This window comes from Homo sapiens, chromosome 8 (genome assembly GCF_000001405.40).
Source record: "Homo sapiens chromosome 8, GRCh38.p14 Primary Assembly".
NCBI lineage: Eukaryota > Metazoa > Chordata > Mammalia > Primates > Hominidae > Homo > Homo sapiens.
In genome coordinates this window covers 115,948,002-116,524,717 of record NC_000008.11, presented here as the reverse complement: position 1 = coordinate 116,524,717, position 576,716 = coordinate 115,948,002, and the positions used below count along the sequence as shown (strand labels likewise).

The 576,716-nt window shown below is 38.1% G+C and overlaps 4 long non-coding RNA genes and 1 pseudogene across 5 annotated transcripts, besides 9 other annotated features; 3 read left to right on the top strand and 2 right to left on the bottom strand.

The window, feature by feature from the left end:
• Positions 1 to 50,314: 50,314 nt before the first annotated feature.
• On the bottom strand, positions 50,315 to 70,527 carry LOC105375711 (uncharacterized). 2 transcript variants are annotated; one of them, XR_928550.3, is made up of 4 exons: positions 70,317 to 70,527; positions 67,466 to 67,533; positions 56,671 to 56,781; positions 50,321 to 50,391 (listed from the first exon to the last, which is right to left on the bottom strand). It is a non-coding gene; the product is annotated as an uncharacterized LOC105375711 (long non-coding RNA). The 2 variants fall into 2 exon arrangements; XR_928551.3 differs by lacking the exon at positions 56,671 to 56,781 and having other exon boundaries at positions 50,315 to 50,391.
• A 5,238-nt stretch (positions 70,528 to 75,765) lies between these two features.
• LOC102723447 (uncharacterized) lies at positions 75,766 to 95,388 on the top strand. Its single transcript, XR_928547.4, has 3 exons — positions 75,766 to 75,846; positions 76,497 to 76,705; positions 94,599 to 95,388. It is a non-coding gene; the product is annotated as an uncharacterized LOC102723447 (long non-coding RNA).
• A 104,270-nt stretch (positions 95,389 to 199,658) lies between these two features.
• Positions 199,659 to 574,207, top strand: LINC00536 (long intergenic non-protein coding RNA 536). Its single transcript, NR_046215.1, has 14 exons — positions 199,659 to 199,888; positions 251,006 to 251,237; positions 264,041 to 264,371; positions 264,687 to 265,226; positions 394,438 to 394,520; positions 399,300 to 399,346; positions 404,935 to 405,029; positions 547,282 to 547,475; positions 548,583 to 548,648; positions 554,941 to 555,034; positions 560,560 to 560,925; positions 569,713 to 569,789; positions 573,148 to 573,255; positions 573,979 to 574,207. It is a non-coding gene; the product is annotated as a long intergenic non-protein coding RNA 536 (long non-coding RNA).
• Positions 225,603 to 235,163, bottom strand: LOC124902005 (uncharacterized). Its single transcript, XR_007061064.1, has 2 exons — positions 234,736 to 235,163; positions 225,603 to 227,611 (listed from the first exon to the last, which is right to left on the bottom strand). It is a non-coding gene; the product is annotated as an uncharacterized LOC124902005 (long non-coding RNA).
• Positions 249,770 to 250,064: a silencer, noted in NCBI's record as "tiled region #9276; HepG2 Repressive non-DNase unmatched - State 24:Quies". NCBI's record gives its function as "represses a minimal TATA promoter and a strong SV40 promoter by Sharpr-MPRA in HepG2 cells {active_cell/tissue: HepG2}" and the evidence as "EXISTENCE:reporter gene assay evidence [ECO:0000049][PMID:27701403]".
• Positions 292,894 to 293,420: an enhancer, noted in NCBI's record as "NANOG hESC enhancer chr8:117243536-117244062 (GRCh37/hg19 assembly coordinates)". NCBI's record gives its function as "activates a minimal SCP1, AML or CMV promoter by ChIP-STARR-seq in naive H9 embryonic stem cells {active_cell/tissue: H9 hESC(naive)}" and the evidence as "EXISTENCE:reporter gene assay evidence [ECO:0000049][PMID:30033119]".
• Positions 395,939 to 396,565: an enhancer, noted in NCBI's record as "OCT4-NANOG hESC enhancer chr8:117140378-117141004 (GRCh37/hg19 assembly coordinates)". NCBI's record gives its function as "activates a minimal SCP1, AML or CMV promoter by ChIP-STARR-seq in naive and primed H9 embryonic stem cells {active_cell/tissue: H9 hESC(naive and primed)}" and the evidence as "EXISTENCE:reporter gene assay evidence [ECO:0000049][PMID:30033119]".
• Positions 427,788 to 428,376: an enhancer, noted in NCBI's record as "NANOG hESC enhancer chr8:117108567-117109155 (GRCh37/hg19 assembly coordinates)". NCBI's record gives its function as "activates a minimal SCP1, AML or CMV promoter by ChIP-STARR-seq in naive H9 embryonic stem cells {active_cell/tissue: H9 hESC(naive)}" and the evidence as "EXISTENCE:reporter gene assay evidence [ECO:0000049][PMID:30033119]".
• Positions 435,059 to 435,636: an enhancer, noted in NCBI's record as "OCT4-NANOG hESC enhancer chr8:117101307-117101884 (GRCh37/hg19 assembly coordinates)". NCBI's record gives its function as "activates a minimal SCP1, AML or CMV promoter by ChIP-STARR-seq in primed H9 embryonic stem cells {active_cell/tissue: H9 hESC(primed)}" and the evidence as "EXISTENCE:reporter gene assay evidence [ECO:0000049][PMID:30033119]".
• Positions 455,189 to 455,351: a silencer, noted in NCBI's record as "fragment chr8:117081592-117081754 (GRCh37/hg19 assembly coordinates)". NCBI's record gives its function as "represses an EF-1alpha promoter that drives an FKBP-Casp9 reporter gene in an ReSE screen in HepG2 liver carcinoma cells {active_cell/tissue: HepG2}" and the evidence as "EXISTENCE:reporter gene assay evidence [ECO:0000049][PMID:32094911]".
• Positions 485,569 to 486,264: an enhancer, noted in NCBI's record as "OCT4-NANOG hESC enhancer chr8:117050679-117051374 (GRCh37/hg19 assembly coordinates)". NCBI's record gives its function as "activates a minimal SCP1, AML or CMV promoter by ChIP-STARR-seq in primed H9 embryonic stem cells {active_cell/tissue: H9 hESC(primed)}" and the evidence as "EXISTENCE:reporter gene assay evidence [ECO:0000049][PMID:30033119]".
• Positions 495,754 to 495,936: a silencer, noted in NCBI's record as "fragment chr8:117041007-117041189 (GRCh37/hg19 assembly coordinates)". NCBI's record gives its function as "represses an EF-1alpha promoter that drives an FKBP-Casp9 reporter gene in an ReSE screen in HepG2 liver carcinoma cells {active_cell/tissue: HepG2}" and the evidence as "EXISTENCE:reporter gene assay evidence [ECO:0000049][PMID:32094911]".
• On the top strand, positions 501,939 to 502,032 carry RNA5SP276 (RNA, 5S ribosomal pseudogene 276; annotated as a pseudogene).
• Positions 554,184 to 555,383: an enhancer, noted in NCBI's record as "P300/CBP strongly-dependent group 1 enhancer chr8:116981560-116982759 (GRCh37/hg19 assembly coordinates)". NCBI's record gives its function as "activates an origin of replication core promoter dependent on BRD2, BRD4, P300/CBP, MED14 and CDK7 cofactors, with strong dependence on P300/CBP, by STARR-seq in HCT116 cells {active_cell/tissue: HCT116}" and the evidence as "EXISTENCE:reporter gene assay evidence [ECO:0000049][PMID:35650434]".
• Positions 574,208 to 576,716: the final 2,509 nt, after the last annotated feature.

Here is a 576,716-nt window from a genome sequence, read left to right as displayed (position 1 = left end):
CTTGACACCTCAGAGAGAGGTGTCAAGAGATGGTATTGATGGGGTGGACCAAAAAGTCGTGTTTCATAATGATGGCCAAAAATGGGGATTTAAAAACCAATGATGTGAGAAAATACTTTCTAAGGTTATTCTAAGCATAATCTACTCTATAGCAATTAATACTGGAGAAATTATAGCTCATAAATGTCCATATTTTGATCAGCTTGAAATGAGATTTAGACCAGTTCAGTTTAACATGTACTAACTGAATATCTACTATAATCCCAGACAATTTGTTAGGAACTAAGTATGCAGAGCTGAATGACACAGGCTCAGTCTTCAAAGATCTCACTAGAGCTTTGTCAGCAAGTAGGAAGACTTCCACATTTACTCCTCAACATGGGTCTGAAAGAATCTACGTTTCAGACCAAATGTGCAACACAGCACTACATTTCTTCATGTTAGTGATTATTTGTTTTATTTATTTATTTATTTATTTATATTTTTATTTTGAGACTGAGTCTCACTCTGTAGCCCAAGCTGAAGTGCAGTGGCGTGATGTTGGCTTACTGCAACCTCCACCTCTGGGGCTCAAGTAATTCTCATGCCTCAGCCTCTCGAGTAGCGGGGACTACAGGTACATGCCATCACACCCGGATAATTTTTTTTTATTTTAGTATTTAATATTAGCATTTAGTATTTAGTATTTTGTATTTAGATTTCACCATGTTGCTCCAGGTGGTCTCGAACTCCTGAGCTCAGGCGATCTGCCTGCCTTTGGCCTCCCAAAGCGTACTGGGATTACAGGCATAAGCCACCATGTCCAGCCTATTTATTACTAATATGTATCTTTTCATATTTGTAGTAGTAGCCATTAATATCTGCAAAATTGTTTACTAGGCTTTGATAGGGCCCATTAATATCTGCAAAATTGTTTATGTAGCTTTGGTCAATCTCAACCTAATTGTTGATTTATTTAAAGCCTACTTCCCTTTGTAGGGTCATTAATAAACAGAAATATTTAAATAGTTTTTAATTAGGCCTAGGAAAAAGAAAAATACATATAAGCTCTAATAATTACATTGTCAGATTCAGCAAGAATCTTTTTGTACCTGTTTACCTGTTGCCATGAAGGTCCATTCCCTTTTTTCCACTGGTCTGAATTTTCTTCTTTCTTAGGCTCATCTCAAATCTCATTTGTTTTCTTCAGCCTTTTTTATCCAACCCAGGCCTGTCTCCAACTCCCAAAACACTGATTTGTCTGGCCATTTTTGACACTTAGCTTGTATTTTATTGTTATCTCTCATCTCTGCTCTTCAATAAGCCCTGTGAGAAACTCAGGATGGAGCCATATTGCCTATTCTTTCGTGTTCTTTGAGCGTCTAGCTTGGTACCTTGCACATACTGAATATTTAGTAAATAGCTCCTATTTGCTAGTTGATTTTGCTTTTTTCTACTTGAATTGTTAGTCATTACCCATATTAATTAATGTCTAAGGCAAACCATGTGAGAGCTACTTGTGCCGGCCTAAGAAAAAGAAAAATCAAAGCAAACCCTTGAAATCGGAGAGCCTAAGACCTCATCTTGATAAGGGAAAGAACAGTTTTATGAGCTCAGCCTTCATTTAGGATTTTGGCTTCCTCTTCATGGATTGGCACTGCACCACACTGCAGAAAAGTCTGCTTACTTCTTAGGATCCTGAGCCGGGGGCACAATACTACTCTCCAATGCCTGCTTTTGTCATTTTTCATGTTCAGCAATTGAAGCTGCTCCAAATAAAATGTTTCTTGCAAAAAAGTTAAAAGCAACATGACCACTGAAGAGACATTCTGCTTGGAGTAAGGACTATCTCTGTATTGCTTGTTTGGTTTTAACATCCAGATTGGCAAATTGCTGGTTTATCAGTGCTTGAGGCTGTTCACTACGCAGCATTTCACATCTCATTGGAACAATTAAAATGATACAGAAAAGTCAGGGCAGTGGAATCGAATTAGGGAGTTTTCTGGGAACCTTTGAAGATACTTGGCAGATTGTACCAAACAGGCCTAGGCCATATGTAGGCAAACAACCATGCATTAAATAAATTTCAAATCTTCATATAATCTCTCGTAGAGATCTTTTTTCTTTCATTTTCAAAGACACAAAAAGAAAGAGTCAGTGCTGTTGCACATAAATCATCTTAAGTTGCTCAGGGATGAGATAATGTGGTTCAAGGTCCAGCACCCAGGAAAGATGGAGATTAGTGTGGCAACTTTCCCCACTTCCTCTCTGTCTTCCAGGTTAGGTAAGCTACTTCCTCTGGCTCTGATATGTGCTATAAGCGTATATCCTCTAAAACCTAAACTTGCGTATACATATTTGACAACCTACAGCAAACTTTCTTTTTTTGGAACAGTGGGGAGAGAAAACAGTAGGTAAATATGATTATCCCCTTTAGCACAAGACCCTCTGTATACATATCTTTATTTTGAGAATCCTTTTCGAGTTGGAAAGCAGTAGAGCTGAATTCTAGTACTGTCTCTTTTCTAAGGAAAAAAGATCCCTTGGAATCCGAGGCTTTGGAATTTATTCATAGCCACAGAGATAATCCTTTTCATGGAAAGAATAAGCTAGCAAATAATTCCCAGCCTTGAGCACATTATCTCCTGCCGAATCCCACTCCCCACTTTTCTCCAGTTGTATGTTATATTCATTATTGAGAAATGCATTTGCTTTTTGAACAATTCTCTCCTTGTGCCATTATTTTTTTGGATTTTGAGGTTCAAGATTCTGGTCTGGAGGAAACTTGGGTTATTATCAAGTCTATCCAAGACATGGAGGAAAGATCCCAGTTCAGGTTAAATTGCGTATGTTTGCCCACAAATTCACATTTGCATTTGCCTCTTAGCCAGTCTTCCTTTCTTGGAAAGCATTTTTCACACATGCTGAGCCTTGGTGGGAAAATATAAACTCCTGGCTTTGAAGGGTGCCATGCATGCAAATGTAAAAATGTGGTAGGATAAAATATAATTCCCTACTGGGCCAAGTTTGGCTTTATAATTTCTCATTTGAGTTGGCATCAGTGGCTTTCTCGATTCTGAAAAATGTAAGGAGAGTGCTGGGTGGGGTTTATTTGGGTAGTCTTACCTGTGTAGATATGCAATTTGGGTCATCTAGATCTCTGGACTTTCATTTTAATTCAACAAGAGCATTGAGCATCTGCGTTCATTTCATTTTGCCTGTCAGAGAGCAGCTTGACTGTTTCCAATGGGCTATTCTTATATTGCTACAGTGGTTCCAGGGTTCTTTTGAGACAAAAGGATAAAAATCTAGAAGTGAGGAGTAAAGCAGTAGAAATGGTTTTGGGAAACTTACTTTCTTCCCAGATTTAACTCAATGATTGAAAGTGTGCAAAAATGAAAACAACTATTATTAAATAGTATAATCTAGTCAGGTATTTTTATGTGACAAAAATGATGACTCAGAAACAGAGTTCTAGCCAGTCCTCTCAGGAAGCCCTAACAAATGTCTGATAGTCATGGGTGTAGCCGTGGAAAATCATGGTAAAATAATGAAGTGTCACAAAAGTTCATTTATGTAGCACAAAAGGAACCAATGACATTGGTGAGCCAATTCTGAGGATAGGAGGGAATACTTTCATTCTACCAGAGTATTTTTTCTGACCGTTGTCTGTGACTCTGCAAAATGTCTTAGGACTTTCTGTGTTGCTTTTAAATTCTTTTCAAAATTGGGTGCTAATTGTTGATCAAGGCAATGGAGCCCAGATAATTATATATTACTTGTTCATTTTGCCAGGCACTGTGGGAGCAAGGCAGACATGTCTCCATGGAGTTTATAGCCTAGAATTAGTGACATAGCTCTGGGAAGGTACCTAACATTGCGTCTGGCATAAAACGGGTACTCGGTGTGGCAGTTACCAGTGCATTTTAGAAATGATCCTTGTCTCTCAGGGGCATATAGTCAAGTAAAGAAAACAGAAAATGAACATAAAACTATTATTGCTATTATTATTATTTTTGAGACAGGGTGTCACTTTGTCGCCCAGGCTGGAGTGCAGTGGTGCAATCTCGGCTCACTGCAACCTCTGCCCCCCCAGTTCAAGCAATTGTCCTGCCTCAGCCTCCCAAGTAGGTGGGATTACAGACATGCACCACCATGCCTGGCTAATTTTTGTGTTTTTAGTAGAGACGGGGTTTTACCATGTTGGCCAGGCTGGTCTGAAACTCCTGGGCTCAAGCGATCTGCCTGTCTCGGCCTCCCAGAGTGCTGGGATTACAGCATGAGCCGTCACGCCCTGCCGACATAAAACTATTAATAGTACAAGGCAGCACATGGTTGTGTATCTGTATTTACAATATAGTCATTTAGGCTGAGTTTTAGTGGTCCAGAGAAGGGAGACATCAGTGTGCACTTTGATAGTGGGAAAGGCCTCGTGGAGCAGAAAGGACCTGAACTAGAACTGAAGTTAGGGAGATTTGGACAGGCAAAGAGAAGGGAAGTGAGAGATTAAGGGTAAGAAATTGATATGGTATGATCAAAGGTAATCAGGCCAAATGCTGGTAGGGTAGTAGGCTAGATTTCAATGGGCTTTCAATGTCATCAGCTTAAGTTTGGTATTTGGTCCTGTAGTCAGTGGAAAACATTTGGCCACTTTTGAGAGGGATTGTGACAGAATGAAAAGGATTTCTTAGAAAAATTATTTTGGCTAGTGGTCTGTAGAATGGATTGCTAGTGAGAGACTAGAAACAAATGAAGGCAAACATTTAGAAGGCTCTTGCAATAATCTAGATAATCTAGGTAGGGTAGTCCTTACCATCTACCCCCATTATTGCATCACCATTACCTAGATTATTGCAAGACCCTTTTAAATTTTCACCTTCATTTGTCTCTAGTCTCTCCCTAGCAATCCATCCCATAGACCCGTAGCCAAAATAATTGGAGCAGAATTGGAATGGCACAATGGGGAACAAAAGCAAAAAACTGAATGACAGAGTATATACATTTTGAAAGAAGAATGGGTACCACTTGGTGACTAACATATGTTTGAACTAAGAGGTTTTGGACAGCAGGGAGACTTTGGGTATTTATTAACATAAATTGGGATGGGGAAATCTAAGTTTTGAGGAAAAGACTGTGAGTTTATTTCAGGTAGCATTTTGATCCAGTTATGTGATTTAGTTGCTTGGACCACTGTCCCTTCCAAATTTCCTCTTGCTTGGAGTAAGTTCTGGGTTTTGTTATATTGCTCAGTAAGAAAAAAGAAAAGCTGAGTTATTCTGATTATCCAGTTTTTCTGAGGGAACTCTCTACATGCACAATCACTTTGGGGGATAAGAAACTATAAACAGAGCCCTCAATAATATTGGTTAGAATTTGCTACTCAGTGATGATAAGACATTCCTCTGCCTAAGAGACAGTTTTGGTGGGAAACGTATTTTTAGAAAGAGGCCTGCCTTTTCTATGTTCTTCTGCTAAGTCCTACCATTTAGCAGTTTGCTATGTGCATTGCCGGTTCTTTTAAGGATCACTTGATATTGACCTTCTAGAAGTTTCTTTTTCATTTCCACTGCAAGACATTCTCAGAAGGTGGCTGAACTTTGTAACTGATAAGTCCAATTTTGTTTTCTTCTGAGATATACTCTATATATACTGGATCCCTGAAATAAACAATATTTTTCTTTCTTGTTTAGTCACTTTAATATATATATATATATATATATATATATATATATATATATATATGTATTTTTTTTTTCCCCTTTGAATTGGAAAGTGGGCTTAGTCTGTCATCTTGGAGGAAGCTGGGTACCAGTTTATCTGATGACAATGCTTTAAATGAAGCAGCTTTCCTGGGCACACATTCTAAGGTGAGCTATCAGAAGAAGGAGATTCTATATGTAGATTTCCCATAATATCTGACCAAAATCTGGGTCATAGAATTAACATTTCAAATTCAAATTAGATCATTTCCGTCCACTGACATGAGTTAAATGCTGCACCTTTATGTAACTGGTTTGAAAAATGCTAGTTCCTGAACACAAATCCTATATTTTATTTTATAGGGCAAATGTTATGTGCCTACAGCATAGGGTAGGATGTCATAAAAGATGCTTGGCCAGAGCTCAATTATTGTATGCAAGACTCCAGCAGAGTGATTTCAAAGCCTTTTTTTGAATGACTGAATATTCAGTTTTCTGTGCCCGCAGCTGTCTATCCTTATGCTTTATGGAGGCCTTCCATTCTTCTATTTGCTGAAGATATAAAACCACATCTCAAAAACCATGTAAAAATACTATAAAAAGCATACATGATTAATAGAACATTTTCTGCATTAACTGTCTTAACCAATTCTATTAAAAGAAATTTTAAAGAATATCTTCCCCCCTTTTTTCTCCTTCCAAGTTTCAGGGGGTGTTCCAAATATGGAAGCCTTCTGTCAGAATTCCCTCGGATTGATGGGGTGGCATTCTGATGGTGATATAAAAAGACAGAGGTTTCTCCTTTTTGCCCCTCAAATTGTTGTTTTAACTATTTTATGACTAAAAATATGCTGGAGGGCTTGGTATACTTATGAAAATGGAGACAACACACTCGAGCTAAGACTGAATCCATTTCAGAAATGAAACAATCAAGGTGCCTCTGTTGTTTCCTTAGCTCACTGCTTCAGGCTTTCCCGTCTCTGCGGCTGTACCATCTCCCAGGACTTCCTCCTCTCTCTTTTCCTCCACTGTTACCCCTGCTGACCCTTCCATGGACTTCATCTCACTTAATGATAAATTGCAATGACAACATAACTGAGGCAATGATGGTCAGGTTTCAAAAAGCAACACAGCACGTTGATGAGAAACAATCGCCACAACACAAGGACTTGTAAGAAGCCCAGGATAAAAGAACCGTATTTTCTTGGCAAGCCCCGTAGATGTTCTGCAATGACGAATGATATGACTGTTATCTTGACACCATACTCTCCCATGTTGAAACTGTTTATGAGAAACAAACATCATATGAAAAACAGATTGCCAGACACTAAGTAAATCACTGTAAAGGGTGGTGAGTCAAGTATTGCCAGTTTTACCCACATTGTCATTGTTATGATGTAACACATTCCTTCAGACTGATATTGTATCCAAATTTGGGCACGAAAACCTCCTCTTGATCAGTTGGCTGAGATTCCCTGCCCTATAATAAGTCACACACCCACATAGACACACAGACACACACACAGGGATTTGGACACACACTCAACCTGAATAAAGCAGAAAGGGCAATCCAGAAAGGATGGAATATTAAAAAGGTGTGCAGAGATTATACAAACTGTAAATTTCAGCCCTTGCCCAGGCAATAAACCCAGTAATTCTCTAAGCTCTGCTAGCAATGATTAATAAACAGTGGGTGTGCTAAACATATGGAAAAATCATCCCATCTGGACCATTTAAAACTAGGACATAGACTTTATCTTTGTTTATTTCATCCTTAGCTAAAAGGCTTATTATGAATTGCAATAATCCAAGAAGCCAACCATGGAAGACAGACAAACTCTTTAGATAAAACCAAAAAAGCAAGTTCTGTAACCGAGGACCAGATGTATTTTTGGGTTTAGCCCTTGTACATATTTAGCCGAGCTTTTCAAGTGGTGAAGATTTGCATGTTTGTTTTGCAATACTAATGAATATGTTTTTGATTTACATTTTAGAAAATGGAAACTTTTATCTTCTTGGGGCTTTGTAACTTAATGACTTCCAGAGGGTGGTTTGGTGTCCTCTTTTAACCCTTCGCACGAGAAACCTATCTCTTCAGAGGCTCCGTTCTCTATCTTGCTGAGTAAAACCTTAAGATAATGTGGTTCTGTCTTTTGTTGCCGGAATGGCAAGGGTTGAAGAGCTTTTGACTTTCAATCTAGTGAAAACATATGTAAATGGCAAATTATTTTTAAACTAGCTTTAATGTAAATCTTGGGGGTATAAAAAAGTGACTCCACAGATGATATTTATATTAGATGAATAAGGACAACTCTTTTGGAAAAACATTGCTTTGAGAGGTAGGATCTTGAGTATTGGTTCAATTTCCTCAGAGATAAAGGTTGTATTTTAGGAGGATGAAGAAAATGTCTTACTGAATTTTTGCTTCTGGAAGATATCCTTAGGGTGAGTTCTTTCTTCCTTTAAATTTCTTTGATGGCGTTACATGGAAAAATAAGTAAACACATCTCCCCCAACCCTGTTGCTCCCAAGACTTCCTTTGCTTATAATTTGGATTGGATGAGGACCTTATCAGAAATGGAAAAATTTATCCTTGAGGGATAACGGAGTGTTTTAGAATAAGAGATAACTAGAGCTTTGAACTCTCATTATTTGACAAATTTGTCCAAAGAGATTGCTTTGCTTCCAAATTCTTCGAGTAGTTTTTTAAAATAGAATATGATAGGATAATAAGTATGCTTCTAAATGCCTGTGTTGGGGCCATGAAATCTTGTAAATACTTAATTTTGTGGGACAAACAAGTAAAGGTGTAATTTCACAATGAGCATGCAGTGGGGGACTTTTTACATTAGTCCTACAGTGATTAACTGTGTTGAATTTCAATGAAAATGAGCTAATGAAGGCCAAATTGCTGTATGATAAGAAACCTAATGGCATTTTTATTGTCGTATTTGAAAGACTTAAGATCAAAACTCCCTAAGCCTGATTCTTCACCTTGGAAATCATTTTATCTCTAGAAAACATTTTTCCTATCCAGAGTCTGTCAATAACTAATTTTAACTTTCCCAGTTTTATAGCACTGTATTATAATTGAACACATATTTGCTGCAAGTTCTTGAATAGCAAGCTCTTCTCACACAATTTCCTCAAATCAGGAAAGGTTGAAATGTGGCATAAGAATTTCTTATTTTCCCTTAAAAATTCCACCAAAATTTTCAGTCCTAGACTATTTTAGGTCCTAGAGAAAACGTATCGAAATGTTATTTATTTATTTATTTTTATTATTTATTATTATTATTTTTGAGATGGAGTCTTGCTCTGTCACCCAGGCTGGAGTGCAGTGACACAATCTTGGATCACTGAAACCTCCATCTCCCTGGTTTAAGTGATTCTCCTGCTTCAGCCTCCCAAGTATCTGGGACTACAGGCACGTGCCATCATGCCTGGCTAATTTTTGTATTTTTAGTAGAGACAGGGTTTCACCACTTTGGCCAGGCTGGTCTCGAACTCCTGACATCAAGTGATTCATCTGCCTCGGCCTCCCAAAGTAGTGGGATTACGGGCGTGAGCCATCGCACCTGGCCTAGATGTCATCTAAAACCAGATATTTTTCTTATTATTCAGAATTCAGGTCTAAAAAGGTACTTCTTTTAGTGTGATCTTAATTTATCACAGCTTACTTTTAAGTTATTTATTAATAATTTACATCTTAATTAATCTGTCCTCTTCTTCTACGATAGAGAGGAGAGGAACTGGTAACTAACTAATTCTGTAAACATTATGTGCCGGGAAGTTTGTCCTTGTTATTTTGTCTTGACAAAAGGCCTACAAATAGGTCTTATTTACAGAAGAGGAAATTGAAACACAGAGCAACTAACTCATAGAAGTTCCTAGAGTCAAGTGGATACAGAGCTAATATTCAAACTCAGGTCTTTCTGCTTCTCTGAATCATTTTCTTTGCCCAACATCATGTTGTCTTAACTCCTATGTTTCTGGGTCATTCATTTCAAACATCATTTTTTGTTTGTTTGTTTGTTTTTGTTTTTTTGGCTGGTGCACCTTAAAATGAATATGTCCACCATAGCAGATACTTCAAATAATGTAGATCTGGTTGGCTAAAGAAAATCAGTTGCTTGTGGGATTGCTTGATGAATGATTTTGGAGCAGCTAGTAAGAGAGAGTGGGAGGTGATCTGACATACCTGGGAATAGAACAGTGGCAGCATTGGCCAATCGCTCCTAACTCTTGCACCTAACTCTTGCATTCTTTGAGATGCTGATGGAAGTTTGAATTCTTTCCCTAGAACATTCCATATACATAAACATTTACTTAAAATTTCAAGAATTTGCAGACGTACTGAAGCTACTTGGATTGATGGATTCTGTGCTGAGTCCTTGCTACTTTAAAATACGGTCCAGGGCCAAGACACATCAGCAGTCTCTGAAAGCACTTACAAGAGCAGAATCTTGGGCTCCACCCTAGATCTCCAGATTTAGAATCTGCATTTCACAAGATCTCCAGGCAATTCCAAAGCATATGAAAGTTTGAGAAACATGGGTATAGATAAGAAACAGCCACGTAGGAATGAAGATAGTGTTTTTTTAATGGGAGGTGTTGAAGAGACAGGAAGAAGGTACTGAACATTGTGGTTGAGCAGAAAGGCTTGGGAGAGAGCAAGGTCTCAGATTTGTCAGGAAGTAGGGAGACAGTTGAAGGCTGGTCATGGGATTGTCAACTGTGCATATTTCTCATCTTCAGTTATGATAAAGGGCAAGCACAGGCTGCCTGATTCTTCTTGCCAACAATACTTATGGAGTTTCCAATGACTAAAGACATTTTTACAAAACAGTAATGAAGCAGTCATAGTTTAAAAGCAGGAGGAATGTGAGAAATGATGGAATTGTAGATTTGAGTATTATTTAGTCACTTATTTAATTTTGAGGTTGTTTGATCTTCTTAAGTCAGTAATGTTAATGGATGTGTTTCATTTTGTGTGAAAAAGTGGTTTGAATTATTTTCTTATTATTAAAGGTCCTGGATTGATGTTTACACAGTCATTGTTTTAGGGCTAAGTTATCCTCTTTGCCCCCGCAGACAGTTGCAGGAAATAGCTGAGCAAGGTGTCTTGCACATCACAGATATTTAGAGCATTTTAAAAACAGAAGTGGGTGGGAGGTCCATGAGTTCACTTGTGGGGATTGGCCGTGGCAAATTTCCCTCTGGGATGGACTTATTGGGACTCTTAATTCAAACTCAGTTCAATAACCCCAAATGAAAAACTGAGTCATGCAGTTGGTGGCCAAAAGACAGTTTTGATGTAAATGGACTTATTACCTTTATTTGGTGGCCTTTTATGCATGTGCAGCCCTGGTGGGTATTAATTAATTGCTCTATTCCTAAAGATCACTTTGTGAAATGACAGCATCCAAGTATTCCTATAGCATGCGAATGGTACTGGTGTTCCGTTCATCAAGCCAGGGAGCCTGTCTTGGGTGGGAAAATGACTTGAGAACCATAGAATAGTATGATTTAGCAAGGTAAAGTATCTCCAGTTAAAGTATTTCTAGGTGCAATGGATTTCTGGGGAAGCCATAGCAGGGTTTTCATTAACAAAGTAATTAAGTCATTTAACACCCAGTCCTTGAGAACTGGCTAGGCTGCAAGCCCTGTTTTGGTGATGAAAGTTGAATTATGACAAAGATACATTCCTAACCCTTAAGGAGTCTGATGGGGGAGGTGTAGAGTTGCATAAAAATATATAGGAAAGAGTCCTTACCCTAATTTGTTGGGACAGGGAAGATTGGAAGAAAGTAAAAAAGGAATTGATTTGTAAGCTCATATTTGAAGGACAAGAAGGTAGAAGAGTGCCCAGACAGAGGGAATGCTGTACCCAAAGAATCAGAGGTGAGAGGAAATGTGGCACTGTCAGAACAGGAAATACACCGCATTAGAGTGCTTCCCTGGGGGATCTGAAATAAAACCTTAGAGTTTGAAGAGGTCTTTTGGGTCATCTATCCAAGCCACTCAATGATGTCTTTTTTTTTTTTTTTTACTTTAAGTTCTGGGATACATGTGCTGAATGTGCAGGTTTGTTACATAGGTATACATGTGTCATGGTGGTTTGCTGCACCTATCAACCCATCATCTAGGTTTTAAGCCTCACGTGTGGCATGGGCAAAGACTTCATGACTAAAACACCAAAAGCAATTGCAACAAAAGCCAAAATTGACAAATGGGATCTAATTAAAGAGCTTCTGCTCAGCAAAATAAACTATCATCAGAGTGAACAGGCAATGTACAGAACGGGAGAAAATTTTTGCCATCAATCCGTCTGACAAAGGTCTACAAGGAATCTATCTAGAATCTACAAATAACTTTAAAAAATTTACAAGAAAAAAAACCCCATGAAAAAGTGGGCAAAGGATATGAACAGACACTTCTGAAAAGAAGATATTTATTGGGTCAACAAACATATGAAAAAAGTTCATCATCTCTGGTCAATGATGTCTTAACGGATGATTACTTGTTGCCTTTTGAACACCTCCAGTGATGGAAAGCTTTCCAGGGAAGTTCGTTCTTCTTCTTTTTTTTTTTTTTTTGAGACACTACAGTGGCGTGATCTTGGCTCGCTGCAACCTCCGCCTCCTGGGTTCAAGGGATTCTCCTGTCTCAGCCTCCAGAGTAGCTGGGATTACAGGCGCCCACCGCCACGTCTGGCTCACATTTTTGTATTTTTAGTAGAGATGGGGTTTCACCATGCTGGCCAGGCTGGTCTTGAACACCCGATCTCAGGTGATCCACCCACCTCAGCCTCCCAAAGTGCTAGGATTTTAGGCGTGAGCCACTGAGGCCGGCCAGTTCGTTGTTCTTTGTAGCTGCTCCAATCAAGCTCTTTTGTATGTGGAAATGAAATTCACCTCCCCTGTTTTATCACTGGTCCCAGTTCTACCCTTTCAAATCACCAGCTTCTCCACTGGTTAAGAGTCACTAATCAGTGACTTCTTCTTTTGGGGATTCATGTGGAAGGAGACAAGGCAGAGTGAAACTTGGACAAGTCATACATGTAGGAAATATTTGTACTTTGTACACCAAAATCCTACAGTATCCCTGAAATGCAGTTTTTTATAAGCTCTCAGTGAATCATGATATTTCACAGGGAAGGGGGAGGCCAAATATCTGGCTGAAAGAGCTCACATTATTCAGATTATATTAAAGATTCAATTTTGTGCAAGCCTTCCTGTAAATTTCCCCTTCCCAACCACCAAGTCTCACACCATGCCACTGTTGTGCTAGCTTGAATTTTCAGCACACCTGTACTTTTTTAATGATTGTGGCTAAACCTCCATGCCAGCTGGGGAGAAAGGTCACATTTCATGGTGGTGTAACTGGAGAACGGTGTTTCTTAGGAGCAGAGGTAGCAGAGCCTTGTTGGAAAGTTTGAGAACATAGACCTATTCAAAAACCACTTACTTTTGGTAGTGAATCATCTTTTAAATACTTGACTGCACCTCAGTTTTTATTGTGACTGCTTCCTTATATAGGTAGAGGCTTAAGCTAGCATTTAGAATTAGATATGTCCAGAAACCAAGGTAGATTTTGGGTTGTAAGAGAAGAAAGGGTTGCAGGTAATTGGGTCTGGTGTGTAATATGGAGTCTATAATACATCTTCACACCTCCTTCATATTTGATTGAATGGATGATTTTCCTTAGCAAGTTCCCCTAAATTATCTTTTTTAGTTAAAGCCATATTTGCTGTTTTAATAATAAAAATGTAAGTCTTATTTCCATAACCAGTCTGTTCCCTAAAGCAGTCTGTGGATGGAGTGCAGACAGGGTTAAGTATTGTCTTAGTGCCTTTCAGATTTTAAATGAATGTCTATATGAATGTATATATTCACACTGCTTAAATTATAGAAATCAACTTGGTTTCAGGGGAGATGAAGTGACATCTAAAAGACGAAAAATGCATAGCGTTCGAGTTTAGAAAATTTTAGTTTCCTTTGCAGTAACGCAGTGAAAATATCCAAGATCTAATCTTCAAACTTGGCTCTAACAGACATGTGTAATAAATTAGCAGATTAAAGTTGTTTACACCTTTGGCATTTTTAATCTCATATTTCTGCTTTAAATAGCTTTTCTGGCAATTTTACACTAGTTTTTTTCCACCATATAATTCCAAAAGTTACATGTTGGACATATTTTTGATATTTATCTCTACCATTTCTTTCTCAGCCCCAGGCTCAAAGATGATTATTAGTTAATGATAATAACTAACAAAATATTCTCATTTATGTTTGATTTAAGTTTCATATGAATAAATGTAGTATTTGATTGAACTATTTTCTGTTTCTTTTGAAAATGCCTTTATAAGGCATTACTTTGATACTTTGAAATAATAAATATTTAAACTAATTCAACACATTTAAAGAAATATTTATGTGGGCCTCCAGTGAGTTATGTATGGTGCTACATCCAACAGAGGATAGCAAACTGAAGGAGACAGTCTTCAGATCCACAGGAGCCTTCCAAGCAAGTAGAAAATTTAGGACAGAGACTCATATGAGTGTGATAGAAAGGCCATGAATGACACTCAAAGAGAGCACTGTGAATTCAAAGAAGGAAATGATAATACCATTATGTGCTAAAAATGAAATACTTTTTTTTCATATTGGGACATCTCCATTAGCTACTATCTCAAAAATACTTTTCTTGATGACTTGCTTTCCCCGCCATGGGTCTGATTTTCTTGCTCTTATAAAGCTCTATATGTTTTCTACTTTTTAAAACCCAGCTTAATGAGGTATATTTCAAATACCATAATGTCCACCTATTTAAACATACACTCATCTGTATGTTTCCTTGTGCTTGTGTGTGTATGTGGGAGAGAGGGTGTAAGTCTGTTTGTATGTGTGTGCATGTACATGTGTGCACATGTGTGAGGGGGTACGCATGTACAAATGTGTTTGCATTTATGTACATGTGTGCACACACGTGCGAGGGTACCTGTACAAGTGTTTGTATGTGCATGCATGTATATGTGTGCATATGAGGATGTGTGCATGTACAAGTGTGTTTGTGTGTATGTGTATGCACGTGTGTGTGAGGGTGTTTGTATGTACAAGTGTGCTTGTGTGTGTGCATGTATGCAAAGGTGTGTAAGTGTACAAGTATATGTGTGTGTACATATATGTGTATGTGTGTGTGAGAGAGACAGTGTGTACATGTACAAATGTGTTTATATGTGTCTGTGCATGCATGCACAACTACTCTAAATCTAAACTTTCTCTGAGCACAATCCCTTCCTCTCGCAGCCCTCTCCAGTGGTGGCTTTTTCCCTCCCTCACCTCACCTAGCACTGGGCCTGGCAGTACAATTGGGTGGCTCAGTTCAGCATTTCAGTTTCCAGACCATGCGTTCTCTCTCCCTCTTTTCTAAAGAAAGAGGTGGCTTTATGCCCTTGTCATCTACCATCTTTGGTATAGTCTTCTACAGACCCCTGAATCACTTTTGTTCATTTGTTGATTTTGGCTTTTGGCTCACTGACATCCTCTCCTCCCTAATTCTCCCTAATTTAATATCTAGAAGATGCTTCCACCATCCTGACCACTCAGTTCCTGTCCTGGAGCTCCTTTCCTTCAGTGATCTCTTTGCAGTTCCATTCCTCTATACTTTGTGCAACCTATTCATAATTTCACTTTCAAGTATCCCACCATTTGACCACCACTTCCTGCATTTTCAGCTTAATCCCTCTAATAGCCTGATGCCATCACTCCTTAGACTTCCTGGGATCTGCAGTCTACTGATCCTAACACTGTTCTCCTCTCCTTCCCTCCCAATCCAATTCCTCTTGCACCCATTGATTCTATCCCCTTTTCCCTCTCCTTTCTAATCATATTCCTCCCTTTCCAACTTAAATACTATGGCCAGTCTTTATAATCACCATCTCGCCTCTACCCTCAACTCCCTTGACCCTCTTGCTTCCTGATACTCACTTGGCAAAACCCCAACCTTGGTAAATTCCTATTTCCTGCCAATTCTATGCCTGTACTTATGCACTGAATGTGCTTGAAGCACACACACACACACACACACACACACAAACATCATAACTCATTTTATTGTTAAATTTATGACCATGAACCTGGTGGTAATATCTAGCACTTCCTGGGAATCATACTATATTTTCTTTATTTATTCACCCTGCTGTTCTAGGTAGCAATTTTTTACTTTTTCCTTATTTTTCAAATGTCCAGTATCTCTGTGTCACTGGATATAACTTTGCTTCCTATTTTTACTGCAAACAAAGAAGCAATCGAAGGCTAACTTCCTATAGACAACCACCACAATATTTGCCTGCCTTCCAGCACCTGTACTGTTCTACTTTGTCTTCCCTCCTGTTGCTATATAGAAGAAATATCTGTGCTCCTATCTAAGGACAGCCAGCCATTGTAGTGAATTCCACTATTCAAGGACATTGCTCTAGTAATTTTATTTCTCATATCACTAACTTCTTTCCTCTCTAGTGTTATTCCAATCAAATATACATATTATTTCTCCCATACAAATCTCCATCACTTTCCCGAAACCACTTTCCTCAAAGTTGCCAGTGACCTTGCATCGCCAAATTTATCAGTCAATTTTCAGTGCTTATGCTTGGCCTATCAGAGGCATTAGATGCAGCAATTACTTCCTTCTCTTTTAAATTGTTTCTTCACTTGATTTCTAGCATACTCCCCATTCCTTGTCTCATCTTCACTTCATCGATGGCTTCTTCTCTTTCACTGACAGGTTCCTTTTCATCTCCCCAACATCTAATGGATTTAGTCCTTGCTCCTCTCCTCTTTGTCAATTGTATTCACTTCCTTGGTGTTTTCATTCAGCTTCATGACTGTAAATACTGTCAATATTCTGACAGTGCCTGAATTTATATCTCCACCATGACTGCTCTGTGAACTCCAGGTGTATACGTCCAACTGCCTTCTGGGCATCTTCCTTTGAATGTCTAACAGGCGTCTGAAATCAGATATCCCAACAGTGTGCTGCAGATCTTTCCTTCCAAACCTGCTGCATCTTCTGTCTCTCCCATCTTGGTTAAAGATGGCTCCATCTTCCTACTTGTTCAGGCGAAAATTCTTGGTAGCATCTTCAACTCCTCTCCCTCTCTGATAATCCATATTCAATATGTCAGCAAACATTATTGGCTCTTCCTTTAAAATATATTGAGAATACTAACACCTTTTCTACCTCCACCTCTGTTATTCAAGCCATCATCATCTTTTGGTGGATGAACGAACTTCTAACTGGACTTTTTGCTTTTATTTTCACCTCAGTTTATTCTATTCTTAAAACACCATTGAGATTCCTTTAAATACTAAGAAGATATCACTGTTGTTTTCAAAAATTCCAATGGCTCTGCATCTGAGGCAGAAGAAGAACCAGGGTCTTTCTAGTGATGTCTGAGACCCTACCCAATCTGTTGACTCCTGTTCCACATTTACCCCTATGACTGCTACTCTCCCCTTACTGTATCCACTTTAGCCACACTGCAGGCAAATCCCCCTGGGTAAAGGATTTTGTTCTTTCTATTTTATCTGTCTAGAATGTTCCTTGCCTAGGCACTATACAGCTTGTTCCTTCACTTCCTTCAGATCTGTGCTCAAGCATCATCTTCTCAATGAGGTCTTTCTTTACCATGTCATTAAAAATTCTAACCTACCCAGCCCTTATCTTCCTTCCCATAACATTTAGTTCACTCTAATGTACTATACAATTTGTTTTATTTATTCTGCTTATTGACTTTCCCCTGACCATAATATACACCCCATGAAGGCAGGAATTTGTCTCTGTGTTTTGTTCACTGCTGTATCCCCTAGAATAGATAACTTGATGCTCAGTAATATTTGTTGAACAAATGAATGAATTCCACATTAGCTTAGCTAAGACAAAGCCTACAGAGGCCATATGAAGGTCTGATAACCTTGTAGGTTCCTCCTCTAACGACATGATTTTTAAAGCCTGCCTCTTCCCTTGAACTTCTCATTCTCCTCAATTTCCCTGAGGACTATTCAAAGGAATCCAGGTCAAACTGTATAACTGATTTCCTGGGGTGGAGGAAAGAAGGTGTGGGGCCTCTAAGGAGGGAATCAAAGGGGTTAGTACTGGAGGCAGCTCAAGGTGAGGAGTGAGCATGACCCAGAGGAGGGGGTGTACTTTCTTGGAATCAGGCTAACAAATGTGGGTGAGCTCCTGTACAAAAGATCAACCCAAGCCCTCCCTTCAACTCAGGGTGTCTCTGGGCATTCAAGGTTTGTCATGCTCTCACGAGACTTTTCTTGCAGTTGTAAAATAAAACATCTTCATGGGTGGTGGGGGAAGGGAAGGAGTCATAATTCATTTTTATAAAGTGCTCCGAGATTCTTGCATGAAAGGTGCTAAACACACAAACTGTTAGATTTTATTTTTAAATTGTGCAAGCTATATATTTTCCCCATTAAATGTTCACTTGCCAGTTATCTTCTTTCTGCCTAAAAAATAATCAAACCAAATCATATATTATTCAGTTTCTAAGATAAATTTGAAATGAAAAAAGAGAAATCATTCCTTCTTGTTTATATGAACAAGTGCTTCCAATCATTTAAAGGATAATATTCTCCGTAGTGGTCTCCATATCTTCATTGCCAACATCAGTACCATTCAGCTATAGACCACTATCTCTGAATCAAATCATAGAAGAATAGAATTTAGGGGAGTAAGAATTGCCTCTCTCTCTGCCAACCTACCCTTCTAAGTTGCTTGACCTTTTCCAAGTCAAAATATCTCTCTCTACCATCTTAAAATTATTTTAATATATTTTAATTTAAAAAGAATAACCCTTTATTGGTGGGAAAATTAATTTCCTTTTCCAGCATACATACTACCTCTTTCCTGTTAAGAAGAGCTCCCCTCCCACTCATCTAATCCATCCTGTTGCTTCTTGATAATTTTTCATACTCAGTTATCAGTTGGACCACTCCAGTGTATGTATGATCACCCTTTAAGACAAGAATGAAATTGTGGCATTTGTGAGCCTGAGCTTTGGTCTTCTATCACTTACTGTGTTGAGAATCTTGGGCAAATTCCTTAATTGCTCTGAAACTCAGTTTCCTCTGTTGTTGAATAGAAATAATAATACATGCCTTTACAGGGTTGTGTAAGGATTAAATGAAGTATGTTGTCAATGCTTTTCAGCCAAAGACCACAGGGTAAATACCTGTAATTAAACAAGTTGGGCTTGTCACAGAGGGACATTACTTGCCCGTATACTATGGGTAACTGTGGGGTGTCTCAATAAAAGGGTGTTAGAAAGAACCTATATGGGATTTTGGGTAGTTGATTTAGGGGGAGAATTTGGTCTAGACTAGATGCTTTTGGAAAGCAGGGGCAATTCTATGATTGTGTAGCTCGGTACATCTTATCTATAGGGAGTAGAGACTAGCACAAGTTTAAAGCTGTAATTGATAAATCAGCAGCAGTCATTCATTTTGGAAGAGAAAGAGAGTGCTTGGCATGTTTAGGGTGGGACTTGATTTTACCTTTGTGCTTGGATGAACTGACAAAGTGGTTTTGCTTTGTCTCATTTCATCATGGTCTTAGAGCAATGTCTGAGGCTGGTATTCTGTGAGATGGTTTCTGTCTAACAGAAGAACAGCAAGGCCCAGCTGTGAATGCCAGGCCAGCTTCTGAATGTTGGGGGGCTGCTTTCCTTTTTTATTTTTTAGCACAAGTCCTTGGCACAGCATATAGCCTCTGAAGACTCAATACATTGTGAGTTTTTTCATCATAAAAATCTAAATTACACATCGAGCCTTCTTAATTCTAGAATAAATAATTCCAGTTTCCTCAGCCGAGCCTCTGGGTACTGGAGGGTAATAAAGACAACCGATACTTCTTTAAACTTTATGCCAGTACCATGCTAAACACTTTAAATTGACGATCATGTATAATCTTTACTACGATCTGATGAGAGAAGTATTATTATTTTTCACATTCCACAGATGAGGAAACTGATTTTTAGAGAGGTTAAGAGACTTCCTTAAGGTCACACACACATGAGTAAATAAGAGAAGGGCAGATCCACCCCCAGGATGTCTTTTTTCGGAGTCCAGATTCTTAACCATTACATGATGCTGCTATTTCCTGACTCATTGTGAATGCGCTAATCCAGAGCTTCTCTAGCATCAATTACATTTCTTATTCCCCATCTGAATAACAATTAACAGTATATTCCTTGCACTTATTTTACAACCATCCCTTTGTAGTATCCCAGTATAGTATTAGCTGATAGCAGCAAAGCATGCCGCTTTAATTCAAGACAGCTGGATTCTGCCTTCAGCATTAATTGAAAGACAAATCTGGTATAGTTTTAAATTGGAAATTTTTAAATCTTCTCTTTGGACTAGAGGAGAATGGTGATCCTAGATTGTGAATTCAAAACACATTGTAGTCCCTGTGCTACTTTAAAAAAATGACTTTACGATGTTCAAGCATAATAGTTTTTGGAGTTTTAACAGAATGGCAACACAAAGCAATATGTACCAGCCTGAAATTGGCATTTGCTCGGCCTTATTATAATGTTGCTGTATCAACATTCAGTTGATGACAATTCGAGTCTCTGGCATTCACAGTTACATGCGTTATGTCTGCCTTTTTGGAGTTCTTTGTGGAAATAGAGATCTCTGCTGTAGTACAGAGTTGGAAGAAGATAATTAAAATATTTTGAGTATCTACTTTATGCCAAGAATTCTCCTAGGTGCCTTTATGTTATTGCATTTATTCTTCATAACAAATTAGAAAAGAAAATTACTGCTGTGGCTCCACCCTCTTTCCAGGCTGGGTTGCTGCGTTATTAACTTTCTAATTGTGCTCCTTGCTTTCACTGTTGCCCTCTTATGGTAAGTCTGAAGGTAAAGTTATCTTTTAAAATTAGAAATCAAAACTCATCATTTCCCTTCTTAAAACCTCACACTGGCTTTCCATTGCACTTGGAATAAAATCTAAATTCTTTACTATGACCCACAAGCCCACTTGACTGGGCTCCTTCCCTGCCCCTCTGACTTGGTCTCAGCCACTCTCCTGCTCGCTCACTGTGCTGCAGGCACACTGGCCTTCTTTTTTTTCTTGAATACCTCAAGCTTGTTCTCACCCAGGGACCTTTGCACTTGCTGTTTTTTTCTGCCTGAAGCCCTCTGCCCCCAGTTCTTTCTTGGTCTGACTCCTTGTTGCCATTCAGTCTTTAGCACAAATTGCAATTTTCTCTGTGAAACCTGCTTTGATCATAGAAGTTCGTCATTCCTTATCCCAACCAGTCATTCTGCAATGCCCTGCCATGCTTTTCTTCATAGCACCTCTCACCATTTGAAATTATATTGTTCATTCATTTATTCATCTCATATTATCTGTCTTTCCATTTTTGGAAGTAAGTTCCATAATGGCAAGAACCTCATTTGTCTTGTTCACAGCTATATCCCTGGAGCCTCATTCAGTGTTTAATGGATGAATGAATGAATATGCATTTTTACAGACAAGGAAACTGAACCCCCACAGTAATAATCACCATAACATTAACCAACCAGCATTTATTATATTTATTTTATTTTATTTTTTGAGATGAGATCTCACTCTGTTGCCTAGGCTGGAGTGCGGTGGCACCTTCTTAGCTCACTACAGCCTTGAACCTGGGCTCAAGCAATCCTCCTGCTTCAGTCTCCCAAGTAACTAGCACTGCAGGCACATACCACTATGCCTGGCTAATTAAAAACAATTTTTTTGTAGAGCTGGGCGGTCTCACTATATTGCTTAGACTGGTCTCGAACTCCTAGCCTCAAGTGATCCTCCTGCTGCGGCCTCCAAAGAGTGCTGAGGTGTGAGCCACTACACTGGCCTAATAACCACCACTGGTTGACTGTCTTCAAAGTGCCAGGCACTAAGCAAGGAACTGTAAAAGCATTATTTCACTTCTTTATTTCATTTTCAAAGCAACCTTCTGAGGTAGGTATAATTTGTTCTACTTCACAGAGAAAGATGGCTGAAGTCTACAGCTGTAACGTGGCCAAGCTTGTTTAGCAAGGGATGGAGCCTGGGGCGAGACTTGTTTGACTGATTTGACTTTTCAGTGTAGAGCATGAAAGAGTGGGGCTGTGTCAGGCGCTTATTCAATGGCAGAAGTTTCCCCTTTCAATAGAATAAGAGGCAAAATTCCACTTTTGATATGATAGTACGTAGTAATGCTAATTCTCAGAGTTTCATAAGAAGAAACCACATGTGGGGCTGGGCACAGTGGCTCACGCCAGTAATCCCAGCACTTTGGGAGGCCGAGGCAAGAGGATCACCTGAGGTCAGGAGTTCGAGACCAGTCTGACCAACATGGAGAAACCCTGTCTCTACTAAAAATACAAAATATTAGCTGGGCGTGGTGGCACATGCCTGTAATCCCAGCTACTTGGGAGGCTGAGGCAGGAGAATCACTTGAACCCTGGAGGCGTAGGTTGTGGTGAGCCAAGATTGCGCCATTGCACTCTAGCCTGGGCAAAAAGAGGAAAACTCAGTCTCAAAAAAAAAAAAAGAAACCACATGTATTCCAAGCCAGGTTGGCAGAGGCCTGAGCAGAGGGGCAGGGCCCAGTGTGTGAAGCCTGGCCTGAGCAGGTTCTATGCTGATGGTTGATAAGCTGGTGCAGGACCATAGTGAAGCAAGGCCCTGCCATGTATGTGGGCAGTGACAGCAATGGCAGACCATCCACCACTTTATCAAGGACCAGCTGCTGTCACTTGATTAGCAACACATTGTGTTCAGACTTGCCTAGGAGGACTATTTCAAAACAATTTCATAAGCAATTCTCAGATATTCCAGCTCCTTTTCTTCAGGAAAGTGGGACTATTTTGAGGTTCCCAGGACAAAAAAAAAATATTGATGACCAGTTGGGCTGGTGTGGTCTAGTATACTCTACACATTGCTTTCTGGCAGATCTTTAGGTACCTGAACCTCATTCTCAACTGCAGGCCCTAATCCCTCCCCAGCCTTTGCACTCAGACTGACCTGGGCTTAAATCTGTTTTTCTGTACTTGTCTTTGGTTGTCTTCAGGGTCACTCTGATGGCTCCTTTGAAGATACAGATCTTCCTATTTAAGGTTGTTAGGAAGTGTGACTCCTGGATCACAGGAAAGCAGTTTGGGAAGCATGGTGTGCTGGGGTACAACAGGTAGAGGCCGGAAGGACAGGTAAGAGCTGTTTTTGTGAAAATGTTTAGGCTTTCAGTATGCCCTTTGCAATTGTCAGTATGTTAGCCTACTTTTTAAGTCAAAGGGGATAAGTGGAATTGTATGACTCAGGAATTGTGCAGTGGCCTGAAGTAGGCAATTTACTTCCCAAGAACATGAAGGAGCCAAGGGCTGTGGTGGGACAGCAGGAATCTTGAGTTCTCTTCTGGGCTGTCCAGGGATGCAACAACTGATGTAGCAATCAGCTTGAGAGACCATGTGGTGACTTGTTATGTCATTAAAATGGTTGCAAATAACCACATCATACTAAATCCAGTCCAACTGTTTTAGTCACTTTGACATGATCTGTGACTTGGAAAAGTGAAGCCTTCTCTTTAGAAGGGCTGTCGCTTTGGGGCCGGGTGCAGTGGCCCACGCCTATAATCCCAGCACTTTGGGAGGCCGAGGCCGGTGGATCATGGGGTCAGGAGATCGAGACCATCCTGGCTAACACAGTGAAAACCCTTCTGTACTAAAAATACAAAAAATTAGCTGGGTGTGATGGTGGGTGCCTATAGTCCCAGCTACTCAGGAGGCTGAGGCAGGAGAATGGCATGAGCCTGGGAGGCGGAGCTTGCAGTGAGCCAAGATCAGGCCACTGCACTCCAGCCTGGGCAACAGAGCAAGACTCCATCTCAAAAAAAAAAAAAAAAAAGGAGGGCTATCACTTTGGGTGTGGCAGGGATAATTAATACATCATCTCAATTGTTGTAATGTTCCTGCAAGGTCAGTATTTTTATTTTCAATTAAAAGTGAGGACATTGAAACTTGGCCAGACTTAAATGATTAAGGGCAGACTTGAGATTAAATGCAGGCTTGTCCAACTGCAAAGCTTGAATTCTAGTCCATGGACTCCAAAGTTTTTCTCTTTGAATCTTCTCTATAATCCAACTGATATGGTTTGGCTGTGTCCCCACCCAAATCTCATCTTGAAGTCCCATGTGTTGTGGGAGGGACCTGGTGGGAGGTAATTGAATCATGGGGGCAAGTCTTTTCCGTGCTGTTCTTGTGATAGTGAATAAATCTCATGAGATCCGATGGTTTTAAAAAGAGGAATTCCCCTGCACAAGGTCTCTCTCTTTGCCTGCCGCCATCCATGTAAAATGTGATTTGCTCTTCTTTGCCTTCAACCATTATTGTGAGGCCTCCCCAGCCATGTGGAACTGTAAGTCCAATTAAACCTCTTTCTTTTGTAAATTGCCCAGTCTTGGGTATGTCTTTTCAGCAGCATGAAAGCAGACTAATACAGTAAATTGGTACTAGTAGAGTGGGGTGTTGCTGAAAAGATACCTGAAAATGTGGAAGTGACTTTAGAACTGGGTAACAGGCAGAGGTTGGAACAGTTTGGAGGGCTCAGAAGAAGACAGGAAAATGCGGGAAAGTTTGGAATTTCCTAGAGACTTGTTGAATGGCTTTGCCCAAAATGCTGATAGCAATACAGAAAATAAAATCCAGGCTGAGGTGGTCTCAGATGGAGATGAGGAAATTGTTGGAAACTGGAGCAAAGGTGACTCTTGTTATGTTTTAGCAAAGAGACTGGTAGCATTTTGCCCCTGCCCTGGAGATTTGTGGAACTTTGAACTTGAGAGAGATGATTTAGGGTATTTGTTGGAAGAAATTTCTAAGTAGCAAAGCATTCAAGAGGTGACTTAGGTGCTGTTAAAGGCATTCAGTTTTAAAAGGGAAACAGAACATAGAAGTTCAGAAACTTTGCAGCCTGACAATGAAATAGAAAAGAAAATCCCATTTTCTGAGGAGAAATCCAAGCCTGCTGCAGAAATTTGCATAAGTGACGAGGAGCCAAATGTTAATTCCCTAAGACAATGGGGCAAATGTCTCCAGGGCCTGTCAGAGATCTTCACTGCAGTCCCTCCCCTCACAGGCTAGGAGGAAAAAGTGGTTTTGTGGGCCAGGCTCAGAGCCCTGGTGCTGTGTGCAGTCTGGGGATTTGGTGCTCTGTGTCCCAGCCACTCCAGCCATGACTAAAAGGGGCCAAGGTTCAGCTCAGGTTGCTGCTTCAGAAGGTGGAAATCCCAAGCCTTGGCAGCTTCCATGTGGTGTTGAGCCTGCGGTTGCACAGAAGTCAAGAATTGAGGTTTGGGAACCTCTGCCTAGATTTCAGAAGATGCATGGAAATGTCTGGATGCCCAGGCAAAAGTTTGCTGCAGGGTGGAACCCTCATGGAGAACCTCTGCTAGGGCAGTGTGGAAGGGAAATGTGGGATTGGAGCCCCTGCACAGAGTCCCTACTGGGGCACTGCCTAGTGGAGCTGTGAGAAGAGGGCCACCATCCTCCAGACCCCAGAATGGTGGATCCACCGACAGCTTGCACTGTGTGCCTGGAAAAGCCACAGACACTTATTGCCAGCCTGTGAAGGCAGCTGGAAGGGAGGCTGTACTCTGCAAAGCCACAGGGGCGGAGCTGCCCAAGACCGTGGGAACCCACTTGCATCAGCATGACCTGGATGTGAGACATGGAGTCAAAGGAGATCATTTTGGAGCTTTAAGATTTGACTGCCCTGCTGGATTTTGAACTTGCGTGGGGCCTATAGCCCCTTTGTTTGGCCAATTTCTCCCATTTGGAATGGCCGTATTTACCCAATGCCTGTACTCCCACTGTATCTAGGAAGTACTAACCAGCTTTTGATTTTACAGGCTCATAGGTGAAAGGGACTTGCCTTGTCTCTGATGAGACTTTGGACTGTGGGCTTTTGAGTTAATGCTGGAGTGAGTTAAGACTTTGGGGGACTGTTGGGAAGGTGTGATTGGTTTTGAAATGTAAGGACATGAGATTTGGGAGGGGCCAGAGTTGCAATGATATGGTTTGGCTGTGTTCCCACCCAAATCTCATCCTGAATTTTCAAGTGTTTTGTGAGGGACCTGGAAGGAGGTGATTGAATCATGGGGGTAAGTCTTTCCCATGCTGTTCTCATGATAGTGAATAAGCCTCACAAGATCTGATGGTTTAAAAAAGAGGAATTCCCCTGCCCAAGCCCTCTCTCTTTTTGCCTGCTGCTATTCACATAAGATGTGACTTGCTCTGCCTTGCCTTCCACCATGATTGTGAGGCTTCCCCAGCCACATGGAACTGTAAGTTCAATTAAACCTTTCTTTTGTAAATTGCCCAGTCTTGGGTATGTCTTTATCAGCAGCATGAAAACAGGCTAATACACCAACCTTTTTTTTCCCTTCAGTGCTTTTAAAAAATTTAAATTGTTCACTATTGATTGATTATATCTTTCTCTGAGTTGTCTTATCTATACCAGTGTTTTTCAACATTGGCGCTACTGACATTTTGGACCAAGTGATTTTTTGCTGGAGAGGAATGTTCTTTGTATTGTAGGATGGTTAATAGCATCCTTAGATTCTTACTATTAATATACACAAGTAGTCATGATGCCCCAGTCATGAAAATAAAAATTGTTTTACGATGTTGATGAATGTCCCCTTGGGGGAAAAATCTCCATGGATTGAGAACCGTTGGTCTATATTATTAAGCTGTAAAATTCTTGAAGGTCAAAGTCTCTCTATACATATCTCAAAAAAACCTGTGGATGTCTATGTCATTGAGGTCATCTGGTAAACACGGTAAACACCACTATGGGGTTATTATTTGAGTCATTCAGTAAATATCATAAAATCCATTTTAATTAGAAGTTTTCCAAATCTATCATTAAATAACTGGAGTATATAAAAAAATCAATGAACATGAAAATGCAGGAATAGTCCAAGCGAGGTCAGGAGTCTAGAGCCCTGCTCTCAAGGCCTTGCCATTATCAAGTTACAGGCCCGGAAGTATCTTTGTGGAACCCCAGGACAATCTGGAGCAGAGTTTGAAAGCCACAAACCTGTAGCGAAGCTTGAGCTTGCCATGCTCAGACCCCAATTGTCATTGGACACTTCCTGTGGCTCCTCTTGCCACTTTGTCCTAGGTCTCTTTATACATGTACAGTGATCAGGAATACACAGATGATAGCAGTATGTAGTCTCTACCCTTGATGGATTTGCCATTTTTTTTAACTAATGAAAAATAATCACCTGAACAATTATGTCTATGTCTCAATGAATGTTATTCTTTAAAATCCTGAACTGAGGTCAATTCTGCTGCTATTTTTCAAGATGTTTAGGGAATTGCCTTTGAAACTCTTTTCTAAGAAGCTCTGCCTTTTTATTTTATATTCACACCTTAAATTAAGAACATTTTTCTCATGCTGGATATTTGCTACTCCCAATCCATGCTGATATCTGTGTTGTTTAGAGAAATAAGATTGTATGGCTATCTTTACTTCTTTGTTTTTAAAGACTATGCCACTAAAACTAATGTTTCATTTATTAACATTTGTGCATGTATATTACATATATAAATTACATACACCAGGCCCTTTTCTGAGTACAGACGTCAGGGATTACGCTCACCTAATTCTCACAGCAGTCCTATGTGGTGAGTACTACCAATATTTCCATTTGACAGATTTTTCTAATGCACAGAAAAGTTGGGTAACATGCTGAAAATTACAAGGTGGCAATCAAGGGCATCTATATGTGACTGCAGGAAGAGTGAATTCAGAGCCTCATGCTCATTCACCCTGTGGCCTCTGCAGTAGCCAAGAACTGTCCAAACCACACTCACAGCTTGTGGTCCTTAGCTGCATCCTCAGTCACTAGCCAAAGCAAGTGGATTCAATGGGAGAGCTGATTAACATTATCGAGTTGATTCTAACGATGTGTTTCCTAAAAAGGAGATGGTGGATTTCCCTATAACAATCCCAAAGAACAAATACCAATGAGATAATTGAATGCAACTAAAATGCCAGGAAAGATTGAAAAAGTTTCCTTCTCAGAGAGACTCTCTGGCCATACTACTGAAAATTTCTACCCTTTTCAACTTGTGACATTTCATGTTTCTCCTCCCTAATTTTTTCTTAGTACTTAGTGGTTGCTAATTTATTATATATTTTACTTTTTACATCTTGTGTATTCAACATGACTCACAGCAGATGTAAACTCTGTGAGGCTGGGAGTTTTGTCTGTTTTGATTGGCACTATATCTATGGCACCTAAAAAAGTGCCTGGTACATAGTAGTTTCTCAATAAATATTTGGTGAAAGAATGAGTGAGTGAATCATGACGACTCCATAGGGAACTCAGGCACCATCTATTTAATTTTAGCCTAACTTTTCTTCCTCTACAGATGTATGACTAGAGTATGGTGAGATGCAGTGACATTAAATGGTGACAAGCATTAGAGTCCCAGGAGCCAAGTTCAAATTCTGCTTCTGCCCCTTATGCTGTATGATCTGGGTAAGCCACTCAGTCTTCCAGCCTGTTTCTGCAACTGAAAGGTGAACGTGATTAATTGCTGATTGTTATGGAAATGAAGTTATTAAAAACCCTGGCCAAAAGCATGTGCTTAATTAATATAAGCTGGATCAGAAGGAAAGCTCTTATAAAGGTTTCAGCGAGGGATAAAAGCTACAGGCAGTGTGACATTTTTATACTCCTGAGGGGGCCCTAAAACATTTTAGCAATTTCCCTTCTGGCAAATGCCAGAATAAAAACTGGCTGCTTGGTACACCCACCTGCCCCTTCTACTCAGACTCGCATCAGCCTGCAGAGCCCCAGGGAATCCAGGGCAGTTTCATAAATGCTTGGAGACTGCAGGTGCTTTGTGAGGGCTTCCTTAACCTGCAAAGGCCAGGAGGACGTGTAGCCGAATGTCAGGGAACTTGAGTTATACAGTGGATTGAGCTAGCTGTGGGTTGGTTGTGAGAAACCATTCTTTAACAAGTGCAGATTAATGCTGCCTATAACAGCAGATTTTTATGCCTCCTGTACATGCAGTGCTAGTATTAAAAATGGAAACTGAAATGAAATCAATCAGGAAGGTACTGATATTCAAGGTATGAAATATAATGGGTCATAATACCCCATGTTTTCAAATGAATCTTTACATTTCATTCGTTTGTGCAATGCCCACGATTAGTTATGAATTTTGGAGGGTAATTAAGCTGTACTGTTCTTGGCAGGAGACTCTATGAACCAAAATATGGCCGTGGTGGGAAAAGTGATCAGGACTGAGATGAAGCTGAGAAAGTCATTTTGTCTGTGCATGGGATACGGTCATGAACCTTTCTATTGACAAGATGAATGAAGGGAGTCCATTAACTCCATAGGGCTGGATAAATAGAATAAATTACATTTCTTTGGGTTCTAGTGGAATAGGTGGCTGTAAACTGTTGTCTTTCATGACTGTTTGTTAACATCACTTTGAAGATGGGCTTTCAAAGAATAATGTGACAATGGCAGGACTGACATAATTCAGAACTATGTAAAGAAGTGTCTGCTTTTAAAGGAAGTGCCTACAAAGCTCTTAAACATAAACTTAGCAGCATGTATTTAAGAAGGCTTTCTATAAATGTGATGTAAAATGGAGCCAGAGATTGAAATTGCAAATAAGCTAAGATGGTTTTCCAAAGATTGTTTTGCCCCATAGCTATTCTGTTGGAAATGTCGTGAGAAAAATAGCTGAACACGGAAGACAGAGCATTGCATGTTATTTTGAAACCATGTGCAATTCCAGTCCTCCGCAGAAAGACTGTAGGTTGATGATCGTCATTTCTTGTCTGTGAGTGTGGGCCTGCAGACAGTGGGAGAAGAGGGTACAAGGGAAAGGACTGTGTTAAGAATCAGAAATTCTGGGTCCCGCCTGTTCCTGTCACCATGAAACCTTGGTCAAGTTTCTTGACTGCTCTGAGTTTCAGTTTTGTCTTCTCTAAAATGCCTAGCCCACAAATCACAAAAGCCTTTTGTTAAATTCAAATAAGATACTGTCTATGAAGACACTGAGAGGTTGTAAAGTGAAATACAAACACAGGGGAGAATGATATTTTTCATATGGTTTGGACCTCAATTGCCTTTTACCTCTTCCTACAACTGACAGGTACCATTTATCCAAGTAGAGCCACAGAGAGGGAGAGAGATGAGACAGGATGGGATCCCAAGCCATTGAAGCTACCGAGTAATTCACTGGAGCCTGACCAGGGCTGACTGAGATGATGGCATTCAAGAAGGAAAGGAGCAGGGTGAAGAGAGGTGTGGTATAGGGGTGTGATATCACACAGCTGCATAGTGGATCATTCTTTCTTCAACCATTTGTTGATATCATTTGGGTCACTTTTGTGTCTGTGGATAATGAATTATAATCCTTTTAAATTGTAAGACTGAACATGTGCATGTAATGGAAACACATTTTTAGAGTAGCAATATAAAAAGGGGAACAGGGGAGAAGTTATATTGACTGAGCAAGTAAAATGCTGTGAACCTGGCCCTCAAATGGAAAATATGAGTTTAGTTAAGCCCCACTGACAATTCATGTTCTGCCTGGGAGGACCAGCCAATGGCAGAGGAGAGGAGAGAATTCTAGCTCCCACACACACTTCTGGGCACAGGACTGAGGCTATGGCATAAGGACAAAGGGATCAGCCAAAGGAAAGAGTGGTTTTATCCTTTCCAGGCCTGAAACCTCTGCCCAGAGATTATTGAACCATGACTACATGCCATGCATGTGTACATTGACCAAAGCTCATTTAGTATCTCAATAAAACAAAATATCTGTTTTTTCTGATACAAAAACATTAATAGAAGTACTTTTGAGTATATATGAATAAAGGTATTGTTTAGGTATAGAAAAATATGAGATAAATTAAAATGATTGTGAGAGGGTAATAAATTTTGGAGAGTGGTTTCTTCACATCAGAAGAAAAGGGGACAAAACAGGGAAGAAACACTCAGCTTTAAGTTACTGTCAATGTTCTAGTTCTGTAGCTGGGTGTTGGGATCAAGGGAATTTATTTCATTATCAGAATAAGCCAACAATAAAATAAAATGAATTAAGATGAAGTAGAACCATGCATGAAATCAGGGTGATGGCATCTTATGAACTGAGGATTAGGATTAATCCAATTCTGCACATCTGATTATTATAAAAATAAATGAAGAAACAAAGACACAAACAAATAGAGAAAAACCAATGGAATGAATGAGTGAATAGATGAATAAGTGAATAGTATATCTCTTTCAGTGCAGTAATTTTTTATTCCAGTGCTGGATCTGATGACCAGGATCTTTCCCAATGTAATTTATTTGGGGCAGGAAGAATCTAATTTATGGAGAGATACTGAAATGAGGAAGGATGTTGTGATTAATACCAAAGCAGTTGGAACTATTCTGAGAATGTGTTGGTCGGTGTTGAGATGCTGTCCAATCCTTGGCTCATGTCTTAAGGTCACAGAAGCTGTGTTAATAGCACTGTGTTAATAGCAGTGAATGATGGCAATGAACCACACCATCTGAAAAGTAGATGTCAGTTGCATTTATTTCCTTCCTTCCTTCCTTCCTGCCTTTTCTTTTTTCTTTCTTCTTTCTTTCTTTTTCTTTCTTTCTTTCTTTCTTTCTTTCTTTCTTTCTTTCTTTCTTTCTCTCTCTCTCTCTCTCTCCTTCCTTCCTTCCTTCCTTCCTTCCTTCCTTCCTTCCTTCTTTCTTTCTTTCGTAATGCAATTGGCCTTTATTTCTTTTGGATGGAAAGAAAGACACTGTTTTAAGTCTATGAAGCTGAGAATGACCCAGATTTTGCCCTTAGGAACTTACAGTCTTGTTGGGGTGACAGACACATAAGCAGGTCATACCTGCTTGGAAGAGAAACATCATAAATCAGGTGAAGGTGTGCAATGAAAGTCTGGAGAAAAGATGAGTAGCAGGGACCAGGGAAGTTTTCAAGAAGAATATGAGGGTAATGTGAAGGATGAATAAATTTTCTGGGAATGTAATCCAGCTATTCTCATTTTTGTGACTCATGTTAATGGCCAGGCATTAGTTTCCTTCAAATAAGGTTTGTGTTAGAAAGTTGGGACAGTTTTAGGGACCGAGAAAAATCTGGTTCCTAATGTTCTCATTAAAGAGGAGAATCATGATTGTTAAGAAATAGTTCCCTTTTACCATACATTTACGCTGATTAATTTTTACCATTTCTTTTCTTTTGGGGGTGAATTTCTCCCCCCCTTTTTTCTTTTTAAATGCAGTCTTAAGAACCAAATAAATTGTGAAACTGAGATTGGCCCATGATTCTTTTGAGATTCTCAAGAAAGTGAATCAACTTTGCATGAATTTTAAAATATATTTTCAAGCAAAACTGTGAAGCACTTAGCTGAAGTTTCTAATTTTAATATTTTGGCATGTTACGCAAGCAAATAAAGGTCTCATTTTCATATACACAGAGTCTCTCTATATAAAAGTCTACTTGTCTGTATATAGACACACATATGTGTATATCTATAAATGTAGGTGTAATAACTGAAACTTTATTCTGGCGAGTAGTAGTATGCATAATATACTCTAAGAGCAGTCTTTCAATGCCAGTTAATGTTTATTCTTGAACAAATCTATACAAAAGCAGCCAGTTGTCTCTTTGGGTTAAAAAACATTGAAATGTTTAGGATGACTGAAACAATCATTCCTCAGAGAGGAAGGAACCCTAAGAGTAAATATATAAATGATAGAAGTAGTCACTTTAGTTCTATAGTTTACAGCTTGAAATACCTCGCAGGTTATAGTTTATTAACTTTGGGAAAAGCTGGAGAGGGGCTTGGCAATTAACTGATGGAACAGCTTTTGTGACTTCTCTACAAATTGAAAAAACTTCCATTTGACATACTGCTCATTTCTTCGTTAATTTTACTGAAGCTTTTATTTATCTAATCTTCACTGAATAGTTTCCATTTAAACAGAAAAAACTCTTGGAGGATTTTATTCACCATTTAATCTTTCTCTCTGTCTTTCTTCCTTTCCTATAAATGTTGCCATACTTAAAAATCATCATAAGTCACCTTCATCAACTCTTTTAGACAAAATCTCTTCTTTAGTCCAAAAGGTTCCTAATGAAACAAGCACGATTAGAATTGTTAATTATGCCAAAAATATGAACTAGCATAATTCTACTTTTGGTGCTAAACGGTGGTTTTTCTTTTGAATTCTTTATGATGGCTGTTAAATTATACAAGTAAATTGCAATCAACATGGCACTTTGGTAAGTCTGAAGTAAGGTGTTTCTCTATAAGGGAAGAAATCCCCACCCCCATCTTTTTCATGACAGGGTCTTGCTCTGTCACCCAGGCTAGAGTGCCGTGGTGTGATCATGGCTCACTGCAGCCTCAACCTCCCTGGTTCAAGCGATCCTTCCATCTCAGCCCCCCAAGTAGCTGGGACTACTGGCACATGCCATCATGCCTGGGAAATTTTTGCATTTTTTTGCTGGGATGGTGGGTTTCCATGTTGCCTAGGCGACTTTTCAGCTCCTGGGCTCAAATGATCTGCCTGCCTTGGCCTTCCAGAGTACTTGGATTACAGGTGTGAGCCACTGCACCTAACCTCACTATTTTTTGAGGATTAAAGGGTCATTACCTCAGGGGACACCCTTATTGATGTTTATGAAGGGTTGGGGGATGGGGAGGACTATTCTAGAAAATTAGGTTTGTGAGGAGTTCCTGACTAAACAAGATTTAGGGATTAGCCATCATCAGAACCCCACTTTGGTCCAGACCCATCTTTGCCCAGCCCAAGATTCAGGGGTCATGGTCAGGGGTCATGGTCAGATGGGTAGTAGAGGGGAGTCAGGGAGATGGGCACTTGCCTGTTTATTATACTGAAGTGACCACTTCCCCTGCACCCTGCCTCCTTTGGCTCTGACCTTATGAGGAGTAGTTTCTCTTCATATGCATGAGTTCTTCCTTCTCATAGAGGCTGTCCATTCTATAGTTTGTCCTAAGAACTGAGACTATGAAGAAAAATACTTAGAGTAAATGTTTTCCCACAAATTTCTAGTGCATTTTAAAAATCCTCTGAATGATGGGGATCTTGCAGGAGGAATTTACTTTCCTGCAGAATGAAGCCAGTAGATAACAGTGCAACTTCACTATGGTAAACAAATTGGATTACCCTAAGTGATGGGACACAGAAAGACCATGACTGTTCCACTATCACTCTTGGATTATAACAAGCAATCCTAGAATTATGGTAAAGACAGAAGCTGATCTGAGCATGAACAAGGCTCACCACAACTTGAAGCTTGCGATGCTTCATTCGGTGTCAAAGGCAGAGATAAGTTATAGCCACAGCTGCCTGGCTTTGCTTTGAATTCCGTGGAGTGAAAATAGTTCAGCCACCACTCTCAGCAGTGGGCAAATGGCTCAGGATGAGGAAAGAGGGTTGGCAGTGATGAAATGTGCAGGGAGAAAGCGATGAAGAAAGAGGACCACCACAGAGATCCATGGGAGGGAGGAAAGAAGATGAAGATAAGAAAATGCGAACAAGTTGGCCGGGCGCGGTGGCTCATGCCTGTAATCCCAGCACTTTGGGAGGCCAGGGCGGGCGGATCACGAGGTCAGGAGATCGAGACCATCTTGGCTAACACGGTGAAACCCCGTCTCCACTAAAAATACAAAAAATTAGCCGGGTGTGGTGGTGGGCACCTGCAGTCCCAGACACTTGTGAGGCTGAGACAGGAGAATGGCGTGAACCTGGGAGGCAGAGCTCGCAGTGAGCTGAGATTGTAAGATGTGCCTGCTTCCCCTTTCACCATGATTGTAAGTTTCCTGAGGCCTCCCCAGTCATGCAGAACTGTGAGACTGTGAGTTAATTAAATCTCCTTTCTTTATAAATCACCCAGTCACAGGTATGTCTTTATAGCAGTGTGAAAATGGACTAATATAGGGTGGTACAGAAAATGATGGTGCATTGAGGCTAGTTTCCAAAAAGGGTGATGTCTAAGCTGACTTCAGCTGAAGCCAGATGAAAGGTGATGGTGATTGAGTCCAAGGACAGGACAAAACAACAGGAGAGCTTTACAGAAGGACCATCATGAAAAAACAGGGAGGCAGATACAGACAAGGAATGTGTGGTGGAGAAAGGAAATGCTCAAGTCACATGGCCTGAGAGGGGGACATAGAATGGGAGCCTTTGGTGGAAGAGACTCAGGAAAGTGGACACAGTACAGGTGCCCTGTAATTACAGAGTTGGACTCCTAAGTACATAATGAGTAAATAGTTCCGTGAATTGATTCTTAAAAGAGTGAGTAGAGCTGTCATTGGCTGCACACTGGAATTGTCTGGTGAGCTTATAAATGCATAGAGGCCTGCATGCCCCTTTCTGCTCCAGAGATCCTGATCCAAGTGACCCAGAATGCAGGGTGAGCATCAAGGATTTTAAAAACTCTTGCATGACTCTGCACTATAGACACAGTTAAGAATAAGAATTAACTTGGTGTGTTAGTTTTGTCATAAACAAAATGAGGAAAACAATATTACCTAACTCAAGATTAAGGACAAAAGCAATTTTTAAAGCAATAAAGAGGGTTGGTTGATGTGCAACACTGGTTCTCAACTTGAGATAATTTTGCCCCCGAGGGGACATTTGGCCACGTCTGGAGGCATTTTTGATTGCCAAGACTGAGGGGGAGGTGCTATTGGCATCCAGTGGGCAGGGGGCTGGGAGACTACTAACTGCCCCACAAAGCACAGAACAGCCCTCACAACAAAGAATTATCTGGCCCCAAAGGTCAATAATGCTCAGATTGAGAAACCCTTGGCTATCAGGTAAACACAGGCTCTGGAACTAGATTTCCTGGGTTGTAAGCTGCATAATATTGGGTAAGTTACTGCTCAACTTCTTTGTGCCTTAGTTTTGTGATAAGTTAAATGAAGAAGTAATATTATCTAGCTCATAGGGATTTAATGGTGAATATGTGAAGACAGAACAATACCTGGCAAGTCCTTTACTCTTACTTGAGGAGTAAGAAATGACTACCCATAAGCCACAAGCAAAAATTTTGGAATTTTCTTTGCCTGGATCTTTGGGTTTAGGGGTCTTTAAAGTAAGGATCAAATAAAAATAACAATAGCTATTGTTTGTTGTGAGCTTACTACTTGTCAGGTAATATGTTAAGTCCTTTTATCCCTATGATCTTATCTCTACGGTTATTTATAATAACCCATATAATTTAGATACTATGAATTCCATTTTATAGAAACAAAATCGAGACTTAAATAATGGAAGATATTGCCTAAGTTCAGGCAGAAAGAAAGTAAAGGAGGCGGAGTCTGTCTGATTACAAAGCCTGTGCACTTAAAAGAAGGCGCGAATTGTGGTTATAAGGAAAACATTAGACAAGGAGTGATCAGTATATTAGGCCTTTTGACTCCTCCCTGCCTCCGTGTGCACCTTCTGGTCTATCTCCACCAGCTTTTTCCCAGATCTCAACCTTCCATGGAAACTGCCACCACAGTGTTAATCATTTGGGGCAGTGGTATCCAAACTCTATTTATCATGTTCTCCTCAGTGAGCAATTTTTGATCAGGCACCCCAATATATAGGTATTTTTTTAGACATTACGTACCTATTCTACCATATTGCATATCATATATATTTTAAAATGTAAGTAAAAGCAAAAACTTTTTTTTTAAAGGGTAAGACAAAACATAAAAGTCCTAATGTTTTCTTTCTACGTCACCCCCTGAGGTAAATGGATCCATTTTAGAGAGCATGGTTCTAGAGGGTTCCTGCAAGGGCCCCTTTCTCCTTTATTTTAACAAAGGTAAAGTTACATATATTTTCAAAGTAATATTAGCTTGGAAACTAAATAAAAAGGACAAAAAATATAAAACCATGCAATTTCTTCACCTGATTTAACCAAACCTCAGCCACAGCTAGCTTGGCTGGGATGGTGTATAGGACTCCAGTACCCTATGTTTTTCTGCACTCAGACTTCTTGGTAGACAAGGTGGAGGATAAAATAGGTAAAATACATATTGCACACCAGCAGTATCTATCTATGATAGACTTAAACTTTAAGGTAACACTTGTGTCTTCTGTAAATATTTTTTGATGGTCTATATTTTTTGTGTTCTTTATTCTTGATTTCCTAAGATCCCTTTTTTGAAATGTTCCACTATACTATTGATCAAACTATAGGAAAGAGGATTTATTTAACCAATATTCATTGGTTGAAGATGAGCAGAAGGTCAAAAACATCAGCTCTGCTGGCAGCTGAAGCCACATTGGTTCAGAATCTCAGGAATTGTTGGTAGAATTGGGGCAGACCCAAGCAAGAAAAACCAGAGTGGTAGTGTGAAGCAAGGGAGGTGACAACAAGGCTTTGCATCGCAGGTCACACTGCCTTGTCAGAAATCCTGATTCATTCTTGTTCATCTAATTGCATTCAGAACTTTCAAATATGTCCTATCATTCCTTAAAGCAACATCATGGAAAGAGAAATTTGGATTTCAATTCTAAGAAAGCAGTGTTGTTATTGTTGATATTGTAATTGAAGAAATTAACTTGATACTTTTGCATTCTTGGGAAGAAATTAACTTAATACTTCTGCATTCTTGGGAAGTTAAGAATTTATAAACAAAGCTGAGGATTAGAAAATTTTAAAGCAATAGCTATTAAATGGAATTGTACTAACATATTTATGCAATCAGACAAGCAGTTAGAGGGAGGAAAATGATTAGTTCGCTGCATGTGTAGGCATCTTTTATATCTACGGATGAAGAAGCAGATGGTCTTGTTATCAGTTTGCACATTTGTCTGAAAAAAAGCAAACAGCACAGGTGTAGGACCCACATTCCATTCCACACAGCACATGTGGTAAGAGTCTGGCTGGGGGTTTGTGATGGTAGTTGCTGCTTAAAGAGCCTGACATTATTTTGCTGCATTCCTGGTGCTCTGAGCCTTGAGCAAGAGGCCATCCATTTCTAGTAACCATACTTCAAAAGTATTTGTGCAAGACTTTGTTGATATTGGGCCTCACTACCCTGCTCCACAGGACATTTTTCTGGCTTCTTGTAGTTCTTATTTCTCAACTGTATGGTGCCTACTTGGCTGTCCTCTGGCTTGGCACACAGCCTCTTTTTTTTTTAGACCTCCTGTCTCTTTTCCACCTTCCCTACAGCTACTTGATCTATCTCCTCAGCTTCCTATCCCCAAGGGTGCCAGCCTGCAGCCCTTGGTTCTGTTTCCTGCTGGATGGCACCAGGGAATCCTTTCTGGAGGAAGAAAGAGGGGCAAAGAAAAAGAGGTTTCCACATTGGTCTACCCTCAGGGCATGGTGTCCACATGGTAATCACATGGGCTGGATTATAATCTCATGATCCTCTATTGCTTTTCATGCTAAAAGACTGTTAATCTCTTTCAATTATTCTGTTCAATGCCAAACCCCAAGAAGAAGAAACTGGAAGAAAAAAATCTGGTTCCAAAAGTTGTATGGTTGCCCTAGTGCTAGGGATGTAATGAATGCTTAATATATTATGGTTCTTACTATTTTTCTAAGGCTTATGTAATAAAGTACTACAGTCTAGGTTGGCTTAAACAACAGAAATTTATTTTCTCACAGTTCTGGAGGCTGGAAGTCTGAGATCAAAATGTTGGCAGGGTTGGTTTCTTCAGAGGCCCCTCTCCTCAGCTTGTAGATGGCGGTCTCCTCCCTGTGTCTTCACGTGGTTTTCCCACTGTGTGTTTCTGTGTCCAGATTTCCTCTTACAAGGATTCCAGTCATATTGGATTAGGGCCCACCCTCGTGACCTCATTTTAATTTAAGTACCTCTTTAAAGATCCTATCTGCAAATACAGTCACATTTTGAAGTATTGGGGCTTAGGCTTTCAACATATAAATTTTGGGTGAACACATTTCAGTCCATATATTATTATTATTATTATTATAACACAGCCCCACATCTTCAAAATGTCATATCCTAGATGTTGAGACATCCATATAAGCATATAGTTCAGTTTAAGGTAACAAGTGTATTTACCCTGCTGGTAGATTTGTCGCTTTGGTTGACTGCATAGAAGCTGATAAGGATTGCTCTTCTCTGTCTTAGACATGAGGCCTGGTTCAAGAGTAAAACACGGATTGGAGTTGGGATAGCTGCCTTAGCAGGTCACTAGCCTGGTTGAGTGATATAAACTCATTAGAAATCTTGTCTTGGCTTTTAGGTGTGCAGAGGTTACTGGTGAAGCAGATGAAATAATTTAAGAAGCTTTTGTAATAGATGAGGAAGTCTAATTAGATTAACTCACCTCAGGACCCCAAGCTAGCATTTAGTACAGAATTTGGATCAAGGAATGTTGGCATTCTATAGAGATACCTGGAATCTGATTCTGCATAGTTTCCTGGCATGTATCTGTTTCTCAAAAGACTTTTAGCTTTATTTCTCAAGTTTTTGTGTATGTATATCGTGGAACAGTTTTGGCTGTATTTACAGCTTCTTTAGTGGAGACAAGTAAGCATATACATCCTGATTATTACATCCGTACATAGGCAAAGCAGTCCATGCCTTCTTATATTGTGTGAATGCTTTCAGAAGAAAGTTTTATTAAAAATACTGCATAATTACAACTCAAATTTGAGTGTCAGCAGCACAATGATACCTGAGATTTGGGAACAATGACTACCTGTGCGTTTGCTGGTGGGCAAGCTCATAAAATGGTGGCCATAAGCCAAATCCAACATGCTGATGTATTTTTCTTGGTAAATAAATTATGTGTGTGTGTGTGTGTGTGTGTGTGTGTGTGTGTGTGTGCGTGCTCACTGTGTTTTGAGTGTTTGTCGGTAGAGCAAACATTCCCTAGTTTTTCACAGTCTTTACCACTCATTGTTATCTTATTTCTGCTTTATTCACACATTTACATTACTTGACAGGTGAGTCTTCAATTTTGTCAGCTCCAATAGATATGGGAGGAAAAACAAATGGAAGATGAAAAAGCAGTAGGAACAAATGGGGTAAAAAGAAAAGGCTAGAAGTGCAGACAGGAGATTAAATAATGCAAAATCCTGGGAGAACCAGGCTCCTGGGCCTGGCCTAGAGCAGGGGCCCATGGAGGACAACACAGGTGTGTGAGTGGGAGGACAGGGGAGAAGCCGAAAGGGAAAGTCCTGATGTCTAGTAGGTATTACATCTCAGGCACTGAACCCACGTTATCCCCTTTAATAAACATAAACCTCTCCCACCAAGCAGGCATTCTTATACCATTTGTAGTTTAGAGAAGTTGGGAGGTTAAATATCTATAATTTTCAGCCTAGAATGGTCCCGAGTTGTGTTTGTTGAGTAACTCTCACTCATAGTGAGTATTAGCCAAAGAGTGGGGTCTCAAACCTGGGGCTCTGTGGCTCCAAAGCCAAAGCTTTCCTTCTTTCCCATTGCATCAGTTATTATAATGTCACAGGGGTTGTTTTAAATTTCTCCAGGGCCAATTCTGGAGAAAATATTTTTTGGCCAAATTCTTTTAAATCTAAAATTAAAGAAGCTTTAATAGATGCCATATATATATATATATATATATATATATATATATATATATATATAAGATATCTATACATAAAATATATATATAATATATAGTAACAAATTACCTATTTTACTGAATAAAGGATTGCCAATGAGAAAATTGGAATTACTTTTAGATACTAAGAATATTAGTCTCTCAGAAGTAGAAATATAGGCCAAAGCACGGATCTAGTTGGGTTTGAATGAGGATTACTCAATACACATTACATGAGACCATTCCAGGCTGAACATTACAAATAGAATCAATAGTATATCCCTGATTTTTACCCCAAAACAAAGTTGAAGATGCAGCAGAAGAGGAGACATATCCCTGCTTTTGTTGCAGAAGCATCTTCTCAGTAAAGCCACTGAAAAGCTATTTGTAGTAGAAAATAATGGTCTATGATACATCTAACATAGGTTATCCGGGAAAGGGAGATAATAAGAGAGAATAAGTTAATCATGTAGCAAAGCATCAATGTAGAAGAGAGAATATCTTACAAACAAAGCAGGAGATAATTTTTTTTTTTTTTTTGAGAGAGTCTCACTCTGTCATCCAGGCTGGAGTACAGTGGCACAGTCTTGGCCCACTGCTACCTCTGCCTCCTGGATTTAAGCAATTCTCATGCCTCAGACTGCTGAGTAGCTGGGATTACAGGTGTGTGTCACCATGCCTGGCTAATTTTTATATTTTTAGTAGAGATGGGGTTTCACTATGTTGGCTAGGCTGGTCTTGAACTCCTGGCCTCAAGTGATCTGCCAGCCTCAGCCTCTCAAAGTACTGGGATTACAGGGATGAGCCACCATGCCCAGCCAAAATATTTTTTTCAATGAGAAAAAATAGTTCCCATTAATAAATCTATAGGAATGATAAAATTAATTATGTCTGAATACCTAATGCATGTGGGGCTTAAAACCTAAATGATGGGTTAATGGGTGCAGGAAACCACCATGGCACATGTATACGTATTTAACAAACCTGCACGTTCTGCACATGTATCCCAGAACTTAAAATAAAATTTTTTAAAAAACAGAAAAAAATTATGTATGAAATTACAAAGATATGGAACTTCCTTTTAAAAAGTTAATTTTAAATTGACAGATAAAATTGTCTGTATTTATTATGTACAACATGATGTTTTGAGGCATATATACATTGCAGAATGGCAAAATCTATCTAATTAGCATGTGCATTATCTCAATAGTTATTTTTGTGGCCAGAACACTTAACATCCACTCTCTTAGCATTTTTCAAGAATACAATGTATCATCATTAACTACAGTTACCATGCTATCCAATAGATCTCTTGAACTTATTCCTCCTCTGACCAACATCTTTTCCCCAATTCTCCAACCCTCCAGCCTCTGGTAATGTACATTTTTGTCTCTACTTCTATGAGATCAGCTTTATCAGATTCCACATATGAGTGCAATCATGCAGTATTTGTCTTTCTGTGCCTGACTTCTTTCACTTGACATAATGTTCTCCAGGTTCATTCATGTTGTGGACCAGAAACACGTATTCCTGGGGTATGTATGTCCAAACATGCTAAGTGGTCTTTTATCAAGAGCTACTTTTACGGGCTCTTAATTATTTTATAATTGTTTACATTTTCCTTGATGATAATGCCCTGTTAACTGTACATTAAAAAGAAGTTATATTTTTGATAATTTTTTGATAATTTTTTTATAATAGAACTTTCTTTTAATGTGTAGTTAATAAGGCATCATCATTAGGAAAATGTAAACAATTAGGAAATAATTAAGAGCCTGTAAAAGTAGCTCCAGACAAAAGGTAGTTAAAAGACCACTTAGCATGTTGGAACATATATACACTAGGAATGTGTGTTTCCATTAAGATGTTGGTGACAACAGCAGTTAACAGTGATTGTTGGCCTCTGAGGACTATTGTGAAAATCCATAAGAAGTGAAAAGTGGCAACAAATTTGTTTTACTGGTGGGCTTTATAGTAGTGCAGGAACTCATGAGATGCCTGTTTTACATCAAGCATTTTTTTGGGGGTAAGTTAAATGACTTGGATAACTCACTTGTGCTGGGTGGTCTTTATCTGCCCCCTTGGCTAGAGTTTCCACCTCACCACCCTGCTCTGTGCCCTGGGAGGCTGATCTGTATAGACTGCATCAACTAGATTCCTTTGCTCTCTGACTTCTGGTTGAATTTACCAATGGGGGCAGCAGCAGGAGAGGGCAGGAGGAGAGTGTGGTCAAGGTCTTCATTTCTTTTGCTACCTCCCTATTGTGCCATGAATTATCAGTGTCTTTGTTTCTCTACCAAAAGGCATAGCTCCTGTATGTGGAGGGGTGGAGGGCACTTTTCTACAGCTCTGGATGAGTATATGCAACCATGCTAAGGGTGGTTAGTGTACTACCTGTTGGTAGTTCCAGTGGGCTTCACACTACTTCTTGCATCTTTCTATCTCATTCCTTTACAAAGCTCTTCTCCAATACCTTATCTGATGAATATGCCTTCTGTCTCCTGACTGATAAGTCACTGAACTCCAACTTTGACCTCTGTATAGTGGGTTTTTGGAGGTCAGGCTACTTCACTTCTTCTAAGCGCTTACAGAAAGAAAGTAAATTTTCAAATAATAGTAATTTACAGTAATAAAAGCATTATAAATAATATTATTCACCAAAAAGCAAACAAGAATATGCCTTGAATGAGAGGAAAGAAAAGCCATGTGAATGTTGATGATGGAGAGACTTTAGAATGGGCAGTCACTGGAGGGTATGCAGCAAGTTTCTAGTGGCAGGATTTGTCTGGTCCCTCTGGTTGTCTCTCATGGATTAATGTTGTGTTGGCCAAGACAGTCTTGGTGTCAGGCTTCCAGCCTGTGCTATGGTGCAAGTTGGAAGCTAAGAAGATTCTAAAGAAAGCTCTGTTTATGCCCAACAGCTCATACTGCTTCTTATGAACTGTGGTAAGTCCCCATGCACACACAGAAAGTCTTATTTTGGAAATAGTTTGCATGTGAAGGTACTATAGATGGAATGTTTGTGTCCCCACAAAATTCATATGTTGAAACTTAATCATTACTGTGACGGTATTAGGAGGTGGGGCTCTGGCGAGGTGATTAGGTTATGAGAATGTAGCCCTCATGAATGAGATTAATGCCCTTATAAAAGAGACCTCAGTAAGCTCTCTCACCCCTTCTACCATGTGAGGATACAGTGAGAAGACATAGAACCATCTATGAACAAGAAAGTAAGACCTCACCAGACTCTGGGTCTACTAGAACCTTGATCTTAGACTACCCAGACTGCAGAACTCAGCAATAACTGTTTGTTATTTATAAGTCACCAGTCTATAGTATTTTGTCCTAGCAGCTTGAATGGACTAAGACAGGAGGTATCCCTAGAAAAGGTCCTAAAATTACCCATCAGTATTGAGTCAACATCCTCAAGTCAACTTCTTGTTCTAGCTGCTGGTTTGGAAAAGAGTGTTGATTTTCACATGATGTGGACAGTTGTGACTTCAAATTGTCTTTAGTTGCTTTCTTGCCATAGGATTCCAAAGTACTTTCCACATTCAGCAAGAGAATGGCCAGCTATTGCATTAGGGGAAATCATAGCCTCTTTGAGGTGAAACAGCTTCAGAGGTGAAATAAGGATAGCTGCTTCCCCGGACACATCACAGCACTGCTCAAGAGGCAAGGAATGAGGCCTGGAAAGAAAGGTCCCCTTCTCCCCCAAACTTTTACAGTCATAGAAGGAATCAGAGGCAGCATCTTATAAATACTTCACTGGCGTCTAGCCAGAGCAGCAGGGCTAACACCTTTTCAATGCTTTTGGCCACTAGAGTAAACCACATGAATTGCTGCTACCGTTGCCCCTTCCTGGTTTCCCTCAGCTCTAGGGAAGATCTCAAGTCTGCTCACTCCTATTCTATCACAGAGCCACTCAGGTTTTGTTTATATACCAGTCCTGCCTTTAATATGCTGAACTTGGTGCTAAGATATTAATTAGGAATCAGTATTACAGAAAATATAAATTTTCCATGTTAAAAAAGCAGCCATGAAAAGAAAAATTCAGTTGTGCTTTAAATGTGCTGTGTGAAGCTACTTCTCCAGAAAAAGAATTTCGAAGTTTCAGGACTTTCCATTTATGTAGCTTCATTATTGCTACACGTAGGAAGAAGGCTCTTAGACAACCAATACATCAGTGTTCTGAGATGGCCAGAGTCATTCAAGGGCTCATTAGCTCCCACCATTTTTCACACAACAGGGAGGGCAACGGGCAGACATTAAAATCCTAGGGCTCTTTCCAGATGAATCATAATAAGATCTATCCAATGGGATCCTTAATTTCATGCCTTCCTCAGAGGAACAGTAGACAGACAACTGGGAGAAAACGTAAGAAGGTTTTTACATCTTATTAACACAAATTATATGAATACAGGCATTGGCATTGTGAACCATGCATCCTTGTATATCCTTTTTTCCCCCCTCTCTCTTCTCTCTCCTGGTGAAACAAGGGCATAAAAAGGCAGAGAAATTGATAGTTACCAAACAAAAATAGTGTTAGATCCAGCATTCCCTCCTCGGAGGCAGCATTATCTCCACATTTTTCCAAGTTTTGCAGGCTTGATAGAAGGTTGCTAAAAGAATACACAGTCTGTATGCCGACAATGCTTTAGCTATAATCCCCTATTAGTAGAAAAATCAGAAATTGCTTTTGCATGATTTGGTAGTCTGTGCCATAATATCATATTACTGAAAAACACAGTATAGTTTCCTTTTCATAGCCCCAAATTGTCTTGCTTAACAATTTAAGGAGGAATTTAAACAAGGTCTTAAATCAAACTCACAACAAATATTAACCTAGTTATGATTTAAAGCCAAATAATCTGTCCTAATGCATTTCCCTTGTGGGAACATACAGAGCAATTTAAGGAGATTTTTACAAAAATAATAAATCTTACCTAAGGGAAACGGAAATCTACAATTCTTTTAAAAGTGATTCACACTTCCAGGGAACTGGGCGAGTCAAGGTTAGCAAACTTCATCAGCTGCATGGCCTGCATGGTAGGGGCAACCCAACAGTATATATTTCCAATGTTGATGTAATCTGAGAATTTTTTATTTTTTGTCCTTAAACAATAAGCAAATCAAGTCACGGCTGAATGGAAGTATTTCTCTGGTATTTTAATGTATTACAATTTACGGCAGTATTTACTTCAGTTCTTGGCTTGCTGACACTAAAATTATCTTAAACAGGAATTATAACATAAAATTAGATTAGATATACTTCAACAAGTTTATCTCTAACAATAAATATATACAAATTCTGAAATGAAGTACCCTGCAATTTTCAGCCAGTGCTTAAAGTAATTACACATTCTGTGGTGATAACACATTCCGTTTTTTATTGTGCCACAAGCTGGTGAGATACCTCTACCACGCATGTTAATGCTAATTAGCAGATAAAGTGTAAATCTGAGGAAGCCTCAAATTCTGTTGCTTTGCCAGTTTTCCCTTGATTGGAAATTGCAGGCCAAATTTCCTCTCATTCTGACTTGGCCTATTCAGGCATCGCTTGAGATGTCTTTCTTCGGTGCATTTTAATCCATCAGATCTGTTCGTCGTTGAATGCCTCACTGTTTGTTTTTAATTCAGCAGACTCAAACAGTTTCCTCTATAACTGCCTTTTATAATCAATCTTAGGAGAATTTCGACTCTGCAGAACAATAGGTAGGGATGACATGTTTACTCCACGCTCCCTCATCCCTGTCGAAGAGGTGTTTTTGTTTAGCTGCTAATAAAGTGGCATTTTGAAATATGTTCCTGAACCAAGAGGGAGGGAGGTACGTTCTGTAGCAAGCTTTGTTTCCACTTATGCACCCAGAGCCCTTGAACTAGAGGAGCGCATGTACCCAGAGATTCCAATTAAAATGAGCATTCAGAGGGACGCTAACATTTGGACAGTGGAGGACTGTCCAACCTGTCCTATGGGATCACGAAGACCCAGGGGGATGTCAGTAACCTCCAGGGTTTAATTCTACTCTGCAGTAGACAAATGCAAAGCTTCTGGTACATTCCATAACCTCTTTTCCTCTCTGCCCTGTGGCCCAAATCTACCTTTGAAGTCAGTGGGAGATTGTTTATGAGGAGTTTTTGCTTTGAGTTGTTGTGCTTGATTTAATTTGAATTTACATTCTAGGCCTACAGCAAATATCTTTGGGTTTCATAGATTAAGATGTTCTCATCAAGTCCCTTCCACACTCCTTTCTTTATTTCCATCTGCCTTTCTGACTTCTGACTCTATGTCAATTATGCACCAAAAAATTTCCCTGCCATCCCCACCACGTGTGTGTCATTAGCTCTGTCCATATTTACTAAGTGCATACTGCATTCTTGACTGAGTGTGTGTGAACCACTTTGGCCCCAAAGATGAACAGGCAGTGTCATCAGCAGGGTGTAGAGAAGAATAAAAAATGCCTAGAAGGAAAAGTAGCTCTGGAACATTTGGAAGTCAGTGAAAAAGCACTGTCTCTTCTTCCACATCTTGATAACAGTGAACAGGGGTATCAATGGTGCAATTGCTCAAAAGCTCAACGATGAGGTTAATTACCAATGCACAGTAATAAAGACAATTTTGTTGGGCCATGATGTTTGTATTAGTCAGATCAGGCTGCTATTACAAAATACCATAAAAATTTACCAACCGAAATGTATTTCCTCACAGTTCTGGAGGCTGGGAAGTCCAAGATCAAGGTGTAGGCCAGTTCAGTTCCTGGTGAGGGAGCACTTACTTTCTGGTTTGCAGATGGCCACCTTCTCACTGTGTCCTCACAAGATGGAGAGAGAGCTTGCTCTTTCGTGTCTCTTCTTACAAGGACGCTAAATCTATTGGATCAGGGCTCCACCCCGTGACCTCTTTTAACTTTAATTACCTTCATAAAGGCTCTGTCTCCAAATACAGTCACACTGGGGGTTGGATCTTTGGGAGGAGACAAACATTTAGTCCATAACAATGTTTCTTTAGGCACTAAAGGCACAGAGAAAGTACTGTGGATCGTGACTATAGAAACGGAATTTTTCGCTGGACATGGTGGCTCATGCCTATAATCCCAGCATTTTGAGAGGCTGAGGCAGGTGGATTACCTGAGGTCAGGAGTTTGAGACCAGCCTGGCCAACATGGTGAAACCCATCTCTACTAAAAGTACAAAAAATTAGCCAGGCATAGTGGTGTGTGCCTGTAGTCCCAGCTATTTTGGAGGCTGAGGAAGGAGAATCACTTGAACCCAGGAAGCAGAGGTTACAGTGAGCTGAGATGGTGCCACTGCACTCCAGCCTGGGTGACAGAGCAAGAAGTGTGAGGGCCAGGCGCGGTGGCTCAAACCTGTAATCCCAGCACTTTCAGAGGCCAAGGCCGGCAGATCACGAGGTCAGGAGATCGAGACCATCCTCGCTAACACAGTGAAACCCTGTCTGTACTAAAAATACAAAACATTAGCCAGGCATGGTAGTGGGTGCCTGTAGTCCCATCTACTCAGGAGGCTGAGGCAGTAGAATGGTGTGAACCCGGGAGGCGGAGCTTGTAGTGAGCGGAGATTGCACCACTGCACTCCAGCCTGGGTGACAGAGCGAGACTCTGTCTCAAAAAAAAAAAAAAAAAGAAGACTGAGCCTCTGTCTCAAAACAAAGAGGACTTTTTCTGGACATGTGGTATCATGTTTAATTGTTTAGAGTTATGCTTCCATTTTTATTACATTAAAGATAAGTAACATTAAGTTTTGTTTTTATTAAAGTTGTAGTGTTCATTACAGAAAATGTAGAAAATATAGCTGAGAAAGAAGAAGGACGAAAGTGATCTTTAGAAAATGTAAAAGAGAGGACCTGATAACCTGAAGAAAATCTTTCTCAGATTTTCCTATACAAGCATATATGTGCACATGTGCACACATACTGTATTCTATTTTTCGAATATGGATTCATCTTGTGTTTGTGCTTTAGAAATCTGCTTTTTTCCTTTACCAATATATCTTGAATATTTTTCCATGTCATTAAATGTTCTTTTATAACATGTGTTTCCATTTTTTAAATGAAAAAAAGTAGAGTCTGCTGCAGAATTTCACAGTTAACTTGTTTAAATTTATGTCAAAGACATTTTTAATTGAAAATGTATTAGAATGACACGTCCAGTTCTGGGGAGAAAGTAGAATAGCAGTGAATAAGGAGATGTAACCTAAGGACCTGGAACCACACAGAGGACAAATCACTAAACAAATCAATACTCGAAGTGGGAAAGTATCAGTGCCCCAGTTTCAAGCAAAACTCATTCTGTCTCTTGGAGACATTATTTGCAACAACCCCGAGACTCAATAAAGCGTGTGTTCACTGATATGATATTAAGTTGATTTAATAACCAAAGACCCTGCAACTTTTACTCAGCTGGCATAAAAAGCTGGCCCTGTGGTCTAAAAAATGTGTGAATCTGTTGGATTATGTGGAAACATAGCAATCAGCTGCTGTTTAAATACTTATAGGGATTACTTGCCATCTCTTAAAATCAGTTTTCTAAAAACACCTTGTAAATTTACTTTCTGAACAGCCCTTGCAAGAATGTTAATTTGGTGATGGGCCAGAAAGTGACTGGCAGGAATTTAAATAACAATGAGAGCAGACAGATTAAGGCTAAAGATATCAGTTGGTTTGGAAAGTGTGAATAAAGAAATTAAAATCTAGGAAAAAGGAGAAAACAAAGGTGAAGGAAAAGCTGTGAGCCCCATTAGTGTAACTTAGAAAAGATGACACCAAATGGGATATCCAGTCATGCGTCTGGAGTATTGTATTCATTTGGCAGGGGTCTTAATCCTTCGGGAACCATGACAAATGATGCACTTTGCAGTGGAGAGAAGACATGATGGTGGAGAGTCTGAAAACCATAGTATATGAAGAACATTTGAACAACTATGAGCATTTAGTGGGGAAAAAGGAGGACTACAGACAGCTACATTTATTTGGACTGAGGTCTGATGAGGTACATGCGTATACTTACCCTGGGTTGCAACAGATGGCTCACCTGGGACTATGAAAGGAAAACTTTTCTAACAAAACTTTCTCATGATGATCTGGCACTGGCTGGATGACCATTCTGTGGTGTTTGTGGCACATCTGCATTTGTAGCATGTCACAGTAGATTTCTAACTTTCTTTCCAATTTAGATTTCCAGGGCTTTAGCAAGGAGGAAATCACCTTCATGTGAATTAGAAAAGAGCTCTTTGGTAGAGATGAATGTCAATCCACTGAAAGTTTGTATTCTGCTTTGCATAGTGTGGAGTTGTTGCTGGGAGGAGATGTCCAGTCAGGGACTTTATCTTCTATTTTCTCTCTAGGGGTAGCCATAAGACTCTTCTCACCAACTGAATGAGACCAGATGGAATGCCACTAACTTCTGGGTCAGGGCTTTTAAGATACAGGCTGGGCTTCTTCTATTGTCATTTCCTGTCTGCCAGTGAATGCGGAAACCTTTGAGGTCTAGGGGCTGGTGAGCCACGGGTGGAGGGAACAGGTCCCTTAATCACCATATGGGCAAAACTACCCACCAATCAGAAATAACAGCTTTGGACTGTTACGTAGATAGCTCAGTTCTTAAGGTGTTAAGCTGTTAAAACTTGGTGGTTTATTTGTTATAGCAGCTAACCTAATAGTTTCATGTGGGCTGATGCTGGGTTGTTCCCCTATATTTCTTTTATTTATTTATTTATTTATTTTTTGAGACAGAGTCTTGCTCTGTCCCCCAGACTGGAGTGCAGTGGTGTGATCTTGGCTCACTGCAACCTCTGCCTCCCAGGTTCAAGCGATTCTCCTGCCTCAGCCTCCCGAGTAGCTGGGATTACAGGCGTGAGCCACCACACCCAGCTAATTCTTGTATTTTAGTAGAGACAGATTTCACCATGTTGGTCAGGCTGGTCTTGAGCTCCTGATCTCAAGTGATCTGCCCACCTCAGCCTCCCAAAGTGCTGGGATTGCAGGCATAAGTCACTGCGCCCGGCCCCCTGTAGTTCTTTGAAGAGTTTTCTCTGCAGGAATAAAGAAGGGTGGAGAAAACAATTCAGTGGTTCAAATAAAACAACTGTAGAGAAAGCACAGGGATTGTGACTAGACAACTGGGCATGAAGAATTTCACCTTGCCTAGGACCAGCAGAAGGTACAGAAGGTGCAATTCTCTTTTTCCTCATCAGTTAATATGAGAACTCTGCTGAGTAATTTACATTTCAACTTCACAATAACTCTGCAATAAGCAAAAATCTCCCATGGCAAGGATGAATAAATGGAGATTCAGATGGGTTAAGTAACTTGCCAAAGTCACACAGCAAGTATGAGACTAGACTAGAATTTGAAGGAAATCTGTATAATGGCACCATTAAATTCTAAGCCTGTTACTTGAAGAAAAGAAATCCTTTTCCACCCTGGGGTCATACTCACTTTAGAGGAAGAACTGCATGCAGAGACTTTTGTGTTTCACGATGATATTGGAACTCTATATCACAGTGTATTGCCTAATCTCTTCTGAGGATATAAGATTACTTGCTTTGTTGGTTTTCCTAAAAGTTGGCTCCTATAGAGCCTACCTAAGGTAACAAGAAATGCAGCTTCAATTCAAGCCCTGCAATGAACTCTGGAAGGGAACGCATCTGGATTCCCTTCACTGAGTATAAAGTGTAGCTTTCAGCCAGAAACACTGCCTCTTACTGCTGAGAATCCCACACCGAATCCAGAATTTTCACTCCACCCCATTTTTTACTACTTATGTTAAATCTATAAGAGCAGCTCTCTCTGTGTTGAATTGAAGTGAACTACACAACTCTTTCATGCCCTTTGTATAATTAACCTATGATGTATCTTTGGCTTCAAGAACTTAGATGAAAGGAGGTTTTTCTTGTTTAGCGGGTTGTTTGTGGACTCTCATCTCAGATATATAGATATGCCACTGGGCTGTTTTGTTCCCGGGTTGTACCGGGCAATGGAGGAATTCTTGTGCAGTTACTGCTGAACTGGACTGAATTTTTCTGAGTATCTCTTTAGGTTCTAGGTGAGGCATAAGAACCTACATATTTAGTAAGCCTCTCATGCACATTACATTTTGAAAAATAAATGCTTTAGAGGATTGTAGAAAAAACGGTGGCTGTAAAGTTTGTCTTTCTGCTTAAACATCCAGACAGTATGATGTTTTCTAAGCATCTATCTGATGATTGAGCAAATGCTTCTATTTGCTATGTCTACATCCCTCTCTTAGGAGCTGGAGATAAAACACCCCCTTGAAGCTTCCAGTCTAGTTCAGGAGGCACAATCAACATTTATAGTGCAGTGTAGAAAATTATTGCTATGCTTTGCTCTGTTAGATCTGGTAAATTACTCTGCCATAATACACTGACTTCCTAGTTAAATATTCTGTTAAAGTGGAGGTCATTATCTAAGGAATATTTTGTAGGGTTTCTCAATCTTGGCTGCACAATACTATCACTTGGAGAATTAAAAAAATTTGGCACTCAGGCTGCACCCCAGACCCTATTAAATCAGAGTCACTGGGGTTGGGATGCAGGCATGAGTGCTTTCCCCCCGGGTTTTAGTTTCAGTTTCTGTCTTAGCAGAATGTTTCTCTCCTACTCCTTCCCGAGCATCTGTACTTTGGGTCCTGGGAGGGTGTGTGTTTCCTAGAGACATCCATCATCAGTGAGCAGGGTTTTTATTCAGATCTGATAGAAGGCCACGTACTTTGCTTTCCATCTGGGATGCCAGGTCCAACTCTTTAATTAGGCTTTCCCCACGTCCGCTATTGTATCTCATTGTAATTATAACAAGTTGGCATGGCTTATGTTTGAGCAAGGCTTTGAATGATGTGGGCCTGTTCTCTGACATTTAAATTAGAAAAAATAAATTTGCTGAGAGAAGAACTGAGGGGCTACCAGAGAGCCCCCAACCAAATAGTCTATTTTCAGAAACATAATTTCCTATTTGTTTGTATATTGCATTTCAGGAAGTGTTAGGTGCTGGGTTGATGAGAGAGGTGTAAAGCAATTCTACCAGCCACCCACAGGTAAGATGTTAATTACATTGGGTGGGAGCCCAACACCCGTTGAAAACTAGATCCATGAATACTGAGACGGGTGATTTTCCACTGAAAAAATATTTTTCCATTCTGGGGGTTATGCTGCTGACCTGAGACAGCAATTTAATAGTAGGGCCAGTTAGCTTATATTAGATTTCTTTTTAGCCCAGGACTTTCTCAAAGTCCCAGCTAAGCCTAGGGACAGAATCACTGGCTTGGAAATGCAGGACTCTAACGTTCTCCATTGTTTGCGCGTTTCTCCAGATGCCCATCCACTTCGGCCTGGGTGGTCCAAGCTTGTGTTGCAGGCAGCTGCAGAGGTTCCAGCAGGCTCAAAGCCTCTGACGCAACCTTCCTTGTGAAGACTGATTGGCCAAGAGCTGGCAGCCAGCCACGGCTGTTTTTTTTTTTTTCCCCCTCCAGTGTTTGCACTTTTATGTCTAAGCTGCTACCTTTGCTGAACTGAACGGAGGCAAAGTGTTTGAGCTTTATTTTCAAAACTGGGAAGGGTTTGTGAGAAGAAAGCAGTATCCAAGTTTTCATGTGGGTCTCCAGCAGATCATGGCAGTTTTTTGTTGTTGTTGTTGTTGTTTTTTCGGTAAGCATTTATAGATTCAGATATCTCAGAGTTTTGTTATTTCTTTTTTTTTTGACTTTATGCTTCTCAAAGAATCACTGATTAAAGTAATTTAAAGGATAAAACAAGGAGGCAATGTGTGCTGCTCATCTTTTACAGCTTCCTGAATTACTAATAGAAGACTCAAATATCAAAATGCTGCCTAATTGTTTGAGTGCCCACCTTGATTTCAGAGACAAACCCACTTATTACTTCCACGTCTTGTCTTTACATATTTCCTTATCCAGTAAGGATAACTGGGCTTGAACAAGGGAATGGAATAAATTGCTTTTTGTTGACTGTTGTCTAGGTGACAGTCTGAAGTAGCTAATCCTTACAACAGTTCTCTAAGGAGGGCGCCATTAATATCTTGATCTGACACCAGAGGAAGCTCAGAGAGGTGAAGCAACTTGGCCAACGTTACAATACAGGGATGCTAGGAACTGAACCCTGGTCATTGTGACGCCAAAGTCCATGCCTTATGATGGCCATCACTTGCCTCCCTGCCTCAGCTAATGCACAAGGCCAGGGCCTAGAAGACATCTTAAAAATAAGGACTGTTTTGCACAGGCAGCTCTTATCATCTGTGTTATTCACCACTATATTCCCAGAGCCTGGAATAGAGCCTCCTACATAGTAGATGCTTGGTAAATGTCTTCTAAATGACTGAACACTTTTCTTTTCATTGGAACTCTTCCAACAGCATTGTCAAAATATGTAAGCTTTGATCTAAATTATGGTGGTGTATTATTATTATTATATTTAGTGTTGAACTTGGAAGGCTCTTTTACATTTTCTGAATTATGCTTTGAAGGGAATGAGAAACCCCGTTGTTTGGTTCTAACTGGTGTAGTGAGTGTCAGCAACTTAAGCCCTTTCTGCTGCCCCCAAGGAAATCAGCTCCTGAACAAATACCTGTGGAAGAAAAATACAGTTTGTGTCTTATCTGATTCAGAAAGTTTTGTCTTGCTCTTCAGAGGCAAGCTGGTGAAGTTCTGGCACCATCAGATTCAGTGAGGTCTGTTTAAATGTGAAACTTGTTTAAAGAGACAGTGCCTGCACTGGAAATGCCAATAGTCAGTGCATATGATGCCAGGTTTGTCAGAATGTGATGTTTTTCTGTCTTATTTTATGGACATGCAATATAATATATGTCTCAAGGGCTGAAACATCTGTGATAACATTGGATACCTAAACTATATCAAGCTGGGCATAATCATGCACTGGCATATGCGGGCTCATGTCCATGTAGGTTTATTGATGGAAAACGGAAAAGGGGGGAATAGTTTAAATTATCAGTCTTTTCTATGAAGCAAAATAATTGATCTTTTTGTAGAGTATTTTTCTCTGACTGTTTTCATGAAACATAAAAAGTTGTTAAAATACTTTTGCAATTCATTGGGACTGCTTCTTCTAATCTCTTCTTGTAAATGATTCTTTTTTGTAAGAATATTTAAGAGATTATATAGAAAGAATACAATATATAATAATAGTAATAATACCAAACAACAAGTATTTTTTGTTCCAGTCATTGTTACAAAAAGGAACTTTGTCTATAATACCTTAGAGGTGGATACTATTAGTCTACTTATGTGTGAATACCAGGGCTCTGAGAGGTTTAAGACCACACAGCCAGCAAGTAGTAGAAATGAGCTTTAGGTCTGGGTTTATCTGAGAACCAAGTTCATGGCAGGTTCTTAACCACTGAGGACTCTATCTCCTGGTCACGTAGACAAAGCTTTTGGACTACTGTGGTTTCTCTACTACTGTCCTTCCTAAAGTATACATGCAGTAGGTACAAATTGTACTACTTTAAATGTTAATTAATTTGTGAATTTACTAATAAATTACTTGGTCTCTGCATACTGGGGGAGGCCATTTAGGTGAGGGCACCTTATTGTATTTTGGCAGAGAACTACCAGATCCGGGAACTCAAATGTCATTTCGTAAAGGTATGACTACATCTTGGGCCAATGAACCAATGTAGGCCTCGTATTCACAGAAGCAAATGATAGTAACCAGAATCCACATAGAAAGATGTCTTACTTTGTGACCAAAGATATAACTTGAGAATGTTCTATGGAGAACATTTTCTTTTTTGGATGTTTGGTTTCATTTGGAAACAAATTGCAGTATGAGATGTGGAATGACATGGTGAACAAGAATGAGGGGTCGAGGGTAAAATCGCCTAGATTGGAATTTCAGTCCCACTGTTTACTATCTGGACATATTCCTTCAACATCCCTTGCCTCGGTTTCCTCATCCTTAAAATATGAATAAAGTTCACTTTGAAGGTCCAGTGGAAAGATAAAAATAAGATGATCTTGGAGGTTATTTTTGTCTAACAGAGTAAGTGCTCAACAAAAGTTGACAATGATTGTTAAATTTGTTTTCCTTTATTTTTACAGTTACAGAGAGTGTTGGGTGAATATGGTGATTCAAAGTCAATTGGATATTTCTAAGCATTATCTTAGCAGGCTTGGAGAACCCAACATGTGATTTTTCTCCATCGTGGAAAAATGATCAAAGAACTAGAAACCAGGATCTGGCACAGAGTTCCCACTTCTTTAGCTGGAGCTAAAAAATATACCCATGGTGTCTTACTTTGCAGTTTGTACTTTCTGAGAGTCTGGGCTACACTTCTTTTTTTCTTTTTTTGTATCATTAACAGACTGAAATTCGGCGTTCCTTTTCTAATTCTCCACTGTTCACTCTTGCCTCACACTCCTTTTCCCATGCTACAGTGCCCCAGTTTATGTGTATGCTAATTCTAAGTGGTGTTAGGTATTTGTTCTTTTCTGACATTCACCTTGGCACACACCTTACCTCGGGTCTGTAATAATTACAGGCCATGCATTACACAAAGTCTTACTGTGCAATTAGTGAAGCTGCTTTAGTACTGTGTTTCTTGTGTTTTTCATAACCCAGTTTAATACTGTATTAATGGTTATTTACTTGACTACTCCAAGATACTTTCTTTTCTCCCTTCCCAAACTTCCAAATTAGAGTTATTTGATATGGTTTTTTGGGGGCCATAAATACTTTTTCATATATACAATAGAATTTCATTAATTTTTATTCTTCAAGAGTTTAGTAGCAGTGATTCTTTTGCAGTTTCCAGACTTGAAGTAGTATTGAAAAATGTTAATTTTTCTAAAAGTTTTTTCTAATTTAGACCTTTCCTAGTTCATATAGAGCTCCTTTCCTTTTTTCCTTCATTTGAGTTGATGTAACTTATTTTCTATTTTTGTTGATGATAGATAAATAGATATTGAAAGGGAGTACATTATTACTGCATATATTTTATTATTTTATTTCTTGTTATTAGTAATAATGTCTATTTATATAAAATATGTAGTTTGCATATGCTTTTAACTACAGTGTTGTTATTTTCATTTGACAGATTAGGAAATTAAATGACAGATGACTACTAAGTGGCAGAATGGTAATGTCAAGCTCAGTTTTCTAACTGCAGAATATATGTTTCCAATATACTACAATGCTTTTTTGACAGACACACTGTATTTACATGTAGGTAGAAATAGGTGAGTCTCACAGAAGATGTGAAACCAAGATTACCCATGTATCTGAGACTCCCTCTTTAATATAAAAGTAACATGTTTTGGGACTCACATTGCATATGGCATTAAGCAGATATGGTTGTCTTCAAGAGATCTGACTTTGTCTCTCTCGTCTTAAGATAAACACGTCTTAATTTCTTGTCCCTCTTCCTTTGGTTTTCATCTATAAGAAATCAGAGGACTTTTAGTCTGTGACTTTCCGCCATCTTAAACAATTTATGTAAGCTTTCTCAACTTGTTTTTCTCATTAAATGTGATACCGCAATGGGTAACTGTGAAGAGCTGGCACAATATCAAATTCAATGTAGTGTACCATATAAATGTCTTTTAATATTATTATTGCTTTCATATTGTGTTTGACTTATGGGGTTGATTTTTAAGAGTTATGATATTAACAATTCTTATGTTAATCACACAGCAATTCATTGGATCACTCCATGTTCAAACACCACTCCAGAGCTTTAGGTCTTTGGCTTTAAGAGATCCGAGATGCCCTTCAGTGATCTATTCAATTAGTTGACGAATAGATTTATAACTGTAAACCATATTTCAACTCAAATGAAGCAACTAGGCTCAGAGAAGTGGTGAATGATTTGAAGTCAAAGAGCAAGTTAAGTGACAGAGAAAAAAACAGGAACTTAGGTCTTTCGATTCCAAATCACTGGGCAACATCCTTAGAGGAAAGACTGGGCTTGAAAATGGCATAGTACTAGTTGTGTATTCTGGTTCAGAAATACTTGAATTAACGTGCGTATTTTCAGGTATTTCACACCTATTTCCAGTGTGGATACCCACAAGTGTCCCATATGAAAGGTTGCTTGTTTAGAGACTAAAACAACTTTTCATATATCTTAACAGAGACATGGTGGTTTCCTCTGAGCTGCTGTGAATAATTTCTGATTGCTGTCCAGTGGCAGATTCTCCGTTACTCCCTCTTCTCCAGCAAAAGAATTAATTTCTGATATAAAATGCCTCCCTAACTTTAGACACCAACCATCTGAAGAAGGTGAAAGCAGGGTTAATTTTTAGGGTAGAAAAGTGGCTTTACATGAAACTCATAAAATTATCATGAAATAAATATTTGGATTCATTCATCAATGTTCACCCATGCATTGACTCTGTTTACATAGGTGATTGAGAAGCTTGATGCAAATAGCTTTAGGAATCATAGTACAAATCAAATATATGAGATTTAGAAATCTCATGCATGATTAGCGCTCTTCAACGTTTTAGACAAATAAATAGAAAAGAATGCCAATTTGTTTCTGTTTACTCTGAGGCCAAATTGATAAACATTGTGAGAAGAAAGGAGTGGTTCATTTAATAGCATTCAGGAACTTGGTTCTGTTTTATTAAAAGTGCGTACCATCTTTTCCTTGCTGCCGTATTTGTTTGTATTTGGGGCACTCTATTCAGCAATCTTGGAAGCTGGATCTCAGCTACTAGCACAACTACTCCCTTTAATAACAGTGATGAATGTTCATTCATGACAGTAATCATCACTGGCTTTAGAATTCTCATAAGTGCATTTAGTACCATGTGACTTTAAAAGGATTGAAAGCAGGGGCATACAGGGAAAGAGTGAGAGAATTTTAAAATTATTATTATTATTAAAGCCTTCAGTCTTGTAAATAGTTCTACAAAGGGTTAGACTGTGACAGGTGAAATTCCAGTCAACTGAAACGGTGATCTTTTAACTCAGGAACTGTGGGATATATCTTAAAGGATTTTTTTTGTTTCCCTCCACAAATCTTTGCAAAGCCTGTGAGTCTGCATAGGGGAGAAACATCTCCACAGAAAACACATTTGAATGACAGGTTTTTATGGTCTAGACATTCCAGAATTTCATAAGATTTACAAGCCTCCAGTAAAATGTGGTAGATAACCCATAAAACTCCAGTGGCTTGAAATGAAACATTTTCATGAAGTGGAAATCAACCTGCTTTGATTAAAACACAGTTCAAAGGGAAATAAACTAATGTGATGTAACAGATTTAGTTAAAATAGTGCATTTTCAACATCCTCCACCACTCTCTTTCATTTCCTTCTCATCAGAGAAAACAGCAAAGACATCACTAATTATCTTTTACCTGTGAAGATCCTGATACTATTGACCCTTATTATGTATATTAGAAATAAATATAGCTACTTTGAAATAGTATTTTGTTAGGTACACACATGCTAGCACACACATGCAGACACTTTAGACTTTCACTTGGAAGAGAAACACTATATAGACCCCATTTTAATTTGGGGAAGAGATGCAGATGTGTAATTTAAATGTATTTTCAGTGTTGGATCATAAGCATGTTTTCAAACAAGCTGGATCTTTTTTTCCATTGACTTTACTGTGTGCTGTGGTTTTGGAAACAGGTGCAGGTAATAGAGTTAGTATTGGTTCTTCTTGGTCAAAGCCTTATAACATTTTCTTCTAGGGGATGGGTATGTGCTTGGTGGCAGTAATGGTGAGATGTAGATCTTTTTGTCTCTGCCCCTCCTGCTTCAGTTTATTTATTTTTTCTTAGTTTCATTTCAACAGAGATGACTGTAATGGCTAAGAAGCTGAACTGAGAGACATGCCATCAGGAGGTTTAGCGGGTTGAGAAGGAAGCTCGTCAGCTCATTTAGGGTTTTTAATCTCTTGGAATTTGTCCCATACTAATAAAACTTCCAAAAAATTATGGTGCACCAGCAGGCCAATTATTTAGGGAAAAAGAGATAGATTTCTAGTGGATAGATTATTCTTGTACACTAAGCATGCTACTTCTTTCTAGTATCACAGCACCTGTCAAATCAAATTAATCATCCCCAAGTTTGCCTTTGAGCACAGAATCAGAGCACAGAAATATAGACAGTCTATTTTTTTTTTTTTTTTTTTTTTTGAGACAAGGGCTCACGCTGTTGCCCAGGCTAGGATGCAGTGGCATGATCTTGGCTCACTGCAATTTCTGACTCCAAGGTTCAAGTGATTCTTATGTCTCACCCTCCCAAGTAGCTGGGATTACAGGTGTGTGCCACCACACCCAGCTAAGTTTTGTATTTTTAGTAGAGACAGGGTTTTGTCATGTTGCCCGGGCTGGTCTTGAACTCTTGGCCTCAAGTGATCCACCTGTCTTGCCTTCCCAAAGTGCTGGGATTACAGGTGTGAGCCAACACACCCGGCCCCTTTGGTTCACTCTAGTGTGTGCTAGAATCACCCAGAAGTCTTATAAAAGACAGATTGCTGAGCCCCATTCCCAGGGTCTCTGCTCAAGGAATGGAGCCCAAGAATTTGCATTTCTAACAAGTCTTCAGGTCATGCTAATGCTGCTGGTCTGGAAGCCTGCTGAAAAGACTACTGTTCTATAATAGTAATGTGTTGCTCTATTAGTATTACAGCCCCATGAATTATTTCTACTTTGTTGTGGAGTATAATTTCCTTGTAACTAGGATACTTCTGTCCACCAAATGCATTTTTTTCTACTTCAGACAATACTGGATAAGCAAAGCAAACTCTTATTAACCAATACTTTTCCTACATCAGCCACCAAAGATAATATTATTGAAGCATGTTATTTGGTAAGTATATACAGCATAGTTGAGATGCCCATAACTTTCTTTAACAATTATTACACATCAATTACTTTTCTGAGCATATTCTTTAGGAGCTTTGCTTTCACTGGTAACTGGATTGCCTAGCTAGAGTTTTGGGAGTCTGCATTTTCTCATAAGAAAACAGCTTACGAACCATCTTCTTAAGATGGAGCTATTTCTCTAGAGAGGCAATCGCTTCTATCACAGATTAGTTTCACCTGTTTCAATTTCGGAGGGTGGCATTTTTCCTAGCCTTGTCTTCCGAAATGAGTGGGGTGCACAGTTCGAGTTTCCCATGTGCGTTTATGATGAGCAACGGGATCTCACATTTATTAAGAGCTTACAATGTGTCAGGGGTTACTCTCGGCACTTTATATGTATTAACTCATTTAATCTTCGCTCAACCATATGAGGAATATACTTTTATTATCACTACATTAAAGATGAAGAAGTGAAGCCAAAGAGAGGTGAAATAGCTTGCCTTCGTTCACACTGATAATATGTGGGCAAGCTAAGATTTGAACTGCAAGATTAAATATTTTCTTGTCTATTTGTTGCTTTTGCTCCTCCCAATATGGGTGGTGAGGAGGGGAGCTTATCCCTGACTCATATTTCCATAGAAGCGAGCGGAAGTTTCATCACTGCTCTTCAAGTTAGTCCAGCACAGAGCAACCAGGACAGGAGGCAGAGAGCAGCTGGAATTGAGCTATGCTTGTGTCACTAAGCTGTGCCCACACTGGGGTAGGCTCCACCATCACGGGTGTTTTTCTCCAACTTCACACAAAGGCTCTGTGTGTAGTCAGAAGGAAACTCTTGCTCTGCTCCCCAGGAAGGGAGAAGTGTAGGAAAAACACGTTGGGGTTCTTTCTGACCTCTCCTTCTCTGTGAAAACCAGGGTATCCTTGCTGGTGTCCAGCTGTTCCTATGATTTGGGTGGGGGCATGAAGTTAAGTTCAGGGTGCATATGGGTGGTAGAATTAGAAAGCCTGATTGTAACCTCAATCTAAGCCAAGTGTCTTAGGTTAGGCTCTCTAGAAGAAGATCCCAAGGCGAGGGTTTACATGCATGTGGTTTATTGAGAGTGCTCAGCAGAAAAACCCACAGTGGAGGGAGGTGAGCAGAATAGGAAAGGGAGAAGAGCTGAGCAAACAAGGATGTGGCCTCAGTTTAAGTGCACCTGATCCATAGCAGAAGGCGCCAGCACATAGAGACCAGGGCACAGTCTCTTGTTTTTGAAACAAGAGGGCTGATGGGCTGTGGGGGATGGGGCAGGGAGTGGATGGTGGGCTTTTAACTTCTCAGATGAAGTAGCCCCATCAGCTGAGGACAACTCTTCAGATAAGGGAGTCATCTACGAGATGTTACGCAGTCAATACTCATGGTAGCTGGAGTGGGTGCACTGGTACCCACCTTCGGCTAAAGGAGATCTAGTGTGGTACCAAGCTTTGTTTTCGAATTTAGCTTTAATGGAAATACACCTTATATGTTCATCTTCTGTTTGACTCATATATCTATTTTTCATTTGGGGAAAAAGAGATTTGATTATTACTCTAAAACCCCAAAAGTAGAGAACTAAGCTTTACTCTGCATGGATACCAGCTTGTGCATTATTTATAGGATAATCACACATTTACTTAAGCTTTTCATCACAGCAATGTATAACTGAGTTTGTCTAGAAGAAGGAAATTGAAATAATAATTTGTTTGCTTTGTTTTTTTTTCTTTCTAATAAATGAAGGGTATAACTCCTAGTTTATTGTAAAGAAAAGAAAACGAGAGAAGTCAAAGCAAACCTGTAAATGATACTTCTGGTTAATACTGAGATTGCTCCAGCCATGAAGGCTTTGTAACATATGGAAAATATCCAGGCTTTGGAGAAAGACAAGGAAAAGTTCAAATTGAGATTCTGCCCTCAGTAAGCTGCTTGAGCTTAGGTAGTTAACCTCTGTGAGATCCATTCTCACTCAAAAAAGATGTTGCATCTAAAGCTTTTGTTACAGTGCCTGGCCCATAGTGGAGGCATGAAACATAGAAATTTCTTGACTGGGACTATTCATTCAATAAAAATGTATTTCCTGTACTACTAGAATATATCCCGAGCAATGTACTGGGCACTGGGCCTATCAGCATGAATGTGACACAGTCCTTACTCCTGAAAACTTTTAGTCTAGTGAGGGAGACACATGAGTAAATCATTACAGTGTTGAGGCCGGGCACGGTGGCTCACGCCTGTAATCCCAACACTTCGGGAGGCTGAGGCGGGTGGATCACGAGACCATCTTGGCTAACATGGTGAAACCCCGTCTCTACTAAAAAATATAAAAAATTAGCCAGGTGTGGTGGCGGGCGCCTGTAGTCCCAGGTGCTCGGGAGGCTGAGGCAGGAGAATGTTGTGAACCGAGGAGGCGGAGTTTGCAGTGAGCCCAGATCATGCCACAGCACTCCAGCCTGGGCGACAGAGCGAGACTCCATCTAAAAAAAAAAAAAAAAAAAAAATTACAGTGTTGAGTGGGACCAAACAGGTGACAGGTGTAGCTTTGGGAGACTGATGAGGAAGTAATTTTGTGCAAAGACTGAAAAGTCTTTGAAAAGGAGAAAAAAATTGAGTTAGATTTCAGAAGAGGGAAACAAGTTTGCTAAAAGATAAAGGAGGCCCAGGTAGAGGAAAATGTATAAGGCATGGATATATGGAAAGGCATGTGGTGTGAAACACTATGTTAAGGGTCACCAGCAAATACATGCTCAATATGAGTTGTCTCAAAACTCTGTTTTTGGCCAACCTGATGTTCATATCTCTTGCTATAAATCAATACTTACTTTTCATTTTGGTCCTATAAACTTTTGAACTGAAAGACTACATATGACACTTCAGTCTCATTCCAAACATGATTTCTGTATGCACCCAGTTTTCAGGAACTGCCTCTGGCCAAGCATTAGGGTGACACAGCAGCTCAAAAACACGTGGGTGTCCCGTCAACCAACTTTACTGTATGACAGGTAATGGTTACCATTTATTGGCAGTTTGTCATGTGCCTTGTGCTAAATGCTGGATATGCATCATGTTATTCTCACAAGCTTGTGAAGTAGGTTGTTTCAAAGGAGGAAGTACATTTCAGAAAGGTCAAAGAACTTGCCCGAAGTCATATAGCTTCTAAGAGGCAGATCCAGTATATAAACCTACTTTTACCAGCATTTTAAATCATTGTGGTGCATAATCATACTTTGCATATTCCTATAATCCCACTCTGCCATAAGCCTTCTCTGAAGATCCTGAGAAAAAAAAACAGTTTTCCCAGCTTATTTTCTACTTTCAGAAGGCAACTGCACTGCCAGTAGAAGTTTCTGCAAGAAGAATACAATTTACTTTTGCCAAGACAAAAAAGGATTAACCTAATGTGGTGCCACTCTGCTTGCCAATAAGTTACAGTATCTTAGGTTGGAAGATTGTGGAAGTCATCTTGTTTAGCTTTTTCTTCCCAGAATGGCCTCCCCAAGCAGAAGTTATCCAGCTTTTGTGTGGAAACTTCCACTGATCTTTCAATGGCTCACTTTGGCATGGTTCCAGTTGTTACAGAACTCTTTATTGATTTTCATTTTGTAACATCATTTTAAAGATTCTAGGTCTATCTTCTATACAAGTGCAAGCCTTGGCATCACAAAGATCTGAGGTTACATCTTTCTAACATGGAATATTGTTTATCCTCACTCAGCTCCCACCTGCTCATTATTAAAACGAAAAGAGAATCTCTAGTACTGTCAGGTCAAGGTAAGGATTAAAGGAGAAACTCACGTCTTTAGTACAAATCTCCAAGGGAATCTGAGTAGTCTGTTTAATTGCTAGGTAAGAGTAGAACTTTTGAATTAGGTGACCCCATAGGCTGTTGGGCAGGAAGTAGTTTATCTGCCCCTGTGTCAGGTGTTTTATTGTGCCTAGGGCCCACCTGGCATGATAGAATGTCCTATTTCAAAAGTTCGCCATGGTTGTACCATATCCGGGATGACATGCATGGCAATTTCCTTCAGGAGAGGGCCACAGGCAAGGTGTTAACTTAGAGAGTAGAAAAGTCCTGCATGGTATCTACACCTAGTTTCACATACAAGTGCTCAGTAAATGTTAGTTCATTTCATTGTTTTCTTATTCCACTTGAAAACCTTTCAAATTCTCAGAGATATTTCTTACTTGGTTCAATGCTGGAAATACCATCCAAGGCTTAGTGTGTTTGTCTGTTTCCTATTTCTGCTGCAACTCCCTCCCCCCACCGTCCCATGCAGTAATTTCATCTTCCTACTTTTTAGTCTTATCCTATCGTCCTTGGATAATGGTGGATCCCAAAGGGGGCAAGTCTTCAAAGTTTAACAGTCAACACAATTGAGTCTAATGTACCACTACACTGAAATTTTCATTCTATAATGAGGGAAATAGAATTCTATCACAAGTTATTTCTGCTCCCCACAATTTCTAATAGCCTTCATTAGATGGTGAAGAGTTGAAAGTGTTGAATCTAATAAAATTCGCATTGAAGGTGTTTGGAGGATCGGACCATGCATGTAATAATTGACTGACTCCTACGGTTCTTGTCGATTGATTGATCCTGCTACATTTCCTGAGATCTCGTGCCCTAGAGCAGCTCAGCTTCTAGTCCAGTTGTCCTCAAAGTTTAATGTGTATGAAAATATCCTGGGAAACATTTTTCAGATTTCTAAACTCATCTCCAAGGATTGTGATTCATATGAAGCCTCAAAATTGACTTTTAAAAATAATTCCCGGGTAAAATCATCATCAACTCCATGAACATAAAGTTGTTGTGGATTTGACAGTGACTATCTTCTTGGATTCAGACTCTGAGCTTTTGTTTCTTCCTGTGAGAAAATATTTGCCTTTTACCCCAATGTTGGCCCTTGTCTTGTAATCACCCCTTTGCCATGCCTCTCAGGAACTGGGGACATGCTGCTGAATCCAAGTCCATCATGGCTGGGGTCTGTGTTCTCTATATTAACTGAAGATAAGGATTTCAGAACCCAGAATAAGGTAAGGGACAGGTAATTGATTAGATGAAGATGACAAAGGAAGAATGATTCTATGACATATCTCTGGTATGATAAGGTTGAATCAGAAACAATAGTTGAACCATAGACACCGTTCTGAAGTTGTCATCCTTGGACTTTTCTTCATGACCCAAATTGCCCTTTGAGTTCCTAGCTCATTTTATTCTTCTTTTTGGTTTTCTGGCTCTGGTTTTTGAGTGTGTAAATTCCTATTTCGGACGCTCTTATCTGACCCTGCACCACTTCTAGACTATGACTTAAGTCTAATATTCTGTCGTATATTCCTGCTGAAAACTTACATAATGATAATAATGATGGTGATAATTATGATGATAATAAACATCTACAGAATATATATTTAAGTTTTACATTTATATCATTTAATAAGAATAGTTGGTCTCTTGTTCTTTTCCCCAGTTTTAGGCAAAGAAACTGAAGAACAGATAGGTTAGATTATACAGTTGTTAAGTGGCAGGGCCTGAAGAAAGATGCAGGTAGTTTGGCTTCTGAAGCTGTGCTCTTATCAAGTGTATTATATTGCTTTATTACATCTCTACCAAGCCCTTCATTGCTCACCGAATGACAAAGAAGTCTGTAAAAAAGCCTCCTTTTCCTTTCGTGCTTGTGATAACATATGGCATTGGGGAGCTAGAGTTCCCAATAATTCTTCTTTGGAATTCCTTAGGCAGCATTTAATTTCAACATTCTTTCCCCCAAAAGAGCATTTTTAAAAGCATGACATTTCCTGTTATCTCCCCTAAATAATGAGATCACCCAGATGATTCTGGGGGACTAGTTGCATTTTATCAGTGGCGCCTTTGTTGCACAATTTACATTTTTGCTCTTGAAGATACAATAAAAGATTTATGTCTGACGGGCTGTGATGTGGTTTGCATCTAAGAGAAAAACAATTCCTTCCAAAAAAATACCATATCCCCAAATGATTTCATAATTGCAAACAGTGTTGACGAGCTCTTTGGCTTAAATAAGTTTATAACATATTTGCTGTGTTTTTGTGTAGATATGTTTTGATGCTAAGGAAAAATAATGAAAACCCCTCTGCCATTTCTAATTGAGAAGAAAGAAATGTAATCCATTAGTTGATGTCTCCCATCATAAGATTATTTTTTCTCCCTCATTTCATTCCAGATTTGTTTGAAAAATTAACTTGTGTTAAATAGTTTCAGGTCTGAAAGTCAGCCATGTTTCTCATTATTGGAGATCAAAATGGCCTCATTCCCTTTGTGTGTTGGTGCCACTAAAACACAAGGGAATCTTAAAAGTACAAACTTCTGATAGAAGCACCACATTTCCCTAGTCAATCTGCCCAGCAGAGCTTACATTTTTTTTCCTGCATTTACTGCTGGAACAATGCTTTATACTGACAAGTTTCAGGGTTTTAGTGTCATGCTCAGACTGGGAAAGACTTTTAGTGAAGACATGCTGGCCCCAAGGCTCTAGTCACCCTTGAACTTGTAAATGTGTCATTATGAACCTTGCTCTCTAATGCTCCTTCAATCAACTATTGTCTTTGATCTTTAAGCAGAATGTGAGCATCCACCTGGTGACATAAAGACTCATGACCTACATTAATCTAGGGGTCTCTGCATTTAAACAAACCTGGCTTTCATCCACTGATTGTTATATGACCTGTTTCAAATTTGAAAACTTTCTTCATCTACAAAATGGGACTATTGGTAATAGATGACGTATGTTAAAGAATTGCTGGGCAAAGGAGGACATGTTAAGTGCCCAGTTAGTGCTATTGCATGATACCTTATTACATTGAAAGGGAGGAGATTGATTTCAAAGCCTTCTGAAGATTCTTTCCAGCTCCAGCATTTCATTGTGACACTGCTAGAATTGGTTACCTGGTTGATTCAGTCTAAATGATTAGATGCTAAGGGAAAATTTGAGGGTCATAGAGGCATAGGGCAAGAAATAGCAGCCATCTTCCCTGCTTAAGAGCTGAACCAATTAAGAGAGAAAATCAAGCAGTAAAAGAAGTGGAGATCAAGATATCACTTTTATGATTGATGGAACCAAGAATGAAGACTAAGGCATGTGTCTGTGGCTTCCTCTTGGACAACTCCACAAGGAGCCAGGTTTATCCTTTCAACTGGCCTCGGCACTGGCTTCACACAAGAAGACCAGAGAACATGTGTTCCCTCCTAAGAGCTTGCTCCCTAGAGGAGGTGACAGAGGTCTTCATTCTCATTCCAAACTCACCAGTCAGTGCGGAGGGAGTGAGAGGATGGAGAGGAGCCAAGAGCACTGTGCCAATGATTGTCCTCCACCTGGAAGGGAATATGAGAGATGGGAATGACAGGGTCATCTGCTTCAGTGTCTATTGAGTTCAAGAAATAAATGACCTAGATTTCACTTTGTGAAGATAGAGTTTGTGGGAGATAGGCTCAGACTTAGGTATTTCACCTTCCTTGTAGGTTAAATTGATTCATATCAATGAACTCAGCCTTTTTCTCTAAATCCATAGAGTCCTGGTGGGATAATATCCCACACACAAAGGTGAGAATTAAGTAAATAATCTTCTCTTGACCATCCTCTCTTCCATCTTCCTCTAGCTCCTTTCAACTTATGACCGCAACAATGAATCTTAAATAAACTGCTTCAAAGTCGTCATAATGAAGTAACTGATAGGATAGTACTGGCAGCCACATTGATGATAATGAACCTGAGGATGAAGGTTTGATTTCTAATACGCTTTAGTTTTGAAGTGAGATAAATTGTTTTGTTAGAAGACTTGGCACCTCTGCTCTTGTCCAGCTGTTTAACAAATGTGAGTCCTTGGTCACCAATGAAGCCAGTCTAGAGGGTGTAGATAGCTGAGTGTGAGCCATAATTACTACTGTGAAAACAACTCGAAGCACATGTCCTACTGATGGGTGTGAGATGGCATGCAGTACACGCACAATGCAGACTTTTGGAGGTATGTTTTCAAGTTGTGCTTTGCAGGAGGTCTTAGCCACACACACTTTCAGGGTCTTAGAATCCTAGCTTTATGCATGAGTAGAGGGATCCCCTGTGTATTATTAGTAATTCCTTTTATTTATTGTGCCATCACTTGGAGGGTGTTCTCAAGATCCGAAGCCTTTGCCTCTGTGCTGGGGCCCTTTTCTGTTTTTGTTTTTTTTTTGACGGAGTCTTGCTCTGTCGCCAGGCTGGAGTGCAGTGGGGCGATCTTGGCTCACTGCAAGCTCCGCCTCCTGGGTTCAAGCCATTCTCCTGCCTCAGCCTCCCAAGTAGCTGGGACTACAGGTGCCTGCCACCACACCTGGCTAATTTTTTGTACTTTTAGTAGAGACGGGGTTTCACCTTGTTAGCCAGGATGGTCTCGATCTCCTGACCTTGTGATCCACCTGCCTCAGCCTCCCAAAGTGCTGGGATTATAGGCTTGAGCCATAGCGCCCAGCTCCTTCTTTTACTACTTTTATCATAGTGCATCTGTGTCATATTATTTTTAAAAATTTTTCACTAGGCTGTGAACTCTGGAGGATTGGTGCTGAGACTATCGTGTTCACAGCTATATCAGTAGCACTAAGTACAGTGTCTGACCCATGGGAGGGGATTAGTGGGGATGTTGTTGAATTAAATTAAATGTCAGTTTGCTTCCCAAGGTAGGGCACACAGGCACTCTGGGTTGAGGCTCTGGTTTCGTTAAGAGGGCACCTCTTTAGTCTGGTGACCTTGATTTACTTCTAGCAACAACCTGCAGACTCATACAGTTTTCAAGGGCCTCCAAGATTCCTGAGAAATGAATCACATTAACCTTCTTGTTTGGGATATCTTCATCAACAATACACAGAGATATGTAGGCTGCAGAATTCTCAACACCCCAATGTAAAGAGTCACATTACATCTACCTGTGAACTCTCTGCTGTGTCAGTCTATGTGACTGTCTCCTTGTCCTTCAAGGAGAACCAAGACTGGGATTCAGGCACAAAATTAAAGGTGTGCCAAAAAACTCCATAAGCAAGATAAATAATACTTTAATGTAATATTCAAAATTAATGCAAACATTTTACAACTCACAAAATATGAACTTTTAAATAACGACCGTTTTGGTATTCTTAATTTTCCTTTGCCGCAACGGCACTTCTTTATTGCCTCCCCTGCCTGGTCCTAGAGAAGACAGAACCAATGAGAAATTACCTTGGCCATAACTTTCCTGAATTTTACTCCTTTATTTTATTTTAAAAAGTTTCCATATCGGCTGGGGTGGGTGGTAGTATGGAGTTTCAGTAATACTGAAAGGTAAATGCAAAAACATAATCATAAAAATTGGATGAGGTAGTCAAACCTGAAGTGCCTACATTAGAAAAGATTTAGCAGGGAAAATGTTGCATATTTAATAACTAGATAACGCAAGACTGAAATAAGTAAAATTTAATAACATTCAGAAATACAGCTGCAATATTTCTTTCTCAGATGAATGTGTATGGCTTCATTTTTATTTGCTTTGTCCTTCATTGGAATTGATTTTTAAAAGGGCTTCTTAAATTGTTCTAGATTTCCTTTAAGCAGCACAAAATGCTGTTATATGCAAAGTTGCTTTAAATGGGAGCAAATGTGTATGAAATCAGCAACTGCTCCAAAGGCGCCATTCTTTCCTACTGGAGGAGCTTTCTTCATTTACATAGGAGCGCATGAAGCCAGAAAAAGGGGAAAATACAAACATGAAATCTTCAAGAGGTTTTTGGAATTGCAGCAGAAAAACACAACGCTTAAGCGTAGATGTCAAGTGCTTTTTGAGTTTCTTGCAGGGCGGCAGCTACAGGGGGAGCGTTACCTCCTGGGGAACGTCCAGTTGCTCTGGATGGAAAATAAAGTGCTGCCGTTTTGCAGGCTTTTGGATGGGAGAAAGGAGGGAAAGGATTGTGTAATTGCAGAAAAGCATCCTGAAACTTTTTCAGTTTCATTTGTTTCCAAACAGGAAAACAAAGTGCTGAAGAAGCGTTAAAGAGAAGGGGAAGCCTCAGGCTTTTTTTTTTTTTTTTCCGATTGAGGCACAGCTGTGGCAATATCACAATATTTCCCTGGTGTTTTCTTTGGATCTCCTTACCTGGTGCCAACCGTACACAACGAAAGTAGAAGAGAGTTGCTTGGTTGGAACAAAATCCCAGTCAAAATGCTGAGTTTTCTCCTGGCCCATTTCTGTAGCACCGGGTGCGTCTGATTTCCTTATATTTGCAAGTGATCCCCCTCTTTCTTAGACCTCCCCACCTCCACATTTTGGAGGTACAGGCTGCAGGCAAGCTTGGTCTGTAGAGTCTGAAATGGGGTGGAAGTGGACCCACTACCAGAGACCAAATTTCTGTTTTTTGCTTCCCCAGCTACGGAATTGCAGGTATGAGGAAGTAACCATTTAAATTTTTTTTTTTTTTTCTGGAGGAGTCATCTCATGGCTGGTTGCACATTAAAAACACCTAGGGAGCTTTAAAAAACACTGATCCAAGGTCTCACTTCAGTCCTATTAAATTAAATATCCTAAGGGTGGGAACCGTGTATCCACAAGTTTTTAGAGCTCCCCAGGTGATTATAATTTGAAGCCAGGGTTGAGAAGTCCAGACCCAGAGCTCAGGCCCCCTAACAACCCTTTTCTCTCCTTAGGGTCGACTCTCCACCCAAACAGCTCGATGATCTCCATCCGAAGCTAAGTCTGCCTTTCAGTTTAATTCAGTTCAGTTACATACAATTCAATTTAATAAATATTTATTCAACTGCCTCTCCACCCTTAATTTCTGATTGTGTGTCCCATGAGAGTGGTGAGATCCTATTTTCAAAATAAGAGGGCAGAGATACTTCAATTTATCTCATTTTTTAGAAGGATATTTAAAAAAAAAATTACCGTCTTAAACACAGATTGCAAGTTTCTAAAAATTGTGCATTGGATTCAGATATCATTCTTTTTCTGACGCTCAAAGCTCTAAACAGATAGTTGTTTGTATATGTGTAAGACATCCATCTTTTGATTTGTTCAATTGTTCAGTGCATGTTAATAAATATCACTGAGCTAAGATAACTAAGAGAGAGTACTTGGCTTTTGAAGACTGCCCAGAAAAGTAGGAGACATGATATGTGAGCAAGAGATTAAAGTACTGTGAACTGCTGAAGCTAAAAGAGACATGCATAAAAAGAATGTTTCTGATTTATTCAGAGGAAGCAATTGTGCAGGGCACAGCATACAGGCTTACAGAGGGCCTATGGAAGAGTTCTCCATGGAGTATTTCAGGCAACAGGAGGAGCACATGCAGTTTTCAAAGGTGAGAGTTAAATGTTTTGGTGAAGGCTCACAGGAAACACAGGAAGAGACAGGGAAGAAGTTTGAGGGCTCCCAACTCTCTTTAGACCATTATCTGTTGAGCCAGGGTTTCTAAATCATTTTTGCCTCATGGCTGAGTTTCAAATTCATGAATTTGCAGCTACCTTCGGGCTTGCAGGGAATGAGAGTGCACGCTCAGTGGGGAAGGAATATAGCTGGCCTGCTTTTGGAAACTGATAGAGAAACCTTTGAGGAGGACTGGATTGACCTGGATTTCATACATGAGCTGTGGAATCTTGAGCAAGTTACTCAACTTTCCCTTCCTCAACTGTACAATGAAGATACTTCTGCTCACCTCAAAGTGATTTTTGTTTCGTTTTGTTTTTTAGATGAAGATTCAATGTATTAGGTATTGTGTAAAATGCATAACAAACTACCTGAACATAGGAAGTATCCATAAAATGGAGATCTGCAGCTGAGGTACTGAGTTTTCTGTCTGCAGTTTTCTTTACATTTTATTTGTGTTTATTTGTGTTTCCCTCCATACCTGGCCTTCCCAGGGACCTACCCAAAGACCAGCACACTGGCTGTGGTGAAAAGTGCATGATTTTGAATACACAAGCAAATCACCATCAAGGAACAACACACTTCTAGAAAGTTCTCTGACAGACTCATGACATGTCTTTTATCTTTTTTTTTTAATTTAACAGAATTTAAATTAAATTAAATTTAACAGAATTAAATTAAATTAAATTTAACAGAATTTAATTAAATTAAATTTAACAGAATTTAATTAAATTAAATTTAACAGAATTTAATTGAGCAAAGAATGATTGGCGAGTCAGGCAGCCCCTGAACCAGAATAGGTTTGGAGAGGCTCCCTGTGCTACCGTACGGTCCAAGAAGATTGATGGACAGAAAAAAGAAAGTGACATACAGAAAATACTTTGGTTACAGGCTTGGTGTTTTCCTTATTTGAACCTGGTTTGAACAGCTGGCCACCTTTGATTGGCCAAAACTCAGTGACTGGCACAACAGGAGGTTACAGTCTGTTTACACATCCAGTTAGGTAACAGTTCAATATGTGTGGAGAAACTTTAGACTGAACTTGAAATATGTAAGAAGGCAGCTTTAAGCTAAAGTTCATCTAACAACCTACAGGTCCTTCTGTAGTTTACTGTGTCTTTACCTTCAAAATTAAAATCAGTGCCCAAATTTCCAGACTTAGTCTTTCTACAGCATCTCATCTGACTTCTCTATGGTTTGCTCATCATTTTTTGATATGGTTTGGCTGCATCCCCACCCAAATCTCATCTCATTGTAGCTCCCATAATTCCCACGTGTTGTGGGAGAGACCCGGTGGGAAATAATTAATCATGGGAGTGGTTTCCTCCATACTATTCTTGTGGTAGTGAATAAGTCTCACAAGATCTGATGGTTTCATAAGGGGTTTCCCCTTTCCCTTAGCTCTCTCATTCTCTCTTGCCTGCCGCCATGTAACATGTGCCTTTTGCCTTCTGCCATGATTGTGAGGCCTCCCCAGACATGTGGAACTGTAAGTCCATTAAACCTCTCTTTTCTTTATAAATTACCCAGTCTCGGATATGTCTTTATTAGCAGCATGAGAAAGGACTAATACATTCCTTTACTTTTTAAGATGTGGTAAAGACAGCGACGTTTGAGAAGGACCTTGAAGTATGCATGGAATTTCCTTAAGGCAGAGAATAGGCATTCCAGGTGGTGAGATTAATATAAATAATGGCATAGAAATATACTTAGAAGCAAAAAATAGTAGAATAGTTGTTTTTTGGGACACAGGTCTGTGTACAGGAAAAATAGAGAAACCTTAAAATTTAGACACAGGCTACAGTTTCTAACTTGAGAATGAAAACACACACAATTAGTACATCCTATACAATAAGTGACATCTCTTAGCAAACCTGGTTTTAGATTTCTTTTAAAATAATTCAATCTTGTCTTTCGTTCTATTATTTTTATTTCTCTTTGTGTTTATTTATTTATTCTCTTGTGTGTTATTAAAGACATTTGTGGTAAGGTCTCAATCTTGGCTTGCTGAGAGTTCATCTGCTTCTGATGATTATCTTTATCCACCTAAAGTCACAATCTGTTCTTGGGAGAACATACTTATTTGCACAATAACCAATTGTGATGTGAAAAAGGGAGGATTATAACATTAGTTGGGGCATGAGTGGCTGGCACAGAAGGAGTCCAACAAGGCATGGATCCTGTTTCTGTACATGTGTCCTTAATAATAATGAAGTTGTAGAGGGTAGAGTATGCTAGAAGGGAGCACTATGTTAGAAGGGAGCAGAGTTGTTTCTGAATAGCTCATTTTCTGAGGGAGTACATATGATGTCAGCAATTAATTCAGGCCCTAAATTCTGTTTTCCTATAAAAAAATCCTGTTTTAGTTGTGGTATCTTTGACGCATCTGCTGGCATAAGCAGGATATATGCCACAAATAAAAATTCAAAAATATCTCTTTCTTATAGAACTTGGAAACAGAAATTCTGAGATGGGAAGAAACCTACATATTATCCAGAAGGATCCCCAGGCCCTTTCTGATATGGAGAGCAGTGAAGTCCATGCTAAATCCAGGCACCTCTTGAGTGCAGGTCCTGGAGGAGCTTCCAAAGGGAAGACAACTCTGAAAGGAATCAGGTCAGGATTTATAACTGGGTAATTTCAAGCCTATGTTAAGAGATCTTTCAGTGGCAAGGCCATTTCTGGAAGAAATGTTAGACAATGCCAAAAGCTGAGTAAGAGTGAAAAACACATTCCCAACCCCAATAATGAGAGTGAAAACTTTAGTAGTAGGATACTGCTAACAGAGTGTAGAAGGTGGACTACCAGGCATCACAAATTGCATTCACAAATCTTCATATTCTCTGATAAACTTTCCCAGTTTCACAATTGGGAAATTATTTTGGCAACTTTACCTAACAGAAGGACAAATGGATTCTAATTAGAACTTAGAGATCTCTTTAAAAAATGAGATAGATTTCGAATGACAGATTATTTGAGCTCAGAGAGACTTGATTGCTTTTTGAGGCAAACGTCTTCATTTATTGAGGAAATTGATGTCCAGCGATCAATTGATGCCCAGCCTCTGGAAAAATTTTGGTCTTGAGAGGACTTTATCCATGTTATTTTAATGCCCAGCACTCTCTTCATACATAATCCCAAGAGTGTCCTAAAACTTGCTGGGCCAGTCCCAAGGTAGGTGTAAGGAGGAATGGGTATGTTATATGACTGCTGTGGAAAATCTGACATGTCACTATAAACTACAGAGAGGAGCAAGTAGCCAAAAATCACAAAGAGAGTCCAAATAGTGGTGTGGCCAATTCAGTCTAGTTTTCTGGTCAGCTTCAAGATTTGGGGGAACCAAAATAGGGACTTGTTTGGAAATATAGGATGAAGAATCTCCTCAAAATCAGAGCAAGGATACTCTTCCAAGTCGATGCAGTAGGAATGAGGGGAAGGGGCCCAGATACCCAGGAAATGAGGCTGCCACAAAGAAAAGTTAGGGAAGCAGGTCCCGGGCCAACCAGCTGCTACGAAAGGCAGGTGGTGATTGTGGTGACTGGTGGTGATGGCAGGAGAACTTTTGAGAAAACGTAAATACCTGAGAAGTTCAGGAAGAAGGGGGCAGAGCCATTTGGGAGTGGGAAGATTATCTGAGGTTATCAGAAGCTTCCTCTGATAATGCTGACAAAGCACTGAAAGCCGCAGCCCTCGGCTCATGCTCCCCGCTGAGACGTGAACTTGAATATGAACTCCCTGGTGGTACATAAGATATGAACTTGCTGATGGGAGATGAACCCAGTGATTTCATACTGATTCCAGGGGAGGAAAAAAATCAGAAATCAGATCACTACATCTCAGAATTTATTTTATAGAGTAACCTAAACAATGTTCATAAATGACTTCTGTTCAGTGGAGGAACACACAATGAGGAAGATCTTTTTTCTCTCTGTTAAATAATGGCACTTTAAAAATTTGCCTCTTGATCTCCATCCTAATAACAGACAGGAAAAAATTATCTTCAGGCATCTGCCTATCAAAAAATTTATCAGAGAATATGATGATTGACAGAGCCTCAGCAGAAAATATTAGAAACAAAGAACCAGAGTTCTGGAACCTTGGGTTAGGAATTCTAACCTCTACACAATAGAAGAGAGACTGAGAATTCTAACAGTTAGCTTTATTGGCAACAAAGGGAGGCAGTAGCGTATGAAGTGCGACGAGCAAGGAATATAGATAAAAATGAGGGGTAGAAGGTGGTCAATAGGCAGCAGGCACCAAGGAGGTAAAGTGGGACCTGACCTGGCCCAGGCAGCTGCCTCTGCTTCATGCTAAGAGATCACTGAATACTTTATGAAGGCTAATTTTAAGATAACATATAACTACACTTTGTTGTTTCTCTGAAATATTTGTTAGTATGATGAAACACACGTACACAGATGATAGTTGATGGATTAATAAATAATAGCTTATTTCTTACACGGGGTCATTTTTTTTTTTTTTTTTTTTTGAGACGGAGTTTCGCTCTTGTTGCCCAGGCTGGAGTGCAATGGCGCGATCTCGGCTCACTGCAACCTCCGCTTCCTGGGTTCAAGCGATTCTCCTGCCTCAGCCTCCTGAGTAGCTGGGATTACAGGCATGTGCCACCACACCCAGCTCATTTTGTATTTTTAGTAGAGACGGGGTTTCTCCATGTTGGTCAGGGTGGTCTGGAACTCCCAACCTCAGGTGATCCGCCCGCCTCGGCCTCCCAAACTGCTGGGATTACAGGTGTTAGCCACCACGTCTGGCACACAGGGTCATATTTAAATCTCTTTAGTGAATACTTTCGATTGTCTACATGCAACCCTGCGTTATAAGAACCCCCCGGGCAAAGGCCTGTTAGGGACATCTTTGGAAACAGGTGGGTCTGACGTCCTCGTCATCCAAATGTAGCTTTCCACTGTGGGCTGACCGAGGAAGCTGCCCTCTTACTGAAGATGAGCTTGAAAAAGATCAAGGAAATGAAAATAAAACAAAAAAAAAAAAAAAACAAAAAAAAACTTGCAATTACACTCTTCCACCACTAGATGCTATACACGTATAAGCAAGATAAAAGTCCTCCGCCATTTCTTTTCCCCATCAGTGACCTCAGTGATGAATGGGTAAGTTAACATATCCAGAATTCAATTACAAATGTTACTAGGAAAGATAAGCAAATGTGAAAATGGAGAACTGTCAGTACTGATTAAGATAATAACTCTAATAACAAATTTATTGAACACGTATTGTTTAAGACAGGGGTCATTAAACCACTGCCTGTGGGACAAATCCAGCTCACCACCTGTTTTTGTAAATAAAGTTTTATTGGAACACAGCCACACTCATTTATCTGTGGCTGATTTTGCTCTACAGTGACAGAGGTGAGTAGTTAAGACACAGACTGTATAAAGTGCAAAACTTAAATTATTTTTATCTGGTCCTTTATAAAAAAAAGTTTTCCAATGCCTGGTCTAGGCATATAGGCCATACTAACTCAATTAATTCTCATAACTTTATGGCTATGGGTATGTATTATTATTATTTGTTTTACAGATAAAGAAATTGATTAAGAACACATGATACATTCTGGCACATACATTAAATGACTATTGTAGACATGTATGACAAGTGCTGTAACTATGGATATAGGACATGTGTGATACTCTTGGGCTTGTGTAACCAAGATGAATGAAAGCTGGCTTCCAAGTAGGTTGTAGGGGACCCAGAAAAATGAAATTAAAATTATTAAAGGCCAGGCTGGCTTTCTGTATAATCCACAGGTAGAAATGTAGCTGGGATGGAGCAGCTGCCTGTAAACGCTTCCTCCTAAAGTGACACATTCAGAATATAATATGAGGAATTATTTTGACACACGAATTCGTAAAACTGAGGATGGAAACTGTTTTTAAATTGTGATTGAAACATCAGCAGTCAGGTGGAGGACACAGAGAAGGCAGTCAAAGGAAGGTTTCTTTTCAATGTCTTGGTTTTCCCCAATTGAAGGGGGCTTTTGCTCCTCCAGTGTTAGAGCCTGGGTATACCTGGACCCTTAGAATATCTCCTGGGAAGGCAGAAGTTCAGTGTGGGGTTGGGGAGTAGGTAGTATTACGATTTAGACTACTTAAGGATATCTTTAGGGATGTCCTCATCATTTTAAGGGATATCTTTCCCCATAGCTTATAATGAGCAGTGTCATACTAGGATTGTCCTTGTCAACTGCTCATTCCACACTTGTGATTGCTGGTCTTTTTTTCTTCTTCTTCTTTTTTTTACCGAAGGGTTTGGGTAACTAATTGCCTCGGAGTCATACATTGTGAGGAGGAGAGGGGAGAATCAGAAATGGGGTCTAGTCAGCCAACTTAATCCTTTATCCCACGTAATGAGATGGAGCCGTATTGCCTAGGCCTTCCAAGAGTTTTCCTCATGGACACTTTTCCTGGATCCTATTCCCTCTTTCTTTCTCTCAGGGTGACTCTCCTGCTAAATTCTTCCACGTTTTGATGCCCCCTTTCCCTGGGACTTTCCGCCATCCATACAGAGTAAAGCAGATCTGGTAGATTGTACCTTGCACTCTGCACTCAGTCCTCGTTGACTCTACAATAGAGGAGGTGCCAATGTTTGATGTCTCCCTGAGGTGAGGCAGGGAGCGTAGGTAGGGGTCAGTGTGAGCAGGCAGGAAAAAGAAACTCTGGGGCCTTGAAGAGTGGGTGGGTGGGTTATTCCTTTCCAGGGGCTCCGGTTCCTTTTTTTTTTTTTTTTTTAGTCTGAGTCTCACTCTGTCGCCCAGGCTGGAGTGCAGTGGCTCACTGTAACCTCCGCCTCCCGGGTTCAAGCGATTCTCCTGCCTCAGCGTCCCGAGTAGCTAGGATTACAGGAGTGCATCACCACGCCCAGCTAATTTTGTATGTTTAGTAGAAACGGAGTTTCACCATGTTAGCCAGGCTGATCTTGAACTCCTGACCTCTGGTGGTCCGGCTGCCTCGACCTCCCAAAGTGTTGGGATTACAGGCGTGAGCCACCGTGCCCGGCCTCCGGTTCCTTCTTAAAGAATGTGAAATAAACCAAGCTTCCTGTAATCATATATATTTTCTTTTTCTAAAAATCATCCTATCTGGTGTTACGTGAAAAATGTATATTCTTCCTAATAACATAGCTTGAAACTTTTTCTTGGCCAGGGGGACTGGAGGAGGGGTGGTTAAAATAATAATTCCAGCCTCTTTATACCAATGGAGCATTTGCCCTGAGTTTCATTAGAGAATGAATGTCCTGATATCAGGTGGACACATTCACAGCAGTGATATTTTAGGAAAACGTATCTGGAACTAAGTATAGGATGAATTAGAGAGGAAAGATATAAAATAGAGAAAAAATAGAGGTGAATGCGAAGATATTGCATATTTTTTCTTTCACTAAACCCCCCATGTGAAATGATCAAATTTTAAATCTCATTGCTATTACCACAGCTGTAGTTGGAAATAGCTGACCATGAATCAATCATTGCAACAGTAATTGTAACCAGAAATAGGAAATGTTTCATAAAAAGTCTATTTGTATCACTTCTGACTACGTGGCTATGTATTGCTGTGCCCAGTTTGCAATGTTCTACAAATGTGGCATAATGAAGAAAAAAAAACATCAGAAAAGTAGATTCTGTGTTTGCCTCATTCATGATCTTTTTCAGATTGGTTTGAGGAGTAGCCTATTTAATAAATATTATTTCTTTTTCTTCTTGCCATCTTCACATTTGTATCTGAGGTGACTCCCTTTACTACTGCCCCTGCTGCCCTTCCTTTTCTCCTTCTCCCTCCACCTTCTGCCCCTCCCCCTCTCTCCTCCCCCGCCTTTCTATCCCTTCCCTTCCCCCTCCTCTCTCCTCCTCCTGCTTCTTCTATTAAATGAGAGCCAGCTAATAAGAAACAGCCAAGTTGGAGTTATCAAAGCAGGTTTTCTTCAATTCTTCCTTATTCCGCCCCTGGTACTTGGTAGATATGTTTAACTAGAAGGGCTTGCTTTCAAAATCTCTGTGTTATTGGGTGGAGAAATGAGGGCTGAAGTCCATCTCTGGTTACGTCAAGTGGTGTCAAATTTGGCCTGCTCTTCTCACTTCCTGTTGACTCCAAGAGAAAGGCTGCAGTTGGCGTCTCACAGTAAAAAACATGAAGCTCTGAGACCAGTCTGAATTACTAATCACTACATGTCCTGTTCAGTCTAACCACTTTCCAAGCGATTAAATAAACCAGCCAGGTCGGTGACTCAGCTTCCGAGGGGAGAGCCAGCACTCCCGGCTGATCCACACATCCCTGGTTTCAATTCCCAAGGTTTGATCCAGGGCTGTCGAGGCAGGATGATTTCCCCCTTGGAACTTGTCCCTCCTTGGACAGAAAGATGGACATGGATGATGAAGTGTATAGTCTAGTGGAGAAGGGCCACCTCACCATGAGTCTGTTGAGGGAAAGGATTGCAAAAATGTCATCTTTCATCAGTTAGTGTCACTCTTTGGAACCAGTTACAAGTAGCTGGGTGTGGTGGGGTGAAGCTGTCTGAAGTTTGAAAGGAGAAAATATATTGAGTAGGAAACATTAACTTTTTCCTTTTTTGGCTTAACTGTCAGTAGATACAGTATTCCCTTGTTTATTTCAGTAACTACAGAAGGTTCTTGAAGGAGATGTCACAATTTTAGAGTAGTCTCTTTGCCCGTCTTTCTAAGTGACTGGCTGAACTTTGCTGCTTTCCCTAAGCTTAATGTCCAGTTACTATGAACAAGGCAGCATGTAGTCAGTGGTGCTGAGTGTTGGGACCACATGGGAATGTAATTCCAGGAACTCCCAGTTTCATATGCAAATTAGATTAAGCTGCACTGCAGCCAGGGCTCCCAGGGCAAATAATTCCCATTACCACCTCTTTTCTTACATTATCTCTTGTGGGAATAAAGAAATCACTTTCAATTTATTTCAGCTACTGCCTTGTTTTTAAAAAGTACATTCTGGGCCGGGCGCGGTGGCTCATGCCTGTAATCTCAGCACTTTGGGAGGTAGAGGCAGGTGGATCACCTGAGATCAGGAGTTTGAGACCAGCGTGGCCAACATGATAAAACCCCATCTCTACTAAAAATACAAAAAATTAGCTGGGCGTGGTGGCATGCGCCTGGAATCCCAGCTACTCGGGAGGCTAGGCAGGAGAATCGCTTGAACCCAGGAGGCAGAGGTTGCAGTGAACCGAGATTGTGCCATTGTGCTCCAGCCTGGGCAACAAGAATGAAACTCTGTCTCAAAAAAAAAAAAAAAAAAAAAAAAAGGAAAAGAAGAAAGTACATTATATGCCTCAGTTTGTCTACTTGGCTTAAGAAAACTCCGTACCAAGTAACCTTTTAAATTCTTAAAAAGAGAGATTTTGAGATCCTTGAGAAGAAAATACTGTATGGAAATCAAAGTCCTATGCTCTCAGAAAAAAGTAGAGTCTTTTGAATGGCTGGTGCCACCACATCCTTCAGGCAGTTTTCATACTTGTCATGAAACTTTTAGTCATTTCTCATATTCCCTTTGTTTTGATTAGCTAATACATGATAACTTGACAACACTGAAATGTGAAAGCTTGAGGAAGTGGAGTGACAGGGAGGGAAGAAGCCCTTCAGCCAGCAATTCTTTCTTTTTATTTTATTTTTAAAAGCATGAATATTTCTCTAGCACGGGGACTGAAGGTGAACTTGAAGAACTTGAATCTCCGAACGTTGCCATTGCAGTGTTATCTGAAAAGAATGTGTGAGCTCCTGCACACCAGATAGCAAACATGCAAATCACTCCTTTCCCAGGACACTTGAGTGCTGCTGCTTCATCCACGCAGATGTGCTGTGGGCCTTGCAGATAGCATCTGTTTGTTCTATTTATGGGGGAAAAAGGCATGTATTTGTGAGCTCAGCATGAGCACAACTTTCCTTTTGGATCTTTTATTTCAGAATTTTTTTTTTGTACATTTTGCATTTGGAACCAAAAATTTTTAGAACAGTTATTCTAGATGCCATCTAATTCCCTCTCCTGTTCATTCCTTACCCACTCCCCTGCCTCCAAATTTCAGAGTTAAAATGAAGCGTGGAGAGATGAAGTGACTCGCACAAGAATATATATTATTCATTCTTGCTTTCATTCATCACTTATTGATCTGTTTAGCTATTAACTATTTATTGATTGAGGACCTACTATGTTCCAGGCCCTGAGCAAAAAGCACCACTGTTCCTGCCCTCATGTGTTTTATAGTTTACAGGGGGAAATACACATTAATAAAAAGAATGACACAAATATGCAACTGCATCTGTGACAATTACTACATGTTGCTCTAAGAGCTTAACATAGACACATTTGAGCTGGTCAGAGAGGTCACAGAAAATTTCCTTGAGGAAATGATGCTTAAGTAGTGATCTGAAGAATGAATAAGAACTCACAGGGCATTAGAGTGAAGTGAGCAGGAAAGCGCTAAGGCTGAGAGGTGAGTCAGAGCTACACACTGTAGCAACTTGTAGCTCATTCTGAAGCTTTGTTTTAGAGGGGAAGGGAAATGCAGGTAACGAACAATGGGAGGAGGGCAAGGGTGGATGAGGAAGACATTGAAGGCTGTAATAGCGGTCCAGGCAACAGATGACGAAACCTTGGTCTAAGGTAGTAGTGATGAAAGAGCTAGAAAGGAGTGGATATATTCAAGAGATATTTAGAATGTAAAAGTAATCCCAGCACTTTGGGAGGCCGAGGCCGGTGGATCACGAGGTCAGGAGATCGAGACCATCCTGGCCAACATGGTGAAACCCCGTCTCTACTAAAAATACAAAAAAAGAAAAAATTAACTGGTCATGTTGGTGCGTGCCTGTAGTCCCAGCTACTCAGGAGGCTGAGGTATGAGAATCGCTTGAACTCGGGAGGCAGAGGTTGCAAAGAGCCGAGATCGCGCCACTGCACTCCAGCCTGGCGACAGAGTGAGACTGTCTCAAATAATAATAATAAAGAAAAGTCACAGGATATGGGGAATAGAAGACTAAGTGGGGCCAAGGATGACCCCTAGGTTTCTGGGCAGGGAATAAAGATGAATAGTGGTGCCTAGAAGGTGAGGGGAAGGGGAAGATGATAAACTTATTTTAGGAAATGTTGAAGTGAGATGGTAGGTTATAGGTTGAATAGATTGGTCTGGCCCTCAAAGGCATGGTCTGGGCTGAAGATAACGTACTTGTGAATGAGTTGCATATGGTTTCGATAGCTGATGTGATTTATTCATCTGCAGCGCCTGGTATCACATCTCTGTATGTAGAATAATTCAAGTAGTCTTGGACAACAGGCTAAGTGAATTGTCAAACAACTTATTCTATATGGCAAGTACTTGAGGGAAATACGCGAGGTGGATTCAAGTCCTTTGCAGATGAATTAAGTTGTGTGATTTGAAGATACCTCTGTGCCCAGATAGTTTTCTTTTTCCCCTTGACCTGCAGGAGGGCCTGAATTTGCTGGAAGTTATGTTATTCTTTAACTAGTTCTCATTTTATTTGGCTTAGAACGATAAAATTTGAGTGTTTGAAGGGAATGTAAAAGTTGTTTACTCCAAACTTCTCATTCAAAATCTGAGCCTGCTTCACACAATTTCCAGACTTATAACCTCAACTTGAACATGTCTGTGATTGGGAATCCAATATTTGGCAAGATAGTGCAGAGTTTTCATTCTGTTCCCCAAATTCTTCTTTATTTTGGATTCTTCCACCTGGGATAACACAGAATAGTTCTCCTTTCTCTTCCACATAGTAGACCGTCAACTAGTGTTACCCCATAAATCAATCACTACTCTCATCTAAGCTGCCACAGGGGTGAGTGAATTACATTCAACAGTCATGGAAGTCATTGAAGCCCTTGCAAATACATCATCTTACTTAGATGTCACAACACACTTTGAAGTGAGTATTATTATTCCATAAAGAGATGAGGAAAACTTAATCTCTGAGTTAACTGACTTAATGAATGAGAGGTCACACGAGTAAGGAAGAGAGCTAGGATTTCAATCCAGTTATTCTGACTCCCAGCCCAGAGTCCTACTCAAGATGCCCTGAAAATCTGGGTTAGGGCTCAGTACTGACTTCAAAGGTAACACGTTAGTAGCGACCAGTGGAAATCAGCAGAAGGCATGGGGTGGGGGGCTCACCCTGCTGCTCCCCATGGGCTGAATGATGCCTGCCACTTGGACTTCCTCAGGAAATGTTTATTAAAATATAATTACACATGTTCAGACTATTTTTGATTTTGAACAGCTGGAGGCTGGGCATAAACTCTTCAGTTCTCCATTTTCTCCACTGCGTCCTTTGGCTGTATGCATTTGTCTATGGGCACAGCCCTGGAAAGCACTTGTGCTTATCACCTTGTATCCCTTTAGGAATGGCATAGAACTCTAACCTTCAATTTTTTTTCCAGATTTCACACCCTATTAGTTCAAAAAAACTTGAGCACATATCCCAAATATATTTATATGTGTATGCATGGGTTAAATACAAATATTAATGTAATCAAATATTATCTTCATTTAAAAATAAATACATCAAATATAAGTTTAAAGGAATATAAAAAACATAAATGAACAACTTACTATTTTCTTCTTCTTATTCCAACAAATTATCTTCATGAGCTTCCACTGGAGGGACCGCTGAGATGGAGTGTGGAACAGGGGCAGGAGAGGAGCCTGGTGTGACAGGCCATGGCTAGTTGGAGGACTACACCCAGAGACCATAAGGAAACAGAGTAGATGTGCTAACAACAAGCTTTCCTCGGATTGCCCAGCATCAGCCCTGTTCAGAGGAATGCACAATGCTAAGATCTCTCTGGAAGCTCAGAGAGTGAAGGGCTCATTGCTTTGGTCTGTGTTGTTTGTCCTTGGTTTTAATTGTCACTTGTGCCCTGAGCTATGTGGTAATAGCACTAACAGCTAACATTTGTTGACTGCTTACTATGTGCCACTGTGCTGAGAGATTTACGGACATTACCTCATTGTCTTTATTGCAACCCTGCGAAGTACTGTTATCCTCACTTTACAAAAGGGAAGGCTGGGGGCGAGATGTCTCATACCCGTAATCCCAGCACTTTGGGAACCCATCGCGGGCAGATCACCTGAGATCAGGAGTTCGAGACCAGCCTGGCCAACGCATAGTGAAATCTCATCTCTACTAAAAATATACAAAAAATTAGCAGGGCGTATTGGTGCAAGCCTGTAGTCTCAGCTGCTTGGGAAGCTGAGGCAGGACAATCGCTTGAATCCAGGAGGCGGAGGTTGCAGTGAACCAAGATTGCGCCACTGCACTCCAGCCTGGGCAACAGAGTGAAATGAGATTCCATCTCTCTCTCAAAAAAAAAATAAATAAATAAAAGGAAAACGAGGTGTAGAAAGCTGTGATTTACCTATGAGTGTAGGGCTAGTTAGTGACAGAGCTGGGATTTGAACCCAAGTCTATTCTCTACCAAATCACTCATTCTTAACTACTGTGCTATACTGACAATAGGATTAGTGGTTAGATTCCTGGTGGTGATCTGGATGGATTCCATCAATAGATGTAATAGTGATGGGAAGAATCACTAGCCCCACAGACCAAAAGGTTAGGCTTATATCAGGTGTGGATAAATGAGAGGAAACGGCCAGGTTTATAGAAATACAGATGTGCCAGTGCAGTTAAAAATAAAGCTTTTCAACCAAGTCTGAGTTCTTCTTTATTTCTAGCTCACTGGGCTCTTGTCATAATCCATAGCTCTAGGTAGCAAACATCCTAAATACCGTTTTGAATAAGACTGTCGGAGGCTGTAGTTGTTGTCTAGGGCACGTGAGTTCTATTTCAGTCTGTAAATAGATCAACTTTACATTTAAGAGTTTGGAAAATAAGAGAGAGAGAGAGAAAGAGAGAGAGATATCCAGGAATTCAGGAGTTCTCATTATCTGATAGAGTGATTCAAACCATTGGAGTCAGACAGATCTGGGTTTGAATTCTGATTTTGCTATGTATTCACTGTAAGAAATTTAGTGAGTTATCTAAGCTTTTCAAGCCATAATTCCTTCATGTTTAAAGTGAAGATAATGATACCTGCTTCAAAGTGGTGTTAAGATATAATGATATGCTATATGTAGAGTGCTTTGCATAGCACTTGGCACATAGTAAATACTTAAAGATTGATACTAATCATTGATCTCTTTGACCCTCCCTTCTCTAAGAAGAGGCACCGATTCTGTGGCATAAGCCCATGTCCTCTGCTGTGTGGGTTACCTCCTATATGTCCTATTTGAAAATGTTGAAAATGAGAATGAACTTTCTTCTGGATATCCTCAATATCTTGCTACCACAGAAAAAGAAATCTCTTTCCACAAAAGAGAAGCAAGAACTGGAGACACTGAAAGTTTATGGGCTGGAGAAGGCAGCTCTGAGAAGAAGAAAATAATTCTGGTGATCAGTGGCACCCTTCTGAGGGGGCCCAGATGCAGGCCAGATGCTGAGAATCTGTAGAAACTCAGGCTCAATAAATGTCATGCCATGACTTTCATCCATGTGGGCATGAAGAATAGCGACTGATCTCACTGAGATTATTAAGAGTGACTCAGGGTTCTGGAAACAGGGTTGTAGGAGGCTGACACTCAAGGGGTGGTCTTGACAATCCTCCCAGTTGAGCCAAAGAGTTTCTGTAGATGACAGCTCTGCTCTAGTGATGGATATCTACTTCACATGCCCTGCCCCACCCTAGAAGGGAGCTAGCAAAAAACACTGGGGATACTTCAATGGAAAGTGATTTGAGATTTCTGCCAATGCAGAGATCTAGCAATGTAATTTTATTGTTAGTAAAGTTGATTTCTATGGGATCATCACAATGGTGATTACTCCTGTCACTTTCTGTTAGGCTCAGCCTGTGTGAACTCTCTTCTAGCTGGAACTTCACTGTAATGCATCCACTTTCCACTCCACATTTTGATAAGCATGTTTTGTTCTAAGTTTTTAAGGATGATGGAAGTTTCTCTTGTTATGATTGGCATGAGTAGAGGCGCATTAGAATAACTCTTAAAATAAGAGGTAAAGGCAAGAGTTGAACTCTGGACAGAGAATGGACAACATTGATTGTTGACTCTTCTCTGCCTTCTGTTTCACCCCTTCTTTTCTCCATTTAGTTCTTTCCACTGTGGTCAGAGTGATAGTTCAGCCTTCATACCCATTACGTTAATTTCCTGTTGCTGCTGTAACAAGACCACAAACTCAGTAGCTTAAGACAACACACATTTCTCCTCTCAGTTCTGTAAGTCAGAAGTCTGAGAGGGGTCTCAATGGGCTAAAATCAAAGTGATTCAGGGCAGAGTTCCTTTCTAAAGGCTCTAGAAGAGAATCCGTCTCCTTGGCCTTTCCAGCTTCTAGAGGCTGTTCACATTCTTGGCTTGTGGTAATCTCCTTCATCTTCAGATCAACAATGTTGCATCTTTCTGACCATTCTTCCACAGTCACATCCCTTTCTGACCACAGCTGGGAAAGGATCTCTGTTTTTAAGAACCCACATGATTAGAATGAGCCCATCCAGATAATCTAAGATAATCTCCATACCTCAAGATCTGTAATTTAACCACATTTGCAATGTGACTTTTGTCATGTATGGTGACATATTCACAGGTTCCTGGGATTAGGATGTGGATCTCTTTGGGAGCCATTATTCTGCCCACCACACCTACCATCCTGCTCCAAGCCCACATCTCTTCCCTGGACAGCTGCTATTGCCTCCTAAAGGGTTTCTTTTTGTGCTCCTGATTGTGCCCTCTTCACCTTTTGTTATTTCTCCTCTGATTCACTCTGATACAACCACTCTTGCCTCCTTGTTGTTATGGACCACACCAATTATACTCCTGCCCCAGGGCCTTTGCACTTGCTGTTCTCTCTGCTCGCCTTGCTTTTTACCCAGATGTTTTCATGACCACCACCCTCAGGGCGGTTCAAATATCACCTCTACAGGGTGTGGTTTCCTGAACAATTTACATAAATGAGTCCTCTCCTCCTCACTTCCCTCAGTCTAGTCCTTTGTCTCATGTTCCTACCTATTGACGTAGGATGAAAGATATGTATATACGTATGTATGTATTGTCTCTTTTCCTTAAGTCTTTATTTCACTTTAATCATTTTGAAAGATAGGCTCATTGACTATAGAAATCTAGGTTGCCAGGTATTTTTTTTTTCAACATTGCATTATCTTCAGGATAGCATTGTTTCTCATGAGAAGTCTGCTATTATTTTTAGTTTTCTTCCTCTTCATGTAATTGATACTGTTATGATTTTCTCTTTGTCATTGGTTTTCAGAGATTTAATTATCCTTTGCCTTGATGTGGCTCTCTTTGTGTTTCTTTTGTTTGGTGGTCATTCAGCTTCTTATGTATGTGGTTTTATGATATTCGTCAAATTTAGAAAAAAATTTATTGAAATATTAGTGCCTCCCATTTTTCTGGGACTCCAATTACACATATGTTAGTTCACTTGATACTGTTGCATAGTTCACTGAATCTCTGTTTATGTCTTTCCACCTCCAGTATCTTTTCTCCTTATGTTTCATGTTGTATAGTTCACTTAATCTCTGTTTATGTCTTTCCACCTCCAGTATCTTTTCTCCTTATGTTTCATGTTGTATAGTTCTATTGCCTTTTCTTGTATTCACTACTTCTGCATCTAATCTGTTGTCAATCATATCTAGGGACATGCTTTAAAATCTATCATATGTAGCAGTATTTTTTAAATCTCAGATGTTGTTCTTGTAATTTCTATAAGTTTAGTTGGTATCTTTTTACTTCATCCTAATTATACTTAGACTTTTCTCTACTTTCTTAAACATATAAAGTATATTTCTTGTAGCTAGTTAGTGTCCTTATCTACCAATTCTATTTTCTGTGTCATTCTGGGTCTGTTTCTGTTGATTGGCATTTCTCCGTGTGGGCCATATTTTCCTGTCTGTTTGCATGCCTGGTAATTTTTGATTTGATGTAGATATTGTGTATTTCATATTGTTGATTGCTAAGTTTTTTATTCTTTTAAATAATTTTGGCTCCCTCCCCTCCCCTTTCTTAGGATTCCTTTATTCATTGATAGTTTTGTTAAGGGAAATCTAGAGCATCTTTTAGCCTAGGGTTAATTTGGCCATACTCCTGGGACAATATTCTTCTGAGGACACTGTTTAATGTCCTGCATGTTAGGAGTTCCTCTATTCCGGCTGGTGAAGACAACAACTCTTCATCATCCTGTTTTCCCTGGAGATTTTTCTGCTAGCTCTTTTCCAGTGGTTCTTTCTTTGGCCTTGGCAGTTTTCTCACATGCATGTGATAATCAATAGTTAGCAAAAAGCTTCAGGGGACCTGTCTGCAAATATCCAGAACTTTATCACATTGAAGCTTTCTCCTCTGCCCCAGAGTTTTTTCCACCTTGGGCTTTCTCAACTCGGGGACATGGGTGAGTTTTGCTTGGGTTCCTCCTCCCAGTGGTGTGGCCTGAAAATGCTCTCCAAGTATTAAGCTCAGTCACTCATAGGGCTTAAGTTATTTCCCTTCTCTCAAGATTACTATTCTACATTGCCCATTGTCCAATTTTTGAAAACTGTAGTTCCATAGTATGTTGTCCAGCTTTTTAGTTGTTGAAGGTGAGAAGTTAAATCTGTCCCCTGTTATTCCTTTTTGCATGGGAGCAGAACTTCTCAGCTTCCTGGCTCTGTGCTCTGCTTCTGATGCTGCCTCTGGCACTTCCAAGATCTACCAGTCTTCCCAATCTTTCTCTGGGTATTTGAATTTAAATTTTCTGCCTAGATTCTGACTTCATTCACTTTTCTGACCCTTTATCTCTGATCAGCTCAGCTGAGGGGTCCAAGCACATGCTTTGCCTTCTGGATTTTCACTCAGCCTCAGGAAGCACTGGTTCCTTTGCTGGGGGTGGAAGTCAGACAATTACCTATTTAAAAATCTGTAATAATTTGATAGGTGAAAATAAAAACTTGTTTTGATTTTTATTTTTATGGTTATTTGTGAGGCTGTTTATATTTCTTCTTTCATGTGTAGACACTATCCACTTTCAATTTTCTATTTGCTTTGTCCCAGAGGTGCCACACTGGAAACTTTAGTTCCTACTGTAGTTTGGATAGATTTATGGGACAATTGATTATGCCAAAATCCCAGTGCTCTCTTCATCAAATGGGGATCTCCATATATCCATATAGTTGAAGGACTTTTCTGCCCTGAAGTCTTCTTAGAGAGTTTTTTGCTTTAGTATGAAATATTTAATGCTAGAAAGAAGACATTAATTATTGATTTTTCTTCCCATCATTTTACCACTTAAGATCAAATATCAGGAACAATGCCTAATCACTGAACTTGATTTCTTTTAATTAATTTTGGTTCTGAAAGTATATTGGCAACTATGTCTAAATCAAGGAGAGATGAAAATATATGAAGTAATGCATTTCACAAATTAAAAAGACTGATAAATGAAGGATATGTTTTTAATGTCTTTGAGGAAGAACTAATGGATGAACCAAGGACAACTGAGAACTTTGCTAGCTGTGGTTTTACAATTAAAGCACTGGTCTACATTTTGTCTTAGAGGTTTTAGTGGATTTATTGGTGTAGAGCAAATCAATGGATCACCATTGCTCAGAGCTGCTCTTCCTTGTACTATTCACAAACGTTATCATCAATGTCATGACTGTTTTTAATTTACTATCATATTAGGGTCGATCACTAACTTCTTTTTTTGTTATATGATGATTTGAACTCCTGGAAGATTCTGATCATGTCTGCAACACACAATTTAACAATCTTTTCAGTAAGTCCAGGAGATAATATTTTCCTCTTTTAATGTCTCTACAAAATGAAATTATTCGCTGAGATAACAATGGGGTAATGTAATCTTCTAGCTTGGATGCTGGCTTCATATCAGTGTCCAGATTTGGTAACTTGCAATTTCCTCCGTCTGCATAACTGAGCACAGTTCCCTAGCAATGCCTAGTTTTTGTTGATATTTTACATGTTGGGTTTTCTTGGAGAGAGGGGAAGAGGGCAAGGTGTCAATACATAATATACCTTTTTTTTGCCCTTCCAATTAGAGGGTTGGATCCAGTGGTAAGACAGAGATCAATGGATTGTGTCAGCTCTATTACTGATAAAGTAATGGAGCATGTGACATTCATTTCTTGGCCAAAGGAATTTGCTGATATTTCAACTCTGAATAGACACACTTTACATCCACTGCCCCTTCAGTCTCTTACATACCAGGAATAATGCAAGTCTTCTCCAGATGGTAGCCCCTTACATTCAGTCAGGGGGGCAGTTAGGAAGAGAGGAAACAAAAAAGGGCTGAGAAAAGCATGCTCTGTTTCTTCTTCCAAAGTCAACAACCACATCAGCCACTCTCCCTACTGGGTTTAGAATTAAACCCAGTAGCTCGCTCCATTCCAGCTTTGCCTCATTAAGAGGTCTCTATGGATTAATTCCCAAGAGATCAAATCTCCTTACTTTACTGTGGCAAAGTGAAATTAGTGTAAAGTAACAAGGAACCAGATTAATGTGACCCCAGGAAATAATCCATAAATAACTTATGAAGCCTTTAGCAGGCTATAAATTGGATTTCAGACGGGCAAGGGGAGGGGGAAGAATCATGTTAAAAACAATTGGTTTGTAATGAATAGGGCTAATATTTTAGCACTTTGAAATGGAAGAAAACAGCATAAATAACTCAGAGAACCCAATGGCAATATTTTCTAACATGTGTAAATAATTGAAACTGTGATTATAATCCTAACTGAATTTTTCTTGCTTTGTGTTTGCTGGGAAGTGTATTGTTCATTAAGCATCACAGAACTCTAAATCAAAGGAACAAAAGAAGGGGAAGGCAAAAGAAAGAGGTAGAAAAGAAAAATATTTTGTCTGGGGTGATCTGTTGTCTAGCTTAGTCTATAGTGAGAAGAGTCAGTGGTCTTGGTCCCTTTACTACAAAGCAGTTGGCTGTTGCAAAGATACATTCATTCACAGGCTGTGGCAGTTGTAGCAGAGCATGTAAAAGCAAATAAACAACTCATTAGGTCCATGCTGTGCTTTTCTGCAGCAAGGAAACTAACTTGCGAAAGAGGAAAAATGTTTTGGATGTTGATAGGACACCCCCGCCCTCCTCTTTTTTTCTTTCAAACAGTGTCAGGAATAGAGAAGTGACAGGCACTCAATAGTTGTAGCCAGCTCTCCTGTGTCATCAAGTTAAGAAAGGATGAGGGGATGCCACATTAGCCTTGCTGTGTTGTACATCCTGAGACCTTTCGGTTTGTACACCTTATTTTATCTCATTGTCTTCCTGGAGCCTCTTCTTATAGCTTGGTTGTGTGCTGTCTTTGGAGCCAGAGGAAACGATGTGGCAAACAGAAGGTTGGTGGGCTGGGTTGGCTATGAGGAAACCAGGCCCATTTTAAGGAAGATACAGATGGCCTAAGATCAGGGAAACAGTATAGAAGGTTGGAAGTGTAGAGGTCACACAGGTTTAAAGGCAGAGTTCAAAGGATTTGCCATGTAGGCTCCTTGAAGTCTGGGTAAGCTATAAATAGTAGCTGTGGATGCCATCTGTGGATCCAACAGGAGTCTTGGTAGGGGATGGGAGGTGGGTTTCTGGGGACTAAAGGGACTGAAAAGCTCAGGCCCATCTGCCCAGCCCTACCTGCCTGGGCAGTCTTTTTGGGTTAAATGGGAGCTTGTATCTTTCCTAGATTAGTATGTATGTTTAATACCATCCCAATTCTTGATGAAACTCAAGAAAGCACCTCTGAAATTATCTGGAACAATAAACAAGTGAAAATAGCTTTAGGTCATTGTGGAAAATAGGAGCAATGAGAGGTACTTATCCTGCAGGTTACTAAAACATGTTATAAAACTACAATAAGTAAAGCAATGTGGTGTTTGGGCAGGTAGACAAAAATAGATCATAATGGAGTGTTCAAATCATCATATAACATATGAAAATTTAATATGTGGTAGAGGAGATAACCCTAATGATATAAAGAGAATGACTTAATTAATGTGTTACTGGGGGAAAACTGCTTTGACATTTAGAAAATAAGTTAATTGAGATTCTTAGCACTTATCATATAGCAAAGTTCCCAGAGAGTGTGGTGTGTGTGTTGAGGATTGAATTATGTCCTTGTCAATGGCCATACCACCCTGACTGTGCCCAGTCTTATCTGAATTATGTCCTCCAAAAAATATGACTTTGTTACATCAGCCCTAGGAAACTAACATTATGTATATTCACATAGATGTATATATGTAATTTTAATAGCTTTTAAAATCATTTGTGTGAATTTATTTTTTTAATTGAAAAATAAAAATTTTATGTATATATAGTGTACAACATGTTTGATGTACACATTTTGGAATGCCAAAATCAAATTAACTAATGTGTGCATTGTCTCATTGAGTTTTTTTTGTGTGTGATGAGAACACATAAAATCTATTCTTTTGGCTGTTTTCAAGTACAGTTATCCCTCAGTATCCGTGAGAGATTGGTTCCAGGACCCCCTGCAGATACCAAAATCTGCAAATGCTCAAGTCCTTTGTATAAAATGGTGTAGTATTTGCATACAACCTATGCACATCCTCCTACTTTATTATAAGTAATCATCTCAAGATTACTTATAATACCTAATACAATGTAAATGCCATGTAAATAGTTATCTTGTATTTTAAAAAATTGGTATTTTTTAATTGTTGCATTTTTTATTGTTTTCTTCTTACAAATATTTTTGATCCACAGTTGGTTGAATCTGCGGGTGCAGAACCTGTGGACACAGAAGGCCAATGTGTACAGTACATTCTTATTAACTATATCACTGTGTCACATAATAGACATCTTGAGCTCCTGTATAACTGAAATGTTCATATCCTTAATTTTTGTAGTTTTCAATTTGGACAGGGGTAGCTAATTAGATGAAGAAGCTTGAGTGGCAAGTTGCCTTAACAGGTAGTAAACATTTCATAAAGCTGCAGTGATTCAAACAAAAAAACTGATAGATCATTAGAGGACAGAATTGTAAGTTTAATATATACAAAACATAGGGGAGGTGAGTGGGATGTGGGCAGGCAACTTGGCTTTTCTCCATGGAGACCTCTGCATGGTCTGCTTAGGTTTCCTCAGAACATGCTTTTTGAGTTCTGGAGACAGTATCCTCAGAGAACAAGGTGAATGTGAGTGGCATTGTATGAGCTAGCCTCAGAAGTCATATAGTGTCACTTCTGACAGACTCGATTGGTCAGCTAGTCACAAAGACCTGCCCACGTTCAAGGGGAGGGGACGTAGACGTCCATCTTGCTGGAAAAATGGCAAATTTCTAGGAAAACACGTGCAATGGAAGATGTTGCTACTGTCATAGGAGAACAGCCTGCCATACTTGCGACTTGAGAAATCCTAACTCTCTCCATATGGAAATTGCATTGGCTCTAATTGGCCCTGCTCCCTTGCTTAGCTTGGTTTTTACATTTGCATCTGTCTCTTTGCCCTCACCTTTGCTTCCTTATTATTATTTTGGGGCAAAATTTCTGGACATTGATGGCAATTTTATTTTGTGAGGTCTTTTGGGAAAATATTTGAACTCGATCTCCATCAGGGTTAAAGCAATTGTGGAATTAGTCTCAAGCATAACAAATGTAAAACACAAAGAATACTGGATTTGTGATAATTTTAGGTGATACAAATTTGAGGAATTGTAAAAGGAATTGTGAGCATGTCACATATCCATGCATGCAATTTTCTTGATGTCTGTAGTTGTGGAATGGTCACAAGAATCTTGAGCTCTCTCCACATTGTGTTGGGGGTTCAAGACAAATTCCACTTCACAAAACCTAAATCATAGCCACGTTAAGTTTGTGGACTGGAAATGCTGTATTGTCAGTTTTATGACTTTAGCTTTGAGATTTTGTTTTGTTTACCTTTTTTGTAACAGGATTCTGTTTTCCTCCTTCTACCCCACTTTCTCCATCCAGCCAACCATAGCCTTGCTATATCCTGGGGTCTTGGATAATGTAGAAGAGTAAAATCTAAGTCTTGCTTACAGAATCTGAAGAAACTCTTCTGACTTCAAAGCTCAATTCTGTGCCATGGAAATCAGATATACTATATCATATCTCAACTTAAGTGCAAAGGAGCAAACTCTGGCAAAACTTTATGTAAAGGAAGAACTTTCTCCTCTTCTCTCCCCATATCATCATAGCAGCTACATCCTACAAACACACAGCGGCTGTTATCAGAAATCAACTTGTGAAAGTCACCTCTACCCATAGATGAGGTTGTGATGGTTTCATCCAAATGATTTTATGGCCTGTGAAGCAGTCATTTGGATCAAGGTTAACAAATTCTTGGTATCAGAGGTGCTACTGAGGACTCCACATACCGATACCAATAAATAATGTCCATACAACGAAGGTGGTGTTGGTTGATACGGTTTGGATCTGTGTCCCCACCCAAATCGCATGTTGAATTGTAATCCCCCAGTATTGGAGGTGGGGCCTGGTGGGAGGTAACTGGATCATGGGGTTGGATTTCCCTATTGCTGTTCTCATGATAGTGAGTGAGTTGTCATGAGATCTGGTTGTTTAAAAGTGTGTAATACCTCCCACTCACCTTCCTCCTGCTGTGGCCATGGAAGATGTGCCTCCTTCACCTTCCACCATGACTGTGTTTCCTGAGGCCTTCCCAGAAACTGAGCAGATGCCACCATGCTTCCTGTACAATCTACAGAACCTTGAGCCAATTAAACCTTTTTTTTATAAATTACCCAGTCTCAGGTATTTCTTTACAGCTGTGCAAGAATGGACTAATACATTGGTATAGAATTTCAGCTGTACTTATCTAAGCTCCATTCAAAAAGAAATAAAAATAAAGGGAGACAGCATTTTAGCTAATGAAAGGGGAAGGGCAGGCATAGCTAGGTGGATGCTACGCACACTCTCTCAGGCTTAACATACTTCCTGCACATATGGATGATCAACACAGATTTGTTGAATAACAAGATAAAGGAAGGAAAGAAGGGATTTGGATTATGTTAAACAATAAAGCTAGAAAAATTATGATATAGAATAATGGATTCCTTAGCATTGAGATATTGTTATATCATGCAGTGAAGTATTCAATATTACTGTATTGTGTATTTCATTAGTAGTTATGGGTTTTTGTCTACTAGGTCATGGCATTTTGTGAGGAGGGTCAGTTTGAAATGCTTTGCTTTTATTCATTACATACTTATAGGCCAATGAGTTCTATAAAGACTACAAGTTTTGTTTGTAACATCTCCTAATAATGCTTCTTTTTGGTGTAATGGCATCTGGATAACATTTTAGATTTTGTTCTCTTTGCTTCTGATGCCTCTCAATGGTTGATTTCAGATAGTCTTAACACACACACACTTTGGAATAAAGTGAAGGAAGCTGTTAAGATTGTATTCCAACTCATTCTAAACAGAGGGTGTAGAAATGCAATTGTGAGAATAATAGATATGATGAAAAAATCCTGTACAGTGCTTTCCCAAGGCACTTGGGACACTTTGAAGATATTAATTAATGCTTGTTAAAGTCCTATGGGGTAGGAAAGGGGCAAGTATTATTAAATTGTTTTATAGGGGAAATGAAGCAAGAGAGCTTTAATAAACTCGCTGGTATCAAGCGGTAATTATGTAGGATAAAAAAGGGTCAAACCCCAAACTCCTTTTTCTCAGGGCCTTGCTCACCGAAGCACAAGTAAAATTGCTCCCGAAAATGCAGTCTTGAGTAAATTTTGGCAAGCCTTGTACTTATCTTTCTTACCTACACATCTTGTTCCTCTGAGCAGGTGTTCTCGGGCCTTTTTACACCGCTCAATCCTCAGCCTTCCAATTCCCTCCCTCTCAGCAGATGAAATTACCTCCTATTTCACAGCGATCCTTGAAGCCATATACGGTGAACTCTCAACCTCCCTTGTCTCTGATTCAAAATTTATTTTTATCTTCACCCGTGTTCTGCTCATTCCTTTTTCTTGTTTCAGAGTCTCATCGCCTTTAAAAGTCGAATCTGTCTACCCCTCTTCAGACCGGCATGCATTACAGCCTTCTGGCGGGGGGCAGGGGAATTTCCACCACCTGCCACCCCCATTGCTCTTATCTTTAATCTCTCCTTCTCCCTTAGCTCTTTTCTGTCAAGCTAAAATCAGGCTCCAAACTCTCCTTCCCTGAAAATGCTTTTTCTTGGCCCCGCTTTTCTTTCATGCAACTTCCCTATCTCTTGCACTTCTTGTGATCGTTAAATTTCTGAAAAGAGCAGTCTGTGTTCTGTTCTTCTGGGGTCTTTGCAAAGATTGTTTGGACTGCCCTTGTTTTCCTGAGAAGCTGCAGGAGCTCTGAACCAGACTGCCTGGGTTTATTTCCAATGAGAGTAAGACCGGCCTTATCACGACTCTGCTGTTTACTGGGAAGAAGTGATCCTTGCTTTATTGCTGCCTTTTCAAGCACGGATTTACACCACTCTAAGCAGTTTACAGCAGCTCTATCTGGAGAGGTGTCTCATCTGCTTTTATGTTCAAAATTAAGCTCATGTCTGAAATAAATACTCATGTTTCCCTTAGAATTCAGTTGAGTTTGTAGTTTGTTAAAGAGAATGACTTACATTTTTGAAATTTAGATTTCTTTTTTTCTAATTGGAAGTGAGGAAAAGAGAAATACCAGCCACAATTACGAAGTAAAAAATACATCTACATGTAATGGACTGGCTACCACTCTCAGATCTTTAGCCTCTTCTATCAAAATCACTGTACCCACAGAAAGGATAATCACTTAGGCCTGGGGAAGCAATTTTTATTTTTTTAGACTTTAAGGTAAAGATAAAGCAATAATTACCTCACTAGTTACCTGGAGTTCTCACAGCATTTCTTTCCTACACTTGGTTTAAAATTACTGATTGGATAGATAAGAGAGGTCTAAATATGTCATGAAGATTGTTTTAGAATAAGGGAGGTGTTCTGTTTAAGGGCAGAGAGAAGAGTGAACAAAGGGTTAAGGGCTTATTGGTAGTAGTTATCTAAGTAACAAATAAGGCACCATTATGTTAAAAATGGAATCTGATAACTTTTGTAACAAGAGACTGTCAATCTACACATACAATAAAAGCTGGAGGATGTTACCTGCTGCCTATAGCTGGTAGCCACCAGATAGACATTCATTCATTCGACAAACATTTACAGAACACCTTCTAAGTGAGGCACTGGGAAGGAAGGAGAGAATTACCCAGTCCTTGTTCTGATGGAGTGCAGGATCTAGGGCACGGAACAGATAGGTAAAGAGACAGCTTACATGTGATAAATGCACGATTCAGTTTTGCCTGGAGGTGTGATGAAATGATGCGGGCTTGGAGGAACAGGGCAAGCTTTCCCTGTGGAGGTGCCTACAGGGAAGCATGCAGGAGGGTTGAGCCGGAGGAGCGTGGAGGAGAGGGAGTGACAAGGTACTTGGAGAGAAAGAGAATGGGGAAATGTGGGGAGCAGAACCAAAGAGGGGAGGGTACAAGATAGGGCTGGAGAAGTAACCCAAGTCTGAATCAAAAATTAAATGATGCTGAAATAATACTAGTGGCAATAAAAACGGGGGTGAGAAAATACAAATAAAGAACTAAACATCACAAATAAAAGATTCTGGCTGGGAATGGGAAATGTAAACCAAGACTTTAAAAAGATGATTGTAAACCAGACTGCATGTGGGTCTGAGTGACCTTGACACAAGCACAATAACTCCAAGAGCCCGAAACTCTTTAAAGGGCCCCTAAGGCTCCAGATCGCAGTTCTGGTCTCAAATATGCTGTGTTCTTGTATTTCAAGGGAAACCCACTTTATACCTGTCTTTATTTTCATCTTCCTTTCTTATGCCCTACTGCAGGGCAATGTAGATTAGGTGTAAGTTTGGTTTGGTCTTGAGATATCCCTTCTGGTCACAAGGATAGATGAGCTAGGCTGTGCTTGCTTTGTGGGTAGAAGTCTGGAGTGGCTGTGTTTCCACCCTGCTCCTTGAGTAATTCCTGCACATGTTTTAGCTCTCATGATCTCAAGTGGCTCACCTTTGTAAAAGTGATCTTCACAATGCAACTGGCAGTTTTATAAAGAAATAGGCAGTGTTTATAAAGAAACAAAGAACTACTTCACCAGTTTTACAGAGTCTGGAGCAACTTCTACAATGCTTGGCAAATATTTTTTAAACATGGCACTGAAAATGAAAAAACATACAACTTCTGAGATAGTTATTTCTTTTCTTTCTCCTGTTGTATATTTGCTCTGCTGAAAGACAGATTTAAGAGCAAAGCAGAGGAGGTAGCATTTACTCAGCCCTTGTTACATTTCACTTGTTTTCCCAAACATTACGTCACAACAATCCAGTGAAGTTGCGAGGCAGAAAGTGTTATTGTCCCCATTTTATAGAGGAGGAAACTGAGGACCAAGAGATTAAATAATGTGCAGAAGATCACAGAGCTAGTAAAGCACTGTGATTCTAGGTCCTGCCTATTTGATTCTGAAGCTTAAGTTTTTCCCATAGCAGTAAGTTACAGCATTCTGGGGGGTCTTTATACTCCCAGGGCCCTATCTTTCCCCTTTGTTGGTAAAAGCTGTAGTAAAATTTACAAACAGGAAAGTGAACATGTATCATAAGTGTACAGTTTGATGAATCTTTCAGATGAACAACACGCCCACGAATCAGCTTTCAGATCAAGAATGAAACACCATCAACTTCCCCAAAAGTTCCCACCCAATCATGAATCCCCACATCCAGGGCAACCAGTATCCTGACTTCTACCATAGGTCACTTTTGCCTCTTTCTGTATTTCATACACAGGGACTCATACAGTCTTCTGTGCCTGACTTATTTCCCTCAATATTATGCTTGTGAGATTCATTTATAATAGTGCATGTCATCGAATGGTGTTCATTCTCATTGCTATTATAGTATTCCAGTATACAAATATACAGTTTTCCATTCTTTTGTTGCTGAGACATTAAGCAATTTCTTGCTTGGGCTTTGTAGTAGACAGAATAATGGCTCCCCAAAGATGTCCATGTCCTCATTCCTGGGAATATGTTACCTTACATGGTAAAAAGGACTTTGCAAATGTGATTAAGTTAGGGATCTTGAGATGAGGAGATTTTCCTGGATTATCCAGGCCTGGAAATATAATCATGAGTCCTTATAAGAGGGAGGTGGGAGAGTCAAATTCAGAGAGGAGATAGGATGATGGAAGCAGATGTTAGAGGGATGCATTTTGAAGACGGAGAAAGGGGCCAAAATATAAAGATGGCAGTTGGCTTCTAGAAGCAGGAAAAGGCAAGGAAATAGATTCACTCTTAGCTCCTCCAGAGGGAGTGTAGCTCACTGACACCTTGATTTTAACCCATAAGATTCATTTTGGACTTCTGACCTAAAAACTATAAGATAATAAATTTGTGTTGTTTTCAACCACCAAGTTTGTGGTAATTTGTGAAGCAGGAGAAGGAAACTAATACAGTGCTCCTATGGAGACTGCCACTGTGAAAATTATAATACTTGTATTTTGGTAGAAATACAACCATAATACTGTTGAGTGTCTCCCTGGGAGGGAGACTGCTGAGTCATAGGATATGCACATTTAAGCTTTACTTGACAATGTCGAATCAGTTTCCAAAGTGTTTATACTAATATATACCCCCATTAGGAGTGATGCGAGTTCTGGTTACTCTACGTCTTTGCCAATATTTGGTTTGTCTTTTTTTCATTTTAGAAATTCTGGGAGTGTGTAGTGGTATCACTTTGTGGTTTTAATTTGCATTTCTGTGATGACTAATGAGTTTGGGTACTTTCATGTGTTTATTGGCCATTTGAATATTCTTTTTTTGAGAAGTGTTTGTTCAAGTCTTCTGCCTCCTTTTTTCCCTGACTGGTTATCTGTCTGTTGTGATTATTTTGACTATACAATTCCATTCAGATCTGCTCTCCTGAAACTGTACCCTATACTTCAAAATTACCTTTCCCTGTTCTTTTCCATTCTTCTAACTCCCATTTCTTCAATCGCCTTAAGGGAAACACATCATAAGCTGATTCAGACCTAGACATGACTCACTGTTAGCAGTTTGTAATTACCCCTTTGAGAGCTTTGCAATTTTGAAAAAGGCTTTTTGGTTTAATTTCTTGACTGAACCAGCATTTGTGCATCCTCCCTTAACTTGGGCCTCCATGGCAAGACCCAGCAACTCTTCCATTTAAAGCTACTTGCGACTTTCCACCTACAAGGAAAGTCAGCCTCATAGCCTCTCTTCTCTGCAGCCATCTTTGGCTGTTAACAGCTCGGTGGATTATGGAGTTCACGATTAGTGGGAAAACACCAACATAATTGTAATCCTTCAGTTTATTCCAAGGATGTGCTATTCCTTGTGTTGACTTTCAAGGAGGAAATCTTAAAACACAGCAACACACTTAAGTATAATACATGAATATGTAATATACATACTACATGAATGTTATATACATAAGTATTTTATTGTTTATTCTGCAGTTCTATCAATTTTAGCACGTGTACAGATTCATCTAACTATTGCACAAGTAGAATACAGAATAATTCCATTATCCCAAACAACTCTCTTGTGCAAGCCTTTTGAAAGGATATTCTCTCCAACCTGTAACCCGTGGCAACCACGGAACTGCTCTCTATAGCTTTTTGTCTTTTTGAAAATTTTATATAAATGGAATTTTACAGTATGTAATCTTTTGAAACTGGTTTCTTTCAGTCAGCATAATACCTTTGAAATTCATCCAAGTTGTGTTTTCAATAGTTTGTTTCTCTTTATTCTTCCTTTTACCATTCCTTCTTATTGTTCCATTCCATCATGTGGATGTACTAACAGTTTATCTATTTACCTGTTGAAGGACGTTTGGATTCTTTCCAATTTTTGGCAATTATGAACAAAGCTGCTATAAACTTTTGTGTATACGTTGTCGTGTGAACATAAGTTTTCATTTCTCTAGGGTAAATACCCTTGAATGATATTTCTAGGTCATATGGTAAACGTATGTTTCACTTTATAAGAAATTGTCAAACCGTTTTCAGAATGGCTGTGGTAATTTACACTATCACCAGTAATATATGAGAGTTCCAGTTACTCTGCATCCTAATCAGCACTTGGTATTGTCAGTGTTTTTTATTTTAGCCATTCTAACAAGTAGAGGTAACTCTTTATGATTTTAATGTAAATTTTCCTAGTCACTAATGATGTTTAACATCTTTTGTGTGGTTATTTGCCATTTTTGTATCCTCTTTGGTGAGTATCTGTTCATTTTGCTTATTTAAAAAAATTGAGTTGTCTGTTTTCTTAGTGATAAGTTTCGAGAGTTCTTTATGGATTCTGGATATACATACTTTGTTACATATATGACTTGCAAATATTTTCTTCCGGTTTGTTGCTTACATTTTACTCCTCTTAGAAGTGACTTTTGCCAAGCAAATATCTTCAATTTTGATGAAGACTAGTTTATCAATTTTTTTCCTTTATGGATGTGCTTCTGGTGTCATGATTAAAAAAGCTTTCCTTATCCCTAGGCTATAAGGGCTTTCTACGATGTTTTTCTTTTGGAAGTTTTATAGATTTACATTTTATTTATATCTATGATTTGTTTTAGTTAATTTTTGGATGACATGTGAGGTGAGGTTTAGGTTGAAGTTTATTATTTTTTTGCTTATGGACATCCAGTTGTTCCAAGATCATTTGCTGAAAAGAGTATCATATTTTTTCCCATTGGATTGCTTTTATACTTTTGTCAAAACAGTGTGTATTTGTGTGGCTGTTTCTGGAATCCCCATCTTTTTTTCCATTGATATATGTGTCTATCCTTTCACACTTTATTCTCTTGATTATTGTGGCTTTATAGTAAGCCTTAAAATTGTGTAGCTGAACTCCTCTATTATTAATCTTCTTTTTCAAAATTATTTTAGCTATTCTAGTTTTTGCCTTGCTATATCCATTTTAATGTCATCTTGTCTAAAGGTTAAAAAAATCCTGCTGGGATTTTGATTAGAATTGAATTAAACCTATGGATTAACTTGAGGAGAATTGATATCTTTACTATGTTGAGTCTTCCAATCCATGAACAAAATATGTCTCTCTCTTTCTTTTCTGATTTATTTGATCAGCATTTTGTAGTTTCTTGCATAAGATTTTGTATATGTTTTGTTAGATTTTTTTCCTAAGTATTTAATTTTTTGGAGTTATTATAAATATTATTTTTGAAAATTTTGGTTTCCAATTTTGTGTTGCTAGTATATAAAAATAGGATTGATTTTTGAGTGTTGACCTTTCATCCTGTGACCTTGCTAAACTCACTTAGTAGTTTAAGGAAATTTATGTATATATTTGATATATATATTATATATAATATTTATATGTATAAAATATATATATTATATATATATTTCTGGAGATTTTCTGTTTATACACTCTATCTCATCTGTGAATAGGGACAGTTTTATTTCTTCTTCTCCAATCTGTGTGCTTTATTCTTTTTCTTGTATTATTTCACTGGCTAAGACTTCTAGTACAATTTTTGAATAGGAGTGGTAAGAGTGAAAATTCTTGTTTTGTTCCCAAAGTAGGAAAAGTATTTGGTCTTTCACCATTAAGTATAATGTTAGCTATAGGTTTTTAATAGATTTTTTTTCTTTTTTTTGAGACAGAGTCTCACTCTGTTTCCCAGGCTAGAGTGCAGTGGCGTGATCTTGGCTCACTGCAACCTCTGCCTCCTGAGTTCAAGAGATTCTCATGCCTCAGCCTCCTGAGTAGCTGGGATTATAGGTGTGCACCACCATGACCAGCTAATTTTTGTAATTTTAGTAGAGACAGGGTTTCACCATTTTGTCCAGGCTGGTCTTAAACTCCTGGCCTCTGCCTCCCAAATTACTGGGATTACAGGCTATTTTTTTAATAGCTCTTGTTACCAGGTTGAGAAAATGATTTCTGTTTCTTCTTGTTGAGTTTTTTAAAATCATGAATAGATGTTAAATTTTGTCAAATGCTTTTTCTGCATCAGTTAACTCAATCATGTTAAAATCCCCTTTAGATAGTTAGATTTACACTGTGATTTATGATAGATTTACACTGATTTTCAAATATTGAGTCAGCCTTCCATTGCCAGGACAAACATCACTTGGTCATGTTATATTATTCTTTTTGTATATCACTGCATTCAATTTGCTGACATTTTGTGGAGAATTTTTGCATTTCTGTCCATAAGGGTTATTGGTCTATGGTCTTCTTTTGTACTGTTTTTGTTTTGTAATAGTATCAGAGTAATAGTGGCCTCATAAAATGTACTGGGAAGCATTTCCTCTATATTCTGAAACAGTTAGTGTAGAGATGGAATACGGTAGAATTCAGCAGTGAAACCACCTGGGCCTGGAAATTCATTTTTCGAAGATTGCTTTTATTATGGATTAAATTTCTCTTATTGTTATAGAACTAGTCATGTTACTTATTTCGTCTTAAGTAGACTTTGATAGTTTGTGGTTTTGAGGAATTGATCCCTTTTATATATGTTGGCAAATTTATGTGCATGGAGTTGTTCATAATAGCCCTCACTTTCTTTTTAATGGCCATGGGGTCTATAGTGATAGCTCTCCATTTATTTCTGATACTAGTGATTTGTATTTCTCTCCTTTTTTCTTTGTTAGTCTTGGTAGAGGTTGATCAATCTTGCTTTTCAAATGAGCAGCTCTTGATTTCATGTATTTTTGTCTATTAGTTTCTGGTTTTTAATTTCATTATTTTTCTCCTTCTGCTTTGTTTTCTATTATTTTAAGGTGTAAGCTTATATTGTTTATTTGTAACCTTTATTTTTTTCCTAACAGAAGCATTTAATGCTATAAGTTTCTCTCTAAGCACTGTTTTAGGTACATCACAGAAATTTTGATATGCTGTAGTTTTATTTTTATTCAGTTCAAAATATTTTCTAATTTTTCCAATTTTCTTTAGACTCCTGTTTTGAACTATGGATTATTTAGAAGTGTGCTGTTTAATTTCTAAGTGTGTAAAGATTTTCTTTTTATGTTTCCTTTATTTCTAGTGTAAGGCTTCAGTTGTGATCTGAGGACATGCCTTGTGTTATTTAAGTTTGTTAAGATTTGTTTTATGACTCAGGATATTTCCTATCTTGGTGAATGCTCCATGTAACTTGAAAAAACAAGACTCTGCTGCTGTTTGGTGTAGTTCCATACATACTTGATCCAGTAAATTGATGGTGTTCAGTTCTGTATCCTTGATGGCTTTTTAACCATTAGTTCTATTTTCTACTGAGAGAAGAGCATTGAATTCTCCAGGTATAATTGTGGATTCATCTATTTTTTAGTTTAGTTTTGCCAGTTTTTGCTTCATGTATTTTGCAGCTTTGTTCCATGCATATAGATTTAGAATTGTTATGTCTTCTGGGTGAATTAACCATTTTATAATCGTTTAATGTCTCTATAATTTGACTTAATCTTTCTATCTGCATTTGGAATTCAAGAAAAATAAGGCTGTGGCATCATGGATTCTTTATTGTAGACTTAGTCCTGATTGTATTTTGCTCTTTCTATAATGTTAAATTGTAAAGGTCTTGACTCTTCTAATATTAATCGAACCAATATCATCTGTTTAGCCATATCTTAAACGCAGAAAAGTTAGAAGAATTTGTCATTGAGAAATTTTCAGTCCAGTGAAGTCATATTTTGCTAGAGTAAATGGATTTCTGCTTTTTCTTTTAAAGTCTGTGGTAATAATTGTCTGTTTTTGAAAGGCTTAGTTTCAGTTCATGGTTTCTGAGTGGATGAAGATTTTTCATAGGATCATTGTCCAAGAGTTCTCTCTGTTTTGGTTTTTCTCCATCTCATAGATAGACACAGTTTCTAAGAGATGGAGGAAACCTATCCATGATACAGCAGGCTAAAGAAGATGAACACAGACAGAAAGAGACTTGTGGCAGTGAGGGAAACCAAATTTTCAAAAGGATTTTTCCCTTTCTCCAGCAGCCTTAAGATTTGGTCACTCAGGCCACTGCACTTCTGATAGACTAATTATCTGATGGGTTGTGGCAAATACAATAGTCTCTAGCTTGTTTCACTTAAGCTGAGCCTTTGCAGTGAAAATGACATGGTGCCAATTGTCTCTGAAACAACCTTTCCTTGTTCCCAGTCTGCCTCTGAAGCAGGAAATGACCATTCTGGAGAGTAACACGGAGAAGTAGCAAGAGGTTAGGAAGGTAGAAGAAAGGGCAAAAGTCCCTGAAAGCATTTCTCTTGCTTCTTCTTATATATGTCAAGTTAATTATGCTTCAACTGAAATAATAGATGGTCACCAAATTGAACACCACCCTGAAATTCATTCTCAGCATTAAACTACCATAGATTAACTGCTTAAATTGTGAGCTTTAGTTTACAGAATCAGCACAGTCCTTGAATGAATTATGGACTTGTATTCACTCCAGAACTATCTATTACCCACCACATAACAGAAAATGCCATTTATTGCAATTTGTGCAAACTATACATCAATACATTATTACTTAGAAGCATGTAAGTTGTGGCTGTACTGCATACTCCTGCATTTGGTAATGATGTGTGTGTTGGGTGTTGGGGGAAGACTAGGCACATATTTTGTTTTTTCAAGTCTCCGTTTGAGTACCTGTAAAAATTCCTAAGAGAGGTAAGGCTGCTGTCTCTTTATGTTGCAAAGTGGTATCTCTGTTCATATGTTCCTGTGGGTCTCAGATACTGACCAATCTCAGATAGTCAACTTTTGAATGTAGTATTAAATTGGAGGAATTGATTGAGCACAATTTAGAAGGTGTTAGAATCCTCTCGCAAAGGTTCCAACCCTGGATGTCCATTGGAGTTGCCTAAGAAGTAGAAAATACGTATGCTTATGAAAAACTCCAAGCCATTCCAATCAAAACTTTAGGGTGATGCTCAGACACTAGAATTTTTAAAAAGTCATTCAGATAAGTTTAATGTGCTTCTTGGGTTAATCATCTTTGCTATACAGAAGAGGAAGAGGAAGAAAACAGAAAATGTAAAGAGAGGCTAGTTATTGGCTGTAATTTTTTCAAATCAAAGAGTAAATGCATATTGAGTATTTCAGATAGAAGTAAATCCATGGCATGCTGCTTAGAGTATTTCTGAGAATACTCTGAGGACTGAAAAAAGATAAAATTAAGTGTTCCTGACACAAAGTAAACATTTAATAAATCCTTATTGTTTTCCCTTAAACATGCCTACTGACAGAGACTTATCATGTACTGATAAGCATACTCAGCCTTGCACAAAACTTTGTCCCTTTGCTTGATTCTTATTCCCTGCTTCCCGACTCTTCCACATCCTGGCATACTGAGAGAAGGATATTTTACCTGCATGCTGCAGTGAACAGCTGAGACCACTGCTCAGCTGCCCTGAAGTCTGAGGGGTCAATATCTGGTGGGAAACTGATCTGGCTTCTTGTCTCTGGAAGACTGGAAAGTTTGCAAGAGTTGCTGGATATTTCTTGCCTACTGTATACCTCTCAAGACTATTTTCATTTTATGCACAACAGCAAGGCACACGAAACCACCAAGATGGCTGTCAGGATTGTCAGGTAATAAAAAGAGCTACAGTTTGTCAAGTGACTATGAAGTGCCATTTACTATGCTAAACGGCTTAGCACATATCAGCTCCTTTCATTACTCTTACCACCTTGTAACGTAGGCATATTTATTCCTATTTTCCATTTTCCAGATAAGGAACCTAAGATAGGAGGGAAGTTATTTGCCACAGCAGTACTCCTAATCATGATTCTGTGCCACCCCAAAGTATCTCAGCATTTCTGTTCTAGTCACTCTCTATTTCTAGTCAATCCTTCCTGGATTTGCCAGTAGCAGTGGCCAGTGGAATACTCCTGAAAGGAATATTCCACCCCAGATTTTAGCAACCTGGAGCCCCTCTCCTCCTCATTCGTGATTCAGATCCTGCCTCCTTTCTGACCTTCCCTGACCACCACGTTGGTCTTCTTCATTTCAGACCTTGGAATCCTGTAGCATTTGGATTTGTAATTTGTAATCTGCTCTGTTGCACAGACCCTTTCTGCTCCATGTGGTTACTACGTGTTTGTGTGTTTTTGTGTGTGTGTGCATGTGTATGTGGGTGTATGTTTTTCATTTTCCCAAATAGTTTATAACTATCTCGATAGCAGGTCTGTGTCTCATGCATCTGTGTTTCTCCATGGACACCTTAACTATAAAAAGGCTCACTATATACTGGTAATCAATTGATTTTCAGAAGTTTTCAACAAATGTTCCCCTTGAGGATTGGAATGAAACATAAGTAATCAATGTAGTGTAGTGGAAAGGGAGACAGTTTGAGATAAGGTAGACCTGGGTTTGAGTCCTGACTCTGCCGTTTACCAGTTGTGTGTCAATAGGCAAGTTAAATATAATAATTCTCAGAACCTCTGTTTTCTCTTCTGTAAAATGGTACAATAGTATTACCGTGTTGAAAAATCCTGAGGCTTACAGTAATGCACATAAAATATCTAACCCAGTGCCTGAAACATGTCCTTAGGAAATGACAGCTCTTTTATTGGCTGCTGTTAGAAATTTTTTTCTTTTTTTCTTCTTTTTTTTTTAATTATACTTTAAGTTCTAGGGTACATGTACACAATGTGCAGGTTTGTTATATATGTATACATGTTCCATGTTGGTTTGCTGCACCCATTAACTTGTCATTTACATTAGGTATCTCTCCTAATGCTATCCCTCTCCCCTCTCCCCACCCCAAGACAAGCCCCAGTGTGTGATGTTCCCCACCCTGTGTCCAAGTATTCTCATTGTTCAATTCCCACCTATGAGTGAGAACATGCAGTGTTTGGTTTTCTGTCCTTGTGACAGTTTGCTCAGAATGATGGTTTCCAGCTTCATCCATGTCCCTGCAAAGGACATGAACTCATCCTTTTTTATGGCTGCATAATATTCCATGGTGTATATGTGCCTCATTTTCTTAATCCAGTCTATCATTGATGGACATTTGGGTTGGTTCCAAGTCTTTGCTATTGTGAATAGTGCCACAATAAACATACCTGTGCATGTGTCTTTATAGCAGCATGATTTATAATATTTATACCCAGTAATGGGATGGCTGGGTCAAATGGTATTCCTAGTTCTAGATCCTTGAGGAATCGCAACACTGTCTTCCACAATGGTTGAACTAGTTTACACTCCCACCAACAGTGTAAAAGCGTTCCTATTTCTCCACATCCTCTACAGCACCTGTTGTTTCCTGACTTTTTAATGATCGCCATTCTAACTGGTGTGAGATGGTATCTCATTGTGGTTTTGATTTGCATTTCTCTGATGGCCAGTGATGATGAGCATTTTTTCATGTGTCTGTTGGCTGCATAAATGTCTTCTTTTGAAAAGTGTCTGTTCATATCCTTCACCCACTTTTTGATGGAGTTGTTTGATTTTTTCTTGTAAATTTGTTTAAGTTCTTTGTAGATTCTGGATATTAGCCCTTTGTCAGGTGGGTAGATTGTAAAAATTTTCTCCCATTCTGTAGGTTGCCTGTTCCCTCTGATGGTGGTTTCTTTTGCTGTGCAGAAGCTTTTTAGTTTAATTAGATCTCATTTGTCAATTTTGGCTTTTGTTGTCATTGCTTTTGGTGTTTTAGTCATGAAGTCCTTGCCCATGCCTATGTCCTGAATGGTGTTGCCTAGGTTTTCTTTTAGGTTTTAATGGTTTTAGGTCTAACATGTAAGTCTTTAATCCATCTTGAATTAATTTTTGTATAAGGTGTAAGGAAGGGATCCAGTTTCAGCTTTCTACATATGGCTAGCCAGTTTTCCCAACACCATTTATTAAACAGGGAATCCTTTCCCCATTTCTTGTTTTTGTCAGGTTTGTCAAAGATCAGATGGTTGTAGATGTGTGGTATTATTTCTGAGGCCTCTGTTCTGTTCCATTGGTCTATATCTCTGTTTTGGTACCAGTACCATGCTGTTTTGGTTACTGTAGCCATGTAGTATAGTTTGAAGTCAGGTAGTGTGATGCCTCTAGCTTTGTTCTTTTGGCTTAGGATTGACTTGGCAATGTGGGCTCTTTTTTGGTTCCATGTAAACTTTAAAGTAGTTTTTTCCAATTCTGTGAAGAAAGTCATTGGTAGCTTTATGGGGATGGCATTGAATCTATAAATTACCATGGGCAGTATGGCCATTTTCATGATATTGATTCTTCCTATCCATGAGCATGGAATGTTCTTCCATTTGTTTGTGTCCTCTTTTATTTTGTTGAGCAGTGGTTTGTAGTTCTCCTTGAAGAGATCCTTCACATTCCTTGTAAGCTGGATTCCTAGGTATTTTATTCTCTTTGAAGCAATTGTGAATGGGAGTTCACTCGTGATTTGGCTCTCTGTCTGTTATTGGTGTATAAGAATGCTTGTGATTTTTGCACATTGATTTTGTATCCTGAGACTTTGCGGAAGTTGCTTATCAGCTTAAGGAGATTCTGGGCTGAGACGATGGGGTTTTCTAAATATACAATCATGTCATCTGCAAACAGGGACAATTTGACTTCCTCTTTTCCTAACTGAATACTCTTTATTTCTTTCTCCTGCCTGATTGCCCTGGCAGAACTTCCAACACTATGTTGAATAGGAGTGGTGAGAGAGGGCATCCCTGTCTTGTGCCATTTTTCAAAGGGAATTCTTCCAGTTTTTGCCCATTCAGTATGATATTGGCTGTGGGTTTGTCGTAAATAGCGCTTATTATTTTGAGATATGTTCCATCAATACCTAGTTTATTGAGAATTTTTAGAATGAATAGCTGTTGAATTTTGTCACAGGGCTTTTCTGCATCTATTGAGATAATCATGTGGTTTTTGTTGTTGGTTCTGTTTATGTGATTGATTATGTTTACTGATTTGCGTATGTTGAACAAGCCTTGCATCCCAGGGATGAAACTGACGTGATCATGGTGGATAAGCTTTTTGATGTGCTGCTGGATTCGGTTTGCCAGTATTTTATTGAGGATTTTTGCATTGATGTTCATCAGGAATATTGGTCTAAAGTTTTCTTTTTTTGTTGTATCTCTGCCAGGCTTTGGTATCAGGATGATGCTGGCTTCATAAAATGAGTTAGGGAGGATTCCCTCTTTTTCGGTTGATTGAAATAGTTTCAGAAGGAATGGTACCAGCTCCTCTTTGTACCTCTGGTAGAATTTGACTGTGAATCCTTCTGGTCCTGGACTGTTTTTGGTTGGTAGGCTATTAATTATTGCCTCACTTTCAGAACCTGTTATTGGTCTATTCAGAGATTCAGCTTCTTCCTGGTTTAGTCTGGGGAGGTGTATGTGTCCAGGAATTTATCCATTTCTTCTAGATTTTCTAGTTTATTTGTATAGAGGTGTTTATAGTATTGTCTGATGGTAGTTTGTATTTCTGTGGGATCGGTGGTAACATCTGCTTTATCATTTTTTATTGTGTCTATTTGATTCTTCTCTCTTTTCTTCTTTATTAGTCTTGCTAGCGGTCTATCAATTTTGTTGATCTTTTCAAAAAACCAGCTCCTGGATTCATTGATTTTTTTTGAAGCGTTTTTTTGTGTCTCTATCTCCTTCAGTTCTTCTCTGATCTTAGTTATTTCTTGCCTTCTGCTAGCTTTTGAATGTGTCTGCTCTTGCTTCTCTTGTTCTTTTAATTGTGATGTTACGGTGTCAATTTTAGATCTTTGCTGCTTTCTCTTGTGGGCATTTAGTGCTATAAATTTCCCTCTACACACTGCTTTAAATGTGTCCCAGAGATTCTGGTATGTGGTGTCTTTGTTCTCATTGGTTTCAAAGAACATCTTTATTTCTGCCTTCATTTTGCTATGTACCCAGTAGTCATTCAGGAGCAGGTTGTTCAAATTCCATGTAATTGAGCGGTTTTGAGTGAGTTTCTTAATCCTGAGTTCTAGTTTGATTGCACTGTGGTCTGAGAGACAGTTTGTTTTAATTTCTGCTCTTTTACATTTGCTGAGGAGTGCTTTACTTCCAACTATGTGGTCAATTTTGGAATAAGTGCGATGTGGTGCTGAGAAGAATGTATATTCTGTTGATTTGGGGTGGCGAGTTCTGTAGATGTCTATTAGGTCTGCTTGGTGCAAGTCCTGAATATCCTTGTTAACTTTATATCTCGTTGATCTGTCTAATGTTGACAGTGGGGTGTTAAAGTCTCCCATTATTATTGTGTGGGAGTCTAAGTCTCTTTGTAGGTCTCTAAGGGCTTGCTTTATGAATCTGGGTGCTCCTATATTGGATGCATATATATTTAGGATAGTTAGCTCGTCTCGTTGAATTGATCCCTTTACCATTATGTAATGGCCTTCATTGTCTCTTTTGATCTTTGTTGGTTTAAAGTCTGTTTTATCAGACACTAGGATTGCAACCCCTGCTTTTTTTTTGTTTTCCATTGTTTGGTAGATCTTCCTCCATCCCTTTATTTTTAGCCTATGTGTGTCTCTGCATGTGAAATGGTTCTCCCGAATACAGCACACTGATGGGTCTTTACTGTTTATCCAGTTTGGCAGTCTGTGTCTTCTAATTGGAGCTTTTAGCCCATTTACATTTAAGGTAAATATTGTTATGTGTGAATTTTATCCTGTCATTATGATGTTAGCTGGTTATTTTGCTCATTAGTTGATGCAGTTTCTTCCTAGCATTGTTGGTCTTTACAATTTGGCATGTTTTTGCAGTGGCTGGTACTGGTTGTTCCTTTCCATGTTTAGTGCTTCCTTCAGGAGCTCTTATAAGGCAGGCCTGGTGGTGACAGTATCTCTCAGCATTTGCTTGTCTGTAAAGGATTTTATTTCTCCTTCACTTACAAAGCTTAGTTTGTCTGGATATGAAATTCTGGGTTGAAAATTCTTTTCTTTAAGAATGTTGAATATTGGCCCCCACTCTCTTCTGGCTTGTAGAGTTTCTGCCAAGAGATCTGCTGTTAGTCTGATGGGCTTCCCTTTGTGGATAACCCGATGTTTCTCTCTGGCTGCCCTTAACATTTTTTCCTTCATTTCAACTTTGGTGAATCTGACAATTATGTGTCTTGGAGTTGCTCTTCTCAAGGAGTATCTTTGTGACATTCTCTGTATTTCCTGAATTTGAATGTTGCCCTGCCTTGCTGAGTTGTGGAAGTTCTCCTCGATTGTATCCTGAAGAATGTTTCCCAACTTGTTTCCATTCTACCCGTCACTTTCAGGTACACCAATCAAACGTAGATTTGGTCTTTTCACTTAGTCCCATATTTCTTGGAGGCTTTATTCGTTTCTTTTTACTCTTTTTTCTCTGAACTTCTCTTCTTGCTTCATTTCATTCATTTGATCTTCAATCACTGATACCCTTTCTTCCACTTGATCGAATTGGCTACTGAAGCTTGTGCATGTGTCAGGCAGTTCTCGTGCCATGGTTTTCAGCTCCATCAGGTCATTTAAGGTCTTCTCTATGCTGTTTATTCTAGTTAGCCTTTCGTCTAATCTTTTTTCAAGGTTTTTAGCTTCTTTGCGATGGATTCGTACATCCTCCTTTAGCTCTGAGAAGTTTGTTATTACGGATCATCTGAAACCTTCTTCTCTCAACTCGTTAAAGTCATTGTCCATCCAGGTTTATTCCGTTGCTGGTGAGGAGTTGCATTCCTTTGGAGGAGAAGAAACGCTCTCTGATTTTTGAATTTTCAGCTTTTCTGCTCTGTTTTCTCCCCATCTTTGTGTTTTTATCTACGTTTTGTCTTTGATGATGGTGATGTACAGATGGGATTTTGGTGTGGATGTCCTTTCTGTTTGTTAGTTTTCCTTCCAACAGTTGGGACCCTCAGCTGCAGGTCTGTTGGAGTTTGCTGGAGGTCCACTCCAGACCCTGTTTGCCTGGGTTTCACCAGCGGAGGCTGCAGAACAGCAAATATTGCAGAACAGCAAATGTTGCTGTCAGATCCTTCCTCTGGAAGCTTCGTCTCAGAGGGGCACCTGACTGTATGAGGTGTCAGTCAGCCCCTACTGGGAGGTGTCTCCCAGTTAGGCTACTCGGGGGTCAGGGACCCATTTGAGGAGGCAGTCTGTCCATTCTCAGATCTCAAAGGCCATGCTGGGAGAACCACTACTCTCTTCAAAGCTGTCAGACAGGGACTTTTAAGTCTGCAGAAGTTTATGCTGCCTTTTGTTTGGCTATGGCCTGCCCCCAGAGGTGGAGTCTACAGAGGTAGGCAGGCCTCCTGGAGCTGCGGTGGGCTCCATCCAGTTCAAGCTTCCCGGCTGCTTTGTTTACCTACTCAAGCCTCAGCAATAGCAGATGCCCCTCCCCCAGCCTCGCTGCCACCTTGCTGTTCGACCTCAGACTGCTGTGCTAGCAATGAGCGAGGCTCCATGGGCGTGGGACCCTCGGAGCCAGGTGTGGGATATCATCTCCTGGTGTGCCGTTTGCTAAGACTATTGGAAAAGTGCTATTAGGGTGGGAGTGTCCCAATTTTCCAGGTACTGTCTGTCATGGCTTCCCTTGGCTAGGAAAGGGAATTCCCCAACCCCTTGCACTTCCTGGGTGAGGCGATGCCCTGCCCTGCTTCAGTTGACACTCTGAGGGCTGCACCCACTGTCCGAGAAGCCCCAGTAAGATGAACCTGGTACCTCAGTTGGAAAAGCAGAAATCTCCCGTCTTCTTCATCGCTCACACTGGGAGCTGTAGACTGGAGGGGTTCCTATTCAGCCATCTTGGAACCTCCCTCAGAAATTTTTTCTAATGTAACATTTGAAGGAAAATATCAGGATAGGTTCTTTTATAGTGAGTTCTCTTTGTATCCTTATAATTTATACCCTGGTTGGGGACGATTGTTGGGAGACTTACAGGGGGCAGATAGCAGAACCAGTGAGTAAGAGGCATAGGCTAGAGGTTGCAGGGTATGTTATTAGGTGAGGTCCACTCAGTTACAAAAACTCATCCAGGCAGTCAGTTGGATGGAGCATCATAATAAGAGCACTGGGCAAGGAGTCAAGGCAGCTAGATTTACTGCTTGACTCTGTTGCAAACCAGCTATGTGACTATGCCCAGCAGCCAAACCCAAGTATCAGACTGGGTCCAGTCAGTTTGGGACCCTCTTTCCTTTTAAGTCTGCCTGAAGGGGCTTACCTCATTTGTTCTCAAAGACAACTGACAAAACTCATTGAGAATGAATGAACCGCCCACCCCCCCACTCATGGAACAATAATTATGCAATGTTTACTAGAGTTAACCTAAATAAAATTCTAGCTTTTTTTTTTTTTTTTTTTGGTGACAGAGTCTCACTCTGTCTCCCAGGCTGGAGTGCAGTGGCTCAATTTTGGCACACTGCAATCTCCATAAAACTACCGGTTCTACTTAAACTCCCTGGTTCAAGTGATTCTCCTGCCTCAGCCTCTCAAGTAGCTGGGATTACAGGCACCTGCCACCATTTCCAGCTAATTTTTATATTTTTAGTAGACATGGAGTTTCGCCATGTTGGCCAGGCTGGTCTCGAACTCCTGACCTCAGGTGATCTGCCTGCCTCGGCCTCCCAAACTGCTGGGATTACAGACATAAGCCCCCACACCCTGCCACAAAATTCTATCTTTTGTCTTTGCACTTCACATCTTTCTCACCAATAACTGGAGAGTCTGTTTAATTTGTCATCCAAACCAAACCAAGACACTTCTTTTTTTTTTTTTTTTTTTTTTGAGGTGGAGTCTTGCTCTGTGGCCCAGGCTGCAGTGCAGTGGCATGATCTGGGCTCACTGCAACCTCCGCCTCCCGGGTTCAAGGGATTCTCCTGCCTCAGCCTCCCGAGTAGCTGGGACTCTGGGCGCGCGCCACCACGCCCAGCTAAATTTTTGTATTTTTAGTAGAGACAGGGTTTCACCGTGTTAGCCAGGATGGTCTCGATCTCCTGACCTTGTGATTCATCCGCCTTGGCCTCCCAAAGTGCTGGGATTACAGGCATGAGCCACCGCACCCGACCACCAAGACGCTTTTGAGAGTGGAAGGGCATGCTACTGCTACTGATGATAAACTGAGATTTTCCTGGACTAACCAGTATCTGTGGCCACACTGCCTCTTAACATTTTATTGCCCTTCCTTCTTGACCTAACCCCTCTGCTAGATGGTGCTATCCTGAGGGCAGGACAACATCTGATCTCTAGTCTTATCTTGGACACATTAAGTGCTCCATAGATGTTTGCTGAATGAAGGGATTCAATGGTGAACTAATTGGGAACACACTGGGTGACCCTGAGTTCACTTAAGTCTTTGTGCCTCTGGAAAATGGGAAGCACACTGATAATCTCCAAGGTCCTTCCAACTTGGAAGCCTGTGACTCTCCCCATCTCGGGCAGTTTCTGCTTCCACCCATCCTGTTGGATGACTGAGATGCACTCTGTGAGCATCCAAGAAAGCCCTGGCCCTTTGCTGGAGCTGATGGTGAGAAGACTGTCAGTGCCTGCCCCATCAGAGCCCTTGGAAAGATCTCATCACATCTCCAGGAGCCCAAAAGGCAGAAAGGAGGAAGAAATTAAGAAAGCTGTGTTTGTGCCTTTCTAATTTATGGTCATAAAAAAAAAAAGAGAGACATGGAGAGGAGGCTCAATGGTGCCAAGGTCGCAGAATAAATTGGTGACCTGACCTGGATAGGAAGAGGCTCAGACAGCTATTTACTTAGGGACCTCTTTCAACCTGAGCTGGGAGCTGAGCCCTAAGGAGTTCCTGAGCATGGCACAGGGTGGCATTTTTGTCAGCGGCAGCCCTTTCAGGGAACCATAACTGCAGTCATATTGAATCATGAACTAGATTAGCCACATTAGAGGTTTAGCTACAATATATTTCAAAGTTAAAACACAGGCTGTGGCAGTGGTATCAAAACCTGTAATTTCTGATGCAAATGAACGGCATGAAAAATGGCCCCTGGCTACTGGGACAGACAGAAGAATATGTGAGTGAAATAACATGGCAGTTATGTCAAAATTGGAAGAATAACTATATTCCAGAATAGTAAATTATTATCACGGCCTGACTGGTGGAGTAACCCATAAGGCAAGAGATTGTGTGTGTGTTTTTTTCTTTTTATACCTGGATAAAATTACATTGTCAATTTTGTTTAGTCCCTCTTTAAAACCTGAACATTCATTTTTGAAAATATGTGTGGAACATAAGGTGACATTTGGAAAAAAGCATAATTTTCAAAGAATACTGATCCCATTAGTTCTTATATTACAGATGCCAATGAATTTAACTTTTATAGTGTTGCTAACACATGGAAGACATAAAATGGACGTTCAGTTACCCAGGGTTTTCAACAACGTCTCAGGGAAGTACCTGAGCTTTATAAAATGTTTTGTGGGGGCACACTATGTTATCAGGTTTCATGGACATAAGGTCTGCAAGCAGAGTAGGAATAAGAAATCTCTACTTCAAGTCCTAGGCCCATTTCTTCTCATTGGCTGAACACCTTCATGCAACCTACATACTCATATTGAGCCAAACTTTTCTTTTCTTCAGAATAGGGATAATAATAGCTTCTTCACAGACTCATAAAGATTAAAAATTATAATATGGGTAAAGCATTCAACTTTACCCGTTGTATAGCTAGACGTTCTTTAAAGGAGAGCCGATATGATTATTATTGTTATTTAATCTTCTCTTATGTAGGATGTGCATCTTTAAAAATTTAGAGCTTAAGGATTGACTCAGAGGTTAAAGCAAGTAGGTGGGCTTAGCATTTTGTTTACATATTTAACATTTGCCCATGTTTCAATTGACTGACTGTGGGCTGTTTGTGTGTATAGTGAATTAGCTAACCCTTCTACGGGCAGCATTTTGAAGAATGTTTGACAAACTGATCTGATGGACAATACTAGTATATTTAATCTTCATTTATAAAAATATCATTTACTAAGTGTTACTGTTATTGAGACATAAAATCTACAATAACAGTAAGTCACAGCTTTTCTTCTTGCTAGCTGTGTGATGTGAGGCTAAGCCTCTATATGCTTCAGTTTTCTCATCTAGAAAATGAAAGTAATATTTACTAAATATTGTCTTAGGGATTAAACAAGGTAATGCACATGGATACTAGGCATGGTGTCCGTCACACAGTATGGCATGCATAAATAGTGGTTGTCATTTAAAAAGTTATGTGAGGCCCGAAATCATAATTCGATCAGAGGGCAGAAATATTTACAGGATTTCTCATTCATGGAAATCATGTAAATATGCAAATAGTTCCTAAAAAGTAATCATAGGAATGGATATAATTTCTGTGTAGAAGACAGAATTTTGCAGATAATTTTTGTGAGTGGATGGGATTATTTACTTGGTGTTCCAATACATTTCTTAGCTCCCAAAAACCATGGCAGAAAGGAAAACAAAATGGGACATTGTAAGTAATTAACTATACCATATTAACAAGAAATGAGACCAGCTGGCCAGCTAGTGGTTTTTGTTGTTGTTGTTGTTTGTTTGTTCACTCTACTATGTTGGCTACCAACAATTAGGTATGGTCTTCGGTTTATGTTATTGGCAACCTTAGTTCGATACAGTGCATTATAGTGTTCAAAGCATTTTTCACAACTGTTATTTCTGTAGGAAAGTGTGGGTATGAGGTGTGACTGGTATTGGTAAATGTGAGGAAAGCTAGTAAAAAATATTATGGCCTGAGTGAACATTTTTGTAGACCAATATATGTATATAGATATGGTTTGCTAACTGAGGATTTGAAAATGATCTGTTTTGTCATCCAATAATTTTGGTTGTGGGTCTCTTATTCCTTTTGTTAAAAACCCTCAAATTCAGCAATTTGCACTGGGTTTTTTCCTTGGTGAATATAATGCATTACCATAATTCAAGTCATATTCGGTTGACTCTGTGGTTTCAGGGAGCCCATACATTTCAAATTTATTTCCAAGGTCATGAAGCCATCCCCTGTGGCAAGTGCGAAATGCCTTTGATGTGGTGGGCACAACATCTGTGCAGACAGACACACTTAATTCATGCCGTGCTTTGATTTCACATTTTGGTTGAGAGGTAAGGGCTTTTGAACCCACGTACATTTAACATTAAGTCACATTAAACAATTAGGAAAATGGGGACCTCGGCAGTGGGGTAGATGGTACCCTAGCTATAAAATCTGTCCTGGAATACCTTTGCAAGGAAAAAGAAGGATTCCTGTATTGTTGTTATTGCCATCACCTTTGTTTACATGAATCAGGTCCTAAAATGCAACATATTCAATGCAGTATATACAATATTGACCTGCATAGCTCCTAAATCTGTGTCTCCTCCTGGTTTCCCCAAAACAATGAATGAGTAGCACCAATGTCCTCCCAGGTGACTGTGCCAGAGCCCTAGTGTCATTCTTAATATATTTCCCTCCTTCTCCCCCCATATCCAGTTGATTGCCGAGACTGACTAATCCTAAAGTTGCTCAAATTTCTCTATCACTGCTTTGTCTTCATCTCTCGCTTGGATAATTACCACTGTGTCCCAGATTTCCTTCTTGACTTCCAGGCTTGTTCCACTCCAATCCTTCTCTATTCTGTAGCCACGATGATATGGTTAAGCCACTTCCCTTCCTGAAGTATTTTAATGTTTTCCTGCTGCTCCATGGATAAAGAAGATCCAAGTTCTTTTTATCCGGCCTCCAAAACTCTTCCCAGATCTGAGAGAGCCTCCAGTGTTAGCACTCTCCACCTTGCATTCTGGGTCCATGCTCTTCTTTTTGAATGGAACACTCATTTTAGCTTCTTGCCTTGGCTAAATCCTATCTCTCTTTTAAGGTTTAGCTGAGATAGAATTATCACTGGAAAGTCTTCCATGACTGGCACCCTTAACTCCAAGCCAGAACTGAGTTATCAGATCCTCCCATGCACCCTGCCTTCCCTTCCTTCATAGAGCTCCTCACGCTGCATTCCATTCCCTCTGTCTTTGTCCACGTCTGCTGACTGTAAACTCCTCTGAGCTGTGATTAGTTCCTGTACCTAGCAGAGTGGCACATTTTCAGAGTTCAAAAAATATCTGTTAATAAATATATGATTTTTAAATCTCCCACCCTTTCTCCCTACAACTAAATACCAGACCTTGGTATAGGTTTATTTGTACATCTGAGTCAATGTTAGGCCCCTTTACAGCCCATTTCTATTAAAGACTCCTTTATAGAAATGTCAATGGAAAGCTAGAGCTTTTTTTGATATAATAAAACATTATTAAAGACACCAGAGCATGAAGTTCCATATCTAGTCTGCAGGTAGTGGAAATAGAGCAGAACTGATCTACAGCTTCTTGTAGAGAGTTAGCAAGTGTAAGGAAGTGCCGGGGATGCCAGCAGAGTGGAAAGGATGTTTTATGCACACATCCCTTGCCTTTTCCAAGTTTATGGATCTTTTCTGAATAGTAGTATTTAATTGGGTTATAAGGGAATTAATTTTCCATGTATACAAATAATTCTTAAGCATTGTCATTTATGCAAGGCTGAGTAGGCACTGCTGGGTCTATAAAGAAGATGGTTTCCGTTCTAGGCTGGGCGCAGTGGCTCACACCTGTAATCCTAGCACTTTGGGAGGCCAAGATGGGTGGATCACGAGGTCAGGAGTTCGAGACCAGCCTGGCCAATATGGTGAAACCCTGTCTCTACGAAAAATACAAAAACTAGCCAGGCATGGTGGTGCACGTCTGTAGTCCCAGCTACTCAGGAGGCTGAGGCAGGAGAATTGCTTGAACCCAGGAGGCAGAGGTTGCAGTGAGCCGAGATCATGCCACTGCACTACAGCCTGGGCAATAAAGGGAGACACCGTCTCAAAAAAAAAAAAAAAAAAGAAGAAGGAAAAAGAAAAAGAAGATGGTTTCCATTCTACAAGATCTTAGAAGATTGGGGTGACGAGATTTGAATAAAAGTATCAATTAGAAAAAGAGTCAAAATGAGATTTATTCAGATGGTTGTGGCAGTTGAGCAGGGAAGTGCTGACGGGAGGAGGTGCCACTTGGCGACAGAGCAAGAGAAGTATAAATTTCTCAACCACTGCTCCCCTACTGCCCTCCATAAAATGGAGGGAAATGGGCCCTGGAAGAAGCATGAACTTGGAGCCATGTGAATTTGTGACTCTGTCACTTCCTTGAGCTGTAGAACATTGGGAAAGCTGCTTAATCATGCTGATCCTAAATTTTCTTATTTAAAAAAATGGGGACAAGCCCACTTCATTAGATTATCAGTATATAAAACCATGTGAGTTAACATGACTCATGCAAAATTGTCTAACAGTGTAACAATGTATTTAAGCATCACGTCTCATAGTGGACAGGGATTGCTTTTATGTCTAGGGGTCAGAGGAACATGTTAGAGTGAAGCCAAGTTTTAAAAGGAAGGTTCAAATATGCACTAGGTTTTGCCCAGGATCCAGGAGGAAGCATTGTGTATAAAGAAGGTAAGCAGAATGGAGTGGTTACATAAGGGGGCTGGGGGCTGGGAGAGTATTTCTTTCTTTCTTTCTTTTTTTTTTTGTTTTTTTGAGACGGAGTCTTGTTCTGTCGCCAGGCTGGAGTGCAGTGGCGAGATCTCAGCTCACTGCAACCTCCGTCTCCCGGGTTCAAGCGATTCTCCTGCCTCAGCCTCCTGAATAGCTGGAATTACAGCATGTGTGCACCACGCCCAGCTAATTTTTGTGTTTTTGGTAGAGACAGGGTTTCACCATGTTGGCCAGGATGGTCTCAATCTCGACTTCGTGATCCGCCCGCCTCGGCCTCCCAAAGTGCTGGGATTACAGGCATGAGCCATGGGAGAGTATTTCTGGGGGCAATCAGGCATATGATGAAGAGGGCAGATGCCAAGTCAGGCACTACAGGGGTCATCTGGGAATCTAGGAAGAACATGAGCTCGTGTATTAAGAACTACCTATTGTTGTAGGCAAAATTCCAAAATGACTGCTGTTGACCTATGCCCTTATACAATCCCATCCTCTTGAATGCAGTGGGACTTGCAAGTATGATGGGATTTCTTTCCCATAATTATGTTATGTTATATGGTAAAATGGGTTTTGTAGGTGTAATTAAGTTCAACTAATCAGTTGATTTTGAATTTCTCAAAGGGAGAATATCCTGAGTGGGTCTGACTTAACCAGGTGGGCTGGTAAAAGAGACAAAAGGTAACAACAGATTCTCTTGCTGGAGTTGAAAAAGTCAGTTACTATGTTTTAAGATGAGAAGTCCACATGGCAAGAACGTGAGAATGGTCCCTGACTGACAGCCAGCAAGAAAACAGGGATCTTGGTCGTATAACTTCAAGCAAATGAATTCTTTCAATAACCAGTGAGCTTTGAAGGGATCTTGAATTTCAGATGAAATCACATCCTTGGGAAACATTTTGATTTTAGCCTAGTGAGACCTGGAGGACCTGGCTAACCCATACCCAGACTCCTGACCCAAGGAATCTGTGAGATAATAAATCTGTGTTGTTTTAGTGACTCAGTTTGTGGTGGTTTGTTCTGTGGGAATAGAAAATGAATACACATACTGTTTCTTGTCTACCCCAGCCTTTTGACTCTAGAGCCTTCTGATGACTCTTTAGTTACAGCCCCAGTCACATTATTTCATAATTTTGGTTTACAGCTGTGACTTTCCCTCTAGGATGTGAACTCTTCGTAAGAAGCTAGATGTAGTAGAGAAAACTTGTTCTTTGGAATCAAGGTGACCTATATTCTATACCTGGCTCCATCAATTAATAGTTGTGTGAATTTTGACAGTCTATTCAACTTCTCCAAACGTCAGTCCTCATTTGCAGAATGGCAACAACACTGCTTGACCAGTGGTTCTCAATTGGGGGTAATTATTTTTTTTGTTTTTTTGAGACGAAGTCTCACTGTGTCGCCCAGGCCGGAGTGCAGTGGCACAATCTCAGCTCACTGCAACCTCCTTTTCCTGGGTTCAGGTGATTCTCTCACCTTAGCCTCCTGAGTAGCAAGGATCACAGGCACGTACCACCACATCCAGCTAATTTTTCCACTGGGGGTAATTTTGCATTCCCTTGGGCTACATTTGGTAATCCTGGAGACATTCTTTGATTGTCCCAGCTAGGTAGAGGGGTGCTACTTGCATCTAGTAGACAGAAGCCAGGGATGCTGCTAAATACCCTATGGTACACAGGACACCTCTCTATTACAAAGATTTATCTGGCTTAAGTGTCAATAAGGCCAAGATTGAGAAATCCTTTAGTAGACTAAAAGAAATATTTTGAAGAATATAAAATGACTTTCACAGTATTTTATATTTTGTTGGAGGGATTGTAACTCCCTTATGAGGGCACCCTAAATTACTGGGGAAGAGGGTACTTTAATAAACAAAATGCATGTTTCCTCTCCTCACAAGATCCTGAATTTGTTTATCTGCCTCTTTCTCACTCCCTAAAATCATTGCATGCATTAAGGGATGTTACTAATAAGAGTTTCTTATGCAGGAAGAAATTTGAGAATCATTGGCTATAAAACATGGTCGCTACTGAATGATTCCCTTTCCCTTTTTGAGTTGTATGATTTTATCTAATCTTTAACACCTACCTGCGTGCCAATACATCAGGAATATGTTAATGCTTACTAAATGCCTGAATAGATGAATGTCCCTTTGAATAATTTTTTTGTAATTTATTACTTCTTCAGCATTTTGATTCTATTACACAGTATTTTGATAACACTATGATAAAAATGTAAAGTGAATGAAATTGCAATTGGAAACTGTTGCATGGGGTCATTGATTTAACATTATTAAGCCTTCTCTCAAGGAGGGATAATAACCTCTATCTCATAGGATTATAAGAATAAAAAGAAAGCTGGTAAGCTTCCCCCTTCTTTCAAGACTTAGCTCAAATCTCAGCTCTTTGGAAGGTGTTTAATAACATTCTTGGTGATAATGCTGTTCTCCTAAAGGAATTTTATTTATATGTCAATCATTACACATACCACATTGTGCTATAAATGTTTGTTTACCCTTCTGTTTCCTCCACTTGACACATGTACAGGTCATTTGTTTAATCAACATTTTTAATTTTGAGATCATTGTAAACTCAAATGTTTTTATTAAAAAATAGTACCAAGACCCTGTGTGTCTTCTACCCCCAGGTGTCTTCTTCCCTCAAAGGTAGTATCTTGCAAAACTATAAAGTATGAAACTTAGTTTGATGTTATTTTTTTGTTTGTTTTTGCTTATGAATTCCACTGTCTTATTTGTGGAAAAGACTTATTTCCTTCATTGAATTGCCTTTGCATCTCTGCCAAAAATCAGTTGGACTCATTTGTACAGGTTTATTTCTGGGTTCTCTATTCTGTTTCAGTCATCTATGTGTCCATCCTTCTGCTAATACCACAGAATCTTGATTACTTTTGCTCTATAAGTCTTCAAATCAGATAGGCTGATTTATCCTACTTTGTTCTTTTTAAAAATTGTTTTAAGAATTCTAATTCCCTTGACCTCTATATAAATCATATGTAATAATCTTTATATCTATAAAACATCTCGAAATGATAGTGATAGAAATTTCATGGATCTTTTGAGGAGAAATTCGTCTTTACTATGTTGTCTTTCAATACATAAACATGGCTGTATCTCCATTTACTTAGATCTTCCTTGTTTTATTTCACTAGCATTTTATAGTTTTCAGCATACAAGTCATATACATGTTTTGATAGATTTACATTTAAGTATCTTACTTTTTAAGCAATTATGAATGGTATTGTATTTTAATTTTGGTTTTTATGTTTTCATTGCTAATGTATACAAATAAAACTAATTTTTGTATGTTTATCTTATATCCTGCCACATTGTTGAAATAATGTTAATTTTAGGAATTAAAAAATTGGATTCCTTGGGGGTTTCTATGTAGACAATTATGCCATTTGCAAATAGAAGCAATATTATTTTTTATCTTCTGATATATATGCATTTTATTACCTTTTCTTGTCTCATTGCACTGGCTATAACATACAGCACTATGAATAAGAGTAGTGAAAGCAGATATCCTTGTCTGTTTCTTATCTTAGAGAGGTGTTCCTCAGTGGGCAGGTATATGCAAAACTACCCTCAAAGGTTGAGGGTGCTGAGAGGCTGGAGAAAGAAGCTGACAAATCCAGTTTTTCAGGAAGAAATATTTAATAGGAACTTACAAACATTGCAACCATGAGATGGTGGATCCCCACATCTGCTTTCTAGAATATATTCTTTATATAGCAAGCTTTTAAGATAAAAACAGGTGCAGCTGGTCATGTCTCAGACTTTTTTTGTTGAAACCCATGACCACGAGGAAGGTTAGATAAACACCTTTAAGAGGAGTTACCTATGCCATAGACTTTTTTTTTCCAGCTTGCATCTTTGTAAATTTCTTTTTTCTTTTTCAACTTTGATTTTAGAATCACAGGTACATGGGCAGGTTTGTTACAAAGTTATATTGCATGATGCTGAGTTTGGCGTATTACTGAAACTGTCAACCAGATAGTGAGCATAGTACCCAATAGGTAGTTTTTCAGTCCTTGCCTCCCTCCCTCTCTCCCACAGGCAATGTTTAAGACTTTGCTGTGGAATACCTTGGTACACAGGAATCAAACATTGATCATCATAGTGGTTTTGCTTCAAGATGGCATCAATCTTGCCATGCAACAGGCTGTTTTTCTACAGAAAGCATTCAGTATATTACCATTAGTGGCGTTAGCTGCATGATTTTTGTGGATGCACTTTATTCAATTGAGAAAGTTCCCCTCTATTCCTATTTTTGTGACAGTTTTTATCTGAATTAGTGTTGAATGTTGTCAAAGGTTTTTTTGGAGCATGATTGATATAGTCATATGACTTTTCTCCGTTAGCCTGTCAATGCAGATAATATTGATTGATTTTCCAATGTGTAACTAGCCTTGAATTCCAGAATAAGTTCCACTTGGTTATGAAATATTTTTATTGTCTTTGCTGGCTTTAGTATCAGAGTAGTACTGACTTCATACAATGAATTTGAAGGTGTTCTTCTCTCTTCTATTTTCTGGAAGAGATTGTGTTAAATTTTTGTTAAGCCTTTTAAAATTATTTGGTAGAATATTCCAGTGAAACCATCTGGGCCTGAATAATTTCTTTTTTTAAAATATTAAAATTATGAATTCAATTTTTTTAGTAGTTATGGAGCTATACAAGTTATTTATTTCATGTTGGAAGAGTTCTTGTGGTCAGTATTTTTCAATGAATTGGTACATTTTATCTAAGTTGCCAGATTTATGTGTTTAGAATTGTTTTGTAGCATTCCCATGTTATTTTGATATCTGTAGTATTTGCAGTGAGATCCCCATTTTAACTCCTTATATTGCACATTTGTATTTATCTCTTTCTCTGTCAATGCTGCTAAAGGTTTCAGAATTTTATTGATCTTTTTTGAAGAAACATGTCTTTAATTTATTTTACTATTGTTATTCTGTTTTCAATTTTACTGATTTCTGCTCTTTACTATTTCCTGCCTTCTACTTGCTTTGGGTTTATTTTGCTCTCTTTTTTTTCTCTAAGTTCTTCATGTTGGGAGCTTAGTTTATTGATTTGTGATGTCTCCTTTTTTCCTAAACTATGCATTTAGTCATCTAAAATTCCTTTCAGCACCACTTTTACTGTGTTCCACAAAGTTTGATATGTTGCATTTTTACTTCCATTCAATTCAGTGCATTTTTAAATTTCCCTTGAGACTACTTCTTTGACCCATGGATTATTTAGAAGTGTGTTGTTTAGTTTCCAAGTGTCTGGAGGTTTTCATATTATCTTTCTAGTACTGATTTCTAGTTTTATTCTATTGTGATTGGAGGAAACATTCCGTATGATTTTAGTTCTTTTATATTTGTTGAGATTTGTTTTGTGGTTTAGGATATAATCTTCTTTTGATATATTATTCATGGACACTTGAAAAGAATGTGTATTCTGTTGGTGTTGGGTAGAGTATTTCATACATGTTGATTACTGCTGTTCGTTGATGACAGTACTGAGCTCCTCAGTATCCTTTGTGATTTTTCTCTTTAGTTCTATCAGTGGCTGAGAGAGAGGTTTTGAAGTGTTCAACTATAATTTTGGATTTATTTATTTCTCCTTTCAAGTCTATCAGTTTTTGCTTCATAGTTTTTTGGAGCACTAATGTTTGGCACACAACCATTTAAGATTGCTATAGCCTCGTGGTTCTTTAACCCTTTTGTCATCATATAATGCTCTTCTCTGTCTTCGGTCTTTCGTAATTTTTTTGCTCTGAAGTCTTCTTTATCTGACTATACTTTATGCCTGTTTTCTTTTTATTAATATGTACATGATATACCTTTTTCCATCCTTTTGCTTTCCACCTGTGTGTCTTGTTATATTTGAATTGAGTTTCTTGTGGAGAGCATATATTTGGGCTATATATATATTTAATCTACTCTATGAATCCCTGTCCTACAATTAGTATTTAGACCGTTACATTTAATTGAATTATTGCTATGTTAAAACTTAAGCTTATTAGTTTATGTTTTTTTCTTCATTCTCTCTGCTTTCTTTTTCTCCTTTTTTCTTTTCCCTGTGGGTGATTTGCACATATTTTAGTATGCCATTTTGATTTATGTATATGTTTTTGAGTGTAGATCTTTTACAGCATTGTCAGTGGTTGCCCTAGGTTTGTTGAAAGATTGGGGTGCCTTGATACAGCCAGGTGAGGGAGTGAGGGGAAAAATCTAGGCCCCTTGCTTGGTCTTTGCTGCCATAGGTGGGGGGGTACTTTTTAATTTATTTGCTAGGTTCTTAATTTGCTAGGTTTATTTTTGTAGTGTTTTTCTAGAGTAAAGCAGTAATTGTCTGAAAGTTTTCTGTCTTGCTAGGATGCCCCTTTCCTGGTGCTTTGATGAGACAGAGTGGATTTTTGATGTTTTTATTTTTGTTTGAGCTTGTTGCATTTCTAGGTTGATGGCTTCTTCAGCTGTAAGTCTGGAATAGATGAGGCAAAACAAAAATGCTGGGAACTTATCACTGTGTCTTTCCTTGTGTTCTGAGATTCCTAGCCAACCTTCCTTATTCTTTCTGTCTTTTAGAGTCATCTTATGTTTGTTTTATATGTAATGTCCAGAATTTTTGAATGTACTTAGTAGTAGAAATGGGGAAAAGTATGTCTGTTACATCTTCCTGAGAGCAGAAATTAATGGTCATTATTATTATTATTATTATTATTATTATTTTATTATACTTTAAGTTCTAGGGTACATGTGCACAACGTGCAGGTTTGTTACATAGATATACATATGCCATGTTGGTTTGCTGCACCCATTAACTCATCATTTACATTAGGTATTTCTCCTAATGCTATCCCTCCCCCTACCCCCAACCATACGACAGGCCCCCATGTGTGATGTTCCCCACCCTCTGTCCAAGTGTTCTCATTGTTCAATTCCCACCTATAAGTGAGAACATGCGGTGTTTGATTTTCTATCCTTGTGACAGTTTGCTCAGAATGATGCTTTCCAGCTTCATCCGTGCCCCTGCAAAGGACATGAACTCATCTTTTTTATGGCTTCCTAGTATTCCATGGTATATATGTGCCACATTTTCTTAATCCAGTCTATCATCGATGGACATTTGGGTTGGTTCCAAATTCTTGCTATTGTGAATAGTGCTGCAATAAACATACATGTGCATGTGTCTTTGTAGTAGCATGACTTATAATCCTTTGGGTATGTACCCAGTAATGGGATGGCTGGGTCAAATGGTATTTCTAGTTCTAGATTCTTGAGGAATCGCCACACTGTCTTCCACAATGGTTGAACTAGTTTACACTCCCACCAACAGTGTGAAAGTGTTCCTATTTCTCCACATCCTCTCCAGCATCTGTTGTTTCCTGACTTTTTAATCATCACCATTCTAACTGGTGTGAGATGGTATCTTGTTGTGGTTTTGATTGGCATTTCTCTGATGGCCAGTGATGATGAGCATTTTTTCATGTGTCTGTTGGCTGCATAAATGTCTTCTTTTGAGAAGTGTCTGTTCATATCCTTTGCCCACTTTTTGATGGGGTTGTTTGATTTTTTCTTGTAAATTTGTTTGAGTTCTTTGTAGATACTGGATATTAGCCCTTTATCAGATGGGTAGAGGGCAAAAATGTTCTCCCTTTCTGTAGGTTGCCTGTTCATTCTGATGGTGGTTTCTTTTGCTGTGCAGAAGCTCTTTAGTTTAATTAGGTCCCATTTATCAATTTTGGCTTTTGTTGCCATTGCTTTTGGTGTTTTAGTCATGAAGTCCTTGCCCATGCCTATGTCCTGAATGGTATTACCTAGGTTTTCTTCTAGGGCTTTTATGGTTTTAGGTCTAACATTTAAGTCTTTAATCCATCTTGAATTAATTTATGTATAAGGTGTAAGGAAGGGATCCAGTTTCAGCTTTCTACATATGGCTAGCCAGTTTTCCCAACACCATTTATTAATTAGGGAATCCTTTCCCCATTTCTTGCTTTTGTCAGGTTTGTCAAAGATCAGATGGTTGTAGATGTGTGGTGTTATTTCTGAGGCCTCTGTTCTGTCCCATTGGTCTATTTCTCTGTTTTGATACCAGTACCTTGCTGTTTTGGTTGCTATAGCCTTGTAGTATAGTTTGAAGTCAGGTAGCGTGATGCCTCCAGCTTTGTTCTTTTTGCTTAGGATTGTCTCAGCAATGCAGGCTCTTTTTGGTTCCATATGAACTTTAAAGTAGTTTTTTCCAATTCTGTGAAGAAAGTCATTGGTAGCTTTATGGGGATGGCATTGAATCTGTAAATTACCTTGGGCAGCATGGCCATTTTCACGATATTGATTCTTCCTATCCATGAGCATGGAATGTTCTTCCATTTGTCCTTGAGCAGTGGTTTGTAGTTCTCCTTGAAGAGGTCCTTCACTTCCCTTGTAAGTTGGATTCCTAGGTATTTTATTCTCTTAGTAGCAGTTGTGAATGGGAATTCATTCATGATCTGTCTCTCTGTTTGTCTGTTATTGGTGTATAGGAATGCTTGTGATTTTTGCACATTGATTTTGTATCCTGAGACTTTGCTGAAGTTGCTTATCAGCTTAAGGAGATTTTGGGCTGAGACGATGGGGTTTTCTCAATATACAATCATGTCATCTGCAAACAGGGACAATTTGACTTCCTCTTTTCCTAATTGAATACCCTTTATTTCTTTCTCTTGCCTGATTGCCCTGGCCAGAACTTCCAACACTATGTTGAATAGGAGTGGTGAGAGAGGGCATTCCTGTCTTGTGCCAGTTTTCAAAGGGAATGCTTCCAGGTTTTGCCCACTCAGTATGATATTGGCTGTGGGTTTGTCATAAGTAGCTCTTATTATTTTGAGCTACATCCCGTCAATACCTAGTTTATTGAGAGTTTTTAGCATGAAGGGCTGTTGAATTTTGTCAAAGGCCTTTTCTGCATCTATTGAGATAATCATGTGTTTTTTGTTGTTGGTTCTATTTATGTGATTGATTATGTTTATTGATTTGCATATGTTGAATCAGCCTTGCATCCCAGGGATGAAACTGACTTGATCATGGTGGATAAGCTTTTTGATGTGCTGCTGGATTCGGTTTGCCAGTATTTTATTGAGGATTTTTGCACTGATGTTCATCAGGGATATTGGTCTAAAATTCTCTTTTTTTGTTGTGTCTCTACCAGGCTTTGGTATCAGGATGATGCTGGCCTCATAAAATGAATTAGGGAGGATTCCTTCTTTTTCTATTGATTGGAATAGTTTCAGAAGGAATGGTACCAGCTCCTCTTTGTACCTCTGGTAGAATTTGGCTGTGAATCCGTCTGGTCCTGCAGTTTTTTTGGTTGGTGGGCTATTAATTATTGCCTCAATTTCAGAGCCTGTTATTGATCTCTTCACGGATTCAGCTTCTTCCTGGTTTAGTCTTGGGAGGGTGTATGTGTCCAGGAATTTATCCTTTTTTTTCTAGGTTTTCCAGTTTATTTGCATAGAGGTGTTTGTAGTATTCTCTGATGGTAGTTTGTATTTCTGCGGGATCGGTGGTGATATCCCCTTTATAATTTTTTTTATTGCATCTATTTGATTCTTCTCTCTTTTCTTCTTTATTAGTCTTGCTCTAGTGGTCTATCAATTTTGTTGATCTTTTAAAAAAACCAGCTCCTGGATTTATTGATTTTTTTGAAGAGTTTTTGGTGCCTTCATCTCCTTCAGTTCTTCTCTGATCTTAGTTATTTCTTGCCTTCTGCTAGCTTTTAAATTTGTTTGCTCTTGCTTCTCTAGTTCTTTTAAATGTGATGTTAGGGTGTCGATTTTAGATCTTTCCTGCTTTCTCTTGTGGGCATTTAGTGCTATAAATTTCCCTCTACACACTGCTTTAAATGTGTCCCAGAGATTCTGGTATGTTGTGTCTTTGTTCTCGTTGGTTTCAGAGAACATCTTTATTTCTGCCTTCATTTCATTATTTACCCAGTAGTCATTCAAGAGCAGGTTGTTCAATTTCCATGTAGTTGTGTGGTTTTGAGTGAATTTGTTAATCCTGAGTTCTAATTGTATTGCACTGTGGTCTGGGAGACAGTTTGTCATGATTTCTCTTCTTTTACATTTGCTGAGGAGTGCTTTACTTCCAACTATGTGGCCAATTTTGGAGTAAGTGTGATGTGGTGCTGAGAAGAATGTATATTCTGTTGATTTGGGGTGGAGAGTTCTGTAGATGTCTATTAGGTCTGCTTGGTGCAGAGCTGAGTTCAAGTCCTGGATATCCTTGTTAACCTTCTGTCTCATTGATCTGTCTAATATTGACAGTGGGGTGTTAAAGTCTCCCATTAGTATTGTTTGGGAGTCTAAGTCTCTTTGTAGGTCTCTAAGGACTTGCTTTATGAATCTGGATGCTCCCATATTGGGTGCATATATATTTAGAATAGTTAGCTACTCTTGTTGAATTGATCCCTTTACCATTATGTAATGGCCTTCTTTGTCTCTTTTGATCTTTGTTGGTTTAAAGTCTGTTTTATCAGACACTAGGATTGCAACCCCAGCTTTTTTTTTTTTTTTTTTTTTCTTTTTTTTTTTTGCTTCCTATTTCCTTGGTAGATCTTCCTCCGTCCCTTTATTTTGAGCCTATGTATGTCTCTGCACTTGAGATTGGTCTCCTGAATATAGCACACTGATGGGTCTTGATTCTTTATCCAATTTGCCAGTCTGTGTCTCTTAATTGGGGCATTTAGCCCATTTACATTTAAGGTTAATATTATGTGTGAATTTGATCCTGTCATTATGATGTTAGCCGCTTATTTTGCCCGTTAGTTGATACAGTTTCTTCCTAGCATCAGTGGTCTTTACAATTTGGCATGTTTTTGCAGTGGCTGGTACTGGTTGTTCCTTCCCATGTTTAGTGCTTCCTTCAGGAGCTCTTGCAAGGCAGGCCTGGTAGTGACAAAATCTCTCAGCATTTGCTTGTCTGTAAAGGATTTTATTTCTCCTTCACTTATGAAGCTTAGTTTGGCTGTATATGTAATTCTGGGTTGAAAATTCTTTTTTTAAAGAATGTTGAATATTGGCCCCTACTCTCTTCTGTCTTGTAGAGTTTCTGCTGAGAGATCTGCTGTTAGTCTGATGGGCTTCCCTTTGTGGGTAACCCGACATTTCTCTCTGGCTACCGTTAACATTTTTTCCTTCATTTCAACTTTGGTCAATCTGACTATTACGTGTCTTGGGGTTGCTCTTCTCGAGGAGTATTTTTGTGGTGTTCTCTGTATTTCCTGAATTTGAATGTTGGCCTGCTTTGCTAGGTTGGGGAAGTTCTCCTGGATCATATCCGGAAGAGTGTTTTCTAACTTGGTTGCATTCTCTCTGGCACTTTCAGGTACACCAATCAAACATAGATTTGGCCTTTTCACATAGTCCCATATTTCTTGGAGGCTTTGTTCATTTCTTTTTACTCTTTTTTCTCTAATCTTGTCTTCTTGCTTTATTTCATTAATTTGATCTTCAATTACTGATACTCTTTCTTCCACTCTATGGATTGAAGCTTGTGCATGCATCACATAATTCTCGTGCCATGGTTTTCAGCTCCATCAGGTAATTTAAGGTCTTCTGTACACTGTTTATTCTAGTTAGCCATTCGTCTAATCTTTTTTCAAGACTTTTAGCCTCCTCGCGATGGGTTTGAACATCCTCCTTTAGCTTAGAGAAGTTTGTTATTACCGACCTTCTGAAGCCTACTTCTGTCAGCTCGTCAAAGTCATTCTCCATCCAGCTTTGTTCCATTGTTGGTGAGGAGCTGTGATCCTTTTGAGGAGAAGAGGCACTCCGATTTTTAGAATTTTCAGCTTTTCTGCTCTGGGTTCTCCCCATCTTTGTGGTTTTATCTATCTTTGGCCTTTGATGCTGGTGACCTACAGATGGGGTTTTGGTGTGGATGTCCTTTTTATTGATGTTGATGCTATTCCTTTCTGTTTGTTAGTTTTCCTTTCAATAGTCAGGTCCCTCAGCTTCGGGTCTGTTGGAGTTTACTGGAGGTCCACTCCAGACCCTGTTTGCCTGGTTATCACCAGCAGAGGCTGCAGAACAGCAAATATTGCTGCCTGATCCTTCCTCTGGAAGCTTCGTCCCAGAGGGGCACCTGCCTGCATGAGGTGTTAGACGGCCCCTACTGGGAGGTGTAGCCCAGTTAGGCTACATGGGGGTCAGGGACCCACTTGAGGGAGCAGTCTTTCCATTCTCAGAACTCAAACACTGTGCAGGGAGAACCACTGCTCTCTTCAGAGCTGTCAGACAGGGATGTTTAAGTCTGCAGATGTTTCTGCTGCCTTTTTTTTCAGCTATGGCCTCCCCCAAGAGGTAGGGTCTACAGAGCAGCAGGCCTTGCAGAGCTGTGGTGGGCTCTGCCCAGTTCGAGCTTCCTCAGCCACTTTGTTTACCTACTCAAGCCTCAGCAATGGCGGATGCCCCTTCCCCTGCCATGCTGCTGCCTCCCAAGTTGATCTCAGACTACTGCGCTAGCAGTGAGCAAGGTTCCGTGGGCATGGGACCCGCCGAACCAGGCGCAGGATATAATCGCCTGGTGTGCTGTTTGCTAGAACCATTGGAAAAGTGCAGTTTTTTGGTGGGAGTCTACCCATTTTCCAGGTACAGTCTGTCATGGCTTCCCTTCGCTAGGAAAGGGAAATCCCCCGACCCCTTGTGCTTCCCATGTGAGGCGATGCCATGCCTTGCTTCAGCTCACTCTCTGTGGGCTGCACCCACTGTCCAACCAGTCCCAATGAGATGAACCAGATACCTCATTTGGAAATGCAGAATTCACCGTCTTCTGCATCGATCATGCTGGGAGCTGCAGACCAGAGCTGTTCCTATTGGGTCATCTTGGAACAGAATCCTTATTGTGATTTTTAACTCCAAGCACCCATAGGAGATGTTTAGTGAGGGTTGAAAATGACAAAGATGGAGAAATTATTCTTAAACTCTAAGGCAGAAAACAGATGTAATCAATTATTTTCCCACCATTTTAGTTTTTTATTATTATAGAAACTAGGAAAACTTCTACTTGTGAAGGAAATAGTGGGTTTAAAAATTGTTTTTATTATGTTTTATCATTTGATTTGCTGTTTACTCCAGCAAAGTGGAATAGTTCTGATGAGGATGACACAAAAGGAAACAAATACTCATTAACACAGATGAGCTACTGCCAAAAAGACCAATATTCGCTTCTAATTGCCTAGTAAACAGGAAATACAGGAAAATGTGCTTAAGTGAGCATGGCAGCTTCTTCTTCTTCTTTTTCTTTTGAGATAGATAATTATTTCTCTGTCACCCAGGCTGGAGTGCAGTGGCATGATCTTGGCTCATTGCAACCTCTGCCTTCTGAGTTCAAGCAATTCTCCTGCCTCAGCCTCTTGAGTAGCTGGGACTACAAGTACGTGCCACCACACCAGGCTATTTTTTTTTTTTTTTGTATTTTTTAGTAGATACAGGGTTTCACCATGTTGGCTAGGCTGGCTTTGAACCCCTGACATCAGGTGATCCACCTGCCTTCGCCTCCCAAAGTGCTGGGATTACAGGCATAAGCCACCATGCTCAGGTCTTCTTTTTAATTTTTTAATTGAGGTAAAATATACATATATAGTTTACCATCTGTATTAGTCTGTTCTCATGCTGCTATATAGAACTGCCTGAGATTGGATAATTTGTAAAGGAAGGAGGTTTAACTCACAGTTCTGGAGGGCTGGGGAGGCCTCAGGAAACTTACAGTCATGGCATAAGGGGAAGCAAACATGTCCTTCTTCATGTGGTGGCAGGAAGGACGAGTGCCGAGTGAAAGGGGGGAAAGCCCCTTATAAAACCATCAAATCTTGTGAGAACTCACTCACTATAATGAGAATAGCATGAGGGTAACCATCCCTGTGACTCAATTACTTCCCACTGGGTTTCTCCCATGACACATGGGGATAATGGGAATTACATTTCAAAATGAGATTTGGATGGGGACACAGCCAAATTATACCATTCTGCACCTGGTGTCTTCCAAATCTCATGTCCTCACATTTCAAAACACAACCATGGCCTAAACAGTCTCCCCAAAGTCTTAACTAATTCCAGCATTAACCCAAAAGTCCAAGTCCAAAGTCTCATCTGAGACAAGGCAAGTCCTTTCCACCTATGAGTGTGCAAAATAAAAAGCAAGGTAGTTACTTCCTAGATACAATGGGGGTACAGGCAATGGGCAAATACACCCATTCCAAATGGGAGAAATTGGCTGAAACAAAGGGGCTACAGGCCTCTTGCAAGTCTGAAATCCAATAGGGCAGTCATTAAACCTTAATGTTCCAAAATGATCTCCTTTGACTCCATGTCTCACATCCAGGTCACGCTGATGCAAGAAGTGGGCTCCCACATTAGGCAGCTCCGCCTTTGTGTCTTTGCAGGGTACAACACCCTCCCAGCTGCTTTCATGGCTGGCATTGTCTGTGGCTTTTCCAGGTGCACGGTGCAAGCTGTTTGTGGATCTACTATTTTGGGGCCTGGAGGACGGTGACCCTCTTCTCACAGCTCCACTAGGGAGTGCCCCAGTGGGGACTCTGTGTGGGGGCTCCAACCCCACATTTCCCTTCTGCAGTACCCTAGCAGATGTCCTCCATGAGGGCTCTGCCCCTGCAGCAGACTTTTGCGTGGACATCCAGGCATTTCCATACATCATCTGAAAAGCAGAGGTTCTCCATGAGGGCTCTGCCCCTGCAGCAGACTTTTGCGTGGACATCCAGGCATTTCCATACATCATCTGAAATCTAGGTGGAGGCTCTCAAACCTCAATTTTTGACCTCTGCACACCCGCAGGCCCAACACCACATGGAAGCTGCCAAGGCTTGGGGCTTGCACCCTCTTAAGCAATGGCCTGAGCTGTATATTGGCTTTTTTGTTTTTTTGAGACAGAGTCTGGCTGTGTTGCCAGGCTAGAGTGCTGTGGTATGATCTTGACTCACTGCAATCTCCGCCCCCTGGGTTCAAGTGATTCTCCTGCCTCAGCCTTCTGAGTAGCTGAGATTACAGGTGCATTCCACCACACCCAGCTAATTTTTGTGTTTTTAGTAGAGATGGTGTTTTACCATGTTGGCCAGGATGGTCTTGATTTCCTGACCTTGTGATCCACCTGCCTCGGCCTCCCAACGTGCAGAGATTACAGGCATGAGCCACCACTCCTGGCCCATTGGCTTCTTTTAGCCATGGCTGAAGCAGTTGGGATGCAGGGCACCAAATCCCAAGGCTGCACACAGCAGGAGGACCCTGGCCCTGGCCCAGGAAACCATCTCCGGGGCAGGAGAAAATGCTGCCAGTCTTTTTTGCATAACAAGAGTTACCTTTATTCCAGTTCCCAACAAGTTTCCCATCTCCATCTGAGACCACCTCAGCCTGGACTTCATTGTCCATATCATTATCATCATTTTGGTCAAAGCCATTCAACAAGTCTCTAGGAAGTTCCAAATTTTCCCACATCTTCCTGTCTTCTGAGCCCTCATAGTCTCTAGGAAGTTCCAAGCTTTCCCACATTTTCCTGTCTTCTTCTGAGTCCTCCAAACTGTTCCTACCTCTGCCCGTTACCCAGTTCCAAAGTCACTTTCACATTTTTGGGTATCTTTACAGCAGTGTCCCACTCCTGGTACCAATTTACTGTATTAGTCCATTCTCACACTGCTATAAAGGACTGCCTGAGACTGGGTAATTTACAAAGGAAAGAGGTTTAATTGACTCAAAATTCCACAGGGCTAGGGTGGCCTCAGGAAACTTGCAGTCATGGCAGAAGGGGAAGCAAATACATCCTTCATCCTTCTTCACATGGCAGCAGGAAGGAGCAACCCCAAGACACGTAATAGTCAGATTGACCAAAGTTGAAATGAAGGAAAAAATGTTAACGGTAGCCAGAGAGAAATGTCGGGTTACCCACAAAGGGAAGCCCATCAGACTAACAGCAGATCTCTCAGCAGAAACTCTACAAGACAGAAGAGAGTAGGGGCCAATATTCAACATTCTTTAAAAAAGAGTGAAGGGGGAAAAAGCCCCTTATAAAACCATCAGATCTCATGAGAACTCACTCACTATCACAAGAACAGCATGAGGGTAACCGACCCCATGATTCAATTATCTCCCACCAGTCTCACAACATGTGGGGATTATGGGAACTACAATTTAAGATGAGATTTGGGTGGGGACACAACCAAACCGTATCACCATCTTACTCTCTCTCTCTATATATATATAGTAAGTGTGTATATATATATATATATATATATATATATATATATATATATATATATGTGAGTATATATGTAAGTGTATATATATGTGAGAAGGTATATATATAAGTGTATATATATACTTATATATAAGTACTTATATATAAGTATATATGTATAATATATATAAATACTTACATATAAGTAAGTATATATATAAGTAAGTACATATATATTTCAGTGGTAGCATGTTTTCCTTTCAATTAAGGCAAACAGATTATTGTTTTTGTATCATTGTAGTTTGATTCTCCATTTCATCAATAAATTTGTCAGAGACTGGGTTATTGTAAAGAAAGGATGTTACAGAGGAGTGGTTAGTCATGTGACCTAGGAGCTTCTTTAACATGTCAATATGTTACATTGTCGGTTGCGAAAACTATTGAGAAATGTTATTTTACCCAAAAAAGAAACAGCAAGTTTCATTTTGTGGGATAATTAATACTTACCTGAATGGTTGTTTGTAAAGCAAATTTTATTAAGATGAATTGCATTTTTTTATTTGGATTTATTATATGCTTAGAGATAAACCCACAGCAAATATAGTTGTCACATTGCAACCTAAAAGTCATTTGCTCTGAGAATCCTCCCTTGATTGTATATTGCACATCCCTTTCTTATGACAGTCATCCTACAGAATCCCAATAAATATCTGGTTCTACAGTCTTATTTCTTTTTTTTTTTTTTTTTTTTTGAGACGGAGTCTCGCTCTGTCGCCCAGGCTGGAGTGCAGTGGCGCGATCTCAGCTCACTGCAAGCTCCGCCTCCCGGGTTCACGCCATTCTCCTGCCTCAGCCTCCCGAGTAGCTGGGACTACAGGCGTCCGCTACCATGCCCGGCTAATTTTTTGTATTTTTAGTAGAGACGGGGTTTCACCGTGTTAGCCAGGATGGTCTCGATCTCCTGACCTCGTGATCCGCCCGCCTCGGCCTCCCAAAGTGCTGGGATTACAGGCTACAGTCTTATTTCTATACCAAGTTAAATATTCTCTTTGAAATCTGAGCATTTATTTTAATAAAACCAGCTTTGTTTTTCTAGTGTTTTCTTGAAGGATAATATTCTTGAACTGAATTATTTGAAGTGATGTAACTGATTTTATGTTGTTAAATATTTTGCTTCAATACTGTTGTCTTTATTTTTTCTTGTGTTTCTACTGTTTGTAAACCACACAAGACAAGGACCTTTCTTTAGTTCTTTCTTGCTTTTCATTGTCCGTGTCTTCTACTTTTTTTTTTTTTTAACATACCCTGCATTTTAGCACTAACAAATCAGCTTTTGCTATAAGGACAATGTCACAGGCTTATTGATTATCACTGTTTCCTGAAGGTGCATGCTTGAATCTTCTGTTGTCTTCAATGAAACTAGCTACATGGTCATGTTTCAGAGCATTGGGCAGATCAATATAAGTCAGGCAGCATGAAGTAAGTGCAGCCATATTCTGAGGTTAATACTTCAGCTCACATGACTTATACATAGTTAATTGGCCAATTACTATTACTCCCCCTGCCTAGAATTTTCTTTGGTATCTTATTCATCTAGCTTAAATGTCACCTTCATAGGGAAGCCATTGCTTGTGTTAGGTAACTATTATTCTATGTGCTTATAGTATTTATCATTTCATTTGTTCTATCTCCAAATACTTCTTGCGTTTTTATGCACTAGGAATAATTCTAAGCTGTCTATACTCTAGCACTCTGCATGGCCGTCTATTAATAATTATTCAAATTCTTATTCACCTAACATTTATTGAGCGCCTACTGTTTGGCAAGTTCTGTGCTATTTACATTTCTGTGCACTGTAGGTACTTTTGCTTTCAGTTGCTTCTTTGTATATATTGTAAAATTCTAACCAGACTTATAATCTCAGGAACAGTATTTCATTTTGATGACCTTGTACCTAGAATAGCTCCTGTTACATAGTAGGTGCTCAGAATGTATTTGATGAATAAATGAATGGATAAAAAAGCAGGCAGGACTGACTTTGGTAGTGTAGAAAGGGCCGAGTGTCATTGCATGTGAAAGGATAAGGTTGTCTCTGCCTGGGGTGTCTGTGACAGAGTCAATTCCATCATAAGCAGATCCAGCCAAATTGACTCTCCTCAGGCATAGAGATGTTTTCACTCAATCAGATTATGTGCCATTTACCATATACTACTTGATGCCAAAGTATGCTCCCCTGATGAGCATGACATTTTATTTGCATGCACATAAGCAAGTTCATAGTGTTTAATTTGAAAGTGCAACCCCACTAAGAATGCATTTGTTTGTATTTATTTAGAAGCTCTGTTTGGATGGACACGTGGGGGTGATCTGGGACATAGAAACCTGGAAAAGCTGATGAAAGCTGATTTTCCCTTGAAGAAGACATTTGGAATGAAGCAATGTGACCTTTAATCACCCTCAGACCTCTTTTTGTTCTTGTTCCAGGACATTCTGTAAGTAAAAATTCCCAGCCTCCTCTGTTCTTTTGTCTTCATTTTATATGCCTTTGGTGTTTGAGTTGGGTTTTCTGTTGTTTAGTGGTGGATTTTGAGGGGGTTTTATCGTGGTAGGACAGATATGTTTGAGGGGAGTTTGTAAGGACTGATCAGATTTCTATCAATTAAATAGTAACTGTCACATCCCTTCAGATGAACTTCAGCTATTACCACCAATCCATTAATGTAACCCTATGCTGCCTCAAGGAACTGGGCTGACTTTGTTTCCTCATTTTTTCAAATCTGTCATAAGTGTTGTGGATGGAGCAAGAGTTTCAGTTTCGCTTTGGCGCAGAGTCGCCTCTATTCAGTGCGTAAGACAGCCTACCCTTGTTTTGTTGGATTACAAATATTCCCTTTGTTGGGGGAAGTAGTAACAAAAAGAAGTTAATTTTTTCTTCTCATATCCAACAACTTTGCATGATGTCTCTATTTAATGTATGAGTATGAGTATATACTTCACAGACTTCTTATATAGAGACTTAACATTGGTAATGAAATAGGAAACGCAAAGCAAATACTGGGAGAAGGGCATGGTTAGTTTAACACAGTTCCAAGCACCACTCAATATTACCTTCGTTTTAAGGCAGTCAACAAACAAAGGAGACACCTTCTCCTCGAGGACATCTGTTTATTTTGCAATTAACCAGGAAAAGGAGAATTTTTCCAAAGTTTTTAAATTGAGGACTCATAATTTCAGTGGAAGCTGTTGGTTTCAGGATTAAGAGCATTACAAAGAAATTTCTCATAGGTTTTAGTTCTATCAAGTTTGTAATGGCTTATATTTACACCTGCGATTAGCCTATAGCCCTGTAGGTTTGTGCTGTTTCACAGACTTTTACACCAACTTCATTGTCATAGAGAGACACCTGAATTCAATCATAATATCAGAAAAGAAAATAACATATATTTGCATATACCCATTGACCCTTGAGAATGTTTTTCTTCTTTTATTCATATGAAAAGCGATTTATAATCAAACCAAGGAAAACCTCAAGTTACTGGTGTGGTAAGATTTATTATTACTACCTAAACTCAAGCAGATTGGAAGGCTTATATTTGGTTCTAAGGTTCATCCAGATCACTGCGGTTTGGAAATTACCTTAAACTTGAAGTTTTTTTTTTTTTCTTTCCACTTAAGCCAGCATCTTACATTTACTCTAGTCTGTAGGAGGTAAGGTAATTTCAGTAAAGCTCTGGGTTTATAATTTTGTAGCTTACTTGGATGTCTTAAGATTGGCTTACATAACCTGATCTTCGACGTTTCCACAGTTTTTTTTACTTTTCCCACCCTACTACTGAGATGTATATATTTTGATGTGAAATTACTTTGTTATATCCAGTGCTTATCCCCCAGGAAATGTGAATAAAGTAGGTCAATCCCATTTATTATTTAGAAGACAATCGTTATAATATCTTTCTTTAGTATGGCACTCTAGTTTTCAAGTCACTTTCACATAATTAACTCATTTGATTCTTAAAACAGTTTTTTGAAGTTAGCAAGGAAGATAATAGTATCTCCATACATATTATAGAGGAAACAGGTTCAGGGGGTTTAAATGGCTTGTTTGAGGCCACATGATAATTAAGAGGCATCGCAGGATGGGAGAACATGAGGTCTCATTCCATGGCTACCCACTACACTACTGTGTCCTTAAACTCTGCTTTGGACCAGATCCTGAGGAATAAGGTGATTTTCTCTTAATGAACTGAAGAAAAAAGTTCTTACTTTGTAGTACCAAAGGCAAAATATGTACATTGAAACTATCTCACATATGCTGGTAAAAGCAACAAAAGATCAAGTTGCTATGAATAGGGTATTTTTAAAAGACTTAAAATTTTTTTTTAATTTTTTAATTATAACTTTTATTTTAGGTTCGGGGTGGGTATGCAGGCTTGCTACGTAGGTAAACTGTGTGTCATGGGGGTTTGGTGTACAGATTATTTCATCACTCAGGTAATAAGCATAGTACCCAATAGTTATTTTTTCTGATCCTCTCCCTCCTCCCACTCAGGTACTTTTTAAAAGACATACCTTTGGTAGTATTAATGAGGGAGCACGTATTGTAGAAGGCAAATGTGAAAATGTTTATTGCTTGTGCGTGTTGTGCTTATTTGAATCCTCTGAGAAGCAGACATCAAGGCAGGATTAGACATACAAGAGATGTATTGGGGAAGTGCCCAGTAGGGGAGAGGGGCAGGGAGATGGAAAAGGTGGGGACAGCCTTCAAAGCATGATGCAGGTCTGACCCCTGAGGAGAGAGGGAAAGAGGATGGGATCAAAGAAAGAGTCCCATACTGCAGCCAGTTCTAAGAAAATTTGTGCCCAGGCTGACAGAGAGCCCTTGAACCAAGATCTGTAGAAGAGTCCTGCATCTCCCAGCATGGGGTCTGTGCCAGTATCTTTGCTGGGCTCCACCACTGGCTGGGAGTAGCCTGCGGGAAGTGTGGCCTCAGCATGAATGTGGTGGTGGATTCAGAGAACAGCTGCTGGCACCAGTCAGTGAATTATATTCCCACAGCAGGAGATCAGCAGGGTGCACTGTTATGGCCCCCAAATGTGTTGTCATGGTGGCATTTATTTTCTACCTCTTCAAGAGTAAGGAAGAAACAAAACCAGCCACAAATATTCTTAGCAAAATGCAGGAACACTGGGAATAAAATTAGATGCTCAGTTATCATCATTAACAAACTGGTCTCTAATAGATGGGAAGTGCTAGAAGAATTCTAAAAGATTTAATTCAAAGGTTATATTTATAATCCTTTTTGACAACCAAATTATGTGCTCTGTGAGAACAATAATGACAACTTTCTTAGAATTTTTTCTTTTTTTGGGGTAAGCTATTTTTTTTTTTTGCTTACACAAGTACAGCACTTTATCCATAGTGTGTGTCCAGCAAGTTATTGTTGAATAAATGGGTGATTCAAGTTAAAGGATAAAAAGGCACATATTGTTATTTCAGAACATTTTTCTTTTCTCCAGTATTGAAATAACTTTCAAGGGTGTTTCTTTATTAAGCTTATTAACAATGGGCTCTGTTAAGTTTCTGGAGTTGGGGAAAATTTGGGACCTCTAAAAAGGGATGAAAGCTAACCCTCTCTAGTCTACCAAGCTTGGATCTGAGCACTTGGAGCAGGTTTGGTCTTACACAGTCTTTCGCCAATATAGTTTGGTTGTGTCCCCACCCAAATCTCACCTTGAATTGTAATAATCCTCACTTGTCAAGAGCAGGGCCAGGTAGAGTTAATGGAATCATGGGGAGGTTCCCCCATAACGTTCTCTTGGTGGTGAATAAGCCTCATGAGATCTGATAGTTTTATAAATGGGAGTTCCCTTGCACAGGCCCCCTTGCCTGCTGCCATGTAAGATGTGCCTTTGCTCCTCCTTTGCCTTCTGCCATGATTGTGAGGCATCCCCAGCCATGTGGAACTGTGAGTCCATTAAACCTCTTTTCTTTTCTTTTTTTTTGAATCTCGCTCTGTCACCCAGGCTGGAGTGCAGTGGCATGATCTTGGCTCACTGCAACCTCTGCCTCCTGGGTTCAAGTGATTCTCCTGCCTCAGCCTTCCGAGTAGCTGGGACTATAGGCATATGCCACCACACCCAGCTAATTTTTTGTATTTTTATTAGAGACAGGGTTTCACCATGTTAGCCAGGATGGTCTTGATCTCCTGACCTCGAGATCCACCTGCCTTGGCCTCCCAAAGTTCTGGGATTACAGGTGTGAGCCACCATACCCTGCTGGGTGTGTCTTTATTAGCAGTGTGAGAACAGACTAATACACTCCCTCTGCACATCATTCTGTAGATGGGCAAGTTTGTCTTAAATGGATACTTCTTTCTCTTAGTCTTCTTGTTTAGGGAGTCAAAAAAGTGCTAGGATGGCAAAGAGAAGGAGATGAACACTGGATACACAGGTGAGTGAGGCCTTTCCATGTTTGTAAAATCAATAGAGATTCAGTACCTGAATAATGTATTTTTGAGTTCCTGCATATGTACAAGTTTATTTGTGTGGCATTCCAGTGCATGTTTCCAAGACCCTTATTTCCCCAGTCCCTTTGATTCTCCCTTTCTTTCATATCCAACTAGTCCTGAAGTCCTGCCAATTCTTCTGTCATTTTATTTATCTATTAAGATTCTTTCTTTTCTTTTAGGAAACATTACTTAAGTGCTCTGACTACCATGTGTACCTCTAGTGGGTTGCACCACTTTCAAGAGGTTTCAACTGTGCATCTGTAAAGAAATGTCATGTGCACTTGGGCTTCAGACTCAGATCTACCTTTTCTCAGAAGTGGGACTTTAATAAAAATCATTTATCCTCTATCAGCCTCAATCATCTCATCTGGAAAATGGGGGTAATAGTGCCTACTCCAGGGAGTGGGGGTTGACATGAAGTGAGATAAATCATGGTGAGCACCTATTACAGCATGATGATGTTTCCCTGTTACCAGGGAGCCTAGGAAGCAGCCCTGAAACCACTGTCTGGTTTGTCTTCCAAAGGGATTATGTCATCCTTGTCTTCAAATCAACTTTTTCTAGACTGGCTGCTCTTTTTTCCAGGTACCTCTAATGGAGTATGGTCAAGGAAGTTTATCAGTCTGCTATTCAGTGTTCTCTACAAACTGCTTTTTCCGTAATTGACTAATGTTTTTTTCTATTGTTTTCTTAAAGAAAGTCTCCTGCTCCCGAGAAGCTGGGTTACTCACATTCCTTGGGATGCCCTGTGTAGACACACCTTTGATTCTCAATCACACCTTTCCTTCTTAATGTGACTTCCTTATGCCTTCCATTGTATCGTTGTCAAAACCCAGTGCAAATCCCTTTCCTTCAAACAGCCCAACCCATGGCGAAGAGGACATTAAAAAAAGCAGAGCTTCCTATGTGTGAGAGTTCATGCCAATCTGCTGGTGTGGACTGGAAAGACCAGCAAGGGAAAGCTCTGGCGATTTACCTTTGGTTATAGTTATGAGATAAACACAGACAAATTCATGAAAACCAGAGAAGACTTCATTCAGAAGAGTTGATTGCTTGGCCTAAGATGTGGATAGAAAATTAAAAACAAAGAAAAAACAAAAATGAAAAAAACAAAAGCCCACATATTTCCTGCCTTTACTGTAAACTCCTTGAGTAATCTTGAGGAGTTTCCACTAGACTTTTGTCCTGCCAATCAATGATTCATGAGAAAACATGGGGATTGTTTCAGCAAAAGATACTTAAAAAAAGATTCTTTTTAAGATTATAATGGTGGTCAATGTGATTGGAATGAAAGAGGCCTCACGGACTAGCAGATAGAACTTCTGAATGGGGATTAGACAACTCTGGTGCTACACTAGAGTTGCCAATTAATTCTGGAATCCCAGGAAACTACTTATTAATCATCCATACCTCAGTTTCCTTATGATTAAAAATCAACGTATTTCAGTGGTTGATTTTTAAGATCCTTTCTAGCTTTAAGATCTCATTATTCTAAAGAATAAAGGGAGTTGTAAATGATCAATTATCTTTTGAAAATACCTTGCTATGGTTTTGGGGTAGAGAGGTAGGAAAATGTAGTCTATTTTCCGTGGCTTAAGGTGGCATAAATACACTTATGAGAACTGTCCCTTTGAATTCTTTTAAAATTCTGATGCGTGTTTTATGGACGTTTGAATTCTAAGTCTCCGTAATTATTTTCTAAAAACAATTTCAGGTCTCTCTTGTTGACTGGGCAGATTAGTCAAGGAAAACCACAACACAACCATCTTGAGACTGTAACTGGAATGTTATGCTAAAACTGTTTTCCATTTTCATTACAACTGTCATAAGAATCAATGTACATAACAGCAATTGTAGTTTCTCCTGCTCCTTGTTGCCTCATATGTTCTTTGAGTTACAGGAGTATGTGGTATTTCCCATATGCTCTGAGTTGATTTACTGCTCCTTCCAGTTGGGTTTTTACTAACCTGTGAAGGAGGAGGGTGTTACAAGAAACTGAAACTCATGATGTGGAAAAGGTCAAAACAGTATTGAATTCAGAGAGGAGGAAGGAGTTTCAGGAAGAATTGACAACAGCATTGCTTTTGCTCTGGGAGGCTTCTCTCCCCCTTTGTGTAGACAAAGGCTGCAGAGGTGAGTGTGGGGAGCAGCATCACCAAGAGCAGAGGCTGTCTTGTGAGCTGAGCTTGAGGGAGTGGGACTTTGATAATCAGGTGGGGAGACTTCCTTTTATTAGGAAAAGTTCCTTAATTCTGGGAAATAGATTCTGCTGTGTTGACATTGCAGACAGAGTTGTACCAAGATGGAAAGGAATACAGAGAGCAAGTCATTTCCTTCTAGAGAATACTTAAGGCTTAATGTTCACATCATAATATAACTGTTGAGTTGCAGAGATCAAATAAATTTTTATGTGCAAAACATTGGATGTCATTTTGCTAGAGGTAGAGTGATCAAAACCAACAATTAATTAAGTGATATATCCTTTCACTGAACAACATTGGCAAAACTAATGAGTCATGTGACATAAGAACATTACAGATTTTCTTTTTCACCTTGAGGCATTGTTTTTTAGGCACAGTGGTAAACAAATTATTAAAACAAAGGTATTGATTGGGATTGTGGCAGGATGCAGCACTAGCTACAGGACAGGCATCCAAAATTTCATGGAATTGAATCTTTTCTGATATTATCCACTACCTTTCCAAAGATATGGTATTTTGTAAAGTTTTTTCTAATCTATTAGCAGTGTAGTGGGAAGAATCCTGGTCTCATAGCTGTCACTAATCACCTGGTTAGTGACTTTGGGTTAGTCTTTTAAACATATCCAGAACTCATTTTTATTATCTACAACAAGGGTCAGCAAATTGTGGCCTACAGGCCAGATCTAGCTTGCCACCAGTTTTTGTGAATAAAGTTTTATTAGAATATAGTCACACTCATTATTTTACATATTGTTTATGGCTGTTTTCACTTACAAAGGTCAAGTTAAGTAACTGAGATAGAGAACATATAGCAGCAGGCAAAGCCTAAAATACAGTATTTACTATCTGGTCCTCTACAGGAAAAGTTCACTGATTCATGATCTACAATGTACAATAGATAAGTCAGTAGCTTTCCACCTTTTAAAATTGGTGAGACCCATTTTTAAACTAAACATTATGCAAAACTCCAATATACAAAACAAACACAACATTTCTGTGGCTGAGGAAGTAGTTGGAATGGAAAAAATACAACAGTTTTCCTGCCTCCTAAGTTATTGCCAAAGACCCCCAGGGTTCCAGTGTGAAAACTCTTTGAAGAGATCATCTCTAAGGTATTGTACAGTTCTGGAACTATACATATAGTTTCTAACTTTTTAAGCATATATGAAATAAGTAGAATTCAGTGATAGGTTTATTTCATTTACAATCTTCTATTCTTAGGTTCTAGCAAGGCTTCATTTGTCTTCAAGCCAATTTCAATTGGTAGTACTGCTAGTACTGTGGTGCTTCTACAACATGATGTATGCTGCGTGGCAAGTCCTTAAACACAAGTCTTTGTGTTTCTTGGAAAACTTTTGTATACTGATAAAAGAGAAACTGAAGCTACATATTTAAACACACCCCAAGGGTAGAATCTATCAAAGCATAATGTCTGAACGTTAGGTGTAAGTTTTCCTTTCCAAGCATGGACCAATGGGTAAATTGTTTATTTCCATACATTTTAAGCCAGCTTTTCTGATTATAGAGGCAGCAAAACAATTGGTTGTGGTCTAACAGCATAATAAAATGCAATTCAGTTAGTGTTTATGGAGTGCCCACAGGGCGTGGGCTATTGTGTTAGACAAGATAAAAACCTCTGTGATGCTCATTTTCTCGTTAGTGCATTTCTAAAAGCTGTTTTACCTTCTCAAGTAACTTGGAAAATTTAGTTCATTGGGGAAAGTACCCAGTGAAGGATATGTTCTTGTCTCTTGACTTTTTACAAGTGTAAAGGAGCAAAAATGGTAATGAGATGGGATGATGGAGGAAAGGAATTAATAGCTATAGACTATCTATTAAGTGTCTTGTGCTATACTCTTTCATAAAACTTTCTCTTTTATTTTGTACAACAATGTATGGAGCAGGTCTTAAATTACATAAATGTGAAAACAGTAACTTCCCAAAGTCATAACAAATAAGTGGAAGAACAGGTATTGTAAATCAGGATTTTGAAATATATCAAATTATATTGTCCATTAGTCCTGTTTCAAATACTGAAAACACATAATATGTACTCATGTAAATGCCCATGTGAATAAATATATCCAAAACCACAGAAAGGTTGGAATTGTCATTGAGCAGCATTGCTTTGCATAGTGAGTGAGTGACCTGCATAACTTGGGAAGTGATCTTGGTCGTTAGTACAAATAAATAATAAGGAGTTGCCTTAGCAAGAGGTCAAGAATAAAAAGATATCCTTCCCTTAAGACCAGGGGTCAGCAAAGAGTTTCTGCAAAGATCCAGACAGTAAATATTTTAGGCTTTGCAGGCCACACAATCTGTGCTGCAACCACTCAACTCTGCCATTACAGCACCAAAGCAGCCATAGTCAAATGTAAACAAGCGAACATGGCTGTGTTCCAATAAAACTTTATTTATGGGCAGAATTTCAACAATTTCAACATGTCATCAAATTCTTTAGATTTAAGCAAAGTTACTTAAAAATATAAAAACCTTTTTATTGTTCTCCAAGATGGCAGCTTAGAAGCTTTTAGCGTGCTTCAGCCACTTGGAAATAGCAAGATAGTGCATAAAGGTCAACTCTAAGCTTTAACTCAAGAAGGAAAATGAGAATCCGCCCTGGAATTGTGAAGGACACCCCAGATCCAGAGAAGGGGAACATGGGCAAACAGCCCCCTTGATGGCATTTGGCTTATAAAAGTGAGTGAAGCCTCAATATGTGAGACAGCAGAGAGCCTCCCTCTGTGACTCATCTTTCCACTGAAGATCTGAGTGACCCAGGCGGAAGAAGAGCACTTTGTTTCTCCCAAGCCTTGGAGCTAATTTGGGGAGAGGCTTGGAAATCCTGTTAGGGAAAGATACCGGGAAAATTTGCAGGTATTTTCCCAGACCTGGGATTGAACGCAGGAGGCCTTTTTTAATCCGGACACACAAAGCCAGCCATTCTTAGCCACATGGCAGCATGGCTGTGCAGGCATTTGACTCAGGCTGGAGAATGGAGCACCTGCTCTGGAGCAGGGTAGGGGCCTCCACAGCCAGAACTGTGGAAAGCACCTCAGAAGTAGGCAGTGGAATTGTGCTCTCCCCTATGACAGGCCTGGGGTGGGAGGAGAGCTGCTATAGCTGTACTTTCTCCTGGACAATGAGACTTATAGCCAGGGTCAGCTTGGCAACCTGGAACTGGTCTACTTGGTGACCCAGCCTTCTCCCCTGACATTGTGAGGAAGTAGGACCCTCTCCATTCCATGCCCAGACATATCTCCAGGTGTTTGGAGCACTTCCTCACCTGGATTGTCACCCTGAACCACCCTACCCTTCCTGTGCACAGATCCTGGTGTGCTCCATGCCCAGGCAGATCTCCAGGCATCTGTGGCACCCACTCTCCTGGGTTAGTAGTTTAGGCCACTCCTTATCCTGTGTAGAGAACTTGAGGCCAAGGAGGTTTCCCAGATCCACACCTAGGCACACTTCTGGGAACTTGGTGATCACCCACTGGATTCTCCCCTTGGCACTAGTGCTTGTGCCTGCCATTGAGGGACCTGTTGGTGGGCCCACCTGGTCCAGCCCCGCCCATCATGCCCGCATCCTCAGGGCTGAGCAGGGAGCTTAGACCCCTGTGCACTCCACAAGTCAGCCTATTGTTTGAGGCAACAGATCTTCTATCAGAAAACATGGATCAAGCATACACCCAACCATGATGGCTGCCTCCCACTCTTACCCATAAGTACCACATAAGTACCATCTACTAGCTTGTAGGTCAAACTCCACAGCCCAGTATAAAACCTGATGACAGAAGTACTAAGAGCTATAGAGGCAAAGCCAAAAAATCCTACCCAGTATTCTCTACCATCACATCCCCTAAGGATGGGGAAAAGGGAAAGGGAAAGAAAAAACCCAATAATATTATAGAGAAAGAAAGACACAAAATTATAACTGCATGAAAATAGTTACAAAAATTAGAAGTACCAGCATCTCCAGATGAGAAAGAATCGGTGCAAGAATTTTGGCACCACGAAAAACCTGCATGAAGTGACAACAACTGACATAGTTTGGCTATGTTCCCACCCAAATCTCATCTTGAATTTTAGTTTCATAATTCCTATGTGTTATGGGAGAGACCCAGTGGGAGATAATTGAATCATGGGGGCAGTTTTTGTGGTAGTGAATAAATCTCATGAGATCTGATGGTTTTATAAGGGGTTTCTGCTTTCACTTGGCACCCATTCTCTCTTGCCTGCTACCATGTAAGATGTGCCTTTTGCCTTCCACAATGATTGTGAGACCTCCCCAGCCACATGGAACTATGATTCCATTAAACTGCTTTTTCTTGATAAATTATCCAGTCACAGGCCATCCTTTATAGCAGTGTGAGAATGGACTAATACAGTAAATTGGCACCAGGAGTGGGGCACTGCTGTAAAGATATCCGAAAATGTGGAAGTAATTTTGGAATTGGGTAACAGGAAGAGGCTGGAACAGTATGGAGGTCTTAGAGAAAGTTTGGAACTTCCTAGAGACTTGTTGAATGGCTTTGACCAAAATGCTGATAATGATATGAACAATAAAATTGAGGCTGAGGTGGTCTCAGAAGGAGATGAGGAACCTGTTGGGAACTGGAGTGAAGGTGACTCTTGCTATGTTTTTGCAAAGAGACTGGTGGCATTTTGCCTCTGCCCTAGAGATTTGTGGGACTTTGAACTCAAGGGAAACGATTTAGGGTGTCTGGCAAAAGAAATTTCTAAGCAGCAAAGCATTCAAGAGGTGGCTTGAATGCTGTTAAAAGCATTCAGTTCTAAAAGGGAAACAGAACATGAAAGTTCAGAAAATTTGCAGCCTGATGATGTGATAGAAAACAAAAACCCATTTCTGAGGAGAAATTCAAGCAGAAATTTGCATAAGTAACAAGAAGCTAAATGTTAATCCCCAAGACAATAGGGAAAGTGTCTCCAGAGCATGTTAGAGGACTTCATGACAGCCCCTCCCAGCACAGACCTGGGGGCCTAGGAGGAAAAAAATGGCTTTGTGAGTACAGGGCCCTCTGCTGTGTGCAGCTTAGGGACTTGGTGCATTGTGGCTCAGCTGCTCTAGCTATGGCTAAAAGAGGCCAAGGTACAGCTCAGGCTGTGGCTTCAGAGAGTGCAAGCCCCAATCCTTGGAAGCTTCCATGGGGTGTTGATCCTGCGGGTGCACAGAAGTCAGGAATTGAGGCTTGAGAACCTCTGCCTGGTTTTCAGAGGCTGTATGAAAATGCCTGGATGTCCAGGCACAAGTTGGCTGCAGGGGTGGGGCCCTCATGGACAACTTCTGCCAGGGCATTGTTGAGGGAAAATGTGAAGTTGGTGCCCCCACAGTGTCCCCACTCGGACACTGCCTAGTAAAACTGTGAGAAGTGGGCCACCGTCCTTCATACCCCAGAATGGGCAGCTTGCACCGTGTGCCTGAAAAAATTGCAGTTGCTCAGTGCCAGCACGTGAAAGCAGCCAGGAGGGAGGCTGTACCTCACAAAGCCACAGGGTGGAGCTGCCCAAGACCATGGGAACCCATCAGTGTGACCTGGATGTATGACATGGAGTCAAAGGAGATCATTTTGGAGCTCTACGATTTGACTGCCCCACTGGATTTTAGACTTGCATGGGGCCCCTTCATTTTGGCCAGTTTCTCCCATTTGGAATGGGTGCATTTATTCAATGCCTGTATCCCCATTGTATCTAGAAAGTAACTAACTTGCTTTTGATTTTACAAGCTCTTAGGTGGAAGGGACTTGCCTTGTCTCAGATAAGACTTTGGACTTGTACTTTTGAGTTAATGCTGAAATGAGCTAAGATTTTAGGGGACTGTCAGGAAGGCATAATTGGTTTTGAAATGTGAGGACATGAGATTTGGGCGTGATCAGGGGCAGAATGATATGTTTTGGCTGTGTCCCCACCCAAATCTCATCTTGAATTATAGCTCCCATAATTCCCACATGTGGGAGGAACCCAGTGAGAGATAATGGGAGATAAATGAATTATGGGAACAGTTTCCCCCATACTGTTCTTGTGATAATGAATAAGTCTTATGAAAACTGATGGTTTCATAAGGGGTTTTCTCTTTTGCTTGGCTCTCATTCTCTCTTGCTAGCTGCCATGTAAGATGTGCCTTTCACCTTCTGCCATGATTGTGAGGCTTCCCCAGCTACATGGAACTGTGATCCCATTAAACCTCTTTTTATATGTAAATTACCCAGTCTCAGGTATGTGTTTATCAGCAGTGTGAGAAAAGACTAATACAAAAACTAAGCATCTCACTAGCTATGCAGCAATGGTTCCTAACCAAAAAGGAAGCTCAGAAATGACAGATAAAGAATTTGAAGCATGGATTGCAAGGAAGCTCAACAAGATCCAAGAGAAAGTTGAAAATCAACAGATAGAACCTTCTAAAGCAATCCCGGAAATGAAAGAGGAGATAAACATCTTAACAGGAAATCAGTCAGAGCTTCTGAAATTGAAAAATTCACTTAAGGAATTTTAAAATACAACTGAAAGCTTTATCAATAGACTGGACCAAGCAGAAGAATTACAGAGCTTGAAGACCTGTCTTTCAAATTAACCCAGGCAGACAAAAATAAAGAAAAAATAATTTTACAAAAATCATCAAAGCCTTCCAGAATTATGGGATTATGTAAAGTCACTAAATCTATGAATTATTGGCATTCCTGAGAGGAGAAAAGGTACACAACCAGGAGAACACATTTGAGGGAATAATTCAAGAAAATGTTCCTAATATTGCTAGAGAGGTAGAAATCTAGATATGAGAAAGCCAGGGAACATTTGCAAGATACTATAACAAATGAACATAACTAAGGCATATAGTTATGTTCAGACTGTCCAAAGTTGATGCTAAAGAAAAAATATGTTAAAGGGAGCTGGAGAAAAAAGTTAGATCATGTAGAAAGGGAATCCCATCAGGCTAACAGTAGACTTCTCAGCAGAAACCTTGCAAGTCAGGAAGGATTGGGAGATTATTTTCTGCATTCTTAAAGAAAAGAAATTCCAAGTAAAAATTTCATATCCCTGCAAACTAAGCTTCATAAGTGAGGGAGAAATAAAATCATTTCGAGATTAGCAAGTGCAAAGGGCATTCATTACCACTAGACAGCCTTACAGGAAATCCTTAAGGGAATTCTAAACATGGAAATGAAATAACAACGCCTGCTACCACAAAAACACACTTAAATACATAGTCCACAGACATTATGAAGCAAGTTTTCAAGAGACCCATCTTACATATAATGATACACATAGGCTCAAAGTAAAGGGTCGAAGAAAGATCTATCATGCAAACAGAACACACAAAGGAGCAGGGGTCACTAGCCTTAAATCAGATAAAACAGACTTTAAGCCATACACAGTAAAAAAGAAAAGGGCATTACATAATGATAAAGAGTTCTATTATGAGAAGACTTAACCTAAATATATATATGCACCCAACAAAAGAGTACACAGATTTATAAAACAAGTACTTCTAGAACTACAGAAATACTTAGACATCACACAATAATAGTGGAGGTCTTCAATGCCCCACTGATAGTGTTAAACACATCATTGAAGAAGAAAACTAACAAAGAAAATTTGGACTTAAATTTGACACTTGACCAATTTGACCTAATAGACATGTACAAAATACTCTACCCATCAATCACGGAGTAGACATTGTTCTTATCTGCACATGGGACATACTTTAAGGTCAACTACATTTTTGGCCATAAAGCAAGTCTCAATAAATTCAAAACAAAACAAAATTATACCAGCCATACTCTTGGACCACAGTGGAATAAAAATGGAATTCAATACCAAGAAGATCACTCAAAACTACACAATTACATGAAAATCAACTTGCTACTACATGACTTTTGGATAAACAAAGAAATTAAGGCAGAAGTCAAAAAATTATTTGAAATAAATAAAAACAGAGACACAACATACCAAAATCTCTACGATGCAGCAAAAGCAGTTGTTAAGAGGAAAGTTTATAGTGCTAAACGCCACCTTCAAAAAGTTAGAAAGATCTCAAATTAATGATCTAACATTGCACATAGAGGAACTAGTAAAACAAGAACAAACTCATATCAAAGTTAGCAGAAGAAAATAAATAACTAAAATCAGAGTGGAACTGAATGAAATTCAGACCCAAAAATTTATGCAAAGAATCAGTGAACCCAAAAGTTGGTCCTTTGAAATGATAAACAAGATCACCAGACTGCTAGCTAGATTAACAAAGGAAAAAAAGAGAGAAAAGAAGATCAAAATAGGTACAATTAGAAATGACAAGGGTGACATTACAACCTATTCTCCCAGAAATACAAAATATCCACAGAGCCTATTATGAACACCTCCATGCACACAGACTAGAAAATTTAGAGGAAATTGAGAAATTCCTGGAAACACACAATCTTCCTAGATTGAATCAGGCAGAAATTGAAACCCTGAGCAGACCAATACTGAGTTCCAAAATTGAATCACTAATAAAAAACCTATCAACCAAAAAAATCCTTGGATCAGATAGATTCACAGCTAAACTCTACCACATATACAAAGAGGAGCTGGTATTAATTTTACTGAAACTATTCCAAAAAATTGAGGAGAAAGGACTCCTCCCTAACTCATTCTATGAAGCCAACATTACCCTGATACCGAAACCTGGCAAAGACACACGCACACACAGACACAACCAAACTACAGGCCAATAATTCTTACGATCATAGATGCAGAAATCCTCGCAAAATATTAGCAAACAAAATCCTACAACACATCAATAAGTTAATTCACCATGATCAAGTAGGCTTTATCCTTGGGATGCAAGGTTGGTTCAACATATGCAAATCAATACACGTGACTAATCACATAAACAGAATTAAAAACAAAAACCATATAGTCATCTCAATAGATGCAGAAAAGGCTTTCAGTAAAATTCAACATCCCTTCAAGATAAAAACCCTCAAGAAACTAGGCAATGAAGGAACATACCTCAAAATAATGAGTCATCTATGGCAAATCCAAGCCATTACTGAATGGGCAAAAACTGGAAGCACTCCCCTTGAGAACTGAAACAAGACAAGGATGCCCACTCTCACGACTCCTATTCAACATAATACTGCATGTCCTAGCCAGAGCAATCAGTCAAGAGAAACAAATAAGACACCCAAATAGAAAAAGAAGAAGTCAAACTATCTCTCTTCACTTACAATATCATTCTATACGTAGAAAACCCTAAAGACTCTGCCAAAAGGCTCCTGGAATTGATAAATGACTTTAGTAAAGTTTCAGGATCCAGTCACTGTACAAAAATCAGTAGCATTACTGTACTCCAATAATATTCAAGCTGAAATCCAAGTCAAGAATGCAATAACATTTATGATAGCCCCCCCCCCCCCACACACACACACACACACTACCTAGGAATATATCTAATCAAGGAGGTAAATGACCTCTACAAGGAGAGCTACAAAACACTGCTGAGTGAAACCATAGATGACAACAACAAATGGAAAAACATTCCATGCTCATGTATTGGAAGAATCTATATCATTAAAATGGCAATATTGCCCAAAGCTATTCCTATCAAACTATCAATGTCATTTTTTCATAGAACTAGAAAAAATGATTCTAAAATTCACATGGAAGCAAAAAAAGAGCCCAAATAGCCAAAGCAATTCTAAAAAGAACAAAGCCAGAGGCATCACATTATTCACCTTTAAACTATACTATAAATCTACAGTAACTAAAACAGCATGGTGTTATATAAAAACAGTCACATAGACCAATAGAGGCCCTCGTCCCTCCTCCTATTCCTTGGATGATACATATAATCCTCACTCCCTGTTATGGCCATGGCCCCAAGCAGTAATGGCAGACAGTAGCTGACTCCATCAACCCCCATGGCTACCAGCATTTGAAGATAGAATTTTGTCACATGATCTGATGAATACATGAGGGTTCAGGGGGCATCTGAGGTATCTCAGTTCCACAAATGCCATAAAATTGATCCACGAAAGACACAGGATGAAATGGTGAAGTCGAGGTCAAAATCCAAATGGTAGTTGTAGGTCCCAGCCTCTAATTTCCCTTCTATTGATACACTCAGAGGAAGAGTGGTGAAACACATAACACCTTGGCAGAAAGGACAGAGAGTGAATACAGGGAGGTGTCGGGGTTCTCCTGAGCCTGAGATGGAGTCTTTGCTTTCATCTAACATATGAAGGTTTGTAACGGTACCTATTGATTAGAAGAATAAATTATTTCTTGCTTCAGTGACAGAGAGTTGAGATTGGGGAAAAAAAATATTCCAATGGCCAGGGAGTGGAAATGCCAAATATTAACACTGAAACCTCAGCTCTTCCCAGAGGGGCTGGAAGATAGTGGAGATCAGTAATTTGGAGAAGAGACCCTTGATGCAGGATAATGATGTATGGGAAAAGTCTTCTAGATTTGGTTATTCAAAGGGCCATCAGTAACATAATTTCAAAGACTGAAAAGAAATAAGCCAGTTTAAAGACAGAAGGCTTGGAAGAGCTTTCATCCAATGCATACACCAACAATCTGAGCAGCTCTCATCTGAAAAGGTGGCCAGGAAAGAAGACACCCTGTTAGTTTACAATTTCAAAAGGGCAGTGAGAGTTTTAAAAAACTTTTGAGTTTCTAGTACTTAAACTTAATGGTAAAGAATCTAAGAAGATTAAGAGTATTGCTATTGAAGAGTATTGCCCCAGTTACCTTCTAAGATCCTCTCATTTTTCAAAGTTTTATAGATGAAAAGTACTTTGCATGCTGGGAGGGACTGAACATTAAGAGTTTCAAAAGGTGTAAGATAGTTTTCTACTAGTAGATTCATGTTTGTTTGGTGGACTTGAAAGAACTACATAAACTTAGTTTATTTGCTTTATAGCAAAATCCTATCACCTAATTCTTTCATCTTCTTTACATGTGCTTATCTATAGTAGGACTGGCCAGTTTACTTCAGACCAAGAAGAAGAAGAAGAAGTAAATAAAAGCCAAGGGCTGAAAGCTAAATCTCTTGAGTTGATTTTGGTTCTTAAGGCTTGTGAAACTTAAAGGAAAGAGCAAAGGGAACACTTCTTTGAGAAGGCGCCACTGTGGTCTAAGAAAGTTTACGTATTCATTTGGCTTTTGCTATTTGCATAATAACCATCCATTTATTTCCCCATTTGTCTAAATTTACACATTCATATGGTTTACTTTATACATAAGAAGACATTACTCCCTCTTACCCCCCATCAGTATGAAGCAATGAAGAAAATCTGTTTGCCAAATGAAAAATAGAGGAGATTTTCAAAAAGGGAATGAATAAATTGGTGGTAGCTCAGGAAAAAAAAGAATGGCAATAATTTTCAAATTAGTTAAGCTTTCTCTGTGTTTTCCAGAAGATTTTGAATGGATTGTTCTAACCTCAAACCAGAAAGTCCACTTTCCTCTTTAACATCCTGATTATCTAGTAAGTCCTTGCTTTGTTACTTAATCTGCTGTTCTGTTCTTATATTGTGGAGCACAGCCACTTCTATGGGAAGAATAGAATTCCAATATTTAGAAAGGAGTTCACATATAAAGTTTGGAAAACCAGTTTTAGAAAGAGCTTTTCTTCTATTATTCTCTTCATTGACACTTAAGCAGGGCAAGAGAAATTACTAGGTTTTTCCATTTGAAGATTCCTGGATAATAAGATAAAATATATAGTCAGAATTGGCAGTGAACAGAAAAAAAATAAAGTGACTAACTGATCAATCATCAGAGTAGCTAATTACACAAAAATAAGTTTCCATTTTCTTTGATGAATTCTCTCTGGCTCTAGCTATCTGATTAATTACAACATATAAATCGAAACTAGCTCCTCAGAGGTAGGAAGCCACTAGAAAAGCTCTTATAAAATGTCCAATGAATTCTATTGGTTCCTTAAATCATGAACTGCTACTTAATCACAGGTTCTTTTATTCAGCAGCATAGAAAGAAATGACATAATAACTTCTTGAGAATTGCTGAGGTTGCTTTTCAAAATATATATACATATAAAATAAAACATCCTTGAAGATGCCTTTCAAACCAAAAATCTTGTTGACTCTGCTTGATTCCGTGTTAAGAATATCCTTTGTGTCATTCCCCAGTATTATGTTTGGTTATCTTTTTTTTCTTAATTATATATATATATACCCACAATCTCTGAGGTTACTTTTCATGCTATAATCTGATTCTTCCTCAAGCTATTGTATTATTTTCTTCCAGTTTGTTTTGTAAGTTACTATTAAAATATCACAGTTTTCTGTATAAAATTTGATCAACTCATAACTATAATTGTCTTCCAAATTGAGGCATGGGGGCTAGGACAGAGATGAGAGTTGTGAAAAAAGGAAATTAAAATAATTCTCTTATCTCTTGAGTTGGTTCTTTCTTTCTTTCCCTTCCTTCCCTTCCCTTCCCTTCCTTTTCTTTCTCTCTCTTTCTCCTTCCTTCCTTCCCTTCCCTTCCCTTCCCATTCCTTCCTTCCTTCCTTCCTTCCTTCCTTCCTTCCTTCCTTCCTTCCTTCCTTCCTTCCTTCCCTTCCCTTTCATTCCTTCCTTCCTTCCTTCCTTCTTTCTTTTTTTTGACAGAGTCTTGCTCTGTTGCCCAGTCTGGAGTGCAATGGCACCATCTCGGGTCACTGCAACCTCCACCTCCTGGGTTCAAGCAATTCTCCTGTCTCAACCTCCTGAGTAGCTGGGACTACAGGCACATGCCACCATGTCCAGCTAATTTTTGTATTTTTAGTAGAGACAGGGTTTCACCATATTGGTCAGGTTGGTCTCAAACTCCTGACCTCAGGTGATCCACCTGCCTCAGGCTCCCAAAATGCTGGGATTACAGGCATGAGCCACCACACCCAGCTTGCTTGCTTACTTGCTTGCTTCCTTTCTTTCTCTTTCTTTCTTTCCTTCTTTCCTTCTCTTTCTTTCTTTCCTTCTTTCCTTCTTTCTTTCTTTTTCTTTCTTTCTTTCTTTCTTTCTTTCTTTCTTTCTTTCTTTCTTTCTTTCTTTCTTTCTTTCTCTCTTTCTTTCTTTTTTCTTTCTTTCTCTCTCTCCTTCCTTCCTTCTTCCCTCCCTTCCTCCTTCCTTCCTTCTTCCCTCCCTCCCTCCTTCCTTCCTTCTTCCCTCCCTCCCTCCCCGCTTTTTCTTTCTTTCTTTCCTTTTCTTTCTTTCTTCTTTTTCTTACTTTCTTCTTTCTCCTTTCCTTCTTTAAAAATTTTTTGTGCTTTAAGTGTAGTCGATGAGATGGAAAAAGAAGCAGGAGATATGAAGAGCTTTGATGCACTTCCCACCTTTCCAAGAAAGAATTTCAACAATTTCAAACACACGAACAAAACACTAGAATGATGTTCTGAGTTCCTAGACTCTGTTCTTCCTACATTCTTCATTGTGCTCCCCTCCTCCACAAATGATTTTCAAAACTCTGATCACCTGTAAAACCTGAGGATGTGAAATAAAATGTCTTCAAGACACAGAGCCATGACAGGGCAGGGTGAATTAGAGAACTCACCCCCATCCAGGGGGAGCCTGCCAGTGACTTGGGAATTCTACGGGATTATTGCCATGCAGGAATGCGGGCCCAGTGTTTTCAGATCTCTGTATTTTCCAAGAAAATCTGGAAATCTGGATTTTATGTGAAATGTCTTGATTTTTGAATGTTTGAGACTAATTCAATTAAACAGAAAACACCATAAGGGCCAATGGCACACACATGCAGGCCAGATTTAGTCTTTACGCCACCACTTCGCAACCTCTGACAAACATAGTATTATAGGCTTTGGCTGGATTCCTGCTCTGCAGACTTCAGTACTACTAAGAAAGAAGAAACTGCCATTTATATGCTTTGATTTTAGTATAATGAGAGAATGAAACTGACATAAATTCATGAGCACATATATTTGCATGAAAAGAGAGACCAAACTCTAGTTCATTGTCTTCGTGAGGAAAGAAGTGTGTAATTATATATCTATTTAGCTTTCTCTCCCAGAAGCTATTTTTTAAAAAGTCTTCATTAGCTTACAGAATTTTTTCTGATTCCATAGAGACCTTTACATTATTTTTATTGTTTTTTTAGAGACAGGGTCTTACTCTGTCATCCAGGCTGGAGTGCAGTGGGTTGATCGTAGCTCACTGCGGCCTTGAACTCCTGAGCTCAAGCCACTCTCTCACCTCAGCCTCCAGAGTAGCTGGAACTACAGGTGCACAAAAGCATGCCTGGCTAATTTTTAAATTTTTTGTAGAGATGGGGTCTGGCTATATTGCCTAAGCTGGTCTCAAACTCCTGGCCTCAAATGATTCTCTCACCTCAGCCTTCTAAACCTCTGGGACTGCAGACATGAGCCACCATGCCCAGCAAATTTCTACTTTTAATTTTGCATCAAGGAGTGAGGATCCATCAAATACACTTTCATCCTTTTTAGCACACATATTTATGTAAAAGAGCAATATGTACTTGTCTTTGAAAATTGCACAATGTATAAGCCTTAGCTAATAGAGTTATTAACCAGACCAGAGCTAGACAGTTTTTTTTTCTTTTGGTAAGTTATACATGCTTTGATTAATAAAAAAGGCAGGGCGTAGTGGTTAAAAGTGCTAGCTTTTGGGTGAAAAAGACTGTAATACCAATGGTTAAGAGGACAGCTTTGGAGTGAGGAACACTTGAGTTTGAATCCCATTTTTCTTTTCTTGCAGAATGTTCTAGATTAAGCTGCCTCATATCTTTAAGCTCCCATCCTATCAGTCACAGTTAGCATTATGACTTGTGCTCTTCAAAGATACTGGACAGATAGAGACTTGGTGGCCTGGAAGGAACAGAGGCTTTGTTTGAGACATAAGTAACAATATGGGTGAATAGGCAGAGCCAGATAATGGAAAGTTGTAAATACATGTGAGAAGTTTGGAGTCTATTCTGTAGGTTAGAGGGAACCGTGAGAGCATTTGGGAAGGGATAACCAGGAATGATTTTAGAATGATTTGGCAGTGGTGTCTGGGATGGCTCCGACTTGGGTAGCTGTTGCAGTAATCCACATGAGAGGTCATATCAGTCTGGATTAGATAATGGTTGTGGACACAAAAGGGGATAAATGGGTTTGAAAGATATCATTAGATGTGACTTTCAAATAAATAGTCCCAGGCTGAAAATTGTGTGTGTGTGTAAAACTACATAGCACCAAATCTAAGAATTTTAGGATGATCTTAAAGGTAATTTGTGTGTGGTGAAAGAGAAAAGAGAAGAGCACTAAAGACTGAGAACTGAGTAATGTCTACCAATGGGGAATTGAGAAGAGGAAAAATGTATTAGAGGGAATGGAGAATGGAGAAGAAATAAGGAATTTGAAGAAGAAATAGGTAGTTAATAATAATAGGGTCATGTCTGTAATCCCAGAACTTTTTTTCATTTTAACAATTCAAAGTGATTTTATATTCCCTATATCTTTAATGCTGTTGGTATGATGATTCATATCTCACTTATCTTCTAAGAAGGAAATATTTTCTTTCCTTGTCATCCTTCCCATTCATATATTCTATTTTAAAGTCTGTCTTTTCTAAGAGGCTTTCTTCACTTGGTTTCATTACTATATGCCTGTCTTCTGAGTTGGTTGTGGGGTTACATAGAAGAACAAGATCAAGAACATCACAATCTGGTGTAAAATATGATACTTCATTTCTCTATCCTTTTTGTATGTGTCTAATATCTGTAAGGAGTCAGAGCCTATTTCATTTTCTTCTTAATGTGTTGTATGACTTTCAGTTTGTTAAAAGTAAGACTGTCAGTTCCTGCAGGGCTGGGGCCTTATTCTGTTGTTGATGCTATCCAGTGAAATCTTGTATTATGCCTTGTGATCTTGTCTCATGAAATATTATATTGGATTGTGAGTAGGTTTTTGCTAAATTTGTTTCTTTTCTAAACAGAAGCATGTTCTTATAACTCACCCTAAAATCTCCTGCCATACTTAGTAGAAACTATAGTAAGGTGAGAGAGCAAAATTCACAAAGAATTGATTAGCTCTTTCCTTCTAACCATTTAAATTTATATTTAACATTAATTAATTAATATGTTTGTTCATTCAATCAATCTTCTCTCTGTCCATTTTAACTATGGCTGGACCAGACCACATCTTCTCTGGCTTCCTTCCACATAAACTCTTCATCACTTAGTTGACAATTTGGGAAAGAAGACTTTCCAGCACCTTCTTCCTTTCTGTGTCTTCTCTGCTCTGCTCTAATTTAGTGTTCCTCCCACAGTTGTCTCATTTTCAAGTTTTTCTGTCTCTCTCTCTCTTTTTTATTTTTATTTTTGGTACTACTTTGATTTCCTTTCTAGTCTCTTGAGTGCTGCTTTCCTTTTCTATATCCCCTTGATGTGACACCTCTCTTATAACTCCATTCTGTGTTTATCAGGTTGAAGCTCCTGGAGGGCGGAGGTGGGTTCTTCTTGACCCCAAAGCCCAAATTAGCACAGTGCTTCACACACAACAGGTGGGCAATGAGTACATTCAACACACAAATACTTAGAACCGTTTTGAGTGTGAGGCACTGTGCTGGAGGCTGGGAAACAAATTTAAGTAAGACATTGCTCCTGTTCTCCATGAGCCTAAACTGCAGTAGAGAGATGGAGAGATATACAAAGTAAGTCAGCAATTATATAAAGGATGGTAAGAACTATTCTAGAAGCCTGTCAGGGTTGAGCTTTAAGGAAACACATCCAGGAAGAGGTTCCACTCACTGAGTCTTGAAGGATAAGTAAGTATAATTCGAGGTGATAACACCCAATCTTAGGTTGTGTTAGTGGGTGGAGAGATGAGAGGAGGGGTATAGGAGAAGTAAGAAGAGACTCTGAGACTTATGACTGATTTTATGTGGGGTGATGGAGAGGAGGAGCTCAAAGATGGCTCCTAATTTCTGCCTTGGACTATGAGTTAAGAGGCAGTGCCTGTTCAGGAATGTAAGAACTAATAAAAAAAAAAAGAAGAAAAGAAAAGTTTAGAAGAAAGAGGAATAAGGATGATGCTAGAAATGGTCATTGCTCTCTTATTAATAAAAGGTCATTGCTACTTCACCTTTGTAGTCATTCTTCCTCCTACTGGCAGAGTATTTGACTGGAAAGGACTGTCTTAGTCCTTTCCAGTCAAATACTGGAAAACATATGGCTGCACATATGTTTCTCTCCTTTTACGTGGAGCCCATGGAGATGGGACTGAGGGGAGGAGTCTGAAGATGAGGTGCCCAGATCTTCTTCAAGGAGGGACTTGTTGCCTCAGTCCTCAGTCACGGGAAGTGTATTTGGCAAAGAGCCTCCAGTTCTCAGCCCCTTTCATGTATCTCAGCTGCCTAAAGCCACCCTGTCTGTATCTGGTGACTGAGTAAGAAGTGGGTATAAAAGTTTAGACAGTTTGCACTGTGGGAGACACTAAAGGAAAAATAGTCACTCCAGAGCACTCTGCTGGGTGAACTGACACTTTGTGGGATCTGATCTATGACACAACTTGATGTCATCCTCCGCCCCACCCTGTTTCCTCACCTTCCATTCCTAGGTGTAATCTCTGACAAAACTTCACACCCCCAAACTCCCTTAGTGTCTACTTCTGGAGAATCCAATCTGTAACACAGACAGTGCAGTGGAAATTATTTTCCAGCCTTTCAGCATCCCTGGGATTACACAAGTACTTGTTTCTCCAGGGATCCATGAAAGAAGGGGCTCAAAGATTGTATTTTAGAATGTAGTGGAGTAAGGGCCTGTAGTTATGTTCTGGTTGTTACTGGCGTAATAGGATGAAGTGAGGTTGCCATAATTTGGGAAGAAACAAATCTGAGCAAACAAGGGAGCAGTTAATTTTATGATCAGATTAAAGGTACTTCCGATGTCCAAGAGGGCTTTAGTTTAAAACCAATATATTACAGCAATTGTTCTAAATGGAAGCCTCCTTCAAATAAAAAATATCAAAGAAACCATGGGAAAGTTTGAAGCAAGTTTGGTTGCTGTGAGCTGGAACACTTTAATCTCTTATTAAATGAATGCAGTGTGATAATGATATAATGATACCTTGCATGTAGACTGCATATTTATTTTTCCCCAAGACATCCGTAAAACACTTTAGTGCAATGTCATTTTTCCTCCCTCACTTCTGACTTTCCTCAAGTGGGAGAAGGAAGACTAGAGGGAACTGAATCTTTAACAACTAATGTTCCATTTTTTTATTCAACTGCCTGCCCAATCCATCTATGTTATAGTTATGAAATCATAATACAAATGATTTTACTTCCTGTGTCTTTGACAGCCTAAGAAAAGTTGTCAGAATAAGAAATGAAGAGGTTTGTATGAGCAGAGCAGTGAGGGGTGTGGGGATAAGAAATAATTCTACTCGCTGCTGAATAATTTACATACAGAATAATCAACATGGTAGATCATTTGATCATCAAAATTTGATATTGCTTCCTAAGCTGTGATCATAATCATTAAAAAGCTATCATTATTGGTATTTGTGTATATTAGTAGTGGGCTTAGTAAGAATCCTGCTAAGCATTTTATATATACAATATTATTTATTCCTCATAATACTCCTGAATGATATTTTTTTCCCTCTTATTTAATAGAGGCTAAAACTCAAGTTCTGAGGGGTTATATGTGGCTGGTAAGGGACAGTACTGGGATTTGAATCCAGGAGGTATTTCACCCAAAGATGAAACTTAAACACAATGCTTACCGACTGCTTACTGACTCTATTATCCACAGCTGCTGTGCTGACTCTGCAGTTGAAACAATGGAGTGTGTGTGTGTGTTTGTGTGTGTGTGTGTGTAGGGGAATTACATGCTACTGAATTAGTCCCTAAGAGAAAAGCATGCTGAGTATGCTTAAAACAAAACAGCTTCACCAATAAAGCCATAGGCTTCCATCAAATATTCCATTTTCCCAGACCCCTGCTTCATGGAAATCTTTGGGTTTTCCAGTACGGCTCAAGGAAGATTTGACATCTTTAAGGATGACATCAAAAAATAAAGGCGTAACAAACAATAAACATTGCACAACTATGCTAATTCATGACCCAAAGGGAAGACAACAGGAAAAACCTAGAGTTTGCCAAATGGAAAAACAACGAAACTGGTGGAGACAGAAATGTTAATTCAGACTTCAAGATGATAAAAGACTTGTTACAAACAATGGGAATTGGAAAAAAAAAAAAAAAAGAGCTGTACTCAGCCAAATCCCTCAGATACATGTAAGCAACTAGCTCCCACTGAGATAGATGGATGCATCCGTTTCTTCATTTTAATGAAGACAATTAGACTTTGCATGTTCAAGGGCTCTCTGTGTTCAAGTCCTTTTCTAGTTGGTACTGATGAAGCAACTCATAAAAAAGCCAAATGCTTACACTGCAATCAGGGCCAGAAGTGGGCTCAAAATGGAAAGTGAATGGTTCAGTTTGCTTTGGGTTCAATACATCCTCTCTTAGTTCCTCAAGGGAGGGAGGGGGAGAATTCACAGAATAGCTGACCCTGTTTTTGGATTCACACTAGGCCATTATTAGTATGTTTGTTTAATATTGTTATCCTAGGAGCAATCTTCCCTAAATTGCAACCTTCTCCATCTGATATTATTTAGAACAATGTACAATTAGCCACATTTCTGCATGAAGAACTTTTCTTCAAAGCAAACATGATAAACTTTGGTAGCATGGTACCCCTACAAATAATGCTTGATTGAGGCTGCTTAATTTAGTAATTTATTTATCAGCTTAAATGATCCCAGTCATCTTGGCATATGTCAACATCCATTTGTTTTGTGAGTATATTGGGGTCAAAATCAGCATCTCATTCATAGAAATATTTATCTATACCCACAGATGCATCTGAGTCTGCATTTGATATTTCTTCATGCTAATCCACAAAGAAAATTTTCTTCTCTAATTAAATTGCTCTTATAGTCTTACTGGAAGATATGTTAATTTGTATTGTTCTGATGTAATTACTTTTGTTTATTTTAGTCTCTGACCAGATTTTAAACTCTTAAGGGTAAAGAAAAAGATTTCTATTTCTTTTATAATCTTGTCCTTTCCCCTTATCCCAGTTACCAATAAATGCTTTTTAAATTTTGCACCCTGCCGAAGTAGGTGTTAAATAAATATTTGTTAGATGGCTTTGTAGATTTGTGTATTCAGACAAATAGGAAAACAGGCTTAAAAGGAGAACCTAGTTCTAAGCAAGTTGAATTTTAATACAAATGAACCTTTGAAGCACACTGATTGCAGAGCAAGGACCCTCTGGCAATCCCAGGGGATTGATGAACTCTTTCTCTCAGAGGTATAGTCAAGTTCTAACATCAGAGGAAGCAAGCTTACCAGCATGATTGGAGGAGGCATTGGTGAGTCCATAAAATAGCCATTCTACTGAGACTCTCTCCTTCCTAATATCACTTTTGATATTTTGATTATACATATTTCCTATTGCTTCTTCCACTGAATTTTTATCACCATTGTTTCAACTGTCATGTTATCATATTACTTTAAATCTGTCAAGAGGGTGCCATATTTGTAGAATTTGCCTTGGAGAAAGAACTTTCCTCCAGCCCCCTCTCCATGGCCTCTCTATGAGTTTGCCTTTTCCCCTGAAACTATGAAAATTGTACTTTAAAGAAGATGTTTTACTGTTTAGGCCACACATCTTCCATTCCTTGTTAGAGTAGCTCACTGCCTCCCCACTTCTTTCTGTTCCAAAGTGACTTCTGGGCTGCTCCATTGGAAACTAGTAAAGAAAAAAACCATGGGTATAGTCAGCCTTTGCTGATTGATTATTTCATATTTGTGAGACAATTTTCCGTACCAATTATGTCTTTGCAGATGACAGAAACCATTTAGTCTAATGACCATAATAATTAATTTTCATTATGAAGCAGATTGGTTAATGATGCTGAAGCCCAGATTTCATTATAGAACTAAAACACAAAACTTGCCCACACTCCCAGAACATAACTTTCAAGTTTGTTAAATCAGGGAGTAAATGCAATTATTACTTCTCTTATAGAGTGAGCCGAGACAGAGTCAGGGTGAAAGTGGGAAGGCTTGTAGCAGTTTTTATTTCTTCATTGTGAAATCAGATGAAATTCTCAAAACATGTCCTCTAACCAGCAGCATCTGCATCACGAGAGCTTGTTAGAAATGCAAATTCCTGGGCCTCGCCCTAAGCCTACTGAACCAGAAGCTCTGGGGGCAGGGCTCAATCATTTCCATTTTCACAAGACTTGCAGGTGGTTCTGACACAGACTAAAGTTTGAGACCCACTGGTCTAGACAACAAAGAAGAGATCAAAAAGAAGACTTTCTTTTCTCTGTAGTGTTCTTTACTTAAAGTTTTTGGTGGGTATAGGTCTTTCCATATTCAGGAGGACCTCAACTAAAAAGCCTAAGAGCAATATTTGATATGCTAGACTTAATGATCTAACATTTGGATGTTAGATGAACAAGCTAGGATTTACAAAGATTCATAACTTGGGGTCAAGGGACTCCTCTAAGCACTAAAACATCCAACGGGTAGAATTCAATAGATGTATGATCTTAGTAAACTTGTAGGCAATTTTTGATGTATTTTTTCATTTTTTAAACAAATACTTACAGAGCAGCACTTTGGATCGAGACCTGTTCTAAATGCTGGGGTTTTAGCAGTGACAACATCTTTGCCAACATTCTAGAGTTGAGAAGTCAAGCACCCTATGAATAAACAAATCTGTAATGTCATCTGAAATGACATGCTATGAAGGTAAATGAAAGGTAATACGTGGATAGAGTGCAACTGGAATGTGAGAGGCTGCTATTTTATATAGCTGATCAGGCAAGTTCTCTTGGATAAGCAGAAGGGCAAGCAGATATCCCAGGGAAAAGCATTTCAGAAAAAGGAAACAGAAAATGGGATGATATTGGTAGGTGTATAAGCTGGATTTCAAGGAAAGTCAGAAACTTAGATAAGGCCACAAAACTAATAATGAAGACTGAATATACTGGATGGATTCCACTATGCTGTGCTCCTTCTTACTATATCACTCCAGAGGATAGTTATCTGGAAAGGCCTATGTCTCTGTATGCCCAATAGCAAGACGTGTGGCCTATACATCCTTGATGGCTAAGCTACTGTATTTTAACCCTGGCTGGGACTTTTGTTTGAACTGACCAGCTGTGGTTGTTCTTTCGGAAATGTGACTAACCTAATTACTTCAAATGAAAATCATGGTTCTGTAACTCTTGATGGTGTTCAGAGACAGAGCTTCCCTGTTTTAGCTGTTGTCCTAGGTAACAAAAAATTTGAACTGCCATTGGTGAGCACTTGCTGTGTTCCAAACACTGAGCTAAGTAAATCACCCACATTTCATCCTTTTGAAACTCATTTTCGTTTTTGATGACAATTGGAATATACTGGTGTGTAAGCTCCCTAAGGGCAGAAATTGTCTCTTTTTACCCCTGAATCCTCCTGGAGCAATGCTTGATTCATAGTGGGTACATAGAAGACATTTGTGCAATGAAGAGCAAAAAAATTAAGGAATGAAAGAATTTCTGTAAGACATTCATCTAGCAAGGTATTAGGTTGGTGCAAAAGTAATTGTGGCTTTTGGCATTTAAAATTTGAATCCAGTCTATGTAATTCCAAAGCTTCAACTACTATGTTGCATTGTGAATTAACCTGGAATGGAATGAGGGGGAAAAAGTAGAAACATGAAGATGGAACATAAGAAAGGCAGGGTGGGAGAAGCAACTAATGCAAAGCCCTAATAAAGCAAGAATATTGGCTTTCCTTTCCGTGGCTAATCTCATTCTAGACTTTTTGGGGCTAAACAGAAGACTGCAACAATGCCAGTTCCTTGCCCTCTAAAAGAACAGACTGAATTTGTCAATTCTACTTCAATAAAGCTGGAAAAAATAAAAAGAACCAGACTGGCAAGACTAACTCTCATGGAATAATTAGTCAGCAATGCAATAAATTAAGTGGGATGGCATCTTATTTCATACTGTCTACCCTAGGCCTTGCCATCTTTGGAAAAGCAAACATGAATCTCACACATTAGAGTACTATGTTAGAAACTGAAAATTGTATTAGTGTGAGAATGACCCGCATGATAGTTTTAATTAGTTTCACTTAATACAAATGGCCAACATTTCTAACTGGCTGAAACGTACTGTCCAAACGTAATCTAATGCTTTGAATGTGTGGAGAAGTCTTTTTAATTTTCTCTCTCATTTCCTCTGACCTCCCCTCATCTGCCCTTTTCTGCCCTTCTTTGTCCCCTTTTCTTCTTTCTTTTCCCCTTCTCTTCTTCTCTTGACTTTCTTTTGCTTTCTTTCCCTTCCCTCCTCTTTCCTTCACTTCCTTTCTGCTCCTCCCCGTTCTTTCTTACTTTTTAATTTTTAAAAAACATTTCCAAGTATGTGATTATAACCTTATATATTTTCTGTGGATTTTAAAGATGTAATTGTACCCACTTTACACATGAGAAAACTAAGTCATCAGGGATATTATATAACTTGTGAATTTTGTGGTGAAGATGGAAAAAAACCCCACATATCATAACTTCAAGTATCTTATGCTTTTTTACTTGTCCAGAGGTCCCACAGCAAAAAAATCTCAGGTTTAACCACAGGTACTGATTTACAGTATATAATGAATAAAAAGACATTTCTTAAAGTAAAGGTGAAAGAAAATAAAGTCCAGCTTGAAAGTTTTTACTGACTTTATATTTTAATTTAGGTAGTTCACTTCACTTTTCATCTATGGTATGGGAATAATAATGGATCCCCATATACCCACGACTTAAAAAGCTTTTCACAAACATAGAATTATATTTCAAAACATATCCTTGTGGAATTAGGTGACTTGGGTTCCACTGTTGTTACTCAAGACACCGAGCATCAGGAGGGCCTGTCTTTAGGTAGCATTTCCTGCTTTCTCTTAAGAGTTATTAGGTTGGTTCTGCTTTTTTTGCCAGTAGGTGGTACTAGCAATTTGTATAGTATTTGTGAAACTATTCTGATGTGGGGGAGGGGGAAGGCACGCTTAGATTTTTTGATGGGGGAGAGATAAGCTTTTTGGACTGTGATCAAGCTGGTGTCTTTACCTGGAAATATTCCTCTGGGTCCCATGGTCTGCCTACCAGGAACAGAATCTCTCATTGGTTAAAATGCAATGATGTGAAGAGGTTTGGTTTCAGAAAAGAAGAAGAAAAATAGGAGGAGCTCATGTCATGTCAGATTTGGTTCCCAGAGTAATTAGATTACTGATGGCTTCTGATCATGTGATAGTAGGCACCAACTCATTTTCTGAGGAACATGCTGTTAGATCAGATGATAACATTTTCCAAACAATGTTCTAATAATGAAGCTGTGTTTGAGAGAAGAGCAGCAAAAAAGAAGCAAGCTCATTGCCTCTCATATCTTAAGTGCTGCCATTGTCCTGGTTCTAACCAGGCTAACATTTTTATGAGCAGTTACTTCTTGTTGGAGACAATGTTCCTGTACGGTTTTGGAAGACACACACACACACACACACACACACACACACACAAACACACACACCACACACCCACACACACCACACACCACACACCACACACCGCACACACCCTGTTAAATAGCCAAGATATCTAAAGTGGACCATTTCAGGTGCAGAGTAGTTACTTTCCAAACATGTTTTAATACGAAGCATCTGGATTGTCAAAGAACCTTGTTAATTTATAAGAAGGTGGTTGCAACACTAAGTCCAATTAAAATGAATGGTCCCATTAACGCGAAGGGGAGTTAGCGTCATCACCATCACCTGCTTTCCTCAACCGCCACCCTCCACAAAACAAAATAAGAAATGAAACATGACTGCAGACAGTCTCATTGTTGCTTCGTCTGGAGGCAGGGTTAGGTGAAGTGGTAGAATTCTGAGTTAAGGGCCCTGCTGTAGTTCCCAACTCTTGCAGCCCAAGAGGCGGAGTTGGAAGCCAACCCTTGGCCTTGAAGGCTGTCACTCAAGTCTAATTCAATGACTGGGCATAAAACCCCAGGTGAGATAGGAATGCAGAGAGCTGCTGGAGTTTTCATTAGTTACTCTTTAAACCATGGCATTATTTAAGCCATATTATGTCTTTTTCTTCCTCATACATTAATAGAGCTAAGGATTATTTTGCCTAGTGCTTATGACATTTTAAATCTTGGTCCAGATTAGGATAACACTTCTCTTTTGGTTTTCTCCTGTTGGTGGGTGGGTGGGCAGGAGGCATCTTTATTTGCCTATCTGGCAGCACTATTGTAAGTTATATTTATTGACTGGAAACTTGGCAAGGCTAATATTTTTTCTTGGTAACAAAATACTACCCTCAATTTTTACTTACAAGGCTCCACAGCAACCAGGTGGAACATACATCATTAGCTTACTGAATAATGAATATATTTTAAACCATGACTTAAAGCTGTTCATTTATAGTATGTTAAACCAAAGAAAAGGTTTAATGCAAACCCAGCTTTCTGAAGTAGAATTGACTAAATCAAAATGAAGCCCTTTTTTTTTTTTTTTGGTCAACTTTACTGAAACTCATTCAACTTTCCAAGAACTAAAAATTAGCTTCACCTTGTCTGTTTGGAATTACTTACTGTCATCTGTTTCAGACGTTAAAGGACATGATTTAATATCAGCAATAAGGCTGCTCGTCCTCATTTGGCAGGTGTTAATTATTTAAACACTACTCATTTTCATTTGTTTCCAATCACTCGTTTGAGTGATTTGCTTTACAGGTTTCATTATGTGCTTTTCTTTGGAAAAAATAAAATAAAGAAGAAGACAGGCTGAAGCCCTCAAACTGCACCACGCAATCTATCTATTGATAGGTGGGGTGAGGCAAGGCTGTATTTCAAGTATTATGATCTTCATGATCTCTGCTGATGGAATATAATATACAATACATCATTTTTATCTTCTTTGTAACAAAAAGTTGCTGTAGGCACAAAGCCTCGGGTTCTTGCATGCTAATGATCCTGGCTTACTGGAGAAAACCTCTGCATTTCCTGATCTGTCAATTAGGAGTGAGCCACAGAAATCCAGAATAAGTGAAAATATAGGAGGGACATTTCTTCCAACAAAACTACTTCTTCCTTGTGCTCTGGGTATCATCTTCTTTGTCAGTTCTTGCTGCTTTGTTCTTCCTGGTCCGTGATGACTCTTGTTATAAACAACGCTGAGCTTTCTTTCCCCGCACCACTCAGATGCTTGTCAGAGCTTCCTCTGCTGAGAGGGGACGGCCCTGTGTTTGCATGTGCATATGTGGAAAATCAGCCTTGCACTGGGTAGAGATGTTGGTGTTGCTTGTGGGGCAATAGTCTGAGTGCCAGATTGAAAACTTTCACAAGACTAACATCTAAATTTGAGCAGAGGAGTAAGGAGAAGGAAAAAGAACTTTCACAACCCCTCTGGGAAAGGAGAAACTGACAACCCCAGGGGTTTTTTTTTTTTTGTTGTACACAGCAAAGTAATTTCATCTCAGTGTGAAATGGAAAAGGTGGGTGTTTGTTTAGATTGAGGCCATTCAGTAATGATTTTAACACTCATTGGAATCTCTTAGCCAAAGTATTCCAGGGACACAGTCTGTAATGAACACTTATTCTCCCAATTAAAGTTTCAGTCCCAATGAAAATGTTACCTGATATCTTCCTTCTCCTGTTTTCAGTGTTTCAGACTTTGCTCTGTTTTTTTCCTTCATGATTGGTGGCCTCGTTCATCATTTTTCCAGTGAATCCTTCTTTTGGCAGCCAGCCATGAAGCCCAGTAGACTGATCCTCCAGCTTAAGAATCAGGTTCATCAAACTTGTTTGCACTTCAGATTTGAAGGCCAGGAGAAGTAATTGCATTTCTGGATGAAATAACTTCGTTTCCTTGACCAAGTGGAACAGGGAGTCATTAAGAGTCTTAGTAAATAAAATGTTAATAAACAAAAGGCTTTAAATGTTTCAAACATGACTCACATATCTAAATTAACTATTATTTGGTTATCTGTTTCTCAACTCTCTGAGATCACTTCGGTTTTGGTGATAGAGGGATGCCTGTGGTTGAAGAGGTGGCGAGGGTATGTAATGGGAAATGCACTTTTTAATGATAAAGCACAGTAGCCCTGCTTGTCATTCTTCCCTGCACATGTAGCAGCCTGTGAACATAACATGTATGGCTTCACTGGAAATTGTCACAAGATTTTGTGAGGGTTGGGGCCTCATGTAGATGACGAAAGGATGAGAACTAAGGCCTTTGAAAATATTTCCACTTCCATTCTTATTCTTATTCATTTATTCAACAGTTCTTAATTGAATACACACTGTGTATTGCAGGGGACAATATCTGTTGAAATGAGACAGCTTACAATCTAGTGGATCAGACAAACCTATGAATAAAGAATATTAGTAAGTGTGCTCCATCAGCCACAAAAACAGTGTTTCAGATGATCCTGGGAAAAAGATCAGCTAACTCTTGGTGGATTTTAGGAAGCCTTCCCACAAGAGGTGGTATTTGAGATGGGCATTGAAATAATGGGTAGATGTTCATCACGTGGAGATGGTGGTGGGTGGGGGGAGAATGGTGCTAAAAGGCATTCCAGGCAGAGAAGAGCTTGAGACAGCACTGGAGCAAAGTGGCAGAGAGTGCTCAGGGTTTGGAGTAGAGACGGGATAGGCCCAGATTGTGCAACATCATGCTAAGCAGCTTAATCATTTTGCCCAAAGCATGTGTGATCCTGTAGAAGGCTTTATGCAGGGGAAGGCTAGCATGAGAATTGAGTTTTAGACGATAACTCTAATGACTAAAAAGAGAATATATTCAACAGGGGGAGAGAATGAAGATAGGAAAACACTGAATAAATTGAAATCAGATGAGCAGATGATTTGGACCTAATCTAAGGCATTGGCAGTGGGTGTTAAGTCACCCTATGAAGGGTCCAAGATTTTATTCCACTTGCAAGCAAATAAGTTAGTTGGCCCCAATTTTAGATACAAATACTGACAGAAGACAGAAGACCCCTGAATTACAGACACAGATGATTCAGTACTCACGGCAAAAAACAGCAGCTAGAGCTGCAACTTGCATCAGTTTCACATGTCTTAATCCCCACAGGATGACTCCATGAGGGTTGAGTATCACCTTCATGTGCAATGAGGTGCACCACAGCAGAGGACCCCAAATTTTGGCAGACTGAGCATTTACAGAGTTGTTAACTCATCTTCCCAGTCTCCCCTTGAGAAAGAGAGAGGGAGAGGTTACCCATTACCCTGGATTGTTAGCCAATCTTCTCTAGGAGAGAGGGGAAATTATCTTCTGCTTTATTAGCCAGGGATGTAAGCAAAAACCTCTGGGGAGGTGCATCTCTAAATCTCTCTGGAGGGATATACTATCTATGGCTTCCAAGGCTCTTTGCTATTTATACATGTCTTTTGCTCAGACAGCCCACTGTGTAGGACCATGAAAAATCCATATAGTTTTCCAAATGGACATGGAAAGGAAGGACTAAACAGATGAAATCTATGAAGGATAATTGTCAGAGGAAAGAAAGCCTAGAAACTGATTAGATGAGGCAGAGATTGGTGCATGAAACCAGGAAGGCTCAAGTGTGGCTGAGGCTTCGGATTTGATAGATCTGGTAGTAAGCAGGCAGTAAGTGAAATCTTTTTTTTTTTGGTAAGATGGCTGTGGTATCCTGGTAGATAGGAAGAACTAAGAGGTATGTACTACTTAACTCTTATTTTGAGAAACTGAATTCAAGAGGAACCTGAACTTGCCTAGAGTAGAGTTTCTAAAACATCTTCCATCTCCCAAATTAGCACAGTTGACTCAGCTGTCACTCCCATAAAGCAAACTTTTGACAGGCTCTGGAGATGTGAGAAGTAAAATGGTATGGAGTGGGAAGTGTCTGACTCTTTAGGGGCTTCCTATGCACTGCTGTACACTCTCTAGTGTCTGGGACTGAGAATTCTGGAATGCATTTTTCATTTTTGTGGTGTGGGTACAGCAAGGTGTGGTAGAAAAAGCTCTGGGTTAAACGTTAGAAGGTTGGGAGTTTGGGGTGACAGTCTTAGCTGCATCATTGGCCAGTCATGGAGGCCTAAGAAATTGCTGCGTAACTTGAGCTCTTTTCTCATTTTCCCCCTATTCTTTTCATATAGGAGAGACCACTGTCTTTCCTGTCTCTAAAGCTTGTGGGATGGGTGGGTCATGGCTTCTTGTGTATGAATCTTAGCTCCTTGTATGTACCTTCCTCTATTATATATGGAGAATTCTAGAAAGCTTGCACCTAAATCAATACAAGGCAAATAGAAGAAAGCACTGTAAAAACAGAAAGCTTCTCATCATCCCCACACTGGGTTTAAAACATAAGAGTTTTCCAGGGAAAATTTTTTTTTCCTTGGTTGAGATTTACTTTTAGGTGGAACCTTTATTTTTCTTTGCCATGTATGGTATTTAAAATACAATTTTATTACCCATGGTATAAAATAACTATATTATTTAATGTGCAGAGGTACTCTGTCTAATTTGTTATTAAAATGTCAATTATGATTGCATCACTTTAAAAGCTGGGTATTTAATCTGAGAAAATAAACTACATATGTACCCTCTTCCTGTGTTATAGGGATTTGGGGTTTAATTTCTTTTCTGATATATAACTACTGGCTGCTAAGTACATGAGACTCTACTTGATTCTAATGTAATAAATCAAACACTTGTTACAATTTGTCTTCAGAAGTTCACATGCTTTTCCTTTTAGTCAGCTGAAAATATTTAAAGCCACCGTTTATCTTTAATTTTTGTTCTTTTATATACTAATTGCATAGACCAGCATTGGGTGAGTTTATAATTTTGGTGTTGCTTGACCTTCTGAATTCGTGAATTTTATTACAGGCTTGAGCACCAACTGACGGTGGGAAGATTGAGGAAAATTTAGTTTGACTTCCTAGTTACGAGAGATTATGGCTAAAACAGCTCCATTCCAGTGTCCAGAGATCCCAAGAAGGATGGGGAAAGGTAGATGAGAGGAGAAAGAATGCTTCCCAGAGAATTGTGGAGACATATAACAATAATGTTGCAAGGTATTGAAGTAATTCTTTAATCCAGAGTGACAAAGAAATCAATCAACTGGACTCACGAAACGAGATAGTTTATCAGAAGTAATGTTGGGCAAGAACCCTGTTCTGAGTTGAGTCTTGTACTACGTCTGCTTTCTAGGTTGTACTATTCCTACTTGAGGTGAGAGGAAGAGGGCCAAAGAAGAGAAAGATAAGGAGCAGGAGAAGAGGTGTTAACGGAATGCAGCTCAGATTTCATTTCATAGAAAACAGATCAGTCAATGTTACGAGCTACTAAATGTGACTAGATTGCTTAAAAGTTAGTGGAGATTTAGAAACTCCTTGGGTTATTTCCTCTGAATTGCAGTAGATTTTTATACAGTTTTTACAGTTGAAGGCATGTTGGCTTGAAAAACTAATTGACTGGGTAATTTTGAACTGTTCTGTTTCACATCCGTGAAAAGTTAATACATTACAGCTCTTTTCTTTACAAAACAAAGTATTTTCCAAACAATTCAGAATTTTGATATTGCCCTGCCTTGGATATTACAGACAAATTCTTTGTGCTTGGGACTTAAAACGGCAAGTTGACTAGTTGCTGGAGTTGTGAGAATAATCACCTGAGTTCAAAACACCTGGGATCCTCATCAATTCTTGGGAAACACTGCCATCATTGTCCTTTGGCAGTGTGAGCTAATTGTAGAGTTACTGTGCAATAACCCTTTATTTAGTTCTAATAAAATCATAACCTCTTTGGAAAGAATGGTGCTTACCCATTGGATTCTTGCATACACTTAATAATTTCTACTTTAAAAAAGAAGAGAAATATAAACTTTCTTATATTGCTAACAGAAGAAAATTTATACTAAAGGGCTATAGCTAGTATATTTCTTGAGCAAGATTACACAGTGTATATTCATGCATGTATGTGTGTTTGTGTGTGTGTGTGTGTGTACACAGGTATGCTGCTGGAAGTGAGTAGGCATGTTGTTCTGAAAAGAATAAATAAAGCTTTAAGGGCCTAGAACCCAGAATTGTGTGAGGACACACATGGGGGAATGTATTCGGTTCTAGGGAGGACAGCTTGTCCTCATGTCATTTTAACATAATAGGCAGTAGACAGCATAGCCGAGTTTCCCCAAATGGCTAGTGCTGTGGCCTATTTTTTAAAATGTCATTGGACTGATGGATCATTAAGATGTCTCATGTGTTTAAAAAGAGACAGCCTACTGGCAAGCAAACACTTCTATTCAACATAGTGTTGGTAGTTCTGGCCAGGGCAATCAGGCAAGAGAAAGAAATAAAGTGTATTCAAATAGGAAGACAGGAAGTCAAATTGTCTCTGTTTGTAGAAGACATGATTATATATTTAGAAAACAGCATTGTCTCAGCCAAAAATCTCCTTAAGCTGATAAACAACTTCAGCAAAGTCTCAGCATATAAAATCAATGTGCAAAAATCACAAGAATTCCTATATACCAATAATAGACAGAGAGCCAAATCATGAGTGAACTCCCATTAACAATTGCTACTGAGAGAATAAAATACCTAGGAATACAACTTACAAGGATGTGAAGGACATCTTCAAAGAGAACTACAAACCACTGCTCAAGGAAATAGAGAGGACACAAATAGAAAAACATTCCATGTTCATGGATAGGAAGAATCAATATTGTGAAAATGGCCATACTGCCCAAAGTAATTTATAGATTCAATGCTATCCCCATCAAGCTGCCATTGACTTTCTTCATAGAATTAGAAAAAACTGCTTGACATTTCATATGGAACCCAAAAAGACCCCATATAGCCAAGACAATCCTAAGCAAAAAGAACAAAGCTGGAAGCATCACACTACCTGACTTCAAAGTATACTACAAGACTATAGTAACCAAAACAGCATGGTACTGGTACCAAAACACACACACACACACACACACACACACACACACACACACACATATATATATATACACGAATGGAACAGAACAGAGGCCTCAGAAATAATGCCACACATCTACAACGATCTGATCTTTGAAAACCTGACAAAAAGAAGCTATGGGGAAAGGATTCCCTATTTAATAAATGGTGCTGGGAAAACTGGCTAGCCATAAGCAGAAAACTGAAACTGGACCCCTTCCTTACACCTTATAAAAAATTAACTCAAGATGGATTAAAGACTTAAACATAAGACCTAAAACCATAAAAACCCTAGAAGAAAACCTAGGCAATACCATTCAGGACATAGGCATGGGCAAGGACTTCATGACTAAAACACCAAAAGCAATGGCAACAAAAGCCAGAATTGACAAATGGGACCTAATTAAACTAAAGAGCTTCTGCACAGCAAAATAAACTATCATCAGAGTAAACAGGCAACCTACAGAATGGGAGAAAATTTTTGCAATCTATCCATCTGACAAAGGGCTGATATCCAGAATTTACAAAGAACTTAAACAAATTTACAAGAAAAAAGCAAACAACCCCATCAAAAAGTGGGCAAAGGATATGAACAGACACTTCTCAAAAGAAGACATTCATGTGGCCAACAAATACATAAAAAAAGCTCATCATCACTGGTCATTAGAGAAATGCAAATCAAAACCACAATGAGATACCATCTCATGCCAGTTAGAATGGCGATCATTAAAAAGTCAGGAAACAACAGATGCTGGAAAGGATGTGGAAAAATAGGAACACTTTTTCCCTGTTGGTGGGAGTGTAAATTAGTTCAACCATGATGGAAGACGGTGTGGCGATTCCTCGAGGATCTAGAACTAGAAATACCATTTGACCCGGCGATCCCATTACTGGCTATGTACCCAGTGGAATACAAATCGTTCTACTATAAAGACACATTCACACGTATGTTTATTGCAGCACTATTCACAATAGCAAAGACTTGCAACCAACCCAAATACCCATCAGTAATAGACTGGATAAAGAAAATGTGGCACATATACACCATGGAATACTATGCAGCCATAAAAGGGATGAGTTCATGTCCTTTGCAGGGACATGGATGAAGGTGGAAACCGTCATTCTCAGCAAACTAACACAGGAACCGAAAACCACACACCGCATATTCTCACTCATAAGTGGGAGCTGAACAATGAGAACACATGGACACAGGGAGGGAAATATCACACACTGGGGCCTGTCGGGGGGTGGGGGCTCAGGGAGGAATAGCATTAGGAGAAATACCTAATGTAGATGACGGGTTGATGGGTGCAGCAAACCACCATGGCATGAGTATACCTATGTAACAAACTTGCATGTTCTGCACATGTATCCCAGAACTTAAAGTATATATATAAAAAATTACCTATTAAGGAAAACAACAAAAAAAATGAAAAAAAAAAAAAAAAAAAACCTTTACAGGGGAAGAAGACAGAGAGACAGAAAGAAAACTATTTACAATACTGTTTTGGAAAACATCTTTACCTATTGCAAATCTTTTAATCCTATAAAGGGCAATGATTTCATAGGTGGGCAAATCTCACTTCCTTGATAAAGCCTGTCCTGGACCCTTTGATGGTCCCCTTCAGTCTCTGATGTCCAGTAGCATCTGTGGTCTGTTTTACTTGCTCACCAAGGAATCCCATCACATTTCAATCTCATAGTTGCTCTTCATTTAAATCTTATGTTACAGTTTAACTTTGCCCACTTGTAAGTAAGCTCACAGTCTGGTTGAGGAGGAGACACTATCTCACGCATCTTGTTGTTTCTTAGCATGGCAACATGCTAAGAAATGTCTAAAAAATATGTCTGTTGATTTGATTTGTTATAGACTAACTTCAGTAGGGTTAAAGAAGCAATTTTGCTGCCTTCTGCAGCAGTAAACAGCCATTAGTTTCTTACTGTGAGGTTGCCTGAGACCAGATTTTCAGACTAAAAGTGAGTGTGAGCCATCTATCAAGGAAACAGAATTATTTAGCACAATAAACTTTTTAGTATACATTTGGCCTAGAGGAAATTTTTTGCCTATCTGTATGGCCCACATCCTTCAAATAATGACTTATTCCCTGTGTTTATATTCCTGGTTATCAGGAAAATCTAAGTCTAATCTAAAAAGGCAGAAAATGCTCTCTAAATGTGGACTAATGGTGAGTAAAATGCGAGGATAATTTTGAGAGCGTCTCTTAGAAAAATATCAATAAACATTCCAACATGAGTCCAGGGCTCTAGGACTTAGATCTTGGGGTGGAGGCTTACACTCAGCTCTGTAAATGATTAAAATTACAGGTTGCTCACAGCATCAACCTCCTGTGTGCAGAAATGTTTCTGCTCACAACATCTGCTATGGTGAGGAGAGGCGAGTGCTGCCATCCAGCGTGCCTCATGACCCTGGGAAGTTTCAAGAGTTCTTAATCAGTTGATTTCATGTTTTTAGGCTAATTCCATTTCCTACTCTGAAGACTGTGAGAAAAACATCAGTGCTTAAAAAAAAAAAGCTTAGGATTCTTGCTTTTATCTTAGAGAATGTGATTATTAATGGCTATTTTAGAAGTACTTTTAAATTTGGAGGCCCCTTTCCCTCTCTCCTTTTTTATTCATGAATCCTGAAGCTGCAACCAGTCAGCCTTCTCCCCTTTCTTCCAGACTCTTCCCTCTTGGTATTTCAGACCCTCAGGCAAGTCTTTCATCCTCTTTCTGTATGCTGCAAAATAAAGGAGCCAGTTTGAGGCCTGGAGCTTTTTGTGTGTGTCAAAGGAAGGGATCCAGACTTCTTTAATGCAGCAGCACCCATTGGTCAATCCATCTTACTCCTTTTCATAACCATCAGCCATCCCCTGACAAAGTCCCTTGGCGCTCCTTTCCTTGAAACCAAGGCCCAGGGAGGTCAGACAGCCTCTCTAGCTTTGCCAAGCATCACTCAGCCTCAGCTGAAGTAATGTTTACATATATGATCTTTCCATGCCATTTAAAATATGTAATGGATACTGTGAAAACAATAGGCATATTGAAGCTTCAATGCTGTGCGCAAATGAGAGAGATATTCCAATACTCATATCAGAGCCTAATAGGTATAATTTTGCTCATGATCGTGTAATGCGCAGCAGCTTTCCCCAGACTGCTGAGTAAAACAAAGAAGTGGTTGTCAACCTTTTCAGAATCAGATGTTAATGATATTTCGTGTCTTTGTTGAGTCTGTGGAAAGTAGCTACTGCACCTAGAAGGGAAATGACTTCCATACCAACCGCCCTCAGCCAAAGTCATTCGGACTGGGAAAGCTGGATTGAGTCCATATTTACATTTCGGAAAGAGGTGTGAAAGAAGATTTCAAGACAGAATTCACTGAGCGGCCTCCCATTTGCTTTCCCCTATGTTCAGTCTTATCAATGCCATGAGGGGTCTTATGATTTCCAACATATAGAAAGGGAGAACATAATGTAAACAAAGGGCCGATGTGTTTTGGCAAAGTAGGAAAGTGTTTTCTGTGTTTTGTGTATTTTTGGAAACCTCTGAAATCCCGAAGTCATACATCTTCCAAGGTTTGGAGGAGGGTTTATTCAAGCATCGCCTGTTCTCAGCAGCTTGGAGAGCCGTGACTTCGCTGCATCTTTTGTAGCAAGGAACGTCTCAGTCTTTTTCTCAGAGCCAGTTGTAAAGATTGGCTGCAGTCACTGAATAGTTTGCTTTTCGCTTCTTCCCACACCCTCCTCTTGCCTCACTACTGTTAGGTTTTCATTTCAACAGAATTATTTTTTCATTTGTTTTAAGGAAAGATTTGAATTCCAATTTCAAGTCCATTCAAAAGTAGGGCCTCTTGGTACTATGCTCCAGCTGCTGGGGATTAGGCCTTTTTTTTTAAGCATAATGTATATATATGTATAATTTTAATCTTAAATCTTTAGACATTGTACAACTGTTAAGATTCTGACAGAAAGCACTCTGAGGGTTGGACTTCCATCTTTTATGGAAGAATACAAGCCCCTCTAAAATTTTAAAAAGTAGAAAACAAACCAAAAATCACTTTTGAAATCCCAGTTTCACAGTGATAGTGATACATGTTTATATAAAGATATTCCTGCAGTTGTCCAAGTTAAAATCAGGGAATATGTCTCCCATTATGTGTGCTCACTTATGAAGACTATGTCAGTTCATCTCTGTAACCGTGAATATTTTATTACAAAAATTAAGTCACAAGCAACGTGTCAACGAATATGGAGCCTCTTATGTGTATAGATGTACCCATGTTAGAATTCCATGTAAGTTCTAAAATGCTTTTTCAACATGATTGTGATTGTACAACGTGCTGAGTAAGACCTTTTCCAGATTTGGTCCATTAATGGGACTTTGGTACAACTAATTCAATCATTTCAGTTATTTTAAAGTCTAATTCTGATTCCTGCATCTTACTGCCTTGCTACTCAAAGTAAAGTTTGTTAACCAGCAGCGTCAGCAGCACCAGAAGACTTGCGGAAATGCAGATTCTTGGACTCCAAATAAGACTTCTTGAATCAAGTGCCAGAGCTGCTGGTCTACCGACTACACCTGAATAGCAAGGAGCCAGTGGGTCTCAAGTTAGGTGTTCAGGTCATTTTCATTGTTAGCCAGCTTTGGAAATATGTCTACATTTTTTTGTGGTCAGAAGGGTATTATTTATATATGATTAAATAATCTAATAATATCCTCTGTGTTATAATGTGGTTTTCCAAAGAAACTACTTTAATTTTTAGGAGTGTGTTTTTGGCATAATCTAACTCTTAATTAATTAATTTATGAATTCCCAATACTGACTATTGGAAAGATTATGCAAAACACTTTGTACATTTACAATCCAGGTGATGAACAACATAAATGAAATACTGAAATATCATTGGAAATCTGAAATAATAAAAATTTCTAATAGTAATAGGTAATATTTATATATTACTGAGTATGTGCTAAGCATTCTTCTAAGCACATTACATATAGTAATTAAACCTTCCTGACACTCCTAGGAGATGTCTTATTATTATGCCCACTTTACAGAGGAGGAAACTGAGGCAAAGGAAGGTAGTGGCTTGCCCAAGTTCACTGGGCTAGAATGTGGAGGAACCATGATTGGTTTGATTGCCCTTTAGGTGGTGATTAAGCAGTGACTTACATCTGGGATTGGCCTTTGGTGGTCTGCATACCATTTTATTTTACATGTAAAGGTAATGAGACCCAGAAAAGCCACGGGACTTCCTTAACGTCCCAGATAAATTAGTGGTAGTTGGGAATATAGCTCAGGTCCCTTATAGTTTGAACATTTGTGTTTTATAACCTCCTTGGGAAATAGGCAGGTGCCCTGATGTCACACCAACGACGGCCCTATTTTGTCTCATTATTTCAAGGAAAAAGGTTGGTATAAGTGCAGGTGTGAATGCCCATAAATTGGATGCTTGTTGTGTGGCTGAATTGCTCCCTTTCTTTTTTATGCCTCTACTCGACCTAGTCTGGTTGAGTCCTGCTGCATTAGCCACCCTGATTGTGTTATTTGTTGACCGAGGCTGGAGAGCTGAGGCCATGTTTTCTTCTTTTTTATGACTCTGAGAATTACCATGGAACCTGACACATGGTAAGCCCTTAGGAAATCATCATGTGGACAGTGACTACTACTCATTACCACTTCAGGTATGTGATCCAGGTGGGGTGTGAGGCCCAGGTGGCTTGGGCAGGAATGGAAGGAATGAAGCTAAAGATGGACATGGGGAGACGAGGGGTAGTTTGGCCACTGGTGGTGTTGGCAGGGATTTGTGCACACAACGTTTAGGTGGTTTCCTATTTCTGCCCTACATTTCTTCATGTGTTTAATTTTTGCTTTAGTTGTAAATTCTGAAAGGCAGAAACTCCTTTTCTTTATTCCTTTGTACAGTGCCTGGCTTTATACCACACACAGAAGAACTGGTGAATGCTTGGGGGGACAATAATGAAACTATTAATCTGCACCTTGAAGTATTTATAATATTACCTTCTTCTAGACATACTGTTTATGAAGAATTTCATTTATTCATCTAGGTAAATGGATTAAGCACTAGATGAATTAGTGGTCAAGGTCACAGGGAATAATTAAAACACAGATGTTTCAGTTCTTACTAGTTTGTGGTTCTAAAATAAGTCACAATTACTTTTAATGATCAATTGAGCCCTACTAGTCCAAAGAGGGTATGCTCAGGTGTTTCCCAGTTATTTTTGGGAGTCTCCAAAGGGTTGGCCCATCCATCCTCATGAACCAAACTGTCAGCTGAAGTTATTGCGTGGCTCCTGCCTATTCTTCTTCTCCTGCTCTAACTTGCACTTTCCCACAATTGCTGTCTGCCAAGCTGCTTGGGGAAGCGTCGTGGCTGCTGTCTGGGATGTGAACACCGAGGGCCCTATCCATGCCAAGAGCGCTGCCTCCGGACACTCCCACTGATCACCCCTGGCTGGCAGCGGTAGGAATGCCTTGTTCTGCTCTCCAAGAAAAGTCATTAGAAAAAAAGGGTCTTTCTCTATCAAATTTACTTTTGAAAATGAATCTATTTTGAGATGATTATGATTCACATGCAATTGTAAGATATCATACAAGGAGATTTTACTTCATGGTTTCCACTGACACCACTGACAGGACAGTGGCCTTGTTACCAGTGGGTGGGGCTGAAGGTCCTGACCCTTTACTGGTCCTCCCTTGACACCCACATCCGTGTGGAAAGGGATGGCATGCTTCTCTACTCTGAGATGAAAGTCTATACTCTCCACTCGGCTTTTGCTGGTATGGGTAGTTTTTTTCTGTGGTGTTTGGCTGAAGTAGGGAGATTGTTGTATAAAAGTTTTCCGTTTCTCTAGGCTGCTCCTTTCAGTCTCCTTGACTCGAGACAATACGCTTCGTGGAGGCTTTTTTTTTTCTTTGTCTGCACTCGTTGATGTTTCTGGGTTGTAGCTTCTTTAGCTTCAATTCTGGGATATATGAGGTGCCAGGAAAGCCTAGGGTGCTCCCCAGCATGCCATTCCAAAGCCCCAGCAACTCTGCCATCTTTGCTCTACCTTTCACTGTTTTCTTAAGTTACTTTTATATATAATGTTCATGGTTGTTATTTGTATTAGTGGGAGGATTAGGGAAAAGTATGCCTACTCCATCTTTTTGAAAGTGGAAGGCTTTATTAGATACTAACACTTACTATAAAGATATAGAAAATTTAGCAAATTATTCATTCAATCCATTGATTTTTGGTAAATAGGCATTTGGCCAATTGATGCTTGGGGAGTTGCTCTAGAACTGTTACAATAGATATGAACGACTGCTAGGGAAGACTGGCTGGAAGAATTTGTAAGCTGAATGGAGCCGTGCTGGAATATTCTTTAGAAGATTCTCCTTGAGTGGCTGTAGAAAACTAAAAGAGTAGTAAGAATACTTAATATTTATAGGAATTTACAGTTACAAAGTGCTTTCTTCAATAGCTGATATGTTGCAGATTGGTATTAGCCCACCGGGTGTCTCTTTGTGAGCAGTAACTATAGTTTAAAATTAACAGTTTTGGCCAGGGTGCCGTGGCTCACGCCTGTCATCCCAGCACTTTGGGAGGCCGAGGCAGGCAGATCGCGAGGTCAAGAGATTGAGACCATCCTGGCCAACATGGTGAAATCTTGTCTCTACTAAAAATACAAAAATTAGCCGGGCATGGTGGTGCCTGCCTGTAGTCCCAGCTACTTGGGAGGCTGAGGCAGGAGACTCACTTGAACCCAGGAGGCGGAGGTTGCAGCAAGCTGAGATCACGCCACTGCACTCTAGCCTGGCGACAGCGAGACTCCATCTAAAAAAATAAAATAAATAACAGTTTTAATGGTAACTAAGACAAATTATGGGTTCTTAGATAGATCTTTGGGAATAAGAAGAGTTAACTAATGCTGAGTCATTAAGCAAACTGAATTATTAAGATTTCCTTTCAAAAGCAACCAACCAATTTGTAGTTGTTGACCTTTCATTTCCAAAGGCTGCTGCTACATCTATAGTAATGATTCACAATGTTGGATTTTACTGCAAGACCATAAAACTTATTGTTCCTTGAATAAAGTCACACTAGAGGTTGCAAAGCAGTGACCCACTAATTGCATTCAGTGCATTTTTACAGGTATTTCATACCATGAAGTGTTAAAAATGTTTGAGAAAGCATTAAACTCATTAGGTTTTGCATAACAATAAAGATTTCTGTCTTATTCTGAAAAAAACATATTGGATGACCTAGTAATGATTGACGCATCTTGTTATTCCTTTGGCCAAATGTAGATTTGAGCCTAGATCTGGCTAAGTCCAACTGGTCTCACTCATATGTTATCTGTTTCAATATGAATGAATAAGTTTGAATAATTTTCACAGAATGCCTGTGAAGTAGGTGCATCCCATAGATACAGTGCTGCAAGAAAAGAATATGCTATGAGATTTCCAGAATTATATCCAAAGCTGTTTTCTCATTAAAAATAAAAATATTTCCTGCCATGTTTCAGGGGTTATAATACAAGAACTAGAATCAGGAATCAATTTATCATCTTTTTAGTGGATCTCATAATTATTTTGATATTGTCTTATCTTTGTTAGTGCATTTTAAGTGTCAGCTACATGCGTCAATAGACTACGTGTACAACATGATCTTTAAATGAGGAACATGTTAAAGAAACATGTTTCTTTAAATGAGGTTTTTATTAGATTCATATCCTAGAAAAAATAATATTTGTTGGCTTCATATATGGTAAGCACTGTGCTAAGTTACTGTCAAAACGTACCTTACGGAATCCCCCAAATAATCTAATGTTTACATTGAGAAGAAGATTAAGTGATTTGTCCAAAATTTACACACAGAAAACTAAGAAAGTGAGTATACCCACAGCTTTGTCTACTTGGAAACCAATCAACTTTTCTTTAAACCTTTTTCCTTATTTTTCTTAATTTCTCCCTCCATTTCAGTTTAATTCGTTTACAATTTGTCCTTGATTGGTGCTATACACCAGTAAAGGAACCATCCCATGAACCATCTTTTGTAACTCAAGACTGCATTTCTTAGAAGGCAAATTGTGTAGTAGAAGTTGAAGGTATTTTTTCACAGATCCTACATTGATTTTTCTTTTTTCCTACTATTGTCCTTCCCAAAGCTCCCTATCCATCCCATTCCTTAAAATCCTGTGAGTTTGAACATGTCTGTTCTCTCTGTCATCACTGCAGTGTCTCAGAACCTCATGCCATATGTTTTCAGGCACATGAAGAACCAAGACATAAAAACCTGGAATTTGTCATTACCCATTTGGCCTCTGCTCCATCAAATCCAGTAGCTGGCCTCAAGGAGAGATCAGTCCTTGACTCCTCAAAAGAATCTCTTCTCTCCATTATAAATGTGGTTAATTGGAAAATTCTAGTTTTTTTTTTAATTTTTTTTTTTTTAGGTAAAAGGTTTTGCTTCACTTGGATAGGAACCAAGCCAGCCACATGGAAAGAAAAATAACTTGGTGAGTGGCAAAATAAGAAACTGTGATCCTTGTGTGCCTTTGGATGGCTTTTTATGGGATAAGAGTCACCAGCTCTTTGAACTTCAGTTTACAGCTCTTACAGTGGGAATATCCTTGGCTCTATTATAAGATTTGAGAATATAATGAATATGCACATGATAAGTAAATCCTTGTACCAGGAAAGGAGCTCTCTGGAATATTTCCCTTTCCTGTCCACAAAGAAATGTTGTTGACTGATCTGTCATTCTTCACAAAATTAGTGATTTCTCCTCTTCTCACTCCATGTACTAATCCATTTGTGAAAATATGTTGAGTATGTTAAAGTGTTAGATGATGGCCTTGCTGTAGAAACAAATTGGCCAACAAAAGCCAATGATGTTGTTTCCCATATTTGCCATTCCATCCCTAAGGGCTTGTCTTAGATCCACTGTCTCACGTGAGAACAAAACACACTACTAAGAAATATGGCACAGCCAACGATAGGATCAGAGTGAAGATATCAGCCAAATTTGGAATAAGAATTTTATTTATCTGTGTATTACTGGTGACAACACTTTCTTAAGAGAACAAAATACCAGAGAAGAGAGACACACATTCTCTGCTTAACACTGAGGCCAGTGGAAGAGGAGAGGGTCTGGCAGAACCTCTGGTGGAACTATTTAATAGGTATTATCTGTTGTCAAATATTCTTCTCCCACTTCGATGGAATAAAAAGAATATAGTCTCAGCCTTTCAAGAGAAGTGGAACAATGCTTGGCTGATATTGTCAAACAACATACTGGCTAAATTAAAAACTGTTGCATGTGTAAATGAATCAAGATTAATAAGCTGAAAAAATGTTTATTTCCTTTTAGAAACTACAGGAATATTATACAATTGTAGTTGTCATTCAAATACTAAAGTTGTGTGGGTGCTTCAACGTGGTCAATGAATTTGTTCAAATTGTCTTTCTAGAATGATTCAACTTGAAGAAGTGTCAGGGATTTCATAGTCCCCAGAATGGCCTTTGTAAACCTACTTTATTACTAACATGAGGGTTATATTCTTCTAATCATAGTGTGAAATACACTCCCCTGAAGAATACAATAAATCTTTTTAGAATGATTTAAGTAAGGATCATGTCTAGAAGCAAAGTAGTTAATAAATAAATGCTTTAGCTTCCTTGGGCCTTTGTGTTTCTATCAGACCCAGAGGAAAATACCACAGATGATGAGTAGACATGGGATACTGCAGTTTTGTGACAATCTTTTCTTTGTGTACACACATTTTCAGAGTATCTCCACCACCGAACTTAGGAATTTGACCAGAAAGTAGACAAAAAAGTGGAAAATGCCCTCTGGAGAAATTGTCACACAAGAAGTATAACAGAACCTCTGGTTCCAAAGTATGACTTCTTGTACCTCATTGGAAAAGGACTCCTAAACTCTATGTGTACCCATTTCATGATAAGATTTCATAGCAGTTCTGAAGCTGATTATTATAATAATTAGCCATTTATCTTTGTTCATTATTCATAGGTTTGCTATTTTGCTGAAGTTCAAGATTTGGTCATAATATAGCAATTGGTAAAATGTATAAAAAGTTTGACTAAATGTGTTGGACATGGAGCAGCAGCAGGAATTATAATGTTGGCCACACCTTCCCCCCAAAAAAAATTTTATGAAGAACTGAAAGAAGTGATTTTTAGTCTCTCTTGCATTAAATATGGGGTGGTGCATTCTTTGAGTCTTTTTCCTGATGCTGAGGGAGTCTAACCTATAGTCCTAATTTTGTCAGTTATTCATACCTTTAACAATCAGACAAATCTTTCCTCTTTGCTGAGACATCAAACAATATCAACATATTCTTAAAAATTATCAACATTGTGAGCAAAGTAGAGCTTCTACTTCTCTCCAGAAACATCTGTGACACAATTCGTGGAAAATCAACAGCTTTGTTAGCACACAGCTTTGTTAGCACACACAAAATTACATAGCATCTCCATCACCTTTAAAGAAACCTCCCTGATATAATTCTGTTAGGTCCCTAAGTCACATTTTCTCCTTTCTAAGGTATATATGAGGAGATATAAAAAAAGATTTTTGTACTTTGATTCAGATATTGTTGTGAGATTACAAATATAATATGAATGCCATTGAAGGCTGGTTCTTTCTAATGCTGGCCATATTGCTAACCTATGAGTGACCACTGGAGGGGTTAATTAATGGCCACAGTTTTAAAGATCACATTTATGTGATTTAATCACCTTTAAATGCCTGCAGAACAATTAAGAGATCTGTCCAGTCTCTTGAGGTGCTTCACATAATAAAACATTATGACAGGCTTAGGGATATTGGATTTTATAGTGTCTTTATACAAAATATACCACATTGGTCATCTCTAACTGATAAAGCTTCAATTAGTCAGGTTATTTAAATGTGAAATGGTGGCCTAATGGAGCTTTACACCTGATAATAGCCAGGCAAAAGAGAACATATGAATAACAAGATGTTTGCTCCACAGACAGATGATGGACAAGTCCATATCTTTAGTTTTTTTGAAAAAAATTTAGTAAAGTGGTAGAAACACTTTATTTGGCCTTATTTTCTTTCTTTAGCATTATTACTTTACTTGGCTAAGGCAAACATTCTGAAGACTAGTTTGTAAAGTGAAATCAACATGGTCAAAATTCAAAATTACCTCAAATTGATTAGTTTAGTTCAAACATCTATGCAGCATAATATTAATATATTAAACTAGCATTAGAAATTAATTCATTATATGTTCAAGAGGCTATGACAAAACCACCATCTTCATGTAATGGTAGTAAGGTCGTAAAACTTTTGGAAGGTGATTTGGAAATGTGTACCTCCAACCAACTAATTCCGCTGCTGGGATATTACATTAAGAAAATAATCCAAAATATAGGGGAAAGAACTGTATCTACTAATGTACGCATAGCAACATTATTTATACTAGTAACAACTGGAAATAAATTGAATCCAAAAACAAGTTAGTTTATATTATGGCAAGTCACATAGCTTTCAAGTCATAATTATGATGTCTATTTGTCAGCATGAAAAATGCTTTTCTCATAATGTTAAGTGAAAAAGTTACAGAAAACTATATACATACTGCTGTTACAAATATTATTACTAAAATATTTATTGTTTATTATTTATACAGATGTTTGCTTAGGAAAGATTTGAAGATTTTTAAAAGTTCATATACAAGAAAATAAACTTGAAGGAAACAATTATGTTTTGGGGAGTGTTTTATTTTTCATTTTTTAATGTATTCTCATTTTTATAAAGAAAATTATAATCAAAAATAAATTCTACTGTATACAATAACCTCACCTTCATTCCACAGACAGAAATTTAGATAGACGAAATTATATACAATGATGAGAAGAAGAAAAGAAAAAGAAGTTAAGTTGAAAGTTGAATGACAAAGTAGTGGATAAGGAAATAATATAAGCATGAAGAGAATATTCTAGTGGATGCCAGGCAAATATGGCAGATACCTAGATGGTCTTGAAATTCACTGCAGAAAGTTAAAATTTGGTGAGAAGTTAAATGGGGAAATTGTAAAAACGAACAAACACACACACACACACACACACACACAAGCTAGAAGATATGGTAGAAACGTGAAAATAAATTAGCAAGAGGGCAAATGGAGAGATGATGTACAATACATCACCTGATTCCCCTCCAGCTTTTTTAACAATTCTCCCGGCATCATCCCTGAATTTTGGTGAGTGCTGAGTAGTAAGATAGGTTATCAGCACTTAGAACTTGGGTTTAGAGCCAGAAGTCATCCCAAGGAAACTTGGCTGAGCAGAAGCCTATTCAGAGAATTGAAGATAGAAGGCTATTTAAACAAATTATAAAATATTGAGCTGAAGTAGTGGACACTTGTGAAAAGAACATTCATAGTCCACCATTATAACTTTGAAAGAGCAATGGTATCCCCAAAATAGCAAGTTACCCTTGAATTGACCTTGGCAGAGTTAAAAAAAAAAAAAGGCTGCAATTAAACATTCACTTTTTGGGACTTCATATAATGGTTTACTTGGTATAAAGTTTCAAGCTTTCATCTATTTACCATAGGTGTCTTCATATAATTAATAAGTAATACACATGTACTTCTGTATCTGTATGTTTATAAGAAGAAGGAAGTATTCATTGAAGTTAAAAGATTAGAATACAAGAATAAATGTATTCTTTTTTTTCGGTTTGAAATTGTTCATTTTTAATTGCTGTAGTTGCACAAGTTTTACATATTTATGGGGTACATGTGATATTGATACAAGCCTAAGATGTGTAATGATCAAACTGGGGTAATTGGGGTATCCATCACCTCAAGCATTTATCATTTCTTTGTGCTAGGAAGATTCCAATCCCACTCTTTTAATTATTTTGAAATAAAATAAATTTTTCTTAACTATAGTTGCCCTATTGTGCTACTGAACACTAGATTTTTTTTTTTATACTTTAAGTTCTAGGGTACATGTCCACAATGTGCAGCTTTGTTACATATGTATACATGTGCCATGTTGGTGTGCTGCACCCAGCAACTCGTCATTTACATTAGGTATTTCTCCTAATGCTATCCCTCCCTTCTTCCCCCACCCCACAACAGGCCCTGGTGTGTGATGTTCCCCACCCTGTGTCCAAGTGTTCTCACTGTTCAATTCCCACCTATAAGTGAGAACATGCGGTGTTTGGTTATCTGTCCTTGTGACAGTTTGCTCAGAATGATGGTTTCCAGCTTCATCCACGTCCCTGCAAAGAACATGAACTCATCCTTTTTTATGGCTGCGTAGTATTCCATGGTGTATATGTGCCACATTTTCTTTATCCAGTCTGTCATTGATGGACATTTGGGTTGGTTCCAAGTCTTTGCTATTGTGAATAGTGCCACAATAAACATACGTGTGCATGTGTCTTTATAGTAGCATGATTTATAATCCTTTGGGTATATACCCAGTAATGGGATGGCTGGGTCAAATGGTATTTCTAGTTCTAGATCCTTGAGGAATCGCCACACTGTCTTCCACAATGGTTGAACTAGTTTACAGTCCCATCAACAGTGTAAAAGTATTTCTCCACATCCTCTCCAGCACCTGTTGTTTCCTGACTTGTTAATGATCGCCATTCTAATTGGTGTAAGATGGTATCTCATTGTGGTTTTGATTTGCATTTCTCTAATGGGCAGTGATGACGAGCATTTTTTCATGTGTCTGTTGGCTGCATAAATGTCTTCTTTTGAGAAGTGTCTGTTCATATCCTTTGCCCACTTTTTGATGGGGTTGTTTGAGTTTTTCTTGTAAATTTGTTTAAGTTCTTTGTAAATCTGGATATTAGCCCTTTGTCAGATGGGTAGATTGCAAAAATTTTCTCCCATTCTATAGGTTGCCTCTTCACTCTGATGATAGTTTCTTTTGTTGTGCAGAAGCTCTTTAGTTTAATTAGGTCCCATTGGTCGATTTTGGCTTTTGTTGCCATTGCTTTTGGAGTTTTAGTCATGAAGTCTTTGCCCATGCCTAGGTCCCGAATGGTATTGCCTAGGTTTTCTTCTAGGGTTTTTATGGTGTTAGGTCTAATATTTAAGTCTTTAATCCATCTTGAATTAATTTTTGTATAAGGTGTAAGGAAGGGATCCAGTTTCAGCTTTCCGCATATGGCTAGCCAGTTTTCCTAGCACCATTTATTAAATAGGGAATCCTTTTCCCATTTCTTGTCAGGTTTGTCAGGTTTGTCAAAGATCAGATGGTTGTAGATATGTGGTATTATTTCTGAGGGCTCTGTTCTGTTCCATTGGTCTATATCTCTATTTTGGTACCAGTACCATGCTGTTTTGGTTACTGTAGCCTTGTAGTACAGTTTGAAGTCAGGTAGCATGATGCCTCCAGCTTTGTTCTTTTGGCTTAGGATTGTCTTTGCAATGCGGGCTCTTTTTTGGTTCCATATGAACTTTAAAGTAGTTTTTTCCAATTCTGTGAAGAAAGTCATTGGTAGCTTGATGGGGATGGCATTGAATCTATAAATTATCTTGGGCAGTATGGCCATTTTCATGATATTGATTCTTCCTATCCATGAGCATGGAATGTTCTTCCATTTGTTTGTGTCCTCTTTTATTTCATTGAGCAGTGGTTTGTAGTTCTCCTTGAAGAGGTCCTTCACATCCCTTGTAAGCTGGATTCCTAGGTATTTTATTCTCTTTGAAGCAATTGTGAATGGGAGTTCACTCGTGATTTGGCTCTCTGTTTGTCTGTTATTGGTGTATAGGAATGCTTGTGATTTTTGCACATTGATTTTGTATCCTGAGACTTTGCTGAAGTTGCTTATCAGCTTAAGGAGATTTTGGGCTGAGACGATAGGGTTTTCTAAATATACAATCATGTCATCTGCAAACAGGGACAATTTGACTTCCTCTTTTCCTAACTGAATGCCCTTTATTTCCTTCTCCTGACTGATTGCCCTGGCCAGAAATTCCAACACTATGTTGAATAGGAGTGGTAAGAGGAGGCATCCCTGTCTTGTGCCAGTTTTCAAAGGGAGTGCTTCCAGTTTTTGCCTACTCAGTATGATATTAGCTGTGGGTTTGTCATAAGTAGTTCTTATTATTTGGAGATACGTCCCATCAATACCTAATTTATAGAGAGTTTTTAGCATGAAGGGCTGTTGAATTTTGTCAAAGGCCTTTTCTGCATCTATTGAGATAATCATGTGGTTTTTGTCTTTGGTTCTGTTTATATGTTGGATTATGTTTATTGATTTGCATATGTTGAACCAGCCTTGCATCTCAGGGATGAAGCCCACTTGATCATGGTGGATAAGCTTTTTGATGTGCTGCAGGCTTCAGTTTGCCAGTATTTTATTGAGGATTTTTGCATCGATGTTCATCAGGGATATTGGTCTAAAATTCTCTTTTTTTGTTGTGTCTCTGCCAGGCTTTGGTATCAGGATGATGCTGGCCTCATAAAATGAGTTAGGGAGGATTCCCTCTTTTTCTGTTGATTAGAATAGTTTCAGAAGGAATGGTACCAGCTCCTATTGGTACCTCTGGTAGAGTTTAGCTGTGAATCCTTCTGGTCCTGCACTTTTTTTGGTTGGTAGGCTATTATTGCCTCAATTTCAGAGCCTGTTATTGTTCTATTCAGGGATTCAAGTTCTTCCTGTTTTAGTCTTGGGAGGGTGTATGTGTCCAGGAATTTATCCGTTTCTTCTAGATTTTCTAGTTTATTTGCATAGAGGTGTTTATAGTATTCTCTGACAGTAGTTTGTATTTCTGTGGGATCAGTGGTGATATCCCCTTTATCATTTTTTATTGCATCTATTTGATTCTTCTCTCTTTTCTTCTTTATTAGTCTTGCTAGCAGTCTATCTATTTTGTTGATCTTTTCAAAAAACCAACTTCTGGATTAATTGATTTTTTGAAGGGTTTTTTGTGTCTCTGTCTCCTTCAGTTCTGCTTTGATCTTAGTTATTTCTTGCCTTCTGCAAGCTTTTAAATTGGTTTGCTCTTGCTTCTCTTGTTCTTTTAATTGTGATGTTAGGGTGTTGATTGTAGATCTTTCCTGCTTTCTCTTGTGGGCATTTAGTGCTATAAATTTCCCACTACACACTGCTTTAAATGTGTCCCAGAGATTCTGGTATGTTGTGTCTTTTTTCTCATTGGTTTCAAAGAACATCTTTATTTCCACCTTCATTTGGTTATTTATCCAGTAGTCATTCAAGAGCAGGTTGTTCAGTTTCCATGTAGTTGTGCAGTTTTGAGTGAGTTTCTTAATCCTGAGTTCTAGTTTGATTGCACTGTGGTCTGAGGGACAGTTTGTTACAATTTCTGCTCTTTTACATTTGCTGAGGAGTGCTTTACTTCCAACTATGTGGTACATTTTGGAATAAGTGCGATGTGGTTCTGAGAAGAATGTATATTCTGTTAACTTGGGGTGGAGAGTTCTATAGATGTCTATTAGGTCCACTTGGTGCAGAGCTGAGTTCAAGTCCTGGATATCCTTGTTAACTTTCTGTCTTCTTGATCTGTCTAATGTTGACAGTGAGGTGTTAAAATCTCCCATTATTATTGTGTCAGAGTCTAAGTCTCTTTATAAGTCTCTAAGGACTTGCTTTATGAATCTGGGTGCTCCTGTATTGGGTACATATATTTAGGATAGTTAGCTCTTCTTGTTGAGTTGATTCCTTTACCATTATGTAATGGCCTTCATTGTCTCTTTTGATCTTTGTTGGCTTAAAGTCTGTTTTATCAGAGACTAGGATTGCAACCCCTGCTTTTTTTTTTGTTTTCCATTTGCTTGGTAGATCTTCCTCCATCCCTTTATTTTGAGCCTATATGTGTCTCTGCACGTGAGATGGGTCTCCTGAATACAGCACACTGATGTGTCTTGACCCTTTATCCAGTTTCCCAGTCTGTGTCTTTTAATTGGGGCATTTAGCCCATTTACATTTAAGGTTAATATTGTTATGTGTGAATTTGAGCCTGTCATTATGATGTTAGTTGGTTATTTTGCTCATTAGTTGATGCAGTTTCTTCCTAGCATTGATGATCTTTACAATTTGGCACGTGTTTGCAGTGGCTGGTACTGGTTGTTCCTTTCCATGTTTAGTGCTTCCTTCAGGAGCTCTTGTAAGGCAGGCCTGGTGGTGACAAAATCTGTCTACATTTGGTTGTCTGTAAAGGATTTTATTTCTCCTTCACTTATGAAGCTTAGTTTGGGTGGATATGAAATTCTGGGTTGAAAATCTTCTTCTTTAAGAATGTTCAGTATTGTGTCCCAGTCTCTTCTGGCTTGTAGAGTTTCTGCTGAGAGATCCACTGTTAGTCTGATGGGCTTCCCTTTGTGGGTAACCCGACCTTTCTCTCTAGCTGCCCTTAACATTTTTTCCTTCATTTCAACTTTGGTGAATCTAACAATTGTGTGTCTTGGGGTTGCTCTTCTGAAGGAGTATCTTTGTGGCATTCTCTGTATTTCCTGAATTTGAATGTTGGCCTGTCTTGCTGGGTTGTGGAAGTTCTCCTGGATAATATCCTGAAGAGTGTTTCCCAACTTGGTTCCATTTTCCCCGTCCTTTCAGTTACACCAATCAAATGTAGATTTGGTCTTTTCACATAGTCCCATATTTCTTGGAGGCTTTGTTCATTTCTTTTTACTCTTTTTTCTCTAACCTTGTCATCTCTCTTCATTTCATTCATTTGATCTTCAATCACTGATACTCTTTCTTCCACTTGATCAAATAGGCTACTGAAGCTTGTTCATGCATCACGTAGTTCTTGTGCCATGGTTTTCAGCTCCATCAGGTCATTTAAGGTCTTCTCTATGCTGTTTATTCTAGTTAGCCATTTGTCTAATCTTTTTTCAAGGTTTTTAGCTTCCTTGCGATGGGTTCAAACATCCTCCTTTAGCTCCGAGGAGCTTGTTATTACCGATCTCCTGAAGTCTACTTCTGTCAACTTGTCAAAGTCATTCTCTGTCCAGCTTTGTTCCATCTCTGGTGAGGAGCTGTGATCCTTTGGAGGAGAAGAGGCACTCTGGTTTTTAGAATTTTCAGCTCTTCTGCTCTGGTTTCTCCCCATCTTTGTGGTTTTATCTACTTTTGGTCTTTGATGATGGTGACCTACAGATGGGGTTTTGGTGTGGATCTCCTTTTTGTTGATGTTGATGCTATTCCTTTCTGTTTGTTAGTTTTCCTTCTAACAGTCAGAACCCTCAGCTGCAGGTCTGTTGGAGTTTGCTGGAGGTCCACTCCAGACCCTGTTTGTCTGGGTATCACCAGCGGAGGCTGCAGAACAGCAAATATTGCAGAACAGCAAATGTCACTGCCTGATCCTTCCTCTGGAAGCTTAGTCTCAGAGGGGCACCTGGCTGTATGAGGTGTCAGTTGGCCCCTACTGGGAGGTGTCTCCCAGTTAGGGGGCATCAGGGACCCACTTAAGAAGGCAGTCTGTCTGTTCTCAGATCTCAAACTCTGTGCTGGGAGATCCACTGCTCTCTTCAAAGCTGTCAGACAGGGACCTTTAAGTCTGCAGAAGTTTCTGCTGCCTTTTGTCCAGCTATGCCCTGCCCCTGGAGGTGGAGTCTACAGAGGCAGGCAGGCCTTGTTGAGCTGCGGTGGGCTCCACCCAGTTCGAGCTTCCAGGCTGCTTTGTTTACCTACTGAAGTCTCAGCAATAGGGGACACCCCTCCCCCAGCCTTGCTGCTGCCTCGCAGTTCTATTTCGGACTGCTGTGCTAGCAGTGAGTAAGGCTCCATGGGCATGGGACCCGCCAAGCCATGTGTGGGATATAATCTCCTGGTGTGCCATTTGCTAAGACCATTGGAAAAGCACAGTATTGGGGTGGAGTGTCCCGATTTTCTAGGTACCGTCCGTCATGGCTTCCCTTGGCTAGGAAAGAGAATTCCCCAACCCCTTGCACTTCCCGGGCAAGGTGATGCCCTGCCCTTCTTCAGCTCACATTCCATGAGCTGCACCCACTGTCCAACCAGTCCCAGTGAGAAGAACCTGGTGCCTCAGTTGGAAATGCAGAAATCACCCGTCTTCTGCATTGCTCATGCTGGGAGCTGTAGACTGGAGCTGTTCCTATTCGGCCATCTTGGGATATCAAGAATAAATGTATTCTGAAGGGTAATTATTTGGTCTCCTGATAGACTCTAAGCCCTGATGATATGAATGTATTATCATCTTCTTACATCTTTGTACTGCCTAACTCAAGGGTAGTCTACACTTTCCTCTATTATCCTACATCACATTTATTACTCTTGAGTTGCTTAGAATTTAGATTCCATTTCCACCAGTTTATTAATGTCTTTAAAATTGCTCATACTCACAAAGAACCATTAGTATTTCTTTTGTTCCTCTTTCTTTCTTTCTTTCTTTTTTCTAAATGTGTAAGCTCTCCATATTGTTTAGTTCTGGTTTTTTCTCCTGATTGGATAAAAACAGCTAATATTTAAAGACCATTCACTATGTGCCAGATATTGCACTAAAATCATCATTAGATGCTACTTTGAGTTCTTTCCCAGCCCAGATGAGAGCAAGGGGCCCTCTAGGTTTGGCTGAGGCAGTTAAACTGATTCACTTTCCCTTGAAACCAATTCCAGGTGTAGTTCCATAATATAAAAAAGAACAGAGGAGCTTGCTTCCACAAGGAAAATCATTTCAATTATTCATATTAGATGTGTTGTTTACTACAGAATCACATTTGGAAATTATATGAGAAAGGAACGTCTTTCATAACAAAGTATATGCCCTTGACTGTTATTAATATTTGCCTCTTTTTTTCCCCTTCAGCTCAGTGTGAAGTGGATTTTTGGTCATCAGGCAAAGAAATACTTTTGGCTTGAGTTATCTACTTATCTGTCCAACTGGTAATATTAACCAAGCAATTATCTTTGTGTTGTGTAGACCTGACTTAAAAATACTTTAAGAAGCATCATGAAAAGTTTTGCTATTCCACTGATAGAGGGAAATTTATTAGAGGAATTCAAAGACCACAAATATGGAAGGTGTAAAAATGATAACAAAAGACTTTTCTTGTGTGTCCACTTCAGTGTGCCCAAGGTTTGAATTGGAAGAAAGTAGAGACAGAAGGGGTGAATTGACATTCTACCCAAAGACATGTGGGGCTTATTCCAGGATAATATTTTAACTCAGCGTTTCATCTTCTGCCCTCTCTTGCCTCCAAGTTTCAGAATTCTCCGTCTTCTTTCTTCCTTTTATCTTTCTCCCATCTTCCTTTTCCCTTTCCTCCATTTTGCTTTTCACTGTCACTGAAGTCAGAGCAGAGCCAGAGTGTTATGACAATAGGCTAGAAAGAGAGAAGAGAGATACACCGGTGTTTTTATTCCAACTCTATATCTTTTTTCACTCTCCCTTCCAGCAAGTGTTGAATGTTAACTATGGAAAAGACACACATACACACACACACACACACACACACACACACACACACACATGCACAGCCTTATTCTGTGCCAGAGCAGAACTCTGAAAATTGCTGCCAAGTGGCCGTCACCCAAGAGACCATAGAATTCCTGGCACCAGGCAGAATCTGTGGCTGTGGCCAAGTGATTGTTGCTGAACTTACCTGTGTCGAAAGGTCAGCCTTCCAGTGCTAAGGCTGGGCACAGGCGCTAAGGCAAATTGGATTGTGAATGGAGGCCCTGAGGCATGTTCTGCACTTTGCAACTGGTCTGGCAGGCTCCACTCCTCCACCTTCTAAGTCTGCCACAGGCATGGGAAACACCTGGGCAGCGACAAAGGTGGTTAAGGCAGCTTCGCCAAGGTACAGTATCAACCGCCTTTGCTTTGCACACAAAATGTACGGTAATGACCACATTCTTAGCAGGCGATTTTCCAATACAGTGTCTTGATGAAAAAGCCCTAAATCTTTACATGAGACGTTGGCTTCAATACTGCCGCACTAAAATCACATGTTATTTGAGTAGATATTTTACCCATTTGTAACTCAAATATAAATTTTACCAACTTGAGAAACTATTAACGAATCAGAGCACAGCTTAGAAACTGTTTTGTGTGCATACTTCTCAGTGTGTATGTACCTGTGGATTATGGGTGGATTCACAGATTAAAAGAAGAATCATGGATTATCAAAAGGGATACATACAACCAAAGTTATTTAACCATTGACCATTTTTGTCCCTGTTTCTCCAAATGGAAAATGGATAAAAGAAAAAAATCCTATTTAATTTACAAGTCAGAGGAATGAGTGAGAGAAAAACTTCTTCAGGAATAAAATAGAAGCCATCAGATTGGAACTCCTTCAATGTCCTGTGATTGATTCAGTGGCCAGGATTGATTCAGTGGCCAGGTCCCCATCCTCTTCTCCTTCCCACTTGCTACTGTGAATGATAAATCCATCCTCTTCATTGTATCATCAAAGCCTAATGTCGCCACCATTCTTCTAGATCACCTATCTTTTTACCTCTCCTGGAATTGTATTCTATTGTGCTCTTCTTATTCACGTAACTTCAACATGCTTCTTCTCTTAAGTATTTAAATGTGAGTGAGTTTTTCTGAACTTCCAGGAAAACCTCCCTTCATTCTACAGCACCTTCCAACTCACTTTTGTCTTTCACTGCCAAACTCATTTGAGTGTCATGTACACTTACAATCTCTCCTTGGTTCCCTCTCATTCTTTTCTCAGAACACTGAAATCTGGTGTCCACTGTTACCATCCCACTGAAATTGCTTGTGTTAACCAGCAATTCTACTTGCTCTTATGAATGATTTCCATGACTCTCAGCCCAGCAGGGCACTTTGAATTTTTTGCTTATTTAATCATTCAGCATCACTTGGTCCTGATGACTATTCGTACTATTTGAGGCATTTCCTTTCTTGGATTGTGTGACACCACACTTGCAAGCATGTTTTCTGCTTCTCTGGACCTTTTTTCTTGGTCTTTGTTGCATATGTAATAGAAAGGTCACTCAGGTGGATTCTCAAAGATCTAGTATAATTATTGTAATCTATTTTTCATAAGAGGGTTAATGTGATTATCAGTTAAGATCTTTGGGGTGCTAGTAAACTTTTGATGCTGAATTTCAAGTCAGTTTATTATCATCATTAATTTATAGTAGTCTATGGACCTAGGAGGACCTACTGTTTGACTCCAAGCCTATTCTTGTTTCTCCCTACACCCCCCAGGAAATTCTGACTGCTTTCTCAGCAGTATTGTTTTTGTCTAATGTGATTCCTCATGGAACAGTCACAGGATCACATCTAATTTCATTTTAAAGTCATTGTAACAGGCTCAGTATGAAATATTAATGTTATTTTTAGTTTACATTTATTGAACACCTGCTATGTGCCAAGCATGTGACATTTTGAATTATCTCAAGTTTGTTCTGGTAAAAGATGGAATATAGAAACAGTAATTCACTATTCTAGTCCTTAGAACAAGTCTGGTAGAGTTATATATTCTTATCTTTCACTAGCACATTATCAAAGGTGGGATTCACTACCTTAATAATATCCTAAAACCGTGTTCTTTCTACTGTGCATACTTACATTCTTTGCTATAAAGAGCTTCACATTTTAAGATTGTTTAAATAATTAACTCACATAAACAATGGCTAAATAGTGGCTTCTTATTTGGTCCTTTCTATCCCAAATCATGATTTTAAATTTCTAGAGATGAAGTCAACATTAAAATCCTCAGACTCCAATTAAAAAAAATCTATTCAGGACTTCTGAGTTACCAGAAATATTTCCAAGATTTCTTTTCTGAATTTCTTTCTCCCATATTGGTTATTGGTTTTTGAGTTTGGCATGTCTTGGTACACACTGCCTATTACATCACTAAAATGTACTGCAAAAAGACAGCACACACTGATTGTTCTCCCCGGGGGCTGGCACAGTAATGAGATAGCAAGGACTCATGTGAAGAAGCTACAAGAGAAGAATAGGGAAAATTCACTTGGCTATTAGGCAACTAAGTGACTGGAGGTGGGGAGTGATTTTACCCCCCCAGGAATATTTGACAATGTCTGGAGATATTTGGTTGTTATAACCTGGGGAGTGGATACAGCCACTGGCAACAAGTAAGTAGAAGCCAGGGATACTGCCAAACACTGTAAAATACACAGAGCGACTCTAGCCTTCCTTTCCCCAGACAAAGAATTTTCAGACTCAAAATATCCATAAAGCAGAAGTTGAGAACCTCTGCTGTAGAGAAAGAGGAAAAAGGAAAAGGAAGGGTGACTTTGCAATTCTGTGTCTCTGTGATTCCAGACATGGAGATTTTTATTGAGAACAATTAGGAGCCCAGAAGTTTCTCTGAATTATTGGATAAGGGGATGAATCATTTCAACCAGCTTGAGCTTGAGGTTAATGGGAGAGACACAGCTGGCAGAACCAGTAGGCAGAAACGCTGTTAAACTAAAGCAAGTGCAAAAGGAAATGTGAATATAGAACTAATTCACCTTGGGGTGATAGTTGAGACCACAAAAGTGGTTGAAATGTTCAAGGACATGTGGGAAAAGAAGAGCAAAGGCATTTTACTGGTACTCTGGAAACATAAATCCTTCGCATAAATAGTGTGAATTTTTAAGTGATATACTGTAGGAATTATCCTGTTAAGCCCATCTGTTTCAACACAAGGAATCAAGATTTGAATACCAATCTTTCTAAAATAAAGGTTCCTGGACAGATTTAATTTTACTTGTATTAACAGTTTGCTTCTTTTATCTCAATACCACTATCTTCTATTTGAAGCAGAGGTTATCAAGTTTAGTATTTATTTTTGCTTAAGATTTCCATATAAAGATTATAAGGTGTCGATGGCAAGAGGGATTGAAGACACTTTAGCTGCAAAATCATGACCAGAAAAAAAGGGTATCTATAGAGAGCATGTAGTCTGGGCTTATTTTAAGTTTGTCTGCTTTCTGGGTTGGTTAAAAAGCACTTAATAGGTTCAGTTTATAATTGCTAAACATGGAAACATTGAAACACCACACCCTTATGTGACTTATAATAAATAGTGTCTTCAGCACAAATACATTTTATCAAAGCACCTAGAGACAGCCAGCCACACTGATCACATTATTAACCAATCACCTTCTAGCCCAGATTTACTTTGTAGAAGTTGTGGAGTAGGGAGTCCTCAGTCAAGCAACTTGCAACTGAATTATTTTAATGACCCAGCTGATGATCACTCCATTGCATCCCTTCCTCCCTCCAAAGCAAGACTCATAATTATATTAAGAAGTTCTTATTTATGGATGCTTGTAACTTTATCTGATCCTAGAAAACTAGTAGTTTGTTTGGAAATGTTGCTACTGAAAAATCTGGTGTGGGCAGAGAGTACACCCACTGGTTCTGCAGAAAAATGAGTTGGCATCAACTGGGTCTCTCCAAGGTCTTCAGGCACAGTGAGGTTTGGAGTTTCACAGATTGGGGGAACCGGTTGGATTCCTCTTAGCTCCCTTATAAAAATTTCTTCACTTTATTACTTGTTTATTGTGAGTATTCATGGCTTCATCTGCTCCATCTTTTAATAATATTTAGAGCTTTGTTAGCCATGGCCTTAAAAATAGTTTTAACCTTATTATTCAAATAGATGTCTCATAATGCTGAATAATGCATGACCACACATGCTAAGAATAAACTAGATAGTACCGTGAAATCTTCCACCCACGTTAATGGAAATGTATGGAATGCAAAACTGGAACCCAGCTGCAATGTTTTCTGCAGGGATGGCTCTTCATGTTGGTAGAGGAAGCCACCTACTCATAATTCATTAGAGGGGTCCGAAATGTTTGTGTGGAAATTTCTCCCTCAGGCCTGCCGTTGCATTTGAGATTCTCACCATTACAGTGAATTCTTTGCCTAAGACATCATTTCAGTAAGAGCATATTTAAAGTGCATAGAAACATCCTGCAAGGGTAGGAACACTCAACTGAAGTTTATTTTTATTTTAGCACAGATAAGGTTGTCTTTTTTTTCTAATTTTATCACTCTTTCTTAGAAAGTAGAGCTCTGAAAAAGTAGGAGTTGGGGAAATATTTTACCAAGATATGGAATCAGAAACGTTCAGGCATAATGGGCATTGCTAGTGGGGCCCATTGTGATGGTGGTAGATGGACGAGGGGGAAGAGAGTTGCTGTTGGTTCAAGGGTACTACATGAGGAAGCATGCCTTAGGGACACTGCCTTTAGAGACGTATCCTTGAAGACATTAATGTGAGTCATTTCTAATAATAGCAACATGAATGATAATATCAATAACAACAACTTCAAGTATTCTCCACTGGGTGTTAGGACCTAAGCTACATGTTTAACATTCATTATCTAATTTTCACAACAACTACAGATGAACAAGTTCAAAAAGGTAAAACCTACTTAAGTGTGAAGTTAGGTGGTGGAATTGGGATTTGAAATCAGGTTGATCTGATTCCAAATTCATGATACTAACCATTATTCATATTGTGTCTTTACTGTTTCTCCCGCTTAGCACATCTCCTTATCATCTCTTCAAATTTATGCTTCAGCTGTGTGTTCTATTCCCTGCCTAGGGTATCTTAATCCTCTTTTATATCTGCTAGAATATTTTTGTTTTTTGATGACCAGGCTACGTGGCAAAATATCACCTCCTTAAAAATTTTTCTTTAATGTGTGATTGATTGCATTAATTATTGTTATTATTATTTTTATCAACTCTGATTTTAAGTTCCATGGTACATGCACAGGATGTGCAGGTTTGTTACATAGGTAAACAAATGTCACGGTGGTTTGCTGCACAGATCAACCCATCACCCAGGTATTAAGCACAGGACCCATTAGCTGTTCTTCCTGATGCTCTCCCTTCCCCCGCCCCTGTGGACAGGCCCCAGTGTGTGTTGCTCTCCCCCATGTGTCCATGTGTTCTCGTTGTTCAGATCTGACTTATAAGTGAGAACATACGGTATTTGGTTTTCTGTTCCTGCACATTAATTTGCTGAGGATAACAGCTTGCAACTCCATCCATGTCCCTGCAGAGGGCATGATCTTGTTCCCTTTTATGGCTGCATAGTCTTCCAGGGTGTATGTGTACCACATTTTCTTTATCCAGTCTACTGTTGATGAACATTTGGGTTTATTCCATGTCTTTGCTATTGTGAAATGTGCTGCAATAAACATATGTGTGCATGTATCTTTATAATAGAATGATTTATATTCCTCTGGGTATATACCCAGTAATAGGTTTGCTGGATCAAATGGTATTTCTGCTTCTAGATTTTTGAGGCATTGCCACGCTGTCTTCCACAATGGTTGAACTAATTTACATAACCACCAACAGTGTAAAAGCGTTTCTTTTCTTTTTCACTGCAACCTTGCCAGCATCTGTTGTTTCTTGACTTTTTAATAATTGCCATTCTGACTGTCATGAGATGGTATCTCGTTGTGGCTTTAATTTGCATTGCTCTAATGGTAAGTGGTGTTGAGCTTTTTTTCATATTTGTTGGCCACATGAATGTCTTCTTTTGAGAAGTGTCTGTTCATGTCCTTTGCCCACTTTTTAATGGGGTTGTTTATTTTATTCTTGTAAATTTGTTTAAGTTCCTTGTAAATTCTGGATATTAGACCTTTGTCAGATGGACAGATTGCAAAAATGTTCTCCCATTTTGTAGAGTGTTTGTTCACTCTGATGATAGTTTATTTTGCTGTGCAGCAGCTTTTTAGTTTAATTAGATCTCATTGTCAATTTTTGCTTTTGTTGCAATTGCTTTTAGTGGTTTCATCATTAAATCTTTGCCTGTGCCTATGTCCTGAATGGTATTATCCGGATTTTCTTCTAGGGTTTTTATAGTTTGGGGTTTTACAAATAAGTCCTAATCCATCTTGAGTTAATTTTTGTATAAGGTGTAAGGAAGGGGTCCAGTTTCAATTTTCTGCATATGGCTGGCCAGTTCTCCCAGCACCACTTATTAAATAGGGAATCTTTTCCCTATTGCTTGTTTTTGTCAGATTTGTTGAAAATCAGACGGTTGTACCTGTGTGGTCTTATTTCTGAGTTCTCTATTCTATTCTATTGGTCTTTGTTCTGTTTTTGTACCACTACCATTACTGTAGCCTTGTAGTATAGTTTGAAGTTGGGTAGTGGCTTTCTTCTTTTGCTTAGGATTGTCTCGGCTATACGGTCTCCAGCTTTGTTCTTTTTGCTTAGGATTGTCTTGGTTATCTGTGCTCTTTTGATTCCATAAGGATTTTAAAATAGTTTTTTCTAATTCTGTGGAGAATGTCAATGGTAGTTTAATGGGAATAGCATTGAATCTATAAATTGCTTGGGGCAGTAGGGTCATTTTCACAATATTGATTCTTCCATGAGCATGGAATGTTTTTCCATTTGTTTGTGTCCTCTCTGATTTCATTGAGCAGTGGTTTGTAGTTCTCCTTGAAGAGGTCCTTCACTTCCCTTATTAGCTGTATTCCTGGGTATTTTATTCTCTTTGTAGCAACTGTGAATGGAAGTTCATTCATGATTTGGTTCTCTTCTTGTCTGTTGTAGGTGTATAGGAATGCTTGTGATTTTTGCACATTGATTTTATATCTTGTGATTTTGCTGAAGTTTCTTATTAGGTTAAGAAGCTTTTGGGATGAGATGATGTGGTTTTCTAGATATAGGATCATGTCATCTGCAAACAAAGACAATTTGACTTCCTGTCTTCCTATTAGAATATGCTTTATTTTTTTCTCTTGTCTGATTGCCTTGGCCAGGACTTCCAATACTATGTTGAATAGGAGTAGTGAGAGAGGGCATCCGTGTCTTGTGCCATTTTTCAAAGACAATGCTTCTAGCTTTTGCCCATTCAGTATGATACTGGCTGTGGGTTTGTCATAAATGGCTCCTATTATTTTGAGGCGTATTTCTTCAATACCTAGTTTATTGAGAGTTTTTAACATGAAGGGATGTTGAATTTTATCAAAGGCCTTTTCTGTATCTATTGCGATGATCATGTGGCTTTTGTCTTTAGTTCTGTTTATGTGATACATTATGTTTATTGATTTGCATATGTTGAACCAGCCTTGCATCCTGAGGATGAAGACTACTTGACTGTAGTGGATAACCTTTTTGATGTGCTGCTGGATTTGGTTTGCCAGTATCTGGTATTTGGTTGCACAGCTCTGTGCTTCAGACCCAAGGCCCTGGTGGCATGGGCTTGCAAGAAGATCTCCTGCTCCATGAGTTGCAAGGATCTGTGGGAGAAGTGTGGTTTCCCCAGGTTGGGTCATAAAATTACTCACCTCCTCCCTTAGCTGGGGGTAGGGGTTCTCCTGGTTCTGTGCTGCTCGTAGATGGGCTGTCACCCCACTCTGCTTTTCCTGACTCTCCATGTGCTGTGTTGACTGCCTAGTCAGTCCCAAAGTGAGAACCTGGATACCTCAGCTGAAGATGTAGAATTTACTCATCATTTTTTTTCTTCTCTGTGAGCGCTTCAGACTGCAGCTGCTTCCAATGGGCCATCTTGGCCTACCAAAGCTATTGCATTTATTATTACAACTAACTGGGGACACATTACTTTGTTCCCTGCCAGACTATTGAGATGGTTGAGACAGAAAAGAATCCTTTTTTTTAAAAATAACGTTTGTAGCCCAGAGCCTAACTTTATCATTTGAACATACTAAACAATCAATAGGCATTTGTTGAATGAATAAATTTGGTTATAAGTGTCCTATAAAAATGCGGAATAAGCAACCTTTATCCTAAATTTACCAAAAAATGATTAAATGATGTCCACAGGAATCTGTTGTAGAAGGCAGGAAATGTACATAACACTTTTAGAAATATTTGCTTTTTTTATTAACTAAGATTTTCATTCATTATCCACACAATTTTTATCCAACTCACTAATTTTATTGTGAATGGATAGTTGAATTATATTGTATGTTCCCAAGTGATGTAAAGATGGAAAAAATTATATACAGTAATGTGCTACATAATGTTTTGGTTGACAACAGACTGCATATATGACAGTGGTCCTGTAAGTTTTTAAAACTGTATTTTTACTGTGCCTTTCCTGTGTTCAGATACACAAATATTTAGTATTGTGTTAAATTGCCTACGGTATTCAGGACAGTAGCATGCTGTACAGGTTTGTAGCTGAGGAGCTGATATCATTTGGCTGTGTCTCCACCCAAATCTCATCTTGAATTGTAGTTCACATAATCCCCACCTGTAGTGGGAGGGACCCAGTGGGAGGTAGTAATTTAATTATGGGGGCTGTTACCTCCTTGCTGTTCTGGTGATAGTGAGTTCTCATGAGATCTGATGGTGTTGTAAGGGGCTACCTCCTTCACTGGGCACTCATTCATCCCCTTTCTTCTGCCATGTGAAGAAGGATGTGTTTGCTTCCCCTTCTGCCATGATTATAAGTTTCCTGAGGCCTCCCCAGCCCTGTGGAACCATGAGTCAATTAAACCTCTTTCCTTTATAAATTACCCAGTCTTGGGTATATCTTTATTTGCAGTGTGAGAACAGACTAATACAGTAAATTGGTACCAGGAGAGGGGTACTGCTGTAAAGATACCCAAATATGTGGAAGTGACTTTGGAACTGGCTAAGAGGCAGAGATTGGAACCATTTGGAGGGCTCAGAAGAAGATAGAAAACTGTGGGAAGATTTAGAATTTCCTAGAGACTTGTTGAATAGCTTTGTCCAAAATGGCAATGGTAATATGGACAATATTAGGTCCAGGTTGACGTGGTCTCAGATGCAGATGGGGAACTTCTTGGGAACTGGAGTAAAAGTCACTCTATCTATGCAAAGAGACTGGCAGCATTTTGCTCCTGCCCTAGAGATTTGTGGAACTTTGAACTTGAGAGAGATTATCTGAAACTGGAACTTATATTTAAAAGGGAAGCAGAGCATACAAGTTTGAAAATTTTGCAGCCTGATGATGCAGTAGAAAAGAAAAACCCATTTTCTGGGGAGAAATTTAAGCCAGCTGCAGGAATTTGCATAAGCAACAAGGAGCCAAATGCTAATTGCCAAGACGATGAAGAATATGTCTCTAGGGCATGTCAGAGACCTTCAGAGCAGCCCCTCCCATCACAAGCCTGGCCTAGGAGGAAAAAATGGTTTCCTTGGCTGGTTCCAGGCTGCCCCTGCTGTGTGCAGCCTAGGGACTTGGTGCCCTGTGTCTCAGCCACTCCAGCCGTGACTAAAAGGGGCAAAGGTACAACTCAGGCCATGGCTTCAGAGGGTGCAAGCCACAAGCATTGGCAGCTTCCACACGGTGTTGGTCCTGTGGGTGTGCAGAAGACAAGAATTAAGGTTTGGGAGCCTCTGCCTAGATTTCAGAGGATGTATGGAAACGCCTGGATGTCCAGGCAGAGGTGTGCTGCAGAGGCAGAAGCCTCATGGAGAGCCTCTGCTGGGGCAGTGTAGAAGGGAAATGTGAGACTGGAGCCCCCACACAGAGTCTCCACTGAGGCACTGCCTAGTAGAGCTGTGAGAAGAGGGCCACCATCCTCCAGACACCAGAATGGTAGATCCACTGACAGCTTACACCATGCACCTGGAAAAGCCACAGACGCTTCACGCCAGCTAGTGAAAGCAGCTGGGAGGGAGGCTGTATCCTGCAAAGCCACATGTGTGGAGCTGCCCAAGGCCGTACATACACCTCTTGTATCAGTGTGACCTGGGAGACATGGAGTCAAAGGAGATCGTTTAGGAACTCTAAGATTTAATGACTGCCCTATTGGATTTTGGACTTGCATGGGCCTCTAGCCCCTTTGTTTTGGCCAATTTATCCCATTTGGAATGGTGTACTCCCATTGTATCTAGGAAGTAACTAACTTGCTTTTGATTTTACAGGCTTCTAGTGGAAGGGACTTGCCTTGTCTCAGATGAGACTTTGGACTTGGACTTTTGAGTTAATGCTGGAATGAGTTAAGACTCTGGGGGACTGTTGGGAAGGCATAATTATGTTTTGAAATGTGAGGAGGTAAGATTTAGGAGGGGGTCACAGGCAGAATTATATGGTTTGGCTGTGTCCCCACCCAAATCTCATCTCGAATTGTTGTTCCCATAATCCCCACATGTAGTGGGAGGGACTTGGTAGGAGGTAATTGAACATGGCGGTGGTTACCTTCATGCTGTCCTCATGATAGTGAGTGAGTTCTCACGAGATCTGATGATTTTATAAGGGGCTTTTCCTCCTTTTGCTCGGCACTTCTCTTCGCTTCTATCAAAAAAGAAGAACGTGTTTGATTCCCCTTCTGCCATGATTTTAAGTTTCCTGAGGCCTCCCCAGCCATGCTGAACTGTGAGTCAATGAATTTATAATTTCCTTTATAATTATAAAGGAAATTTATAATTTCCTTTATAAATTACCCAGTCTGGATATGTCTTTATCAGCAGCATGAGAATGGACTAATACAGGAGCAATAGGCTATACCATACGGCCTAGGTTTGTAGCAGGGTATACAATACAGGTTTGTATAAGTACACCCTATGATGTTTGCACAATGACAAAATTGCCTAACGACTCATTTCTCAGAATGCATTCCTGTTGTTAAGCAATGCCTGACTGTGTACACACACACACACACACACACACACATACACACATATATTCTGATTACACCTTTGAGGATCTGTAATTATGAAACCTTTGCCAAAGGGGAACATACTATAATGCAAACCTATAAGAATGAGGAAAATAAAACGCTTGCCAATTTATTATCTGAGGAATCTATGAATAAATAATATGAATGCATATAAAAAGATACAAATATGTATCCTACAGTTAGCAAAACACCTTATACGTAACTTTATGGGAGACATATAGAGGTGCTGTAAGTGTGGGAAACACATCACACGTGATCCTAGAAACATAATGTGTAACATCAGCGAAACAAGTGGTTGCTTTTTGTGGTCCTGGGAACTCAGAGATATGTGTGTATTTCTTCATTTGTAAGTTTTCCTTTGAATGCTTTAATAGTACTGAGCTCTTTAAAAAATAAAAACAAGATAAATATATTCTTCCACCTATTTATACATTTTAAGACAAAAATTATGCCTGTTTTACGTATTTCAAAATCAAATATAAATTGCAAATGGAAATAGTTCCGAAATGGAGAAAATTTTATCCGAGAGTCATCTTGTCTTTACAGTTAAAAATCTAAAATGGGGTCTGTGGGATGAGTTTTAATAATTCTGCTAAGTCAAATCAGCCAAACTGAGAGAGAGAGAGAGAGAGAGAGAGAGAGAGAGAGAGAGAGAGAGAGAGTGTCTGTGAGTATGTCTCATTTTACTCTTTCTTAAGAGCCAGAAGTGTTGATAGCACAATGAGAAGCTTAGGATAGAAACACAGTCTGCATTAATGTGCAGACTGTTCTCTGGTTTTAGGCTAAACATTAACAGTCCATGCATTCATTCATTACATACACAATAATGAAGAAGAAACCAGTAGTCAGGCATATAACCAGGCTATGGATGCAGTTATGAATGTGCTATAAAGTTAGCTGTGAGGACTGTATAGTCTGAGGCATAGGAATAATTGTAAACCAAAAAATGTCACAAATATTCTAAGAAGTGTTCTGTAGGCACATCTGGTGCATTTTTAACCTTGGATCCCAGATGAATGTTCTACTGGAAACATTTTCTCAGGAAGATCCACTCAGTACTAATTGTTGTATGTTGTATCAGTGGTCTCCAACTTTTTGGCACCAGGGATGGGTTTTGTGGAAGACAATGGTCGTGGTGGGTGGGGGTTGTTTCAGGACAAAACTGTTCCATCTCAGATCATCAGTCATTAGATTCTCATAAGTTGCATGCAACTTAGATCCCTTGCATGTGCACATTACAAGAGGGTTCATGCTCCTATAGAATCTAATGCCACTGCTGATCTGACAGGAGGTGGAGCTCAGGCAGTAATGCTCACTCACCTGCCACTCAACTCCTGCTGTGTGGCCTGGTTCCTAACAGACCATGGACTGGTACTGGTCTGCAGCCCAGGAGTTGGGGATCCCTCTGTTATTTGATTATTTGCTGATTGTGTGAAAATTCTTTTTGTTAAAAGCAAGTGGCACCAGCAATTAACCTGATCTCAATGGTCACCATCAACAGTCATGGCATGGGGCCTTCCTAAATGATTTCTAAGTCATTTGAAGAACCTTGTATTTCTGATCCAGATGTTAGACCAGTAGAGACCACCAGATAACATAAGAAACAGGCTCCAGTTCTCATTTTATCTGAAGATAAAACATGTAAAGATCCTAGTTTTGCACCATTGTATGCACAGAGAGGAATGATTTGTCCCTTTCACTCTGTTTATCTGCTCTAATTTATGGGGCACTATTGTGTAATGATTATGCAGACAGCCTTAAAGCTGGACTTTCCATGTTCAGCACTTAGATCCACCATTTACTTGCTGCATGGCTTCAGGCAAGTTATTTAACCAGAGTCCATCTTCTCAACTGTAAATGTAAAATAAAAACTGAGAATAAGATTATTGTGTGGATTTAATTAATTGATGCATGCAAAGTAATTAGAGCAGTGCCTGGTACGTAGGAGTGCTCTTATTACATTACCAAGTTTTTATGGCACTTGTTTCTGCTGGGCCCAAAGAAGACAACAGACTCCTTAATATAGCACTCTGTACACCACTGCCACTTGGTTGGATTTGGCATGTGAGGTGACATTAATTTGTCATCTTCATTCTATATAGATATAAAAGATCTTTAGTTTTTACTATTATGAACCTGCAGAAATGTCCTCTGAAAATTCAGCTCTAAGCAGTTTTGTAGGACATTGCTCTTATTAATCTGTCTACTGTTCCTTTATTGGAAGGCACCTCATAACTCAAGAGTAGTATCCCTCTTGAACTCATTTGCTTTTTAACAGAGACTTATTGAAAGTATACATGGTTTCATAATCTTTAGGTAAAATTTTCTGATGGTGACTTTCCAGGCATCAGGATAAATAATGAGGGAGCTTGGATCTCCCAGGATGAGCTGAGACACTCACCAGAGATATAGTAGACCTGGGTCAGTTGCATCCCCTGGTTATTTGCAGGAGCAAATCTTTCCTGCAGAAAAGTTTCCCTGGTTCCCAATGAGGTACAGGAATTATACAATTAAGATGAAGAAATGAGCTCACAATCAAAGATCTTCAAATGTATGAGGCAGCCACTCTGATTTAGATTTCTTGAACTGATGGATAACATATTTAGGCTCCTAAGATACTTGAGTTTTTCAGACATAGTGTAGACATATAGTATATTATGTAGAGTATTATATGTACCAACTCTATATGTAACAAAGATGTTAAAATGCAAAGAGTTTGCTAATCAACAAAAATTTGTTAGAAAAAACACATTAAAATGAAAAGTGAAAAATTCTAAATATAAAAAACATTGTTGAAATCATAAAAAATAAAACCCAAAAGATTGTTAAGTAGCTTATTAGATCAAGGCTAGAATGAAAAAGTCTGACATAGAGAATGGAAGAGTAGTGATAATGGATGTGAATTCTCCAGAACTGATGAAAAAAACCCATAAATCCTCAGATTTTGAACCCATAATGTATCCTAAGCAGAATAAATAAAAACGAAATTCATGCCTAGACACATTTTTCTGAGATTACAGAATGTTGAAGAAGAAGGAAAAAAAACAACTTGAAAGCAACCAGAAAAAAAGAGCAATTAAACTAAAACAGGAAGTCAAATGACAGCATCCTTGTCAACAGCGGTAACAGAAGTAAAAAGACAATGGAATACTGTCTTCAAAGAGTTGAGAGGAAACAATAACTCTCAGCTTAATTTTATACTTAGCACAACTGTCATCCATGAGTGAGGGCAAAATTAAGATATTTTCAGAAAAATTAAAGTTAAAACTAAATTTACTACCAAAGTCCACCAAAACCATGGTTTGCAGAAAACTTTAAAGTAGGGCTTCCCAAATGTTTTGGTCTTCAGCCCTTTTCATGCACTTCAAAATTATTGAGGGGCCTAAAGAACTTTTGTTTATGTGAGTTGTAGCTATCAATATTTACTATATGAAGTTTTATTTATTTATGTATTTTTTATTTATTGTTTATCTTTTTGAGACAGGGTCTCTCTCTGTCACCCAGACTGGAGTGCAGTGGCGTGATCATAGCTCACTGCAGCCTTGACCTCCCTGGGCTCAGGTGATCCTTCCCCTCAGCCTCCTGATTAGCTGAGACTACAGGTGCATGCCACCACATTTGGCTAATTTTTGTATTTTCATGGGCAGAGATGGGGTTTCACTACATTGCCCAGGCTGGTCTTGAACTCCTGGGCTCTAGTGATATACCTGTGTTGGCCTCTCAAAGTGTTAGGATTACAGGCATAAGCCACCGCACCCGGCCTACATATAAAGTTTTAAAACTGAGAAATTAAAAATAATATTTATCAATTCATTTAAAATAATAGTAAACCTATTATGTGTTAATTTAAATGCAACATTTTTATGAAAATTATATATTTTTTAAAAATAGTGAGAATGACATAGTTTTACATTTTAATAAAATAGCTTTAATTTCTGTCTTAGTAGTAGACAGTGTAATTCACATATCTTGTTTACACTCAATCTCTTTTGATATCCTATGCCATGCACTTCTGGAAGACTTCATGAAGAGAGTAAGAAGGGAAAAGGCAGATAATTTTTTGTGTTCTTATGAAAATGGTTTTGACCTCACGGATCCATTGGTAAGGTCTCAAGCACCCGCAAGTTCTCTGTATCACACTTTGGGAACTTCCGTGTCTACCATATGCTCTGCAGGAAAAAGGAACATGATCCTAGAAGGAGATGTGATAGATAAGAAGTAACGCTAATAAGAATAAAGTGGCAAACATATGTAAAACTTCAAATAAATATTCAAAAATATAAGAATGATGTTTAATTGGGAGAGTGCATATAAGCATGAATGATGTGTGTTTAGAATAAGGAACAGATAGTAGTAATAATAACAACAGATGTTATTTATTGAAAACTACAATGTGCCAGGTATTATGTTAAGCACCATCATTTAATCCTGACACTAACCTTGCAACATAGCTACTCTTATTATCATCCTTTTGTAGTTGAGAAAATCAAAACCCAGAAAAATAAAGTAGCTCATCTATGGTAACAAAGCCAGAAAATGAAAGGGCTAAATGTGATTCTAAATCTTGCAGTCTGACTCTAGAGACTTCAGTGGAATACAATAATGTCTAAAGTTAGAAAAATATTAATAGAAATGTAGTGGTTTAACTTTGCTAAGAGGATAAATTCATATTTAACAGGTGCCTATTATGTGCTTAGTTTAATACTAGACACTATAGAGTATTTTAAAAGTCCCCATTCTAATGAAGTTTACAGTATTATGGCAATAAAACATCTTAGACAGATGGAAATGTATACTTTACAATAAAAAATCATGCGGATATAGCTATAGGCATTTCTAAGCAGTGACATTGTGGAAAAGGATTTGACATCATCTTGGAAGGAAAGTGGACTTGGATCAACAGAGGTAATAGAAAGGATTTCAGTGAACATTTGAGCAATGAAAAGTAGAATAATCATGACCTATAAAGGGAACTATATGAAACTTATTTGACATACAAATAATATTTGTTTAGGGGAAGTTTAAGTCAGGCAATACCTAAGTTTGGATCAGACTGTGGAAGTCACTGAATACAAAGATGAGCTGAGCCTTGAAATTCAGAGAGAGAAAGCAGAACTTGTGCAAAATCCAGTACTGTAAAAGTGGTAAATCATCTAAAGAAATAATTATTAGACAATGCTAAGTGATTTAATGTTGTAGAGACCATATTTGAACAATGAGAAGCCTGTCATGTGTGATATATAAAAATGAAAGTTATTATGGACATTTTCAAAGTTTGTGCTCCCCTGTAAACCCCAGATTCTTCATCTTTCTGGAGTTATAATAATCTCCCACCTGTGTGGTCTTCTGCATTTTTTTCTTCATTGTTATCAATTCTCTATATTCATCTGGTCACCAAATTTTCATGTGTGTCTTTGAGTTGGGTTTTATGTTGCTGAAAAATACTTGATGTTGCTGTCTTCAGGAAATAAATCCAGTGTGGCAAGGGAACAAATACTCTCAAGACCAGGAACAACAAGACCTTTTTTGGCCACTCTATTGATTACACATGACCTGAACCAGCTCTTTATTCTTCAATCTTTTCATCTCTCAACTGGGGAGAGCAGCCACATTAATACTAGATAATGTTGAAAAACATTGACTCTTTCTGATAAAGGAGGATTATTAGAAATCATTGACTAAAATCTCAAAACTTTGTATTGCTATTTCACTTTAAGTAGCACGGTGCCATACGTTGTATTTTAATTACTAACTAGATTGCTAAATGTAGACTGTAATTTGATAAAATATCTGTAATGTAGGCAAGCTACTATAGCTAAATACCCTTTCCATTTGCTTACACATATTGTATATATACACGTGTACCATATGCACACATATGGTGACTTGCTATATGGCTGTAAGACTTGGACCTGTATTTTCAGCAGTTCCATTTGTGGAGGTTCAGAACAGTGTTTATAGTAGTAAGAAACTTTGGCAAGAATCAAAATCTACAACTTTTCTTCCTCAGCCATTTTAGTCACAGGCATTCTATTCCTGACTCTGATAATAGTCATAGTTCACGTGGATATAGTGCTTTATTGTTCCTGAAACACTGTTGCATAATTTTCACTGGGGTAGTAGAGCACTTAAGCATGAGAACAAGGCCAGTGTAACAACAGCATGTGAGCAATGGGGGTGCTTTGAGGAGATATGAGATGAGTCTATGAGCTAGGCAGCATCTAGATTGCAGGACAAGTATTTGGTAATAAGGAGTTTGGCTAGTGTAATATATGCAATGGAAAGTCACTGAAAGGTTTTAAGCAGGAGAGTGACATAAATTAATTTACATATTTAAACGTCTCTCAGGGTGCTGCATGGAAGTAAATTATAGGAGAATAAGTAAGGGTGAAAACACAGAAAGCAGTTAGGAAGCTACTAAAATAGCCCAGCTGAGAGGTGGTGGTGGCCTGGATGGGTTTATCTTGAAGCTAATGAAAGGTCCCTTGCTTACATAGACCTCTTCTTAGGCTAGGAGAAGAGCCTTAGTGATGTATTCATGGGTCATATGTCTTCGTGATATTTGCAAAAACAAGACATTTTAGCTGCTAACTGTTAAGACAGCTGTTCCTTTCTATTCTGACTCTGCTACCCACCCATGCTTCCACTTGGGTGGGGTGATAGTGGAGTGGCTGTGGGTATTTTTGGGATCCTGTCAAGGGTGAGGTGAGTCAGCCATATATCATTGTAACTATGATTTGCAAAGATGCTATGGAACAGTTCCATTAAACAAAGAAAGTGAACTTACTTGATAATCTTTACATTTACTGGAGAGCCAAAGAAATATAGATTGGGAAGTAATGAGATATAAAACAAAGATATAAAACATTCAGAAGTGAATTATGTAACCCCCAAATTTTCAAATTTCACTAATTCATTAAGAGGAAGAGATAAATTTTGAGAAGTACAGTCAATCCTTTTATCTGTGGGTTTTGCATCCACAGATTTACCAATCACAGATCAAAAATATTCAGGGAGAAAAACCAACAATAAAAATTAATACAACAGGCTGGGCGCGGTGGCTCACGCCTGTAATCCCAGCACTTTGGGAGGCCGAGGCGGGCGGATCACAAGGTCAGGAGATCGAGACCATCTTGGCTAACATGGTGAAACCCCGTCTCTACTAAAAATACAAAAAATTAGCCGGGCGCGGTGGCGGGCACCTGTACTCCCAGCTACTCGGGAGGCTGAGGCAGGAGAATGGCGTGAACCTGGGAGGCGGAGCTTGCAGTGAGCCGAGATTGTGCCACTGCAATCCGGCCTGGGCTAAAGAGCGGGACTCTGTCTCAAAAAAAAAAAACAAAAACAAAAACAAAAACAACAAAACAAAAAAACAAAAAAACAAAAATTAATACAACAATACAATATAATAAAAATAAAACAATGTGGTATAACAATTAGTTGCATAGCATTTACATTGTATTATGTATGATAAGTAATCCAGAGACAATTTAAAGTATACAGGAGGATGTGTGTAGATTGTAGGCAAACACTATGCCATTTTATATGAGGGACTGGAGCACCCAGATTTTGGTATCTGAGGGGGGTCCTGGTTCCAATTACCAAGAGATGACTGAAACTGACAGTTCATTGATTGCTTGATAATCCAGTTAATGAAGAGGAGAAGATCATATAAACATATTCGTAAAATATTTAAATTTCTTGTTGTTTCACAAGATGAAAATAAAACTCCTAACACACCATTCTCAAGTAGAACATCAACAACAAACTGCTTAATGAGTTTTGCTGATTCAAAGAGTATTTAAGATTAGTCATTTAAATTAGTCACTAATCACCTCTGTAACTATGATTAGTCACAGAAAACTTGAAATGCTCCTAAATCTTACAGCTCATCTACGAAAGAAATGAGAAAGTAGTCTTTCCAAATTTGACAAAAATCTCTAATGTTTGCATAATACTACAATAACATGTATAGCTGAAATAAATACTTTAAGCCTTCAGTGACTGATATTGTTTGGCTCTGTGTCCCCACCCAAATCTTATCCAGAATTGTAATCCCCATGTGTCTAGGGAGGGAAGTGATTGGATTATTGGGGCGGTTTCCCCCATGCTGTTCTCATGATAGTGAGTGAATTCTCATGAGTTCTGATGGTTTTATAAATGGTAGTTTTTCCTGTACACACTGTCTCTCACCTGCCGCCATGTAAGATGTGCCTTCTTCACCTTCTGCCATGATTGTAAGTTTCCCGCGCCCTTCCAAGCCATGTAGAAATGTGAGTCAATTCAACCTCTTTCCTTTATAAATTACCTGGTCTTGGGTAGTTCTTTATAGCAGCGTGATATTAGACTAACATGGTGATTATCCTCAACTTGCCAGAAGAAAGATTGTGTTATCCATTGTCTTTATCAAAAGGTATTTTACAAAATTTTTGTCATATGAAGAGGTGATCAAAGAATATGCAGCCAAAGCATTCAGGAAAAATTATGGAGGTGTGTCAACATGTCAATTAATAAAAATGGTATATTATTTTTCTGAATTTTTGTAAAGTTTGCAGTATTTCAAAATAGCTTTAAAAATTTGTTTTCAAGCCTGTAATTTCTCTTCTCACTGTAAGTACATAGTATTTTTTAACCTAATTTTGTATTCTTAGCTTTGTATTCTTAGCCCTTTCTGTATTCTTAGATGTATTCTTAAATGTATTCTTAGCTTTTGTATTCTCAGCCCTTTCTTTAAATGTGGCCTCCCAAACTGCACAACCCTCAGGCCTCACAAAACCTAGATCTGCCCCTTAAACTTGGGTTGAGGCTGTACAGATGGAGAAACTGGACACATCTAGGGTGGATTTTGGAGGTAGAATAAATGCTTATAGGATTGTCTTATTTGAAGGGCTAGAGCCCATTTCTGAAGGGTGAATAAGTTAAAACTGAGAAACACAGTCAGTCTTCTAAAGTTATACAACTTGGAACTGGGTAACTAGGATTTGAATCCACGTGTGTGAGGCTCAGATGCCTCTGCTTATTGTCACATGCAAAGCATCATTTTCATTAGGGTGGTTCTGAAGTTTCCCTTAGACGAGGCCTACAAGGTGTTTCACATGGTGTCTGGCATAGTGTTGAGTGTTCTTGGGGTATTGTTATTATTCAGATGATAAGAGGTTTATTCTTCACATGTGCATGGTTTTTTTAAAATTGGGAAAATTTTATTTGTGCATTTGCCAATCTCTCTGCAGGAGTCAGGCCACTTTGCTGTAGGTTTCCAGTTTTTCAGGGAATAAAGGAATCTCTTCATTGCTCCTTACTTGCTACTTGTCAGCCAGCCAGCACCCAGTGCTAGGAGTGTCTGCTCACAAACAGCAGAGTCCTTTGGCTGACCGGCTTAGGAATGTCAGCAGAAACTGTACGTGCTCCAGTTGGGGTGTTGGTGGTACCCTCAGTTTTAAAAGAGATGGGAGAAGAGAGTCATATGTTTCCTAATGAGGCAAGAACAGGATTAACCTTCAGGACTCTAAAGAGGTTCTCAGATAACCTGATCTAGCTTGTTCAGAGTATATCAGGCAGATTTAAGGTGAGGAGTGAGGTGAGATGAGTCTAATTTTTATACAGTAGGAGCATTCTCGGAGTGATTTGTTTCAATGTCTGACACTTTTCTAATGCTTTTCAGATTTCTCGATTCCTTCTGTAAAACTTATTTTTATCATCCGTTAAATGAGAATAGAAACATTTTATCTCTTTGGGAACTAAAATTTCATTAATGCTTTTATTTTCTAAATGTTATCTTAATTAGTTCATACTTTATCACCCAACAAGCCCCTAATCCTCTTTTTGTTTTAAATTTTTATTTTTCATTTCAAGAGGCAAGAATTGAAGGCTTTCGGATAAACAGACACATGCTTAAATGTGAGCATGAGCTGGTTTTGCTGGGGGAAAATGTGAGCTCTAAAAACGGGGTGTTTTTCGTAATGTTCCATTCCACATCCATGTTGCAAGGACTACTGCTTCTGTTATCCCAGGCCACCACACCCTTAATTGATCATAATAAATCCTGTGGGCTCCCAGCTGCCAGTGGTTTGTCTGAAGAGATAGCAGCTACCCTTGTTAGTGTTTCATTTGCTGGTATTCTGCTTGCTGGGCTTCTGCATTAGGATAGTGCCTGATACAGATTTCAGTTGTAATTTGAATTCTGTCCTTTAATTACTCTTTCTCCACCCCCTCTTAAATAAATGTGGCATCCTCACATAAGGGCTGGAACAACTTCTTTTTCTTTCCTTCAGCAGTCCCACATCTCACTACCCAGAGTTCCATGTCATTTTGTCTCTGGGAAGTGAGACAAACCAACTGTGACTTTTTTCTTTCTGGGCCTCCCCAGTGCAGCACTAGAAATTACATAAGAGATGGGTCCATGAAAGCAAGAGGAATATTAAAAGAATTGAGAGATGATTCAGAATTAAAGTAGGATCCATAAGTGAGATTTTTTTGGACAAAACTTTATTTCTTGAGTTTCTTCTCCTGGTATAACTTTGTTTAAAACATATGAGATCAAGCAACATGGATTTTTAAAATAGCATTAAAAATTAAATATTTCTTGTTCAAATGTTATGGTAGTAAGCAAGTTATTTTAGGAATTGAATGGTGAACTTCCATTTTCAGGCTGAGAGGCCATTCGGTCTTTTTCTGGTTCAATACCAAAGAACAGTTCAATTTTTATATTGGTTCAGTACAAAAGTTCAAGACAATTCAATACAGAAATACAACTTTATTTTATATTGAAGCTTTTATGTCTTGTAACTGAAAAGAATAAATCTGGTTCTGAATTTCTAATGAAATTATGTTTTTAATTTACCCGATGCCCATCTCTAAAAATGTATACAAACACCCATACATACGTCAACATCATGTCTGTGTGCCCCTACAACTGTGTTTATATTTACAGAAACAAAATATATGGCTTTTTCCCCTTTGGTCTGATATCAGTATTTTTTTTTTTTTTTTTTAGTTACAGTTGAAGGAAAGCCCCAACAAGAACAAAAAGTCATGTCACTTTTCTTTTTTTAATGCAGTATGTGCAGACTGGCCATAGTGCTGCCTGCAGGCTCCATTCTGGTCCATGAAGAAATTAGGGAAGCCAGAGTTCTAGATCCCAGTGATAAACATCCTCCCTTTTCCTGTGATGGTCTTGGTTCAAGTGTGATCACTTTAGGTGAATGTGGAAATGACAGTAGGTAATCTTGCAGCCAATTTCTCAAGCTTTGCATCGCTTCTTCCATAGAAAACAGTAGAAGTTTTCTTTGTCACTGCTTTTCATTACATTAAATGGGTAGTGCTAGATTAATATTGTAATCTCTTAACCACAATAGGAAAATGAAGGAGTGGCCTGATTAATGCATAATTTATCATTTATTATGCCTTTGGCTCTGTCTCCCTCATCTCCCTTCTAGCAACCTCCTCAGGACAAGCTCCTCCTCCTAAATTACTGTATCCAAACATTTGAGCCTGACCTACTTATTGAAGAACATACCCAGAAATTTGATGCTGTAATTACTCCCAGAATTAGCAAAAAAAAAAAACAAAAAAAAACCCAAAAAACCCAAAGATAACTTGTTCATCCTACATCCCCTTATAGTAGCTGTTCAAAGTTTAAGCGGAGAGTAGACTTTGATGAAGTGCTAAGCCTTTTTGTTTAAATAAATAAATACATACATCTGTCCTTGCCACATCATCAGAAGCTTGATTTGGTTTCACAGTGAATGCAGCTACATGCCTCAAGTGACTGCTTTTAAACAATTAAGTCCTGACTCCACCTTAACAGTTTATTCATTAGTCACCATTGAACCTTTGTCCCTACTTGTCAGTATCTGAGAAAACATAACACTTTAGCTCTGGATGTGTACGCATTCCCTCCATCACTGGGATAATAGTTTCCTAACTCACGGCCAACCTGTCAAAATGGAAACTCCATATCATGGGTGGCGTTGAGAAATCTCATTCGAGCTATGTCTGGGTTACTCCATTTGTCCGGATGAAACAGAAAGCAGAAATCTGGTTATAAATAGTGGATTTTTTTTTTCAAATATCTGGGTATGTAACATCTTTTAGATTAGTGGTTTCCAAATTTTTAAATTATGGTCCAGTAAAAAGAAAAGAGTAAAAAATGTGAAGGGCCTCTATGGGACTGCCTGTTTGTTCTTTTGTCAAGTATAAAAGTAACAAACTGTCTCTACTTTTGCCACTATTTCGTGAAAGGAAGGGTATCTAAATACCAAAAAAGGCAGAAAAGTCATAATCTCAGATTCAAAGGAATTCTTTTAAATAAATACTTTTAGCTTTGTTGAAAATGCACTGCCTGGTTTTCTCATTTCACCGTAGACCTGTGAGAACGCTGTGCTGGAATGGCACAGGTCTGAGACGTGCTCTGGGGATATGGCTCTGTGTGCATTTGGTTGCCTGACATCTCAGCAGAGACCCTGGATGTCTGTCAGTGTAGGAGTTTTACCTACGTGTTTTTTTTTTTTCTTTCTTATCAGCACATTGGGATGGTTGCTTTATATCTCATGTGTTTCTGCCTACTGGGTGTATCCTCACGTGGATGGCTTTTAACTTCATGTTATTTCTCTGGGAAGATAACTCAACTATGCTTGTGGGCTTAGTGAAGATTACTCATTTTGAAACAGGATCAGCCTTACACTTACGTAGAGTAGGCAGTGGCTTATGTGGCATGATTTTTGAGGTGCTGAGAAAGCTTGAAAATAATTCTTCAACTCAGTTGACACACAGTCTGAAATCCAAAACATAGATCTTTAGTTTTGGGGACTCCCCTGGTGGCCCTCGTGACTCCTTTTCTCTATCTACACACTTCCCTTAAGTGATCCCCATCATTCTAAAGGCTTTCAATGCCATTGTTATGCTGACAATCTGTTATTTTTTAAATTGACACAATATTTGTACATATTAATAGAGTAATTATCCTGATTTGATCACGGACAACCTGTTTTTAAAATGGATCTGCTTTTGAATGGGGCTGGGTCGGGGTTGTTTTTATCGACAGGTCATGAGAGGTTTGCCATTGAAGGTGGTTTGTTACACAAAGTTCTCAAGAGGAAGGGGCATGCCATACGACACAGGGCCACACGCGCCACACCAGGGTTGGTCAGAAGGCAGAAGAAGCAAGAAGAAAGAATGGGCCGTAACCTTTATTGTGATTTTCATGGGAAGGAATGTGCAAGGCAGTGTAAGCAAGCTGAGCAGGTTTAGGATTAGACTGAGTAATTTCAGTGGACTCTGCACTCTAGGAGTGGTCTGTAGTTGTCTGCTATCTGGCCCTGGGTTGATAATGGCAGGGGAATATTGAGAGCGTGAAAAAGGAGATAGTTGGAGGTGTGGGCTCTGGATTAGCTGGTTTGCATGTGAAAGGTGTGCTCCACAGGGAGTCATTTGGTATCTCTAGGAATTAGCTAGCCCCAGGAGGGGCAGTCTATCCCTTGTCAGTGAGGCTCTGGAATCCAGAGCATCAAGAATACAGAAAGTAAGAAAATAGAGTTAACACACAGTCCCCCACACTAGTATCTGGCTGCCCCGACCTCCTTTTCATGCAGATTCATCTATCCAGCTGTCTACTTGGCATGGTCCCTTAGATGTTTTAGGGCATTTCAAAATTAACCTGCCATTCTGACTGGCATGACATGGTATCTCAATATGATTTTGATTTGCATTTCTCTAATATTCTCACTTATAAGTGGGAGCTGAACAACGAGAACACATGGACACAGGGAGGAGAACAACACACACTCGGGGGGCAAATGGAAGGAGAGCATCAGGATAAAGAGCTAATGCATGTGGTGCTTAATACCTAGGTGATGGGGCGATAGGATAGCGATAGGTGTGGCAAAACATCATGGCACAGTTTTACCTATGTAACACACCTGCACGTCCTGCCCTTGTATCCTGGAACTTAAAATAAAATAAAATAAAAAGTAATCTGCCTTTCAATTCTACCTCCAGAATATATCTTGTATTTATACACTGTTCCTCATAGCCATTGCCACCATGCTAGTCTAATTCAACACTTCTTATCTCATATTTAGACTTCCAGTCTTCTCAGTGTGGAGAAGACACAATGACAACTAACAATCATTAAACAATCTAAAAAAATCAACAAATGAATATAAATGCTATAGAAGTGTAAACACTATCCTATTCTTCCATTCTTCTTAATTCCCCCTCATCACTGTCCTGTAGCACAGGACATAATTTATTATGCAGTTACATGCTAGAGTAAACCTTTAATAATATTAAGTACAGCATGTCACTTCCTTACTTCAAACTCTTTAGGGTTGTAACATTTCCAACATGGGCATAATGAAACCCTCCTTCCTATCATGAGCTAGGATTCCTGCAGGATATGACAGCTGCCTAGCTTTCTAACCTCATTTCATGCCACCTTCACCCTCACTCATTATGCATCATAGCTTTTTTGAGGTTCTAGAACATTCTAACCTCTTTCCTAAGGAAGTTGGCAATTGCTGGTCGCTCTGTGAAAGTTTCCTCCTAGACTTTCTTTGTGTGTCTCCTTGTCTTATAGGTATCTGCTTAACAATCATCTCTTTAAAGAGGACTTCTCTGATCATCCTCTGTAACCACACCCCTCTGTCATGTATAACATCAAGTTTCTTTCTTTTATAATGTTTATATGGATGTCTGTTTATTCATTGTTGGTTTGTTGTTTATTGTGTCTTCTCTGCCTGAATGTAAGCTCCAGGAGGGCTGACCCTCATCTGCCTTTTTATTATTATAGTCCCATTGCCTAGTAGAGCCCCTTGCCTAGAATGGAGGTTTGATTAATGTTTCCTGGAAAAATAAATTGTTTGCACAGGCGCTCTTTTTCTCTCACAATTCTTTCAAAGTTCAAGGCACATCTCTTAAGAAGACATAAAATCATAATGAAAATTAGTTTATTAGTTTATCCCGATTGCATAAAAACAATATAATCCCAGAGAGTGGGAGGAAGAAGAATGAAAGATGGCCAGATTTATACAAAACGTATGAAGGTATGAAGAAAAACTCATGTTGAAATGTCTGTTTTGTGGGTTTTAGGTTTTTTTTTTTTTTTTTAAACTATCATATCTTGAAAATACACTGTGTACCAGGCTGTGCTAAATATTTTTAAAAATCACTTATTCATCACAATAACTATACAAAGTAGGTATTCTTCTCCTGATATTACAGATAAGGTTTATGAGGAGGATTTGTAAGATGACAAGTTTTATCTGGTTCCTAATTTAGTGTACTCCATAAAAGTAGGAGAGTGTAAGCTCTGAAGCCACAGAGTGAGCATTTTCATTTCTCACTGCACCATTATTAACTGTGTGACTTTGAATTACCTAGCCTCTTTAAAAATTGTTTTCTTGGCCAGGCACAGTAGCTTACAACTGTAATCACAACACTTTGGGAGGAAGAGGAGGGTGGATAGCTTTAGCCCTCCTTCCCAGGGGTTCGGGACCAGCCTGGGAATCATGGTGGGAGCCCTTCTCTACAAGAAAATACAAAAATTAGCTGGGTGTGGTGGTGTGCACCTGTAGTGCCAGCTACCGGAGAGGCTGACATGGGAGGATCACCTGAGCCTGGGAGGTCAAGGCTTATTTTATTTTATTTTATTTTAATTTTTTTAGTATTTATTGATCATTCTTGGGTGTTTCTCGGAGAGGGGGATTTGGCAGGGTCATAGGACAATAGTGGAGGGAAGGTCAGCAGATAAACATGTGAACAAAGGTCTCTGGTTTTCCTAGGCAGAGGGCCATGCCGCCTTCTGCAGTGTTTGTGTCCCTGGGTACTTGAGATCAGGGAGTGGTGATGACTCTTAAGGAGTATGCTGCCTTCAAGCCTCTGTTTAACAAAGCACATCTTGCACCGCCCTTAATCCATTTAACCCTTAGTGGACACAGCACATGTTTCAGAGAGCACGGGGTTGGGGGTAAGGTTATAGATTAACAGCATCCCAAGGCAGAAGAACTTTTCTTAGTACAGAACAAAATGGAGTCTCCTATGTCTACTTCTTTCTACACAGACACAGTAACAATCTGATCTCTCCTTCCCTTCCCCACATTTCCCCCTGTTCTATTCGACAAAACCACCATCGTCATCATGGCCCGTTCTCAATGAGCTGCTGGGTACACCCCCCAGACGGGGTGGCGGCCAGGCAGAGGGGCTCCTCACTTCCCAGACGGGGCGGCTGCTGGGCGGAGGGGCTCCTCACTTCTCAGAAGGGGCGGCCGGTCAGAGACGCTCCTCACCTCCCAGACGGGGTGGCGGCGGGGCAGAGACACTCCTCAGTTCCCAGACGGGGTCGCAGCCGGGCAGAGGCGCTCTTCACATCTCAGACGGGTTGGCGGGGCAGAGGCGCTCCCCACATCCCAGACGATGGGCGGCCGGGCAGAGACACTCCTCACTTCCAAGACGGGATGGTGGCCGGGAAGAGGCGCTCCTCACTTCCCAGACTGGGCGGCCGGGCAGAGGGGCTCCTCACATCCCAAACGATGGGCGGCCAGGCAGAGATGCTCCTCACTTCCTAGATGGGGTGGCGGCCAGGCAGAGGCTGCAATCTCGGCACTTTGGGAGGCCAAGGCAGGTGGCTGGGAGGTGGAGGTTGTAGGGAGCCGAGATCACGCCACTGCACTCCAGCCTGGGCAACACTGAGCACTGAGTGAGCGAGACTCCGTCTGCAATCCTGGCACCTCGGGAGGCCGAGGCTGGCAGATCACTCGCGGTCAGGAGCTGGAGACCAGCCCGGCCAACAGGGCGAAACCCCGTCTCCACCAAAAAATACGAAAACCAGTCAGGAGTGGCGGCGCGCGCCTGCAATCCCAGGTACTTGGCAGGCTGAGGCAGGAGAATCAGGCAGGGAGGTTGCAGTGAGTCGAGATGGCAGCAGTACAGTCCAGCCTCGGCTTGGCATCAGAGGGAGACCATGCAAAGAGGGAGACAGGGGAGAGGGAGCATCAGAGGGAGACCGTGCAAAGAGGGAGACAGGGGAGAGGGAGAGGGAGAGGGAGAGGGAGGCTTATTTTAAGTTCTGGGATACATGTGCCGGACGTGCAGGTTTGTTACATAGGTAAATGTGTGCCATGGTGTTTTGCTGCAACTATAATGAACACATTAATAAGAGCTAATGGATCAACCTCATTTGCAATCACATTTAAAGATAATGGCTCCTCTCAATTTCTGTTCTTTGAACTTTTTATAGCATAATTTTGGTATTAGGGTTGAAAAAGATTTCAGTTGTTTTCTCTCCTCCTACCTCCTGCCATTTTCCAGGTTACACAAAATTTCTCTTAATCATCTATTTCCTAAGTGTTTGTCCAAACTTGTTTTATGGGAACTCAAGTAATGTGGCTGCTCCTTCTCCTTTAGAAGCCAGCTCCAGTGGTCAGCAAGGATTGCCTGACGCTGTGCCTTCATTTTCTTTTTCATAATACAGTCCTAGTACTCTTAACCAACACCCTTTGTTTTTCCTTATCCAAAGTAATTCACTTCTTTCCTTCATGTTCGCGCCCTTTAGGTATTTGTAGACTGTTATCATGACCCCTCCATCTTTAATTGTCACTTAGGTTATACATATTTCGTCTTTTCATCTCTCCCCATAAGTCCATTCCCCCAGGCCTGTAATCATTTTGTTACTTTTCTTTGAGCCCTTTCCAGTTTGCTGCCTCTTTCTGGAAATAAGGCTCCTATAAATGACTGTATCACTACAAATGTATTCTCTGTAGAGGTCCTTGGAACCCCAGAGCTGCTTGGTTTGAGAAATGATACTTCACCAAGCCAACTTCACAATGAGATAGTGCATTTAAAGCACATGTTGGCTGGGCATAGTGGCTCATGCCTGTAATCCCAGCACTTTGGGAGACCGAGGCAGGCAGATCGAGAGGTCAGGGGATCGAGACCATCCTGGCTAACACGGTGAAACCCTGTCTCTACTAAAAATACAAAAAATTAGCCAGGCGTGGTGGCACGTGCCTTTAATCCCAGCTATTCTGGAGGCTGAGGCAGGAGAATTGCTTGATCCTGGGAGGTGGGGGTTGCAGTGAGCTGAGATCACACCACTGCACTCCAGTCTGAGCAACAGAGTGAGACTCCATCTCAAATAAATAAATAAATAAATAAATAAATAACAAATAAAAATAAAGCACGTGTTGTATTCTACTTTGTATTTGCTTTTGTACATGACTAATTGTCTCTCCTAGATTTCAAGTTCCTTAAGAGAAGCAATCACGCACAATTTACTTTTTTTGGATGGATAAATGCCTTAAACCTTGGCTGCATATTGGAATCACCTGCTACTCTTTAACAACTTACTGATGCCTGGCTCCCCTCCCCAGGCATTCTGAGTTAATGAATATGGGTTGTGACTTGGGTATCAGAATTTTTTAAAAACTCCCTAGATGATTCTAATGCGCAGCAAAGTTTGGGAACCACACTTTTAAAACAGGCACTTAGTAAGTATTTGGCAGGTGAATGAACAAATGAATACTGTATCTTTTCATCAATTAATACCTCCAAGTATCTCCAAGGGTAACTGTCTTCCAGCTTCCTGCTACTAAATAAGATTTATCTGTGTTTTATATTGATACTTCAAACTTTTCCAGATCGCCACTCATTGAATGAGTTTTTGTCAGAATTTCTAAAAGTCTTAGAGCAATTTTATCATGTGTCTGGCCTCTGCTTTCTGACAGCCTTCTCAGTTTAATAGAGCTCTCACATTTAAGTATCTCATTTCATACCCTTCCACATACTTGTGAATGAAATATCAGAACTGTTCTTCCCCCCTTTTTTCCATTCATGCATTGCTATAGCACTCAGAAACCCAGTGAAGACCTACTTTATCGAAATGGCTATAAGCTTTTGCAATAATTTCCTCTGGCAAATTTTAATTCAAGAGCACATGCCTATCCAGATGAAATTAGGTAATTCATATTAGATAAAATTTAAGGATGCAGTTTAGCATATTCATAAATATTGTGTCAATTCAGTAATAGATTTAAATAAATTAATAGACTATATTTTTTAGACCGGTTTTAGGTTTATAAAAAATTCAACAGAAAGTATAGAGAATCCCTATAGAGTTTTCTTTTTTCTGTCTTATCTGGAAGCTCAAGCATCATATTCAGGGAAATGTCCTTTGGATCTTCGGCTGATGCTCTAAATAGTAAGTGTTACATAGGAAAATAGTAAAGGTGACAAGAATATGAAATTGTACTGTGTTGGATTTTTAATTATAATGATTAGAAAAACAGGGTTTACCCAATGTGATTCGGAGTTTATTCTTTTTTATGTGGATCCTTCAAATATTTTCACTTTTAGCGCAATCAAAAAGAAGACAGCCAAAATGCAACTCCCACAGCAAGACCACACGAAACCAGCATTCTTATCCTAAGAAGGCTTCCTTTTAGGGATAGCCGAGTTGCTGAAAAACAGACAGGTCTCTAGAATGTGGGGCAGAGAGAGCATCACCAAAGGGGCAGCTTGTCAGAACAAGCAATTGACCTTTAGTAACTATACATTCTTGTCTTTACCACTGGAGAAATTCTTTCCTTGGGGCTTGCACAAGACTGAAAGGCCTGCAGGTAGCTCTAATTCATTATTTCTTTGTCTTCTACATCCTGCTTTTACCAAACACAGGCAGTCTGAAAAATCAAAGAAAACATATACTTACCGATTTTCCCAGCCCATCATGGTAATATGTTTGAGGTCGGAGAAAGGTCTGGGTTTTGATTAACCCCAGTAATGAACAGAAAGGAGAGAAGCAGGTCCAAAGAGATTCTCACTCAGCAGCCCATAGCACCAGAAAAATGATTTTCAGAAGTGAGGGCTCCAAGTAACCAGTTGTCCAATTACTTTCATTTTATAAAAGGGAAATAATAAAGTATGTGAGAATGACATCTTTATTAAAACTTGTGAAGGCATATTCACTAACTTTCCTGTGGCTAAAACTCTGTTTTCTTTACATTTCCATTAGTCAGCCAGGTATTCATCTACATGCCTTATCAAGCCACACAAGAGACCTGAAGCACTGTATATCTTTAGACTTAGAATATTTGTTGAATTCTTCCACCATTATGGTAAAAAGTACAGACAATGACAAAACTTTTCAAGATGCTTGCCAAAGGAAAACACCATAGTAACCTCTCAGTTGACATGTTTAATTAATGCAAAATCTGTTAATAATCAGAAAGAAACCATTCTAAAATATTTTTGTTCTAAAGGCAATAAATGAAGTACAGCAAAATCTCGAGTATTGGCAATTGGGATATGATGGTTAGCTATGTGATACTATAGGAAATTTTTGAGAAAGGACTTTTGGATAGCATTCATCTATGAAGTTATCATCTTAACAAAAGCAAGGGTGAGTTCATTAAACTTTGTTTACTAACCCAGTAAAAGCAGAAAAAGTTTATATTTCATATCATTCAAAGGGTGGTTTGGGGACTCTCTGCCTGGGTCTAGCCCAAAACCCACTGCAGTAGGGTCTCTTTTGGTGGTGTTGGAGTGGGAAGGAGCAGAAGTTGGCGTTATAAACATGATCCCTAGCTGATTCTTAGATGCCTTGGAATTAATCTGTTTACCAAACACTGAATGGGATGGGTCACAGTATGCTCTGCTCATTTTGCCTTGCTAATTGTAAATTGAATCAGAAAATGTAAATTAGAACTACAGAAAATCTGGTAGTGAATTCTCCTATGCTGAAAATTCAGCTTTAAATAATTACAGACACAAAGACTCCAAATTCTTTGCCTTTAATATTTTAGCTCTTGATCTAGCATGAATTCCAGACAATGAAAAAGGAAAAAGAATTAAAGGCAAATACTTTGGATAAAATTAATTCCCTAATGGTAAAATGGAATAGAATTAAATTCAGATCAACATTGCAGTTAAAGGTGCTTATTAATTGAAGTTTACTATAGATGCTTACATTTAAGCTAAAAATTCAGTTCTGTTATTTGAGTTCAGCTCTTTTTAGTTCCTCTCTCCCACTCTTTTATAAAGGTCTGGTTAAAAAAGTTTCAGGTATTGTTAAGGCGAAATAGCTCAATCTATTACACCTAACTGATTTTACTTTTTTCCTCTTGGAAGTGATACCACTATAGAATTTGACTGAACAAAATTCCTGCCTATTCCTGCCTCAGTGTATCATAGATAACACTAAAAATAAGAAGAATGCAGGCAAAATTACAGGGGGTTATTTATTCTCATTGAAGAGAAAAAAGATTCTAAGCAATTCAAATGTACCCAGAATGAGACTATATATTCATTTCAACCATCCAGCCATTGATTAAAACAGTTCAGAAATTTCAATTTTGAATTTTTTTGTTAAGACCAAGTGACTTTATTTGAACATTTTCCAGGATGGCAAACCTTTATAATTTGAAAGTGGCTTTGATTTGGGGGAATAACCTGATGATGTGGTCATCCATTTTAACACTTCTTTAACTGATCAAAAACTACATTGCAACTCTAAAATAATGAAACTGATTTTCCTCTATGATTCATAAATGAGTTCCAAAGGTGATTCCAAAAACAAAATTCTACTAATACTTTGAGCTTAAACAGTATTACTATGATTGACAAGGAATTTGCTGTGACAAAGGTGAAATAACCCTGGTCATGGAGTATAGGAACTCACTTAAATTGTAGCTCTGAAACTATTACCTGTGAAACTTTAAGCAGCTTACTTGCTCAAAGTTTCATTTTTTCCATTTCTAAAATGAAAATTAAAACAAGCTAAGCCATAGGTTACAGTAAGAACTAAATAAAATATGTGAGATAGTGGTTTATTAAATATAAACACAAATATGTTGTTATTGATAAGCATATTTATTTCTGAGCTGTTTGTTTTGAAGAACAGCTCCACTTGGATGAATGAGTTTTTCTGTCTTAAAAGGGTTCATATTTTGGTGGTTACTATTCAGTTACTTATTAGTAACTATGTTTATTTAAGCAAATATTACATATTCTTTAAAGTAGATTTCCAAAAATCTCCATTTGTCAGCACATTGGTCTCTCCTAGAAGATGCTGAAAAATAATAAAACAAATTTTTAAATATGGAATCTTAATTCTTCCATATTTGTTTCTATACAAGTAAATTGGAACGTTGAATTTCACTACTCAAGGCTTTGAGGAGCTAGTGTTTGTAATGAAGAACTGGTAAGTTAAGTGTGAGATATAAATATTTTTGATGAAAATACCATATTTATACCTTCATCCTAAACTTCAAAAAATAATCTTAAAAGACAAATTTTAATAATCTTAACTTTTAGTAATTATCATTTTTTTAAAGAAAATCAATCTATCCGTGTGTGATAATGGGAAAATGACATTATTAGTAATCATAATCCACAGAAAATTTTTGAGGCATTTCAGACAATTTTCTTCCCCATACATTTTTTTTATAAGTAGAGAAAATGTGGAATTGGCTGATTTAATATGAATCTTTACTACCTATTCTTTTTTGTATCACATCAAAGTTTTCAAATCCAATGAACGAAAAGAAGAAGGCCAAAAGAGGTTTGTTATCTCCCCAAGTAAAAAGCTTAGCCCTGAATAATTTTGGTGGCCTCTTTGAGATATCAAAAAGATTTTGACAATGTTAAATATAATGCTGAAAGCCTCAGTACATTCTCTTAATTCTTTCCTGTTTCATCTTGACATTACATGTCTGGTTCGGCCCTAGCTTTTGGGTAAGAGTTCAAGTGACATGGTTAAACTCTTAACCCTCAACAATGATGACTTTTCTACAAAGACACTTTGGCACCATGGTCACAAGCCCTACACATTTGATTAAGGTAATGACAAAAGCCACAGGATGGCGTGAAGGAAGACATTCAGGCTACAGGTTAGGGTAATATCATACAGTTAACAACACAACATATTTCAAATGCTCATGAATACCTTCTGAAAATTAATTCTGCATTAAATCTGTCTTTCAGCCTTGGTCACAAAACATCTTATTCTTTAGAATTCATTTTCCCCATCTTGCAGTCTCCTGTGCTTATTTCACAAGAATCAAAGTCAGAGACTCCCATGTGGAATCCATGCTTGTATCCCAAGTCAACAAAAAGTGAATCCAACATATTACTACTTATCTTTAAAGGAAGGAAACCATCATTTTAACCAGACATTTAAGGAGATATAATTTTTTTCTATCTAATCTAAAACCAGGAAAAAGGCAATGGAATGTATTGAGCTAATTTAAGAAATTACTTCAAAAATAAATAGATGGGTCAAAAAAGAGCCTGCTGTATTAAATTTTAATGCTCAATTTTCCAAATACATTCGTAGTTCTTTTTCGGGTTGAAATTTAACACACACTCACATATGTAAAATATATATTATATTTCATTAATTTTTGTTTTCTGTTTAAGATATTTTACGAGAACGGACTGTATTTTATTATCTTTTTGTCACTGGTGCCTAGCACAGTACCTTACCCAAACACACACAATAAATGCTCATTCTTTTGTTGAACTCATGTTTGTGTGAAGCTTTGAGAGGACACCAGCGAAGTTTCCCTGTCTCTGAATACCAACCTAAATACAGCATTTCCTGTCAACTCTGGGAGAGAGCTTTTTTTGTAGGACTTCGTCTGTCTACGTTTTAGTAAGTCTTGACAATGGTAGCAATGAATATCGAGTATTTAGTTTGTGCCAGGTTCTGTGCTAAGTCTCTCACCTATATTATTAATTCTTGTTAACCCTTTGAAATGTAAAGCACAGTTATTACTCCTATTATTCAGAAGAGAAAGTGAAAATTTGAATATCATGTTCAAAGTTACTCAGCTAGAAAGCTGCAGAGTCTGGGACTGTCTGTCTCCAAACTTCCTTGCAACTTAAGCATTGGCAGACACAGGATATCAGTGAGAGCCCAGCTTGCTGATAAGAAGATTAAAAAGTGCCAAAGATGTGAATCTTCACGGTTTTGTTTAAGCCACCCTGGATCTCCCCCCACTCCACAGCTGTGATGAGAGCCCACTGGGGGAAATAAACAGACTCATCTTTTCCTGGCATTGCCCTCTCCTACCTCTGGAAGCCCCATCCTGCTGCTTCTCTCCTTCAATGCTTTTTGGGCTTCTGCTCCTGGATCTTTGCTCTGCCGGCTTCATGAAGGCAGCTCCACACAGCAGTGATGCCAGACTCCCATGGTGATTAATGCTATTCTGTGGACTCCTAGAATTCTAGAAAACTTGTGTGTACCAGCTGGGGTGATTTTAATCTCTGCGAATCTAGTCTAGGTCTCTCTAGGTCTAGTGAGTGGACTCTTCCATTCTATCCATTCACTTCCGTGCCTGCTGTTTTAAAGCTGTTCTTACCTTACTTAGCTCCATAATCTCTTTACAGACATTTCTCCTCCCTCTCTTTCCATTCAAGCTTGACGCTTCTCTGAACATGTTCCTCATCATGAACATGAAGCTTCCCTTTTTCTCTTCCTGCTGATGGACAATTTAACCCCATAGCAATTTTCAGGCGTGAAACAGTTTAGATGGGACCTAGCAAGGGGTTAGTAGCACAGGCTAAGCGCTTGCCTGCATTACACAGCCGAAATTACCTGCCGTCCAGTAACTGCTTGTTTATGGAACAGCAGATACTATCTTTGCTTTTTCTAGCAGTCTCTATTTGCCAGGGCTTTCCCCAGCATCTCAGAAGTACAAATTCCTACTAGAATAAACCCTTGGAAGGGAACCCACATTTACAAACCTAATTTTTAAATGATTCAGTTTGATTGCTTGCAGTGTACATTTAAAACACAGACCTTTTGGGAAAATAAACTTCATGAATATTCACTTCTCTTTTGCAGATTCAGATGTCTCATTGAGCTGCTATGCACTTGACTTCTAGAGAAAACAAATGGAAATTAGTTGATGCATTTTGTCAGGATGGAAAAGTTCTACCTTTTTTAAAAAAAAAAGACAAAAAACTTCTTCAATGTCTCCAGCTTTCTTTATTTTTTTGTTCTTTCAGGCATTCTCCCTGCAATCAGAGGCAATTTTGAAGTGATTCTGAATTTAGATTTTCATACTCAGCAAAGCTAGATGCTATATTTTTGCATATGTGAGGTAGAATAAAAGTCTCTAAAAGTCGCCTGTGGCATACGTACTATCCCATTTAAACCTGAGGGTCAGGTCTACATGGATGATTTCTGTAGTTGTCACATGGTCCAGAGAGGTTCTGACGGGCCTTCTGAACCGTCCTCAGCCCAGTTCTGCATGGGACAGTGCCTGGCTGGGTATTGGTGGCAAGGCACTTTGTCATATCAGGGTTATTTTGTCTCTGTTCTGTAACCTGGGTTATTCTTCACATGGTTTTATTATTTTCATTTATTTTTATTTTACTTTTACCTATAAGGAATGAGATTATAATGAACACTAGGAATGAGTTTGAAGGAATCAGGAGATGTGTGGATGGTGAATACAATGAAAGTTGCCTTTTTATGTTGATAATGGGAAAGTGGAGTGGGGGATTTTGAGTTCATTGTTTGGTTAGAAGCTTCAGGACATTTCTAGCACAGCCCCCACCCTCTCTGAGTTCCTGTCTAGTAGGAACATTCCCATTCACTGTACCACATGGCTACTCTGTGTTCTTCATGTTCTTCACTCACTTTGTCCTGCAATACCTCTTTCTTTTTTTTTTCTTGATGGAGTCTTGCTCTATTGCCCAGACTGGAGTGCAGTGGCATCACTGCAACCTCCACCTCCCGGGTTCAAGTGATTCTCCTGCCTCAGCCTCCTGAGTAGCTGGGACTACAGGCAAGTGCCACCACTCCCGGCTAATTTTTTGTATTTTTAGTAGAGACAGGGTTTCACTGTGTTAGCCAGGATGGTCTTGATCTCCTGACCTCGTGATCTGCCCGCCTTGGCCTCCCAAAGTGCTGGGATTACAGGCGTGAGCCACCATGCTTATGCTTTCTTCATCAAAACTTGATCTCCGACTTTCTTGATTCCTTGCTTTACTCAAATACATAAATTAAACAGCAGAGTCATTGGTTCACTACTCCTAGTTGCCCAATTCTGTGGGCCATGAGGAAGTGCTGCACTACTTTCTGTCACTTTGGCCTGACGAGACACAATTACTTGCTATATTTCTCCAATAGCATGTTATTAATAAAATCATGATCTTCCTGATTATGTCTATAAGCAAGAAGGATATTTGAGCAGCAACAGAACATAGTAGATTTTTAAAATTTTAATTTATAGACTTTTTTAATTTTTAAAATTTTAATTTATAGACTTAGGTGCACATGTGCAGTCGTGTTACATGGATATATTGCATAGTGGTGAAGTGTGGGCTTTTAGTGTATCCATCACCTAAACAGTGTACATTATACCCAGTAGGTACCCCCCTTCCACTCTGCCACTTTGTGGAGTCTCCTGTATTTATTATTTTACTCTGTATTTCCATATGTACCCATTGTTTACCACTTATAACATGCAGTTTTTGACTTTTTGTTGCTAAGTCATTTCACTTAGGATAATGGCCTCCAGTTCCATCCATGTTGCTGTAAGAGATATGATTTCATTCTTTTTTATGACTGAGTAGAATTCCATGGTGCATGTGTGTGTGTGTGTGTGTGTGTGTGTATATACACACACACACACACACACACACATCTAGATATATAGATCTATACAGATGTATGTGTATGTGTATACATATCTAGATCTATACATATATACCCACATTAAATCCAATCATCCATTGATGCACACTTATGCTGATTCCATGGCTTTGCTATTGTGAATAGTGCTGCGATAAACATATGAGTGCAGGTATCTTTTTAGATCAAATGATTTCCTTACCTTCAAGTAGATTCCCAGTAGTGGGTTTGCTGGATTATAGTCCTATTTTTAGTTCTTTGGAAGCCTCCACACTGTTTGCCATCAAGGTTTCAGTAATTTACATTCCAACCAGTAGTGTATAAGTGTCCCCTTTTCTCCATAGCCTCACCAACATCTGTGTTTTTTTTTTTTTTTACTTTTTAATAATAGCCATTCTAACTGGTACAAGGTAATATTTTTAAATCAGAAACATGTTTCAACATTCCTGTTCAATTCTCCTCAGATATTAAGAAAGGTGATCACTGTAAATGTGCCAGGGCTGTGACCATCTTCATTCACTTCATCTGCTGTGAAAGGAGAGGCACAAAGTGTGATGACCACAGCATAACATTCCTTGAAAAGTGACATGCTTAATCCTAGAAATGGGGGATGTGCATTGTCCTTACTAATGGAAGCATGTCTCTATGGTGACCCTGGTGAAGGGAGGTGGCTGAGGATGGCTGGGGAAGTGTCTGAGTATTAATGCCTCAAACAAGCCTGAAGAAATGGAATGATGCCCCAGTAGCAGACACTTGGAGCCAATCTCAGTCAGAGGAACAGTGTGGTGCAAGTTCTGAATGGAAGATGCCTCAAAGGCCTCTAGGAACAAACAGAATTTCCTCTTCTATAAGCCCCAGAGATTAACAGCATGCCTGGATCAGTAGACTGGGAGCCAGAGTACAAATGTGGGTCTGGCATTGTCATTCCATCCCTGGTGATTGATCTCTGTGATGTTCCCTTTGCTGAGATGGCCCCTAAGTTAAAAGAGGCAGAGTTCTTTGGACAAAGACTCAGCTTCACCAGCACCAGGTATAACTGGCCTTTGATATGGGGGCAAATCTGAGTTCATTCTCACTTCATCACCTGCTGGCTGTGCAGCTTTGAAAGCATTCCTTAACCTCTCTGTGCTATTGTTCCCACTTCTGTAAAGTGAGAATAATGATCTCTGTGTACTAGGCTTGCTGTCGTCGTTAAGTCACAGGGAGACAGGCTCTGTGTTTGACCCTCTGCATTCAAATCTTAGTTCAGCCATTTGTCGGCTGTGTGTGATGTTGGCATCTGTCTCTAATGCTTAGTCTCCTCGTGTGCAAAAAAAGGAATGATGACTATATCTCAATTGTGGGGATTTTGCAAGGATAAAATGTACCAGTGCATGTAATGCTTTAACCCTGGAACTTTTTCAGCCAACGCTCAATAAACCTCAGCCGTTATTAACCCAAACAATATTAAGGGCTGGACTTATAGCCAGTGCTTACTACAGGTTAGTTTTTCTATCTTTAAAATATTCTCCATTCAGGAGCTTATTTATTTATTTATTTATTGCCTGCTAATAAAAACTTTTCTGACTAGGGAACTTCTTATAGATGCTAAGTTTGCCTTTGCTTAAGAGAATACATACTTTTTCCCTTGAAACTTTGTGACCCTTTTTCTGTGGGAGCCTCAGAGGTCAGCATCATTTTGGGATATGGAACTCTTTGTCCTAGATATTCTCGCACAAAAAAGAGGACAGGCCATGACTGATTTTTACCAGCAGTTAAAGAGAATTGGCACAAAGATTTGGGAGGTACGACAGGAAGAAGCATAGGCTGGAATCAGAAGAGATGATGGGTGGAATCTCAGCATCACCCGCTTTTTAGCTGTATGGCCTTAGGCTACATTTTTTTCTTTTTCTTTTTTTTAATTTAACCATCTATTTATTTGGAGAACTATAATGAAAATAATGCCTATATGAAAGGCTGATCAAATGAAGTCATTGATGTGAAAAGTTCCTGTATTCTGCAAACTATAAAGCACCATCCACAGACATTGGAGGAAATAAAAATCAAAAGGAAGCTATTTCTGTAACTTTAAGTTTCCAGAATAGAATAATTTTGGAGATAAAAGGGCAAATAAGCAGCATTGTTTTAATGAGTTGTGGTAGCACAGCAAATTGCTTGTTTAAAGGAATTTTTTTTTTTCAGAAAGCAAGGGCAAAGATCAGAAAAAAATAGGATTTAAATTTGGTTACTGCTAAAACTGCTTCTATAATTAAACCTTATATTATGATATATTGCATTTTAGAGACAGATCATGGGCAGGTATTTGGAATTTAGCGCATTTTCAACATTCCAAATAGGTCATACTATAAAACTTTAGGTACACAGAAGCAGACAGTGAGGAATGACATTTGATGTGGATTATTCCCTGTATGATGTCATGGCTATGGAAAAACATAGCTACATAACATTTCATTTCTTAGGTTGAGGGTATATAGAAATTGTTGTTAATAGCATGGGCTTTGGGAGTGCAGTAGACATTTTGACGCCTGCCAAATATTTTCAGGATTCCATATCCTGGACATAGAGTAAGATTGCAATTCCTGTTCCCTTTCCATTTGCCCACATGATTTGTTTTGTCCAAAGAGATGTGAGGAGAAGTTACTCTGGGCCACAGAATTTTAATGCATTGTTTTAGCAGCGACTAACCTAACTTATATCTTCTATCATTCTATCAATGATAAAAGAAAATAAAGCCTTTGGGAGGCTGAGGCGGGCGGATCACGAGGTCAGGAGATCGAGACCACGTTAAAACTCCGTCTCTACTAAAAATACAAAAAATTAGCCGGCCGCGGTGGCGGGCGCCTATAGTCCCAGCTACTTGGGAGGCTGAGGCAGGAGAATGGCGTGAACTCGGGAGGCGGAGCTTGCAGTGAGCTGAGATCGTGCCACTGCACTCCAGCCTGGGCCCTGGGCGACAGAGCGAGACTCCGTCTGAAAAAAAAAAAAAAAAAGAAAGAAAGAAAATAAAGCATGTTAATGTTGATGGCATCTAAATTGCATCCAAATACTAGGATCCTATGATTCTAATAAAATAGTAATATTAAAAAGAAATTTTATAAGAGACACTCAGAGATTCATTTTCTTTCATATAAAGAGATTGACAACATTGGAAATGGTGGCTGCTCTGTCAGCTGAGACTCTGAGTAACCAAGAAAAGCAGAGAACCCCTGCTGAGGTGGGATGGACCTCTGGTGTAAGGGGAAATGTACCTCTATGATTTTAAGCCAATGGGCTTTGGGGAGTCATAACCTCACCTATCCTGACACAGAGACTGACAGATGCATGTTTGGATCTTAATTCACCCACATGCTGTGTGACCATGGGCACATGACTTAGCTTTTCTAAGCCTCAATTTCCTCATCTGTATTACGATTTTATTTGTAGATTATAATAATGCCAAACTGATAGTTTTGTTGTGAGAATTAAATAAAGCAAGGTAGGTAAAGTACTTAGGATAGAACCTGGCATGTGGCAAACATTAAAAATGCATTTCTTTTCATTGTCACTATTTTATTAGAATGATAGGATCATAGTATTTGAATACAATTTAGATGTCATTGACATTAGCATGAGTTTTTAAAATCATTGATAGTAGATAGGTTAGTCAGCTGCTAAAACAATGTTCTTAATATGTAGTGAATGACTTCTTCTGAAATTGTACGATAAACTTGTGTGAATAGTGTTCCTAGCGTCCATCAGATTCTCAGTGGAGTTCACCCCCAACCAAGTGTTGAGCATCACTTCTATAAAGTCTCCGCTGATTCTGATTTTACAATTTCAAATGCCCTGCTATCCATCCACTAATTAGAAAAGGAAATGAAGTTAGCTTGGCCTGACCTTTTGCAGATTGCCTGTTCCTTTCCCTAATGGCCCTGGGTGTAATTTCTCAATGTTTGGAGGTGCCTCTCCCTTAGACAGCAGCTGTGTGACTACTGCTGCTGTAGGGCATTGCCTCATAGCATCTTCCAGCATTGGCTGTCTTGAGGCAGGAAAGCGTGTAGACAGCATGCTGGATAACTGGGGCAAGAGTGTCTGGTAATAAGCAGGAAGCAGAAACTGAGGCATTCTCAGGAAGAGGTGACATCAGGGAGGAGTAGATGATTGTAAGGAACATCTCAGAGAGGGTTGGATAATGCTGGTTCAATTTTAAATTGGCACAAAACCAAAGATGGGAAGTAAGAAAGTATTTTAGGGAGGGGTAGGTGTAGGAGTAATAGGTGGAGACAAGGCTAGGAAGATTCTACCAGCGGTACACCCACTTCTGTGAAATGGAGCTGGAAGGAAAGAAGGTGCAGTGAACTAGATAAGGTGTGTGATTAATGCCCCTTAGGATGACAGTGAGCGAACAGATGTGTAGACTTGGCCTTATTTGCTATAGAGGGAGATAGAATGGCCTTCAGGTTGCAGGATGAAGGTTACATATACGTGGAGAGAATTAGCAGAGATGGAGATAGTCACATGGCAGAGTCTTTCATTTGACATCAGTTTTTTTATTCTCCAAATATATACTAAGCCTGAATTAGATGCACTAGTTACTCTGCATCTGAAGTGGGGAAAAAAGAAGACCCCATCATGAAGGAACTCATATTCCGGTTGGGGAATACAACAAATCAACAGTGTCATTCTGTTTGATAGGGCAGATAATTCTGTTTTCTAGCTGATATCAGACATTACCTGATTTGCATCCCCAATTAGGAGTGTTTTTCTTGTTCCCCATTCTGTCAAGATAGCTGCTAAAGCTCTTTCATATTTTCATAAACATGTTTTTGCAAGCTTGGGCCTTGCTTTTTTGTTTTCCATTGAAGCCACTCTTTCAGGCCTGTGTGGACTCCTTTAAAAAAAAATTCTAAGCTCATTTAAAAAAAACTAGAAAAAACACTCTTCTTTAGATGTCTCCACCTTCACTTCCACTTGAAAACATAAGTGATTATGTTGCCAGAATTTTGGTTTTTTTAATAGTCTCTCATTTATCCCCTTTGGAGCTTCTTTCCTTTGAGAACATCAACCCAGGAAATTATACTCAAGTTTTCTCTAGGCATTTTGTTAAGGCCCACACTCATTGTTATTCACATTTAAACCCTCAATTGAAATACTCTTGTTCCTCCTTGTCTTTGCAGAGTGCTTTATGTTTTCTTGAGTTTTATTACTTTTATGACATCTTAGGTAAGGCATTTTACAAAAGAAGAACTTGAGATCTAAGATACAGACTTGGCTTTGTTTCCTGGGCAACAGCATCATGGATTGTTAGGAGATATTAATGAATAGCATCAATGACCTGGCCCAATTTCTGGTCGTCTGTGTTTGTAAATATCCACTTCTCTTTGATGCTTTGAAGGATAGTGGTATGAGAACTGCATATGTATAAGTTCAGCTATGGATATGAACAGATAGAAAGTCCGGCATGAGGAGGTAACCGCTTGAGCTAACTCTGACCCGAAGCTATGGATATGAATAAAGAAAAATGAAGGGCCTATTGAAATAATATTAGTACTGGTGATAGAAGTAAAGCAGGCAAGCTGGCAGGATCCATAGCAAGAACTATTGTTGCTCAAGTAAACAGGCACAACTAAGTAATTAATAACACATTCTCATAATTGCTTCCCAAATGGCCAAGGCATTTGGTTTTCTAAAACAGGATTCTGAGAGCTCTGATATATGTGTTCCATGACATATATTTGCTCATATTTCCCTCTCTCCCTGCCTTGTCTTTGAACTTCTGTACACAGAAAATTGTTTCATTTATTCTCTTTGTCTCTCTGTTTTTGGTGTTTTATTTGTAGCTTCTTCTCATCTCTTTACCACTTTACATGCCTGTTCTCCCACTTTGGACTTTAAAATTCTCTTTGTCTTTTTGCTGGGTCAGACTTCCATCCTTGTGCAACCTTGTGTCTCTTCAGCAAAAGCCCTCAGATTTCTACAGAGAGAGGAGTCCTATCAGATCCAGTAAGGAATCACTGGAACCTTGTGGGCCTTGAGGTTTGAAATGACTTCGAACCTTTCAGGGATCAATTTTTGTGTATGACTTGCCAAAAGGTTTTTATTTATAAGAGGGGGAAGGCATTTCTGCACAAAAGCTCAAAAGACTGGGACATCAAATAACTCTTACAAAACAACATTTTGATGAGTTAAGTGTAAATGAATCAGAAACATATGGATTGAATTTCCCTTAAAATACACATGGGTTTAAAAATTAAGGGGAAAACTGCTTGGCAAAGTTCTCTTTGGGTTTGGCCAAGTCTGATTCCTTTGAAAACTAGTTCAAGACATGATGCCAATCTCAAAATGCTTCTGGGTTCACACATCTCTGGTTCAAAGTGCTCTCTTCTCAGAATCATCTATTTCCCCCACTTTGTTCACTGTTGTCAGGACTGTGTTCCTTTAATAATCCTAATCAGAGTGACATCTAAGAACAGAAAGTTTATGTGAAAATCTCCTATTCAGGAACTGGTAATTACCAGATCTTTGTGGAGTGCATTAAATAGGCACATTAAGATTCATTGACTTCTCAATCATTTATTGAAAATCTATTATGACCAGGCACCTAAATAGCAAAGATGAGTCAAGTGTGGTCTCCTTACTTAGGAAATTCATAGTCTTTGGGTAAATCCGACTTATATTATGATAGAAGGCAATGAGAGATAGATGAATGTCATATGGGCCAGAGTCCTGGCGGGTCACAGAATTTACTCCAGATGGTTCATCTAGCTCTTTCTCCTTAGTGGCTTTCTATTTCACAGGCTTATGAATTTGATGATGAGTCTGCTTGCAGAGATGCAGATAGGGTTAAGGAAAAATTAACGCAAAAGACTATAGCAACAGTGGGTAACCATTGTCACTCTAGGGCTAAAAGAACAATGGTAAAATGGAGTTATTAGAGCCCAGGGAGAACCGGAACCGAAAGAGAGGCCACAATTTGGGACCTGTGGCCATGGATGGATGCAGCTACTGTCAGAGACACAGCATTAGGGCAGGAAGGGAACAGGAAAGAACTCAAAGGGAAAATCTGTGATGCAGTCAGTGGCATTGAGCAGGGCATAGAATTGGCCAGGAGATGGCCAACAGAGAAACTAAGGTTGATCATCATTGGCGTTGGTATGCAGTTGAAGGAGAAATCATTTCTGCCTTTGTGACTGAGTATGGCAGTGTAGATAGAGCCTGAGATGCCTTAACTGCACTTTGAAGAATGGGTTATCAATGTGTTAAGTGAATTTTGAGGGAGCAGAAGCATTTTAGGTGCAAGGTATGACATAAGAGAGTACAAAGCACAAAGCATGTTGGAGAAAGGTAACTAGTCCGTATTTACAAAAGGACTAGTTTGATGAAACTTGAAACTATAAAAGGAAGATAGTTGGAAAGCAGCCCCAGAAGAATTTAAATGACATGCTAAGATTGTACTTTATTTGCTAGATAAAGTGGAGCCACTGATGACTTTTGAGCAGAGGTGTAACTAAACCAATATAGTGTTTTAGGAATGTTAGTCTGGTAGCCTGTGTAAAATAGATTGAAAAAGGGGAAGTTTGGAGATCAGGCAACTAGAAGGCACTTTTTATAGTTCAGATACTAAATGCCAAGGGCTAGATGAAGGTGGGAATATAAAAAGAAGACCAGATTCCCTTTTGCTTTACACATCAGAATTTTTAAATTTTAAATAAGGCGTGTCTTCCCTATTTTTGAGGCCCTAGAGTAAATTTCTCTGTCCTTTTAAATCAGCGAATACACATAGAAAACTTAGAAGAGGGCCTGGAAATTTAGAAGCACTCAATCAATATTTATTATTATTGTAAAGATTCTTATTAAACATTAAAGTCTGTTCTGTAACTTATTTTAAAGGATCATTCTCCCCCAGCAGCCCCAAATTTTGGTATAACTTGAAACTAAACATTAGAATTTTTATAATAATAATATATGCCATATTTAAAAATCAAGCAATACTATAATGTGTACACTAGAATACAGCAGTTGCTGGCCCAGTCCTTCCTCACATCCCAGTTGTATCTTTCCATTGGAAACCATTTTTAACTCTTATCTGTTCCTTCTAAATACTATCCCTATACAAGTTGATGTCCTGATTAATCTACTTTGTACAATATTTATTAATTTCTTGATGATCAACATTTTAATTATGTTAAATCATAATCAGTAATTGTATCATCATAATTTGTAAATATTGTTTACTGCTGAGCCAAATAGTGTACCAGAATTTCATCTTTTTCTTATAAAGCGCTTTGTTTTTCCTGGAGTGTCTAACTGGGTCAGTTTTTGCTTGCCACAAAATTTTAATCATTTTCAAATGCTCATCATATTAATTGTTCTATAGAATTTCTCTTTCTCCTACAATCTACCTTTCAGTGTCTCAGTCCTCCTTCTCCAACTGGACTGGGTTTTATCCTAAGAATTCAGTTTTGATTTTTCTGGGATGGATTCTTTGCCTTCTTTTTCTGAAATTAATCCCCGTCCCCGCCCTTTCTCTCTTATTTTACTGCTAGAGCACTAGGACCAAAGTCCCAGCATTAGGACAAGTCCTAATGGGCTTACCAAGAAGAGAACATGGTAAGTTAATTTTCTGCTTATCTGCGTTTATTCTTTCTATTCTACATTTGGATAATAGCTTCATTGACTTTAGAATGCTTAGTCAATAACTTCCCTTTCCCTCTGAATTTTGAAGACAGTGTTGCTGATGAGAAGTCTGATGTCATTTTATTCTTGACTCTTTGCACTAAATCTGATTTTATTTTTTTTTCCTCTGGAAGTTTCTCAGGTATTCTCTTTTAGCATCCATGTTATGAAATTTCATAGTGATGCACTTTGTTGCAGGTGTTTGTTCACTCCTTATCCTGAGCAGTCAGTGAGTCTTTTTCAATCTAGACATTTTGTGTCCTTCAATTCTATGACATTTTCCTGTGATAATTTTCTTCCTTTGTTTTTCCATTCCTTCATTCTGGGATTAATATTAATTAGATATTAGACCACCTTCATTAATCTTTTAAATATTCCACCTCTTAGATTTTCCTGTATTTTTATTTTTTGGAAATTTCTTTTACTTTATCTGACTTTTTACCTTTCAAACTTCCTTTTAAAAATAGTATTTAAAATTTTGAGAGTGGTTTCTTGTTTTTTCAAATTTTTCCTTTCTCAAAGTATGTTTTTCTTGTGTAAGAGAGAAAAAAATTATCATATCTCTCTGATACATTAAAATCTTTTAAAAAGCTTTTTTCTCTCCCTTGATTTATTTGTTCTTCTATGTTTGCCTCCCTCTTTCATTTACTACAGTTGCCCCTCCTCTTTTTTTTTTTAATATAGGAGACTTTTCTTAAGTTTTAGCTGATTCATTCATATTTAAGACTAAGACATTTTACATTGTAGCCTATCCATATAGTGGCATACACCTCAGACATAAAAAAAAAGAATATATTACTCATACAGGGAACACCATCAATGAATCTCAATACCATTATGCTAAGTGAAAGAATAAAAAATACATACCGTACAATTCTAGTTATGGGAGATTTTTGAAAAAAACAAAACAAACAACAACAAAAAAAAACCTCTAGTGACAAAAGCAGATTAATAGTTGCCAGGAGCCAGGGACTAGAGGAAAAATTTGACTGCAAAGGGATATGAGGCAACTTTTGGGGTCATGAAAATGTTCTGTATTTTTACTGTGGTAGTAGTTATATGATCATATACATTGGTCAAAACTCATCACATTTTACATATAAAATTGATGAATTTTATTGTATGTGATCCCTCAATAAAACTGATTTAAAAAGAAATAAATTGAATTATTTGGGCCTGGAGATTGTTGAGTTGTGATCTTTTAACTGTACTTACCTTATGGGAAGCCATCCATTTCATTGGGTGTATCCTACAAATGGCAGTATGTGGAGGTCTTGTCTCCATAGCTGTTGAGTATTTTCAGAGCAAGAAACAATTGACTGGTATTTTACATGTGTCCTGCTATTCTGTATATAGATTTCCAATTATTCTATCTGTTTTAATTATTACCACTTCTCACTGCGTCCATTGTTTTTAAGTCTTTAGATTTTTTTCTTTTAATTTCCTAGATAAGCAATTTAAAGGCAAACCTAATTTGAATCTTGAGATATTTTCCTAAATCTGTAGGTAGTATAGATTTTCCATGAGGAAACAAAGAAAGAAATTAAAAGCTGAAGAAACTGTGTATCTATGTATATATCTTTTTATTTAGGATTTCACAAGCTATGGGATTGGGCTTTGAAATAATTCTTTTTAATCTCAGGGATTGCACAGACCTTTGCTGACATTTAATATTCGTGGAATGCACACGAAGAAGCACTGGCAGTATCTAAGAAAACACTTGCCTATGTTACAGTTTTGGGTTTTTTTTTCCCCTAGGCTATTATGTCTTTAAGATATTTGTGAAAATTATCAAATACTTCAAAAAGAAAAAGGTACAAAAAATAACAGCAAACTTCCATGGATCCATTACTCAATTTTAAATGATGCTGTCATTCACCATGTTTTCTTCAGAATTTTCATAAGATATAAAAGTACTTTAGATCTAGTTAAACCTCTACATAATTCATTAGTCCCTTTGCCTCACTTCCCCATTCCTCTGCCAGAAGTAACCATCCTTCTGATGCTGGTGTGACATCTTCTTATGGGTTTTGGTACTTTACAATAAATTATTAAAGACATGAGTAATGCATCTACCTTTCTTTTCAGTTTAAAAATGTACATGAATAACATCATAAGGTGTAATCTTTTGTCATTTGATTTTTTTTTATTCAATGTTGGTTTTGAATTTTTATCCTTGTTGATAGAACTAGTTCATTCATTCCAATAGCTGTAAAACAATCCATAGAATGAATACACCAGGGTTTATTATTCATTCTATTTATGTTTTTCAACTTTTATTTTAGATTCAGGGGATACACATGCAGGTTTGTTATCAGGGTATATTGCATGATGCTGAGGTTTGGGTATGAATGAGCCCATCACCCAGGTATTGAGCATAGTACCCAGTAGTTATTTTTTCAACCCTTGCCCTTCTCCCTATCTCTTCCCTCTAGCAGCCCCCAGTGTCTATTGTTGCCATCTTTATGTCCATGAATACCTAAGGTTTAGCTCCCACTTGTAAGTGAGAACATGTGGCATTTCGTTTTCTGTTTCTGTGTTAATTTGCTCAGGATAATGGCCTCCAGTTGCATTCATGTTGCTCCAAAAGACATGATTTCATTCTTTTTAATAGCTGTGTAGTATTCCGTGAGGTATATGTACCACATTTTCTTTATCCAATCCACCACTGATGGACACCTAGGTTGATTTCATGTCTTTGCTATCGTGAATAGTGCTGTGAATAACATGTGAGCATGTGTCTTTTTGGTAAAATCATTTGTTTTCTTTTGAGTAAACACCAGTAATGACATGGCCAGGTCAAATGGTACTTCTGTTTTAAGCTCTTTGAGAAATATTCAGACTAATTTCCACAGTGGCTGAACTAATTTACATTCCCACCAGCAGTATATAAGCATTCTATTTTCTCCACAGCCTTCCAGCATCTATTGTGTCTGACTTTTTAACAATAGCCATTCTGCCTGGTGTGAGATGGTATCTCATTGCAGTTTTGGTTTACATTTATTTCTCTGAAGATTAGTGATTTAGACAATTTTTTCATATGTGTGTTGGCCAAATGTCTGTGTTTCTTGAGAAGTGTCTGTTCATGTTTTTTGCCCATTTTTAATGTTTTTTGTTTGTTCAATTGTTTAACTTCTTAACATCAACTGTTTAAGTTTCTAACAAATTCTGGATATTAGACCTTTGTCAGATGCATTGTTTGTGAATATTTTCTCCCTTTTTGTATGTTGCTTGTTTACTCTGCTGATAGTTTCTTTTGCTGTGCCAAAATTCTTTAGTTTAATTAGGTTCCATTTGTCAATTTTTATTTTTGTTGCAATTACTTTTGAGGACTTAGTCATAATATTTTTCCCCAAACTCGTATCCAGAATGGTATTTCCTAGCTTCTCTTCTAGGATTCTTATAGTTTGAGGTCTTACATTTCAATCTTTAGTCCATCTTGAGTTAATTTTTGTATGTGGTGAAAGGTAGGGGTCCAGTTTCATTCTTCTGCATATGGCTAGCCAGCTATCCCAGCACTATTTATTGAATAGAGACTCCTTTCCCCATTGCTTATTTTTGTTGACTTTGTCAAAGATCAATTGGCTGTAGAAGTGAACTTTATTTCTGGGTTCTCTCTTCTTTTCCATTGATCTATGTGTCTATTTTTGTACTAGTACTCTGCTGTTTTGATTACTGCAGCCTATGTTTCCATTCTTTTGAGAGGATCAGCTGGGTGGTTCATATTTTTTTTGTGATTACATACAATGCCTCCATGAACCTTCTTTGTACATGTCTTCAGGAACACATGTGTGAAGGTTTCTCTAGCTTTGATTGTGCAATAGAATCAGCTGGAGTGATTGTGACAACACAGATTGCTGGCCCCTCCCTGAGACCTCCTGATTCAAATGGAATGTGTGGGCCCAAGAATCTAAATTTCTAACAAACCCTCAGGATATGCAAATACTGGTGCAGAGACCAAACTTTGAGAATTGCTGCACTAGGGTTGATATCCATGGGTGAAATTCTTGGCCATTGATGTGTATATGTTTTCCACTTTACTAGGAATTCCTAAACTGCTCTCCAGGGTGTTGGTACTAATATAGGCTCCCACCATCAGTGTATTCCTATTTCTTACTACCTTGCCAAAAATTGATGTTGTAAGTCTTTAAAATTGTCAATCCAAGTGATATCTCTTTTTATTTTTTTTAATTAATATTGACATTGGGTGTCAATATTTCTGATGTTTAATGGTCTTTGCTTTTTCTTTTCTGTGAGTTACATATACTTTGTTTTGTTCCCCTAGTAAGGCTGTTTATTTATTTATTATATGGTTTGATATTTATTAATTTTATTGTTTTGTAGAATATCTAAGTATTCTGATTATTAATCCTTAATCTTTTATTTTTCCTGTTGTTTCATATATATATATATATATATATATATTTTTTTTTTTTTTTTTTTTTTTTTTTTTTTGAGAGAGTCTCGCTCTGTCACCCAGGCTGGAGTGCAGTGGCATGAACTCAGCTCACTGCAACCTCCACCTCCTGGGGTCAAGCATTCTCCTGCCTCAGCCTCTGGAGTAGCTGGGACTACAGGCACCCGCCACCATGCCCAGCAGATTTTTGTACTTTTAGTAGAGGCAGGGTTTCACCATGTTGTCCAGGCTGGTCTCAAACTCCTGACCTCAAATGGTCCATCCACCTTGGCCTCCCAAAGTGCTGGGATTATAGGCATGAGCCACTGTGCCTGGCCTGTTTATGATATTTTTGATGGAGAGAAGTATAAAAAGTTAATGGAGTGAATATCAATATTTTCTTTTGTGATTTTTGCTTTTATAATGTTTAAGGTTTTTTCCCTACCATGATGTCATAAAGATATATCATATATTTATATACTAAACATTTCTACTTTTTTCATATTTAGTTTTTAATTTATTTGGAATTTTTAATTTATATATTTTATAAGGTAAAAAGCTGATTTTTGGAGGACCCTGTAGAAACAGAGGGTGTCTTCATTATATGTCCCGGGGGTCCTGGAGCAGTTCTAATCCTTGATCTTTCAGAAGAGGAGCCAAGATGGTTAACTAGACGTAGCCAGGAGGAACATCTCCCACCAAGAGACTGAGCTGTCAGGAAGACTGGTACATTCTGAGCAGATCTTTGGAGGGAAGGCATTGAGAGTGGATGGAAGGATGATGCAGACACTGGGCTGAAGAGGAAGGAAGCTGGGAACCCTGTACAGGACTACCGAGCACCAGGACTTGTTTCTGGCCCCCTGCAACTCCTGGGAAAGGGGTGAGTTGAACAGGTTAGAAGTGACCTGCTCTTGCCACTGATCTCTGGAGTCCAGGCAGCAGGAAACCCCATAACTCCCATGGAGAGCTAGCAGGGAGAGCTACTTAGAGTGGTGGTAAGGGCAGGACTCCAGCCTGTGCAGAGCCCAGAGGTTTGGTGCAGGAACATCTGTGATGAAGCATGGGCAGGGATGCCCATTCCTCAAGGCCTGCCATGCTCCTCTAGGAGATTTAAGCCTTAGAGGGACTGTCAAACCTGCACTGAGCCATGGCAGTCTTACTTGTGAGACAGAGTCAGTCTGATATGAGTGACCCGTCTGCTGGCCTCTCCCAGAGCCCTATCCTGGCCACACCTTCTTGCAGCACAGTCTTGGATGCCCAACCAGGGTGCTTCCCAGGGGCATTCATCATAACTCCTTCAGTGGCAGACCTCACTTGACCATGGGAGACCTCCAGCAGACTGGCCTCCATCGACACACACCAGCCCACCCACATTCACCACTCACTGCAGCCTCCCCAAGCCCCCCACCCACCACCTTGCTGCATTGTTAGCACACACTCACACACAGCCAACATCCACTGTTTTGCTGACACACACCCATATGTGGACCTTGCTTCCCCTCCCTCACCAGTATGCATGGCTGCCCACACCCTACTGTGCCACTATCATCAGCACAAGTATGCACCACATCCCCTCCCTACCCTGCTGACGTATGGGTACCTGGTCATACTGCAATTGTCTGCATGAAGGCATGCACAGATACTGGCCCTGCCTCCACTGTGCTGTGGCTGTGAACATGCCGGACCCCTACTACTACTACTTCTGTTGGAGTGAGTGCAAGCACAGACACCAGCAAGTCAGGCCCAGCCAACTCCCTATTCCTGTCCTTGCCAAGCTCCATGACTGTTGGTGCAAGCTGTATGCAGGAACATCACAGCCCTTCTCCCACCATTACCCTGCCCCAGCTGACATGTATGCAGGCAACCACACTACTGTGGCTGACAGCATGAGTGAGCAAGCATGGATTCCACTTCCCTTGCCCTGACAAAGCACTTTGTCCTGCACCATGCATCAGCACCACCCAACACACTAGCATCCATTCTGGCCAGCAGATGGGGAGCACCTTCACCCCTCCAGTGCAGCAGGTTTCTAATCTCAGCAGGCCAGAGAACAAAGCCAGTGGCCTGGTACCAGCCCCAAGAGTTAGAGCACACAGCCCTGGAGTGCTGAGCTGATACTTGGCTCCCTAAAGTCTTCCAGAAACAGAGTCAGTTGAATGAACCCACATTATTCCAGGTGAACTTCCAAAGACATCAAAGAAGATGAAAGCAAAAAACTCCATCCAGAGGACAGCAACTTCAAAGATTGAAGGAACATCAGCCCACACAGATGAGAAAGAACCAGAACAAGAACTTTGGCAACTCAAAAAGCTAGAATGTTTTCTAACCTCCAAATGACTGCACTAGTTCCCCAGCAATGGTTATTAACTAGGCTGATCCATCTGAAATGACAGAAATATAATTCAAAATATAGATAGGAATGAAGATCATTGAGATTGAAGAGAAAGTTGTAACCCAATCCAAGGAATACAGGAGCTGAAAGACAAAATGGCCAATTTAAGGGAGAACCAAACTGATTTAAGCTGAAAACCTCACTTCAAGAATTTCATAATACAATCACAAATATTAGCAGAATCAACCAAGCTGAGGAACAAATCTCAGAGCCTGAACACTGGTTCTCTGAAATAACTCAGTCAGACAAAAATAAAGAAAAAAGAATAAAGAAGAATGAACAAAACCTCTGAGAAATATTGGATTATATAAAGAGACCAAATCTATGATTCATTTGTGTCCCTGAAAGACAGGGATAGAAAGCAAGCAACTTGGAAAACATATTTGAGGTTATTTTCCATGAAAAATTTCACAACCTTGCTAAAAAGGCCAACACTGAAATTCAAGAAATGCAGAGAACACCTGTGAGAACTATATAAGACAAATATCTCCAAGACACATAGTTATCAGATTCACCAAGGTCAAATTGAAAGAAACAATCTAAAAGCAGCTAGAGAGAAGGGACAGGACACTTACAAAGGGAACTCCATGAAGGTAATGGTGGAACTTTCAGGAGACCCCTACAAGCCAAAAGAGATTGGGGGCCTATATTTAGCATTCTTAAAGAAAAGAAATTCCAACCAAGAATTTCATATCTACCAAAACTAAGCTTCATAAATGAAGGATAAATAAGATCCTTTTCAGACAAGCAAATGCTAAGGGAATGTATTACCAACAGACCTTCCTTACAAGAACCCTTAAGGGCGTACTAAATATGTAAAGGAAAGACCACTGGTCACCACAAAAACACACTCAAATACATAGACCATTGGCACTATAAAGCAACTACAAAAAAGAGTCTGCATAATAACCAGCTAACAACATAATGATAGGATCAAACCTGCACTTATCAATATTAACTATGAATGTAAACAGTCTAAATGCCCCAAGCAAAGGCACAGAGTGGCAAGTTGGATAAATAACCAAGACCCAACTGTATGGTGTCTTCAAGAGACCCATCTCACATGCAATGACACCTATAGGCTCAAAGTAAAGAGATGGAGAAAAATTTACCAAGCAAACAGAAAAAAGGAGGGGTTGCTATTCTAATTTCAGAAAAAGCAGACTTTAAACCAACAAAGATCAAAAAAGACAAAGAAGGGCATTACATAATGGTAAAGAGTTCAATTCAACAAGAAGACTTAACTATCCTAAATATATATGCACCCAACACAGAAGCACCTACACAGAAGCACCTAGATTCATAAAACAAGTTCTTAAAGACCCACAAAGAGACTTAGATAACCACACAATACTACTTGAAGGCTTCAACACCCCACTGACAGTATTAGACAGATGACTGAGGCAGAAAATTAACAAAAACATTTGGGACCTGAACTCAATACTTGACCAAATAGACCTAGCAGACATCTACAGAACTCTCCACCCAAAAACAACAGAATATACATTCTTCTCATGTGCACATGGCACATCTAAGATTGAATACATAATCAATCCTAAGACAATTCTCAGCAAATTCAAAATAACCAAAATCATACGAACCACACTCTTGGACATCAGCATAATAAAAATAGGAATCGATACTAAGAAAATTGCTCAAAAGCACATAATTACATGGAAATTAAACAACCTGCTCCTGAATGACTTTTGGGTAAACAATGAAAGTAAGGGAGAAATAAAAAAAATTCTTTGAAACTAATTAAAACAAAGATACAGGCTGGGTGTGGTGGCTTACACCTGTAATCCCAACACTTTGGGAGGCTGAGGTGGGTGGATCACCTGAAGTCAGGAGTTTGAGACCAGCCTGGCCAATATGGCAAAACCCTGTCTCTGCTAAAAATACAAAAAAAATCAGCTGGGCGTGGTGACACATGCCTGTAGTCCCAGTCCTACTCAGTAGGCTAGGGCAGGAGAATCACTTGAACCTGGGAGGTGGAGGTTGTAGTGAGCCGAGATCACACCACTGGACTCCAGCCTGGGCAATAGAGTGACACTCCATCTCAAAAACAAAGATACAGCATAGCCAATATCAGAGCTAAACTGAAGGAAATAAAGACAGAAGAAACCATACAAAAGACCAATGAATCCAGGAGTTGGTTCTGTGAGAGAATAAATAAGATTGATATAGCACTAGCTAGACTAATAAAAAAAGAGAGAAGATTCAAATAAACACAATCAGAAAAAACAAAGGGGACATTACCACTGACCCCACAGGTAAACAACAATCCCTTAGAAATGACAGCAAACACCTCTATGCACACAAACTAGAAAACCTAGAAGAAATGGATAAATTCCTAGGAACGTGAAACCTCCCAAGATTGAATCAGGAAGAAATAAAATCCCTAAACAGACCAAAAATGAGTTCTGAAGTTGAATCAGTAATAAAAAGTCTACTATCCAGAAAAAGCCCAGGACCAGATGGATTCAGAGCCAAATTCTCCCAGATGTAGAAAGAAGAACTGGTATCATTCCTACTGAAACTATTCCAAAAAAATTGATGGGAAGGGACTCCTCCCTCCCTCATTCTGAGGCAAGCATTATCCTGATGCTAAAACCTAGGAGAGACACACCAAAAAATGAAAACTTCAAGCCAGTATCCTTGATGAACACTGATGCAAAAATCCTCAACAAAATACTAGCAAACTGAATCCAGTAGCACATAAAAAAGATAATCCACCACAATCAAGGCTTCATCTTTGGGATGCAAGGTTGGTTCAACAGACACAAATCAATAAATGTGATTCACCAAATAAACAGAATTTAAAACAAAAACCACATGATCATCTCAATGGATGCAGAAAAGCCTTTCAATAAAGCTCAACATCCCCTCATGTTATAAACCCTCAAACTAGGCATTGAAGGAAAAGGTCTCAAAATAATGACCATCTATGACAAATCCACAGCCAACATTGTACTGAATAAATGAAAGCTTGAAGCATTCCCCTTGAAAACCAGAACAAGACAAGGATGCCGACTCTCACTGCTTTTATTCAACCTAGTACTGGAAGTTCTGACTAGCCATAGCATCAGGCAAGAGAAAGAAACAAAAGGCATGCAAATAGGAAGAGAAGAAGTCAAACTCTCTATTTGCAGATGACATGATTCTGTATCTACAAAACCCCACAGTCTCTGCCCCGAAGCTTCTAGATCTGATAACTTCAGCAAAGTTTCAGTATACAATGTACATAAGTCAGTAGTATTTCTATACCCAATAATGTCCAAACTGAGAGCCAAATCAAGAACAAAATCCCATTCACAATAGCTACAAAATGAATAAAATGCCTAGGAATACAGCTAACCAGGGAGGTGAAAGTTCTCTACAGTGAGAATAACATCACACTGCTCAACAAAATCAAAGATGAGACAAACACCTGGAAAAACATCTCTTGCGCATGGATATGAAGAATTAATATTGTTAAAATGGTGATCCTGCCCAAAGCAACGTACAGATTCAATACTATTCCTATGGAACTACCAATGACAGCCATCACAAAATAAAAAAAAAAAGAGTTAAAAATTCATACAGAAGCAAAAAGAGCCTGAATAGCCAAAGAAATCCTAAGCAAAAAGAACAAAGCTGGAGGCATCACATTACCCAACTTCAAACTATACCACAAGGCTGCAGTAACCAAAACAGCATGACACTGGTACAAAAACAGATGCATAGAGCAATGGAACAGAATAGAGAGCCCAGAAATAAAGCCACACACCTACAACTATCTGTTCTTCAACAAAGCTGAGAAAAAGAGGCAATGGAGAAAGGACTCCCTGTTTAATAAATGGTGCTGGGATAACTGGCTAGCTATATGCAGAAGATTGACACTGGACTCCTTCCTTACACCGTATACAAAAATCAACTCAAGATGGATTAAAGACTTAAATGTAAAACCTAAAACTACAAAAGCCCTGGAAGATAACCTAGAAATACCATTCTAGACATAGGCTTTAGCGAAGATTTCATGATACAGATGCCAAAAGCAATTTCAATAGAAAGAAAAATGGACAAATGAGGCCTAATTAAACTAAAGAGCTTCCGCACAGGAAAAGAACCTATCAACAGATTAAACAGACAACGTATAGAGTGGGAAAAAGTATTTGAAAAACTGTGCATCTGACAAAAGCCTAATATCCAGAATCTGTAAGGAACCTAAACAATTGAATGAGCAATAAACAAGCAACCCCATTAAAAAGTGGGCAAAGGATATGAATAGATGCTTTTCAAAAGAAAGACATACACATGGCCAAGAAGCATATGAAACAATGCTCAACATCACTAATCATTAGAGAACTGTAAATCAAACCACAATGAGATAGCATCTCATACCAGTCAGAATGGCTATTATTAAAAAGTCAAAAAATAATAGCTATTATTACAAAATCAATACTGCTGTTGGAAATGCTGGCAAGGCTGTGGATAAAAGAGAATTCTTATACACTGCTGTTGGAAATGTAAATTAGTTTAGCCATTGTGGAAAGCAGTGTGGCAATTTCTCAAAGAACTTAGAACTACCATTTGACCCAGCAATCACATTACTGGGTATATACCAAGGGAATATAAATCATTCTACCACAAAGGCACATGCACATGTATGTTCACTGCAGCAGAATTCACAATGGAAAAGACATGAAATCAATGATGAACTGGTTAAAGAAAATGTGGTACATATACACCATGGAATAGTATTTGGCCATAAAAAAAATGAGATTATGTCCTTTGAAGAAACATGGATGGAGTTGTAGGCCATTATCCTAAGTGAACTAATGCAGGAACAGAAAAACAAACACTTTCTCACTTAAATGGGAGCTAAATATTGAGTATACACGAACGCAAAAAAGGGAATAAAAGTCACTGGGGCCTACTTGAGGGTGGAGGGTGAGAGGAGGGTGAGGGTCACAAAACTATGTATCAGGTACTATGCTTATTATCTTAGTGACAAAATAATCTGTACGCCAAATCCCTGTGACATGCAATTTACCTATATAATAAACCTGCACATGTATCCCTGTACCTAAAATAAAAGTTTTTTTTTTTTTTTTTGAGATGGAGTCTCACTTTGTCGCCCAGGCTGGAGTGCAGTGGTGCAATCTCGGCTCACTGCAAGCTCTGCCTCCTGGGTTCACACCATTCTCCTGCCTCAGCCTCCCAAGTAGCTGGGACTACAGGCGCCCGCCACCACGCCTGACTAATTTTTTGTATTTTTAGTACAGATGGGGTTTCACCATGTTAGCCAGGATGGTCTCGATCTCCTGACCTTGTGATCTGCCCTCCTTGGCCTCCCAAAGTGCTGGGATTACAGGCATGAGACACCGCGCCTGGCCAAAAGTTTTTTTAATCTGATTTTTTCTTTCTGTTTGGAGAATCAGTTACTACCACTGTCATAACTAAATTTCCACATATTTTTCATCTGTTTTTAGACTACTTTGTCTATTCTGTTGATCTTTTCTCTATTTCCAGAGCCAATACCATACTTTTCAGTTACTCAAAATTTCTAGAAAATTTTAATATTTGATAGAGAAAGTCTTCTTACCTTGTTCCTCTTCTTCAAAATAATCTCATCCCTCCTTGGTCCTGACAGGGCTTAATTTGTCAAGTAGGGTTTACATTTCTGTTGGCTCTCTTTATTTGGAATTGAAATGTTTTTCTGTAGTATTATGTGTGCTTATTTGGAATTCATTCCTTTTTTGTAAAAATCTCAGGTGGATTTAAGAAAAAAAGACCAATGAAATAGAAATGAGAGAGAGAGAGAGAGAAAGAGATAGAGGGAGAGAAAGGAAGATTGAAGGTAAAAACAAAACAGAGAAGGAAAGTATGCTAGCCATTAAATCATAAGATTATTAGAATTAAGCATAAAACTTTCTTAAAACTTTTCTAATAAGGATGAAGAGGTATGTCTAATAAATATTTGAGTCCACTGACAGAAGAAAACACGTAAGTTTTATGATGGAAAACATTTGTATTCTAATACTAAACTCTGTCAGAAAAGTCTTAAATGAGGCATTTCATAGGAAATATTTTTAAATAATGTCTTGAAAAATAATTAATAATTACAGAAATGCAATTCCTATGGTGGTAGTAAATAATATTTTAATGTTATAAAACTTGATAGTAAATAGCCAACATTATATCATCTACCCTTTCCAGTGTTCCACCTTGATTCATAGATGGAAATGAGAATACTATCAAAGGCTTTAAGTAGATACGATTTTTCTCTAACTTGGCAGTTGGCAAAGTAGGGCCCTTGGGTCAAACCCATCCCACCTGTTTTTGCAAATAAAGCTTATGGGAACACAGCCACACCCATTCATCTACATATTGTCTATGGCTGCTTTCCTGTTCCTAATGGCAGAGTTGAGTACTTGTGACAAAAACCATATGGCCCACAAAACCGAAAATATTTACTATCTGGCCATTTCCAGAAAAAGTTTTGCCATCCCCTGGTCTAAATTATCATCTTTTAAGTTATTTACTCTGTATTTACTCTAGGTACATTCCCCCAACCTCCTTTATAGCACCTGAGAGTATAAACCAAACATGTAATGTGCACATGGTGGAGATGAGGCCCTTCGTCCACATAATATCTTGATGTCTTGACTCAGGAAGAGAATTCACTCTCCTCTCTCCACTCTTCTTACCCAGGGATTCCATCAACCTAAGAAAAAATAACTGAAGGAGCACAAAGATATTCCACGTTCTGAATTACAGAAGTCTTCTAATTAGCCTCAGCACCATGTTTTTGTTGTTGTTTTCTTTTACTATGCCTGGAAAGCAGTTCTGGCTCCTACCTTCCATGCCTCCCTTGGTCTCTTAGCCTTGGCTGTCCTTTCTGGACTCTCAATGAGCAGGCCATGGCAATTCTGAGATGGCACCTTTCTCTTCATCTGGGCTTAAGGTCTGGTCAGCCTTGTGATTTTTGTAACTTCCTTTCCCCATAGGCCCATTGCTGAATTCCTTTCAGCTCCCTGATGTTAAGTCAGCTTTGTTAAAATATTTTTTTAAGGACTGGTTAACTGAACTGTCACAACTCCAAACTGGCAATATATTCCAGTGGAAAAAGTAAAGAATTTAGAGCTAAAAATCCTGTTTTTGAGTTCTCAACCTTGACGCTTACCAGACAAATGACCTTGGGCAGCTTGCTTAAAACTCTGAGACTCAGTTTTCTCATCTGCAAAATGAGGATACTAACAATGCTTGTCACACCTATTAGGGTGATTGTGAGAAACAAATGAGATATGTGAAAAAAAATTGAAACTATAAAATTACACACATGTGTTCATCATTATCACCAGCTCTCAAAAGCTCTCTCAACAATTTTTCCTAATCTCTAAAGACATTTTACTTGTATTCAAGAATGAGTCCATTAATTCTCCATTGCATCCTATGTGCCAAAGGGCCTCACCATTGCTTTAGCATCTGTGTTTTTTTTGGGGAATGCCCTGCTCTTCTGGCACAGCCACTACACTAGGAATTACTACTCCTGGACCTGAGCATCTCATATCTGTGGTCTTTGGTAGTTTGAGGGTGAGGGTCAGATAAAAATGTTTCTCTTGTTTCTCACAAATTCCACATTTCATTTCTCATGGCCCTGGACCCCAAAGTGGTCCTGATCATGCTTACAGTCTCACATGCTCTTCAATGAGTTTAATTTAATTTCTTGCCCCATTCTTGTCTGAGCTCAAAAACGGAAGATGGAGGCAAAAGGGGGAATGGGGATAAAAATACTATTGTACCCCGAAACAAATACTTCCCAGTATCTGCATCCCTCCAATTTCTGTCCTTAGCACTCAAATTTGTGTCCAAAATTTCCTTCTTCCTGAGATTGGGTCTCTCTTCCCATCTCTATCCTGCCTCTCTTCTAACTCCTTTAACACCTAGGAGGAGCAACTGGTAATCAAATTCTCATTTCAGGATATAAACAGGGTCACTTGCATGACTGGGTAGGGTTACTCTCTATTAAAAGATATGCGAGGTTCTTTATTTTTTATTTTCATTTTTCATTCATGTCATTTTGAGCATGTGCATTGTTTCTTCTTCTATCTCCAGTATCATGGAGTAAGCTCAGGAGTAGTCAAATTACAAGATTTGGATGTGAGCTCAGGGGATGGCAGAGACCCTCATTGGCTTTTAGGGAAAGCTATCTATCACAAGCCTGCTTTACTAGAGCTCTGCATTGCAAGTTGGAATAAGGTTAAATTAGATAAGAGATAAATGAAACTCCTTTGCTCTTAGTGACTACTCCTTCTGTACCTAATTCCCCCAGGGCCCACAGACAGGAGGAGCAACTCAGATGTCCTTGTACCAGCAATAGCTCACATAGCTTATATTTATGCATTTATATAAATAAATGACTAGAGTGGTCACTGGCCCACTGGTTTCTGCAAATGGTTACTTTCTGTGTCCCAGGTTAGGCTCAACTGGGACACCGTGTTACAAGCTGTAATCCAAATTTTCTTTAATTTTGAACTAACTGCTTTCTACAGAAAGGAAAAATGAAGATTACAAAAAAAAGACCATGATATCTTTGCCAGATAAAACATAATTTGCTTTATTTTTCCCCTTTGCCCCATTAAGAGATTTATTATCTTCTATTTATTTTCAGCACTTCCCTTCATTTCTGGGAAGTCAAACCTGCCTAAATCATTATTGCATCTGAACAGAGTTTTACAGACAGATTTCCAGTACTGGGCTCAAATAATAGGCTCTACTTGGCATTTCATAATGGCCCTTTATGGCACATAGAAGGGCAGTTCTTCTTACGTGTTTCCTGAGAAGCAAACATGAGTGGCCCCAGGGGTCTAGAGGCATTGTCGAAAGCAGTCCACCACAAATTTTAAATTTCTTTGTGATCATATATTATGGAAAATTTGCATTCTACATCATGATATATCTGTCTTTCTGTATATACAAAATGCCTTAATATTTTAATTGACATTTCGGGCAGGTGTGCCATTTTTATCCTGGCACACTTGTGCTGACTACTGTTTACTGTTAGAGGGTAGATGCATCCCCAGTTTGAGATACATATGGCTTGTATGCAGGAAAATGGGACTTGAATCTTGATTCTTCCACTTTTAGACATCTGTGAACGTGGGCACTTACCCTCTTAAGAGTATAGATCCTTCTCTATAAAATGGGCTGTTGTAATGATGGAGTCCACAATTGGGGATTCTTTTTTTGTTAAGTAATTGCTCAATGTTAAAAGCGAAGGGCTGATTAGAACTAATGGGGAAGTCTGAACCCCAGAACATTTTGAAGATAATTAAGGGTGGACATTTTCATGAAACTTAAATTGCTGTCATTTTGCAAGAGCTACACTTTACCATATTTGTTCCTTGGGGATTTTTATAGTACTTTTCCTCATAGGAGTGCCCATCTTAGGAACAATAGTTCTCAGGAAACTTCTAAGACAGCTGCCAGCCCCAGGCTCTCAGACTTGCCTCTAGTGAACCCAACTCAGTAAGTGCTTATAAATGAACTTTTCTATTTCCATCACTTACCAAGCACTATGGTAGATGAAAAAATTGTGAGCTATGGTCCATTCTGTCAAGGATCTGAAGTCTTGTTGGAGGAAACCCATGAAGCAGTTTTAAGAATTCTTCAATAATAATATAAGAATATGTAATAATGCAATATATAAGAATATGATAGTGCACATATATCAAGGGCCTACTGAATAATTAGCACTTTTTTTTTTTTCTAATTCTCAAAATGACTCTGGAAGAAAAAGACTATTGTTTCTGTTTTGCTGATATGGAAATCAGGGGTCTAACTCAAGACTGTACCATGATGTGCCAAAACGAAAAAGTAGATTTAATAGAGTTATATGCTAGCTGACATATCCTACTGCACTGAGTTATTCTCTGTTAATGGACTTTACTCAAACTGATTTTTGAACTGGAGTATTTGGGGCCAAATGGAGATAAGAATGATGATAACCGCTCAGTTTCCAGAAGCAAAGCCGACGTGAGATATACTCAGTACTTGCTGAATTGACCAAAGAGGTTGATTGCTATAAAAACAAAACAAAACAAAAAATTCTAAACTCAGCATTATGGCTTACATTCTTCTTTGCATCACCTTCTGACATCTAGCATAGTGCCTGGAACACAGCCAAAGAGACAGAAACTATTAATGCTCACTTATATCCATGTGCTACGTCACCTTCCTCAGTCTCCTTTGCAGTTAGATCAATCACGTGACGCTTCAGGCTGATGGAAGGACTGAGATTGTTAAGAATCTTAACCACCTTTCTCTTTCTCTCTTCCCCCAGGGTTTTAGCCAGATGATACCAAAATGACCCCAGAACCAGAAGATGGCAGAGCCACAAAGTGAAAAATACTTGGGTCTCTGAATCATAGCTTGGAGGAGGGCTTCCTGGAAAACCATCCCAACAGAGACATCCGCATTAAACTTTGTGTAAACAAAAAATAAATCTTTCTTGTGGTAGGCCACTGAGATTTAGATTGCTACAGCAGCTAACCGATCTGACCAATACAGCAGGTACTGAATAAAACTTGCCATGCGAGAGACATTTGTGTGCTTCACATTAAAATAACTTGGGAAATTAAAAAAAATCCTGACGTTCAGATTAAGGACCAATTAAATTAGAATCTTTAAGGATCAATTAAATTAGAGTCTTTAGGGGTAGTATCAAGGTATCAGTTTTTTTTTTAAACTTCCTAGGTGATTCATTATATGGCCAAATTTGAGAACTATTGTGTTGTATCAGTGACAGTTACAATGTATGGTTTACGGATCTTGTTAGAAATAACAAATTATTAGATCTCTAGACCTTTGGAATCAGGTTCTCTTGGAATTTATATATTGGCAAGTTTTAATGGGGAGGGGCAGCAATTCTCAAGTATATTAAAGCTTCAGAAGTACTGTGCTACAATATTATGCTCTAGTGATTCTCAAAGTATTGTCTTCTGACTATAATCAGAGTTGTCTGGAAATGCTTCCTAAAAATGGATTTCTGGGCCTGATCCCAGGACTTCTAAATCAGGATCTCAAAATGTGGCTTGATACCTACATCCCTAAATAATTTTCTAGATAATTCTTGGTTCACTGGAATTTCCACTTATCAGTTACTGACACCATTGCCCTTTCCCTAGAATGTGCTTTCCCACAACTCCTCCTGCCAACCGCCAAGTCTCTTTGATTCCCACTTATAAGATTCAAGAATGGAAGGGCAATGATTTTCTATTTTTAATCCCTGTATTTTCTTTCAACAGAGAACTCCTCCAGTGCTCTCAAGTGTTTTACAGACCACTAATTATTAAATGTGGAAGCTCTGGAGCAGAGAACCTTTCAACTGAAATGATGACAAACGATGCTGGCTGAGGAGAGTCAGACCTGAAAAGTTAGGAATCCCTAAAATGACGTCAACCTATAATTCCTATTACAGAGCTCTGATTTCTACTGATCGTTTTAGGAACCATATCTACTATGTGAGAAAAGCTGCTGGTGGGCCTAATTTAGATGAAAAGCAGAAAGGCCTTAAAAAAGAAATGGGAAAGGAATATACAGAAGCAAGAAGATGATTGAAAAAAGATGGCAATTCATGTGGGTACATTGGATAGGGTCTGGTTTGGGGAGTGTGCTTTGGTTATGGCTAGGGATTTTGCAGGATAAAGAGAGAGACTCTATAATAGACCTTTTTGATCAGAGAAAATAAAAATCTCATTCTCTCCCAATTCCTCTTTTCTCTTTCTTTTGCTCTCTCATTTCTTGAAGTCAATGTTGGGAGGATATGTGGGTAATTCCTATGGCTACTAAAGAAGCTGACTCTAAAACTACAGACAGCAGTAGACTTTGTGCCTTCTGTTTTTGCCCCTATTTCATGTTGTCATTATTCTTTCATTTTTTAAATATCTACAGGTACTTGTTGAACACCAGTTCTGAGCTGCAGAGCAGGAGGCACAAGACGTAAACAAAAAAGTCTCTGTTACGGTCCTAAAGAAGCCAATCATCTAGAGAAATGTATGCACAGCAGGTCCAGCAGAATGGGCTTTGCGCTGATGAGGGAAGCAAGAGGAGAGCATGGCCTGGGAAAGGAGATGATCAGGCTCACTTCCCATTTCTCTGTGGAAGAACCGTGGCAAACACAGAGTCAACTCACAACGTTCATTGGAATTTTTCCCACTTGACTCCTTCGCAAGTTGGAATAAGGAGTTTGGAAAGGGAGGATTTCTTCATATAAAAATGGTCTGGGTATATCCACGCAAAACTAAAGGGAGTGGAAGAGACCCTAGGTCTACACATTTGATGGGATAGATCCTTCGGGCTCAGCCTCACCTGCAGGTACTGAAGGAAGCCTTAGTCTGCTATACAGAGCACTCTGCACCATGGGGAGAAGATCAATATGCTAAACTTGGGTACTGGGCCTAAATCTTACGAAGTGACCTCAAACCTAGGAAGGTAAGTGAAACACAATAATGGGCAATATGCAGGCAGTTGGGCCAGGAAGGCCCTAGTCACTCTGTTAGAGTTAAAGGTTGGTTTCTTGTCCCTGGGAAGAGGCATGAGAAGGAAGCTGTATAGCATGGTAGCTGGAAGTTTGCAATTTGGAGTCAGGTGGACCTAAGTTTAGATCCTCACTCTATGGCTTTACCAACTACATGGCCTTGGGCAAATTACTTGACATGTTGAAGCTTTTATTCCTCCATCCTGAAATAGTTACAATGTGTACTTATATGCACACATCTATACACACATATACACATACATACTTTATAAGGTAGCTGTGAAGAGTAAATGAGACAATGTCCTTAAAGGACTTAGCAGGGTCCCTGACTCAGGATGAAAAAACAATTATCACTACTTTTCATGAACCATGTAACCCTTGGTGGCTAAAAGTGAAGGACAGGGATATGGAGAAAATATGCCTGAAATACTCTGCAAGTTATAAAAAAATGACGAAGAAAGAGTCCCAATTTTCCATAATGCATAGAACCATAACACACAAATGAGGCAGAAACCCAGATACCTTAAACAGGCACCCACACAGGAGCATGGTGACAGTGAGGATAACTTATTGCTGGCCCATAGCAGTGTGGTTGGAAAATGTGTAGAGTTTGGACCCAGATTTCAATCCTATATCTGTACTGTACTAGCTGTGTGACAGCTTCAAGTTACTTAGCTTATAAAAAGGGAGAGCATAGTGTGGAGATAAAAATGCTTGCCTTTCATAAATTAAGTGAAGAACAGACACAGAGGCCTATGAGGCGGTACATGGTTGAAACTCACAAAGTGGCATTATCACTGAGCAGGAATGGGGCTGAGCCTCCATGGGGGCATCTACTTTCTCAAGCCTTGGGAAGAGAAGAGATGCAGCAGCCTGCAAGGCAAGGAGAGTTGGCTTTAGTACTTAGAAGTAACTAAAAGTTAGACATTATTTTTGTATTTTCCAATGCCTTCCAGGGTTCTCAGTATATGCAGCAAAATTTGTCAACTGCTATATTTAACTTCCTTGAATATGCAAACAGCTTGGATTCCACACCATGGTGAAGGCCATACACTACTTACAATTCTGACTTGGCTTCCCTGTGTTCTCCACTGTATACCTAGCTTCAAAAGCGATTCTTCATCCCTACTGCCTCCCAAGTTCAAGTTCAGTCTCCAGTATATCCTGTTAAGGGCACACCACTAAACAGTGCTTTTCTTTCTTTTTCTTTTTCTTTTTCTTCCTCCTAGCTGACACAGGGGCTTAACAGATTAATGCATTAGTCCTTAATACCTTCTCCTTCTAAGGCCTGGTTCAAGTCAGAGCTCTTTGATTAGCACTAGCTCTTCCAGTACTGTACTGAGCTAGTTTGCATCTCAGTGCTTCTGGCATTTGTTCCTGAGAGGGAGGTGAGAAGATTAAAAAAAATAAAAACAACTTACAGAGTTTGCAAGATCACATCATCTAGTGATAAACCATTTAAATGTTCACATTTTCTGACTGGGCAAATATAAATGATCAATTTCCCACACAAACAATTTATTTAAGAAGGGAAATATATATGTATGTATATAAATACCACTGCTGGTGGGTGCTAAAGAATATGGTTTATTTCAGCAATAGGTTCTTGAAACTTAGTAGTTTCACCGAATTATTGGTGTAATAAATCCCAGAGGGGTTTGTTATAGCATTAACCGCCCACTATGTACTTCAAGCTATTAATCAATACACCAGCCATTAGTTACTGGCAATTTATGATATTTTAAAGATCACTAAATATTTTTGGTTACAATTTCTTTCTATCTTTTTTCTTTTTTTTGCTGCATTTATAAGAAAGATAGACATCTTTAGCTGATCAGATGTGTTTTCCCATGCAGAGTGTCACTGGGATTTAATAGGCAGAGATTTACTCAGGAAAAAAATATTTCTGTAAATCAACCAGCCAGAAAAATATCCTTCTAACTATTGAAGAAGGAAAAGTGAAATGTGAGTGTTTCATATAGTGACTCTCCTGCATATATATGTCTTCTTCCTGGGCGCCTTGTTTGTAAATGCTACTAAGAATGGCAAATGGATGACTATAAAACTGCCTCCTGCAAATGTCCTTAGTGTAATTTGAAGGCATGCCATTTTGTAGGAAGTGTTCCCCAAAGACACGATCCTCTGAACCTTGGAAGTTTTTCTTGTCTTAATGTTTGCTTTTTTTATCTGTACTTGGCTCTGTTTCTTTCCATACACTTTGGCATGGTCTCTGTTAGAATAACATGGAGTTTATGCTTAGCTTGAGGTCACATTGACTATCAAACTGCAAATCAACAGGGCAAGAAAAATGGCTGTTCAGCCCTGCTTTCCAGAGAAGAGCAGCAAGAGCAGAAACTTCATGTTCCCTGGGCAGCAAATAGGCAGGCCATTTCTTATCATGAGGGAATTTCCTCTTAAAGAAATGTTCAATAGGTGCACATGTGCTAATTCTGTGTTATGCTTTCCAGTCTCTAAATTCGGTCAAGTAATTAAGCAGTTGTTCTCAGGTGGAGTTTATTCCTTCCCTCCTCTGACTTTTTATTCTAAATTTAATTCATAATCACTTTGGTGGATTATGCCACAGGACAATTCCTTTATGCCATATTGGTAGCTGAAGTGCTACCTCTTTGAATAATAGTAATATTAGGCAGTTGGTTAGAAATGGTACACCTGATATCTCTTAGTATTGATGGTCTCTTCTTCCAGTGGGATTTAGGGAGCTACTGCAGTTTCTTTAATATTCATTTCAAGAACAAATCTATTATGAATTTATCCACCCCAAAAATTAAAAATGAAGTTAGCAAAAATGATTTTTTTTTTTTTTTTAGTTTCCTAAGTTAATTTCTACAAAGGCTTTCTCTCCTTCGTTATTTGGCTCAATGACTCAAGACTATCTATGTCTAGTTTCTTCTGGAAGAGAAAGTTTGGTTTGTCTCACTTTGCCATTAAATTGAAAACACTGAATAAATATTAATAATAATACATTAATGAGTAAGAAATCTTACACAGAATTAAACTGCCACCAGAGCATTTTTTTTTCAGGCTTTCAAATTCGGAGATAATGTTACCAATAAGAGATAAGATTGGTGATAAAGGATGGACAACAGGCACTTAAGAAACTCACATAAACTTGAAACATAATGCTTATAGAGCCACAGGTTATCCACAAATTGGAGGGCAAGAATGTGGGGGAGGTGGAGGAAACTGAAAATCAGCGTCTAATATCTTCAGTTTAGAGTCCTGAGGTCAGCAGGTGTAATTTGAAGCAAATGCCCCAATTTGCATCTCATGGGATGAAATACTGACCCAGCCCCTGAGGCTTAAAAGGAAGTGATGGATTGTCAGGGTGGTGGTGAATGGCTTGCAAAGTTCTCCATGTTACCAGATGTTTTAATCAGGATTCCCCAGAGGGAAACAAAACTAATAGGAGATAGCTATTTTTATAGATGCAGATATAGGTATATAGGAGGAGATGTATTATGGAAATTGGCTCCTGTGGTTATAGAGGCTGAGAAGTTCCACCACCTGCCAACTGTAAACTGAGAACTAGGAAAGCTGATGGTGTCAGTGAGTCCCAGTCCAAAGGCCTCAGAACCAGGGGTTCCAATATCCAAAGGCAGAAGAAAATGGATATCCCAGATCAAGAAAAAATGGAGAGAATTCATCCTGCCTCTATCTTTTTGTTCTGTTTAGGTCCTCGATGGATTGGGTGATGTCTGCCCACATAGATAAAGGTGGATCTTCTTTACTCAGTCTACTGATTCAAATGCTAACCTCCTCTGGAAACACCTTCACAGACACACTCAGAAATAATGCTTTACCAGCTATCTGGACATCCCTTAGCTCAGTTAAGTTGACATATAAAATTAACCATCACACTAGAGTTTGAGCCTTTAAGGAATCACTGACCCTGGACAAATGTTTTACAACTTTTTAACTTGCTGTTCCTCAGTTTCTCCATATATAAAAAGGTGGTATTTGCCATCATATTGAATTTTTGGGAGGGCTAAGTTATGGCCACATCTATTATATGATGTTAGTTTCAAGTATTTACATAATTCAATCATAAGCACCAAGACTAAGTTTTAACATTTTCATTCATTATCCTGAGCTTTTCTTCTATTTTCTGCCTGGCATACATTTTCTTAAAACTGTGGCATAACAATGATCTCTTAGAGTATCAAATGTGATATGTACATTAGTCTGTTCTCTCATTGTTATAAAGACATATCCAAGACAGGGTAATTTATAAAGAAAAGGGGTTTTAATTGGCTCACAGTTCCACAGCCTGTAAAGGAAGCATGGGTGGGGAGGCCTCAGAAAATTTACAATTATGGAAGAAGTTGAAGGGGAAGCAGGCTCGTCTTACATGGCTGGACAGGGGGAAGAAAGGGAGAGAGGACGTGCTACACACTTTTGAACAACCAGATCTCACAAGAACTCACTCACTATCATGAGAACAACACCAAAGGGGAAATCTGCCCCCCATAATCCAATCACCACCTATCAGGTCCTGCTTCCAATGCTGAGGATTACAACTAGACATGAGATTTGGGCGGGGACACAGACCCAAAGCATATTAGTATATTCATGTAACATCGCCTTCATCTCTATCTTATTCTTATAGGCTAATCAAAGCTTTATATTTATTGCATTTATATTTTGGACTTTGACAATCTGAAATAAACCTAGGGGCATCCTTTTTAAATCATCCAGAGAAATGATCAAAGTTGACTGATATCAACCCTTCAAAAGGATTTCAATAACCCTGCTAAAATATGTTTTTAATTATCTATTCTAAACCTGTGAGCTTTACTTTCTTATGCAAATTTTAACAATAAGCAGACATACAAATTAAGTGTGGACATTTAAGGAGTATTTTGATTTCAATGTCTATTTAAATCATTGCCCATTAATAGTTTATACTAAGATAATTGGACTACTTAGGGAAAATTTGGGGAAAAAAATTAATCTTTCCTTAACCACAAATACTACCGAGGTGTTTGGTTATGCTGCAGCCCGCTTTATTATTTAGATTAATTATTTTTACCATTATTTATTTATTTTTAAATATCTAATCCTGTCTTCCTTCTTATTCAGTTTCAGTCAAGGATTTTTAAAAAATAGTCTCTCACATGGAAAAATCCTTCAACTTTATTAGCAAGAAATTAAAATAGTGAACTGAAATTAAATATCCACTCTCAAACTTAAGTTTAATTGAATTTTCTTTTGTATTTATAGATTAAGTATATTTTGAGTCCCTTATAAAATTCCTATCAATAAGATTCTTTTTTCTTTTCTGCAGGGCCTGTGCTTTCATCTTCCCTGTGTATCTGAATGTGGAGTTTTTTTCTTTTGCATTAATAGTATATTGGTTTTTTGACTTCTGGTCCCCTTAAGGACCCTTCACTTCAACCCTTGTAGTACATAAATCAACTTTTACTACATTTTCTATCAAGTCCCTGCTAATGCTTTTTATTTCTATTCCTACCTGTGGCATGTATAATATGACTGCTTTACATTTTTTCTCCTATCTCAAATGGATTGTACATATAAATGGAAGTCTGGATTTGAGTTTTCTTTTTTCATTAGAATACACATAAGCTTTGTAACAAATCTGGTATGTTTTAAATGTGCTTTCCTGAACGGTTAGAAATGAGCTTCTTTCAGCTTGTTCAGATTAAATTAATTTTCACTGCCTCTTTGTTTCAGACAGAATTTTCTTTAAATAAAAGCATCAAATGAAACTAGAAATACAAACCAACTATTCTCTGTAAGGAAAAACAATGGAATTATAAAAATGCAGTCATGAAGATGTCAGATATGTTCAAGGAGATTGGGAGCAAAAAGTGACAGTGTCCCTTCCCCTTCCTATGAAAAAATAAAATAAATAAAATAAAGCTTAGCAACAACATCACAATATTGTAACATTAGCAGAGATTTTAAGGCCAGGTGCGGTGGCTCACGCCTGTAATCCCAGCACTTTGGGAGGCCAAGGCGGATCACGAGATCAGGAGATGGAGACCATTCTGGCTAACGCGGTGAAACCCCGTCTTTACTAAAAATACAAAAAAAAAATTAGCCGTGCTTGGTGGCAGGCGCCTGTAGTCCCAGCTACTTGGGAGGCTGAGGCAGGAGAATGGCATGAACCCAGGAGGCAGAGCTTGCAGTGAGTGGAGATCGTGCCACTGCACTCCAGCCTGGGTGACAGAGCGAGACTCCGTCTCAAAAAAAAAAAAAAAGAGATTTTAAATTGAATTTTAACAGGAAGTTACTGGGAATTTAGCATTCAAGACATTAATTGCCCAACTCACTTAGATTTGTTAGATTCTTCTTTCCAAATCCTTAACTTCTATTTTTTAAAATAGTTTGGTTATCGCTGTTGGAGATTAAGTAGGTTGAGTGCAGAAAAAGTAAAGTTTTACTGTAGAGACCAAAATGCCCATTTTTTTGATGCCCAAAACATGTAATCACAGGTCATTTGAAGACTCATGGAGACATGCGAAATAGAAGACAGAATTACAAATGATGCACTGGAAATATAGTCCTATATTTCTCTGACTGCTTTCAGGAGTATCCCCTGCATTTTTTAAATAAGTACTTAATAACTTGTTTCAGTATCCTTATAAGATTGAGAACAATAGTAAACTAAAAATAACATTTAATCAGAGCTACTCAAATACTCATTTCAATTAGGCTACTTACCCAGTTGAGAACACTCTAAATCTTTAAAGATGGTGGAAATTTTGAGTACCTCACAACACACTAACCCTCAAACCTATTCCTCTTGCTGTCTTCATTTCAGCAAATGTCACCTCCACTCTTCCAGTTGTTCTTGCCAAAATTCTGAATATAATCCTGAATTCCACTCCTCCTCTTATATCTGATATCCACTCTATTAGCAAATTCCATTTTTTCTGTCATCAAAATATATCTAGAATTTTTCCCGACTTCACAATATTTCCTTCTACTTGGGGATTTTAGTCGAAACAATCATCATATATGTATATTTGCAACAGTTTCCTTACAATTTCCCCAGCTTCCATACTTGGTCTCTTGTTCTCAAACCAGAAGCCACAACAATGTGGTTAAAAATAAATCCAATCATGTCTTTCCTCAGCTGAAAACCTTCTGATTGCTTCCAGTCTCAGAGTAAAAGCCAAAGTCTTTATAGGTGGTTCCAATATATGAGTTTCCTGTATATGAGTCCTTTATATGAGGACTACATGTTCCTAATTACCTATGCCTCCACTGCCTCTCTGACCCATTTCCTATGAATCTCTCCCTCATTCCCTCTACTCCTAGCACTCTGGCCTCCTCGCTGTTGCTTTAGCACACCCAGCATGCTCCACCTCAGGGTTTGTACCCTTGACTTACACAAGTGAACACCTCTTCTGCCTGATATTTGCAAGGTTTATCTACTCACTTCCTCTAGTCCCCTGCCTAAATAACAGAAAGTCTTCCATGATTCCATCCCAAAATAGTCATCCTCATCACCTCACTCTCTAGCTTCCATATCTGACTTTATTTTCCTTCATGGAACCTCTCTTCTCCTGATATCTTGTGTCCAGAATTGTTTTTTTCCGGTGGGTTCTTGGTATTGCTGACTTCAAGAATGAAGCTGCAGACCCTCACGGTGAATGTTAAAGTTCTTAAAGATGGCGTGTCCAGAGTTTGTTCCTTCAGATGTTCAGATGTGTCCAGAGTTTCTTCCTTCTGGTGGGTTTGCGGTCTTGCTGACTTCAGGAGTGAAGCCGCAGATCTTCACAGTGAGTGCTACAGCTCTTAAAGGCGGCGCGTCCGGAGTTGTTCGTTCCTCCCAGAGTTGCTCATTCCTCCCGGTGGGTTCGTGGTCTTGCTGGCTTCAGGAGTGAAGCTGCAGACCTTTGCGGTGAATGTTACAGCTCATAAAGGCAGTGCGGACCCAAAGAGTGAGCAGCAGCAAGATTTATTGTGAAGAGCGAATGAACAAAGCTTCCACAGGGTGGAAGGGGACCCCAGCAGGTTGCCACTACTGGCTGGGCTGGCCAGCTTTTGTTCCCTTATTTGGCCCCACCCACATCCTGCTGATTGGTCCATTTTACAGAGTGCTGATTGGTCCGTTTTTAGACAGTGCTGATTGGTGTGTTTACAAACCTTTAGCTAGACACAGAGTGCTGATTGGTGCATTTACAATCCTTTAGCTTGACAGAAAAGTTCTCCAAGTCCCCTACCTGATTAGCTAGACACAGAATGCTGATAGGTACGTTTACAAACCTTTAGCTAGACACAGAGTGATGATTGGTACATTTACAATCCTTTAGCTAGACAGAAAAGTTCTCCAAGTCCCCACTCAACCTAGAAGCCCAGCCAGCTTCACCTCTCATTATGTATGTATTTTTTCATTAGCTGTCTTTCCCCACACCTAATTAGGATGTAAACTCCATGACTTTGTTTGTTTACTGCTATATTTCCAGCCCTTGAAACAAAGCCAGGCCTAGTCAAGAAAAATTTATTGAACCAACCTCTCACCTATATAACTGATAAATAATAGTTTATTTTAGGAGCTTAACTTTTCATAAACCAAATTTCTTAAGTAAACTGCTATTGAAATCTGCAAAAGAATGAGTAAAATGGTGGATATTTTGTGTTACATACTTGGGTCCTTTTTTAAAAGACATCTTAAATGAAAAAGACAGTTATAGTGTCAGTGTGCCTGGAGTTTAAGAGCAAAGAACAATAATTATTTCTATTACTTTGTTGAGTAATTGTCATATGCTAGACACTATAAGTGTTTTTATGTTTTTTGTATTTTATCTTATTCATTTCTCTCAAGAATTATATGTATGTGTGTAATTTATAATATTTATAATATATTTATAATTTAATTTTATAGATGAAAGTAGCAAGAGGTCAAATAACTTTCTCAAAGTCATACATTTGGAGTAGAACCAGATTTATCTGATTCCCAAATTTCCCACTCATTCCACTGTACTATTCTGCCTGTCATCAAAGAGAAATATAATTATTATAAAACTTCACTCATCAATTTCAAGGATATATTCTTTATTTCTAATATTTCTTTCTGAGTTTCTTTAGTAAAGGACCATACTCTTCTCAGCGGAATCTCACTATTTGCCTATGATTTGACTGGCCACTCTGTTCTGCCAATGATAAATTGTGATGTCATGCCACATGCCTTGGGTTTTGCATTGAGAAAAGGCTATCAATTCTATCGGTTAGCTCTTACAGTGTAACAAACCACCTTATAAAAGTCATGGATTAAAACATTAAGTATTTATTACTACAGCTCACATCTCTGTGGGTCATCTGGGTGGCAACTGATCCAGGCTAATCCAGGCTGAGTTTACTATTCATCTGCAAGTCAAGTGTGGTCTCAGCTCTAGACTGAGCCTAGCTGGGTCAATTCTGTTTCACGTATTTCTCATTTTCTAGACATATCTTTCTCATGGCAATGGCAGATGTACAAGAAGGCAAGCAGGGATATTTTTATAAGACTACATAAGTATTTGCTGTTAATGAAGGCCATTATCTTAGAATAGTGTCCTTTGATTTATCAGTACATCTGAGCAACATGGCAGCTGGCTGGGCCCTAAGTGCTTGATAGCTACCAATGCCCATTGCTTGTTTATTGCTGGGTAACCAGGGAAATTTGAGAGGCTGATCCCTAATCCGTGCTGTACTGTATTTACTGTTGGATATTTTAAAAGCTTGAGTAAAAATTTGTATACATGACAGAATAGTGCTGTGATGATGCAAAACTTTTGAGGAATGAAAGAAAAAGTTATACCTACAATATGTGTGATATGGTACAAAAAAGAGGATGGCTAAGAAAGGACTCAAGGCAGAAAAGGGAGATTGAGTTAGGTTGTGAGCTAAATTTGGAGTGAAAGGATAAAGAAATATCAACTCTTGGCTTTCTCTTTATACCTCCTTGGAATTCTCAAATATTTTGGAGCTTGCACGGGCCTTCTAGACACACAAGTGATGGATTCCCTAGTCACGTTTTTGGCTGTCAAAAAAAAAAGGCTAATACCAGATGCGGGAAGGATTAAGGACTTTAAGTTTCATATATAGCTATAACACATTTTTTCTTAATCTTTTTGTAGTTGACTTTCCCAAGATCACATCTTTTTTTTTAACCGATAACTGACTGCTCCCATCTAACTTTTTGTTTTTGTTTTTTTCTATTCAAATACATCCTTTTTCTTAATATAACAGCCATATCTTTTCCTAAACTAGTTCCTGTTTTTCTTACCTGTATAGTATTCCATTTGTGGCCTACATATCAAGAATTTTAAGTTGTATTTAATAGAGGGCCCAGTAACTCCTGGTGCCAGCCATTTAAGCTCATTTATCATTGCTGCAATTGTCCATTTATGGTTATTAGTGACCTTGGATAAGGATATACCATTGAATTCCCTGGGTTCTGAACACACTTCTTTCGGCCCCAATTGATAGCAGAAGCTCTGGCTCCTCATGGTGACTAGGGTCAATCACCTTGCCAATTTGATCACTCCTTATTTATCAGCTTTCCCACCTGCATGAGGAGCCCCAAGTGACCAGACAGCAGTCACAGCATCAGGTTAAATGAAACTCCTGCTTTGCTCCCTGTTGGAAGAATTTCCCCCTGGGAACTTAGATTTCAGTAGAACATAAAGTTGTGAAGAGATAAAGACAAAATTCTTCCAATAAAGTCACGGTTGAGGGCATGCATTCCTACTTCCACTCCTCGGTTCTCGTGCCCATGCATTGTAGCTCCTGGAATGCAGCACCACCTACAGCTTCATGGTTTGCTTCCTGTATTATACCTTAATCAGACAGCATCCCAAACACACAGGTTGTATGGCCCTCTACACTGAACCTTAATAGGCCATTTTATCATTCTGTTGAGCGGCCTTCTTTCTGGATATTGTGGTGACCTGTGATCATGAGCCTGGTATCTGTTGTAGAAGATCCTGAGTATATGTTAAGAAAGATTCTGAATTGCTAAATCAAATATTTCATAGGCCCTCAAGTGGTGGTGCTGCCAGAAGTGCTGCTTGCAGGGAAGGCAAACTTATATGCAGAATAGGTATAAATTCTAGTAAGGATGAATTGCTGTCCCCTCTGGACTAGAAGGGATCTGATGTAATCAAACTTCCATCAACTGGCTGGTTGATCTTCTTGACAAGTGGTGCCATATTGAAGGTACAGCTGCTGAGCTGTTGGGCATCCATCAATTGAATCACCTAAATTCATCCTGGTACAGATTGTTGGACCCATGCATAGTCTCCATTCTTGCCACCATGGATATTCTCTTTATGGGCTGATCGTACTAGCACTGGAGGGGGCAATGAGAGAGGCCATCTGACATTTGCAGGCTGAGTCATTATGCTACCTGGTTATGGGCACCTTCTTTACAGTGGACATGCTCATTGTCAGAAGACAAACATATCTTGATGCTTTGTGCCCAACATAGGTTCATTTACATTGCATCTTCTCCACATTTCCTTGCCTCACAGATGATCAAATCTTGTTATTTTCAGGTCCCTTACAAATCAACTAAGCTATTTGCCAGTGCCTCAAATTATTTTCCTTCCATAAAAAGTGAATGACCAACTGTACTGCTCGCAACTCTGCTCACTGGGTAGATTCCCTTTTATCATTGTCCTCCAGGGCCATGCCAGAGTGGATTGTAGTGAAATAGCTGTCTAATTTAGTTCAATGTTAATATATTGTGATCCAGGTCTAGGTTCTTATTCTTCCTGAGTTAGCTGGTTTTAGAATATCACCCATGAGACTATAGGTTTAAACTGAAGGAGAAGCTTTAGGTGGCCTGAGAGTCAGTCGGCGTGTAATAGTTATTTGTGTCTTCTGGATTTGCTCAAGCCCTATCCCATCAAAAAATAGACTGCTGTTGTGCCCACCTGAACATAAGATTCCCTAGATCTGATTACACTCAGGTTATGATGGGCAGTTGCATTTGTATGGTCACTTAGTGTCAAATGATCTGGTACTCAGTCTCCACCATAGCTGCTTTTAAAATTGCAAATAATTCCCTACTGCTGATGGCATGGCCTTGTGACAGAACCACTGGTGTCTGTATAATACATGCACCAAGATTTGTCAGAGACTCCACACAACATCCATATATACCTCCAGCACTATCAGTTTGCTGGGTCAAATATCTTTAATGGCAGAACAGCTTGCACTATAGCCTGGTCCAATTGTTTAGACCTCACTTGCTCTTGGCCATGTTCAACCCTGCAAGCTTTTTGAGTTACCTGATAGATAGGTTTCTCCATGGCCTTTTCTACTCCAGAGGCTAGGAAACCATCTGAAGGATTCTATCAGGTGCTAAGAATATTTATTATAATCTTGCATCTAGAGACCAGGCAGATACATTTAGATTGGATTCAATTATGACCCATACCATTCCAGTGCCATTGCTACCACATAGGCCCATATTTTACCCTGTGCTCCTCAACCCAATTCAATAGTATTGAACACCTTACAGTGTTGATGCTATAACACGGCAGGGGTTGCCATCAATTAACAAGGGCTTATTGCCATCTGGCGAAGGAAGGGAATCATTTTTGAATCCCGTCCTGACTGTCTAATTTTGAGGGCACTCCTTGTAGCAATGGTATTAGCCTAGGTTCCTCCAAAACACAGAGCCCGAGAAAAGGTTTGCGAGCAATGTTTCTTTTGGGAAGTGATCCTCCAGAATGAAGTCGAGAATGGATTGAAGTGAAGAAGGAGGGAAAACCAATCTAAGAGTATTTGACCAAGGTGATCACCACCGTGGACGCCTAGGCCTTGATCGCCCAAGGGATTTCTGAGGAGCAGTGCAACACACTGCGGCACCATCTGTCAGAAAGACTGGCAGGTTTTAGAAGTGATTTCTGTTTTTAAAAAATATTTTAAATTTTAATTTTTTTCATAGACATTATCTTTTAAAGTAGTTTTAGGTTCACAGAAAAATTGAGTGGAAGGTACAGAGAGTTCCCACATACCACCTCCTCCCACACATACATAGCTCCTCTCATGATCAGCATCCCCCATCAAGGTGGTATGTTTGTTACAATTGATTTATACAGACTTATATTGGTGCATCATTATCACCCAAAGTCCGTAGTTCACATTGGGGTTCACTCTTGGTGTTACACATTCTATGGGTTTGGACAAATCTATATTGACAGGTATCCACCATTATAGTATCACAAAGAGTAGTTTCGCTACCTTAAACGTCCTCTATGCTCTGCATATTCATCTTTCCTTTACCCCAACCTCTGGCAACCACTGTCTCCTTCATATTGCCTTTTCCAGAATGCCATGCCATATACTTGGAGTTATTCCTGTTTTTGTGGGTACGATAAAGACATATGGGTTGAATAACAGTATACTTAGGTGGACTTGTAATAATATGAAAGAGAGATCGATGTCAACCTTGAACTAAGTAACCAGTGGCAGGTCTTAATATTCTGCAATATCACAATATTCCATAATGATATGTTTGAAATTATAATACATACTTTTATACAAAATAGTTGTTGAGTATCTAAATTGGATGACTGAATCAAGAATTAGTATCAGGAAAGTCCAGCCTCTCCAAATTTGTCACTATTTTTCATTCTTCTCATCTCTCTGCCTGCTCTTACTTGCTGAAGCAACATTGTCCAATAGAAAAATAATGTGAGTCACATAAGTAATTTCAAATTTTCTAGTAATCATGTTTTAAAAAAGTAAAAAGAAACAGATGGAATTAATTTTAATAATTTACTTTATTTATTCCAAATATATCCAAACTATGATTATTTCAACATGTAACAAACGTAAAAGGTATTAATGAGATATTTTACATGCTTTTCTTACTAAATCTTTAAAACCTGGTGTGTATTTTACACTTATAGCACATCTCAACTTGGACAGGCTGCATTTCAAATGCTGAATAGTCATTTGTAGCTAGTGGCTAACATACTGGACAGCACACTGTAGAATGTCCTTTATTTGTTCTCAGCCTTTATCTGCTCTTTGGTTAATTTCTACTCACCTTCAAGGAACGTACCAAATATTATCTCTTCTTCAGAATCTTTATACTCTTGCCTTTTTATCTCCCTCCCTTACAGATCCTAATAAAAACAACAGCAAAAGTTTGTCTGCTTTTTCTATATGTTGTCAATGTACTTTTTTACTTATACCAATCACAGCACTTAGCATCCTGATTTATAATTCTTTGTTAACTTATCCATTTTTTACTAGACTGTGAGGTCCTGGAGAGCAAAAATTGTGTCTTTCATCTCTATAGCACAGAATCTCACTAATTTTTAAAATTAAACAATTAAATGGAGTAAATATAATAAGATGAATTGAATGCATGTAAGTATAATGGGACTAGGTCCCTAAAACCAACTCCATAAATACAGAGTAGGAGGAATGTAGTTTAGAAGCACTCTACTTGAATAAGATTTAAGGAACTTAGATTTAATTATTAGCTCAACAGGAGCAAACATTTGTATTTTACCACTCAAAATATGAATGTTCACTAAGTTTGTATTAAGAAATGTAATGGATAAAGGCGAAAAGAGGACCTAGATTTTCCTTCCAACTAGTCAGACAACATATAAAACAATACTTTTGTGATCCTGTTTTCAGAAGGTTATAAATAAACTAGAATGAGGAGGAGAAGACTTAAAACCATCTCATCTGAGCAATGGGTTCAGGAACTGGAGATGTTTAGAACAAAGACAGAATGATCCAGGAAGATGACATTTCTTCGAAATACTTGAAGAGCCATCACGTAGATTAGAAGATAGATTAGACTTGTAGGCTTCTGAGAAATAAACATTAAATTTACTAATGTAAGCTACAAAGACTCAGATTTTACCCTTACATAAGCAAATAACTCTTATGACAGAGTTTAAAATGAAGCCTGACTATCTAAGAGGTCTTTAAAAATGTCTGAATGAATGAATAAATGAAGTGAAGTGAATACTGACCCCCTTGCAGATAGGGGATTTCTCTTTCTACAGGGTATTCAAGTACAGGCTGAATAACAATTAGGACATGGTATAATGGGAATAGATGATGAGAATAGATGAACTTCATTCTTCTTTCCAAGCTATGAATTCTTCTTTTCAATAATTTTATTCACTCTAAAGAAAAACAGCATTGCTTTTACACAAGTCAGTGTTAACAGTGTACATAGCTAGTTGTGTATCCGTCATAAGAAACTCTCCAACCAAAACGATGTCATTTTTTTTTTTGAGTAATTTTCACTAGATTTTTGCTTTTGGAACACTCAGTTGGTTAAAAGAAGTTTATGATCAGTGTTTTCAGAATACATTTCGGGGCATGAAGCAAACCTTACCCTAACAATGCGTTATTACTCATTTATTTTTAGCTATTAGTCATGGAATGAAACAACACAGGTGCCCAGATGAATTCCTGGGCATATAAATGTGAAATCTCTGCCTCTGAGAGCTTCCAGTCTAGATTGAAACAATTGCAAAACAGGAAACCTGAGCTTTACCACAAGAGGATGAATGGGCATCATTGATTCCTTAATGTGTGACCTCTTCCAAACAATTGTGCTTTATTTATTCAGAAAGCTTCAACTAAAAAGCAGCTCAGGGCATATTTTAGCCCTCTAAAAATATAACAGTCAGTATCACAAGTGTTGCTTCAAATACATGAAATTTGCTGTGAGAATTAGGAGTCATCCTTTTGCCTTCGTGTTTATTATCGTCAATCAAGAACTTTCTCTGAGTGATTCCTGTGTTTCAGGCGCAGGGGAGATGCAGATGATTAAGACATTGTTCTTGACCTAAACAGAGCTTACATCTACAAAAGACAAAATATACTAACATGAAATGCTTATTAGGCATCCGCCACAATGTTCATGCAAAATATATTTAGATTCAGACAGACCTCTTTTGAGCTCTACCACTCTTTGGACTTTGGTCAGTTTTCCTGTTTTTCTGAGCCTATATTTCACTGGTAACCTGAAATTACCTAACTAGCATGGTTGTTAGATGATTTGAATGAGATCCAGTAGGAAAGACAAAATGCAAAAATACAAAGTATTGTTTTAGGTGCCAAATGGGTAGACTAGATCAGAGGTTGGCAAACTTTTTCTATAAAAAACCAGATTGTAAGCATTTTAGGCTTTGCAGGCCACATGATCTCTATCCCAACTACTCAGCTTTGCTATTGTAGCACAAAAGCAGCCTTAGACGATATGTAAATGAATAAGCATGGCTGAATTCTAATAACATTTTATTTATAAAAATAGGTGGGAAGGTTTATAACTTACTGACTCCTGGACTAGGTAGTAAGGACTCTAAAAGTTAAGAGGAGAGAATAACTATCAAAGAATGAGCAGAATGTCTTCAAAGAGGAGAGAGAATGTTTTCTTATTCGTTTATTTTGGACTTTGTTTTTTATCCAAATTACATATGTTCAAAGTATAGAGTTAACTCTATCCAAATAACGCATGTTCAAAGTATAGAGTCAACTCATTCTGCATGATTTACGAAGAAAAAAATGTTTTCCCCATTCCCTTGTCTGAGAGCCAATCATTTTCAACTCCTTTAGCTGATTCTTCTAGTATTAACTTCCAAATCCCTAAATAATATAGATATAAATTGCTCTTAATTGATTTTCAGTTTCAGGTACTATCTAGTAACTTTCTATTGTGAAAGACAGAGATTCCCCATCTCCCCAGACACTCCTAACTCCCACCACATAAACACTCTTCCTGTCACTCACTCAACCTCCCAGAATAGGTACATTGTAATTTTAGTTAGATCAATATTTAGTATTTACATGGTTATTACTATGTACGTGATTCATTCTTGAATCATATAGTAAATTATGTTTACTTAACCATTTTATATAACATTTTGTCTTCGCTAGATTTAATAATTTCCTTTCTTAGTATTCTTTGTATGTACTTATTACTAATTCATCCATAGCCTCTTTGGCAGTTATCTAATTATCTTCATAAGACATTCACATGCATCAGAAACTGACAATTGTATCTCCCTGAAGAAGAATGACCTGAAGCAGTAGTTCTCAAGTTGGTACCTTCATCAGAATACTTGAAGGGCTCATCACGACAGATTCCTTGGCCCCAATCCCAAAGATTCAGGTGTTTTGAGATGGTCCTGGAGAATTTGCTTTTGTAAACAGTCCCCTGGTGATTCTGATGTCAGTTCATGCACTATACTTTGAGAAGAACTGAGGAGCCTGAGCCAAGAGCTTCATCCCACTGCAGTCTGGACAGGATGCTTTGTAGAAATCAAATGCAGCCACTGACTCTGAGACTACCATTCACCATCATTTGGGGATTTCCATGCCTTCTTTCTGGTGTTGCTATTTACAAATTCAAAGCCATTCTGAATCCTGATTCCTTGTATGTGATCTTTAGATAACAATGCCTAGCATTGTCAAATCAACTTACAATGTTAGAGTATTTTACCTTCTCTATATGTGAGCTCATTTTAGGGAAAGAACAATGTCTCACTCATCTTTATATATTTCCCATGTCTGGCACATAGAAGCACTCTGAACAAAGTGCTTGGCTGATGATTTCTCTCCATAGATTTTTATCAAAATATTTCTTTGTTTTTAGTAATCTGAGGAGGGGATTGTTAACAAACAGCTCCATGAATAGAAAACAGATTTGCTTAAATTTTGCATCTTCCTTCTGACCCATAAAGGCTACCTTATCCAAGTTTGTCTATGTGTATTTTCTTCTTTAAAACTTCCTCCTGTGTGTACCTAATTGATGAGCACATATGTAGTTGATACGTATGTACTGATTGTTTTGATAGATATATATTCTTTCAGAGCCCTGGTACCACACTTCCTATCCTACAGGAGACTCCTATATAGAGTTTGTTTTCTCCTAAGAGATAAGTTCCAACTTTGTGAAAAACTGGATATGAGAAATCTAATCTTTAACCTCACTAACTGTGTGCACTTTGAATGTCACAGTTTCTGGCCAGATACAATTTCCCTCCCCACTACATAGACACTGAACCTTGTTCTAACTGCAGTCAAACATCACAAGTTATTCAACTTTTCCCATGCCAAAACATGGTCATCTGCTGGAAACTATATGGCAAGACATTATACACAATTTGCCTTTTAGGCCAAACAATAAAATTTATTTTTTCCTATAATGCAATTAATGGCAAGATCCACAGGCACCACATGGATCCCTGTGAGTCTTATAAAGGCGTTCTATCTTTCATCCATTCACCTCAATCTCAAAGCTTTATGTTACATCCAAATTCATATCCATAATAAACACCAACGGTAGACTAATTGTATACAATATCAACTTTAAGATTTTGTGCCAGAAACAAGTTACTATACTTGCTTTCCCTTTCATGTACAGCTTGTGGAGCATGTCCAACACACCTTGCATACAGAATGATAACATCTTACACACCTAGCAGCAAGGGAGTGGACCTGTATGTGGGAGATAATTGAGGCAAGTAAATGATAAACATGGTGATAGAACTGTCATTACCTTCCTCAAATGGAAGATAAATCTATGAGTGCAAATGTCATATGTTGAATAAGTGAACAATCATTCTGTCATCCATCACTGCCAATGCCTTCCAACTTATCTGGATTTTATTACAGCTGAATCCATCTTGTGAGTTATATAGCAGTTTCTTAAAGATGAAATTATGTGTTGCAACAGGCCAAATGTGTTTGCTGTAGGGCCATCTGTCTTAGTAGTTCTTGTTCACACACTAGCTATTTTTTCATATTTAAGGATATTTATTGCATATAAATACCCAAAAGTACAAATAACAGGCAGGAATATTTTAGACAAACCCATGACATATATCAAAGTTTTAAATGAGACTCAAACAAGAGGGCAGAAACTCTCTGCTGGGTGTCAATAACAGATCTTTCCATCTTACCCAGTGTTTAGTGGATGGTGATCAGGGTTTCCAGTTCTCTTAAACCAAGGTTTGGCATGATGGAATGGAGATAAATCTGAATATGACATTCTTTCCAATGGGGCAAGATTCGTTTCTTTAGAATGTGTGAAATTCCAAACCTATCCAAATTTCATCCAAATAAGATCTGAAAACAAAGAATGAGAGTATCAGAATTGGAAGGGAACTCAGAGTTCACTGCATATAAAACTACTTCTTTTAATGTTTGAAACTCTTTTAAAGCATTGAGACTTATGATTTTCCCAGCCTTTAGTTAAATATTTCTCATGGTGGAGGGGCCTTCCTGAAACTCTGCTATGATATTTATGCTGTGTTTGACCCTTGGCCATTCACATTATTCATATTTATCAAATATTTGCAGAAGTTTTCAGACCAGAGTATGCCATTGACTATACACTGGTTACAGGCTGTGTTGAGTAAACTTACAAAGTGGGATAAAATATGTTTACAAGGTTACATTTTCATTGGATACTTGTGCTTTGAAAAATGATATTCCCAATAAAATGAGCAGAACTAAAGTCATAGCACAGTGAATTGTAACTTTAATTAATGTTTGTTTCTTTTCTTTTCTTTATTTTATTTTATTTTTTGAGATGGAGTCTTGCTCTGTCACCTGTCACCAGGCTGGAGTGCAATGGCACAATCTCGGCTCACTGCAACCTCCGCCTCTCGGGTTCAAGCGATTCGCCTGCCTCAGCCTCCTGAGTAGCTGGGATTACAGGCAAACGCCACCACACCCAGCTAATTTTTGTATTTTTAGTAGAGACAGGGTTTCACCATGTTGGCTAGGATGGTCTCGATCTGTTGACCTTGTGATCTGCCCACCTTGGCCTCCCAAAGTGCTGGGATTACAGATGTGAGCCACTATACCTGGCCTTCTTTTTTAAAAAATATAAAATGTATTGAAATTATGGCAGGTACTAGAGCTATGTCATAAAATCCACAGCCCTTCTCTCAAAGAGTAGCATGAATGACATAAATAGAGAGTTCATAGTGTTACAATGTGTTGAATGAGAAAGCACAAGTTACCATATGGGCTCCTCACACAGTCTGTGGGAGAGTTGGGGTTAGAGAAGACCTGTCAGAGGAGCTGACAGCTGAGTTGAGAGCCAAAGAATTCATAGGCATTAGCTAGGTAAAGAAAGGGGCCTACTCATCAGTATGATTAATTTATCATCATGGTATGGGATTATAAAGAATGATGCTGGATTTTTGTTTCTCATCTTTCCTGACATATCTTGGAATAAATCATGCTCTGCTTAGTATGGCTCATTAGGGTAAATGATATCTGGTTGACCGACCAGCATAGATTCTTTTGATACCAGCACAAGTGTAGGAAACAGCCAGCATTTCTTTGTTGGTATTCCTAGTGCCTGTGGCCTCCTGTCTCCCCCTCTCACTATAGAAGTGGGATATGACTCAAGCTGGGCCAATCAGAACCACATGCCCCTGACCCCAGTAAGTGTTCAATGATGGGTGCATGACTCAATCTAGACCTGTAAGACCCGGTCTCGGGACTTTTCCTAGAACCACTGCGAGGAACATACTTTCTCTCTCTTGGGGTGCTAAGCTGGCTGGTTGGAAGCCTGGTGTGGGTGGTCATCTTTGCACCCCTTGGCAAATGCTTAACTGAGAAGGATGCTGATATACAGGAAAGTAGAAATTAGCAATGGCGAGAGGCAGAATACTGATTTCATGATTGGAGCATGAATCCCTCTGTGCTTTCTGAAGCAAGCTCAGTGTTTGGGATTTTCACATTTATAAATCAATATATTCCTTGTTATGCTTGAGCCCATTTGAGTTGGGTTCCTGTCACAGGTAACCAAAATATCTTGCTCAATACGTTTGGTTACTTTTGATGTGGTTTCTACTCAGTTAGTGCTCGGGAATGCAACAATGATTAACTCATTTTTATTCTAGTAAATGAGGGAATACAGATAATCAGAGCAATGAAGCACTTCTCGAAAAATGGTCTGTGGTCAACTGGATGGGATAGAACAGTGGAAAGACTATGCTCAGGAGAATTGGAATCTCGGCTTATCACTTATTTTAGGGTGAATTTGGGGAAGTCATTTAGTATTTGTAGGTTTGGAAAAAACTTGGCTCTATGCATCACATTTATAACCTGAGTTTCCTGTGAATAACATGTGAATATAAGATCATATTAATAGTATATTAGCAGCACTGCCCTCTTGTATTCATTCATTCATCAGGAAGCTTTAGTACTGAGAAAGCAGCCCTCAAGAACTGCTAGAAGTGCTCCCAGGTTGTAGTACACCAGCTTACAAGGAAGTCTCCTTGTGGATACTGAGACACTCCAAATTGACCAAAGATAAGAAGTGGTGAAATAAGCAAGAAATAGCTACTATCATTTTTGTTACTTTCTGTTGGAGGAAAGCTCAAACAGTATAGCTTAGGCTGAAATATTTTCCATACATTTTAGTATAACAGATAATTTAATCTTTATTATGCCTCTCTCTTCTAAACCAGAATAATTAGCTGGGCTTTACTGGGTACTTATTATGTGTCAAGCACTGTGAATTAGTGCTTTATATCAATTAATTCATTTAATTCAAATGACACTACATGGTATTATTATGTATTATTAACCCTATTTCACAGATGAAGTATCAGAAAGGGTAAGTAACTTGTCCAAGTTTACAGGGCTAATAACCTAATAAGTGGTAAAACTGGAATATGAATCCAGGTACGTGACCCTCAAGGTTGTACTGTATTTGATATCCCCTTCCTAAGATGGTGTGAGTTCATAGGATTTGGTTTGGCTGGATTTGGTAGCAAGATACTGTGGATGTTAGCATTCACCATTGCCTTCAACGACTGAGGCTTTGTTTCTGGACCAAGATGGTTGGGTCTGCCTCCTTTAGGACATGTTCTCTTTGAAGAAGATCTTCATGAACATACACAAAGAGATTAATGGCAAGGGAAGATGCTGTGATCAGTCTTATCTACCCATTACACGTGATCTGGGATACCTGAATCTTAGAGCCCATCTGGGGCCCTTGCTAAGCAATCCTGGATGGCGGGTGGAGAAGAAACATGTATGAGTATCTGCAATGTTCCCAGCTGAGCCTCTTCTCAAACTTGTGAATAAAAGAACAGCAAAGGAAATATCTTCTTATTAATTGGGTTTACAGAAGTGTTGCCCATTCGTTGTGATGTCAATAATTATGGGTCTTGAACACTGGTTTCCTAAGTGTGAACATAGGTCAAACTTTTCTGATGTATTACTAATGCTCAGATTAATCCACTGACCCTGGTTTTTATGTATATGGGGATGTATTATGTACAGATATTTTCTGGTGCATAGAAACACTGCTGAGTGGTGATGAAGGCTTTACTTCCTCCTCCAGCATGCCAATTTACATCTATTTAAATGTATTACCCTAAAAAATCTTGCCGTATTAGCAAAGTCATCTCTGACTCTTCTCTCTCACCTTAGAACTACTGTAGTTCTTATAGCCTAGGCCAGAGTTTCTTAACCTCAGCAATTTCAGCACTGATGGTATCTGGGCTGGAATTCTTTATTGTGGGGATTGTTCTATGTATTGTACGATATTTAGCTGTATCTCTGTCTTCCACCTCCTAATGCCAGTAGCACATATACCCTTAGCTGTGATAATTAAACATGTCTTCAGGGCTGGGGGCAGTGGCTCATGCCTGTAATCCCAGCAGTTTGGGAGGCTGAGGTGGGCAGATCACGAGGTCAGGGGTTTGAGACCAGCCTGACCAACATGATGAAACCCCGTCTCCACTAAAAATACAAAATTTAGTCGGGCATGGTGGCGCATGCCTGTAATCCCAGCTACTCAGGAGGCTGAGGCAGGAGAATCACTTGAACCCAAGAGGCAGAGGTTGCAGTGAGCCGAGATCACGCCATTGCACTCCAGCCTGGATGACAAAGCGAGACTCCATCTAAAAAAAAAACAAAAAATGTCTTCAGACATTAGCAAATGTTCTGGAACAGTAAAATGGCCTCACTTGGGACCACTGGCCTATGTCAAACAATTTAGTTTTAAATACACATTCATATAATTTTCTAATTGTCATAATTATTCATATTTCCTCAAGAAGATGGCATATATCTGAGGCAGAAACTATGTTTTGTTGTATACCTTCTGTTCTCCCAAATGTGAAGGCAAAAGGAAAAAGGAAAGGCAACTAATATTTGCTGTGTGCCAACCTTGTGACTGAATATTTGTAAGTGCTTTGCATGTGTCATTTCATCAATTCATTCCATAAATATTTATCAAGTGTCTACTACTATATGGCACTCAAGAGACTGTGTTCAAATCCTGGCTTCTCTGCTTAGTGTGGTCTTGGGTAACTCAATCTCTCAGTGCCTCAGTTTCCTCACCTATGAAATGGGGGTAATAATATCATCTATCCCATGGGGCTGTGTGTTTTATGGGTTGAAAGATATGGGCTTATGTTCTAATGTGGTCTCACACAACCCTCATGAAATCTATATGCTAATATAATAGCCCCATGTAACAGGTGGGGAAACTGAAGCTCAGTGAGAGGAAGTTATTTGCCGAAGGTCACACATCTATTAGGTCCCAGGGCCAGAGTTTGAATCCAGCTCTTTCTGGCAACAAAGCCATACTGAGTAGTGAGTATGTTCTCAATGCCCTTGATGATGACTAGACTGCTTATTTTCCCTTTTCATTTATTTTTTTCCCTGTTGCTTTTTTTTCATCTCTCTTTCCCAAAGACTCTTGGTAACCTCCTTTAAGTTTTATGAGTAGATTTAGTTTCACCAGAGCACATTACAATGAATACTTGGGGATAATTATTTTGCTGTGACCACCCTGCTATCTCTGCTGATGAACCGATCCTGGTCTTCAGATATATGAAATTTCATTGAAAATGAAATGTCCACAGTGATTCATCTTTGCAGCAAATGGGTAATGTGTACTTTGGGGTTTAAAAATAGAGATGAGTCAAGAAAATCATATGTTTCCTATTTTTAAAAAACACTTTTCAAAGATTTGGGTGCCTCTCCACCCCTTACCATCATATTAAACATGATGACCATAATTGGGGTACACATCCAAACAGAATCTAAAATAGCTCATTCCTTTCCAATTATAACATTTAGAAATGCTGTTTATCAAAATAATAATTTCAGCTATTTCTAGTCAAATTTCATGTTGGCTCAGGGACTCTCCAATGTCAATATTCTTCATCCTGGGCTATCACCACACAGAATGTGGTGAATGATTGAATGATCCTATAACATTCTTCCTTGCTCTTTCTCTCTCTGGATGTGGTAATTGAGGCACTGGGGTCATGAACACTGACTACCTTCTTGCTAAATGACTCTTCTGTTATGATTTTCCTGGGACTCAGCCCATGTGAATTTACGTGCTCTACTTCATAGTGGGTGTGGAGGAGGAGCAGCCAGCAATGGTTAGTCTTCAATCTGAAAACTTGCAGTGAAAACCCTATGTTTTGTACCTCTCAAGTCAGTTCCCTGCTTTAGCAGGAAAACTGGCCTGTTGGCTGGTATAAGTTCTATGTCCTTAGCTCACCTTGATAACAATGAGATGTTGATTTTCAGGTTAATTGGAAACAGTTTTCTGTATTTTAATGAAATGTTATCAAACTGTATCCTGAAAAAACATGCTGTGCAAAAAAAGCTTGCTTTTTGGTGGCAAGGTGGAAGACAGAAAGTTCCCAAAAAATTCTTTAAGTTAAAATATATGCTTTGTATTTGCAATTGAATTTTTATTTGAAAAAAAAAAACCCACTTCATTTTCAGTGACTTTACATGGCTATCTTTGTGAACAAAAATGATATCCAAAAAAAGAAAATAAGGAAGAAAAGTAAGAAGAAAGAAAGGATGAAAAAAGAAAAAAAGAATGATTGAATGAACAACAGCAAAGACAAACCAAACTTTGTAGCTGTATTTTTGGGGCCACCTATATCCTCTTCTTGGGACTGATCTTCACTTCCACTGAGGACTTGGAAATGTTCGCTTGGGTCTATGTGTGTCTCTGTGTGCTTCTTTCCTCATGCTGCAAGACCTACCAGGTTTTGGAAATCTACCTCACTTTCAAGTCACACTTCCAACTCAAGGATCTGCATAAAGGCTCCCAGATCTGCTCTCCCTTATATCCCAGGATCAGTACCTGGCATATTAAAGCAGGTGTGTCAGTAATGCTTCAATATGGCGGCCACCACACCACTCTGCAGTTTCCTAGTTATAAATTTACTCTCATCCCATGGTATACATTCTTAAAGGTGGCTCATCCACTGCCAAAACTGTTTGTAGAATAGACAGGCAGTATTGTCCCTATTCTGCCTCACATGGAGAAAACATAATCTTGTCTCTGTCTTTGCCCTGCCAAGTCTCCGTATGTATCTGGCACATTTAATGTGTTTACTATCAGTTAACAACATGAATGTGCCTGGAATCCCTACTTTATACACACAAACACACACACACACATTTGTTAAATAGGCCAAGAAAACACCAAAGCTCCAACTGTGAACAGTCAGTTTTGTGAGAAACACACTAATTTTTAAAAGGCACAGGAACTTCAGAAGGTTGATTTTGAGACAATATGACCTTGCTCTGCTTCAGGAGAAATAAGACTGTTAGAAAGAGGAGCTAGAGCTTGACAGTGAGCAAGACACTCATGGCAGAGAATGCTTCCACCAGCTGAAATGCATCCTACACTGACCTTGATTTTTCTCTAGACTTTTCTATTACGGTGCCTTTCTCCTCTGATATTTCCTTGCCCTGAAGATCCAGCTAAAATTCAGTTTCCCCCAAGATCTTCTATGAATAGTTGTTGTTTTTCCTTCTCTGAATCACCACTGCATTTTGGGCTTCTTTTGTGGTAACTATGATGCTCTTTTCTGGGTTTTTGTGCACTTGACTCCTTAGCATTGAGTTAAGGGATTGTGTCTTTCTTGCCTTTCTTGGAATCACATTTCCTAGCACAATGATAAGAATACTTATGGCTTCTTAATACATGTTTATGGCATGAATGGAAGGAGGGACTTGATACTTTATTTTAAATGTGGAGGGTAAGGATGTAGGTTAAGAACGTAAATATTGACATTCGGTTTTGGGTTCAAGTACCACCAGCTCTGTGAATAAGGTTGGGAGGACTAGGAGCAGTCATTGAGAAAGACTGAAAATAATAATGCTTACCTGTGACCTCCCTAGGATTACTATGTGAATCATGTGAGTTAATGTAGGCATTGCAGTTCGTGAACTATACATTGCAAAGAGATTTAATACTCGACTTCATACTCAATAGGTCTCCCTGCACTGCATTTGTCTCTTCTTTCTCATTAATGCTAACAAGAATATTTCCTTTGGTATACAAATTTAGTACAGGTCTACCAACAAGCGAATGATAGGTTAGTGAGTAGATTGGTCACTGAGACACATGTATAAGAGTTCAGGTCAGAGCTATGGTACATGCAGTGGCTCTGTTAAAGAAACATCAGTCCTCATATATGTATATGTAGGCACAGATGTTTCAGTGTTGAGCTTTTAATATACTCCCCTTTATACAAGTGAAATAACCAGTCTTACAGTTCCATAAATCTACCAGGTCTTCAATATGGTCTTGATTCAATCAATCAATAAACTGAAGGAATAATCCCTTTTTGTGATTATTGAATTGTTGAGGGTGTTTTCTAGTTTGGAATAGACTAGGTATAACTTCTCTACATTTCAAAAGTGTTTTTGAGAATCAAAAGAAAGAATAGAGTAAGTGCTAAAAATAATTGACAAATGATTGAACCTTCACTTAACCATAGCATCAGAGACGCTCTCTTCATCACTGGAGAGAATATTCTTTGAAATCCCTTTTCAAGAGTGAAATCAATAATGTCTACGTAGAAACAGAAAAGGAGAGAATTCAGAACTAAACATCCTCATTGAATCCACATACCTAGGCTATTTCAGTGTACATTAAGCCTTATCGGTACCATTATACTTCATGATGTTTGCAGCCGCAGTTTTTTTTTAATCTAGTTTTAAAAATAGAAATCCAAATACAGAGGGCAGAGAAAAACTCCCTATTGCATCAGTATGAACATTTTTATAGTTTTTTTTTTTCTTTTGGCATCCTGATCTCTTTGAAACTTCTCTCCTCTCTACTTATAGGGAAAATACACGTACTAACAGCCTGGAGGAATTATGAAATGTGCTTTGCACAACTCTCTGTGGCCTCAGGTAACAATGTAAATGAACCTTATTAGACAATTTTTTTTTCTGTACATGGGAGGAAATTATTTTTAAATGAGATTTTTTTTTTTCTTTTGGATTCAATAAAACTGCTCGTCTTGAATGAAGAAGAACCACATGAGAAGGAATTAGGACATGTTACAATTCAGCTGCTTGAGTCAGACGTAAAAAGAAAAAAAAAACCTGGCATTTCTGAGGTGGAAAAAGCTAGGTCTTGCTTGGTAGGAATCACAAAAATAACTGCTGAAAATCCTCAAACTTTCCAAGAGAAACTTCTTTAAAAGTTATGTGTAACTAAAAATAGGGGGATTATAATGGAAGTCAGTGTGCGTGTGTATGAAGTCCCAGAGCAGCCTAGGAGGCGTGGGCTGGAAACTCAAAGTTTGTGATATTAAATCTGTCCGCAGATTTAAATCTGTTGGCTGGAAGAGCATTTAACTCGGAGAGGTCACCTGTGTTCTTTACTTGTAAAATGGAAATCTCAAACAGGTCTCAATGAAATGAACTTTAGGTTTATCATTTAGCTTCCAAGAAAAACCCACTAGCTACACAAAGGAATGACGACAATTGTCTTGAAGGGCTGTAGAAAGCTTGGCTCATGGCTGCGGTGGCTTTGAACAATGTAATGCAATCCTAAAGTGGTAGAGACCTCATCCTTGGGAGCATTTGTTTCTAGACCGAGATCTTAACTGTGGTCAGACCTTGAGAAAACCTCTAACTCAACATGACTGGGGGGTCTTCTAAAGGAAATAGCAATACTTCACCACAACAAAGAATGTGTGAACAAACACTGTTCTAAAATACAATGGCGCCAGGGGCTGGGCGTGGCATGGGGGTGTAGCAGAGGAGGGGCTGGGAGTAACTGCTTAATGGGTACGAGGTTTCTTTTGGGGATGATTAAAAACCTTTTGGAACTAGATAATTCATTTATTAAATGTAAATTTATTTAATAAGTGCCACTGAATTGTTTACTTTAAAATGGTTGATTTTAAGTTATATGAATTTCACTTTCATCGAAGAAAATATATGTGTGATTCAACTTAGAAGGAGCTTACTCAATGCAATTTAATTGCGTCACTGCTGGCAGATATGTGTAAGGGTCTTCTAATGATTTTGGATGGAATGGCTGCAATTTATAATTCTGTTCCTTTTCAGAAAAAAAAAAAAAAAAAAAAAAAAAGGAAGGCCTTAACAGCCTTCATTGGAAAAGATGCATGGCTAAAACAGAGACAGATACACATTTAGAAGATGAGGTGATTTTTTTTTTTAAACTGGAGTTGTGTTTTGTTTTTGTTTTTACAAATAACATAATAATTGCTTTTTGATTTTAATTTGCAGAAATGGAACTTAGCAGACAGAGGGAACAAATGAATAGGCAAGTTAGAGGTTGAAATTTAACCTTTGGTGTTTTGATGACACACAGCCCTTCTGAGGCATCTTGACTCATCCTCATTTCAAAAAGCACTCGATTGAAAGGAATGTGGACTCAGAAAGAATTTAGTACGATTGAAAATTGATTGAAGAGAGCTTCATCAGCTTGCCCTACATGCCAGGACATAGTCACTGCATTCTATACTGCCCCTTTCTTTTTCATTCTCCAGTGTCCCTTCTTTCTCAAGCATACCCTCAATCCATTAAGTAAAATCACTAATCTCCCTTTTGAACCTCTTCCTTGTTTCTTGCTTCCATTGTCGTTGAATGCTTCAGTGAAAACATTCCGGATGTGAGATGTCATACCAGGTCAGGACCAGTCAAGGAACCAATTTCTGCAAATACATCAGTTGTTTCTAATCTAATGATGAGGTTCACACCCAGCATCCTCCCATTTGCTGTGTCTCTCTCCAGGTGGAGCTCCAGACTCTTGGGTGCCAGATGATTAAGACTTGCTTCTAGCAGGGGTTGGAAGCAGCTGCTCCCATATCAAACCTCTTTTTCTCTCAGCCAGTTGCGGCAGAGTCTACACCCAGCTGTGAATCTCGGTGCCCACTGGCAGCTCTCATCTCTACCGACAACCTTTCATCTCTATTCTCTATAAACTTCTCTTAATATCTGCTTGTTAAACCTGACAGAATGGCATTAGAACAAAGGTAACCTGGGCTGCTGCAATGCTGGCAGCATCATCTGTCAGGCCTTTTTGTTTCTCCCTTTGATAAAGTTTTGCCTGGCTATTATTGTCGAGGCCTTGTTGGATGGTTCTGAGGCCTCAGAGCAGAAAGGCATCCATCTGTTGCAGAAAGCTCAAAGAGTGATGCAGTCCTGGGGCATATCCTGAGTTGAGTCATGTATTTCTTCCCCCAAATTATTCCCAGTGACTATCAAATCAAACCTTTCCATCTCAGCTTATATAAGTACTTGAAAACCTTTTGAAATAGAACTCTTCAACTTGGTTGTTCTACTTAAAAATCCCAGAAGCAAGATTTTAGGAAGTTGCAGTAAATGGTCATAAAGATGAGTTGCTTTTTAGGGGTGTCTCAGAAAAAAATAGCATGAAGTGAAGATGAGACATTAGATCTTCTCATATAAAAAATAAACTATTTGTGCTATAGCATGACATCTCCCTCCCTCTCTGAAGCCCAGCTGGCATATGAATTGACATGATCAGAGATCAGAGTGCTGTCTGGACAGACAGAAGGGAAAGCTTTGCAAATCCATATTGCTACCAAGAGCCCATCCTGTCTTCAGACAGGTTAAGAGCCCTTTCTAAGAACAGGGCATCATAACTGTGGCTAACTCCAGTTCTAAGGTGTTCTCTTCAGGAGTAGCGACTGGCTTTCCACCTGCCGTCTTCCTACAGACCTGAAGAGGTTGGATAAGGACCATGGAAGTGGCCCTCTAAAACTTATGTAGCATAACCCTTGCCAGAAGGGTAGGTACATAACACATACCATTGCCATTTGATTTGGAAGCATAGGCAACAAGCCAAAGCAGAGGAAGTGGCAAGTCAAAGTGTCCCTCCTGGAGAAGGGCATCAATAATTTACATTTTCCAGACTAGCCTTTAAACCTTTGGAGCCTGGATGCTGTGGCTCACACCTGTCTCAGCACTTTGGGAGGCTGAGGAAGGCAGACTGCTTGAGTCCAGGAGTTCAAGACCAGTGTAGGCAACATGGTGAAACCCTGTCTCTACAAAAAACAAACAAACAAAAACAAAAAAACAAAACAAAACAAAAAAAACAAAGAAATTATCCAGGCATGGTGGCTCATGCCTGTAGTTCCCGGTACTTGGGAGGCAGAGGTGGGAAGGCCACCTGAACCCAGGAGGTTGAAGCTGAAATGAGTGGTGATGGCGCCACGGCATGCCAGCCTGGGTGACAGAGTAAGATCCTGTCTCAGAAAAAAACAAAAAAACAACAACTCTGGAGCAGCCCCTCTGCCACTTCCCAGTCCCACTGCTGGCTGAGAAAGGATTCCATAGTAGTAGCTATAGGATCTTGATTCACATAGTTCTCTTACCTTTATAACTGAATTTTCCATAGCTGCTTGTTTTAACCAATGTAAAGGCATGTACTAAAATTGAAATGTTCTTTGTGATCATCTCTGCCTTCCCCTACAGAACCTAACAGGTCAGGATCACAGTGAAATCTCCAAGAATATCATTGCCACCTCTTCCCTGGCAGAGGGCATCACCTGGAGATGAAAACTCAGAGTGTTGCTTTTAGCTCCTTACGTGTGTCTTAACATATGGGGCACATTTGTAAGAAAGAAAAAGACATTCTTTCAAGAACTGTAGGTCATCGCGTTGGGAACAATGCTATAGCATAATATTATTTAAACACAGTTAATGTTGGCCGCAAGTTCGAGAACAAACAGATGAGATGCCTGGTTCTCTGCTCCCCCACACCTATCCTCCTCACAAGCTATGCCAGGGAGAGACTTCCCATCTCTAGACTTTTCTCCTTATAAGGTGTGGTTTTTGGCATGAAGAATTCTGCTTGGACATGGAAGACTCCAAGCACTAAATCATGTCTCCTACTCCCTGCTCCCTGACAGCAACTGTGCCCAGGTCCAAAAGGAGAACTGCGTAGGTGTGTCCTAATAGGAGACAGTGTTCCTACTCTAATTGCCATAAAAGCTTTTGAAGCCATTGTCTGGTGGATCTAAGGAGATCGATCCTGAAGGTGTGAGCTCAGAGCTGCAAGTCAGGAGCTCAGAGTTGTAATTCTTGGGTTGGCAATGATTCATTGTAGGGCCTGAGGCAAACCCAGTCATCTTGTTTGTGCACAAATTTATTTGTCTGCAAAAGTTCGAGAAATTAACACACAATTTCCTGATGAGGATATTATATGGTTAGGCATTAATAATCATGGCATATAAGTTTGATGGAAAGCAACCCCAGGGATTTGATCTGCTTGAAGCCTTTATGTATTCTTTGTAGGCTTTGTTATTCTTGTTTCCAAGTCTGGACTTTCCTCTTTGGAGGTCTTTAAGTCCCCAGTAAGGAAATTCAAGTTCCCTTGAAGTTTTGTTCTAATTTTGGGAAGCACAGATGATTTTTTAGGACTGTATGACATGGTGGTTTTGCTAAAGAGGTCTTCTCACCTACTGCAAAGACCCCCTGCTACCCTTTAGGACCAGATGCCATGCAGGATGGGAACTAACTTCTGTGGTGGGACCACGTTGTCTCTGAACCCATCTGTGTAAAAGCTTCCTGTGGTCTTGAGTCTTGGCAGAGCTATTGCGTCAACCAAGAAGCAACATAAAGACATCCGCCTTTGTTGATGCTCTTCTTCTGTGTCTGATGAAACAACCCTTTTGGGGATAAAAAAAGTCAAAATGAAAAATTATGTGTCAATAAATGGAAATTGAATGAATGTGTTAGTATTAATTTGTTACATTTTACATGTGCTCCTCTGAAGAAGTGGTGTTTATATTCAGGCCCAGCTGCAGACTTCCAGAAAGCTAAAGTAAGAAGGGACCCAAGAGAAATTGATCCAGCAGCCCCCACATGGCTTCTATCCCAGTCGGATTCTCCTGATTTGCTTACTTCTCCTTGGAACGCAGTGCAATTCCTAAGTGCTCCAGTCTCTGTGTGGACTGGCCTCTGCTCTCTGTCTTCCATATTTTAGCTCTCTTGAGTCCTGAAGCACATTTCTGTCTCATCTACTTAGTCCTGCTGTTAAATCTCTGCCACCATGCCTGTCTCTTCAGCTCACTAGATTTTACACTCGTTAGCCAGTGGCTGTGAAAGGAAATGACAGCAGAATTTCTCATGGGCTTGGCTCCCATCCAGCATGGAAAACGTACTGAGTTGATGTCTCCCAGAGCCATCTTTAACTCAGGTGTCCCCATTTCATTGGGATCAGCAGATTTCCTACATCTGTGGTGTATGACATTGTAAAGAGTTCAATCTGGAGACTCATTTTCCCCTCCTGTGTCCATATTCCGTGTTTAAGCCAAGGAGTCTCCCCATAGATCTCAGGCTGAAAAAGTGCAGATTGTATCAGTGCTGCTTTAGCAGTGCCCTGTGGAATAAGACACCTCCTGCTCAATGTTCCCTGTACTGCTTTTAAGGTGTGAACAGACGACCAGGATCTGTGAGCTGACAACCATACTGTGTGAGCACCAGAGTTGGTGAGTGGAACTTTGCTAGTGGCTTGGGACTGGAAGAAAATGATGGAATACAGGCATTCCATTGTTATTTATTCATTTGCTCAGTCTTTCATTCACCCAACAAGCGGTTACAGAACTCCTATTGTGCTGAGCACAGGTTGGTCATTGAGATATGATAGAATAGCATTTATTGAGCGCCTACTGAAGAGTAGGTCCTGTGCTAACTTTGAACCTCCCACAATCATAAGAGACTGTGCTATGATTATTTCCACTTTAAAAAGAGGAAATTGACACTTAGGGATGTTAATGTCACATAGTCAGCAAGTGATGGAGCTAGGATTTCAATGCAGACAGTCTCACTCAAATTCCTGAGTTCTTAACAGCTGTGCTATACTGCTTGAATACAAGATTTTGGCTAGACGTTATAGCAGATAGCAGATAACTATGACACAGTTTCTGTTTTCTAAAAGTTAATGATAGTAGAGGAAGCAAACAATCGCTGCACTGCCACTTACAGCTATATAATCTTGGACATATTACTTCTCTCTGCCTCAACTTCTTTGTCCTTAAAATGGGATCAATAATAGTTTCTATTTCTTCTGTTTTTTTTTTTTTTGAGGATTGAATTTTAAATGAAGGTTAAGTGTTAAATGCAGATTATGTGTTGTAATATAAAATAGGCAGTGTTTTGATGATCTGAGAATTGTTAGCTATTATTGTTTTTACTACTATTCACTATTAATAAGTAACAATATTCATTGTGAGACAACTGTATACTAGAAAATATGTTAATCACTTAGGGATCTATAGTGAATGGGATATATAGTCTGGGTCCCCCTTTACACTTTCATTTGCGTGAAGGTAATGAAAACTAAGTCTAACAGTAAGGAAATGAGAGCCCTTTTGGGAATAGTTTCTGCTTGAGACAAAGAACAAAATGTTGAGATAGTCAATAACTTCCTTAACTCCCCCAAGAACAAAAGAGCAACATGGAGGTTGGCCCAAAGGGGAGAGAACAAAGAAGCTGCTATAGTTGGCTTAGGGGAAGTTGTTTGGGAGCAGCTAAGAAGGAAGAAAAACAGAGAAGAGCAGCAGGCAGGTCTGGGACTCCCCGGGTGATTTCATGGTCTTTTGTTGGGGACACGGGCCACTTACATCTTCCCCATTTCTCTAGTGACCCCAAAGGCATCCTGAAAGCTCATTGATAGGTTTCCCTGTCCTTCTTGGCTAGAAATAAATGGAAGGTGGAAGGGCAGAGGGGCTCTTGGGACCCTGCTGCCCTTTGGAAGGGCAGCCCCAGCTCTCCATTTTGCATTGTGAATCAACTCCATTGACTAAAGGGGCAGAAATCAATTTTGTTTTTCTATGCCTTCAACACAAAGAATACGTGTGTGAAGAAGGCCGATACAATACAATCTGTTAGGAGGAGATGGGAATCTGCAGATTTATTTGCTGTGTTCTAAGCACATGCTATGTGCAGAAATACAAATGCAAGGAAGAACAGTTTCCATTCTCAGGGAACTCAAATCCTTTCCTTCCCACTTCCTTTGCCCCAGAGGTGGACTTACTCCTTCTCTTTGGCCTTGCATATAATATTACCATGGACACTAGTTGGTCCTTCCCCCTAAAGATTCAATGATTTGAAGAATGAGACTTAGAAAGCTGCTTTGCTTCTGAAAGTAGAAATGTTTTGGAGCAGAAAATAAAAGTAGAATTTGAAAACTCTTTGTTGAAGATCTTAAAACTTACTTTCGTTGTTTTGCTGGTGGCAAGAATCCTGGAGTATGATCAAATTGCCTAGAAACAATGAAATGACTACTTATTCTTCTTACATCCTCACAGTGACATGTCCCTTTAATTGTTGCAAAGAGAAGTTAGAGACGCAGGGCCCCCTGAGCCTGAGGCAGCACCACCACCACCACCAGCATGTCCTGCCTCTTCCCCTTAAATTCTTGTACACCCCGAAAATGCACTTTATTTTCAGATTGCAAAATAATCAAATAGACTCCCCCTTTTCAGGAAAGAACACCCTTTCCACCTCCCACAACTTGCTTTGTTTGGAACTGTTCATTCCTGGCAGTGATATTCTTACACCAGGAAAGAATGAGGAAATTTCACTGTCTTGGTGAAATTACCTCATTTGGGAATAATTGGTATTCACAGAAGAGATGCACATTTTCATCCACCTAGTAATGAACAAATTAACAAGACACCTACTGAGTTGTGTTAACAAAATTACCAAATGTAAAAGGAACTAATTACTAGCCACTTCATCCAGACAAACTCAAAACTGCATTCATAATGGGCTTTGTGTCTGACTTGATGTAGACTGTGGGGAAAAAGATTGAACAGGTGTCTGGTGATCAAAGACTCTGTCCTTGGTGATTGCTTTGCAAGTGGTGCCTGAGTCTCAAGACGGCTGAGATTGCTTCTAGAAGTCCTTCTTTCTCACTGGTGAAGATATCTGCAACTTTCTCACTTTTTTTCAGAGACAACTGATTGTTCTCTCTGAAACAATTGCAACCAAATCATATGGAAGTGAATTTTAGAAATAGTAATCTTTTAGGCCGGGCCTGGTGGCTCACACCTATAATCCCAGCAATTTGGGAGGCCGAGGTGGGTGGATTGTTTGAACCCATGAGTTCGAGACCAGCCTGGGCAACGTGGAGAAGCCCTGTCTCTACAAAAAATACAAAAGAATTAGCCAGGTGTGGTGGTGCACACCTGTGGTTCCAGCTACTCAGAAGGCTCAGGTTGGGGGATCACTTGAGCCCCGAGAGGCAGAAGTTGCAGTGAGCCGAGATCATGCCACTGTAGTCCAGCCTCGGCAACAGAGCAAAGAAATCTTTTGTGGAAAGAGGCAGCAAACTGCCGCTGTGATTATGGGGTCAGCTAGCCAAATTCACAAGTGGACCATGGCCTAGTGCCTGAAAGGATTCTTAGGAAGATTTCTTAAAGAAAAAAAGAAAGAAGGTAGGGCTATCATGTAAAAACTGAAATGTTGGTGTTTACTCACATCATATACTTCTCTTTTTAAATGATGTTTAAAACAGACTGGTGGGAGTTTTTTAGATTAGACAATTGTTTGGCCCCATCTTCATGAATTAAATCTAATTGCATGTGACAAAGATATTTTTCTTTGAATTTATCATATCCCTCCAGAGAAATCTGATGTAATTTTTAAACAATTTATTTTACATTAAATATTTCAATAATTCAACTGGGAGGTAAAGGAAAAAGTAGATTATGATAGACATTAACATGAATTAGAAGAATAGAGGAAGCCTTTACTCACTTCATTCATCTAATCTTCAATTCCACAAGTATTACTAATTAGCTAATAAAGTAGCCAATAAAGTTCTAAATGCTGGAGATAGAACAAGAAACAAGACAAGTAAAATCCCTACACTCAAACAGCATGCATGCTGAATGGAGCAAGACAGACAAAAAGAAACAAACAAGGAAAAGAATTAAAAAGATGATTTCAGGGAATGATAAACTGTATGAAGTTAAGGAAACAGGATGTGACAGAGTAATGGGGTGGTGGTCAGAGAAGGGTTGGAGCTATGTTCTTCCAGTTTGCCCAGTTTCCACTAGTCTAGATTTTATATGGGAACCACTTTGAAGAGCCAGTTCCAAATTCCTTACTAATCGCAGATTCTTTGATTAGATGTTCTGTGCTTTGTCATATTTTCATTGCTCAGCTGTATGTGCTAAGGTGTTGATTGTTCTCACTCATCTATACACTATATAATAAATCTCCCCCAGCAGCATCTGCCTCTAGGAAACCACTGGGATATCTGAGGAGAGGGTATCCCTGTTTTGCTAGATGGCAACATACTGAGTGGACCTCAGCATTAAGGCAGAATTACATGAGCAGCCAGCTCCAAGTGAGTACAGGTGGAAACAGAGTCTGGTGTCCCAAGAAGGAATCTCTCATCAGTGTTCCTGCACTCAGGGTAGGAGTGTGGTAGGAATGGGAGCTGGACCGAGACCTGTGCATTGAGAGTCATCAGGGCTTAATGAATGTTTGTTGGATGTATTACTAAATGAATGAATTGTTCAATTAATAAATTAAATATATCTATAATCTTGGAAATTTTCTCAAATATTAGAAGGTGGAGTCAATATGTGCTAGCAGAAAAGCCAACAACAACAATGACACACACACACACACACACACACACACACAGCTCATACTACTAAGTTTTCCAAAGCATGGTTATAAAATTACACTAAGGGCCTTCTCTGAGTTGGCCCCATAACAAGGGTTTTGTGTCAACATTTTTCTTTAGATGTTGCCTTTGAGACTTAACTCCAAGTGCTTTCTATTGCACTTCTAAGACTATGTGTGGTGTCTTATCTTTTACAGCTGGGGCCATTCCAAAGGAAAGCAAATATAGGAATGTTAGATCTTCTTTTGGATAAAGCTAGGAGATGAAAGTAGGAGAAAGTGGCATTATTAAAATTAGAAAACCGTTTAGCAAATTGGTGACTATTGTGAGGTAGGGGAAAGAGCAACAGATCAGGATGGAAAGTGCTGGCTGGTGACTTTGGACAAGTTTCAGCCTCCTCGAAGTGCAACTTTTAAAATATAGAAGTTGCTTTATGTTAATTTTCAAAATCATGTCTGTTTAGAGTCTCAGGGAAAAGAAACAGGATGATTCCTTGATGAAATGCACGACATCTTTATGCCTCTTTAGCAGAGGTTCATGGTGCACATTGGCACTGAAAGGCTCTGAAAGCCTTGTAATAAAAACACCTGTTTTACTTTGTTTAAAATTTCCACATTTTCCTTTTGATAACTGATGTATTAGGGAACCATTTTTCCTAAGAAACATGATTTTAGAGTAGTGCTCAAAACTCTATAACTGATATTAGTATGCACACATGCACTGCAAACCCACATCTCCTTCATTCCAAGCATTTCTCCCCCATTCTCTTGCTTTACCGAGTCACTTGCGTTTGAAGTTCATTCTAAGTTCAATTCACTTCTTTTACAAAGTCCTTGTTGGGAGAGAAATCTACCCTGTTAAAACTCTTAGCAGGAGTCACAACTTCCTAAATGTTCCAAAACCCAGTCCTTCCCAACTAAAAATCAGGGTTTTATGTAAAAACCACAGGCAAGGCATAGGAACTCTTCCTGTCTGTTGGTGTTTTTGCTAATTTTCTGGTAATAGGGTTGCCCTTTCCCTTATTATTCTTTTATACATATATAGAGGACATACAACTAAAAATATGTGTAAATAGGTGCAATTAGCTTATGTGCATAACTCAGCCAAGGATACTGCAGCATTTTGAGGGTTCTCCTGTATTGTAGCCCGTCTGGGCTGCTATAACAAAATGCCATAACTGGGTAGCTTAACAACAGAAATTTCTTTTTCACAGTTCTGGAGGCTGGGAATCCAAGATCAAGAGGCCAGCAGGAGATTCAGTGTCTTGTTGAGGGCCCACTTTCTGGTTCACGATGGCATGTTCTTGCTGTGTCCCCATATGGTGGAAGGGGAGGGCAGCTCTGTAGTGTCTCTTTTTAAGGGTACTAATCCCACTCATAAGGGCTTCACCTCATGACCTAGTCACCTCTTAAAGGCCCCACCTTCTAATACCATTGCATTGATAATGAGGTTTCAACATAGGAATTTGGAGGGGGGGGACATCAACTTCAGATCACAGCATTCTGAAATCTGTTGGTTTTGTGATATGTACAGGAATCCTTTTCTTCTTCTCCTTTACCCTTTTCTGACTTGGTCACCACTGAATTTTTAGTTTTGTTTGTTTGTTTATTTATTTTTTGAGACGCAGTCCTGCTGTATTGCCAGGCTGGAGTGCAGTGGCGTGATCTTGGCTCACTGCAACCTCTGTCTCCTGGGCTCAAGCAATTCTCCTGCCTCAGCCTCCTGAGTCGCTGGGATTACAGGCACATGCCACCACACCCAGCTAATTTTTTTTGTACTTTTTTTAGTAGAGATGGGGTTTAACCATGTTGGCCAGGATGGTCTCGATCTCCTGACCCTGTGATCCACCCGCCTCGGCCTCCCAAAGTGCTGGGATTACAGGTGTGAGCCACTGCGCCCAGATAAATTTTTAGTTTTAAACAGTTACTGGCAGAGAGTTGATAGATGTTAGCAAAAGATTGTGGGATAAATGAGTAAAGCTAAGGAGGGAAGAGTGAAGGAAGGAAGGAAAGATGGAAGGAAGGAAGGACGAAAGAAGGAAAGAAGAAGGGAAAGAGGGAAGGAGGGAAAGGGAAAGAGGGAAGGAAGGAGGCAAAGAAATAAGGGGGAAAGGAAGGAAGGAAGGAGGGACAGAGGAAAGGAAGGAAAATGTGGTCTCATTTTCTTTACTATTATAATCTGGGTGGTTCCTGCCAATTTTTAGAATTAGCATTCTCATTTTACATTGTACTATGCTATACACTGGAAGGTTTCTGCCATCAACCTAGTGAACCTTTCTTTTTTTCTTTCAATTATCCCATGGATATCTGTTTTTTAAGCTGGTGGTGGTCACTTGTTACCAGAGAGTAATTGTTACTTCGAGAGTAGCCACAGGCTGATCAATAATATGCTAATACTTTTGGAGAGATTCTGCTCCAAAAACATAATTGTTAAAAATTGTGTTCTATCATTTGGCTTGAAGCACAGCATGTAGTTGTCACAAGAGGACATTTGCTCCGGGGGTGAGTGTGACATTGATAGGATCTAATTTTGCACCCAATACAACAGATCGAAGAGCATCACTACTTTGCAAACCTTAAGTTTTGTCTGCTGTGTGGTGCCTATTTGTTGCCAGATTCTAATTTCCTAGTTTGCTCTGCCAAAACTGGCAGGCTAGCAGCTTTTCAAAAAAAAAAAAAAAAAATTAGGCAGAGGACATGATTTTCTGTAGCATATGATGAAAGCAGAGGATATAATTTTCCATAGCATATGATGAAAGCTGGAAAAAAAAACATGAAAGTACTAAAATCTCTTTATACAAATGCAGAGACTATAGGAGGTTGGCAAGAAGATCACTTTAACTGAGGGAAGGAGGTTATGACTACATTTAGATAAACAAAATCTGCTGAGATCATATCAATTGCTACAATACCATCCTTAAAAAACAATTACTGGCCGGGTACGGTGGCTCACGCCTGTAATCCCAGCACTTCGGGAGGCCAAGGCGGGTGGATCACGTGAAGTCAGGAGTTCAAGACCAGCCTGGCTAACATGGTGAAACCCTGTCTCTACTAAAAATACAAAAAATTAGCTGGGCGTGGTGGCACATGCTTGTAATCCCAGCTACTTGGGAGGCTGAGGCAGGAGAATGCCTTGAACCCGGAAGGCAGAGGTTGCAGTGAGCCGAGATCATGTCATTGCACTCCAGCTTGGGCAATAAGAGCGAAACACGAAACTCGGTCTCAAGAAAAAAAAAAGGTTAATTACCATAGAAGGATTGGATAAAGAAAAAAAAATGAAGAGATGACGTCTATATCAAAGTTTTTTTTACAAATATTAATGGGACATTAATTAGCATTGAGATAAGCCCTAAGTTGAATTGTGGCTTATGAGACAATAGCATTTCAAAGCCCTGAAATACATTGCCTGCTTCTGAGTGCTTCAAATGTGGTAGATGCTACATTCTTCAAAACATGGCTAACACCAGACATTATTTCACTTATTTAAAATTATTTGGATTTATTTACACATCAAACATATCAACTCCTGGGCTTTGTTGAGGATACAAAGATGCAAAGAATAGACATGATTTCAGCTCTAAAGGATTATGTGAACTATCAGAAGATTCACAGACAATTCTCATACAAGGCAGAATGGGATACTTACTAAATGAATGGTACAAAGAAAATCACCAGGAGTCCAGAGAAGGGAAAGTGTCACTTCTTCCCTGTGTAATCAAGGCAAGTGCTTTTGTGAAAGGTGGAATTGGAACTGGGCCTTGCACATCTTGTAGGATTTCCAGAAGAGGAGATGGGTCCGAAGAATTAACTGCAGAAAGGCAGTGAATGAACAGAGATGACAGAAAAGAAAAACACTGTCTTCTCTACCACGTTCACTTCTTCTCTGTTTTTCTTTTTACAGCTGCTGACAGCATCATCTCTACTGGGACACCCAAGCTGGGGATCTGCAAGTCATTCATGACTTTTAATTTTCCCTCACTAATCTAATGGGTCCCTATATTTTGCTGACTTCACTTTTTATACAGCCAGCAATTTGACTCTCTTCCTCCTCACTGAATCTGCCTTAGTGAGAATGTCATTACCTTATTGCTTATATTAATGCAGATGTCTTTCTCTGCCCTCCTTGTTTCCAGATTGTACCATCATAATCAACCCTTCATAGGGCTTCCTATCAGAGCAGAGGTTCTAATGACTCTCTATTCCCTGCAGGATGAAGTGCAAACTCTTTAGTATGGCCTGTGTTTTCCATGACTCGCCCCTGCCTACATCCATGGCTTCATCTACTACCTTTCCCCTCACAATGGTCTCTCCTTAGTAGATAGTGAAATATTAGTGTACTATTCTTTTTACATGAAAATGACATAGTGAAAGAGAAGGACTAGTTTAGCCTGTCTTTGCAGGAAAGATTGAAGAATAAAATAATGACATACTTTGAAGTTAACAGACATGGATTTGAACCCTAGATTTGCCATGAAATGTCTGAATGCCTTTGGTCAATTTACATAATGGCAGAAAGCCTTACAAATTCCTAGTGAAGATTAAACTCAATAACGCGGGCAAAGTGCTTAACAAAATTGCTGGAACATAGTACACCTCTACATGCTCAATAAATGGGAGTTAATTACCTTTTTTACCTCCCCTTCCCTTCCCAAATAGTATGCATTACCTTTTAAATTTTAAATTGAGAAGTTTACAGTTGAATTAAAAAATGCAATGAATCACACAGCACAAGAAAAAAAATAAACTTGAGTATTAGGAGGCAGTTACTTTTGTTAAATAAAATAGTTATAATTTCTCTTGAAATTAATGAAGTAAAATGTAATAAGTCTTAGATGAAGAAATGCTTCAAGCTATCTGTAGCCAAAAAAAAATTCTGAAAAGGGGTATATTAGTCCATGGTCACACTGCTATAAAGAACTGTCTGAGACTGGGTAATTTACAAAGAAAAGAGGTTTAATTAACTCACAGTCCCACATGGCTGACAGGCTTCAGGAAACTTACAATCATGGCAGAAGGTGAAGGGGAAGCAAGCACGTTTTACATGGCAGCAGGAGAGAGAGAGAGCGAGGGGAAGTGCCACTCTTTTAAACCACCAAATCTCATAAGAACTCACTCGCTATCTTAAGAACAGCATGATGGAAACCACCCCCCATGATCCAATCACCTCCCACCAGGTTCTTCCCTAGACATAAGGGGATTACAATTCAAGATGAGATTTGGGTGGGGACACAGACCCAAACCATATCAAGGAGTATAAAAGGGATAGATTAAAAACAAGGTACATATTTAAAATAATGAGGGACAAAAATGCAAGGACTAAAAGGATTATAGTGAAACTGTTATTAAGAAGAAAATTTTTCTTAAAAATATACATTCCTAAAGTTAAATAAGAAAGACCATGGCAATATGATGAATATAAACTGGCAAAAATCCTGAACATTTATATAGTTAATTTTATTTAATCAAGAAAAATATAGATACAAAAGCCTACAATTAGAAATTAATGAATAACTTTTGGGAAAAGAAAAAATAATGACAAAAAATTCTCAGCCAAGTCTTGAAATATGGAGAGTTAAGAAACCGTATGCATCCAGAGGTGAGAGTTGGCTATCACTTACGGAGCTACTTATAATTACTTGTGAATGTGTCTGAGGACTGGAAGCTCTCTAAGACCAATGGAAAATGCAAGATTAGCTGTATTTAATCCTGGTATGACATCAATGCCTGGTGAAATTAAAACACAGTGACGTATGTGTTCAGACAGATGCAAATACATTAGAAATCAGTGTGACTGAAAATACTCTGGAAGTAAATTAGGCACTCTTAAAGAACTGGATTGATTAACTTTTTTAGGCTTTTAGAGTCTTATGATAATAATAGGGATAGCCAATATATATTGACTATTTGCTGTGTGACAGGTACTGTTCTAAGCACTATTCATGTATACATTTATTTAATTCTTACAATAGTTCTGCAAACACAGGCCATCTGTATCCATGAGTTGCATGTCCACAGATTCAACCGACTGCAGACTGAACATATTCGGTGAATAAAAAAGGGCATCTATATTGAACATCTACTCCCTAAACAATATAGTATAATAATTATTTACATAGCATTTACATTGTATTAGGTATTATAAGTAATCTAGAGATTATTTAAAAGATAAGGGGGGCTGGGCATGGTGGCGGCTCAGACCTGTAATCACAGCACTTTGGGAGGCTGAGGCAGACAGCTCACCTGAGATCAGGCATTCAAGACCAGCCTGACCAACATGGTGAAACCCTGTCTCTGCTAAAAATACAAAAATTAGCAGGGCATGGTAGCAGCATCCCAGTTACTCGTGAGGCTGGGGCAGGAAAATCGCTTGAACCCAGAAGGCAGAGGTTGTAGTGAGCCAAGATTATGCCACTGGACTCCAGCCTGGGTAACAGAGTGGGACTCTGTCTCAAAAATAAAAAAAAAAAAAAAGATAAGGGGGATGTAAGTTATATATGCCATTTTATATAAAAGAGTTGAGCATCTGTGGATTTTGACCACAGGGGATCCTGGAGCCAATCCCCAACAGATATTGAGGGACAGCTGTTTACTACTATCATCTCTGAGTTATACAGATATGAAAACTGAGGGAAAGTGATAGGGAAACTCATCTAAAGTTAATAGTGGCAGTTGCGCAAGTACTTACTGAGCATCATGAAATGGTGCAAATCCCTTCCACATTTTTGTGTTTGGCACTGTGCTTAGTAATGAGGATATCCTGATTTGAACAACTGAGACATAAATTCTGCTCTCATGAGATGAGAATCTACTTTCTTTTTTTTTTTTTTTGAGACTGAGTCTCACTCTGTTGCCCAAGCTGGAGTGCAGTGGTGTGATCTTGGCTCACTGCAACCTCTGCCTCCCAGGTTCAAGCGATTCTCCTGCCTCAGCCTCCTGAGTAGCTGGGATTACAGGCACCTGCCACCATGCCTGACTAATTTTTGTATTTTTAATAGAGACGGGGTTTCACCATGTTGGCCAGGCTGGTCTTGAACTTCTGACCTCAGGTGATCTGCCTGCCTTGGCCTCCCAAAGTGCTGGGATTACAGGTGTGAGCCACCACTCCCGTCCCAGAATCTACTTTCAAATATTAGGGATAGAGCCCTCAGGGGCTAATGTAACAGCTAGCTACATTCTGCTTTAATACATCCTTGACATGACATAAGCACTAGTCAGGCTTCTGTATATGTCATTAAAGTCCTTCCCATCTGATGGAAGGCCATTGGTGATGTGTAGATTTAAACATTCTCCAATGGAGCTCAAAATCTTAAAGCCAGAAAATTAACATCAGATTCAAGACTTGGATGTAACTAATTTTTATGGAACTTGAAAGACACACCAGAAGGAGTCCTTCACGGGTGTAGTCCACTAAAATGGCCAACTTTGGAGTCAGACTATTGTGGTCTGAATTCTAGCCCTGCTCTTTACTATCTAGGTGACTGTGGCCAAGTTAATCAACTCTTCAGTAAAAGAGGGAAAATAATAGGCACCATCTCAGAGAGCGGTGATGAAAATTAAATGAAATATTAGAGGTACAGAGCAAGTGTGGCAGGCATGCTGGTGATCATGACAATGACACTGTTCCTGGTGGTGATGATGACAATGGCATCAATCAAGGAAATGGAATAGAATAGTTTGTCTGTTGACAAACACACGTTCTTTCCCTTCATCCTTCCCCAAAGCCAATTGCCTAATATTCAGGGCCTACATCCTATAACACTTGCAACCTGCTCTAGTCTATGTACCTAGCATCTTTGAGCAAAGGTAGTCATGCTAAAAAAGCAAAAAGAGCTGGGTGAGGTGGTTCATGCTTGTAATCCTAGCACTTTGGGAGGCTGAGGTGGGCAGATCATCTGAGGTCAGGAGTTCAATACCAGCCTGGCCAACACGGTGAAACCTGTCTCTACCAAAAATACAAAATGAGCTGGGTGTGCTGGCGGGGACCTGTAATCCCAGCTACTCAGAATGCTGAGGCAGGATAATTGCTTGAACCCAGGAGGTGGAGGATGCAATGAGCCAAGATCGTGCCATTGCACCCCAGCCTGGGCGACAAGAGCAAGACTCCGTCTCAAAAAAATAATTAAAAAAAAAAAGCAAAAAGAATCACTATTGCCCTAAATTTAGTGCACTAATGCACTAAATTCATTATTTCTTGTACTCAAGTCATACACTAAATATGTTTAATCTTCTCAACAACTGCCAAGGAACATTCATTCAGATGACTTAAGAAACAGCTAGAAACAGGTAAGAGCAAGAATTTGAAACCTTGTTTGACCCGAAGTCCACACATTTTCACCTTACTCTGCAGTAGGAAGCTGAAAAGATATAACCAAGCACATAATAATCATTTATTAAGTGTAGATCAGGTGCTAAATCAGAACCAGAATATTAGAGACCGCACTGGCCCTCTTTGCAGGGACAGAGTGACAGAAGTTGTGAATGCAGCTAGTGAGTGTAAATGTGAAGTTTCTGGACATACAAAATAACCTTTCCCCCTTTTCATTTGATATGCTATTCATTTAAAAAATGATATTAAATTTAAAAAGCTTGTTTCCATATATTTATTAATTATTAATAATTTAACAATTTTGTTATTAAAATAGCAATTTTAATAATAACTTCTTAACTGGTAATTAACTGTTAATGCCATTGTTCTTGAGGTGCCTGGGCTTCCACTTCTTAATTCATGTATACCCTTCCTCCCTTCATAAAAAGGCTTCCTTCCTCTGTGGAATAAGCTTGAGTATCTTATTTCTGACTTAGTGGAATTTGGAATCTAACGACAGGTAGGAGAGGCCAAGATGCTTCCTCCTGTTCATTTTGTACTTCACCAGCCCTAGCTCTGAAATCGATTATTTTTCTAAAAATCCCTGGTTCCATTTAGCAGAGAAGGAGAGAAACTAAGGAACCAGAAACTGGGTGTTTAGGGTGATCAGCACTACTGGGGGATTGTTGTTTTGTGGCCCTCTCGGGGGATAGAAGGAAAAGTAAATTTCTTTTTATATGTACACACAAACATACATCTATATAAATATACACATATACCCTTAAACCTGTAAATATTTCTTTATATATATGTACATATTTAAAAAACTAGAGAAGGAAAAGAATGGGAAGAGAAGAGGAAGAGCAGGGAACAAGGGGCAAGTAGAAAAAATGTTAAACAGGATTTTAAAGTGTAAGTAATAACCAATTAGTATATTTGGTTCACGTGCTTGGGATCAAGTTTGAATTGCACAAGGGAAATAAAAAAAAAAAACGCAGAGAAAGTGATTGGGGCAAAAATGTGACTTCTTACTGTTAGAGCTATGTCAAGGCAAAGAAGTATCACAAAGAGGACTTTTTGGCATAGATTTCAAAATATATACATACTTTTGAATAAAACTCAAGGCTGAATATACACTTTAAACCAAAATCTTTCAAGGGATGAGAATTTTGTGGTTTCATTAAGATATTCCAAAATGTGAAAGTAGTTACTTGCCCAATTTGAGTAGCTCTTTAGAAAAAATTCACTAATTTTTTTTTTTATTGGATGCAGTTTATGTGTAAAGCTTATGGGAGGGGTGTGGGGTGTGTGTGTGTGTGTGTGTGTGTGTGTGCATGTGCATATGTGTGTGTGTAAGTGTGTATAATCTTCATGAAAAACAATGACAGAGTCAATCCACAGCAGAAGTCAGTGCTTTCTAGGGTTCTAGGGTTTCTAGGGTTTCTAGACCTATTTCTGTAGGCAGCAATAGGTCATGGTGGTTAGAAAGAGCTACGAGATTCATCCTTAGAGTATAAAGGTACAGCCATTCAGAGGAAGCCATATGGACTGACAGGAAAAGGGCCCATGACAAAAATATTACTAATAACACAACAGCAACTGTGTTTTTGTGTATGCATGTGTTTAGAAAGATGTATGCAAATGTAAACAAAACACATTAGTTTATTTTATCTAAAGCATAAACAAACATTGCCTTGTTTGGCAGAATCTGCAAAATGCATATTGCTCCTTTTGGCTTTTTTCTTCACTACAATAGAAGTATGTTTTGTATTAAATCCATTGTTACTAGGAAATTAATCCCCAAATATGCCAGCGTGGCTTTCCATAATATTAAGAATCCCTATTTCAGATGAAAAAAATACAGCCTCGGCTAAACATATCAGCCCCTGGAAATTAAAAAGAAAAAAATGAGTAAAGTTTTCCCTTAAAGTTGAGTGCAATGGACATGCAAGAAAATGCTAGAAGAGTTTAGTGCCATAACTCGCTGGGAGGCTGTTGGTCTAGGGGATATCAAACTCTGTATGCATCTAGGAGACATTACCATGAGGCATCAGACCAGGAGTGGTTTGCTAAGGTTGTTTGCTTGTAAAGTTATAGAAAGAAGAAAAAAGGAGACTCTATGATCATCTGCTACTGTCTCTTAAAATAAATCCTCTCAGACACTAAATTTTTTTTGATAGAGTAACTGAATTAGCAGATAAAGGTATTGTGGGTGACACAATCAATCTTGACTTTAGTCAAACTCTTGGTAAAGTGTTGCACAGGAATGAGCGTAATCATTAAGTCGGAATGGGCCAAGCCAGTCGCCTGCTGAATGACCTCTGGGACTTCACAGAGAATACACGATGAAGGAGCACAGGCCTTGAGGAAGAACAAAATAAACGATCGTGCTATTCTCAGAGCAAAGTTCTAGGCTCTTCTGGTCCTTCCAGGGATGGAGCCATGGCTAAAATGCCCAAAGTTTCACTACTGAGAGTTGGCGTGAATTTATGAAACTCCAGAGTTGAACTTATGGAGTTCTAAGGATGCCTTTTCATCTTTCCCCCATGCAAGTGTACAAGTTCCATGAAGGTAGCAGCTTTATCTGTTTTTCTCACTACAGTATGCCCCATTCTAAGAAAAGTACAAGACCCATAGAAGGGGTTTAGCAACATTTGTTGACTGGATGAGTCATTATCACAAATGTCAGTTGAGTGCTTATCAAGTATCATGTATTGGATGCTGACCTATGTGTCACTTTCCTCTTTTTGTGTGACTAGGGCAGAATGATAAAGAAAGAAGACTCAATTCAATGTGGTAGTGCCTTCTTGGGCAAGCACACAAGAGTTTCTTCCTGATATTTCCACAGTGGGTAGAATAAAGACCCTTCTACAGTCACACCATTCATTCATACGAGGCCAAAATTTGTTGTGTGGTAGGGTCTGGTAAGTAAGGTTGCTGAAACTTGCCTTAAAAAATTCAACCAGGTAAAATTACTGATGTTTGCAGTCTTAGCCTGCACATTGTTCCTGATGCTGTGCACATCCCTAAAACCTCGTGATGGGAAATAGGAGCTTCAATGACTCAGGACCAGAAATTGATGAGCCTTAGAAATAATGCTGCACTGGAAAACACGGAGCCAAAATGATTGGGAATTGTGCAATAAGGTAAATAATCTGAACAGACCTGGAGGCTCCAGAGAAGAATTTACGAGGTTATGGTTGCAGATATCATCCAAGTGAAGGACAAGAAAAACTCATCTCTGACATTGATGATCTGGAAAACAGAAATAGCAGTCAAAATTGAAAATAAGCTGGTGTCCTGAACAGGAAGATAGATATTTTCTTACCTACCAGACTGCTGTGAGGTCCTTGGGTTGTTTCCCTTTGAACAGAAACATTTTCCAAAATGAAGAAAGCTATAAGGAAAATGCTACAATCCTAGTGCACTATGTTAATTATGGCCTAATAAGAATATAATACCAACAGCATGCCAGAGAGAAATCAGATTGCAAACATCAGAACTCCATTGTCCAAGTATTTCCAGACAGTTATCTTGGCATTGGCCAAACTCTGGGTTTTGGTTAGAATTAAGAATAAAATAATAGAAGGAGGTCTCCTTTTGGAGGGTCCTCTGTTAGACCAGATTTGATTTTTCTTTAACACCTTTCTTATGAACATCTTGGAAATACTAATTAATTATTTCACACAACAATCCTGTGAGTTAGTAATGCAGCCCTTAGAACCTCAGGTTGAATGAACTGAGGAATCAAGTAGAAATACATCTTATTAAAGGAGACAGAAGCTTTTCTATCACCAATTTCCTAAGAAAGTGTTTGGAAAAAAACCTCCAGGAAATTCCTAAAATGGTATATTCAGAGTGATATAAAAAGTTGATAACATTCTTGTCATCGTATTTAAACCTGTAGGAAAACATGCTTGGGATGTAATTTTTACAGAACTATAGAACTCTCCTTCTGTTCTTGATAAACCCATCTACGAATCTTTTTTATATTAGTTTTGCTTCTCCTGATCATTTATTTACATGTCTTTGACCAAAAAGAAAAAAGTCTCGTAATTTAATATATTCTGTTGTGTGGCCACATCTTATGCCAGAGGGTTAAAACCTGGAGAAGGAAAAGTTGCATTCACCGGGCTGGGCTCCAGTGAGGATTTTTCTTTCTTTCTGTGGCCATGTGTGCTTTGTCCATCTATAGGATTTTAGACCCAAGTAAGTAAACATGGTTTGGAATAATTTATGTGGAGCATGTTTAGTAAATGACTAAAATTTACTCCAGATTGGAGAGATTTCGAAGGAAGACAACAACCATTCTCTGTCTGGAGTTTCCCTAGTGAGCAGTAGGTAGGAGGAAAACCATCCAGCCATCCTACCACTGATCTGGGGTCAACTGTATCGGTGTGCTAGGATCTGGTAAGCAGGATTTCTGAATGCTGCCTAGGATGTTTAACCTCAAAGACACAGTGTGATCTTCCTATTCATTAAAATCCTAGTGCCCCCACCCCTTGGGTCTCTGTAAGTTCTTGACTAGGCAGGAATGACTGGTCTATGTTTGACACTTGTCACATGAAGTGGAGGATTTGAAAATGTAATCAAATACTCTCAATACATCTTTGGAATAACTGTCATTATGCAGCCCTGAATACTAGTTCCCAAGAGTCACTTTCTTTCTTGGGAAAAAAGTGATACTTTTTCTATGTCTGTCTCTGTCTCATTTCTCTGTTTCTAAACACACACACACATACACACAGACACACATTCTTATTTAGACCCCGATCTTGAGACACTGCATGTAAGACCCCATCTAAATGAATCCCTGCTTATATTTGAGGATGGAAGCCAAGCAAACCTGCGTTAGAAGTGCAACTGGCCAATGGGTTGTCTTTGGCTGCTGCCTAGACAGAGCTGATTTATCAAGACAGGGGACTTACAATAGAGAAAGAGTTTAATTCATGCAGAGCCAGCTGTAAGGGAGACTGGGGTTTTATTATTATTGAAACCTGGATTTGTATTATTACTCAAATCAGTCTACCTGAAAACTCAGGGATTGTGGGTATTTAAGGGTAATTCAATGGGTAGCAGGTAGGAAAGTGAGGAATGTTGATTGGTCAGGTCTGAGATGAAATCACAAGGAGGCAAAGCTCTCTGCTTGAACTGAATCAGTTCCTGGGTGGGGACCACAAGACCAGATGAGTCAGTTTATCAATCTGGCTGGTGCCAGCTGATCCGTTGAGTGCTGGGTCTGCAAAATATCTCAAGGGCTGATCTTAGGTTTTACAATAGTGACATGTTATCCCTAAGAGCAATTTGGGGAGGTTCAGAAACTTGCAGCCTCCAGGTGCATGACTCCTACACCATAATTTTGAATCTTGTGGCTAATTTGTCAGTCCTGCAAAGGCAGTCTAGTCCTCAGGAAGGAAGGGGGTTCGTTTTGGGAAAGAGCTGTTATCATCTTTGTTTCAAAGTTAAACTATAAATTAAGTTCCTCCTAAAGTTAGCTCGGCCTCCACTGAGGAATGAACAAGGGCAGCATAGAGGTTAGAAGCAAGTTGGAGTCAGTTAGGTCAGATCTCTTTCACTGTTGTTATAATTTTCTCAGTGATAATTTTTGCAAAGGCGGTTTCGGAAGTCAGCCTCTGGTGTTAGTTACCTTGTTCCAACGTGAGCGATTCTTTTTGTTGTTTTGTTTTGGGGGTACATGTGCTGGTTTGTTACAGGGGTAAATTCCACATTGCTGAGGTTTGGTGTATAAATGATCACCGTCACCCAGGTAGTGAGCATAGTACCCAACTGGTAGTTTTCCAATGCTTTAAAAGGCCCCAGCTCTAAGTCCCTCTGCTTCTGGATCTCAAACCCTACTTTAGTTGGGATCCCAAGGAAATCAGACAGAAGACCTTAAAACAGCCTAAATGACTCTCAGAGAATCCTAAAGTCTTGATTCAAGTACATTCTGTGAAGACTTTTACGACCCAAATTTTATCATTAGAGGTTGAATAGCTCATATCTGAAATGCTTTGGGACCAAAAGTGTTTTGGATTTGAATTGCTTTTGAATATTGGAATATTTACAAATACACAATAAGATATCTTGTGAATGGGACCCAAATCTAAACACGAAATTCATTTATGTTTCATATATACTTTATACACGTAGCCTGAATATAATTTCATATAATATTTTAAATAACTTTGGGCATGAAAGAAAATTTGTGTTAGATAATTATGTATGGATTTTTTTTCACTTGAGACATGTTGGAACTCAAAAGTTCTGGATTTTGGAGGATTTCAGATTTTGGATTTTTAGACTACAGCTACTCAACTTGTAACTACCAGTTAAAAGTCTTCAGTTAAAAGTCTGCAGTTAAAACCCTTGAAAGCTACCTTGTACACAGATAGGTAAACTAAAGAATAGTTTAAATAATAATAAACTATATAGATAGTTTAAATTTTTCTACCAGTAATTAAATATTTTAACTCTAGACTTGAGACATTAAAGAGTTAAATATATGATCACACTATAAATATTCAAATTCAACTCACTGATGTGTGGGGAAAAGGCATTTATATTAAGAATAATTTCTGTAAAGTTTTTAGTACCTCTGGGTAGCATGCTAGAGTTTATCCCCCAGAACCTTATTATAGCTATTTTAAACCTACTACTTTGGCAATTATTTTAAGAGAATATGAGGAGTAAAACTCACAAAGATAGTTGTCTGTGTTAAATTCATTTGCATTTCATTTATGTTCTATTTTGTTTGTTTTTTCTTTTGAACTATGTTATTTTCAAACTGATGTGTACAATTAACTCCATTGTCCAGATTCCTTTGAATAAGACCAGCCAATTTGCATTATTATGCTATGCAAAAGTGTTTGTCACTGGCATGGAGTATCTTGTTCTACTCTGTGACAACATAGCAAACATGTCTTTCTCTCAGTCAGTGGTAGTGCTTTAAAACACCCAAGCTGAGGCTGCCCATGGGTCTGACATACTTCTGAAAGAGCAGAAGCCAGCTCTGCTAAAATTGGTAAAACAAAAAATGTCCCCAAAGACCCAATCAGCTCAGTTCTTCTCTTCAACTCCAAAGAGTGAAACGGAACACACTCCGAAACCAGGGAGGCGAGAAAGCACTTCTTCCGTGGCTCTCCCAGTGGGGAACCCTTGCGTTCTGCCATCAAAACCCACAAAGGGAAGGCACAGGCTGGAGAGTAGGCAACATTTTTACTCTCATTAGACTTGTGCTTAGAAAATAAAGGGCTCCAGACCTTAGCACAAGAAGAAAAACTGCACAGTCAAGAGTACAGACTTGAAAAGCAGAATCGTTGGGTTCAAACTGTAGTTCTGGTATCATGAATGAGTTCCTCAATCTCTCTGTCTCTCAGCTTCCCATCTGTAAAATGAGGATAATTATAGGATCTACTGTCCAGGGTTGCTATGAGGATCAAATGTGTTAAGGTGGATAAAGCACATAGACTAGGGTCAGGCATGGAGAAAACACTGCTCAGTTTTTTGTAAAAAATGTAAAGTGACATAGATATAGAATACTCACTAACATCTTTCCAGATAATTTGAAACTTTGCCCAATGTTTGATGTTGGTAAAAATTCAGATTGTATAATAATGAATGGGTGTGTTCAATCCCCATCTCAATTTTGTAACTCTATAATATATTTTAGTAACATCCTTTATCTAACTTCTAATTCAGCTAAAATTGAACTGAAACACACTAACAGAATATTCTCGTAGGGTATTATAGAATACTAGAATATTTTTGGCTTACTCTCTCATTGAAGTTTGATAAAAGATTTCTTGGTAGTCACCAACTAGAAATAGACCATGCTCTACGTTACGCGGAGTTAATGCAAAGCATTAAAAAGAAACGCGATACCAACAATAAGTGAGAATGTTCCCATTTCCTTTTATATTAAAAAAACTTTCCCAGTACCCTTCCCAAGTTACCTTGACAACTGCTACATATTATTATTTAGAATGCCTGGTTCTGAATCTCTCAATTATGTAATTCACCACGTAACTTCAAACACATGCTGGCACAAATAAAAGGAAACTCAGGTTCACCTTATATCATCTGAATACAAGATAGTTTCTGATTGCTTTACTTTTGCAGTTAGATTTTATTGTGGCTACCAGCTGGAAATATCCCATGCTTTGCTTTAATCTATAGGGTCAATATAAGCATAAAGGATACCAGAAATATTTCCTCAAAGCTATATATCCTAGCAACCAAGTCTGAATTTTACCATAGCATCTTCAGTAATTAGAAGTCAAGGGAGTGACAGTCACTTAACTTCTGAATCTGAAATTGGCCACAGTGGAGAGGGCAGTAATAATCATGGTCACTGGGTACTGAGAAAGGTTATAACCAGTATTCACAATCAAAAATGTTCCTGGAGGAAAGAAAGAAACTTTATTGGAATATAAATATAACATAACTTTTGTTCTAGAAATGTCATCTATTACATTATCAGTTATGACAAAACAAAACATACAAAAAATTTCCCCTATGGTCAGCAGTGTGTGAAGCTTTAACATACCTTTCTTAAATTGAGAGATCATAGACAGCCTCCTCCCCCAACCACTGCTTAAAGTATCCAAATATGCTTATGGTTTATTGATTCTATTTTAAATGAGTTTGATGAATAATAATTTAAAATGTGTGTATTAAAATGCTTATTACATTTTGTAGTTTAAAAGCCCACTCCTTTTTGCAGGATTCTATGTTATCAAGTTTAAAATTATTTCTTTTTTTACTATCTATAGAAATAAGAATGATTGATTCATTAAATTATGATGGTAATAACGGTCTAATAATAACAGCACTGGCTACTACCGGGTTCTCATTGTATATTAAGTATAGTAGTAAGTTGTTTACTCATTAACCAATTTGATTCCCAGATCAATCCTATAAGGAGGTACTACTATTACAGTTTTATAGATGTAAAACTGAGACTTACAGAAGTTAGATGACTTGAAGTTGACATATCTGATAATGCTAGAACCAGAATTTTACTGGCTCCAAAGACTCTTCATATATATATATATTATATATATGAATATATATATTATATATATGAATATATATATTATATATATTATATATGAATTATATATAATATATATGAACATATATATTATATAATATATGAATTATATATAATATATAATATATGAATTATATATAATATATATAATATATATTATATATATTATATATGAATTATATATTATATATGAATATATATATTATAGATTATATATGAATTATATATAAATTATATATTATATATGAATTATATAATATATATTATATATGAATTATATATATTATATATGAATATATATATTATATCTATGTATATATATTATATCTATGTGTGTGTGTGTGTGTATATATATATATATGCCTGCTTAGGAGGTATTAAATTCATACCCGTTTTCTTTAATAAAAATTTAATTATACTCAGACTACATTTTAGCTATATTGGTACTTTGTAAGGTAAACCTTTAGGTATATTGGTACTTTGTAAGGTAAACCTGAGAAACAGCAAGAAAATCGATTCTGGATAGAAAAAGTTTATTCATCTCTTATGGTTCATTCTCCAAGTGCAGTTTAAAATGCCTGCATAACTAGCTAAATTCAACAAGCCTTGGAACTTGAAATCAATTGCTAATCATACCTTATCTCTTCCAAATTTTGAATCAATTGATAAATACGCATGGAATTTGATAGGGATCAATAGACTAGACATACTTCAGAACTTACTTGAAACCAAGACCAGATACTAGTTTTGTGCTCTTTCTCCTTGAGTTGAACTTACTCACTTGGTCACAGACCCGCAGGGCAGGACAAGCCTCTTAGGCAGAGAACACACTGACTAGGTGACAGCTTGCCGAGTCAGGGCTTTATTACCAATGAGCCTGGCCTGCACCACAATTCTTCATTCCCACCAACCAGATGAATCTTTCTTCCCTCCTCGTAGAGCAGGGAGTGACACAGGAAAAGATAAAAGCTGAAGTTACTTCAAAAAATCCCAGCCAGGTGTGGAGGCTCATGCCTGTAATCCCAGCACTTTGTGAGGCTGAGGCAGGCAGATCACCTGAGGTCAGAAATTCGAGACTGGCCTGGCCAACAAGGTGACACCCCATCTCTACTAAAAATACAAAAATTATCTGGGCGTGGTGGCAGGTCCCTGTAATCTCAGCTACTCAGGAGGCTGAGGCATGAGAATTGCTTGTACCCAGGAGGTGGAGGTTGCAATGACCTGAGATCGCACCACTGCACTCCAGCCCTGGTGACAGAGCAGACTCCCAAAGTTCCTCTTTAGAGAAAAGCAGTATCCTTGGGAAAGGGAAAGACATCTTCCCCAACAGAAAACAAATTTAAAAGTTTTATTCTTACTAAATTCAGAAGTTTGCAATTGTTTATTTCAGTGTGAAACCATTTGTGTAGTGATTAATTGTAAAAATTCTGAAATCAGAGAATAAGGGCTTAAACGCTGTCAATCTACTTCCTAGCTTAAGTCAGCAATTATCTTGCAGTCTCCATCTCTTCATCTCTACTTCTCAGAGTTGCTGTTGGTCTGATGACTGATCATACCTTGAATATAGTATTTATGCACAATCAACATTCAATACACAATGCCCTTATTAATAATAAATAAAAGATTATCTTGGAAGCACAAGAGTCTTGCTGAATCAACTTCAACTAACATATTTTGATTCCTACTCTGCAAAAAACTTAGTATTATATTATTTGATCTTCCTTAAATCCCATGTGCTAGGTTTTGATATCTCTAATCTCAGTAGATGAACTGGAAGCTCAGAGAGAATAAATACCTCATTTAGTCCACTCGGCTAATAAGCAAAGTTGGGATTCAAACTCACGTCCTCTAAATCAGTCTAGTTGGCACTACCTGATCCCATTCAACTTATTGTTTCAACTTCTCAGTTCCTGAGTCGGCCTTGTAAAAGAAATATGAAATTATAAATAAACATTTATAAAAATCTTTGTGATTTAGGAGCATATTTCCCTAATAAGAAGCACAGTCTCAAAATATTGTTTGCAGCCACATACATCTATGATCCTGTCCCAGTGATTTTATTGTTCCCAGAGATATAAAGATAACTAAGTTAAGTTTTTATCCTTGAGGACCTTTCAATTTAGTAGGTTAAGTGCACAGTAATAAACATTCTAACCTTGCCACGAGATCCATAATAAATGCCACTTTTCTCGCCAAGATTTTCCTAATTCTGCAAAATGAATATATTCAAGAAAAATCTTTAAATTTTTTTCCAAATTTTAATTATATACAAGTATATGAGTAATCTTTCCTCATATATTTTAAATTTTAGGGTCAAGAAACTGGTGTCATGGGGATGGTTAACGGGGTACAAAAATATAGTTAGATTCAGTGAATAAAATCTAGTCTTTGATAGCACAATAAAGAGACTACAGTCAGCAATAATTTATTGTACGTTTTAGAATAAATGAGGGAGTATAATTGAAATGTTCATAACACACAAAAAGGATGAATGCTTGAGGTGATGGATACCCCATTTACCCTGATGTAATTGCTACACATGCATGCCTGTATCAAAATATCTCATGTACCCCATAAGTGCATAAGCCTACTATGTACCCATAAAAATTAAAAAGAAAAAAAAGAAGCTGGTGTCATCTCTAGCTTTGCTGAAGAACCACCTCGTGGAATGCTTTCCCATAATATGATTCCAAAATACTTGTTGAATTGAATTCACTATAAAAGACTTCATAAGATAATTTTAGAAACAAGAAAACAACTACAGAAAAATAAAACAGTAAATCAGCTAAAATCTGGGCTAATATACTTTAAATTAACTTATCAAACTAGGAAGGAAGTGACTACAACAAATAAAATGATTCATCTAAGATAAAATATTCAACAAATAAAAATTATTGCAGTTTGGGGAATTAACTATGACTTTCTTTTCTTCTAAGGTCTTAGTCTGAAGCCATCTCAATTTTGTATTTGGTGCAGGAAATGCATTTATCATGGAACTGTTGATAGGTTTAACTTTGGGGAATGGTATGGTGATCTCAGTCATTCCCATTGGGAATGAGATTGCTTCATGAAAGCTAAAGTGAAAATGGGATGATGCTGGACTGTGGAGGAGAGAAGCCAATACAGAAAGTCCCGAGCATCATCCTCCAGGTTCTATGAGGCACAGCTGCTTTCATAAGGCCAGGGGGAAGCTCCTAGACTTGATGGGGAATTCAGGTGGAAGCAGCAACTCTTGGGATCATGGATGAGTTTTGAAATGGGAAATTTTATTTATGTTCTAATGATTCATGCTTCCTGAGTGGTGATAATATATATATTGCAGCACTCATTCTCATCATAGCTATCAGTGGGATGCTCACATATGGGTTACTTTCGTAATAGATCATTATGTGTACCTCTTTACTACAGAAGAATCATGAGACATCTCAAAAACTCATTTAAAGATGATATATGGGAGTTTTCTTCAATTGGGTGAGTAATTATCTTCCAAGTATAATATCTTTGTTGCCATAGTTACTAGGTCGCTGTACGTAAGCACTAATAAATGTTTTTTTCAGGATATACTATTAATTGATTTATTCATTTGTGGTAATTCACACAATTACCATAACACCAGCTGAAATTTAATGATTACTTTTTAAATAAAGTTGCATCACAATTGGTTTAAAGAATACATGTACAATAACAACATAAAATCTGACTTAAAAAATCTTTTGTGGGAAAACATATATAACATAAAATATGCCATTTTCACTATTTTTAAAGGTAACATTCAATGACATTAATTGCATTCATGGTACTGTGCAGCCATCACCTCTATCAGTCAAACTTTTCCATCACTCCAGAGATTCTGTAATGATTAAGAAATAATTCCCTATTCCCCCCTCCCTCCAGGTTCTGGTTACCTCTAATCTGCTTCCTGTCCCTATGAATTTACCTATTCTATATATTTCATGTACGTGGAATCATATTACATTTGTGGTTTTGTGTCTAGCTTATTTCGCTTACCATGTTTCCAGGGTTCTTCCACGTTGTAGCATATGTCAGTACTTCATTCTGACATTATTTGTATAATATTGTCAATTACAAGTACTTCATGGTATAATTTCATTTGTCTGTGAAAACAACAATAGGGATGAGTATTACAATAAGCCTATTTTGAGGACTAAGAAAGTGAGGGTCAGACAAAGTAAATGGTCAGAGGGGTTAAGTTACTTACTGTGAGGCATGGGTGCATGAGCTCAGATCTTCAGACTCCAAATCCAGTGCCCTTTCCACTCTGCCATTGTCATTCGCTTCTTTCTTAGATACTCTGTACACTTATTTCCTTTTTGTCACTTATTTTCTTTTTGTACACTGACATCATGTGTATGTGTTTCCTCCTATGTTTTTAGTCTACTTCTAATTCATTACTGCCAAGTGACTGGTGGTTATAATCCCAACATGCCACCCATTTTTAAAAGAGAAATGGTTAGCTAAGAAAGAGACTGGTATGGCCGGGTGCGGTGGCTCACGCCTGTGATGCCAGCACTTTGAGAGACCGAGGCGGGCAGATCACAAAGTCAGGAGATTGAGACCATCCTGGCCAACATGGTGAAACCCCGTCTCTACTAAAAATACAAAAATTAGCCGGGCATGGTGATGCATGCCGGTAATCCCAGCTACTTGGGAGGCTGAGGCAGGAGTATCCCTTGAACCAGGGAGTTGGAGGTTGCAGTGAGCTGAGATCGCACCACAGCACTCTAACCTGGCCACAGAGGAAGACTCTGTTGCCAACAAACAAACAAACAAACAAACAAATAGCTTGCTATATGTTTTGCTCAGTTATCTTTAGAAAATGTGATACACATTGCCTGTACAAACACTTTGAGGTAAACAGTCATCTCAACTGGTACCAGAATATAATTTTTAAAACATATTTTTAAAGGACATGATGAACACTTAACACATGCTGTATGATTCTATAGAATGCTGTAGAGCCCCACAGCTGTATGGTAGAATACACTTTGAGTAAAGTGGGATATTAAACTTGCAGGAGGAAAAATCCAAAAGGTGTATTAATATTATTATGTCATAATATATAGGAAAATGAATGCAATATGCACAGATGCATAGAATGGGTCATTTGCTTTGAAGTTCTTAGTGAAGGGTAACACTAGTTGTTTTTGGAAATCTCATATTTCTGACTTAAAAATGATATTTAGCTAGCACCCTATTGAAATATTTCCAAATTTTCCGATAACGTAATTGTTATGATTCAGAAAAGTGCCAAATGTAACAAAAGTAAAACAAATATAAAACTAAGACTCGCAGCAAATCTATTGTTTAGATTTCTTGGAGGAATTATCATGAATTATATGGTCAATGGGATGGATTTGAAAATGTAATTGATGAACTCCTTTGAACTAGGCTCAATGAAAAATAGAGAATTATGTTGCATCCTATCTAATTGCCCCCGCCTGTCTGGCTTATTTCACTTACATAGTGTTTTCTAAACTAACACTTCCCTTTCTACTTTTGACTGAGGGTTTCAACTCCTTAAAAACAACTAGGCATAAACTGTGGATGTCTATCTGTTGTGTGGTGCTGTTGTGAGGTGGATAGGTGAAAAGGAAAAGTCAAGAGAAAGGAATGGGAGCATTAATCTGTGATTCCAGTTTTTATAAACTTCACTTGTTCAGAGAGTTAAAGAAGGAGTAGAGGCTCTAAACTTCTCTACATAAAGCCTGCTAAACATCAACAATTAGACATATTAACCTCTTAACAGGATTTAAGAAGGCATGATCTCCCAATGAAAAACGCACAGAAATCAACAAAGGAAAAATATGAAAATGAGGAGATTACAAGCCAAGAAGGAAAGAGATATAGTAAGATAGTGAAGTTTTGCAAGACTTTATAATGTGGTAATACTATTCACCTCCTAATTGGTGCAGTAAAGAGCATAATTGACAATGGAGAAAATGAATCAATGATGCAGAGAAGAGGTGAGAATTTCTCTCAAAGTGCAGAGGAGAGACTAAAGTGGTAAGAATAGTGAGTGAGAACAGGACCAATATGGCAAGCAAATATGGAGATTGAGATTCAATTTAAAGATTAAGTATCCCTGAGGAAGAAAGTTGAACAATCAGAATAGAAACACAAAGAAAAGTCATGACTGAATAAAACGTCCAGGAACTGGAATAATTCTTAATTACAGAGTGACAAATCTTACTTTATTTGGAGTGAAATCAAAGTAAACAAACTGATATGGGAGTACTGGGAAGGGAAGAGCATCCCCTTTAAATGATATGGAAGTGGGGAAGGAAGTGCTGGGTAAGTGGTGGCATAGTTCCTGGCTAGAGCTCCAATCCGCGGACCTAGGACAGGCACTCCTGCATCCTCGCCCAAATGTTGCATTTCCCAAGACCACCCTGGCCAGCCATGCCCCCATCCTATGTCTATAAAAACCCGATACCCTAGCAAGGCAGACTCAAAGGCAGCCAGATGTCAGAGGAGCACATCAGCAGAAGAAAACACAAGTGGCCGGTAGAAGAACACGCCGACAGACGAACACACTGACAGACACTGGCACACTGGCACACTGGCAGGCCATTGACCAGCGGGATGAGGCGCAGTTTGGCTGGGGCAGTCAGAGGAGAGCTGGGGCTGTTGAGTGGCCCAACTCCAGGGGAAAACCATCTCCCTTTTGGGTCCCCCATCTGGGGAGAGCTACTTCTACTCAATAAAACTTTGCACTCATTCTCCAAGCCACGTGCGATCTGATTCTTCTGGTACACCAAGACAAGAAACCCTGGGTCACAGAAAGCGACAAGGTCGAAGGTCTAATTGAGCTGGTTAGCACAAGCCGCCTATAGACGGCTACTAAAAGAGTACCCTGTATCACGCAACCACTGGGCCTTCAGCTGTAAACATTCACCCCTAGACACTGCCGTGGGGTCAGAGCCCCACAGCCTGCCCGTCTGTATGCTCCCCTAGACGTTTGAGCATGGGGCACTGAAGCAGTGAGCCACACCCCCATCGCACACCCTGCAAGGGGGACAAGGGAACCTTTCTCGTTTCAATAGCACATCAAAAGAAAATCAGATAAAATCTTTAAAAAAAATCTTTATAAAGGAAGATTTCTATAATACCATAAGTAGAATAATATATATAAATGGAAAAAATTCAGACTGATTTCATACATTTCTCCCGTAACCACAACAGCTATGAAAACACAAAGACATGACTATATAAACTTAAAGGAAAATAATTAAAACAGGATGTTTTCAGCTATATAAGGTAGAGGTACTCTAAAATGTCATTTTGAGATTGTAGTTCAGATGACTGAGAAAAAATATAAAATTAAGAAATAAAGAAAGAGGAAATCAAAATATAATGGAACAAGTGGGCATACAATTAGTTAAAATATGGATATCTGAACAATTTTTGTACACTTAACTCCATAAGGAAATAAAATAATTATTATTGAAAAAAAGCTTGGTAATATAAATATTAATGTAAAGAAAATTGGGGTCCAAAATTCTAAGTTATGTAATGCAGTCAAGAGATGGGATGGGAGATTTGATGGGCAGTAGAAGAAATGTGTGGAGGAGATATTCAGATGTACTGTTTATGTCTGATTTTGCTCATTTAGGAAATACATGTTAAAAAATGTTTCCAGAAATTCCAAAAGCAATTATAAGTAGGATTATAAAAGAAACCTGTATCTTCCACTCACTAGAAAATATTTGAGCAAATACAAGATGATCACGATTTGTATTAAGAAGTAGATTCACAGGGAGAAAGAACATCATCAAATATTAATAGTTGACTCTGGATTGTGAGCTTATAATCTTCACTTTTTTTTCCTCTCAACTTCTCAGTATTTTCTAAATTTTACTTAAGAGCATTCATTACACGTATAATCAGTCAAGTCAATACACATTACTTAAAATATTTCTAGAGGGGAACTTCAGAGAGAAAGAGAGAGCATCCTAGGCAGAGGGCCTGAGTTAAGAAGAGCGTGGCCTGCTCGAGGGCCCGCATGAGGCTGCTAAGTCTGGAGTGAATAAAACTGGGAGAGGCTGGCTCCAGAAGAGGCCATGGAGCAGCAGCTACGTCACATTAGACCTGGCAGGCCACATTGAAGATTTGGGTTTTGACATTAAAAAGAAAAGGGCTATTGAAAATGCATGATGAGATTTGTGTTTTAAAAGATCATTTTATCAGTGTTCGCCCTTCATTCAGAAATACCAAGAATTCTGGGAATCCCTCCCTCAACCTTGTAGATGTGATATGTCTTTAAAAAGCAGCTAGCAGAGCATTATAAAGATGGAGACTGTGACCCTCCGAAAACAAATGGGTCTCTGTGAATGTGTGTGTGTGTGTGTGTGTGTGTGTGTGTGTGCTTCACCACGTGGTGAGCATGAAGGAGGGCAGGTGGTATCAAACTTGCGAAAGATGAAACTTTAAACATGTTTGTAAAATATTAGGTAGCAAAATTTTCTCTTTTTCTGCAGAATTCTTACTCTCCCTAACCACAAATTCCTATGTCATTATTTCCTCTCCCTACCTGTATCATTTAACAAAAATGACTATTTGCATTAGAGTTATATTTATATGACTGAATCCCTTGGACTAGTTTCTTTATTTCATTAATGACAAAATTTTAAGGCATTTTGCATTTTCACAGCCACACATAGTGGAGTGACTTAGATAAGCAAACTAAAATGAAACAGAAAAGCACAGCTCTTCACTCTTCTAGGTATCTTGTTTTTGCTCTGGCATGTTTGGGGTCCTGGAGTATTACACTCAGGGGTGAAGAATTTACAAGATCAAAGCGGATTATTTTGCATGTCTTATGCTCTTGCATTTCTTTTTCTCTTCTTCTATTACAAAAAATGGTTTGTAGGTAAATATCGTCTCCGTGGCTAAATAATAGCAAATTGCCATCACAGCCCATTGCTAACACTGCCAACATAGCCCCAGGGTTTCAAGACAAAATCAGTTATCTCTAAATCAACAAAACTTAGCTCCAGAGGAGGGTGATCTGGGAAGCTTTTCTTTTCAGTTCTCTCATATGTTTTGTTTTAGTTTAATGTGTTTGTCTGGATAGTTAGACACCATGGTGACAGGGAGTCATAGGAATAAATAGAAATAGACGTTGAAAATAACTAAAAAATACAATTAAAATATGGGAAGACTATGAATGACACTAGTATCGGAGGACTCTCTTTTTTTTCCCCAGGATTCAGTGAGGGAGAAATTAAAAAGGGACTCTGTGGCTGAGGTGGGAGGATCACGAGGTCAGGAGATCGAGGCCATCCTGGCCAACATGGTGAAACCTCGTCTCTACTAAAAATACAAAAATTAGCTGGGCGTGGTGGTGTGTACCTGTAATCCCAGCTACTCGGGAGGCTGAGGCAGGAGAATTGCTTGAACCAGGGAGTCGGGGGTTGCAGTGAACCAAGATTGCACCACAGCACTCCAGCCTGGTGACAGAGCGAGACTCCGTCTCAAAAAAAGAAAAAAAAGAAAGAAAGAAAAAAAGAAAAGGAACTTTGTGTGGGATAGACAATTTGGTGAATAATTCTTCTAACAGTGTTATCTTGTTGACACTAGACTAAGAGAGCTCATTAGCATGCTGAGACTATTTAATGCTAAAAAAATAGTGCTTTTAGCTTTTGCTTTGCTGGAAATTCCTTACATGGCAGCTTAGCCCAGCATTAAAATAGTGGGAAGCCAGTTAAAATTGGGTAGTGTAATATGGTGGAAAGAGAAGAATCTTTGAAGACTAGAGTTTGAATTTCATCATCATCTTTTGTTGCTTATGTTGTTAATCGTCTGTGAGGCTTAATTTCCTCATTTCTAACGTGTTCCTAGTAACGCCTGCCTCAAACATTTGTGGTGGATCAAAACACCAAACTTAAAGCTTCTACCATGGTACTGGGCACAAAGAAGCTGCTTAATAAATGTTCACTCCATTTCCCACTTCTTCATCCTTATGAATCATTTGGGTTTTGTAAATTTATCTGTTTACTTTCATTTAATGTTTTCTGTAAATATAATTATAGATACACATTGAGGTGAAAAAATACAAAATAAAAGGTCCAGTGTACGCTTCACCCAATTTCCACTTGGTTTTATTTAGTAAAATGAGTGCCCAAGAAGAAGAAATGACAGTCAGCCTACTTTGTTTCGGCTGCATGATGGTTGTCCTACAGATGTCAGAATTACTGTTGGCTGTCTCTCTGTCCCCTGCCTCTCCAAGGCCAGTCTCCATGCTAGAAAGTCCAGGGCATGAATATTCCCATCTCTCATAAATGCAGTCCGGCTGTGTCCATGTGAAAACACATGATTAAAACTGATACAATTCAGATCATTTAGCTTTAGGAAGGGAAGCATGCAAGAGCTCAGAAATAAAAGAACCACGTGATGCTGTCCAGTAAAACAAAAACAAATAGAAATGCAGAGAGACGATCCAGCCAAAGGTTTCAACCTTTGAAGAGGGGTTGGACATGTGTTTCACCTTCCTGTTAGATATGAGTCCTGAAGTGGAATGCATTACCTGTTTTTGTGGTTGTAGAAAAAAATCAATAAAATTTTTCTCATTATTCTAGCTCTGAGTTGCAATGAATCCTGATGGAGTGGTGAGGAATAAACTTACTTTTTCCTTGTTATTAGCCTACTGATGCTCTCGCTGGCCATCATGAGGGAAGGGGGCTGGGAGGAGTTTATAATGAAGGCTTAGAAAGCCACGGCATACAATGCTGTCTCTCTCCCTGGCTGCTGTAGCAGACAGAAGTCTTTCATTTTATGTGAGTCGCTTCTGACTAATGTGATTTATCCAACAACATGAAGAGTATTTCTTTCTGACATTATCATAAATAATTTAAATTAATAACACTGTACAGATCTTGGGAAAATATGGCAAACAGAAATTAGGAGTAGCCATTTTCTGAACTCTCCTGTAAATGCCAAGCTATTCTCAAGATGCTAAAACCAATTCAGAATCCAGTGCTGCATGCAGGTAGTTTTCATTGTTCTATCCTTCATACTTCTTGCATTTTTTGAGCATTGTATATCACTGCATTTTCTGATATTTTTGCTGAGAAAGAAAACAAATTTAGATGTTCTGTTTTAACTTTGCACATAAACCCAAATCCTCAAATATCATGTCGTCTTATTCTTAATCAAAATAAAGCTTTAGGAGTAATTTGTGGGAACAACATGCAAGCTAATGGAATGTTAGAAAAGTTTGTTCTGTAAGCTTGGGTTGATGCCGTTAGCCTCAGGGTAGAAGGAGCCTATTCTGGAATAAAAAGGCATGCAGCCATACAGATTCCTGGTACTGATGTCCAAAACCAAACTGAATGCATAATGACAACAGTTTGCTTCTTTGGATGAGCTAAAGTGGCTTTCTAAACATTGGGCAAATTTCCTTGGTTGAGTAGGAAGAATTCAACTTGGGAGAACTCCACCAATCAATTGGTCAACCTGTGTGTGTTGAGAGCCTACAATGCATTTTTTTATGCTTTTCTCAGGGGTGTTGGAGGTTCTCGAAGGAGAATATCATGATGCTACTCAAAATAATTTACAAACTATTTAGTAAAACTGAGCAAACATCCATGAAAAGTTAGAGAATAATGAAATGCTGATGTATGCTACTGACTTTTAAGTGTAATAGGAATTCTTAGAAAGGTAGGGTCAATGTATGTAGAAAGAGCTGGGAAAGGTTTCTTAGAAGAGATTTGAGCTGAGGTTTTAATAATGAGGTATAAAGGAGGAAACAAATCACAGGCCAAGTAAACAGTATGCATTGCCATTGGACCACAATGCATATGGCAGAAAGAGACAAATGAAGTGCATGGCAGGAAGGAGTCAAAATAAGGATGGAAATGTAGCGTGGAATCAGACTATTTGGATTAAATGTAGCAAGAGGGAGAAAGCGGATGAAAGATTTTGATCTGAGGAGTGGCCTGATGGAAGCTGCAGTTTACTATATATATACTAGCAATTGTGCTTAGATGCATCCCATGATGAAGTTAACTTGAGGTTGGTCTTTTAAAAACTTCTTTTTTTTTTTTTTTTTTTTTGAGATGGAGTCTCCCTCTGTCACCCAGGCTGGAGAGCAGTGGCCCAGTCTCGGCTTACTGCAACCTCCACCTCTCGGGTTCAAGCGATTCTCCTGTCTTAGCCTCCTGAGTCGCTGGGACTACAGGCACCTGCCACCATGACCTGGTAAGTTTAGTATTTTTAATAGAGACGGGTTTTCAATATTTTGGCCAGGCTGCTCTCGAACTGACCTCAGGTGATCCGCCCACCTCGGCCTCCCAAAGTGCTGGGATTACAGGCGCAAGCCACAGCACCCAGCCTAAAAACTTCTTTAAAAAAGTAAGGAAACTACCCTTTCTCTAAAAGTAAGTGAACTAGTGTGAAGGGGTTAAGATTTATATATTTCAACTTGATCATCAAAGCCCTAGTTACTTAAGTGTCAGAAAAACATCACAGGCATTAGTGTCAAAAGCTTTCAATAGTATGGGTTTAGTTTTGATCCCTGGATCTGCACTTCATATATGTTTGGCTTTGGCCCAGTAACATAACTTGTGTAAGCTGCAGGTTCCTCACTAGTTGTGGTAGGTAGAATTTTAAGATGACCCTCAATGATTCTCATCCTCATATCCTCATATAATTCCTTCCCATTGAGTATAAGCAGAACCTATGAATAGGATGAGGTCTCACTCTCATGATTTTGTTACATTATCTGGCAAAGGGGATTTTGCAGATGTAATTAAGGTTACCAGTCAGTGACCTCGAGTTAATCAAAAGAAAATTATGTAGATGGGCCTAACCTAATCACATAAACTTTAAAAATGTGGAGCTAGAGGTCAGAGACAGAGGAATCAAGAAGATTTAAAGTGTGAGAGAGATTCTTCTGTTGGGCTTCAACAATTTGGCTTCTGGGTTTTACAGCTTCAAAAACAAGCATAGAAGAGGACCCTGAGCCTCTGGCGAGACCACAGCTCAGGTTGACACCTTGATTGCAGCCCCATGAGACACTTAGAACTCAGTTTATACTCTGCCCAGCATTCTAACCTACAGAATAGATGTTGTTTTAAGCTATTGAGTTTGTTGCAATTTGTTCCACATCAATGGTACACCAATGCACTGTTTTTTGTTTTGTTTTGTTTTGTTTTTCTCCCTAATTCCTAGTGTTCTTATGGCCTAATCTTTTTTTTTCAATTTTATTTTATTATTATTATACTTTAAGTTTTAGGGTACATGTGCACAATGTGCAGGTTAGTTACATATGTATACATGTGCCATGCTGGTGTGCTGCACCCATTAACTCGTCATTTAGCATTAGGTATATCTCCTAATGCTATCCCTCCCCCCTCCCCCCACCCCACAACAGTCCCCAGAGTGTGATGTTCCCCTTCCTGTGTACATGTGTTCTCATTGTTCAATTCCCACCTATGAGTGAGAACATGCGGTGTTTGGTTTTTTGTCCTTGCAATAGTTTACTGAGAATGATGATTTCCAATTTCATCCATGTCCCTACAAAGGACATGAGCTCATCATTTTTTATGGCTGCATAGTATTCCATGGTGTATATGTGCCACATTTTCTTAATCCAGTCTATCATTGTTGGACATTTGGGTTGGTTCCAAGTCTTTGCTATTGTGAATAGTGCCGCAATAAACATACGTGTGCATGTGTCTTTACAGCAGCATGATCTGTAGTCCTTTGGGTATATAACCAGTAATGGGATGGCTGGGTCAAATGGTATTTCTAGTTCTAGATCCCTGAGGAATCGCCACACTGACTTCCACAATGGTTGAACTAGTTTACATTCCCACCAACAGTGTAAAAGTGTTCCTATTTCTCCACATCCTCTCCAGCACCTGTTGTTTCCTGACTTTTTAATGATTGCCATTCTAGCTGGTGTGAGATGGTATCTCATTGTGGTTTTGATTTGCATTTCTCTGATGGCCAGTGATGGTGAGCATTTTTTCATGTGTTTTTTGGCTGCATAAATGTCTTCTTTTGAGAAGTGTCTGTTCATGTCCTTCACCCACTTTTTGATTAGGTTGTTTGTTTTTCTCTTGTAAATTTGTTTGAGTTCATTGTAGATTCTGGATATTAGCCCTTTGTCAGATGAGTAGGTTGCGAAAATTTTCTCCCATTTTGTAGGTTGCCTGTTCACTCTGATGGTAGTTTCTTTTGCTGTGCAGAAGCTCTTTAGTTTAATTAGATCCCATTTGTCAATTTTGGCTTTTGTTGCCATTGCTTTTGGTGTTTTAGACATGAAGTCCTTGCCCATGCCTATGTCCTGAATGGTAATGCCTAGGTTTTCTTCTAGGGTTTTTATGGTTTTAGGTCTAACGTTTAAGTCTTTAATCCATCTTGAATTAATTTATTGTATAAGGTGTAAGGAAGGGATCCAGTTTCAGCTTTCTACATATGGCTAGCCAGTTTTCCCAACACCATTTATTAAATAGGGAATCCTTTCCCCATTGCTTGTTTTTCTCAGGTTTGTCAAAGATCAGATAGTTGTAGATACGCGGCATTGTTTCTGAGGGCTCTGTTCGGTTCCATTGATCTATCTCTCTGTTTTGGTACCAGTATCATGCTGTTTTGGTTACTGTAGCCTTGTAGTATAGTTTGAAGTCAGGTAGCGTGATGCCTCCAGCTTTGTTCTTTTGGCTTAGGATTGACTTGGCGATGCGGGCTCTTTTTTGGTTCCATATGAAGTTTAAAGTAGTTTTTTCCAGTTCTGTGAAGAAAGTCATTGGTAGCTTGATGGGGATGGCATTGACTCTATAAATTACCTTGGGCAGTATGGCCAGTTTCACGATATTGATTCTTCCTACCCATGAGCATGGAATGTTCTTCCATTTCTTTGTATCCTCTTTTATTTCATTGAGCAGTGGTTTGTAGTTCTCCTTGAAGAGATCCTTCATGTCCCTTGTAAGTTGGATTCCTAGGTATTTTATATCAATTAGGACAAGAAGAAGTCAAATTGTCCCTGTTTGCAGATGACATGATTGTATATCTAGAAAACCCCATTGTCTCAGTCCAAAATCTCCTTAAGCTGATAAGCAACTTCAGCAAAGTCTCAGGATACAAAATCAATGTACAAAAATCACAAGCATTCTTATACACCAATAACAGACAAACAGAGAGCCAAATCATGAGTGAACTCCCATTCACAATTGCTTCAAAGAGAATAAAATGCCAATGCACTGTTAAACGCAGATGATGAAAATACTTCAGTCATCTTGAGAAAATTAAATGAAATAATAAAAATACTGAAGGCAAAATGCTTAACACTGTGACTGGTAGTAAATGTACAATAAATATTAGCTATTGTAATACTTGTTTTTATTATGTATTTAGGAATAGCAATAGGATTAGTATAAATATATTCTAAAATTTGTTCTCTTAAAAGAATGAGTCCCGGTCAGTATGTAGATGGTGATAACAGTGTTTCTGGACTCCCTGAGTACATCTGCTGGTCAGATCGATCAACCACTTTGCCTGTTCACGTTAGGAAACTGTTACATTACTCCAGTTGGCAATATGTAGCTGATTGTTGTGGGTGGAGCAATAGAGCACAATCCTGAATGCATTAAAATCACACATACATAGCGCTAATTCATTTGACATCATCAAGAATCAATCTCTAGAAGCAGGCATTAATACAAGTTGTTAACACACAGCATTAGCAGTTCTACAAGTCAAATGACATTTACAGGAATAATATTCATGAACTAAGGAGTGAAATTTAAAATATTTAGCAATTGCTATAATACAGGCACTGCAGACAGCCAGTATGGCTATCCTGCAAAACTGAATCTTAACTCTGCATTCATTGCAGAATCTTAATATGATCATTCAGCATTCAATGATAACGAGTCTCCATTTTGGGTCAGCTGTATGATGGATGACGGGTGCTCAAGACTGACTTCTTTCACCAAGGACCTCATAATCTATTAGAAGAGAGAGAAAGAAAAGGAAGTCACTGATGACAATGCAGTGATGGAAGTACTTCAAAAGAAGCACATGCTGGAAGCTTCGGGTTCTGACAGCAAAGATACAGAAAAGGGGCCCCTTAGCTGTCTCAGCTGAAATCAGCAAATAAAGTGCTGCTTGGAGCTTGAATTCATTCTGGAGACCAGCTAAGTGGGAATTACTCAGACTTTGTTGGAGGGGTGAGTATTTCAGGCAGAGGAGACAGCCTGAGTCAAGTTGGCATGAATGAGAAGGGTATATTTGCAAAACTTTGTATAGAACGGTTGGAGTGGAACAGATGTTGAGGCTAGATTATGAAGGGACACATTAAAAAGTTTGTCTTCATCTGATGGCATGAGACCATTTTAAATATGGTTCAGACCAATTAAAGTTTCTATTTTCCAAAACAAATCTAACAGTATTGTGGATAGTGCATGATAGTTTAGTGGCAGGCAAACTTGAAAGCAGGAATGCCAGTTAAAATAGCATTGTGGTAATACAGGAAGAGCAGTGATGGCTTGAATCAAGGAAATTCTGGTGGGAATGTAAAAAAGAGGATAATTTAAAGAATTACTTAGAAATAGAAGCAAATGGAGTTAGTAATTGATTAGATGTAGGGGTAGGAGGCATGCAGAAAATTAGGATGACTTTCATATTTTGGGGTTGGTTGACTGTGTAGATGATTGTGCTATTTACTGAGGTAGATAATTCAGAAAAAGAAAGATAATGAGGATAGGCATGCCATGTTTTAGATGCCGACGAGAAAGCCAGATGGAGGAGTTCATGAAACAATTTTAAAAATTGGTTTGGAATGCAAATAGAGTCAAGGGTATACATTCAGGAGTGCAACAGACATTTGGTAATGGCCTAACCAGCATCAATTCCCTCTTCTTTCTTAATAACAACACTCAGATTTTATTTCGGGTGGCCATCCTTTCCCCATCCAGTCCATGTCTTTGGAGGAAGTTGACAGTACTCCAAGGTCTAGGACTGTGACCTGATTAGCCTAAACCAATCTGGCACATTCCCCAAAGGTGGCTCTTCCTACTACGTCCCTCTTTCCTTCCTTCCTTCCTTCTTTCCTTCCTTCCTTCCTTCCTTACTTCCTTCCTCTCTCTCAGATATCTATATCTATATATATAGATAAATAGATGATATATATAAGAATATATAGGTATATACACATACATATACATGTATATGCTTTTGTGTGTGTATGTATATATGTGTGTGTGTATATATATATGTATGTATATATTCTTTTGTTCTGTCATTCCTCTTTCTTTCCATTCTTCTATTTACAATCTGTGGTGTCCTAACTAGTATAGGGTATTGTTAAATACTGTGAAGGGCCCGATATTTTATCTTACTTTAAAATTAATAAGTTAGTTTGTCACAATTTCAAGGGTCATGGATGCTGATAGAAGACATGAAACTCCTGAGTCCAAATGAAGGGTAGTTTATTACTCACACAATAGCAGTAGCCAGAGTACCATCATGGGATAACTTAAAGCATACCAGATGGCAGCTATACAGTCGGTGGGTTGCATCTCAGGAGTAGAAACCCGAGCTTAGGGAGCCTAAATCTTTATGTAGAAGGAGACACTGTATCTACGTTCCAAGGCTGGTCACTGTTAAAAGGATGGTTTTATACAAAGGGAGGTGAGTACCACTCTTCATAAGACATGAAAGAATATGAGAGGCTTATGGAGAATATCCTCCCAACAAGAACCCTCAGTGTTTAGATGATATCACTCAGGTTGAGTATATAGAGTATATACAAAGTTTCGGAATGAAAACTCCAGAGCCAGTAGCATTTTAAAGGTAGATAGAAGAAAAGAAGCCTATTGTAAACGGTGAGAGGTGGCAGCCAGAGAAGAAGGAGGAAAATCAGAAACCAGAGGAACGTTCTGTGAAGAGCTAATGACCATCAGTGTTAAACACTCCAGAAAGGACAAATGAAGCATGTCAGTGGCTTTGGCAATTAGAAAATGAGCCCAGCAAGTCAGGATGGAGTCCAGATTGCCATGAGAAGAGATGCTTCTTCCAAGCAGGTTGGCCCAGAGAGTGGGAGACACTATAACAGGCACATTAGAGGAAAGATGACGAAGTAGAGGCGAGTTTCTTTTTCAGGGGTTTCCTTTCTCTTTGTGAAAGAAAACACATCATGGCACTATGTAGACAGGTTGAAAAGTGCAATCTATGTGGATGCATACACAACACTCAGTCAAGGTAAGCGTATGATTCATACTCCTCAGCATTCAGGTACAGGAGGACATCGTGAGGCAGAATGCCCAAACCGTTCTTTAGCATTTGGGTACAGTGCAGGTTGTGGAAAACGCATGGTCTGTGGAGTTAAGCTGACTTGTATTCAAACACAGACTCTGTAATTTACTTGCTCTGGGATCCTTAGCCTGAACCTAGATTTCTTCATCTTTAAAATAGAGCTAATTTGAAACGAATTTGGGGGTTGTTAAGATCGTATAAAGCACCTAGCAGAGGGCCTGCCACGTTAGCGGTAATTATTTTTAAAAAGTGGAACCTTTTAAACCACTTTGAGGGCAAGAACTAAGACCTCAATGGAATTATTATATTAGCCGCTGCAGAGGCCGTAGTGACAGTTTGGGACTTGAGATTTAACTCATGTACTGCCATTTCCCCCAGACAGTATATAAGGGAAGGAAAAAATATCCTCAACATTGGTCTCATATATATCATTGCCACTCCCAGGCATACTAATCAGTTATTTTAGCTTTGTTTTTTTCACTATAACTATTATTTCATGTTTTAAATTCATTAGCCAAACTGTGTATTCTTTATTCACCTTAGATAAATCATCCTTTGCTCAGAGAAGACATTTGCGGCTATAGTACCGGAAGTATAATAGTAATGTGCGGCATGCTAGTTTTATATATTCCCCAAATGCTTTATTTTTTTTTAATTTTAGAGAGGCTGGTGGGAGGATTAGGAGGCAAACTGACAGTTTAGAGGCCTATGTAGGCACTGAATTCATTTTTTACTGTTTAACATATAAAAGTGATTATATTAAATTGAAACTAAATGCATTGTTATGGGACATTTACGACATCTCATTTAAAGAATTGCGGCGAATCCTTCAGAGAACACTGATTTGCAACCACCAGCTTTTGTCATGAATGCAACCTTCAGCATGGTACTTGCTTAGCAACTAATTAAGGCAAAAAGATAAATAGGAGGCTTTTACATTTTTAATTTAAAAGCTTCCAAATATAATTGTTGTTATTGCACTACCAAAGTATGGTGCAGCAGTCTGCATTTGAAACCTCTGAATCTCATTGTCATAATTAATTTTGTAAATAAAAAGGCCTATGCTGGGAGTAGGAGACACATTATTTGTTGTTTTTTCTTAACATAAGTATGGTGCTGGTTGTCTTTGCAATTAAATCATATTTTGGTGTGATTTTTCTCTAAAATGAATGATTAGTTATGTCAATAATTTTGTCCAAATATGATTTAGACTTTTAAAAGTTCAATTTTTAACAATCTTGCCAGCTATAATTTAAAATCTCTTTGTATTTCTGCCTTACAATTTTTAAGGAAGATAGAATCAGAATTTGGGTAGTCTTGAATTGTACTGAGTTAATTGTGGGTGTTCTTTTACTCATCAACGTAGATGCAGCATTTTCCTTCCCTCTACTATTTTTAAGAGAGGAAGCATGATTTGGTTATTAATAGTCATAATATCTTCAAAGCCTGGCTGCTTCCTCAGAATATATGTGACCTTGAGTCTATCCCTGAGACTCTGAGTTATGAGAGGTAGACATGGTTCTACATCTACCTAAAAGAAATGCTACGAGTAATACGCAGAGAGAAGAAGCAGGATGAACACCCAACTCAACACTTCCATCTTACAGTAGAGCGAACTGGCATCCAGAGGTTGAATCATCTATGCCCATACTTAGGATAGAAACAAGATTTACTGATGTTTTTGTGCTCCAAGTCCAGTGCAAATGGCACTATATAAAATATATGTATGGAATGTCTAAGGTTATTCTGAAACTATGAATATAATTTCATATTCATAATTTTCAAAATGAAGCATCTGTTTGAAAAAAAATGGGAGAGTAAATCACATAGAATTTTTGTCATCTTCTTTGCTCCAACATTGGGTGCTTAGAAATCCTGAGTTTTCAATTTGTTCTTCATTTTGGACGTTTGTTGTCAATTAGAATTCATCTATGGTGTATAAAGGGACAAATAATGAAGTGTTTAATAAACCAATAGCCAGCGCAATTAAATCAGAATGACGTCTTTATTGAGTTCTTAAAAATCCCATTAACATGATTGAAGTTTTAAATGATCTTCTTAAAACTTAGTTCATTTCCTAATTACTATGGCTGTTTTTGACAAAGATGAAATGTCCTCACGTCTCCCCAGAACAAATACTTCAAAAATCTTTTAAGATTGATCAAGAGTTGATGAGGTAGCATGCCCCAGATTCCAGGACAACTCTTTCCCGATGACTGAGGTTGATATAATCTTCCTAAGAAAACCAAAACCTCAACATGACTGCATTTATAGTACCCATGTTGTCTGTACTATTTTGGAATAACTCATTAAAACACAGTGAATGGGCAATAGAAAGTTAAATATTAAGCGATATTTAAATGAGAACATAAATATAGCTATGCATTATTCAGCACCAAGATAAGCTGATATTCAGATCAGCCAGAAGGTCACTGCCCCTTGGTGATAGTCCTCTCAAACTCAGGCAGTATCAGTTCTTTATAATGAAGTCAGCTCTTTGCAGAAGCAATTTGCATCCTGGATAGGGAAAAGGAACACATCATCTGTTTTCAGCATAAGCACATTGTGCTGGTTTGATCTCTTCCAATGTGCAATGTGATGATTAAACATGCTGCCTCCAGACATGCATATTCAGAGTTGGCTTTTTCTGGGAATTCCCTTCACCAAGGAGACCACAAAGGTATCTCCTAATAGACTCCAAAATCACAACCCCTCCACTGTGCTAGTGGAAATAGATTAGAGGGTTGGTTCTCTTATCTGACCTCTCACATTCTTCTGTGCCCTTGCTTGACTGGGAGTACGAGCCCTAATCAAAATTAACAGCCCGTCTTGAAGTTGGGCATGTTAACACTATTAAGCAGAGGTGGGAACCCAGGAGGTAAAATCTTCATGGCTCGATGCTCACACAGTTTTCAACCAGTTTCTGAACATAACCCAGTTGTGCAATAGTTCCTCCCAGCTCGGATTGAGTGCCATGCATTTGTTTGTAGTTCTCTGTGCCCTACTTTATAACAATGCTAGCTGGAATAATTGAGGTGATTATTGCCAAAGTCTTTGTGACTTTTGTAGTTAGATTTTCTTTAAGACATGGAATTATTCTTCCTGTAGAGAGCTTAGATGGATGGGTTTAAAAAAATAAATTATAGATTACAAAACGTTTACACTCTAGTATAATGTCCTCAGTGAATTTGAATATTATAGCACATTAAATAGCACCCCTAAAAATCGGAATACTTCCAGAAATCTCCAAAAGATATTGGTATTGTATGACCAGTCTCATGTTTTTGAAATTGCTTTTTCTCCCTCTCTTCCCTACTACTAGAGCAATTATGTGAGTTGCTTGTCCCCCAGAGGTAATACGAGAGGTGAATCACTCCTTTTTCTTTTTCTCTCCCACAGAGGTGATGAAGCTTTTGCCAATTGCCAATGCTATAAAGCCCAAAACTTTGGGAAACTTTCCAGTCTGACAGTTACATATAGTATCACTTTCCCTTAATTTGAATATTGATTAAAAAAATAAGAACAGTAGATCAATAAGAGTTTACATTTATAAAGCATTTTTTCCAGTTGAAAAAAATTAGCATCTTTAAAAAAATCTCACAATAAATAATCCTGAGGAGTAGGTTTATTCATTTATTTATCAATGAATATTTACTTATTGAACCACTGAGCAAGAAGGCGCTGGGGTACAAACAGTCAATATTCTTATGCACTTCTGGTCTAGTAGGGGAGAATGACACTAATCAAATAATTACACAAAAAATAACATTACAAACTGTGACTGGAAATGTGAAAGAAAATTGCACATCATGTAGTAAGGAGAATCACATACAAGCTGGGGAAAAGATATTAAGGAAGAAAGAGAATTAAAGATTCAAAGAGATTAAATATTGAGTACAACGTCATCATGGACTCCTCTCATTGATTCAAACCAGACTTTCCAAATATGAAGAGGGTACTGGTCCATTTTTGCATTGCTGTAAAGAAACACTCGAGGCTGGGTAATTTATAAAGAAAAGAAGTTTAATTGGCTCACACTTCTGCAGACTATACAAGCATGGCACCAGCATCTGCTTGGCTTCTGGTGAGGGCCTCAGGAGCTTACAATCATGGTGGAAGGCGAAGTGGGAGCAAGCACATCACGTGGTGCGAGCAGGAGCAAGAGAGAGGGCGGGCAGGTGCTACTCTCTTTTAAACAACCAGATCTCATGTGAACTCAGAGCAAGAACTCACTCATCACCAAGGGGATGCTAAGCTCTTCATGAGGGTGCTAAGCTGTTCATGAGGATCCATCCCCATGATCCAAACACCTCCTGCCAGGCCCCATCTCCAACAATGGGGGTTATATTTTAACATGAGATTTGAAGGGGACAAATATTCAAACCATATCAAAGAGCAAACAGAGAATATGACATTATGATGGAGTTTCTTTATTTTATGGTGGCACAGTTATGTGTTGCTGAACAATGGAGATATAGTCTGAGGAATGCATTTTTAGGTGATTTTGTCATTGTGTGACCATCATAGGGTGTACTTACACAAACCTAGATGGTATAGCCTACTATACACCTAGGGTATATGCTATAGCCTATTGCTGTTAAGCTACAAACCTGTACAGCGTGTTACTATACTGAACACTGTAGGCAAATGTAACATAATGGTATTTGTGTGTCTAAATATATCTAAACATAGAAAAGGTACCATAAAAATATGGCATAAAATGGTCCACTCATATAGGGTACTTACCATGAATGGAGTTTGCAGGACTGAAAGTTGCTCTGGGTGAGTCAGTGGGTGGTGAGTGGATGTAAAGGCTTATGACTTTACTGTACGCCATTGTGGACTTTATAAACACTATACACTTAGACTACGCTAAATTTATTTTAAAAAATTTTTCTTTAATAATAAATTAGGCTTAGCGACTACAACTTTTAAATGTTTAAAACCTTTTTGACTTTTTTGTAATAACAGCTTAAAACACAAGCACATTGTAAAACTATACAAAATATTTTCTTTCTTTATATTCTTATCCTGTCATCATTTGTCTATTAAATTTTTTTTTTATTATTATACTTGAAGTTTTAGGGTACATGCGCACATTGTGCAGGTTAGTTACATATGTATACATGTGCCATGCTGGTGCGCTGCACCCACTAACTCGTCATCTAGCATTAGGTATATCTCCCAAAGCTATCCCTCCCCCCTTCCCCCACCCCACAACAGTCCCCAGAGTGTGATGTTCCCCTTCCTGTGTCCATGTGATCTCATTGTTCAATTCCCACCTATGAGTGAGAATATGCGGTGTTTGGTTTTTTGTTCTTGCGATAGTTTACTGAGAATGATGATTTCCAATTTCATCCATGTCCCTACAAAGGACATGAACTCATCATTTTTTATGGCTGCATAGTATTCCATGGTGTATATGTGCCACATTTTCTTAATCCAGTCTATCATTGTTGGACATTTGGGTTGTTTCCAAGACTTTGCTATTGTGAATAGTGTCTATTAAATTTTTTAACACTTTTTTGTTAAAAATGAAGACACAAACACATGCATTAGTCTAGGAATACACAGGTCAGAGCCATTACTATGACTGTCTTCTACCTCCACCCTTGTCCCACTGAGAGGTCTTCAAAAATAATAGCATGTGTGGAATGGTCATCTTCCAGAATAACAATGCCTTCTTCTGGAATAACTCATGAAGGACCTGTCTGAGGCTGTTTTACAGTTAACTTTTTAAATACAAATTGAGGCCGGGTGCAGTGGCTTACGCCTGTAATCCTAGCACTTTGGGAGGCCCAGGCGGGTGGATCACCTGAGGTCAGGAGATCGAGACCAGCTTGGCCAACATGGTGAAACCCTGTCTCTACTAAAAAATACAAAAATTAGCTGGGCGTGGTGGTGGGCACCTGTAATCCCAGCTACTCAGAAGGCTGAGGCAGGAGAATCACTTGAACCAAAGAGGCGGAGGTTGCAGTGAGCTGAGATGGTGCCACTGCACTCCAGCCTGCGCGACGGGAGTGAGACTCCATCTCAAATATATATACTCTATATATACTCTCTCTATATATAATATAGTACTCTAAAAGAATGATACAAAGTATACTGTAGTAAATACATAAGCCACTCACATAGTTGCTTATTATTATTAATATTATGTACCCTACATAATTTATGTGCTATACTTTTATATAACTGACAGCATAGTAGGTTTGTTTACACCAGCATTACTGCACATATGTGAGTAATGCATTGCACTACGATGTTATAATAGTAATGATGTCACTAAGCAATAAGATTTGTTCTGCTCCATTATTATCTTACGGGACCACTGTCGTATATGCAGCCCATCATTGTCAGAAATGTCGTTATGCAATTTATAGCTGGTACAAATTAATTGGTACAAATTTAATTGGTACAAATTAATTTTTTAATTGGTTCAAATTAGTAAATAAAAATAGAATAGTCATTCACAAAATGATCGATAATGATAAATTTGCTGTAATAAAATTGTATCTCCAAGCTTTCTTTAGAAACCTAGAATGCTACCCTTGGTCTATTTCAGAGAGGCACTTTCATTTGGATTGTGGTATCAGTGGAATTCTTAAGACATGGTGAGGTATCTTGGGGGAGGGCATCTTAGTCCAATTTTTCTGCTACAAGAGAATATCTGACACTGAATAATTTATACTTACAGAAATTTATTGGCCCACAGTTCTTCAAACTGGAAATTACAAAATTGAGAGACATCTGTCAAGGACCTTCTTGCTGTGTCATCTCATGGTGGGTGGAAAAAGGGCAAGAGAGAGCAAGAGGGGGCCAAACTCATCTTCTTATAAGGGCACGAATCCCGTCCTGAGGATGGAGCCCTCATGGCCTCATTACCTTTTAAATATCTGGTCTCTTAATACTGTTACAATGGCAATTAAATTTCAACATGAGTTATGGAAGAGACAAACATTCAGATCACAGCAGAAGGTAATAAAATGTGTAATTACATTTAGTAATAGTGCCATTGTAGAAATTTTTCAGATAAGCACTTTTGTATGTTTAGACTAGCTTCAAAATACATACTGCAAATTACAGAATACAGAAGAATCTCATAGTGGATTTGCAAGTAAAATCTGAGAACTTAAAATTGTTTCACAATGGAAGACCAATAGCCTATACAGTTAGATGATTTATTATCTTGATATTGGCAGCCAAGAGCTGTGGAGTGTGTGTATGTGTGTGTGTGTGTGTGTGTGTGTGTGTTTATGTTGAAGTAATTTTTGTCTGAAGCAGAAAGAGTCTAAAGAGCAGGGCATGAACCTGGCAGATGGTATCTAAATCCTAGTCTCAGTGCTACTGCCTCTGTGAACCTGGGGAAGTTTATTTATATCTACCTTATGTGGTTATTACAGTGATTAAATGATAGATGTATAACAAACTTAGTTTACTCTTTTTCTATGATTTAAATATTAGAGGAGAAGGTATTTCTTTATAACATATTAGTTTCGTAATAATGCATTATACATTTAGCATTCATTAATTTATCTAAACTACTTTTCACCAAGTCATTGGCTGAACAACCCTGGGATAAATGAGTTGTACAAAATCACTACCAGGTGTGGCTTGTTTCTGCTAGGCAAGATTTTAGGAACAGAGTGGTGTGCCAAGATGGACATGAAAAAGTTGTGAAGGTATGGCTTTTGTTCAAGGTTCTTGTTCTACCCTCAGAAGTGCTCAAGCCGTAAGAAAGTAGTTATGTCTTACCGGATGCTTTTCCTGTCTCCCCAAGAGAGCATAGGAGTCTATAGAAAAAACATTTGAGACTTGGAAGGGTATTCTCTCTCTCTCTCTCTTTTTTTTTTTTTTTTTTTTGAGATGGAATCTTGATCTGTTGCCCGAGCTGGAGTGCAGTGGCATGATCTCGGCTCACTGAAACTTCCGCCTCCTGGGCTCAAGTGATCTTCCCACCTCAGCCTCCTGAGTAGCTGACACTACAGGCACGTGCCACTTGTATTTTTAGTAGAGATGGGGTTTCACTATGTTGGCCAGACTAGTCTCAAACTCCTGACCTCAGGTGATCCACTGGCCTTGGCCTCCCAAAGTGCTGGGAATACAGGCATGAGCCACTGCGCCCGGCCGGAAGGGTATTCTTATAAAGAGCTAGGTGATAAGGGTCATATCTAATTTCATTCTATTTTCTTCCTCCAGATCTCCTATTCACCTCAATGAGCTCTGTGTCCATTACTGGATCCTCCTCGTTTTGTATAAATTGACTGATTACACATTTCACTCAGACCCAGGAAGTCACATCTCCATCAGTGCTTCCTCTCCAAGTAACTGGATCGTGGGGCCACCTTCATCTTGTATTCTAATCTGTTAGAATTCCCTTGTTGCCTGATTTTCCCTGATTGATGATGCTTAGCTTGTGGGCTTTAGCCCCCGAGTTCAAATGAAGTAATAGAAAGGGCATTGGGTTTAGAGCTAGAAGACAGTTTCATCAGAAGTTGTGGGCAAATAATTTTACATCTGTAAGTCTTGTTTCTTTCATTTCTAACACAAAGGTAATATTATGTACCTCGAAAGATTGCCTTGAAGATTAAATGACTGACAGTTTGTGCAAGTGTTTGGAGCATGGCAGACAGCCTCAAGTATTTAATTGAATTTCAGTCTTAGTGACCTCCCAATATACAGTCAGACTTTCCCAGGCTGACTCTTCTGCTCTGTATTTTATCATCTTATGAAAATTTGTGTTACTCCTTAAAATCATCATCTTCAAATAACCCTTATTAAATATTATTAAAATGTAAGAAAAAATATTTTAAAAGTCAATCCAAATGTGGTTTTGCTGAAATTCTTTCTCATCTCCTTATACCTCTAATTGTTTTTTTCCGATCATAATGTCTTGTTTTAAAATAGCATATTTTGAGTGCCATTAATGTTCCATGGAGAAACTAGCCAATTAATTTTTACCATAAACTTTCATAATAAATAAAGAGCTGATAGAATTTCCCTTGATTTGTAATGGAAAACACTGAGCTGTCAAGATTTTTAGCAGGAGATTATTCCTATATGAAAAATTCTTATTTAAAAGTGGTGCTATTTACCAAGAATTTATACATTCACAAAAGAGTTGTCATCTTCAAAATAACCACTTTATAAAATTCTATTCTTTTTAAAAATTACATTGCTTTTACATTTCCTCTGGTTTTTTTTTTTCTTTTTAAAAAAGTATTTAAGCAGCACAAAGAAATCTTAATGTTTTGTAGTCACATGGAAGTTTCACTAAAACAAATGAATAAGTAAAAAAGCAGTATTATTCTGCCAAACCATTTACAGCCATCAACAGTTTTTGTTTTGAATGATTTTGATTATTACAAAATATCAACTTTGATTTCAAAATTTTATAATGGACAATATTGACAGAATCTAGAAGACCATGTAAGGGACAGTACTGAAACAGACATTTCGAAACTATTTTGAACAATGTTATCATTAGTGGAATAAGTGCCTCGTTTCCAAATTGGACTACACTGAAGTGAACAGCACTCATGGGATTGTATAAATCATAGTATTCTTGTTATTAAAAAATTAATCACTCTATAGTTGCAGCTCAGATAACAATTGGTTTTCAGTTTAAATTTAAAAATCAGTTAATTATGTAATTGATCATATTAAATAATTAAGTTCCATGGAGTTCTGAGGAATACATCAAGTCTTATTCTTGAGAGAGTGGTTGAGGGTGGAGATGAAGGTCTGATATTGGGGAGGGTCTTGAGCACTTTCCAATCAGAGTTCACCAAAGCATTACACTTTTATCTATTTTACTTATTGGGCCCCAGTAAGAGAATTTAAATATTATATAGAGTTTCATGACTTAGGGTTTGAAAACAATAAGTTTTACTGTTACCTCTTTAGAGAGATCCAAATGTCATTGATTGCCCGCATGAGAATCCCTATAGAGACCACTTTAAAATTGGTAGTTTATGCTTCATGTCAAAGACAAATCAAAATTATCTCATAGCCCCAAATAAATACAATGTAAAAATGAAGATGAATCTCTATACTTTTTTATTAACCATCTCAGTGGGTTAGGAGTCTCTCTTACCTGACTATAATTCAACTATTAAGCACTGTTGACAGATTGGTAAAAAAAGAGCCCAATGCCAAGGAAAAAAAAAAAAAGGAATGATGGGTTATGTTTGGCACATAGCAGGAGATCTTTTAAGTTGAAACTCGCTCCCTATTGGGGAACGATATTGGCATATTTTTAAGTTTTTCATATGGTGTTTTGGACTTGACTGACTCCTTCCTTCCTTCCACCCTTCCTCTCTCTCTCCCTCCCTCCTTTCCTTTCTCTCTCTTTCCTTCCTTTCTTCCCTCCTTTCTTGCTTGTTTTTTTCTCTCTTTCTTTCTCTTTCCCTTGCATCCTTCCTTCCTTCCTTTCTTCCTTCCTTTCTTCCTTCCTTTCTTTCTTTCTTCCTTTCTTTCTCTCTTTCTTTCCCTCTTTTTCTTTCTCCTTCCTCCCTCCCTCCCTCCTTTCTTTCTCTCTCCTTCCTTCCCTCCTTTCTGGCTTCTTTCTTTCTCTTTCTTTTCTTTCACTTCTCTCTTTCTTTCTTTCTTTCTTCCTTCTTTCCTTCCTTCTCTTTCTTCTTTTCTTTTTTCCTTCTTCCTTCCTTTAACTTTCTTTCCTTCCTTTCTCTTCCAACTTTCTTTCCTTCCTTCCTTTTTCTTTCTTTCCTTCCTTCCTGCCGCTACTCCATTCCTCCCTCCCTCCCTCTTCGTCCTTCCTTTTTTCCTTCCTTCCTTCCCTCCTTTTTTCTTTCTTTCTTTTTTCTTTTCTTCTCTCCTTCCTTCCTTTCTCTTTCTTTCTTTCCTTCCTTCCTTCTTTTTTCTTTTCTTTTTTCTTCCTTCCTTCCTTTTTCTTTCTTTCCTTCCTTCCTCCTCCTTCCTTCCTTTCTTTTTCTTTCTTTCCTTCCTCCCACCTCCCTCCATTCCTCTCTCCCTCCCTTCTTCCTTCCTTCCTTCCTTCCTTACATCCTTCCCTTTCTTGCTTTCTTTTGCTTTCTTCCTTTCTTCTTTTCTTGTTTTCTTTCTTCTTTCTTCTTTTCTCTCTTTTTCTTTCTTTCCTTCCTCCCACCTCACTCCCTCTCTCCCTCCCTTCCTCCCTTCCTTCCTTCCCTTCTCTTTCTTTCTTCCTTACTCTTTCTTTCTTTCTTTCTTTCTTCCCTTCCTTCCTTCCTTCTTTCTTTTTCTTTCTCTTCCTCATTTTTCTTTTTTGTCATCTTTTTCAGAAAATAGAGAAACATCATCTTATAGCTATTGCTGCTACAATTTTTAGGCTACCAAATGCTGGCCCCGTTGGACCATGGTCTTTTCCCAATCTACTTATAAGAAAACCCAATGTAACAAGTTTGTTGCTGGACATAATGGCAAGAGTGTATTGGTGTCTACAGCAAAGAGAAAGTCAGTGTTTGTTTGTTTAGTGTGAGTTTTATTGCCTCCAGAAACGGAAAGTTACTTGGTTATCGTCAGAATCCATCTTACACAAGTAGCTAGAGTTTAGTCTCTTCTCCCATGCCACTCCCACCCCACTCCCTTCCTTGGTGAGTGAGTCTTATTAACTCTAACATGAAAGGTATAGAGGGAAATATGTATTCTTTTCCAGAAGGCAGTGGCTTAGACAGTATTTTAGCCTAAGTGGAAAGAATAAAGGATTTGGAGAAAAAAGTATCTGGGTTAAAATCCTAACCAACTACCTTGCAGAGTTAGTGTGAGACTGAAATACTAAAAAGGACAGACAAAAATAAGTGGCTGCTGATATTATCTTGTTAGGAAAAAAACATCCTTTAAGACTCAGGAGGATAACATAATATTAATATACATGAAATGTCTAAGTACATTTTGGTAGTATTTTTATGCATCTGCTTTTAAGTCAGGTATTTTAATGTCACATTAAAAAGCCCATGACAAAACCTATAATCCTCAGTCATTGTTTTAGTTAGTAAAAACATTTAGTTTTTCTTTTTTTCCGTACTTTTTTCTTTCGTTCTTTCAAGCATCTATTTTCTTACTTCCGTGATTTGTAGAGAGGACTTTTACAGGGAGGAAGAAGGAGGGTATAGTGGTATAGACTATGAAGGGCTAATGTCAGAATAGTTTCTAACTGTATTTTTTTTTTCTATCTTCTTCATCTTTTTTTTTTTTTTTTTTTTTTTGAGATGAAGTCTCACTTTGCTGCCCAGGCTAGAGTGCAGTGGTGGGATCTTGGCTCATTGCAACCTCCGCCTCCCGGGCTCAAGCGATTCTCCTGCCTCAGCCTCCTGAGTATCTGGGGTTGCAGGCGCAGGTCACCATGTCCAGCTAATTTTTGTATTTTCAGTTGAGATGGGGTTTTGCCATATTGGCCAGGCTGGTCTAGAACTACTGACCTCAAGTGATCTGCATGCCTTGGCCTCCCAAAGTGCTAAGATTACAGGCATGAGCCACTGCGCTGGGCCAGTGATTTCATAACATTTTTATAGTCCCCTTTTTGCTTAAACCAACAGATTAAGTTGCTTATGAAAATTCAATTGATAGCCACTCTCTTCCTAATTTGACAATTTCAAAAGTTTCCTGGTTTTAACTTTACCAACCACTATATTCATCTACACAATACAAACAGATTTGAATGCACGATGTCATCTTGTTGGGCTTATTAATACAAATATAAATACATTCATAAATAAATTATATTCCAACTTATACCCAATAAAAATATAGTCTTCTAAAAATTAGTAATATAAGACATACTTCTAATACATTGTGTTTATCCGACTTTCTGAAGATAAAACTCAGTGCTGAAACAGAAAAACATTTCATCACCTTGAGTTGGTTGATTCTTTTCCCGACTCTGTGATGCTTCAATATTAAAGCTCATTTAATAAGTTCTGTTTGGACACTACGTTAACCCTCAGGCCACAGAGTATTGGCAAATAGTTGATTTCGTTTTTTCCCATTGGCATGGCTGCCTTTCACAGCAGCACTCCCTCCCTTTCTTTTGTTTAAATTGGCTGCAGTATTTCTTGCTTAAGGGATTTACCAGAATGTGGCCATACCTGGGATTGAGCTAAAATCAGGATAAAGAACTGGGAATGGGAAGGCTATAAACTGACCACTGGGTGGGTAACATCATTCTTTCAACTCTTCAGAAAAACACATGCACACCATGAGCTCTGACTTTCAGAGGCAGAAAAATGAACGGAACATATGGTAAAGTTAAAAATTAATATTAATAAATGGAAAAGCTATTTCCCCAACCGACATTTCATTTTAAGATTGTCCTCTACTGGGATGATTTATTTGACTCTCTAATCTACTTGAAATGGGCAACAGGCTGAAAATTGTAAAGAACACTCAAAGCAGAAGCAAGAAAGCAATGACTATAGTATCTAAGAAGTATGTAGATTCAAATTCTTGTTCAAAGGGTATTTACAGTTTGCTAAAGAGAGCATTAGTTCACTCTATTCTGACTCTCAGATTAAATAACAGATAACAAAATGCTTAAAAATAGAAGACATCATTATCATTTATTTATGCCTTTATTTGCAAACTTATTAAATTGAGAAGGAAAGGGAAAAGGGGATCTAAGCCATGGAACAGCTAGGGCAGCTCTGAATGTTTTATAAGAGTTTTATAAGAGACTGTGTCAAATGCAGCACTTTAAAATTCAATAATAAATACTATAACTAGACCCATTTAGACTTTTTTCTCTATCTACGTGGTATCTCATAATGTTATGAATCTGAAAGCAAGCGGTGGAATGATTAATTTGGTGGTTGTTAAGATGTTTAATTTCAGCCTTCATTGAATCCATCAAACATTCCCTCCCTCCCCTTCTTTCCACCTGTCTCCTTTTATATCATTATAAACAAAGATTTCAAACAAGGTAGACAATTGTCCTTTCAAAACTTTTTATGTTGTTGTTGTCTTAGGGTTTTCTATTTGATAATCTATTGGCTAGAAACTGAAACTGATTGATTGATGTGGCAATAAAAGTGCAAAAGCAAGCAAGCTCTGGTCATTGCTCATTAAAAATAGTTGTGTAGGTGCAGTACCGGTAGTATATACTGGCCATAACCTTATGCTATCACTAATTAGTGTTTCAATAAATGTGTTTATTTGCACCTAATGTGCTATGCCAGCAGTACTCAAAGTATGGTCCAGGGGCCCCTGGGAGTCTGCACAATTCTTTCAGGGTATCTGTGAGAATCTCCTTTTTCATTCTCATTCTCCCACAAGTAAACAATAGAGTTTTCCAGAGTCTACATGAAACTTGATGGCATCATCCTTCTGATGGCTAATGATATGTGTGCTTGTGGATTCTTGCCATTAAAATTTTTCTCAGTTTTAATTTTGAATATAGTTAACATTGACAGTTATAACCTACATAAACAAAATCTCTTTTGAGATTCCCCAACAATTTTAAACATGTAAAGGGATTCTGAAATCAAAGACTTTGAGAACTTCTGTGCTAGATAACACATTAGTTGAAAATAATACAGAGTAAGTAAGGTGTACGTCTTCCCTAGGCTGCCTCTTTCTAATTTTTGATATGACAGCCAAGGAAGGAAGAACTACTCAAGTATATCAAGTTCAGCCATCCATTCAGTTCATTCCTCATCATTTGGGTTTGACTGCTGTGTTTATGGAGCCAAATTCTATCTGCACTCGGTATTTTAGAATCAGTGTTTCTATATAAACTGAAATGCCTTGTGAAGGGTTATGCCAAATTTGTATTTCTCAAGAACTGTGTACAAAATGTCAGTGTCCACATGTGCATTTATGAGAATATGCTACTTGTTAGTGATGACAATTGGCCAGTTGGAGGTTACAAGATAAATACTCTTACTCCTTTAGCATGTGCTCTGATGAAAAACAAAGAAATCAAATAAATATATTGATTACCATTTAGCAATATGTGTTAGTGTAATATGATTATGAAATTTAAAAGTTGGTATAATTTCAGAACAAAAGAGATTAAAAATAAAGTCCTAACAGTGGAATTATATTTTTAATATTTTGATAGGCATTAGAAGTTTTTGTTTGTTTGTTTGTTTTAGACAGAGTCTCATTCTGTCTCCTAGGCTGGAGTGCAATGGCACGATCTCAGCTCACTGCAACCTCGGCCTCCTGGATTCATGTGATTGCCCTGCCTCAGCCTCCAGAGTAGCTGGGATTACAGCCACCTGCCACCACACCTGGCTAATTTTTGTATTTTAGTGAAAACCAGGTTTCACCATGTTGGCCAGGCTGGTCTCGAACTCCTGACCTCAAGTAATCTGCCTGCCTTGGCCTCCCAAAGTGCTGGGATTACAGGCATAAGCCACTACCTCCGGCCGGCCGCATTAGAAGTTTTTATGCATTTTATAAATGAAACTTAAATATTTCATTTAAGGGCTAGTTATATCTTGCCTTTCACCAGTGTTTATTGATCAGGGATGTAATGTGTATGCTAGGCTTTTTGAATACACCAATAAATAAGACATATTTTTTGCTCTCAGAGAGCTCACAATTTACAACACCAAATGCATAGTGACCTAGAAGCAGAGATTAGAAGTATTTAACTCTTAAGCATCACTTAAGAAAGTTTCACAGAGAAGGTATGGTAGATGTAGTGATGACAATGGTATTCCATATATAGAGGGTTTCATACATGAAGACACAGATATGGCAAAATAATGGGTGTATAATAGAAACATCAAGAAGCTATACATTATGTGGGTAGTGGCAGGAAATAGTTTAGAAATTTAGTTTGAGATTAAATTGTAAAAAGATTTGCTAGGCCATTTTAAGCAGTTTGAAATTTATTTAATCATTGGCAAGAACTGCACATCCAAGAGTCTGTGTGGGCCAGGCAAATAATGTGAGCAAAGTGTTATGTAAGTGCCCTCCTTTGATTTTGTTTTGTTTTCTACTTTTGAAACACATAGCTTTCTTGGTCTTTATTATAATGCTGCACTGGAATCAGTATGAGAGCTATATGTTAGCATTTCTTCTCAATCTGGAGTTCAGTGATTTCATGTTGGTAGCTTCAAACCTGGCATGGTGAAAATATTTGCACCATAGAAATCAGCAAATGCAACCCATCAGAGCTTCTTTATTTGTTTTGTTTTGTTTTGTTTATTGTTCTTTTGAGAGCCTGTTCACTAGTAAAACACTGCTTCCCCACTTGATAAACGTGAAGAGTAATATTTATCTACCATTCAAAAATTGAACAAACAGCCCAGTACGTGGCAACTGACAACCTCAAATTTGAGAAAACTTCATGGGCCTAAAAGAAGACAGTTGCTAGGTAGCTCTCATCTAGGTAGGAAAAGGGGCCCCATATCTTCAGACCACCTCAATTTAATAAGAAAAGACACATATCTATATATATTGAAGTAAAACCTCCTAATTTGTCAGTATTTAGAAACTAATTTTACGCTAATAGTAATAAATATCAATAAACTAAATTATAATCTGATTATAAGCTTAATTATACTTTCATTCACGTCGGCAATGAGAAGTCATTGAAGGTTTTTAAGCACAGTGAAATAAAACGAAAACAGGGTTTTTATTTCAGAAAAGCTGGTCTGGAGGATGTGTGGAGGACAGGTTGAAAAGAACAAAGACTAACAGGAACCTCAATTATGAGGATGGTGGAGACGGATTCTACAGCATCAGTAAGAATCAGCATGAGTGCAGAGTTACAAATTTTATCTCTACATAAGCCAGTTACATTGCTGCTTTCCAGCAGTGGCCTACACATTTCATCCTGGCAAGCTTTTCCCATGGGCACATTGGGGTTTGGTCAATAGAATGAACAAGGACCGGTTTTCTCATCTGCAAGAAAAACTTTCAGAGCATATACCCACATGATGGAGGGCCAGTATGTTTATCTTTATAAAGAACAGTATCAATATCGATTCCATTGCTAGAAATCTTTGGAAATGGCAGAGCAGATGCTAGCATGAAAGATGTTGCCTATATCAAGTTCATTGACATATTTGTTTTCCAGATTTAAACCCGGATATTGGCAGATGACTTTATCTGTGCCACATACCTGGTGGCTATATTCCAACAGAATGAAATATGTGAAATGAAACAAAAGTGCTTTGAGTGCCTTGCAAAGTCAATGCAAATGGGACCTTGGCACGAATTTCCCTAGAAAGCTGCCCAAATTCCCCATCGTTTCTTCCTTCCTTGCAGGTTTGGGTAAATAAAATATTTATGATTTGGTAATAAAATCTTCTAAATACTAAGCCCTTTCATATGTCCACAAGGTGTGGGAATCTTCAGAGGAACTGAAAATACCAAGACTTAGTCAAAGCCCTTAAATAGGATTGTGCTCCTCTTGAGTTTCCTCTTGATGTTGCTCTCAGTCTCCAAGAGTCAAGGACAAATGCAGTCTTTTGTTTGATTTTCCTTTGGGGAAAATATCCAGACCATTTGCATGCAAAGAAATTTTCCCTTTTGAAATCATTTGATTTTTTTTTTTCTTCAAATTCGTAATGAGTGAATTCTGTTGACTACGTGGTCAATTTGATCAGCCATGTTGGTTTTTTAAACTGTAGAGGAAATAGCAGCTGCATGTGTCACTGTTAATCTTTGCCCATTGCTGTGAATCCTTGACGTGACCCTAACTCTTTCTCAGCTGAACACAAGGAACATCATACAAATTTCAGGACACCTCCTGTTTCTCTCGACCCCAGACTGCTCCAGCCTTTCAGGCTCTCAAGCACTTCTCTCTATGCCTCAGTTTTCTGCTGTGTAAAATGGGGAAAATATAGTAGTTATTGCATGATGTTGTTGTGAGAATTAACTGAGAAAATGCATGTAAAATGTCTAGCAGAGTGTTCAGGACATAGAAAATATTTGATAAATATTGATTATTATTACTACTGCCATTGCTGTAGTTGTTGATGTTGTTTTTACTCTAGGTAAAATGTTCAAGAGCAAATGTTAGCTAACTTGGACACCACGGTCAAATGCCAAAGGGAAACAGAGACTTTGGTATTTTAGCAGGATTATCTGATAATATCTTTCTGTATCCCTTGCCCTGATCCCTGCTTGGTTCCCTACTACCTGCATCTCTTGGTGCTCACAAGTTCTTCATTTTGTGGAGACATTGGGGAATTGAACCTGGTACTGTGGCTATTCCATTAGGCTATACTCTTGCTCTGGAACCCTCAAGATTGGGGACCTTTACTTATAATGTCCCTCATCTGATATTAGAACTGCTTACCACTTAATTAACGGCATAACCTGCACATAAGCATGTCTCCTTTTTGCCTATAATTCTTATGTTATAACCTATCCCCATCTCCTGATATTTTATTCAAGGTCATCTCCTTTGTGTCACTTTTAAACATCATCTGTCCTGGTATATGTATACCTATCACTGCTTCAGCCCTGGTATTTCCCCTAAATTCCTGCTCTGCCCCTCTCCATTTGCTAAGAAGCACTTATTCACCCTTCACTTATAAGAGCCCTTCATTCAAGGCCAGCACCAGGGTTAAACGTATTCCCACATCCCTGGGGATGACTTTCACTTCTACCTCTGATTTCACAAAGTCAGGAGAAATAGCCTGGCTCTTTGAGTTTGTGTTACTATTCTCTCTGAAGGAACTTGAGCTGATTCTCTAGCTTCGAAGTGCTCTTCTTCTACTGCAATTAGGTGTATGCCAATACAGTTCTGGCCGTAACTATGCAGTGTTAGCATCAGACTTCACAAGTTTAAGGGCTCAGTCCTCCTCAGGACTGCCCTCATTTCAGATGCATCTTGGGGGAGCACCTGCCCTTCTGACTAGCTGTAAATTTGGGCTTGCCATGACCCCTTCATGGTCAATAATTCTAGCACTCTAAAACAACTCACAGGAGCCACTAAAAGCACTATACTTATAATTACAGTTTTAATGCAAATGAAACATACAGGATGAGGTCTGGAAGGGTCCCAGCCACAGAGCTTCCATGCCCTCTCCATGGAGTCTCAGTACATTACCCTGTTCACCTATCAGAAATCTCCTCTGAGCCTCAATATCCAGACTTTGTCTTGGGGTTTTATGAAATAGACATGCTGAGTATATTGTTGGTCACACACTTGAACTCAATCCCCAGCCTCTGTCTCTTCCCTGGGGGTCAGGTTGGCCCAAAGTTCTGACTTTCTAATCCAGTGTTTGGTCTTTCTGATGACCAACCTTCATCTTAAAGCTATCTCAGGGCCACCAGGAATCACCTCATTAGCATAACAAAAACTACTATGGCTCAGGAAATGCCAAGGGTTTTTAAGACTGCCAAGAACTAGGGACAAAGATATATTCTTTATTATACCAGAGAACTTTTATAATTTACCGTTTCCCTCTATGGATCCCAAGCAACACCTTAATTCTCTTCCACCTTTAGGCAAGCTCTCAGTCCTAAAACGTTGTGGAAACTGTAGGGGAAAGTAATATCTTTGCAAGGCTCATGGCTGAGGATCCTATAGTAAAGACAGGTTAACAAGAAAATAACATAGAAATTTATTTAACATAAGTTTACATGACACAGGGCCCTTCAGAAATGAAGATCCAAAGAAGCAGGACAATCTGTTTATACTTAGGCTTGATGAAGAAGTGGACAAAGGGGTTATGATCTAATGGTAATAAACTAGGGACACTTAGCAAGGTCTGTTTGCTTGGATTCTTCTGTGAGTCTGTGTCATCAGAGATAAGGACATTCCTTTCTTCCCGGTATAGGAAGGTTGGAGAATTCTTTTACAGCTTGCTTCAGGGGTGGGGGTGGAAGAGGGTCAGAGAGAACTTCCTGATTCTGCTATTTTATCAAATGCCATGGTGCCATATTTTGGAGTAGCATGTTCTGAGTCCCATCAACATTTTTATCTGTCTTCTCTACTCAAGATTGTTAAGCTCAGTTTCCCAGGAAACTGACCATCAGTCCCCAAATTTTTGTTGGCTGATTTTTCTCTGAGGACTATTAGAGTCTTTTGGGAATAGAACTCATGGTGGACTATTCAGATAGCTCACAGTTTTCTAGACACTTGCAAACTAGGATCCCCTTAAGGACCTTGCTACACAGGCAGAACTTCTATTTAAAGTAGGTCACTTCAATTTATCTTATGCCAAGCCATCAGGCAGAGTTTCTAGGTAGAACACCATTGTTTAGAGGTACAGGTAGGCAATTAGACACATGTCTGCATGCCTGCCAGGGAAACCTGGCTTAAATCTCAGGAGCTAATGTAAAATACCATAGACCAATATGTCCAGACAGTTATACTGTTACATGATTAATAGACATTTTTTCATCACCCTCCAAAATGTATGTTGGCTTATTTCTCCCATGGAGCTAGAAAAATAAATTCATTTGAAATTTCGAACATCATGTGCCTATTTCACTAATCCAGGGAAAACTGGCAACCTTTTTAGAAAATTAGCATCCAAAAGAAATTTTGATTTTTTTTTTTAGGATTTGGAATCTAGTTGCAGGTTATTTTTACTCATTTGCTCCAATTTATATCTAGTGACATGTTTGAGTGGTCCAAGGACACCAGATGCCATTTGTTAAATAAATGATACCCCCTGACTCCAGAAGAATCAGTAACCTCGTGTGTTTGAGCACTTAACTTCGGAAACACATTGTTTACTCTGACCTTCCATAGGATCAGGTTGACATATGGATGCTTAATCAAGTATTTAAAGCCAGCATAAATAACAGGGACTTTACATATGTAATATCCATAAGCTTCCAGATTTATTTTTCAAATTTCTTATACTAGAATATCTAGTAAAATTTATTTAGGACATACTTTAAAATTTAACACTTTAACCTTAGTTATTAAAGAGATTTGGGGAAATTATGCAAAATGTGGTATGTAACTCTGTGGTAATATAAGCAGATGTTTTACATATCTACATATTTCTATTACGTATTTGTAGAACTCTAGAGTTAAATGAAATTTCCTTGTGAAATTTCAGAAACATTTGTGCCCTTCCTTCCTTCCTTCCTTCCTACCTTCCTTCCTTCCTTCCTCCCATCATTCCTTCCTTCCTTTCTCTCACTTTCTCTTTCTTTTCTCTTCCTGCTTTAATAAAAATAAAAAACATGAATGGTAAAAACCTAAATTTTCAGTACCAAGGTCATAGGTGTATAACACCAAACAAAAATGAAGATATTAAAAAAATTAGGAATGAACATTAAAAATTTCCTAGAATTGCTATATCACAAAACAACAAAATCTTAGATTTGAAAGAGTTTCCTGAGCCTTTCCCTAAATACAGAAATTTATTCTATAATAGGATCAAATGAGTTTCAAACTTTAACTTGCCTTTGATAATAAATTTGCCAACTGAATAAACAGGAATATATTTTTACTTCTAGGGTAGAAACTTATCAGTTTTGGCTTTGCCTAGTAGAAGATCCTTTTGTTCATACATTCAAATATTTTCCTTTATGCATTTATTAAAAATGATAATTTTTGTTCAGAAAAGGGTGCTCTTCTATTTGTTTTCTGGCATTTAAAGTGAATACCTTTATCAAACTAGCTCTAGTGAGTTTTGAAACTAAAGTTTTAAAGAAAAAGGACACTAGTAAATCACTCATTATGGAAAGCTGACATTTTTAGGATATAACATAAATTTCCAAAAAAAAAAATAGATGTATCTAATAGTAAGAATCAAGTAGTACTTCAATTAAGACTGCTATTTATATAGTTTTTAAAACACTAGCAAAAATGTCACATATGTAGGAGGAATTTCTCTAATAATAAAACATGAACACAGACATTTGGAAACCTGTATCAGTGCAGCTTAAAACCGCAGAGAAAGAAATATACCTCCTCCCAGCCCTATCCTCACATGTCAGTTTAATTTCACACCATTTCATTTTATATGTATTTATGTTATTTTATTGTGTGTTTAACATGTTGTTAGGTGTTGTGGAAATTAACATGTAACTGCAAGGATAGACACTAACAATTATTGACCATATACAATGAACCAAGCACTGCTAGGTGCATCACATAAATGTCTTATTGTTCTCATTTTATGCAATTAGAACCAGTGAGATTAAGTCACACGAGAACAGGCACACAGCTGTGAGTGACAGAGATATATTTCTAACCAAGGCCTGTTGTATTGCATAGCTCTCTTTGCACATTTTTATGTGAAATACTTTCCTTGTTCAAAAGAGGCTTAAAGTCCTATTGGCAACATCACAATCACACATGAAACCATCAGAGACACAATCAGATCAATTGCTAATATGAATGGTATTAATTAATATGCCAGTTTATTGAAGAAAAGACATTTTAATGAAGTATTTTTATATTTAACTTTCATTGTCTCAAATTGTCTTTTAAAAACCATAATTGCTATAACTTCTTTTTACTTAAAATTCTCAGTGTAGAATGTTTGATGCTAAAGAAAGGTACAAGGCAGAAAAATACAAATCACCCATTATCTCACTACTTTAGTTGATATCATTGCTGATATTGTTTTGTAGTTATCTTATATTCTTCTAATTTTACTTCCATCTAAATATGTCTATGCAATGATGTGCAACATTTTGTCCATGAGAAGTTTTGCAGGAGGAAAGCAGTAAAAACAAAGAACGGCAAGTGTCAGGAGTCCTGGATAAGAAGGCCTGGAGTTGCAGGCTCTTCTTTGGGTGACTTGGAAAGCCTGGAGGATGAGGGAGGGAAATATGCAAGTCACTTCTGGCCCCCTGGCCAGAATGTTATGGTGAGGAGAAGGAAATGAACAGGCAAGGAGGGTGGGATTGAGAGTTTGGGGAATAAAGAGAGGGAGTTAGTGTTAGCTCCTACCCTAACTGGGGAGCTCTGGGCAAAGGGACAAATGTCTAAAGAAAAGTGGTAATAAGCTTTGCAGTGCCATGAATGGCCAACAAATCTGTATCAGTTAGCAGTCTCCAGAGAAACAAAAGCAGTAGTATGTGTGTATGTACCTATGTATATGTGTGTGTGCACATATGTACATGCATGTGTGTGTGTGTATACATGGAGAGAAAAAGAGAGAAGGCAAAGAGATAGAAAGGAGAGAGAGGGATTTTAAGGAACCAGCTGATGAGATTGTGGAGGTTGTCAAGTCTGAAACTCGCAGAACAGACCAGCAGGCTAGCGACCCACAGAGGAGTTAATGTTGCAGCCTAGAGTCCAGTGCAGGCTGGAGGTGAAATTCTTTCTTCCTTGGGGGACTTGGTTTTTTCTTAAGGCTTTCAACTGTTTAAGTGAGGCCCACCCACATTATGGAGAGTAACTGACTTATCAAAGTCTATTGATCTATTGATTTAAATGTTAATATTGTCTTTAAAATTCATTCACAGAGACATCTAGACTGGCATTTAACTAAATACTTAAGTTCTATGGCCTAGTCAAATTAACACCTAAAATCCACCATCGCAGCATCTTTTAGATCAAGGCTTGTCCAGCCCACAGCCCACAGGCTGCATGCGACCCAGGACAGCTTTGAATACAGCTCAACACAAAATAGTAAACTTTCTTAAAACATTATGAGATTTTTTTGGCAATTTTTTTTTTAGCTCATCAGCTATTGTTAGTGTTAGTGTATTTTATGTGTGGCCCAACAAAATTCTTCTTCTTTGAATGTGGCCCAGGGAAGCCAAAAGATTGGATACCGTTGTTTTATGTAGTCTTTGAATGAAAGGTCCTTTAGAACCTGAACCATGTCAGGCACTGTACTAGATGCTGGTTATAACAGGGATAAAAAAAAAAAAAACAGAGTCCTGCTTTTAAAGTGCTTACGTTCTTAATAAACCACATAAGACATAAATAAGTCAGATTTCAGATTGTGAGAAATGCAATGAAGGAAACAAACAAGGTCATGTGATGATGTTTATGATCAAGCTTCTAGGTGGTTGCAACTTCAATTACTCATTTCATTGTGACCCACAAAACATGCATTTATATTCCATCCCAGTAGTAAACTGATAGTTCACTAAAGTAAAAGTGTCATTAAACTCTCTATATTCTCTTCTCATGTGTGTATGTGTCTATGTGTGTGTTGAACACATTCTGGTCATAACCATTAATTGATTTCACTCTCACACATGAGTCAACGAACTCCGCACTTTATCCGGAGGGGTGAGGGAGATCCCTCTGCATAGGAGACATTTGAAGTGAGATATAAGCTTAAGGAGCCAACCAGGGCAGGACAGCCAGGTGGCTGGAGCTTATTGATGGAGGAAGAGAAGCCAATGGGGCAAGGTTGGGGGCTGGGCTGGAGCCAGGTCCCAAAGATTCTCTTTTATTCTACATATAATGAGAAACAATGATATGCTGTTAAAGGGCAGTGATATCATTTGTATTTTTAAACAGTTGTTCTAGCTGCTGTGTGAAGAAAGATTGTCACAGGACAGGAATGGAAGCCGAGAGGCTCATTGAAAATTTACTGCAGAGTCCATGTAAGAGGGTTAGAGTAGGGATGCTAATGGGAAGTGAACAAATGCAAATATTGAAGTAAATACAACGGCCTCAAGTAAGAAACTTTGGAAAGAAGAAGAAAAAAGGAAGCATCTGAGATATTGGACGATATCTAATTAATGCTATTGTCTAACTTGTCAGTGACAATACAGGTTAAGGTACTAATGAAAACTTCAAGGATTCTTCTTCTCCCCCCAGACTCCAAAGTCCAGGTTACAAAAGGCCTAAGTACCTTTTGAAGATAAAGTAAACTAAGGCTTTTAAGGATAATTCAAACTAGCAAGTGAGGGGAGACTGGATGGGAAGATATTTCCAGACCTCTAGATTATCAAATAGATGACTCTGATCACAATACAATCATGAGTCACTTAACACTAAGGGTATGTTCTGAAAAATGCATCATTAGGCAATTTGGTCATTGTGCAAACATTATAGAGTGTACTTACACAAACCTAGATGGTACAGCCTACTACATGCCTGTATGGTATGGTCTATGGCTCTATGGTATAGCCTATGGCTCTTGGACTACAAACTTGTAAAGCATGTTACTGTACTGAATACCCTAGGCAACTGTAACACAATGCTAAGTATTTGTACATCTAAGTATTTGTACAAACTTGTAAAGCATGTTACTGTACTGAATAGGCAACTGTAACACAGTGCTAAGTATTTGTACATCTAAATGTACTGTACTGAATACTCTACGCAACTGTAACACAATGCTAAGTATTTGTACATCTAAACACAGAAAAGATAGAATAAAGATCTGGTATTATAATCTTATGGGAGCACTGTCATATATTTGGTTCATTGTTGACCAAAATCTTTTTATGTGGTATATAACACTGTGGTATATATAACTGTGTATATAACACTGGCATTGGTGATGATATTTTACTAAAGGCAATGGAGAAATGTAACTTTATTTTATGTAAATAATTTTGACCGCTTTCTACTTGGGAGGTCTCTCTCCTTTTGTCTTGAGAAGTCATTATGTTAGATCAGTTTCTTAATATCAGTGCAGAAAGGCAAAGTTCAGTATAAAATTATTCTAGTGTTGAAATGGTGATCCAGAAAGAAGCATTTCTACATACATGATCATTAAGCTAGTGTTTGTTTGTTTGTTTTATTAGATGGAGTCTCTGTCTGTCACCCAGGCTGGAGTGCAGTGGCGCGATCTGGGCTCACTGCAAGCTCCGCCTCCCGGGTTTACGCCATTCTCCTGCCTCAGCCTCCCGAGTAGCTGGGACTACAGGCGCTCGCCACCAAGCCCAGCTAATTTTTTGTATTTTTAGTAGAGACAGGGTTTCACCGTGTTAGCCAGGATGATCTCGATCTCCTGACATTGTGATCCGCCCGTCTCGGCCTCCCAAGGTGCTGGGATTACAGGCATGAGCCACTGTGCCCGGCCTAAGCTAGTGTTTATTATAGATGACCTAATGTGTGTCTGTGGGTGCATAGACATTACATTGGAAAATGAGAAATTAGAATTTTCAGCAAATATCGCAGAATAAGCTTTGCTTCTTGATTAAAAAGCCAAATGTGAAATGATTGTGAAAATATGAAACATAGGGTTCTCTATAACTAATTCTCCCTCCCTTTATAGCTAATTCTTCTGCCTTCATCCATCACTTTATTAGGGAAACAGCCTCCGAGCCGGCTTCCCCATCTCAGGTAGCTTCGAATCCATCCTTTGCGTTGCTGTCAAGGTTATCTTCCAGGAAAACAAAACACCCGGCCCTTGCCTTCAGGATAAGTTTCAAACATTCTTAAGAATTTGCAGAGGTGTTGCAATATTAAATTAGACAATGTATGTAAGACATCCTGTACAGAGCCCAACCCATATCAACATTTTCAATAAATGACAGATTATATTGTGATTGCTACTTTTAAAAGACTAAATCAATATTCTATTTGTTTATAAAGTTACCGAGGATCTAGGCAATTCTGGCACAAAGGCATTCAAAATTTTCTTTAAAAAAATTAGAGGAAAGCTATAATTAGTATTCAAGAATACATTCAAAGTCTGAAAGAAATTAAGTTGGGCTTTAGAAAAATCAGGGGGTTTAAAAAGCAAATAATATTTTAAATGTAATCTGCAAATGGAGGAAAACCTAGTCATTACTATTCATAGCTGTTGCTTTAGAAAATCTGGAACTTTTTTTTCCCCAACTGATAGATTTTTTTTAATTTATATGTAAGGTTGCCTCTGAGATCACATTATTTTAATGGTTGTCATTATTATTATCCATTTAAATACAGAGGAATTTAGCTTGAAGAGAAACTATAAACTTTCTTTATTTTAATTCACATTCTGTACAGGAAAATCATGACTTGCAGGTTCAAAGGAGAAAGCCTTTAAAAGGGCTTGTAAAAGGCCTCATAGGCTTCTTGGACACCAAATAGCTCAGCAAAACAGCATTATGATGATTTAAATGTAAATGAATTAGAAACATATGGATCACATTCCCTTGGAAATACACATGGGTTTGGAAATTAAGGGGAAACTGCCTGACAAACTGCACTGCACTTTGCTTAGCACAAAATATTTGAATAATGGGTTGAATATACATATATATATATTTTTTTCTCTCCTAAATTCTGAAGGCCATAGGTTTGTCCTACAGATATATTTTAACAAACCCCGTGGGTCTTGAGTTCTTTGGCTTTGAGAATCGTGTTACCTGTCAAGGCCAACCCCTGCCCCCATTGCTCCTGTGCCCTTCTCTGCACCAGGCATGTGAATATGTGGCTATTAAAAAGGAGCCAATTTTGAGAAAATGGAAGAAACGGGGTGCAGGGAGAGGATGTTACTGATTTTTTTCTCTTCTTTTTCTGTTACCTTTTTGCTTTTTCTTCATCTATTTCTCTTTAATCTTTTTATCCTTCATTTCTTCTTTATTTTGTTATCTCTTTTCCCTATCCCTACGTTTTGCTCTTCCTCTCTTAAGCACAAGAATGGATAAAAACAATATGCTTATAAGGCACAGCTTGTGAGAGGGCAGAGGAATGAATCATCTGGATTACCCACTGTTTTGTAATGTCTTTTCTTCAAAGTTACCCACCATCAATTCCATCAGAGAACAGAAAACTTTGAAAGGCTTCCACTGTGGATCATTTAGCTTTTACCAGGGCATAAGGGGAATTACTTCGACTTTTTCTGTTGTGTTTTAAGCAGTTTAGGGTCTCTTGAAGGTAGCGTTGCCTCAGTTGAGCTTATTTTTAAAAGGTAATTTATCCTTATTAGTATCAATTCCAGGAATAATTAATTAATTTCTTTAAAATTAGTTGACACATAGAATATCAGAGGCCAAAGGCTAATTCATTGCTGGCTTGCCTGGGTGAAAGCAGGTGTCACAGTTAACAGAATCTGGCTTTTGTGTGTGTGCTACCAAATATACTGCCTCTTGATAAGCAGCTACAGAATTGATAGTTAAATCTATCCTCATGGATTTGCTTCCCATATGGAACTAATTGCCTCTGGAATAGTTAAAGCCAAAAGATCTCTACAATTTCAAAAGCTTCTCTTATCTTTCCTCTTGCATGGCTGTTGACAGGAGTGAAACACATCTATCCTCATTTATTATATTGGTCTCATCAAGTGAGGACGTGTTGTTGGGGGACTCTTACAGAACCAGATGGTCCAAGTTGGTCTTTTATGTTTCAAGCATTTCCCCTCCTCAGTTTTAAAAGTCCAAACAAGGGTTTGTCCTGCATTTGGGCTGATCTTCTAGAATTTGTTTACTTAAAAAACCCAGTCCGGTGTCTTGCTATTCCTAAACAACCCCCACTGAGGATCTGAATATTTCTGTGTCTTTCACCCTGTTTCATACGACCTCACTCACTTTTTCTTTTTTAGTGCTCTTAAGAGGCTGAGGGATGATGAGCTTTTCTGACTGTCTGGACCCTGACAAAAGGTTCTTTTCTCTCCTGTCTCCATTTCTACCACAGGAGTATCTCCAGATCTTTCCCAAAAAGAATAGGCTAGAGACCTCTAAATTCTAAATCTTGACAACTAGTAATATCTTTCTTGCTCTCTGATTGAGGTGTATAAGGCAGGGCTTGACTTGATGTTTCTTCTCTAAACCACTGAGGAAAATAGTATAGAGATAAATATGTAGTCATCCGCACTGTCATTATTATTGTCTTTATTGTCATCACATTAGTTAACATTTCTGGAACACGTATCTGTGCTAGGAATAGGCACCTTAGATGTATAAACTTATCGAATCCTGTCAACCACCTTAGGAATGCGGTCATTTCCTGCTACAGAAAAGAAAATGAGAAATGGGGAGATGCACTGTCTGACGGAATCTTCAAGCTGAGAACAAGTATGCTAAGTTTTATAAAGGCCAGAGGCATAGGGATTACATAATGAGCAGGCCCTCACACACCACATCCTTAACCCACCTCTCCTCTTCCCAGGTCCGAGAATAGGTAGAAACACTTTTGGAGAGAGAATCTCAGCCACAGGAGCCTGAAATCATGGATGAGAAATACTACTTGGGGAGAGGAGAATATCTCCTTGGCATACCTCTGGCTGTGCTACATGGGAAAAATAACCTGCACCTTCTGTGCTGCAATTTCCTCATCTGTGAAATCAGGATAATAGGGTGCCTTCATCATAAGACTGTTGTGAAGAGTCATACATCATACATGATTGTTAGAACAGTATCTGTGGCTAAGTCAGCCCTATGAAGAGAAGCTAGCTATGAAATTATTATCCCACCAAGGAATGTTCCAAAATGCTAGGGCATGCATTGTTCTTACATGGGAAGAAAACAAAGTAGTGGATCACTCCAGATTTGATATTCAGTTTCCTAATGAAAATTTCCTCCTTAGTAAGCCACCTCATACTGAATGCCACCAAATCAATTATTTTTTTCCATCAAACTGATCAATTCTTCTGCATTTCCTACCTTAATTGGTGGCATTGGCATATTTGAACATAGTGGTCAAAGTGAGAAACCTTGGAGTTAGCCTTTATTTCCCTGCCCTAAAACAACCAGTCATCAGAAATTGTCTTGATTCTACCACCAGGGTATCTTTTAAATTCCTGCCTCTTTGTTCATAGCCACTGCCCTAACTGAGCTCATTGGATAGCCATCAAGCAGCAAGCAGCCTTCTCCCCTGCATTCTATATAATGTGCCACTAGAGCATTAAACAAATAAACAAAAAACCTCAGGTAATGTTATTCTTATAAATAGCTACCCATTTCTAGAGAATGAATTTCAATCCCCTTGGTATGTACAGTATTTCTATCTGCCTTCTCTAAATACACCACGCATATATTTCCATGCCTCTGGGCCAATGGCCATACTTTGTCCTCTATCTGAAAGATCTTTCTGAGAGAAGACTAAACCTTTCTAAGCTTCAGATCCTTAATCCCCTCAATCCCCCACCCCGAAATAATTATACATAGCTCACAGCAAATGCTGTTGTTAGAACGAAGTGAAAGAATGGGTCTAAAGTACATACTACAGTGTTTGACCTTGCAGTGTGACCTTAGGTAATTTTTTAACTTCTCTCTGCTTTATTTTCACTTTTATAAGGTAAAGACAGTACCTATAGCACAGAAAATGCTTTGGGAGCGGAATTAACTAACCAACATATGTAAAATGCTTGCAATAGTGGTTGTTATTCTTGTCTTATTTTTCTTATTATTTGTCTAGCTCAATTATAAGATGCCATTGATGCTAATTTGTGCTACTGAGTGAGAAGGGTGTGGGGGAAATTTATTGCAGTTTATAATGTACATTTTACAATTCTGAAAATAACATTGCATCAGAACAGCACAATTTAAGGCAGAGCCCAAATGTCATTGCTTTGTGGAGACATCCCCAGGCTCTCTGTCTTCCAGTCGGCCAACCTATGCCCATCTTCTGTTTCCTGAGAAGTTTGTCTATATTTCTTTTATAGAATTATCTGGATATGTGTCTGTGTCCCCACTAGAATGTGCACCAAGAGTTTGTGCCATGTTCACTTTTTATTCCTTCTCACCCCTATTATCCTTTCCTGCAGCCCCAGATGCCACCTCTGTGCCTGGCAACCAGTAGGCATCTAATAAATGTTGACCGAATGCATTTTGAATTGGGTAATGAGCCATTGTCCCACCTTGGTGGCTGCCTTCACGAATACCTAAGGTTTAATTGGGACGGGAGCCATGTTGGATGAGCTTCAGAGACCAGAGTGTTGTCACAGCAGCAGGGACCCCACAAATTTGGCTCCTAGAACATTTTGACAAGAAAAATGTCTAAGTTTCAAGATACCTGAGGGTTTATTGCCTGTTTTCCTCAAACACAGTCAGGCTTTCATGTGGTCTTACACTTGCTTATTGATACCCAGAATTTTTCTTGTTGGGCCAAATGTGGCAACATATTATTTATTTGACACTGTGGTAATCCATTCAATTGGATGGAAAAGAACATATTAGTCAAATGAAACTGATGTCTCGTAGCCATGCACACTCACCCAAATAATCTGCCCCTGGATCCTGTTCACGGGCCGGTTCTCCAGCTGCTTGACGTCGAGCCATATTCTCGCTCGGGAATTTATTTTCCCTGGCCTTGCTGGGATACTAAAACCAACTTTCCGATTCAGCCTCAGCCTCAGACTCCAACCCCTGGACAATAGCAATACTGTGTGATGACTACCGAGGACAGGCTAAGAGGGATGACTGTTTTAATAGCACTTTATGACTCCTCAAGATGGACTGGAAACATCACCACAAGGAGAAAAAAGGTATTCGCCAAGGAGAGGGGACGCCACTGTAGTCAGAATCTGAGCTGGAACCAAAACCACAGACAGAAATAGGGCTGAGGTCCTACAGTGTAAATTCCAGGAACTGGGGAGGAAGCTTGAGGACATGGCCATCAGGGTTTTCAGAAATGTGCTAATTGTGCAATATTCACAACTAGTGAAGGAGAAATGATAAAATCACAATAAAAATGAATGACTATATCCACGGGCTAATGGTTTGGGGAGAAATCTTCGAACACTGTAGGAATAAAGGAGAGGCATTTGGTAGCATCACTCTCATGATTATCTTTCCATTTTTCCATACCCTCCCTTCTTAGCGTTACCACTCCCCCTCTTACCCTCTCCCCCCACCCCTTCTCTCTCCTTCTCTTTTCTTCCCCTTTCTCTTTCCTTCCTGTTGGAACAATGAAGCACAGTAAGTCCACAGGGTCCGTTTATGGGAGCCACAGGGTGCTTTGTGATGTTCCTATCTCTGACCAAAATATTAAAAATGGGTATATGAACCTAGAAATGCATTGATCAAATGTAGCTTTCATGTTGGGTGATCAGAAAGCCCAACTCTAATTTTAAGCTTTGATTCTGAACTATAAGCAGCATCTGAAATTCATTTCAAAAATGGCTGGGGAATGAAGCAGGATCCTGGTAGAAAAATTCTCACTTCTTATGAGCCAACAAGAAGTATCTAGTCTTTAGCCAAGGGTCAGCAAGTGACTGTTTCAACCTGTGTTCGGCAGGAATGTTAATATTTAGGAGTTCTCACTTAGGTCAAGTCCGAGGGGATGTCCTAACTAACACACGTGAGGAGCCCTGCCATGCCAGGGCAGGCTGCCAAAAGTTCTCTATTCAGGCAAACCCAAGGACCGCCTGGAAGAAACACTGTCTGACTTACCATTATTTCCCAGAACCAAGACTCTTGAACAATGAATACACAGGATGCCTTAAAGTTTTGGAGCTTGCAACCTTATATAGCAAGGAACCCATTCTGGAGTAAAATTTTTAAAAAATATATGCCTATGAAAGGACATATATTTCATATGCATATTGAATATATGCATCAATATGCAATCAATTGGCTGTTTCTTTCTATATTTGTATTAAGGGGGATTCAGAGGTTCTATGAAGACCCTGTGGGAAGAAGTGCCATAGTAAATAAGCAACACCTGACATTACTGGTATGGGTGGATGTGTTTCATATCGTCTCAGTGAGTTTCATTTCCCTCAGTGGGGAAAAGCAAAAAACTTTTGGATATGATACTATGGGGTATTAATCAAATATGGTCTGCTCAGTCTGGGAAACTATCTCCAGCTTCTGTGAGACAGTAGGTTGTAAGAAACTGAGCAACGTCAGTCATGAGTTGTAGTAACAGTATAGTAGTGCAGCAATGTATGGTACAACGTTTTCAGTAGAAATACTGAAAGAATAATACACTTTCGGAGCCTACTAAGAAAGTGTAATAACAGTAAGGAGAGAGCTCTGCTCATTTTAGAAACACTGTCCAGAGAAATCATCCAAGCCAGCATCCCAGCAAAGGGAGAGCCGTGCAGCCGCCAGTGAGGAAAATGGCAAATCAGCAGAGATCTGTTCTCCTGTAATCCTAGATTTCTGTTATAGCACATTATCTTCTAGGGAGATCAGACAGGTACAGAAATTATTATAAGGTAGAAATTGTAAGAGTGTCACAAGGACAGATTAATTGGTGAGGGTCCCAATTCCTTCCTGGTAACGTTTGTAACTGACTTTGTACATGGGACAAATGTTTTGCTTACTACTGTAAAAGTAAGTCATTTGCCATTTTGCCACCCAATTGTTCAGGTGGTAAGTAAGCTTCCAAAGTGCTCTGTGTATTCATAAACCTCTCATCCTACGTTAGCACTGATATTGGTAGTGACGAATCTTCTGAATAGGCAGGCTCTGAATTTCGCTAAATCTGTTAATTGTCATGAGATTTGTAGAGTTTAAAATCTGTAGTGATCCTGCATCAGCACCAGGACTTTGAAAAACCAGTGTACCTATCCAGTATGGTTAGACATGATGTGGGAAGCCCTTTTTACTGTTTCAAAGAACGAACTAGATTTCGTAGATTCAGTGAGATTTTCTAGCCTTCTTCATTTCCTTTGTTACCCAGCAAAATGACTGATTTTCCCGAGGCAGCACCCCAAGCTAGTCTGACAGAAAAGCTGTTAGCCGATCTAAGAAGAATGGGTTAGGTGCCATGAGAAACTTCTCTTTTTTCATCCTACCTCTTACCTAGCTTTCTAGGTGTGTGAGAGCTTGTATATGTGAGGTTGTCAATCTCTTAGAGAAGTCCCTCTTATGCCTGATACATAAAATCCTGAACAAACACTGATTTTGCTATGATTTTTCACTCTCAATTAGACTTAGCTGGGAGAAGAGGAAATTCACACCCTTGAATTTGCACTGAAACTTTAAAAATTGATTCACCAGATTTGAATAGTTTGTCTAACCCATGATGGTTTCATAGTTTCTGTCCTGAAAGCTGCTGAAGTCACATGGTACTATATCACTTGGAAGATGTTGATGACTCAAAGCCATTGGTTTGTAAGATTACCCACTCCTGCTTTTGAATTTATTTTGCTTACTTTGATTGGTTTTAATTTAAAAATGTTCTTCCAAACTATATTACCATGTTGGAAAATGTGTTTGAAAAGTCATCTCTTTCCTTTTCTTCTAAAAACTGCATAAATGAAGAAGGGATTGTTTCATTTTGAAAAACATGTTTTGCTTTACTTTGTTTACTATTTGTCATTTTATTTTCTGCCATCCTTGGAAACTTTATGAAGCATCAGGGTGATACTGGGCTCTGCAACGATGTCAGAGGACCCTTGCATTTATAGAAGTGCTGACCAAGAAGAAAAAGCAGGAGGGTAGGAATTATTCAGAGGACCTGCTAAAGGCTCATTGAAATCTGGGAGCAGGGTTTTACCATTCAAGTAATAAATTATTGCCTTTCCACTATTTTACTTTGAAGGTATTCATCATTTCCCATCTGCCGACAAAGACCAAACTTCAAGTATTAATAAGTAATAATTGTTGAAATAGCTGTAACTTTTCAATTTTGCCCATATAGGTAATAATCTTTCATACATTTTAATACATCAGTAATGAAATCTTTAAACAAAGCTTCACAGTTCATCTGCTTGCTGAAAGAAGAGGCTGTGAAGTACTATTTAAGAATGTTTTTCTTTTTGCAAAAATGTCTTCATATGTTTTCAATCAAAGCAAGCATACAATTTTAAAATATTAGAATATAATCTCTCCAATATAGCATACTTTCAAGAAAGGTGATATATAAATATATATATATGTATGTATTTTATTTGTAGATGACTTTGATCTGAGAAAGAAATGTATTTAACTTCAATAATAGGCCACAATATAATAATATCCATAAATAAACACTTAATATTTCTTATTTTACGCTATAAGTAAATTCTCAAAGTAACTATTTGAATTAAATAACTTATTCTTAGACATTGATGTTCCTGTTAAATTATTCTCTATTTTTAAAAAATTCCACATTTACCATGCACTCCATACATCTTCAGTATTTGGGACATTTTCAAAAACTTCTGTTTTTATTTATAAAACATTTGTTCATAATATTATAATTAGAAGCATATACACTGTAGCTTTTCTTTGAAAACGCTTTCCTTTTTAAAAACTTCCAGCACGGAGAAAACTTTCCATCACTTCTTTTGCTTTAAACTAAACAATCGAAAAGGCTCCATTTTCAATGTGATCTGTGTTGTCTATCCCACAGAAACATTTGTGAGTTCTTTTTATTCAGCAAATAGAGTTTTTCACATAATTTTTCACATCTCACCATCAGTAACCTTGCAAAGAAACAGATATCTGTACAGCTGTCACTAAGATAGTTTCATTTTTAATCTATAGCATATTAGTTTTCCATTTCACTGAACTCAAAGGCAAGTTTGGACAAAAAAAAAACTATGGATTTTTAAAGGTCATTTCTATATGTGCATTTTGATGTCACCTCAGACTTCAGAGATTTAAAACAAAAATCTCCATTTTTCTTTCCAATCTTGCTCTCAGCCTAACTTCACTGTTTCTATTGCTAGGGCCAGCATTCTCAATTTCCAAGCTATAAACTGGGTGATTGTGATGGTTAATACTGAGTGTCAACTTCATTGGATTGAAGGATACAAAGTATTGATCCTAGGTGTGTCTGTGAGAGTGTTACCAAAAGAGATTAACATTTGAGTCATTGGGTTGGGGAAGGCAGATCCACCCTTAATTTGGTGGGCACAATCTAATCAGCTGCCAGCAAATATAAAGCAGGCAGAAAAATGAGATGGTGTTGCAAAAATAGATTAACATTTGAGTCAGTGGGCTGGGGAAGGTAAATCCACCCTTAATCTGGTGGGCACAATCTAATCAGCTGCCAGCAAATATAAAGTAGGCAGAAAAATGTGAAAAGGAGAGATGGGCTTAGCCTCCCAGTCTACTTCTTTCTCCAGTGCTGGATGCTTCCTGCCCTCGAACATTGGACTCCAACTTCATCAGTTCTGGGGCTTGGACTAGCTCTCCTTGCTCCTCAGCTTGCAGACAGCCTACTGTGGGACCTTGTGATCATATAAGTTAATACTTAATAAACTCCCCTTTATATATAGATATATAAATATATCTATAGATTATACATATGTATTATATATATAAATATATCTCTCTTTTGAGTTCTGTCCCTCTAAGAGAACCCTGGATAATAAAGATTTTGGTACCAGGAGTGATTCTAGAGGAACAGAATACTAAGTATGGAGTTCTTTCATTGGTTTTGGGGTTTCTAGAGTTGGGTGCTTAATATGCTTAGATGCAAAAATCCTAAGGACTCTACTTCTAATAGTATGGAGAACACTGATTGTGCTTGGCGTGAACTGTTTAGAGAGTTATGCAAAATAAATGCATTTGACACTCCTGATTCACCACTTGTGAGAGGCAAGGAGTTTAGTGACTCTATAGATAATACCTTTGACCATATGTGGAGAACCAAGGAACATAATGAAACTGCTTGGTTGCTCCTAAGTTCAGTGGGCAAAGTGATGAAAGAAAATGATGAACCCAGGGATTCTGTCTTCCAGCTTCGGAAGCAGATACTGAGCCTCAAATCTGCTAAGATTGCCCTGAATGAGAGTCTTATCTCCTGTAGAGAAACAGCTGAAATTGTAGAAAATCAGACATAAGCTCTTGTCGTGCAAGTGGTTGACCTGCAATGAAAAGTGCATGCGCAGCCTCACCAGGTGTCTACTGTTAAAATGAAGGCATTGATTAGAAAAGAATGAGACCCTGAAACTTGGAATGGGGACACGTGGGAGGACCCTGATGCAGGGACACTGAGTTTGTAAACTCTGATGAACTTTTTTGCCAGAAGGAACAGCTTCCCCATCCCAGGAGGGGCAACATCCTCTCCCTGACCCATGCTGCCATCAGCCTTTCCACCTTTGTCTCAAGAGATAAACCCTTCACTGCCTAAGGCAACAGTGATGGCCTCCCCTGAAATGGTTCTCAGGCAAGATAATGTTAATTCCACTCAGAAGCCACCCCCAACATCTCTGTTTGCTTCTAGACCTATAACTAGGCTAAAGTCCCAGTGGGTCCCTAGAGGTGAGGTTGAGAGTGTGACCCATGAGGAGGTGCACTACACTCGAAAAGAACTGTTTGAGATCTCTAATTTATATAAACAGCAATCTGGAAAACAGACATGGGAATGGATATTAAGGGTAGGGGATAATGGTTGAAGGAACATAGAATTGGGTCAGGCTGAATTTATTTATTTGGGCCCACTATGTAGGGACTCTGCATTTAATATTGCAATTTGGGGAGTTAAAAAAAGGTTCTAATAGTTTATTTGCTCAGTTATCTGAAATATGGATTAAAAGATGGCCCACTGTGAGTGAGCTGGAAATGCCTGATCTCCCTTGGTTTAATGTAGGGGAAGGGATTCAAAGGCTTAGGGAAATTGGGATGGTAGAGTGGATTAGTCACTTTAGACCTACTCATCACAGCTGGGAGGTCCTTGACCAATGCCTTGTGAAATATATTTGTGAGGGCAGCACCTGCATCTTTGTAGAGCCCCATAATTGCTCTGTTCTATATGTCAGATCTAACAGTGGGAACCGCAGTCACTCAACTACAAAATTTAAATACAATGGGAATAATTGGATCTTGAGGTGGCAGGGACTAAGTGGCAGCACTCAACTGTCACAGGCAAGATGGGTGTAGCTACTGTAATGGACAGCAGAGGCAAAGTGGCAATCAGAATAGTCTGACTCGTGTAGAGCTCTGGCATTGGCTAATTAATCATGGTGTTCGTAGAAGTGAAATTGATAGGAAGCCTGCTGCATTCCTACTTAAATTATACAAACAGGAAGCTTCTAGGTTGAATGGACAAAAGCCTAACTTGAATTATAAAAACAGAATCATGGCCCCTCAATCAATTTCCAGACTTGAGTCTGTTTACAGACCCAGAACCGCTTGAATGAAGGAGAGGCTGGGTCCCCTTAAGGAAGGACCCTACTATGTTACCAACAATTTATGCAGTGAATCTTTCTCCCATCCTTCCCCAAGGAGATCTCCAGCCTTTTATCAGGGTAACTGTGCACTGGGGAAAGGGAAATGATCAGAAATTTTGGGAACTACTGGACACTGGCTCTTAGCTGATGTTGATTCCAGGGGACCCAAAATGTCACTGTGGTCCCCCAGTTAAACTAGGGGCTTATGGAGGTCAGGTAATTAATGGAGTTTTAGCTTAGGTCTGACTTACAGTGGGTCCAGTGTGTCCCCAGGCTCATCCTGTGGTCATTTCCCCAGTGCCAGAATGTATAATTGGCATAGACATACTTAGCAGCTGGCAGAACCCCCACATTGGCTCCCTGACTGATAGGGTGAGGGCTATTATGGTGGAAAAGGCCAAATGGAAGCCATTAGAGCTGCCTCTACCTAGAAAAATAGTAAATCAAAAATAATGTTACATCCTTAGAGGAATTGCAGAGATTAGTGCCATGATCAATGACTTGAAAGATGCAGGGGTGGTGATTCGCACCACATCCCCATTCAACTCTCCCATTTGGCCTGTGCAGAAGACAAATCGATCTTGGAGAACCAGTGGATTATCGTAAGCTAAACCAAGTGATGACTTCAGTTGCAGCTGCTATACCAGATGTGGTTTCATTGCTTGAGCAAAGTAACACATCTCCTGGTACCTAGTATGCAGCCATTGACTTGGCACCTGCCTTTTTCTCCATTCCTGTCCATAAAGCCCACCAGAAGCAATTTGCATTCAGCTGGCCAGGCCAGCAATATACCTTTACTGTCCTACCTCAGGGGTATATCAACTCTCTGGCTTTGTGTCATAATCTTATTCAGGGAAACCGTGATCGCTTTTGGCTTCCACAAGATATCACACTGGTTCATTACATTGATGACATTATGCTGATTTGATCCAGTGAGCAAGAAGTAGCAAACACACTGGACTTATTGGTGAGACATTTGCATGCCAGAGGATGGGAAATCAATCCAACTAAAATTCAGGGAACTTCTACCTCAGTAAAATTTCTAGGGGTCCAGTGGTGTGGGGCCTGTTGAGATATTTCTTCTAAGGTAAAGGAGAAGTTGCTGCATTTGGCCCCTCCTACAACCAAGAAAGAGGCACAATGCCTAGTGACCTGAAAGGCTGCCAGTTTTAAGTGGGGTTCAGAATAGGAGAAGGCTATGCAACAGGTCCAGGCTGCTATACAAGCTGCTCTGCCACTTGGGCCACATGACCCAGCAGATCCAATGGTGCTTGAGGTGTCAGAGGCAGATAGGGATGCAGGTACCCATAAGTGAATCACAGCAGAGGCCTCTAGGATTTTGGAGCAAGGCCCTGCCATCTTCTGCAAATAACTACTCTTTTTTTAAGAGACAGCTCTTGGCCTGTTACTGGGTTTTGGTGGAAATTGAACATTTGACTATGGGTCATCAAGTCACCATGCGACCTGAACTGCCTATCATAAACTGCGTGCTTTCTGACCCATGTAGCCATAAAGTGGGTCATGCACAGCAGCATTCCATCATCAAATGGAGGTGGTATATACATGATTGGGCTGAAGGCACAAGTAAGTTACATGAGGAAGTGGCTCAAATCCCCATGGTCTCCACTCCTTCTCTCCCCCAGCCTGCACCGATGGCCTCATGGGAAGTTCCCTATGATCAGTTGACAGAGGAAGAGAAGACTAGGGCCTGGTTCACAGATGGTTCTGCACGACATGCAGGCGCCACCCAAAAGTGGACAGCTGTAGCACTACAGCCCCTTTCTGGGACATCCCTGCAGGACAGCAGTGAAGAGAAATCTTCCCAATGGACAGAAATTTGAGCAGTGCACCTGGTTGTACACTTTGCATGGAAGGAGAAATGGTCAGATGTGCGATTATATACTGATTCATGGACTGTTAGCCAATGGTTTGGCTAGACAGTCAGGGACTTGGAAGAAGCATGACTGGAAAATTGGTGACAAAGAAATTTGGGGAAGAGGTATGTTGGATGGACCTCTCTGAGTGGTCAAAAAAATGTGAAGATATTTGTATCCCATGTGAGTGCTCACCAACAGGTGACCTCAGCAGAGGAACAGTTTAATAATCAAGTGGATAGGATGACCCACTCTGTACACACCACTCAGCCTCTTTCCCCAGCTATCCCTGTCATTTCCCAATGGGCCCCTGAACAAAGTGGCTGTGGTGGCAGGGATGGAGGTTAAGCATGGGCTCAACAATATGGACTTCCACTCACCAAGGCTGACCTGGCTATGGCCATTGCTGAGTGCCCAATTTGCCAGCAGCAGAGACCAACACTGAGCCCTCAATATGGCACCATTTCTCAGGGTGATCAGCCAGCTACCTGGTGGCAGGTTGATTATATTGGACCTCTTCCATCATGGAAAGGGCAGAGGTTTGTCCTCACTGTAATAGACACTTACTCCGGATATGGGTTTGCCTATCCTGAACACAATACTTCTGCCAAGACCACTGTCAATGGACCCATGGAGTGCCTTATCCACCGTCATGGTATTCCACACGGCATTGCCTCTGACCAAGGCACTCGCTTTACAGCTAAAGAAGTGCGACAGTGAGTGGGCTCATGCTCATGGAATTCACCAGTCTTACTATGTTCCCCATCATCCTGAAGCAGCTGGATTGATAGAAAGGTGGAATGGCCTTTTGAAGTCACAATTACAATGCCAACTAGGTGACAATACTTTGCAGGGCTGGGGTAAAGTTCTCCAGAAGGTTGTGTATGCTCTGAATCAGCATCCAATATATGGTACTATTTCTCCCATAGCCAGGATTCACAGGTCCAGGAATCGAGGTGTAGAAGCGAAAGTGGCACCACTCACCATCGCCCCTAGGGATCCATTAGCATACTTGCTTCCTGTTCCTGCGACATTACATTCTGCTGGCCTAGAGGTCTTAGTTCCAGAGGGAGGAATGCTGCCACCAGGAGACATAGCAATGATTCCATTAAACTGGAAGTTAAGATTGCCACCTTGACACTTTGGGCTCCTCCTACCTTTAAGCTAGGAAGGGAGTTACAGTGTTGACTGGGGTGATTGACCCGGACTATCAGATGAAATCAGTCTACTACTCCACAACGGAGGTAAGGAAGAGAATGCATGGAGATCTAATGGGGCATCTCTTAGTATTAACATGCCCTGTGATTAAGGTCCATAGAACACTACAACAGCCCAATCCAGGTAGGACTACAAATGACCCAGACCCTTCAGGAATGAACGTTTGAGTCCCTCCACTAGGAAAAATCCACGGCTTGCTGAAGGCAAAGGGGACACAGAATGGGTGGTAGAAGATGGTAGTCATCAATACCAGCCATGACCACGTGACCAGCTGCAGAAATGAGGACTGTAATTGCCGTATTTCCTCCTTTTTAAAAAAATGTTTGTGCATGTATACGCTCGTACTAAGAAAATATCATCATCTTATTTCCTTTCTCCTTTATCATGTGACATAAGATTTATTGCCTTCATATCAGCATTTAAGTATTGTTAACTTCATGTAATAGTATTTGGGTTGGGGATTAGTGCATTTCCAGTTGTATGCAGGATAGTTGTATTACATTAGGCATAATTATGACCTTATTATTGTCTTTATTTGAAAATTATGTATAATCTCAGGAGCTATATATGGGTTCAAGTTGACAAGGAGTGTATGTGTGTGGGTTAATACTGAGTGTCAACTTCATTGGATTGAAGGATACAAAATATCGATCCTGGGTGGGTCGGTGAGGGTGTTTCCAAAAGAGATTAACATTTGAATCAGTGGGCTGGGGAAGGCAGATACACCCTTAATCTGGTGGGCACAATCTAATCAGCTGCCAGCAAATATAAAGCAGGCAGAAAAACATGAAAAGGAGAGACTGGCCTAGCATCCTAGCCTACATCTTTCTCCAGTGCTGGATGCTTCCTGTCCTTGAACATCGGACTCCAAGTTCTTCAGTTTTGGGACTCAGGCTGGCTCTCCTTTCTCCCCAGCTTGCAGACAGCCTATTGTGGGACCTTGTGATTGTGTGAGTTAATAAGCTCCCATTATATATATGTACAGTTCTGTCCCGTATAGTTCTTAGTTCTGTCCATCTAAGAGAATCCTGACTAATACAGTGATCAACTTTGAGTTAGAGACCTTGCTCTTTTTTTCATGTCTAGAGAGTCTCTGTATACCTTTTGATTGTTTTCTTGCTTTGCTTTCTAACTCCACACACCCAGTGCAATCTAGGTGCCTATGACATCCAATATGTACTTTGTCATTATCCTCCTGTCCACTTTTTCTGTCTTAATTTATTTTTCTCTCCAGTTTATTCTACCAATCAAATGCATGCAAAGCTATGTAATGCACCTCCCTAAGAATACCTCTTTCCTGGTGCCTCTCCCTTTCTCGGGGCCCTTTAGTAACAGTTTCAACTTTAAACCCTTCAGCCAGATTGCTCTATAGACTTACTTGCATACTCTATTTTCTTACATAATATTAGTCTTAGCACTAATATTTACAGAAAAGACTTCTGAGTCTTTTTATTTTGTTAGGTACTGGGCTAAATACTTTAGCTACATTTTCTAATTTAATCCTTGCTACAATCAGATAGTAGACATTATGTCCATTTTTCATGCCAGAAAACTGAAATTCAGGTGCATTTGCATAGCTCACACAAGGCTAACAGTCATAGAGATAGAATTTATACCGAGGGCTTAACTAAAATCTGTGTTCTTTTTTTTTCTTTTGCCACAAATTTTGCATTCTTAGCTAACACTTTATAGTGCCTCCCACAGACCTTTGTCTTTGACCAAATGATTCTATTAAATTTCCTAAAGTATGCCTTAAAGTTTTCCATCAACATTCTTTTTTTTTCCACATCATTGTGCCTAGAATGCCATTCCTCCTGCCCAGTGAATTGTCATCTATTTTTCAAAGCCCATCACAAACCCTACTTCCTTTTCAAAAATTTCATCTCACTATCCACCTATCATAGAAGTGGTTATATCCAATCCAAATTCCTACATATATTAATACTATTCAATTTGTTAATTAGTTTTCTACTGCCCTATGTCAGATTTACTTGGCCCTATGGTAGTATTGATACTTTTTTGTTTGAATTTATTTTTTGCCTGCTCTTATGTTGTAGTATTTCTCCAACCATATTGTCAGTAGCTTTGTCTTTCTACAGTTTCTTACACATAGTAAGAGATAGATAAATATTTGCTGATTTGATTATTTAAGAAATTCAGTTAGATTGGTTGTCCAAACTGGTTGTTCTGACTGTACTGATTAAGTCAGCCATGGTGAGGAAGTTGGTTGTTTATACAAACAATGCCATGGCTATATTGTGATTTTGGATGCAATTTAAACATTCATCTAACAGAAAAAAATATATATTGAGTAATAAAATTGGGGGCATAAAGATTAATTCTAAAATTCAAATATTATGATAATATCATGTTTGTTACAAGTTGTTAAAAGAAAAACTTAGACAAATTAAATTTAACAAAGTTTAATTGAGCAAAGAACGATTCTTGAATGGGGCAGCCTCCCAAGCAAGAGTCAGCTCAGAGAAACTCCAGCACAGGCATGTTGTAGAAGATTTATGGACAGAAAAAGTGACATACAGAAAATGGAAGTGAGGTACAGAAACAGTCAAATTGGTTAGAGCTTGGCATTTGCCTGATTTGAACATGGTTTGAAGAGTTGGCTGCCTTTCATTGGCTGAAACTTGGTGACTGGCACAAGTGCGGGTTAATCTGTTTACAAATCCAGTGAGAATTCAGTTTACCATTTATAAAGAAACCTTTAGGGCAAATTTAAAATATGTAAGGAGCCAACTTTAGGTTAAATTTGGTTGAACAAAATCAATAAGTATACATATATAAAGGCTTCAAAAAATCTGTGAAGATAAAAATCAACAAATATTAAACAGTAATTGGTAGATCAAAGAGTAATTATCTCTGCATTGCTCTTGGACTGTTTTTAATATGTGATTTACATTAAATCCAAATTGCAAGACACGAGATGACACCTTCCCCCACTTCATCCCCAACACACTCAGCTATTAAATCTCTATCTCACTGTCACTTAAAATCATGGGACGTTATTATTGGAAGATTCCATTATAGACTCTGAGTCCAATCTGTTGCTCATTGGAGAAAATGTCTAGGAAACGTCCTTGCCATGCTGTGATTCTGTCATTCTGTCATTCAGCTTCTCTCTGAACACCTCTGGGAACAGGCAGCTCTGTGCTAAGTTAGCCCTGACAATTGTTAGGCATTTGTCATTGTTAAACCAGCTCTTTCTGAAAATAAGCCTCGGTCATCCTCTGTATAACGTTTCCCCATTTCTTTTAATTCTAAATTACAAGGTTTCATAATATATTAGCTAAAATCAAACAAACCTCAATTTTTCCCAATACAGTTCCTTTAATTATTTGAAGAAATCTCCCCTGCCTCTTCCTAATATCTCTAATCCAGACCCCTTTCCCTAGCCCAGCAAAAAAATCTCTAGTTCTTTGAGCCAGCAGTCCTTTGACTTAGTCTCCAGATGTCTCACTATCCTGGCCTTTCTCATTTGGATATTCTCCTCATCCTGAGACTACAATAAGCCAGATGTGGCCTGAGGAGGGCAGAAACCCTGAAATCATAACTTCTCTTGCATTAGAAATGTTATTTCTGTCATTGCAGCCTAAGTTTGCATTAGCTTTTACAACAGTAGCATTATACTCATGGGTTCTGCTGAACTTGTGGTCTAAAGCCCCAGGCCTTTTTTTTTTTCCCCTAGGAAGCACATTTAAGCCATGTATCTCTCATCCTGTCCTTATGTAATTAATTTTTTTTTTGAAACTGTGCAAAGCTTTTTCCTTTATGCTTTTGTGCCTTTTATCGTGTTGGACTCCAGAAGTGCATGGTGGGACAACGGGAGAAAACCACAAGATTCTTGGCTGCTCTGAATGCTGAGAATCTGGAATGGCTTTGGTGAATTACAATAGGAGTTCTACTCAATAAACCCAAAACCCTATGGATATTAAAAACATAAAAACAAGCAAACTGAAAAAAACTCCAAAAGCCACTTGCTGGTGAGAACTGCATTTTACCTTCCTTAATACTAAAATTGGAAGATGAGGAGGGAAAATACCTAAATCCTTGGTAGTTGAGGCCTCCGACTAGGACAGTTTTTCAGTCTTCTGAAAGTTTTTGCCTTCATTCCAGCCTTTCAGTTAGTAGGAGACCTAGTAGATGGGAACATATTTAAAATATGCAGAGTTTTTTCTGGGTTTCTCCTTCCCTGAGCCAATTATCACTTGTTCAACAGCTTTCCCTTTCCTCCATTAGCACATAAGTTACCTTTTGCCTCCAAACCATCTGGAACTCAAATGACTTTCAACTACCTGAACTCTCAAAGCACTTGTTGTTTCCCAGAAACCATTCTCTTCCGACTGGGGAAAATAGTGGGGAGCAGGGGAGACAAAACACATCTCTATTCCGAAAGACCAGGCCAGATCATTGATAAAAGCAGCCTTTTTCTTAACAATTATGTGGCGCTTCATACCCACAGCGTCTTATCTTTCCCTCCGTTTCTCTTTCTTCTGTTGATGACTTTTTAGATTTGCTTTTTCTTTGGGGACTGCAGCAGATGCTGTTGGTACCTGTATTTGTTTGCTAGGATTGCCATAACAAATGCTACAGACTATGTGGTGGAAGCAACAGAAATTTGTTTTCTCATCATTCTGCAGGCTAGAAATCCAAAATCAATGTGTCAACAGGGTTGGTTTCTTCTGAGGCTTTTCTCCTTGGCTTGTGTATTAGTTCGTTTTCACGCTGCTGATGAAGACATACCTGAGACTGGGTAATTTTTAAAGAAAAAGATGTTTAATGGACTCAGTTCCACGTGGCTGAGGAGGCCTCAAAATCATGGCAGAAGGTAAGGAAAGAATGTGCCTACATCTTACATGGCAGCAGGCAAGAGAGAATGAAAACCAAGTGAAAGAGGAAACCCCTTATAAAACCATCAGGTTGGCAGTGCACGGTGGCTCACGTTTGTAATCCCAGCACTTTGGGAGGCCAAGGTGGGCGGATCACCTGAGGTCGGGAGTTCAAGACCAGCCTGACAACATGGCGAAACCCCATCTCTACTAAAAATACAACAATTAGCCATTGTGGTGGCACATGCCTATAATCCCAGGTACTTGGGAGGTTGAGGCAGGAGAATCACTTGAACCCGGGAGGCGGAGGTTGCAGTGAGCCGAGATTGCTCCACTGCACTCCAGCCTGGGCAACAGAGCGAGACTCCATCTCAAAACAAAAACAAAACCATCAGATCTTGTGAGACTTACTACCATGAGAACAGTATGGGAGAAACTACCCCATGATTCAATTATCTCCCACTGTGTCTCTCCCACAACACAAGGGAATTATGGGAGCTACAATTCAAGACAAGATTTGGGTGGGGACACAGCCAAACCATATAATCTTGTAGGTAGCCACCTTCTCCCTCTATCTTCACATGGTTGTTCCTAGGTGTTTTTCTATGTCTTAATTTCCCTTCATGTAAGGACATCAATCATAATGAATCAAGGCCCACCTTAATGACCTTATTTTACCTTGATTATTGCTTTGAAGACCATATCTCCAAATACAGTCACATTCTGAGGAATTGGAGATTAGAATTCCAACATATGAACCTTGTAGGGGACACAATTCAGTGCATAACAGTACCCCCAACCAGATGCACTTCTCTGGACTTAAGCACTATTTCCTAGCTTCTTTAAGCTTCAGCTTCTGCTGCTAACTGATCACAGCTTCTTCCAGCATCCTTCTCTGAAGAATGCACTTGGTTGACAGGAGCTGCCTAGCATGAAAATGTCAGGAAAGTTGAGAATGCCTCTCTCAACTCTGCCACAGTCAATTTTGTCAGATGGCGGGGAGAAGGGAGGTTGCAGGGGGTGCAGTAACTTTTGTAGTAGAATTCCTGCCCCAGAGCCCCCCCTGGGATCAGAATGAGGCTAGACTTCTCCTGTAACCATCTCTGCCTATCTTTTTTTTTTTTTTGAGATGGAGTCTCACTCTGTCACCCAGGCTGGAGTGCAGTGGTGCGATCTCGGCTCATTGCAACCTCCGCCCCCCTGGGTTCAAGCCACTCTCCTGCCTCAGCCTCTCAAGTAGCTGGGATTACAAGCGTCTGCCACTGTGCCTGGCTAATTTTTCTATTTTTAGTAGAGACGGGGTTTCACCATGTTGATGGTCTCAATCTCTTGACCTCGTGATCCACCTGCCTTGGCCTCCCAAAGTGCTGGGATTACAGGCATGAGCCACTGCGCCCGGCCTCTGCCTATCTTTAATCTCATGTCTATCCAGATTTTTTCATTATCTTGCAGGTTCTCCTGAGAACACTTCCATTTTACATTATTTGCATACAAATCTCCATTGCAGGTTCTGCTTCTTGGGAAAACAAAGGCAGACTCCTGCTTTGGTATTATAGCACTTGTTTAAAAATTAAGCACTGCAAAAGAGCATTCAATTTAATTCAGCAAACATTTACTAAGGATGATCTACAAGGCTGAATTTATTCATTAGATGAGAAGCTTCTTGAGGGCAAGGATGAGGTATAATTGACTCTTTTTCTCTAGTGGCTAGCACAGTGCCAATCTCAATATACGTATTTATTGAACAGTGTTCTGTTGTGAAGGCATTATGATGAACATGATGCAGCCTCAACAGCAAACAAGTATACAATTTTCTTGGGAAAAACAAACATGCTCCAACTCATAACAAATCAAGCTTGAATCTGGAAAGTGCATAAAAAGCAATATGCCAAGTGCTATGGTGGCATGGAGGATCAAAAGCATACTTTCAATTAGAGGAAGATTTCATGAATCTGAATGAAATACACATGTGATCTTAATAGAGAAGAGAAAATAATATTGCTAGCAGCTATTAAATGACTGGTACATGCTAGACACTGTGTAAATTTCTTTGTAAGTATTATATTTAATATTTGTGGAATATCTATGGTATAGAGATTATTATTAGCTCTATCCTACAAAAATATGTCTTGAGACATTAAGTAATGTCTCCTAGCTGGGAAGTAGTGCAGCACAGATTTAAACATATTCCTTTGGGGAAGGATATTGCAGGAAGGAAGAATATGATGAGCACAGATAAAGATTCAGAAAAGAAGTCTACCAATATGAGCTCAAGTGGATGCGATAGGTAAAAAGCCTGAAAAGAGAAATTGGGACCAGGTTATGAGAGACTTGGAATACTATGCTAAAAAATTGGACTTTATTTTATAAACCATGGGGAGCATCCAGAAGATATTTAATTGGAAAGTTGGCTGATAATACTTGTGTCTTAAGAAAATTACTCCAAAAGAAGGAGAGAAAATGAACAAGTACTTTAGCTTGTTCAAAGGAATATGGGTAAATCAGTACATTTAAATGTATGTATATTCCTTACGAACTCTTTTCTACCTAGATTTTACTGTGACTGACCCAATATATCTTACATTTACAAGAGATTTTTTAGGAGACTTGATTTCCCATAACTTTAATATTGTGACACTCCTTATTTGACTTTACTATCTGTGCTACTTTTTCCCTGCCATCCTTGAAATTTTACCTATTCATTTATTTTGGTAAATAGTATAAACCTATCTTAAAAAATGGCAAATGAGAAGTATGTTTCATGACACCAAGCAAAACATCTTACAGATTCTCTTCCCCTATGTCCATGGAAAGCTCATTCTAAGTATCCTGCCAATTATCCCTAGTTTCTCATTTTATCCTTGCAAACTGCCCCAAATCTCTACACACTCTGTTTCTCGGTCCTTTCCTCCCACCTTTCAACCTTTTCAATCTAGTGTTTTCAGAGCCAGTGGTACTCCAGCACTTCTAAAGCAAAAAAAAAAAACCCTAATCTTTCTTGGCTCTTTCTGTTTTTCTCCCCATTTGTTATCTAAAATCGAGGAGAAATCTGAGGATAAAGAAGACAATAATTTATCATCTTTGTCTCTCTATCTCTTTCTCTCTCTAATTTATGTGTACTTATTTTGTAATAACTATCGAACTATTTGCAGCCCACCACTCCTTTTCAGTTAAATGGGTCCTGGCAATTGGAGAGACCTGCTTTTGCACTGGGGCGCAGTGGCTGTTGAGCTTCACATGATCAAGGGATGAAAGTCTGAACAAGACCGTAACTATTTGTTTTTTATTTTTATTTTACTCCTCGTAAAGGCTTCTCCATAGATGCAGTCACTTAGGACCACCACATTCTTGAATTGCTTGTTTTAGAAATTAAAGGTTACTGTTAATTCAAAAGGAACTAAAAAAATCCTGAAGTTTAATGACTGCCATTAGTACCTCCAAAGGAAGATTCTGCTTTCTTTTTCCATGTATGGGGATGGTTTACTGCATCTCCGGTGGTCATCAGATTGTCAGTGACCATGGTAAAACTTCCAGTTTTCCCAGCTGGGAAGGCTTAAAGAAATTGTGATAAGGCAGCCGCCCCTCATATTTCTGTGAAGAGCAGGCATTAAGGAAGGTTTTTATTTAGTTTCTGTGCCTTGCATTGTTTAGCCAGCCACCTGATGTTTCTGTCATGTTGCAAATCTGGAAAATTACTATTTGCTGAAATTTTTCACTGCTTCGATTTATGCAGAGACATAAGACAGTTTCCTGAGTCTGGAGTATTTCTGATTACAAGAAAGAGAATCTGACTATGTTTGATTTCAAGTCCATTCAGTCACATTTTTAAACTGCCAATTTTTTTTTAAAGCTTTGTCACTTAATGTATTGACCCCACTTCATGAGTTAGGAAAAGAAATAATATAACAATGATCATTTATTTCTCATGTGGAGAAATTGAGTCTGATAATCCAAGTGGTCTTTTTGAAGCTACAGAAGAAAGTACAGACTTTGGAAGATAATCATGGATTAGAAAAAGCTGTAAAGAAGGATTTTGTGCATATTTGTTGCTTTATAACTAATTCAGCCTTAAGAATGATTTTTCTGATTTAGACAACTCTCCTTTGACTACGTTAACCTAACTATTCTACATGCAGCCCATTTTATAGTGGACCAAATGAGCAAAACTCTCTACCTTTGGTTCTTTTCCTTTGTAGCTCCCACAGTACATTGTTACTATTTCGGTTTAATCATGACCACACAACTTGAATTTACTGGTAGGGTTGCCAAATAAAATGCAGGACATTCTGCTGAATTTAAATTTCAGATAAGCCATGAATAAATTTAGTAAAAGTATGTCCCAAAAATGTCATGGGAGATACTTATACCAAAAATTATTCATATTTTATCTGAAATTCAAATTTAACTGAGTGTTCTGTATTTTTATTTGCGAAATATGGCAACCATATTTACTGGGAGAGTGATAATTTCATGTAATTTTGTTCTACTCAATAAATTCAGCTGCATACATTTAGCTGTTTTGTAAGTTTTTGTACAAATTTAAAAATTAGGAAAAAGTCTTATTTTAGACTATATATTCCAATTTGTGATTTTGATTAAACAGCCAGTATAATTAAAGTTCTTTTTAAAAATACATGGCGATTATCTATTTACCTGTTGTGTTCTCTATCTGTTGATGAAATAAAAAATGGAAATCTCACTCATTTTTGTACTATATTATATTGGTACGTAGGATGAGCTTGATAAATTGTTTAATAGACTGCATAATTACCAAATGGTAGGTTGGCACAGCAACAAAAGTGTGTGTATGTGCATGTGTGTATGTGTGCATGTCAAAAGTGTCTAGCGTTTTTGAATGCTAACTTTGCATCAGCACTCTGCTAAGAGCACAGTGCCAAAACCTTAGTTCTTATTACCTTTTTATGGAACAGCCTTTCATTAAAGGATGTTTTAAAACCAATCAAAGGCCATATCTGAGAGTGTATCAATCAATATATGAGTCAGCTAGATACTACATCCTCCCTTTGTTCTTCTTCTTCTTCTTTTTTTTTTTTTTTTTACTTTTTTTATTATACTTTTAGTTCTAGGGTACATGTGCACAATATGCAGGTTTGATACATAGGTATACATGTGCCATGTTGGTTTGCTGCACCTATCAACTCATCATTTACATTGGGTATTTCTCCTAATGCTATCCCTCCGCCAGTCCCCCACCCCACAGCAGGCCCTGGTGTGTGATGTTCCCCGCCCTATGTCCAAGTGATCTCATTGTTCAATTCCCACCTATAAGTGAGGACATGCGGTGTTTGGTTTTCTGTCCTTGTGAAAGTTTGCTGAGAATGATGGTTTCCAGCTTCATCCATGTCCCTGCAAAGGACATGAACTCATCCTTTTTTATGGCTGCATAGTATTCCATGGTATATATGTGCCACATTTTCTTAATCCAGTCTATCATTGATGGACATTTGGGTTGGTTCCAAGTCTTTGGTATTGTGAATAGTGCTGCAATAAACATACGTGTGCATGTGTCTTTATAGTAGCATGATTTGTTGTTCTTATTTATTTATTTTTGAGACAGAGTCTTGCTTTGTCACCCAGGCTGGTGTGCAGTGGTGCAATCTCAGCTCACTGCAACCTCCGCCTCCCGGGTTCAAGTGATTCTCCTGCCTCACCCTTCCGAGTAGCTGGGGCTGCAGGTGTGCACCAACATGCCCAGCTAATTTTTGTATTTTTAGTAGAGATGGGTTTTCACCATGTTGGCCAGGCTGGTCTCGAACTCCTGACCTCAAGTGATCTGCCCGCCTTGGCCTCCCAAAGTGTTGGGATTATAGGCATGAGCCACCGTGCCCTGCCTACATTCTCCCTTTAGAGAGGCTCTAAAATAAAATGTCTTAGTAAAAATTACTCATATATTTCATGTGCTTTCCTCATATCTCTGTTACCAAATCTTCATTCCTGAAAGTTAGTATGTAACCTAGTTAGCCAAAATAGTGACAACCATGGCACCCACCACATACGTTCTTTTAGAATCTTGTCTTCCTCGACCAAGAGGCAGAGCCTGTGTCCCTTCTTTCAACCTGTGCAGGCCTTGACTAACAAAGTATAACTTAAATGACAGTTTATGATTTTCTACGAAAATGTTCTACTTTGCTCTTTTGACACTCCTGCTCTTAGAACCTGGCCAGATACTATGCTGTGAGTAAGCCCATTCAGCCTGTGGAGATGCCTGCATGGAAACGAACTTCTGTCCTTGGACCCTTGCCCTGTTTTAACTGCCAGCTAGCTGACAGCCAGCCCTAACTTTCCAGTCATGCAAGGGAGTCATCTTATAATTGGATTCTCTAGTTGAGTCCTCCCAGCTGAAACCATGTAGAGCAGAGATGCACCCTGTCCAAACTGTAGATTCATGAGGAGAATAAAAAATTATTGTTGTTTTAAGTCACTTTGCAGTGGTTTGTCATTGTAGCAATAGATGACTAATAAAGATTTTGGTACCTGGAAGTGGGGTGTTGCTGTAACAAAACCTAAAACATATGGCATTAACTTCAAGACCAGGTAAAAGGCAGGGGCTTCAAGAGCCTTCAACAGATTGTTAGTGAAGGGGGTCCTTGAGTAGAGAGTTAGCAGGAGCCTAACTGGCCTCAAGGAGACTGACAATGAGGAGACTAACTTAAAAGAAGTTAGAAAAAAGGAGTGTGTAGTGACACAAACTTTGGCAGCTCTGTAGTCTGGGGAAACTTGGAAAACAGGAAATGAACTCAATCATGTAATGATTTCCAGACAAAATATAGTAAGTATCACCTGGCTTCATCTCACTGCCTGTGATAAAATGCAAAAGAGAGAGAAATGAGCTAAAGAATACACTGTTAAATAGAAAGGATCCAGGACTTGATGAGTTTAATAATAAAACTGTTTCTCATTCTTGGCCTCTCCAGACAGAAAGTTCTAAATTAAAAGGCAAAAGATTTATATGATCTGAAGATAAACCAGAGTATAGCAAGTTCTAAATTGAAAAGGACCTTCAGGTCCAATATCAAATCCAGGATAGGACTGTACAATTCTTTGATAAGACCTCACAAAAATCTAAGACCCTGCCTCCTAGACCCTTTAAGAGAGAAAGCAGATTCCTTAGGGACCTGAAGGGTGTGCTTTACAAATCATCCCTGTAACCTAGGAGGGCTTCTAAGAATCTGAGGGTGTTTGCCCACAAGGGCAAGAGCACTGAGTAGAGAAAGAGCTAACTAAACAATATTTTTGGATTTATGGCTCTGACTTTAGTCTAATGGAATAGGTTCATAAATTGATACATAAGCATCCCACAACATTTCTAAAAGAATTATATGAGCTTGTTCTGAAAACCACTGAACAATATAAAATGAGAAAAGGTCTTTGGCAGTGAAATTTTTACATGCAGAGGACAGGCAGAAGAAACTACTCAGCTGCAAATACAGGCAACTTTTTATAGATATATGACTCAAATAAACAGCCAAGATATCAGAGGGTGTAGCCAAGAGGTATGAACTCCCAAGGAGTAGGAATGGGCTTTAATCAAGGAACTGATAACACATAAGGGGCTGGATGTCAGAACTGCAATGAACCCATATCTGCAATCCACCTTTTGTTTTCACAGTTCAAATGGGGGTGTCTATAGATGTTAGCCTATGCCTGCCTCACCATCATATATGGGGCGTGGAAAGGGCCAACAAAGTGGCTCTTTAGTTTGCAGGTCTTTGTATTGAGAATAATGATGCTTAAGAAACTGTACCCAAGGCTGCACCTGAGGAGCTTCATCCACATCTGGATCTGATTTAACTCCTGACATCCTGGACCTCTTGCCTGAACCCAAAGCCCTAGTAAAATGAGGCTTTGGGGGATTCTTAAAGAAATAGGTGAGTGTGAGAAAGCTGTAAATTGTGGATAAACAGAGGGCTGTGGAATATTGTATTTCCCAGAGGTAGCCACAACCTCCCTTGTTTCATGTGGTGTTTTAGAACTTCAGCACTCCATCATCAAATTATCCAAGATGAGCCTATGGCCCCTCCCTTTGAGCTTGGACAGGACTTTATGATTGACTTGACCAATGAAGTATAAAGAAATTTGCCCTATGCAATTTCTGAGGGTAGGTTATAAAAGTGTCCTGCTTCTTGGGATGCTCATTCCAGACACAGCCACAATGCTATGCAGAAACCCATGTAATCCATACAGGAAAGTGCTTCCGCCAGCTCCCAGGGCTTCCCAGTTAATACTGAATGGACCCAAAACAAATAGATTTCACTGAGCCCTGCCCAATTTGCAAGTTCATGATAAGTAAATACATAAATAAATAAATAATAAATACATTTAAGATTTTGTTTTAAGTCACTAAATTCTGGGATGGTTATGCCCCAATAGAAAACTGATACACCATATTACAATGATGAAATAGTCTGGGTGTTTTCAAGGTTTCTATAGCAACATATTTACCAACCAACTTTTCGAATGAATGAGGTCTGTTTGCATTTGGAAAATGTTATGTATCCATATTTTAAATTATTTTAATTTTTTATCAAGTACTACACATGAAATCTTTAAAAAGTCAGTGACAAAAGGATTTTAATACAGATTAATGTTTACTGCCCCCTCCTTCACATGTCATTTCACTTCTCAGTTCAATCTCTTTCAACTCTTTGAGTTATTTCTCCTGATATCGGCCACCATATTTCTAAATAATATTCATGAACTACTATTTCTTGGCTCATGAATTTTAGTTATTAATAAATTTCTTCATCTTTAGGTTAATGGAGGATTTTACCTTTGTGTTAATGGAGGATTTCTGATACTCTAAGATTTTACAATGATTTGCTTACATTAATCACTTTTTTCCAATCAGTCTCATCCTCCCAATAAAATCATATAACAATTTTGCTTTAATACATATTCAATGTATACATCAATTACAACGTGGCAAATATTCAATGTCAAGCCAAGTAGAGTACTACAAGTACACATTGTATTTGGAAAGGAATTAATAAAACTGCTCCTTTTTCAGTTTCTTAACTTTTTTAAAATATCCGACAAAATCTACATACTCCAATAAATCTGTTAGATGCTTCACAATACAGGTTTTCACAATTTGTTTGTGAAAATTGGCTACACCCTTTGGGATCTTGGCTGTTTATTTTAGTCATATATTCTTTTCTATAAAAAGTGGCTTGTGTTTGCAGCTGAGTAGTTTTCTTTTTGTATGTGTTTGTGTGTCTCGTGTGTGTGTCTGGGGGATAGGATTTTTGCTGCTGTAGTGTTTAACAAGCAATGAATGATGAATGACAAGGAAGAATATGTCTCAAGTTTGGAATGGTGTTTTTTGGAAGAAAACTTATAGGCAGAAGCAGAAGTGAATTATGGTTCCTCTGTTGGCCACGGCCTTCTGAAACAGTGCACCAAGATGTGTTATGGCCAGATATCAGACTTCCAGAGAGGGAAACTGGCCTTTGAATTACAGTGAGTTGTAGTTGAGTTGAATTATAGAGGAAACATGATTAGGGAACCATCAGCCCCTCCCCTGCTATGTTAAGGTACAATGGTCCAAGCCTTGTGGTTGCAGCTATATGACACAGTGAAGCAGTTGCTTTCAGCTGTCATCTGCCATCCTACAGTCTACTAGTATAGTATTTAGCCATACCAAATTTTCACGGAGCGAGTTTAGGTGTCTAAATGCTCCCATTCTGTAGGATGACAACTTTTTCTCTTGTCACCACCTTGCAGGGAATCTGTCTTTCACAATCTATTCCTTATTTCTCCCCTTGAAACTTCCTTCCTAATATGAAATGGTTCTATTTTAGATCTTCTGCACAGCTCACTCTCTCAGACTCACCGCTGACATTACCTTGGGAATCAACTTATCTACTCCCTGGGTTGGGAGTCACTGTTTCCTAGATCCCGTGTTCTTCTCTTTTTTGGACAACTCCCTCATTTTGGTGGAATATATCCTACAGTAGCTGCTCACAAAAGTTTACACGGGAGGAATTTTTTTTGATCCTTTATGCATTTGAAATTGTCATTTTTCTACCCTTGCCTGATGGACTGAATGACTAGAGCATTTTAGGTTGAATTTCATGTCATTAGGAAGTTTTTAATACATTATCATATTCTATTTGTCAAGATTGCCCTTGAGAATACTGATATCAATTGGATTCCCTAGGATCTGTGACTAATTTTTTTAATCCCTAGGGATGTTTAGGATATATATTTTTACCATTTCTGATACTTTAAGACTTTACAATGATTTGCCGTTGTTTTTCTCACTTATTAGTCTGGATGTTCAGTAGAAGGGTTATGCCCTTCAGCATCAAAAAATTTTTTTATATTATTGCTTTGAAAATTCCCTGTTTCTTATCACCACCATTTTATCTTTTGTGTGAGATCCTATTTATTGGGTGTTGCATCTCCTGGACAGGAGCTTCTAATTTAATTATTTTCTTTTTTTTATCATCCACCTTCTGTTTATTGTTCTACTTCTGAGAGAATTCTTGATTTAGCATTCAACCAGTTCTATTGAATTACTAATTTCAGCTATCACACTTTCAAGTTTCAAGTATTTCTTCTTTTTCTACAATAGTTTCTTTTTGGATGCCATAATATTCTTGTTTCCTTGATGCAGCATTTTTTTTTTCTCTATTGGAGATCATTAATTCTATAATTTTTGAAGTTTTCTTTGGTTCCCTACATCATCTGTTTCTTTTGAGTGCCTGGTTTTTCTATTTATTTGTTTTGGTATTTGTGATACTTTCCTCAAATATCTCGTCACCCTTGACTATCCATTCATGTCTAAAATTGGGCACTTAAAAACGAATTGGAAGCACTGTGGGCTTATAGGGCAGTTAGGTAGCCAGTGGGTTTTTTATTGATTTTATTGATTGTTTTTCTCCAGGGTAGTTTCATCAGAAAAGATCCTACAACCTTCTATCTGAAGAGCATGAATAGCTGCTGCTTTTTTGGAGTTGGGGCCTTTCAGTAAGTACTTAATTCCCTTGTTTTCAGTATTGAATTTAAATAACCTGTGCCTAGACTAATGAGGCCAGGGCCTTGCTGGTTCAATTTCCCTTGAGCAGTGGTTTTCAAGCCTTAACATGATCAGAATCTTTCGGAAGATTAGCCAAGACACAGTTGATTAGACCTCAACTCCCAAACTTCTGATTTAGTAGGTCTGGGGTGAGGCCAGAGAATGCACTCCTAACAAGTTTCCTGATCTGTGGCCTGGGGACCACAGTTTGAGCAACATTGCTCTAGCACATAATCTTCTTGGTTTTTTTTGGGTGGGGGTGTTGGTAGGAGAGAGGGAGTGAAAAGTCTCTGAATGCATGGCATAGTGGTCTAACTTATAACACTGTTAGATATTCCCTCTGTTTCACCATCTCAAGCTTTCCTCCTGATTTCAGTAATATCTGTGCCATCTAATTCTTGAGACCTTCTAGAATGTTTTAGGGGTAAATAAGCAAACTTCTCTTTGGCCCAGCCCCTTCTCCCTCTTCTCAGCCTCTCTCAGGAATATTGGATTGACTTGCATCCTCTCTGTTTGGTCTTTTGTCATCTCCCTTTCCAATACCCCTTTCCATCTTTATATTCCAAAGATAAAGATTACCAAGGGCCTCTTTTTCATTGATGGTGGAGTTGGAGTGTCTTCTTTTTCTTCTTGTTGTTTGGGGTGTTATTTTGAGAAGAATAAAGAAAAGAAACTTTATTAGCATTGCTTTGATGGGGTGTTATTTTTTAATCAAATAACAAGAAACTTCTTTATTGTCTTGATTTGAGACAGATAAATAAATCCATAATATTTTGATTCTTGCTAGTTTTACTTTTAAAGAGTATTTTTGTGAGAACTCTATTTAAATGGGTGGCAGCATTTAGAAACTGGAAATTGATGCTATACAATAACTTCTGGTTAATCGAAATAGTCCATTGACAGCACAAAATATTTATAATTGTCCAATAAATCGTTTGTACTTAAGAAGGATCTAAACTTTGCACTAAAAACTATAGCTAAAGTGATGATGTTTGTCCTTCTATTTTCTTGAATTGATCTTGATCTTATTTTGCCAGAAATAAGGTTATTTGGTTAATTTTTATTAACCCCAAATTTCAAAGAAATGTAAAATGCTGTCTTAAATAGCTAGAGCCCTGCTACTTAAGGTAGTTGCCAGTATACATAAATAGCTATTTACATTTAAGTTACTTAAAATTTAAATTTATTTCTTTAGTCATACTAACCTCATTTTTGTTAGTCACACATGGCCAGTGGCCACTGTAATGAAAACCTTAGACAAAGAACATTGCCATCATTGCAGAAAGTTCTGTTAGACTTTACAAACATAAAGTCTCCTATATTTACAGAAGGACAAAAGAAAAAAAAGGAAAAGAATGATGACTTTCATTTTCATTTTGAATGAAAACAGTCTTTTGTCAATCTTACACATTTTACTTAAGAACCTTAGTTTGAAAATATCAGTGCCTTCAATATATGCCCCAAATGGCCAAACACATTTTTAGCTTGATAGTGGTTATGTGGGAGATGGAAATGATTTATGCCAAAATGCAGGACGGATTTGTGTTAAATCATTTGCATGCTGTTAAGGTGGAGGAATGCTCATGGGGCTGCAACCCACCTCACCCATTTTCCTATCTGTTTAGTGTCTAAAGAAGACATGTTGAAAAGCTGAGCCACTGCAGGTGTGCTTTGTCAACTGGGATTCCAGCTCAGAGTTTCTCAGATCAACACAGCGTGTGGCTTATATGCAAAGTGCCTGCTTTCAGTTGGGAAGTGTGTGTGTCAAGGATAAATGGCTTGTTCCAACGCAGAGCCACACACTCATGGATTCTGGCTGTGTTTGTTGACCTTCAGATACCAATTTAATTCTTTATTGATTAAATAAACATTAGAGGCTATTTATTGGGTCTCAATTAGGAGCTGTTATCCTAGCCAAAGGATGATATATATGTTTTTTAATCCTGTGGCTAATTTTTTAAATGTTAAAAAAAAAGTCTTCTTAGACCTGCCAATGAAAATAAAACATTTCTAACAATTACTTACTCATAAAAAATATGCACAGGGAAACAAAATTTCATTATTTCAATATTATAAAACTATTCTTCTGAAGCCAATAAGCGGAAATCATTTAAAAAGATAAGTAAGTAGATAGATAGATGGTAGGTTGAATTGTTGATTTGGGTATCAGCAACTTAATTGCATTAATTATCTCCTTAATTTTGTTAACCACATTAATTAATTAGTGACATTTAAATCTTAGATACTTAAATTTTCTCTTTTCAGTTATCTGGGAAGATGATCCCAGAATAATCTCCCTAAAATGTGTGCAGGTTTTTTTTTTTTTTTTTTTTGCTATATAAAACAGCTGGCTGCCCACATTTTGTTCTATACTACCTAGTTTGCTGCAAAACTGGAGATGTCTACCTAGATTTGTGAATGCCTGGTCTTGACCTAAGGCTAGCTTAGGTATTACTCTGATGATTTTCTGGAATAGGTGGAAATCATCTCTCCTGCAGGTCATCTCTAAAGAGCTTTACCCTTCCCTCTCACCTTGTTTGCAGGGACATTCTCCTCAGTGAATGGGATGACCAGGCTGCTAAGATTTAGGGGGAAAATAATCCAGTAAGGCTCACTCAAAATCAATTGGAATTTTATAATGTAGGTACAAGTTAGCTACAAATCAGCAAGATAACATCATGACAGAATTTAAATTTATATAATCTGCTCTATTTTAATAAGAACTTATCTGTTTTTTTTGTTTCTAGAGCCTATAGTAATAGGCAAATAACAGAACAAAATAGACATCATAACAATAATGATCATCACTGAATACTTGATATGTACTAAGCACAGTGTCTCATGCTATGTACATAATATATTAAGTGCACTTAGAACTTCTAGTTAATCTATTGAATAAAGATTGTTATTTCCATTTTACAGAGAAGAACAATGAAGCTTATTTTAGCACCTGGACCAATGTTCTAGCTAGTAAGTGAAGGTATTCAGTACCCAAATTTGTCAAACTCTACAAACCTTTCTCATAATGACTATGCTAGGCATTCAGCATAACTAGTGAATTTAGGAGGGACAGGACTATGGAGACTTGAAATACCCTGTGGGATAGAAGTTAAACAGGTTTATATATGATCATTTTTTAAATTCTCAGGAAATACAAATTTTCTAAGAAATATAGTATATTCCTGATGTATCCCAAGCACCTACAAGAGCAACTGGAACATAATGAATATTCAATGAATAAATTGACTTAGGGTCACTATATAACTGTTACAACTTGAGATATTCTGAGAGACCTTTAAAGCTGATACAAAGTGTGCCTATTTTTACTTGCATGAGACACATACCTTGGTCTATGCAATTACTGTGCAACTCAGAGAATCTGTTCATGTACGTGTATATACCTTCTCCCATCATATTAGATATAAATTGGTGACTTTACAAGCTCTCTGTAGGACAATATGTATGGCATTAAAAGACAATTCAGTCTATAATTAGTAGGGACTAGTAAATTTAGGGACTCATATTGTTGAAAAAGAGCAAGTTTATTGGTATGAGTCTGTAGTAGATATTTCAATTGTCCTCATTACCTCAGGACAGTATTTTACTTTGCCTACACCTTCCAATATTCTTGAAAACTTGAACTATTCTCTAAAATAAGGTGAACTGATTTTCAATAGAGACAATAACATCCTGAATCTATCCTCCCCTTGGTTAAACGGTACCTGCCAGAATCTTTTGGGATCAGGATCATGTGTCTCCATGATTATTTAACAACTCTTAATACACTGGAATATTTTACATCTTAGTTGTATATCAATTTCTTATTGTTCCTTTAACAAGTTACCACAGATTTAAAAGTGATTTGAAATAACATCAATTTATTGTTTTATAGTTTTGGATAGCAGAAGTCCTAAATGGGTCTCACTGGGCTAAAATCAAGATGTGTTATGGCTGTGTTGTTTTCTGGACACTGTAGGGAGAATCCCTCTGCTAGCTTCTGTCAGTTTCAAGTTCCTATTCCTTGTCCCATGGCCTCCTTTCCTCCTCAAAGCCAACAATGACCAGTCAAGTCTTTCTCATATGGTGCCACTCTGACACTGACCCTTCTGTCTACATCTGCAATTAAGGAACCTTGTGATTATAATGGACCTGCCTGGATAATTCAGAGTAATCTTTCTAGTTTAAGATAAGCTAATTAACAAACTTAATTTTATCTGCTGTCTTAATTTCCCTTTGTCATGTAATGTAGCATATTCACAAGTTCTGGGAATTAGGACATGGACATCATTGGAAGGCTGATATTCTGCCTACCACAGAGAGATAACAGTATGGAGTTATTAAGTAACATACTTGCATGTAAATCCCAACTCTACATTAGCTGTTTGATCTTGGGCAAGTTACTTAATCCCCTTGAGTTGCCTGGATGGCAAAACTAAGTTAATAATTACTACTAGTCAGGATTGTCAAAAAGATGCTCTAAGTATTGGAGAATTTGGGAGTCTGACACATGAAGAATTATCTTGTTTAGTGTGTCATCCTATTAATATTTGAAAAAAAAATCCTTCTGAAATGCATATTGTAGGTTATAGAACGCTTAGATATCCTTTATTCTTCTCAGGTGAAAGGAGTGAAATTCACCCACTTATCACCTTCTTTATAGCTCATTGCCTAGTCCTGTCTCAAACATGATCACTGAGTATGGGCCTATTATCTGTCTTTTTCTTCATCAGTTCACCATGAAGATACTGCATTGTGGCACAGTCCTTGAAGAGACAAGGTTAGTGAACTTGCAACAGTTAGAAAAAAATTGATGGATAAATTGTGCTGACCAAGATTACCATTAAAGTTCAAGAAGGTGATAGATCTATAAAGAATAGTGTAATTGCTGAAACCTTTAATGCAACATAGAGTGTATTGAAAGAGACTTTCAAACAAAAGGAAAAACATTAGCAAAAATGAAAAGTAATGGATGAGAGACTGAACATGGAATATAGGAGAAGACAAGCGGCAGGAAGGAAAAAAGAGCTCGCTGACAGAGTAGAGGCTATGTTAAAGTTATAAAGAGCACTGTGTAACATGGAATATAGATGTGTGTTTTAAAGAAACTTGAAACAAGGTAAGAAAGTCCAGGGAAAAATAGACACTGAAGATTATTGATTAGAAGTTAATAAAGGTGAGGAAGTTGAGTTTGGAAGGAGATGAACTTGTAGGCACCAGAAATAAGTATGGAACTTGAGTCATAATTCCTTCCTCTACTAAATAAATCAAAAATTGATATACGCTAATGCATGAATAATCGGAGGTAGATTCTCTTTCTTCTCTGTCTCATTCAAGCATTTCTACTTATATCAGAACTTTTAGAGAAAGAAAATTTGATCCATTAAGAGACTAAGAGGTGTCCTGAGAGATATGAGCCTTTTATAAAAATCACTATGAGGGAATATAAAAAGAAGGTAAGAGAGATATTTATTAAACAAAACAAAGCAATCACTGCCCTTGAGATGAATTTGCTCTTTGCAACCCGATGTGGTACATATCTGTTATCTTTAATTCAAGTGTCATTTCTGGAAAGAGTGTATATTTATAGAATTCTGCTGACTAACTGGTGAATTTAGAAAAATAATGCACTTCTGAGATCCTCAGATTTCTTCATTTTTAATATTGGACTCATGCTCATTACCTAATAGGGATTTTATGAGGATAACTACAATCTGAATAACTTATTTCATCAGTGAGACTGGTTCCTAAATAATTACTGGGTAGTCTAAGCAAGAAAATAATTCATTGGAAGGATATAGGGCAATTCACTTGATTGAAAAGGAGAGCAAATGAGGGCAAGTCCAGACATTTAAGGAGAAAGAACAAAAAGTTTGTGTTTTCAAGTGGTTACCATTGGAATATCTCAGTCCTACATGAATTCTGTCCTTATATCACTCTGTTCAGAATCCAAATTCCTAGGGGAAACAGGGTGTCTGATGAGCCCAATGTCAAAGCAAAAATTTCACTGGACAAAATTAAACAGGCAAAGAAGACTTTATTCGAGGACATTGCAGCAGGGGAGAGACACCAGAACTGAGTCTGAACTCAGCTTTGCAGGAACAAGGGCAATAGGGTTTTTAAGAAATGGGGTGTAAAAAAGAACTGGAATTTTAAAAAAGAACTAAGGTTTTAAGAACCTCTTTGGAGATTATAGGTTATCTGTTTACTAATTGGCTTTCCCCAAAAGAAAGGTCAACTTTCTCTTATTTTCATGGCAGGAGGTGATTTTACAACATGGAACAAGGCACCCACCTGAGTTAGGCTGCAATCCTCCCACAAAAACAAGGAAATAAATAGGGGCACTATCTCTTTTGATGATTATGTTTCAAAGGGTTGGCTCTCAGGTCCTAGATAGACTTGGGTGTAAAATTGGCAAGAGATTTTAAAAATATATCTATATCAAAGAGACATAATACAATGATAAGCTTTCTCAGGAAAATGCTCTAAGAAAAGAGAAAGGTTGCCGGGCTTGGTGGCTCAGGCCTGTAATCCCAGCACTTTGGGAGGCCGAAGCAGGTGGATCATTTGAGGTCAGGAGTTTGAGACAAACCTGACCAACATGGTGAAACCCCATCTCTACTAAAACTACAAAAAAAATTAGCAAGGCGTGGTGGCACATGCCTGTAGTCCCAGCTACTCGGGAGGCTGAGGCAGGAGAATTGCTTGAACCCGGAAGGCGGAGGCTGCAATGAGCTGAGATCATGCCACTGCACTCCAGCCTGGGTGACAGAGTGAGACTCCATCAAAAAAAAAAAAAAAAGCTGGGAAGCGAGGGAAGTTAAGGCTGTCTTTGTCAACAAGTGCAGGCCAAGAGTCTGCCTAAGCACCTGGATTAATGGTTCCACCAAGACCCCTTGGAATGGAGAAAAGAGTCATTCTCAAAGAGAAAACTGAGATAGGGTCTCTCTCACACACACACACACACATCAGGGAAGGAATGGTGGGTAGAACATTATTAATAACAAAAATGTGCCCAAGACTGTGTTGAAAGCTAGAAAAGCAGTGCAATGCTTAATTGTTTTAAAACTTAGTTAGAAACCCCCACCCCCCCGCAAAAAAAAACAAAACAGATAAAAGAATTAGCAAACAATTCGAAGGCAATGCAGAAACAAGGGCATATCCTGTAAAATTGTGCCACACCATAAACAATCCTCTACACAGACTTGCATTCAGGGGAAATAAAATCCAACCTCAAATGTGAAATCGGAGACAATTGACATCTTTACTGCAGCTCCTTAAGCTTGCCAGACACAGGATGATATTGCATGACACAGAGCAACAGATCTTTAAAATTCTTCTCCATCATCCATCTCCCTCAGTGTGTCCCTTGTCATTCTCGTGTCCCGAAGTTTCCCAGAATGCTTTCCCTAAAACTTAGCTTTTTTTTTTTCCTGGAGACAGAGTTTCGCTTTCATCACCCAGGTTGGAGTGCAATGGAGTGATCTCAGCTTACTGCAACCTCCGCCTCCCAGATTCAAGCAATTCTCCTGCCTCAGCCTTCCAAGTAGCTGGGATTACAGGCATCTGCCACCACGCTCAGCTAATTTTTGTATTTTTCAGTAGAGACGGGGTTTCAACATATTGGCCAGGCTGGTCTCGAACTCCTGACCTCAGATGATCCGCCGGCCTTGGCCTCCAAAGTTTCTGGGATTACAGGTGTGAGCCAGCATGCCTGGTTCAGGGATTAAAGGTGTGAGCCAGCGGCCAAAACCCCCCTTTTATTGATGATCTCTCTCGCTCTTTCAATTTCTCCCATCCTTCTCTTACACACACACACACACACACACGCACACACACACACACACTTCTACATCTATTTGTTTCTCTTCAAAGTATTCTCTGCTTCTTCTAATGCAGATTTTTCAGGTCTTTTTAGCTTCTCCAGTTCTGTTTTGTCTTTTTTTCTCAACACTTTATTCTAAAGAACAGGCAACAACATTTCTCTTAGAAGTCAGGGCAGTGACATTTGGCTGCAAATCCTAATCCTATTGATGTTCCCATCACAAATGTGAAGGAGCATCCTTCAAATAGTATGTATGTTTGCTGAGGAAAGTCAGGCTGAAGGGTTATCGCTGTTCATCATATCTCTTCAGTAACTACTTAACAGAAACTGGTACAATAATAGTATTTATTAGTTTTACTTTTCTAATTGAATTGTTGAAAAACAGAATTAGTCAAAGTGTTAAGAAATACGTGATTCTTCTGCAGGTACAAACAAGTCTATAAATGTGTTTGGCAGCGGTAAAGCAGTGCTCAGGAGTTGCAGAAAGCTTTCCAAATTAGCAATGGAGAAGGGTAGCAAAGACTCGAGTTCCTCTAGTAGTGCCATTGCTATTTAGTTCCCTAATCCGAGTGGAATATTAAAAAATCTGGCAGGAGAGACAGAAGAGAGAAGAATGAAAATGAAGAAAGAGGAAGAAAGGGATTTGAACATGGCCGTCATCGCCACCATTCCAGACTTCTTGCATGTCTCAGACACCAGACCAGGTTGTTGGATTCCAGACTGTCTGGATAAATACTGGATGTGTGGTAGCATGTGCTAATATGACCCCTTTACCTTTATTTAAGTATCCATAAAAATGCTTTTATAATAAAAATATCATCTTGTTTCAAGTGGGTATTGAGTGGTTTAGCTATCAAAGTTTATATGGCATTCTAATTACAGTGTTTCTTTTCAGTAAAACTCTATTAACGTATTTTTCAAGAGACCAGATACTAAAACCCTTTCAACAGGTTAAAAGTAAATTCTTAGGATGGAAAATGGAAAAACACATCGAGTGAACATAAAATATTAAAAGCTTGCAAGAGAAAAATTTCTGGAGAACTCCTTCAGATATTTTTATGCTACATAAACATGAAAGATAGTCCTCAGAGTATGTGTATATAGTATAAAACTCTGATATCTAAGAGTTGAGTAGACAGATGTTCTTTCTACTGACTGCAAATACTCCTCAGAGCATAACAACTGAAAGATCAATGTGAAACACTTTATTGTGGCACAAATGCAAAAGAACCGTGGCTGGGAGCCATTGTTTCACTTTTCCAGTAGTTGTTAGAAGCTTTTGTGTGTTCTCCTCCCTGCATCAAAAGCCTGAAATCTCTGAGCTCTAACGATAGATTTACATTGGGATTCAAAGGACAGCCAAAATTCATCAATGTTCTCAGGTTGCTAATCACAGAAACGAATTTAATGCAATGAAACAGACAAGATCAAGATTGTAAGTGTTTAAGGCCCAAAACTAGAGCCTCTAGGACTAGTTAATACAGTTTCTATTTTGTTCACATTCAGGCTCAGGAAATTGTGTCTCATGCATTTGGAAACATTACCTTGGAAACATTAAATAAAAGACAGGAAACCACATACCAGCTGAAGAAAAGAACCAATTCCTGCACAGGGTCTGTGTAAAGGTGATGCCTGACTCCAGTCTACGAGCTCAATCACCAGGCAAGGGCATCTGATAAACTGCAAACTGACATTAGAAACTCTGAAGGCTTATGTGGGGACTCATTTCCAGCTCAGGCCATGATTTCGTATGATTCCACTTTTGCATAAATTAATCATAGAACTATAATGATTTCCGGCTAGGGTTCCAATTTTAGAACCCAGTTCCACCTTCAAGTCTGTACCACAGATCTTTATAATGCAAGTGGAAGTATTTGAAGGAGCTGACAGCACTAACCTCAGCCCAAAATGTTTGATCTGCTTTTAATCTCTCTTCTACTTAAAAGTATTGCTCTCCAATTGTCTCTCTCTTGCCTGCTTGGTGGTAGATCTCCCAAAAGATGTATAGTTTCGGTGACTTTGGCAAAATGCTTTTATGCTTTCCCTCTTACATAACAACCTAAAATTGTTAGATCTGGATTCAGTTTAAAGGGCACAAACTACAAAAACGACAGCAACAAAAAAAGCACAAAACAAACACACAAAAACGCCAGAAGGAATTATTTTGATTCCCTTAAATTTCGTCATACATATCAACAGACATCTAAAGAAGAAGAGTCTACTTTCTTGATCATTTTTCTAAGTAAATATTTTCAAATGCAAAAGTCTGTCTTATACAAGAAAATCTCAAATTGTTAGCTACTTCTGAAGGCATTTAGACTAAATTTTATTTTTTAATTTTTATTTATTTATTTATTTCATAATTATTGTTATTATTTGAGACAAAGTCTTGCTCTGTCACCCAGGCTGTAGTGCAATGGTGTAATCTTGGCTCACTGCAATCTCCACCTCCCAGGTTCAAGTGATTCTCCTGCCTCAGCCTCCTGAGTAGCTAGGATTACAGGCAAGTGCCACAATGCCCAACTAATTGTTTGTATTTTTAGTAGAGACAGGGTTTCACCGTGGTGACAGGCTGGTCTCGAACTCCTGACCTCAAGTGATCCGTCTGCCTCAGCATCCCAAAGTGCTGGGATTACAGGTATGAACCACCACACCCAGCCTATCATTATTTGATATTTGGTGGCAGGGGCTTGGGGAAGAGGCAGAGGATGGTGAAAAACAACATTTTTTTTTATGACTGTTGGTAAGTAGTTGTTGAAAAAAGTAATCTACCTCAGGGCTGAGGCTATTGTCATTAGCAGTGTCTGAAGTCTTCATGTTAACTTCATGTAAAGTCTTCCTATTTCACCCAACAGAGTGCTGTACTTTCCCTGCTCTCAAGTCTCCTCCCATATGCTCCCAGTTTATGGGGATGACTGCTTGCAATATTTTCTTCTTCATTAGCCAGAACCAGACCAACATGAAAAATGTCCCACGTAATTTTTTTCTGAGTGAAAGAAATGGCTGAAGACACTGTTTTGTTGCTGTTCTTGTTTGATGTTTAATACTTATTCACCAGTGTTAACAAGGGGACAAAGAGGGGGGCACCCTCAGACACAGCTGCTGGGAGGGCGATTGTTACAAACTTTTTGTAAGAAAAATAAAATGTGCAAAAGCACTTCCATTTTGTTGAATTGATCTTAGTAGATAAGAATGTTCACAAAAGTTATCTCATGAGATTTTTTTTTTTTTTGAGACAAAGTCTTGCTCTGTTGCCCAGGCTGCCTCTGCCTCCTGGGCTCAAGTGATTCTCCTGCCTCAGTCTCCAGAGTAGCTGGGATTATACGTGCCTGCCACTCCCAGCTAATTTTTGTATTTTTAGTAGAGATGGGGTTTCGCCATGTTGGCCAGGCTGGTCTGGAACTCCTGGACTCAAATGATCTGTCTGCCTCGGCTTCCGAAAGTGCTGGGATTAGAGGCATGAGCAACTGCACCTGGACTTATAAGATATTTTGCATATTGATTTTAATAGCAAGAACTTTGAATAAGCCAAATGTTAAAATAAGGGATGAGTTCAATAAATTTTGACACGTTTATGCAACAGAAAAATTATTGTTAAATGATATTAAATGACAGAAAGTTCTGAAATGACATATGCCTACAGAAATATTAAATTCTGTATTGCTTGTTGATGAGGTTCATATACTATTTATTATTAATGATTCTGCTATGTGTGTGTATGTTTTTCCCAAAATGAACCTCTAATTTAATTTTTTCCAAAACTAACATATCTAAAAACATCTTTAAAATTTGTCTAAGAGGTCTAGAGGAGGTAAAACTCCTGGTGGGGCTGGCTGTAGGAGCTATAGTCAGATAAAAGTAGACTCTGAAATAGAAGTAAGGGCAGATATTTGTTTCCCTGTTAACTTTTGCAGCTACATTCATATTCATCAGACATGACACCATTAGGCCAAATTTACACAGCACATCGTAAAGTGGAAAGTAAGCAAGTAACTAATTAATCTGTTCTAGAAAGACAGGGAAGAGAGGAAGTAGTTTACCCAAAGCCCCTTCATTGCTGATAACGGTCTTCATGAGCAATGTGCTAATCTATTAGTCTTTGCTCAGCTTTATGTTCTTTATATAATGAGTTTGTTTTTTTGTAGTCATCAAATTAAGAATTGGCAATCTTTTCCCTATATTTGGCTTGTAGAAATTTTGTTCTGTTCAGTTTAAGATATGTGCTGAAAAACTTGCCCAAACATTATATCAGTATAAACAGATTAATAATACTAAAGATTTAGGAGTTTTATGGTTTGGCCAATTAATGTTGAGTTTAAAGCAATTCTAAGCATTGCACTATCATATACGAACATGATAATTGCTCATTAAACATTTGACCATCATCTGCCAAATTACCATCTACTCTTTTGTAAAAATGCCTGAGGTTTTAAAATATATTTCCACTAAAAGAATAGACTGCACACATCCCATAAGATGAACCTGAAAAATAATATGGAGCAGATTATGATGGCAAAAAAATGAAGAAATCATGGCTGAAGCTCCAACTGGACTTTTTAAAGAAACTGTTAAAAGCTTTTGTACATTAGAAGCCACTTCGTTAAAAAGCCTTGAGTTTGTGAAACTTAATGATAGCTTTTGTAAAAGAGATTTAGAATTCAAAAATTATTTTAAGGTGGATAATCACTGACAGTAGCTTGGATTGTTAGTGCTTATGAGTAAATTTCAGTAATGAAATTTGCAACAGCAGATGAAATCGACTGGATAATGGCAAGCACTCCATTCCACTTCAACGTGCGTAAGCTTGGTCTTAGAAAACTAGTACATGAACCTATAAACAGAGATGAACATACACACACACATACACACACAGCTAAGCTCCACGTGTGAGCTTTTGACTGAGAACAAATATAGCATGTTTTAGTCTCAAGTTTGCACTTAACCTCAATGTATTTATTTAAGTAAATATGGTAAAAGATCCAAGCATATAATATCTTGGCAAAACTTAGAAGGGAATATCTGGGTCAAAACCTCATAAACATATTTCATCTGATTTCACACCCATAAAACAGTGGTTTAGAAACCATGCACAACAACCAAACACCAGTTGTGCCTTCAAGATAAGTTTTCGGCAGTTGCTAATAAAGGATCCTGTGATCCCCTGACTTGCAGCATGGTTACTGTAAAAACTTTTAGAGTACAAACAGAAAGGGTGGAAGTACTTTTTGTATTCTCCATTTCTGTTTCTTTAAAGCTCTGGGCACATTTCCTCTCTCTCCCCCCTCCCCCTTTCACTCTATCATTCATGGAGATATACAAAAAAGTTCTCTTACTTTTTGAGCCTTTTATTACCTTGGCCAACAGAGAGAGAAAGAGAGACAGAGGCAGAGACACAGACAGAGAATGAAAGATAGGAAGGCCCATTTAAAAAAAAAATTTTTCTTTTGATAGTGACTTATTGTTTAGAACTTTTTAAGATCAACTTTTAAGATCAAGATAAGCAATAAGGTGGTCAAATAAACAATATAAAGTCAGGGACACCTTCCTACTCAAGAAGGATTTTTTTTCTTTTTTACTATTTTACATATACTCTTGAAATGAAGACAATGAACTGCAAAAAATAAAATAAGAATTGTAACACTGCATTTGGATAAGCATTCATCAGAACTAGGGTCTCTGTAGGAAATAATTACCCAAGAATCTTACAATATAAAGAAGTCAAGGCTTATGTTAAATAGCAACAAGCATCTCAAAAACTGACAAAAATGAGTCAAAAATCCATTTAATAGATGTTCATGTATTTTACAACATTTAAATGATATTAGGAGAATTTTTTTCTCAGCATTAGATAATAATATAAATAGATATATACCTGTCCAAATTTTAGTTGTCTCCTAGTCTTTCTGCTTTGATTTTTAGCATCCTGATTTCTGATTTCTCTACTACAAATCAATGCAAGCAAACTTATATTTAGACCCAAAGAAGAGAATATTTCTATTCCCACACTTTGAAAAAGGGAAACATTTGCTGTTTTTACCCACTTCCTCCCCCTTAATTTTGTTACACAATTTTTTTTGTTGTTGTTTGATTGGGTAAGGGCACTTGTGTGTTAAGTCAAGGGAATTTGTTAAAAGTGAGGCATCTGGTTACTCTAAGATCAAAACCAAATCTTCTTTTGGTCTCAAGTGAAGAACTATGCAGTTTGGGACTCACTGTTCTTAATTCAATTACAGTCCTCTTTTTATTTATTTGTTTCTTAAATCGAAGGCAGAGTACAACACAAGACAGACGGGGGGAAAAATAACAAAGGGAAGATCGTACTCTGTAGGCTCTTAAGAGATTTTCCCCTATGCTTCAAATCAAGAACTGCTTCACCCCAACAGCTGAAGTCAATTTCACCAGTTATGGGGAACGGGAGTCTTTGTTACTGGGAATTGCATGTTAAGCTGCTAAGTCTGTACTTACAGGCTTGCTCCACCTTCTTTAAATTTTGCAGTGCTCTTACAGCTCCCCAAACTAATTGTTCCTAGCCATTAGACAGGAGAACGTAAACCCCTGTTTACTTCCATTGTTTGATTTTTTTTTCTCTCAAGGCACCTAATTCTTTATTTGCTCTAAATCACCTGACTTCATTTGGGTCCATAATAGGTAGTTCCCTCAGTTGCATGCCCTTTTAAACCTTGCTAACATCCTCCTCAGAAAAACAGGCTTGAAGTGTACTTGTAGAATAGTTTCATTTTATTTTTAAGGAGAATGCTAAAAGATTGCAATCCGTGCTAAACTCTTGGTATGTTTCTTGTATTTTCTTTTGCTGAAAAGAGCATCCATTTTAAATAGTTTATAACCAGACACAATGGATTTGCATTCCAAAAGATTAAATGGATATTTACTATGTTCTGGACTCAGTATTTCCAAACTTTTTTTGATTGTCTACTCCATAAGTAAACATTTTAGCATCTATAATGTATATTTGTTTATTTTTATGTTATATATGTACTTCTATATAAAGTACTATAAAGCATTTACAAAAATAGAAAATGGAAACTGATCATGTATATATATGTATAAGAGAAATTCTAATATTTTTGCTTACACAATTATGTATATTTTTCATTTGTACATATCTCTTAGGCAAGAACACAGCAGCTGGAGACCAATGCTCTAACCCAGCAGTTTCCAAACTCCAGCATTTAAAACCCTCTTCAAACACAGATTCTTAATCCTATAACAGCTTCTGAATCAGTAGATCTGGAGTAGCACCCATGAATTTCTGTAAAGCTTGCACATAATGGGCCATGCTTTGACTAATACAGCTCTAATCTATGATATGATTTCTTGACTGGACCACTCCAGGTTCAGCTTCACTTGTAATCTTTTTCAGAGGCCTAAAATAATAGGACTTGAATCCATTTGACCCAGAGTGTATATATCAGTCTTTTCCATCCTCCTTGGAGAATAATTTTAACATATCCAAATAAATATGCATTAAAACTTCCCTAATTCAGACCAACTGGAGAAGGGGCCATCTGAATTCACTGAAAGGTGGGTCTCGAAATCCAACTTTACTGTTCTTGACTCCACAAAATAACTAGAGGCAACTGCTGAGGATGGGTTATCTGGAAAAAACCTGAAGATTTATGAATTAGATTAAAGTGCAATGGATAGCATAGTACTGTATTTAAATACAATTTGATGCCTTCCAAGTATTTTGAAAAGATTTTAACTTTAGTAATTTGAACATCCTCTGTAATATTGTTTACATTTCTTGGAAACTTGCTTACACAATTAATTTGCTTAGCAAACTTATAGGTCATGGACAATTCAAAGAAAAATGAAAGCCCTAAGGGTGTGCAAAGATTCCAAATGTATCCTGTCCTAGTGAAATTTTATAGTATTTTCGATAAAGTGAACATACCCCAGATTTTATATGCTTTAAAATTCGGTAGATGAGTCTTTCTGAGCTAAAAGTAACCCACTTGATAATCGATTATCCATTTATTCTACAAAGCATATTATGTACCTGTTATACACTATTAATTCAATTAACGGTTCTTTTTTTTTTTCTGAAATCGAAGGCAGAGTACAACACAAGACAGATGGGGGGAAGATACACTGTGCTGTGCATCACCGAGGGATAGCTGTATCAAAAGATTATACAAATACGTATAATATCATAATGATAAAATAGCTAAAAGAAGTATATATGATGCTGTGAAAGTGCAACAGGGGTAAATGGCTTAAGTGACTCCAAGGGAAAATGTGTACTGTGTCTTTCTAACCTTGTGGCTTGCTCTTAATTACTTGCTTTATGGGTATCTTAAAAAAGGTTAGGAGTCCATGGACAAGCGGCATGAAGAAACAGAGCATCATATTCAACAGACTTTCAATGGATGTCCAGAACCACTGTGTATATTGGTTCCTATATAGGTTCAGGTCAGCAGGATCAAGTACTATATAGGTGGGGGTGGGAGAGGCTAAGAGAATGGTGAGGAACTTTAGGCCAGCAGTTGGCCAGCTGTATTTAGTTTAAGTATTAAATAAAATGATTAAAGAATAGTGAAATGGTTTGGATCTGTGTCCCCATCCAAATCTCATGTTGAATTACAGTCTCCAGTGTTGGAGGTAGGGCCTGGTGGGAGGTGATTGGATCATGGGGGGCAGTTTCTCATGGTTTACCACCATCCCTCTTGGTGTTGCCCTGGTGAGAGTGAGTTATCACGAGATCTGGTTGTTTACAAGTGTCTAGCACCTCTCCCCTCTCTCTCTTCCTTCTGCCATAGCAATGTTAAGATGTGCCTACTTACCCTTTGCCTTCCGCCATGATTGAAAGTTTCCTGAGGCCTCCCCAGAAGCCATCATGCTTCCTGTACAGCCTGTGGAACCGTGAGTCAATTAAACCTCTCTTCTTTACACATTACCCAGTCTCAGATATTTCTTTAGAGTGATGCAAGAATAGACTAATACAAATAGGGTTGAATAACTTCCTTGCCAGTCAGATCCTGAGTCTCATGGCAGTTATTGACAGATCTGTACACCCTTGCCAAATTTCTTTCTGGGTGACTGTGCCCTGCCAATTTTACAAATAAGCAAACTGTTCTTGGCATTTCGAAAGGTCCACTGTTCTTAGCATCCCTTTCCTAGTGCTCATGCTGATGAGGTCCTCATCCTACACACTAAAACCTCTTAAAGATCCTCAAGTTTTAGCCAGGTATGTGCACAGAAGGCATTATTACTCTTAATTTATAATAGAGTAACATTTTCATACTAATCAGAGACTTGCTGGCTTTAATTACTACACATTATTCCATGGGAAAAAGAAAACACTCAAATTTTAAAATAAGATGTTAGCAGGAGTGTGATAAGTGTTTCATTTTTAGCTGCTGGTCTACTAATAAAATAGGTTTGTTTTGGATATTTTGACAATTTTTCCATTTGTATTTTAAATCTGACCTCAGCACAGGACTTTTTAAGTTGAAATAGATATTCATTAAAATGGATTCTCTTTTTCCATCTTCTTACAGGAAAAAAAATATATCAATGTTGCTTTTCTTGAGGAAACTGCCTTTAAAAAAAATTATTTGCAGAATGTGGTTTGTCCTTTAAACCACGTCTCCTGATTCCTAAACTGAGGTCACTTTGTTATAATGACTCACTGGGTTTGGTAACATTCATTACGATAGGGATTAGCCAGTTTACTCAAAACAAAGGAAGTATAATAAAGTCTGATTAATAAACTAACAGACATTGGTTTCCCTCTAATCGCCCTCCTTTCTTCCACTGTAGTTTGGGAAAGGGAAAGGTGCCATCTTCTTTGTGGAGGCCTTACTAGTAAAAATGTATAAACTTTGAAGTGTGCGTGTCTGATAGATTCTTCCTTACATAACTACTATTCTTATACTACATAACTTGGCTAACTTTCTGATTTAATTCTGGAAAGAATACAACTTTCCAACTAGTTAGTGGCTTTTTCCTAATTGATAGATTCTTAAGTTAATAGAATCTGTATTTTTTGTTTTTGGTAGAAATCTAAATTGCTATCAATATTCCTCAGTGGAGCTATTCTTTACTCCCCATACCGCACGGCAACTAATATTGTGTCTCGGAAATCCAAATCATCAGAATGACACCAGCCTGTAGAACTGAAAAATGAGTCACATATGCTAATTACAAGGTTGTAAAGAAGGAAGAAAAAGTGACAATTCTGTATATTTGTTTATCTCCTGCCTTTAGCCAAATGCTACACCATAATTAATGACTGAGCCATTGAAATACATAATTCACCACCTCACTGTTGACTTCATCTTGTTTCAAACTTGGAAACTCAATGTAAAAATCAAACAAACAAACAAAAAACAAAAAACAAACAAACAAACAGACAAAAACAAACAGTGTTGGCCAAGTGCAGTGGCTCATGCCTGTAATCCCAGAAATTTGGACGTCAAGGAAGCCGGATCACTTGAGGTTAGGAGATCGAGACCAGCCTGGCCAACATGGCAAAATCCCCATCTCTACTAAAAATACAAAAATTAGTCGGGCATGTTGGCACTTGCCTGTAGTCCCAGCTACTCAGGAGGCTGAGGCAGGAGAGTCACTTGAACCTGGGAGGCAGAGGTTGCAGTGAGCCAAGATTGTGCCACTGCACTCCAGTCCGTGTGACAGATCAAGACTCTGTCTCAAAAAAAAAAAAAAAAACCCAAACCAAACAAAAAAGACAATGTCATCGATCAGACAAATCATAAACCAACACAAAAAAGTGTTACAAGTTATCAGTAATTTGAAGACTAAATATTAAATTATATAAGGATATGAATAGTAACCACAATTATAGGTTGTAGCCTGGCTTGGCTGGTGTGTAGAGCTTAGGCTGGATTTCATGTGATGGTTCTTTGATGGGACATCTGTCAATCTGTTCACTGACAGCATCAACTTGGCTGACCTGAATGACTAGGCTGATGCATCCTCCTTCCTTCTACAGATCTAGGCTTGTTCCTCCTGAGACTACTTCTTTGACGACCTTATTTGAGAAAGAATTATTTTTTAGTCAAAGGTGAAATGGGAGAGAGTTCCCTGACCCCCTCGCAGGACTTGCAACAGAGGTGCGGCTCACTTGCTTGGCTGCCATGTGTTCAAACCTTTTATGGGATGGGGAGCGTGCAGACAGGCAGGTGCAGGAGCCAGGGTGAGCACTTTGGGCTGCAGCCCCATGTAGCATCTAGGGGTATATTACAATTCATCCTCTTTTAGCAGTTGCTGTCCACAGATGGCTAAGTGTTAAACCAGCTCAGTGGAGAGTCAGGGTGACAGCCTTTTACACTCTGCCCTCTTGGTACCTGGGTCCTTGGTCAACATCCAGGAAGAATCAGGTCATTTGGACTTGAAGAATGGTGAATGTGGAGATTTTATTGAGTAGTGGAGATGGCTTTCACTGGGACGGATGGGGAGCTAGAAAGGGGATGGAGTGGGAAGATGATCTTCCCCTGGAGTTCGGCCATCCCGCAGCTGATCTCCTCTCCAACCATCTCCAGTCAAACTCCTCTCGATGTTCAGATGCTCCTTCTCTTCTCTCCTTCTCTACCAAACTGCTCTGCCACTCTGCCACTCTACTGCTCTTCTGCTTCTCTGTGCCTCTGCTCATGGAGCATGGGGTTTATATGGACACAGGATAGGGGCATGGCAGGCCAGAGTGGTCTTAGAAAAGGTAACATTTGGAGATGAAAACAGGAATGCCTATTCCCATTTAGGGTTGTGGGTTTCCAGGCTTGAGGGTGGGGCCTTTGCCAGGGAACTTGTTCTACCCAGTATTTCCCTGCCTCTTGTCTGTATCAAGGAGACCAACTAAGTGTACTTTCCTAATAAGAGTATAGGCTTTAAAAATTTTGATTAAGTCATGCTCTTGGAAAAGTTTTCATTTGGAATAAACAGTGGGCTCTATTTTTTTCTAACTTCAGAATTTTTTATGCAGAAAATAAGGCCATAGCTGAGAGACCAAGTAGAAACAGTGATTTTAGATAGGCCACCCCTCCAGATAATGGGAGCTCTTTCTTCCCCTCATTACTGTTTCAAAACTTATAGTTGAACCAAACCTCGTTGTCTTCCTGGCTCAGTCCACAATGATGTGTACTTTTCCCCACTGAGTGCTAAATAGAGAGAGGGAGTAGGACTGGGTCTGCAGTTGCAGGAGGCACCGTAGCATGACTTATAATGTACCGTAACAGACAAAAGAGAAAGAGAGAGTGGGGAGACAAACAGACAAAATAGTAACTGCATGAGAGAAGCCATTTGTAATCTGAGTATGTTTATGAAAATATACATTCTTCAAAAATAAATAATAATTACACAGTTGTTTACTCTGGAGTTGGATTGGACTTAGATCTTTCACCACAGCAGGCCTTGGTTTATGTCCTCATGACACTAATCATCCAGATGACTGACTTGATTTTTTTTTTTTTAGTTTTCATTCAGTTTTGGCATCTCCTAGAAATAAAGTGTGTTCACACATACTACAGAAGTGCAATTATATAGCCATTTAGTGAAACGGAGTTTTTGTTCAGACTTTCCCCACAAATATTGATGAGAATACCTTCCAAGAAGAGGATGCATTTTGGTCTCAGCACATTAAAGAAATAAACTCTTGGCGGCAATCTCAATTGGAAAATTTTGTTAATATGACTTCATAAGCATATTTTGCCAAACATATAGAAACAGACACAACCTTGGTCTCCTAATTATATCTGTGTATACAAAGCATAGGCACATTGCTAATTTGCAGCTGCTGATCATTTCACACTTGACCCTAAGGCTGGGCAAATCAACTTACTGTCAACTGGGAAGTCCTCTTACTCTTCTGTCAATATCTGGTCAGTCTCATTTTCTGAAGTGTGTCCACAATTCTTAAGATTTGGGAGCTTTTCTAACTTTATGTTTAATTTTATAATTCATTATATCATAGATGAAGAATTTCAATTTTCCTTTTGATGATTTTAGTTCTATATACACAGGTTTATATATTGAAATGTAAGGTACATTTAAACCCTTTAAAATTATAGAAGGATTGTTATTTAGGCTTGTGGCCTTAAAAATCAGTCTCAATATTTATGATGAGTTTGATTGAATTTAGTTTAAATAATAGATTTCATTTGAAAGTTACCAAAAAAGGCCAACCTTATGGAACTAAATTATTTCTTATGGAGAATTCAAGTTAATTATTGCAAATGAAATATATTTTTAAAGTCCCTTTCATAGAGTTTTATTCAGAGGTACACACATGAATAGAGGTCAATTCTAAATTTTTCAGCTAACTCCTTGAGCCTGCCGTATCAGAATGTCTTATGAAAAATAACTATTTGTATAATTCACATTGGTATCCCAATGATAACTTGAGAAGACTATCACTTATCAAAAGAATCTAATGAGCTTATAGCTCTTAACTCCTAAATTAAATAATGTCAAATTTAGCTTATTATAATTTGATTTTAAGGCCCACACCTATTTTACTATGAAATTACAATGACATGTATAACAGGTTTATTGAGAAGTCAACTCACTGACGTGTAAATATGAAATCGTTTAACCACTTTCCTGAATTTTTCTGGATAACAGGCAACTAGAGACGCCTGGTCCAATTCAAACTTTTCTCAGCCATTTTGGTTATGGGACACTTTCATCTAGTGATTAATACTCAGTTCACTTTATTTAAAAACATTTTAAAATTAAATCTCAAGTCCAATTCAAAGCTCCACTCCTCTTTATCTAGTGTGGCATACTTGAAGGTTAAGAGAAAACATGGTCTCATTGCTCATCCTCCCTCTTAGAAGAGACACTAGCTATTTCAATATTGGTGACAGAAAGATGAGAGATGGGTGGCATTTGTATGTGTCTTTTATTGGCAGTGGGGAAATGTTTTTTTTCTTTTGTTAGTGGTGGCTTCTGACATTGAGGTGATCTGTATGGATTCTGCACACAGATAGTGTTTGTGGTTTTCTTGTTGAGCTCAACCCAGTCCACTCCAACTTCTCCCTCAGAGGGACAACTATGTGTGCCTTTAGCTGTTCCCAAGGTACATATCCCCAATATTTTCTTCTTTTTGGGTGTCCCAACAATTGACTGGGCCTGGAAAGCCTCACAGCTCCTTCTCTTTCAAGTGTCTTTTTAAGTAGTTCCACTGGGATCAATGTGGCACTTTCTTGTGCCCTCCAAGGACCACAGCATGCTGAGATGGTGTCAGTTTGTACTATCCTTATCTTAGGCTATGCTACAGTCCTTTGAAACTCAGCTGGAATATGTTAGCCAACAGCCTAGGGAAGAAGTAGGTTGGTTGTTTATATTCAACTGTTCCTCCCCACTTCGGGGGACACGTGAAGAAATAGCCCCTATTGTCCACTGTGGGGTTAGAATGTTTGAGAACAATAATTTGATGCACTCCTAATCTCTCAGAGCACTCTTTCAAGAACTGTCTCTTCCATGCTCCCCTGTAGAGCTTCACAAAATGAGCTGTGTTGTCCAGCCAGGGAATGGCATGCAGGTGTCTTTCCAAGCAGGGCCTCTGTTCTTCATGAGTGACTCTTCCAGAGCCTCTCTCACTTGGCCTCCATGAAGCTTACTCCTTTTCCAGTCTTCTGTGTTCATGTTATATTAACTTGGGCAAAAGGGGAAGGCTACATCCTCAGAAGTCAGTAGCCCTAATTAGCTTTCTGGCTCTAGAATGCACAGTACATAGTGCCATGTTTCTTGGCTTTGGTATTAAACTATAATTTTTCAAAATATGAAAAGTCTCAGTCAACATCTGGTTATACAAGTTTCTATAAATTAGGCATTAAAAACACCCTGATTATTTATTTTTTGGAGAATAACAACAACTTAAGTTTACATAGACTTATTTCCAATAGATTAACCTCATCTCTACTAAAAATACAAAAATTAGCCAGGCGTGATGGCACGCACCTGTAATCCCAGCTATGCGGGAGGCTGAGGCAGGAGAATCCCTTGAACCTGGGAGGTAGAGGTTGCAGTGAGCTAACATCGCGCCACTGCACTCCAGCCTGGGCAACAGAGCCAGACTCTGTCTCAAAAAAAAAAAGAAAATATATATATATATAGTGTTTGATCTTTGCTTACCTGCAAAATTGGAAAAATGCTTTCTGGTATATTTTAGCTTCTATATTTAGATATCTCATTGATCTCAAATTAGATAGAGAAGAGATTAAAGTCTCTCTCTCTCTCTCCTTTTTTTAATAGAAATGCAATTCTTTCAACAACATTTGTTGAAATTTTTATTCTTTCCCCGTTGAATTACCTTGGGTGCCTTTGTCAAATGTCAATTGATCGTGTAAGTATGGGCATATTCCTACATTTTTTGTTCTGTTTCATTGCTGTATTTTTCTCTCATTATGCTACTGTCTTGATGACCATAGTTTATAGCAATTTTAAAATCAGACTTTGTATCTGTGAACTTACTAAAGTTATTATAGTTATGCTGTGAACTTACTGAAGTTATTATAGTTATGCTGATTCCTTAGGATTTTCTACAGAAACAACCACGTTTTCTACAAATTAAAAGAAAAAAAACTTCTCTCCTTAAAATCTAGATGTCTTTTTCTTTTATTTGCCCTGTTTCACTGATTAGGGCTATCTGTACAATGCTGAATATAAGTGTGAATAGAGGAAATATTTGCCTAGTTTCCAGTTTTAGGAGGAACATATTTCATATTCAACATTTCACCATTAAGCATAATGTAAACGCTAGGTTTTTTATTAAAAATGCTCTTTGTCAGATTGAGGATGTCCACTTTATTATTTTTTAATTGTAAAAAAGCACAACATGAGATCTATCCTCTTGACAGATCTTTACATGTATAATACAGTATTGTTGACTATAGATACACTGTTGTACAGCAAAGTTCTAGAACTTATTCATCTTCTTGACTGAAACTTTAAGCAATCCCTGACCCTCAACCCCTAGCAACTATTCTATTATCTGCTATTGATCACTCTCTAGTATCTTCAAACTGATTATTTTCATTCTTTCCTGAGTTTAAAATTACTATGTATGGGAAGGTTAGTGTAATAAAAACTGCAAAAGCATTATCTAAAGCCTCAATGCTGTTCACGTAGCCTCGTAATTTTTTTGACAACATTTTAATACACTGTGTTTCATTTTCTTCTGCCAAATGTATTTTCATTTTATTTTCCCTATTTTGTAGAAGATAAGGCTTGATTTGAAAGACAACGTGATTTTCCCAAATCTAATGAGTAAATGCTGAAGGAGTTAGAAGTAGAATTTTAAAAATGGAAACATTATCAAGTTCTTCTGTCCCAGGGATTTTGCTCAGTCAGTCCTCTGTGCCTTGCAGGCTGTGATCCCTACTGTTAATCAATGTCAATCTAATCATTTTGGGTATCATTTTAAATATTATCTTCTAATCTAAATTATGTCTAGATATATTACTTTTTCTCATGGTACCTTGTCTTTTTTCATTTGTATTCCTATTATAGGGAAGTAACTATTTCCTGCACATATATTGGTTTTACCCATGTCTCTCTTTTGAGACAGTAAGCAGTAAGAGAAAACCAATAACTGTCCTGCTCATCCTGTGTCTCACTCAGTGGCTGGCATAAATGATATATTCAATAAATATTTACTGAGTGAATGATTAGGTCAGTAGTCTTTCTGCTCTATGATACTATTTCTGTGTCAAATATAAGAACTGATGCCAGGCATGGTAGCTCACACCTGTAATCCCAGCACTCTGGGAGGCCAAGGCAGGCAGATCACCTGAGGTCAGGCATTCAAGACCAGCCTGGCCAACATGGCGAAACCCCATCTCTACTAAAAGTACAAAAATTAGCCTTGCATGGTGGCACACGTCTGTAATCCCAGCTACTCGGGAGGCCGAGGCAGGAGAATCGCTTGAACCTGGGAGGTGGAGGTTGCAGTGAGCCAAGATCGTGCCACTGCACTCCAGCCTGGTGACAGAGCGAGACTCTGTCTTAAAAAAAAAAAAAAAACAAAAAAAAAAACAACAAAACAAAAACAGAACTGAGGCAAAATTCCTAGCACACTTCAATGATCAGCTGAAGATGAAAGCCAGGATTCATCAATTTATTTCACAGGCTATTTTAAGACCTTATCATATTAATTTTTATATCTAGGATATTTTGAGATGCTACCTTTTTCTGTATCTTTTTGAGACACATAAAGGACTGAGTTAGACCCGGGAAGAACAAAAGAAATCTCTGTTTATTTTGTAGGTTTATAAATTTGTCATTAAAACCATTTTAGGGCATGTAAAATTTAAAATTTAATTAAGTATAATACACAAAAGCCAGTATTGAGTGGTGATAATTTTTTAAAAGCAAGAGCTTTTAAAAACTCAGTGCAGTAAATAAAACTTTGATAAAAATTTCCTTTGATAAAGAACTTCTAGAAGCTGAAATGACAAAAAAATTTAAGTGCTATGAAAACAATAAAATTTTAAGCTTTGATTGCTGTGTCAAAAATAACACTGACTTCTAGAATAGGAGGGACTTTGGCAGATTGGTTGATTGGTGCATATGTGCTGGTGACCGGGGAGGACCATTCTAGCCAAGGAGCTCAGGATACAGACATTTGAGGAGATGAATGTTTGAACTGAATTGCAAATTATAAAAGGGCCCAGCCTTGTGAAGCTCTTTTGGGAGTTTTCCAGGTGGAAAGAAAGGCTTAAAGGCCTCAGTTCTCAAGCAAACCTGAAGTCTTCAAGAGACAGAAAGGTTAGTGTACCTAGATCCTAGAGAACAAGAGTGGTATTAGATGAGCTCCAAGAAGTAGGCAAAATTCAGATCATTCAAGGTCTTGCAGGCGGTCCTCAGGAGTTTGAATTTCCAAGGGCAATGGCAGCAGAAAAGTGGCTCCATCTTCTTGCTAATCCAAAATAAAAGGAGAGCAGAATCAATGCAGTGGGCAGAGCTGGACTTCGCACAGGCGTGGTGGATAAACACCTTTTGGATTTTTGCTGGTATCATTTGAGGTCCCCAAGTCAAATATTTCCACAAAAATAATTAAAACATGAACTACCAATTACTTCTGGGTCTATAATTCTTGGAGCACCTTTATGGGCACACTCTCCTTAATTTCTTAATTTTGGCAAATTGATATTAATTTTATCCCTGACTTATAACTGAGGAAAGCAAGAGAAAAATTGAGGGATTTATACTGGATTCACTAATTTATTCAGCATCTATTTATTGAGCACTTACTAAGTGGCACTGGAACAATTGGAAGCAAAATAATATAACTTCTGCCCACGGAGAACTTTCATTCTAGTAGGGAAAACGACAATAAGCAAATATGCATACATAGTGAAACGTCATATAGTGGTACACACTCAGGGAAGAATAAGGCAGGGTAAAAGGAGAGAAAGTGGTCAGAGGAGGAGCTATTTAGACAGAGTGGTTCAGTAAGGCTTTTTTGACAAGATGATCTCTGAAAAGTCATTTGAAAGAAGGAAGGTTGGAGAAGGAAGAAGGAAATCATATAAATATCTAGAATCTGAAACCAACTCTTTAAAACCTAAACCCAATGCTTTTGGCAAAAAATTATCTTCTGGCTATTGAGGTCAAAAATCTCACCAAAGGGGTTGCAAAACTTTATAGTTACAAATTCAGTTGGTAAAAATATAACATCTTTCTCTTGAGTCTCTAATTCCAGTTCAAGATAATTTAATTACTTCTGATTTCATTCAGTCACTTTAAGGTTAACCCAGTGTTTCAGAGGCAAGTAGCTTTACAGAGTGTTGCTCTCCTCTTCTTTTCTTTCCCTTTCCCCAGATAACATCAGGTTCTGGCAAAGCTAAGATACAACATGGCACCAGAGGCACACAGCATCCTCTGGTTCTCCGTATTCTCTGCTGATTCGATGTTGAAGGTCTGGCTTTGTCCTTGCTGTGTTTGCTGCTGATGGCACAAGTCTGTTCTCTTGGCATGAGCAAGACAGGGAGATTGCTCCTTGGGAGTCAAGTCACTCTTTCTGCTGATCACACCGATCCTGCAGACCTTGTGAAGTTCATTTGTGACTTCTGTCTCATCTCAGTCTGGAGTTTTCCACTCTGCAGTCCTCTGCTACAGAGTGACTTGGCCTCTTGTGCCCTGGGGAGCTCCCAGCCAGCATCCTGAGCTCCCATCAACTTCCTCACGGGGGCATGAAGAGCTTTTTGGCTCCTCAATGCCATATTATAGCTGAGGAAGACTCACCCCTGGAAATGGGCCAGGCTGGAAGTCTCTCTCTTGATCCTCAGCTTTCTTCCTTCCAAATGTACCAAGGCGTCTTTTTTCTTTCTTTCTTTCTTTCTTTTTTTCGGTAAGTAAGTGAGAAATTGCTGTTAATATTACATCAGGCTATCTTGATTTTTGTCCTGTTTTGTTTTGAAATGCTCAGAGGAGACGAAACAAGTGTTCTTCATTTAGGAGGGCTGAACTTGAGAGACAAACAGTTTTGCTTTGAACTCCAACAAAGATTTGACATGGACAATAAATAGCCAAAGCCTGGAGGACCTGGGCCACAGAATGAACCATGGGGAAGGGTGCTGTCGACCTGTTAAACAGGAATCATTGTCAGAGTGTCATTTGAGAGTTTCAAGGAGGAGACTGTGAGTGGGAATGTTTCTTTAAAGGAAGGGGAAGCCATTCGTTTTGGGCACCCATCCCTCTTGATGGAAGAGGAAACCGGAGCATCATAAATCAGTGTGGATAGAAGGATTAAACAGTGATGTAGAAATCCCATAAGTAGATAGGATGATATTTTTTTAAATACAACATGGTAGACACACCTGTTTATATTGGCCTTTAATAAATCTGGCCTTTGTTTTCTGGGGCAGATTTTGGGAGGGTGCTTATCATGACTTGACAATGAGTAAAGGGTTAGGAAGAAGAAATGTAATTAAAGGGTTTAGGTATCACTTTAAGATGTAAGTGAATGAAATATAGGTGGCACTTATTTTTCTCGGTGAAGTATGCATTTCATAAAATGTAAGCAATAAAATGATAGATATTAATGGACACAGTGCAAAATTTTGGGCCTTATCAATAAAATATCTTGTTAAGTATGCTAGCTTACTTTTAAACACTTGGTTAAACAATCATTAACAGACTGTTGACAAATAAAACTTACTCTCCAAAAAGCATTAACAGGTAATTATGTAAAAGGCCACAAGATTAGTGATGTGAACAACTAGGTCCTTCCTGTTTTATGACTTGTTTCTCCAGCAGAAACCCCAATGTAAAGTTTTGAGTTTCAAAGTACTTAAGCATATAATTAATAAATAAACACTTGATTTTTTTACTTATAGCAAGTGAACTCAGTCCACGGTAGTAGTGTAACATGATGGGGGGAAATCATAAAGATTATAATTGTCCCCTTTCTTTTGGTTCAGAAGAGGGTGAGTTGAGGGAGATAAAGGAAGAGGGAGGGGAGAGAAAGAGAGAGGAGAGAGAGAGAGAAAGGAGAGAGAGAGAAGAGAGATTGTCTTTGTTTACTGGATTAATAGATGTTGGTAGATACATATTAGAAAATTCTCAAAAGAGGAAAATCTTCCTATTTAACAAAATGGTGGAGCATCCTGTAGTGAGTCTGGAAAGACATGAGGAGGAAATGAGCCGGAGAAAACTGGCTGTAAAGGAAAGAGGGAAAAGCTTGGCTAGAGGAGACTGAGAGCAGAAAGGAAAAGAGAGAATGAGAGAGGCACGTTATTCCTGTGGATTAAATTGTGACTACCTTTTATTCTCTACTTTGTCTCTAAGAAGTGTAATATAGCCAGTAAGAGCAAGGCTGATCTACATTAAAAATTTAGGTTTTACTTAACCTCTCTAGGGCTCAATTTTTACATTAATAAAATGTTGTTTAATAATTGTACCTAAGTCATACAGTTATTTAGAAAACTAAATGAGTTAATAGATGGAAAGCACTTGAACAAGCCTGGCATATGGAAACCACTGAATAAGTTTTAGTCTAAATTAATATAATTACTTTATTTTTATTGTTGTTTCCTCTGCCAAAACAAGAGAGAGAGAGAAGAAAATCAATACATTCTCAGAAAGGATTTGAGAAACAAATTCACATTGAGATATTAACTACTAAATATTTTTAGTGGATTAGCATGTAACTAGAACCAATAACATAAGCCAAATTACTCCTTCTCCAGTGAAGTCTGTCAATTTTGTTTTCAAGGGGATGGCTCCTGAACTCCCCACAGTCAACTACTGGGGTTGTCTTGCTTTAAGTCCAATCCTTCCGTAACTTAAATGAAAATTCGGTCTTTCAGCTTTTTTACTTTTTACTTCGAACTGATTATAGATTCTCAGGAAATTACAAAATATGTACAGGGAGATTGTCTATCCCTTCATTCAGTTCTCCCTAATGGTAACATCATGTATAACTATAGAATGGTATCCAAACTAAAAAAATTGACATTGGTAGAGTTTATAGCACTTATTCATATTTCATCAGTTTTTCTTATACTTGTGTGTGTGTATGTGGTGTCTGTGTGTCTATAGTTCAGTTCAACTTTATCAAGTAGATTCTTACAATCACTACCACAATTAAGATACAAAACTGTAGCCACTCCCACCCTTTTTATCGCCTAACCCCTAATCCTTGACAACCACTAATCTGTTCTCCATCTCTATAATTTTGTTATTTCAAATATGTTATATAATTAGAAGCATATAATATGTAAGCTTTTGAAATTGAGTTTTTTCACTTACTGTAGTTCCCTCAAGATCTATCCAAGTTGTTGAATATATTGCTAATTTATTCCTTTGTATGCCTGAGTAATATTCCATGGTATGATTGTACCACAATTTGCTTATCTCTTTAGCATCTGAAGGATATTTGAGTTGCTTCCAGTTTGGGACTATTATGAATAAAGGTGCTGTGAACATTTGCATACAGGTTTTTGTGTGAACATAAATCTTCATTTCCCTGGGATAAATGCTTAAGGGTGCAACTATGGTAGTTGTATGTTTAGTTTTGTAAGACACTGTCATACTCTTTCCCAAACTGGCTGTACCAGTTTTCATTTCCAACAGCAACGTGTAGTGATTCAGTTTTACAGCACTCTCACTAGCATTTGTTGGTATTGATCACTATCTTTTATTTTAGCCATTTAAAAAATGTGTGGTCATAGTCATCATGCTTTTAATTTGCACTTCCCCGGTGGTTAGTACATTAAATATATTCTCATGTACTTATTTGTCATCCATATATCTTTTTCAGTGAATGTGTTTTCATGTTTTGTTTTCCTATTTTCTAATTGGACTTTTTGTTTACTGTTGGGTTTAAGAGTTCTTTATATATTTTACTTATGGCTGGGCATGGTGGCTCACACCTGTAATCCCAGCACTTTGGGAGGCCTAGGCAGGTGGATCACGAGGTCAAAAGATCGAGACCATCCTGGCCAACATGGTGAAACCTCATCTCTACTAAAAATACAAAAATTAATTGGGCATGGTGGCATGCACCTGTAGTCCCAGCTACTCAGGAGGCTGAGGCAGGGGAATCTCTTGAACCCGGCAGTGGAGTTTGCAGTGAGCCAAGATTGCACCATTGCACTCCAGCCTGACAACAGAGCAAGACTCCATCTCACTCTCTCTCTCTCTCTCTCTCTCTATATATATATATATATATATTCTACTCACTAGTCCTTTGTCAAGTATCTGTCTTGTAAATATCTTCTCTCAATTGGTAGCTTCCATTTATTACCTCACAGTTTTTTTGCAGAACAAAATATTTTAATTTTGTTGAGGTACAAATGTTCAATTTTTCCTTTTGTGGATTATACTTTTGATATCAAGTCCAAAATCTCATTATCTAGCCATAAGTCCAAAAAGTTTATTGCTATGTGTGATTTTTTTTCTGAGAGTTCTATACATTTACATATAAGTCCACAATCTATTTTGAGTTCATTCTTGTGTAGGCATAAGATTTAGATTAAAGTTCTTGGGTTTCGGGTTTTTTTTGTTGTTGTTTTTTTTTTGCTTATGAATATCTATTTTTTCCAACAGCATTGTTGAAAAGGCTGTCTTTTTTCTTCTGAGGCTGGGCCTTGCTCTCTTGCCTAGGCTGGCATGCAGAGGCACGATGACAGCTCACTGCAACCTCAACCTCCTGGGCTCAAGTGATCCTCCCACCTCACCCTCCTGTGGAGACTACAGGCATGTTCTACCACACCTGGCTAATTTTTCCTTTTGGGGGTGGGGGTAGAGATGGAGTCTCACAATGTTGCCCAGTTGGGGCTGCCTTCTTTCATTGACTAATATTGATAACCTTGTCAAAAATAAGTTGGTCATACATAGATTTATTTCTGGGTTTCATTCTTCACTGTATCTATCCCTCTACCACATTGTCTTGTTTACTGCAGCTATATAGGAAGAATTTACCTCAGGGAAGGTGATTTCTTCCATCTTATTCTTGTTTCTCAAAATTGTTTTAGCTATCCTAGATCTTTTACATTTCATATTAATTTTAGAATTAATTTGCAAATGTCTACAACACCCTCACTTGAATTACTGTTTTGAAGCCATACATAAACCAATGGCAGACTAAGTACTTTGTTTAAAATCACATAGATAGCAAGAGGCAAAATTGGTATTTGTACTTAGTCTGATCCAGAACTCATGCTATGAATAACTGCCTCTCCATATGATATTGTTCCCAAAGACCAAGTTTATGACAAGTGCCTCTACTGTAGAGTTAGACACTGTGTGCAGGATAGTGGAAGGTTGGAGCTGGGTGAGAACTTATTCTAAATTTGGATGCTAATATTGACTAAATGTGACTAAATGTTATACTTCGGGACACTTTTTATCCATTCAAAATTTGCCTTTAAGTGATGACCACTGAATGGTGTGAAATTAAAAGAAACATAATGGTCAGCCATGTCTTGTTTTTAGGATGGATTTGAGCTGTAAGTCATGCTTGTTAATAAGTGGCTTACAATGTATGTCTTAGTCCATTTTGTGCTGCTGTAACAGAGTACCAGAGACTGAGTAATTTATAAACAACAGAAGTTTATTTGGCTCATAGTGCTGGAGACTGGGAAGTCCAAGACAGAGGGGAGGCATCTAGTGAGGGAGTTCTTGCTGTGCCTTCTCGTGGCAGATGGCAGAAGGGCAAGACAGCATACCCATGCAAGACAGAGAAAAGGGACAAAATGCATCTTTTTTTTTATTAGGAATCTACTCTTGTGATAACTAGCCCACTCTTGCAGTAGCAGCTTTAATCTATTCATATGGCACAGCCCTCATGATCTAATCACCTCTTAAAGATACAACCTCTCAATTCTGTTATATTGGGGATTAAGCTTCCAACACATGAACTTTGGGAGACACATTCAAACCATAGCAATGTCTTAGAGGAAAATGTCTATATATCATGAGTCAAATGCTCTATCACTAAGTATATTACCATCAAAGCTGAAGAACTTGTTTTCCTGTAAATATTTAATTTTAGATTAAAATTAAAGCTAATTCCTCTAAACGTTTCTTTCAATGATGTGCTGGGCAGAAATTTCTGTGAGTTTAATAATGTAGCTTGTAGTAGAGGGTGTTGGTGATAGTTTGAAGTCTAAAGCACTTGTTTCAGGATAGCAGCAGCACTTGTTTCTACCTAGCAGCTTCAGGGATTTCTAATTGAAGAATTAAATACTCACTATCCATTTCATTGCATTAAGTGAAACAGACACTAGAACAGAAGCAAGCAGCAGTGCGTGTACTTGGCAAAGATGGTATGTGTATGTATTTGAAAATAATCCAGCAGTTAGAACCTTTTGCAGTTTGTACTTTTGCCCACTGTTGTAAATACAGTAGAGCATGCTGTCAATGTTTTATAAAATGCAAATCTATGAATGTTTTTTATCTGCAGTAATTTAGCTTGGGCATAGAAATCAAACAGGGTAGTTAGATTGCCTCAAGCTAGTGGTGAACCTCTGTAAGCTACATTTTTCCTTCCCATATTAGCATGTTTTGATTCTGAATTGACTCCTAATAATGTTTTGTGTCTGCTGTGTGACTCTTGCTTTGAGCCTGTGTTAGGATAAGGCTAGGTGGAATAACAAATAAACACCCAAATCTTGATGATTTAATATCATCATATGCATTTCTCACTCATGTAAGTATTCCAGAGCATGTGTTCCTGGTGGGGCAGCTTTCCCTAAGCAATGATTCAAACACCCAGCATCCTTTCTTCTTCTTGTTCTGCCATTTGAAACACATGGCTCTTGAGATTACCCTAGGATTATCTTCATGGCAGAAAGCCAGAAGGAGAAGAGAGCATAGAGAAGTTCTTGTGGTAGAGCCAAGCCTGACAAGGGACAACCTCACTTCTCCCTGTATTTTTTTTAAGATACGCTAGTCACACGTGCATAGAAAACTGTAAAGGAGACAAGATAATATAATAAATATATATGCTGGGTAAGAGCAAGAGTTGGGTTTGGGGGATAAATGTTCAGACTCTACAACAGAGTCAAGGATGCTTAAACCTCCCAGGCACCAAGATCTTACACCTTGTCCACTAATGTTCTTTGCTCCATGATTGGTATAGTAGTTAGTTTATAAAAAAAGAAAAGATGTGAGAGTGGGTACATACATTGCTGGAAAATTCAGTAACCCCCTGTTTCTTTCATGTGTTAAATCTGTTTGTTGTTCACAATCAGTAAACAATAGAACAGATCACTTTGTTGAAGCTCTGCATTGTTTCAGGCCAGTAGAATTCTGAGAGCAAATCTTCCCACTTTCTACACTGACAAAACATCTACAAGATCCACTCTGGAAGGGATTAGGAGCACACAGGGAGGTAATTTCAAGAGTAAGAGGTTATAGAATAATTACATGCATTAAAAATAATTTATAATAGGTCAGAAATTTTGACAATAGGGCAATTCTGTAATACTTGATGACAATTAGTCATACATTTTATTGTGTTAGCAAAGAAATAAAGATAAACATATGGTATTTTGTTTAACTTATGATCAATATAGCTTGTAGAAATAATTAACAAAATAAAACTGACAATAGTTACAACTTCTCACTGTAAAATTTTCTGTTAACTAAAAATTGACTGACAACTCTTGTTGACAAAATACAGATCTGCAAAATTTGGCCTTGAAAATAATTGACTTCATCAAAATAATAGTCACCAAGCTAATTTTAAAACAGCTAAATATATCACCAGAAACATTGAATTCCAATAAAATAAATTATTTTAAATTTAAAACTTCTTGATAAAAGTAACATAGTAAATTGCATTAACCCTTGTGGTGTTAATTTCAGTTGAATCAATTGTAAAAGAAAAGTACAATGTATAAAAAACCATTAAGAAATTAAATTTTGGCTTACTATGGTTTATAGCGGAAAATATTTTCCTGATAAAATTTCATCCATGATGTTATAATTTTGATTTGAAAATATACATTCATAAATGCAGTGTTGGAATATCATGAGGTTAAAATATTGGTATCAAAATCTCCTGGGTTGTTTTTGTCTGCAAAAAGGAGTAATGTATTAGGTTGGCGCAAAAAATGGCAAAAACTGCAATTACTTTTGCGCCAACTTAATAATTTTGTTTTCATCACAGAGTTTTTAGGAAGTGTTTTTTAAACTTTAATGTACATAAAGTCATGGGGAGGCTTGTAATTTTTTTGGGGGGCAGAACATTTTCATTTCCAACAGTTTCCAGGTGATGCTGATACTGCTGGTATGGGAACACACTTTGCATACTCTCTATACCATTTTTTGGCATACTAATCTTTGAGGTGCTTTTTCTTCCAATAGCCAACACCTACAGCTCTTTGAGACGACTGGCCTCAGGTTGCAGCACTCTGGCTTACCTTTTCACATAGAGATCTAAGGTGCCTGGTAATTTATATCTCCCCACCCTAACCCCTTAACATAGCCCTTAACCAATGGGCTGCAGATGTCAGGGTATAAATACTACAAATCCTGAGCAAGACTACAGTGAACTGTGCTTACACTATTTCCGATGTTCCCTGTGAGATAGAATCAAAATTAGTTTTACTGAACACTTGGCAAGAGATGTTTGAGTAGAGTGTTGAGAACAAAAGCTTGTCTGGAGTAAGTTTGAGAGAGTTTGGGAGGTGAAAAAATGAGAAGCTGTCATGGACAACTCACGCAGGACATTTGGCTATAAAAGGGAGGAGAGAAACCAAGCAGTGCTTGGTGGGGGAAATGGAGTGAAATAGTTATTTTTTGAAAGGTAAGAGATATATATATAGCATGTTTGTATGTTGCCAGGATTTAGTAAAGAGAGATAATATAAGGATAGAAAGACAGGATGTAAACTCAGAGCAATGATGTCCTTGAGTACACGAGAGGGAAATGGAGTAGATACACAGGTAGAGAGGTAGCTTTATATAGAAGAATCAGTATTTCATCTATTAACCATAAAATGCTTTGAGACAATCTAGAAGTCTTTTTTCTCTCACCTCTCATATTGTATTAGCTCCTATATTCTGCCAATTCTCTCTTCTTAATATTTTTTGAAACTGCCTGCCCTTTCTTTACACTCCCACTGTCATAGCCTTAGTTCAGACACTCATAATCCTCACCTAGATTTTTGCAGTGACATCCCACATGGTCTTGTTTCCAGTCTTACTTGGAGTATGTTCGAGAGAGATTGGGTGGTGAAAAAATAGGAGGCTGTCATGGACAACTCACTTGGAGTATCCTCACCAATCCATTCTCCCATTCTCCATGTCACTAGACATCTTTGTTAGATGCATGTCTTAGTATCTCACTTTCCTGTTCAAAATCCTTCATTTGGTCTCCAACTGAATGAAAATTTTAGTTTATTGGCTCCAAACACAAAGCCTTTCACGGTCTATTTACTGATTATGTGCCCGGTTTCTTCTCTCACCACTCATCCTGCTACCCTTTGCAATCATGTAACTATGAGCCTCAAGTAGTTCCTCTAAATGTACCACACAATCACATACCTCTGTCTTCACATTTTTGTTCCTTTTTCTCAAAACACTCTTCTTCCACATGCCTGTCTGGACAATCTTTGTTTACCTTTCATACCTCAGCTCACAGGCATTATTCTTCCTGTTAGTCAAGTGAATGAATTATGCTTGAATGTGTAATTATGCTTGAATGTGTTGATTATAGCAACCAGTCTAAATTCTCAATTTTCTCTGGTCAAACACATTTTCCAATTCGAGATTTGAAAAATTTGTCCCAGAGAGTGGTAGATGGTTAGTTCATACTGAAGTGTGAATCAGACTTCACCTTACCAGGGATCATTTACATTTTTCTCAAAGGAGTTTGAAAAGTAAGCACAAAACTGTGCTGAGGAGTGCTCACTTTTTGAAAGTTTCTGCCAAGCGATAAAATCCATGTATTCAAGAGGTCTTGGAAAGACATCTCTTGCCTTTACAAGTCTGCCTGCAACCCACTTTCTTAGGGGAAGAGAGCATGATCACTAGAGGGAATAGGTATTGGATAATGCTCCCAAACCTTTGGAATTGAGAGTACAAGGGAAGGTGGAGACTTTGCTACAATTTATTGATTTATTTTGGCAAGTACTAAATAGGGAAAGTTGTACCTGTTCATACCAGCAGCTCTACAGAGTGAAATGTGAAAAGTGTCTAGAACAATAATTGCCACCACAAAACGGAAGTGCTATATTGCTTCAAGGAGCAAAGTCAGAATAACTCCTGAATTTTCATTCAACTGATGCTCAGAATCAGACTCCAATAAGGCTTTTGCTGGGGGCAGGAGGTGGGGGGTACCTAGAACTATTGTCCTACAGATGGGATACCAGTGGAGCTATAAAAGGAAAAAGCTGGAGTCCAGCCCCAGGGGGTAACTGAGAATCCAAGGAACATAAGAGAATGAAGAAAACAAGACGACAACAAGAAAGATGTTGGGGAAGCACCCAGACCATTACAAAACTTGCCAAGTGCCACCGAATGTGACAAATGTAATATGTGAGCTTGTAAATGTTACGGGGGGAAGCAGTTATGATATATCTGAAAGCCTTCATAATGGTACCTTTTGCCAAAGGCTAACATTTTTAGAAAGAGGTTATAAAGCAACCTCTTTAATGATTGTACTTTCTTGCAATTTCTTTGGGGAAGGGGGTTGTTTCTCCTTAAAGTTTTCAAGACTTTGGTTTTAGAGCGTATTTGCCTTTTAATGGTTTGCTGTGACTGCCTCTTTAAGAAATGTTTTTGCTGTTACTGCTCCATTTTAATCTTTCACTTTGTATTAACAAAATCAAAACCAGCACAATTAGATACCTCCTGATTTTGATTTGTTTTAATACTAAGAGAATGTTTGAAATGGCACAAGTGGTGGGGGAAATACTTCAAGCTGTGGTGGCTGCAACATTGGAGTTCTAGAGGCAAACATCAAAAGATAGCTTGAAAGACAGACCAAAAACATCTAAACCAATAATTCTTTACATTTGTGTTTTTTTTGTTTTGTTTTGTTTTATTGTAGTCTTCACAATGAAAGCAAGAAGATCATGTAGAGGGAAAAAGAGGCTTTTAAGTTCATTTCAATCATACAATTTAAAATGAAATCAAATGGACTTTGTCCTTGGCCTTGAAAATGGACAATCAAGCCACATATCTATAACTCAAAAAAATTACTTACTAGACTATACAGGCAACACTCAGTGCCCAACTGTCTCTTTTTGTTAGAATAAATGAAAAAGAAAATGAGCAAGACTCAGAAAACAGGATTATAATTAAGCTACATTGATCCAAAAACCCACCTTTTCTATTTATATACTGGACATCCTGAAAAAAGATTGAAAGGCTAGAAGCAAACTGAGGCGAGATCTGCAAGTAATAGTAATTTGGCCACAGAGGGCAATAAATGAAATGAATAAATGTGTCTTTGCAACATCACAGCAGTCAGAATCAGCAAGAAGTGGCTGCAATTGTTCACATGTGGACGGCAGTATCAGAATTATGAAACGGCTTGCAGGCATGGTGGTTCATGCCTGTAATCCTAGCATTTTGGGAGGCTGAAGCAGGAGGATCACCTGAGGTCAGGAGTTCGAGACCAGCCTGGCCAACATGGCAAAACCAGTCTCTACTAAAATACAAAAATTAGCCAGGCACGGTGGTGCACACCTGTAATTCCAGCTACTCAGGAGGCAAGAGCCAGAGGCTGCAGTGAGCTGAGATGAGATTGCGTCACTGCACTCCAACCTGGGTGACAGAGCAAGACTCTGTCTCAAAAAAAAAAAAAAATAGAATTATGAAACAGCTAAGGATGCATTGTTGAGTGTTGGAAATGTTACCTTTGTTCTTATTCCATTTCAAGTCCAGCAGCTAAATAGAAATTCTACTGTGTTACACAGCCCTAGTGCCTTCAAGGAGAATGCTCTTAGGGTGAAATCTGGGTGTCTCTGTTATATCTGATTTTCCTGTCACCATTCATTTAGATAGATTTTCATGTTACTGAAGCACAGTAAGAATTTGGTTTTCTGCAAGAGGCTCTTATGGTCCTTTTATTAAATAAATAAAGAACAGCCACTGGGCATGCTGGGAAATGTGTACATTCTGCTGTCTGCGGGATAAAATAGTGAACAGAAATGATGTATGAAACATCAGCCACCCCACTCTCCTTCTCTGTAGGGCATCTCAGTCCACCAGTCTGTCTCTCCTCTTACTCTCACCTTCAGAATTCCAGGGTGTGGGGTGGGTGAGTGGAGACAGAGAAAAGGGGAGATTAAAAGAACAAAGTGGCCCGGCGCGGTGGCTCACGCCTGTAATCCCAGCACTTTGGGAGGCCGAGGCGGGCGGATCACGAGGTCAGGAGATCGAGACCATCCCGGCTAAAACGGTGAAACCCCGTCTCTACTAAAAATACAAAAAATTAGCCGGGCGTAGTGGTGGGCGCCTGTAGTCCCAGCTACTTGGGAGGGTGAGGCAGGAGAATGGCGTGAACCCGGGAGGCGGAGCTTGCAGTGAGCCGAGATCCCGCCACTGCACTCCAGCCTGGGTGACAGAGCGAGACTCCGTCTCAAAAAAAAAAAAAAAGAACAAAGTGTATTAGGAGACATGTTGCCTTAGAGTCATTGGATTCACAGGACCCTGGAAGTAGTGTTCTATATTGAAGGGCACTTTCTTTTATACTGTATATACTGCAGACAGAGCCAAGAATTTCCCTGCCAGAGCTCCCTCCATCCCATTATTATGCAGAGGTATCCAACGAAAGGAAGCATCTGAATTTCTAGAGATCTAACAGGACAATCCTCCTCTACCCCAACTCAACCTAAACTCTTCATCCCCAGTTTATACTGTCTAACCAATATCTGAACATGGCAGACTTTATAATTTTTCTGTTTCATATTATTAAATCCAGAATCGTTTCATTTGAGTTTCATTAAAAGGCTGGAGTTAGCATTTCCTTTAAAAGGTTCCAGAATTGGCCAGTTTGAATGTCAAAACCTTTCTCTGGTTATCAAGCATTTAATCATGATAAATAAAGGCTCTGCTTTTAAGTCACTGCACCAGCATACTTCAGTGACACGCAGAAACTTCAAATAGCAGGGAAATAATCTTCCACGTCTACTGAAACAACATTTCCAAAAGAGAGGATGGGATTGCAGTCACTAGTGATAGCAGTAGTGGGAAAGCTGGAGAGAAAGAATAACTAACAATAAAAGTGTATGACAAGGAAGAAGGCTAGTTGTTTCTACAGAAGAAAAGACTAGCTAAAAATTTTCTAGACACAGAATTTCCAAAGGTTAAATTACTGTGACACCTTTTCTGTCCTGAAACTTTACGAATTTTCGTATATTGTTAAAGAGACTTTCTGCTGTTAGTCCTAGCCTGACCATATAGTTTAGGGGTGGGGCAGTGACCACATAGGAACACATCGGGAGTTTAAACCAATCATGCTATTAAAATAATTTCCTGAAAACGCACATGCGTCACCTTTCATACAGTGTATTTGTGAAAGTGGTTATTGTCAAGGAAAGCATTTGATTTCTAACCAGGCAAAGCAAGATGTGTAAAACTTAGCAGCCACAAAAAATTTCATAATGCTAAAGTTTCACAGGCTTGAAAGTTTAAATACTTCTAAATATCATGCAGTTTTCTTCTAAAATATTCCATCTTTTCAACTAGAGTGAAATATAGAGAAAGGCTTAAAACTCAGCATTAAATTATTATCCTACTATATATATATACCACACTATATATATACATTTTTTTCTATAGACCTCCTCTGTGAACAAATCCTATTATATACTTTCATTTAAATGTTGAATACTCTCATTTACAAGGTCTAGAAGAACAAAAGCTGCAATCACTTATTGGGTCTCTCTCTCTCTGTACATATATACACACCTTATTAAACAATTTTAGTAGGTAGACATTACTATGCTCATTTTACAGATAAGAAACTGAGTGAGATTTGCAAAGTTTGAGTAACTTGCTCAGCTTAAGTGATTCAGTATCCAAACTTGGATCTATCTCTGCTATTCTGCCAGAAGTGAACTTCTTAAAAAATAAGTTTCATTCCCTTTATGGCTAAGAGATTCACCTCGACGGATCCTTGAGAAAACTTTGCTTTTTCCCCCCCATTTGTCTTGATTTGCTTAGCCATGAAGAACTCAAATAGCAATGCCAAGAAAACAGTGTCTAGGTCATTTATTGGCAGCTATGGCTTTTGGTTTACTGCTTCCTGCTACTCACTCTTCAGCTACTCCAAAGACAGCCAGTGGGTTCTGGCTCTCACTCTACTTTCCCAGTTCCTCTGATGCTTTTGTAGCCCTGATTGAAACTAGCAGCTCCATGGTTACCAGGAAAAACAAACGAGCCCCAGAGCTTATACCAGCCCTGGGAGCACTTGCCGAACAGATTTTGAAAAGGAGTGAACTCAGTATAGCTGCAGAGTTCCATCTGGAAATTGGCACTGATGGTAACATTAGCAGCATGTCCTGCCTGTCTTTAGAAAGCCCAAGGATCCTGCAGTACCTGGCAAATATTCACTCACTCTGGACCCCTCTCAGAAACATGTGAGATGTATTGGTATTATGATGCTTATTTTACTGACGGAAACTCCCAAGCTCATGGAGAGAGGTTAACATGTGCAAATTTCCATTTGAGGGTCAGTCAACTACAGAGCCGAATTAGAAGGGCATTCTTTTTTCAAAAATCTGTCCAGTTAAAGAGAGCGTCTTATGGTTTCAAAACTCCGGGGTTGGCTTAAAAAAAATTTAAAGCCTCAACTAGAAGAACAAGGAAATATGAAAGCCTGTTTAGAATATTATATGAATAAAAATAGTAGTGTATTTGGAATAAAAAACACTAGTGTACCTTATTTTTCTTGAACATTATCATTCTTGTTAGCCTGAGGCACCTGGACACAAAACACATACTGTTGTGCAAAATCTTATGAGATTTCTTAAAGAGAGAATGATGAGTAATTAGATTACTGCGAATGTACAATTGGGAGTTAGATTTCTTTCTCTAGATATAGATCACTCATTTAGTCGAACAATCGGTAGTTAGATAGATAGCTAGAGATATGTTTCTAAGAATAAATAAGGAGTTTTGGAATACTGAGGGACCCAACAATCTATTGTCCAAGCATAATTTTATAAAGATTATTTTCATATTTCGGTGAGTATTTTATTAACTTTCTAGAGATGAGTTCGGGCTTTGAGATCCTGAGTTCTCCTGCACTCTGGAAAGTTCCCAGTGGCCTGGCAAGGGGTAGACAGAAAGACTAAATGACCTTATGACATTTTTGGGAACTTAATTTGCAGGACTAAGTTCTAAAAGATGTGGTGTAGGTGAGCAATAAATGTTATGCTTTTTGAGTGTTTACTGTGTTTAATAATAAATTGAATCAAATCTAATCAAATGTTAATAACTTTCCTTTTACCTCGCAATAAAATATTTGTATTTGTATATTTTTTCCAGGTTCAGCTGAAATTGTTTTCCTCTTCCTGTCATTAAGTTAGAGATCCCAAAATTGCAAGAAACTCTGCACGTAGTGGGGTGGTTGCTAAACCTTTTTCATTAAGCACTGCATCTTACAAATTTTTCAAGACTACATCCTTAACATATGAATATTTATTTATAATAAATAAATAATATATAGTTAGAACAATAGAAAAATTAAAGAAAGACAATGACAAATATTTTAAAATAAATTATATCTGATTTTGCTTATTAATAAAACATCATTAATGACAGTGGATGTCAATTTTCAATGGACAATTTCTTTTGCCACTGCCTTCTTATCAGCGTTTATTGTTTTATTGTTTTAATGTGTCAGACATGGAGCTCCTTGAAGGAACTGAGGGAGTACCAGCTCTGTCATTTTCTGGTTATCTTCTCGAACTTGTACTTTTTTTTTCTTTCTTTCTTTTTGAGACAGTGTCTTGCTCTTGTTGCCCAAGCTGGAGTACAATGGCGTGATCTCGGCTCACTGCAATCTCTGCCTCCTGGGTTCAAACAATTCTCCTGCTTCAGCCTTCTGAGTAGCTGGAATTACAGGCACCTGCCACCACTCCCAGCTAATTTTTTGTATTTTTAGTAGAGACAGGGTTTTGCCATGTTGACCAGGCTGGTCTCGAACTCCCGACCTCAGGTGATCCACCCGCCTCGGCCTCCCAAGAACTTGGGTACATTTTTAGTACCAAATCAATTCACAGTTTCTTTTGCAGAAGTTCTTTCAAGCCACTTGCTTATTTTGTAAGTTGTTTTTGAAGACAAAATGATGTCATTCACAAATCATCGTAGTACATACTGGGCAAAAAAGGGAGGCACCGCATCAACCTTTCCACACTGTGGACTTCCCATTCTGTCCCAGGAGACAAAGGACACCTTTTTCTGCATGGTAAGTGAGCAGCTGAAACAGATATGGAGTAGAAACATGGGCATCAATCCATACTTTAAATATTAGTATATTAGTAAAGCTAAATTCCTTTTTTAAAAAGGTTTTATATATATATATATATATCCGTATATTAATGTAAGTTCATATATTTTCATCCCACATCTCAATGGTTAATAACACATATGCTCATTCTGAATTGCAGACTTCCCACCCTACATTGGAGACCAATCCCTAAATGTAATAACAGTAATGACATCAGTAGTACTGCTTATAAAAATAATAACTACTGTTTAATGAGCACTTATTAAGTGCCATGCACTAAGTTAGGCAATTACATACAGTCAATTTTTACAATGTCCCCAGGCAGTGGTTTTATTTATTTATTTATTTTATTTTGAGATGGAGTCTCACTCTGTCACCCAGGCTGGAGTGCAGTGGTGCTATCTCAGCTCACTGCAACCTCCGCCTCTTGGGTTCAAGCAATTCTCCTGACTCAGCCTCCTAAGTAGCTGGGATTACAGGTGCCCACCACCATGCCCAACTAATTTTTTTTTGTATTTTTAGTAGAGACAGGGCTTCACCATGTTGGCCAAGCTGGTTTTGAACCCCTGACCTCAAGTGATCCACCTGCCTCGGCCTCCCAAAGTGCTAGGATTAGAGGCCTGAGCCACAGTGCCTGGCCTATGACTATATTTATAGAGGGGGAAACTGAGGCTTAAAAAGAAAAAAAAAATAGTCCCTGAGTGGTTGAGTAATTTATCCAAAGTCACATAATATTTGGTGGCAAAGCAGAACCAGGATATTCTGTGCCCCATGAGACCATTTTCTTTCTGAGCAAAGGAGAATCTAGCAGAGAATATGTCGTTTTCTCATCTAGAATTACCTTCAAGGAAAGTCAGCCTTTTGTGATGTCTGAGCCAGGAATCCTGACCCTTTTAAGGGTCCCCAGTCTATCGTTTGCTGTTGGTATTCATTTAACAGAGATTAAGCTTTACTTTCACAATTAAAAAGATGATAACATCCAGACCGACTCATTTGTATTAGCATGCAAATGAGCAATACCCGATAGACCCTTTGTTGAGAACAGTGGAAAATGGGGGACCAGAAAGCTCTTGGGTACATGAAGATTGGCAGAAGTGCTGGAGAGCCGAAAAGGGCTCAGAATGGAAGATTTGGATCCCTAATGCCTATTTCCCACTTTTGCCTCAAGCCAGACTTACAAAGCAAATATGTTGTAAATTTTATGTCCTTTTATATCTGCTTTCTTTCCCTATGTTATTTGTCTTTCTATGTAAACCACTAGTCACCCTGGATCACTGTGACTCTTTTATCAATAGGCCATCAGCCTGCTAGGTTCTGTGGTTCTGTGGTTTCTCTGCTGTGTTTTCAGCAATTCTTCTTGCTCAGTTTGTTCCCCTTGTCATCTGCCCACAGGAAGGGTTCTTCTAAGTTTAGATTCAAATTAATTTACATTTCCCACAAACCTGATAATTGTCTTATTTCTCTTATAAATTATTTATACTGGAAAGACTGAATCATAAAACTGGATCCAAAAATAATGTTATTTTCATGTGTTGATTTTTAAATGGATGCATAGATCATATTTTACCCCATATGTATAGAGAGAGAGATATGTATATGTATATGTTTTCTGTTTCTATTTTTGTTTTCAGTTTGCTTTTGTCCATGTGGCTCCCTGGTCTTTGTATGTGATTAGAGAAGACATGGCATTCCTTATTCTTTATATTCATCTATCAATCAAAAGCATTTTTTAATTCAACAACTTGTCATTAAATGGTCCATTACAGGCCAGTAGGGGAGATACGTATATATACACATATATATATTCCCTGCATTCTAGAGTGTTTCTAGAGGTGATGATAGACAAACCTATTGTTATACAGCAAAGTCCATTGAATACTGAAGGAGAAGGACAAAGTCCTCAGTTTCTGGAAGGAAGTAATCACATTGATTGGGAAGACTGAATGAAGGTGAGACGGATAGGCTAGAGGTACCTTTTGGCACAACTGTCTAGCTCTACATAACTACTCCAAAACACAAAGGGCTACTTTCCCTACATAGTGATCCTGGCCCTTTGTCTTAGAAAGCTGATTCAAAGATGGGTATCTGATCCAAGCTGGAGCCATCAGTATCCCTTCTTCCATACTTTGGAATTTTTAACTAAGAAGCAGAGACTTGGAGTTGTCTGAGGGAAAGCCACATAATCATGCGGTTGTTTAAATATGCGGGCTGTCAAGCCAGTTTGAGTTCAGTGCCTTGCTCTGCTACTTTGTAGCAGTGTAGTCCTGGGAAATTTATGTAACCTCTTTGTCTTTAGTTTTTTGTTTATGTAGAAAACAGGAAAAATAATGTGAACTTTCTCATACAGTTGCTATGAAGTATAGATTAAAGAATCTATTGAAAGTGTGAGCCGGGCGCAGTGGCTGACGCTTGTAATCCCAGCACTTTGGGAGGCTGAGGCAGGTGAATCACCTGAGGTCAGGAGTCTGAGACCAGCCTGGCCAACGTGGCAAAACCCCGTCTCTACTAAAAATACAAAAACTAGCCGGGCATGGTGGTGTACACATGTAATCCCAGCTACTCAGGAGGCTGAGGCAGGAGAATCGCTTGAACCTGGGAGGCAGAAGTTGCAGTGAGCCGAGATTGCGCCACTGCACTCCAGCCTGGGCAACAGAGTGAGATTCCATCTCAAAAAAAAAAAAAAAAGAAAAAGAGAGATATGCTGTATATTCAGTTAATATTTGTTCTTAAAATTATCATGACTCCCATTGTTATTAAAGAGCTATCTCACAAACACCATTGGTAGGTCCATGAAGCACCCCTTTCATCAGGGATTATTTTCCTCTTCCTGCCATCAGCTCCTCTTTGGGTCTTTCAATATCCTTCTCCATGGAAGACAATAATAATAACGTTTTGCTTAAGTTATTCTGGTTTGAATTATTGTTACTTAAAACTAAAAAAAAAAAAAACTAGATCTAATAAGGTAGTAGAGTATAACAAATTTTTCTTCCTCTTCCTTATTTCCTTTCTTGCTATCATTATTATTGTTATTGCTTGTGGTTATTTTCAGGAAATTAAAAAAGAAATTAATTCAATTCTCTCCACAATTTGATTAGATATGGATATGAATTAGCAAAATTTATTATCACTGTAAATTCTGACACAGATGACAAAATAAAATAAAAAACAAACAAACAAAATCAAGATGGTTGCAGATGACCTAAATCTGTAATGGAAAATTAATAAATAAATAAATAAATAATATATATTATATTTATATACTATATTATAAATATACCATATTATAGAATATGGCCACCAATTATATACATTTTGTATATATAAGCATATATAAATATATATTTATATAATATAATATATAATATATATTATATATTTTAAAAGGCATATAGAATATGGCCACCAATTATATACTTTTATATATATAAATATATATATAAGCATATATATATAAGCATATATAAATATATATTTATATAAATATATAATATAATAGCATATTTATATATGCTTATATATATATGCTTATATATATTTATATATATAAAATGTATATAATTGGTGGCCATATTCTATATGCCTTTTAAAATTAGAGGCCTCCATATGCTACAATTACACAGAAGTACTACATTATTTAGGAAGAGAAACATCCAGCATTCAGAATGATTCAAATATGACTGCCTTTGAAAAGGCAGGGGAGATATAGCTATATGATGAAAAATACTAGATTAAAAAGGATTAATTTCCACACACACACAGAAGTCATCAATTAAGTCAACCTCATGGCTATTCTTATGATAACCCAAATCACTGGTTATTATGACTTCTAAAGAATTTTGTCCTAGAGAACACACCCTCAATAGTTACATAGACACCTACACCTTGAAACTGCACTCTGGTTGGATGTATATAAAGTAACCACTTTTTATGAATTTAATGATGTATTGCACAATCTATAATTCATTTATGAAGTAATCCAGTTCTGGCTTTATCATACTCTGGCCCACAATTTTATTTTTTTCTTGTTCACTCACTTGTCTAGCCTAGCTTCTGTCTTGATCAAACAACAAAACAAAATAAGAAAACAGAATAAGATGAAAACAAAACAAAACACAATAAGAAATGAAAAACATGGACTTGATACTTATTAGTAGACAATTCTTATTGAATAAATACTCCAGAAGAGATGCTCCATTTTAAGAATTCTGGCTGTTAACAAGATCAGCAATTATAGTATTGTTAAGACTCTTTCTTTGGCAAAAGAAAGAAATCCACCTTAGAGGAGTTTACATTAAAATAGGATGTATTAATATTTGTGATTAAAAAGCCAGAGGGCTTCCCTGATCTCCCACTGGATTCAGGTGGTGAAATACGGTCATCAGAGCTGTCTCTACGCTGTTCTGTTCTTTTGTCTGCCAGAGCCACCTTGCCTCACTCAGTTATTTAGGCTTTTTGGGTTCTTGCTGCATAGACGATAGTGAAATGTTGTCTAACAAAGGGTTGGGCAGGGAGACAGGTGAAGGGATAAAATGTAGTGACAGAGATAGATGGTGTGTACCTTGTTTCTTTTTTCCCTTCATTCTCTTCATTCAGTCACATATTATAAATATGTGGAGATTATATAATAAAAATTACTGCCGTTAGTCAAATGCTTCCTCAGTCCCAGGTCTGACACTAGGTCCGCAGGGAGAAGCGAGAGGGTTCACCCTTAACCAGGACCTAGAGAATTTGCCATAGGATGTCTAGTGAAGATTATCCGGACTTTAAGATTGTTGTTCACGTTTTTATCACACAAATTATGCATGGATCTAAAAGGAAACAAATTCTCCCATAATACATTTCAAAGTGAATGCTAGAACAATACAAAGCAGCATGTTTTTGCTAGAAATATATATATGTATATGTATATATACATATATTAGACAGAGTTTCCCTCTCATTGCCAGGGTTGGAGTGCAATGGTGTGATCTCGGCTCACTGAAACAACCTCCACCTCCCAGTTTCAAGCGATTCTCCTGCCTCAGCCTCCTGAGCAGCTGGGATTACAGGCGACTGCCACCATGCCCAGCTAATATTTGTATTTTTAGTAGAGACAGGATTTCGTCATGTTGACCAGTCTGGTCTTGAACCCCTGACCTCAGGTGATTCACCCGCCTTGGCCTCCCAAAGTGTTGGGATTACAGACATAAGCAACTGCACCTGGCCTCCCTCTGTTTAAAGATGTAGTTACCCTGGCATACAGATCTCACTCTTTTCGTCACCCTTTTTTCCAGGAAAATTAAGCCGTAACTTCCTTGATGTAGCTACGAGTTTCTGTAGAAATTCCAGATACAGTATATATATATATATATATATATATATATATATAGAGAGAGAGAGAGAGAGAGAGAGAGAGAGAGAGAAATAATAATAATAATGATTATAATAATTTGTTTATGTTTTAAACTTCCACCTAAAGAAAGGAACTTTGATGGCAATCTATGTATAGGATGTCATATTTTACATTAGATTTTACAGCTTTTTATAGTCTACACAGTTTTCAAAATTTTATGTTTTGCTTTCAAACAAGTGTAGAATATACCATTTAAAACCCAAATTTATTTTATACTAATACTCAACTGGTTGCTTTCAAAGTTCCACAAGTTATGTATGACTCTAAAAGAAAACAAATCCTTCCATAATACATTTTAAACTGAATGTTAGAACAATTTCAACAAATATGAAGCAGCATGTTTTTGCTAGAAAATAAAAATATTTTTACTTTGTTTAAGGATGTGGTTACCCTGGAACACACATAAATCTCTTTTTAGACAATAACTTACTCATAAAGAAAATTTAGAGGGAGATCTTTTCCTCCATGGGAAAAATATCCTGATTTAAAGTACTTCAACCAAAGGAAATTTCTCCAAGTTAACCAAACTCAGGGCATCCAGCTCGCAAGATGGTTAATTTTCTAAAGGAAATTTCTTTTCCTTATATGGAATTCCTGTTGCAAATGTATTCAGGGATTCAAAGGAACGATTTTGACTATCTGAATTCATCAGTAGCATTTTATCTGTGTGACTATATCTTTATATTGGGGAAAAACAAACAAACAAAAAAAAAAAAACAAAAAACAACTTATCTCCTGCCCCCTAAAAAAGGAATTTGGAACTACATAAAATTTTTTAAATTCTTAATTTAGGACTTTCAGCCTTTTTTGATAAAGCTGTCAAATATTACTTACCTTAAAACAGCAACATGATATAGAAGAGATGAAAGCCAGACCAAGGGCAGCCTTGCTATGGAGAAATTTAAATATTCAGCACCATTATGCAGCATAATCTGTCCAGCTGGTTTAATGACCAGTATATATTATGACCATTCCTTTCAACCTCTTGTGCTGGGCTGCATGGATGCATAGAATGGAGTTCTGTAAGGCTGCCTTCCCTGCAAGGAAGTGTTGATTCGCTTAAGAATATTGTACAGTCAGAGCGACTGTATGAACCCAGTTGAATGTAAGTCATGTTCTAACTTGATAGTAATAAAAGATACCATGTTAGGATTTTTTAATGAATTTCTTCAATTTATGTCCAGGTTATACATTTCAAGTACAAGACTATCTGAATAATTCCATTTATAATTTTTCTGGCTTCACTGTGTACTTCTCTCTCCCTACCACACCCACCCTTACCCCAGCTAACTGACCACAGGAAGGGCTTGGATTTGCTATAAACATAATACTGATCACCAAATATGTGACCAATATAGACAAATATGTAACCATCTACTTGTTGGTTACCCTTTATTATCACACTGTGCAATACTGATGGTGCACTAACCATGTGTCAGATTAACTTTGTTGTAGGTTATATTTGGATATAAAATGAAAACTGTTCATGTATTTTCTAACTTAGTGGTTCCTTGTTCAGATAGCTCTGTTAACTGGTGGCAACTTTAGAAAATTAGAAGAAACCAATGTAACCTTAAATATTAATTGGCTCGATGTTTCCAACCTCATAGGCATTAGAATACAAATTCCCACAGGGAAGAAATTTTTGTCTGCTCTGTTACTATCATTTTCTCAAAACTGAGCAGTTCCTGGGACATAGTATGTGCTCAATAAATATAGGTCAAATGAATAAATGAACTACATGTAAGAATTATTTTGTTTTATCAAGATCCATATGGAAAAGAATTGTGAGTAGATGCCATGAAAATGTCTTCCCTAAAGGTCATGTAGAAAATATGCTAGATTGAAGATAAAATATTAGTTTCATTTCATTTGCCAACCTTGATTGAGTAATAGTGATTTTATTGGACACTAAGTTGAGAAGGATTCTGTGGGTCATCCAAGCTCAGTGGGAAAGTGTGCCGTAATGATGTCTGCTGTGGGAGGCAGTCATGATCCATATAACAAATATTTGCTATTCCTGAAGTGTTTTCTTATCTTACTTGGTATATACTATTCAGATTTTGCCATTCTTAGGAAAGTTTCTCATATAGTTGAATTAATACCATCCATTATAGATACATATTGATCCTAAGATTTACACATAAATTAATTTAATTTCCTCTGCCCTATAAGTTTCTGGCATGTTGACAAAATCCAGAACAAAAAAACTATCTCTTTCTAAGAAAATTTGTTATAGATACCTGTGCTCTACTAGAATGTGCAAGGCATTATATGATTCTATTCTGTGTTACCAGTTTTAGGAGAATATTAACATAACACTCTTTCACCTATAACACAGTTCCAGGCCTCCAGCCTCATTTTAGCGTAATTCCAAGGTTCCAGGGTAATTGTCCAAGTCTTTTGAAAGCTGCTTTCTTGCAATGCATTTTCTCTACATTCTTTGTATTTGCCAGAATGAACAAAACTGATTTTTGTCAGCTGTCAAATGGAGCAAAATGTCAGAGGGGAAGAAAAAAAAAAAAGCTTTTTCCATACGTACTTTCAATTCTTATAACAAAAGTAAACGATTAGGCCATTGGTTGTCTGCTCTGGGGAGAGGTTTATGTTTCCAATATTGCATAGCACACTCATATCTAAGCAGATTGGAAACAGTGCTAGAGTCAACAGGAAGATTGGCAATTTTGCTTTATTCAGATGGAGCCAATAAGCTATTGGCACATCGGGAACAGCAGCCTGAAAATTCTAAATATTTTAGAAGTGGCCTCCCTCTTAGGTGGTATCCACTGATTTGAACAGGCTTTTTTGGCATTTCCAGATGAATTGTGGGATGTGCTGTTGTTAAATTGCAGGTCATGTTGGTGAGTCTGGGGCACACACACACAGCCTGTCTATTCCACTGCGGGACTTGTTCTGCCAGCACTTCTCAGCTTTGACCTGCTAAGTGATTCAGACTGTTTATTTAATCACAAGGTTGAGTCTCCTTTAAGTTAAAAAAAACTACCACTTAGGCAAAATATGGCAGATAATAGGGTGGTTTATAACCATCTTAGCCTGTAAATTCAAACCAATATTTTTTTTATCAGAATTAGATCAGTCCTGCCAGTTCAACTTTCCCTTAGCAAATGTTATTTCTATGACACTCTAAGTGTTTTTATTTCCACTGAAATTGACTCAGACTACATAAAGCTACAGTACATCTGCACATTTTTGATATGAAGAGAATTTTTTTTAGGACCTATCTTTAATTTGTGTTTTAATTGTACCATGTAGTAACATAGCTTCATCCTCCAGAATGGTCTCCTTCCCCTTCATCTCCCACAAGAAAAAAAAAATAGCCTTTGGGAAATCTCATGGACCCAAATGGTGAAAAGATTAACCTAGAATCCAAAGCAACCTGATCTGCTGCTATTTCACTGGCCTTTATTTGCAACAGCACATAATGTTTATCTCACAAAAATGGGCTCCCTGTATCCCAGCCAGTCAGTTATGTTGATTGTGAAGCTCAAGATTTTTACTGTCCTGGTAAGGCAGCCCCAGATGCTGGGCTTGTGGCATATAAGTAAATACTCCCTAAGGGTGGACCTAATTCAGGTGTTATTTTATTGGCATTGGAGTTTGGATCCTCATTCTCTTTTGCTCTTATGGATGAAGGTAGTTACCCAACTAACTCTCCTAGTCATTGCTAATGTGCTGGTATGTTTCAGAATCATTTGGGGGTGCCTGTTGAAAATGTAGAATGCTAATTCTTGCCTCACTCCAGTGCTGCCTAATAGGAACCATAACTGCTGCTTTTAGCACAGCTTCCTGGGTTCTTAAGAACTCAGGATCAAGAGAAAGATCTAGCTGCAGCTTTACCTAGTATAAACCAATATTGACCTCGTTTATACTCAGGACTGGTGTTCATTCGGCCTGCACACACAGGTACAGCTAAAAAAAAGTTGTTAAAATATCCAAATATTTCCAACCTAATTGCTAAGGGACCACTTCCCCAGGTTTTTTGAATGCCTCATTTCCATGCCAGCTTCTTCACTGGAATCCCTCAGGCCTCCTTTCTCCCCACAATCCACCAACTGAAGGGTTAACACCATGCACAGAAATTCCCTTCAACTCAGCTTTCTCACTGGGTCTTCTCTCTCAAGATTTTATTCTCATGGCCATAACAATCAAATATTTGGTGGTTAATCATCAGTTCCATCTCCTGGTCATATTTTCTTCTGAGCTCTAATCCCAGAGAGCTAACTGCCTGGTGGGCATTTCATTGGCACCTCTGTAGCAAATTAAAGCACAACTGTGTCAAAGAACAAATTTGTCATCTTTCTGCCTAAATTCAGCTCCTTCCTCAACTTCTATCCTGATTCCCGATTCTTATTCATTCTGCCACCATTGCCTAGACAACTAAGCACAAAACTGAGTCATTCTTGACTCCCTGCTCTCTCCATCCAATTAGTCATCCAATTAGTTGAATTTTACTCTAAAATTTATCTTACATCCATCATTTCCTTTCCATTCCCACTGCCACCACTTCACTGCAGACTCATTGCCTCACTTTTAAATCAGCAATAATTTCCTTCAAACTTTCCTTCATCTTTTTTCCTAATTTTTTCCTTCATGCCACCTCCAGATGAATCCTTGTGAAATATTTTGATCATGTTATGTTTCTATTCAAATCCCTTCAGTGGGTCACTTTCCTATAAAGAAAGAGCCAAATGTCTTGAACTGGCATGTAAAAATTATATTACTCCCGAAAAACTGTCTTAGGTCTCTCTAGTCTTTTGTGGCAGATATTATATTAGATATTACAGAATTGAACTACGATTCATCTAACACATTTGACTTCAACAGACAAGGGCTGAAGTGATGCGGCCAGGATAATAATCCAGTTTTCCTGACTCTTTCTTCTACACTATGTTCCTGCCAACCCCCCCATAGAAACTGCAGGCCTAGCTTTGCCAGATATCTCCTTTGGCATCTAGTCCTTGATGTCTTTCTCTCAGGGATGATGCATTATGTTTTCTCTTTCCATCTCCCTATTGCTTTTACGAAGACTTGTTCTGATTCAATTCTGCCCTAATCTTTCTTTTTCTCGTTACATTAGGGACCTTATGTCACCTTTGAGTTGCCTAGTTGAAATTGGATTTAAGTTTTTGCATTTCACCTCAAACCACAATACTTCCTCCCTCACTCTCTGAGCTGAAGACTTTGTTTTCTGTTTTATTGGAAAACATTGGGCAATCTTAAGAGGACTTCTATACTACAGTGGTTCTCAACCTGGGATGCACCCAAGAATCTTCTCCATACTAACAACACCAAAAAAGACAAAAATACAAACAAAAAATCAATACCCAGTTTGGAACCCAAATCAATTAATTAAGAAACTCAGGTGTTAGGTGTGTATAGGGGGTAGGCATTAGTATTTTAAAATATAATCTAGGTGATTCCCATGTACACTCAAAGTGAGAATTACTGTTCCACAAATTCTCATCACCGTATTTATCCACCTACCTGTATCTCTTCTCACATACTCTACCTTCTCTTTGGAAGAAGTCTGTGCTCAAAGTTGAGGCCATCCCCTCCACTTGTTTACAAGATCCCATTGCCACACATCTCCTCATAGTATCACTCCAACATCTAGCCACTCTTCTTCCCTTCTTATCAACATAAAAATATTCTGCGGTTTCCCCTATTTGGGAAAATAATGAACAAACTGACTCTCTCTAATTCTCTGCTCTATTTTACCACAAAACTTTTCTGCATCCTTACAAGAAAATTATTTTTTAAATTGTCTCTAGTGATTTCCATGTTGCTAAAACCCTATCATCAATTTTTAGTCCTTATCTTCCTTAATATTAGTATTTAATTCAGTTGATCACACATTTTGCCTTGATACACTTGCTGACTTTGGGTTACAAAACCCCCGTGCATTCCCAGATCTCTTCTTGTCCTACTGGCTGTTCCCTCTGCTAGTTCCTTCTCTCTGTCTCTAAATGTTGGAATATGCTAGGGACCAGCCTTGGGCTTTTGTTCTTTATCTACACTTATTCCATTGGTGATCTCATCCAACTATTTTTTTTAAAAAAACTTTATTGTAGTTTAATTGAAGTAAAATAAACTGCACATATTTAAAATGTACAATTTGATCAGTTTTGACATATGTATACACCCGTGAAATAATAACCACCATCTAGATAACAAACATTTCCATTTCCCCTCGAAAGTTTCCTTATGTCTCTTTATAATCCTTGCATCCCTTCACTCCAATCTACAGGGAATCATTGATCTGATTTCTTCACTAGGGATTAGTTTGCATTTTCTAGAATTTTACATAATTGGAGTCATGCAATATATACTTTTTTGTCTTGGCTTCTTTCATTCAACATAATGATTTAAAAATTCACTCATGTTGTTGTATGTATTAATAGTTGATTGCCATTTATTGCCGAGTAATATTCTATTGTTTGGATAGGCTATAATTTATCCATTTAACCATGCTAAAACTGCTACAAGGATTTCGTATAAGTCTTTAAACATATGTTTTCATTTCTTTCAGATAAATACCTAGAAGTGGAATGGTTGTGTTGTATATTAAGCGTATGCTTAATTTTTAAAGATGACTGCCTAGCTTTTTTTCACTGATAGCATGAGAATTTCAGTTCTCATGTCCTTGCCAAGACTTTAAGACAAACTATGGCCTGAGGTATCTTGTTTGCCACCTGTTTTTGTAAATAATATAGCTATGCTCCTTCATTCACTAATTGTCTATAGCTGCATTGATGCTACAGTGGCAGAGTTGAATAGTTTTGACAAAGACCATAAGGCCAATGAAACCTAAAATATTTACTATCTGGTCCTTTTATTCAAAAGAAGTTTGCTAAGCCCTGCTTTATATGGTCTTTTAAAAAATTTCAGCTATCTCAATGGGTTATCGTAGTATCTAATTGTGGTTTTAATTTGGTGACTAATGAGATTAAACATGTCTCCATGTGGTTGTCATTCACTTATCTTCTTTTTTAAAATCTCTGTTTCAACCTTTTATCCATTTGCATTTGTTTTTCTGTTTTCATTTATTTCTTATTAAAGTATAAGAGTTTACTCTCTACTCTGGAGTCAAATCCTTTGTCTAATATATGTAATGTGAATATTTTTCCTCCAGTTAGTGGCTTGCATTTTGATTTTCTTAATGACAATTTTCATATGATAATAGATTTTAAATTTAAGAAGGTCCAATTTATCAGTTTTATTTTTATGGTTAATGCTTTTAAAATATCTGTCTAAGGAGCTATCAACTATGCCAAACTTAAAATGATTACATCCAAGTTTTCTTCTAGTTGTTTTATAGGTTTATGTTTTACTTTAGGCCTAGTGTCTATTTGGAGTAAATGTTTGTGTATGATGTGAGGTAAAGGTTAGCATTTATTTATTTATTTTTGCTTATGGAGGTACAGTTGATCCAGCAAGATTTATTGAAAAGGCTTTTCTTTCTCAAGTGAACTTTCCTCTGTCAAACTCTGTCAAAAATCAATTTACCATGCATATATGAGTCTTTTTCTAAACTTTATTCTACTCCACTAATATACATATCTATCTTTTGGGCATTATCAAAGTGTCCTGATGATGGTAGCTATATAATAAGCCTTGAAATTAGGTGAAGTTCTTCTTTTCCAAAATTGCTTTCACTATTCTATACTTTTTGGATTTGCACACATGCTTTGGAACATTTTGTCATTTTTAACAAATGCATGCTGGGGTTCTGATTGGTATTATGTTGACTTCACATAACAAATTTTGAGAGAATTGCCATGGGAACAATTTTGAATCTTTCAATCAATGAATATCACATGTCTTTCTAATTGTTTAGCCTGTCTTTAATTTCTCCCAACAATACTTTTCTGTAATTTTTAAATAAAAGATCTTAGATGTCTTTTATTAGACATATGCCTAAGTAGTGTTAAAAGAAAAACTTCAGTCAAATTAAATTTAAAGGAGTTTAATTGAGCAATGAATGATTTTCAAATTGGGCAGCCCCTAGAATCACAGCAGATTCAGAGAGACTCCAGGGTGCCTCATGGGCAGAACAAATTTATAGACAAAAAAAGTAAAGTGACATTCAGAAATTGGACGTGAGTTACGAAAACAGCTGGGTTTGTTACAGCTTGGTCTTTGCCTTATTTGAACACTCAGTTTTGAACACTACACTAGTAGTTTGAACACTCAGCAGTCTGTGAGTGGTTGAAATATGGCTGCCGGGATTGGCCAACAGTCAGCTATTATTACAGGTGCATACTTCTAAGTTAGGTTTTCAATCTTGTCTACCTATTAAGTTAGATTGCAGTTCATCCACAAAGACTCAAATATAGAAGTATGGAGTCCTTTTCAGGCTATATTTAGTTTGCTTTAACAATTCCCCCCTTTTGGCCATTTTTTCAATTTTGATTGATTGACCAAAACTTTAGTAATTGATGTCACTATCACCATTGTAAATGTACTTATTTGGTCTTGCAACTCACTGGGAAACAGAACAGTGAGTTTTGCAAAGGTAGGAACAAGGACTGAGTAGAGGGTAACTCCCTATACTGGAATGCCCTGTTTACAGGAGAAAAACAAAACCTTGTTTGTCCTGGTCTAGGATCTTTGTGTTTCTTTAAAGTCTTAGTGTGATTATGTCATATTTAGCATGAGTGACTCCGTTTTTGTTTGATTTGGTCTGTTAGGGCCTAGTGCATGAGCTCAGTCCAAAACAATGGCCTCCCATAATTTTGCTTTAAAAAATTACCCGCTTTTTGGCCAGGTTTTCACTTAGGTGAGAGTGTGACTAAAACTTAGGGCCTTAGTACCACTCTCAGTTGACATCATTTTGTGTTTCTGGTCACAGCATGTGATTCATAGGTTACAGTGTCCTCATGATCACACATTTCTTTCAACTCTTGTCATTCCAGTTGAAGACGCACCATTTGACATTCTAGAGATGGCCGCATGCAAACATTTAAAACCTTTGAGATAATACAGTGCACCAGGGAGACTATTATGACTATCAGGAGGATAAAAACCAAGAGTTTGGCATATGCTTCTTACCTGGGGTTCCCATAAACAAAACCACCTAAAATCAAGTACTTTAAAGAATGAGCTAGATGAAGAGTCTACTCACTTAACTAAGCAGACTCTTTGTTAATCCTCTACAACTGAATCTCTATAATACCTGATTTTCTCCATAGGCCATAAGTGTCAACAGGCACACAGATACTTTTTTGTTTAGCCAGTTCTATTCTTTAGCATAACTTTCACAAGAGAATTTAAGGTCTGTGGTGTAACCATGGCATTTACAGTAGAATCTGCTATAGAGCCTATTATGAGGGATACATTTCTAATCATTGCCTCTGTTATTCCAAACTTTGGAAAAAGGACCTAACAAATGATGTCCTTCTCTTAGAGAAGAGCAAAGGCCTCCTTGGCAATGTTCTCTTTAACTCATGATGTGGGTTAAGAGGAGTGAATTAATGTTAACTTTCTGACTGATTATGAGGGAATGTATGTACCATTAAAGTTTCTCACCTACATTGGACCTTCATCTTTTACCTATCAAAGTATAAGATTATCTATGTATAAGGCTGGCTGCAAAATCCTTTACAAATAAAAGTATACTCCATAAGTGCACACAACAGACCCCCTTTTTTCTTTTTTCTTTTCTTTTCTTTTCTTTTCCTTTCTTTTCTTTTTTTTTTTTTTTTGAGATGGAGTTTCACTCTGTCACCCAGGATGGAGTGCAGTAGCACCACCTCAGCTCACTGCAACCTCTGCCTCTGCTGTTCAAGTGATTCTCCTGCCTCAGCCATCCGAGTAGTTGGGATTAGAGGTGTGCGCTACGATGCCGGGTTAATTTTTGTATTTTCAGTAGAGACTGGTTTTTACCATGTTGCTCAGGTTGGTCTCGAATGCCTGATCTCGAGTGATCCACCCGCCTTGGCCTCCCAAAGTGCTGGAATTACAGGCATGAGCCACCACACCTGGCCCCCTTTTTCATTTCTATTGTTCATAGAGGCATAAACAAGAAAAAATATTCAAAGATAAGAGTCTCTTAATAGAAGAAGTCTTGATTTGTGATTTTGGGAAAGCTGTTCACATCAAGGATGCCATCTTTTTCTTGGAGAGACTTCCCTGATTAGCTTTACCTTAAGGATTCCAATGGGTGTACAGTTCCAAGAGTGTGGAAGGACCCTTCTCATTTGCGAGATTATGAACCCAGAGTTCAAAGTTCCAAAGTTTTGCTGCAATGTGGATGGCAAGGACAGTCTTTCTCTGACATTCTCAGAAGATCCAGTCTTCAGGTTCTAGATTGGGAAGAGGTTGATTGTCCATAAAAGAAACTTTCTTTACCTGGTAAAAATACACTGTGGCATAATAACTTAGTGTTATAACATTAGCCTTCTTGCATGGGAGCGCTTTTATACAAACAGAAAATATGCATTGAAAATGACAATTGAGTGAAATTCCTTTATAAAATGTTTAAATGGCCCATCAGGTGACCAAATATTCTAGAAGCTTTGATTGTTTTCCCAGGAATACAGGACCAAACATTGGTTATACACTATTTTAGCAATTTATAAGTCACCACACCAATACATTCAATTTGGATTATTTTATCTTTTTTATGATGAGTCGTGGAATAAAGAACTTTTAATAACAAAAGCTTTAACGACTCAGGAAGGACAAGGTGGCCATGCTGATTCTCCAGGAGTCCATGCTTAATTAACATTAGATTTTTTACCTTCTTGTATACCAGTTGGTTCTCCAAATTAGGTGCACAGCACTGACAAATGATTGGTTATCATAGGTAATTTGACTTAGACCATGGAGTTCTTCAAAATGTATATCTAAACAATTTCAGTATCAGCTGATTTAGCATCAAAATCTGGTAAAGTATTTTCTTGGTATTTAATTTTTGTTCTACTGGGATTAGCAGTTTAAAAACCCAGTCTGTCTTTTCATTAAAGTTCCAGGAATTATTACCCTGTTCAAATAATATAATTCCCAAGTTATTAGAAATCTGTATTTAAGAGTGCCTTTTAGGGTCCTTTCCCTCCTTCATGAACCTACCAAAAGACACCATATTCTAGGATTTTGCATGCTTGTGAAGTTTCCAGAAACTGCATCAGCATTAAGCAAATAACTGTGGAAATGACTTTAAATAGTTATAGTTAAAAACACAATTGACAATGAAATTTGGTTATTTCTGTGGTCTACAATAACATAATAACCATAATTATGATCAATAGCATATACTCAGACATATTAGAATTTTAGAAATCTCATACAATTTTAAGACATATATTAATATGATTCACTAAAATATACCCTGAAGAAGATTAAAACTTTGTGTATTGTTGGCAATGCTTCCCATGAAATTGAACATGTCAAATAATTCTGTTTACCTCTTTTTTGGATGCTTCAGAGGCTATCTGTAGCATCTTAAAGTTAGAGGTCAGAAAAGACAATTTTGAAGCTGAAATTTGATTTTGGGAAGCCTATTAAATATGTTAAAGGTTTAAAATTCTTGATAATGTGAAATACAATTCCAGGTTACCATAATCATTCATTTAGCCAAAATGATGACTCAAAAATTTTTAAAAAGGCAAAAACCTTTACCATTGATAGAGGGAAGACAGCTTTCCAAATAATTTGTCTCTTGTCTTTCCTTTCTTTTTTCAGCAGTTTATTCAAAAGGCAAACAAAAATCTTTCATTATCTTTTAATATTACATGAAAATCTTGTTCAAGAGAGAAAGCCAAATTTCACCCTTGTATTAGTGTACTATTAATGTCAACCTTGATTTTTAATTAAACCTTATAGACAAATCTTTCCAATCTTAATCAATTTGACCATAAGGTGAGATTCTCATAGACCTTGTACTCTTTACAAATTTTTGCTAACGAGCAGATAAGTGCTTTAAGAAAATGCTGTTTGTGTTTTTATTTTGATGTTCAATTTATGGAAAAAAATGGAAAGACTCTTTTAAATTTAGTTAATATGTTCACACACAGAATGTTTTTTAAAGGATTAATTTTTACAAACCTTTAACAACTGTTCAAACTTTTAACTTATTCTTTTCTAATTTAAAAGAATTTAACCCTCTAAACTAGGCAAAAATTTACATTCCCATACCTTCTTGTAATCTTTCACCAAAAACACATTTCATTCTCCTCACATACCTTGCGTGTAAAACTATTTTTTTAGTAGTTTTAATCACATGTGATAAAGGTAACTCTTAGCAACTTTTTTTTTTTTTTTTGAGACAGAGTCTTGCTCTGTTGCCCTGGCTGGAGTGCAGTGGTGTGATCTCTGGCTCACTGCAAGCTCCACCTCCCAGGTTCACACCATTCTCCTGCCTCAGCCTCCCAAGTAGCAGGGACTACAGGCGCCTGCCACCACGCCCGGCTAATTTTTTGAATTTTTAGTAGAGATGCGGTTTCACTGTGTTAGCCAGGATGGTCTCGATCTCCTGACCTCATGATCCTCCCACCTCAGCCTCCCACAGTGTTGGGATTACAGACGTGAGCCACCACGCCCGGCCAACTCTTAGCAACTTTTACTTTCAGTGCATCCATTTCCTTTCATTAATCCTTTCGCAACTTACGCAGACCATCTACAACATGCTTGGACTTTCTGACTTGTCCTAAATATACTTCTTTTTAAACAACCAGTTATTTTACTTTAGGACATTTTACCTGAGTAAAGGATGGGATTGGGTTAGAAGCTTATCCTTCAGGAAAGTCCCTCATGGTTAAAAACGGATTAAAGATGACAGGGCCCAACTGGGGACAAGTTTGAGTCTTGCCAGTTCAATATTTGGTGGTAAGTTAATGGTCCAAAGAAGGTAAGCTGAACAATCTTCAAAAGTCTAAGAAGCAGTTTATGACCTTAAAGCACTTAGCAAACCTAATATTTGACCTGCCTAATTTAGACCAAATATCTCTATTTTACCAATAATCATTAAACCTGTTTTTATTTCCCTGAGATTACTAAAATTATATGAACTAAAAGGCATTACACTTTTTATTTTTCTTTCAAAATTTCAATTTAAGCACTTACTTTTCTTAAAGCCAATTAACTAGCTGGGATTAATCGTGTGTGCTATGATGCATGTGTAGTATGTAACTACACATACAGAAGATTTAGTAGTTGTAAGGTTTTTCATTTGCCAGTTTCTACATTTTTTCTTAATTGGATTACTGGCTTCAGGGTGGAGTTCTTGGAAGAACAGCACCAGGAAAGCCTGCAGCTTCTAGGGCCTAAGAAGCAGGCACAGCTAGAATGTAAAAACAGATCCCCAAAATTAAGGGTCCCCATTTTTATACCAGATCCTGGATACCAAAAAGAACGGAGCCTTAGATTCCAAGAGAGATCTATCCATTTCCAATTCCTGTTTTTTGGTTTTTTTTCCCCACAATGGGGTCTGGTGCCTCCTGTTTGTCTCAAGGAGTCCCAGGCTGTTACAGCTTGAATATCCACTTTTAATGAAGCCAACTTCTAACTATAGTACTTTTTTGAAAAAGTCCTTTTAAATCTTTTATTACTCAAACTTGCCTAGGCCAAATGGCTAATATTTCTGTGCTCAGGGAAAAGAAAATTTAAGATAAGTCATGGAGGGGAAGAGAATCAACAAATGGTAAAGGTCATGCGGATATCAAACTGGAAGTACTCATTTCCTAAGCTGGGAATTGAACCCTGAACCCGGGCTACCATTGTAAAAAGAGAAAGCAGGGCCACATAGTGACAAGGTCAAGTTCCCAAGGATATGATTGACGAGTTTGCTGCACCGTCTTGAACAGCAGGCATATGGGGTCCAGGGCATGCATTTTATCCTAAGGTATCCCTCTTTATGACAGAACAATACAGAAAGACACACAAAGCACGCCAGATTTAGTATAGCTTAAGATCAGCCTCAGAATTCTTTTTTGTATTAATCAAAACTTTACAGAGGAGATAAACAATGACGTTTACCATTCATTTAACCAGTTTGCACAGAGAGAGAGAGAGAGGCCAGAGTCTGAATGGTAAGAATTTTTTACCCTTTTGCCGGCATGCCAGGCTTCTGGGTTCCCTTTCCCTGAGCAGCCCTAGTGACCCTAGGAAAATAATCTTTTTTTGTTGTTGTTTCATGGAACCACAAGCAAAAGCCTCTCAATTTTGCAAGTTGCCACCCAAAGGATTGCATGGGATAACCCAATTAACATTGTTCATTCTGGCCAGAGTAAAATACATGTGACAAAACATAGATGTCAGCCACTCTGCTTAGCACCAAAAATTGAACTGGCAAGACTCAAACTTGCCCCCAGTTGGGCCCTGTCATCTTTAATCCATTTTTAACCATGAGGGACTTTCCTGAAGGGTGAGCCTCTAACCCAATCCCATCCTTTACTCAGGTAAAATGTCCCCCATTACTTATTCAAAGTCAGCCAACCTGTGCTGCAGTCTATTTCCTTCAGATTGGGATTCCCATGCCTAATGTATAAGCCAAGAAAAACTTGTCTTTTCAGAAATTAAGATCCCATATCTACCTAATATATTGGCTTTGCTCTCAGGTTCCCTTAATTAACTTACTGAATTATTTTTCTTATCTAAGCACACAAGGAAAATGAAACAAAGGGGAAGAATGCAAAAATCCCCTTACATTTTTAAAAGCCAAATTTTACACCTCCACGATGTTATCATTTGTTACCAGTTTCTTTCTGACCCAGTCAGATGTAAGAGGTCTTTAACTGGATCCAAGCCCATTAATTACTGGATCAAATCCATTCCTGGACCCAGTCCAGCTTCTGTCATGACTTCCAAACCCAGTTTAGATCAGAAATTTGCTCAAAGAAATTTGGAGAGCTCAAACCACAAATCCATGGAGCTCTGAAATCCAAGAGAGAACTTACCCATGATCTCCAGCTGCTCTGAGAGATCAATGGACACAAGTTGATCCTGTAGGTACCTTGCATGTTCACTCAGTGCTCCTGGAAGTCGTTAGAAGCTCTATTTCAGACCCCACTTCTGACACCATCTGTTAAAAGAAAAATTTCAGCTGAATTAAATTTAAAGGAGTTTAATTGAGCAATGAACAATTTGCAAATCAGGCAGCCCCCAGAATCACAGCAAATTCAGAGAGACTCCAGAGATGCCTCATGGTCAGAACAAATTTATAAACCAAAAAAAAAAAACAAACAAAAATGACATACAGAAATTGGAAGTGAGGTACAGAAACAGCTGGATTGGTTACAGCTTGGCGTTTGCTTTATTTGAACACAGTCTGAACACTCAGCAGTCTATGAGTGGTTAAAGTATGGCTGCTGGGATTGGCCAATACTCAGCTATTGTTACAGGCAGGTACTCTTAAATTAGGTTTTCAATCTTGTCTACCTATTAAGTTAGGTTGCAGTTCATCCATAAGGACTCAAATATATATAGAAGTATGGAGTCCTTCTCAGGCCATATTTAGTTTGCTTTAATAGTAGGTAGCATGATAAATTTTTTTTTGCCATTCCTATACATTGCATTAGTTTTGATATGTTTTCCAAATATTTGATGCTAATATATAGGAGTGTAATTTATTTTTGCATATTAACTTTATATCTTGTGAACTGTTTGTGTTCATTTGTTAGGTCTAGTTTTTATTTTGAAGATTTCGTGGGCTTTCCTAAAAAAAGAATCATATCATCTGCAGATAAGGAAAATTTTAATTCTTAATTTCTGATCTTTACAATTAGAATTTCTTTTTCTTGCTTTCTTGCAATGACTAGGACTGCCAGTATAGTGTTAAATAAATGTTACAAGTTAGCATCCATGCTTTGTTCTTGCAGTGTTTCAATTATTTACCATTGTTGATGACATTAGCGACATTAGCAGTAAGGTTTTCATAACTTCTCTTTAATTAGTTTGAGAATGTTTTCTGTCATTTCTAGTTTCCTTAGAGTTTGTTTATGAATAGGTGTTACATTTTGTCAACTGCTTTTTCTGCATCTATGGAAAAGATCCTGTTTGCCCTTTAGTCTGTTGATACAGTGAATAACATCAATTGGTTTTCAAATATGAAACCAAATTTACATTCCTAGAATAGAATGTACTTGATTGTAGTCATTTGAATTTTTGTATTTGTATGTAATGTTATTTTTCCTTAGCTGCTTTCAACATCTTTTTCTTAATCTTTGTTTTTTTGCAGTTTATGATGTGTCTTGACATAGTTTTCTTTGAGTTTACAGTATTTGGGATATGCTGAACTTTTGAAATCTATAAATTTATATTTCATCAAATTTGGAGAGTTTTTAGCCATAATTTCTTCCTATTTTCTTTATTGCCCAATCTCTCTCTTTTCCATGGGACTACCTTACAAATGCACAATCAGTGGATATTGTCATACACATCCCTGAGGTTCTGTTGATTTTTGTTCACCTTCATACATTTGTTTCTCTAAGTTTTGACTGCTTTTGATATTCTACCTGCTTTTGTTTACTTCTTGTTGTCCTCAGGAAATTGTCTGTAGCATTTTTTCTTTAGAGTTTTTAGTTGTAATCAGAAAAAATGTTGAATTGTAGTGGATTTATGCTGCCCCAGGAAAACCATACCTCCATTATAGTTGTATGGCTTTAAATACCATCTTATACCTGAGACTGCCAAATGAATATACTCAATTCAGACCTTTCCCCTTCAATTCCAGGTATTTGTGTCCAATTATTTGCCTGACATGTCTAACTTTAATGTCTAGTAATCATTTTAATGTAAACTACACAGAGCCCCTAATCCACCCTCAATCCCTAAAACCCGCTCTTTCATCCCTTCGGTTTCTTTGGAGTCATCTCTAACTCCTTTCTTTCACATGCAACGTCTGAACCATCAGAAATGCTGCTTTCTCTGTTTTCAAAACCTTTGAATATTTCTGTTACCCACCCCTCACTATCATCTCTGCCCAATCCATTAGCATATCTCACTTGGATTATGGCAGTTGTAGTCAGACTGATCTCCTGCTCATAAATGTTTGTTGAATTAATGGTTCGCCAGCCCTAAATGCCTAAGACATTTGCAGAATATTTAATTGCTGGGACTTGGCTTTTAGTGTCGACAAGTAAATGACTGAAAAGGTGAACATCACTTTCAGCTTCTTGGATCTGGAGTTATAAATCAGGGAGTAAAAAATCCACAATTCTTACTAAAATAGGTTGGGACTATGTCCTAGGGCTCAGCCTAAGTGATACTCCTGAAATAAAAGTTCTTTAGTAAAGATGTCTTCATATAAATCATGTGTTATATTTGCCTTACTCAGAACTGGGCCACACCCCATAACTGGGAGTGTATAATACCCCTGAGTGGGAAGAGCATTTAACTAGAGTCTTGTTATCAAATATTTTTCAACTTTCTTTGGTGTTTGGGAAGCCTTGGGCTATTTGATTGACTTGTGTATTTATTAGTGACTCTTCGTAAGAATAGCTACCAATTGTATCAATAGAAAGCTATAAGGATCCTTAGAGAATTTTCTGAAGTTACATATGCCCATTTACCCACTGTCTTCCTGTCCACTAATACCAACATTCTGGCATGTCCTCCAGAAGGAATCTCCTAATCTCTGAGAGGTGGAAACATTTGGAAAACTTCCGTAAATAATTTTTATAACTATAAAAACCTTCTTCCCTTACTCCAAACAAATTGTGCACCACTGGTGGTAATGGTGATTTTTTTTTATGGCTTTGTTCAATTGCTTACATATATATGTAGAGTTGCCTTTTTTATATTAAATTGTAGAATCCACAGAAAAAACATTTATGAAATTTATGTGCAGAAAGACTGCAAATATTGGAAGATTTTATGACCCACTATACATGATAATGACAGTTCTTATTCTTTCTTTTTAGGGAAAAAATGTTGTTTTCCTTTTTCTTTTTTTTATTTCTTAGTCTCCATAAAGAGATACAAGCTTACCATGTTTGCACTGGGATTTTTTTGTCTTCATTTATGCATTTATTTAATCATTCAGAAATGTGTGGTTGAATAACAATTTTTATAATCCTAAAGACCATAAAAATCAGAAGTGAAGATAAAAGGTAATTATTTACCCCCACCTCCAATCCAGTTAAAGAGCTTTTCCTAAGAGTATATTATCTATTATACAAGGTCACTTCCTCAAGTATCTTTAAGTTTTCTGGCCTTTTTTATTTTTGACAGGAGGATGAGTTAGGATAATCTACCTAACATGAAAAATAATTTAAGAGCAAACAAGGGATTCAGAACAAGATTGGGTAATATATTTTTAATGGAGGAACACACTAGTGCACATAAAAATTAGGGAGGATTATATGTAAGTAACAAGAGTAAGAAGCAGCATTTGATTTTAATTTTGAAGGACAAGAGCAAAAACATTTAAAAAGCTAATCTAATTTTCTACCTTAAAATAAGAATTATACAACAATTTTTTTTTTTTTTTTTGAGATAGAGTGTTGCTCTGTCACACAGGCTGGAATGCAATGGCATGATCTCGGTTCACCACAACCTCCACCTTCTGGGTTCAAGTGATTGTCCTGCCTCAGCCGCCCAAGTAGCTGAGATTACAGGCACAGGCCACCACATCCGGCTAATTTTTTCATTTTTAGTAGAGACGGGGTTTCACCACGTTGTTGAGTTCCTTACCTCCGGTGATCCCCTCGCGTCGGCCTCTCAAAGTGCTGGAATTACAGCTGTGAGCCACCATGCCTGCCCATTCTTTTTAATAAATAAAAATTCCATGTAGTTTAAAGAGCGATAAAGGAGGGCTGGGTGCGGTGGCTCACGCCTGTAATCCCCGCACTTTGGGAGGCCGGGGTGGGCAGATCATGAGGTCAAGAGTTCAAGACCAGCCTGACCAACATGGTGAAACCCTGTCTCGACTAAAAATACAAGAATTCCCCGGGTGCATGCATGTGCCTGTAATCCCAGCTACTTGGGAGGCTGAGGCAAGAGAATTGCTTGAACCCCGGAGGTGGAGGTTGCAGTGAGCTGAGATTGCACTCCAGCCTGGGCGACAGAGTGAGACTTTGTCTCAGAAAAAAAAAAAAAGAGAGAGAGAGAGAGATAAAGGAATGAAGCAACTAAGAGACTAAAGAAAAACCAAACTAATAATATCAGAAGCTGATTAGATTAGTGAAAGGAATACTAGACATTAAAATAAGAAGACATTGAAATCAAGAGGAAATGATATGGAGAGAATAGGAGAGAGGGAGAGCTTGAAGGCAAAGAAAGAAGGAACAAGAGAGCAACCATCTCTAGCCAGTTCTGCTTCTGATTTTCACATCTCCTCTGGAGGAGCTCTTTTCCTCCAACCCCTCATCTTACTCTCAGTCCTGCCACTGTTTCCCACCAATTTTCTTTACTAACTTAAATTCTATCAAAACAAACTCAGTCTAAATCTCTAGGCTGCCCATCTGTATTTCAGCCAGCAACTTTTAGGATCTAAATTAGTAATGATTTTGTCTCCTCTAAAAGCTTGAACACCGCAGTAACTGGGTTAGTTTAAGGCTTTGGTTGTACTAGATTATCCAAAATAAAGAGTGTATTGTCATTAAATCAACAAAGGCTTCTTTGAAGTCTGTGAGAGAATTTGATGGGAAACCACAATTCTTGATTATTAGGAAGAATCCTATACAATAAAACTTCTCTTAAAATCTATTATATGCTCACTTTGTTCTAGTTACAGAACATTTCTCTTTTCCTTACCACTTAGTTCTTCTAGGCTTATAACTTCCTGGAAAACCCATGTGAGAAATTCCAAAGTGCTATGTTTATAAGAGCTGTGTTCACAGGAGCTCTGGATAGTTGTTTAAATGTATTTGGATTTGAATGTTCACACCTGTGAATAAGCTCAAGCCAAAAAAACAACTATGAGAATCCAGAAACAAGGAAAAGCAGTTAAAAAAAACTGGAGCCTTCCATTTTTATTGAAAATAAGATTTTGAAATTGGGGATTGGGATCAAAGATGAACCATCATTTTAGAGTTTCTTTTGAATGTAGACCTGTGTATAGATCCATTCTAAAACCTGCAAATCATTTTGAAACTTTATGTAGATATAGCCCATGTCGTAGTAATTGAATACAATTCAGATGAATACTCAAAGACAAAAACACGGCTACTGAAAACAATCCAGTCTAATATTCTTTCTTTATTAAAGGTCAAGTGCTTAAAAAATTAATGTACTATACAGCTTCACTTAAATAGGACTAAATAAAGGACAGATTATAATCTAGATTGTACATGTGTAATGTTTGATGATTCATGTATTTAATTAAATCAGTTAATTAACTTTATCCATATGCACACATATAGATGTACATATATAGCTTTTGAGCTCATATTTTGAAACACTACCTTGGGACTACAAATTAGAGATTACTATGCAGAATTCTGTTTGAATATTTAGAAAAAAACAAAATAGCTTCTATTAAGAACACTATAATTTAAATATTAACTTTTAATGTTTTATTTTTAAAAGTTGTATTGAAATGATTATTTAGTGGTAATAACAGAGATGGAGACATGTAAATCAGTTATATTTTCAAAACAGAATTGTAAGATTTGTGATGTATTTTATCTGGGTATAGTTGATGCAGCGGGGATATAAAAATGATGTATTAGGTTCTGGCTTGAACATTTGGGTGGATGGTGGTTCCATTTAATTAGGTGGGAAAAACTAGGGAGAATAGTTCAATACTTGGAAATATGGAGAATTACTTAAATGGAAACTAAAAAACACACTAGTTCAGAAAGAACACACTATACAGAAAGTTAATTTCTGTATGGTGACATTAGTGATCTGGCTACCTATCACTTGTCATGTACTTTACTGAACATTTTATATACATTATCTTTTTCAACTATGTCAACAATCCCATAGCTTGATAATGTTCTTTATATAAAAGAAGGCATCAAAGCTTGGAGAAGTAAAATAATCTGCCTAAGACTAGTAAATAGTGGAGCAGAATTCACATTAAAATTTGGTGGACATCAAAACTTACCTTCTTAGTGATTAAGCTATTTCAAATATCATAGTAAAAAAAGATAACATGCTACTCATCTATATTAGTTTAGCTTACAGATCAGGAAGATAAACATAGTTACCCATTTATGGAGAAGGGAAAAAATTATTTTTTGACAAAGAAGGATTTTCATGGTAATTCTGGGTAGGGAGAGACCACTAATACCTATCTTGAGCTTAAAGAAAACTTGATTGATGCCAGTTACAAATCCTGTGTCACAACCAGCGAAAAAATAGAACAAAAAGTCGAAGGATTCTCTTATCTACCCTTGATTAGACCAACAATCATAGTTATGCTTTAATATTGCTCACCAGAAATTAATTTTAATATGTCGGTTAATAAGTTATGTCACTTAATTCTTAAATTAGTATTTGAGTGTGATCTGAAGAATTCTTCAGAAAATAATTATTTCGGAATTCACTGGAGTACAATCATGAATCCAGATTGGCAAATCTCTGGCTAACAGATCTGACATTCAGCTCTTTGCTAAAACACATTTGCTGAAACTAATAAAGCAACATTGATTATTGAGAAGCAACTGGGTCTGGTGAGGTAATAGTACTTAATTTGCCATCTGCATCTATTAATTGTTGGCTGTGAGACTTTGACAATTAACTTACAATTTTTCAGCCTCTGCTTTTTTGTTTGTAAAACAAGGATGATAATTCTGTCTTGCAATACCTGCGAGGATTAAAGAGAGTGTGTGTACAGCAAATGGTAATATAATTATAATTAATTGTTATTATTAGAACAAAGATCACAATGACAACAATAATGGTAATAATTATTATTATATCTCAGCAAAAATGTGCCTAGGAGAAGGGACTCTGGAATCAGAGAATTTTTTATTCACAACTCATTTTGACCCCTAAATCATCTATAAAATGATGATATTATCCCATCTTCACAGGATTATTGTAAAGATTATGTAAATTAATCAATAATTAAGTTATTAGAGTCATGTCTGGCATTTAGAAAGTGCTCAATAAATGTTGCTGTTGGTATTTTTATTGTTATGTTAGAAGTAAATGTAACAATTTTATCAATAATAAATCTTAATAGAAAATAGCCATAGAAAAATTACTGTTAATGATAAATGGTAAATTTCTTTCTTTTCTTTTTCTTTTTTTTTTTTTTTTGAGACAGATTCTCTCTCTGTCGCCCAGGCTGGAGTGCAATGAGTGCAATGGTGTGGTCTCGTCTCACTGAAACCTCTGCCTCCTGGGTTCCAGAGATTCTCCTGCCTCAGCTTCCCAAGTAGCTGGGATTACAGGTGCGTGCCACCACACCTGGCTAATTTTTGTATTTTTAGTAGAGACGGGATTTCACCATGTTGGCCAGGCTAGTCTTGAACTCCTGACCTCAGGTGATCTGCCCACCTCGGCCTCCCAAAGTGTTGGGATTACAGGCATGAGCCACCACGCCCAGCAATACATGGTAAATTTCTTTAAGAAAAATCTTAGAATTACCTCTTAAACACACCTCACTAGTCTTGGTGAATCTGCCTCAATTTCCATGACAGTGACTAATCTTTTCCATGACAGTGACAAATCTTATTTTGATGTTTTTCAGTTTCCACATTTGCTTTTGTCTTTAATTAAATTATGTAAAGGAATACACATAAAAGTGCTTTTAATGCACTAAAGAACAAAATAATTTAAAAGTATCATTAAAAGAATGTTAAAAATTATAATGAAACATTCTATAATCTATTTATCTATATCGATTTATCTATCTGTCTAACTGCCTATCTTTTTTTAAATGTTGAAAAGAACTTTCATGTAGCATATTATTCTGTACTTAAAATAATGATGTAAAAGGAATAGGTGATAAGGCCGGGCACCCTGTCTCTACTAAAAATACAAAAATTAGCCAAGAGTGGTGGAGCATGCCTGTAATCCCAGCTACTTGGGAAGGTGAGACAGGAGAATCACTTGAACCCGGGAGGCACAGGTTTCAGTGAGCTGAGATAGCACCATTGTACTCCAGCCTGGGTGACAAGAGTGAGACTCCATCTCAAAAATAAAAAATAAAATAGGTGATAATTATTACCCCCATCTAATGACAAAAAGAGACTAATTAAAATTTTCAGGCTTAGAAAACTCACTGAATGGCAGAATGTTGTTTGCAGATCCGCATTTCTAACATGCTTTTCCTCAGAGTGAATCTGCTTTAATTCATATTTTGCATCTGCCTTGAGCCTTCCATCCTACCTACTCATTCCATTTATTTAATTTTTTCATTCATTTATTCATTCTGTTCATTCAACAAATATGCATTATAGCCATCTGGTATACCCAAACCATCATAGATATGGAAAAACTTATCAAGAACAACAGAATAGGAATCAGAAGACCTTGGTACAATTCTTGGCTCTATTGTTAACTGTCTGCCTGATCTGAATCTTCCCCATATGGATGGATAGTCAAGCAGGATCTTAAATCAAACCTAGCAATCATGCCATCTCCTTCTTTGTGAAACTTCCCAAGAACTTCCTATATAAACAATTATTCTGTGTTTCTATCTCCTATCTCATATACAACCTGCTTCATGCTGCATTGCGCAATAGTACTTGCCCTGCGTGAGCTGGATTTTCACAACAGCAGATTAGGAAAGTGGGAGGAGAATAGGCAGGAGGAAGGAAAGGCAAACCAGACAGGAGAATAATATGAGTAATATGTGGAATTGGGACCCTATGAGTCAAGATTTTTTTAAAAATTGCAACAGAAGCCCTACTCAAACTGGCCAAATAGCATCTTTGTGTTAGTCAAGTTCTTGTGGTTGCAAAAAGCAGACTTACTCAAGTGTTCTCAAGTAATATAAAGATTACTTTAGGAATATAGGTGGTGTGGTAGGCACAATAAGACCCCTAAGGAAGTCCTGTTCCTAAACATCAAAAACTGCAAATATGTAATGTTGCATGAAAAAGGGGAAGTAAGGTTGCCCCTTTATTAAAGAGAATTAAATGGAATTATGGTTGCTAATCAGCTGAATTAGAGATGGCGAGATTGTTCTGAGTTGTCTGCATAGACCCCCCCATTATCACAAGGGTCCTGACAAGTGAGAGAGGGAGAAGAGTCACTGTCTTGGTCAGAAGGAGATTTGAAGATGCTCCACCACTATCTTGAAAGAAATGCAAAAGGCCATGAGCCAAGAAATGCGAGCTGTCTCTGGAAACTGCAAAAGCCAAGGAAATGAATTATTTCCTAGAGGCTGCAGTTGGAACACACTCTGCCAACACCTTAATTTTAGCCCACTGAGGCCTATTTTTGACTTCTGATCTCCAGAACTGTACGATAATAAATTTGTGTTGATGTAAGCCACTAAGTTTATGACAGTTTATAGTAGCAATAGGAAATCAATATAGGTAATAGTAAGACTGCAAGCATCTAAGCCATACATCCAGGCATGATAGAAACTCAAGAACAATGGGATGGCCCAGCCTCAAGAAGACCAGTCTCCCTGGGTTTTGAATGTAGAACAGTTTCTTCAGTGACTAAAAAGTCCTTTGAGATCCAGCTCTAGGTATTGGTTTATCTGTTGCCTTTGGTATAGAAGAATTTTGTAGATAACCTTGTTCCTTATCAATAATATGAGTTTGTCTTTCTGTGTTGGTGCCTTTCTCTCAATGTCTTTCCAAATCTAATCCCAGTGCCAGCCAGCCACCTCACCCTTTCCTCTGCTTACTCATTGATTGTGCTGGCTACAGGCCTTTGCTGCTTGCTTTTGTCAGTCTTTTAATTTGTACTCTTCTCTACCAATAGCTCTCACTCTCTCTCTCTCTCTCTTATTATGACTACCACCACGTGAGGGACTCTCATTAATTCACTTAATCAATATTGGTCATAGAGGGCAGAGCACCGGTATCAGGCAACCTCAGCAGATGCCAGCCAGTTGCTTTATTGGCTGCTCTTGGATCAGACACCTACCAGTGGTGCAATCATCTTGGCAGATGGAGAAGTGCTGCAAGTTACAAAACGTGGCCACTGAGGGAGCTTACCCAACAGGGACTCTGTGTGTGTGTGTGCACGCACATGCACATGTTTGATGCTTGACACTTAGAACAAAGTAGACACTCTTCTTTTTATTATACTGATTAAAAATATGGGTTTTGGAATGGAACACCCTGGATTCATATCTTGGCTCAGCTACCTACCAACTGTAAGACTTCAAGCAAGTTGCTTAACTACTCTTAAGTTCATATTTTCTCATTTATAGAATGGAAATAGCTTTAGTAATGACTCATAATTGTTGTGAGGATTAAGTGAAATAATCCAATTAAGGTGATGCACATATAATTGATTCTCAATAAATGCCAGATGCTATTGTTATTTTTATGGCGTATGTTATTTTTTCTTGTGAGGATTAAATGAAACAGTTTATATTCTTTACTGCTACATGTGACAGTCTTGTCTCCTGAGTAAATCATATAATTCTTGGAGGCAGGGGATGTTATTTTATATTGCTTTGAAATCACTCAAAGTAACTCATGCAGTTTGTTATATAGATGTTGCCCAATTTATTCCCTCATTCAGTCAATATTTATTGAGCATCTATTATGTTCCAGAATCTATAAGTAGACACAGAGGTGTGAACATTAATAAGATATCAGATCTGTCCTCAACGGACTCCTCAATGTTCACTGTGTTAGGGAAAAAAAAGAAAAGAAGGGATTGTGGAGATACATGAGAGGTAGACTCAACTAACCCACTTGAACTTTGCAATAGAAGAAAAGGAAGCCACAGAGATGTTATGACCTTACAGATCATCAAATTCAACTCCGTATTTTTATAGATGATGAAACTGAGTTTACATACACCTGAATCTTTCCTTTAGGATCAGTGTGGACTCTTTTGCCACAGCCCATCCAGGAGTATGTGAGGACCTTGGATTCGTTTAGAAACAGATGAGCTCTCCCTGTAAGAATCTGTCAGAGCCCAATGCATGGTATATTATTAAAAATCTACTTGCCAGAGAGTGTTTGTCCAGCATGGGCCATCTTGCCATTAGCTGGAATTATGAACACTAGGCCAGCATCCAATGCTTCAAAAGCTCTGAGATGTGGTTTGACATCTCAGTGTCTTTTCTGTTAGAAGAAGATGCTATAAATGAGAAACTTTTCCCAAGTCTGACTAAAAAAGCCAATACATAATCATGGTGACTTTCTTCAGTCTAGCCCATGGGTATTATAGCACAATCATTATTTACCCAGAGCCAAAGTATTTACCTACTATGCTCTCAAAGAGACCATAATAGTCTAATAATCTTTTGGTTAGTTGTGTAGCTGAAGGCTTTATTCACTTCTTTAAAATGTGTTTTTTTGTTTTGTTTGTTTTTGTTTTTCACCAGGCTGGAGTGCAGTGGCGAGATTTCAGCTCGCTACAACCTCTGCCTCTTGGGTTCAAACGATTCTCCTGCCTCAGCCTCCTGAGTAGTTGGGACTACAGGTGCGCACCACCACACCCAGCTAATTTTTGTATTTTTAGTAGAGACAGGGTTTCACCTTGTTGGCCAGGATGGTCTTCATCTCTTGACCTTGTGGTCTGCCTGCCTCAGCCTCCCAAAGTGCTGGGATTACAGGCGTGAGCCACTGCGCCCAACCTAAAATGTGTTTTTCAAATCAGAGTGCTAATATGATTATCATACTAAGGAATGTTTTATATTACCTGTTCATTCAATTTGTATGGATAATATAACTTTCATCAAAACCTTAACATTTATTTGCAGATGGTATTAAGATGTTATGTAGCATACCTCTCACAACCTTGCATTGACAACACTATAACATAATTCCTTATATGCTAATATCATCTGAGATATTAGGAACTCTTTGACAGGAGAATCCCTCTTTCTCTCTGTCTCTCCCTCTCTTATTTGTATGTGTATATATACACACAATTAGAGATTTAATATCTTTATCTCTCCAGTCCCTAATGGTATCTAGCACCTAGCAGTAGGGTCCCAATAAATGCTTGTTGAATTGTACAGAATATGTTAGCTTTAATTAATCACTAATTCAACAAACATCTGTTATGCACCTATTATGCCTGGCACTGGTCTATGTGTTGAGGATACACTGAATGGTAAAAAATAACTAATCACTGTCTTCACGGAACTTAAGCCTAGCAACTTATTTTTAATAAAGCCCTAATAATGCCATTTTACAAACAATTCTTAGTTATATGACTACCTTTGAGGGTCAAAAAAGCCATGAATTCAGAAATTTTCTATTCGCACAGTGTTTCCAATCAAACCGAGTTAATAACAGTTATTTCAAAGGTGGCTTCCAAATCTTGAAATGTTAGTTGTAGAATTTAGAGCTCCATGTCTACTATTTTTAATGGCTTTCTGCCAAAAGTAGCTTAGACTAATTGGGAAGGGATGTGTTCTTTTCTTGATAAGTGAATTACTCTCATGAATGATAATGGGAGTTATGTGTGAACATGAAGAAAAACTTGACCTTAATACTGTGGATTGCATAATAGCTTCACAAAGACTGCTTTTATGATTGATTGTCTCTTCGTAACTGGGTTCCATCTATCAATATGATTTGAGAATAGGATTGCTTTTTTATCCTGAATAAGACTCTCAAAACAAAGACCAGCTAATTATTTGAAAATTCCAAAACACACTTCAGGATAGTGTTACAGAGTGAAAACACATCCATTTGGATATCCCATAGGAGCTCCCATTCATTAATGTTTAAAACAGATGCTTCAGTGAGCAACATATTTAATTAAATCCAAACCTGTTGTTATTATCCCAGAAAATATTATTATTAACACAAGTGCCAAATGGAATTCACAGCAACTTCTGGTTTAAGTTTGGAAGATATTTTATTTCTAAAGGAAATAACTTAAAGTAGAAATGACCACAATTATCTAGATAGATACATTCTCTTCAACTCAAGGTCATGATAGTTGTGAGAGTTAGTTAATTGCTTGGCGTCATTGCTGCTTTGATAGAGTGACTGAGCAGCCCAGCTGGCTGGGCAGGCCACATACATCATTATAAAATGCTGGAATGTGCACATGAAGTAGCTATCTCTGCTTTTAAAATAGAAGAAATGAAGAGGAAAAAAAGTCTTCAAAGTTTATAAGATGGACTTATAAGATTGGCGGTGTCATTAATTGCATAATTGCTTTCTTATGTGGTTCTAATAAAAATTATTTGAAGCCTAGAAAAGTCTAGCAGTGAATTGTTTAATTTAATACACAGTTATAACAAAACAATTAGTATTTACTTTAAACTCTAAATGGTCAACAAAAAACCTCAAGTAATTATAGTCATAGTGCTTCATAATGAAATAAATGTGTAATTAGTGACAGATGGGACTTTTAAAATTTAAAACATAGAAAAAAATAATATCACCTGTTTGGGTTATTTTCTTTTTACATGAGTGAAATTAGAATTTTTGAAAATGAGGTACAAAGAGAATTTTAAAAATTAATTCTATCTAAATTAACATAATAATCTTTGTGTGTGCTTCATGAGTTCTACCAACGTTCTTTAAAATGTTTGGTTTTCAATCCCGAAGATTGGTCTGAGTCATGTCATACCAACTATTTCACACTGCTTTTAAGTGAACAACTTGAGGGCCCAGGTGTCTTAGATCTTATAAGCACCATTTTATTTGAGGCTGAGTTTTAACAATGGGATGAAATTTTAGGTTAAGTTAGCAGAACTTGTTTTGTACAGTAATTTCTGTATTCTTACCTATGACTTTTTTCTGTGCAGATTGAAGATGCATGTTTTTCTATGGCTTATCAAATTGCCTGAACCATGGCTAAAATAATCAGTAGAGTCTCATCTTGTCAGTCTATAAGAGGAGCACAGATTGCTATGATTCTTTTGATTATGTTTTGAGCCCATGCTGAATATGCACGTCTATACATGTTCCACTGGCACTCACTTGCAAGGCGCCGTGCGTTTTTATCATCTCATTTCTGATGTTAACTAGATTATGACCTGCTCTACTAAAGACATCCCATTCTTGTTCTCTCTATTCGTAACCCTCTTCTTGGCCATATAACTGCAGTGTGCCTCAGTGCTTGTCTTCCCATCCATATCAAGTTAGCTGTCAATGCAATGATCATAATTAAATAAGTTCCCTTTTTTGATGAGCTCTCTTTTGTAATTTTAGTCTTGTAAAGAAATGCATTGTGAGACTTTACCCAAAAACTATAATTGGAAATATAAACTTATACTGCTGAACCGTGAATTCCTAGAAGACATGACTCACATCTTCATTTTGTATCTTTAGAGATTCAGGCGCAGTGGTAAATTAGTAGGTGCTTAGTAAATGTTTGTGGAATTATATGTTGGTCTATGCCATGGATCATAGAGTAGGGAGTGGAGTGGCCTCATACTTTAAGTGAAAAACATAAATGTATGGGAAATTTCAGGTATTTAAAAGGATCTAAGTAATCAAATAACAACATTTCTTTCCCAGTTGAGTTTGGAATCAATTAGTAGAAATATATGGGGATCAGCTGGATTTCAAAATATCAGTTTTATTATTAAGAAACACTATGAAAATGTTATTTGTGTGGTTAAGTGGATTTGCTAACACTCTATTGTAGAAAACATAACACTCCAAGTTACCATCACCTTCTACTGGGATAGGCTTCTTCCTGCATAAGATCGGCAGGCCAGAAGTTTCCTTCTCTGCAGATGGCTGGATCTGGAAAGACCCACAATGAGCAATGCCATGTGAGTCCAGCCTGTCTTATCAATCTCACTTAACAGATAAATGAATTAATGTTCCTTCACTGGAGAATAAGGATATGGAGAAAGATCAGAAGTAATGTGTAAAAGAAGTTTCTCAATTTAAAATCCCGAGTAATGAGAGATAAGAATTTCCTTCAATGTTCTCTCACTTTTTGTTGTTGTTTTTGCCCATAAACAGGGGTGTGGCTTTCCTATCAAGGTCCTTAACCCATCAAGATTCAGCAGTCAGAAAAGTAGCAATGTAATTGTTATTTTTATTATGAACCAAAGCTAGCCTGCAGAAGGTGACTTAGGTTTGTGGTCTGCTAACATCCTCCTAAATTAAATGTTCTCCACAACTGCAAACTCTCCCACAGAGGGAGTGCCTTACCATCTGGCAGCAGATCAGGATGCAACCTTTCCTAAGTCAGATGAGAATTCGGAAGATTCTGATACTGACACTTTCAAGAGTCAGAATTCGGCAGAGATTAATGAATCACTCCTCCTCTCTTAGCAATAAGTGAGAAAAGGAGTAGAAATTAGCCAGAAGTGTTATAGTGGTTACGTTCTACTGCAAGAGAACATGAGGAGTCAGATACAAGTGTTTTTAGCAGGAGCCAAAGAAAAGTTTTAATCATAATCAAAACTGGCTTACAGAAAGGTCACTCTGAAAAATGTATCTGGAACAGGCAGTATTGAAGGCCGAGAGAAGAACTAATGGGTAAATAGCAATTGAAATCTCAGGATTGGATGGGATGACCCAGAGAGTATGTAGAGAAAGAAGTGAATAAAACAGAAGACAGCAGAAGATGAATCCCCAAGAAATGCAAATATTTAGAGCATAGCTAGAGAAAGAAGAATCAAGGAGCCCATAGCTGGAGAAAGGGGAAGCTTTCTCAGCCTCCTTGGGCTTCTCAGAAGCCAAGAGTTTGAAGAAAAAAACAGAAGGGAATGCACAAAGGAAGGAGGGGCCAATAGTGCAAAACCTTCGATGGCCAAGTAAGATGATAAGGATTGCAAGTCTCCCTGGGGTTGAGTAACCATCGAGGGAATTAGGAACATCTGTAAGAATAGTGTCACTGGAATAATTGGACCAGAAGTCACATCGTCTTGTATATAGAAGTGTGTAGGGGTTGAGCAAGTAGAGCTTGTTTCTAGAAACTTGAGTATAAATGAAAAAGAAAATGTGATAATGAGATGGCAACCTCAAGCCCAACTGGCCACAGCCCTAGGCTACATTCTGTAACAGTTTAATCATTAATTGAAATGATTTTTGCGCTATGCCTGATTTCTGTATCTCTTTCAATTCGCTCTAACCTCTGGTAGGGTTGGGGCACTGGGGAGAATAGTGATATTAGTTATTAGGCACTTCCAAACTCAAACAAAGAAAGGATAAACTATGGATTGAAATAATTTATGTGTGGGAAGAAGTTGAGGAAGGAGAGAGTTTCAGCCCGAAGGCTTCTATCTTTTCTTTGAAGTAGGAGGTAAAGTCAGCTACTGATGGAGCTGGAGAGAAAGAGTAGGTAGGAGGCTAAAGGAAAGTGATAAAAATTCAAAAGAGATTCTGTGTGAAATGGTAATGGGAACTGACCAGGAACAAATAGAAGAATTTCTTGTCATTATAAAGTGCCTAATTAAAGTTTCATTTTTAAAAAAATCAGTTAATTTTCAGTGGAACCAATGTACATAAATTGGGAAATGACTCTAAATTCAGTCATCTTTCCAAGAAGAAAATAATTTCGCAATTGAGACTCTTGGCTTCTGAAAACCTATTTTTTTTTTCAGTTCTTTTACCATTTTGAACACTTAGTCAGCTTCTTCTCTAATCTTTAATATTGTTCTCTAGGGACTTATCATCAACCTTATTTTGTGCCTGTACACTCTCTTATTAGTAGATCTCATCCACTCCCATGGCCTTGGCCTAAATGCAAACGCCATCAAAACTTAAAAGTTGAATTCTGGCCACATTGATCAATTGCCACATAAGCTCTGAAACAACAATTTAAATGAAAACGCTACAATCCAGGACAGAAAAAAAAATAGTAATTAGCAATGGGTGCTGGGCATTCTAAAACCAAATAGAAAAGATTCACAGTTACATACTGGCATATGATCCACGTCACTGCTCCCCTAGTAATTGCTACGTTTGTCTAGATCTGCACTATCCAATGTGATAGGGACTAGCCACATGTGCCTACTGAGCACTTGAAATGTGGCTAATAGCCATATTGAGATGTGCTGTAAGTGTAAAGTGCCCACTGAATTCCAAACATTTTAAATTGAAAAATAGTTTTAAAATATTATTAGTAATTTTATACTGATTAAATGTTGAAATTATAGTATTTTAAACATACTATGTTAATGTACAATTAATTTTATCTATTCCTGTGTACGTTTGAAATGTAGCTACTAGAACAAAGAAAATTACATGTATTGCTCATTACACATTTCTAGAGTACAGTGCTGGGCTACATGTAGCTACTTATTCCATATTCCAGTTGAACCCATTTATGCATCCACAGTTGCAGTTAGCACATTTTACTGAAACTTTACTAAATACATAGACTGCTTTTTGGTAATCTAAGATCTGAACCCTCTTCTTAAATTACATGAATTTCTTGATAAATAGCTCTTAATTTGGGTCCTTCCTCCAAAGTAAGTCTAAACCCCAGATACTTTCTCAGCTTCCTCTAGTTAAGGAATCAGCACTTAATCTATGCTCCGCCAATGAGATGCACCTCCTCTGTATTTGGAACTGAGAGTTTGTGAAGCAAAGAAGCAGTGACCATGGGGTCTTTTTGCTGGTGTTAGAGAAGGCTGAGGATAAAAGCCAACACAGAGGAGGGAACAGCTGCATTGGTTTCCATTGTCCATAGCTGACTGTGGTGTAAGCTGAGGTGTCTGTTCTTCAGAAAAGCTGCAGCAGGGCTCACCGGACTCATTTTTCACTTGAGTTTTGTTCTGTTTCTGGATGTCAGTTTTTCTTCTTCCTGCTAGTTTTCTAAGCCTAGTCTTACAGATTTCTGTTACCTGCCCTAAATTTGTTTCATTAATCCCGCTTCTTGATTAATCCAGAATAGGCTTCTGTGCTCAGTAACTAAAAAAATATATTTGGCTTATTGTTTCCGTTATATTCTTGAATAAGAGTAAGACATAGCTAAAGAAAGAAGAAGGAAAGATGTTCGTGGTAGAAGACATGTTGCTGCGAGAGCACTCATTATAAGACAGAGGCGAGAAATGCCATGCTTTGTGTGAGAAACTACAGGAGACTGGAATTAGCAGTATAGCACGTAAAGCAACATGTACTGAAGTGCAGAAGCTGCCCGTCAAGGATAGAATCATAGAGGATGTTGCATGTCATGCTAGGAGGTTATTCTGCAGATGATGAAGAACCATTGGCATATGTTAGGCATAAAAGTGGCAAGATCAAATTTGCAGTAATCATAGATTGCCTCATCAGTTAGGATTGATTTGGTTACAGTCAAAGAAAACCTGATTAAAGAAGTTTAACCCTTAAGTGCACACATTGCACTCATAACAAGAAGTCTAAATGCAGTCGGTATAAGTTGGTACTGTGGTTCAATAATGCTGATAAAGTCCAGGGCCTTGGCATCCTTTCCCCCTTCACCTTCCTTTGTGTGCTGGCTCTTATCCTCAGGCTGATGGTTCATGCTCACAGATTGGTCACTCCATGCACCACACTTACCCCAAACATCTAAATTAGGAAGGCAGAAAAAGAGATAAACTACTATCCCCAAGCTACTGTGTGTTTTATCAGGGAGTAAAGCCATTCCCAAAACTTTGTAGTTGATGTCCACTTATGTTTCACTGGGGGGGCGGATCAGATCACCTAACCACTCCTAGCTGAAAAGGAGGCTGAGGAAATGAACATATGGCGAAAAATAAAAATAAAGCAGAACCACAAAACAAAAAAACACTATAAGAAAAAAATTGGCACACTCAACATGAGTAGTTTAAAGAGAATTTAACAAAGGAAATATTTATAATGATATGATTGCAGTTACATTATTCTGTAATCACTTGTACTCTTTAACCAAATAAATGTACAGTATTGGGCATTTGTGAACCAATTGCTTAGGTGAATTATCATATGGTCATCCAAGTCCTTACTATTCAAAGTGTCAACATTGTGGAGTGCTTGTTAAAATGTGAAATCTCAAGTGTCACTCCAAACCTTCTGAATTAGAATATGCATTCAAACAAGACCCTCGTGTGATTCATAGAGCAATAAATTTAGAGAAGCACCGATCAACATCACACTGAGGGCATTAAACAAATGCAGAACTTCCTTGAGGACAGCTCCCTTCCAGATTTTAAGGAGAAGCTGTCTCTACTGTGCCCTTTGGAAGCAATTTAATATATTTTCTCTGAGCTTTCAGACCATCATTCACTTTTAAAAAAATAAGTTAACTGGCTTAATTTCCCCCAAGTTTCATCAGACCTTACCAGTCTGTATGAAAATATTCTCTCCTTTCTCCAATCTGGCAAATCCACTGGAGAAAACTGGGAACTGGCTTGTGGCCATTCTATGTGCAGAGCGCGCCACCATTTTCACTACAGAAAGCCCCATTGTCTAGAAATAATAGTGAGGTTTTGCCCACAGCAGAAATCTGCATTCAATCCCAGGAGTGGAATTTTGCTTAGAGCCAAATTCTCAAGTCTTCTTAATTTTGGTGAAGATATGTGTTTTTGCAAGTGCAAATTCATGAAATTAAAGCTGGACTTTTCCTAGCTTTCCTCTATCCAGTGTTTTATGACAGGAAGGACTTTTGAGTACTTTTTCAAAATATCAAGTGCCAGCAAAGCTACGCCAGGTTTGCTGTTATTCTCACCACCTAAGTCTTTGTGAAAGGTTGGCTGGGAAACAGAAGGATATCACTGTGAATTTTGACAATCGTCCAGTGTTTTCCAGTCAGGTGCAGTCAGTGGTCCAAAGGAACATTTCCCTGGAGAGAGCCCTGTACCTGAATCCCACAGGCCAGTGGGATCCCTCTACTCTCTGGTCCTCTTAGTAATATTCTCCTAGCTTCTGCCTTGTATCAATTATACATATGACCCTCAAGATAAATAAAAGAGACCAGGGAACTGTGAAGACTGCCAAAGCATCTGATTTTTTTTATTCTATTAAAGATGTGAAAAGTGGCTTCACTGAATAAAACACAAGTTAAAATGACTGCAAATACACTCAGTGGTATGGACTACCATTTCATTATTACAAGCAACAATTCAATTGAAAAGGTTACTTTGACTATTGTTTTAGTTGGAATGATATTTGTTTTCACATTCCCAGTTGCTAAATGCAGACAGTCAGAATTTCTAACAATAGTCACAGTATGTGGCTATTACAGCAGTGTTCTTGCCTGAAGTAGGTGGTGTCAAAATAGTTGCAATCCCAAAGGTAATTATCCTCTTCTATCTTACTCACTGTGTTTAATGCTCTGATGCAATTTATGCAGTCAAGATATAATGTATTTCACTACACTGCTATTTAAGCTGGAAATATGTTTTAAAACTTTATATCATTGGACAGGCAATGAGTTTTTAGTACAGAAATGAGAAATGACATTTTTGTTTGTTTTGAAAATGTTTAGTTTGTCCATTAGTTTATGGCAAATTTCTGCTACATCAAAGATATTTTAGGAATTTTTAAGTGAAAGTCAACTGAAGCTGAACAAGCATTTTTATTGTGTAGTTATTAGGAAAATGCCCTTATCAGGATAAATTTAAAAAATGAGTTAAATGAATCAAATGAATAAAGTAATTATCCTGAAATTAAGAAGCCATGTCTGCATAGTATAAGAATTTCAATACATCGATTTTGTATATCTAGTATTCATTTCCATTGCTATTCTTTTTCCTGATTACTTCAAAATAAATTTCTTTAAGCCACTGACGGTGAGGAAAATATCTTAATCTGGTTTCTGAGCAGCCACTGCCCCATATTCCCAAATTCTAGACCTACTTTGAGGTTCTTGGCTTTCTCCTAAATCTCATCTGGAGAAGCCACATGTTTCCTGTGTGTATCCTCATACCATGTCTTTGCTATTGTGAATAGTGCTACAGTGAACGTGCGAGTGCATGTGTCTTTTTGGTAGAACAGTTTGTTTTCTTTTGGATGTATACCCAGTAATGGGTTTGCTGGGTCAAATGGTTGTTCTAAGTTCTTTGAGAAATCTCCAAATTTATGCTGTCCACAGTGACTGAACTAAATTGCATTCCCACCAACAGTATATAAGGATTCCCTTTTCTCCACAGCCTTGCCAGCATCTGTTGTTTTTTGACATTTTATTAATAGCCATTCTGACTGGGATGAGATGGTATCTCATTGTGGTTTTGACTTGCATTTCCCTGATGAACAGTGATGTGGAGCATTTTTTCATATGTTTGTTCGCTATGTGTATTTCTTCTTTTGAGAAGTGTCTGTTTACCCATGTCTTTTACCCAATTCTTGATGCGGCTTTTCGCTTTTTGCTCATTCAATTGTTTAAGCCGCTTACAGACATGGAGTCAATGTAGGTGCCCATCAATAGTGGATTGAATAAAGAAAATATGGTCCATATACACCATGTAACACTGAGCAACCATAAAAAAAATGAAATCATGTCCTTTGCAACAACATAGTTATAGCTGGAGGCCATTATCCTAAGTAAATTAAAGCAAGAACAGAAAACAAAACACAGTTTGTTCTCACTTATAAGTAGGAGCTGAACACTGGTACTTATGGACATAAAGACAACAATAATAAATAGTGGGTACTACTAGAGTTGGGAGGGTGGAAGGGGGACAAGGGCTGGGAAACTAACTATTGCCTGTGCTCAGTTCCTGGGTGATGGGATTATTCATGCCCCAAATCTCAGCATCGTGCAATACACTCAGGTAACAAACCTGCACATGTACCCCTTGAATTTAAAAATATAATAACATTTGAAAAAAGAAGAAAATATCTACTTAGTTAGTATTTCTGTGTATGAATAAAGAAAATGCTATCAAGAAAGGGTTATCTACGTTATATCCAGAAAAGAAGAATGATAAGATTTTAGTGGTAGACTTTCTGCACTGTCCAGAGAAGGGCATATTGGCTAAGTATTTGATCTACAATATTTGGCATTCCAAATTGTCTGTCAGTCTCATGTATTTAGTTATCATGAAACAGTCTCTGACTCCAGTCAATTCTGGATGGAATGACCACAACCACATATGATCTAGGATGCATTTGATGTACTGCAAAAAGTAGATTGTTACAATCAGATATGTCTGATTTTTGTCACCTTTGTTATTTATCAGTTGGAAACCTGGGCACAATTACTTAATCTGACCAAGCGCTTCAGACCTTGAACTACATGTGCACTATATATATATATAGTTTATATATATATATAAACTACATGTGCACTATATATATAGTTTATATATATATATATATATATATATATATATATATATATATATATATATAAAAATATCAGTTCTCATTGTCTTTTTGCCTTGTCTTTAGTGGAAATGAATACACAGGATTATCATAACCTTTGGTGATAACTAAGAAAATAATCTTGCCAATTTTTTGATGACTGTCCTCTGTTTTCATATAGCAAGCAAAACATACATCTACTGGTGTATCTACCTTACTATGTTGAAAGTGTAGAAGTCATTAGTCATTATTGATGGTTGCACAGAATCAAACTTCTTTCTTATGCTTAAGAAATGTATATATCTTGAGGAAACCAGTATCTACTGTACTATAGAGAGGGAAAGTGACATGTATTAGCTTACCCAAGCTTTCATGAAGGTAGTGTGCAGGCATGCTACCTAGGCTCAAGCAATTGGTTGTACCAGCCCAAGAATTGCAGGACTACCAGGAACTCTCTCGGCATTGTTGTTAAAAACATTTCAAACACCTGGGGTCACAATGGCAGAGAAATGGTGGCAGAGGGACAGCAGCAGTGTACTGTGCTAGTGGGTCTAGAAAAGGGAATGGTAATAGTTACTGTTGGGGATGGTGGTAGTGGTGTCCTCGCCAGACTGGTTGTTGTATGTGATTTTGGGCATTCTTTCTTCTTATATGGCCTTAATGTTGCTTTCTAACAATTTCTTGAGGAACCCATTATTGTTTTAGTAAACTTCTATTTTGCATGAAAGAAAAAGAGTCGTAGTTGGTTTCAGTCACTTGCACCTAAGAGCTCTGGTTGATATAAAATAACATGTTTATGTTTTGGTCCCCTACTTAATTGCTCTTCCTGAGTATAGAGTCTTGTCTTATTCATCTGTGTATATCTGATGTTTGTCAATATCTAGAATAAAAAGGGAGTCAGAATTGGAACCGAACTGAACTTCACTTGCTCCTTTCCCATGCTAATTAAGCAGCCTTCTAGTATAATTTAACGTTTCCTGCAGATTTGCTTCCAGAAGGGAGCAATGTATTGAGCAGCTGACATAACTACTAAGCAAACCTGAATACTCATACTTCTCCTCCTTAACAATTCAGTGACATTCTGGTCAGTATCCGATAACTGCGCTTAGCATGAATCAGTTCCCAGAAATCTATTTCTTTAGAATGACACTAACAAAATCTCATTTCCAGGGCTACAAAACTGAGGTCAGCCTTAGTCTATGAAACTACCACCCTGTTAGGTATCACTTAAGTGGCCAATCAACGTATTTTAATAAGATTTCCAAATTAGGAAATCTCTAACTTGAGCAATACCATCTGTATCTGTTACATTTCTCATTATTTTTCACCCATTTTCCCATAAATATTTTCCTTTTCACTTTTACCACTCTTTGGCAGAAATAAAGCTGGGTAGTTGGAAAGATAAAGACATATTTATCCTTCAATTGCATAACAAAATGCTGCACTATTGCAAACACTTGAACTGTCCCATTACTGTGATTGTAGCAGGAATTGGCTGCCAGCAGAATTTTAAAGAGAGGGGCAAAACATAGTAAGGCAGTTATTGACCCTACTCCAAAGTACTGCATTTAAAAATAATGAATTGATGTAAGTTTCCCTCTGCATGTGGGTGTGTTAATCACAGAGGAAAGAAGAATTGATTATTTGAAATTACTCTTTGGGGCTAAAACTTATTTTAAAATTCTGAGTGGGACTTGCAACTTTTTGTTTAGAATCATCAAAGAGTTTTGAATATTCATTAAAAGTTATACAAATATTTAAGGTCACCAAACATTTTTTATCCACATTTAAACTGCCTATATTTCATGAACAATTCATGATATGTGAAGCACTTTACAGTTTGCAAAGAGCTTTCATATGAATTTGCTCATGTGGGTTTCATAACAGTCCCATGTAATAACTAAATGTATTAGGCAGGCCGTACATGTACTAAAATGTTATAACTTTTTCCCTGAACCTTTTGTTCTCTTGGTGACCCAGGAGTCATGATAACATCCATTCACACCTTCCTATTTTCTCTATCCATTTGAAAATATTCTTGAGGTTTCTAAGTAGAAGTTGGTTCTTTGGTTTTATGCACATGTACTGAGCATGTTCAAGAAGTCTCTCCATCTTGGAGGAAGAGTTGAAATTATTTTCCACTTCTACTAAAATGTGTGGCTATCGCTAAACTTTACTAGAGTCAAGAGATTTGGTTTCTGTGGTTTTCTCTTTAATGCTATCTTTCTCATATGGTCCTGAGCAGATAGCAGTTAACATGAGCAGTTAACAATAGCGAGTATGTCAGACTTCTTAAACCACAAAGGAAAATTGCCTGTAGGTTAATAAAGAATGGAAGATTTCTGTATTTTATTGTCAGGCGAGAAACTGAGAAACCAGTAATTGCTGAGCAAGAATTAAGTAAGTTGGCAGAAAATGTGATGTAATGCCTTCAACAGGTGCAGTTGCATAAATGATGGTCCATTTTAATGGATCTGACCTTTGGTTATAAAATTTAGACATTTCAGTTATAAAATTATATAATTACCTTCTTAGAATATAGAGATGGGAGATAATAAATAATATGTCTTATAATTTGACATTGTGATAGGTGCTTTACACCTTTTACTAAAATTATTCCTCATTCCAACAATAGTAAATATGAGATGAAGAAACTGAAATGTTTAGCCACATACCAAATGCTATACAATTAGTGGCCATATTGTAAGAAGGAATCAGTGGTGTTTAAAATGATACTTGCTTAAATGGTGTTCCTGGTTAGGGGAAACTACTTCATCCAACCAACGTCCATTATTTTAATTGAATAAATGCAAATAATTGTGATATTTATGTCAACATATCTGTAACATAGCCTACTAAAGTGCTATATCAAGGGGCTAGTAGACAGAAGCCTGGAAATTAGCCTCTTCTGTCATTATCTTGAGCAAAAACTGTAATTTCTGTTCTGGCCTTTTCTTTGGTGAAACAGAAATCTTTTCCTTAAAAGTATGGTTATTAATGAAAAAAATTCAGTCTCTGGCAAGGATGTTAACTGAGAAAAGGGAATCAGATTTACTATTATTTGACTTTGGAAGATCTTGGGACATGTAATGATAAACCAACTAACCTGCTTTTAAACTAAATTTCAGTCATTACAGCTTTGAAGATTCAAGCCTTATATAACACTGATGAAAATAAAGTAAGGCTAGTGGATGTATCAAACATTCCAAAGAAATTCAGTAGAGAATGAAACTCAATTGAACATATAATAGAACAAAATTGAAGATCTGATATTGAAATATCAAATAATTAATACTTTAAGGAAAACTTCAAAGGCATAGCCCACTTGAGGATAACAAAAAATAAATGTAACCTTGTTATGACTGTTCCTGAGACTGTATACATGTATTGTACATTGGTTATCGCCAATAGCGAAATTCAAAGATTACGTTTGTCAATAAGATTCTATTCATATCCAATAGTATATAACATAATAATTTATCAAATTAAAGTCCATTGTCTTTAATAAAGATATCTAGCTAACATATTAATAAGCCTATATGTTTTCTATAAAACATGTCTTGTGCAAGTAAACAATATTTCGTGATGTAAATAACTTAAATGAAGATGGAACAATACTAACATCACTAGCATTAAAATATGCTTGTAAATTTGACTTAATGATTAACTTTGTGCAGCCAGAGAGGAATCTATTTACCTGTCCGATTTTGATTGTAGAAACAGAAGGATTAGAATGAGGGAATGCCTGTGGGGAGAAAATTGGGGAGGACTGTAAGGTGCTCTCAAATATTGACCTTCTGGTGGTGTATGACTTCAGCTCTAGCCTTAACTTATGGAAAGAGAAAAGCTGTTTCCATGACGGTCGCCATAAAACACTGTAGTAAATAATAATGCCACTCTGGTGCCCAACAGGAGATTATTCTCTCCACCGTGAAGTACCTTGGTACTTCAAGTCCTCAAGGAACACAGACAGCACAACAACATGGCAGACACCGCTATAGAGACTCCCAAAAATTAATGACTGAAATGTTGCATGAAGCTGGAAACTTTACATTAATAAGTGAGGAGAGGTGTGAAAGGAGTAACGTGACTCCCTTAGCCCCCATCAACTTGGGACACCTAAGGAAACACACATTAAATTATAAAGCTTAAGGTAGATTGCTATCTTTAAGGAGATTATCACGTACTAAGTTCAATCCATCTTCTAATTAGTAAAGTTATGTTTTGAATATTTGCCATGTATTATTAAATTTGAGGGCATATATAAGATGGCTTGACTTAAAATGAAATATGTGTGAAATTCATCTTTGGGAAATCTACAAGGTATGCATTGCAGAGAAGGTGATCATCCTCAAGAGTGTTTACAAGCACTGATTTGAGATGGAGCTGCTTCCCAGATGAGCTATTCTTGTACTTACATGCAAGGGTGAATTATAGTGGAGATTTGTTCATTTAAGGTTATTGTATTTTCCAAACAATATTGAAGAAAGCAGAAACAATGAATTATGAAAACCTAAAAATTTATAATATACCAGAAGTTTTCAAGTCTGGCTGTGTATCAGAATCATCAGAAGAGCTTTAAAGATGCAGATTCCCAGGTTGTACCACCATTTAATCTGAATCACAAGGTCAAGTGGGGCTCAAGTATTTTTGTAAAAATTCCCCAAGTTAATTTTAATAGCTTTCCATCTTTGGGAATCATTGGTATAAATATAGAAAATATGTGGGAAATCAGAGAGAGAAAAAATCAATAGAGGTTGGAATTGTCAGATAATTCTCCATTGAAGAACTGAGATTTGGAGGTGGTATAACAGAAAGGATAAGATCTGAACCAGGGGCAAAGTTCTAAACTATACAGAATGAAGGGTGCATTCACACCAGCAACTATAAAAAGCAAACCCCCAAATTATAATGGCTTAGAACAACAGAAGTTTATTTTCCTGTCAAGTAAAAATACACTAAGATATTCCTGGTTGGTGGACGATTTAATCATACTGGAGTTCAGAGGGTTCCAGGGCCATCCCTATTTTTTTTTTTTTTTTTTGAGATGGAGTCTCTGTTGCCCAGGCTGGAGTGTAGTGGTGAGATCTCGGCTCACTGCAACCTCTGCCTCCCTGATTCCAGTGATTCTCTCACCTCAGCCTCCTGAGTAGCTGGATTTACAGGCACGTACCACCATGCCTGGCTAATTTTTGTATTATTAGAAGAGAAGGGGTTTCACCACGTTGGCCAGACTGGTCTAGAACTCCTGACCTCAAATGATCTGCCTGCCGTGGCCTCCCAAAGTGCTGGGATTACAGGCGTGAGCCACCGCGCCCTGCCGGCCATCCCTATTGTAATTCCATCATCCCTTAGGCCTTATCTTTTGTATACATTGAATGAATGAAAGGTGCACCTGCTTCTTCTAACCTCTGACCTGAAAGAGATTCATATTACATCTGCTTACATTCCACTGGTGAACATTAGAGACATGACACCCCTAGATGCATGTTGGGGTGTGAGGTGGGGACAAGAGCCTGCAAATCATTGTTCCTGAATGGACAGTTGCCTCTTGGTAACACAGCATCAGAGCATAGATTTGGGTGCACAGCAAATCACTTCCGTGAGAGTGGGCAACACATTCTGTATACGAATGAACTGTCTTAGTGCTATTCTGCTACAGATATTAACCTTAGTTATGTGCATTTTATATTTTTGTGTTACTCTGCGTTTCTGCATGACCACTTCTTCTCATTTTCTACTTAGGTGCATGAGCTGGAACTTATAATATTGATGTGCTTATAAACATCCTTCATCAGACCCAAGGTTTGAATTTGAGTGTGTGTACTTGGCTCCTGGAAGTAATTAGCCAATGGGCACACTGTCATCTTGGGTCATTTCATCCCCACAGGAGGGACTGAGCCACTGATGTAAAAGAAGATGTAGCCTGAACTCATTTGATTATTTTAAAATCTTGTTTTTCCATTACAAATAGAAAGAGACAATAGAACCAGAAGGAATTCAGCTAAGGAAACATTCAGTGTTTATATGACCCATTTGCATGATAATGGAGTAACATTTATGACAATGGCCAAAGGAGGGTCCTTCCAAAAGGAAAAGATCTGAGAAAAACAATTTCCATACACAGAGTACCAAGCAAGAGAGGGCATAAAACCAGGAGTTCAAGCCCCCTGAAGATATAAATTTTGTGAGATAAGTAGGTGTGTGAAGAAGCTAAAACTATTTTATTTCTTTTGTTACACATTTGATTTGTGTTAAGAACAATCGGTACTCTCACATAATTAAAGCAGTTCTGACGTTTTGGTGTGTTTGATTTTTTGGGCTATGCACAGAGTGTTCCTACTGTCTTTGTTAATATATTTTGAATAAAGATGGCTTTTATATTCGTTTTGACCTTGTGATACTACCTTGATTGGAACAGTAGTGCATAAAAAGATAAAGGAACTTTACAATGATCAATCTTGGCTACTAATGAAAAAATTGCTTATTGCCAAAAGGATAATGCGTTTTGCACTACTCTAAATTGAGTGACAGTTTAGCCTGTTAAAATTATTTTTGTAGGGGCAATGTGGCCTGAGGAAAAATCTGTTATCCTGTGGTTCCTGTGGATATGAGCATATTACTCATGATCTGAGAATGTTTTAGGAAAATAAAATTAGTGACATTTGTCAATATTAATCTATTCTTCTCTTTTTTCTACTTTTTAAAGAGGAGAACATGGATATGTGATTTTAAGAAAAAGAACATTTAATTTTTTAAAAGAATATATTTGTCTTTGGGATGTATTACATTTTTTTCTTCCAAGAATACTTCCTGTACTGAGCATGTTTTGTTTGGGATTAAATTAAAGTAACTGTTAGCTATTCTTTTATTCATAGCATAACAATTTGGCAAGTTCACATCTAATCTTCAGAACATGGCAAAGAAATTTTTAAGGCCTTTGGGTGGCCAAGATTGATGTCATAAATTCCATACACAAAATTCAGGCACTTCTTCATCGGAGATCATCACAGGCCCTCAATCACGGTTTATTTAATAAGCCAAATTTAGCAATAATTATTGTATCTATCTATTGTGAGAGGGGAGAAAGTTGATTAGGCAGAACCAAGAGACGTCTCCGCCAAAAATTCAGAAACACAAAGGTACACCATGACCTTAGAAAGTTCAATCATCATTTATTCAACAAATACTCCCTGACTGTGCTCTGTCATAAGCATAGAGTCTAGAGCAGGAAACAAGAAAGGTATGAGGCCTGACTTTTATGAATTTCATTCAAAAGGAAAGACAGACATTAAGCAAGTAAACAAATAAGCTTGTAAATCCAGTGGTAATAAGTGTTATAAAAATATATCAGGGTAAAGGGTTATATAGTCATTAGAGGAACATTCCTTTGTTTAAAGTCATCAAGAAATGTTTTCCCTATAAATGGTATTTCCGCAGAAACAATCCCACATGGTTATCTTTGAAAGATCTGGTAGAAAGAAAAAAGTAGCTGGCATAAAGTCATCAATGACATCCCTCCCATGACAAATGAAGACAGGAAGCTATCGAGGCTTCCATAGTAATAACCCAAAAGTCAGAGATAGTGTGTCTTTTGTCATAGTTGCAACACAGTGGGGTGAGGAGCAGTTACAAGATTTTGCATCATAGGAAGTCTCAGTTTGGACCACATAGTTCCACACAAAGCCACCCAGAGTAAGGAGAGGCAATACAAAGCCAGACACAGGAGAGATCACACTGAATTCAGTGCTTACCAGAGAATATCACCTGTGCTTATGTGTAAATGCTTCACAAAAAAAAAAAAAAGAGAGAGAGAGAGATACTGCCTTTGTCTTACAAGTACTTGAAGTTAGGTAAATGAGCCCTAAGAAAATCCCTAGAAATTATCCAATAATTGTCATAAAGTCCTGAGTCATCAAGAAAAAAATAAATCAGGCTGAGTCTGTGCTATTTGAAAAAGTAGGGAATGTGATAATCCATTTTATTAAGATTTTATCCTCTGCAGAATGATCAATTTCCTGAGAAATCTCCATTTCCTGGGAGTTCTGATCCCCGTGATTATACAGATATTTGTGTTCCCAGAACGTTCTGGTAATGAGGAAGGATAGAGAGCAGTTTGCTGAAAGGGAGCTAGAATCATTTTTTTTTCGTTATTAATTGAAGACCATATTTCATTGTGATTTCCTTAGTTTTTACCACATGTCCTTTTTCTGTTCCAGGATTCTAAGCCGGATACATCACATTTGTTTGTCACATCTCATTGGGCTTCTCTTGGCTATGAAACTCAGACTTCCTTGGTTTTGATGACCTTTACAGTTTTAAGGAGTCAGGTATTTTACAGAACCCCCTCTACTGGAATTTGTCTGGTGTTTTTTTGTTTGTTTGTTTGTTTTGTTTTGTTTTTTTTAATCAGACTGGAGTTATGGGATGTAGGGAGAAAAACCACAGATATAAAGTGCCATTCTCTTCATACCACATCAAAGGTGCACACTAGCACCTTACTGAGGTAGGACTTGTGAGTTTCTTCACAACAGAGTTATTCTTTTCCTCCCTTTCCATTGCTTATTCTTTGAAAAGAAGTCACTATGTGCATCCCACATTTAAGCAGTAATGAGTCGTGTTCCATCTCTTTAAGGGTAGGGTATCTATGTAAATTTTTTTGAATGCTTCTACTAGGGCTATTTGTCTATTCTGTCTCATATTTATTTATTTATTTTCTTATCTTAGTATGAATGTATGGGTATTTATTTTATACTTTAAGTTATAATCCAATTTTGTTGATATTGTTTCTCAAAGTTTTACAGCTTTGGTTATTGGGAACTCTTTCAGAAGGCTCCTGTGTCCTTTTGAGATAGCCCTATCAATGTAAAAAAATAGTTTTCAGCACTTCTTTCAGTATAAAATGCCCCAGACTTATCTTGCACATTTCCTGTCCCAGTCCTAGAAGGAGCTATGTCACCAAGGATCATTGGTTCTTTTCACTTAAGAATGCTATTAGGAACCAAGATCTGAATAAATAGGTGGTGTTTCCAGAATTTTTAATTCATACCCTATCGGGACACAAGTTTATCAGCTAGAGTAAAGTGATTACTTTGCCTTTGGTCTTATATATTCCTCTCATGTCTAAAGCTATCTAGGTCCTTTCCCATCATCACCTTCAGTGACGTCATTTCATATATCTATAATACAGTTATTTTGTCATATTCTACATTCTGCATTCTATTCTTGAATTCCATGATCTCCTAAAGGATATTTTAAAATTTGCATCAATAAGATTCACTCTTTGTGCTTTAAAATTCTATGCTTTTTTTTGTTTGTTTGTTTTTTATGGAATCTCACTCTGTCACCCAGGCTGGAGTGCAGTGGTGCTATCTCGGCTCACTGCAAGCTCCGCTCCCAGGTTCATGCCATTCTCCTGCCTTAGCCTCCCGAGTCGCTGGGACTACAGGCACCCACCACCATGCCCAGCTAATTTTTTTGTATTTTTAATAGAGACGGGGTTCACCATGTTAAAGTTCTATGGGTTTTGACAAATGCATAGACTATCATACAGAATGGTTTCACTGACCTAAAAAAAAAACCCCTGTGCTTCACCTGATATCTGATGCTCTCCCCACTTGCAGAATGCCTGGCAACCACTAATATTTTTTATTGTATCTCCAAGTTTGCCTTTTTCAGAATGTCCTATGGGCTTATACAGTATGTACCCTTTTCAGACTGGTTTTTTTTACTTCTTAATATGCATTTAAAATGTAATATGGTTTGGCTGTGTCCCCACCCAAATCCCACCTTGAACTGTAATAACCCCACATGTCAAGGGTGGGGCCAAGTGGAGATAATTGAATCATGGGGGCAGTTTTCCCCATACTGTGTCATGGTAGTGAGTATGTCTCATGAGATCTGATGGTTTTATAAATAGAGGTTCCCCTGCATAATCTCTCTCTCCTGCCTGCTGCCATGTAATATGTGACTTTGCTCCTCCTTTGCCTTCTGCCATGATTGTAAGACCTTCTCAGCCATGTGAAGCTATGAGTCAATTAAACCTCTTTCCTTTATAAATTACCCAGGCTTGGTTATGTCTTTATTAGTAGCATGAGAACAGCTAATACAGAATGTATCCATAGTTTTCGGTGGCTTGACAGCATATTCCTTTTTTTTGTCATGGAATAATATTTCACTGTCAGGATATTTGTTTATTCATTCACCTAGTCAGAACATCTTGGTTACCCGGTTTTTGGAGATTATAAATAAAGTTGCTCTAAACATTTATGTGTAAGTTTTTGTGTGAATATAAGTCTTTCAAATCAGTTGGGTAAATACCTAAGATTGTAATTGCTAAATTGTATGGTAAAACTATATTCAGCTTTGTAGGAAATTGCCTGTCTTCCAAAGTGGGTGTACCATTTTGCATTCCCAACGGCACAGAATGAGAGAACCTATTGTTTCACATTCTTACCAGCAATTAGTATACTTATTTGTTTCAGACCTCAGTTATTCTGATAGGTGTATAGTGGTATCTAATTTTTAAGTTCACATTTCTAATGACAGTGTTAAACATCTTTTCATATGCTTATTTGTCATCTGTGTATCTTCTTAGGTGAAGTGTTTGTTCAAATTCTTTGCCCATTTTTTTCTCCTCTGGGCTGGATGTTTACTATATTGTGTTGTAAGAGTTTTTTGTATATTTTGTATACAAGTCTTTTTGCAAAAATTTCTCCCAGTATTTGGGTTGTCTTCTCATTTTCTGAACAGTGACAGTCACAGTGTTGAAGAATTTTAATTTTAATAAACCCAACTTGGCCATTCACTCTTCCATGGATTGTGTTTTTGTGTTGTACTTATCAGGGTAAACTTGTCCCTCCAGATTTTGAAGTGGCAGTTTGATTTATTGGGTCCCAGAAAGATCATTGATTTTTCATTTTGTCCAGATTTTTTACTTGTAAGGATGGAAGTGATGACTTCTAAGCTTTTCACATGGCAGAGCTGAAAACTGAAGTTCTCTGAACTAAAAAAAATTAAAGCAGGAATAAAAATTTAAGTGGGGCTGGGCATGGTGGCTCACGCCTATAATCCCAGCGCTTTGGGAGGCTGAGGCGGGTGGATCACAAAGTCAGGAGATCAAGACCATCCTGGCCAACATGGAGAAACTCTGTCTCTACTAAAATACAAAAAATTAGCCAGGCGTTGTGGTGTGCACCTGTAGTCCTAGCTGCTTGGGAGGCTGAGGCAGGGAAATCACTTGAACCCAGGAGGCAGAGCTTGCAGTGAGCCGAGATCACGCCACTGCACTCCAGTCTGGGTGACAGAGCGAGACTCTTGTCTCAAAAAAAAAAAAAAAAAAAAAAAAAATTAAATGGGTGGGCTAATCTTCAACATGGATCATTCGCACACACTCACAAAATCTGAAACCGGTTTACTTCTAAAATGCATGTAGTCTCCAATCATCCTAATTTATTTTCCTTGTAACAATTATGTACAAGTTGTATTTTCTAGTTGGTTCTGTTATTTCACTCATTGCCTTACTCCACTAGCATGTGAGTATGTAGGAACAGAGGCTGTATCTATCTATTTCATCCTTCAATCCCTAGTGGCCTAGATCAGGAGCTCAATATACATGAGATCAGTTATAAATATGGACAGCAGTTGTGGATGATATATTACAATTACCAATATGACTGCCATTCTAAATATAAAAGAAAATGAACAAATCCATGGAACGTATTCTCTTTAATCAATCTCATTTACCAAATTAGTCTTTTTTTGGTTTTATAAATATTTTATACAATACACCATATTTTAAAAGGAGGCCTGATGCGACAAATATTCCCGTGGACTACCAATGGTAAAATGCACTGATTAAACAAACTATTAACTTTCTGTATTGGTGAACTCAAAACGATGATTCATGGTTTGGCTAGTGTTTCTTACCATTTCTATATTAACTTAGCATTTCGGTTTGTGTTCATTGCAATCTAAAATAACTTGGATATTTAAATATTGTGGTGTCTTCTTTCTGTCTTCCTTTATGTAAGCTCCATGAGGCCAGAATTTAGCTGTTTTCTTCCTACTCCCTATCTCCAACCATATAGAATGATAATCACTAAATCAATATTGGTTGAATAAATGAGTCAATAAATCTGAAATAGGGATTATATGACTCAAGTGTATAAACAGTTTGATAAACTCACTGAGTATTTTTCACTTATATACAGATATGTTGACTTGTATTTTCATTCATATACCACTGGCAGCAACTTACAAGATTGCCTGTTTCAAAGTGAAACAAATGCCGTTCCTTAAAGAATTTAAGGAACAGTATTTGTTTTATATAGGCATACCCAAAGGAGTCCATTGTAACCATGTCATTTAAAACTATGGACTTAAAATAAACTTTCCTTTTTATATATTTTTGTGTGTCTGCATTAAAAATACAATTATTTAATGTGGTATAAAAATATTTAAGCTATGTTTACTAAATGTATCAAAATAAGAAAATATTTAGAACCATAATCTGGTTAGTCTGAAGGTCACTTGAAATAAATATTTATTTGAACAGCTTTCTAATAAGTCTCATTTTCTTTTGTTGTATCCAGATACCCTTGCATGTTTTAGGTGGTGGATGAAATTATCTTATCTGCAGCAAACCTTGGGTCTTCCTGTTTAAAGTAATTTACAATACATGCTTCAATATCAAATTCAGGAAGGAAAACATACATTATAATTAAAAGGAACAAAGACAAATGTACCGTTCATTTCAATAGCTGACTGATACTTGTGGAAAACATACACAATGAAATCGGTAGATAATATGGACAATTACCTATATTTTTTTATTCATCTGCCAGAATATACGTGTGAGTGCTAGGCTTCGAAGTCGCTGAAAACTTTACCCAATACTTATAAAATGCCTTAGCAGATTACATTGTATGAATCTGTAGATACCACTGTACCACTGTGGTACAGTGTACACTGTGCTCTACTGCAGGCATTCGATCTTCTTAGATCTTTTCACATACTTCGTTGTTGCATTTAACCTGAACAGATTCAATTGATATTATTTGTAAAAGTACCACAAATTGGTTTTGAAAGATTAGAAATTTCAACTTTACTATTTTCTTATACTCACATGAAAAGAGACTCAGTGACAGAAATCTGTGACCTATTGAAATAGAAACCATGAGTTTTCCTAGTAACTGTGTTTTGACAAGATACACACTGCATGATGAAAAGAGTTTTGCTTCTCTCCAGTATATTTGCTTGAGAGTGGCACGTGGTGTTGACATACCATATGTTTCTGGGTTCTAACAATTTTTAAAAATCACATAGTGTGTTCATCCATGAGGTGAAAGCAACCATCTCACTCAAGCCCATTATACAAATTAGAAGTCTTTGTTCTTTTCATGTTTCATTGGTAGGCATTAACATAGACACTATGAAGCTAGAGCTGGAAGTAATGAAGTGAAATTGTTCACATCATTACTTTAAATTGAAATGCAGGCAGTTCATCTACATAGAAGATACGAGACTCTTTTACCTTAAATATTAAAATACTGAGTATCAAACTTCAAACAACGACAACAAAAACCCGGTACATTTTAAAGCAGTTTTTTTTTTTTTTTGACTCAAAAGCTGTACCTGTATCATAATTTTTGAAAATCCCTTGTATTTTTCTGTAGTTGCTTCAGTCTCTAATTGGAGCTTCTGTCAAGAAAACCAACATTTTGAACAGAAAGTATATCCTCATGAAGCAGACATAACACTTTATTTTTATCTGTTACTAGAAATTAATTTTAGACTCGTTATTAAAGGGAAAGGAGGTATGCAGCATTAGTCAATCACTAGTGATCCTGCATTAGGGGAGAAAACCTGAACTAACCAATTATCTACCATCAAACTAGTTGTGTTTAAAGAAAGATCATGGTCCTACATAGATAAATATTTTAAAAGATAATATCTTAATAATACCAACTTTTTTGTCTGCTTCAGTGTAAGAGGATGTTAGGCGAAAATATGGCATTTTGTAACACAAGCTATTTTAAAACAGATGGGCTGTGTCAATCTCCAAGACAGTTTCTGCACTTGTTCCTATAGAAATCATAAATGTGCCAGGAACTGTGGGGGTGTCACACTAGCAAAATGTAATAAAACTTAGGACATTTGTCATTTTATGAGACTATAATAGTAATAATTGTGCTTCTTAAGTTCTTTCCTACTAATCAAATATGCAGAGCTGATAGTCAGCTCTTGAATCTTTTTGAGTGTGTGCTTTGCAATTAGTACCCACTGACAGAATCATAGAAATATGCTCCATCCACCACTCTAGTTTTACATATAGGGAAACTGAGGCTCAGCTGATTGCCTTACTTCCTATTTCACTGAGAAACTAATAGAAATAAGGAGGAGAACTTTCACAAATTCCTCCACCACATCTTCCTAGCTACCAGCCTTGCACCTCCAGATGTGGCCTTCCTGTTTGACACCAGAGATGAACTATTCATTCTCCTATCTAAATTCAGCCATTCCACTTGTGTGTCAGATCTTAACCCCTCTTGCCTGTTCAAGGGAAGCACTACAGCAATTCTCACCTCCCTTTCTGGCATCATTAATCTTTGCTGTTTACTGGGCCATTTCATCAGCATATAAACATCCTGCTATTTCTCCCATCTTAAAAAGGAAGTAAAAGAAGTCTCTTTCTCAATAGATTCATTTTACTTGTCTTTCAGATCACCATATGTTCTTAGTTTTCCTTCTCCATTGCTTACTGCTCTATTATAATCTTTACGGTTAGATCATTGTCTGGCTCCCTGAACACTTACATGTTGGAGATCTACAAGGCTTGGACATCGGTTCTCTCTGCTCCTACATTCAGGCCCTATTTCTGTCATCTGGTCTTACAGCTTTAAAGATCATCTGTATGGTGACAACTCCGATATTTAAATATCCCAACTCCTTTTCTATGGAAGTTCAGTCTTGGCATAACCGAATGCCTACCCATCATGTCCAGTGGGATGTCTAATATATGTCCCAAATTCAGCATCCCAAAACTTAAGTCTGTTTATGTTTCCAAATAGCTATTCCACCACGTTCTTATCTTTCTCAATAGACAACTACCCTATCCTTCCAGATACACAGGACAAAAAATTAAAATAGCTTTCAACTCTTTTATTTCTCTTACGTACCACATTCAATCAATCAGAATATTCTGTGGCTTCACTTTCAAAATTTACCCAGAATCCAACCATATCTCACAATTACATAAATACTAACCTAGTCCACATCTCCATAGTTCCTCACCTAGACCTCTGTAACTTCTTTCTAAAAGGTTGAGCCAGGTTTAGAGATTTTTTTTTTCCCCATGGAAACTCTTTCCAATACAACTTTCAGAGTGATTCTTAAGACATATGCAGATACCATCATTTTTCTACTAAAATTCTTTTATAACATTCATTTTTTAGAGAATGTATAATCAGAAGTCCATATATACATATATGCAAATACATACACACAGGTGCACACACACACACACACACATAAAGATATGATTAAACTATACTACAGTATACATGAAAGTCCAGGGTATTCTCAAAGCGCATGCATAATTACTTAACTGAGTTGTGGAGGGACCAACTACTCTGTGAATTGCGAAAAATAGTACCATCTACTCTGTGAATTGAGAAATGAATGGGTGTTATTTCAGGGACTGGGTGGGTGAGGCGAGAAGCCTGAGGGATCAGCACATGCAAACACTTAACATATTGAGTTTGTACCTTATGTTGAGCACTGTTTTAAGTATAGTTTACATCTATTTATTCATTTAATCTCAGCAAACATTTTAAGTAAGTAGTGTTATTATCCTTATTTTATGTATGACACCTAGCTATTGGTAGAGCGAGGATTCAGATTTACACAGTCACTCTTCAGGGCTCAGGCACCAAACTACTGTCATTAGAGAAGTTGGTGAGACCTAGATTCTAGAGTGCCTAAAGGTCCAAGTTAAAGAAATTAGATGGCCGGGCACGGTGGCTCATGCCTGTAACCTCAGCACGTTGGGAGGTCTAGGCGGGCAGATCACGAGGTCAGGAATTCGAGACCAGCCTGACCAACATGGTGAAACCCCGTCTCTACTGAAAATACAAGAATTAGCTGGGCATGGTGGCATGTGCTAAGTAATCTTAGCTACTCAGGAGGCTGAGGCAGGAGAATCGCTTGACCCCAGGAGGTGGAGGTTGCAGTGAGCCAAAATCACACCACTGCACTCCAACCTGGGCAACAGAGCGAGACTACGTCTCAAAATAAATAAATAAATAAATAAATAAATAAATAAATAAATAATAAAGTAAATAAATAAAAGAGATTAGACATTGTCCTGAGAGTCATAGGGGGCATTTTTCCTACTGTGAACCAAATAGTAAATTAAGAAAATGAACTGAGCAAAAGACATCTCATAGTGCTATTTTCAGCTTAATAAATTAAGTTGCCTAGTCCTCGTGTGCCTAGTCCTCCTAAATTCCAACTCCTTGTCCTCATTTCGAGCTAATTTTCTCTTTCCCCATATCTCCTACCCTTGAATCTCACCTAAACTATGCTATGAACATTCTTGAAGACATATTATTCCCAGAAACGTGCGCCCACACGCAAAAACTGCATAGATTTTCACAGTTTTCATAGTCTGGATTAATAGTTCAAACTCTAAAATCCTATAACAACTTATCGTTTCCTGATCCACCGAGTTACGTCTTTGTTTATTTCCTCTTTCTAAGGAAGATTGATTTTCTTTTCTATATAAGAACCAATCATCAAGCACTTAGTGTATAGTTTGAATATCATAGGTCTGGGAAATTTCCTCTAAATCTCATCTTTCTTGCCAAATTGGTATAAATAAAAAGTAATATGTTATTCAGAATGGTCTAGGTTTTGCTGCATTATCAAATCTCTAATCTTATGGCATTATATATCAGGGATATATATATATAAAAAACATACCAGGGATATATATATATTACATATCAGGGATATATATATATATATATATATATATATATATATATATATATTACTTATCAGGGATATATATATATATATTACATATCAGGGATATATATATATATTACATATCAGGGATATATATATATATTACATATCAGGGATATATATATATATATTACATATCAGGGAGATATATATATATATATATATATTCATTTTATGCAAAGGCCACTGTGGGTCTGGTCTGGTGACTCTGATGATCAGACTGTTTCTATCTCATTATGCTGAAATCTCAACTGAGGCTTCTTGTTTGCCATAACAGGGAAAAAGAGAGATGGAAAATTCACCTCCAGCTCAAAGATGTTTCACCTGGACCTGGAATATGTCGTTTCTGCTTTTACTCCATTGGCTAGAATTAGTCATAGGGCACTGACTAACTTTAAGGGATTTAGTTTGTCATATGGGGCAGTCACTGGTACTTTCACAAATCACAATACAAAAATGAAGTGATGATCAATTCATCTCTCCTCTGGCTCTTACTGCATTGTATGATAGTTTTGTTTGTTTGTTTGTTTTGAGACAGAGTCTCGCTTTGTCACCCAGGCTGGAGTGCAATGGTATAATCTTGGCTCACTGCTATCTCCACCTCCCAGGCTCAAGTGATTCTCCTGCCTGAGCCTCCAGAGTAGCTGGGATTACAGGCATGTGCCACTGGGCCCAGCTAATTTTTGTATTTTTAGTAGAGATGGGGTTTCACCATGTTGGGCAGGTTGGTCTTGAACTCCTGAACTCAGGTGATCAACCCACCTCAGCCTCCCAAAGTGCTGGGATTACAGGTGTGAGCCACCACGCCCAGCCGGTAGTTATGTTTTAACATGTCTGTTTCTTCATTAAAACTGTGAGCTCTTGGAGGGCAATACTGCATGATTTTATCTTTTTTTTTCCAGTTTCCAGTAAAATTAAGATAGATTTAATTAATGCTGTTAAATTGCATTTATTGGACATCATATGTGTTGTAGGTTAGGTGCCCAGGAAAGAGACACTGAGATAGAGATTAGTGTTGAAGAAGTTTGTTACAAAATTCTCTTGTGACAAGCAAACACGGAGGAGTGAAGACAGCACTACTGGGCAGCGGGTGAAGTTGAGCTTTGATATTAATTTCAGTGGAAGTCTCAGCTGACCCCACAAGGAGCCCGAAGGCTGAGATGGTCTTTTAGAGTTGTCTCAACTTGGGGCCATGGGTCCAGTTTTATATCCCCAAATCAGCCAGTCATTGAATTTGGCTTCCACAGAGAAGAGGGACATGAAGAGTTCCTCTTTAGTTGAAAGTAACTCCCAGAGTAAAAGAACTGGAGTCCTAAATGGGACATGTGGGCAATGCGGCATAGCGTCAACTACCGTTTAACAAACAGTAAGGGCACTTCACTGGACAGTGTGTTTGAACTGTCCTATGTAAATAATTAATACATAGTCTTACAATTCTAATAAAACAGGAATCATATCCAATAGTCTAATGGACCTATGTTGTTTAAAACTAGAAATCACTCTACTTGACAATTTGGGGCTTAAGAGTTTTGTGACTTTCACTTTGTTATACATCAAATTCTAGTCTGATTTTTTAACTATACATTCAGGACTAAATGTAAAAATTGTTTTCTAAGTGGTACACAAAAATTTCACGTTTTCATCCTGACATGTATTTACATCCACAGCTATTCAGTTGTGTGGGCAACTTCAGCCTCTGAGTTAGGAACTGGTTTTATCACTGCTTTTCATCTATTCAAAAATAGTTTATATGAGCAGAAGCTAATGTTTAAATAGAATTTATTCAGCAACATAAAAGTGTGTTGCACGAGCAGAACCAGAATAGAGTAATAGTTAGCTTTTTAATAGGCTCCAAAAATGAGAATAAGTTAGGATTGTCTTAACATTTAAACTGGCAGTACTAACGTTATGAATGTCATACAAATATTGTTTTGTGATACCACATAGTTTATTTAACTTTTTTTTTCCATTATGTCTTAGTCAGTTTCAGGCAGCTATAAAAATGTACCACAGACTAATGGCTAATAAACAACAGAAATGTATTTCTCACAGTTCTGGAAGTTGAAACTTTGAGATCAAGGTGCCAGCATGGCTGGGATTTGGTGAATTCCCTCTTCCAGGCTGCAAACTACTGACTTTTCTTATATCCACACATGGCTAAGAGATAGCAAGAGAGTTCTCTGGGTTCCTTTTATAAGGGCATTTGTTCCAGATAGGCTCTGCTCTCATGGCCTAATTATCTCTAAAATCCCCACATCATTGGGGTAAGGATTTCAACATATGCATTCTGGGAGAACACAAATATTCCGTTCATAACATCGTATTTTTTTTTCTTCTATCTTTAAAATGGAGATTTTTTTAAACCTTGAAATAAGACAATATATGGTGGGTAGGTTATGGACTCTTCAAAATATCTCAGACTGGATTTGTTTTACAAATATGCCCGAGACCTTTTCCTGTGCATATTCACATAGAAAGCAGATCTATTATAAACACAATTGTTTACCTTGAGCTAGATAGTATTTCACTTTGAGAGCAGGTGAAATAAAAACAGCAATAAAATATGCCCTAATGGAAAAGTTGCTTGCAGTGCTTTAGGAGAAATGGATGTTTGAACAAGATAATCTACTAGTTGCAATGTACTATAATAGATACCGATTCAGAGTACCATGGGAACATATTATAGGAAACAGAAAATTCTGCATGTGGGAGTGTTAAAAAAGGTGAAGTAGCCAATTTTCCATGTAATACAGAACTTCAAAATTTCAGTGACTTATGATAACAAATGTGAAATTTCATATTCATAGTTCTGCAAGTCAGCGGTGGTTCAGCTGATCTGGGCTTGCTATGATCGGCTGGACTCCAAGCTTCCTGTCATGATCTGGTCTGCTCCATGTGTCTTTACTCTTAGACCTGGCTGAAGGAAAGTGACGACTGAGGTGTGTTCCTCTTATGACAAATTACAACGACGCAAGAGGACAACACAAATCACATAAGCATGTTTAAAGACTCTGCTCATGTCCCATCCTCCCACTAACATTCCATTGGCCAAAGCAAGCCTCATGGCCAAAGTCAACATTTATAGGGCAAAAAAATATGCCCCACCCTCACTAGTGGGTGGTACTGAAAAACACATGGGAAATCCATGGATGCAAATTCTACAAAGGGTGTATGATTAAAGATTCAGAAGCAACAGTCCAATCTATCACACAGTTTCAAAGGAGAGTCAATATATTTGATGTGGTCTTAAAGGATGAGTAGGAGTTTACTAATAAAACTCTAAACCCAAATCCACCATCCTGCTACTGACATTAATTTGCTTAGTTTGAAATTGGCTTATTGAATTGTGTTATATCCCCAAATCAGCCAGTCATTGAATTCAGGCTTCCACAGAGAAGAGGGACATGAAGTACCTAACATTAAATTGCTTAGTTTGAAAATGTGTAATTGATTTATTCTTGCCAAACAACCACACCTCAGAACAACTGATGCTTGTTTTTCTTTAATGCCCTTGTCCAACTCATTTATCTAACCTCTGACACTGGTCAAGCTCTAGATAGATTCCTGTCATCCTGTCATCCATAGCTTTTTAAATGACGATCTACAAAGCCTTCTCTTGCCTTTGAGACTGCTGTATCTTATTCCTAGGTCTGCGTAGCTTTCCAGCTTTCTCTCCCATTGTTTGCAAATCTTTGGAAGAACTAGTATCCCAGTTTTCACTCTGATTCTTTCTTGGAGAGTTGTGATGATTTTTTTTTTACATGATACTTCTGCCACTCTTTTATTACTCACTACCTGAGTAAATATGCTGTCTTTTTTTCTTTTCATATTATAAATAATTATACTTACTTATTTTATTTGTGCATAACCCAAATATCTCTTTACTCTTTAAGATATTTGACAAAATGGACTTACAGCAAAAATATTTGATTCAGTAAAGTCATCTTTTTTTTCCTATATACTAGTTGAATATAATACTGAATCTAAGAGGTAAGAATAATAAAATGAGGTTGGTTCCCTCTCTTGTATGTTCATTGAGTTCTCACCCATTATTGGTAGTTACATCTTAATCTGTGATTATTTGAAGGTAAATAAGAACCATTTCCTATTCCATTTCAAGTCTTTGTTTTTCTTAAGAAAAATCATCTTTTTAGGAAGAAAGCAGTTAACTGAAAGAATCAACTCTCTTGGAAGTAAGGGGTTAACAGGAATTATAATAAAAGCATTATAAAAAGAAAGGAGAAGCTGTATACTTGAGATCAGCAACCAGAAGCGATCACTGAGATTCATGAATGTAAGAGAAACACTTGCATTGCCAAGGATTAAAAACTGTTGTCGAGTTCAGACAAACTATTAAGGCATGTGTAATGTGGAAGCACAGAACTCCTGGTAAGAACTAGCCTTAGGCAGTATTCCCTTTTAAAACAGAGACTACTTTATATTATGATTCTACAAATGAATGTTGTCTAAATATTTTTGTTAATTGTGGAATATTTCATGATAGTAAGGCTCATCAAGTGTTGAAAATGTAGTGATTCATTTGACATTGAAAAAAGGAAGTACATTTGTTTTAAGCTTGAAAATTAAGGCTGTCTGCGTTTGAACTACATTCACACCTTGGAAATCAGCAGAAATCAAGGTCCCTCAGCTTACATGGGTAGGCAAAGACTTTTCCTGAATATTTTACAACATAGCTAGAAGAAACATAGGATTTTAATTTTTTTTTCCACCAGTGTATCCTCAGTGCTTTACACAAAGCTGTGCGTATAAAAGATGTTTAATAAAAGATATCTTGAACAAACATATTTTTCAAGTATTCATGACATGCAGATCTCTATGGTAAACACTGGAGCGGATAAACAGGAGAAAGGAGAACAAAATTTTATTCATTCAACTAATATTTAGTGATCAGTTATGCACTAAGATCCGTTTTTATATACTTATTTTATTTTTTAATTGACATGTAATAGTTGTTCCTATTTATGGGGTACATAGTGATGTTTTGATATATATAATGTATTGTGATCAGATAAGGGTAATCAGTCTACGGCCGTACCACCCTGAACGCACCCAATCTCGTCTGATCTTGGAAGCTAAGCAGGGTCAGGACTGGTTAATACTTGGATGGGATATAAGGATAATTAGCATATTCATCATCTCAAACATTTATTATTTATTTGTGTTGGGAACATGCAAATCCTCCTTCTAGCTATTTGAAACTATATATTATTGTTAACTACTGTCATCCTACAGTGCCATAGAACATTAGAACTTGTTCTCCTGTCTAGGTGTAATTTTGTATCCTTCAACATATCTCTCACTAGGGATTGTTTTAAGTGTAGAGACACAGCATTACCAGTCAGACAGAAAAAGTCCCTGATCTCCTGGAACTTATACTATGTTGGGTAGGACAGATATACAAACAACCAAAAAAAGCAATAGGTAACAAGTCAATATCAGATAGTCTGTATCTAGAGCTATAAAGGAAATAAAGGGAAGGAAATGAGGGTGAGAGGGGAATTCCTATTGTGCAGGGGCTAATCAAAGAACACCTTTCTGAAAAGGTGACACAGAGGTGAGATCTCTGCAATAAGGAGGCAGCTATTTCAGGAGCTGTGGGGAAAAGTGGTTCAGACAGTTGAGCAAGTGGTTTTGACAGTGGTTCAGAAGGTAGAGCAAGTTCAAACTCACTATGACAGGAAAAAGAACAAAAGAAAGGCTGATGTGGCTAGATGATATGAAGTGTGGCAAATGAGATGAGTCCAGGACCATGATATTATAGCCTTGTCCTAGAAGCAAGGATTTTGCACTTTTAGTACAATGAGAGATTTGGAAGGGAAGGGGCTATGATTTCATTCACAATTAATTGCAAAAGATCATTCTAAGTGCCTTATTGAAAATAATCTGGAGGGAGGATAGCTGAGTCCTAACAACCTTTAGACATCAGTTGCCATAGTGGAGGCCAGAGATGATGATAGCTTGGGCTAGGTCACAGTGGAGATAGATTTTAGACGCGTTTTAGAGATATAACTGACAGAGCTTGCGGAAGGATTGGATGTGGATGGAGAAAAATTAAGTAATTGAGAACAGACTCTATGTTTTAGGGTGGTAGATCTGGGTAGATGAGAGGTCATTTTATGAAATGGGAGAACTTCCTTACTGAAACTACTTTTGTTGCGGGAAAGTGAGAAATAAATTGTTAAAGAAAGTTTATAGTCTATCTATTAAAGGACACACATATACAAACCACATATGCACACGATCCTAAAGATGAGCTAAAAATAGCTATATAAGGTGTAAAACACTGAAAGAATGCAGAGGAAGTTGTTAATTCTCACTGAGTGAATCATTTCACATGTTTGACTTTGTGTGCCGGAATATCTAACTCATAATTATTTAAATATCAAAAACATTTAATTACTTCACATTATGTAAAATCTAAATTTATGTGTTTAAGGTAATCATTCCATAATATCAAAGAGTTCATTTGGTACTTTTCATGGGTTTTCTGTCATGGTCTCAGGATGGCTGCAGCTCTAACATCATGTTCTTGTGTAACCAAACCTCAACTAAGAAAAAAATGTCTAATTTTCATTGACTTTTTGTTTTAATCAGGGAAAAATTTCCTAGAAGCCCTCTAGATGACACATACTACATCTAATTGTTTTGAGCTGAGCCATGTACTCACCTCTAGATCAATTACTGATTAAGGGAAACCAAATTAACAATACTGGTTAGTATCAACCATAGTTCAGCTTTCGTGTCTGGGGTCATTGCTGTCTAACAGTAATAGGGATTATGTAAGTGAAAAAGAAGGGCTATTTGCCCCACTGGATATGTTAAGAGATCCATGTTAAGAGATTCAGTTTTTCATCTGGGTCTTCAATGATGAAGGGCAAAGTCATTATATTTGCAAGCTCACTACATTCCAGACAAAGTAGAATGCCTGGCAGAGTAGGCATTCTATGAATACACATTTTTTAAGCAGATATTCAATACATATTTGTTGAACAAAAACTATCACTTATAAATGAAGCAAGTGAGAGGTAAATAACTTGTCCAAGCTAATTCACTAATAAAAGTTAGAGCAGGATTCAATCTCACATCATTCAATCTCATATCTCATACCTGTTCCAATGCCTGAAGTCTGCTGATTGAAGTACATTAATTTTCAGTAAAGTCTAGTCGTACGTTTGATCACACAACCCTAAAATGAAACTAAATCTAAGGTTGAAGAAGTGGGGAGCTTCTCAAATGAGGTGAAGAAATACTAGGAAACTAGCCACATATCTTTTAATTTCCTTTTCATTCAACTACTTCTTCATTTGCCTTTATCAGACCACCTGCATACCTACCTCTCAAACTACTGAAACTACAAAAAGCTTTTTATATTCCTTGACCTTTACAACCTCTTAACATGTATCTCAACTTCATCCTGATCTCTAGTTCCTTGGCCTTTCCCTATTTTTCAGTGTATCTGTCCTATTTTTTTTTTTTTGTCTTTGTTTCTTTCTTCAACCTAACCAGAACTTGTGGTCACCCTTGCCAACTATTCTGTCACAGGAAAACCTACTTTCCTCACGGAGTGACCTTTTTCTGGATCAATTACAAACCTATGTCAATTGAATTTCCTGTCCATTTCTTCCTCTGAAAGAGCCACTGAAAATGTTAAGAAAAAAATGATGTAAAAATGTTGCCTCTATCTATTGGAAATTGATGGTCCTTATCTGATGGCATCATTCAGTCCCATTCAACAATGTATTTGCTTGTAACTCATCCCCAACTCCTCTTATTTCCTAGAGGAACTCCATAAAATCTTCTCTTTTTTTTCTTTCCTAAAGTCCCCTTCCTTAGGGTACATTGGGATGTGACTTGGTTGGTTGATGAAATATTAGTGGAAGTAACATGTGTCACTACATGTGGAAGTTTTAAGAGCCATTCATGATTCATTATATTCCCTTTTTTGGGCTTCAGTGATCATTTATGTATGTGTCAAGAGGGAAACTTCATAAGCCTAGTCCCTGAGTAACTATGATAATCTCTATCCTCTCAGTGACTTGTTTTGTACATGAAGTGCAAATCTGTAATTACTGTGTGAAGCCACTGTAAATCTGGTTGTTTGTTATCACAACATAATTCAACACATCCTGACTGATACATCCTCCTTCTAGAGTTTCACAGAGCCCTTTCCTTGAAATTTCTGCTTCGAGTTTTGCCATTTCATTATCTTCCCATCCTCAGGCTACACTTTTGTGTGTCTACTTTTCAGTCTTCATGACAGGTTCCCCTTTCTCTGCTCAACCTTTTTCACTGTTTCCTTCTGCACAATCACCCTGGGTCAGCACAGCTACCATTACTCCTTCAAATTCTATCTAAAACTTTGTAACTCCAGTAAGCAACTCTCCCCAAATGTCCAGATCCACATGTGCAAATGCTATAGGAATTTTTACCTGGATATTTTCCTCAACCTCACTTTTTCTCTAATTCTCACTAAAGAAATTCTTTCACGTGTATTCCATCTCTTTGTAAATGTTACTTCAATCCACTCATATTTTAGACTAGAAATCTGGAAATAATTATCATTTATTCCTCTCAGTCACTCCAAATAATCTGCAATTATACAAATTCTACATCTAAAATAGTTCTTTTATCTTCTTCTTTTCCTGTTCTCCTTCTGGGCCTGCATGGTCCTGAGCCATGACCATTTCAACAGCCATCTGAAGCCTCCTCCACCCCCATCTAAGCCATACACTGCTACCAGACTGATATTTAGAAAATATTTTTTGGTTTACATGATTCTTATAGTTTTAAAAAATGGCTCTGAAACTTTACTGCTAATAGCACAGAAACTACATTTCCAGCATAGCATAAGAAACCTACCACAGATTATTCATGTCTAGAATCATCATTCTTTATTCCTCTTAGACATTGCAATCAAATTTGTGTAAGCAGACGCTTATTTTTTCATACATTTGTTTATGGAATTCCCTCATCTGGAAGGACCTTTACTTCTTCCGAATAATCACCACTGAAGTCTTTCTTTAATGTCTTCTTCTCTGTCAAAATGAATCATTTCCCCTCTGTGTTTTAATGATGAGTTATAGATAGTATGTACTGAAAATCGACATCTCTATTAGTTTCCAAGGGCTGCTGTGACATGTTCCCAAAAACCTGATGGCTTAAAACCACAGAAATGTATTATCTCAGTGTTCTAGAGATAGGAACTCAAAGATCAAAAACAAAACAAAACAAAAACTCCACAGAGCTATGTTCCCTTTGAAGACTCCAGGGAAGAATCCTTTCTGTCTCCTCCTAGCTTCTGGTGGTGGCAATCCTGACATTCCTAGGCTTGTAGACACATAACTCTAGTATCTGCTTCCATTTTCACGTGACTTTCCTCCTGTATGTCTCCTCTGTGTCTCTGAAGTCAGATAACCCTCTCCTTTCTCTTACAAAGACACCAATTATTGCATTTAGTGTCCACCCTGATCCAGGATAATTTTCATTTTAACTTGATTGCAGCTGCCAAGACCCTATTTCCAAATATGGTTTTATCCACAGGCACTGGGGGTCAGGACCTGAACATATTTGAGGCAGGAGGAACACAGTTCAATCCCCTACGCCACCTTTTGGCACTATGCCGAGCACTTACAATGCATAAGGTTGAACCATATGAAATTGCCATTTTTCTAGGTCAAAAGGAGTGGATTCTTGACAATTTCATATGGTTCAACTTAAAACTAACACACCGAATTTTCATGACATTTCTATCAATTGATACCATTATTATTACTATCATTTTAAAGGGAGGGTCCTGAAGAAATTAGTAAGTTGTTCAAGGTTGTATAATTAGTGAGAGAGACAAAAGTCAAACCTACTGAACCTAACTCCAGCACCCACTCTATTCACCATTATAATATATAAGTTCTCCTTGGCTGCATTGAATCTTGCTATGTGCAATTCTGTTATATTATTTGTCACAAAATTTATGTGTATATTCTCCTGTATTCTATTATCTGAGCTGTTTTAGGAAGTCCTGTTCACTGCATATTCCCACACTATACAGAGTGTATGCCATTAGATAGAAAACGAATGTTCTTCAAAAAGAAAAAATATGTAAATGAATGCATGGTCGAAAAAATGTTTGATCCCTTAATGACAAAAGAGAAGATACCTGGGAATAATAAAATTTCTTACTATCTGTAGCTGTTTCATTTTATTAAGGACAATGTAGTAAAGACAGAGAAGCTATTGGAAGTTCAGCCTTAGTTTTGGGTGACAGAGAAGTATCCTCTGACTCTCATTCTGACATCATCCCTGTCTCATTGTCGGCTTCAGTTTTATCACTGGAAGTATTGCGCTAACCCTGCCTTATACTTAAACGACATTTCAGCCCAGAATAGGCTGAAATAAATTGATTATTTTCTCCCACATGTGCAGAGCTGCTAAGCTTCAGCATCTGAAACTGTTTCCCTTTCCTTTGTTAAAAATGTCAATATGTACTGTTTAAATCTCAACATCAATGGAAATATTTTTTCTAATTAAAAGATATGAACTAGAAGATTTACTGTGTAATTATTTAATTAAAAAAGCATTGTACCCTTAGATATAATAAGCTGAAGGAGCATCACTCCCATCATTACGATGAATAAGAGCCAGGTTAACTTTACATTTTCACAGCTTTGGTGAGCCCATCAGACAGCTGAGGTGGCACACAAGCAACTAGAACAAATCCTGAGGTGAGATAAGCCCTTGCTCAGAATTACCTGGGGTAGAGACAATGGAACATTTGACAAAGGCTGAATGCGGGCTGGTAGAACTGTGATGCTCCTGTGTACTTGAGAAGCTAGTAGAGGCTGTACCTTTCTGCAGGTTCTTTTTCCATGAATTCATAGGGTGCTCACTGCAAATACCAAAAGAGCCTTCAGAAAGCTTTCACTGTGATGTAAAAGTAGGGGAGAAGAACAAGAGTTACACAAGGAAGGCAAGAAGCACCCCAGGATTCTTCTTCCCCATGCCCAGCCACCCTCACCCCTTCCCACGCCCTATCTCACTTTCGAAGTGCAATGTGGTGTTGTCTAGCAACAACAATCCTCATATCCAGATCAATCCAAACCCACACATTAAAGGCTTTGCACAGGGAAAGGCATACTCATTTTCAGGAATAAAATCTATTCATTTCATTCTGTAATGCCCTTTACGAGATGATCAACTTTCAACAAAAAACTATAAGGCACACAAAATGTCAAGAGAAAACATATTCCCAGAAATCAAAGCAATGATCAGAATTAGATTTAGGTATGAGACATTCATTAGAAATATCTGACATGGAATTTAAAATAACTATAAATAAAATGTTGAAGCTCAAATGTAAAAGGTAGACATCAAGATGGATAATTTCAACAAACAGATGGAAACTATAGAAAAGAATCACATGGAAACGCAATAAAAAAAAAAGAAACAAAAAGCAGTAGCATACAAGGAATGCCTTCAATGCACTCATCTATAAAGTCAGCACAAAGGAGAAAAAGTGTCGATTTGAAGACTAGTCAGCAGAAACTACCCAAACTGTTAAAGGAATACAAAGCCCCAGAATATCCAAAGCAATGTTACCATGTCTAATCTTCTAATGTACGTGTAACTGGAATCCCAAAAACAGAAGGGAAAGAGAATGAGGCAGAAGAAATACTTGAAAAAATAATAGCAGAGAATTTCCGTAAAGTAATAACAGACGACAAACTACACTTCCAAAAAGAAGAAGAAGAGGCATATCACACTTAAACTTAGGCATATCATATTTAAACTGTTGAGAACAAAAGACAGAGAAAATCTTGAAGCAAATAGAGGAAAAAGAAACATAGCATACAGAAGAACAAGAATTATGGCAGACTTCAAGTCAGAAAACAATGAAATGACAAACTTAAAGTGGTAAAAGAAAAAAAAAAGCTATTAAGTCAGAATTCTATATCCCAAAAAATTATCTCTCAAAAATGAAGGACAAATACATATTTTCCCAGACAAACAAAACCTCAGGGAATTCAGTTGCAAGAAGTCCTAGTCTCCAAGAAATGTGAAAGAAACTTTTTTAGGCTAAAGCAAAATTATGTCAGGCTGAAATTTTGAACTGAACAATGAAATGAAGATTTCTAGAAAAAAACAAATGAAGGTAAAATAAATTTTATTTTCTTTATTTTTGATTGGTATAAAAGATAACCTTCTAAAGCAAAAATAGTACCAAAGCATTTTGATTTATAAATATATAAAATTAAATTGTATGATAAAATAGCACAAAGCATAGAAAAGAAAAATTGGAGACATATTGTCGTAAGTCATATTGTAAATTTAAAGCAGTATATTTGAAGGTAGACTCTGATTAGTCAAAAATGTTTATTTTAAACCCTAGGAAAACCAGTAAAATTTTTAAAGATGTAAATAATTAGTCAATAGAAGAAATAAAATGGAATAATGGAAAAATGTTTAATTGACCAAAAATTGGAGGTGGAGCAGAAGGAGGAAGAAGAGGGAACAAATAAATTTCCAATATGTGTACAATCACACAAAAATTAAATAGGCTAAAAACATCATTAAAAAGACAGAGGTTATCAGAATGAATGAAAAAGCAAGACCTAACTGTATTTTGTCTACAAGAGACCAACCTTAAATAAGATGACAGACAGGAAGTGAAAGGATGCAGAAAGGAATACCACACTAACAACAACCAAAAAATCGCTAGAGTAGCTATATTAATAGGCAAAACTATGAACCATTTAAACCTAACTGGCATTTCTAGAACATTCCACATATGAACAGCATAATACAGATATTTTTCAATTGTAAATGGAACATTTGCCAATATATTGTGTTTTCTGGGCCATAAAGCACACATTACAAAAATGAAAAGCATAGAAAATATAAGTAGAATATTTCTGGACCACAAAGGAATTTAACTAGAAATCAAGAACATAAAGGTATTTGGTAAATCCCAAAATATTTGGAAATTAAACTGTACAATGTAAAATAACAAGGTCTAAGAGGAAGTCTCAAAGGAAATGAAGAAATGTGTTGAACTAAATAAAAATGAAAGCACAACATGATCAGAATTTGTAGGTTGTAGCTAAAGCAGTGCCTAGATGGATGTTTACAACAATCAGTATTTATGTTAGAGAAGAAAGGTCTCAAATTATTTCATGTAAACTTTTACCTTTAGAGTCCTGTAAAAAGGGCAAATTAAATCCAAGGTAAGCAGAAGGAAGGACTAGAAATAAGAACACGAATTGATGAAATTAGAAAAATAATAGGAAAAAAGAAATGGAACAAAAAGATTCTTTGGAAAGATCAATAAAATTTAAAGATCTCTAGCCAGACTTATTCCAAAAATAGGGAATAAGATACAAATTACCAATATCAGGATCCAAAGAGGAGACAACATCACAGATATGAACATGGTATTAAAGAATACTGCAAAAAAGTCTAATGGAATACCAAAAAGAAAAGGAAAGACCAGGAAAACTTGGTCTGGCAAGGATAGGAATCAAGTGATGTTTCAAAACATATATTACTGGTAGGAATACAAAATAGTACAAACACCTTGGAGAACTTATAAAGTTAAATATTCATATGTGATATGACCCAGCAATTCCACTTCTAGACATCTGCTAAAGGAAAATAAAATTTATGTTCACACAAAAATTTTTCTGTGAATGTGTATAGCAGTTTTATTTATAATATAATATTTGTACTATAAATAGGAAACAAGATGTCCTTCAACTAATGAATGGATATAAAAAGTATGGTATATTAGTAACATGGAATACCACTTAGCAATAAAAAGGAACAAAGTAATTATTGATTCATGCAGGAACAGGGGTAAATTCTACATGCATTTTGGTAAGTGAAAGAAGCCAGAAAGGTTACATAATGTGTGATTCCATTTATATGACACTTTCAATCACACAAAGTTATAGGGGTGGAAAACAGACTGATTGTGGCCAGGGGTTGAGGGGTGCAGGGTGAGTCAGCATGAGGGAAATTTGAGGCAATGGAATTGTTCTGTATGGCACTGTTGTACTGGCTACATGACTCCATACATTTGTCAAAATCCATATGTATTGGTCTACTAGGGCTGGTATAAGAAAATGTGTATACTAGAGTTTATCATGTAGAGAAATATATTGTGGGGAAGGGGGATCAGAGCACTCACTTTTGAAGAAAGAAGTCACATAATGAAAGAGTGAAAGCTAGAATGGACCTTGTGATTCTGGATTGGAATTGGGGGTATCGCGGATTTGTTTTAGTAGACTGGATTTAATAATAATAATAATAATAACAACATGTATTATCCTAGCTCTGTCCACTGACAGGGGCTAGAAATTATAATACCTCAGTAATAGTGAGCTATATGTAGCATTTAAATTTTGGTTTATAAATACCATTCTCCAATAAAAAGAACCAAGGCTCATTGGAGAACTGGCTGACTCTAGTTTGGGGTTGGGAAAATAAGACAGGCCTAGTATGGAAGTGCAAAAAGAAAGAGGGAAGGCAGAAGGCAAGGAAAAGAAGGAGAAAGAGAAGGAGGGAGAGACACATGGCAACTAAATGTTATGTGAGATCCTTTGTTATTTTCCAGAACTGAAATAGAACATTAGTGGAAACCTGGTAAAATCCAAATAAATTCTATAGCTTGGTCAACATATTTTTACTAGGATTAATTTTTTAGTTTTTATACATGTTCTATGGTTATATAAGATATTAACACAAGGGCTAGGGTATATGGGAAATTTCTATACTATTTTAGCAACTTTCTGTAAGTCTAAAATTATGTCTTCTATTTTTTTTAAGTTAACATTCACGTGGAAAAAACAACCAGATACGGATTTGAAAAGACAATTTATAAATCAGAACAGATTCTTCAGGGCTGCCATTCACATAAGGAATGAGTTCAGGGAACTATCTAAAGTCTGATCATTTCAAGTGTATAAGGTAAGAATTCTAGGCAGCAAGGTAAACTAAAGGTTGAATGGGTGATTAAGAGCGTGTGAAGACACCATCCTTGAAGAACTTGAAGGATGGGTTAGATCATCAGCTGTATAAGAGGGCTAAGGCCTCATTCTTCAGGAAGTATGACAGTACACTATGCATGTTCTGTTTTGTCCACATAGAAGGCTTAAGAAATAACTTCATGCTGTCCTATGATCTGTGTATTTTCATGTGGATTAATGGAAGTCCACATAATTCTACTAAAATATATCTTTTAAGCAAAATCTGAGCCTTGGAAATGTTGTAAGGAAGCATACATCAGGAAATTTGGGTTATGAATTAAATAAAATGCACAAGATTTTACTTTTTTTCCTTATTCATTACAGTCCATTTTAAGCTCAAGTGGTTTCCCATCTGGACCAAAAAATTGCTTTGCTGAAATTTTAATATTCTTTTCCCTGGTATTATTTCATTATAATTCATTTTCATTTTGGAGAGGTGTATGATCTAACAGATTAGTAAGCACACTGATTTGAGAGAGATAATGTGTAAAACAATCTCAATCTTGGTAGAAGCTACTGATGGATTAATCTTGATAACCAATGGTTTGTGTGTGCGTGTGTGTGTGTGATATAACAAAATTTTTCAATCTTTGGCATTTCCCAGTGTGATTTTACTCAGGATTATGCAGTCTGATTCATTGAGGAAAAGTGCACCAGGGAATAATAGGATTTTTCAGCAGAACTTTGACACGAGAGTTGAGGGGATATTCCGTTTCTCATTCAAGGGGCAATTCCATTAACCATCTATTTTCTTTTCCACTGTGCTCTCTCTTAGTCTCTTTTTCTCTGCTATTTTTTTTCTTGGAAGCTTTGCAGCTGAAACACAGGTGGGCGAGTGTGGAGGTTTTAGTTTCCTTTTCAGGGTTTCTTCTACATTGCTTTAAATCTCCACTGATTTGAACAGCCTGACTGATCATTTTACTATTGACGTCAGGAGGGGAGACAAAGGACTAGAAAAACATTGAGAGGCAAATTATTAAAAGTAACTTTCGCTGTATACAGAACTATGTTGATGATTGATTAATAACAATAAATATAATTTTCAAATCACTGCACTCATTATTTAAATTTATAATATCATAGACCTATGGTTGACTGAACTTTTTGTTTTTCATCCAGATAACTTACCAAGATGTTGTAGTTACATGCTTAGGACAAGGAAAGAAATGTCAAAGATTGATGAGTATAGACAACAGGTAAAGGGAAAGGAAGAAATAGTTACTGCTTACTTCAAAGTTTCTTACTATAATTATACAGTTTGAACTGAATAAGAAATATTCATTTAACAAATACATATTGATTACTTACTATGCATGAGGCACAGCGATGCTATGCAGATCAGATAGATGATGTTACAGAATTCTTTGAACCATTCTCTTAAGGATTATAAGTAGGATATGATTTTTTAAAACCTTCCAAATTCCACAACCCTTGATAGTCCATGACATTTCCCACGTTCTTCTCATTTCCAGGAGATTATATTTTCATTGCTCTCTTCACTTTTATATCCTATATCCAGTCCAGACACAAAACTCAGCCCCATCAGCAGTCTCTGCTATGGATTCACTTCTATGAAGCTTTTCATAAGTTCAGTAGGATTTACAACAGATTTGGAGTCATAAGAAGTGGTTACATTTTCTACTAAGTAGATCATTCTCTTCTCTTCACCTCTTTTTTTTTTCCTTTGCAGAGCAAACACATTAAGATGCTTAACTTTAAAAGGGCTCTCCATTTAAACTCATCATCCTTAGAAGGTAGTTGGGATAATAAAAGGCATAATAAGAATAAGAATAATGACCATTCTGTCACACGTATTTCCCTTCTGTGTTTTCCATTGCTACTACCCTGCCCATCCACATTGCACTTCTTCCCAACTTCAATATTACACTGTCCTGTTGAATTTTGATCACTTACAGAAATATCACATGGAAAAAATACAGGTAATCTTACCTCTGAATTAATATTAGTTCAAAGGGAAAAATATGAATTATTCTAAATTCACAGAAAGATTGTTCACATCCTGAAATAAACTGATCTCTCTCAACAGTTTAATTTTTAAAAGATCTAGTCATGTGAGTGGAATACAAAGTAATTTTTGTTCATATTTGGATTTCTAATATGTTCTCATCCAATCTTTTGCTCTCCACTTCTATCAAGTGTAAGTCTTTTGATTTTAAATAGCAGGCACATAGAAAAATGAAATGAGAACAATACAGCTTTTACATCTTTTAGGTGACATGTTCCATAAACCTTAAATTTGATGAAAATTTTTGTGAGTTTCCACTGTCATTATTTGAGTCATTCTAATGACATAAGAATTGAAATTCAGAAAAGTAAAATCATAGCGTATTAGAAAAAGTGTCATTTACAAAACTGATGTTTAATATATAAATTCAACCAGCTGCCCCAGACATCATGATTTAACATAATGACTGTAGGTTAGACATGAACCACACCTACGTAATTTTCCTAGTGATTTGTCTATATTGGTTCCAATTGGATACTTCAAGGATTTATTAGACTTGTTTTAATACTATTTAGGTGTTTCACATAGATGAACAACCCTAGAGAGGCAGTAAGCAAAATATCAGTTTATACATTCAAAACACAAGTTAATGATAACTGAAATTATTGTGTGATCATAAAACTATGGTAAGAAAGGTGGGAAGGATAAAATAAGAGGCCAATTGCTTTTCTATTATATGTCACAGTAGAGAATGTTACAAGTACAACTGAAAATTTGTTAAGAATACAAGAAAGATGAATAAAAACTGAGTAGCCAAAGAGAAAAATCAGTTTTTCACACATTTCAAATACTTGATTGCCAAAGGAAATTTTAATAGAGATGGGAAGCTAACTTTATATCATTCTTAGTGTGGACATCATTTGGGATATTAAAATATTTTGCAATATATTCAAATGAAGAACACCATTTAAAAAGGAATTATTTTAAGAACTACCATTGGGAAATATCCGTGTTACCTTTAGAACTTGTAATGTTTATGCTCATTTCCCTGAAGTATATGATAACATACTGTAATGAATACAATATGGAAAGAAAATAATGCCTCATTTTTATCTAGATTTTAGTCAAATTCTTTGATTGAAGTTGTTGCTTTTGCTGTATATGTGGAGCCTATGTTACACTAGCCATCATTAAATATTAAATAAGAAGGCTTTTTTTTCTATGAAAGCTGTGGGCTCAGTCTAATTGCACGTACTCAAATATTGCCATTGCTTCACACATTGATGCTCTCAAATGGGTAACATGGATCCAAGCCAGAAAACTGTTGGCTCTTTTCAACATAGTTCTACTTGCTAAGGAAAAAAAATCATTTTTTCTCTACAATCTTAAATATAAAATTTGAGGATCTTCCAACAGAGTCCTATGTCTGCGACTGAAAGAGGCAATGTCTTTGTGAAAAGATAAGTAACCGATAAGTTAACTGTGGTAAACCATGAAAAACAAGCATGATACCTCTTTTCACATAGTTGATATACTTTTCTTTGTTTATTTTCATAGGCTTCATATTTTAGAATGGTTTTAGGTTCACAACAAAATTGAGAGGAAGGCACAGAGATTTCCCACATATCCCCTACTCCTACGCATACACAGTATCTCTATTATCAACATCTCCCACCAGAGTAGTACATCTGTGACAACCGATGAACTTACATTGACACATCATCATTACCCAAAGTCCATAGTTTACATTATGGTTCACTCTTGATATTGCACATTCTATGGGTTTGGACAAATGTATAATAAATGTGTATCTACCATTACAGTGTCATACAGAATATTTTCACTATTCTATCAATCCTCTGTGCTCCACCTGTTCATCACTGCCCGCTAACCCCTGCCAAACACTAATTTTTTTACTGCTTCTATAGTTTTGCTTTTTTCAGAATGTCATATTTGAAATTATAAAATATGTAGCCTTTTCAGAAGAACTTCTTTCACTTAGTAATAGACATTTAAGATTTTTTCACGTCTTTTTATAGCTTGATAGCTCATTTCCTTTTAGCACTGAGTAATGTTCCATTGTCTGGATGTACCACATTTTATCTATTAACCTACTGAAGGACATTTCACATACTTCCAAGTTTTGGCGATTAAGAATAAAGCTGCTATGAACATTCATGTGCAAGGTTTTTGTGTGGATATAAACTTTCAGTTCCTTTAGGCAAATACCAAGGAGCACAAGTGCTGGATTATACAATAAGAGCATGTTTAGTTTTGTAAAAAACTGCCAAACTGTCTTCCAAAGTGGCTGTACCACTTTATATTCCCACCATTATTGAAAGAGAGTTCTTGTTGCTCCGCATCATCTCCAGTACTTGTAGTTGTCAGTATTCTGCATGTTGGCCGTTCTAATACATGGGTAGTGGTATCTCACTGTTGTTTTAATTTGCATTTCCTTAATGACATATGATATGGAGCTTCTTTTTAGATCCTGTTTGCCATCTGTATATCTACTTTGATGTAATTGTCTCTGGACTACTTTTTAATTGGATTGTTTCTTTTCATATTGTTGAGTAAGAATCTTTGTATATTTGGATAACAATTCTTTTTTTTTTTTTTTTTGGTTGAGCCACTGTCTCACTCTGTTGCCCAGGCTAGAATGCAGTGGCATAGTCTCAGCTCACTGCAACCTCCACACCCCGCATTCAAGAGATTCTCCTGCCTCAGCCTCCTGAGTAGGTGGGACTACAGGCATGCACAGTGATGCCCAGCTAATTTTTGTATTTTCAGTAGAGACGGGGTTTCACTATGTTGGCCAGGCTGGTCTCGAACTCCTGACCTCAGGGATCCACCCACCTAGGTCTCCCAAAGTGCTGGGATTACAGGTGTGAGCCACTGCTGGATAACAGCTCTTTATCAGCTATGTGTTTTGCACATATTTTGACCCAGTTGTGGCTTGTCTTTTCTTTCTCTTGATGGTGTATTTTCTACAGCAGCAGTTAATTTTAATGAAGTCCAACTTATCAATTATTTCCTTCATAGAGCATACCTTTGGTGTTATATCTGAAAAGTCATTGCCAAATCCAAGGTCATCTAGATTTCTTCCTATACTTTCTAGAAGTTTTATAGCTTTGCATTGTACATTTTGATCTTTGGTATGCTTTTAGTTAACTTTTATAAAAATTGTAAAGTCTATCTAAATTCTTTTTTGTTGTTGTTGTTATGTGGATGTCCAGTTGTTCTATTACCATTTGTTGAAAGGACTATCTTTTCTCCATTGCATTGTTTTTGCTCCTTTGTCAAAGATCAGTTAACTGTTTATATAGATTTAGTTCTGGGCTCTCTCTTTTGTTCTATTAATCTATTTGGCTATTCTTTTGCTGGTATCACACTATCTTGATTATTGTAGCTTTATAGCAAGTTGGGTAATGTCAGTACTCCAACTTTATTTTCTCCTTCAAATTGTGTCTGATAGTCTGAGTCTTTTGCATCTCCATATAAACTTTAGAATCATCTTATCAATACCCATAAAACAACTTTCTGGGGGCCGGGAGCAGTGTCTCACGCCTGTAATCCCAGCACTTTGGGCGGCCAAGGTGATTGGATCACGAGGTCAGAAGATTGAGACCATCCTGGCTAACACGGTGAGACCCCATCTCTATTGAAAATACAAAACATTAATTAGCAAGGCATGGTGGCATGTGCCTGTAGTCCCAGCTACTCGGGAGGCTGAGGCAGGAGAATTGCTTGAACCCGGGAGGCGGAGGTTGCAGTGAGCCGAGATTGTGCCACTGCATTCCAGCCTGGGCAACAGAGTGAGACTCCATCTCAAAAAAACAAAAAACAAAACAAACAAAAAAAACTTACTTGGATTTTTATTGGAATTTCCTTAAACCTATGGATCAATTTGGGTATAATGAACATCTTAATATTAAGTCTTCCTATCTTCAAAAATGGAACATCTCTCCAGTTTTTTGGTTATTGTATTGCTTTCATCAGAGTTCTGTAGTTTTTCTCAGGTAGGTCTTGAGGTCTTGTACATATTTTGTTAGATTTGTACAGAAGTATTTCATTTTCTGAGGTGCTAAAGAAGTGGTGTTGTATTTTTTATTTCAAATTCCACTTTATCATTGATGGTATATAAGAAAATGATTGACTTTTGATTATTAACCTTGTATCCTCTACCTTACTATAAATATTTATTAGTTCCAGGAGATTTTTGTTTGATTCTGTTAGATTTTATACACAGACAATTATGTTATCTGTGAACAAAGAAAATTTTATTTCTTCTTTCCCATTCAATATACCTCTTATTTCCTTTTTCTGTATTATTGTATTAGGTAGGGTTTCCAGTATGATGTTGTAAAGCCCTGGTGAGCAGGGGCATCTTTGCCTTGTTTCTGGTCTTAGTAAGCTTCTAGTTTCTCATTGGTAAGTATGATGTTAGCTGTGAGTTCTTTATAGACATTCTTTATTAAGTGAAGGGAGTTGTCCTTTATTCCTATTTTACTGAAAGTTTTTCTCATGAATGGGTGATGGATTTTGTCAGAAGCTTTTTCTGCATCTATTAATATAACGATGTGTTTTTTCTTCTTTAGCCTGTTAATGTGATATATTACATTAATTGATTTTAGAATGTTGAACCAGTCTTACACACACATCTGAGATCAATCTCTTTTAGCCATAGCATATAATTTTTTTATACATTGTTGGATTTGATTTGCTAATATTTTGCTGAGGATTTTTGTATGTATGTTCCTGGAAAATACTGGTCTGTAGTTTTCTTTTTTTTTAGTGACCTTGTCTAGTTTTGATATTAGGGTAATGCTGGCCTCTTTGAATGAGTATTCCTTCTGTTTCTCTCTTTCAGAAGAGATTGCAGAGAATCAGTATAATATTTTTCTTAAACGTTTGATAAAAACCACCAGTGAACCCATCTGGACTAGATGCTTTTTGTTTTGATAGGTTACTGATTATTGATTCAATTTCTTTAATAGATATAGGCCATTTACTTTATATATTCCTTCTTGAGTGATTTTGGTGGATTGTGTTTTACAAGGAATTGCTTCATATTATCTAGGCTATCAAACTTGTGAATATAGAATTTTTCATAGTATTCATTTATTATCCTTTTAATATCCATGGGATATGTATGTCCACTTGTTCATGCCCAATATTTAAACTTCTGTTCTGTCTCTTGACTTTCTTAGGCTGTCTAGAGTCTTACTGAATCTATTGATCTTTTCAAGAACCAGCTTTTGGTTTCATTGATTTTCTCTATTGATTTTCTGTTTTCAATTTCATTGATTTTTGTTCCAATTTTTATTATTTTTCTTCTGCTTAAATTTAATTTTCTCTTCTTTTATCTAGTTCCTTAATGGAAAACTTAAATTATTGATTTTAGATCTTTCTTCTTTTTTAATATATGCCTTCAATGCTATAAATTTCCATCTAAGCACTTCTTTTACTGAATTGCGTAAATTTTAAGTTGTGTTTCACTTTTTAGTTAAACATATTTTTAAATTTATCTTTACATTTCTTCAATGATCTGTATGTTATTTAGAAGTGTTGTTTAATCTCCAGGTATTTGGGGGATTTTCCAGATATTTTTCTGCTATTGATTTCTAGTTTAATTCTGGTGAGGTCTGAGAGCAGACATTGTATGATTTCTATTTTTGAAGAACTTGTTAAGATGTGTTTTCTGGCCCAGAATATGATCAGTCTTACTGAATGTTCCACGTGAGCTTGAGAAGAATGTGTATTCTGCTGCTGTTGGATGAAGTAATTGTATATGTTCATGGTATACAGTTGATTAATGCCCTGGTTGCATTCAACTGTGTCTTAACTAATTTTCTACCTGTGAGATCTGTCCATTTCTGACAGAGATTTGTGAAAGTCTTCAACTACAATAGTAGATTCATCTATTTCTCCTTGCAGTTGTTTCAGGCTTTACCTCACATTTTTGATGCTCATTGTTAGGCACACACTCATGAGGATTGTTGTGTCTTCTTGGGGAATTCACCATTTATCATCATGTAATGTTCCTCTTTATCTCTGAAAACTTTCTTTGCTCTGAAGTCCTGCTCTGACTGAAATTTATGTAGCCACTCCCACTTGTTAAAATTTAAGATCACTGTTAGCATGGCATATATTTTTCCGTCTATTTACTTTTAATCTATATGTGTGTTTATATTTAAAGTGAGTTACTTGTAGGCAGCATATGATTTTGTCCTCTTTTTGACTCACTTTGACCATCTCTGTCTTTTAATTGGTGTATTTAGACTATTAACATTTAATTTTTTTTTTTTTTTTTTTTTTTTGAGACTGAGTCTCGCTCTGTCACCCAGGCTGGAGTGCAGTGGCGGGATCTCAGCTCACTGCAAGCTCCACCTCCCAGGTTCATACCATTCTCCTGCCTCAGCCTCCCGAGTAGCTGGGACTACAGGTGCCCGCCACCACACCCAGCTAATTTTTTTGTATTTTTAGTAGAGATCGGGTTTCACCGTGTTAGCCAGGATGGTCTCGATCTCCTGACCTCATGATCCACCCGCCTTGGCCTCCCAAAGTGCTGGGATTACAGGCGTGAGCCACCGTGCCCGGCCACTATTAACACTTACTTTTAAATGTAGTTGTATTAACATCTACCATATTTGTTACTGTTTTCTGTATGCTGCACTCATTCCTTTTTCCTATTTTTTTCACTACTTTTTCTGCCTTTTTTGGTTTTCCTGAGCATTTTTCTCCTCTTTCTTAGCATTTCAGATGCACTTTTTAACTCTTTTTAGTGTTTAACTTAGAATTTGCAAAATACACTTACAACTAATCCAACTCCACTTTCAAATAACACCGTTAACACTTAACTACCTTTTTATAACAAAATAATCATAATTCCTCCCTCCTGTTTCTTGTTTTATTGCTGTCATTTCTTTCACTTAAACGTAAGCCTATGTATGTAAACATACATAATCAAATATATTGCTGCTATTATTTTGAACAAATTGTTATCTGCTGAATCAATGAAGAACAAGAAAAATATGCTTTAATTATACTTTCAATTATTCTTTCTCCAATGCTCTTCTTTACGTAGACCCATGTTTCTGGCCTATATAATTTTCCTTCTCTCTAAAGGACTTCTTTTAACATTTTTTTGCAAGGAACATCTAGTGGCAACAGATTCCCTCAACTTTTGTTTTTCTGAGAGTCTTGGTTTCTACTTCACATTTGAAGGATAATTTTCAGGTTGTAGACTTCTAGGTTTTTATTTTTTTCTTTCAACATTTAAAAATTTCATTTTATTCTTTTCTTGCTTGCATGGTTTCAAAGGAGAAGTCAGATGTAATTTTTATCTTTGTTCCTCTATAGGTAAAGTGTTTTTTCCTCTGACTTTTTTCAGTATTTTTTCTTTATCTTTGATTTTCTGCAATTTAAATATAATGCACCTAGATATAGGTTTTTGTCTGTTTTTTTTTTTTTTTTTTTTTTTTTTTTGTGTGTGTGTGTGTGTGTGTGTGTGTGTGTGTTCTCTGAACTTCCCAGATCTATCATTTGGCGTCTGACATTAATTTCAGGAACTTTTTAGTCATTATTTCTTTATATATTTTTTGTTACTCTCTCTTCTGGTATTCCCAGTTATGTATATGTTACCTTTTTTAGTAGCTTTCTTATAGTTCTTTGATATGCTTTTTTCTCCAGTCTTTTTTTTTCTTTGCTTCTCAGTTTTGGGGGATTTAATTTAGTTATCTTCAAGTTCAGAGGTTCTTTCCTCATCCATGTGTATGTAGTCTACTAATAAGCCCATCAAAGCATTCTTCATTTCTGTTACAGTGTTTTTCATCTCTATAGAATTTCTTTTTTATTCTTTGAGGATTTCTATCACTCTGTTTACATTGCCCATCTGTTTTTGTATGCTGTCTACTTTATCCATTAGAGTCTTTAGCATATTAATCATAGTTGTTTTAAATTTCCTGTCTAGTAATCCCAACATCCCTGCCATATCTGATTCTGGTTTTGATGCTTCCTCTGCCTCCTCAAATTATGTGGGGTTTTTCTTTCAGCCTTTTAATGTGCTTTGTAACTTTTTGTTTTTCCATAGCCAGACATGATGTACTGGGTAAAAGGGACTGCAGTAATTAGACTGCTAGTAAAGTGGTAGTAAAATGTGAGGGTAAGGAAAGCATTCTATGTGTGATTAATTCTCAGGCTTTTAGTGAGCCTGCGTCTTTGGACTGCGACTTTAACAAGTTCTTTTTAGATGTTCCCTGCCGTGATGAGACAGAATGGCTATAGTGGTCTGGAGTTGGGTATTTCCCTGCTTTAGTGTGGAAGTTTAAAGGAGCTAAAGTTGGGTACTTCCCTTTCCCCAGATCAGTTAGGCTCTGATAAAACTCCAGCAGTTGTTTCTCTTCAAATAATTTCTATTAAGTAAAGACCTCTTAAGAAGAACAGAATGCTCTGGTATATTTCAAAATCGTCTCTTCCCCCAGTTCTGTTAAAAACACAAGATTTTTCTCTAATATTCACCATGAGAACCTGGTAGAGCTCCTGGAGGAAAAACTCATGAAAGTGTGGGGACCACTCTGTGACTCAATCACACTGAGCCTCCGGCAATTCACCAATTACAGTTTAGGTTTCCTACCCCAGCACTTGTTCCTGTGAAGATTTCTGCTCATGGGTTTCTACACTAGTATGTGATACTCTGTACCTGCTCATCTATTTCTCCAATTTTGGGGGTCACAGTTTGCCCTATGACTTACAGTTCTAAGAAGAGTTGCTGATTTTTCAGTTTGTTCAACTTCTTACTTGTCAGGATGCAGTAGAAACATCCATGCTCCTTATATGCTTTTAAAATGTCATTTCTATCCATTAATAACTTACCAATCATTTATATATACATTAGCACTAGACCTAAGTTCTGAGTATGGAGACACTGTAAGGTTTGTGTTTGTACTCCAGCTTTAGCATTTACCTAATGCATAACCTTAAGGAAGTCACTTACTGAGTCTCTAAGGCTCAGTTTTAGGATCTGTAAAATGGGCTATAAATGCTTTTTCACCAAATTTAGTGTGAGATAAATGTGAGATAAACAAGTTTAAATGAGATAATGTTTACAAACTTGTTTTATATGCCTGACACATTGTAACCATTCACTCTCTTTTTTTTAATCGTAGTTTTTAACATTTAAAAAGTCTCATTTTTCACATATCTACTCCACTCCCAGAAAATAGTTGCAGGGAAAAACCTATAGAAATTTTTGGGAACATATGTGCCATCTTCTGCAATCAGCTTTAATCTTCCTAAAGTCTTTTTTATGAGAATAATACTTGATTTCCTCCACGTTTACAGTGTTTGTGAAAGTTTCTTGATGGTATCTGCTGGCTTCCACTTGAGTTTTGGCACCATTATTGAGTAGAATTCTCACTCTACCTGCATATTAATGCTGAGGATGTCTCAACATAAAGCCTGTGTCACCAAAACTTTGGTTTAAAAAAACATTTTGGGGATAGTCAGCATATAAGCAGTAGCAAAAACACATTTTTTGATAGGAGGGTATGGCTGTCATTGTGCATTTGCCCTTCCCTGGTTCTGTTCTTTATCACAGGATGTGATTCCTAAAAAATGCACTTCTCAGGCTTCCTTGTCAAGTGACTTTAGGCTGGATTTGTCCAGGAGAGACACTGGTGGGAGTGAGGAGGGTTGGAGGTGTGGAGAAATAAAGCCACTTTCACCTGTTTTCCTTGGGAAGCATCTCTAGCTGTGGTTGCGTCCCCTCACAGTCCTGGTGTGGGCCAGGCAGGGTAACTGGTGTGACTCCCGGCTTTGGTTACATCACAGCCTCCTTGGAGACCTCTAGCTCTATTATGGCTGCTCTTCCCTTCTTTGCTGATCTCTGGGTTGCTTCACTGACCCATGTTTGCAAACTTTCAACACTGTTACAATGAGTTCCACATGTTGGCTCCTTTCTAATGAACTGCATGATGGAATTCTGATTCCTTGGATAAATTCCGAAATTCTAGAGAATAGTTTTTTTTTTTGTTTCTGTTAAATCAGTGATTTCCTATGAAGGTGCCATGAATAAATTATGAAAGAACAAGATTTTTAGGGTCATCTAACATAAATAGCTTCTTTATAATACCTGATCCCTTCATATTGTTTTTCACCAGGAACCAACCATCCTTCCCACATATGCCAAACATGTAGCAAAGTGCCCAGAGCAGAAGGCCTTCCAGTCTTCCCAGGAATTTGATTTGGCTGCCTTACCATGGCTAAACTTTGTCCCTTCATAATACTTTTGGACTTCTGTTTTATAGATGATTGTAATAATACTTTTTATTTGGAGGTTTTCTGAGTCTTAGTATTTTTTTTTTTGATTTAAGTAAGTCTTCTATTAAAGCCATTTTTTTCCTGAGAAATATATTACCAAGTAGTGCAAATAATGTCAAAGATTTAAACACAACCTTAATTATGTACATTCTACGAAGCTTTAATGTAGATCTAACAGACTGGCTTTATCTTACATTTTAAATGGATAACCATCTCCCACACCACCAACATCCACCCCTTAAAAAACTATTTTTAGTGATATGTGAGTAAAAGTTGACTTAGTTCTCAAAGCATTTAACTTTACTAAATGTAATTTTGTAACTTGAGGCTTTCCCTGTTAAATTTATTGGAACTCATATTAAGGCTGCTGAAGAATGTGCCTAGTTATCAATCTCTGGCTAGTTTCTCTGAAGACAAGTTTCCTGAGCTTCACACCCATGAACCTTGTTATTTTAGTGTGCTGCCTCCAACTGCCTGAGATAGGGTTCCAGTATTTCACCTATAAAAACTTAAGCTTTCAGTTGAGCATTGTATTAAAAGCTGCACATTTTAAATCCTTTCTGACATGCTTACATAAAAGCATAATCTTTCTTATCAAAAGTCATAAAAACATATGAAGAATCAAATCCTCCCATTTAAGATAAAGGAAAGGTTTATTTTGTATCACTTAATTGCTAGTGGCTACCATGAGACCCTTAAGTATTACTCAACTGAGAGAATTTCTTACTTATACAGTTAAAACCTTGGGATTTCCTTCCCATTAGCCCAATGCTATACCCCCTCTCTGCTGAAAATCCTAGGACTCTCTCAGTTCCTCTTTTCCCTTCCTTCATACATTACTTTTCACCTGGTCCTGTTGCTCTAAGCTAGGCCATTGATGCCTCCCGCCTCTACAATGGACACCTAATACTCTTTCTTATGGGACCAGTCTAAGCAACGGATACATTTCTGGTTACCTTCCATCTCTTTTCTTTGTATATTTTAATTTTTCAAATTAAATCCTTCAGAATATCTTTTTATGTGTACGTGTGAAAAAAAAGATGAGTAGATTTTCATTTGAAATGTCAATGAATCATATTTCGTCTAACTAGAGACTTAAATTGCCAATTCTATGGCACATAGCAACACTTAATAAATGTTAGCCATTATTTTTACTATTATTATTTCCACATGTCTGTTGCCTTTCTCTACAGTTCCTAAGTGAAGAAAGAAATTTACAAAGGCTGCAAGGGAAAACAGAAGATGGCTTTGGACTTTGGGTTAAGAGTATAGTGGGGTCTTCCACGATTCTGGAATAGAAGACATAGGGGTAGATTTAGGGAGAAAGCAAGGAAATGAAGACAATATTATGGCTCACTGCTAGTGAAAATGCTTTTGGTGAGAACTTTTGAAACTTGAAACTTCGTAATTTTCTCTTTGTTTTACTTAACTTCGTCTTAGCATTTTGTTTAGTTCCTTCTTGTTACTAGGAGTAAAATCAAAACAGGAGTGGATTTTCTTCAGAAACTAGATGGCAGGAGAATATCTATAAAACCAAGTTCTGACACTTGTTAGCTGTGTGACCTTAGAGAGTTACATACTCTCTGAGGCTCAATTTCTTCTTTGTTAAAATGAAGATAATACGATTCATTTCTTGGAGAACTTCAGAAGATTAAATGAGATAACATTTACTGCTCCTAGCGTAATGTTAAATGCCTTTCTATTCCCCACCCTGATGTCTCCTCTGAAAAAAGAAAATCGTATTAATAATGTTTTCCTCTGTGGTAACTTTGGAGGAGAAATCCCAAACTGGTGTCAAATAACATAATTATGGCCTTATGAGACTAATAAAAAGCTAAATGTTTAAATATTTACTTATGTTTATTTACATTTTTGCAAACTAAAGTGATAATCAGATTGGCCATTTGGTATTGCCTAGACAAAATAAGCAGTTAGTAGCACAGTGTTCCTGGACCACTTGTCATGTTCAACAGAGTCTAGGTAAGTTTCCTGAGAAGGAGCCGAGACTCAGTTATGGAGTGAAACTAAGTCAACAGCTCTGTCAGTAGCACCAGCAGTGACTGCTTCAGGGTTAAGCCAACTACAGGACATTAGGGACATTGTGACCTGGCATTGTGAGGATGTGAGGAGTAGCATCAGACCATGTGGCTTCTAGAGCTGGTTTACCAAGGTATATGTGATAGACCTGAGTAATCTCTTTTGATTATCTAGTGTCATTAAAGGAGCATAATTTTTTAATTTAACTAATCTTGTGTTTCTACTTAATTTTTTTTGAATATTATATGCATTGCCTCCCTTGCCCCTTTTTGAAAGTAACTAATGTCATTGCTGTTTGGGCATTAAAATATTTGATCTATTTAGCAAAAAGTGAACATGTATACACTATTGATAGGAATGTAAATTAGTTCATTGTGGAAAGCAGTATGGTGATTCCTCAAAGAGCTAAAAGCAGAACTACCATTCAACCCAGCAATCCCATAACTGGTATACCCAGATGAGTAGAAATCATTCTGCAATGATACTATGCAGCCATAAGAAAGAACAAGATCATGTCTTTTGAGGGAACATGGATGGAGCTGGAGGCTATTATCCTTAGCAAACTAATGCAAGAACAGAAAACCAAATGCCACATGTTCTCATTTATGAGTGGGAGCTAAATGATAAGACATTATGAACACAAAGTAGGAAACTGGGTTCTACTTAAGTGGGGAGGGTAGTAGGAGGAGAGAAGCAGAAAACGTAACTATTAGGGGCTGGGCTTAATACCTGAGCAATGAAATAATCTGTACAACAAACCCCCGTGACATGTGTTGACCTATGTAACAAATCTTTACATGTATGTAAAATAAAAGTTAAAAAGAAGCAAAATGAATTCAACTCATAGTACATACCAGGCAGTGTAGCCTGTGATGGAAATGCAAAGAAAGTCACTGTCCTCCAGTTGCTTAGACATAACATGGAGATGAAGTGAAAAAGAATCCCCTGGAATCAAGCTACAAAGATTCATGTTCTTCCTCTGCCACTTACTACCTATGTGATCTTGGGAAAATTCCTTGGCCTCTCCTGTCTCATTTGTACAGTGGGGAAAATAGAGAGCGTCCAACACTTTCGGTTGTTTCATGAATCAAATGGAATGCCTAGAACACTCACTGGCACATGCCAGGTGCGCAATGAATATTACATATTTTAACATTAGAACAGTGGTTCTTAAATGATGGAACATGTATTTAAGTTATATATAGACTCTGTTGGTCATGTAACTCTTGTGATTTTGTTCTGCAATGGTTAAAAATAAATAATACTATGTAATACAAGTTTTTCATTAATAAATGCAGTTTTCTTTTTAAATACATTTATTTAAGTAAAAAAATAGTGAATTTATTTAAAGAGAAAAAGTCTTGCAAATTCTAGTATAGATAAGTAGTAAAGACTCTTAGTGTGAACCCATGTCCAGTTCACATCTCTTTCCCGCTACCTGGAAGGATTTTACTACCCTGCCTCTTACAGTGGCTTAGGGGCCTGTAACTAGCTCTGTTCTACGGGTGGTCAGCAAAAGCAACATGTGGCATGTCCCAGGTGACCCACTGAATTTCCAGGTTGACCTCCTCCAGCATTCTCTTCCCCTTATCTTGTGTTCTTCCCTGGAGGGTTGTCAGGATCCACAGACAACTTTGTCTGAGCAAAAATAAAGTACAGTTTTGTTAAACCACTGAGATTGCACATTTTTGTTACTACAGTGTAAGATGGCTTATGCTGACTAACACATGTGGTAGAAGAATATTACAAAAATTGTGAAAGTGGCATCTGAATGAGTAAAGTTTGTGAAACATTGTAATAGAAATATAAAAATGCTCTATGAAAAAAATAATAGATTAGTTTGGCCTTGAGAGAGTCCAAAAGGTTTTATAGAGAAAATGGTATTTGAATAGTTTCAGTAGGATGAATAGGAGTTTGGCAGAAAAAGTAGGAAAGAGCAATCCAGGCTAAGGAAGGAGCACACATGGGTACATAGAATAATAGAAGTGATGATGCTGGGAACAAAGGGAGGAGTCAGGGTTGTCTAAGCTCAGAGACAGCTATGGTACAGGATGGTTGGGGAGAACAGCCAACGCCAAGATTCTACCTGGCAGAGAGGAACAGGGAATACTAATGTCACAACCTTTCTAACCTACTGCCCTTACCTTATTAACTTATATGTTGTTAACTTGTTACCCTTGGAAATTTTGATTTCCCTAATTACAAAGTTCTTGTTGTTCTTAAAATGATCGTAATTATTTGACCAACTATCAAGTGCCCTTCATAACAAATTAAACTGTTCTTATAATGTATTTCCCTGGAAGACTGTTTTACAAAGATAAATGGAAAACTCAATTTTAAGAATGTTTTGGATGAAGATTGAGCTCATCATTATTGAACGTCTTAAGTTTCTCATGATTTATTCACTTATTTATATGTTTATTTATTTGACTTTACTTTCTGTAAAGTATATCATTTTTGTTTTATGTCACTATCTGTAAGGTAAAGTTTAAGAGACGGTTTCTCTATTCCTATGTGTGTTTTTTAAAAAGGAAGTCAAAGATTAACTCACCACTCTCCTTATCATTACTGTGGTTTAAAAAGAAAAATCAAATCCATCGAGTGCTGAATATAACCTAGTCAAAGCTTCAGCATTCTTTACACCTTATGAGTCAACTTCTGTTTTTGTGGAAAATCGACATACCCAATTAATAGCTAATAAGAGCAAATGAGTACAGCCAGAGGAGACTGTGTTTATATGCTGTCAATGGTCAAAAGAAAATTGTGTATGCCGGTTTCACATGCCCTTTGAAATACCTGAACAGTTCAGGATTTTTCCTATTGTTACTGTTGTTGTGTGCTTTGATGTATTTATGCACACAGTAACTTAGATATTGAGAGCTGGGTTCAGTGCCAAGCAGGCCTGGCTTTAATCCCTAGGTGTGTCATTCTCTAGCAGTATGGTCTTGGTCAAATATTTAGCTTCACTGAGCCTGACTTTCCTCATCTCTAACACGGAGAACATCCTAGCTGTCTCTCTGGGTTATAGTAAAAGAGTGAATAAAGTCTGCAAAGGTATTCACATGCTGCCTGGCACATAGTAAGTGCTCAATTAATGAATTATGGAATTATCATTATTAACTCTTATTAAAGCAGATTTATTTTTGCTATTGAAAAATAAATGTATCACCTTAGCTCTAGAAATAATTAATGGAGTCTCAGCCTTATAAATGTATCAAAATAAATTTGATTTTCCTCATTACGAGATCTTGTCAACAAAGAGAATAATTATTGTTTAAAAAATAAATATTGTACACTTCTAGGTAAAGTGTCCCTTTTCTCTCCTTTCCATTTTCTCCTCCTTTAACGTCACACTATGATAGGAAAAGCCTTTTATCTCAGCTGTACTCTCAAAATGTGTCACCAGTCTGATGACATCACCACTCTGTCACTGCCAGCCTCTCTCTCTCTCACGACACTGCCACAGTCTCATAATGGGCGTACCAACCCCTGTGTCACTAAATCTGTTGTTGACAGAGCAGCCAGACTGATGCTTCTGCAACACAATTCAGATCATGTCACTCCCCAGCTCAAACCCTCCTACAGCAACCCATCATGTCTAGAAAAAAATCCAAAGACATTACTCTTGCAAAATCCAGCTCCTGGGTAAATTCTGCCCTAATTTTTTTTTTTTAACCATTCTTCTCCGTCACTTCATTCTCTACAACACGTCACTCCCATACTTACCCCAGGACTTTTGCACTTGTTGTTCACCCCCTGGAATTCCCCTCTCTGATGTCTACAAGGCTGACATCCTCCCTCTATTTAGGTGGTTTCCTTAAAGAAACCTTCCTCAACTACTCCAACTAAAATAGTAACTAGCATCAGCCTTAATCCCCTTATCCTGATCTATTTTTCTTTAGAATCTATCATTTAGTATATTTTATTCATGGCTGTATTCCCAGTTCCTTGTGCTGGGTTTGACACATAGGCAAATACTTAATAAATATTTTGGAATCAATAAATGAATGTTCTACTTTTGAGTATAATTACTTCTATACTTGTTTGAAGTTTGTTCACTTCTTTATATTACCACTTCTTAATTTAAAATGATTAGTATTTGCCACAAGTTTTTTTTTCTTTTTTTCTTTTCTTTTCTTTTTTTTTTTTTTTTTGAGACAGAATCTTGCTCTGTCACCCAGGCTGGAGTGCAGTGGCGTGATCTCGGCTCACTACAAGCTCCACCTCCCGGGTTCATGCCATTCTCCTGCCTCAGCCTCCCCAGTAGCTGGGACTACAGGCACCCACCACCACACCCTGCTAATTTTTGTTGTATTTTTAGTAGAGACAGGGTTTCACCACGTTAGGCATGATGGTCTCGATCTCCTGACCTCATGATCTGCCCGCCTCGGCCTCCCAAAGTGCTGGGATTACAGGCGTGAACCACCGTGCCCGGCCCACAAATTTTTTTAAAAAGTAGCTTTCTAACTTAATTAATGCAATATTTATTAAAAAATGTTAAAGCATTTTCATATGGAACTTTCATAATATTAACCAACAAATTAATACAGAAAGATTCTCAATTCTCTGTTGTTGCTCAATCATGATACTTGGTAAATAAGAGAAATAAAGTTCAGAGGATGTGTAATGGATGATGAGTTCTAAACAAAGCACGACTTTGTATGAATGAAAACTTTGGTTGTCCAATTCATTCTCGTTTACTTCATGATAGGGGCAAAAGTCAGTCATTCTTTATTAGATAAATATTGTAATTCATGTTGACCAGCTGAAGACATTATGTTTTTATTCAAAAAATGTCTCCACTAATTGAAAAGTAACTTTCAGACCATATTATTTGTTGAAGAGTAAGATGATCCATCTAAAATATAAGAACAAGCATCCTTATGAAAATCCCAAACAAAAAGACTTCAGATTTTCTCTGACTCTTTTTTATGTGAACATTTGACCAGTATATTCACTGCTTTAAAAAAGGAGTTCATAGTTAGGTGCTGTGCTAACATCTGACTTCATCTCAAACAGTCCTTTATTCTGATCTACCAGACCACTTCTACCAGGATTTTTAATTGAGGATCTCTTTTTCTGCTGCTTCCAACTGGTCACAAAGTCCTCAGTTCATTCATGCTCCACCCCGCCTTCTGTGACTTCTCCAGGCTCTGCTTCTCCCAGCCACTTTTATCTCAAAAGTCCTTTTCTGTACTAGCCTCACCTACCTCCCTCAACTTCCTTTTGAGCACAGAAAGGTCATACTAAAATGGCTCAATCAGATGGCAGCTTAGTGTATTACAAAAATTTGCATTCAGACATAATCATATTTGAAACTCGTTTTCTAATTTACTAAGTTTATAGTCTTTGATAAATTACCTGTTTTCTCCATTTTAGCTCCTTTGCTAGAAAAAAATGGGAATAATTGTACTTACCCGAGGTGCAAGAAATATACTAGACTGTGTAAAGCACAATGGCACCCAGCACAAGCTGTGCAGGTGGTAGCTGGGTTTCATCATGATTACGGACAATGCCTGGTAAAGTATGCCCTCAATAACTGTTATTTCTCTTCCCACCTCTTGGTGCAGACAGAGTTTCATCAGAGAGCCTCTTATTCAATGGCCTTATCTGCCAAACTGCTTACCCTCTGGAGTAGCTAAAACCTTTTCCAGAAGCTTTCAAGTCCAAATAACTTTAGTATTTCTTTCCAACCACATGGGCTCCTACAGAGGCCAGTTGGTAGCCATGCTCTGAAAATGAGGCAGAGTTCAGATTTCTACTGCATTTTATGGGCACAAACAACTCAAACTTGGTAAACACTTTCATTGCCATGTGGAGCAAAGCGTTCTGAAGCCTTGATATGACACATGCTGATGCCTTAAAAAAAAAAAGAGAGAGAGAGAGAAAGAAAAAAAGTTAAAATTTAAAAATCTAGCATAACAGTAACAGGGCATGACTGAAACGGTACTCACTCTGCTAGCAATTCTAGGTACCTTATTTCTCCTGTGGGCAATGATATTAAACCTCTGGGATTAAGTTGAAGACATCTCAGTAGCACACAAGGCCGGTTTTGATGCCAGCCTAAGTTCGTAAGACTACTGTTTACAATGAGAACACCCAGTCCCAGCAGTATGTAATCTGAAAGCATCCATTTTTATGAAGAAGTGTACACAAATTCAGGCTAAGGTGCTATTACAAAATTGTAAGGGCTTCTTAATCAAACCTGTGACACGGCAGGTAGATTTATTCTGACAAGGTAATGAATGATACGGCTTTGGTGGGAGTGCCAGGTAAAACCAATTATCATCAACTTGACATGACAGGGTATGAAATGCCTCCCCGGACTCACCCTCTTTTCTGAGGCAGATCTTTTTGTTTCTGGGCATGGTTCTGATTTAGGATGTTCCAGGTTGTTTTTCTTTTTAGAAATGTAGAGATGTAGCCATTGTTTTAAAAGACTCCAAGTGGGTCACCCTGATTTATCCTTTTAGGACGATTCCATTATAAAATGAGTCAGTTACTTCCTGGAATGGGACCAATGCAAAGAACAATCCTAAGCCCTAATTCACTGCAAACATTTCCCTGAATTCATGGCATTCACTGCTATTTGTTTAAACAAGGGCACCGCAGTTATACCCAGGAAGAGAACTAGTAATCAGAACGTGCAATGTCAAAGCATCTTTCAAAAGAAGACCTGATAGATAATACATGACTCATAATAATTCAGTTTGAACCACACTACATTTCATTTTAGCTATTTATAATCACCTTATAAATATATACACCTATATTATGCAATTTTAGAAATTGTGTTTTGGGGCCTCATTTCTGGACATAGCAGCCTGCATTCCCTCAGGAAGCCAGTTAAGCACATTAGTAGCCATGTAATGTGGGCCTGTGCAGGTTGACTGTGAACCTCACGAAGTTCTGTTCTTCTCCTTAGCTTTATTTCTAGGTGGAACACCACTAATCAGCCACCCACCCACACTGTTAAGTGGGTTGATGCAGCTGGGCTTCGATGAGGGCATGTACTGGAATCAGACACCCAGCATCATCATTCACCAGGGGAATGTTCCTCAGTGAAGGAAGTATATTTTGGGAACCTCACATTCCTCATTTAGAAACTTAGGCACATAAGAGAATGTCTGTGAACCTCAGATTCCTAATCTGTAAAATGGGAATGATAACACCTGTTTTGCAGGGCTGGTGTTGGGATTAAAAGAGATAACTATGTGAAGTGCTGGAGGATGATTCAAATCCAATAAATTACATTTGTTATTATTACTGCCTCGAATTATTCTGCTTTCAATTCTTGGTAATTTAAAATTGTTATCTTTTGATTTTCTTTTCTAACCTCTTATATTAGTTTCTTCTTTGGATGATACTCATTTAGTACTCAAGAACTATCCCATCTCTGTCTGCCCTTTACATATTGAAACTCTCTTGCTAACTTTGTCTCCCTCCCTCTCTTTCATAAACCATTTATGCCACTTCCCCAGTATGGAAACAGTAACACACTCCAGGAAATTCAGTTTCCGTCTTGAATATACACCTGCTTTGCATTCTACCTGCAATAGCTTGAACCCATCCAGTATGGTGTTTATCACTTTAACTTGACTTTGTTGGTACCCTGAAACAGAAGGATTCTTTCTCCCTCCCCTCCCCTCCCTCCCTCCCTCCTTTCTTTCTTTCCTTCCTTCCTTCCTTCCTTCCTTCCTTCCTTCCTTCCTTCCTTCCTTCCTTCCTTCCTTCCTTCCCTCCTCTCTTTCTCAATCTCTCTCTCTCTTTTTTCTCTCTCTCACTCTTTCTTTTTCTCTTTCTGGCACTCCTTTTTTTAAAAAAGAAACTTGTACACACAACATTGCATATACTATTTCACAGTCAAAAAATGATAGAATAATTTTTAGGAAATGAGAGTTGCAGCAAACAAGTAATAACTAAGGAACTCTTGAACTTTTGTCATCTTTTTAAGCGAGGGACATTTTTTAGAAAATAGATTGGACTCTAAGAGTAGATGAACTTTTCTGTGAAAATATTCTAAATTCTGTAATTTAGAAAAGTAACCCTATTTGTTTTTTCACTCCTTTAAAAGTTACCTAAAATTATGTGGAAGAAGACTGCCATCTTGAAATAGTAGTTTGGTTTTGGAACTATGCAATTGCAGCAGGCCAAGAAAAAAAAGGATGAATTGGATAAAATGTATGTCACATCTGGTTTTCTTATTAAAAATGTACCGTTCACCATCAGCACTCTTATAAGCCTATACAAGTCAAATTATGCTTTTTGATTGCTTCTGGGTTTCTTTTATTAGTGTGTTGGCTGGTTCTTTGGATTTTTTTCTGTTTTCATTTCAGTTAATCAGTTTCTTATTTTTATCTTTCCAGCGAACTCTCCTTCTCAATATGGAAGACTTTTGGGGCTTTTTTTGCAATTGCAAAGGACTGTCATGGTCTAAATTGCCAAATTCTATGCTTGGTTCTGTTTTCTCTATAAGTGAAAATTCCCATAACCACTGGCCATCTGATTAGTATATTGAATTCCAAGAAACAAAGATCTTGTTTCTCTTCATGTCTGTTTTGAAAACCTTGCAACTATATAAGCATGAAATAAATATTTCAGGAGTTCTGTATTGGTTGAGAACACTGATTTAAAAAGAATGCAAAATGAGTCTAGGTATGAGTTTCAGAATTAATAATTTTAATAAATAAAAGTCATCTTTTTATATAGTCATACATTTTATATACACTAAGTGTTACATTTTATTGAATTAAGAAAGATTCCTCTACCCATAGTGCTACTCAACAAGAAGAAAAAGAAGAGAGAAAGAAGGACATTATTTTTACAGAAGAATACCAGCTTGTGAGTGGAGGGGGAATGACAAAACTGGAAAATGGCCATCTTAATGTAATAATTACCTGAGACAAAGATCATCAATGGATGGTAAAACTACTGAGCACATTGTCGCTAGAGAACAACATTCATATGGTCTTATAGTATCACCCTACAGATTACTTACTAATTACAAAGAAAAAAATCCTCTTTTACAATGAGAAGATCTGGCAGACATTGATTGTCTCAACCAAGTGACTCAAATTAGCATCATCAATAATAGCACAACTGGTAGCATGTGGTTCCTAAGACAATAAAATGGGAAGAACACAACATTATTTATGTTGTATCCATAGAAGAATATTAAACCTAATACCAAGGAAACAAATGGACAAACACAGATAATAGATTGCTTTACCTGACAGTTTGCCAAGATTCCTGAAAATGTTCAGTGTCATGAAAGATAAGAGAAGAAGATATGTCAATTAAATGCAATCCATAATTCTTGAATGGATCCCAAATCAGAGAAAATGTGAGACAAGTTGGGGAAATCTGAATGTGGAATATGTATGTTAAATAATATTATTATGTCTATGTACAGTTAGGGGGGAATATGGTTATATAGAAGAATGTTCTTTGATGATGCATGGGAGAAGTGTTTTGGGGTGAAGTTTATGTTTGTAACTTGTACAAATAATTCAGAAATGTGGGCACATATATAGATTTACCATTTGGTGGTAAATCTAGGTCATAGATATATAGGTACTCACGGGTATTGTTTTTCCTACTTTTCTGCAATTGGAATCAGCTAGAGAGACCTATTTTTTTTTCTTTTTTCTGTCAGAGAAGAAGGTGCAAGAAACCTGTATTTCTGGCAAAAGGAGGCTGGGCGCGGTGGCTCACGCCTGTAATCTCAGCACTTTGAGAGGTGGGCTGATCACGAGGTCAGGAGATCAAGACCATCCTGGCTAACACGGTGAAACTCTGTCTCTACTAAAAAAAAAAAAAAAAAAAAAAAAAAAAAAAAAAAAAAAAAAAAAAAAATTAGCCAGGCGTTGTGGCAAGCGCCTGTAGTTTCAGCTACTCGGGAGGCTGAGGCAGGAGAATGGCGTCAACCCGGGAGGCAGAGCTTTCAGTGAGCCGAGATCGCACCACTGCACTCCAGCCTGGGCGACAGAGTGAGACTCCATCTCAAAAAAAATTTTAAAAAAGCAAGGTCTTTCTACACCTCCCTGGCCTCTTCTATAAGGTGTGTGCAGTGCTTACAACAGCAGTTCACATTCAGAATACTCGTAATAACCTCAGGTGCACACACAAGTGATCAGACTGCCAACATTTCCTGCTAATTTCTCTTCTCCAGAGGTGCTTAGAGAGGTCAGAGAGACAAAGGAATGAATAAAATGTAGGTAGGGAGATAGAATTTTCTCCTACTTATTCTGTGCAGACCAAACAGGGAGAGCTTAATAACTTACCTTCCTCCAATAGTTCATAAGATATGACATAAAAGTTAGAGACTCTCACTTTTGCTCGAACTTTCCATCTCAGAATCTTCAGGGCTTTTACAAACTGAAGGGCAAATTTAATTTGGTTTCAAGTTGTGTACAATACTTTTTTTTTTTCCGAATTGCATAGCACCAGCAAAGGATTAAATAAGGCCGTTGATAGCATCTGTGCGTGTCCTATTAAGCATGCTGAGAAAACAGAGTCAGAGCAAATAACCTGGAGCAGGACTTTAAGGGCAAGCAGGAAGGCTGCAGAATTGTTGAGAATGCTATAATGTGAATTAGAGAAATAAGTCAGCAGGTGTGTGCTTTGGCCCCGAGTAAGTATTTAACCAGGGAGCCAAATAGGAAAGATATTTTCAAAGGCTTTGTTAGAAAAAGGTAGTAAACAGCATAGACTCCTCTTTCATCCCTCACTTCCTGGTTCAGCTCAAGCCGAAATTGAAGAGAAATCTCAGTTTTAACTCTTGTTATCCAAGAAGAAAAGAGAAAAAGCGATTAGAAGTATTAATAGACAAATTCCAAACTGGGAGGCTGGTGCTAAAATTATTATGTTTTTCAAACTGAATCGTGTGTTTTTCACATGATTCGATACTACATAACAAGATTTTAATGTAACCTATAATTTTATTGAGAACATTATCAACTCTCACCCCGAATTCTTCCAGCCTCTATGTTGACCGAGCTGATCTTTATGGTTGCCTCCTTGTCTGATAAACCTTTCATATGGTAAAGATAAGACTTTTAACTAAAAAATTGTTGTGAGTTAGTGATGAGTAGGGAAATGTGGAAAAGAGTGTGTGAAGCCTAGTTTAATAAAGGAGCATGCCATTTCTGTATATTCTTACTTCGATAGTAGGGGAATATTTTCCCCAGCAGCTGCGTGGGAATTTCCAAAAATATTTGTAAAAAGTTGTGTTACTCAGTGAATACAAAAAAGAAAACCACCATCCAAACCTCAAGTCTTCACAGTATTTATAAAGTAAGTTGCCTCTTACACTTCCCCGGGGGTAATCTTTGTAAAGCAGCTCATTTTTATCCTGACTTGAGATTTTGGTGAGATTCATTTATTCAAGGTAGTCTATAATAAATATTAAACACACCACAGAAGAATTTATTACAAGCCCAGAAAATAATTTGTTTTAAACTTTTTGTATTAGAAGGAATATCATCCATGACAAAATATTAGACAGTAAAATAATCTTGATTTCAGTTTTTGGCTTTATTTTTTCAATATAAATCCTAACATTTTATCTGCCTTGTTTCTTTTAGTATCCATTTCTGAATTCAAGCAGTTTTTAATTTTTTAAAAAAGGATATTTAATTCTCCCACATAATATTTCTTATATTTGAATTGTCCTCTTAGGGCTCATATATTGCTATTGGAATGCTGTTTTCCCATTTCCTTTCATGGGACTTATTTCAAAAAAAGTCAGGTTCAAATATTCTAGAAGAATCTAAGAGCAATTTTATTCTTATTTATAAAATGGTTTCAGAGGGGGACGTTTATATAAGACAGAGTGGAGGAAAACACATTTCAGTCACTTCACAGATGTCTGATCATGTGTTTCCGTATTTCCTACTATAGGGAGGAGCCGTCTTCGCTTTGCACATTTTTCCATTCAATATTTCAGCAACACCTTCGGCAGGGAGATCAACTTCCTGAATGAGGCAGAGATGGATTGTTAAACATGGAAATATCCTCCTGTCAGAATAACTTGTCACTCAGGGAGTACATTCTACATCTCTGCTCCTTTGATTGACTTTCATAACAAACAGTCATTACATTGTTAGACTGTTTTGTATCAATATTGATTGCTAGGAAATTGAAGTACACTAAAGTTCATTGACACGAAGCAATCACATGTGGAGTGATGAGAGGAAGCTTTGAGCAGAGGACTCATGTCATGTGTAATTGGTATGGACCACTCCAGGTGTTTTGAACAACTTTTTCATTCAGAGAGAATAGGTTTTATTCATCAACAGGTTGGTTCCAGGCAACAGGGCTGAAGGATCTAGAGAACACATAAGAGACCAATGGCAGCTACTTCCCCAAAGCACAGGTCCAGTGATCAATACAATTAATTCAATTAATATTATGTGGTGCCCACAGGAGAGCTCTGGGGTTCAACAAGTTTAACATTCAGATCAAAAAGTTACAAATTATGCTGGGTGCAGTGGCTCATACCTGTAATCCCAACACTTTGGGAAGCCAGGGTGGGGGGATCACTTGAGCCCAGGAGTTTGAGACTAGCCAGTGCAACATAGCAAGACCACCGTCTCTACAAAAAATTAAAACAAATTAGCTGGGTGTGGTGGCATGTGCCTGTGGTCCCAGCTACTCTGGAGGCTGCGGCGTGAGGATCCCTTAAGCCCAGGAGGTCAAGGCTGTACTGAGCTATGATCTTGCCACTGTACTCCAGCCTGGGCAATAGAGCAAGGCCCCATCTCAAGAAAAAGTTACAGATTCAATTGTTTTACATAGCCACTCAGGTTTTTGTTTTTTGTTTTTTTTTTTTTTAACAAAAAACGTACAGTAAATGTCTGATAATAATGATTAATAATAGTAGTATTTCATGTTTATTGAGTTCTTACTATGTCCTAGGAATATGTAAAATATTTTCATTTATTTACAAGAGTGACTATCTAGAGTAAAGCACAAATTATGGGAGGAAAGCAGACTTTACATTCATTCTTAAATACTTTTAAAAAATTTACTTATATATGCATCCTCATAATTCATCAAAATCTCAAGCCAGAATTGCAAAACAGTTGTCCATTTTATTTAATTAGATCATAGAGTCAGCCTTCTTTTCCCAGTTCATAAGAATTTGAAAGTGTTGCAGAAGCCTACTGCTGTTATTGTGCTCACATTCCAAAAACTGGGAAATGTCTTAAGTGCTAAGTGAATTAAAGTAAATCCTGAATCTTTCAATTATTTGAATATGTTCATGTTGCCAGAAAAAATGGAATATAAATCAATAGAACATAATAATGCAGGATCTCTCCAGATTTGTCCTGCTTATTAGAAGTATAGCATTCTTGAAGGAGGGAAGTAAAAATTTTCAAACCATTGGATCATCATTAGAATGAATTTGTATTAAAAGTTATAATACAGGTAGGCTACTTCAACATGGCTCCTCCAAAAGACAAAATTTAAAAATTGTGTGTTTATGGTTATTTAAATGCCAAGAATGTTCAGTTTTTACTTATATACGATTTTACTTACAACATCTTTTTTTGTTGTTGTTACTGTATTATGAATTGAGAATTCAACTACCCTACAGCGAAAAGTTTTAGCCTTTTCTTCCCTCATCGTTTGGCTTGGATTATTCCTTGGATGATCGTTGCCTGGGTGTGCTATATGAACACTATGCCAATGTTTTTTGAAAGTGTGTATGTTCCTTGGAAGACTAGTTGTTGGAATGTTAACAGGTATTTGACAGAAAAGTAGACTCCTTGTGAATTAAGTTGAAGAAATAGCACTTGAACATAATTAAATGGTTTTGTCTGAATGCTGTATTAGGTTATTATCTTTGTTTACTGCAGGACTTCTCTCAGGAGATATCCAGGTAAATTCTTCTAATTTACTAATTTAATCAAAACCTCCATTTTGATCAGGTAGAAAAGGTCCTTGCCTCAGATGGCTGGAAATGTTTTATAACAAAATGGAAAGCCTTCTCCAAAGTCAATGACACTATAATCTGGAGCAGAGTTAGTGATTTGATCATAGATTATGGCACTATATCTGCATGTCTATTGCCTGCAGCCAAACTGAGCAAAAAAGTTTTGTTCTGATGAGACGGTATGATAACAAACAATAATATCTTCTGTACCATGGTGTATTGAGGGGCGAAGGACATTTTATGAACCTCCAATTCCTAGCCATACTTAAATAGCAGTTTTGGAAATAGATACTTAAATTAAGACATTTAGGGATAGAATGAAAAATACATTGATATGTTTTCCCAACAATCTGACAATTCACAAAATGTTCCAATGGCCACTTCATAATTGATGAATATGAAGAGAATTTTTTGAGGTAAAGTTTGACTCCCACTTCCTTTCTGATAATAGCTATCTCTGTTAATAAATATTGACATTCATTGCTACCAAAATTTGTGTACATTTATTGGACATAATTGGAGACATCCCAGCTATAGTAATGCAATAGAGCAGAATTTTTTCACCTTGTACCTATATGGGAGTTAAGAAACAACAACAAAAGCCAGGTGTGGTGGCTCATATCTGTAATCCCAGCACTTTGGGAGGCTGAGGCGGGCAGATCACCTGAGGTCAGGAGTTCAAGACCAGCCTGTCCAACATGGCGAAACAACATCTCTACTAAAAATACAAAAAATTAGCGGGGTGTGGTGATGGGTGCCTGTAATCCCAGCTACTCGGGAGGCCTAGGTGGGAGAATTGCTTGAATCTGAAAGGCAGAGGCTGCAGTGAGCTGAGATCAAGTCACTGCACTCCAGCCTGGGTGACAAAGCAAGACTCCGTCTCAAAAAAAAAAAAAAAAAAGAAACAACAAGAAGTACTTTTAAAATATACTATGAAAAATGGCTCTATCCCCAAATTGTCTCCAAAGTTGCCTACACTTTAGAGTAACTCTCCTCTGATCAGTTAAGGTGACAGTCAATGACTTTAACATTTAAATCAATGACAGTGAAAGTCAGAACTAAAACCCATGTGATTCCTTTGAATTAAAATGGAAATATTGCAACTTTCTTATAAGAAGAAAAAGTATTTACCTATTTTGAAAGGGCAAAATTGGTATCAACCCATCAACTCAGAGATTTGAGCACAGAATAGGTTTGGTTCAGATGAGAGTAAGTTGAACTAATGTCTAAAAAAGTGAACTCAGGTTGTAGTGACAGACATGGATACCAGACAGTACTAAAACACAAAGATGAAAGAGTGTGGACATGACAAGGCAGAAAGAAGGAAAAATTCAAATTTTGTGTGTAGAACAACCAGTTACCTTGACTAATTATGCAGCCAGTGTTATGATGTAACAAACTCTTACAACTATTTTTTTTTTAGCATTTTCATGTTATTTTATAGATTGATTAACATAGCAGAGTTGCTCAGGTAGAAGGTAATTACAAAATACAGCTCTATTTTTGTAGATATTAGGGATACATCCCAACAAGGATCTCAAAATCCCAAAGAAGATCTAAGATCTCAAAATCCTGCTGCTGGTTTCTGCCTGAAACTTGGGGACAGAGTTTCATTTTTTGGTTAACTTTTCAATGCCTGTTGAAATGCAGATACCACCACTGGAAGGTATTACTCTTGGATTTGGTGGCATGAAACAGAAAACCCAAAATAGCAGTGGCTTAAACCCTTAAGAGTTGATTTTTTTCCCTCATGTATAGTAAATCCAGAAGCAGGCAATCCAATGTTAGGAGGGAAGTCCCACGGCCAGCAAGAGCCCAAGCCCTTTTAGTCTTTTTGCTTTATCATTCTAAGTATGTACATTCTACCTCCAAGTTCCACTCGGAGTCCAGGATAGCTGCTGGAGCTCAAGCTGTCATATATGTATTCTGGCCAGCAGAAAAGATTACAAACTCTTACAACTATTAGTGACATCAGTCAGTTCCCTGTCCGTCTTTTACCTTTCCATTCTTCCCTCATTAAAGGTAAAATCTCAAGCTTCTGTGATTTTACATCAAAACACACAATTTTTTATCCCATACCATCTTTAAACTTTATTATCAGAGATAATGTTGACCCTCTCAATTGCTTGGTGGTATCATTTTTCTATAAATTGTGAAACATAGGGTTCCAGTTGGAACAGGTCAGCCTGGAAGGAGTGAGGATAGTATTACACTATTGGTACATTTCCTTAAAACACAAGGACCCTCAAAAAATATACACATATATAAATGTATATAGTGTGTATATATATATAATTACACATGTATAGATGTGTTTGTATATACATGTCCCTATGTATATATAATTACACATATATGTAATTGTGTGTACACATGTGTAATCATATATACATACATATGTATATACATACACATCTCCACATATATACGTGGTTGTATATATGTGTAGATGTATATACATATATACACACAAGTATATATGTATGTATATATATACACTCATATGAACATATGTGTACATATACCTCCATAAATACATAGATACCTTATAGATATAATTTTATATATGTATATATATAATTTTGAAGTAGAGAGGAAAGACCAGACAGCAGCAGACATCAATCACTCTTAAAAACAAAAATATTGCTGCTTCTGTGAGGAGCATTGGGAAATAAAATCACTCTATGTGATTCACCACAGCAGCTCATTCTTTTTTTTTTTCCATCTCCTATCTTGTTTTTTTTTATTATACTCTAAGTTCTGGTATACATGTGCAGAATGTGCAGGTTTGTTATATAGGTATACACATGTCATGGTGGTTTGCTGCACCCATCAACCCATCATCTACATTATGTATTTCTCCTAATGCTATCCCTCCACTACCCACCCCCACCCCCATCACCCGACAGGCCCTGGTATGTGATGTTCCCCTTCCTGTGTCCATGTGTTCTCATTGTTCAACTCCCACTTATGAGTGAGAACATATGGTGTTTGTTTTTCTGTTCCTGTGTTAGCTTGCTGAGAATGATGGTTTCCGACTTCATCCATGTTGCTGCAAAGGACATGAACTCATCCTTTTTTATGACTGCATAGTATGCCGTGGTATATATGTGCCACCTTTTCTTTATCCAGTCTATCATTGATGGGTATTTGGGTTGGTTCCAAGTCTTTGCTATTGTGAACAGTGCTGCAATAAACATACATGTGCATGTGTCTTTACAGTAGAATGATTTATAATCCTTTGGGTATGTACCCAGTAATGGGATTGCTGGGTCAAATGGTATTTCTGGTTCTAGATCCTTAAGGAATCGCCACACTGTCTTCCACAATGGTTGAACTAATTTACACTCTCACCAACAGTCTAAAAGCGTTCCTATTTCTCCACATCCTCTCCAGCATCTGTTTTTTTCTGACTTTTTAATGATATCCGTTCTAGCTGGCATGAGATGGTATCTCATTGTGGTTTTGATTTGCATTTCTCTAATAACCAGTGATGATGAGCTTTTTTTCATATGTTTGTTGGTCACATAAATGTCTTCTTTTCAGAAGTGTCTGTTCATATCCTTCACCCACTTTTTGATGGGGTTGTTTATTTGTTTCTTGTAAATTTGTTTAAGTTCTTTGTAGATTCTGGATATTAGCCCTTTATCAGATGGCTAGATTGCAAAAATGTTCTCCCATTCTGTAGGTTGCCTGTTCACTCTGATGATAGCTTTTTTTTTTCTGTGCAGAACCTCTTTAGTTTAATTAGATTCCATTTGTCAATTTTGACTTTTGTTGCCATTGCTTTTGGTGTTTTAGTCATAAAGTCTTTGCCCATGCCTATGTCCTGAATGGTATTGCCTAGGTTTTCTTCAAGGCTTTTTATGGTTTTAGGTCTTACATTTAAGTATTTAATCCATCTTGAATTAGTTTTTGTATAAAGTGTAAGGAAGGGATCCAGTTTCAGTTTTCTGCATATGGCTAGCCAGTTTTCCCAACACCATTGATTAAACAGGGAATCCTTTCCCCATTGCTTGTTTTTGTCAGGTTTGTCAAAGATCAGATGGTTGTAGATGTGTGGCGCTATTTCTGAGGCCTCTGTTCTGTGCCCTTGCTCTATATATCTGTTTTGGTACTACTACCATCACAGCAGCTCATTCTTACTTGAATTGTTTTTATAAGATGAAGCTTCCAATTCTGCTAAGTTATCATAATTGTGCATGAGGAATAAAGCAAGACAAGAGCTTAAATCAACAGTTGTTAAACATATTTAGCAAAGGGATCTTTTTTCCAAAGCAAAAATCTTATGACAGAACTCCGGTGTATAAAACAATGTTTTCTATCTTGGATCTTCACATTTATAACAATTAGGTACCACAAAGTCATTTAAAATAATAAGTAAAATTTTAGAAAATGAATGTCACAGATGACAAGCTTCAGCATTTAATGTATCTATACATTTTGTTTCTACACAATTGAGAAAATTCGAATTGTAAGCTGTTGTAAATGGCAAAAGCTTTTAAATAGCTTGCAGTCTAGCAGAAGAAACATTCCTGTGAGGTTTTCACAAAGCTAAGTTTATCTGGCTGCACCAACAATTGGTGTGGCAGTACATATCATCAATATGTTAAAATATATGTTTTATTTTTAATGTATGTCTTAAGACAGTTAAAATATTCTTAATGAAGTTCAAACTAACATTTTTGGAACACTCCAAAATACCTCTTGAGAGTCAATTGTGAGGGTACAGCTGGAAATGCACTGGCCAGGAGGGTCCTAAGAAAGGTTATTCAGAAATGTTTTATTGAGATGGAAGAAACAACAGAAGGGTATGACAGTAACATATTGTAAAATTTCCTTAATTATTTCTCTTTGCAACATTATCAATTTTCTCCTTAAATAATTCAGACACGACCAAACCGTTTCAATTGAGGCTTACAACCAATGGGTACTAAAAAAAAAAAAAAAAAAAAAAAAAAAAAAAAAACCTCTCAAAATTATCAATATCGTGGTGTCTTGCAATACCAGTTGTTTATGGCCAAATAAAAGTGGTGGATTCAGGCGGAGGCGGGTGGATCACAAGGTCAGGAGATCGAGACCATCCTGGCTAACACGGTGAAACCCCGTCTCTACTAAAAATACAAAAAAATTAGCCGGGCGCGGTGGCGGGCGCCTGTAGTCCCAGCTACTAGGGAGGCTGAGGCAGGAGAATGGCGTGAACCCGGGAGGTGGAGTTTGCCGTGAGCCGAGATGGCGCCACTGCACTCCAGCCTGGGCGACAGAGCGAGACTCAGTCTCAAAAAAAAAAAAAAAAAAAAGTGGTGGATTCGCCTAGGAGAAAGTACTATTTATTCTACAGGGATAAAGAGGAGGGAAAAGGAAGCACATTCAAAAAGAGAAGAGGTCAAATATATGATAATATAAGGAAAATAGGGGTGGAGTCTCTGAACTAAATCCTAATATTCCTTTCCTGACTCAATTTAGATCTTACTACCTTTACAAAGCCTACGTCAATCCTCTAAAACTGGATTAGAAGCTCTCAACCTAGTAGTAGAGTGAATGGAGATTAATTGTAGAGTATTAAATTTTTTTCAAATATTCTCTTCTTAGGTCCAAGTGTGCATATTCTAGGGCAATTCCTGCCTCTTTTTTTCTTATATCTGTGTACGCCTGACTCAAGATTATGATATTTGTGAGGAAAGAAATCATGTCCATCGGGTGCACCATTGTATTCCCAGTGCCTAACTCAGTGCTAACTACATAGCTGGTCCCCAGCAAATGTCTGTGGGATGAATGAACAAATGAGTAAATGAAAGTTATTTATTACTACATAGAAAGAAAGAGGAGGCATGAAAAAGACTAGGGTGAGCAACTTTGAATAGAGAAAAATGGAAGATAAAGTATGCAAATCTATATTGGACAAAGCTAACTTTCCTGTGTATCTCAGTTTTTGTTTTTTTCTCCCCTGAAGACAAATGCTGTGACAAGTTCAGATTTCCTCAGCCTAGCAAGGGGTGAGGCTAGATCATTTCTAAGGTGATTCATCATCAGATATAGCTCTCAGTGGAGGAAGTGGTGATGTTGATGATTAAGCAGAAGGCATTTCCCCCCAAGGAGAGATGTTAGGAGAGCCTTGTGTCCTGGAAGTGCTGTTTTTCATTGAGATGCAAAGTTGAGATCTTAATCTCTTGGAACATTGCTGGTTCCCTGGACTGCTCAGTAAGAGACAAGCAATACAAATAATAATATACAGTATCTTACTTTGTACAGCTTTTCGCAGCTCTTAGAGCACTGTTATATCCATCACCTTACGAGACTAGTTGTCACAGTGCACTTATAAGGGAGACAGAATAGGGGATTTGACAACAGAAGCACTAAGGCTCAGAGATGAAATCCAAACTCATGTGGCTAAAAACTGGAACATTTGGGATGGGAACCTGGGACTTTCTATCACAGGTTTTGTGTGACCAGAGTTTTGAGAATTCAGTGCTAAAATAATTGCTTGTGCACAAAATCCCCCAATATACCCTTCTGGATTTGTAAAGAGGAGAAAAATATACAAGCTAACTGTGGGGAGAAAAATTTAGCCAAAGCAAAAACCAATCTTTCAGTTGAAACTACTCATATGCTCCTAAAGATGCATCAGGGGAAATGCATCATTCATTGTCTTAGTTAAGCTAGTGTGGTCCTGAATGGGCAATTGTAGGTTACTTTTTTTTTTTTTAAGTTGCAGTGTTGCATTTTAATGCCTGATGAAGTGTGTGTATTGTGTGCAGCACCTTTACTCCAAAGCACTTAATAAATGCTTTCTCATTCATCCATTCCTTTACCCTTGAGAAAAAGGAAAAAATATTTTTCTTAAATCCCTGCTTGCATAATGATAGATGTGGATTTCCTGAACTCTCACCAGATATTTAAATGTTCTTTTAAAAGCTCAGAAGTAGAAAGACACATCTGTCCACCATCAACTCTTATAATCAAAAAATCTTTCTAAATGACCTAAAATAGAAGTTGTGTGTTTCCAAGTCCCAGGCCTCATCCTCTTCTCTCTGTATCTCTGGCACTCTATTTTACCTCTCAGGGTATGCTGAAAATCTGATCTTTTTTGATATAGGCACATTGAAGAATCAGAAGATGTTTTCCCCCTGTGTTTTTGATGGAAGGAAGAAAGCAGGATTTGCCAGGATGCATTCTGCATCCAAGAACATGAACGGAAATGAGCCACAGAAAATCTGGAGTGATGGCAGCTGTTGTGAGAGGTGGCAATGAAATGGATTTCTCAGACACAGAGATGTGGTCTCCCACCAGGTGAGACATTTCTGACTCCTGCGGATGGACTGAACAATGAAAACTTCTAGTTTGGGGTCCCGCAGGGGCAATCTATGAATCTTAAAAAAGAGAACTTCGACTTCCTATTTCCATTTAGACTGCATGCTAAATAAGAACTTTTTTTGCATATTTTAATGTACTCTTTTTTTGACCCTCAAAGGCATGAAGATACTTTTGAAATCAATGCAAAATAAATTAATCAAACAGAATACTCAACTCATATTAGGTTTTAGTGATTATCAAATCTCTCAATTAATGATTGTAAAGAGTATCACTGTATTCATATGGAAGAATAATAATTTTTTAGATATTATCTCTTTATCAAAAAAGCTTGTGGACTATTGATGAAGAGAAAACCGTGGTCTACCAACTCACATGCCAAGTATGGAACAAATAGGACAGGGGCTCAAATCTCCTTATGAACAGAATTAGATTTCCTCTACACCATCAGTTGAGTTGCTAAAATGCAGGAGTCATGAAGAAAGTCTAGTTTGCACATCATTATCTATTTTTAATGTATATTTCAACTTAGTTTACACTTAAATTATTTTAAAGCTAAGGAAAAATGATTTACATTCTTAAAAGGTAGACTCAGCAGTGATTTACGTACTATTTTTCAAACTGTGCTGGGAGCAGAGAAAAAAATGTAATTAAGTATGATAAAATGAAAAAAAAAAAGAAACACTTGTCCCACCCTCCTCCTGCAATTAAAGCTACTATGTTTTAACTAGATAATCGATGGTAGGATTATACCACATTCCCCTTCTCTATATGGTTTTGACATACAGTTGGCTAAAAGTGGAGCCTCTGAGAAATTTGGAAGATGGGAGTGAAGCAGAAGCCATTACTCTCAGAAGACTGTGTGATCGGACCTGGTGATGAGCAACTAGAGGGGAGTTTTTAGAGGTTCCAACTTGTCATCACTGTCTTGATCTAGCTCATTTTCCTGGCTGATGATTCTGCTGGCACATAGTGCCTTAGCTGATGTCATGAGATAAGACCCCAGAAGGCTGTGGTTATATAGCAAAAACTGCTTCTCCAGAGATTGCAGTTTCCATAATTCTTGCTATTTTTCTCTTCATGCAGGTCCCATTTCAGTGTATGGTTTCTTGGATTTCTCTGCCAGCTTCAAACAGTGCTTCTGATAAAGTGGTTAGTGAGTATTTCTCTGTTCTCTAACGCCTCTGCCTATAGTTTAAGTATGTGTCCCCTAACAAACTCATGTTGAAGTTAAATTTCCATTGTAACTGTACTAAGAGGTAGAACTTTTAAGAGGTGATAGGGCTATGAGAACTCTGCCTCAGAATAAACTACGTAATAAATTAATGCCATTATTGTGGAATAGAGCGGGTTCATTATTGTGGAGTGCAGAGGATTCTCTCTCTCTCCCTTCTTTTTGCACTTCCACCATGGAATGTCACAGCAAGATGGCCTTCAAAGGACGCTGGTCCTCATTCTTAAACTTCCCAGCCTCCAGAGCTGTGAGCCAATAAGTTTCTGTTTATTATAAATTACCCAGATGGACTGAACAATGAAAACTTCTGGTCTGGATTTCCCCATGGGCAATCTGCAAATCTTAAAAAGGGGAACTTTGTTTGTGGTATTGTGTTATCACAGCACAAAACAGAAGGCCATTCATTAAGTTCACCATCTTATATTGGTCTGGTTGCGACACCCCAAAACAATTGCAATAGTAACATCAAAGGCCATTTCTGGCCTTTATAGAGGCTTTGTTTCCTTAACTAAATCCTAATAAAGGCTCTGAAACAAGACAAAAAAACACAAAATGAATAAGATTAACAACCTACAAAAGTGATTTGCTGTGAGACATGATTGTTAATGTGTTGCCCAATGGGACCAAGTTAGTTCATTATCTGCTTTCTATAATGAGTTTACTTCTTAAACTAATAGCAAAAATAACATTGACTACAGGGATACTTCATTTTATTGTGCATATCTTTATTGCACTTTGCAGATGTTGAGTTTTTTCCTAACTGAAGATTTGTAATAACCCTATGTCGAACAAGTCTAATGGCACCATTTTTCCAACAGCACGCGCTCACTTTGTGTCTTTGTGTCACATTTTGGTAATGCTCATAATATTTTAACCTTTTCACCACTAGTGTATCTGTTACGGTGATTTATAATCAGTGACCCTTGATGTTACTATTGCAATTGTTTTGGGATGCCACAACCACACCAATATAAGATGGTGAACTTAATAAATATTGTGTGTGTTCTGACTGCTCCAATGACCAGCCATTCCTCCATCTCTCTCCTTCTTCTCAGGCCCCTCTATTCTCTGGGACAAAAACATACTGACATTAGGCCAAATAACCTCTGAGTGTTCAAGTGAAAGGAAGAGTCACATGTCTCTCACTTTAAATCAAAGGCTAGAAATGATTAAGCTTAATGAGGAGGGCATGTTGAAAGCTAAGACAGGCTGAATGCTAGGCCTCTTGCACTAACCGTTAGCCAGGTTGTGAATGCAAAAAGAAACTTCTCATGGAAAATTAAATGTACTACTCCAGTGAACCCACAAATGATAAGAAAGTGAAACAGCCTTATTGTTGATATGGAGAAAGTTTTAGTGGTCTGGATAGAATATCAAACTGGCTACATTCCCTTAAGCCAAAACCTAATCCAGAACCAGGCCATAACTCTTCAATTCTGCGAAGGCTGAGAGAGGTGAGGAAACTGCAGGAGAAAAGTTTTAAGCTAGTAGAGGTTGGTTAATTAAGAAAGGGAGCCATCTCCATAACATAATTATGCAAGGTGAAGCAGCAAATTCTGATGGAGAAGCTGCAGCAAGTTATCTAGAAGATCTAGCTAAGGTCATTGATGAGGGTGGCTACACTAAACAATAGAGTTTGAATGCAGATGAAACAGCCTCATAGAGGAAGAAGATGCCATCTAGGATTTTCCAACCTAGGCAGAAGAAGTTAATGCTTGGCTTCAAAGCTTCAAAGGACAGGCTGATGCTTTTGTTAGGGGCTAATGCACCTGGCGAATTTAAGTGGAAGCCAGTGTTCATTTACCATTCTGAAACTCTTAGGTCTCTTAAAAATTATGTTAAGTCTACTCTGCCTGTGCTCTATAAACAAAACCAAAAGCCTGGATGACAGCACATCTGTTTACACCATATTTCACTGAATATTTTAAGCCTACTGTTGAGACCTACTGCCAGAAAAAAAAAATCCCTTTCAAAGTATTACCATTGCTCCTTGACAATGCATCTAGTCACCCAAGAGCTCGGATGGAGCTGTACAAGGTGACTAATGTTGTGTTCATGCCTGCTAACACAACATCCATTCTACATGAATCAAGGAGTAATTTTGACTCTCAAGCCTTATTATTTAAGATAAACATTTTGTAAGGCTATAGCTGTGATTCCTCTATTGGATCTGAGCAAAGTAAATCAAAAACCTTTTGGAAAGGATTCACCATTCTAGATGACATTGTGAATATTTGTGATTCATGGGAAGAGGTCAAAAATAGAAATATTATTAGGAGTTTTGAAGAAGTTGATTCCAGCTCTCATGGATGACTTTGAGGGGTTTAAGACTTTAGTGAAACAACTGCAGATGTGGCAGAAATAGCAAAAGAACTAGAATTAGAAGTGGAGCTTTTTCAAGATGTGGCTAAATTGCTGTAATCTCATGATCAAACTTGGATGAATGGGGAGTCTTCTTATGGAGGAGCAAAGAAAGTGGTTTCTTGGTTTCTTGAGATGGAATCTACTCCTGGTGAAGATGCTATCAATATTGTTGAAAGGATTTGGACTATTATATCAACTTGATTGATAAAGCAGTGGCAGGGGTTGAGGGGACCGATTCCAATTTTGAAAGAAGTTCTACTGTGGGTAAAATGCTATCAAACAGCATCATAGGTTACATAGATCCCTTTCACGAAAGGAAAAATCCATGTGGCAAATTCCATTGTTGTTTTAAGAAATTTTGACAACACTCCAATTTTCAGTAACGACAACCTTGATTAGTCATCAGCTATCAACATCAGAGGCAAGACCCTCTATCAAGCAAAACATTTATCACTCAGTGAAGGCCTATATGATTATCAGCACTTTTCAGCAATATTTTTAATTAAGGTATATACAGTGTTTTTCAAACATAATGCTATTATTACACACTTAGTAGACTACAGTGTAGTGTAAATATAACTTTTATATGACCTGGGAAACCAAAATATTCATGTAATTTGCTTTAATGGGATATTCACTTTATTGTGGTGGCCTGGAACCAACCCCACAATATCTCCAAGGTGTGCCTATATTTAGTGAATATTTATTATAATTCAGGCATTGTACATCAATTCTTTCTAATTATTTTGATGCCCCCTCAGTGGAAACATCATCAATTTACAGATGATAAACCTGAGGCTATAAGTTATTAAGGAACTGGCTTAGGAGTGAAACAGCTAGAAAGTGCTGGAGTCAGGTCTACCTGAATCCATTTTTTCTTCCAGTTATTCTACAGCACTGGCATTGTAATGATTCACATGTAGTACCAACAACTCAGTGTAGTGGCACAGGCTAAAGATGATGGCAAGAAAAGAACCTGGGTTCCATTTGATTGTGGGAAGCCTGGGATTGCATCTCTCCTTTAACTGTTCTATTTAATTCCTTCCAGTTATCTGTACTATTATGTTCTTATTGTTCAACATTTAGTATTTTTAGTTACTTCCAATCAGAGGCATATGAATGAATACGTCATAAAGAGACATTAAATCTGGAAAATATTGTGATTAATAACGATTCTCAACAGAGAAAAATAATCGGACTTTTTCTTTTCTTGCATTACAAATTTCTTAAGCCCAGCCAATTCCCTTTGATTTGATGGTGTCCAAGCAAATTTCACTTTGAGAATTTATTTTCTCAGGTACTTTGATAATGGGAGTCAATTGTCCTTTATACCAGTTTTATATAATCACTAATTCACAGGAATAATCCAAATTACTTGAAATAAACCTTGATTCACAAATCCATAAGTGACTTGAGATAACTACTTTTTCTTTCTTATGAAACATACAGCTATGAGTTGTCCATTTGGGGTGGGAGAAAGTAGAAAAGAATATAGACAAAATTCTTATACAAACCAAACATCCATCAAAGGAAATAGGAAATTACTATATTATACTTCTAGGCTATCACTAAATTTTCAAAATGAAACTAATTTAGCTCTTTTTTAATCTCTAAAAATAATGGAGTAGAGGTGAACAAAAAGAAAAAGAGCTAAGTTCAAGTCAGAATGGTCACAAATCAGTAACAGGTTAAAGGCATGTTCATTGCTGATGGCAACATACAGCCTTAGATGATGTGTGCAAGACAGACACATTCTGATTCGTAATCACATTCCAAATTCAACCTCCAAAGATGAATTGTTAAGACATCCTTTCACTCCCATCTCCTCCTGAAACATGCTAATCTTCAAAGCTGGGGTCAACTTAAAAGACAAAAGAAATTAGGATGATTTGCTCTTTGTTTTTAATTTAGTTTTTAAAAAACATGCCATTAGGATTATTTGACTATACTTATAAACTTATTTGTAACATTTAAGCAGAGAATACACTGAAGAACTTTTCAGTTCCAGAAATGGGCAAAAAGGCCGGGCACGGCGACTCACGCCTGTAATCCCAGCACTTTGGGAGGCCGAGGCAGGCGGATCACGAGGTCAGGAGTTCGAGACCAGCCTGGCCAACATGGTGAAACCCAGTCTCTACTAAAAATCCAAAAATTAGCCGGGCGTGGTGACGCGCACTTGTAATCCCAGTTACTCAGGAGGCTGAGGCAGGAGAACTGGTTGAACCCGGGAGGCGGTGGTTGCAGTGAGCCGAGATCGTGCCACTGCACTCCAGCCTAGGAGACAGAGCAAGACTCCGTCAAAAAAAAAAAAAAAAAAAAAAAAAAATGAAATGGGCAAAAAAAAAAGGGGGAAAATAAAAAGTAAAAATTAATGCATTTCTGTTGATTACATTAGGCCTCCTTTTTAAAAAACATATTTTTGATGAACTTCTCAGTAATGAAATTTTAAACAGCAAAGTCAAAGCTGCAGAGTCAAAGAGTTTTTCAAACGTGGTTCCTAGTTCCTGTTATGATGTCCTCAGTGACTTCAGTGATGGAGTCATGCATGAAGAAAGGTTACTAAGCTACAAATGCCTATGTGGGATTTGCATGCAATGTTCACATGCCTTATTCTGTTTTGTATATATCTCCATTTTTAATTCAAATTTTGTAAACAAAATTATTATCACCTCTTCTCAATGGCTCACATATGCACATGAATCCTTATTGCCCTCTCCATGTAAGCACAACACATATGACAACTTAGTGGTATAAAAGAAAAATCAGAAGGATGAAAAAGAGAGATCTCCTTGACAGTGTCTATAGAACACCCTTTTTTTTTTTTTTTTTTTTTTGAGCCTGTCGCCCCGGCTGGAGTGTAGTGGTGAGATCTTGGCTCACTGAAACTTCTGCCTCCCTGATTCAAGTGATCCTCTCACTTCAGCCTCCTGAGTAGCTGGGATTACAGGCATATACCACCATGCTTGGCTAATTTTTGTATTTTAGTAGAGACAGTGTGTCACCACGTTGGCCAGACAGGTCTCGAACTCCTGACCTCAAGTGATCCACCTGCCTCAGCCTCCCAAAGTGCTGGGATTACAGGTGTGAGCCAACTCTCCTGGCTCAGAACATGCTTTTTAAAATAAATCTTCATTGTCAATAGTACTGAAGTACTAGTTGAAAATGAGTACTGCAAATCTAGTCTGGCTCTAGATGAAACTTGAGAAGAATGCAAGCTGGCCGCTGGATCCCTTCCTGAGGCTGCAGTGACTGCCTTTTTTTTCTTCTGGAAGCCCTTCCTCTTTGTACGCCCAGCTCTTCTTGCTTTCAGCCTGCTTACCTCTCAGCATTAATGAGAATTATCTGATTGTGATCTGAAGAACCTATTCCTCCCAGAGTTATTTACATCAGACTAAGGGACCCTGAAAAATGAAAACAGATTGATACCTCAAAATGGGATTTCCCAAGATGAGTATGGGTTTAAGTATTATCATGAGTAGTTGAAAAGATATTTTCAATAATAATTTTGAAGACTTTATCCTTTATTAATCACATCTACTGGTCATTGTGTAAAAACAGAACCATGAAATAACAGGATCTATTAACCTGGAAAAGCAGTTATCACTGATGTCTTATATCCCTGGCCATACTGATTTGTAAAAATGTGCAAGTCCCACAGAGCAGGTGTGTTTGTCTATTTTACTTTCTGATGTCACTCAAGGGCCTAGGACAGTTCTTGGAACACAACAAGAGCTTAGTAAATGCTTGATAAATGAATAGATGATTTTATTTATTGATTGTCCATAAAGCCACAGACCAAGGAAAAGAAGCCTTTGAACTTCAAAACATTCCCTCTCTCTCTTTAAGATTTATGAAGTAATGGGAAATGTATGTTGACTCATGGAGTAACAATGAGGAAATAGGCATTGGCACCAGGACTCTGTTGACATCAGGACTTCAGGTAAATGAATAGGACCATAGATGCTTGATCTCTTACCCCATTTTTGCATTCTATCATGAGCCCTGCAGCCAAGATCCATACCTCTTCCCACATTAACCCTAAGTATGTTAACGATATTGGAAAGTTTAAGTACTGACTGGTTAACATGTTCCAGGGAATTTAGGTGGGTTGAACTGTATGATAAAGTCATAACCCTTTAATCTGTCTGAACATTTAGACAATCTGTTGGTAAGGTGTAAACTATGGACCTGCCATGAATGTCATAAATAAAGGCTGGACCATTTTCACATGTGACACTATATACTACACTTGTCTTCAAATGATGGACACACAATTACAGCAATGCATTTTACAGTGCATTCACCATTAAAGAAACCACAGACACCAACACACTGTAATGAGTACTTATGTTTAGGAAAATAAATACAGATATGTTTTATTTTTCAGAAGAAAGGAGAAGAAAGGAAGGAAGGAAAGAAGGGGGAAGGAAATAGCAAGGGGAAAATGAATGGAATAAAGACATGCTTATATAATTGTTTTCAAGGTCTAAAAGAATTTGCTCTAGAAGGATTATTATAATATGAAGCTTATGTTTTTCCTACATTTCATATATCAGGAGCAGGCACTATTTCTAGGCCAAGGTGTCTTCATCTTTTAAACTCCCATTGTCTGCATTTTTCTACAACTCTTGACTGTGAGTGTATGTGTGTGCATTTTCCCTGAGTATTGGATGAAGTGCTCATTTATTTGCTCTGGTATATTGTCCTAAACCTTCATCCAATAAACCTGCCAAATATATGGTCCAGAGTCCTGTGGCTCCCTAACAAAGGATAAAATGACTTTAGCCATACTGGACCTGGCAGCTGGTCAAAATCAGTGACTCACAAATACAAATCAGTTGCTATAAGACAGATGCAGACAGTTGTGAAGTCAGGCTCTTCAAGGAGACTGCTGAGGCCAGGTAGGTATTAGTAGTCAATGATAAATCAAGCTCAGTGTTTAGAAATGACCACAGTTCCCTAAGCATACTACTTATCACCCTCATGGACTCCCTTCCTATTAAGGTTAATAAATATGCAAGAGACCAACAGTAATCTGAAGGAATTACTTTTATCCAAAGGACAAATATGCTTTATAATGAGTGCCCAATGGAATGGCTGCAATCATTCTAGTACCTTTGCATGCACTGGGCACTGCATGTATAAATAAGTCATTATTAGCATAAAATATATTAGGAAACCAAAGTAGGCATGTGGAAGGAAAAGCAGAAGCTGTTGGCAAAAAGAGTTATAACTGCATTTTTTTTAAAAATTCAGTTATAAGGGATCCAATTATTGAATCAACAAATATTTATTCATTCAACAAATGTTTGAGCTCCTACTATATACCAAGGATTGAGGTTATTTCTGAAGAAAATGGTGAACATGACACTTCCTAATCTTAATGAACATATAGTCTAGGGCACATTCATGATGAAAAGGCATTTGGTTTATTTACTTGTAGGGTTTTGAGGGTAGTTGTACTTATTTATATATTTTTAATGTGAAGGATCAGGTTGCCTTAAAATGAAGGAAATATCGGAGGATGTCTTAAAGATAATTTTTCACTGATGGCAGAACCATGGCCCTGAGGACAGATTGCCATCAGTAACAGCTGTGAGGCTTGGGTAGATCATGAAGGCTTTTTCATTAGAATATTCAATTCTTTTTAAAAGCTGTTGTATTTCACAAGATGCATTTCATGATCTTGAAATTCACCTCTACTCATTTGGGACAGCCTATCCCAGACTCTTGGGAATATATTATTCTGACATATGATCTCATGTAGATTATAGATACTTTGTTAATGCCTTCTGTGGAGACTAACTGGCTGTTAATAGTCTCTAAAAAGACACCCACCCATTTTCTTTAGGACATGGTTCTATATAACTATTTACAACTTAGCCTAAAGGATTTCAATTTTATCACCCAAAGTCTAGTATTGCCCCAAAGACCAGGAGATGTTCTTAATCTTTGTGTGCACCAACTTGAATATTCTCAGAAATGATCCCCTCAAAACTCCTCTGTTCCCACAGAGAAGTTCCTCCTTTCACCCCATAGAACAACACTGAACAAATACATTCTGTTAATTTTAGAATAGCCCTATTGTCTCTTCATCCAGTCATCAAGGCTTCATAACTATTGAAATCCACTCTCAGAGGGCCATGATTCATAATCGAGACAATTTAAAAATATCAATACAATTTTCATTGTTTTCCTTTTTACCAGATAGAAATATAAATACCAGATCATCGGTTTCAAAAAATGGGTGGGTGACAACTCTAGTGCTCTATCGTGGAATAACAAATAAGTTTCAGCTTATGTGACACCTCACTTCAACAGTACTGGCTACTTTGAGTGCTGTGCTGAGAAGGCTGCTAAGTGCAGGTAAAAGTATATTATTCCTCATGAGAAGAGTTTGTTGTGGGTCCTGACAGTAAGAAGTAGCTGCAGTCCTGTCAATATTTACTGATCCAGAGCCCAGCTCTGACATTTACTGGCTGTGCGAACTTAGGTAATTCACCTAACTTCTCAAAATATACTTCCTCATCTCTATGAGAGGGCAAACTAAATCAGTGTTTTCCAAATTATGGCCCCATAGATGGCAGGCAGCAGATTTAGAAATGGGCCAGGTTTGTAAAAAGATTCCAGTGGCTTGTCCTGAATTTCTTAATCAGAATCTCTTTACAGCCTGAAAATCTTAATTTTTAAATAAAGACATTTGCAAGTCATTGATGCTCAACCCGGTTTGACAACCACTGGATTAATTGAGCTATGAAGTCTTCTTCAGTTATAGCATTATTTTCCATTTAGATTCTAGAAAATATAGCCAAAGCATAACTGAGTTGAGTAAGTGCCCATCTGAAAGCTCTCTAGTGGAGAGATTCCTATGGAATTCCAAAGGACCAGGCAACAGTTACAAATCAACACTAAGACTCAGGAGATTTCCCTAACCTGGACTTTGCAATTGCAGGAAAGTGGTTTCCAGCACAGCCTTCCAGTACTTCCTGCCTGCTACACATTGCCTCTTCTGTGGGTCTCTTCAGCTCACAGAAGCAGAATATGCCTCTGATTTGTTGATGATCATTAAACCCATATCATCTTTTATTTTTGAAGTTTAAGGGTGAAAAAAGAGCTGAAAACTATTATCCTTTGAATCCCTTTTACCTAGAAGAAATAACATAAGAAAGGGACATCTGGCCAGGGTATTAACTCCTTTTAAAGAATTAGCAATGAGGAGAAAAATAAAAATAAAAAAATTTAGTAAGACTTAGTAGGTGAGACTAATGAGGGTATAAAAAATGCTGAATGGAGCAGTTCTATCCCATTTCATAATGGCAGTAAGGATTCTGACAGAATATCCATTAGCAATTCCTTTCTAAGATAACTTAATTTCCTGATTAAACATGCATTTCTAAATCATATTGACATTTTAAGAGAGAAACAAATAATTGTGCCAATTCTCTTGGGCACAGGGGAAAGAAAACCTCCTTTTTCTTTCCGACCACAGTTGCACAGCCTCTTTCATTTCTTTCTATCTTAATGCCCAGAAAGAACCACATAGTTCAAAAACTGCCTGAATCTAAACATTGCAGTTTGACCAGCTTGGAGAGGAAACCAATTTTAGATAGCAAAAGAATTTCTGTGTTGGCTAGCTCAGCTCACATCTGCATGAGTTTGAATACATGTGTTTTCCCTGAGTATGTGTATATTTGTATGCTTGGATGCATGGGCAGAACATGGTTTTCTTGGACTAAACTAGGGTTGGTAAACTATGCCTTAAATATGGCCTGCCATTTGTTTTTGTAAATAAAGTTTTATTGGAACACAGGCACATTTCTTCATTTGCATAGTATCTATGGCTGCGTTCACAGAGTTGAATAGTTGTGACAGAAGCTATATGGCCTGCAAAGTCAAAATATTTACTATTTGGCCCTTTACAAAAGCAATTTGCCAACAATTGAGCTACAGATTTTGTAATCTAGTCAGTACCCTATGCAAAAAAGAGGAGCTCATTGAGCACAGCTGCATGTGGACCAATGAGTTGTTCTATAAGCAAGGCTGGCGAGCAAAAGACTTCCACAGAGGTTGTATGCAGAAGTCTTGTGCACAGGTGAGTTCCTTGAAAACCCTGGCTTCACTAAGAACGTTGAAGATCTGAAAAGCTTCCTTCTCTGCTCAGAAAAGCAAGGAAAGACCAGTTCCTCTACTTTTTTAAAAAAGAAGCTTTATATATTTATAGCTTCAGTTGGCATTCTGTTCTCTTCCTCCTCAGTAAATTTGCTTTATGGGAAGGGACCATATAGTAAAATCTTGAGAGATTAGCAGCCATTAGCAGGTTGGGACTTTGCTTTTCACTTCCCAAATCATCTCCTTTTACACATGATACCATAAGAAAGCATCTGGGATATTCTCAATGAGAAAATTAAGAAAATTCATTTCAGAAGAAGGTTTTAAATCAAAAGCATATTTCTTTTCTTTTAAAAATTGATTTATATTCCAATTTTTCCTATTTGCCTCAATTAGAATTATATTTTTCATTTATTAAAACATGGCATTTAAAATCAGGACTTATGTAGAATGAAGTTGCTGTTATGATTGAAACAGAAACAAAAAACAAAAAATAAAAGGCACTTGCTGTACTAAAGGATGGAACTGTGTTTTAAAGTCCGGCCATGTGGCTTCTTATGGAAATATAATGAGTTAAAGATGAAATTCCGTTTTTAGTTTGCATACATCTTGCAAAGATTCTACTCAGTAAAATGGTAATTGGAGTCTTTTTTACAATAAATATTATACTTTTTAATCCTAATATTGTAAGCTATAAAATGTCTTCCATTTCCCTAACATATGCTTTTTGTCCTGTTTCTCAGTCCAAGAGACAGAAATAAAATAAACACCTTAATGAACACAATGCTGTTCCTCTTGAGACTCCGTGCCTATCTTATGGACATAACATGGACCAGGGATTTTGAAGATTCTCCCTAGAGAGCAAAAACTTGCCTCATTTCTCGACCCAATGTGGTCTGCAGAAGTATTCAGTCTGGTTTGTTGCTAAATTGCTATAACATTCTCATAAGTTGCAATTTGCAATTATAAGTGAATTTGTGAAGTGTAAATCGTTCATTTTCCCCTTTGGAACTGATAGTAAAGCACTCCAAAATGGCAGTGAAGTTAGGGTGGGGTCATTTCAGACAGTGGGAAGTTGATCATGAAAATATGGTTCTCTGTTGGTCTTTTTGTTAATTGCAAAAACATGGAGGAACTCCTGTTGAGAAATCATACTGGAAACAAAATATTTGAATACTTCTCCCTAGTGATTACAGTCACATGATGAGAGGAAATGAGACTTTAGGGGAAAGGATTTTTAGGCATTGGGTGCTCAAGTGCTTATTTGTTTCAACTTGACTAGTCAGTGTGTGGACTCATCCAATAACCATTTATTTCTTTTATCAATGCAAACATCCTGACTGTCGTACATTCCAGTGAGGGGGAAATTCTGCAGAGATGTGCATAAACTCATCGCAGCTGCTCTACCATCTGACAACCTGATGGTCATGGGGGACCTCAATGCACGTGTTGGTGGTAGTGCCAAAATGTGGAAGAAAATTATTGGACCACAGAGGATTAGTCTCTTCCTGCATGGTGAACAGACCGAGCAATAACTTGTAATCACAGACAACAGCGTCAATCATATAAGTTAGGAGAAAAATATCATGGATATGCCACAAATCAAAAACAGTGACATCACACCCATTCTGCCATTGTTTCACAGCAGAATGCCAACAAGCTGACAATCTGAATGGGTCTGAGATCGTTACCCAATATGCTTCAAATCAGGAGAACATACGGGTGGGTGTTGTGCAGTACCTCTGAGATTGATATTTTAATAAATTCAAATCACAGCAAATAATAGTACTAATAAGTAAGTTTTCAAGGATAATAGAGCAACCATTATCATCTTGGTCGTTACTTGCCTATAAACACACCAAATTTCCAACAATATTGTGGAATTTTTCATTATATAACATTACTTTTAGTGGTTTCCCAACTCTGCAATATTGTAATTCTGGTTACTCCATGACATTTCCACCTCCTTACCCACACTATATGCATCTGTTGAAATCTCAACTACTTTAAAAGCTCAGCTCAAGTGTCACTTTTTCTTTAAACTTGCTCTTCCCACGCTAGATTGAAGTTATCTTTTTCTCCTCAGAAGACTGTAACATATCTTTGGTAAATGCTAGGGACTTAAGAATATGTACTTTTATTATAGTTACGTATATGTCTTAATTGACCTACAAAATGTTTTGCCTTCTGCAGTGCAGAAAACTTCATATGCCCATTTTGTTTTCCAAGCGCAAATATTAGTTACACAGTAAGTCCTCAATTAATAGTGTTTAATCAAAGCTATGTTAGTTTGGGTCTGACACTGATTTGAGCACCATATTTTGCTTCCAGATTCCTCCAGGACCCTGTTTCCTGAAGTCAGTTTGATTATGTCCTTCAAATTGGTATTTAGAGAATGATGGCTTCTATTTTTCTCCTTTAAGTGTCCTAAGACCATACAGAGTGTCTAGTCCTAGCAGTGTTCAAGGACAGTGATTTCAGCTCTGATTTGTCAAAGAAAAAATTGGCCATATGCAGTCTCCATGGTAAAAGCTAGTGGTAAATTCACTTCATGCCTCCTTGCAAACTGGCTTTCTAAAATACCATGGATAAACTTCTATAATATCCATAAAGAAACAATTATTTTCAATGATGTGAAATGAATGTTTAATATCCTTTTCCTGATTAGCCTGTTCTTTTGACCAATTTTCTCAATGATCCTTTTTTCTTAGAGAAGGTTGTATCCACTAATTGAATTAAAATTCAAGTGTTTAATACTTTAAAATAATAGTCAAGTGTGGTAAGAAATTCATGATGGGGGGAAATCAAAGTCTAAGTTTCTGAGAACACAATGGTAGTAAATGTAAGAAAAATGATCTCGTATGAAATGAAGTGAGTTCTATGACATCACAACATGGGTTCTAGCCTGAGGTTAGTGTGTGAAAGTTTAATAAACCCTTCTCTACGTTTCTTTCTCTCTGACAATACCCTCCTCCAATGGAAGGTTCTGTATGAGTTCATTTATAAAGGCCAGGTTCCCAGAACTTAATAAAATAAAATATTTTTTTAAAAGGCCGTGTAAAGTGTTTTGATCTAACTAGCGATGTATTTTATGTAAAAATATGGCTACTTCACAAAACTGTTTGAACCAAGCTATCACTTGGGCAGGACAAAGTCAAGTGCTGAAAAAAAATGAAACTTACTTTGCAGATCATTAAAATATGCATCCCCCTGCTTGTTTTCTTTTTCTTCTTAGTACATTTGGGACAATAAGAGAAGACTTATTTGCTTTTTAATGTTCCATGTGAGATTTAAGGGAACATAATTTCCTCTCTCCCAAAGGTAGGCATGGCTTGGATCATTGCTAAAATAAACAGTGCACAATGTGTGGCAAGATTGTGGCATGCTCTTTTTTCTAGGTGCCAAGATTTCAAAGGATAACATTGATTCTGCTCCTAGTGACTGTGGGATCTTACAATGTTCAACCCTGAATATTAGATTTTGCTCTGTGAGGTCAACACAGCTAACGATCAGGCTAGGAATAAAAGGGCATTGCCACCTTTGGAAAATTCCAAAGTAACAGGACAAATTTTTCATCAGAGTATTAAAGTTTTTCCTTCTCCAGTGAAAAGTGGAAAGAATTGGAGAGTGGGTGTCATTCTGCAGAGAGAAGAGGGCAGCCATCCCTCGTGAGACTCCGTCCTCAAGCACAGCATCCCCATGCCACATCTTGCTCCCATTACTGCTCCTTTCAACTTTTGCTGACAGCTAAAGTTCAGAGGTTGCCTTGTTGCCCTTGTAGTTGATGTTAGTTCAACATTAGACTCTAAAGGTGGAGCAAGCGGAGACATTAGTGCAAAGGGATAGGAGAAGAATTTGGCAGCCAAAAATAACATACGTTTTACACTTGGGGCAAGCATATAAATTGAAAATGGAAAAAGTGGACAAAAGTGAAATAATTGGTTAATATAAATACCTGTCAAACCTGCCTTTTTTTCTGAGATTCTAAGTTGAGAAACTAATACAATTTCTCACTGCCACTCTCAAAACTCACACTCTGTGTCTTTAAGAAAACCTCAGGGTCCTTTTATGAGTTTTGGATCAAGGAATCTGGCATGTAAGTGGGAAGGAGTTAAGAAACAAGGTTTCCTTAGCTATTTTATGCCAAAAATGTGTGTCTAGGAAGAAATGAAAAATACAGTATCTCCACTGGTTTGAAAATAACTACAGGCAATTGATGAAAGTCTCAAAATTACCAACACATTTTTTCCATTTTTTGAAGGCCAACAACTGAATCTGCTACCTGGGCTTAATGGGTCAGTTTGAGTCTAAAACAGTAAATGATGATAAAGTTATGATTAATCGAAGAGTTTAAGTTCATGTTATGAGTGATACTTAAGAATGAAACTGAAATAATTGGATGTGTCAAGCAGAGGTTTGATAAATCACAGTCTACTTTTATATTCAGGTGTTGAAAATGGGTCAAAAGGTTATATCAGGCTTTAGCTCTCATCAGCATGTTTCTAAAGCTTTTTGCTCTAAATTCTTAGGTGTTAGCCTGTTTGAACTATACTTCATTTAGATTATAAAATATACTCAAGATTAAGAGCTAAAATGCTTTTCTAATTAATCATAGGTTATAATCATAGAAAATATCTATTAGGTCTAAGGAAATTGTTTCTTCTATGGATAGGCAAGAAACTATCTTTTCTTTTCTTTTAGTAAATTTTTGTACTAGGTTATGTGAGTGGGAATAGCAAAGTGTTCTATGTAAAAAGAGAAACTACATTTAAGGGTGAAGGTAAACAGATTGAGTATAAACAGATTAAATGTTAGAGAATGAAAGAGAGGAACTCAGTGAATGTGGCAACAATAGGCTCTGGAGAGTGAGAGAGAGAGAGAGACGAGAGAGAGAGAGAGAGAGAGAGAGAGAGAGAGGGAGGGAGGGAGGGAGGGAGGGAGGGAGGGAGAGAGAGAGACCAGTGAGTTCCCAGAAAGAATGGCGGAAACCCATTTAACAGAGATGCAACATGTAACGTTTTAACTTGTTATAACAATTGGAACACCTGCATGCACCTACCAGAAATCCCTTACGTGAATGCACAACTGATTAAAACATTTCAGTTCAAAGGGTTGAGATAAGCCTGAGATAGAGGGGTACAGGAAATACCACAGGTACAGGAAATAGAAGCACTGGGTCACATTAGCCCCCAGGATTTCAAAGAAGTCTTGGGACATCATTTTGTTTACCTACTAGGTATGAAATAAGAGCTTTAAATGAATTTTACATAAAGCTAAGATACTAAAGTGAATTGAGCTGATACTTGGGTTATTTGATGTAGGATGCTTCTATTTTTTCCTCCCTTAAATGTTGTAACATCGTCCAAGAGACACCAGTCATGAAGGATACAGAACACATGGCATTTAGCCATAATTCATACTTAAATCACATATAAGCTCATCAAAATAAATGGGGCTAATATTATAGTCAGAGGATCTATCCCATTCATCTTCTCAAAATTTGTAATTAACCACAGCTTGGCACTAAGATAATTTCAACTTTAGATATATTTTACATATTACACCATATCCCCCTCCAAAATGGCTTCCTAAATGTTTTAATATTTTAAGATAACCTTAAATGCCCTAAAAACCATTGTGCTATTACAAATAAATGCATAAAATGGCAAAGTAAAGTGTGTGAGAAATTTCAGCAAACACTCAGGAATGCCTTTTCCTCCCTGGGGTGAAAAGATCTACAACAATATGCCTGTGTGTATCCACCATGTAACCTCATAAGGATATTTCCAAGATGACATTACCTAGAAATCCCTGGCTTTATTCATGTTCCCTCTTTAGAAGGATTTTCAAAGGAGTTCTAGGAAATATCTAATCCTAACAATGTGGTTGTTAGTAGCCTCAGAAACTCAAAGTGTCCCTTACAAGAAACTTGGCAAAAATTTGGTCTGACTTAAACCAGCCAAAGAACAATATAAAATAGTCTGAAAATTCAGTCACATTCAGAGAATTGAAAAGTAACTGAGACATTTCTCCAAATTAATTCCTACTTTATCTTTTCTCCATCCTCCCTCCAAATTAGCTTATATTCAATAACCACACCTGAGGCAAAGAATGTCTTTAACTTAATGCAAACTAGCATATTTTACAATATCATGATTACACAGGTGAAATTATTTTCTTACAATGTGTGTGTGTATGTAGATTTGAGCCAGAATTACAGAACTATGTGGAATATCGTATTCTATTCTATTCCAGAATAGACCTTGTCTAAGAAATTATGACTGACTGCTACAAAAACTCAAATCTTTTTGAGGGAAAAATTCATGAAAATGATTCCATTTTTTATACCAGAAAATACAAGTTTTTTTCTATGTTTCAACTACTTAAAATTCTCACCAGTAAAGACAGGTCTAATTTTTAGGAAATATTATTGAGAAGGTGGCTAAGTTCAAATATAGCCATATCTCTTTTGTTCTTAATTTAGATTTAAACCTTAATTTTTCTTTAAGGCAAGGGTTATGTGGAACAATACAAAAGTAAAATCTGAAAGACTGCATTAATTTAGAATGTCAGGAACATCTACATGCAAAAATCTAATATTTTGCCTTAATTATAACAAAATGCTAGATTAATCTGAACTGATACTCTTTAAATCCTTTCTAAAACAATGTGATATAGCAATAAATAAATAAACAAGTCCCCTAATTGAACAAAAACAGTTGTACTTTTAGATGCATTTTTATCACATTAATTGTATTATTTAATAGGACAACACATACTTTAAGGGATGGCATACATCAAAAATGAATGCATCTCATGGGCATTTAATTCTAAAATAATCTTGAATTATTTAAAGTCCAGACTAGGTTGAAATTTTGCTTGGAATTGGAGGATGATCTAAGGTTTTACTTGACATGGCCTTCTGTGTTTATTATTTATTAACCACTCTCAAGGCATATTTTTTTCATAATAATTATCACAATGACAATTAAATTTTTATATGGGATTATTGCATAAATGAATTGTTTATCCTTATATTTCCAAGCTCTTAAATAAAGAGATCAAAGTCTTCAGTTTATTAGAAGTTTAGAAGATAAAACTTACATCATAAAGAAAGCAATTCAAATCCTTAAAATGAAACTAAATTCAGTTTTTATTTAACTGCTTCATTCAAAATTCAAAATGTTTTTGCCTGTTTATTTGGTAATTTTTTTTACCAAATAAAAGACAGCAAATTCTTTTAGATTATTTGAATCCTTAGCCATTTGTGTTTTCTTGAATATTCTTGAACCCACACTGTTTCGAGCCTTTAGTTTTCAGTAACTAACATTACACATGAAACGGTTCTCAGTTATTCCTATCAAATTAGTTTAAATTATTTTCCTTGCCATGAAAAGATATCTTAGTGTATATATTATAAAGTACTTTTATTGTAAGACATTAATATTTAATTCCTATAAATTATCATTAATTATAAAGCTATTTCTTTATATGATATTTATTTTGCTAAATACAGTAATGATTTAGCATTAATCACTATATTTTGCTACCAATTATTAAGCACTTTCACAAACAACTTGTGAAGGTACCACTTTTTTTGCAACCAACAAAATTAATTAGTAATATAAAATTATATTTTCTTTTACTTCTTCTAGTTTAAATTTCAGATAAAGCTAGTTTTAGGAGATATAGTTTATAGTTATAAAAATTTGAAATATTGTAATTATTTTTTGAAGATTACCTTTGATCATAAATTTCTAACTTCTTTCTAGAACATGCTAGTAAATTTTCTAGTACTTCGTTTTTGCTATAGGGACAAAATAAATTTTTATATTTATATAATTATTATAAATATGGTATTTTTAAAATAAATATCTTATTTTCTGGACATTTCCACATTCAATACTCCATCTGAGATGCAAATTACAGAAATACTAAAATCATTTTTATTTTACTTTATTGAACATTACACAAGAGCAACAAAATTAAAACTTTTGGACAAAGAGTGTGTGCATGTGTGTGTGTGTGTGTGTTTGTATATGTGTTTAACCTCAGTATCATGACAGCTTATAGCAAATTTTATTTTTTAAAATAATTACTTTTGAAGTTATGCTTCCATTGCTGTGATCAGTTGTCTATTAAAATCAGTTGCAATGAAAAGTAAATCCAGAATAACATTATTTAAAATAAATTAGAACCTACAATCAAAATAAATACTTTTAAAATTAAAAGTACATTTAAACTTAAAACTGCACCAATAAAATACTTTAAGAATTAGATTAAACTTGTCTCTAAGGAAATTAAAATAGGACTCTGAGTTCAAAGAGAATTAATAATAATGTAAAATTTTTGTTTAAAAAGAACTCTAATGTGGATTTTAAAAATGCATTATAGTGGGTATCACATGGCTATGATATTTGGATTCTATTGGACAGCTTTTAAAACATAATGTAGCAGTTTTATTTAAGGCTGCCAATATTTTGAAATGCTGCAAACTGCAACTTTTGTAGCTATTTAAACTGAAGATGAACAATATCAGATATCTATTTTAAATCATGTAAGAAGATTTCCATCTAATCTATATAAATTCTTCCCCATCTAGTAGGAGGAACGAAATTCCCCCTGCCCCATGGAAGGTGAGAGGTACTCAGTACCTGCTTCAAAATATTAAGTATGAAAAGGGAAAAATAACAATTATTCAGTGGAGAAACTTGTAAACACTATCCTAACCAAGCGAGGAAGGTTAACATTACCAGTGATGTCATAGATACCATGCACCTCCTGATTTGATATGATGAGAAGGGCTTTTTTATCCTGTCATTGTGTTACTCTTTCCCAAAACCCATACACCCAAACAAATCATGAGAAAAACATTAGACAAATCACAGCATTTTACAAGCACATCTAGCCAATATTTTTCATTATCATGAAGGTGATGAAACATAAAAAGACTGAGAAAATGTCACAGACCAGAAAAAGTCAGAGGAGATGTGACAGCTAAAGACAATGTGGAAACCTGACACCAAAAGAGGACATTAATGGAAAAATAGGTGAAATCCAAATAAAGTCTAGAGTATAGTTTTGGAAAATGTGTAAGAGATTCAAAGGGATTAAACAATCCTACGGGTCACAAAGGCAAAAGTTTGAAGGCAACAGGCTAGATGAGAAATCTTACAGGTGCACAAGTAGATATAAGCTTTTAATTAGAATGTGGCTTTTGGTAGAGACACTTAGAAATAGTCAAAATGCCTACCAATATTGTAATGGATAAGTAAGTGACGGTATAATTGACTGATAAGTGCTACACATCAGTTAACAAGAATGAGCTGGAATTGAATCATCAGCAGTTAAATAAAAATAATGTTTAGTAAATAAAGCAAGTTGTCAAATGATATGTCAATGTAATGCTGTTTATTTACAGTTAAAACAACCTCAAAATAAGTACAAGAGTTTTCTTGTGGATACAACATATTTAGAAAAAAATATACATGGGAATGTCATGCATCTATTTCAACTTAGTGGTTTATTTTCAGTAGGGAAGGAAGATAAATTAGGAAATGTTATTCAAAGAGTTCTAATTTATAACATTTCATTTATTTAAACTAATCTTAGTCAAATGTTGTAAAATATTTTAAATGTATTATGATTACATTATTTACTTACATTATTCTAATTATAGTTTTTGTAATGAAAAATAACATAAATAAGATGGGAATTTAGGTAAGCTGTCAAGATAGGAGTCTAACAGGAAGTGACCGATAGGAGGAAACAGGAAGCCCTCAGAGATAGATGGTGCTTAAAAGTCCAAGTGATAGGCTGAAATAACCAAACCAGTTCCCCATTAGGTACCTGGTTTTCAGCTGAGTCTAGAGTTCAGCAGCAGATATCCAGCTTTTTGGATGAATCTGGTGGAAAGGGCCAAAAGCAACCAGCGTGCTTCGGATTCATACACAAGGACACAAACCTAAAATCTAGTTGTTAGAACTAAAGTTCAAGGTCAGGACAAAGACAATAGAAAGCAGAGATTTACATGAAGATCCATTAGGTTTGAATGAGAAAATGCCTTGACAGATTTGACGAAGTACTTCAACAGATATTGCTACCAGTGCCGCTGTGGTCTAGTTAATTACTCTTTCAGTGCCTTACTTCTCCCTTTATAAAATGGAGACAAAAACAAGACCTGCTTCATAGGATGATCATGAGTATTAAATGAATTGTTATATGTAAGATGGTTAGAACAATGCCTGGCACCGAATTAAGAGTAATGTAAGTACTTATAAAACAACAATAAATAGCACCATGTCTGGTAGAAGTACTTTTCTTTAGCCATGTTGATGCATTTCCACTCAAATAAATTAATAGTTTTGTTTGGCAGGAACAACACGGTCATCTGCCAAAGCATGAATTGACTACATGACCTTTTCTCTAAAAACTCCAGAATATATCTCATTTGTGTGTGTTGACAAGCATTGTAAAGTGAAAAGCTTTTCTTTCTCTTTTCTTTCATAGCAACACTCATTGACTTACATATTCTGGGTAAGACACAGAGCAAAGAACTGCAACAGAGGTTAAAGTTTCAGAAAGAGGCAAGTGTAAGTTATTGAATATTTACCAAGATACAAGATATCAAGATATTTGTTGAGTTTTTATGTAAAAACCTCAGTTTATACATAAAAACAAAGCCATGGTTTGATAGAATAAAACATCTCATTTTTTTAAAAGTATAATTTCACTATTTGTAGTTTGAAACAACTCATATTTTAAAAAATATTGTGAATGCTATGTGACATATGATCTGGTCAAAATACAAATGCTATTTCTTTTTGAAATTTTGAACTTTACCATTAGCTTCACTGCTAGCATTATTGCCTAACATTTTATTAAAACAATTATTTCTCTCCCCCACGTCAAACAGAAGTCTATATGAGCTCAGAAAATATTATGGCTTATTAAGTAACCTATTGTTCCATAACTGAAGATTTATACATACCTTTGTATATTAACATGCCTCTAGCCTTTAATGTACATAGCATGTCACTCAAGAAATATGTGAAACCTGTCTCCTGAGAAATGTGTGGAATATTCAGGCAGCTTCAAATGCTGTTGAGTAATGGTAGAGGGCTGAATTTACTAACATTATTGAAGGAAACTTAATTAAATAATGTATTATTTAAAATGTATTATTGTTTTGTCTCTTTTTAAATCTCAATATCATGCGATGTGGATGCATATGCCACTTGTCAATTACAACATTCCCATTCAGCACAAAACTCATAGCTGAGAGCATTGGGGATGGGAATATTTGTTTCTGCCAAGTTGTACTAAAAAAGCCTACCTTAGATGAGAATAAAATAGATACGTTACAGAAGTTACAGAAAACACCTGTGTCAAAAATTTCAGAAAATCACTTGCCTTGACTGATATAGTCGAGCATAACGTAGAGTTGTTTAATTTTGATTATTGTAATAAAGTGTTGAGTGATAAATTAAGTTATTAAATGATTGCTCTCATCTTGCTGTTAGGGGAGAGAGAGGAAGAAGCCCCTAGTGCTAAATCCTATTTTGATCATCTGCAATGGTCGAATAACAACAGTTCTTATTGTGCAGGTTTTTCTATTGCTCATCATTTAATCTGCTCTAATCATTGAATTGATTAACAAGTGACTCATCATCAAACCAACAGTCACTTAAACCTGATTAATTTATTCCTTCCACAAAAAAAACTGTAAGAATTTAATGAATATAACATATGGAGCATATAAAAGATATACCTATATATCTAAGGATATGGCAAATATATAAAGGCTGAACCATAAGAAACTGCCATTTATGTAAAACAAAAAGTCAAATGTCAGCAACTTCAGTTGCCTTAATTTAATATTTACAAATGTTAAGCAGAAATTATCAGTCTGGCCTTCCAAATATTTTAAAATATGTAGTCCTATACGTGAAATGAGAAATTTAAGTTTTCATGAATAAAATAGAATTATTTATCAATAGAATAAGATAAAGGCACGATCTGACATTATCTCTCTAAAAGAAAGCCCATAACCCAAATGGAAGGGAAGACATACGGCAAATTAAAACACTTACTGGTTCTCTTTTATTAAAAGTGACCTATCCTTGATTAAAAATTCATGTTCAATATAGATGCTATGAAGTAAGAGAAAAAAAAAAGACAGGGTCCCAAAAAGTAAGAAAAATAATTAAGAATATGCAAAATAGGACTAAGTTTTTGTTCTTTATGGTAACATTAATTCTTACTTTAGAAATGGAAGTCTGTTTTTATTATAACACTTATTCTGTGTACTTCAGGTGACTCTAACACTACAGGTTACCCATTCCCTGCTGGGGAATGGCACCTAGGGCTGACAAACTGGAGTTCTCCAATACCCTGACCAGTAGGTTTGGATCAGAAATAGGCATGTTACAGACATTGAGTTATTTGATAGATAGACTCTTCTGAAGAGAGTATCTCCTTTCTTCGGGGATAGTGGCTGCAAATATTTTAGTCTGAAGCTTCTGGGTGAAATTGTCCACTTTAGAAACACCTTGCCTAAGAGTACAGCCAACATGAAAAAGAGCTCAGAAAGACATTGGTGTTGGAATGAGTTGAGGATAAGGTGAATAACAGAGTACGCTCCTAAGAGTAAAGTCTCACATGTGAGGTACGAGGCGGAAGGAGAGCAAAGGCGAGGCTGTCTCAAGTATCTCAAGCATTAAGCATCAGTCCTTGGGGTAGGAAGGAAGGAAATAGAACCTGAAATGGGCCATGGACAATGGTGCTGAGAAAAAGGCTGGGTGGGGATCAAAGATGAAGTTGACCTACTTCATAATTTTCTCACGCCAGCCCTGCTTATGCAGCTGCCAGGTATTTATCTGAAAAATATTTATAATCTGAGTTGGTGTGGTTTAGGCATGTTGCACAGGGAAGTAAAAGAAGTAGACAGAGCAACCTGGGTGTAGCTATAAGGAACGGACTGGTTATTCTTAACCAAAGGCTTTGAGCTTGGTGCCTAAGGTTTCTGTGTCCTTGCAATTGAACTGTCCATGACATATCTATCTTCTCGGTATCCAGCTGACTTACACTTCAAATATGTAATGATGATAGACTCAAAGCAGTTGATTCAATGACAATGTCCTTGACAGGATTTGACTTGACAATGGAAAAAATAAACACTGTAAAACCAAAATGGATTTACAAATTGGACTTAAGTGTGGACATTGGATAGAAAAGATTATCGATTATCACTTTTTCAAAACTACGTTTCAAAATTAGATCATGACAGGTTTCAATATGCAGGTCAATGTTACAGTGACAGTATATGCTTGATAGTTAAAAGTTTAATGCTGGAATCAGTCTGACTTGAAGGAAAACATTCCTTCAAGTTTTGCCTTTTCCAGAAAAAAAAAAAACTGGTTATCTTCTATAAGGCATATTTAAGCATTATTATCATTTGCTCTGCTTTTTATTTTTAATTATTATGGATATGTAATAGTTATACATATTTATGGAAAGTAAGTGATGTTTTGATACAAGATACAATGTATAATGATAAAATCAGGGTAATTGGGTATTCATCACTTCAAGCATTTATCAGTTCTTTGTGTTAACACTTCAATCCCATCCTTTTAGTTATTTTTAAATATGCAATAAATTATTGTTAACTATAGTTTCCCTATTGAGCACCTTGATTTTTTAACAATGTCCTTGTAGCTGCAATTTCTTTTATTCTGTCATTGTTATTACACATCCTGTGCTCAGTAATCAAATTATGATAATGCTCTTCTGTCCACCAATTCCCTGGACAGTTTGCCCACCACTTACTGGAGTTTAATAAAATTGGGGAAGTATATTCTAATGGCATCTATAATGGTTTTGTAATTTCAATACAGTATAAGTAGTAAAGATGTGTATTTATCCCCATTTTTCTTTTCTGTTCAGAAGAAGCAGCCTTCACTATATCAGACAGATGAATCCAGCTCCAATCAATAATTGAGTTTTGGATTGGAGGAAAGAATATTTGGACATTAAAGAAAATAAGCAGAGAGTGTAAGATGGGGAAAAACAGATATTAAGATTAATAAAAAAGAAATCTGTAAGCTTTCTCCAAATGAACCACAATATCATAATCCTCAATTAAAAATTAAGCTAAGTAAACCTCTCATATTACCAATTCCTGATTCAGCATCACTGAAAAATATATTGATGGCTGTTCTTGGCTTTGGTCCTTTCTTCCCTGCTATGGAGAGCCTATTAATGGAAATTGCACATAAGTTTTCTTGACTTTGTTTCTACACATTTATTCCTATGTCAGCAGATAAGAATGGCAACTATTTTTGAAGCAAAAACAGCATTAAGAAAATATAATTTCCTGTTCCATAGAGTCTACCAGAATTAGTGTATTACTGGTTTGAAAACCAATGCCTAAGAAGTGATGCAGTAACTTTTCTTTGATGGGCTGTTAAGAATCATGATGCAGTCATTTTATCTGCTATTTTTGGCTGAACTTGAGGGAAGGAAGTATGTCTGGAGATAAAAGTTTTCTTGGAAAATATGGAGAAATGGTATATGATTCCTCTCCCTTCTACCCGTCTGCTGATAGTAGATAGGAGCACATTGGGCTGAATAGTAGAAGAGAAACTATTTTCAGGCAACTTTGGCAAAACCTGCCTTCAGCTCATTGTTACCATAATTTCTCCATTTCGGAATCCTATAGGTATACAGTAAATCCAGTTTCGTCAACCCTAGAATATTCTCCTTCCTCTCTTCTAGGCCTAATCTCTTCAATTCTCAAGATCATGCTTAACATGACCACATTAATTACAGCAGAGTGAGACAGGCACAGAAGAGGAGGGACTTGGAACCTGACCTAAATACAGAAGTGTCAAGCCTAGAAGGAAGTAAAATTTGGAAGAAAGTACATGGCATATGAAAGAAAAATAACAACCCAACAACATCTGACATTATGGAATACTTAAATAAAAATAAAATTTTAGATTCATTTCTAGCATGGCTTCTAAAGTGAAATAACGAACATTTACTGAGTACATATTGCATAATATATGTACTTTGCATATATTAACACAACAGCTTTATGAGATGGTCACACTCATTTTCACCTTCATTTTTAGGCAAAGATGCTGAGTCAATGAAAGGAAACTAACTTGATCATGTCACCTGCTTGAAAATGGTGGCGCTATAAGCCCAGATAAAGTAAATCCAGAACATGTGCTATTACTCATAGACACCTGTGCAATGAGGCCAATAAGGCAAGTACTATCAGGAGGTTGGGAGAGGCATCCAGAAGTGACTGGGCACATAGCACTGCTCAGGCAGGTGCAGGCCCATAGTGCCTAATGGTATTTAAGAGCGTAACTCTAGTATCAGAAAATTTAAAGGAATTCTTAGTTTTATAGATCTTGGGGGATTGGAAAGGTTATGCAAGGTGAGACTCAGGCATAGAAAATACAGAGACCTAATCAACTGAATTGGGTGACGATGTAGGAAAGTGAAACTCAGAAACAAAGGAAAAGCCTCTCTCTCAAGGTCAAGGCTAAACTGGCAGGAAGAGAGACTTGATGCTAAGTCTGACAATGTTAGTGATGATTCTTAAATTCAGCCTGCCTCAAATAAAAATTGGCCCCAGGCATGGGCAGGGTGAGAGGTCTATTTAAGCCTGCAGATGGTGGTCAAACCACTCAATATCCAGGGTAAGTGTGGCAGGGCTTGGCAGTCCTGTCCTCAGCATTTCTGGATGGGCAAGTTATCATAAACAAACCAGAATCTAAGCCAGGGTTAGAGTAAAGCCAAAGCTAGATCTCAGGCTGCTTTGAGGTTCATTATCTCATTTTCCACATCGAGCAATCAAAGCCTCAATGGGATGGCCCAGACCTGCTTATGAATCACTGAGATAAAATGACTCAGGATACTGTCTTTGACATTGATGGCTGGTTCAAAGCACACACCCACATGTGGGAGCTTGGGTTTTTTAACCCTTGCATTTGATCTGGGGGCAGCTGCCATATCGGGGCTGTGTTTGATTTCCCAGATTTTATTTGACTTCCTGATTGATTCCATCTATCTTCATTTCTACCATTTTATTCTTTGCCTTTTTAGAGCACGGGTCACCATAGTCACTGGTGGGTTGTAACGCTTGGTAAATGATAAATATCTCTGAAACATTGAGGGATGCCCTTCCTGTAAATCACAATGTGGCTTTCATCTTTCTTAGGCTACACAGAGTTAGAAAAATAACTTGGTAATTTTTTGCATTTCTTCTTGCATTTGTGTTTGATGAGCAGAGTCATCAATAAGAACATATCAGAATCAGTATCTAAAAAAACATTTGATGCTATAAAGAAATGAGTCTACTTATGTGGACATTGCAGATTCAGTGGTGAGGTAAATAAAATTTTCTAATCCTTAACCAATGCCATAGTATAAGATCATAAAAGTCATTTATACTAAAACCAGTTCAGAAGAAAGTGTATTACTGAAGCAGAAGAGGTAATACTGTCTTTCAGCCATGTTGTGAAAAATGGTATTTTGAACAGTACAAGGATAATAAAAATTCATTATTATTACAACTACTCTTGAGAAAAGTAGTTCCTTCAATAATTGGGGAAAACTTGGGAAACTTAGGGAAAAGTTGCTATGGTTATAAGAGGTGTAAAAAGAGAAATGTACCTACATTAAAGTTTCAGCATGACCTTCTAACACTGAGGGTTAGTGTGTGAAAATTGGAATTATCAAAGAAGGCTGCGAAACATTTTTTTCTTGCATAGTATAAAGTTTAGATTAGTTTCTCATAGATGTGGCATTTCAGAGTTCTCTCCTGCTTTATTGGTGTTATGTAATGGATAAGGGGGAACTGGCACCCATTAGATCTTCATTGAAGTTTTTCTATGTTCCCCGGAACTTATCTTTTATCTCCTCCAAACATCATGTGAAAAAAAAATAGGGTAATTGAGGAATACCTTTTATCTGAAAAACTGATACATTGAAAGCTGGTAAGAGTGACACGTAAGATTAACATGTCCCTTAACAAGTAAGATTAAGAAATAATATATGAAAACTTCCTAGTAGCATACCTGATACAATGTCTATGATTGATAAATGGATCTGTTTATGTTTATGTCTTTGTTTGTGTAAAGGCAATTTAGTACTATATTTGAGAGAATGAAATTTGGAATCAGACAGTCATGCTTCAATTCTATTTCTTGCCCCATCCCGTATCACTTTCTTTTTCTTCCTTCCTTCCTCCGTCCTTCCCTCCCTCCCTCCCTCTTTTCTTTCTTTTCCCCTTTCCCTTCCTTTCTTTCCTTTCCTTTCCTTTTTGTGTGTGGGACAGGGTCTTGCTCTGTCACCCATGCTGGAGCACAGTGGCATGATCACCTCTTACTGCAGCCTTGACCTTCTGGGGCTTACATGATCCTCCCACCTTAGCCTTCCAGGTATCTGGGACTATAGGTTTGTGCCACCATGCCTGGCTAATTTTTATATCTTTTGTA